We start from the raw sequence: 428,796 nt of genomic DNA, 5'->3' as shown, positions 1-428,796 counted from the left end.
AGTCAGTCAGGACAAGCTATTTTATATATATAGATAGATTAGCAGCGAAGACGTGGTTTCTTCTCTGGGTTGGAGGAAAAATTGCCTCCACGTCAGATAGTTCTTTCCCCCGCCAGTGTAGTGAATTGAGATTTTCCGACTCATCGGGTACTCCCAGGAAACAGATAAGTAAACGGGCATAGTTTTTGCCCTGGGACTATCCACTATTTGAAACCCCCCTCCCCCCGCCGAAAAAAGGACGAAGATTATTCACGGATCATGGATGTCTGCATCTTGGTCATTCCAGCTCTGTAGCTTTGGACTGTTAGTTCGGCAGCATAGTACTGTTCGTTAATAGTGAGAAAATATGTGGTTTTTCATTTGATCGAGTATTTCATATGAAGGCATTGCTTTTAATCGCGCCATTCCTATTGATGTCATTGTAATGACCCATGTTCATTTCAGTTGGGAAAACCACTAAGAGAGTCTTTCTGAGAATCTATAAAGGCAGGCGGAGAGTGAGTGTCCGCCATTATAATGAAAACTCCCCAACCTGATTGTGACTGACGGTAGGCAAGCTGGCCTACCATTACAATGAAAATTCCCTAACCCAGTCTTCATATGAGAAAATACGTTGGTGACTTGAACGTCCTGCTTCTAGGGCAACTTTAAGAGCTATGCAACTTAATACAATCTTGCTCACAACGTTTACACTACCTAACCTAGAATTCTGCATAAAATTTAGATTTCCGTAGCGAAGCACGGGTACATCAGCTAGTTTTCTACTAAAATTATTCCAATGTTGAAAAGGTGCAAATGTCTTATCTTTTACGTAACTAATCTAACACCAGTTTTTTCTCGAATGCTTTATTGTGTCATAGGCTTCAAGAACAAAGAAGAAGTTATGTCTTGTTCGTGATAATAACAATAACATAGTTCAATTTTGCAGTTAATATTTACCTGCCGAATATCATTGTTCTTTTTCCTGAAGAGAGAGATTTAGAAAGAAATATTCGAAAGGTAGGATAATGTTAGTAACCATACTTTGTCAACGATGAGTGATGCAGAATCAGAATTGTGTTCACTTAGAAACAATAAAACTTCGTGCCCTGATTGAAATAACCTTGGTAATATTTTGCCCCTGGTAAGCCAGTGAATTTCAAAATGAAGCAAATGTTGTGTGTGTATTCACTGCCATTTTATCCCACAGTACGGAAAACAATCTCTTATTAAACCGTCGAGCCTTATAAAATTAACCTGCTTTGCAGCGTTGTTTGAAATTCTCTTGGCATTATTTTGGAAGCCAATGCTTCCCTTTGTATGAAACAATGCACCCAGTTAGTATTAGGGGCTACTGCCTGTCTATAAAGGCGCGAGCTCCATCCGTACATAAGCCACACATTTTTACCACTGGATCCCTATCGAGAAAATAAAACATCTCTGCTCCAGTTGCCCAGGGTGGCGAAGTTCCTTCTTTCTTAATCCATTTACCCTCCAGGGTTGGATTTTCCCTCGGCCTCAGCGCGGGATCCCACCTCTACCGGCTCAAGGGCAGTGTCCTGGAGCGTGACACTTTGAGTTGAGGGATACAACTGCGAAGGAGGAGCAGTACCTCGCTCAGGCCGCCTCACCTACTACGCTGAGCAGGGGCCTTGTGGGAGGATGGGAAGAGTGGAAGGGATAGACAAGGAAGAGAGGAGGAAGCATCCGTGGCCTTAAGTTATATACTGTATATAATGACGTTACTGCTATGGCAGAAACAGGAAGAGCTGATGAAAGTCCGCACGACGCGCAATGTATCAGTCTGGACGATCATAATAGTAAGTCCACTGAAGTTCAGACAGAATAAATGCTAACAATAATTATTTGAGTGCTTCAGAACGTTCATAATCGCTAAGGATATAGGGCCTAATTGTGGCGTGCAAAAGTAAAAAATAACAAATAAAAACACCTATATGATTATGCATGTTTAAAAAACGTGCTAAAATTTTACTTTGCTAGAAGCAGTTTGTTTAAATTACTATCAAGGAGCACATTTAGCCGCAATATAGCGGTACACATAATGTGAAACAGGTGTAACAGACCTAATGAAAGCCAGGCTTCAAGTAGAACGGGAAAGGCTGAATGAAGTGGTGTGTTCTCTGAATTATTGATGAGATGTCTATCAAATAGCAGCTACCGGATAAGAAGTGAGACACATTTTATTGTCATAAGGACACTTTAGCGCATACAAAAGCTCTCAGATGTGAAAATAGATCCTATGACTTACTCTATTATTCATGCAGAAAATAGGACAGTACTTGTTAACCAATTATTGTGCTTCCTGATAAATGGCTTATCAACCAACTACCGAATTCCTGTGGCATCGGCTACTTCTTTTCAAAGAAACCTACTTCTTCTCAAAGAAACCTTCTGGCCTCGAACTTCACGCCCTAACACTGTCAGTAATTAAACAATTGGAGACTTGTGGTTTTGTAATATTGAGGTTAGTTACTATCACAAAGTTAATGCAAACATGATGAAATTCGAAAAGAAAAGCAATAAAGCCACAAATATGTCGCCCTGAAGACCAAAGCAGACCTATATTCCTACCTTTAGATCAGTGCCATGTATTAAAGAATGTTAGAAACTTTCGTCTAGAAAAGACAGTGACAGAAGGGTATGAAATAACAGGAAGACATCTAGACAATTTGTGTGTGTTTGAGTCATCAGTCCATAGACTGGTTTGATGCAGCTCTCCATGCCACCCTATCCTGTGCTAACCTTTTCATTTCTACGTAACTATTGCATCCTACATCTGCTCTAATCTGTTTGTCATATTCATACCTTGGTCTACCCCTACCGTTCTTACCACATACACTTCCTTTAAAAACCAACTGAACAAGTCCTGTGTGTCTTAAGATGTGTCCTATCATTCTATCTCTTCTTCTCATCAAATTTAGCCAAATCGTTCTCCTCTCACCAATTCGATTCAGTATCTCTTCATTCGTGATTCGATCTATCCATCTCACCTTCAGCATTCTTCTGTAACACCACATTTCAAAAGCTTCTATTCTCTTTCTTTCTGAGCTAGTTATCGTCCATGTTTCACTTCCATACAATGCCACGCTCCACACGAAAGTCTTCAAAAACATCTTTCTAATTTCTATATCAATATTTGAAGTGAGCAAATTTCTTTTCTTAAGAAAGCTCTTCCTTGCTTGTGCTAGTCTGCATTTTATGTCCTCCTTACTTCTGCCATCGTTAGTTACTTTACTACCCTAGTAACAATATTCATCTACTTCCTTTAAGACTTCGTTTCCTAATCTAATATTTCCTACATCACCTGCCTTCGTTCGACTGCACTCCATTACTTTTGTTTTGGACTTATTTATTTTCATCTTGTACTCCTTACCCAAGACTTCATCCATACCATTCAGCAACTTCTCGAGATCTTCTGCAGTCTCAGATAAAATAACAATATCATCGGCAAATCTCAAGGTTTTGATTTCCTCTCCTTGGACTGTGATTCCCTTTCCAAATTTCTCTTTGATTTCCTTTACTGCCTGTTCTATGTAAACATTGAAAAGGAGAGGGGACAAACTGCAGCCTTGACTCACTCCTTTCTGGATTGCTGCTTCTTTTTCAAAGCCCTCGATTCTTATCACTGCAGACTGATTTTTATACAGGTTGTAGATAATTCTTCGTTCTCGGTATCTGATCCCTATCATCCTCAGAATCATAAATAGCTTGTTCCAATCCACATTATCGAATGCCTTTTCTAGATCTACGAATGCCATGTACGTGGGCCTGTCCTTGATTCGATCCTCTAAGATCAGACGCAAAGTCAGGATTGCTTCACGTGTTCCTACATTTCTTCTGAAGCCAAATTGATCTTCTCCCAACTCAGCTTCAACTTGTTTTTCCATTCTCCTGTAAATAATACGTGTTAAAATTTTGCAGGCATGAGATACTAAACTAATGGTGCGGTAGTTTTCACACCTGTCAGCACCGGCTTTCTTGGGAATAGGTATAACAACATTCTGCCGAAAATCGGATGGGACTTCTCCTGTCTCATACATCCTGCACACTAAATGAAATAACCTTACCATGCTGGTTTCTCCTAAGGCAGTCAGTATTTCAGAGGGAATATCATCAATTCCAGGTGCCTTGTTCCTATTTAGGTCACTCACAGCTGTGTCAAACTCTGACCTCAAAATTGGGTCTCCCATTTCATCAGCATCAACAGCCTCTTCATGTTCCAGAACCAAATTATCTACATCGTCACCTTGATACAACTGTTGGATATGCTCCTGCCATCTTTCTGCTTTGTCTTCTTTCCCTAGAAGTGGCTTTCCATCTGAGCTCTTAATATTCATGCACCTAGATTTCCTTTCTCCAAGGGTTTCCTTGATTTTCCTGTATGCAGCATCTACGTTTCCCAGGACAAAACAGTCTTCGACATCCTTGCACTTCTCCTTCATCTATTCTTCCTTAGCTACCTTGCACTTTCTATCCACTTGATTCTTAAATCGCCTGTATTCTTTTCTGCCCTCTTCATTTCTAGCATTCTTGTATTTTCGTCGTTCATCAATCAGGTCTAGTATCTCCTGAGTTATTCACTGATTCTTAGTTGATCTTTTCTTCCTTCCTAACATTTCTTCAGCAGCCCTACTGACTTCATTTTTCATGACTCTCCACTCTTCCTCTATTGTGTTTCCTTCAGCCTTTTCATTTAGTCCTTGTGCAACATGTTCCTTGAAACAATCTCTCACACTATTTTCTTTCAACTTGTCTAGATCCCATCTTTTTGCATTCTTTCCTTTCTTCAATTTCTTCAACTTCAGATGGCATTTCATGACCAACAAGTTGTGGTCAGAGTCCACGTCTGCTCCTGGGAAAGTTTTGCAATCCAACACCTGGTTTCTGAATCTCTGCCTAATCATAATGAAGTCTATTTGATACCTTCCAGTGTCTCCAGGTCTCGTCCACGTATACAGCCGTCGTTTGTGGTGTTTGAACCAAGTATTGGCAAGGACTAAATTATGATCAGTGCAGAATTCAACCAGCCGACTTCCTCTTTCGTTCCTTTGTCCCAATCCAAATTCTCCTACTGTACTACCTTCTCTTCCTTGGCCTACCACTGCATTCCAGTCTCCCATCACAATTAGATTCTCGTCACCTTTTACATATTGAATTAAATCTTCTATCTCCTCATATATTCTTTCAATTTCTTCATCATCCGCTGAACCAGTAGGCATATAGACCTGCACTATTGTGGTGGGCATTGGTTTGGTGTCTATCTTGACAACAATAATTCTTTCACTATGCTGGTCGTAGTAGCTTATCCGCTGCCCTATTTTCTTATTCATTATTAAACCAACTCCTGCATTTCGCCTGTTTGATTTCGTGTTGATAATTCGGTAGTCGCCTGACCAAAAATCCTGTTCTTCATGCCAACGTACTTCACTTATACCAACTACATCTAACTTTAGCCTATCCATCTCCCTTTTCAGATTCTCTAACCTACCACAACGATTCAAACTTCTAACATTCCACGCTCCGACTCGCAGAATGTCAGTATCCTTCTTCCTGATGATCGCCCCCTCTCGTGTAGTCCCCACCCGGAGATCCGAATGGGGGACTAGTTTACCTCCGGAATATTTTATCCGGGAGGAAGCCATCATCAGTACATCATTCATACAGAGAGAGCTGCATGTCCTCGGGAGGTAGTTACGGCTGTAGTTTCTCGTTGCTTTCAGCCGTGTAGCAGTATCAACACAGCTAAGCCATGTTGAGTATTATTACAAGGCCGTATCAGTCAATCATCTAGACTGCCGCCCTTGCAACTACCGAAAGGCTGCTACTCCCCCTTTCGATGAACCACTCGTTAGTCTGGTCTCTCAACAGATACCCATCCGATATGGTTGCACCTGCGGCTCGGCTATCTGCATCATTGGGACACGCAAGCCTCCCCACCGCGGCAAGGTCACATGGTTCGCAGAGGAGGAGACAATTTGTATGAACTGCAATGAAAGGAAATACTTTCCTAGGGAGGAAACACGTTCACCTACGAATATGAGAAGATGAATGTAAAAAGAGTTGAAGAAGTATTCTCTACAGGGGTCATCACTGCTCTGGAATATTTGAAGGAACTTCCCAGAATTGCGGTGCAACTATTACCTTTTCGAAATTCACGAAGAAATGGTTCGATGTTCACGATATAAACAGCACTAATGCACATTACCATAGAGAGAAACATATTTTAAAAATAAAGTGACGAGAGACTATTTTGGTTAGTTTTTCCTTCCGAATCAGCGATGGATCCCACCTCTACTGCCTCAAAGGCAGTGTCCTCAAGCGTGAGACTTTGGGTCGGGGGATACAACTGGGGAGCAGGAACAGTACCTTGCCCAGGCGACCTCACCTGCTATGTTGAACAGGGGCCTTGTGGGGGGTGGGTGGTGGATGGGATGATCGGAAGGGATGGACAAGTGACAGGGAAAGAAGCGACCGTCGCCTTGGAGCATTTGCACGGAGGAAAAGTTGGAAACCACGGAAAACCACTTCGAGGATGGCTGAGGTGGGAATCGAAACCCCCTCTACTCAGTTGACCTCCCTAGGCTGAGTGGACCCCGTTCCAGCCCTCGTACCACTTTTCAAATTTCGTGGCATATCAAGCATATTAAGAGAGCTAAAATTGTAAAGTACCTTGGGGAATGGATTTCAGAAGACTTTAGTGAAACTGTTGCTCTCGAACAGAGGAAAATCAAACTAGACAAGGCGTACCACGGCTGCAGATAAAGTGTACGCCTCAAAACATCTATCAATGAACGTCAAACTTCGACACTGCAACGCAATAGTCAGACCGTCGATCCTCTACACAGCAGAGACCCCACTAAGAGCCCTCGAAGTACAAGAAAGGAAGTTCCTGAGAAGGATAGTAGGACCGAGGATCTCTCAGATGGAAGGCGATGGTACAAACCAAACCGTGAACTCTACCAACACAAAGAAACCTTCAGAGAAGCCATTAGAAGATGACGGCTGGCTTTCTACGGATACCTGTATAGAATAGACTCCGACTGGCTGTTCTACGAGTATACGCTCTTCAAAGTAGCCAGCAAGGGTAAAGCCACTGGATTCCTGTGGATCCAGCAGGTACAGAAGGATCTGGGAGAAAATAATAATAATAATAATAATAATAATAATAATAATAATAATAATAATAATAATAATAATAATTGTTACGGAGATATCCGTGGAGCAGAAAGAGGTGAAAGAAGGTGTTGGGGTGAATGGGTCTATCTACAATACCAAAATTAATTTAAAATTTGAACTGAAGGTTGTATTTCTTCAAAAACAACGAACTTAACAATTTTTCACTTAGTGAAAAGAACAATGATATCTCAGGTACAACGCCAAAGAAGGGTGGAACACCCCAGAATAGGGAATTTAACAATTTTGGGCTTCAAGCCCTCGATTTACAAGTTCTGAGCTACAAGCTCAAGTTTATAAAATTTACAATTCAAAATGAGGAATAATTTTGTCAAGGGCAGAAATCCCCCAATTCCGGAACACTTGCTCCAAAAATTACAATCTTTAGCCTTCCAGAGGTACCCCTCAGTATTACCAAAACTTATGAAAGAGTTTACGTGCGCTCAATTTCTTACAGCCTACTCAAGGCAACATTATATCCAAGTCTTACACTCTCTGGCCTCAAAAGGCACGATTTACAAATGAAAATAGTTTTACACAGGGGTATCTAGTACCCAACCTACTGGGCCTTTGCGGAAAAAGAACAGGTTAAATAAATGGCCCGCACTCAAACTGAATGGAGGCGTACACTTGCGCTCCTACATAATGAAATATTAAAACCCTAACAGGGCTCTGGGCCCGACGAAACAGGGGCTAGTCCCAAGCTACTGAGGTGACTCGCATGGAAATAAATTTAATACATTACAGTAAGAAAACAGTTAAGAAATCGTAGTCACCTCAAACGAAGATGAAGGGGAGCTCGAGAGGGTAACTCAGTCTCTATCCCCGATTTACAGTTAAGGACTTTATGAAGTTTTACATTAGCCGAAAGAAAATTTACATTTTAGAAAAAGTTTTGTTGCACAGTTAAGAATTCGGACCTTCCCCTCAGATAAGTCTGTGGAGGTAGCTACAGAAAAGAGAATTTTGCCTGATGTACTGCCTGCCGACGAATGAGGCGTCCCGCTTCCTGCCTTAACATACACACTTAGAAAGACGACGATCAAGAGACAAGGAAACTTGAAAAGCCGCAACTTATATACCCTCAGGGAAGGTTCGAGAGGATTCTGGGCTAATCCAGACACGCCCTCTCATTTCTATTGGCTGAACCCAAAAGTTACACTCAAAACCGATCAAGAAGCCTGTGATAGGCTGAAAATTAATTACAGAAAATTTTCATTGGCCAGATTCAAAACTGGCGGAATGAGACAGAAGCGTTGCAAACCTAGAATTACATTAAAAAACAAATGAAAGTTGAGAAAACATATAAACACAAAATTTATTTCAATAACAACTTCCTTTACCTTGCACCTGAGTGCATGACCATAGATTTTTGGTAGTGGGCCAACAGAAAAGCTCATGGTACCTAGAAGGAAGAAGCAGCCAAACCCACCATCAAGAACACCAGGAGTGACAAACAATGACAACAGCACAACTAAAGCACAAACACCGTGGTCCTCGGGCGGCCCAAACGAACTTTCGTATTTATATCGTCTCGGTTATCATGTGCAGGTATTTTAATTTAACGCCATTTAGGTTGCCTGCATGTCATTGTCAACATTCTGCCTTACTCTGCCAAATAAAGAAGTAAACCTGATTTCTGCTGGATGACACATGGTTGAGTTTTAATTAATTTGTCGGGTAAATACCAAGAGATTTTTAACATGCCAACATTGTACGACATGGAGTGTCGAACGGACTTTTATCCACCCTTCAAAAATCCAACTACTTCTTCCAGGTTTGAACATGCGATCTTGAGATTCGAAGACCTACACTCCATCACTGATTTACAGAGGAAGCTATTTTTACGTGCAGCACAGTGGCGGTTAGTGCATGAAGGGCTTTTGCGCGCCGCCCCACCACCTTTTCAAAAACACTTTCCCCATATTGTAACTGATTACACAAGAGATAGACAAATGCAGCGAAGTCGAACATATGGCTCTGTGTTCTTTAGTTATACAATGCTATCTTTATTATTTTGGCTGTAAACATTTCGCTTTTCTATTTTCCAAGATGCATCATCTCTTGGCACAGGCCAGAGTAAAGTGTAGCTTCTACCGAAGTCCCAGTCAACATCCATGGCTGTGACAATATGGAAGTTGCTGGGGTATGGGTAGTGCTGAGGAATGACATTCAGAGCATGACTAGTGCATCTGAGTGTTATGAAATGTGCTGCTCATAGGGTCAGTCGTGCTGCAATGGTACTTTTTGACCCAGTGAGGAAAGCAATGGCAAACTACCTCACTCCTCATCTTGCCCAGTACGCCTCATTTTGGTGCTACCATTGGTTTTTGAGGTTTCCTTATAACCGCATAACCTTTGGTGGTGCTATTTGAGGATCCATCCAGCCTCTGGGCTGATGACCTAACAGACAGATGGCAAAGGCTTTCAGACCGTGGCTGCTGTCCAGCAAGCACGATGTTTTCTCTTTAGCCTTGAGGCGCTTGGGCTGTGGCAGGAGAGCCCTTAGTAGGTTCTTAGAGTTAGCAAGTGCGCGGGGTGCGGGAGGAGCCTGGAAGGACGATATCGGCTTGTCTGGGTTTGGAAGAGTGCAGGCGGGTGTATGGTCTGTCCTGCGAAGCCGTCAGCAACATCGCCAACCAAGGCTTTTCCCTCCACGTCTTACTGTACATTAACTGTTGCTAGAAATTAATTCCAAAACATTTTACAAAGCAGTGAATTCCATTACTGAAACAATTGAACAATTCCGTTCTACAAAAAAAGCTAAAATAAAGATTTAAAATCTAACCATAAGGTGACAGCACCATTTGTACTCGTAGGTTGGTCAATTGTCAAATACGTGAAAAGGTGAAAAAGTATAAAATGAGCAAGAAACACATAAACGCTGGTATTGAATTTAATATGCTTGGTAGAGTACATATCTGATGCCAACTAGACAGTGCATACAGGCTTTAAACAATCAAACGAACAGGTTTCGAAGAATCGATGCATTCTTAGTAAGTTAATCTATGGTGGGTAGTTTGAACTAGCGCTCAGGGGCCATGATGATTCAGATACATCTGACAACCCAGGTATTTTTCCAGGTTTTCGTGATATTATCTGATTTTTGCTACGTGATCGTTCCGTCTCGCAAGCAGATTTCTATTCTGCCAATGTCATCGGATTCTTCTTATTATATTTTAGCTAAAAAATCGCGGTGCGGGTCTGTGAAAACTGGACCGATTGGGAACGGCGAAGAGATGGTGGCACAGCCCTGCCAGAGTAAAATGTCACGAACCACCACTGGTACAGAATATGAAAGTTTCCTGTCACTCATGCGTGTGGAGTACAATATGTGGAACAGTTCGAGTGAAAGGGCTTAGTAGGCTAGAGTAATTGAGAGAAGAGAAGTATTTGTAATCAATATAGCGTGCTCCGAGTATCGATCCTTCCCTCATGGCGGTGCCTGCTCGCCCGAGTACCACCCACCTGCACCTGGCAGACATTCTGTTCCGAGACGCGGCCACGGTAACACTGTTCTGTATGATGGCGTCGCAGCCTTCTCAACTCACGAGGTAGCCAGCCCGCTTGTGCTCGGTAAGTGTATCCTTCATGCATGTAACTACGTTGTTCGTTATTTACATTTACTTCCATTGACTGTTCGCCTCATTTTCTCTGCACCGTTGTGTGCCAGCGCAGTTCCCACAAGGAAACAATTGTTCGATGACGCGACAACGACGTCATAGCATAGCAAAGATTTGTTCGATCGTTGTTCAGATAGAGTAGCCATTCGCCGTGTGCTTTTATTTATGCTTTGGAATTGTAATTCAGTTGCGTAATACTGTTACAATGTATTGTGGTATCTTATAAGTTGATTCACAAAGCATCTCGATTTGTTTTTGGTTATTTTCGACAAAAGAGTAGAGTTACGAAAATGTTGCAATGTTGGGAAGTCTTGAGGGAAAGGAGACGAGCTGCTTGACTAGGCGGTATGTTCCGAGCTGACAAAAGTTTGACTAGTGTTTCTAAAAGTAAGAAAGATCACAATATGAAAATAAAACTGGAATTCCTGAGGACAAATTAGGGACAATATTCGTTTATAGGAAGATGAGTAAGGGATGGAATAATTTACCTAGAGAGACGTGTGATATATTTCCAAATTCTTTGAAATTATTTAAGAAAAGACTAGGCGAACAACAGATAGGGAATATGCCACCTGGGTGACTGCTCTGTGTGAAGTTCAAAGGTGATTTATTTATTTATTTATTTATTTATTTATTTATTTATTTGTTTATTGATTGATTGATTGATTGATTGATTGATTGATTGATTGATTGATTGATTGATTGATTGATTGATTGATTGATTGATTGATTGATTGATTGGGGTAGTCAGAGCCCTTGCGGTGTATTATGCACAAGCTCAAAAGAAAGATACATATCCAAGGAGAAACTCATGAGAAGTCAAAAGGAAGATCAGTCTCTCAAAAAGGAGATAGATGACTCAAGTGGCCCATTACGGGAACAAGTACAGTAGGTACTGTACTAATTGATGATTATGAACTCCAGCTGGCAATTAGGTGGTTCCAGAAAATTTGGGAAACAAGTACGGTACCATCATTATAGCAAATGTCAACAATAATTCTCATCCTGAAAAAGGATATAGACACAAGATGAACAGAGAGATATCCCTCGCAAGTCTCATGGCAAAAAGCATTGTGGAGCATAATAACAGACTTAACTGTTTAAAGTGAAACTAATAACATCATAGAAAATAAATAAAACGGGTGTTAGAATCCTATAGATCTCCAAACCAAGAAGTTGCTAAGCTTAGATAGGTTACTGAGGATGCTCTGGATAACATATATGTACTGCCTGCTGTGCTTCTGGACAAAATATTTGCAGACCAATTCGTACCATAAATGTAGGATCAGGAGTTCATTAATTGATTTTCGCTGGTGTTCTTAAACTTATGTTAGGTACTGTACGAAATCACACAGTCTTCTTAATGACCATCCATTTGAAAAGTGAAAATGGGTCTAATTGTGCAGACTACGAAGTAAACAACATTACTGTACCTTAAGTCCATGGAATTTAACTAATTATTTCTCCCAACATTAACTATATCCTAAAAGTTATAAAATAGATATCTCCTGTAGGGCATGATTAACAACTGTATTGCTATGTAACTGCTTGAAACGTTAGAGGGTTCATTCATAGAGTGATACAGCATGTTAAAACACCATATAAATATCTCTTTGGACTAACTTCTCAATGAGTTTTTAATTAGATCTGTTTTCACAGGGAATAACAAAATAGTATTTTTAGGACCATATTATGATATAAATATAATTATATACTTTAGGAAGAATAACCTGAGTTTTAACAATAATGGAATTTAGCATCTTTTGAGAGTTTATTCTTGACTGTTACTTATTTCATACATACATTGACTTAAAATTAATGTCAGTAATTTTATTTTGTCTATAAGCTAGATAATTGACTGAAGGGATGATTGATTTTTGCATGAGTTTAAGGAAATTATCACAAAGATCACCTATGACAATAACTAAACATTGACATCACATAGTGAATGTTCTTTTTGTGGCTGTATTCGATGATTTTCGTTATCATGTGATCAGCCACTTTATATATTGGAATGAAATTCCTGTCGGATAACCATAGTTATTGAAGAATCTGTATTAATGACATGAAATTTAGACAGTGCAAAGAAAGGAATTGAAGTTAGTATACATTAAATACATCGTTTCGGTGTCTGTTTACTTGAAGCTGAGGCGAATATTTACAGGTATATTGCACTATGTCCAAAGAACTACGGTATAGACCGCGAAATAAAGAAGGTTAATACTGTGCTATGTCCATATTCCGTTCGAGGTATGTTGTTACATTGACTCAACTGTAAAATTTCTAATACGTGAATCAGGACACTTAGCTTCCGATTTACAGATGTTTACTAGAACGAGTAAGAGGCTAATAATAATAATGATAATAATAATAGACCCGGGCCGATGACCTTCGATGTTAGGCCCCTTAAAACAACAAGCAATAATAGACCCTGGCGCAACAGGCCCAATGAGCCTTGGTCTACCAAATGACCGCTGCTCAGCCCGAAAAATTGCAGATTACGAGATGTCGTGTGGTCAGTACGACAAATCCTCTCAGCTGTTATTCTTGGCTTTCTAGACCGGGGCTGCTATCTCGCCGTCAGTTAGCTCCTCGGCCGTGATCACGTAGGCTGAGTGGACCTCGAATTAGTCCTCAGATGCCGGAAAAATCCCTGATCTGGCCGGGGAGCGAACCTCGGGCCACTGGGTGAGGGGCAGGCGCGCTATCCTTAGATCGTGGTGCCGGCTAATAATAATAATAATAATAATAATAATAATAATAATAATAATAATAATAATAATAATAATAATAGCAGCCTCATTATCTTAATCAAATCCAGATCCCAAGATCACGGTTCCAACAGAGGAAGAGGTTGTAGGATTTCTGAAAGGTAAAACAAAGTCCCACTGTCGCGAAAGTCAAGCAGTACGGCTGAGAATGTTGCCATGCTGATCACGTAACTTCAATATCTGCAGGTAATTTGGCTGGGCAGCAGTCTGCTTGGAAGGCCAAAGATATCAATGGCTTGTATATTTGTTTTGAAGAAAAGGCCACTCGGCACTCTTGGGCATATAAATCTCTAATGACACTTTCAGTGTTGACTCGACAAAATGAATTAAAATACCAGCAATTGGTTTGTGAAATAGCGTTTCATTGTCTCTGTTGACTTTTTCTTCCATCGATTTTCTCTCACCTGTGGTGTCGCACATATGGATTTGGGCCTGTTTTCTGGTTGGGTGTCCTTCCCGACACCAAATATATGTAGAAGGATGCATTCACTATTGTTTGTTTCTGTGGTGGTTGGTAGTATGGTGTGTTGTCTGAATACGAAGAGGAGAGTGTTGGGACAAACACAAAGACCCAGTCCCCGGACCAGAGGAATTAACGTGATTTAAATCACTGACCCGGGCGGGAATCGAATCCGGGACACTCTGAACCGAAGGCCTTAAGGATGTGACCATTCAGCCAAGGTGTCGGACATTGTCTGTGCTGACTGGTAGAGCTAAGAAAAAGCAAAACCTCGAAATTGATACAAAGGCAGTTTAAATTGCGCCAAATCAATGTGCCTGCTCGCGATTGGTGAGGCCATAGGCAATTGCTGGGATTGTACCTTAATTAAGGCCACGGCTGCTTCTTTCACATTCGTAGCTCTTTGCTATCCCATCGTCGCATCTGTGTCGGTGCGATGTAAAGCCAATTGTAAAAATATGTTGAGTGCTCAGCCCGGCGGCTGGTTTGGAGCAACAATTTTTACACCATTCACAACAGGGGCTGGCTGCATAAGAAATGGCATTACGAGCACCACTCATACCTCGGTCACTTTCATGTCATCAAAGCCAAGGACGAGACTAATACACGTGAATGAAAGTAACAAATTTGTTCTAGCCCACACTAGAAGACATAGTGCAGTGTAAACTCTAGGTCTTGCCAGCAAAGGCATGATATTATTATTATTATTATTATTATTATTATTATTATTATTATTATTATTATTATTACAGCGTTATACCGATCTGTGGAGCGCGATATAACTTATTGAGCTGATGTTGATTATTTTTCTTCCAAAATCTCTTCAACTGGGCACTGAAAATTTTACTCCGTTCTTCAGTCCTGGTATTCATTTTCTCAGAAAAATTATAGTTGTTAGCTGCTTTTTTTGAATTGGAGTCGATCTTGAATAATTTCCTTAAGGTCTGTTTCTATTTCACTAAGCCTGTTGTTCTTGGTTTTCATCGAGAGAGCAAGGTTGAGAATCCTTTTGGTGAGCCTGTCATTGTTCATTCTGAGAATGTGGCCATAGAACTTAATCGCCCTTTTCTGATGGTGTCGATGATTTCATAATGCGAGAATTCCCTTTCATCCAGATTCCCACTGAGTAGACTGGACCAAAGATTTTTCTCAACATTTTTTTCTCCTGTTTCTCTATGTTTATAATAAGTGATCTGCCTCCAATGATGAAGCTTTACGAGGCGTATGGTGCTTCAGGTTTGATAATTGAGTTGTAATGTCTTAATTTTGCGTTCCTGGATATTGACGTTTTGTTATAGGCCTATCTCTTCCAGGTGAGTGTATAGGCCTTCTGCAATTTTGAGGTCCTCTCCTTTTTTGTTTCACGATGGCTGAATTACTTTTCCTAAGTACTTGAACTTATTTACTAGATTATTATTATTATTATTATTATTATTATTATTATTATTATTATTATTATTATTATTATTATTATTATTATTATTATTACTTCTTTGAAGTTTACGAAGCACACCTTGCTTTAGTTTAACATTTATACCAGTCAATCTCGAGTGAAACACGACTCGAATCGTGCAGCTGCGATTTAACTGGGTATAGGGGTGTACCATGCACCATTCAAGGTCGCGACGGATAATGTATTCATACGACGGTCAAAGCCGAGGTAACCATATCGCATAGGTTTGCGTGCTGACATTGTTAACTCACGCACATTTCATGATAAAAGGTAATGAAAACACTCGTGTCCGTTGAACTTCTTAGCCAGCACACCGTTAAACAGCTCTAACTCCGACGTGTTTGATAATAATTCTTCGTGAAATTTAATTGGAAACATCTCTTGACTCTGATACTGGAATTGGAAGCGTACTTGCCAGATTTCAGTATACATGTATTGAATTAATTTTAACTTTTCAATGCTAGTTCGACGAAACCTGCACAAATAGGGCAATGTTAAGTGGCATGTGCTATAGAACAATCCGTTCTGCAGATGATGTTGTTCTGATTGGTATTTAATGAAGAATTGCAAGAAACACCACCATATAAAAATGTTCTTAAGAAAAATATGGCCTGAAAATAAATAGAAAGAAATCCAAAATAATGATGTGTACCAGAGGAGATAAACAGAAGGCTGACTAGTGTTTTTAAGGCGCAAATCTATCGCAAGTCAAGTTTCTGAGGAGGTGTGTAACATCAGATGGCAGAAGTAAAGTTGACATAAAAGCCAAGGAGGCAGTTTTCCAAATAGGAAGCTCATTAGCGTTGTCTTTCTTCGAACGAGAAAAATATTTGTGAAATTTATCATCTGGAGAATACGAACGTATGTCACGGAGGCCTAAGAGTAATAGAGAGCCTTTTAAGATCTGTTACTGGGGAATTATTATTATTATTATTATTAACAAATACATCGCAATTGGGAAATATCCTGGTGGCAGTGGTCACTTACAGTAGTGTGATAGAAAAGTTAAAACATAATTACCCAAAAACAACAACAACAACAACAACTACTACTACTACTACAAGAGTACGGCAAGCAATTCCATAGAAGGAAAATATTGGAAGAAATACTACTAGTTTAGCATTCTAAATCCAGCATCATCCTGGTGATGCATACGAAAACCTCGAGAGAGGGGGAGTGACAAAGAATTATGCGCACGAGTAGGTGAAAGGAGGACACAGTTGCTGAAAGAAGTGGCATGGTTGGTCATCTGCTGCGACATGCAAGCTGTTCACCGCGCTTCATCAGGGAAGGATCGAAAGTCGTATTAAGAGGGAAAGTCCAATACAAGAGAGCAAGGTCGAAAAAGGATAAAAAGATGCAAAAAATACCGGCTTCTTAACGGAAGAATTTGCAGACCCACCAACTTAAAGACTGTGGAGATGAAGAAGCAAAGAAGAAGCAAATCCCTCACAGTACTTTGCCTTCATCATGGGTTCAGTTTGTGAACTCGAATGGAATCCTCGGACGACAGCTTTATAGGTTTTCTCCTTTAAATGCAATAATAATAATAATAATAATAATAATAATAATAATAATAATAATAATAATAATAATAATAATAATAATAATAATAAGGGAGCGGATTTTTATGTAATTACATATTTTTTGCGTAAGTTTTAACGCAAGTTACGAAGTTCATTATTCCTATTGTGCATCCCCAAGTGTAAAACCTGAATCTTATTTCACATAAAAACACATATTTTCACAATTTTTTAATGTAAATACATATTTTAAGAAAATCTATAATAAGCACATAAATCGCCAATATTTGTTGATCAATAACATTTAAAATGCTTCTGTGTTATAAAACAATGCTCATATTTTCATTTTACGATTACGGTATTGTTTTAACAGTGTATTTAACATAATGTATCTGAATGTTTCGGCTATTTATGGACTTCCCTCCATATGTTCTAAAACTTGCTGGTCACTGGCTACGTCGTTACATTTAGACAGCGATTTGATTTGCTGCACAAGATGTTTCCTTGCATGATGTCATTCCAACTCTTTATGAGTCAGCCCTCTCGGGTTTTGTTTATAGAATATCAGCGAAAGGCAATCACGGAGAGATAAGGTGATGTAATTCCGTTACGACATGGGAGACTCGGAAGAATGTGGCCCCACCATTAGGTAGTGGAATTTCATCACTCCTAAGAGTAAGGTTAGCTGTTCGGGTCCATATATCATTCCCGTGATCGTGTGATTTTGTATGGATTTATAAGAAATATTTCCTTCAGTGTCCGCTGCTATTCATTTTATTGAAACAGTGATTCACCGTAAATGCGTGTGTCGTAACCTGCAAAATAATGCCAAAAGAGAAGTCGAGTACAAGGTCGCGTCTTCAACAATATGTAGTGGAATTTAAAAGCATTTTCACTACCGATGGAAAAGTATTATTTTGCCAACCGTGTGGTAAAACAGTACGTGCAGATCAACGTTCTCAAGTAATCCAGCATTTGTCTCGAAATAAGCATACTGCGGCTGCTTCGCGTGTGCGTTCGCGACAATTACTAATAGCTGAACCAGCTACTTCAAATGCACGCCCATCTAAATATTCCCAGTATTATTTAGATGTGTGAAGAGCATTTGTTTGCGCTGACATTCCTCTTGGTAAAATAAATAATCCGGGACTGAGAAATTTTCTAACAAAGTACATTAATTTTGAGCCTCCAGACGAATCCACATTAAGGAAAAACTATCTCCCAAAATGTTACGAAGAAACTTTACAGAGAATTCGGGCTGTATGTGATAGGGAAAAACTGTGGGTGAGCATTGACGAAACCACTGATTCAAGTGGCAGAAAAGTAGGAAATGTTGTAGTTGGTGTGTTGAAGAATGACAAAACTGCTTGCGAACATTCTTATTTGCTAGCGTGTAAAGAAATGCTTGCTGCAAACCACGTCACTGTAGCTAGGTTATTCAATGAAGCCATGCACTTACTTTGACCAAAAGGTATAAAATACGACCATGTATTGCTTTTCCTTACTGACAGTGCAGCTTACATGAAAAAGGCAGCCGAAGGCCTTTCTGTGAGCTTTCCGAAAATGATACACGTAACTTGTGTTGTTCATGCTCTACACAGGTTATGTGAAACTGTGCGGGCACAGTATCCTCAAGTGGATAAATTAGTGTCTAATGGCAAAAAAGTCTTCGTAAAAGCACCCTCAAAAATCGATCTCTTTAAAAAGAAAAACCTGGATCTTGCGCTTCCTCCTCTGCCTATTGTTACGCGGTGGGGTACCTGGCTTAGCGCTGTGGTATACTACACAGACAATTTGGAAAGTTTTGCATCCGTTGTGAACGTGCTAGATAAAAACGATGCGTCGTCAATTGAGATTCTTCAAGAGATACTAAAAGACAGCACTTTGAAAAATGATTTGGCGTTTATATCTGCCAATCTAAGCTTCTTGTGTAAAACTATAGACATACTTGAAAAATCCACTAACCTGTTGTCCGAAACAGTGAAGGAAGTGCGCGCTGTTGAAAGTAAATTAGATTCACTCCCGGCTTCGCAGATACAGGGACTGTTAAAGGTCAAATGTCAAAATTTGTTCAGGAAAAACAGAGGATTTCAAGCAATGTGCCAAATTTCTAATGTATTAGAGGGTGCTCATGTTGGCGAAATTGATGGCGTTATTGTTGGTGACATTCCTCTCTTTAACTATGCTCGTCTGACTTCCTGTGATGTGGAGCGATCGTTTTCGCAGTATAAGGCGTTCCTTAGAGATAATCGGCATGCATTTGTGATGGACAATTTGGAGATGACCTTTGTTGTTCACTGCAATTCTGAGACTACTTCTAGCAACTAATATTCCAGCTTGTGATGGGTGAGTACGAACTGGTACTATTTTTTCAAACATGATAGGTTGCTTTTGCCATATTTAAGCAAATCATTACCTTTAAAAAATAACCATTCATAATATCTACTCTGGAATATCAAAAATTAATATACCATACAGCACGCTTCCATGCACAGACACCATTTTGCCTTAAGGAGCACGTTTGGTAGCACCATATTCTAATACAAAACATTATACTTATTTACTTCTTGAGCGCGAGTAGTTATGTGATATTTAAAGAAAAATAATTTCAATTTTTTATCACATATTTTAAAGTTTTTCAGCACATAAAAAATAAATATTTTTCACATTTTTGGTACATAAAAATCCGCTCCCTAATAATAATAATAATAATAATAATAATAATAATAATAATAATAATAATAATAATAATAATAATAATGGCGTGTGTCCTCCGGAGAGGCCCTGGTGCAGGTCTTTCAAGTTGACGCCGTATCGGCGACGTGAGCGTCTGTGAGGATGGGGCCCTATCTAAGATGAAATCTAATGCTGAAGACGTCACAAATACCCAGCCCCCGAGCCATAGGAATTAACTAATGAAAGTTAAAATCTCCGATCCGACCGGGAATCGAACCCGAGACCCCTTGGGCCAAAGGCCAGTATGCTGACCATTTAGCCATGGAGCCGCGCGTAATAATAATAATAATAATAATAATAATAATAATAATAATAATAATAATAATATCATCAATATTGTTACCATCATTAGCTCACTGGATTAGCTGTTGGCTTCCCATCCGGAAGGCTGAGGTTCGAATGCCGGTCGATCCTGGGTTGAGATGTTCATCTTAAAACTATTACGTGGCGTCGAGGCTGGTTGGCTCCAGTGACCCCAGAAATAGCTGGGATATTATTATTATTATTATTATTATTATTATTATTATTATTATTTTACATCGTTATGCCCTACTCAGGAGCACGGTTGAACTTGCTTAGCTGATGTGTTGGCCTTCTTTACCTCCCAAAATCTCTTCATCCTCTCGCTGAGCTTCTTCCTTCGTTCTGTCCAAGTTATAGTAGCTCTGGTGTTGGGTTTGTCTTCAAAGTGGTGATTGTCGATTTTAGTTCTGAATTTACATCTGTCCTGTACAATGTCTTCTGTGATGTTGATTACCTGGAGATCTGTTTCAATTTCACGAAGCCAGCTGTTCTTGGTTTTTAATGAAAGGGCCAGGTTGAGAATTCTTTTAGTTAGCCTGTTGGTGTTCATTCTGATAATGTGTCCATACAATTTCAATCGTCTTTTCCGAAAGGTGTGAGAATTTTTTTCAGAATGACAATATATCTCCTGGGATGATTTTTTGACCATATTCCATCTATACAAACTGGGCCAAAACATTTTCGTAAAATTTTTCTTTCTTGTTTCTCAATGTCTCTGGTTAAAGATCCGCCACCAATTATTATTATTATTATTATTATTATTATTATTATTATTATTATTATTATTATATGTACATATACATGTACTCCAGGGATATATTAGTGCATCCGGGACTCAATGCGAGGCGGGTTGCTGCATGTATCAAAGCTAACGCAGGGTATTTTGAACATTTTATCTGAGAAAGAGTTTCTTGTGGTATGCTGATACATTCTGTTCCTGTGTGTTTTCCATGATTAATTTACTATGCAGAGTTATAGAAAATGAGTTCTAACATGGAAATAAAGCGCTTCCGGACCTATATCCATATAACATATTTTATTCTTCTGCGTGTGAGGAATGTGCCCTGAACGTTTGGCCTACTTTATTGTTACACCTGTATTTATGTCTTAGAAACTTGAATCTGAACTCGATACCTCTCGATTCCACGTATGCGTGTTTCTGTTGCGCCAGGTTTGACGTTTCGTACAGAATTCTGTAAAACATAGCAAGTATGGAATGTCTGTCCTCACTGTATTGTGCATGGTTATTTAGAACCTTTTTTACTTTCGAACATTTGAACAAAAGTATCTGTAAACAATTACAGCAGGTAATATGTGATGAACAAACTCTTCACTTGGCTCTCTAAGCATTTCTCCTAATCTAATTTTATACTCTGAAATAGGGGTTGTATCCAAATTCCCAAATCATTATAGGCCTACTTGGCTCAGATGAAGAAACTTTGGAAAATGTAAACTGAATATTGCCCGAAGTACAATCACAATATTTTCTTGAGAAAAATGAGGGATTATAAAAGTGCCTACTCCTCTTGGCTGTCATCAGTTTATGGGATCATGTTCAAGCAAGCAACCTCACATATAGAAAAAAAGAATATGCATGTTACTAGTACGAGCACAGATGAGAGACTCCGCTTGAAATACACTGAGAAGGAAGAAAACAAGCCTTGATATAGAAATATTTGTGATTGAAGAGTGTGTAGTCTTCCTATTGCTAGCCATGAGGCGAGCCGAAGACAGTCTGTCCTTTTAAAGTTATCTGTGACAATAGATAGAAGTTAGAAGTTACGGTAGGTGTACATGCAATCATCTTCATCATCATCATCATAATCATCATCTTGTTCTTCTTGTTCTTCTTCTTCTCTCCCTATTCCCAGTTGCTTGGGGTCGGAATTTTGTATAGATTTAGCCAATTTTTATGGCCAGATGTTCTTCCTGGTGCCAACTCTATGTGGAGGGATATACTAATTATTGTGTGTTTCTATGGTGGTTTGTAGTGTAATGTGTTGTATGTAAGGAAGATGTGTATTAAGACGAACATAAACGACCAGTCCCCGAGCCAGGTGAATTAGCCAGACAAGGTTAAAATATCCGACCCGACTGGGAACCGAAGCCTACTACGATGACCTTTCAGCCTAGGAGCCGGACTACTCCGTTCTACTATTCATGCCAAAACAACGCCGTGATGTAGACTGGTTAGATTACCAACAGATCAGCAGTGATGTGCGGGTAACCTTGTTTCTTCTCAGGCGTTGCTATGAAACCACCGGAAAGCGACCGTGTGCTAGATCCTTGCTTGAATGATACTTTCGTCAACTGGCTAAGACCAAGCTGAATGGGCACTTTAAATCTTATTTCAGTGTTATTGCATGAAATTGCTGAGATACATTTTCCAAAATCCTTTTTTTCATCCGAAACAAATATAATAGTTTGGGAATTTTTATAATCATACCGGTAATGGAATGAAATGTCGTATAGCTTTTAGTGCCGGGATATCCCAGGAAGGGTTCGGCTCGCTAGGTGCAGGTCTTTCTATTTGACGCCCGTAGGCAACCTGCGCGTCGTGATGAGAATGAAATGATGATGAAGACAACACATACACCCAGCCCCGTGCCATTGGAATTAACCAGTTAAGGTTAAAATCCCCGACCCGGCCGGGAATCGAACCCGGGACCCTCTGAACCGAAGGCGAGTACGCTGACCGTTCAGCCAACAAGTATACCGGTAATAATAATAATGTTATTGGCTTAACGTCCCACTAACTACTTTTTGCGATTTTCGAAGACGCCAAGGTGCCTGAATTAAGCCCCGAAGGAGTTCTTTTACGTGCCGGTAAATCTACCGACACGAGGCTGTCACCTTTAAATACCACCAGAGTGAGCTAGGATCGAACCTACCAAGTTGGGGCCAGAAAGCGAGCGCCTCAACCGTCTGGACCAGATTTATGAATTTAGATACAGGCCCTATTTCAAAGTATAATATCAAGCGTATGTATACGGAGAAATACGTAGAGAGCCAAGTGATACAATTATTTTCTACAGCGGCTGTTCGTCGCTTCATAAGTGATGTAATTATTTGAATATTCTTTTGTTCAAACTTTCGAACTGTAAATATTTATATGTAAACTGATCTTTTTAAAAAGTGGGTTATTAACAAACACTTACAATAAAATGAGGATAGAAATTCTATACTTCCTATTTATACTAGTAATTCTTTTTCGGGAATTCTGTACGAAACGTCAACCTGGCGCAAATGAAACATTAAACGTTCCGCACGTATCAGCTGACCTCAGATTGCTAAAGTGCTGACTCGAAACAGTGTCATTGTCTCACATGCATGCTCTTTGGAGCAGCAGCAGTAGAACACTAGCACTCCACTACGTGTCCTCTGTATAGATACTCTTGGCACAGATCTTCCGCAGTTATATCGAAACCTTTGTCGGTACAATCAAACAGTAGTTTTTATGTTCCGTTAAGCGAGAGACAAAATGCGTTTATTTGTTGTTCGGTAGAATAGAGATTGCATTCTTCTTTAATATTCAAATATTCCTTTAATTGTCATTGGGAGTATTTTTGTTCAGTAGAATAGTAAATACATTCTTATGTACCGTAGGTACCTCTTTCAATAGCTTAGTATCGCCCTATACACTTTTGAACCAGGCATAGAAACTCTCAATTTCGGGCGTGGGTTTAAGACGATGGCTCCCTTAGCTCTGCCAATACTTCCACTTATTTGCATCAGGCTTCTCATATTCATCTTTCCTATTACCGGGTGAGTTGGCCGTGCGCGTAGAGGCGCGCGGCTGTGAGCTTGCATCCGGGAGATAGTAGGTTCGAATCCCACTATCGGCAGCCCTGAAGATGGTTTTCCGTGGTTTCCCATTTTCACACCAGGCAAATGCTGGGGCTGTACCTTAATTAAGGCCACGGCCGCTTCCTTCCAACTCCTAGGCCTTTCCTATCCCATCGTCGCCGTAAGACCTATCTGTGTCGGTGCGACGTAAAGCCCCTAGCAAAAAAAAATAGCATCTTTCCTATTTGACCTTCCTTGATCAACTTCTGTTCTCTTTCGATTCCTCACCTTTTCAAGGCATTCAAGATCTTTCATTTTCACGCCCCCTCCCTCTTTTAATTTTTTGAAGCGTTGGATCTCTTCCATTTTTTTCCTCTGATTACTAATAGGAGAGGATAAGTTCCCAGGTGTACTTCCTGTTAAAACAATAATCACCTCACTCTGTCCCTTCAGTGCCATTGTGAATATTAAACACGCTGACGTAGTATACGTTCTTGCTTGTTTTATCTAATACAATGTAGTTTGAAGGGTTTTGAAGTTCGAATAGGATTATATCGTGTATCGTTAAACTCTAGAGTGTTAAATGTATTGAAACACCAGAAAGACATAAATAGCGATCACGGAACCCGTTCTCAGCGAGGCCAGCGGTTACCCTCATACTGATGACCGCATCTACAACGGGCACATGACTAATGGCGGCCCTAGAAAACTGCAGCGAGAACGATAAACATCGATATATATCGCAAACACACATTGGACTTACGACAGTGTTTTACTGAATAATAATAATAATAATAATAATAATAATAATAATAATAATAATAATAATAATAATAATAATAATAATAATAATAATAATAATAATAATAATAATAATATAAAAGAATTTATTGGACTCCAACCTATTCAATACATTACTGGATGTTAACATTTTTAGTTAAACATCGTTAAAATGGAGACATGTTTCGCCCTCCATGTGGGGCATCATCAGTCATATCAAAGCACCTCAAAATTAAACCAGACGTCTGGTTGGAAATTATGAACAATATATGTAAGAAAGAATACATTAAAAACACGTACAAAGTTCTATCCTAAACGAAATAACAACAGACTAGTTACACATAGTAAAATACGCTAGTGGTTTGTTAATATTAAAATGAGGTTATCATATGCACAGTATAAAAATGGAAGTAATCAAAGTCCGTATGATATTGAGTTCGATGGTAGTTCTGCGTAGTATATACAAATGTTGGCAAAATAAAACACAATTTATAATTACTGTACACTTATTTCTAATTGTTAAAATTGATGAGGTAAAACATTCCAATTTGTCTATTTGTAATTTGGTTCCAACCAAAGTAATTCGCCCTAGGATTCATGAGGTAGTCAACTCCGTTGGTCACTTTGTACGTGTTTTTAATGTATTCTTTCTTACATATATTGTTCATAATTTCCAACCAGACGTCTGGTTTAATTTTGAGGTGCTTTGATATGACTGATGATGCCCCACATGGAGGGCGAAACATGTCTCCATTTTAACGATGTTTAACTAAAAATGTTAACATCCAGTAATGTATTGAATAGGTTGGAGTCCAATAAATTCTTTTATATTATTATTATTATTATTATTATTATTACTGAGATTCTTTCAATACGGAAAATAAAATGATTTTCATTACTTGCAGTGTTTTACTGGGTGTAAAACTTGCAAACAGTTAACTTTTCCCAGTACAAACATCGTAACTACAGTTACGATTTTAACTGTGCTATTATTCTCCCAGGAGAAACATCGTAACATGAGTTGCGATTCTTTTCATTTGTGAATGCTTTCCTGACATGACATGATATTCCTAAGATGTACAGGGTGACTCAAAAGTGCATTAACAATTATTGACGAGGCAATACTTCTCGGGATATTGTAGACAGAGAGGTAATAATTGACACACATGATTGGCTTGACATAGAGGTTTTATTCACATGAAAAAAGTTCACAAAATTACCAACAGTTGGCGCTGGACAGAAACACGCCAGGTACACATGGCCACACATGCTTGAAATGACATGGAGTTGTATTGATACCAACAACGAGTGTACAAAGATGCCAACAAATGACCAACAGTTGGCGCTGGACAGCAACACGTCTGTGATGCCGCATGAGACCCGTGTACGGTATAAAAAGAGCTGTCGTGAGAGAGGGCATCAGATGCGCCTGCAATCGCGGCATGTTGACGTTACCAGAAAAGGCACTGTGAGTGAAGCTTTATTTACTTTATTTTAGTGTCAATAAAACCTCATATCATGCCAATCATGTGTATCAATTATTACCTTTCTATCTCCAATATTCCGTGAAGCAGTGGCGTGCATTGAACGCCCATCTACCCCAGCGCTGCTGGAGCAAATGATTTTGTATTTAGATTTTCTTATTATTCCTTAGAATGCTTTTTGTCAACTTTGAAAAAACTGCAAACTACAAGCCAAGTACAGCCTCGACAATCCGCTCGCTCCTTGAAGCCTCCTGGTCCTGGAGGCGGGCGTGGGCCACCGTCGAGATTCGCAGCGTCTTACGGCGACAGGCCAGCTAGCTTGGGTAATGTATGTTAGTTGTAGTAGTTAACACTCTTAGTGTTCAGCGCCATGCATCAGAGGCTACAAGAAAAATATCAATATGTTAGCAATATAGCCAATTGCACATCGTCTTGCTAATAAAAAATAGAGCTATTTTATGAAATCAATAATCGTAGTTATCTTTTATATATTTCATTTTTGGATTTTGGCATTTATAAAGTTTGTGAGATTATTTATTGATGGAATATGTGGAGGACTTTTTTTAATACACTCGGGAAAATACTTTGGTTGCCCAGCATGAACACAGAGCCAAACGCGAAGTAGCCTATAAGAAGTAAGTATTTTGTTGCTGTGCACCCGTGGGTTTGCCTGTAATGGTGGTAGGGAGTGTGAATTCTTGTAGTGTTGTTCTTGTGTTATGGGTGTAGTTTTTGCGAGTTATGTGGCATCCTTCGAGAATATAACATATTATACTTTCCCAGGTCTATTGTCGCTGTACTTGCACTTAGTAAGCGAGTGAAACTGTGAAATATCGTCTAACTTCTGCTCACTGAGTTAAGGTTGGGATTTTATATCCCAGTACATTTCTGTGAAAACCGTGACTTTACGATTACGATCCGTCACCGGGTGAAACTGTAAGTAGGCTACATTGTTTAAAATCTGCTGTAGTTTATGTTATGATGCTACCGTGAATACCAATTTGTAAATGGTAATGAGGTGGGGCTGTGATTACTTGCTTTTTTTTTTTCAGCTTGGGTAACGAACGTTTTCACCGCACGCCACTGCGGTGAATTATTGTCTCGTCTCGGATTTTTGGGGCACCCTGTACATTGCTGCTAAGTGTGTAGTGCTGGAGATATTATTTTCATACAGCGGACACATATTGAAGTAACGGTTTTGCCGATGATCGTAACTCATTTTGGCTGTTCTTTGTACTTACGATGTTAATACTTGAAGCCCTCGAAATATGACTGAGGGGTTGTGCCACCTTTCCAACAAAAACTAATGACGGAATTCTAGGCACAGAACCTTAATAGTGATTTCGATATGCGTTCGGAAAACTTATTTCCGAACTGTGAGGTTATGAAGTTAATTGTAACTGGCAGGTTTTATACAGGCAATGCATAAGGCAAAATGGTGCGAATTTCCTAATGAAGAAAATTGTGATGATGCATTTATATCCATTTGAATCTTCATAATTTATTTCTATTAGGATATGCATTTGGCAGACCTGTCTCAAAACTGGCCGTAATGTTTTCCAAGAGAGCAGAAGGCGAATTACTAAAGAAGAAAAAAGAAGGCAGACTTATTTATCTTTAGCCAGAATTAAGACGTATATGGAAAGTGCCAAAGAGAAAGTTTATTTGGATTTTGCAAGTCGGATAATAATGAAAAAAATCTGACGAACGTACATATTTTCGAACAGACCCCATCCCCCAATATTATCTTATTTTTCACATTCTTGTACCCCTACCTCCCAGTTCGAGCGAACGTATTTTATGGGTGATCTCTAGGATACTTTACCCCATTGCCATAATGCACTGTAATCTCATGAGAGTTTGGTCAATAACAGACGGTGATCGTTGAGGGTGACATGTACAGTACAGAGAGGCACGGCAAGCAGGTGTGTTCAATCAGCGTGACGGGCGAGGGTGACGTGCACATTACACGGTGCCCATCATAATGCTCTCTTCTACACTAACCCTAGTGGGTCGATCATTTTGTTATTTCTCATAAGCAATGTTCGGATGTTAAGGAAAAGTCATATTTCATTTCTGAGGTCATTTAACCAAACATCTGAGAAATAACTGTGAATGATAGGTCCCTGACCCCGTTAAAGTAATTTTGTGTTGCATATAAATGCATATTTCCGCCATATTTATTACTTTGGTCATACACATTTCTGTGATATAAGGCCATATTTGGTTATATTTTGAGAATTTTTGTTCAAATTGAGGCGTCGTTTTTTAACAACGTACATGTTTTCTGCGTTGATTTTCAAACACGAAGTTCAAAATACTATAGTAAATGTATTAGCCAGCCCCGCGATGTAGGGCTAGTGTGCTTGCCTCTTACCTGAAGGCCCGGGGTTTGATTCCCGGCCAGGTCAGGAAATTTTATCTGCATCTGAGGGCTAGTTCGAGTTCCACTCAGCCTACATGATTACCATTGAGGAGCATTCTGACGGTGAGATAGTGGCCCCGGTCTAGAAAGCCAAGAATACCGGCCGAGAGGACTCGTCGTGCTGACCACACGACACCTCATAATCTGCAGGCCTTCGGGCTGAGCAGCGGTCGCTTTGTAATAAATGTATTTTTATTTCTTTTCCCGAAAGAAATAAGTACCAGGTTTAGAAGACGTGATTCCGAGATAGAGATGATGTACGAACGTACGCCGACAGATATCAAAAAGCACGCTAATACTTAATTTTTAATTATTTTCTAGGAAAACTGAATGAGAACTGCACCTCAGGGCTATGATACTGAATGAGTGTATCAAGTGTTAATTTACCTGCTGTAGCTCTATCAGTTTGCATGATTAAATAACAAACGCCATGGCACTACAGCATTTGAAGGGCCTTGGCTTACCAAGCGACCGCTGCTCAGCCTGAAGGCCTGCAGATTACAAGGTGTCGTGTGGTCAGCACGACGAATACTCTCGGCCGTTATTCTTGGCTTTCTAGACCGGGGCCGCTATCTCACCGTCAGATAGTTCCTCAATTCTAATCACGTAGGCTGAGTGAACCTCGAACCAGCCCTCAGGTCCAGGTAAAAATCCCTGACCTGGCCAGAAATCGAACCCAGGGCCTCTGGGTGAGAGGCAGGCACGCTACCCCTACACCACGAGGCCGACTCTTGTTATATTACTACAGACAATATGGAATATTGAACGGCTTCTAACTATTTTTTTATTTTTTTAAGTTCATGGATATTGTTACAAGAACTCTGCTGTATTACCGCTTGTCACTTTTTGACGCGTTTAAAGTTTAGTAATACATTAATACTTGCTAACAATACCTAAGGTGCTTGTCATATTTTGCCCTTTTTAGGTCATATTTAGCTTATTTTCAGGGCATATTTCGTATTTCGTTAGGGCATTAATTTCCAAACCCTACTCATACGCATACCTCGGAATTTTAGATACTGAAATGGCGTATGGCTTTTAGTGCCGGGAGTGCCCGAGGACAAGTTCGTTTCGCCAGATGCAGGTCTTCTGATCTGACTCCCGTAGGCGACCTGCGCGTCGTGATGAGTATGAAATGATGATGAAGACACATACACCCAACTCCCCTGTCAGAGAAAATAACCAATTATGATTAAAATCCCCGACCCTGCCGGGAATCGAACCCGGGACTCCTGTGACCAAAGGCCAGCACGCTAATCATTTAGCCAAGGAGTCGGACTTTTAGGTACTAATAGGTTAGAATGCAAACTAATTTCATTGGTAGGAAGTGTCCTCCAGGAAAGGGCGAGGTGTGGGAAGGAAGCGACCGTGGCTTTAATTAAAGTTCAGCCCCAGCATTTACTTGGTGTTAAAATTAGAAACCACGGAAAACCATGTTCAGGGCTGCCGACAGTGGGGTTCGAACCCACTATCTCCCGAGTGCAAGCTCACAGCTGCGCACGGCCACTTGCTCGGTATCCGATATCCCTAGGCCAGGGATGGCGACCCTTTTTCCACCCCCGTGTGAGCTAACGTCTTATTACATTTTACTCTCTAGTGTGCCAAAGGTTATTTTCCTTTAAAATCATCATGAAACCTCCTCATTTGCCTTCATTTAGGTATTAGATTGCATTGCATATAAATCCATTCGACTGAATGTTTCATGGCTTTATTTTGTAAACATCACTGAAGATTACATTTTTTTAACAGGTAAATTTTAGGAATAACATATATTTTTGCTTTAACCTAATAACATTTGTAAAAAAAAAAAAAAATGGCCAAAGAATAAATTATGATATACTTCTTTATCAAAGTGTAATGTTGAAATATGCTATGTTACAAGATTTTTGACCTATTTATTACACGTTGAAAACATTAAAATATGTTTGGTATGTTGCGCGGCGTGTCACAGAGAGATGTGCCACGCGTGTCATAGGTTCACCTTCCCTGCTCTAGGTCAACTGCTTTTCTTTTACGACCCTGACGGTATTAGGTTTTCGAGGCTTAGGAAGACTTTCATTTTCACGCCCTTCGTTGTCCTTGTCTTACTTTTGCCGATATCTTCATTTTTGAACAGTTTTGGTCCTATTCTACCATGCTCTTGAATAGTGTCAATAGAGAATAGTTGTCCAGTAGTACTTCCTCTTAAAACAGTAACCACCACGAGATTCTCTCTGGATGAATTCTGGAGCTCTTGTTATACCTATACTGTAAATTTTTTTAACATGGCACAACAGCCCAGAAGGACCTTGGCATACCAAGCGACAGTTACTCAGCCCGAAGCCCTGCAGATTACGAGGTGTCGTGTGGTCAGTACGACGAGTCGTCTCGGCCGTTATTCTTGGTTTCCTAGACCGGGCCCACTATCTCACCGTCAGATAGCTCCTCAATTTTGTAATCACGTGGACTGAGTGGAACTCGAACCAGCCCACAGATCCAGGTAAAAATCCCTGATTTGGCCGGGAACGAAACCGGGACCTCCAGGTAAGAGGCAGGCACTCTGTTCCTACTCCGCGACGCCGTCTCTGTTATATTACTACAGATGATATGGAATATTGAACGGCTTCAATTTTTTATTTTTTAAAGTTCATGAATATTGTTACAAGAACTCGTTCAAGCATTCCGAACGGCATTATTAGGAAACTTATTGGTACTATGGGCAGCTTCACGCGTCATGAGCCTGAATCCTGAGGTTCATCCCTTTTGTGGCAAAGACCGCACAAACGCAATTAATATTGACTATTTGGCCGATATAAGTATTTAGAAACTCCCTCTTTGTGGGGAGGCTAGACTGTGAGTCAGCAGCGCAGTCCCTACCCACACATAACGTAATATAATAAATGGGGTTTCCTTTAATGGCCGAGACGGGGTGCAGGTGCACCATATATCTTCTCTGAGATCTTATCCCTGCCTTTTAAACGATATTTACCGCTCTTTAATTCGTTTTATTCCCTGTAGCCTTTGCGTGTCGTCAGGTTAACTGCAGGATCTATCTAACAGATATTCCACCTATATAACGTATAGTGTTCTTTCAGCAGGTATTAACCTACACGGGGTCAGTTGAAGTAATATTACCGAGTGAGTTGGCCGTGCGGTTAAGGGCGCGCAGGGGTTAACTTGCCTTCGGGAGAGAGTAGGTTCGAACCCCATTGTCGGCAGCCCTGAAGATGGCTTTCCGTGGTTTCCCATTTTCACACCAGGCAAAAATGCTGTGGTTGTAACTTTATTAACGCCACAGTCGCTTCCACTCCACTCCTAACCCATCGTCGCTGTAAGACCTATCTGTGTCGGTGCAACTTGAAAAAGAAGTAAAATTACGTTTCAAAAATAAATTTTCCAGTAGGTAACGATAATTAAATTTCATATATCGAGAATATGTCAACGAAACTGATATTATTCATGCTCTTTAGGCCTTTTCAATGATGAAATTACCAGAATTTCGCCCCAGAATAACAGTGAGCTTATAAGTTGGAGTTTTCATCTCTTCGAGATGTTGCTTAGTGCACTGTTGTCACACCACTACAAGTCTCCTTTGAAATTAAATACAGTGACAGTGCGTCAGGGGAGATTTGTATCTCCACATACTAGAAGAGCACGCCTTTGGCTTTCATATCAAAAATAAACTTGCCAGTGGGGGGCTACAATTAAACCACATCAACTGAGAATATAATATTATATCCTTAGGCTTTTTGAGTCGTGGAAATTACCAGTGTTTTGTCCCAGTGTGGCAGTGGGCTCGTCAGTTTATCACACTGGTCATGACTGAAAGAATCTGAATTACATTCTTCGTCAGGGGTTTTCCGACGTCGTTGATCCTTCCTTTCTTTCCGTCCATGTCCTCATTGCGGAACGCTTGCATTTTTTCCTTCTGATCATAATAGGGATAGTTACTTCTTTTACTTCCACTTAATCGCCACTATGAGCTTACAAAATATAAAATACATGTTGGGTGCCAAGAAGAAAAACTGTCAAAACTATCAAACAATCAAATAACTCACAGTTGAAATTCTTAGATCTCAGGTCGAATCCGATAATTTGGAATCCAATTCTGATTATGTTCTTTGCTCACCTACACCTGAAACGTGCTCTTTAGGGTAAGTAAACTTGTTACTGAGCAAGTACAGTAAAAACGACGGAAATAACTTTATTATAGTTTATACAACAAATAATGATATATATATCAATACACTATTAATAATACAGCCGAAACTGGTTATAACGAGTTCGAAGGTACCGCCAATTAAGAGTCGTTATAGGCGACAGTCGCACAAACCGGTCTAATTATTTTGTTAAAAATATCATAATGTAAGTTTTAGGCTTCACACTTATATGTTTAGCTAAACAAGTTAAAACTCATTTTTTTTGTATTAAAAATATAATATTGTAAGTTTTAAGCTCCACACTTATATGTTTAGTTAACCAAGTTAAAATTCCAGAAAGCATAAGTGAAATAAGTACTGTATTTGCAATAAGTTATAGTATTTGTGGAGTGGGGCTGTGAAGAATTTATTTTCTAATGTTTACACACTACGTACAGCAATAATGTGTTAGCAAAATATAAAATAATAAGTGAAATAGCAAGAGTGGAATTTGGTCAGTAATGTCGCACATGGTCTTGGTTAATAAATGAGATGTTCTTTCTGTCCTTCCAAATTGTAGAAATCGTTCAGTGTGATACACCAAATTCCTTCGCGATACTGACGTTTGTTTCCCCATTTTGTAATCGCCATATTATTTGTGACTTTTCTTCAATATTAAACATTTTCCCTTTCTTTTTCGAGTTCACAGCAATGCTTGCATTGACTATTTAACAGGCAGACTGATTTGAAATGTACAATCTACTGAAAACAAGAGTTTGAAAATAAGCTTTACATTGTTGTGGACAATCTCCAAACGCATAACAAACAAAAATTAAAATTGTACATTATAGTCGATACATTTGTCCAAAAATGTGATAAATATACGTCGTTTTATACAATATGTCGTAATAAGCGATGTCGTACTAGGCGAGTTTTTAAATATAACGTTTAAAAAGGACTTAGACGGGACCGTTAGATTTCGCCGTTATAGCCAATACGTTGTTAAAATCAATGTAACAAAAAAACCGTTTCAACTGTAGTATCATTGTTTTTACGTATCACGAACTACTTTTGATGGTTTTCGGAGACGCCGAGGTGCCGAAATTTTGTCTCGCAGAAGTTCTTTTTACATGTCAGTAAATCTACCGACAAGTGAATGACGTATTTGTGCACCTTCAAATACCACCAGACTGAGCCAGGATCGAACCTGCCAAGTTGAGTTCAGAAGGCCAGCGCTTTAACCGTCTGAGCCACTCAGCTCGGCAATACACTGTTAACTGGATACAGTTAGTAATATGCCACCAGAGTACTTGTGGCATGATTTGAACATTTACAAACTTAACCTTTTTCATTAACTGTAGCGTATGGCGTTTGGTAGTTCACTCGTAAGGACGTGGGTTCGATTCCCCGTCAGGAAGTCGAAATATTTAAGGAACGACATTTCCACTTCCGGATGTACGCATTTCCCTGAGATTCTACTCAGCCTACATAAACAATGAGTATCAGGTTAATTCCTAGTGACAAAGGCGGCCGGGCTCAGAGCTAACCCCTCTACCCCACCAAGTGAATTTGCATGGATTAGTAATAAGAAACCACGAAAAACTATTTCGAGAATAGCCGACTGGGAATTCGAACCCAGATGTCTTTCGAGTGCAACCATAACTGATCGTGCCGCTAACCTTTTCGGCAATATTCAATTATTCATTGTGGCTGATAATTAGCCTGGTTATTTAGTATCGCACTAATAGAAAATCTCTTTTTGAGTTCTTGAATGAATTCCATTAGAACTGTAGCTTGATTTACACGTTAGTTTTCTTCCGCCCTTGACGATCTAGTTATCTTGAAGGCGATGAGTGACATGTTAAGCACACGTAATTATTGAACACGTATAACTTTTAAATGAACGAGCCTGCGCCCTTTAACACAGCACAAGAGAAGTTTTATTAAAGTAAATTTAATACTTCTGCTTACTTCGAATAAGCACGGAACTGGTCGTTCTCGCTACAGATCTGGATGACTCGCTTTCTTCGAGTTTCCCATTTAAGACAATAAATTAGGTTACAGCACCGTATTCCTGTAAAGTAAATGTGATGAAGGCTTTCGAGATGCAATCATGCGGGCATCATGAAGGCGTGATTGAGGACGGGAGTTCTCACAGCTGCTTTTTATAAAGCATGAATCAATTTCCTGCATCTTCAAACAGGTCGTACTTGTTCTGAACACAGTTCCGTGAATGTTAATATGCTCAATTCCTCAGAAGACAAGATATTTACACCTTTCAACTTCTTCACTCGGTATTTCCAACACTAACAGGCTATTAACAAAAAGGACTTATCCTTATTCAGCACTTCTTTTCCTAGTCTTGCGCAATCTGTCAGGCTAGTGAACATCATTATAAGTTACAGTTTTACAATAGGCTATGTGTTACATGTAAATTATGCGTGTTAATGGTTCCTGTGAATTAATACATTTTGATTTTTATATAGATATGATGCATATGAAAGACAGATGTGGATTAACGTGTTACTAGCATGTACCCGTGGCTTCGTCCGCGTTTATTAATTCAACCGTTAGATTATTGAAACCATTTAAATAAAAGTGCTTGTTAATACAGATAGTTTTTACATAAATTGCATGAAATATATTCTTTTATTTTTAATAATATAGTTACTCCCAATGCTTACGATATCGGATTGGCGAATGGGACAAATAATATTAAAACAATATAAAATACCATATTACATAAAAACAAAATAAATTTTCCTAACAGAGCTTCCGCAAAAACTATATTAAATGTCCCTCCATTTGGAGCTAAGATTTATAGTGTGTTTGCCTGTCCAATTCTTAAACAACCCACATACCGGTACCATGGAAGAAGGACAGCTTCCTAAGATCGAATCCTACAACTTCAAGTGATTGTCCTTGTGCTTTACCGAGTTCGATGGCTGCAGTCGCTTAAGTGCGGCCAGTATCCAGTATTCGGGAGATAGTGGGTTCGGACCTTACCGTCTGCAGCCCTGAAGATGTTTTTCAGTGGTTTCCCATTTTCACACCAGGCGAATGCTGGGGCAGTACCTTAATTAAGGCCACAGTCGCTTCCTTCCCACTCCTATTCCTGTCCCATCATCGCCATAAGACCTATCTGTATCGCTGCGACGTAAAACAACTTCTAAAAAAAGAAAGTCCTTGTGCCTTATTGATGAACGTAGCGAATCTCAAATGAACGGGGAACTGAAGACGTCTAAATTGAAAATCCGAAGGGATGATTTGAATCCGAGGAATGAATACTACTTCGGCCGTGGCAAGTCCAGTCGTGACTGCGGCTTCAAATTTTAATTGAATTAAATTAATATAGGCAAATATGAAATAACTAGATAAATAAATGATCAAAATTAATATAATTAATGAAACCAGGTCTTTAACTGTATAAAGATTCATCAAAGGTTACGCCTACGCTAAAACTTTCAGCCGTAGATTTGGCTGGGCATCACACACATACACAAATACAGTACTTCCGGATATCACACACTGGGGACCGAAAATGGTTTCCTACACCATGGACTTAAAATGGCTCCTTGACTTGTATTACCTGTCACTAGCGAGTAGCGACAGTGAATCTATGCATTTAATCCTGGTGACAGCACGTTGAATTGTCATATCCCAACACATGTATTCCGCCGGTTTTTCGTTCGTAACTCACCAACGAAGCGAAAATTAAAAGTCCGGTTTCGAGGTGCATTTGGGCCTCCTTCCATCTACCTACGTTAAACATTTCAGATCTCTGCGTGTCGTAATTTGGCTTGGCATCGCGCACAGACACTTCCTTTTGGTATTATGTATTGCATTACCACCATCAAGGTGAAGTTTCTTGAGTGAGCTGTATGTGAATTTCGCGAGTAAATTTCTTACTCCTAAAACTCATTCTGCTCCATATTGGAAATCTTCCCTTCGTCAATTATATACCAATAACACCTTAGATCCGTTGAATAAAGAGCTCTTTCGCTCTAAACCTACCTAGAATATAACTACGGATAATCATTGTAATTAAAATACACTCTGGCACGTACGATCTTTATATTATTACATAAATCAGTTAAATGTAATAATTATCCAATAATTGACGGTGTTTTATACCATCCTGCGCGGAGAACAATGGGCATTTATCAGTTGATTAATAAATAAAACGCTGGTAATTATATACTGAGAGAATTGTTAAAGTTGGCAAGAAAACGTTCAACCTGGCTAACGATAAAGCCTCCTCTTGTTCTGAGGGGTACTAATTATATCTGGCGCTCGTGAATCGGTTACCAGTTTGTAAATGAGTTCCTTTGTCGTGCTGTTCTGTGACCAGCTGCAAAACATGCTCCCTCTTATCTTAATTATGTTACTCTGGGAAAAATATAAGAGTCGAACAAAGACAAGAATTTGATGATTTAGATACGGTATGAAAATCACATATTTGCATGCTTCGTGACTTTTATTCTTTATTTTGAGCTACCTGGATTGCGTTTACAATTGTGTTAACTTGTACTCATCTAGAAGGGGGTTCATTTCGCCTTTGGATTAATTAAAAGATGGTTTCCTTAGGTTAAGCCGGCCCCGTGGTGTCGGGGTAGCGTGCCTGCCTCTTACCCGGAGAACCCGGGTTCGATTCTCTGCCAGGTCAGGGAATTTTACCTGGACCTGAGGGTTGGTTCGAGGTCCACTCAGCCTACGTGATCAGAATTGAGGAGCTATCTGACGGTGAGATAGCGGCCCCGGTCTAGAAAGTCAAGAATAAAGGCCGAAAGGATTCGACGTGCTGACCACACGACACTTCGTAATATGCAGGCCTTCGAGCTGAGCAGCGATCGCTTGGTAGGCCAAGGCCCTTCAAGGGCTGTAGTGCCATGTAGTTTGGTTTGGTTTGGTTTTGGTTCCTTAGGTTAAACATGGCAGTAAAAATGAGAAGATTCGATTCAACCACGAAGACTGGAAAAGATCCAAAGGAAAGCAGCACGATTTGTTGTGGGTAGTATTAGTAAAATGTTGCAAACTTTGAGCTGGAAAGATTTGGGAAATGGTGGTGGTGATTATTGTTTTAAGAGGAAGTACAACTAGGCAACCATCCTCTATATAACACTAATCATGAGAAAAGATGGACGGGGTCCGACACTTCGAAAAATGAAGGTATCGGCCAAAGGAAGACAAGGGCCATGAAGGACGTGAACATGAAAGACTCCCTAGGCCTCCTACGTAATACCGTCGGGGTCGGAAAAGAACAAGAGTTGACTAAGGGAGGTCGAATAGGATAGATGAAAGTGAAGAGACTGGCACAAGCAGGTGGAAGCAATGCCAGGACTCAGCTGAGGACCCCGTGGTCGCCAGACCACGCTCCAAAGTTCAGAGCCCCTGGGGCCTTTTAGTCACCTCTTACGACAGGCAGAGGATACCGTGGGTGTTATTCTTCCGCCCCCACCCACAGGGGGAGAAAGATTTGGGAGTAAGGTGTTAAAATCGAGATTGTGAAATTACTGTAGTATAGCTCACAGATCCATGGTGGTAGCGTGTGTAAGTGGTATCATTATATGAGGGGCGATCAAAATGTTTCCGTTCGACGGCCGTATAGTCTTGAATAAGGATGGCAATCGCCGTGAGCAGTGAGGCACTCATCCCACCTACGCACCAGGTTGAAGATCCTCGTGTGGTAAAACACCGCGTCCTGCTACGTGAAGAAGTCCGTAACCGCCTGCTGCACATCCTCGTCCGATAGTCTGGCCTCCCAGATCGACCGGCGTCTCGTGTCGAAACGCGACCCGCACGGAACTTTTTGCACCATTCCACAACGGTAGTTTTCGACAGACATACTGTCCCATACACAGTCTTCACTCTTCGATGGATGTCCGCCGGTGTCTGTCCTTCTGCAGCACGTTGGTCCTGTTTGGACGCATTTGGTAATAACGTCGCCATAGTTTACGTGGCCGCATTTAACGCAAGCACCTTGGTACTACACGACTGCCACACTAATCCCTTTGCCTACATGTTCGTGCTTATATACCAGCATCGGAGTTGCGCTACGTTGCATGTCCAATGCAGCAACGCCCTCAAACGGAAACATTTTGATCACGCCTTATATTTGTCTTGTAGAACTCTATCGTTCTGGCTACCATTGTTCGCCATAACTTCATGACCATATCAGTTGAAACTTCGAAAATTGCAAAATACACAAATGCCATCAGTCTAAATGGATTATAAACTACAGTACAGGCGTTAAGAATGGCAGAGGGAAATCTGAAGAATCGAGTGAGCTCAAGAAGTCTGCAGCAGCAAAACGTGCCAAGATTACGGGCAACGCAAGAAAGTGCTGGCGATTACGTAGCGGGACGTACAGATGAGCACTTCTACCGCGTCTGTGGAGGCTGTGTACTGGGAGTCCGCTGTAGAGAACCTCCCGCAGACTATGTGTGACCACTAAGGTTCGAATGTTAAGGGAAGGTAATATTTCATTCCTGAGGTAATTTTACCCAAAATCTGAGAAATAACTGTGAATGACGGGTCGATGACCACGTTTAAAGCAATTTTATGTTGCATATATATGCATATTTTCGCCACTTTTATTGCTTTGGTCATATTTTGTTAATTTCAGTGATATAAGGTCATATTTGATTATATTCTGAGAATTTTTCTTCAGATTGAGACGTCAGTTTTTACAAGATACATGTTATCAGCGTCGATTTTCAAACGACTCTGGTCAAGACCGTGTAGAACACATGTCGAAAATGCGGTTGTTTGTTATTTCTCTTTCGGTATTCGATGTGATGTTTCTTTATAGGACAGGGCATTCTCAAGATTGAAATTAATAAAATAAAGGCACAAAATAATAAAATCTATTTTCCTTACTGGTGCATGGATAATGGACTTAAGAAGTTCAATATATGGCCGAGGTGGTAAAGGCGTGTTCGGTTTACCTGGAAGGACGTGGGTTTGATTATCCGTCAGGAAATTTAAAATTTTAAGTACCGAGATTTCCACCACCGAAGGTGCACATGGCCATGAGTTCCACCAACAATGAGTTCCAGGTTTTTTTTTGCTAGTTGCTTTACGTCGCACCGACACAGATAGGTCTTATGGCGACGATGGGACAGGAAATGCCTAGGAGTTGGAAGGAAGCGGCCGTGGCCTTAATTAAGGTACAGCCCCAGCATTTGCCTGGTGTGAAAATGGGAAACTACGGAAAACCATCTTCAGGGCTGCCGACCGTGGGGCTCGAACCCACGATCTCCCGGATGCAAGCTCACAGCCGCGCGCCTCTACGCGCACGGCCAACTCGCCCGGTAGTTCCAGGTTAATTCTTATGTGCAAAGGTAGGCGGGCGTAGAGCTAACCACTCTACCCAATCAGGTGCCGGGATTACGGATAGTGGAAGGTTTTAATTCTCAGGGCCTTCATGGCCTGTAGGCGATGACTTTGCTTTTATGCTTTTCAGAATGTGGTCAATATGGGACAAGCTTCTACAGTTTTAAATATGGGGTTTTCCGTTCAGTACGAGATACTTGGCAACCCTAATTTGGCCACAAGAACATTTTTAGAATTTCTCACTTGGTAACGTATTTTTTTCTTGCAATTACTGTGTTAAATCACAACATTATGACGAGTTTCTTCTATTAGGTCTTCTGATTGTTCCAGTTATATGTAATTTGGCTTATCTTCAACATGAAATGTAAAATATTGCTTTGCTTCGACTTTGTGAATTGCGTGATTTGTCTCTGAACTCGCAAAGTCTCGTGAATGATTTATGGTGTTGGGTGTGGTAGCAACAAGAACTGTGTAGTCGTCTGGAAACATTCTGCAACTTAATTTATTAAACCGATCATGACTGCCTATCGACAGCAGGCTTGGCATTGCTTGTTATAATTACACTTTATAACAAATTCATGACGACAGATTTCTTGAAGCTGTAGAATTATGAAGGAAGCGCCTATGACCTCGAACTCTTCCTTCCTTTGAAACCTCGATTAGGATTTATCTGTTATGGAGTAATGTACTGAGATTATTGTCACAACTAGTGAGTACATATTAGGTGACAAACTAACGGTACCGTGCACTTCGTTCCAATTACTTGCAGTTTCATTTACTTGCAGTGAGATTGAAGAAAAAATGTTCAAAGATAAATGTACGTACCAATGACATAGACTGTGTTACGCAATCTATAGATGTTATAAAATTTACAGGCCAATGCTTATTTGTGTTCTTACGGACTCCAAGTCATCAATGTAATAATGGGTAGATTAGATTTGCGCATTAATTTTATATAAATACGAACAGAGATCGTTCCGTTGTATTTAACAAAATCCAATAAGATGGATATTTATTACTAAACTAAACGTAAATAATTACACTTCATACGAAGGTAGAGTTGCCTTTTAATTACTGCTTTCCGATGATATTTTTTCTATCATATTTCTTATTTGTTTACTTTGCCCTGCTTTTATTTATTTTAAAAGATATCAATTGACTTACCAGAATGAACCGGATATTTGGTTTAAGATGACTATAACGCCTGATTGGTTTCATACGTTTTTCGAGAGGATGCCACAACATATAATCAACTGAAATTTCTGTTGGTTGCCTTTGAAGGCACTGATTCGCACTGCATATATGCATCACGATATTTCCTTAATTTCTGTTTTACTGGAAAGATTCTCCTCCTGCATCCACACATTTCTGGCATCGTCTTAGGAAACTCGGATTCACACGCACAAGTTCGTCTTCAGTAATTGAGGCTATTTCTCTCCGGATATGTTCTTTTAGTTCGTCCAATGTGTGAGAGTTTCTTGCATACTCTTTATTTTTTTAAGCTCCCTCATAAATGTTAACATTTTCGTAGCCCACCATGCTGAGCTCTTCGAAACCCCGGCTTCTTATCCAAGTCGTCTTAGGGATTTTGTAGGCGTATGTTCTAATCTTTCTGCGATTTCATTTACTCGTTAAGTACACGTTTTTAACACTTCGCTTGTTATCGAGTAAAGAACCAGTTCCTCTCAATTTGTTTACGGGTTTCCGCACGGTTTCTCAATGTGGAAGACGTACACCGGGAAATTGCGTTACATATCACCTAACGACTTCTTTTCAAGACTCTGTTTTCACATAATTATCGTACATAAAATTCCTTTCCTCTATCGTGTAAAAATGTGAAGGCATTATGAGAATTATACCCCGAAATAACACTTCACAACTCGAGAACAGTTGGAGCGACAGACCAACACGTTCTTAATACACGTTCTAAGCACGGACCTGAACTGCGAAGTGCGGGCATTCCCGTGCTTTCGCTGCGCTGTGTAACGGGAAGAGATGAGTCAACGGGAGGCAAATGAGCTGGGCAAGCCTGCCGGCCAACCGATGAGAAAAACTCACTGTGCTTATATTATTAGCAATGTCATAGCCAAATAGAAAGTGTCCATTTCACATACCCCCAGAGGTACGCATACCTCCAGTTGAGAAACACTGTCATAGATGTTGACAAATTATTAAGAAAATGTGAATAAGAGCAATAAATATCTAGATTTCGCAGAATGCTTCCAAATTTAACGTTTACCAACTTAGCGACTTGCAATAGCGATTATTTGATAGTGATGTCAACAAATATTTTTGGAGTCTTATCACGAACAGCTACTTATAGGGCTCGAAAAGGTTACTGTAATAACAAACAACAACTCTGTGGCAGCAAGGAACCTTGCCAAGACATCTACTGCCCAGTCAGATGGCTTTTGCAAATATTGGAATGTCACCTAGTCATCGTAACGACTTCTTCAGTTGTACTGTGCTGATTTATCTTGTCGACTGAGTCCACTATATCTTATATCAGGCGGTTACCCTGTTGACGGCACAGGGCTGAATGATCCCTGTTCTATCTCTCAGTCTAGAATTAATATCCTTGCATTAGCCAGGAATAGAACTAGAAGCTATCAGATGAGAGGCGGACAATCTAACCTTACACCACAAATTGCCTTGTTTTCTTTTCCTGTTCGATTTCCCTTGATGAAATCTTGTTCTCTCCTGTCGCCAACGATTTTGGGTGTGCGAGACCCAGAGAGTTTTTCATTTTCACGCCCTCCGTGACCTATTATTTTCTTTTACCGATATCTTTCTTTTTTCAAAGGGTGGGAATTATTTTGTCCTCTGATTAATGTTACAAGGGAATTGTTTCCTAATTGTACTGCCCCTTAAAACAACAATTTCCACTGCTACCACCACCATCAGCTTCTTCTTTATATTTTTTAAAAGTTTTCATTCCCTATGCTGAGGGGTGGGGCGGGCCACCTAGAGGGCAACGCAGTCTCTCTGTCCAAGGCATCTTTTTCCTAGAGTAGACAGTAATTTTCTTTTGCTATTGCCTTTACGTTGCACCGACACAGATATGTCTTACGGTGACGATGGGACAGGAAAGGGCTAGGACTGGGAAGGAAGCGGCCGTGGCCTTAATTAAGGTACAACCCCAGCATTTGCTTGGTGTGAAAATGGGAAACCACGGAAAACCATCTTCAGGGCTGCCGACAGTGGGGTTCGAGCCCACTATCTCCCGAATACTGGATACTGGCCGCACTGCAGTTATCTGCAGCTTGTGTGTGGGCTTGAATGAATCAACAATACAATGGCAACAAACTACTTAAACTTATGGTATAGTACACAGTTACATATATTAAGTAAATAATTGGTGTTTTCAATATTTAACAGAGATTATTATTTAAGGGTACATATTTATTTTTAAATTAATGAGTTTAATCATTTCTGTCAACTTTTCATTTCCGTTTAGATGGGTTCCAAGGACAAATTCTGAGTGATTAATGTCCTCTAAGACAGCTGCAGGTCATTTAAACGAATATTTACCATAGTTTTCTGTGACCTATCTTTTACTTTATGCGGTTGATCTCTCTTACTTATGTATGTTATTCTAAAATATATACTGTCTGAAAGAAGAAATATTTCGCTCATATTTTTGCACTGTATGTTGCGTACCACCAGAATTTTGCATTTTCTTCATTAAATATGTAATTAAAATTATGAATGAATTTGGATCGCATTTTTACGTCCTTTTTGCCACTTTTTAGGTCCTTTTCTATATTATTAGATAATTTTAGGAAATGTATAGGTCTTCAACCTCCGAGCCCTAGTCATCAGTATAAGCAAGTATTTTTCTATCTGGATTTAAGTTACACAGATCATTAATGCAGAATACATGTTAGGAAATTATACTTTCCTTAGTTCTTGAGTATAAGTTTCGTGTAACGTATGTAATAGTCTGTCTGACTTCTCTTCTTCCTATGCTCTAGTTTAGGAAATAAACACATTTGTCAGTAGGACAGGGCTATAAATATTTCCTGCTCCAGATATAAAAGCCACATAGCGTATAATATTGACCATTCTCTTTTGATGTCCCCCTTAGATTAAGTTACAGTTAAGGTTCAATATTTTCCATAATTCACATGAAAGAGAAGGTGGAGAATTGTGAATCTTTAAGGCGCTGTTCGCAGACAGCCTGGCGCGGTGGGTGTGCCGGACATGGGAAACGTTGCCATATTAATCAAGATACGTCCCTGATAGCCCTTATAGCGCCGCTTCCGTGAGCTCCGGGGGAATGACCGCTGACCAGTATGGCGACCAGGTCACTCTGGATCGATGTTGTTAACCTCAATGTACTGCTTGCCTGCAGGAAGAAAATAAAGAATTGGACTGAGGCACGGCAAATTAATGCGACTTTCTTTGTGGCGTCTGGAACAAATATATTCTAATATGTCCTTGATTTGAACAGAGGGAAATATACAGATAATATGGAAGTCGAAATGTAGACGTGTATACAACTACACTTTTACCGAAGTATCAAATAACTTTTCTTCATCTTGTATTGGTACCTTTTCCTAACCAGGATGACGTTTACAATCAAGTCAGTGGTGGCTAGTAACCACAAATTCTAACTTATCTTGCAAACGAATCGTTTGCGGACCCATGTTTACTAAGACTTTTATTGCTCCTATTGTCGTGTACTTACAGCTGTTTCAATTTGCGCTTTATTATTATTATTATTATTATTATTATTATTATTATTATTATTATTATTATTATCGTATGGCATTTACAAGCATAATCTGTAAAAATATACAATTAACATACAAATTAAAATATAGAGGTAATTAAACTAGAATGTCCAGCTTCGACAACCAGTCCACTGCACTTGGTGTCAATTCATGCAGAGTCCGTAAACCGTCCTTAAATGCTGACAGTGGACAGCTCTCAACAACATGAAGCAATGTCTGCTTCTCAGCACCACACTCACACGCAGTACTTTCACAATATCCCCACTTTTTCATCATACATCGGCACCTGGAATGAAGTACTTGTAGGCACTATAGAAACTTAAAACTTGGTACGAGAGAACCTGATTTCCCTAAGATCCCTACAAAAATTAAAAATTCCCGAAACTCCCGAGGGGCCCGAGCTGAGAGAGAAGGGAAAGCTTGAAATTGGGATATAGAAGAAAAACAACGGTATTCAAAAGTAGACATTGCTACATGTGTCTTCATACAGTGAGATTTTTTCGAAAGGGTTGATGTAGGCTATGTTTTTAGTGGGTTCTTTAAGATAAAGTCTCGAGATAGTGTATTATTATTATTATTATTATTATTATTATTATTATTATTATTATTATTATTATATAATTCGCTGGGGCCATCAAGGACCACGTTAAGTCTTGTTGCATTTGACACTGAACATGGCCTTCTTTAGAGTCCAAATTTCCCTCATTCTTTGTGAGTAGGCCTGCTTACGCTCCTCTGTCCAAGGGACACCTAGTTTTCACTTCGGTTACTCATCTCGGTTTAGCCCGTTCGTCAATATTTTCTTGTGGAAGCGATCTCTGTTAAGGGCGTCTTCAGCTGAGATATGTAGCATTTGCAGGTCTTCTTTGGTATTTCTAAACCAGGGAATTTTGGTTTTGGGGTTTGAATAAAAAAAGTGAAAGATCTCTTTTGTTAACTTTCTTCCGTCCATTCTTTTCAGATGTCCGTAAAATCGTGCCTGTCTTTTTCGGATTGTGTCGATAATTTTCTCTATTCTGCTGTAGACTTCCTCGTTGGATCCCTTTTGATGGATTCCATTTCTGTAGTTTGATCCCAAGATTCCTCCCACAATTATGCACTCTTTTTTTTCTCCAGTTCTTCAAGTAGTCCTTTGTTGGCATTTAGAGACAGGGTTTCGGCTGCATATAGAACTACTGACTTCATAACAGTTTCATAGTGACGTATCTTGGTGTGTTGGGAAAGGCATTTGTTGTTGTAGGTTTTGCGGGATGTTTTGTAGGCAATTTCCAGTTTGCGTACTCGCTCCTCAAGTGGTTCTTTGTCCAGTCAATTTTTCATGATGATCTCACCCAGGTATTTGAATTTGTCTACTAGGGTGATGTCCCCAAATTTTGTATGGAGTTTTGGTGGGGCCTCTTTGATGTTAGTCATTACTTCTGTTTTCTCAAACGATATCAGCAAACCAGTTTGTTCGGCAATTTTCTTTAACATTTCAACTTCTAGCGGTTTCTACGTCGTTTGAGAGAACGGTAATATCATCGGCAAATGCTAAGCAGTCTGTTGTGATTCCATTGGATTTGGTTCCTATTCTTAGTGGACTGTAGTTGGTTTCCTGTAATCTCACCCGCCAGGTTCTGATGATATTTTCAAGAACGCAGTTGAAGAGTATCGGGGATAGCCCATCACCTTGTCGGACTCCTGTTTTGATGTCAAAGGAATGCGAGAGATAGCCGTGGAACTTCACCTTGGATTTTGTATCGGTCAGGGTGGCTCTAATTAATGCTAACAGTTTCAAATCATCTCCAAATTCATTTAAGGTGTTTAGCAGGACTTCCCGGTCAATGGAGTCGCAGCTTTCTTGAAGTCCACAAAGACAGACACATACTGCTTGGACCTTAGTGTACAATATCGGATGATCGTTTTGAGATTTTGGATCTGTTCGGCTTTTGAGCAACTTTTTCTGAACCCTCCTCGGTATTCACGTATTTGATGTTCGACTTGTGCTTCCAAGCGCTCCAGGATGGCAAGTGGTAGAATTGTGTAAGTCACGGGTTGATGTCCTTCATGCTGCCTTTTTTGTGTAATGGATGGATCAAAGCTATTTTCCAATCTTCAGGTAGGTTCTCCTTGCTCCAAATTTCTTCTATTTGCTTTTGCAAGATATCAAGTGATTCCTCTGGGGCATATTTCCATAGTACTGCTACTACTGAGTCTTCCCCCGGTGCTTTGTTTTTTTGAGACGGGCAATGTAGCGCTTGATTTCATCTCTATCGGGTGGTCTGGATTCTGGGTACCTGAGTAAGGGTTCCTGGTCTCGATGGGGCTTTGCGGTTTAGAGCAATTAAGTAAATTCTTGAAGTAGTCTGCCAGAATGCTGCAATTTTCTTAATTTGACGTCGCCAGTGTGCCGTCCTATCGCTCAAAGTATAGAGATGGTGGTTTATAGCCAGTGAGTTTGCGTTTGAAGGCTCTGTAGTACTCTCTGCTTTCATTCTTCCTAAAGTTTTGTTCTATCATTTCAATGAGAGATTTTTCGTATTTACGTTTCTCAGTTCTGAACACCCTAACTGCTTGGGCACGTTGGGTTTTGTAGGTTTCCCAATCATTTTCTTATTTCATAGAGTAGTACTGTTTCCACGCATTGAGTCTCTGTTTGAGGACTGACTTGCAGGTATCATTCCACTAGGCATGCTTTTTGCTTCTCTTATTTCTGGAACATCTTTGGCGGCCTCAACAAGGAGACTTTTGGTGTTGTTAAAGTCACAGTCATTTGGTCTAGCCTGGAACTCGCTTTTCTCTCAGTTTATTGGGGTCGGCACCTGATGTGGATTGGACCAAGCTTTACGGTCGGATACCCTTCATGACACCGACCCTATGTGGAGGGATGTATTCAGTAATGCGTGTTACTGTGGCGATTGTAAGTGTGATGTGTTTTTATGTATAAGCTTTTGTGTGTGTGTTTTGTTCACTAACACAAAACAACACAACTCGTCGGTATACACTAACGACCATAGATGACCCATCTACATGTCATTTGCTATGGTATTCATGAAGGATATGAAGACTAATGGGAACAAGGTTGATCCTTGATGGACACCAACATTAGAAAGGAATCTGACTTCCCAGGTTTTCAGCGGACTGAGCTATAGAACGTGTTCTAGAGAAGTTTCACTCAGTTATCTCATACTTGTAGTGTGTTTATAAAATTAATTGTAATTTACGGATCGAAAAATGTGATAAATTAATATGCTTATCAAGCCCGAGAGCTTTGCCCGAACCAGTGCAGAATTCTAATCACCCTGTCGATGACAACAGGTCGATAAGGAAAAGAGAAGTATTTACAGACCTGTAGTAACATACTTAAAGTATGTTTACAGAACCTCTAATACAGTGGTTCTCAAACTATGGTACTCGAGATTTTTAGTGGCGTACACAACAGCCTTCAGGGCAAAAATGAAGAAAATTTTAAATATGGAAATAAAGTTAAATATATGTATATGGAGCCACGCTTCGCTTGAAAGTTTCACCTGGACTACGACACATCAGAAAATTATGTCACGCCATGCAGGCACGCCCGTCCCATTGAAATTTTGATAGTTCGCAATGTCTGAATTCCAGAATTAAGATCGAAAGTTTTTCATTCTTATTTATTAATTTTATATTAAGGCTAAAATCTAGCGTTTTGTGAAACTTTCATACAAACAAGGTACCCTGTGTAACTTTATTATCATTGTATTAAACTTATTAGACACAAACTCTTACATTTCTTGTGATGTGTTATAAAAATTAATTTAATTTCACAATCTCGTCGAATTTAAAATAATGGTTTATAAACGATTACAAATGCCTTAATAATCAACTAGGTAGTCATATTTTTAAACCTGTTATCTAAGGATTTTTTCATGCGGGCACATTGAACTTTAAGCCATGAATGTGGGGTACAATCTCATAATAGTTTGAGAACCTCTGCTCTAATACCAAAGTTGTAGGTATACTTACAGGGGCTAAGGAAACAATTCTAAAATTTGTTGTAAAATTCTTCAAACCCTTGGTTAAAACATTTTTTATACTTAGTATTACCAGCCCTGTAGAGGAGGGGTAGCTTCGCTGTCTCTTACCCGGAGGCCCCGGGTTTAATTCCCAGTCAGCATAAGGATTTAATTCTGAACTGAGAGCTCAGTTGTGGTTCACTCAGTCACAAAAGTCAAGTAATGTGGCTGAGGATCTTGTCACGCTGACCATGTAGAAGTTCGGTATCTGCAGGCAATCCGGCTAGGCAGCAGTTATCTTGGCAGACCTAAGTCCTAATGGGCTGTTGATCCACGCGTGGACTGGGGATGGGCAGTTATAGGCAAATTAATTTTATACCCTTTTTCACGAAAGTTTAATCCTGATGTAAACAAATAGGCGCAGCACCCTCCCTTTGCACGTGGACATAGACGTAGTTGATTGGAGAAGCAACCGTCGCACTCACTCGACTGTATGCGAGCTCGAAGAAAAGTAGTACGACACATTAATTTTATTTTATTTTACTTTATTAAATTTAGAATGTTCGGAAGAGTACGTAATCAAATTAAAATATGGTTATCATATATACCGGTATATATAGCCTATGTGGTTTTTTAAATAAAATAGTGATTAAATAACGAGAAATGAAGGCACAAGACGTGGTGTAATACAGGAAGTCTTCTCTCAGTGGGGGAAAGTTCCAAACTGTACAGCGTGGAGATAAGGTGTTGCATCTTACAGCAGTAGTCAGTGAGTCAGTATTCATAGTGAAAGAAATGGAGCAAGAGGTAGGACCATCGCATGTGAAGCACAAAAGAGGAAAACCGCTCAGAAGTGACCATCGTGGATGTGTTCAATAAACTGAGCAGAATCGAGGTTTACTCGTTTATTCAGAAGTTCAGATCTTCGCACTGTTGTCGTATGCGATGCGCAGCTCTGTGCGTGCGAACACGAGACGTTGACGGGGCGGAGGTCGGTACTACACGCTCAGCGAATCACAACTCTTTCTTTGGCGGAGGCGTGGACATACCATGTTTACATCAGGATTAAACTCTCGTGAAAGACATTTAATACCTACCTATCAGGAATTGCATGGTCCTGAAATGTGTGTTTGAAGGGTTAAATAACAATCTTGTTGAAAGAGATGCGATTTAACAAAAGTAAATGTTTACTTGTCCGCCTCTGTGGTGTAGTGGTTAATGTGATTAGCTGTCATCCCCGGAAGCTCGGGTTCGATTCTCGCTCTGCCACGAAATTTGAAAAGTGGTACGAGGACTGGAACGGGGTCTACTCTGCCTTGGGAGGTCAGATGAGTAGAGGGGGTTCGATTCCCACCTCAACCATCCTCGAAGTGGTTTTCCGTAGTTTCCCACTTCTTCTCGACGCAAATGCCGGGATGGTTCCTTACTTAAGGCCATGGCCGCTTCCTTCCACTTCCTTGTCTACCCCTTCCAATCTTCCTATCCCCCTACAAGGCCCCTGTTCAGCATAGCAGGTGAGGCCGCCTCCACCCCAGTTGTATCCCCCAGACCCAAAGTCTCACGCTCCAGGACACTGCCCTTGAGGCGGTAGAGGTGGGATCCCTCGCTGAGTCCCAGGAGAAAATCAACCCTGGAGGGTAAACAAATTAGGAAATAAATAAATAAATGTTTACTTTCTTCTCTCTCAACTGTTTGAGTACCGTCCATCAAACGCTCGCCTACCTCTAAGATTGCGCGCACCACAGTTTGAGAACTACTGTTCTAGCGTGCGAAATGGTTTGATATTTTACTTGTGACGAGGCGCACTCACTTTCTACCTGTTGATGATAATAGTAGCAGTGGGCACTCTGTTGGATGCGGTAGGCGCCACGCAGTCTGAGGTCATGGTCACACAGAAAGTGATTTCCAACTCATGCATATTGCCGAGTTCTGGCATACCGTAGCATTCGTGAAAGAGTTCAGTCGCGTACAAGAATTTATCGCACCCTGTATGATCTGCTGTAAGTAAGCAAAAAATGGTAAATAACAGTGGCGTGCTGTGAACACATTCCTTACGAAAGCTGCAATTTTTCTTAAATCGCAGCCCCACCACTCTCTCTAAAGCCAACATTACTATTTTATTAACTCACTCGATAACTAAGTGGAAATATAACAAGAAAACTGATCAGACAATACATATATGAATTAGGGCCAATATTATAATGAGGGTTTAAACTGAAGATTGAGTTAAACTGTAACTTGAGTTTAAACCGATGTTGAGTTTTATAATAGACAGCCTAAGTTAAACTGCGGTGAAAAAGGAAATATACGATCTTGGTAGCAGTGACTTGCGAGAAAAGATGACTATCGACAAGGTTTTGCAGTGACTTGCAAGAAAAGATGACTATCGATAATGTTTTGTTTACTTCTTGTAGGTAAAATGGTGGATGAAAGCAATAAACGTTGTCCTAATTTTACTTGTAAGGAAATAGAATTGCTTGTGCAATTAGTACAGAAATATTATAGTCCGTGAAACAGTGGCCTTATGAATTCCTCCGAAATCTCCCATTTTAATAAACATACTACGGGAGGCATAAAAACCGAAATGCTGTTAGTAGGTTACTGATGGGTTCTACAGCATGATTTCTGAAATAGAAGGTAGTTACTTTATTTATTTTTTATTTTTTGCTAGTTGTTTTACGTCGCACCGACACAGATAGGTCTTACGGCGACGATGGGACAGGAAAGAGCTAGGAGAGGGAAGGAAGCGGCCGTGGCCTTAATTAAAGTACAGCCCCAGCATTTGTCTGGTGTGAAAATGGGAAACCACGGAAAACAGTAGGGTTCGAACCTACTATCTCCCGAATACTGGATACTGGCCGCACTTAAGCGACTGCAGTTATCGAGCTCGGTACTTTATTTTCTAAAATTTACACTTTTGACATTCAAACATTTCAAAAAGTCATTTTTACCCTCTTACCTTTTCGTTGTATCTTTTATTCCAGCACCAATTTGTTGAAATAGGGTTATGACAGTCTGTTTTGTAAGCCTAAACCTATTTAAAAACTTTTTTTCATTCCATGTATGAAAGGGACGTCCCCTTCCTCAGAAAACTCGTAGTGCTCGTGGTCGGTCAATAATTTGAACCACTTCTTCGTCATCGCTTTGTATTTCTTCAAACAACTCAAACATATCTTCGAGATCCATATGTTCTGCCATTGTAAGGTTATGTATTCTTAAACTTCAGTTTAAACGGTAGATGAGTGGCAGTAAAATTAATCTCTAGTTAAACTTAAGATTAAGTTTTATAATACACGACTAACGGATAAACCGAAGTTTAAACTGAACCAACAGTTTAAACCTCCATTATAATACCGGCCCTCAGACAATTTAGGTATTAAAGAACTTATGAAATTATAACTCACTTGAATAATAATATTTTCAACCACATACTCGCACATAGGCCTATTTCCAAACTGATATTCACGCACGTGACAGCAACATCATAACTTAAGCTACATCAGTTTTTGAACAATGGGTACTTACAATTTCACCCGCTGACGCTTCGTAATAGACAGTTAAGCCCCATTCACAATGCAAACGTAACGTAACGTAACGTAAACTTAAGATTACCGTTAACTTGAAGTTTGCGACCATGTTATCTGATGGAACCATTCACAATGCGCCGACGTAAACATAACTGCGAGTCCGTAAAATTAAGAGATTGCAAACTCCAAGCTCTTGCGGTTAATTTTACGTTAGGTTTAAGAACCGGCCAATCATAGCAGACGTAAACATTGTATTTTGTGCGCGATATAATGACTTCTTTCGACGAAACACTTGTAATTCTCTTTCAAAGTAATCTTTGTGTGTATGTATGATAAAAGGAAAAAGAATTACAAAGACGTTGTACCGAAAGAGAATGTATGGAAATAAATATGCTGTAGCAATGAAATCTGACGGTAAATGGCGGGAGACAAGCTCGCAGCGCTGGCGACCGGGCGAGTGACAATCCCTGTCATAGATAAAACAGATAAAACAGTGTCCTTGTATATTTCTTAACATTATGACGGACCACTAGTTTACGAAAACGATATCATCCAAACAAATAAACCCAAACATCTCATCGGGGTGTCATAGATAGGGGCATAGATGTCGGGAAAGGAGACCTTATATTTCTTTTTATTAGAAAAGGGGAATGAAATCGTAAGAAAGGCAAACAGTTCAGGTTTCATCCTCATGTACGAAACGAACTGATGAGGGTAATTTTTACAGTAGATTATCGAAATCGTCCTGAGATAACCATCTTTGATTCAAGGGATGAACCCATTTTCTGCACCGTTGTTTAGATCGCCTTTTCAGGTACCGTACACAGCTCCTAGGACCAAAGCAAGAGATGTTTGAAGTAATATAAATTCCGCTACCATGGTGTTTCATTCCATCGAGGTATTGAAATATAAAACTGCGAGATAGCCCAAAACCCGACTTCCGTGCTAAATAACATGGCAGTGGTTTGATTGGCTGCTGTGTACTCCTTACGTTCATGTTACGTTCCTCCATTGTGAATATCACAAATTTTACGTTAATTTTACGGTTACGTTACGTCGTTAAGTTTACGGTTACGTTTGAATTGTGAATGGGGCCTTATGGTTTTCACAGAAATATACAAGGGCTAACCTTTTGTTTTTTAACTTAAAAAAGCCTAAACTGAATGAGCAAAATTTAGCATGTATAGTATTTTAGCGTCGCCGACGTTTTGCAGTTTCACTCGCTTACTGAGCGTAGGTACAGTAACGACAAACGAGGGGAAATATTCCTCACGGCGTATACCACTGTTACATTCACGAAGAATGCCACAGAACTCGCGAAAACTTCACCTCTAATCCAAGAGGAACACTACGAAAATTGGCAATATACACCATTACAGGCAAACAGAGCAACAAAATACAAAATTCTTGTAGGCTACTTCACGCCTGGCTTTGTATTCATGCTGGACAACTTAAATATTTTTCTGCGTGCATCGAAAAATATACTCTACACGTGACATCGATGAATCGCTCCCAAAAACTTCGTAACTTACATGCCGAAATCCAAAAATAAAATAAATACTTTTATTGCAATTGATTTCATAAAATTGCTATTTTTATTAACAAGACTATGTGCAAGTGGCTATAGCGTTTTTTTTAGCCTCTTATATGTGGCGCTGAACACTTCGAGTGTTAACTGTTACAACTAATACGTATTATATGTACCCAAGCTAGCTGCTCGGTCGCCATAAGACGCAGTGAATATCGAGCGAGGCCAACAGCCAATATGGATATGCAGTCCATCAGAACAATTTCCGTTGGGCTCATTTTCCTTTGCGGTTGTGTAAAGGAAAATGAAACTGAAATACATTAGACTGTAGGAGTGCATAAATACTCCACGCAAACGCACATTCCTACAGTACGGCACGGTAAGGTTCATTTTCCTTTACACCTACGCATAGGAAAATTAGCACAACGAAAATTGTTCTGATGGACTACATATCCATATGTGGCTGGGAGGCGTGATCAGTCTAAAGGAAAATAATGGATAAGAACAGCATTGTCAGATACGTGGTATTAGAACTACGTCGTCGATATATTTTCGAATAATGCCGGTAGTAGTTATTTTCTCGAGTCTTTCATAAAGCTTCTCTGGACTCAATATTTTTTCTAAGGAATCTTCTTTCTCTTTTTTTATGACTATCCCTCACCTATGTAGTACCATATCTGAAGTACTTATGTGATTATTGTTTGGTCGAAGGAGCTATACCAGATGAATGGAGAGTTGCTATAGTTGCCCCTGTGTATAAAGGAAAGGGTGATAGACATAAAGCTGAAAATGACAGGCCAGTCAATTTGACATGCATTGTATGTAAGCTTTGGGGAGGCATTATTTCTGATTATATTAGACATGTTTGCGAAATTAATAACTGGTTCGATAGAAGGCAGTTCGGTTTTAGGAAAGGTTATTCCACTGAAGCTCAACTTGTAGGATTCCAGCAAGATATAGCAGATATCTTGGATTCAGGAGGTCAAATGGACTGTATCGCGATTGACCTGTCTAAAGCATTTGATAGGGTAGATCATGGGAGACTACTGGCAAAAATGAGTGCAATTGGACTAGACAAAAGAGTGACTGAATGGGTTGCTATATTTCTAGAAAATAGATCTTAGAGAATTGGAGTAGGCGAAGCTTTATCTGACCCTGTAATAATTAAGAGGGAAATTCCTCAAGGCAGTATTATTGGATCTTTATGTTTTCTTATACTGTATATATCAGGTGGCTCACGAACGCCGTACTTTCTACATATAAACGTCCCGCATGCACAAGTGAGGAATGGGATGTCTACCAACTGATTTCCACAGGGGAACTACTGCCAGCGGGCAGGTTAGGTCAGAATATGAAGAGATAAGAATAGGAGTGTCGCTCGCAGCATGTTACTCAGCGACACCGGTCTAATGCACCCCTTGCATTAGTAAACCTCGTTTTCCACCGCATACTTCTTGGCTGGTGTATGGTATAGCCGCACTGTATTTGCTGTCTGCATATCATCAATGGCTAGTGTGCTCAGCAGCAATGAACAGATAGACATTATTTTCAACTGGACAACCTGATCGGAATGGAACAGAAGCTCCAAACAGACGTATGCCTTCTACTCACGTGTTTCGCCGAACAGTATTAGTTTTTGTTTCATACAAGCAACTCTTTTATCGAGTGGAATGTCTACACGTGTATAAATTAATAAGTTATTAGATATCCTTTACTGCATCTTTGGCGTGTCTACCAACAGTAGCGGCGATTTGATTAGGGGGTGGAGCGAGGAGGAACAGTCACCCCCCCCCCCCCTACTCACTTTGTGGAGTAAACATTACATTTTTATTCCACTTTAGCCAACTGGAACTAGGAATTATTTTTGAAAAGCTATTTGTACAAGCCTTGTTGTCTTATATGCTAAAATTTTCCTTTATTTTCTCTAACATAATTATTGGCGGAAATACGCAAAAAACGCCGTTTGTCGCGGCTAAGCGACTTGTAGGCTATAACGCTACGGCAAGTAGTGGAGACTTTGCATGTGCTGTGAGGAAGGGTAGTAGGAGTACATATTTTATTTGCCAAGGTCATGGCCACTGAGTTATAATTCACCCACTTGCCGCGCGCATTCATCAGTCTTGCAGTCACTTTAATGTCTGTTAGTTTATTAGTGTATATTCAAATAATAAATGATTTTTAATTGCATTATCATGCCGTACTTCTATGTAATTGTACCGGGCGAGCTGGCCGTGGAGTTACGGTTGCGCAGCTGTGAGCTTGCACTCGGGAGATAGTGGTTTCGAATCCCACTGTCGGCAGCCCTGAAGATGGTTTTCTGTGCTTTCCCATTTTCACACCAGTCAAGTGCTGGGGCTGTACCTTATTTAAGGCCACGGTCGCTTCTTTTCGACGCTTAGCCCTTTCCTGTCTCATCGTTGCCATAAATCCTATCTATGTCAGTGCGACGTAAAGTCAATAGTAAAAAAAGATATATTTAATTGTAATTGTAATTTCAACGTGAGAGAATACCAACTTTACTTTCACCGGACTAAATTCTTTCGTTTTTATTAACTTATGTTATTTTATATGTAAATGTAATTAACCTGCCCCGTGGATTATTCGTAATAATAGTTTTCTTTTGAGAATTTGATTCAATGCTGTATAATCAAATTTTCTCCAGGTCTCACAAACGTACTACGGGGCAGGTTAAATACATTTACTTAATAAATAACGTAACACAAAGAAATAATTTAGCCCAGTGAAAGGAACGTTGGTATTATCTCCCGTTGAAATACAATTACAACTGAATATTTTTTTTACAATTGGCTTTACGTCGCACCGACATTGACAGGATTTATGGCGACGATGAGACAGGAATGGGCTACGCGTGGAAAGGAAGCGACCGTGGCCTTAAATAAGGTACAGCCCCAGCACTTGACTGGTGTGAAAATGGGAAACCACATAAAACCATCTTCAGGGCTGCCGACAGTGGGATTCGAAATCACTATCTCCCGAGTGCAAGCTCACAGCTGCGTGCCTCTAACCCCACGGCCACTTCGCCCGGTACAATTAAATAGAAGTACGGCATGATTATGCAATTAAAAGTCATTTTGTATTTAAATACACACTAAGAAACTAACAGACGTTAAAGAGACTGCCATACTGACGAACGCGCGCGGCAAGTGGCCACGACCTTGGCAAAAAAAAAAATGTACCCCTATTACCCTTCCTCACAGCACATGCGAAGTCTCCACTACTTGCCGTAGTGCTATACAAATTGGTTAGCCGCGACGAACAGCATTTTGTGCGTATTTCCGTCAATAATTATGTGAATAATTAAAGAATATAAACGAAGGAATTAGCAGATAAGATAAGGTTTGTACAAACATCTTTTTAAAAATAATTCCTAGTTCCAGCTGGCTAAAGTGGAACAGAAATATAATGTATACTCCACAAAGTGGGTGGGGGGGGGGGGCGACTGTCCCTCCTCACCCCACCCCCTAATCGCCGCTACTGTTTGTGGACGCGCCAAAGATGCAGAAAAGGAAATCTAATAACTTATTAATTTATACATGATACTCGATAAAAGAGTTGCATGTATGAAACAAAAACTAATACTTTTCGGTGAAGTACGTGTGTAGAAGGCATACGTCTGTTTGGAGCTTCGGTTGCATTCCGACCGGGTTATCCAGATTAAAATAATGCCTGTGTATTCGTAGCTGCTGAACACATTAGCCATTGCCGATATGCAGACAGCAAATATAGTGCGGCTGTACCATACACCAGCCTAGAACTTTGCGGTCGAAAACGGTGTTTACTAATGCAAGGGGTGGATTTGACCGGTAGCGCTGAGTAACATGCTGCGAGCGACACTCGGGTCCTTATCTCTTCATATTCTGACGTAACCAGCCCGCTGGCAGTAGTTCCCCTGTGAAAATCAGCTGGTAGACATCCCATTCATCACTTGTGCATGCGGGACAATTATATGTAGAAAGTACAGCGTTCGAGAGCCATCTGGTATAAATGATATGAGTAAACAAGTGGAATCAGAGGTAAGGTTTTTTGCGGATGATGTTATTCTGTATAGAGTAATAAATTAGTTACAAGATTGTGAGCAGCTGCAACGTGACCTCGATAATGTTGTGAGATGGACAGCAGGCAATAGTATGATGATAAACGGGGTTAAAAGTCAGGTTGTGAGTTTCACAAATAGGAAAAGTCCTCTCAGTTTTAATTACTGCGTTGATGGGGTGAAAGTTCCCTTTGGGGATCATTGTAAGTATCTAGGTGTTAATATAAGGAAAGATCTTCATTGGGGTAATCACATAAATGGGATTGTAAATAAAGGGTATAGATCTCTGCACATGGTTATGGGGGTGTTTAGGGGTTGTAGTAAGGATGTAAAGGAGAGGGCATATAAGTCTCTGGTAAGACCCCAACTAGAGTATGGTTCCAGTGAATGGGACTCTCACCAGTATTACCTGATTCAAGAACTGGAAAAAATCCAAAGAAAAGCAGCTCGATTTGTTCGGGGTGATTTCCGACAAAAGAGTAGCGTTACAAAAATGTTGCAAATTTTGGGCTGGGAAGAACTGGGAGAAAGGAGACGAGCTGTTCGACTAAGTAGTATGTTCCGAGCTGTCAGCGGAGAGATGGCGTGGAATGACATTAGTAGACGAATACGTTTGAGTGGCGTTTATATAGGAAAGATCACAATATGAAGATAAAGTTGGAATTCATGAGGACAAATTGGGGCAAATATTCATTTATAGGAATGGGAGTTAGGGATTGGAATAACTTACCAAAGGAGATGTTCAATAAATTTCCAATTTCTTTGAAATCATTTAAGAAAAGGTTAGGAAAACAACAGATAGGGAATCTGCCACCTGGGCGACTGCCCTAAATGCAGATCAGTATTGATTGATTGATGTCTGGATTATTATTATTATTATTATTATTATTATTATTATTATTATTATTATACTTTGCTTAGATTTTTAAATAATGACGAGTTCGATGAGCTAGATGTTAGGCCCCTTTAAACAACAAGCATCATCATCATCATAATCAAATAATGACGTGGTTAATGGTAGATTAAATAGCGAACAAGAATATACATTGGTTGGTAAATAATTGATGAGGAGGCTTTTAATTCATGATGCAGCATTGGTGTTGATCGCCATGGCAAAAGGAAGCTGGATTTCTTCGACTGCATTTAAAACACTCAATCACTAGACGCCCTTGATGGTCCAGCAGGGGGATGAAGGTTTACCTGTGGCATGGATGAGAACTGTGATTGGAGGGTACAGGAGAGGGGTGGGACGAAAGGGTGTCTACCCCTCTAATCGGCGACTGGAGGGAAAACGCAGGCGCGCAACAGGGGGAGATGGGGCGTTCCAGTGGCGTATTTAACAGTTCTGCGCCCCTAGGCACAATAATAAAGTACTTATAACTGCAGAACATGGAACACTGAACAGGTAATAGCAAATTAAAAATAACAGAATTTGATAACTTTTAAAGATCAAAATACCACAATAGCGGTTCTCGTCTCGCTTTGCCGGTAGCAAACTCGTTGATCAAATCTTCACAGTTCTCATTTTTCGTTTGCTAGTAGATGTCAGACAAGCCGCTCCTCTTTAGGGAAGGGGACACCGATAACTTAGCCAGTAGTGAATGCACTCGAAAAATTGGGGTAAAATAAATCATAAAAGGAAGGGGCGTTGAAAAACTTAGAGGAAGAGTACCAAACATGGAACCTTTTTATTTTCATAAAAATGACGAATTTCTTTTTGACATTTTAAGATTGTAAATGCGTGTCATGTTGCTACAATCTTTTCAATATGATTAACACTTCATATTTTTGTAAATTACAACATATAATGGAAGCTGTACTTTTCTTGTTCTGAAAAAATGTGTTCCTAATATGGAATACTGTCACTCTACTCCTCTTATTTTAACGAAAGTTCATAGTGTACGTGTTTGAAATAAGTAACTCATGAATAGAATTTAAAATAATAGGCTATTGTTTCCAATATTCACACACAAATAAGTCACCTTATGCACTTGAACACTCGATATGGCACCATGACATGCACTCCAAGCACTGAATCCATTTCTCGCTCCTTCTCTCTCTGGAATACTTGCCATCCCAGTAGAAGCATGTAGCATCTTCATCATTTGGGTCCATTTTTCCATGTACCTCTATATCAAGATCAGATGATTCGTCACTTTTGCTGATTATTTATCCGAAGACGAACTGTCACATCTTATTCTCTTCTTTCTTTTTCACGAAGACTTAGGTTTGTTCAAACCACTGCACAAACGTTGATTGAATTCTTGAATGTGTAATCTTGTCGCAGTTGTAGTCTAGCTTTCTTTGTTTCCAAGCCAAACAAAGTTGTTTTTGGTACACCATATGCTCTTGCTGCCGTTTTTTACCCAATTTTCCCTGTCCTTACTGCAGTTATAGCTTGTTGCATGTCTGCTTCCTTCCACTCTTCCGTACCTTTCCCTCCGAACTATCCTTCCGGCCGGCCATGGTCCTGAAAGAAAGAACTGCCTATACATATTGCAAAAGTATGGCCCCTGATATGGAATACTATCCAGTACTCGGAACACCACAGTATTCCATATTAGGTACCCAGCCGCATTCTGATTTGTATCTTACAAATTACATGGGTCAATTCATCGAATGTATTTGTCCACTATACTATTTAGTTTATTTTCCAGGTTAAACCGTGTTGTTGTTTTCTGTACATTACGCACAGTTTGCCGACATTTTTAATACATTGTAGTATTCTTTGTCAAGGCGACTGAAATACCCCTACTCGATCCGAGGTAATCATTCTCCCAGGAGCTAATGAACTACGAGAGTAGTTACTGTCCTTGGAATTAAATATCTCTGGGTGGACTGGCTGGTACTTCATGGGGCGCAGAGGCGTGTGCACTAAGAACAACTGCTCTAGCAATAGAATATTCACCAGCTGAATATTGCTCCTCTGTATGGCTCAATAGCTCCCACATTAGTTTGGTTGATGCCCAACTGCACCACGCAATGAGAATTATATCTGGTACATTGCGCTCCACTTCTATTCAGCGGTATATTATTGAGCAACATTCAGCCTCCTAACATCAGACGGCAAAGCGCCCTTGTTAGACTGTGGACCAGTATACTGAAGAACAGTTACTTCTCAATATATCAGGATACAGATGAAAATGCCGTAGCGAGACTCTAATCACGGCAACCTGCCTGTAAGACGACAAAGGAATTAGTTAATTCACTTTTTTTTTTTTGCTAGTTGCTTTACGTCGCACCGACACAGATAGGTCTTATGGCGACGATGGGACAGGGAAGGGCTACGAGTGGGAAGGAAGCGGCCGTGGCTGCCGACAGTGGGGTTCGAACCTACTATCTCCCGAATACTGGATACTGGCCGCACTTAAGCGACTGCAGCTATCGAACTCGGTAATTCACATTTTAAACCTGCTGAAATATGGAAACATGAATGGTCTTAATAACACCCTCGCAAATTGTCAACATCAGGGGTCCAACTACAAAGTTACCTGGGTTCAATCTTCCTCGCTCCACCTGGACTACAAGATACGCTGTGGAGTCGGAAGAAGTGCTTCTGTTCTGTATCAGTGGGGCTGGAAAGACTCTCCAGCTTGTGACTGTGGCGCTGAAGTGCAAACCATCGTGCACATTCTGAAGAACTGCCCTCCGCGAGCTTTTGCTGGTTCCATCGAAGACATTCATCGAGTGAGCCCTGATGCACATTGAACTTTTTAATGTGGACTTCGTATATATATTTTCTGATGTATATGGAGTCGATTGTACTGTACATATGTTCTGTGCCTGTTAAGAACTTGTGCAAAGAGTCGATTGTCAACTGTAGCATCATACGCTAAAGAAAATAATAAGATGGGTGCTTTCAGAAAAGTTAGATATATTCTCAAAAAAATCTACTTGAATTACAGACATAATAAAAGTGGGCGTGACTACTAAATGCTACTTTATGATATGATTGAAATTTAAGCGAATTTACATAGGCCCTACCATTTTCCAGAGTAGGCCTGCTAATTAACAATTTTGGCTGCTTACGTGCTGCCGTGAGGACTAGGAATTGCGGACTGACCATAGTTTGTACTAATAAAGTTGCCATCTTGCGTATTGATTGAAGTATCTTAAAGTAAAAATCCCACTGTGATGGAAAATTCACTTCACCAGGTTGCGTTCCGAAACCTGTCAAATTTGGCTACCGAGTTCACAGCTATGTTTTTTAATTTTGTATAACGACGAGAGTTTATGAAGAACTGACTGGTTGGAAAGGTTGAAACTTCAGCCCTGATCCGATTTGTCATCCAGAATACGGGCCGTAATTATCAGAGAAACATGCTGGTTGTGTGAAGGGGAGAGTAGTCTATCACGCGAACGTGCGGAGAGAAACTTCACCCCTTGCCTTGTAAACCGCTCACTCTACGTATCATGAATATTCATGACCACCCGTACAGGCTGCATTACGCCGCTCTCTTTACGATACGCTAACACGCAAGTACACGCATCATGGTATAAAAACGTGATATCGAGCAATTTCTGAGTGTTGCTCATTTGTTATGCTACTTTCACCTTTGTCCTGAGACTTTCACGTTCCTGGCATTACCCACATTCTGAACTTCTTATTCTTCTTCGTACTCAGTTTGGGTGGGGGTGACAAAATAACCGCGGTATTCCCTGAATGCCATAAGATGCGATTAAACAGGGACCCCACCAAGCTCGATAGCTGCAGTCACTTAAGTGCGGCCAGTATCCAGTATTCGGGAGATAGTGCGTTCGAACCCCATTGTCGGCAGCCCTGAAGATGGTTTTCCGTGGTTTTCCATTTTCACACCAGGCAAATGCTGGGGATGTACCTTAATATTAAGGCCACGGCTGCTTCCTTCCCACTCCTAGCCCTTTCCTCTACCATCGTCGCCATAAGACCTATGTGTGTCGGTGCGACGTAAAGCAATTTTGAAAAAAGGGGCCTCAAGGGCTCTCGACGAGGCGTTGGTGACAACTACAGGACTCTAGCTGAGTCTGGCATTATTTCCACTTTGCCAGTCTCCTCACTTTATTTTTCCCGGGCCGATGACCTAGATGTTAGGCTCTTTAAAGAACAAGTATTTCTCCTATCTGACGTCCTTTGGTCAACTCCTGCTCTCTTCTGATTCTAACAATATTAGGCTTTCCCTTCGTGGCCTTTTCCTTTGTTTTGCCGATATCGTCTTTCTTCGAATGTTCGGATTCTTCCATTCTTTCCTCTTATTTTAACCCCCTCTCTACAAATTAGCCTATATGTCATGTAGGAGAGGATGCTTGCCAAGTTTTAGGGCCTACTTCATCTTAAAACGGTAATCAGGAGTAAGCAGGTCTTCTAAAGTAATGGCATCTATCATGGGATAGTCGCAACTTCTTTCGTACTATTTCTCTAAGAAGATTCCTTCCTCTTCACCAAGATTATACAAACGCTATGAGTAGCCCCACGACCATCCAAAGTGATTTACTTTTCGCATCCTTGAATTAGACCTTGCCATTTATATGTAACATAGGCCCTACTGGTTGTAAGGATCTTTAGCCCAGAAAGTCGGTTTCGAATTCTACGTCTTCGTTAAAAATCATTCAGCTCTTTTTAACACCCGCTCTACAAAGTATGGCTCGCATGGCAGCGTTATTTATTGATCTAGTATTGTATTAGTTCGAATGTGGTGTAGTTTTCAATTCACTCTTAACGATAGTATAATTCTAGGTATTTACCTTGATCAAAATTAAATGTTCGTAGATAATAACTTTCCCCCGTTAATTCTTAATTGCCTTGTTCTTATTAAACCAAAACTTAAATTTATAATATTTCACATCAAAAAGATAATAACTCGTATCTTTTTAATGGCCCCAGTGTTTTAAAACCTACCCATGTTATTTACAGAGGTGCTATAGTCTATGTACTCAGTAAACGTCCTTCTGAGTGACCGGCGGGGTGTGGTCACGTAGGTAGTGTGGAAGGTCTGATAAGCGCGCTCTCTCTCTTTCCGGTTCTCTATCTCTTAACTCACTTGTTGACACGTTGTGTTCAGCCACTGCGTACAGTGCTTAGCACGATGTGTAGACGGAGACTGGAAAGCGAGAGGAGTGGGAGACGAGGCATCCCCCCTCGATTGCCCCACCCCACATGCGCAGCCGATTCCCGCGCAGGATGTTTACAAAGTATTTGGACTATAACTATTATGGATTGCCCGTAAGTATTATGGATTTCGCCTCGCCATGAAGGAGAAATTATTACTGAAAAGCGAAATTTATCACAGAAAAACATTCTGCAAAGAAAGGAATGTGTCAATGGTGCTTGTTTGTTTGCACACTAGTTGACGAGCATTCGAACGAAACTTCCATTTGCTACAGGAACTGGAATCTTATTCTCGAGTTTCTGAACACTAACCCATATGTTTCTGTTACGAGCGTATTTAGAAACTGGCATGCACACTCATGTTAATTTCAAAAATAAGGTCTCTTATGAACACAAGCGCTAGTTTGAAGAGTGATTGACTGATGGCTTGCTATGAGCAATGTAGTTCATTTTCGTTGGTGTTTCTTGATGTGGCTGTTTACGATGGCATTACTGATAACTAGGGCCCGAATGTTGATGACATGTCATATTTTTATTGCGTGGTCAGGTGCAATTATCCTATATATACAAACTCTGTTCATGGCACCGCGATTACAAATATAGGCTATATTTTTTGCATTATTGCATTTTTTGCATTTTGGGGTTTTAAAATGGTAGTAGTATTTTCTTTGATTTTGGAGAGCTGACGGTGAAAATGTTTTACGGCGCAGAAGGTTACAGTACGTGTCTCCACAAGTACAGGCCTAAAATATCTGTGGTACGGCGATGAGGTGTTCGAAGAAATTGTGTAGAAATTAATTTCTCAAGTTATCACTTATAATCTTTTTAATTTTTTTTGCATACCTTCATTTCACAAATCGAATTATTTTCAAACTATTTTTTCAATTATTATTCATTTTATTGTGTATTCTTCTACGAGTAGGCTCCAAATAAAAAGCGGTCGGTGGGTGCAGAGTGGCCACGGCTGGTCGGTGGTCCAACAGCTCTGCACTTCGACCAACCAACCAAGCAGAGGAGGGGTGATCACAGCTCTACCGTGGCTCTACGCCTCAGCGTTCGGGAGACGGAGAGGGCTGGTCCCCACAGTCGGCTGTTCTCAGAATAATTTTCCGTGGTTTTCCATTCTCCTGAATTAAGGCGAATGCCGGGACAGTTCCTAGTTTAGGCCACGGTCGCCAACCCTCTCACCTTCTCCGATACAAATCTCCTGGCCTGAGAGACGGCGTTACTGTCCAGGAGGCCCGTCTGTCCCTTCAGGGGAGAAATGGAAACATTTGGGGGAAATAAAATACCTATATAATGTACTTTGTAAGTTTATGTCGCCTATTATTTTCGAAAGATCACTTTTGTTTTACATATTATAATGCATTTTCTTTAATTTTAGGTCATTTAATAAGCTCGTTGCTTGTTGTTTAAAGGGGCCTAACATCCAGGTCTTCGGCCCGGTCATTTAATAAAGTCATTTTAAGTGCATTTTTAAATTCTTTACGTCAACAACATCCGGGCGTTACTGATAACCCACCTCACAGATTGGCACTTTATGACAGGGTGCGGTTTGTTAAGATTATGCTATATATATTTAAAGCTTTTTACGTCATAGTAAGTGTTCGTGCAAAATGTCGTCGTTGAAGAAACAAAATGTCATGTGTCTTATCCATTATTTTCCTTTAGACTGGTCATGCTTCCAGCCACATATGGATATGCAGTCCATCAGAACAATTTTCGTTGTGTTCATTTTCCTGTGCAAATATGTAAAGGAAAATGGATTTTACCGTGCCGCTCTGTAGGAATTTATGTTTTCTTGACGTATTTACGCATTCCTATAGTGTACTGCATTTAAGGATCATTTTCCTTTACACTTTCGCATAGGAAAATGAACACAGCGAACATAGTTCTGAATGGATATTGTCGATGCGCAAGCAGTACCTCGTATCCCACAATGTTCTCCCGATCTATTATCGTCCTTAAGGGGGCAGACCCAGCTTAACAGAGGAAAAAAAGGCCAATATTCATTCGATTATTAAATATGATACAAATATAGTTGACAAGTACTGCACCTACCCCAATATTGGCATGCTTCCTGGCAACCAAAAGCAACTTCAACAATGTCAAAATTCTATTTATAATATTTTAAAATTGTTCAAATTTTCCTGCCTTTTCAACAATATATCACTGTTTCCTTCATAAGTCTCTTACTGGTCCACGGATAATGATGGCTTTTTTTCATGGTTTCCTCCAATAGCGTTGTACCAAAATCTGTATCTCATTCAGGTCAATAGGATTTATAGGCCTATTAGATTTTATATAATATATTTATTTACAAAAAAATTTTCAGGTGCTCAGAATAAAAACTCGCTAAAATATCTAAATCACAGTGTATGTTAGAGATTGAGGTTCATTTTGTAGGTGGAGGTTTGATACACACTTAAAAAAGGAAAAGTACGAAAATTCTTATAAACTTGGAATTTATAAGGAAAACAGTGATATATTCTTAAAAAGGCGGAAAATTTTGAACATTTTATTTTAAAATGTTATGATTAGAATTTTGACATTATTGAAACTGCTTCTGGTTGCCAGGAAGCATGCTAATACTGGGATATGTGAAGCATTTGTCAACAACATTTGAAGAATATTTAACAATCGAATGAATATTGACCCTTTTCTTTTCTGTGTTAAGCTGAGTCTCCTCCAGACTGGGAACACCTCTCAGCCATACATGGATATGGAGTCCATCAGAACAATGCTCGTTGTGTTCATTTTATGTGCTGATGTGTAAAGGAAAATAAACCGTAAATGCATTATATTGTAGAAGTGCGTAAGTACTTCACGAAAATATACATTCCTACAGTGCGGTACAATAAGGTTCATTTTCCTTGGCAAATTGGCATAGGAAAATGAACGTAACGAATATTGTTCTGAGGGACTGCATATCGATGTGTGCCTGGGAGGCGTGACCAGTCTTAAGGAAAACTTTGGACAGGAAGGGCATTGTGACATACGAGGAACTGTTTCTTCACCGACGGATGTTTCATGATGATGATTCCAGAGTATGATAATCATACTCGACCGTCGCTTTTATGTAGCACATCCCAATAACTTTAACGGAGGAAAACAGGAGTATCTTAAGGAAAAGCACAGGGAAAACAGATTACTAGCGAGCACCTGTGCTATCTTTTCTTTCTTCCTTAAAACAACAATGACCATCGCTACCTCTGCCACCACACTCATCTCATCGTACGGCAGTGACAGGCTATACGCTGCAATAAATCATAATCTAAGCTTTGTGGAAATTTTATTACGTTATTTAACTTTGACCTGTTCCTATTTTTGGAATAGAGGTTTGATTAATGTCGACTGTCGATATGAGACCGTTCTTTTCTACTCCATGTGTCATTATTTTTTCTGTTATTTTTATTGGAGTTGTTTGGCTTTCAAATCTTCATGTCACGGAGATATTAGCGAAATGGAGAGGGGGATATTGACTATCAAACTGCGCAGTAATGGTAGGTGGACGACGAACGTAATGGGAAATAACATTTCCTGATCTTTTGGCAATCTTTTTCATTTTGTCACATCGTCCATCATTTTAATAGAATGAGCATCGCTATTATTAGCATACCGTAGAATTTTTTTGTGGTTGGCTTACTCCCAAAATCCAATTGTTTTACCTTCGTACCCGAGAAGTACGAGTATATTGCGATTATACCAGAAATAACAAATGATTCTTGCTGGATGCCAAATAATATTAACTATAATTTTCATCTTCTTGTTCTTCATCATCATCATCTTCCGCAGCTTATCCCGCTTGCTCAGCGTCCTGCACGCACTGAGGCATGAGAGTTTCTTTTCGGGGGGTGGGCTGAAGCCGCTCCCCCCACGTGGCAATCGTCACTATTCTACATTGCCTCCGACATGCTATTAGTTCTAAGAAGAAAGAGATAGCAGGGAGGAGTGGGAGATGATACTACAGGAGTATCGGCCTGTTTCCATTTCAGACATGCTACCAGGCATTGTGTTGGTAAGGTGGTGCTGAGGCGTGGTATTACGGTTCAGGAAAAAAACACATAAGCGGAAAAGAAAGAGCCTACATGTCAAACATGACTAAGGCATGAGAGGGTTGTGACCGGCGATTTAAGGTTTCTTGCTTGATTCACTTGTGTTTTCTGTCTTCCTTTATGGTTCCGAGACCTGGACCCTCAAGGCAAGACCTAAGTACCGTATCGACGCCTTTCAGATGTGCTATTGGAGAAGGATACTCCGTGTACCTTGGACGGAAAAAAGAACTAACGCATCTATTATTCAAGAACTGAATATCTCCGAACATCTCTCTTCTCGCGTCACAAGGAGAAATGTCCAATTCTTCGGACGTATTGTAAGACGGGAGAGTGAAAATCTGGAGAAGTGTATCATAGAAGGCAAAGTTGTCGGCAGAAGACCACGAGAAAGGACATCGAACAGGTGGACTGATCAAGTTCTGCGTACCACCGGTCTGACTGTTCAGCAGGCTTTAAGAGAAGCTGGACATCGTCAAAGTTCGCGCCGCTTAATCAGCAATATTATGCGAAGTCTATTGGGGTCACGATGCTTAGCAATGCGTTACACGACTCATGATGTTGCCTTTCCTTACACAATTTAATTTTCAACTGAAAATCCCGCCCTAGCAACACGAGGAATCAATCCACGGTCGCCGGGGTGACAGGCAAGCAGCTAAGTACAACACTATGTTCCCCTATAACAACAATAATATATTGTAATAACGTCTCTGGAGAAAGGAAACCCCGCAACTCCTTCGTAGTAAAGTTTACAGAAGAAGCCCAAAGCTGAAGGGTCAAAAATGTCGGGAGAAATAATTCTTCCTCTTCTTCTACCACTTTTTCCCACATCTGTGGGGTCGCGGGTGCGATCTGTGTCGCACATGGCGATTTGGCCCTGTTTTACGTCCGGATGCCCTTCCTGACGCCAACCCTACACGCAGGGATGTAATCACTATTGCGAGTTTCTGTGGTGGTTGGTAGTCTAGTGCGTTGTCTGAATATGAAGGTGAAAATGTTGAGACAAGCACAAACATCCAGTCCCTGAACCAGAAGAATTAATCACACGCGATTAAAATCCCAGACCCAGCCGGGAATCGAACCCGGGTCCCTCTGAACCGAAGGCCTCAATGCTGACCATTCAGCCAGTGAGTCGAACAATGGCGGGAGAAATGTTCCTGGCATTTTCATTGCTTAGTGATACCCCACTTATTCGACCATTGGTGTCTTCTGTTCGCTTCTCAAGCAACGCGGCAAGCCTTCACAAGACATTTGGGGAAACGTGGTCTTCTCGTGAGTTGAATTACGAAGTTTTCATTGCCTTGCAACGATGCACACGTACGAGTATAATTATTCATGCAACAATTACTATTCTTGGGCCGATGACCTAGATGCTATTATTATTTTTATTATTATTATTATTAACAAATACATCTCAAATGGGAAATATCCCGGTTGCAGTGGTCACTTACAGTAGTGTATCAATAAAGTAAAGTCAACATAACAAGAGTACAACAAGCAATTCCATGGAAATAAAATATTACAAGAAATACTACTGGTTTAACATTCTACATCCAGCATCATCATATAAAAATTCACACACAACTGAAGTATGTCCAGTGCTTGACCCTACGACTTACAATACTGTAGGTTGAGCTTACTACTCGCTTAACATTACAAGTGATTATAAAGTAAAGTTAAAAACATAACTACCCAACAACTACAACAACACGAGTACAAAAAGCAATTCCATAGAAAAAAATTACAAGAAATACTACTAATTTAATATTCTAAATTCAGCATCATCATATACAATTTCATACGCAACTTAAGTATTTCCAGTATTTAACACTATGGCTTACAAAACTATAGGTTGGCCACTTCAAACAACAAGCATCATCATATACAATTTCACACACAATTTAAGTATTTCCAGTACTTAACACTATGGCTTATAATACTATAAGTTGGCCCCTTCAAACAACAAGCATCACCATATACAATTTCATACACAACTTAAGTATTTCCAGTACTTAACACTATGGCTTACAATACTGTAGGTTGGCCCCTTTAAACAAGCATCATCATATACAATTTCATACACAACTTAACTGTTTCCAGTACTTAACACTATGGCTTACAATACTATAGGTTGGCCCCTTTAAACAAGCATCATCATATACAATTTCACACACAACTTAACTGTTTCCAGTACTTAACACTATGCCTTACAATACTGTAGGTTAACCCCTTTAAACAAGCATCATCATATACAATTTCATACACAACTTAACTGTTTCCAGTACTTAACACTATGCCTTACAATACTATAGGTTGGCCCCTTTAAACAAGCATCATCATATACAATTTCATACACAACTTAACTGTTTCTAGTACTTAACACTATGCCTTACAATACTGTAGGTTAACCCCTTTAAACAAGCATCATCATATACAATTTCATACACAACTTAACTGTTTCCAGTACTTAACACTATGCCTTACAATACTGTAGGTTAACCCCTTTAAACAAGCATCATCATATACAATTTCATACACAACTTAACTGTTTCCAGTACTTAACACTATGCCTTACAATACTATAGGTTGGCCCCTTTAAACAAGCATCATCATATACAATTTCATACACAACTTAACTGTTTCTAGTACTTAACACTATGCCTTACAATACTGTAGGTTAACCCCTTTAAACAAGCATCATCATATACAATTTCATACACAACTTAACTGTTTCCAGTACTTAACACTATGCCTTACAATACTGTAGGTTAACCCCTTTAAACAAGCATCATCATATACAATTTCATACACAACTTATCTGTTTCCAGTACCGGTACTTAACACTATGCCTTACAATACTATAGGTTGGCCCCTTTAAACAAGCATCATCATATACAATTTCACACACAACTTAACTGTTTCCAGTACTTAACACTATGCCTTACAATACTGTAGGTTAACCCCTTTAAACAAGCATCATCATACACAATTTCATACACAACTTAACTGTTTCCAGTACTTAACACTATGCCTTACAATACTGTAGGTTAACCCCTTTAAACAAGCATCATCATATACAATTTCATACACAACTTAACTGTTTCTAGTACTTAACACTATGGCTTACAATACTATAGGTTGGCCCCTTTAAACAAGCATCATCATATACAATTTCATACACAACTTAACTGTTTCCAGTACTTAACACTATGCCTTACAATACTATAGGTTGGCCCCTTTAAACAAGCATCATCATATACAATTTCATACACAACTTAACTGTTTCCAGTACTTAACACTATGGCTTACAATACTATAGGTTGGCCCCTTTAAACAAGCATCATCATATACAATTTCATACACAACTTAACTGTTTCCAGTACTTAACACTATGGCTTACAATACTATAGGTTGGCCCCTTTAAACAAGCATCATCATATACAATTTCATACACAACTTAACTGTTTCCAGTACTTAACACTATGCCTTACAATACTGTAGGTTAACCCCTTTAAACAAGCATCATCATACACAATTACATACACAACTTAACTGTTTCCAGTACTTAACACTATGCCTTACAATACTATAGGTTGGCCCCTTTAAACAAGCATCATCATATACAATTTCATACACAACTTAAGTATTTCCAGTACATAACACTATGGCTTACAATACTATAGCCTGGCCCCTTTAAGCAACAAGCATCATCATTACTATTGTAGGCCTACTATATATATTTCTACTGAAAAAATATTGAAGTGAATGAGTGGATTTCGAAACAAAAATTGAAAAAGAGCAATCAGCATAACTACTGTAAGCATTTCTACATATCTAGTCAATGAGAGATACAAACTGACACATATTTTTGAATAACTCGGAAAGAGAACAATGTGTAGTGGTAAACAAAAACACTCAGTAAAAACAAGATTGTATTGAAAATGAGCAGACTCAACTCTTTTATGTACTGCTCACTGAAAGCAGTTAGAAGCTACGATAAATTGCGTACCGCTTAAGACAACGCCGCGTATCCCTAGTGGTACGCGCACCATACTTTGAATACCATAGCCTTAGACTTTTGTTCCTTTATTGGAACATGAGCCGGTTGTAAATTTGCAACCCTTCATTCGACGAAACAGGAAATCCATTAATGTAATCAAGTATTAACTTGAAAAAGGTGTAAACTCCTCCCTGCAGTTCGAACGGGCTCGCTCAACTTTGATTAGAAACAACAATTGTGTTGGTAATGTTGATGGTATATCAATGAATGATGATTATTGCCCTATTTAAGAAATATAAATGGGATTATCTCAACATTATCATCAGAAGGAAAGCAGCATTCTAAACCCATAAGAAAAGGGGAGGGATGGGGGTGTTACCAACTAAAGAAATGTGTTTCAGATGGGAAAATACAGTACGGGGGAATTTCGTGAGAAATCAGGTAGCAAAAACATGAGTTTTTAATTTTTTTAAGCACTTTCTTTGAAAATGAAAGTGGTTGGAAATATTTCTCCACAATGTCAGCTTCCCCTGTTCAACAACCTTCATTAGTCCTACTTTGAATTTGGAGATGAATACCTTTCTGTCAGTGAGCTTTTTACAGAATGAACTATTGAGGATAGCAGTTGATTTCATTACAATCGTATTATTATTATTATTATTATTATTATTATTATTATTATTATTATTATTATTATTATTATTATTATTATTATTTAATCCGTTAACCATCCAGGGTTGATTTATCTCTCGGACTCTCTGAGGGATCCCACTTCTACCACCTCAGCGTGGAGCGTGAGGCATTAGATCGGGGATGAATTGGGAGGGAGGACCAGTACCTCTCCCAGGTGACCTCATCTGCTATGCTAAACAGGAGCCTTGTGGGGGATGGGAAGATTGAAAGGGATAGGCAAGGAAGAGGGCAGAAAACGGCCGTGGCCTTAAGTTAGGTACCACCCCGACATTTGCCTGGAGAAGAAGTGGCAAGCCACAGAAAACGACTTCAAGGATGGTTGAGGTGGTAATTGAAGCCCCTCTACTCATGTGACCTCCCGAAGCTGAGTGGACCCCGTTCCTGTACTCGTACCACTTTTCGAACCCAGGCCTCCGGATTTGGCAGCTATTCACACGGACCACTACGTCACAGGGCCTACTGTTGCACTAAGCATAATACATAATACAACAACAAATGTATTACGAATTTAGCTATTTATAATAAACATGTTATGGAAATATAATTTATTAAATTTGACCCACTTTTCCGCATTTAATTGTGTGTGGCCTCCGAAGAGGCCTGATGCAGGTCTTTCGAATTCTGCGCGTCTATTGAGGATGAGGTCCTTCCTATGGTGAATTCTGATAATGAAGACCACACACACGCGCACACACAGCCCCCAAGCCATCAGAATTAAGAAATGAAGGTTAATATCCCCGACCCAGCCGAGAATCGAACCCGGGACCTGGACCATGGGGCCAGCACGCTAACAGTTTAGCTATGGAGCCGGACAATTCCTCACATGCTTGGGGTTCTGAATAGCCTCATGCCAAAACGGCAGACCAAACTGATGGTAAACCATCAAGGAAAAAGTCCTGATGCCGGAATCATCTGCATCGAACGAGGCATTTTTCAAGGAAATTCACCTCCCCCCATGGTGGGGGTGGTAGAATATCATCCGCGGTATCCCCTATATGTCCTAAGAGTCGAATAAAATCAGCCCCATAGTTCTTAATTTGGAAGCGTGGGTTGGCGATCACGGGGCACCTAGCTAAGTCCTCTCACTTACTTGTGCCAGGCTCCTCAATTTCATCTATCCTATACGACCTCCCTTGGTCAACTCTTGTTCTTTTCCGCCACTGACCGTATTAGGATTGCGAGGCCTAGGGAGTATTTCATTTTCATGCCCTTCGTGGCCCTTGTCTTTCTTTGGCCGATTTTTATTTTTATATATTGAATCTGTCCCAGGACATTCTAGGTTTACCAAATGACACAGAATAATACACAGTAATTTTTTATGAAAGTTGATAAATCAGATTAATCTTAAAAATAATATAGGTTATAATTAACCACTTTACATGACATGAACTCCATATAAATGATTTCGAAGAATCGAGACCGAGTATTTCATTACTGAGACGACTATCTCATCTTGCAGATTTCTCTCGCCCCAAAGAAATGTCCAGTTACAGTAATTTTTCGAACAAGGAAGAAATGGACGGTTAGATTGCAAATATTCTTAACCATCGCAGCTATGTTCAACATCCCTCTCCATTCCGAACAAGTTAAACCATCCCTTCTGGTAACCTAACAATTAGCGAAGTGTCGGACTCTTTCTATTATTTCACCTCTGATTAGTGTTAATAGAAGAGGATTGGCAAGTAATACTTCCTCTTAAAACAATAATCACCACCACGAAGAGGCACACCGAGTGCCTTATAATGTATCATGTTATGTAACAGTCAGTCCACGCCAGTTCCGCAGTGTAGCGTATCTGTCTGTAACCCCGAGACCTGGGTTCGATTCCCGACCAGTCCAGAGATTTCTGTTTTCGGCTGAAAGCTTGAACAGAATACACTCAGCCTCCCGAAACCACCTGAGGAGCTGTCTGACATGAGATGCAGCAGACCCGGTCTCGAAAGCCAAGCAATATTGCTGAAGGTGACGTCACGCTTATCACGTGACACTCTATATCTGCAGGTCATCCGGCTGGGAATGAATGAATGAATGAATGAATGAATGAATGAATGAATGAATGAATCAATCAATCAATCAATCAATCAATCAATCAATCAATCAATCTGCATTGAGTGCAGTCGCCCAGGTGGCAGATTCCCTATCAATTGTTTACCTAGCTTTTTTAAACAATTTCAAAGAACTTGGAAATTTATCGAACAATCCCCTTGATAATTTATTCCAATTCCTTACTCCTCGTCCTATAAATTAATAATTGATCCAATCTGTCCTCTTGAATTCCACCTTTATCTTCATATTATAATCTTTCTTACTTTTAAAAGCTCCGCTCAAGCTTATTCCTCTATTTATGTCATTCCACGCCAACATACCATAACTTATAGTCGAGCATTTCGTCTCTTTACTTCCAAGTCTTCCCAGCCCAAGTTTGCATTTTTACATTTTTTTTTTTTTTTTTTTTTTTTTTTTACAATTTGCTTTACATCGTACCGACACAGATAGGTCTTATGGGGACAATGAAATAGGAAAGGGCTAGAAGTGGGGAAGACGCGGCTGTGGCCTAAGGTACAACACCAGCATTTTCCTGGTGTGAAAATGGGAAACCACGGAAAACCAGCTTCAGGGCTGCCGACACACTATCTGCCGGATGCAAGCTCACAGCTGCATGCCCCTAACCGCACGGCTGCAACATTTTCGTAACACGACTCCTTTGTCGGAAATCTCCCATAACAAATCGTGCTGCTTTCCTTTAATTTTTTTCCACTTCTTGTATCGAGTAGTCCTAGTGAGCGTTCCATACACAGGAACCATACCCTAAAAGCGGTCTTACCAGAGACTTATTGCCCTCTTTACATCCGTACTACAACCCCTAAATACTCTCATAACCATGTGAGGAGATCTGTGACTTTTCTTAACAACCTCGTCAATATGATTTCCCCAATGGAGATCATTCCTTATATTAACACCTAGGTACTCACAGTGTTCCATGAAGTACTATCACCCCATCAACACAATAATTAAAGCTGAGGGGACCTTTCCTCCTGGTGAAACTTACAACGTGACTTTTCTTCCTATTTACATTCACACCATTGTCTGCTGTCCGTCTCATAACATTGTTTAAGTCCCCGTGCAGTCGCTCACAATCCTGCAACTCATTTACTACTCTATTCAGTATAACATCATCCGCAAAAAGAAACTCTTAACGAACTGTTGCACCACGGGTTTGTTTTTCTTTTTGCTTTGGACGTCTTTTACGTGCCAGCAAAACTGCAGACACGTATTTGAGCACTATCAAAATGAACCTTGCATCCGGGAGATAGTTGGTTCGAATCCCACTGTCAGTAGCTCTGAAGATGGTTTTCCGTGGTTTTCCATTTTCACACCAGGCAAATGCTGGGGTTGTACCTTCATTAAGGCCATGGCAGCTTCCTTCCAATTCCTAGGCCTTTCCTATCCCATTGTCGCCATAAGACCTATCTGTGTCGGTGCGACGTAAAGCAACTAGCAAAATGAGCTGGGATCGAACCTGCCAATTTCCGCTTACAAGGACAGCTATCTACTGTTTGAGTTACTCACCTCGGTAAAACTTGAGTGCCATTGTTTTGTTTCTCTAACCAAGAATCTTCGATACCTTCACCAAATCTATATCGTAATTTTAATTCTGCTAAAAATAGAACTTTGAGTTAATATTCAGCTCCAGTCTAGAGTACTTGGCTGTGACAAGGAAAGGCAGCCTAGACGTAACTGGCATGCCGCGGAAGGTCGATACGGAGCCGCATGTGCGCGGTAACCCGGCCTTGAGCGGTAATTGCTACCGCCACAATTCGCAACCACTAGTCAGCCAATCAATTAGAGCTCCAATCACTCAAGCGGAGAAATTAATTCGAAGCTCCTCTTTGTTCTTTCAGACCAAGGTTCGTCGTTTGGAACTTATTTCAAGTTAAACCCCCTGTGGGTGGGAGCGGTAGAATAACACCCAAGGTACCCCTGCCTGCCGTAAGAGGCCACTAAAAGGGGCGCCAGGGACTCTCAACTTTGGAGATTGGGTTGTCGACCACAGGGCTCTTAGCTGAGTATTGGCATTGCTTCCACTTACTTGTACCAGGCTCCTCACTTCCATCTATCCGACTTCCCTTGGACAACTTCTGTTCCTTTCCGACCCTGACGGTATTAGGTTTTCGAGGCCTAGGGAGTCTTTCGTTTTCACGCCTTTCTTTGGTTGATATCTTAATTTTTCGAAGTGTCGGATCCCTTCCATTTTTCCCTGGTTAATGTTACGTAGAGGATGGTTGCCTAGTTGTTATTCGTCTTTAAACAATAATCACCTCCATCACCAGTACTTTAATTTAAACACAAATCTTCAAAATGAATTCCTTACGTTCCTTACCAGATGGCTGGCAAACAATAAATTCCGTGGAATCCAATTTTACCCAATCAATCAAATCAATTTATGTTGTCGGAATATCTCCTTTAAGGTGGCAATGAAATGAAATGGCGTATGGCTTTTAGTGCCGGGAGTGTCCGAAGACATGTTCGGCTCGCCAGGTGCAGGTCTTTTGATCTGATTCCCGTAGGCGACCTGCGCGTCGTGATGAGAATGAAATGATGAGGAGGACAACACATACAACCAGCCCCAGTGCCAGCGAAATTAACCAATGATGGTTAAAATTCCCGACCCCGCCGGGAATCGAACCCGGACACCCTGTGACCAAAGGCCAGCAAGCTAACCATTTAGCCATGGAGCAGGACAAGGTGGCAATAACATTTGTGGATTCTTTTGCAGTATCGTACACAAAACGTAACATCATTTGAATTATATGTTCGACCTTTGTACACACCAGAAATGAAAATTAATTGACGTCGAATATCACACTCAGCTGCAGATCCTGGGTTCGCCTCAACACCACCAACAACCAATAAGGCCGCCATAATCTTTCTTGTTATATTGTATTTCTTCTTCTTGATGATGTATCACGGATGTAAGCTAACCAGTCAAAAAATGAGTTACCCCTACAGAAATCATTATAAGCATAATTCAAAACCGTGTAACTCCGCCTCTGAACTTGATAACATTCTGGATTCGGTTAAGAAGTGAGTGCACAAGGTACGTCACATCCCGGTTGAGCCACTCGCTGAGAATTTGATCGCACAATTCCACCAAACTGTGGGGATGTTGATGTCGGCGTTTTACCCGCTGTTCCAGCATGTCTCACAGATTTTCAGTGGGGATCAAGTCAGGTGATTTTTCAGACCAATCGAGATGTAATATTCATAAAACCAGTCACATATGTATCCAGCCCAATGAACTTTGCTGATGTCATCTTGAAAAATCGGGGTATCAATAGCACATTCATCATGCAGATGTTGATTAAAAGACAACACCTGATCATCCAGAATGTTTAAATCAAACATGCTGGTTCATGTTAGTAGTGAGCTGGCCCAATCCATGATACGAAAAACACCCCCAAAACATCACAGACCCACGTCCAGCTTGAACCTGACCTTGCACACATCCAGGATGAAATGCTTCATGTGGTCTTCGGTGCACTCGACGACGTGCGTCATTGGAATACAGGCAAAAACGTGGTTCGTCAGACCACAGTGCATTCCGCCAGTCACCTACTGTCCGCGTTCGATGATTTCTAGCCATTGCCTACACTATAATGCAAGGCCTTGAAATGCACTAATGAAAACAGGTGCCATCTTAGTTCACCATTCAGCCACTAGGATCGCGTTCTTGACCCTTTGTGTTCACATGGCCGTGTGTGTCTATAAGTAAATCATATCCTAAATATAACTGACCGAGCTCGATAGCAGCAGTCGCTTAAGTGCGGGAGATAGTAGGTTCGAACCCCACTGTCGGCAGCCCTGAAAATGGTTTTCCGTGGTTTCCCATTTTCACACCAAGCAAATGCTGGGGCTGTACCTTAATTATGGCCATGGCCGCTTCCTTCCCACTCCTAACCCTTTCCTGTCCCATCGTCGCCATAAGACCTATCTGTGTCGGTGCGACGTAAAGCAACTAGCAAAAAAAAAAAAAAAAAAAAGAATTGAAAGTTGTTTTGAGTATTTACAGTACTTTACTTATAGAGCTGTGCTTCATTGGCTTGAATGGGTCTCTAAAATTTTAAAACTTTCCTACTCAGGGGATTCTTATCATGTTTCAAAACTGTTTCACTTCTACTTGAGTGGCTCGAAGCAGTGTTGTCTAATAGAGGTCTCAGAAAGTTTTGGGTAGAAAAAGAGGTAGTTTGTCGTCTTTACACTCCCTACACTTAATTTCACTGATGAACATGGCTTTCAGGAAAAACGTACACATTTTTAGTAACTGTCGTCGGGGTAAATACTGAACAGCAGAGGTGACAAATTCCGTCATGCACTGCAGAAGAACCACAAACGATGATTTCGGGTATCTGAGGGCTCCTCGATCTTGAAAGCGAATAAGACACAATGTTCGACTTTCACTAGCAGGAGAATAGATATGTTTTAAACAGCCTTCACAGTCTGTTTGTTCTTCTGCCACACGCACTAAGTATCCTGCTACCATAGCTAGAGAAATACCAGGTATTGTAGCTGTTGAATCTGAAACAAATTAATCATATTTATGTACTAGCGAACACTTAATAATAAAGTATTGTTCACATAGACCTGATTACCTTGCAAGGGTTTTGTAATGATAGACATTATGTGTTCAGGAAGCTGCGGAATTTGCACATCCTCGCGACTTTCATTCCTTCTATATTTTACATCCATATAGCATATTCTTGACTGTAGTAAACTGGTTCGTACATTGCGGATCTTATCTTCATCCCTCAGCTCAACATTACCATGTTTCGGTGCCGCAATAATTCCTGTACGGAGCGTTGTTTTGATTGCGTTAAGGCATGACCTTGTGTCCATTGTGTCATTGTATTCTGCTTTGCGTCGTAGGTGGCTTAAAAAAGGTCGACATCATAGCTTGTTAGGTTCCTCGTCAGGACATAATGAAAATGTATACTTATGAGGTATTTTACGCAGGCCACAGTGGATTTGGTAGTCAAGACCAACACCTGATACGTTTCCCTCGTGAATTTTTCCTCTTTCTCTGGATTCATTTGAATGTTCTTAATATATGACAGGAAATCATTTATTGACTAACTGAGGCGTTCATCTTCAATGCTGAAATATGCCAATTTGTTCCCATTCCTGGAATATGTCCCATACGAGGTGTTGCAGACATCATGCGCATCGAATCACTTCATAAAATGCTCCATAAAACAAATTGTTTCTTTTAAACTTCCCTGTCTTTAATGCTTTCGGGACAAACCACCTCCATACTTTTCAACCCAGCGATTGTTTCAGGGAAAAATACAATTTTGGCTCTTGCCACATTCATTTTCTCCAAATTTGTCGGATAAACTACTTTCTGGTTAGTTTCCTCACCGGCTTCATAATTGAAGATTTCTGAAGTTTGAAAAGACCTCTCAACTGATCGCCGGTCACGGTAGCATTGTTTACAAAAGAGTCTCGTGACAAATGTTGGGATCGCACGTTTTTCATGACGTGACTGGGATCAAAACTTAGGAACAGAGGCCTAGTTTCATCAGCTGGATGTCGTATCATTGTCGCAGAAGAAATATATTGAGCTAGAGAAGCTTTTAAAATCTATTAAAGAAATAAAATGTGAGTTTTACTCTGATCGTTTGTTTCGAACATAGAAACATTTACCTGGGAATTGTCGGTCACAATTCAGATCACTCTGAAACCACACTCTTCAACAGCATTTAACGCATCCAAGGTTAATTTCGCAAGTTGTGAGCCCATAACGGATGAAGTGAAATAGAAAGACACCGGTATTGTGTAATATATAGAGTCTCTTGAACAAAATGCAGAGTAGTTTATTGGTCAACTTATCTTCGATTCCAACAGCGTCAATTTCAACGTCATTCAGTCCAATAAACATATTTAATTTCCTGTCATACATTAGTCTCGGCTTTATGGACATTTCATCTATTATAAGGGAACCAACCTTTTTGTTATCGTTCGCTAACGACATTTTTCTGCCAGTAATCAGGCTTTAGTTAGCGAGGTTATACCCTTTTTCCCCTTTTGAGTATCCAACATACGATTTCAACGTTATTGGATGAGGAAGATGTAAAATATCGAGTGTTCTGAGAAGCCGATAACCCGTTGGCGACCTTGAAGATAACAGCACACTAAATATAACTGTAGTCTCCTGGTATTTGCAATTCTGTTTTCCAAAGCTCTGAAGTTGCTCTAACAAAATGTTTGCTTTCATATTACCCCCTTCAGCTTCCTTCTGAATTTTAGAAACTCGACTTGCAAAATTTTCGGGATCCTTCTTTACCTTACTAAATTCTGCTTCCAAGTCACGGATTTTTTACGCGCAAATTCTTAATAATGGTCACGTGCTTTCTATTTCTTCTGATCTCCTTCCTCAATTTCCTGGTGATGTATTTTGGTATTGCTGGTTTTAGGACGGGAGAAAACAGTGTACCTACTGTTGCGGTGCCTACATTTATCAGGTCAGATTCTCCGGTATTATCAGGCACAGGAGAATCCGATTGTTCCGCACATTTTCTCTTATTTCTTATATACTTATTTTCACTTTCCAGTTTTTCAAGCTGTCTTTTCTTGGGAGCTTTCCTACATTTTAAAGTGAATTGCTTGTGTTTGGGAAAATCTGTAAAAACTGAAGGGCCTTTAATAGGCAGCAGTGTTTTTTTAGATGTACTTATACTACAGTCTTCTCCTCTGAAGTGTTTACTGCACACCCTCGATTTTTCTGTAAGAACGCAGAGAGATCCCGGTTTGTCTCCTCCGCGAGATATAGCAACAAGTAACCGTTCTTTTAAAGCACTATTCACTGGAAACTTGTGAAATGAAATTCCACTACCTTTATTTTCTCGTGAATGGCAACAAGGAATACAGAAATGAAACTCTGAGTGCTTATCATAAGAATACACATATTCACAACCAACTCAATAAACACGTTTAAAGGCGCAAACCTGGTAAAAGGGGGCAAGAAAGCGATCCTAGCGGCCCGGCATTGAACTGCAGTGTAACCACTTCGATAGCATTTTACGGGCTCTATTTCCAGGCCTTGTACTGTAACGTAGGCAACGTTTCTAGCCCACTGAAAACGCGCAGCTTTATGTGCCTGTGTGAACAATGGCCTCCTGCGAGGTGACCGACTCCAAAATGTTTATTGCATACAGTTCTCTCGGTTGGGATGGACCTTCATTCGCTGACTTCAGCAATTCCTGTGGCGTTTGAAATCGAGTTTGATTCGCAAGCCGTGAAACAGGTCTCCGGTCCTTCTCAGTCAGGATCATTTTTCGATCACAATTCTGACGTCGTGATTCATGGCCACCATAGACACATTGAGCAGTCCGCTGCGAAACACCAACAAATCCAGCAACTTCACTCACCGTATGGCCAAGGGCACGGCCAAACACAATTGCCCCTTTCTGCCATTCTGTCACATCCTATATGTTGACTTACACTGTCCCATTAAAACGTCAATGTCTCACTGATCGCTACTGCCTTATGCTCACGTAGAAGCAGTGCGCGTGCTGTCGAGCACGAGACTCGTTCACTGCGCCATCTGTACAGTGCGTGCCCCCCTCGGGTGACTAATTTTTTGTCCTGTGAGTTTATTTTCGGTGACTATTATTTTCTCAAAAATCGTATAACAAAACATAACCTCCGAATTATTATCTGCAACTCAGAAGACGCTCACCGAGCTCGCTAGCTGCAGTCGCGTAAGTGCGACCAGTATCCGGTATTCGGGAGATAGTGGGTTCGAACCCCGCTGTCAGCAGCCCTGAAAATGGTTTTCAGTGGTTTTCCATTTTCACACCAAGCATATGCTGGGGTTGTACCTGAATTAAGGCCACGGCCACTCCCTTCCCACTCCTAACCTTTCCTGTCCCATCGTTGCCATAAAACATATCGGAGTCGGTGCGCAGTAAAGCAACTTGTAAAAAAAAAAAAAAAAAGACGCTCAACGGACACTTGAAGTGCGCCTGTGAAATTATTTGTGAATGTATAATGTAAATATCATTGGCTTGTTATTTTGTTTCCATAAACTATGTCTTCTGGTATAGGCTAGAGCAATGTTGTTACTTTCATTGATCTGTTTCTGTCTTATCCTTGGCTTTGACAATATGAAAGTGACTGAGGTATGAGCGATGGTAGTAATGCCAATCCTTATGCAGCCAGTCCCTGCTATGAATGGTGTGAAAATGTTGCTCATAGGGTCGGTTGGTGTATGCATTTCAGTGGGCTTGGCAGACTGATATGTAATAGCAACTCTGGCTCGGCAAGGAAAGCAACGGGAAACTACCTCACTCCTCATTTCCCTAGTACGCCTCCTCAGTGATGCCTAGGCCATCTATGACAGCCGATGGCAGAGCTGTTGAGGATCCCACCAGCGGAATCGCTGACGGACTGAACATACATACATTGGTTGTTCCCCTTTCCTTCTCTAACGTAGGCTTGGTGGCTGGCTGCGTCTAGTGACTATATCTCAATTTCGCTTTGTCAGAGCATTAACTTGTCTCGTTAGGGGTTCTTTTTGAACCTAAGACTGCTGGTCTACGAGCATCGGAGTGTAAGGCTGATGACACACGGAGCGGTTTTCGCCGAGTCGGCAGCCGAGTCGGCCGCCGCGTCGGCGCATGTTTCTATTGTATTAGATGGGTTGAAACAGACACAGCGGTGCTCGCCGACAGGCGGCAGATTTGCCGACCCGGCCTGTCGTGTAGCTGGCGGTGCAGCGAGCGGTTTGAAGACTTTGTGCTTGCTCTAGCGCCATAGATTTAATACATTCAGCTGAATCACGGCTGACTTGATGCTTCGCTCTAGTCGGGCGTGGCTGAATTTACGCGGCGATTGCATCATTGGTAGGTATTCTTAATTAGATATCATGAAGTATCTTTGAAATTCAATAATATACACGTAAAAGGACATATAGAGTAAGTAGTCTTTTGGAATAAGAATAAGAACAATCCTTTATTTTTCGGTAATTTTAGCTAGCTTCCTCACCTAACGTCACGCTCACTAATGTGTTTTGTCCACTGCCTGCTCGATACGCACCCGATGACTGCTTATAAGCAGTCATTTTAGATGCAGTTCGAGCAGGCAGTGGTTTCGTCACAGTCGGCAAAAACCGCTCTGTGTATCAATCACAGGCGGCGGCCGACGCGGCTGCCGACTCGGCAAAAACCGCTCCGTGTGTCATCAGCCTAAGTCTTGAGTGCATGTTGAGTGAACGATTGATGATTGTGGCAGCGAATGGGTATGTGTTTGTGGTGTCTATGTGTGCCGCGCAGTATGCTCCTTTGTACTAATTGCCCGTATGTCTTTCTTATTTTAACTTTGATTTCTGTTGAGTTAGTAATATGCCCTTTTTGCTTTATTTATTTTCAGTCATGTTCAACAGAATCCACTTTGTAATTACTGTAGTTGAAGAACTCTCCAGGGGTAGAATTTTCTTATGCCACCCATCAAGATGAGTTATCTGACCTATTTATAACAAATGCTGCGGAGGAGCGCGGGTCCACTAGTATTCACGTTAAAATGTATTTCCAAGAATAACAGTCGACTGTTGAAAGAAATATTCTGTTTACGCGAGAGCTCAGAGTTTAGGCGGCCATGACCTGCTGTATATTGATAGCTGTTTTAAAATAGTATTGGCTTAGGTTATGTCGTCTTCTTTTGAAATAAAATATTATCCCTGGGAGTAATTTACTAAAACTACTGCAAAGCACTTAACATACACGGTAGTTAGAGTTTTATAAAGTTGACGTAGTGACCTGATTTCATACAATATAATTCGTAGGAAGGCCAGGGAGATTCTTTCGCGATAGTCACTGCTATCATGTACTGGATAAGAGCACGCGAAAGTTTGATCTAACATTTGATTAGATTTTCGTTATCGAGAACTTCTCGTGACTTAAAAGCCAGGTATGCAATTGATTTTTCGTGCTTTATAATTAAATCTCTGCCGTTATCAACTTTTAATTTAGTTTCATAATCTCCCTACTGGCGTTCAGAAATGTGCGGAACAAATCATAGTTCTGAACCTTTAAATAAACAAAGAATGCATAATACAAAGGGAAGTCATCTCGATACAGGGCATGAAGGCCCTGGAGGGGTGGAAGGTAAATGCTTCCACTATCCGTAACCTCGGCACTTGATGGGGTAGAGTGGTTAGCTCTACGCCCGGCCGCCTTTACCTCCAGGAATTAAACTGGTACTCATTTTTGGTGTAGAATGAGAGAACCTCAGGGCCATGTGCAGCTCCGGAAGTGGAAATCTCGTTTCTTAAATGCTACGACTTCCTGATGGGGAATTGAACCCATATCCTTCAGGGAGAACCGAGCGCGCCTTTACCGCCTCGGTCAGGCAGCCCCTAAAGAATACATAATATTCTCGCCATATTAAAAAAATAGCATGTTAAGAGGAAAAGGTTCGTGCTATCTTCTAGTCTTCATCATCATCATCATCATCATTTTCTTCTTCTTCTTTTTTGTGCCATAGAGGAGAATTTTTCCCTGTTTCCTATTCCCCATACCAGAATTGTGGTATCGTAGAAATCGAGCCAATGTCGGAGGTTGTGCATAGAGGATACTCTCTACCGCCAACGCCATCGTTTCCCTTTCTGTCTTGCCTTCTATGATTAGTTGTGTCAGGTTATTTTAGCCATTTCGGAAGATGTACCCGAAACACGCTGCTTTTCTGTGTTTTAACAAGGATGTATTTTTGGGCTAGGGGTCTATCTGGAAAATTCGTCATCAATTTTCCGACACCGTGGTAAGGATGGCAACTATTGTACTTCTATGTGCACTAAATCGGTTACGTCATTTTCTCACGGTACGCTTTCTTCCTGTAACCAGGAGCTTGAGAAAATCTCAAGTGAATCCCGTTCTACTCCTCATTCCAGAAATTTAAAAACAATGAACTAGTCGAAAAACGAACCCAGGGCATTGGAATAAGATGCAACCAAAACCAAACCCCACAGCACTAAACGCCCTTAAAAGGGCCTTGGCCTGTCCAGCGACCGCTGCTCAGCCCGAAGGCCTGCAGATTACGAGGTGTCGTGTGGTCAGTACGACACATCCTCTCGGCCGTTATTCAGGGCTTTCGAGACCGTGGCCGCCATCTCACCATCAGATAGCTCCTCAATTCTAATCACGTGGGCTGAGTGGACCTCGAACCAGCCCTCAGGTCGAGAGAAAAATCCCTCACCTGGCCGGGAATCGAACTCGGGGCCTCCGGGTGAGAGGCAGGCACGCTACCCCTACACCACGGGGCCGGCGGAATAAGAAGCAGCTGGCTAATAATAATAATAATAATAATAATAATAATAATAATAATAATAATAATAATAATAATAATAATAATAATAATAATAATAATAATAATAATAATCATAATAATAATTCGGCGTAGGGACGTGGCAACTCCATCGTCCAGTGGTTAACCACTGCAATCAGTCACCCGAGTATTGGCGGGAAAACCATACCTAGTTAGAGTAGGAGTAAATGACTGATCTTAGCCAGAAAACATCGTGAGGCTCTCCAAGGCTCACAACCTTGGTAGTATTTTGATCAGTGTGAAATATCACTGACCCCAATCTACAGTTTTTGAACTGTCTAAGGCATGGATAAATGTTCAGCAGAAGATACTACCCTGAGTGGTACCCAATCCACCTTCACCTTGAGCGAAGCATGCAGGCCTTCGGATTCTGGGGAGCCTGCACCGATATGCATGGAGGTATCGGAGACTCCAGGAAAGATTCACCACAAACGTCGGAATTTCTTTGCTACCTTTAACACGAATTCCCTTCGGAAGATTGGCAAATTGAAACAACTAACTGATACTTTATTCCACCATCAAATATTGATTGTAGTGATTCAAGAAACAAGATTCACTGTTGAACAAGTCTTTGAGTCAGAGGGTTACAGAATCTTTAAAGGAAAAACTGGTAAACGTGTCCTAAAAACGGTCCCTCACCTTGGCGCAGGTTTCATAGTCAGTAGGAAGACTTTGGATTCAGTCATTAACTTCACTTCACCTAGTAGCAGAGTTTCAACACTCTCCTTCCGGAACACAAAGTAAGTTTACACTATTGTGAATGTTCATGCACCAATTAATCAAGCGAATAAGAGAGACCCAGAGGGAACAGATAAATTCTCCGAAGATTTTGAAGACGTTCTCTGTGAGATCCCAGACAAACACATGATTATACTTCTCTCTGTACGATCCCAGACAAACACACGATTATACTCCTTGGAGATTTCATTGCACAGCTGGGTAAAGAGCGAAAGTTCCAAAACATTATCGGAAACTATCCGGCACACCTGAGAACAAACCGCAACGGAGAGAGGCTCATGGTGCTATGTAAGGCCTTCAAGTTGGTTATGAAATCTACAGCTTTCAAACACATGCCCAGAAGGCAGGAGACTTGGACATCTCCGAATCCTAATCTCGGGGAGTTTCAAATTGACTACCTCGCAGTCTCTCGTAAAGCTCAAAGGGAGACACAGAACGTGAAGTTTCTAAGGAATGCAATCTAGATTCGGATCACTATCTATCCAAAATCAAAGTTGAACTGGTTCCGAGAAACACCAGAACGGTCCAGTTGAAGAAGATAAATCGATTTGATAATGAAACACCACTCTCATGTCTTGAATTTACGAAGAAACTAGATTCCCTGAATCCCCAGAACTGGAAAGAGCTGCAACAGACCTTGGTTAAAACAGCAAAGGAAGCAGTCCCACTGATGTACTCAAAGAAACATGCATGATGGGATGATGAATGCGACTCAGTGGTAAAACAAAGACAACTCTCCTGGAAAAAATGGATTTAGGAAAAGAACCGAGATAACTGGGAAAACTTCATGAACGAGAGAATATGCGCGGCAAAAATTATTTGCAATGTAAAACGTGCCCATAACAAGAATTAACTAACACAGATTGAACTAGACTCCCGAGGAACAACACACGCGACTTTTACAGAACCTTCAAAAGCAGTCTAAACAAGTATCCAAGAAACTTACAGCCAAAAATCTCGGATGGGAAACTAGCTTACAATGACAAAGATAATTGCCAGATTCTAGCGAAGTACTTGAATCTCTTCTCAACTGTGAAATTCCATTATCCACTTTCTCATTTGAAGATACACGTCCACCCAGATTCATCCCCTCCAACGAAAGAAGAAATCAAACCGGTTATCCAGTCTCTTAAGAATAAGGCACCAGGTGAGGAGTCGATAACTGCTGAATTGTGGAAGTATGCTGGTGACAAAATAATTGATAAATTGACTGACATCATCAACATGATTTGGGAAACCGAGAAACTTCCACATGACTGGACATCTGCCTTGATTCCCCCACTGCTTAAGAAAGGGGACAAAACGGATGTTAAAAAATACCATGGAATTTTTCTCCTATTGGTACCTTAAAAAATACTTCAAATGCTCTGCAGATTAGGGCAGAACGACAACTTGATCCACAACTGGGAGAGTACCAAGGAGGGTTCAGGAAAGTGCGTTCATGTGCCGATCATATTTTGAATCTGAAATACATCCCCTCATATCTGAAAATACGGAATAAGAAATTTGTGGTGACCTTCGTCGACTTCAAAATAGTCTATGACTCGATTGATAGAATCACTTTTATTCAAATCCTTAAGGAATTTGGCTTACATAATAAAACCAGGGCAATCATCGAACGGACCCTAGCTAACACAATCTCCAGAGTTAAGTTCAGAGGAGAAATTTCAGACGCTTTCAAGATAAAGACAGGAGTTAGGCAGGGGGATGGGCTCTCGCCTCTTCTCTTCAATTGCGTCCTTGAAAAAGTTATCTGTGAGTGGCGCAACGAAATTAACAACGATGGGCTCCAAAATGGTGTGAGATTGGGTTACAAGAACACGAAACTTTCAATTGATTGCCTAGCTTTTGCAGATGGTCCACCAATTTTCTCTGATTCTTTAGACACGTCTACAAAGCAAATTAATGACCTCAAGAAACAGGCGGAAAAAGCAGGCCTCCAGATCTCTTTGGATAAAGCGCAATTCATAACTAACATAAAGCCAGCACCAAGAGAGCTAACAGTAAATAAGGGGGCAATCAAACGGACAGATAAATTTAAATATCCTGGCGAGTGGATAGTCAAACATCTATGAACAGAAGTTTTCGCGTCGTGCATAAATAAAATTGAAATGGCTTATCAACTGACCAAAGACATTTACAACAAAAAGTTCATATCCGTGATTGCAAAAGTCAGACATTATTGCACTGTCACAAGACCAGAGGCTTTGTATGCAGCGGAATGCCTTGCTATGAACAATAAAGGCCTGATAGAAAATTGGAAATTAAAGAAAGATCTTAGGAAAAATTCCTGGCCCAATTAAAGACAAAAATTAATATAGACGTCGGCATAACTATGAGCTGTATACTCATGTCCAGAAGATATCTGACGTCATGCGGAGAAGGAGAATTGCATTTTATGGCCGCTTGCTAAGAATGAAACCAACACGATCATCGAAACAGATCTTTGCTTATTTTAAAGATAAGAAGACCCAGCCAACTTGGTTCAAGGAGGTGGACAGGGACCTACAGGAGATGAGGATCACTTATGAAGATATCCAAGAACGCAACCAACTCACGAGGAGACTAAAAGACCACCGCGTTTTCAAGAAAGGCCAAAGTTGAAGACGGGAAAGACGTGGACGGAGGAAAGGAAAGACCAAAATCGGCAACGAATGAAGGAGCACTGGGCAAAGATCAAATCCCAGAGAAGACAACTGAAATAACGTGGTCCCTAGTAAGCCAATACGAACAAATAATAATAATAATAATAATAATAATAATAATAATAATAATAATATGGAAAGGATAAGGGACACTATTCGCAAACGGACGATAAACGTTTATGGCCACATAACAAGTATGAGATCGACCAAACGGATCTTTCCCTTCTTTGTAAACAAGCAAACCAAGGGACCCTGGTTCGCCGAAGTTGAAAAAGACCTTCAAGAAATGAAGACATCCAGGAACGTGTTCCTCTCCAGAAGAAATTTCGAGCATACCAGTGATTCCAAGAAAAGCCGAAGTTGACAATAGGCAAGAAGTGAACTGATGAAAGAAAGGAGGCTCACAGAAAGCAAATGCGGGAATACTGGCAAAGAATTAAAGCTCAAACGGTAGAAATAATGTGGTACACTGCCGGCCGAATTTATTTATTTATTATTATTGCTCCCAGATGGAACCTACAGACTTAAATCGAACTCTGAGCTGTATCGACAGTTAGAATCAGCCAATACCAGCATGCGACGTAGGAGGCTTAAGTTCTATGGACACCTACAACGAATGGACAGCAACAGGCTTACCAAGAAGATCTTTTCTTTGGTTAAAAGCTACAAGACTGGAAGCTTGTGGCTTAATGAAGTACAGAAGGACTTGGATTCGGCTGGGATTTCAGATATTGATATAGAAGATCGTTCCAAATTTTGTGCTATGGTACAGTCTTGGACCCCACCACCTAGAGTTCCTAGAAGTCGGAAGCCCCTTTCACAGGAGAGAAAGGAGAAATTATCAGCAGGGCTCAAGAGATATTGGGAACAAAGAAGAGCATCGAGGAAGAACTAGTCACCAGCGCTCCTTAGTGGGCTTAAATCAATAATAATAATAATAATAATAATAATAATAATAATAATAATAATAATAATAATAATAATAATAATAATAATTATTATTATTATTATTATTATTATTATTATTACGGGGTTACCCGTGGAGCAGAAGGAGGTTAAAGAAGGTGCTGGGGTGAATGGGTCTAACTACAATGTCAAGAGAAGATTTAAAACTTGAACAAAGTTTATATTTCTTTTAGAACTTCAAACTTAACAATTTTTTCATGACAATATTACTGGTACAAGTAGCAATCAGAAAACAAGTCTAGGAAAGACAAGATTAGTGGCTTCAAGCCCTCGCTTTACTTTTCCTGAGCTCCTAGCTCAAATTTACAAAAGAGCACAAATTTATACAAGGGCAGAACTCCTCTAATTCAAAGAGTACTTGCTACCAAAATTACAACATCTAGCCTTCAAGAGGCATTCAGTAATCTTACTTTGAAAAAGAGCTAACAGGCTCTCAGTTTTCCAAGCCTACTCAAGGCAACATCAACTTACAATTCCTGGCCTCTCAAGGCACAACTTACAATGATTATACAGGGGTATTTAATACCCAACCTACTGGGCCTTCATACAAAAGGAATAACGGCTAAATAAATGGCCCGAACACAAAATGAATGGAGGCGTATGCTTGCGCTCCTGGATATGAACTCTTAAAACCTAAAGGGCACTAGGCCGATGAAACAGGGGCTATTCCCAAACTACTGAGGTGACTCGCATAAGGATAAATTAATGCATTACGGAAAGGAAGAAAAACAGTTACAAAACGTAGTCACCTCAAACCAAGATGAAGGGGAGCTCGAGAGGGAACATCACTCTCTATCTCCGATTTAGAGTCGAAGATTTTATGAACCTTTTTACATTAGCCGGCGGAAGTTACATTTTAGAAAAGAAGGTTGCATAGTTAACGATTCGGACATTTCCATCGGGTTAAACTGCGCAGCTAGCAAGAAAGAAAGGTGTTATGTGGCCATTACCTGGTAGATGTACTGCTGCCTGATGAAAGAGTCGCCGCCCGCCTCCTGCTTTGACACACACACTTAGTAAGATGACGATCAATTGGCCAAGAGACGTGAAAAGCCGCAGTTTATAAAGCCTCAGGGAAGGTTCGAGATCATTCATGAATAATCAAGACACACCCAGAGAATTTTATTGGTAGGTTTCAAAATTAACACTCAGAATCGGAGGAGAAGCCTGTGATAGGTGGAAAATTAATTACAGAAATTACTGATTGGTTGGACTCCAAACTGGCGGAAAGAAAAGGTAAATATTGCCAACCCAAAAATAAATGAACATCAATCAGTAAAAAAAAGAAAACCTTATGAATACAAAACTTCTTTAAATCAAAAGTTCTTTCACTTCGCACCAGGGGGCATGATCGTAGTTTTTGTAGTGTCATCTGTGGGAAATGTTCAAACTTCTTGATGAATGGCAACCAAAACACTGATAAATTCAGTCAGTGTAGGCAACTGCACAATAACAAAATTACTCGATATTTTAGTGGTAACATCTTCTGATTAAATTTCTAAATAGGTGTAGTTTCAGTTTCACTGTTTAACCAATAGATGCGTTCTTTAGGCGCCGAATTTGAATGCGCGGCGTTGAGATGTACCTCCCGGTACAATTATTATTATTATTATTATTATTATTATTATTATTATTATTATTATTATTATTATTATTATTATTATTATTATTATTTACAAGGTTTAGAATGTCCTTCATTTTCTCACGCTTCAAAAGCCTCACCATTCATTTGTGGGTAGACCTGTTCTTTCTTTGATTTCGGACCTCTTTTATCTCCCTTGTGGGTGGATGGATATCTTTGCAATTGAGATTCCGTCCAGGGTGATACAGTGAAGCCGAGAAGTAGTGGCACTTGCGCACGGACTTACTTTTGGGTCCGTGGGATGTGATTTGGGTTCCACGTCTTCTCGGCTCCACTCTTACGTCGGTGATGATTTCCTGCTTGCTGATACCTTGAATTTTGTTTTATGAATGTTCATTTTAGGGACAAAATCATTGAAAAATTCGTGGATGCTGTTGAAAAGAAATTCCATATCATCTCTATTATCGGCAAGTATCACGGTAGCGGGCGAGTTGACCGTATGGTTACGGCATGCGGAAGATGGTGGGCTCGAAACCCTCCGTCGGCTGCCCTGAATGTAGTTTTCAGTGGTTTCCCATTTTCACACAAGGATGTACCTTAATTAAGGCCACAGTCGCTACCTTCCCAATCCTAGCTCTTTCCTATCTATACGTCAGTGAACACCTAATGCGACGTTAAACCACTAGCCAAAAAGAAAAGAAAGAATCAGGATGGTCTTCAGTTCTCGTGTACTAAGGCAAATACTGAGACATATCCGTGTATAAGCTATGGCAGCCACCCCTTTCACCTTCACCAAAACGCGCCGGGGTTCTATACCGCTACCCTCCTTCTTCCTTAGCCAGGCTGAGTAGCTCAGGCGGCAGAGCCCAACTTGCTAGGTTCGATCCTGGCTCAGTCCGGTGGTATTGAAAGGTGCTCAACTACGTCAGCTTCCTGTCAGTAGATTTACTGATACGTGAAAGAACTCCTGCGTGTGACAAAATTCCGACACTTTGGCGTCTCCAAAAACCATTGATTGATTGATTGATTGATTGATTGATTGATTGATTGTTTCAAAACATAGCTTAAAATGATTGGAGAGAGGATGCACCCTCGCTTCACACCTCGTATCTTCATCTCTTTAGTAACATTGTCTCCAATTTTGATGTGAGCTGTTTGATTCTAATACTGCTTCTTGGGCAAATCATTTCTTTCTTTCTTTCTTTCTTTCTTTCTTTCTAAATCCATTTCCCCTCCAGGGTTGGTTTTTCCCTCGGACTATGCGAGGAATTCCACCTTCACCGCCCAAGGACAGTATCCTCAAGCGTGTGACACTGAGTCGGTGATACAACTGGGAAGATGGACCAGTACCTCGCACAGGCAGCGGCACCTGCTATGCTGAACAGGGGCCTTGTGGGAGGATGGGAAGATCGGAAGGGATAGACAAGGAAGAGGGAAGGAAGTGGCCGTAGCCTTAAGTTAGGTACCATCCCGGCATTTGCCTGGAAAAGTAGTAAACCACGGAAAACCACCTCGAGGATGGCTGAGGTGGGAATCGAACCCCCCTTCTACTCAGTTGACCTCCCGAGGCTGAATGGACCCTGTTCCAGCCTTCGTACCACTTTTCAAATTTCTGGCAGAGCTGAGAATCGAACCAGGGCCTCCGGGATTGCAGCAATTACACTAACAACTACACCACAGAGGCAGACTGGTCAAATTTCTGATCAAATGAAAAAATTGCCAATCACATCGTGCCAATGTCCGCGTTGTTTCAAGTAGAACATTGAAGTTCTTTCGTTTAGAAACCTTCTACAGGTTACTCCGGTCTGTGTTTTAATCATGACCGACTGAGCAGCGTAATTGATTAAGCGCTCACCTGCTTTCGATTAGCATTTAAGTGTCCTTTAATAAAATACTAGCTTTTAACCGCTGTTCGCAAGCATGGAATTTGTTATTGTGCCCATTCATTGAGTTGATGAAGACTGAAAATTATATAAAAACTGGCTGTCTTATCCTTCGTTGACGGGTTAGTTTGTAGACAATGACAGCAGTATCGCCATCTATCGCAGATGGCTGGCAGCGGAAGAGACAGAGCACACCTCAATCAATCAATCAATCAATCAATCAATCAATCAATCAATCAATCAATCAATCAATCAATCAATCAATCAATAGTGATCTGCGTTTAGAGCAGTCGCCCAGGTGGCAGATTCCCTATCTGTCCTTTTCCTAGCCTTTTCTTGAATGATGTCAAAGAAACTGGAAATTTATTGAACATCTCCCTTGGTAAGTTATTCCAATCCCTAACTCCCCTTCCTATAAACGAATATTTGCCCCAGTATGTCCTCTTGAATTCCAACTTTATCTTCATATTGTGATCTTTCCTACTTTTAAAGACACAACTCAAACTTATTCGTCTACTTATGTTATTCCACGCCGTCTCTCCACTGATAGCTCGGAACATACCACTTAGTCTAGCAGCTGGTCTTCTTCCTCCCAGCCCAAACTTTGCAACATTTTTGTAACTCTACTCTTTTGTAGGAAATCACCCAGAACAAATCGAGCTGCTTTTCTTTGGATTTTTTCCAGTTCTTGAATCAGGTAATCCTGGTGAGGGTCGCATACACTGGAACCATACTCTATTTGGGGTCTTACCAGGGACTTACATGACCTCTCCTTTACATCCTTACTACAAGCCCTAAATACCCTCGTAACCATGTGCAGAGATCTGTACCCTTTATTTACAATCCCGTTTATGTGATTACCACATTGAAGATTCTTCCTTATATTAACCTCTAGGTACCTACAGTGATCTCCATGAGGGACTTCTACCCCATCAGCGCAGTAATTAAACCTGAGAGGACTTTTCTTGTTTGTGAAACTCACAACATTTTCGAGGTCATTTTGCAGTTGTCCACAACCTTGTAACTTATGTATTACTCTATACAGAATAACATCATCCTCAAAACTCCTTGTCTCTGATTCCACTTCTTTACTCATATCATTTATACAGGATCTTTCACTCAAAGTGGGGCCGGCCGGTCGGTCGGCTAAGCGCAGCGGATATATGGGCGAGCTAAAGGTCAGGCGAGCACATGGCAACTCGCTGAGCTAGAGAGCGCCCGTATGAATCGCATGTAAATAACAAGCACGCATTATAACGCATAATCAAAGTAAAATAATTTCTCATCTTGTCACAGAAGATGCTGTGAATGCCCTCCACCTGCATCTACACATTTCTGGCTTCATTTAAGAAAACTTTCATTCATACGCATTAGGAGTTTTATGTAATATCAAAGTGCGAAAATGTAATAGTATTAATGCAGTAAATTTACGAAAATGTTCGTATTTTACTTTTATTATGACTTATGGTTATGATATAAGAGAACAAATTGTTTTAATATCTCCATATGGTATCACAAAGTCATCTCTGTTGCTTTAAATAATTTATATAGTCTACGGTTTTCTAATTTTGACAGTATTAAATAATCAAATTAAAGGCATAATCAAAATACTTCACATGTTTAAAAGGAAAGGAAAGACCAAAATCGGCAACGAATGAAGGAGCACTGGGCAAAGATCAAATCCCAGAGAAGACAACAAAAACAAAAATAAAATCTGCCTTTAATCCCCTATTAAGTAACACAATTAGTACGGTAACATTTTATCGTGATCCGCAGTGTGTCAGCAAGTACTTCTGCATGTGATGTTTTGGCGGTAATCCGACAAAATTCTCTTGTAGGCTGAGAAGGACCGTTCAGTATCGCAGGAAGTCACCAGTGCTTATTTTAAAAGAATAAACTTGTTGGATGAAATATCTTCTGGGGCACTTCTTGTTCTTGATCTTGCAAACAGTTCGAATAACCTGGATTTCATTATGGTGTTCGTTAGAAATTCTGATCAATGAAAGGCACCTAGTCATCCCAGATTCTGAGAAAGTATTACTGCTGTTGTATACAGTTGAGACATTGGAACTTACTGTATTTCACAGACAAAGGGTTATAAATCCCAATTTTAGAGGAATTTTAAACCCGACTTTAGAAACTGAAATATATTCTATACGAGGCGAAATTCGCCAATTATTTTACTACCGTCTGAAAATTAAACGAACTGACAGATTTTAAAAAAATACCTGGATATGTGCAAAATTGCCACATTATTCATATAATATGTAAAAATATGTAATATTACTAATAATATGTAGAAGCATGTCAAATGAAACACAGGTATAACCGTATCAGAACCACAATTCGCTGACATTTTTCGTTTACAGTTGTCTATAAGTAAAGGAATGGAATATCTAATTACTACACAATAATCTGGGCTCTAGAATATTATTGGTGAGTGGTGGTGTTTATTGTTTTAAGAGAAATTAGAACTAGGCACCACAACGACCTATATTATAGTACATATCATTGAGGCACCATTCTCTATTAACACTAATAAGAGGAAGAAAATATATTGAAGGGGTCCGACACTTCGAAAACTGCAGGTGTCAGCCAAAGGAAGACAAGAGCCATGAAGGGTGTGAAAATGAAAGACTCCCTAGGTCTCGACACCTTATACCGTCGGGGTTGGAAAAGAACAAGAGTTGACCACGGGAGATCGGATAGAATAGATTAAAATTAGGAGCCTCACACAAGTGGAAGCAATTCCAGGGCTCAGCTAAGGGCCCCGTGGTCGCCGAACCACGCTCCCAAGTTAAGAGTACCTGAGACCCCTTTGGTCGCCTCTTATGACAGGCAGGGGATACCGTGGGTGTTATTCCACCGCTCCCACTCACAGGGGTATATTATTGGTAAGTGTCACTGTTCTCGGTCAGCTATCGTTCCCGACCCCGACGATATCAACTTTTCGAGGCCTATGGAGTCCTTCAGTTTCACGCCCTTCGCGGCCCTTTGCGGCTCTTCGTGGCTCTTCGCTTTCTTTTGCTGATACCTTCACTCTTCGAAGTGTCAGACCTGATCAGTGTTAGTAGAGGATGATTGCCCAGTGGTTTCCCACTTTTCCTCCCGCAAATGCCGGGATGGTACCTAACTTAAGACCACGCCCGCTTCTTTCCCTTATCCAATCTTCCCATCCTCTTCAAGGCCCCTGCCGTCTTCAGCATTAGTATTCATCATAGGTAGGGTAAGTAAATGTTTAAACAATAACCACCAGCATCGCGACCACGACAACCTGCTAGTAAATGAACGAGTGCGCGGCGTACCCTTGGCGCGACGCATTGAGAGTATTGGAACTCCGAAGTTGCTAAGCTCTCGATGCGATGTAGATCGATTACTAGTGGTTTGTGTGATTAGCTGCCACCCCCGGAGGCCTGGGTTCGATTCTGCACGAAATTTGAAAAGTGGTACGAGGGCTGGAATGGGGTCCACTCAGCCTCGGGAGTTCAAACTAGTAGACCTCACCTCAGCCATCCTCGAAATGGTTTTCCGTGGTTTCCCCACTTCTCGTCCAGGCAAATGCCGGGATGGTACCTAACTTAAGGCCACGGCCACTTCCTTCCCTTATCCTCGTCTATCCCTTCTAATCTTTCCATCCCCCCTCAAGGCCCCTGTTCAGCAAAGCAGGTGAGGCTGCCTGGGCGAGGTACTGGTCCTCTTTCCCAGTTGTATCCCCGACCCAAGATCTCTCGCTCCAGGACACTGCCCTTGAGGCGCTAGAGGTGGGATCCCTCGCTGAGCCCAAGGGAAAAATCAACCCTGGAGGGTAAAAGGATTAAGAAAGAAAGAAAGAAAGAAAGAAAGAAAGAAAGAAAAGTAACGAATACGAGTAAAAATGACTAAAAAAGTAATCGTTACAAGTAATACGATTACTTTTACTCAGTTACTTCCCAACTCTGCTCTGTGGGCCAGAGGGTTTGGCGCTGATGGACTTAGAACTAAAAATATAAATTCGTGAATATCTGTGTTATCGTAGCTTGTGTTGTACAATAGTATGACACATAAATGATCGTGTTGTCTACAGCTAGAGAACCAGCGCTTCAGTCACGACCAGCTTTGCGTGGCGCGCTCTCGAGTATCGAGTGGCATAATCCATAGAATATTATGTAAGTACCCGATAAGAAGGTCGTCGATATTGTCTACAAGAGCGTGTTGTATGACACATATCGATGGCCTAGTTCTAATACCACGTATCTGACAATGCTCTTCCTATCCATTGTTTTCCTTTAGACTGGTCGCGCCTTCCAGCCACATATGGATATGCAGTCCATCACAACAAGGTGTATATAGACCTTGTACATTACTTAGACAGTTGTGTAAATACTGCTCTACTAGACTTCAAACTCAAACCTTGCTTCGATACGACATTCTCGCTCTTATAACATGATGCCCTTTACGTGACTGTAGAACGTTTCAGCCTCCTTCCATATTGGACCTAAAGATAGAACCAAAATACTGTAATGTAATATAACTAATGATATTTAATGATGCACCCGTGACTTTTATTACGTTCCCATGCCTATAATAAATGTGACCATATCGCCTATTACTAACGTTCAAAAATTACCGTGGTCGTAGAATATTCAAAGTCAATGCGTAGAGCGATTAAATATTCTTAACGGAAACACACGGGGCTTCAAAGTTCGGAACGGTTTTTAGCTTTTTATTCTGTACGGAGTTACTGACTATGAATTAGTAAATAATAATAATAATAATAATAATAATAATAATAATAATAATAATAATAATAATAATAATAATAATGTCCGATTCCTTGGATAAATGGTTAGCGTTGTGGCCTTTGGCCCGAGCCCAGGGGGTCCCAGTTTCGATTCCCAGTCGGGTCGAGTATTTTTACCGTCATTGGTGGATTCCAATGACTCGGGGGCTGGGTGTGTGTGCCGTCTTCAGCACTAGTATTCATCATAGGTAGGGCCCCATCCTCATAGACACGCAGGTCTCCTTTACAGCGGCAACTCGAAAGGCTTGCACCAGGCCTCTTCGGAGGTCACACACCACAAATTAATTCAAACGTGCTTACTCATGACAGTCTTTAGTACGGTAGTAACTTACAAACATTGAAAAAATATTAATAGGAATTTGTTTGTTTCATACTCACATGATGTAGGGAATGGATTATAATATTTTAATGAATTTAAAATGCATTGCCTATTGCGTTAATTAATGATGCAACTATTTTCAGCTGTTGTGATTTATTCTTATAGTAACTGCTGAAATGAAGTGGGGAAAATGTGTTAGTTTTTCTATGTACCTTCTAGGGTTGGGCAGACCGGAACAGTCAGCTATTCCGAAACATTATGACAGGGCCTTCAGAGGCCTGCACCGGTGCATTGCGCGGCGCAAAGTGCAAAAACGGACTTTGCTAGGTTACTGATGTCTTGCGCCTGACAATGTGAAGCCACTCGGCTGCGCTCGGGTGAGATCTGTCGGCTATACTCGGCCGTGCTCGGTTGAGATCTGTCCGCTATGTTCTACTGGTGCGTCTTAAGATAGTAATGGAATTAGGCAATACCGTCATTACAATTGTTGTGGCTTTCGTAATACTGAACTTTCCGATAGCATTGGGACACCAGTATTCAAATATTTCTACAATATGATAGAAAATTGAGACAGGTTTCGGCATGAGAGATGTCGACAGAGATGCACTGGGCGTTGAAGTCAAGCTGGCTAACAAACTACTGTGTATGCTACTCAAGTGCTTGCCAACATTTTACAGAATAGTCTACCGGTTTCATTATATTTCACTTATTCGATAATTGGAGAGCAGATGGCAAAATTAAAATTAGGTGCCACTGAAGCAGTCGAAGAATATGGTTTTCAAGTTTTTACAAGTCTTTTTACGTCGCACCGACACAGATAGGTCTTATGGCGACTGTGGGATAGGAAAGGGCTAGAAGTGGGAAGGAAGCAGCCATGGCCTTAGTGAAGGTACAGCCCCAGCATTTGTCTCGTGTGAACATGGGAAACCACGGAAAATCAAATTCAGGGCTGCCGACAGTGGGGTTTTAGACCACTATCTCCCGAATACAAGCTCACTGCTGCGCGTCCCTAACCGCACGGCGAACTCGCTCGGTGGTTTTCAAGTTCTTCAAGTAGTAACCGATAGTTACCAGGTTAACATTTCAATGTTTGAAACATTATGTGGAGGACGTGGTACTTTTGAAGCATGAAATAATAGATCTATCTGACAATGAAAGGTCACTACTTCTTTGTAATGACTCTAGTCATCTTTTGTATCGCTTCTGACAATTGTCTCTGATTTACATACATAGGCCTAAATGAATTACTAAACTGCTCCAATTTCATGAAAGGCAAATTCACAAGAGAAATAAAATGTGACACTTGTAATGATGGGCGAGCGATTAATAAGACTCAATAAGAAACCTCTCAAAGGGAAGGTTTAAAAATTTTAGTGAAATCTTAACGGCAAAATCAAGAAAGCGGCTTAATTTCTATCTATGAATCACATGCAGTCTTAATGTGGCAACTATTTATTTACTTACCTACTTTCAAAAACCTTGGCATATTGGAGTTGCATGTTCGATTTAAAAAGGTAGTGCAGAAATTAAGATTTGTAAATATCGGTGTGGGGTATGAGGGGATTTAAAATGAAAATGCTTAATTTCTACGAACTGTGCGCATTTGAAAGTTGAGGAAGAAGGGAGCTTAACTGCGAACCTTATGAGTGATTGTCGAACAATTAGCTTGTCGACTATTGTACCGTCAGCTGCTTATCTGCCGGCCAAACTGTATTTCGTAGGCGATGGACTGAACTTAGCCGAGTTGCTCCGAGTGACTGCACATCGTCAGGCGCTATAAATAGACGTAAGTCGTTAGGTTGACCAGTGAAGCCCCCCACTCCTCGATTTTGAGCAATAGCTTTCTCTCTCTTTACGCCTGTCTCGTTCACTCCGCCTGGCTCCCTCTTTCTCACTTGTTCTGCAGCGCTCAACCATTTGAGCCGAGCTTAGCCGAGTCACTCCGATACAAAACGCTGGTCCGAACCGAACCGAGTCGGTCCGAAAACGGTGCATAGAACTTCTGCGCCCCGGTTTGCATGCGTGAGATTTTGGGCGTACGAGAGGCCCTGCATTAGGAGCTTCAGGTGGAGTGTTTCGGTACACTGTGTCGGCACACGACACGCGGGACTGTAACTGTGCGAAAGAAATAACTGCATGAGGCAACATGGTACGCTCCGCATCAGTGGAAAAGTGCCAGTACCGGACGTGCTGTGTGTAGTTACGGCCAACGTAAAGCCGGACGGAACGTGAAGAACAGTCGGAACACTGAAATTCGCCCCCAGTAATCACCTTTAAAGGCTGCTTTTACTGTAAATAAAGATTTTGCAGTCTATATGAAATGCACATATCACGGTTACAGCGACAGTACTGGTGTTTAAAAAGTAACTATAAGATTTTGCAGTCTATATGAAATGCACATATCACGGTTACAGCGACAGTAACTGGTGTTTAAAAAGTAACTATTCCAAGAATATTTTCACTGATTGAAATGTATCGCCTGTATTGTGAGTAATTAGGGCCAGGATAAAGCTTCACGGCCGTGAAAAAGCAGTCGGAACTCTGAAATACGCACCTAAAATGTCATGTGTAAATGTTGCTTTTAGGATAAGAGTGTTTTCATTCATCTGTCACCGACAGCAGATATGTTTACAAATATCGCAAACAGAACTCCAGTATGACATTCTACAAAGTTTTTCGTCTTTTGTACGGTATACAATATGCTACTAGGCTTCATTTAAAACACACTTACAGAACACATTAAATGATTCGCATGTACCGAAGGCCAATGGCCGGCGCAACGGGACTCGCAGAACAAAGAGGATACGACAGAACACAGAACACTCCAGCACATGGTGGCGCACAGTCAGCTGGTAGGCGAAGGGCGAAGGGGAGTGCATAGTGGCGCTTTTGACGGGGCAGCGAGTCATTGTCTCGGTCTCGCTTAAGAATGTTTCAAAACAACTGACATTCGGTGTTCCGGAACAACGGAACATAACTGTGCACCGGCACAGTGTGCCGATACATGGACACAGTGCCCAACCCTAGTACCTTCTGACATTACATCGTAAGAAAAGGAACTGCTAGGGGTCTCACCCAGAAAGCGTGAATGGTGCCAACGAGGCCACCAGCTGAGCCTTGCATTCTTTCCACTCACTTCTGTCAGGTTCCTCAGGCTGGTTGCCTTGTTGTACTTCCCCTTACACAGTAATCACCACCACCACCATTATAACTGGCAATGATCTTACCGAATGTTTATATAACTTCGAGTTCTTCAACGTGACCCCCCCAAGCAGTGACACGGAGTTGCATTTAAACACTCTTAAATGCCGCCGATCACAACAGGGATCGAGATTGCTCTCTTTGAATCAGGACAACAGCTAATAGCCTGCGGCACAAAGGTCAGCTGATTAAAAAGGAAGCTTGGAATGGCAGCGCGCCGGCCTCATCACCGGTCAAATCCCGGTCACTCCATGTGAGATTTATGCTAGACAAAGAGGAGGTGGGATAGGTTTTTCTGCGGGTACTCCGGTTTTTCCTGTCATCTTTTATTTCAGCAACACTCAGTCATTAATCATTGCCCCAGAGGAGTGCACGAGGCTTCGGCAGCCAGCACAGTTCCTATCCTCGCCGCTAGATGGGGTTTCATTCATTCCCTTCCTGACCCGGTCGAATGACTGGAAACAAATTTAACCCTGGGGTGTCTCCAGGGTGGTGTGATACCCCACACGACTACATTTTGTTCTGTACTTCACCCCATCTCTCAGTACGCGAGTGGAATTCACCTGTGTGAAGGCGCTGTGGTGGCAGTGCACCTCGGTGTCCATTAGCCTGTATCAAGTTTATGTTGGTTAAATTTATAACATGGCCATTTCTGCAGTGGATGAGCGGTTTAGTGATATTATTTCAAAAATTCTGGAAGAAAAACTGTTGATAGACAGTGAATATCGCTATCGCCGCAATAAGAGGTTCAATAACCATACTCCGCAACCATTTATATAGCATTTGACAAGCTGTACATCATGTTATATTTCTAACATTAATTTCTGAGCCTTGTGACTTTTGCTTTCTATCTGGCACATTGTAGCAAACTCACCAATGACTTGGAAGACATAATATTTTGTAGTCGATATACTTTGTCCTTGTGGCAGCCTCTTCGTGGGGGAAGTTGTATTAATGATTAATAATAAGAATAAATAATAATGACAATGATGCAAGTGATGAAGACCATATAGAACTCGTATTCGATTTCACGCCTGAAGATAGTGCTTCAGAAGAGGACAATGATAACGTTCTTGACCGTGGACAGAATGACGCAAGTGTAATAGACTAATATAACTTGGAAACAATATTCTTTAACCCATGGGTAAATAATGCAAATATCGAGCTCGAATTATTATTATTATTATTATTATTATTATTATTATTATTATTATTATTATTATTTACGTAGTTGTATACGAACTTTATTTGGTATAAATCGTAGTCATATTATTTCTGAGGTTATGTCATGAAATATTTGCCGTATGTAAGAACATGTAATTAAGAATATAAGAGGGTCGAGTCATAAGTCATGGCAACATTTTTTTTTCTCGCGAACAGGGGACAACACGGAAAATCTAAGATATGCATCTGGAAATATAGCGCATGTACTTATGCATGGTGTCTGAAGACAAATTCTGACTTCAGGAGACTCTCGTAGGAAAGTGACAGAACACAGGCGATTGGTAAACATTGTTTTATTATGGTATAGACAGCAAATACACAAGACTACGTACAAAGGATAGGTCTCCACTGGTTACAGACCTTCGAAATAATCGCCCAAGGTTTCCACTGTGCGTTGCCAGCGGTGGGGCAGGCGGTGAATACCATTCGCTGCATGTGTATCGCTAACGTGTGTCACCTCTCTCCGAAATGCTGTTACGATGTCCTCCTTGTTAGCAAACCGTTGTCCCCGTAATGGCTTCTTGATTTTATGGATTCGATCATAGTCGCATGGGTTCAGATCAGGCGAATAAGGTGGGTGTGGAAGAATCTCCCATCCCCACCGTTGTAAGCGACGCTGCACGATGGCTGCTGTGTGAGCCCATCCACCCACCTCGCCACTGTTCTATATTGCATGGCATGCACACCTAATGCTTCCCGCAGCTCTGCATTGCATTGGCGTGCATTTCTGCCGCGGAGAACTGCTATTTTAATATACGATCGTTGCTCCTGCTTGTTGACTTCCATTTTGTGACGCTCTCACTCACACACTGAACTTGGGGAGGTGCTTAGACCCCACACTGTTGTTTACATACACAATCTAGTGGCATTTACGCAAGTACATACCGTACGTTTCCAAATGCATATCTTAGATTTCCCGTGTTGTCTCCTGTTCGCGAGAAAAAAATAGTTGCCATGACTTATGACTAAGCCGGCCCCGTGGTGTAGGGGTTGCGTGCCTGCCTCTCGCCCGGAGGCCCCGGGTTCGATTCCTGGCCAGGTCAGGGATTTTTACCTGGACCTGAGGGCTGGTTCGAGGTCCACTCAGCCTACGTGATTAGAATTGAGGAGCTATCTGACGGTGAGATGGCGGCCCCGGTCTAGAAAGCCAAGAATAACGGCCGAGAGGATTCGTCGTGCTGACCACACGACACCTCGTAATCTGCAGGCCTTCGGGCTGAGCAGCGGTCGCTTGGTAGGCCAAGGCCCTTCAAGGGCTGTAGTGCCATGGGGTTTGGTTTGGTTTGGTTTTATGACTTATGACTCGATTTACGTATAATGTATCATTACCCGTATATATGATGTATAAATCCACTGCAACATTGTGCAACACATTGTAATAGTCTAGAACAACGCAATGTGCAACTGTAATATTGTAGAAAATTCCTTACATTGTAAATAGGCTATTGGAGACTCCCGAAATTACGAGAAAACATGTGTCATATTCTTCTAGAAGCCTGGCCAGGCAAGGTATATAAAGAGGCAGCCTTGAGGCTAGAGTTGAATTGTTTGAATGAGATTTGTGTGGAAGTTGTGAACTCGTGTTGTGATTCTATAGACATGCTACTACAGCAGTCAAATTTTTGTCAAGTATTCGGTTCATTAGTGCATGCGTGTAAAATATCTAAATAACTTATAAATAAAACAGTGTACACAATTGACAGCACTTTGTGTGCGTCTTTGTGGATACATCATTCTTCTCATGGGGGAAGTTGTATTAATAATGAATAATAATAAGAATAAATAATAATGACAATGATGCAAGTGAAGAAGACCATACAGAACTCGTATTCGATTTCACGCCTGAAGATAGTGCTTCAGAAGAGGACAATGATAACGTTCTTGACCGTGGACAAAATCACCAAAGACAAGACTGGTGAAAAGTGTTTTTTGAATCCCCACATCCTTCTAGAATCCCTGCTTGTAACGCGTGAAATCTGAGGCGGAGGCGTAGGAGATTGTGGATGTCCGATACAAGCATTCTTCTGTATATACAGTACTGTGGATTATTCCTCCCCTATTTGGGTGGGGGCGATAGAATAACACTCACGATATCCCCTGCCTGCTTGGCAGCACTGCTCAGAGTGTACATAAAATCAAATTTTCATAGTCTGTGCAATAGCACCAAACAATTACAAATATAGGTCACGGAGCTTTCTGGAAGTTTGGAGGAGCTTGATGCTAACATCAAAATTACGTACGTAGCTGGTGGAAAACGTATCAATAATGTGAAGCAGAAAATGGCATTTCCATCTTACTATTAAATATGGTATTCTGCACATTATGTGTTTTACCAAAGTCTAGAATACCCAAAACCAGTATTCGGCACAAGAAATGAAAAATATGCACTAAATATGCTCTTAACATCGAAATATGTACAAACATCCAAAATATGCACATGCTCAAACAGACATTCCTCAGTCGTCCTAATTTAACATGTATTCACTGAGTTGTATTAAGACCGGGCGAGTTGGCCGTGCGGTTAGGAGCGCGCAGCTGTGAGCTCGCATCCGGGAGATAGTGGATTCGAATCCCACTGTCGGCAGCCCTGAAGATGGTTTTTCGTGGTTTCCCATTTTCACACCAGGCAAATGCTGGGGCTGTACCTTAATTAAGCCCACGGCCGCTTCCTTCTCATTCCTACTCCTTTCCCGTCCCATCGTCGCCATAAGACCTATCTGTGTCAGTGCAACGTAAAGCAAAATAGCAAAAAAATTAGTTGTATTAAGATATGAGGCTCCATTAAAAATGTGTATTTGCATACATTTCTCAGCACTACTTAATTGAGGAGTGTCTTTTCAAAAGGTGCTATTTCCACATCGATTAAAAAAAAAAGTATTTCGTCCACATGCATTGCAGAAGGTGAATAATATCGAATACCATGAGGAATCCAGGCCGGAAAGTTGTAATTCCTTAAAATTAGTACCATACCCGACCATGGGTACGTTCCATGTACCTTTTATTATACGTTAGAAATGGTGCCTTTTGAACAGACACTCCTCAACAATATCCAAAGGCTCGGATATATTCGCGGCACACCTAGTGAATCTCGCGACACGATAGTGTCCCGCGGCACATCCATTGAGAACTATTGGTATTGATCCTTGCAATTTATTTTTCCAGACATTCCAGTATAGGAACATGTTCCTGTTATTACCTAAAATATTGAGTCGTGTTTAATATTATGTACTGTAATTTCCCCGATGACGGCTGGATGGAAATAATATTCACCAAATTTGTTATACTCACCTCAGTCGGATTTACTTTGCATAATGCATAATCGTTGTTAAAATAGACGACTAATTTGTCGTTATAGTAACCTGTCTCATTAATCTGTGCGTAAAATTTGGCTGTAGATTTATAATTCAGCAAAAACGAATACTGCTCTTTCACATACAGACAGTAGCGGCGATTAGGGAGGGCGACTGCTCTCTCCCCCCCCCCCACCCCCACCCACGTTGTGGAGAAAACATTACATTTTTATTCCATTTTAGCCGACTGAAAGTAGAAATAATTATAGGATTTAAAAAAAGCAATTGTACAAGCCATTTTATCTTATAGGCTAATTATTTCATTTATTTTCTTTAATTATAAACAAAATTCTTAACGGAAATACGCACAAAATGTCGTTCGCGGCTAACCGATTTGCATAGAGCCACAGTGAGTAGTGGCGACTTTGCATGTGCTGTGAGGAAGGGCAGCGGGGATATATATTTTTGACATCATGGACACTGACGTATGATTCACTCACTTGCCGCGCACATTTGTCAGTCTGGCAGCCTCTTTAGTGTCTGTTAGTTTGTTAGTGTGTAGTCAAATGCTAAATTATTTTAATTGTATAATCACGCCATCCTTCCATTTAATTGTAATACATATGAAATATTGTTCATTTGGTGACAGTTTTATTGTATAGTATTGAATAAAAATCTCAGAAAACTATTGCTGCACTTAAGTTGGTAAACTGTGAATTTTTACATCTCTGTCGAAATTCGCTCAGAGAGCATAAAAACCTACCATTTATAGCTTTTTCCGCTCAGTTTTAATGTATATCAAATCTCCTTCCCCACCCCGTTCGCTATATCCCACAAACCCAGGTACTTTTTACTGTCTGTACATTTTGTCCCCTCCTTCCACTTCTTCCCAATCGCCGCTACTGCATACAGAGAGAACTAAAAGTCTTCGGACACCGCAAGCTTCTTAGGCCGTTCACTCTTTTTTTTTTTTTTTTTTTTTACAATTGGCTCTACGTTGCACCGATACAGATAGATCATATGGCGACGATGGGGCAGAAAAGGCCGTGACCCTAATTAAGGTACAGCTCCCGCATTTGTCTGGTGTGAAAAAAATGGGAAACCACGGAAAAACATCTTCAGGGCTGCCAGCAGTGAGGTTCGAACCCACTATCTCCCGAATGCAAGCATACGGCAGGCCGTTTATTCGTAGAGTGACGTTATACATACGTAATTTTGAATACACAATCATACAAAATATCGGGCACTTACGCCTTCATGAAGCACTGACGAAAGTAAGGAAATCATAAATAACAACATTAGAAACAAAAGGAAAATAAATAAATAAATAAATAAATAAATAAATAAATAAATAAATAAATAAATAAATAAATAAATAAATAAATAAAAGTTTCTTTCTCACGCGTCAAAAGTATTCGGACACTGAGTGTTCCAGTAAAAAAAAACACACTTAATCCTATTATTTCAGTACTTTGTTGGGTTTCCTTTAGCTTTGATTATCGTTTTCAGTCTGCCTTGCATGGAATTTACGTAACATGCGGTTAATGTCGGGGGTATTAGTTGCCATTCAGCTAGCAAAGGGTGTTTGAGATCTTCTTGCAAAAGCTCCATATATGCATAGTAGGATTAATATCAGGGGACTGGGGTGAAGTGTGTAGGTGTGTGGGAGTGTTCTACAACAGCCACAGTTTGACAATATGCGCGGTATGCTTGTGGTCATTATCTTGCCTAAAGATCCAGTAGTCAATCAACCCCATTTTCTCCGCACTAGCGGGTAGTTCTTGTGTAAGGGTGTTCAGGTACATTCTGGTCGGCAATTGCAGAGTGGGCTTCGGCTGGTCAGATGGCTCTGCACTCCGACCAACCAACCGAACAGAGGAGGGGTGGCTGCGGCTGTACCGTGGCTCAACGCCTCTGTATCCAGGAGACGGAGAGGGGCTGGTCCCTACCGTTGGCTGTCCTGAGAATGGTTTTCCATTCTCCTGTAGTAAGGTGAATGCCGGGACACTTCCTAGATAAGGCCACGGTCGCCAACCCTCTCACCACATCCGCAAATCTCCTGGCCTGAGAGACATCGTCACCGTTTAAGAGGCCCGCCTCCCCCTTCAGGGGAGTAATGAAAACATTTTAGTAGTAGTAGTAGTAGTAGTAGTAGTAGTAGGTTCATTCTATGATCCATTGTACCATCAATAATGTGCAGCTTCCCCACACCGAGTGCGCTCATGCAGCCCCACACACGTACAGAGCCACCTCCAAGTTTGATAGGTGGAATGGTGTTCAGGCTCCGGTTCAGTGCTCCTTTTCCTCCACACCTTCGGCTTTCCATCTAAACCAAACACGTTGAATTTACTCTCATCAGTCCATATCACCTTTTTTCAAAATTCATCAACCTTATCCTGATATTTCAACGCAAAATCCAGTCGTTACTTCCTGCACGTTTCATTAACTCTGAACTTCTTCTGACCGACTCGATCATGATACCCTTCACGATTACAAACATGCCACACTGTCCTCGCAGAAACTGTGACACCGATGTTGTGTAGTTGAGTTACAATCGTCGGAGCACTGAGACGAGGGTTTTACTTGACAGATAGACGGATAACTCGTTTTTCGTATAGTGTGAGGACTTGCGGTAGTCCCATTCTTGGCCTGTTTTGGACTGATAGGCCCCTGCCGAATTTGTCTATTACATCACAAACAGTTTCACGGTTTATCTCTTTCAATGATTTTAATTGGTTATGTAGCCTTGTAATTAATGTTCTTTCATCCTGTGTCGTCTCCTTACCTTTGCGAGCCCATTCTGTTTCCTTGTTTCTGCTGTTGATTTCACTGCTATATTTGGGTACAAAACATGACGGTTTCAGTTCGTGGAAGCGAGCTCGAAACCAGCAGTCAATCACAGCCTGCACCCTGCTGAGTTAACGAGTTCTAAGTGATCATTGTTTGGTGTCGAGATGTTGTCAAACCATTTTCTTTCACACTCTCTTCAGACTTTACCCTTCCTTCGTGTTGAGTACAATAGATTATTTGGCAACTCCGGCTACAGTAGACGTAATAAATCCCACAAGCCACTAACAGACCCCGCTGGAGAGTAGTGGTGTGAGACGTGGTCGTCATGTTTCGTCCCCTAGTACATATACCTGATGCAACGTGTAGAACTACTACTCCTGAGGCTCGGGACGGTTCTAAAACACGTGAGTGACGGTACAACACTAATTTGTTCCTCTCTTTCAGTACGTGTCCGAATAGTTTCGGAGCGTAGAACAGGCCACCTTCTCAAATTGATTTTAATAGGAGAGACATGAATAGGACTGGTAAACAAGTCCCTCTTGTTTTCGGAACTAAGCTCACGAGTAATGCATTTGGCATGCCGATTTTAACTTCCTACCCATAGGAGTAGAAGCATTACCTTTTACATCGAAAATACTGAAGTATCCGAATACTTTTGATTCTGACTGTAATGCTACAGTTAGTTCGTAATAAAATTGCAGTGTTTTCCCTTCCATTTCAAATTAAGCCTTTGGCTTGTTTTGAGTTTGCTAATGACTTATCGATGTGGTATCCAGGAAGTGACTGCCGTCAAGCCTAACACTATACAGTGCGTAGGCTCTTTCTATCAGGTTGTGCACTGTAGAGTATTGAGAATGTACTTTGACCAGTGTTAGAAACTCAGTATCCAAATGACATAACTAACAAATCGTTACCGAATACTGTACATCAACTTTAGCACATCACAGAAATTTGAAGAATTCAGATTGCCGCCGAGATGAAAGAAGTCAGTGGGCAGTATCTGATCAATTTTATTTCGCTTCACAGTTACCAGTTACCACATTTAAAAAAAAAAAATCAATATGAGTTTAACTTCATACCTTTAAAGGAAAACAAGTCCCTCTTGTTTTCGGTAGTAAGCTCAAGAGTAATATATTTGGGATGCCGATTTTAACTTCCTACCCATAGTACATCGAAAATACTGAAGTGTCCGAATACTTTTGAGTCTCACTGTAATGTAGTAAAATTACAGTGTAATTTGGCATGGCGACTTTAACTTCTTACCCATAGGAGTGGAAGCATTACCTTTTAGATCGAAAATGCTGAAGTGTCCGAATACTTTTTCTATTTTTTTACGTCGCACTGACACAGATAGGTCTTATGGCGACGATGGGACAGGACAGGCCTAGGAATGGGAAGGAAGCGGCCGTGGCCTTAATTAAGGTACAGCCCAGCATTTGCCTGGTGTGAAAATGGGAAGCCACGGAAAACCACCGTCAGGGCTGCCGACAATGGGGTTCGAACCCACTATCTCCCGGACGCGAGCTCACAACTACGCGCTCCTAACCGCACGGCCAACTCGCCCGGTCGAATTGTTTTGATTCTACTGTCATGCTATAGTTAGTTCGTAATAAAATTACAGTATTTTCCTTTCGATTTCATATTAAGCCTTTGGGTTGTTTTGAGTTGCGTATTCCTTTCGAGCTGACTATTCATTAGCCCTGCCTGCGCAAAGGCTTATTTTGTCATTGCCACTTCACAGATTCCCCTGATACTCTTTATCCCATGTGGGTGGGGATGGTAGAATAAACACACGATATTCCCTGCCTGTCGCAGAAGGTGAGTAAAATAGGACTCAGGGGCTTTCATCTTGGGAGCGTGGGTTAGCGACCACGGATCCCCTAGCCGAATCTGGCATGGCTTCCACTCCCATGTTTCCTATCTGATTTCCCTTGGCAAACTCTTGTTCTGCTCCGACCCCCACGTATTAGGTTTGTGAGGTCTAGGAGAATGTTCATTTTCACGTTCTTCGTGGCCCGTCCATTTCTTTTGCCTATACCTTCATCTTTTTCCTTTTTTTTACCCTCTAATTAGTGTTAATAGAGGATGTCCGCCCAATTATTAAACAATTACCACTGATCTGCATTTAGGGCGGTCGCCTAACTGGCAGATTCCTTTTCGGTTGTTTATCTAGTCTTAAATAATTCTTTAAAAAATTAAAATTTATCGAACATCTCCTTTGGTAAACCCTAACCCCTCTTCATATAAACGGATATTTTCCCCAATGTGTTCCCTTGAATTCCTTGAGGCTAAAAGGGTGTGGGGTAATAAGCTTACTTACTTTAAAATATTTATCAAATCTGAATTAAAATATGAACATTATTATTCATTAAATAAAATTTATTAAATAAAATAATCAATCGTCGGACCTTGTACTCACACTTAGTTCTTACCTGATTACTTACACATACAATATTTGATGGGCGCCAGCTACAACTCAATGCAGCAATAAGAGAATGAGAGTCTTGAATATCTCTAGGGTGTGGGGTAATAAGCTTACTTTTGACAAAATACCATATAGATTCTGTGAAAAGGAGTTTGTCGTTCTGTTTCCCCATTAAATTTGAGGTTATTTAATTCTACCATAGAAATAAAACGATAAATTAATTTGATAGAACAAAATATATTCTTTAAATTATTTCAGTGAAAATAGTAAGACGGGCTGCAATAAAACAGATCAGAATATAAAAGGATGACATAACAACTGAAAGAAACTAGGCATCAATTTGAATTCCTCTTGTCCGGACATTTAAAAATTATACAAGAAATTTATCCCTCACTGGTTCACTTGACTGTGCCTTCAACACTTTGATTGTAATTACGACGTATTGCTTTGAGTTGGTGTTTGCTGTAGGTGTCTCAAGCCTAATTTGGTGATGTATCCTTTTTGTTTCACTGACGACTAAGTATCCATGTAACTGCCGCTTCTCCATCCAGATGACTGACACTATCATCTCAGTACAACACTTCCTGGCAAGTGTCTCCATCCATATGACTTCATGGCAAGTCTCTTCTTCTATATGACTTCATGGCAAGTCTCTCCCTCCAACTGAACTGACCGACTGAGGTCTCGCCTTCCAATTGACTCTCTCACTGTCCACCATCCATTTGACTGTCGCTATAAGACGCTGGTCCAAGTATCTATAACCTTAGCCGACACACCTACGCAATCTCCAGAAAAAAACTATATTACGCCCACCAGGCTCCAAATATTGCATACAATGGTGAAAATGCCTGGGGTACTCAAGGAACTTCCCAAAAATGAGCTCATCGCTAAATGCACTCAATGACAGAGCGATGACTCGGCAGTTACGCTAGCAGTATTTCACAATATTGCAATGTCACAAGTTATTTCACATACTATATCTCCACATCCGATATCATACAGCAACTCTCACTGTACATGTCTTGAATTTTAATCTACACACACATATATACGTAACAATTTAACTACAATCACGCAAGCGATAATCATTGTAGAATTGAATTGAATTGAATAATAATAATAGTAATAATAATAATAATAATAATAATAATAATAATAATAATAATAATCATATCACAGATGAAATAATAATGATAATAAAAATACAGATATCACCTTGTAACGGGATTTGAACCGTTACAATCGCCCAATTATTAAACAATTATCACTGATCTGTATTTAGGGCGGTCGCCTAAGTGGCAGACTCCTTTTCGTTTGTTTATCTAGCCTTAAATAATTAAAAAAATGAAATTTATCGAACATCTCCTTTGGTAAACCCTAAACCCCTCTTCATATAAACGGATATTTGCCCCAATGTGTTTCCTTGAATTCCAACTGCATCTTCACATTGTAATCTTTCCTATTTTAAAAACACTACTCACTCGTCAGAGTACTCGTTACTGTCATTCCACGTCATCTCTCCACTGACAGCTCGAAGCATTTCGCTTAGTCGAACAGCTCGTCTCCTTTCTTCCCAAGTCTCCCAGCCCAAACCTTGCTACTTTTTCGTAACGCTAATCTTTTGTCTGAAGTCACCCAAAACAAATCAAGCTGCTTTTCTATGGATTTTTACCAGTTCTCGAATTAAGTAATTCTGGTGAGGGGTCCAATACACTGGAACCATACTTTAATTGGGGTCTTACCAGAGACGTCCTTACTACAACCCCTAAATGCCGGGCTGAGTAGCTTAGACGGCAGAGCGCATCTTGGCAGGTTCAATCCTGGCTCAGTCCATTGATATTTCAAAGTGCTCAAATAAGACAGCCTCGAGTCAGTAGATTTATTGGCACGTAACAAAATTCCGGCACCTCGGCGCCTCCATGAACCATGAATATTTAGTTAGTAGAACGCAAAACAAATAACATTTTAATTTCGTGTGGCTATTTCTAGCCGAGTGCAGCCCTTGTAAGGCAGACCCTCCGATGAGGGTGGGTGGCATCTGCCATGTGCAGGTAACTGCGTGTTATTGTGGTGGAGGATAGTGTTATGTGTGGTGTGTGAGTACAAATAGCATTATTATTACATTGCGGTACCGTTTATGTGATTACCACAATGAAAATCTTGCCTTGTATTAACCCCTAGGTACTTACAGAGTGGTCGCCATGAGTTACTGTCGTCCCATCAACACAGTATTGAAAACTTCCTGCACCACCACCACAATGTACCCTTTGATGAAGATAATGATGATGTTTGTTCTTTAAAGGGACATAAGAGCTAGGTCATCGGCCCCAATGTGCCCTTTATCACAGCCTGTAATTATTGGACTAGGTTCTCCATACACCTTTCATAGCGATCTTGTGATTAAAGATCATGAAACCGAGCGAGCTGGCCGTGCGGTTAAGGGCGCGCAGCTGTGAACTTGAATTCGGGAGATAGTGAGTTCGAACCCCACTGTTGGCAGCCCGGAAGATGGTTTTTCCGTGGTTTCCCATTTTCACACACATGGCCGCTTCCTTCCCACTCCTAGCCCTTTCTTATTCCATCGTCGCCATAAGACCTATCTGTGTCGACGCGATGTAAAGCAACTTGTAACAACAACAAATCATCAACAATTTAATTCAAGCTTTCCTCATTATTAGATACACCTAGGGTTTGCTTTTAATGAACTGAAGTCAGATCTTCACGCGAAATGTCAAGTTTTCGAGAGTTCAGAATGTCAATATGTACAGAGCGTATGCGGTTATCGTGGCGAATCAACCATCTGTTGAAATTTTGTCTTCGCAATGAGTTGGCCACACAAATAAGACTGAGCCATTTCATAAATCAGCCTGATTGCTGTCGTGTTCTGTCATTGCGAGCTAAATTGAGATACGCTTCTTTGTACCTTTGTGTGCCGATCACGGGTGCAACATGTAATCTGCAAGGAAGGCCTTGCGCTGTGACATGACGGCTAGTCAGCGACCTCATCAGTCTTAGGGGACCTTGTAACTTTTGTTATTGTTGATTTAGGTAACAGGCATGGAGTGTCGTGATCAACAGATCCGTGTGTATCCGAAATTTGTATTTAATTGAAGCTCCTTGTGCACATCACTGCCGGACTGAGTGGCTCAGACGTTTGAGGCGCTGATCTTCCGACCCCAACTTGGCAGGTTCGTTCCTGGCTCAGTCCAGTGGTATTTGAAGATCCTCAAATACGCCAGCTTCGTGTCGGTACATTCGGTACATTTACTGCCACGTAAAAAACTCATGCGGGACTAAATTCCGGCACGTCGGCTTCTACGAAACCCGTAAAAGAAGTAGTTAGTGGGACGTAAAACAATTATTATTATTATTATTTTACCGGGCGGTACACCTCCACGACGCAAGTTCATATCTCGCGCCAATTGAAACTCCTCTACAGGAGAAGCTCTGAACTTTACTACTGAACTAGTTCTACGGTTTATCAGAAGATGTCACTGAGTGTTTTTGATTTGCTTTTGTTTTTCATGGATCAAGAAGTGTGGACATTCTCTAACAGATGTCTCTACCAAAAACTATGGTAATACACTCTGGAGTAATGGAATGTACTCTCCTGAAGAGATTTTGTATTCCTAAGTTTTGTTTTTACTAAATTTTGTTCTGTGGTTTGTGGGTTGGCAACATTAATCCTTTCTTTCCGCCTGTTTTGAATTTAACCAATCACTAATTTCTGTAATTAATTTTTGACCAATAGTGTCTTTCTTCTTCGATGTTGATGTATAACTTTTAGCGACCCAATAAAATTGAGGGGGGGTGTCTACTCATTCTTGAAAGGTCTCGAATTCTCCACGAGGGTATAAAAACAGCTGGTTTTCTTGTCTCGGGGCCACTAGTATAACATCTAACTCAGTGTGTGAATATGTAGCAGGGGCGGGAAGCGCCTCTTTCTTCAAGCAGCAGTTCTTCTACAAGGTAATGGCCTTTTAACATCTTTATTTCTTGCTAGCTCAGCAGTGTAACTCTCGGGGAGGGTTCGAATCATTTAATATGTAACCCATCTCTTTAAAATGTAAATTCGTTTCAGTCTATGTAAAAACTACAAATATCTTTTACTGTAAAGCGGGGATAGAGAGTGCTTTACCCTCTCAAGCTCCCCTTCATTTTGAAATTAAGGTGACCACGTTTTCGTAACCGTTTCTTCTCTTCGTTAATGTGTTAAAGTTTTTTCATACGGGTCACCTCCTTAGCTTGGGATTAGCCCCTGTATTATCGGCCTAGCGCCACATAGGTTTTAAAACAAAACTTTAGTGTAGGAGTGCAAGTAATCGCCTCCATCCTTTTGTTTTGGGCCATTTAAATTAATCTAGTTTTTGCACACTAAGGCCCAGTAGATTGGGTACAAGTTGCCCCTGTTGATTTATAAGTTTGTCTTAAGGGCAGTTGAGTGTAAGGTCTGCTTATGGCCTCCTGATAGGCTTGAACTATTGAGAGCAGGTCTGCTCTTTCCTAAATTTGATTTCTGTGCGCCTCTAGGAGGCTTAACATTGTAATTAGGAGCAAGTGCTTCTTGGCATGATGGGGTTTTCTGCCCCTTTGTTTAATTCTGTACCTTGGTCAAGTAGGGCAAATAGCTCAAGGATTGTCATTGTGGGGCTCGAAGCCCAGATCGTGTAATTATCCCCTAACACTTGTAATTTCTTTGTACCTGATTTTGGCTTGTTGTTGACTTGTTAAGTTTTCAAATTCTATGTCACCACTGTTAAGTTTTGAAAATATAACCTTTGTTGAAATTTTAATTTATTTTTCGAACTTGTAGTTAGACCCATTCCAGCCCGCACCTTCTTTCACCTCTGCTGATCCACCAAAACTCCGTAACAATTATTATTATTATTATTATTATTATTATTATTATTATTATTATTATTATTATTATTATTATTATTATTATTATTATTATTATTATGCATCAGTCCGCCTCTGTGGTGTAGTGGTTAGTGTGATTAGCTGCCACCCCAGGAGGCCCGGGTTCGATTCCTGGCTCTGCCACAAAATTTGAAAAGTGGTACGAGGGCTGGAATGGGGTCCACTCAGCCTCGGAAGGTAAACTGAGTGGAGAGGGGTTCGATTCTCACTTCAGCCATCTTTGAAGTGGTTTTCTGTGGTTTCTCACTTCTCCCCCAGGCAAATGCCGTGATTGTTCCTAACTTAAGGCCACGGCCGCTTCCTTCCTTCTTCCTTGTTAATCCCTTCCAATTGTTCCATCCCACACTCAAGGTCCCTGTTCAGCATAGCAGGTGAGGCTGCTGGGCGAGGCACTGGTCCTCCTCTTCAGCTGTAATCCCGCCCCCAACCCAAAGGCTCACGCTCCAGGACACTGCCCTTGAGGCGGTAGTGGCGGGATCCCTCGTTGAGTCCAAGAGGAAACCAACCCTGGAGGGTAAACAGATTAAGAAGGAAAGGAAGATTATTGTGCATCAGTGATAGAGTGCTGGTTCTCAGACCCGAAGATAGCAGACTCAAAACCGGTAGAAGTAGTCGGATTGTTGAAGGGAGGAAAATGTCCATTCGGTACTCGATATGTTAAAGATCTCTGATGACACACTTGCTGTTTACCCGGCAAAACTAATTAAAATTCAGCAATAAATCGTCAAACAGATCAGCCTGTCATCTCGCAGAGTAAAATGGACGTGCAGACAGTGTCTGAGGCCATATGACTTGTTTGTTTGTTTGTTTGTTTGTTTGTTTGTTTGTTTGTTTGTTTCGGTTAAGCCGTGTCTCCACTAATTAAATTTAACATGTTAAAAATGACTTGTTAAAATTGGTATGTACACGAACATTTGGTTCATAGTTAAGGGACACGGGGAGTGAAATTTATCCAAAAATTGTCGAAAAATCGATTTTCTGATTTTTCATTATAAATACACCTCTAACCTTTGCGGAACGATTAGTGATATTTTTTTCGGTACTCCACCATTTTTAAAGGGCTATCACAGGTTTTAAATGTCCGGTGCATGGACCTTTAAACGCCCTCTTCTGATAGATTTGCGTTCCATTTCCCATTGTAAGATGCGCTATACTACAGTGCTCTCAGGCGGTGACTCTAAAACTTTCAATCATCTTGTGAGTGAAAATGTTTATGGTAGTGAGGTAACACTCAAGAAGGAGGAATGTATCAACCATGTTGCAATGAGAATGGGTACAGGCTTGAGACAGGTAGTGCAGTCATGGAAGACAAAAGGGGTACAGCTAGGTGGTCATGGAAAAGGAGCTCTTACCAATGCTGTCATTACAAAACCTACCAGCTACTACAGAAATGCAATTGTTAATCATATTCCTAGTGTAGGAGACATGAAAAGAGCCATATATGCCACTCTCAGTCATTACATGTCAACAGATGTGAAACCACAGCATGGCAAATGTCCCAAAGGCTGGTGCTTCTATAATAAAAGTATGGCACAAGGCATAAAGCCGCAGAGCCATGATAAAATGTCCATCAAGTTATCAGACCCATTAGTACTAAACATAATTCCAGTCTATCAGAGGCTGGCATCTGATGAGTTATTGTCCCGATGTGTTCGAGGAGCAACACAAAATCAGATGAGTGTTTGCATTCTCTAATCTGGTGGAAGTGTCCGAAAGAGATTGTCATCTCGCAGAAAAGACTGAGTATTGCTGTTTGTAATGCAGTAGCAGAATTTAATATGGAATGCACTGCTGCAACTGAACTCAGGTCCTCAGCAAAAATCCCTCATGCAACACAAGAAATTGTGAAGAGACGTGATAGTCGCAGGATTTATGAAAGTGCCCGGTCAGCCTTTCAAAAGAGAAAAACAGCCCGTCGCAAGACAAAGGTTCAGAAACTGAAAAAGGAGTCTGTAAACAAGAAGAAGGAAGGTGTTACTTATGGTGCAGGACATTTCTAGTTAATAAGGTAAGCTGACAGTGTAAAAACTGCTTGTTTTCATAAAAATGCATTTTTCCCCTATTTATATTTTTGAAGATAAAATTTCCTCCTTGCAGACCAGTTTTAGTGCAAATGAGCTGTAAATTATTATGTGTGTCCTTTGATGCATGTTCTACAACTGCAAGCATTAGTTTTGGTGTTGAACAAGTGGATTGCTCAGAAAAACATTTCAAACTTCAAAAAATATTATTATTTTTGGGGGGAAAAAAGGTGTATCAGAAAATTTACTATATAACAGTAAGTAATATAAAACTGTTAAAATGAATGCTTACATTAATTTGTACAGGAACAACACATCAGAAAATAATGTAATAATTGTACTAACTTTCTTAGTTTTGAAAAGTTGCGTAATTCGAATAATGTTTTATCAATATCTCAAAAGCTATTAAAGATAGGAGTATAAAACATTGTAGTATGGTATATAATAACTCACACATATAGTATACCGAATTATATTAAAATAGGATAACTAAAGAAATTAGAAAACTTACTCCCAGTGTCCCTTAACTTAACATGTTAACTTGATATGTTGAAGTTAACAAGTTGGCGTGTTTTCCAGTGGGATTGGAAAACATGTTACCGGGCGAGTGGGCCGTGCGGTTAGGGACGCGCAGTTGAGAGCTTGCATCCGGGAGATAGTGGATTCGAACCCCACTGTCGAAAGTCCTGAAGATGGCTTTCCGTGGTTTCCTATTTTCACACCATGCAAATTCTGGGGCGTGCCATACTTAAGGTCACGGCCGCTTCCTTTCCAGTCCTAGCGCTTTCCTGTCCCATCGTTGCCATAAGACCTATCTGTGTCTGTGCGATGTAAAGCAAATCGTAAAAAAAAAAAAAAAAAAAAAATACAAAAATCAGGAAACATGTTAAATCAATTCATTGTTCGTGTGATATCCGCATGGCTTCGGCAAAGTTCGTATAGGTAAACATTAAAATCATGCTCAGACATTTTCAGAAAGTTTTAAAAACAAAGCCCGTCTTTTAAGCTCATTCAAAATATCATCCACATTGTTCGTTCTATTCAGATATTGTCGTATCCACATTCTCCTTTCTTTCCTTCTCAAGAAGGGCCGATGACCTACATGTTAGGCCCCTTTAAACAACAAGCATCATCATCATCATCATCATCATCATCATCACCATCATCATCATACTGTAAGAAGCAACATTGGCAATAACAAAGGCCAAATCTTCATCAGAGTCCATTTTCTTTGTTTGAAAATACAAGACACCACCTTGCATTAACACAAACTGATATGATGAACTAGTTGTGTATAAACAAAGGAAATCAAGTTTAACTTGTTTATAAGTGTGGACACAAATGAAACAGTATTTAACATTTAACAGTTAACATATTCGTGGTGTGTCAAGTTAACGTTTAAAATGAGAAAATGAAAATCCACAGCCTGTTTCCAGTCGTTTGACTGGGTCAGGAATGGAATTAATGAAGCTCCAATCTAGCGGTAAGGATAGGAATTGTGTCGGCTGCCGAAGCCAGTCGCACTCTTCTGGCCGGACGAGTTGGCCGTGCGCTTAGGGGCGCGCAGCTATGAGCTTGCATCCAGGAGAAAGTGGGTTCGAACTCCACTGTCGACAGCCCTGAAGATGGTTTTCCGCGGTTTCCCATTTTCACAGCAGGCAAATGTTGGGGCTGTGCCTTAATTAAGGCCACGGCCGCTTCCTTCCCATTCCTAGGCCTTTCCTACCCCCATCGTCGCCATAGGATCTACCTGTGTCGGTGCGACGTAAAACAAAAAAAATAGCACTCTTCTGGGGCAATACTTAATGACTGATAGATGAAATGAAATGATATTGGAGAGTGTTGCTGGAATGAAAGATGACAGAGAAAACCGGAGTACCCGGAGAAAAACCTGTTCCGCCTCCGCTTTGTCCAGCACAAATCTCACATGGAGAGCCCGGGATTTGAACCACGGAACCCAGAGGTGAAGGCCGGCGTGCTGTTGCCTGAGCCACGTAACATGTTGTTAAATGTTAATCATTGGAGACCGGCATTTAGGGCCTGCTATGGACCACGTTAGGCATCTTTTATTTCTGGTTCTTTCTCTTTCGATCAGCCCAGTAGGCTTTCTTCAGCCTTTCGGATGGGTTTTTTTATTTTCCTGCGATCAGGTGTTGCCGGTTCGTTTCCTATTCGTGTGATCTCGGCTGATCGTTTGTTCTCGGGATCCCATTATCCTGTAGATGTTCTTCGTATACTAATGACAAGTATATACGGCATCCTGTTGTATGTTCTTTTCCTCCATGTCCTCCTTTACTCCTTTAATCCAGTTGATTTGTATCTTCCTGCTCTTCGTTTATTCTGGAATTCTGTTATCTGTTTTCTCTGGTGGCATTCTTTTGATTTGTCCGTAGAGACAATGCCTTCCATGCTTGGATTCTGCTTCCTTGCAAACTTTATTCCATCATGGATGTTTCTTATTTTTAATTAGTTTAACAATGTCATTTGTTTTGCGTCCCACTAACTACTTTAACGGCTTTTCGGAGACGCCGAGGTGTCGGAATTTAGTCCCGCAGGAGTTTTTTTACGTGCCAGTAAATCTACCGAAACGAGGCTGACGTATTTGAGCACCTGCACCTTCAAATACCACCGGACTGAGCCAGGATCGAACCTGCCAAGTTGGGGTCAGAAGGACAGAGCCTCAACCGACTGAGCCACTCAGCCCGACTTTCTTCTTTTTTTTCTTTTTACTTCGTAGAATCGTTTGTTCCATTGCTTCTTGTATTGACTTTGCCATGTCAGTCCAGCCGTGGCTTTGGATCTTGTTTATCCTATTCTTGTAATCGTCCAAGGTCCGACTCGTTGGCTGAACGGTCAGCGTACTGGCCTTCGGTTCAGAGGGTCCCGGGTTCGATTCCCGGCCGGGTCAGGGATTTTAAACTTCATTGGTTAATTCCAATGGCTCGGGGGCTGGGTGTTTTGTGCTGTCGCCAACATTCCAGCAACTCGCACACCACACATAACACTATCCTCCACCACAATAACACGCAGTTACCTACACATGGCAGATGCCGCTCACCCTCATCAGAGCCTTACAAGGGCTGCACCCGGCTAGAAATAGCCGCACGAATTTAATTAATTAATTAATCGTCCAAGGTCTGATGGTTGAATTCAAAGGGGTACGTAGCCAAGTGGGGTTACTGGGGGTGAGAACACACATTCAGATACATAATTGTAGAACCAACAACTTTGTCGAATATACAGGAATATTTTTTGATCTCTTCACGGGATTGTCGCTCGCCCGGTCGCCCGCGCTGCGAGCCTGTCTCCCACCAAGCACTTTGCCATGAGACGATTCTTGACGCCACAAGTTCCCCTCCTTGGCAGACTGCTGAGAGCTTTATTTTAGTTTAGTCAAGTGCTCATGTGTTTAGTGTTCATTATGTTGTTCCGGTGCCATTTTCATTACGTTAGCGTGTGTATATACAGAATACCTTCACAAAGCACAGAAAAATCTTGTGCGAAAACGCTATGACTCAGTGTCGGGCGAGCGCTGGCCGCATTACGGCGAAGTGCATGGCGAGAGACAGGCTCGCAGCGCAGGCGACCGACAATTCCCTGTATAGATAAAATAATGCCCCTGAATTTTCTAAGAAGCCTCGAAAATTGGATTTTATATTGTAATCTGAACATATTCGCTGTAAAACTGTTGACCTTGATCGTGTTGTTCTTGTTCTGTATTTTAACGTAAGATTTTTTAGTGTACTGCAATCTGAATATCAACATAATTCACTTCTATCAGTGTCCTTATAATATGACAAGTCTTGCATGCGCGTGCTACACACCCACAAACACCGTCATTGTGTTCCCCATCGGCCGATCCTGGCAACATTACAGGTTGATTTTTTGTTCCGCCAATTCTCTTTTCCCTTTCCGGTGTCAGCTTCGCCTTAATTTTCCTCAAGTAGTGGTCAGAATCGAAGTTGCCCCTTTAACCACGTATGCATTAAGGTAAGGGTTGTTCTGCCCGAAGGCAGGTACGAACCTCCGCAGAGGCGTTCCTGAGCCGGAGTTTACGTGCAGTAGGGTGGCCAGTTCCTTTCCGCTCCTCCATTCCCTTACCCCCCACCAACAGCGCGTGGCAACCCATCCAACTCCTGACCACGCCCAATGTTGCTTAACTTCGGAGATCTCACGGGATCCGGTGTTTCAACACGGCTACGGCCGTTGGCATGTGTGTATTATTATTATTATTATTATTATTATGATTATTATTATTATTATTATTATTATTATTATTATTATTATTATTATTATTATTATTATTATTTGTTCGTATCGGTCTACTAAGGACCGCGTTATTTCAGCTGTCTTCTGCGGGCTTTGATCTTTGCCCAGTGCTCCTTCATTCGTTGCCGGTGTTGCTCTTTTCTTTCCTCCGTTCACGTCTTTCCCGTCTTCAACTTTGACCTTTCTTGAAAATGTTGGCGGTCTATGAGTTTCCTCTTGAGTGAGTTGCGTTCTTATACATCTTCATACGTGATCCCCATCTCTTGTAGGTCCCTTTCCACCTCCAGAACCAAGTGGGCTGGGTCTTTATATCTTTAAAATGGGTAAAGATCTGGTTCGATAATCGTGTTAGTTCCATTCTCAGCAAATGGCCATAAAATGCAATTTTCCTTCTCCGCGTGATATCAGAGATCTTCTGTACATGAAGTCCACCTCCGTAGCGTAACGGTTAGTGTTATTAGCTGCCGTCCTCGGGGGCCCGGGTTCGATTACCGGTACTGCCAGAAATTTAAAAATGGCAGGAGGGCTGATTTGTGGTTGAAATAGTACATGCAGCTCACCTCCACTGGGGGTGTGCCTGAAAAGAGCTGCACCACCTCGGGATGAGGACACGAATTTACTTCTATTATTAGCTCATGAGAAAAGGGAGGTCCTATGCAGAAGAGCAGAAGAAGGAAGTAGGAGAAAGGATGATACTGGCAAAGGGTGAAGACAGAGAAGGCTAAAAATACTGCAAAGATTGTCAAACGTGGTCCATAGACGGTGACAACGGAGCCCTTATCTGAGTCCTGACATTGCTTCCACTTACTTGTGCCAGGCTCCTCACTTTCTTCTATCCTATCCGATCTCCCCTGGTCAACTCTTATTCTTTTCCGACCCCGACGGTATTAGAGCGTTCGAGGATTAGGGAGTCTTTCATTTTCACGCTCTTCATGGATCTTGTCTTTCTTTGGTCGATATCTTCATTTTTCGAAGTGTCGGATCCCTTGAATTCTTCTCTGTCTGATTAGTGTTAATAGAGGATGGTTGCCCAGTTGTACTTCTTCTTAAATCAACAATCACCACCACCACCACCACCGCCACCACCACCACCACCACCACCACCACCACCTCTCTCAATTTTGTCGTTAACGACCGGTAACGTTAAGCAGTACCACTCCCCGACAATAACCATATTTATGACTGTCTACACCCGCCTCTATTGTTACCAATAGTAGGGGGTTCTTGACCAATAGCAAGCTTGCTTTTTCAGTGACAGTGCACGTGGAGTACTTCAAAAGCGTACCGGTCCTGAAGCCGGCTCGCTTGTCTGGTCTCCAGGGTTGCACAGCTGCACGCAGTTCTGTCCAGTCTCAATGCTCGCTCTCAGGGGCTAAATAGTTCAAACGGAGAGTTGACAACGCTGTGTCTCTAGTTGGGGAAATACTGGCACCCTGCAGTCAAGGAATGTAAACACAGCCAACTAGCTAGGCTTCAAAAGCGTGCCAGTCGTTAACGAGGAAATTACAAGAACTATGTAGATGGAAATGAATGATTTGTAGAGAGTCTGTATTACTATTTTTTTTCTATTTCGCAGAATTGAAATGTTGTAGTAAGTTCGATGTCTTATTAGGGAGGGTGCCTCTTGCTTCAGAATAGCAGGTCTCTGACAATCCACCTATCGGTAGGTATTTTGTACTTAGCTGACAGGTAAGGCAAGCATGGTACATAAATAGCTTGTTTTTCTAGGTCCAGATCGGTGGTTATCTTGAACAAACTTTTAGCGAGGCACCTCCCTGGTTAGTTCCGCAAAGGATATACGTCTAGATCTACTCCATGGACCCAAGGTGAACACGGATTCCTCCGATTATCGGAGGTATTTCCAAGATCGGTGGTTGTCTTGAACAAACTTTTAGCGAGGTACCTCCGTGGTTAGTTCCGCGACCGGATATACGTCTAGATCTACTCCGTGGACCCAAGGTGAACACGGATTCCTCCGATTATCGGAGGTATTTCCAAGACTTCGTTCACAAATATCCGCCCGCGAAACATATCTTCACGGATGGTTCTAAAATTGGAGATAATGTCGGTTGTTCTTTCGTCACCGATGATATGAGCACGAAGATGTCGCTTCCTAGTGTATGTAGCGTGTATACTGCGGAGCTTTACGCCATCTTAGAGGCTCTGAAGTTTTCCCTGCGAGACGAAAGAAACCACTTTCTTATGTGTACCGACTCCTTAAGCTCTCTGCAGTCTATTGAAGCCTGTTTCTCGCAACACCCACTGGTGCAGCAGATTCATGACCTTCTAGCCAGGTTAAGTGATGCTGACACCTGAATCACTTGTGCGTGGCTTCCAAGCCACGTTGGGATTGTGGGAAACGAACTTGCGGATGAAGCTGCAAAGGAAGCGGACTTTTACTTCCAAGAGCTGTCAATGTACCTGCTAAAGATATTTGTTCTCAGCTACGTCGAATCATCTTGGCGTCCTGAGAATCGGAGTGGCTAGCTATCCGAACTCCCAACAAGCCGAGATCAATTAAGAAGACAACTACCGTGTGGCGGTCGTCTTTCCGGCCTTGACGGTGAGAGGCCATAGTACTGTGTAGGCTGAGGATAGGTCATTTACGATCTACGCACTCTGATCTCCTGAAGAGGGAAGAACCCCCCCCCAGTGTGTTCTTGTGGTGCCGACTTCACCGTGGCCCACATCCTCACAGAGTGTGCCGATCTCTCTGGCCTAAGACGGAGCCTCGGCCTGCAGGAAACACTTGAACGCATACTAGCCGATGATGCGACTACTGCTGATCTCGTCATCCGCTTTATGTGCGACAGTGGACTAATCAAGGGTCTATAAATTACAAGTGTACCGTTACTCAGGGAACGCAGGTTCCCGTTTGATTCGCTAGTATAATTTTGGGCCTAATTCAATAATTTTTTGATATATTGAACAAATAATTTTGTTTTTATTTTAAATTTCTTTTCCACTAATTTGTTCAGAGAGGATGATTGCCTTGTTGTACGTCCTCTTAAAACAAAAATCACCACCACCACCACATCATGAGCCTGATTCGAGTCTCTTTCAAAGCCATGGTGGGATCTAGGACCATTGCTTTACTATCCTTTCTGCTGATGGCGATGATGTCAGCACTCCGATTAGAGTCATCGAACCGGGCGAGTTGGCCGTGCGGTTAGGGGCGCGCAGCTGTGAGCTTATGTCCGGAGGATAGTGTGTTTGAACACCACTATCGACAGTCCTGAACACGGTTTTCCGTGGTTTCCCATTTTCACACCAGGTACCTTAATTAAGGCCACGGCCGCTTCCTTCCCACTCCTAGCCCTTTCCTATCCCATCATCGCCATAAGAACGATCCGTGTCGGTACGAAATAAAGCAAATTGTAAAAAGAAAAGAGTCATCGATAGAGATGCAGTGAACTTCTCATTCACGCTGTCTCAAGGCTTGAGGTGGCGATGGTTGCGCATTAGCTCAGTGCTCCCGAAGAATTCCAGCACATATCCAAGGGTTCCTGTCTCGTTCAGCTATTTTAGCGGCAACGGATTGTGCTGAATGACCTACCGGGAACCAGTCTGAGTGCGGTGAGGCTGCATGACATCTTCACTGCGGTTAGGTACTCAGGAGAGTGATTTAAGAGTCACTGATTTGGACTTCACCAATCGGAATGGCCGCGAGTGTTAAAACGCGCTACGGCTATGGAAACAAGTTCAGCATTCAGCAGACCAGTGGAGTCGAACCCCAACGACGGCTTTCCTGAGAATGGTTTTCTGTGGATTCCCACTTTCACTTCCGGGACAGTTAATATTCATAGGCCGCAGCCGATTCCTTCCACCGAGCTCGATAGCTGCAGTCGCTTAAGTGCGGCCAGTATCCAGTAATCGGGAGATAGTGGGTTCGAACCCCATTGTCGGCAGCCCTGAATATGATTTTCCGTGGTTTCCCATTTTCACATCAGGCAAATGCAGGGGCTGTACCTTAATTAAGGCCACGGCCGCTTCCTTTCCATTCCTAGGCCCTTCCTATCCCATCGTCGCCATAAGACCTACTATGTGGAGATGAGAAGAATGCAAGAATGAGGAATGTGGTCTGCAAGCACGAACTTCCTGTTCTGCCCAGACAGATCGCCTTTTATCTGCTCTTATCTGCTACACGAAAACATTGACTCACACTTTGCAGTTTACTGGCTCACAACTGACAAGAGGGAAGAGCTGCCAATAGAAGATAATATAAAGTCGCCTGGGTAGTAGCGGAGTTGCTATGGTAACCGTTGCGTCACAGGCTCTGTTGGTGAAAACCCTTTCGCCCGTGCCTCACCGGGCATGTGCATTCTTCTGATCTCCCAACAATATCTGTGTTGATGCGACGTAAAAAAAAAAAAAAAAAAAAAAAAAAAAAAAAAAAAAAAAAAAAATCCTTTCACCTCCTTACCCACTTAAATTCTCCATCATTAATTTCATTGTCATTAGCTCCTCAACTGAGGTTGGTGTCAGGAAGGGCATCCGTCCGTAAAACATGCCATATAATTTCATATCACCTCCTCCCAGACACTGTACCAGGAAACGCGACTTAGGGGTAGACATACGTAGGCCACATTAATTAGGACGTTTACCTAACATATTTTTGGTGTGCCTTAAGAAGTTCGAGCGTAGAAACCTGTTATTAAATATTATCGGCCATTTACTTTAGCACTTGGCGCCAGCTTTCGCGGGCTTTTCGTTGCGTTACCCAGCAAACGCTCTGTGTATGCACATTGTTTTAATGTGATGTTATAAAACGCGTACCAATTCCTTCAGACAGTCACGGTAAATAAGAGAGACAAATTGTTAGTTTCGTGGCAATAATTTGTTAGTTGATCCTGTATCTTTTTCTATTCTTCTACTTTGAACCGCAAAGAATCGTAAAACGAAACAATGTTCTTCTGTAGCAAAATAACACGCACGCAACTACTGGACCGTGTGTGTTGTCTAGGTTATTTATGAAGCAATATCCTGTACAAGTATTGATTTTAAGGTAGAAAGGAGTTGTGTACTGCTAGCAGCTCTGCCACACGTAAGTGTACGACTACGTTGCAATATGGAAAAATACAAATAAACAGATCCACATTACTGTATTTTAGCATTTCGGTTAGGGGTGCGCGGCTGTGAGTTTGCACCCGGAAGATAGTGAGTTCGAACCCCACTGTCGGCAGCCCTGAAAATGCTTTTCCGTGGTTTCCCATTTTCACACCAGGCAAATGCTGGGGCTGTATTTCCCGAATACTGGATAATGGCCGCACTTAAGCGACTGCAGCTATCGAGCTCGGTGCTTTCCTTTATTATTATACATTTTATAAGAGGAATATTCGCTCTAAAGAAGAAATTTAGAAAAATCTCCACATCCTGTCATACACTGAAAATGTTTCGGTGCCCTTGTTTTATTTCCTGACTTGGCAAGTTTCAATTGCCAGACTTATTCATTCCTCGGGTCGACTAACCTGATGAAGTGCTGTTATAAACTTTGTTGTTGCGTGTGAAGTCTTTTGCTGGGTATGGCACTCTCAACTTCCAGATGCCACCGTTGTAGTGCTTATTATAGAAACATTAACAAGTGCGTCTCACTTACGATCTGACGTCTTGACGTGAACAGGGTTTACTGTAAACTTCCATCATCGGAAGAATTCGAAGTTTCCACGACGTTGTTAATATAATTACCTCGGTATATGCATCTTGGTCTGATTATCGATGCTATTCACATGCCGTTGTGCTCAGTGTTGTTAAAACTAGCAAGTTACACTCAAGCCTGAAAATATGTTTCCGGAATTGTTAAAAAATCGATATTTTACGGAAAGACGAGATAGGCCTATTATGTCAAAAATTGAACACATTTCCGAGGAATTTTGTAGAGTGACAGAAACAAAGCAAGTGTTTTACAAATCTATACTTCCCTATATTGTTGCAACAACTTTGTCTACCGTGTTACAAAAAACGGTCTTGGAAAAATTAGTATTTTTAAAATTGATTTTGAAAAGTCTTTTGAGGACTTCTGCATATTTAATTATTAGCATTTACGAAACAGCTCTCGAAAACTTTATGAAAATTTCCGCATCATTAACATTAACATTTTGGGACAGCCTGTGAAAATATGAGGTCAATGTTTTGAAAACAGTTAAAAAAAATACGTTTTGAGGAATTCTATATATATTACACTGGTGTTTTTAAAACAACTTTTGCAAAATGTTTGAGTTTCAAGCCAATTTTCTATACATCTGAATTTTGAATAATAAACTGTTCCTTAAAATTAGTTAGTTCACCGATATTTCATCAACTGTTTGTTTGTTTGTTTGTTTGTTTATTTCCTTTGCTTGCTTGCTTTTGTTGAATATTCATACCGAAGGCTAGTTGGATCCTCAACAGCTCCACCAACAGCTGGCATAGATGGCCTAGGCGTTACTGAAGAGGTATTCTAGGGAAATGAGGAGCGAGGTAATTTCCCGTTGCTTTTCTCGCCGAGCCAGAGGCTGCTATTACATATCGGCCTGCCAAGGCCATTGAAAGTATGCACCAACCGACCCTATGAGTGTCATTTTTACACAATTTATAGCAGGGAATGGCATCGCTCATACCTCAGTCACTTTCATATCGTCAAAGCCAACAGTGAGACAGACAGGACAATGAAAATAACAGATTTGTTCTAGCCCACACCAGAACACAACGTGCACTGTAAACACCAGGTCTCCCCAGCAAAGTTACCGTTTTTCACAGTCCATCTCCGTAGAGTAATGGTTAGCACTATTAACTGTCGTCCTCGGTGACCCAGGTTCGATTCCTGGTACTGCCAGAGATTTAGATTTCAGGAGGGCAAACATGTGGCTAAAATTAATGCATACAGCTCGTCTCCTTTGGGGGATGTCTGAAAACAGCTGCACCACCTCGGGATGAGTACATGAATCTACTTATTTTTTATTTACGTAATCCGGTCCTCCTCTACCCACAGAGCTCGTCGTTCTTTCCTCTTTAAAGATAACTTCTTGGCTCTTTTCCAGTCAAACGTGCCCTCTCTCTGGGTCTCTTTTTTCCAAGTCCTCCTGGGCGCACTTCCCACACCTGCTTAAGCAATCGTTTGTCATTCATTCTGTTCAGGTATCCAAACCATCTAAGATGAGCTGTTCTATATGGTTTTGTAAATACTAGATATTTAATGTCGCTCTAATAGTTTGATTCCTAATTTTATCTCTTCTTGTTTTGTCAATAATGTTTCTGAAATATTACATTTTGCTGTTTGCACCTTTGTTGTTGTTCTCTGGTTAGTATTCATGACTCACTTCCTTACAGAACCCATACAGAAGTGTAGGGATGTAGGTCGACTTGTATACTGCCATTTTTACCTTCTGGCTTATCTCCTTCTTTCTTAGGGATTCTCTCTTAATAACATGCTTGTGTTGACAGTCTGTTTTTTACTTCTTCAATGCTTCTATTCTCATTAATTGTAACTCGGGGGTACTTGAAATTATCTACATTATTCTACTTCCTTTCCCATGTACTTTATTATAGGGTGCTTTTTAAAACTTCTTACCGTCATTTTCTTGAAATACCAGTATGCAAAAAGGTTTAATATTGAGCCAATCTCGTATAAAACTTCTTGAAAATAGTTTTTCCATCTATCCATTATTTTCTTTGTTCCCCTCAATAAACTCCTGCCTTCATCGTATATCAATTTGAAAATATATTCTTTCTACTATCTCATACTCTAAGCACTTTATAGAAAAGCGTTTTTTTTTTTTTTTTTTTTTTTTTTGCATTGATGAGATTTTCAAAATATTTCTTCCATCTGTCCAGTTATTCCTTGGCGTCTACAATGAGTACACTTAACTTACCCAAATCACTAATTTCTCTCCCTGCCGTTTCCCTGCCGCTTGACGAAGCCTTTCCAGGTTATTAAAAAAAAAGTCCTCCTAGTGGCCCTGATCGTCAAGGCATAAAGTCTATATTATCTGATATCGTGGTTAGCCGGTTCGAGTCCTGACGGTGGAAACATTTTTACCATCAGAATGTTGGCCGGCAAAGGTGGTGGAATAAATTTCTTATCACCATATTTTGCGTCAAAATCCTGAATTCAATCCCAAACCTCTCCGCGGTGCTCTTACTGAATCAGGACATACGACGCTGTTGTCGGATGGAGACGTTAAGCTTTGAGCAGACCACTTGATGTTATTCGACAGAAGTAGGCTAAGTGCCGAAACTGGGTATCACGCTCTCTCCACCTCATTATCATCATCATCCCACACCCAGACGCGCAGGTCGCCCACGGGTATCAAATAGAAAGACCTACACCAGATGAGCCAAATATGTCATCGGGCACTCCGAACACTCAAAGCCATACGGCAAATAAAAAATAACTTAACAAAATAATCAAATTCTATCATAAAGTATAAATATTGTATACTTAACCACAGCAGTGATAAATATTTAAATATAATTTGATTCTATGGTACTTTTATAAACTGTTTCCAGTGTCCCCCAAAGGGAGGGAGAAGGTTATACGTTATATTCATTGATTTTTTTTCTCACACGAAGGTGTCTTATTTCCATTTTATGTGCATTGCACCAAGACACGGCAACTGTCAACATGCTACTTATGTTATTAGATCGATGGTCAGAATCTTTCCTTTTTTCTGGAAGAAATCGTAAAGCTTACCCTCTCTAATGTTCTACTACAGACATATTTTTTGTGGTTGAGAGAATATTGGAAAATTAATATATCTTTGACTTTTTCTCACATATGCTGGTTCGATCGAAAAAAATACTTTTGACCTATACGTAAACTTTCCTCTAGTATTCGATAAAAGGCGAAACGTGTTCGAAACTGAATGTGAGCCTCTCAAAGACCAAGTATCTTCACTGCACCTTCGAAGATCCTGTAGCTCCAACGCCTAACCTTTCGTTAGAATTCCACCCACTGCCAAAATATTTCGGCCTTCAGTGTCTTAGCGTTCTGGTGAAGAAAACCGGCGGATTCGATGAGGATGTATTTTTTTTTTTATGTTTTTGCTAGTTGCTTTACGTCGCACCGACACAGATAGGTCTTATGGCGACGATGGGATAAGAAAGGCCAGTTTTCTCTGGCGAAAGGATGCCACCGAAGCTCAAGAAAGCAAATTTTTGGTTTATACAACGGTGTGAAACCTGAACTGACTTCGAAGTTCTCAGCATTAGGCTATAAGTGCCATCGTGATTATCCCTCTATCGGTGTTGCGAATTTTTTTTTTGTATCATAAATGGTGGCGTTGGTTCGAAAACGATAGACTACCACTGATATGGCCGTGAAAAAGTCTTTATCACAAATGTTCTAATTTGCAGGTTTTTCAGCATAAAGTAATATGACATAAAGTAGTAAGATTTAAACAGCGCTACGTAGAAAGAACTGAACTGAGATACAAATCTGAGATATCATTATTGTAGAGGAAAAGTTAAAAATATTAAAATCTAGTAAATTTTACATTAGTCCGCCTCTGTAGTGTAGTGTTTAGTGTGATTAGCTGCCACCCACGGAGTCCCGGTTCGATTACCGGCTCTGCCAGAAAAGTTGAAGAAGTGGTATGAGGACTGGAAGGAGACCACTCAATTCCGGAAGGTCAACTGACTAGAGGGGGTTCAATTCCCACCTCAGCCATCCTCGAAGTGGCTTTTCGTGGTTCCCACTTCTCCTCCAGCAAAATGCCGGGATGGTGCCTAACTTAAGGCCACAGCCGCTTCTTTCCCTCTTCCTTGCTTAGCCCTTCCAATCTTCCCATCCCCCATATGGCCCCTGTTCGGCATAGCAGGTGAGGCCGCCTGGGCAAGGTACTTGTCCTTCTCCCCAGTTGTATCCCCCGGCCCAAAGTCTCTCACTCCAGGATACTGCCCTTGAGGCGGTAGAAGTGGAATCCCTCGCTGAGTCCGAGGGAAAACCAACCCTGGAGGGTAAATGGATTAAATAATAATAAATAATACATGATATATTGTTTTTGGATTTCAATGATGTCCAATATTCAAACCAAAATAGGAACGCGTAGTAGGTTATTTATAAAGCAGTGAATAAATCAAATATGGCGGCAATTACAAAGAATTTTTCAGAAGAGACGATATCACATTGGTATGCAATAAATTCAATTAAATAATATTGTATAAAATGCCTATGTTATTTTCATTTGTTAAGTTAAACAGTCCATTCATTGAATAGTCGTATAAAAAAAAACCTCGTTGTTTCGTGAAATTATCGACAAGTTGAAACACACTCGTTATATTACCCTTGAACATGTGAAAATACAAGTAATTCAGTTTGAAAGTTCAAATAACCAAACCCTCACAATCGCAAATGAAGTACCAAGATCTAGGCATCTACTAGTTATGGCAATGTTGCCAACTTAAAGTGGTGGTGATTATTGTTTTAAGAAGAAGAACAACTGGGCAACCATCCTTTATTAACACTAATTAGAACGAAGATGGAAGAGGTCAGTCACTTCGAGAAATGAAGATATCGGCTAAAGGAAGACATGGGCCACGAAGGGCGTGAAAGATTAATACCGTCGGGGTCGGAAAAGAAACAAAAGTTAACCAAATGAGGCCCGATAGGATATGTGAAAGTGAAAAGCGCGGCACAAGTACGTGGAAGCAATGCCAGGATTTAGCTAAGGGCCCCGTGGTCGCCAACCCACGCTCCCAAGTTAAGAGCTACTGGAGCCCCTTTTAGTTGCCTCTTATGACAAGCAGGAGATACCATGTATGTTATTCCACCGCCCCCCACCCACAGTGGGATGCCAACTTAAGGGCTGAAGTTTATTCCACAATTTATTGTAAACCAAAACCTTCTCTGTCAGATGATTTTGGAAGTACAGAGGTTTCATTAAAAGAATGTCAAAAAGGGATAATTTTAACATAATAACTTACGACAGAATTCATTTTTACGGCCCGGCTCCTTGGCTGAGCGTTCAGAGCATCCCGGGTTGGATTCCGAGCCGGGTCGGGGATTTAAATCTTAAATGCTTAATTGCCTTGGCTCGGGGACTGGGTGTTTGTACTGCCCCCACGGTCTTTGCAACTCGTACAGAACACTATCATTCACCACAATAACATGCAGTTTTCAATACCCGGCAATGCCACCCACCCTCGTCGGAGGATCTGCCTTACAAGGGCTGCACCATGCTAGCAATAGCCACACGAAATTAATATTATTATTATTATTATTATTATTATTATTATTATTATTATTCCGGGAATATCGTGGAACGCAGAGGTGTTAGAAGGTGCCGGGGTGAATGGGCGGACAAGGAAATGACGTTAAGGCATTCATTTTTTAAATTTTACTTCTTTCCTTTTATTGAATTTAAAATTTGATAGATAGAAAATCTGAGTAAACAACAATATAATAATGAGCTTCTCAGCTCCCACATCAACAATGACTTAAAGTAAAAAATCAGGTACACAATTAGAGAGAATTATCAACACGATAATATACAAGGGAATAAGCATTGTAGCCCCGAAAGAGGTACACTATTTATAAGAGCATGTTTGCTCCACTAATTTACATAGCTTAGGATTCTGAGCTCCAAAGGTTAATATAGTCCAGCCTCTGAGAGGCATAAGTTTCTTACTAAGTAATGCCTGCAAAACTTTACAGTCACTTCTGCTCAACAGTTGGTTACACACTGGTCTATAAACAATTACAATTTAAACAGGGGCAATGTGTGCCCTTTCTAAATGGCCATGAACAAAAGGCTAGGAGGCGAAACATTTGCACTCCTTTTAGAAAAACTCTTAAAACCCTCAGTAGGCTTAGGGCCCGAAGTTGCAGAGGCTAAGCCTATTCTACAGAGAGGTGAATAAACGAGAAATATTAAATGCCAAAACTGTGTTAAGAATTTAGAGGTTTCAGAAATTGTAGTCACCCCATACCGAGTTGAATGGGAATCAACTGACGGTAATCACACTTTCTTCCCTTAGTTTACATGTTTCCCAGAACAGAGTCTTCAGACTTGCCGAAAATCTACATTTAGAACTTTAAATTAGAACTTTACATAAAATGAAAGAGGTTTGAAACCTTTCCTTCAAGTTATTTGCCGGAGATATCACATGTTTAAGAAAATTCTGCCATTACCTTCTTTAGCTGGCCTTCCGAACACCGACCTACGGCCCCTGTCTCGGAATAACACGCCGCTCTCACTGAACTGGAGCGATAAAGATGACAATACGGCCTTAAAGCGCCCAGCTTTTACAGCATTTCGAGGGGAAGTTTCCAGAACTCTTTACAGACAGGCTGGATGCCTGTACACACCCCCAGTTCTAATTGGCTAGAAAAAATATTCACAAAATTTCTGACTGGTTAGTAAGTAAGGAAGAAGGAAGCAGTAGGGGTGTTGACAACTTTGATACATGAACAAAACAATCTTCGAAAATATAAATATAAATACACTGATTGACAGAGCAAATGCAACACCAAGAAGGAGTGGTCAGAACTTTATGCCAATTGCAGGGTAGACTGACGTCACTGAGGTATGCTCATGATGTGAAATGCGCCGCTGTGCTGCGCACGTAGCGAACGATAAATGGGACACGGCGTTGGCGAATGGCCCACTTCGTACCGTGATTTCTCAGCCGACAGTCATTGTAGAACGTGTTGTCGTGTGCCACAGGACACGTGTATAGCTAAGAATGCCAGGCCGCCGTCAACGGAGGCATTTCCAGCAGACAGACGACTTTACGAGGGGTATGGTGATCGGGCTGAGAAGGGCAGGTTGGTCGCTTCGTCAAATCGCAGCCGATACCCATAGGGATGTGTCCACGGTGCAGCGCCTGTGGCGAAGATGGTTGGCGCAGGGACATGTGGTACGTGCGAGGGATCCAGGCGCAGCCCAAGTGACGTCAGCACGCGAGGATCGGCGCATCCGCCGCCAAGCGGTGGCAGCCCCGCACGCCACGTCAACCGCCATTCTTCAGCATGTGCAAGACACCCTGGCTGTTCCAATATCGACCAGAACAATTTCCCGTCGATTGGTTGAAGGAGGCCTGCACTCCCGGCGTCCACTCAGAAGACTACCATTGACTCCACAGCATAGACGTGCACGCCTGGCATGGTGCCGGGCTAGAGCGACTTGGATGAGGGAATGGCGGAACGTCGTGTTCTCCGATGAGTCACGCTTCTGTTCTGTCTGTGATAGTCACCGCAGACGAGTGTGGCGTCGGCGTGGAGAAAGGTCAAATCCGGCAGTAACTGTGGAGCGCCCTACCGCTAGACAACGCGGCATCATGGTTTGGGGCGCTATTGCGTATGATTCCACGTCACCTCTAGTGCGTATTCAAGGCACGTTAAATGCCCACCGCTACGTGCAGCATGTGCTGCGGCCGGTGGCACTCCCGTACCTTCAGGGGCTGCCCAATACTCTGTTTCAGCAGGATAATGCCCGCGCACACACTGCTCGCATCTCCCAACAGGCTCTACGAGGTGTACAGATGCTTCCGTGGCCAGCGTACTCTCCGGATCTCTCACCAATCGAACACGTGTGGGATCTCATTGGACACCGTTTGCAAACTCTGCTCCAGCCTCGTACGGACGACCAACTGTGGCAAATGGTTGACAGAGAATGGAGAACCATCCCTCAGGACACCATCCGCACTCTTATTGACTCTGTACCTCGACGTGTGTCTGCGTGCATCGCCGCTCGCGGTGGTCCTACATCCTACTGAGTCGATGCCGTGCGCATTGTGTAACCTGCATATCGGTTTGAAATAAACATCAATTATTCGTCCGTGCCGTTTCTGTTTTTTCCCCAACTTTCATCCCTTTCGAACCACTCCTTCTTGGTGTTGCATTTGCTCTGTCAGTCAGTGTATAAATTTCCTTAAGAATTAATTGTCTTTAATCCCGCCAGAGGGGGCACTTAAGCCGATGGTAGAGACATCTAACAGTTGCACCACCAAGTATCCTGCATCACATTAGTTCAAGTTCCATAATACAGATGGCCTTATAGAAGGCGGTAGTTTAACAGGACGGAGAAGGTGTACCCCGGTACAGTTATTATTATTATTATTATTATTATTATTATTATTATTATTATTATTATTATTATTATTATTATTATTATTATTATTATTATTTGTATCAATTTAGGAAGGCTCGGCTTGTGCCGGTAACATAATAGGCTGACTCGGCCTAAGCAAGGAGTCACTCTCCTGATTATGAAACTACAGATTCATATATCTACAAATATTTACTACAGAAATAATTACAACATTATACAATTATACAGTAAATACAAACAACTTCAGACAACTTCTTATGTCCCCGTTTTGGGAATCTGTTCTTCAGTATTACTGGAACTGCGGCCTGGGACTTCATGCTGTTTGGCATGAGTCAGAGGAAAAGTCGTTCCTAGGAACTTTCTCACAATGTGGCAAGTGCTCAGGAGGGTGGCTTTTTGTAGTTCTACATATGTGTGATGATGCAGGTTTAATGCGGCCAGAGAGCTGTGCAAGCATTTTGGAATAACACCAGTACATGATATTACTATTGGAACTGTGGTGACTGATTCTAGTTTCCATATGCGTTGTATTTCTATTGCCAGTTCTATGTATTTTGATATCTTTGTGGCTATTGTTATTTGCAGATTGGAGGTGTTTGGATAAGCAATTTCTATAAGGGATGCGGATCTTTTTGATTTATCGATTAGAATAATATCTGGCCTGTTGTTGCTGAGCGTGACATCGGTTATGACTTCTCGGTCCCATAGTAGTTTGTATGAAGAGTTTTCGAGTTATTATTATTATTATTATTATTATTATTATTATTATTATTATTATTATTATTATTAACCTAGAAATAGGTTGTTAGGAAGTATCAAATCATTTAAGAAATTCTTGAATTACTTTTCTTTTGGGATGAAAATAAGGAAAACTTATTTTCAATGTTTCTACCCAGAAATAGAATCATCTTCTCGCTTCTGACACAATAAATAAATAAATACACATGGTGTTAGTTGATTCTATCATGCTAGTAGGTTGAAGATAGGGGAGAGATACATTTGACTCTATCTCAGTACTACAACTGAGATATTTAGCTTTAGAGGTTGCCTCAAGACACCCTATTTTCTGGCTTCTCTTTTACTCTTCTCCTTTATCCGAGCTTGGGACTGGCAAGAGCAACAGTTGAGCTACTCAATCCACCCAAAAGCTACTGCAGGTGGAGTTAACTGTTCAGAATTAGTAGGATGAAGAGATGAAGGGAAGAAAGAAAATTGATTTGTTTTGTTTACATCCCGCCTATTACTTGTGTTTGGCTCAGTCGAAACGAAAATCTGTTCAATTATTTTATCATAGTATAGTCCGACTCGTTGGCTGAACGGTCAGCGTACTGACCTTCGGTGCAGAGGGCCCCGGGTTCGATTCCCAGCCGGGTCGGGGATTTTAACCTTAATTGGTTAATTCCTACGGCACGGGGGCTGGGTGTATGTGTTGTCTTCATCATCATTTCATCCTCATCATGACACGCAGGTCGCCTACGGGAGTCAAATAGAAAGACCTGCACCTGGCGAGCCGAACCCGTCCTACGATATCCCGGCACTAAAAGCCATACGATATTTCATTTCATTTTTCATCATAGTATAAATGAAACGAAATGGTTCTATGCCGCTGGAAGAAGTTGATATAACCAATAAAGCCTTACATAAACATTACATTTTTATTTAAATTCCCTCTTGTAGAAACATTTCTATTCCGCTAGGTCTAGTGGAAAATTGCTACATTGACACTACTGGTTTGGTTCACCCTAAAACGCGAAAGCAAATACAGTACTGTACAAACATTTCTTTTTTCGGTTTATATTTTTTCTCATATTCTTTTTGTTTCTAGTTTCATACAGTTTCTGTCATGGGAAAGCTTTTCCTCATTGAATTGAGGGGGTTGCAACTTTCAAGGAAAAATAGGAAATTTCTTTCGTCCTCGAGACTGTTCTAAGTTAATAAAACGGTTGCTGTCACCATCTAGTGTACAGAATATCAACCATGCAGAAGATTTATTACAGCGCCGGAGTGTCCGGCCTCAACATTTTTGTGACCTTAATCAGTGGATTACACCGTAATTCCCCTTCCTCCTCTCATAGCTGGAAGTTTGGGTTTGTTACTGGCGAATGAGATAGGGAGTCCGCAACTAGATTGTGACCATTGCTATGTCACCAAGTTTCTTCCAACATACGCAAAACGAGCGTAACGAATAAAAACTACACAAAATAATCTTGTAAAGAAAAATCAGGTCATAAATACGTGTTCTTTTAAATGTCGTGGACTGTAGAGAACGTGACCGTGTAACCTAAGTGTAGAACTGCACCTGGAGAAAATACTCCATGGTGGTTCCCAGCCATCTGCGAGGAGAAGGCACCAGGAGAAGAAGAAGTTTCCCTGTTCCCCTTGAGGAACTGCTTCAGCTGGATACGATTTCCTCGGAAACTTTAAACTGTTGGCATCAATTTGTCTCTATCACTTTTGTCTCAATAAATAAAGTCAGGGTGTGAGTTTCACAAATAGGAAAAGTCCTCTCAGTTTTAATTACTGCGTTGATGGGGTGAAAGTTCCTTTTGAGGATCATTGTAAGTACCTGGGTGTTAATATAAGGACAGATCTTCATTGGGGTGATCACATAAATGGGATTGTAAATAAAGGGTACAGATCTCTGCACATGGTTATGAGGGTGTTTAGGGGTTATAGTAAGGATGTAAAGGAGAGGGCATATAAATCTCCGGTAAGACCCCAACTAGAGTATAGTTCCAGTGTATGGGACCCTCACCAGGATTACCTGATTCAAGAACTGTAAAAAATCCAAAGAAAAGCAGCTCGATTTGTTGAGGGTGATTTCCGACAAAAGAGTAGCGTTACAAAAATGTTGCAAAGTTTGGGCTGGGAAGAATTGAGAGAAAGAAGACGAGCTGCTCGACTAAGTAGTATGTTCCTAGCTGTCAGTGGAGAGATGGCGTGGAATGACATTAGTAGACGAATAAGTTTGAGTGGCGTTTATAAAAGTAGGAAAGATCACAATATAAAGATAAAGTTGGAATTCAAGAGGACAAATTGGGGCAAATAGGCCTATTCATTTATAGGAAGGGGAGTTATGGATTGGAATAACTTACCAATTTCCAATTTCTTTGAAAACATTTAAGAAAAAGCTAGGAAAACAACAGATAGGGAATCTGCTACCTAGGCGACTGCCCTAAATGCAGATCAGTATTGATTGATTGATTGATTGATTGAATAACCTTGTTTGAAACAGAAGATGGAGGAAAGGATGGAAGTAAAAGATAGGGTCGATAAAGAAGTTATGTGGTCTACAATAAAGGTAAATTTACAGTTATAATTTCGTGTGGCTATTTTTTTTTCTAGTTGCTTTACGTCGTACCGACACAGATAGGTCTTACGGCGACGATGGGACAGGAAAGGCCTAGGGATGGGAAGGAAGCGGCCACGGCCTTAATTAAGGTACAGCCCCAGTATTTGCCTGGTGTGAAAATGGGAAACCACGGAAAACCATCTTCGGGGCTGCCGACAGTGGGGTTTGAACCCACTATACCCCGGATGTGAGCTCACAGCTGCGCGCTCCTAACCGCACGGCCAACTCGTCCGGTGTGGCTCTTTCTAGCCGGGTGCATCCCTTGTAAGGCAGACCCTCCGACGAGGGTGGACGGCATCTGCCATGTGTAGGTAACTGCGTGTTATTGTGGTGGAGGATAGTGTTAAGCATTTACAGTTGAAGTGGGGGGAAATGGTAGGAACACACGTAGATTAGTTTAAGGTGAAATTTAAGCCCATTTACATCTTTCATTATGATTCTTGATGAGGGTTGTACGTTTGTCTGGTCATTAAGATCTGTATTAAATTCACAAAAAAGCCGAAAATCTAACAGAAGCCAAGTGGGTTCATGAAATGAAATGGCGTATGGCTTTTTAGTACCGGGAGTATCTTGAGGGCAAGTTCGGTTCGCCAGATGCAGGTCTTTTGATTTGACGCCCCTAGGTGACCCGTGCGTCGTGATGAGGATGAAATGATGATGAAGACGACACCCCGCCCCAGCATCCGTGCCAGCGGAATTAACCTATTATGGTTAAAATTTTCGATCCTGCGGGGAATCGAACCCGGGGCCCCTGTGACCAGCACGCTAACCATTTAGCCATGGAGCCGGACAATCATTCGAACGGATAAATGTAGACTCCTTCAGCTTATCTTACAAGGTAAAATTGAAAGATGGAGAAGAAGGGGAATATCTTGACTACGGAATCTACGAGAATGGTATGGGTTTAAGAATCAAAGAAGCTGAGTACAAGAGTAAATCTACTGCATAAACTAGCGGGCAGCAACTGGGGTGCAGATGCAAACACTCTTCGCACTGCTTCACTTTCTCTAGTATACTCGGCTGGTGAGTACTGCGCTCCTGTGTGGGAAAACAGCGTACATTCGAGCAAGATTGACGTACAGCTCAATGAAACCATGAGAGTTGTTACTGGTACAGTGAGGTCGACTCCTACTCAGTGGCTGCCTGTTTTAGCAAACATTGCTCCTCCAGATCTGAGGAGAAAAGCAGCAAAAGTACAGTTGCTCAAGAAGACCTTTGCACACAGGAACTCACTTTTGTTCAATGCCTTACGAGATCCACCTGTGATGAGGTTAAAATCCAGGAATCCACTCTGGACTGATCTACACTCCTATGAAAAATTCAGTGTAACAGCAGAATGGAGACAGCGATGGGAACAATGTCCATCCACTAACGCCTTTCTGATTAAAGACCCAACGAAGAAAGTGCCAGGTTTCGATCTTCCTCGACATGAGTGGTCAAAACTCAACCGTTTCAGAACAGGCCACGGCAGGTGCCGATATATGATGAAAAAGTGGGGATATTGTGAAAGTGCTGCGTGTGAGTGTGGTGCTGAGAAGCAGACATTGCTTCATGTTGTTGAGAGCTGTCCACTGTCAGCATTTAAGGACGGTTTACGGACTCTGCATGAATTGACACCAAGTGCAGTGGACTGGTTGTCGAAGCTGGACATTCTGGTTTAATTACCTCTATATTTTAATGTGTATGTTAATTGTATATTTTTACAGATTATGCTTGTAAATGCCATACGATAACAATAATAATAATAATAATAACCCTGATGACAGCCGACATCCGATGAGGATATGGTACAAGAATAAGAATGAGAAGAAGGAGTACCGGGGTACAGGGGTACTCGGGCAATAATAAGCTAGTACCAACTGAAGAGCAATGTAACTGGAAGAAATCATAGCGCATTGAATAGTACACTTCTAATCCCAAAATATCTTGGATATGATCTTGTATCCAGCTAAACGCCACCTGGTTTCAATCTTTCTAACAATAATGTAGACATCACTAAATCAATTTAGTAAGCAACGTGGTAGATGCCGGTACTGAAAACACCTGAGGTATCTGAGACCCCTTACTGTGATTGTGGTAACGTGCCTCAAGCGATTCTCCACATCGCCATGGGCTACCCATTTCGAAAACAGAATGGGTGATTGTTGGTCCAGCTACGAAGTAATGCAGAGATTAAAATGCTGGGCATTGATCTGCGACAGTAAGCGGCTGTTGGTGATCAGATAAACTGAAGGAGTCTATATTTATCAGTTTAAATTTATTATTATTATTATTATTATTATTATTATTATTATTATTATTATTATTATCATGATTAGAAAAGAATAACCATAACTTTGGAAATGGTACTATTCTTGCATTTTCTTGGAATGGTAGAAAAGTACGTTGTATACCATTTCAAGAATGACTGTTTTCTTTTTCTTTCTTAATCCGTTTACCCTCCAGGGTCGGTTTTTCTCTCAGACTCAGCGAGGGATCCCACCTCTACCGCCTCAAGGGCAGTGTCCTGGAGCGTGAGACTTTGGGTCGGACCAGTACCTTGCCTGCTATGCTGAACAGGGCGTTGTGGAGGGATGTTAACATAGGAAGGGATAGACAAGGAAGAGAAAAGGAAGCGTCCGTGGTCTTAAGTTAGGTTACTATCCCGGCAGTTGCCTGGAGGAGAAGTGGGAAATCACGGAAAATCACTTCTAGGAGGGCTGAGGAGGGAATCGAACCCCTCTCTACTTAGTTGACCTCCCGAGGCTGAGTGGACCCCGTTCCAACCCTCGTACCACTTTTCAAATTTCGTGGCAGACCCGGGAATCGAACCCGGGCCTCCGGGGGTGGCAGCTAATCACACTAATCACTACACCACAGAGGCGGACAGTGTTTTGTCTATAAAACTATAACTTCTTTTCTCTCTTACCTCCTCTATAATTTCTCTCTTTCGTGTCGCATACTCCTGAAGATAAGAGACGATCAATATGTTAGTTTTATAAGTTTTGCACGCCAGAGGCCAGCTCTGGTGTTTCTTAAGTAGCTTGGTTCACCTTGCGTGTGAAGGGTTATATCACGGCAGATAAGAAACTCTCCGTGGTGGTAATGCTACTGCTGCATAAAGATTGGCCATTGAATAAAAACAGGCATCTCTGTCCTATGTCTACTCTCAGGATGTAGTCCCAAGAGGACGAAGTTCATGTCTGTTTATACTAATGACGAAAATTCATGGTAAGAAATATAAAGCAAAAGAAAACAATTTGCAGTGTCAAGGTCAAACATTAAAGCAGCCCCCATCTGATTGTTATCTGACATTACCTGGTCTCAGCTTGTCACGTACTGTTTAAGATAATACCAATAACATGTTTGAAATAGCAGCAGAAGAGATTACACACACCTGAACAAAGAACGATAGTCAGGAGCTTGGGACAGCGTAGATCATCACTAGAGTTAGGACAGGTAGTCACTAAAAACGAAAAATAGACGCACTAAAAGGTATTCCAGAAACACGAAATACGTATTTTAACAGGACCTTGAAACTAAAATAGTCATTTAACAAAGAAGAGTGAAAACTTAACTCAAACTTCAACAAACAAACCCCATAGCACTACAGCCATGACGGGCCTTGGTCTACCAAGCGACCGCTGCTCAGCCCGAAGGCTTGCAGATTATGAGTTGACGAATGGTCAGCTCGACAAATCCTCTCGGCCTTTATTCTTGGTTTTCTAGACCTGGGTCACCATATCACCGCCAAATAGCTGCTCAATTGTAATCACGTAGGCTGAGTGGACCTGGAACCAACACTTAGGTCCAGATAAAAATCCCTGACTTGGCCGGGAATCAAACTCGGGGCTTTCGGTTGAGAGCGCGAGGCCGTCAATTCAAACCCCACTTACCTATAATTGAAAATGTTGTACATTATGCACAAAGTAAAAAATCTTTCACAGTAAACGGTTCCTCACACACTCACTCTACAAACTCAGGAGACATTGACTCCCTATCAGCTGATTCCCTAGCCTTTTCTTAAATGATTTCAAAGAAGATGGAAATTTATTGAACATCTTCCTTGGCTGACAGTTCGGAACAAACCGCTCAGTTGAGCAACACCGTCTCCTAACCCCCGAGTCTTCCCAGCCCAAAGTTTGCAATATTTTCACTGGCGGAAATCACCCAAAACAAATCATGTTGCTTTCCTTTCGATCTTTTTTACAGTCTGTTCTCAAATCAAGTATTCGCGGTGAGGGTCCTATATACTGGAATCACACTCTAACTGAGGTATTTTCAGTGACTTCTGCGTCCTCTCCTTTATATCTTTATTACAACCCCTCAACAAGCGCGCGAGACAAAAGCAGGGCAGAGATGGCGGGTGGCAGCCAGCATCACTGTGACGAATTCGTGGCTGGAAAGTACATTGTTGTCGATGACAATGTAAAGTCTGGTCGTTTGTACAGACTTTTCCCTATAAAACCTGACCGCTCACACTCGGCTGAACCAAGGCCGGCCTACTGGGTTTCCCCACACTCGCGGTCCACCTGGCTACCGTCGGCATGTACTCTGTCTTCCCTTCTTAAATCTGTAAATATTCATATGCAGTACGAAAAACTAAACTAAACTCTTACCTGATAGCAAATGCTGGAAATGTCGTCCTTCCGCAGCTGAACAGGCATTTTACCGGATAAACACATTTCGATTGACTAATGACAGATGCCACTCGCAATAACGCACATGTGCTCCGGGATCTGCTGCTTTTAAATTATGAACATGTATGCATTTGTAAAGTTTGAGTTTTAATAATTGTGCTGCATTTGTAGAAGTTACTGAAACCCCAACTTACTGTGATAATTTCGTTTGTGATTTTCGCGGCGAACGTTTAAGTTTTGCGTCAGTTTCGTCTTATTTTCGATCTGTTAACACTGTTCGCCGTTGCGTGTGTTTCTGGTTTAGCACTCAACCAGTAGTCTGAGACATATTCACAAGTTCCAGAACTGAAGTTCTGGAGGCAATTGCCAGAGGAACCTCCTAAAAATACTCCTCACGAACGCAACGAGCGGATTCGTATTTATAATAATATTTACGTGCAAAAATATGTTGCTCTAAAGGTAACTAACTGTCTTCTTACTACTACTACTACTACTACTACTACTAAATTGTTTTCATTCCTCCTCGCCGGGCTGAGTGGCTCAGACGATCGCGGCGCTGGCCTTTTGATACCAACTTGGCAGGTTCGATTCTGGCTCAGTCCTGTGGTATTTGAAGGTGCTCAAATATGTCAGCCTCGTATTGGTAGATTTACTGGCAAGTAAAAGAACTTCTGCGGGACAAAATTGCAGCACCTCGACGTCTCCAAAAATCTTTAAAAAGTAGTTAGTGGAACATAAAAACAATATTATTATTAATTCCTTCCCTGAAGGAATAAGCGGACCTGCTGTCTCTCAGGCCAGGAGATTTGATACGGTGAAGGAAATGCTCGGAGAAGATGAGGGCGTTGGCGGTCGTGGCCTATACTAGGAACTCTCTCGGCATTCGTCATAGTATAGAGGAATGGAAAACCACGGAAAACTATTGTCAGGACAGTCGATGGTGAGGACCAGCCCCTCTCCGTCTCCTGAATACGGAGGCGTAGAGCTACGGTAGAGTCGTAACCACTCCCCTTCTCTGCTCGGTTTGTCGGTCGGAGTGCAGAGCTGTCGGACCACGGGTCAGCCATGACCATTTGTAGGTCGAAGCCTACTCTGCAACCGCCGACGACAATCTTCCCATCTTTCCGAACGAACGCGGACTACTGACTACAGCATGGGAAGTGAAGGACAGGAAGCGAGCTAGACAGCCACATCCAGATGGGCCAGGGGCGTGGGAGAAGCCAGTTATAGCCGGCTCAGCCTCGCGCGAGCGGTCAGATTTTATGTGGAAAATCCTGTAGCTGCAGCGAAAACTTACAATATCTAATTTCTAGTAACTGGCTACTGCCTTCAAAGTATAATCAATTCTCCTTTTCTTCTTCTTCTTCTTTTCCTACCGCTTTTCCCACACCTGTGGGGTCGCGGGTGCGAACTGTGTCGCACATGTAGACTTGGCCCTGTTTTAGCCAGATGCCCTTCCTGGCGCCAACCCTATACGGAGGGATGTAATCATTATTGCGTGTTTAATACTGTTTAATACATTTAATACTGTAGGTTGCTATTCTTGAAATATAGGCGTCTAGATAGGCATTTATGCCGGCCCCGTGGTGTAGCGGTAGCGTGCCTGCCTCTTACCCGGAGGCCCCGGGTTCGATTCCCGACCAGGTCAGGGATCTTTACCTGGACCTGAGGGCTGGTATGAGGTCCACTCAGCCTACGTGATTAGAATTGAGGAGCTATCTGACGGTGAGATAGCGGCCCCGGTCTAGAAAGCCAAGAATAACGGCCGAGAGTATTCGTCGTGCTGACCACACGACACCTCGTAATCTGCAGGCCTTCGGGCTGAGCAGCGGTCGCTTGGTAGGTCAAGGTCCAAGATAGGCATTTATAGGCTCTATAAAAACGTAACTATCTGCAAACAACTAGCATTAAACATATTTGACAAGAAACTATCATCCAGCTTCTCAGGTTTTCTTTGGCTACTGCTCTCATTGGTGCGGCTTGAGTCAAATAATATTTTACCCTGGTCGCAGTCATTGGCGCGGCATAAGGCAAGAAATATCAAAGCCACGCCGCACAGTAACGTTTAGAGAACAAAATAATAAATGCCATCCTCACCCACAGGGAGACAGGCTACGCCTCTCCCCATGCTTACTTCTAAAAATGTGAGGGAAATAGGCCTATATACGGAACAGTACATGATGGAAAGCCTCTCATATCCATCCACTCTACTTCCCCGCTCGTTCGGAATTGTGTCGGGGGTTGTGCATTATACTGTATATGTAATTCGACTACTGGATTTTGTCTACCACTGCCTTAGGTGTTATCTCCCTCGATAGTCAAGAACAAATATTTATGATGATGATGATGATGATGATGATGATCCAAAAGGACTGTGAGTGGCCTAGCGATGCTGAAGTATAACGAGATCACCATGCCTAAATTATAAATTATTATGAAAGGGGAAGAAAAATTCCAGATTGTTTCAAGAATGAGGATATAGGCTTAAAGAAGAAAAAATGCTAAGAGGATTGGTAAATTGAAGGACTTTCTGTGATTTTCAAATCGGATGGGAAGAGAATGAATGATTACCAAAGGAGGTCATGTGGGAAAGATGCATATAGTGATTTATTTATTTATTTATTTATTTATTTATTTATTTATATTTTAGACGTTTACGGCCATTAGAGACCACAATAAGCAACATTTACACATTTTTAGAAGCTTTCTTCGTAGCCCAGTATCGTTGTATTCCCTCTCTGACAGCCTGTCTCCTTTTTGCTGTCCATCCGCTGTTCTACTGTTCTTCTTCTTATTCTTCACGATGAAGATTATGATGCTTGCTGTTTAAAGGGGACTAACATCTAGGTCATCGGCCCCTAATGGCACGAAATGAGATAAAATGTAAGGACAATTAAAAATCCATAATCCTCCACTGACCAGAATTCAAAACGTGAGGACCAAGAATGAATGGATGGATATGAAGATAAAACAATCAGTGGATCCGACCTGCAGTACCCCCACATTCTCAGAAACTAGCGTTAAACAATAGTATTACTGACCAAGGGACTGCTTCCAAAGCACAATACAAAGTACTGAATCGATGATGCTTGTAGTCGAAACGGGTCCAATATCCAGGTCTTCGGCCCCTCATAATGGTACTTATCGGTAGGAAAATAGAACCGTGGTATTTGTCATGTTCCGGTACTAATCAAAAGTAGCGTAGACTCGCGGTATTCCACACATTCTACTCACAGGTAATGTAATGCGCACATGTAACACAGACCTATGGTGTTTTTCACATTGGGGCGCTATTTACAGGCAGCGCAAACCTATACAGGCAACGCAAACCTATAGTGTTCTTCACATAAGTGGACTAACCGGAGGGACTCGCACTATCCCGTGGTGTTCCTCGCATAGTGGGTACTAATCACAGGCAAGGCAGAACCATGGTATCGCTCACACAGTGGTACAAACCATAGGTACTGTAAAATGCATTCTGAGCACGCACTGTTGCTGTTAATCACAAACCTATTGTGTACCTAACATAGTGGTACCACTCGCAAGTAAAAGCGACCCGTGGTGTTCCCTGCTTGGTGGTACAAATTACAAGTAGTATCATGTTTCTAATTTGGTCATCCCTTGGTCGCCCCTTTTAGTCGTCTCTTACGACAACCAGGGGATACCGCGGGTGTATTCTTCATCTGTGTCCTCCACCCACAGGGGGTTGTGTGTTTGGTCCGCGAGAGGTATTTTATTTCTCTTAAATCCGTCGGCAAGCCGGTTAGGACCCCCCTATCCGCCACCTGGGACGCGCAACTTGGAAGTATCTCCTCTCCCCCTGCTACGCCAGCGTAGTAGGTTCGTGGTCTTCTTCACGAAAGCCCTTGAAGTTATTGATCTGGTGTCGGTACTTGCTTCTGTTAACAATGTCTTCACGATTTAGTCCTTTTTTCTTTCTTTTTTCAGATCCTTCCTAACCTCCCTGAACCACTTAACACATGTGTTAGGTCTACTATCAAGTATGGCAAAACATTTCTTAGTCAACTGCTTGTCATCCATTCTAAATAGGCGGCCATAGAACTTGAGTCGTCGCTCCTTGATGCATTCTATCAATCGTTCGGTTTTCTGATATAGTTCTTCTCGTCCTCGCAACCTGTCTTGTCCAGCCACGATATTTGGGCCCATTGTCTTTCGAAGGATCTTCCTCTCAAACTTGACAGCTTGTCTCTGACCAGCCTTTCCAGTAACTCGGAGGCATTCACTTCTAAAGAGACATTCGGATTTAATCACCGTGTTGTAATGTCTGAGTTTAGCTTGCATTGAAATTGCCTTTTTCTTGTACAGGTGGTGTGTTCTGCGAAACGCTGCGGCCATCCTATCTCGCCTACTGTTGTTATCTTCTCTCTCATTGGATCCTATCTGCACAATCTGCACGACTCTTTCAGTCTTACCACACCCTGTCTTTATTATTTATTTATTTATTTATTTATTTATTTATTTATTTATTTATTTAATTCATTAATTTATTTATTTAGTTCACGTCGGCAAACTGTACGGAAGGTAGAGAAAACAACACGGTTCAACCCGGAAGAAGAATAAAATAACTCAACAGATCGTGGAAGCTTCACGTCTGAAATATTTATTTATTTATTTATGTATTTATTTATTTATTTATTTATTTATTTATTTATTTATTTATTTATTTAGGCCTATTCATATGGCCGTGCTCAGGTTATGAAGGCTGCTATTATGCCATTCCATATACTGTTATTATAACCCTTCATAAATCTGAATATATCCTACTGTGTGCACCGCAACATTTTAACATTAAAAATAAAATTAATGGAAATGTATTTTAACATAAAAATTAAGTTATTAAAACGGACATTGTTACTTTGATTAAAATAAGTTACTAAATACAGACAATTATAAACTAATATACTGAATGTTACAGTTACGTATTAATCTGATAATCTAAATACGAGTAAGAGGATATGTCCGTAGCTCCTTTTTTTTTTTTTTTTTTTTTTTTTTTTTTTTTTTTTTTGCTTTACGTCGCACCGACACAGATATGTCTTACGGCGATGATGGAATGGGAAAGACCTAGGATTTGGAAGGAAGCGGCCGTGACCTTAATTAATGTACAGCCCCGATATTTGCCTGGTGTGAAAATGGAAACTACGGAAAACCATCTTCAGGATTGCCGACAGTGGGGCTCGAACCCACTATCTCCCGATTACTGGATACTAGCCGCACTTAAGCGATTGCAGCTATCGAGCTCGGTTCATAGCTCCTTTAACTTCAATGTAGATACAACTTTCTGCACTTTCTTTTGAAGAGCTTTACGTCATTTATGTCTCTAATTTACCGGGCGAGTTGGCCGTGCGGTTAGGGGCGCGCAGCCGTGAGCTCGCATCCGGGAGATAGTGGGTTCGAATCCCACTGTCGGCAGCCCTGAAGATAGTTTTCCGTGGTTTCCCATTTTCACACCAGGCAAATGCTGGGGCTGTACCTTAATTAAGGCCACGGCCGCTTCCTTCCCATTTCTAGGCCGTTCCTGTCCTATCGTCGCCATAAGACCTATCTGTAGCCTATCAGTGCGACGTAAAGCAAATAGAAAAAAAAAGTCTCTAATTTCAGCCAGAAAAGATTTTCAGGAACGTATGATACCCGGTACGAATGCTTTGTTGAGTGATGAGTTGTACAGTTCTGTAGCTATGTTTCTCGTTGTTGCAGGGCGAGGTTTGGTCGCGCTGCCGGCTGACGACATGACTGCTGCCCAGCATGGAGAAGTATGAGAACATAGCCGTGGTGGGCGAAGGCTCCTACGGGCTGGTCATGAAGTGTCGGCACAGGGAGTCAGGCCAAGTGGTGGCCATCAAGAAGTTCATCGAGACCGAAGAGGACCATGCCGTGCGCAAGATGGCTCTTAGGGAGATCCGCCTCCTCAAGGTAACTTCCATATTCAACTGTCATTGAGCAAGTGGCCGTGCGGTTAGGGTCGCGCAACTGTGAGCTTGCATTCGGGAGACAGTGGGTTCGAACCCCACTGTCGGCAGCCCTAATAATGGTTTTCCGTGGTTTCCCATTTTCACACCCGGCAAATGGTGGGGTTGTACCTTAAATAAGGTCACGGCCACTTCCTTCCCACTCCTAGTTCCGTTATATCCCATCGTTGCCGTAAGAACTATGTGTGTCGGTGCGAGGTAAAGCAAATTGTAAAAAAAAAAAAAAAAAAAAAATCTTCAATAATACTTTCCGAATGACAGGAATGTGTCGGAACTAAGAGAAGCCGAGAGTTTTGAGAGAAAGATTCTCTGCAAGATAATGGGTCCAGAAACGTGGATGGCTAATATAGGTTACGAGAAAGGGGAGAAATATACCAGGAAAGCGAAAGACTGATTGACGCAACGAAGAAAGGATGACTCGAATTTTATGGACATCTGTTTAGAATGGACGAGAAGGGGCTGACAAAAGAGATTTTGAAAACAATTGACAGTAGACCTAAAAATCCCGACAAATGGTTCAGGGAGGGGAGAAAGGATCTTGAACAAAAGTGAGGTAAGGGTGTATTCTGACCGAAGGCAGGTCCGAACCTCCGCAGAGGTGTGCGTGAGCCGGAGTTTACGTACGGTAGAGTGGCCAGTTCCTTTCCGCTCCTCCATTACCTTACCCCCCACCAACAGCGCGTGGCAACCTATCCAAATCTTGACCACGCCCAATGTTGCTTAACTTCGGAGATCTCAGGGGATCCGGTGTTTCAACACGGCTACGGCCGTTGTCATAATAATAATAATAATAATAATTGTACCGGGCGGTACACCTCCACGCCGCTAATTTAAAATGTGCGCCAATTGAAACTCCTCTGCTGGAGGAAGTCTGAACTTTATTGACGGTATTAATTTTCAAGTTTCTCAGAAGATGTCACTACGTGGAAAATTTGGAGTTTTTGAACTGTGTCATTTTCGACGTATTTTTGTTTTGCTTGTAGAAAGAAGTGTGAACTTTCTCTTCTAGAGGACACTACTGAAGATCAACAATAGTGCACCCTAGTGCGGAGTGAAAGAACTATTTTTTGGAGAAATTTTTATTTCAAAAGTTTGTTTCTTGTTAAATTTCCTTCTGTTATTGTTTAAGTTGGCTGCATACCCCTCTCTTTCCCCTTGTTTTGTATTTAGCCAATCCCGAATTTCTTTTATTAATTTCTGACCAATCGAATGTATCTTCCCCCAACTTGAATATGTTGCTGTATCCTACCCAATAAAGAGTTTGTGGGAGGGTGTTTTCATTCCCCTAACGCCTCGAACCTTCCGCGAGAGAATATAAACTGCTGATTTTAGGGTCTCCGGGCCACTTCTGTTCCTTCTTTCAGTGTGTAAAGTACATAGCAGGGGGCGGGAAGCGCCTCTTTCTTCGGCGACAGTCAACAACCAGGTAATGGCCGACTAATTACTTCTTTTCTTGCTTGCTCAGCAGTTTAACTCTCGGGGCGGGTCCGAAGTTTTTCCATTATGTAACCTTCCTTAAAATGTAAAGAAACTTATATCTATTCTGTCTTTTAAACTACATATTGGGATAGAGAGTGCTTAACCCTCTCGAGCTCCCACTCATATTGTTTTGAGGTGAACTTATATTTTTCTCAACCTATTCTTCTTCGACCTAATGTAAATTGTTTCCTTCTTAAGTCACCTCTTTAGTATGGGATTAGCCCTTGTATTAACGGCCTAGTGCCAAGTAGGTTTTAACAAAGCGTATTAGGAGCGCAAGTTCGCCTCCTCTCAAATTGTTATTTTAGAGGTCAAGTAATTACCCTTTTTCATTTAATAGACCTCAGTAGGTTGGGTATTTTACCCCTGTGTCTATGTCCAGAGAGGACAACTTGAAGGTGGAGTTTGGTGTGGCCTTTGAGAGGCTTAAAGTTGAGAGCGAGTGACTCTTTCTTGTAAATTATGTGTTGGATGCCTCGTGGAGGCTTTTCGGTGTAATTTGGAGCAAGTGCTCCTGAGCATGAATGGGGTTTTCTGCCCCTCTGTTAATACTTATTTTGAAGTAAGGTTGGGCTGACTGCCCAAGCATTGTAAAGTCAGGGCGCGAAGCCCGAATCCTGTAAATATTCTAACTACCTTTGTGACTTGCTACTCTGTACCTGCCATGCTTGTTATTTCCTTATTTTGAAAAGAAAATATAACCTTGTTAAATTTTAAATTAATTTTACTTTCGTAGCTTGAGACCTGTTCACCACCCCGCACCTTCTTTCACGCATAACTACCACAAAAACACGGTAACAAGTGGTAGCAGAGCGTGGTTGAATGGGTCTCATTTTAGCCCCTTTTGACGGCTAAACATTGTTTTGATCCGAACTCTAACCATTTTCTCAGTTGCTGGAATTTTTTGAGTTTTTCAAAATTGTTCTGTCATTATGCCCGGCCCTCGCGATGTTCTCCATCTTAACTACTTGCGCAAGGAGGAGTTGATCTATGAATTGACTATTAGAAATGTGCAATCTGGAGGCACGGTTGCGGTAGACACAAATAAGCTTAGAGAGTCCCTTGAATTGCCCATTTCCATCCCCACCTTGGGAGAGAAAGAAATTGACGACTCTCTTTCCACGATCGTCGAGAATATTACTGGGCTAGCATCTGTAGTTAGTTTTTTTGATGAAAATGATCCTTCTCCTAATCAAATTAAGCGTGTGCAAGCCAGGCTGTTTCATTTTTCAAATAGAGTTAACGATCTGTTGTCTCTAAAGTTGAATGACGTTCAGAAGAAAGAAGCTAGTACGCTACTAGAAAATATTTCTGAATTATCTAGCAAGGTCACTCAATTGTTAACTGGGGAAGTTCCTCCCAAAAGCGATCTACCCACCACAGTGAATGTAGGTAGCGAGGAAGAGCCTCCTAAGGGAGAAGTAAATAGGAAAACCATCGCTGCTCAAACAAACTCTGCCCCATTGGACGAGTCTGAACGCCGTGCATCGTTGAATAATATACGTTCGGAATTAACTTCCTTGCCATTGAAACCTTTACCTACTATGTCACCCGGGTTTAGCAGCTTGCCTCATCCATTGGCAATGTTGCTCAGAGGTATCTCTAAGTTTTCCGTTAATACCACCAGTGACGTAATTTCATTTTTAAGATTTTTAGTCGAGTTTCAGAATCATGCCCTTGTTTTTTCTCTTTCCCCATGTCAGATTTTGCAAATCATCTATCCCTATGCAATTGGTATTCTCTCCGACAAAATAGTAAGAGCCATAGCTGAACAGTCATCTATTGAAGATTTTCACGCACACTTGCTTGCAAATTTTATTCCTGCTCGCGCGAGGTCATCTCTGATTCAGAAGTACTATTATCGTGTACAGCGTTTGGATGAAAACTTGGCAGACTTTATCCAAGATATTAAATTCTATACTAGGGTGTTTGCTCTTCATTTTCCTGAAGACCAGATTGTACAGGCTATTGTAGAAGGTATTTCACCACCCTATAGGTCATATTTGTGTTTCGCGGCGTGCCCGCAAACTTTCTCTGAACTTGAAGCGTTGACCGTCTCAGCGGAAGGAGTGAGATACGCCGATTCCTTGCGTGTCGCGAAAGAACCTTCTTTTAGTAATACTCGGCCTCCACCTCGCCGATCAGCCACACCTCGTAAATGTTATGCTTGCGGGTCGCCTGACCATCTTCGCAATAAGTGTCCACTGATCAAGTCTAGTAGGGCAAATAATGGAGCTGGTTCATCACAAGGCTGTTTTAAATGTGGGGCTTTCTCACATATCGCCAAGAATTGCCCAAACTCAAATAGCAACCCCTCCTGCTCAACTTCTGGTGCAAATTCCACCAATGCCAATAATAAAATGTGACTAGCGGCTTCGGCTGAGTCGACTAATCCCTCTTCCCGAGGCTCAGCCCCTGGTAAACAGGTCGAAAATTCAGGGAATGTTCTATCTTCAAATTCATCTTTCGAATGCCCCAAAGAATGTCTTAGGATTGCGGCGGATACCCCCGCACCTGTTCCTTTTCTTAAGATTGAGTTAAATAACGAGCCTATAACCGCTCTATTAGATTCAGGCAGTGTTTGTTCAATTATTTCGGAACAATGGTATTCAAAATTGAAGTCTGTTTGTAAATTACCTGACTATGGCTCATCTACTGTTCAATATGTTTCGGCTAATTCATCTCCATTAGACATTCTAGGTTCTGTACAGGACAAAATTCGTATTTTTAAATTTACATGGAAAACCAAACTGTTTGTGGCTAAGCACTTGTCTTGCCCCATCATACTGGGAGTGGACTTCATTTCTCACACTGGTCTTGTGCTCGATCTTCAGAGTAAGTCGTGCACATTCAAATTTGCGTCCAATTGTAAAATTCCCTTGTTAAAGTGTAATTCTGTATCATGTTCATCTATTTCGCCTACCCAGGATGAGATGTTGTTAGACCTTAGACATCTACCTGGGGAGCAGGCTGATAGTATTCGTAAATTATGTCAGTCATTTCCAGAGGTGTTCTCTGATACTCTTGGTGTTACTGACCTTATTGAATACAAAATTGAGGTCACGGATTCGATTCCTGTCCGTTTTCCACCTTATAGGCTATCTCCACCTAAAATGAAGGCTCTGAAAGAAATCATCGATCAGATGTTGAAGGACGGTATTATTAGGCCCTCTAAGTCGGCGTATTCGTCACCTATTTTTCTAGTCCCGAAACCCCAAGGGGGCTTCAGGCCTGTCATTGATTATAGGGCTCTCAATCGGAAGGTGGTCTTGCAATCCGTGCCCCTTCCTGACCTTCATTCTTGTTTTTCATGGTTTCGTAAGGCCAAGTTCTTTACTATCTTGGACTTGAATCAGGCCTATAATCAAATTCCCCTTGAGGAAGAGTCTAAACATCTTACAGCGTTTGCCACGGACTGGAATTTATACGAATACAACCGCGTGCCTTTCGGGATCCCCACGGGAGCAGCTGTACTCACTAGGCTGCTAGATAGGGTCTTCTCCGACATCAAATTTGAGTACTTATATCACTACTTGGATGATGTCGTCGTATTTTCAGAGACTTTTGAAGAACATCTAGATCATCTGCGAGAAGTTCTCGATCGCCTTCGTAAGGCTGGGTTAACTGTCAAGTTGTCCAAGGTTGCCTTTGCTAAGCCCTCTATGTCATTCCTAGGGCATATTGTGTCACCTGATGGTGTAGCAGTCGATCATTCTAGAACACAGGCCATCCGTAATTTTAAACCTCCCAAGGACATTAAAGGTATCGCCAGGTTCATTGGTATGGTGAATTTCTTCAGGAAGTTTATTCCTAACTTCGCTAATAGAGCGGCGCCCTTAAACCTTCTTCGTAGGAAAGGTATCAAATTCGAGTGGGGACCTTCTCAACAAGCCGCTTTTGAAGATCTTAAATTAGCTCTCTGTAATGCCCCTGTACTTGCTATGCCTGATTTCTCAAAGAAATTCATCGTCCAAACCGACGCGTCGTCGTCAGCAGTAGCTGCAGTCCTTCTTCAAGAGACTGAACTAGGGAGGCGACCCATCGCCTATGCATCTAGGACCTTGTCGGCTCAAGAAGCCAAGTATTCCATCTATGAGCTCGAAGGTTTGGCAGTCTTATTTGCCTTAGAAAAGTTCCGTCTCTATCTGGAACATGTCAAATTCGACTTGGAGACAGATAATCAAGCCTTAAGCTGGGTCTTAGGTAGGCCGCGTCGTACTGGTCGTATAGCCCGTTGGGCCATCCGTATTTCTGCCTTCCAATTCGATGTCAGGCATATCCGAGGCACCGAAAATGTTGTTGCTGATGGACTCAGCCGTATGTTTTCCAACGACGTCGAAACCCATGAACCGGTCAACAGTTCATCACCTTCCAAGTCCATACTATCTGATGTTAATGCCATCTTAACAGATGCTCCCATGCTCTTTAGGGATATCGAGAAATACCAACGTGAAGATCCGACGCTGGCTCCGATAATGGAAACCCTTTCTTCTGGGGAACATGTTGTCCCTTATGTTCTGAGGAATGGTGTTTTATGTTGCCCATCGAGGCATGATAAGATGATGAAGGTTGTCGTTCCAGCTGTTCTTGTACCTATGATCTTCAAATATTATCATGAGACCCCATTAGGAGGGCATCTGGGTATCTTTAAAACTCGTGAGAAGATTCGTGAAATGTTCATCTGGAAAGGTATGGACGGTGAAATCCGTGAACTAGTAAAAGCTTGTAAATCTTGTTTGCTCAGTAAACCCACCATGTCCACCAAGGTAGGCCTTTTGTCCTCGCATCAAGCGTCGCGCCCCATGGAACGCCTGTATATTGATTATGTAGGACCCTTCCCCCAGTCAAAGGGAAATGCCAACAAGTTCATCTTTGTATGCGTAGATGGCTTTACGAGATTTTCCTGGTTATTTCCGACTAAGCTGGCTACCGCGCAGTCCACCATTACTTGCCTAAATTCTATTTTTGCTTCTTTTGGTCCGTGCCAATATGTTGTATCTGATAATGCTAAGGCTTTTACATCTAATTTATTTCGTAAATTCTGCTTTGACCTGTCCATCTCTCATGTGACAACTCCTGCTTATTACCCTCAACCATCTCTGGCTGAACGGGTTAATCGTAATCTCAGGTCCGCGCTTATTGCCTATCATCATGAAGATCATTCCAGGTGGGACACGTCCCTGCATTGGTTAGCTTTGCTTTGAATTCGGCGGTTCATGATTCTCACAAGTTTACTCCAGCTTCTTTGATGTTCAAGTTCGTTCCCAACACGCCGCTCTCTAACCTCTGGTCTCTGAGTGACATTCTACCCGAGACAATAGATCCGGATAATATTAAAGATCTTTGGAAGAAGGCGAAAGCCAATCTTAAAGTTTCTCATGAAAAGGTTAGGGAAAGATATGATCGTGGACGGAGACCCACCCATTTGAAGGTAGGTGACCAGGTGATGGTCAAGAATTTTGTTCCCGCGGGCAAGCTTGCCCCCAGATTACATGGGCCGTGTATCATTCTAGATTTCCTTACGCCGGTCACATTATTATTAAGCAATCCAGCCACCGAGAGGATATTTAGGGTTCACCTGTTACAGGTGAAACCGGTGTAATTTCTGGGTTAACTTGCTTCATATAATCGTGAAAGGAATATGAAGGTTATATATATTTTTTTTTTTGAGTTTTCACGTTGAAGGCATTCTGCCCCTTCTATAATATTTTGTTTCATATGTAAGTTTTTGTAAACTTTCCCCGCGCGGTTAAACTGCTGTCCTATCCTTGCTACGGCCATTACCACGCTCCCGTCTCCTGCTCCACTATACACAGTGGCTCGCATATGAAATGAATTTCTGCACGCCGCTGGCCCCTCAACCTCTCCACAAAGCCTGTGCCCTCAAAAAAATGATGATGGTCCAACAATTCTGCCGCCTAGCTTTAATGTTTCAGTGCCCCCGCAGCCGCGCGGCGCCGTGCTGCGATTGGGTTAGAGGAAGGGCCCCCTCTTCCCCAGCGAGGACCACATGTGCACGGCGAGCCGGAGCTCTCCTCCCGGCCAAGGCTGATGTGCGGCGCACGACCTGCTACTTGCCCGCAGCCTGTATACGTTCACCGCGGGCGCGGCGTGCTTCAACACCACTGCTCCCCTCATAGTGCGGGCGAGCGGTATCTCAGGGTACTTAAGGGGTCCGAGCGGCCTCCTCTGGACGCAAGCTGCAACGGCCGGTCTGGTCATCCAACTTAATCAACATCAACTATATGGACATTCCAGATCAACCTTACTACCTTTTCTTGGGTATTCTACTGCAATATTTGGTGGACTTAGAAAATTTTCCTCAACTTTAAAAACTAAAGTTTTCCTTCTGAATTCAACTTCTACAAACATAAAAACTTTACTTCTCCAGTTACAACAAAAATTTTGAAACTGAATCAAACCACATTATGAAAATCTTATAAATTCTTCGGCAATTAATCTCCATATCTACATCAAAACTTGGACCTTGTTTTCAAACAAATTTCATGTGTCACCCCTAGAGGAACTTTTGGGGGGGGGGGAGGTCTGTACCGGGCGGTACACCTCCACGCCGCTAATTTAAAATGTGCGCCAATTGAAACTCCTCTGCTGGAGGAAGTCTGAACTTTATTGACGGTATTAATTTTCAAGTTTCTCAGAAGATGTCACTACGTGGAAAATTTGGAGTTTTTGAACTGTGTCATTTTCGACGTATTTTTGTTTTGCTTGTAGAAAGAAGTGTGAACTTTCTCTTCTAGAGGACACTACTGAAGATCAACAATAGTGCACCCTAGTGCGGAGTGAAAGAACTATTTTTTGGAGAAATTTTTATTTCAAAAGTTTGTTTCTTGTTAAATTTCCTTCTGTTATTGTTTAAGTTGGCTGTATACCCCTCTCTTTCCCCTTGTTTTGTATTTAGCCAATCCCGAATTTCTTTTATTAATTTCTGACCAATCGAATGTATCTTCCCCCAACTTGAATATGTTGCTGTATCCTACCCAATAAAGAGTTTGTGGGAGGGTGTTTTCATTCCCCTAACGCCTTGAACCTTCCGCGAGAGAATATAAACTGCTGATTTTAGGGTCTCCGGGCCACTTCTGTTCCATCTTTCAGTGTGTAAAGTACATAGCAGGGGGCGGGAAGCGCCTCTTTCTTCGGCGACAGTCAACAACCAGGTAATGGCCGACTAATTACTTCTTTTCTTGCTTGCTCAGCAGTTTAACTCTCGGGGCGGGTCCGAAGTTTTTCCATTATGTAACCTTCCTTAAAATGTAAAGAAACTTGTATCTATTCTATCTTTTAAACTACATATTGGGATAGAGAGTGCTTAACCCTCTCGAGCTCCCACTCATATTGTTTTGAGGTGAACTTATATTTTTCTCAACCTATTCTTCTTCAACCTAATGTAAATTGTTTCCTTCTTAAGTCACCTCTTTAGTATGGGATTAGCCCTTGTATTAACGGCCTAGTGCCAAGTAGGTTTTAACAAAGCGTATTAGGAGCGCAAGTTCGCCTCCTCTCAAATTGTTATTTTAGAGGTCAAGTAATTACCCTTTTTCATTTAATAGACCTCAGTAGGTTGGGTATTTTACCCCTGTGTCTATGTCCAGAGAGGACAACTTGAAGGTGGAGTTTGGTGTGGCCTTTGAGAGGCTTAAAGTTGAGAGCGAGTGACTCTTTCTTGTAAATTATGTGTTGGATGCCTCGTGGAGGCTTTTCGGTGTAATTTGGAGCAAGTGCTCCTGAGCATGAATGGGGTTTTCTGCCCCTCTGTTAATACTTATTTTGAAGTAAGGTTGGGCTGACTGCCCAAGCATTGTAAAGTCAGGGCGCGAAGCCCGAATCCTGTAAATATTCTAACTACCTTTGTGACTTGCTACTCTGTACCTGCCATGCTTGTTATTTCCTTATTTTGAAAAGAAAATATAACCTTGTTAAATTTTAAATTAATTTTACTTTCGTAGCTTGAGACCTGTTCACCACCCCGCACCTTCTTTCACGCATAACTACCACAAAAACACGGTAACAATAATAATAATAATAATAATAATAATAATAATAATAGTACTGAAACCAACACGATTAATGAACCAGACCTTTACCTATTTTGAAGGTAAAAAAACCCAGCCATTTTGGTTCACGGAGATGGAAAGGGACCTACAGGGGATGGGGATTACTTAATGAACCCACTCAGGAGGAAACTAAAAGCCCACCAGGTTTTTCCAGGAAGACCAAAGTTGAAGACGGGAAAGACGTGGACGGAGGAAAGGAAAGAGAAACACCGGCAACGAATGAAAGCACTGGCCAAAGATCAAAGCCCAGAGAAGACCAGCTGAAATAACGTGGTCCTTAACTGGCCGATCCGAACAAAGAAAGAAAGAAGGAAAGAAAAAGAATAATACAGAAAACTGTATCAAAAAGTCTTTAGTGTCTTAGAGTAACGTTGGATCATTTAGGTTTCTATTTGTTGGTAGAAGTTGAATATTTTCAAAAATAAGACAGTATGATTGTATAGAAACAAAATATATTTCACGTAAACTCCTTATGTGGTAACTCGCTATTGTCAGGTGCCAGCCCTCCATCTGTAGCCCCCTTCGGTATCTCATGAAACGAACTAGTGAGTCGGCTGCGAGCTCCCAGTCGGAGGACACAGTGACAGCCTCTTCCCTCTGTTGTTCCCTTCATTTTGTTTCTCCTGGATCTTCTGGAACAAAATGTTCTTATTCCGGCCGCACCCCTAAAAGTCAGGAACTTCACCACCGAGGGTATAAAACAGGCTCGCCTCGAGTAGACAGGGAGTTGGACAGCTGTCGTCAGAGTAGGTGTGGTGGGTGTCCCACTGTGGTGGAATGTTGGGGGAGTACGGAACACTGTGCGTGTACTGCCGCGGAGTACTGAGTACTGTATGTGTACCGATATGGAGTCAGTGTGGAAAAGTTAGTATGAGTAGAGTTGGTATTGCAGTGCTGGTTAGTACTGATGATTTGTTGCTGTTATGTGACCGCTGTTTAGTTGTCAGTGAGAGTGAGTAGTTCACCGTGTGGAGCGGCCACATGAAATTAGTGCGTGAGCGATGGAGGTCTCTGGAGTCGACCCTAGGAACAGTCGTCGTGCGTCGTAATTGCTGTCAGACTGTGTGTCCGAACCTGATTCCGTTTCCGTGAAACTGCTGTGTGTAGTGTGACTGAGTGCGCAGAGTGAAGTGAAAAGTGAGACCTGTCAATCAAGGATTATCGCCCGTCCCAGGCAATACCAGCGAGCCAGACTACCTGTTCTGAGGAGGAGAGAGACTTTGTAAATAACTGGGTCATCCATCGTTAAATTAGATCTCAAAACAGACAGTGTTTTATTCATACCACTGTTATTAGCTTACTTCTCGAATTACCTAATCGCCCAACGAACAGCTTATATTTTGCGGCACATACTAGTCTATGGTCTTCCTTCATGGCACCCAACGACAATAGAAATTATGAGGAAGGTGTCCAACGACGAGCAGAACAAATAGGCCTACATCATACAGGTCATTGCCATCAGTGAACTCGTTATGTAAACAAATAGACGTAGCCTTCCTTAAGAAATCCCTGACAGACAACGCACACCTCTCTCCTTTCCACCGCCTGTAACTTAATTACCGCTCAGTTAAGAAAAGCCAAGGAGTTACTCTCGTCCTCCCACCCCTCTTCGGCAGAATAACCTCATATTTAAATGGATTTTACACACGGTCTGCTCGTATCTGGAATCTTCTACAATCTGAAGCAAAACTGCTTCCTCTTCCTCACCTCCTCCACGCAGTAAAGAAAATGGATATGTAAATAGAAATCTGCCTTCTTCTTCTTCCTGATACGTTTCTGTTTATACAGGTCGTTCAAAACTCACATGTGATGTTTATCTGCTTCTTTTTCTACCGCTTTTCCTACACCTGTGGGGTCACAGGTACGAACTGCGTCGCACATATGGATTTGGCCTTATTTTACGACCAGATGCCCTTCCTGACACCAACCCTATTATGGAGGATGTAATCACTATTTCGTGTTTCTGTGGTGGTTGGTAGTTTGATGTGTTGTCTGAATATGAAGAGGAGAGTGTTGGGACATACTGTCCTCTTCATATACACATGCACAAACACCCAGTCCCCGAACCAGAAGAATTAATCAGAAGCGATTAAATCCCCGACTCAGCCGGGAATCGAACCCGGGACCCTCTGAACCAAAGGGCAGTAAGCTGACCATTCAGCCAACGAGTTGGACCCACATGTGATGTATATAACTTGTATAAATTGAAATTTCAAGAATGATATGTCCAAGTACAATTGAATGTGGGCGAATGCGTATGCGTGCGCGCGTGGGACTGGTTGTGAATGTATATGCAGGCGTATGAGTGAAAGTATAAATGACTGAGTCTTCTTACTCTAATATGTAGGCCTACAAAATACAATCTAGATAATTACGAGGGTTGGAACTTAAATAGTGGCAACACTGCTGTGGAGACGCTATGCAACGAAATCCAATATTTTCGCTGATAGCACACGTTGGTTACATACCTACCTTACCTCAGAGCAAATGTACTCGCCCTTTCCACATCACCTGCGTGCGCACAAGCGCGAGAAACACAGTCACGTGTGAGCTAGCGGTCTAACGTAACATTGTCACTATGTTTTCCAAACAGGAACAACGGAGTTGGATCAAGATTGAATGTGCCAGGGGTCGTACTGCACTAGGGCTCTCGAAAGACTAGGTATGCTCGCCCGCCATTATGGTTCATTCCTGGACTACGTTGATAAGGCAGTTGAGCGCCCCAGCCTTGTATATCCCTCTTTTTTTACTGTTCTCCACGCTAGAAAATAATGCTAAACATACTGTAAAAAAAAACTCATTCTCAGTATTACTCAAACGGTTACTCAACATAAATATTAGTATATTTCGTACATTATTGTGCAATTTTTACTCGAGACGGTGCGGTTACTCAACATAAATATTAGTATATTTCGTACATTATTGTGTAATTTTTACTCGAGACGGTGATTATAAAAGCAAAGTCGTTGATAATGTGTCTTTTACTAAACAAACTAGGCATATCCTCTCACTGGAGAAATATTAGAAAGAATAGCTTACTAATAAATCGGTTTTTTATTATTATTACTGCAAAGTAGAATAGGTTGTTCGTAAGCTGTACGCTACGGTACCGTCAAATGAAATGAGGGACACCGCGGTATTCATAAAGGCTACTGTCATTCTTAAATTAAGGAATTTGACGTGGTAATCGGTCAGTGTCGAAGATACATAAATTGTTATAGAATAGTTTGATACCATATAATCTCAGTCGGTATTTCATACTTGTGTGAAATTGATTCAGCGCTATTTTCAATGTTATCAAAATAATAAGAAAAATATTCTTCGAACAAAAATAACTCTGAAATTTTTATGTGCAAAGACGAAAACACTCAAGTAACTGGAATTCTTTATTTCTTTCTTCTAAAATTTAGCCCCTTTTCTTATTTACCAGTATTTTAAAAAAGATATTCTATATACAAAATAAACTTAATTTTTGGTGAGTATTATGAATCTCGTCCGCCTCTGTGGTGTACTGGTTAGCGTGATTAGCTGCCACCCCCGGAGGTCCGGGTTCGATTGCCGGCTCTGCCACGAAATTTGAAAAGCGGTACGAGGGCTGGAACGGGGTCCACTCAGCCTCGGGAGGTCAACTGAGTAGAGGTGGGTTCGATTCCCCCCTCAGCCATCCTGGAAGTGGTTTTCCGTGGTTTCCCACTTCTCCTCCAGGCAAATGCCGGGATGGTACCTAACCTAAGGCCACGGCCGCTTCCTTCTCTCTTCCTTGCCTGTCCCATCCAATCTTCCCATCCCTCCACAAGGCCCCTGTTCATCATAGCAGGTGAGGCCGCCTGGGCGAGGTACTGGTCATTCTCCCCTGTTGTATTCCCGACCCAAAGTCTGAATTTCCAGGACACTGTCCTTGAGGCGGTAGGGGTGGGATCCGTCGCTGAGTCCAGGGAAAAACAGACCCTGGAGGGTAAACAGATTACGAACGAACGATTATGAATCTCACCAGCTTATGCAGTTGTAATGAACAGATGATTTTAGTTTATTCAACCGAACATTCATGAAACAAATGTTATGTTGTTATAAATTACATTCAGGAAGAAAATAGGAATAGAGTAACTACTTCTATAGCTGAATCTTCTATCCCAACCTGAAGTATTGCACTAATAATCAGTTACCAGAGACTTGTAAGGGGAGTGACCCTCGAGCTGTGGATAACATTGATTTTTTCTTACTTTGGCAAAGTTAACAGTACTTTTTTTTTGAGAAGTAGTATGCTTTCTCAACACGACTCACCATTAAACTTCAAAGGGTTGCAACATAGGTTAACTTGCTGAGGCAGCACATTTAAAAGGAAAATTATATTTAAGTAATATTTTACAAATTTACTTTCTCCTTTTATTACAGTATTTACAAAACAATAACTTTCCATTCCTTGTTTGCATTTTCTCTTCTTTTCCGAAGGAGTCCCATACATTTTACTTCGTTTCCGTACATTCTTGTTAAAGTCCACAACAGCACAGGATCGAATTTTGAAGAGGTGTCTAACAATGTTTTCTTTTAAATTACAGCACGTTGGAGAACATGTACCGGTACATTTATCATATAAAATTTTCTCCGTTACAAGATTTGCACCATTACCGTATATAATGCTTATAGTCCCTATAGAGGACCCCACAGTAACAAATGAATTCCATAACCTCACAGTTTGGTTCCTTTAGACCACCCAAATTAAAAAAAGAATACGAATGTTCCAGAGCTTGAGTCAGAAATCTCATAGTTTAAAAACTGTCTGCATATAGACCTACCACAGATCTTGGTTTTCAATAATACATTTGTTGTACTACCACCAATGTTAAACAAATTATTTCTGTCATATGAAGTTAGTTTTGGACAAATATTGTAACTGTGGTGTTTGAACTCCTGTTGCCGGACTTTCGGGGCAGAACTGAATATTGAATGATCAATGTGATTAAATTAAGGGGTGTAGTAATGTCAGTGGGAGCTGGATGCAGGTTTAAGTCAGCAGTTGAAGTAGAAGGTGTAGCATAGGCAGTGGAGGCATAATGCACCAGAAGGGAATCTAAACAACCTGTATCCCACAGTAGAGACATTACTACAATTAGGTGCAGAACAACCCACCATTATGTAATAAATATCCATACAAATATAGCACTATTCTGTCCCTGCACGAGGTGACTAAAGCGATACGTTCAATGTGGCTAAGCGAGCGGGCGTAGGAGAATCTAGATTTCGATCACATGGCGCATGTATGAACCAAAATGGCGGCTAAGCATACCCATCTTATAGAGCCGTATATAGCACGACAGTGTCATCAAGGTCTTCAAAGAGGTTTACGGGGAATCTGTATTGCCTTACAGAATAGTGGCACGTTGGGTAAAAGCCTCAACAATGGTCGGCAAACTGTGGCGGATATTCATCGGGCAGGTCGTCCTACGAGTGAAGAAGAAGTGCATGCTCTTGCCGCGTTACTGGACAGTGATCGAAACCAGACGATTCGTGAGCATTCGCTTCAGAACTGTTGCAGAGATTCGACAGGCAGCAGACTGCTTCATTCGCACCATCAACAGAACAGGCTCTGTTAAAGTTATACTACGACTTCAACATCGTTGGCAACGGGTTGTACACAACACTGAAGGACAGTAAAGGTTGCTAACATGTAACGCTTTTGTATCTGTTGTAAATAAATAGTTGCCACTATTTAAGTTCCAACCTTCGTATTATTCCAAGAGTACAGTGTTTGGAGTGTAAATATGTAAATTTAAAGTTTTCTACACATACTGTATGTAAATATTCAGTAGAGTTTATGTAAACATACGTGTGGGGATGGAGGCACTTCCATGTATGTGGGGGCTTACCCTTTCTCCATTTACCATCTCACATGTACAATTTAAGGATAATAATAATAATAATAATAATAATAATAATAATAATAATAATAATAATACCGAGCTCGATAGCTGTAGTCGCTTAAGTGCGGCCAGTATCCAGTAATCGGGAGATAGTGGGTTCGAGCCCCACTGTCGGCAGCCCTGAAGATGGTTTTCCGTGGTTTCCCATTTTCACACCAGGCAAATGCCGGGGCTGTACCTTAATTAAGGCCACGGCCGCTTCCTTCCACTTCCTAGGCCTTTCCTATCCCATCGTCGCCATAAGACATATCTGTGTCGGTGCGACGTAAAGCAAATAGCAATATATATATAATTACCTATCATTGGAGAGCATCTTCATTCACGATATTAGTAGCTTTATTGGTGTTGCTTCCTTGGCAAATTCACTCATGTTCATAAAAACCAGAACACCTTGAAAGACGGAGATAGGAAGTTCATAATCACAGGACATGTGCATTAGTATGTTCTGAAGAAATGATTAGCATTTGAATTGAACCATGACGGCCCTCGGGTTCAAGGTCCACATCGATATATCGGCTCACCACCACCAACTGGCAAAGTGTGCCTGCGGCTCTCGTTATCGCTATAAACCGAAGGTAATGGATCAGTGTGACTTGAGCAGACGTGCACTCGCAGCCGCATGCGAGAACCGTACCGTTAAATGAGTGAGTTTGAAAGAGGGCGTATTATTGGCATGGGAGAACGTTATGCGGAAAATTGCCGCTCGTGAGAGACGAAGTGTGTCGGCAGTGCAACGGGTGTGAACAGAATGGTTCACAGAAGGCTGTAGAACACGACGAGATGGGTCTGGTCGTACCACCCAGACCACCCCCCGAAAAGATCGACACCTCATCCGAATGGCATTGCAGGACATATCTGCGTCCTCCTTGGCGCTGGCTCAACAATGTGTAACACATCGTACACTAACAGCAGTGACAGTCCGTCGCCGTTTGTTGCGGTCTGGGTTACCGGCTTGTCGTCCACTTCTCCGCCTACCTTCGACCAATGTGCATAAACATGCTAGACTGCAATGGTGTATGGAACGACGATACTGGGGACAGGAATAGCAGAAGATAGTGTTTTCGGACGAATCCAGGTTCTGTTGTTTGAAAATGATGGCCGCATTTTGGTTCGCCGCAGACAGCGGGAGAAGCATCATATTGACTGCATTCGCACAAGACATACAGCGCCAGCTCAAGGCCTTATGGTGTGGGGTGCTATTAGGTACGACCACAAATCATAGTTGGTGCGTGACCAGTTTGACCTACGCGAATGACATTCTGCGACCCGTAGCCATACCCTTTCTGCACGACACCCCGGACGCCATATTTCAGCAGAACAATGCGCGACAACATGCCGCACGAACACGTGCCTTCTTGTTGTCATAGAATGTCAGACTGTTGCCCTGCCCCGTCCGATGACCGGACTTGTCACCAGTCGAAAATGTGTGGGGTATGGTGAAACGACGGGTGCGGCGCTGTGACCCAATGCCAACCACCAAAGACGAACTGTGGAACCAGGTGAATGCAGCATGGATGGCTATACCCCAGGACGCCATTCGCGCCTTGTACGCGTCGGTGCCATCACGCATGGAACAAGTTACCAGTACCCATGGAGGACTCAAGTGCCTACTATGCAACAGGACACATGCTGAACCTAGGTGACTGAAATGCCAATCATTTCTGCAGAACATACTAATGAACATGTCATGTGAATATGAACTTCCTGTTTCTAGTCTTTCAGGGTGTTCCGTTGTTTATGAACATGAGTGTATAATGCCGTTTGTGCTCACTCTCATGACAGAAACACCAGCCAGTGCTAGCTGTGGTGTTGTTGGCAAGAAATCAACAGTGGACCTGAGCGTGGTGTCAGTGACCCATAAGGGTCTCAGTTTTCGCTTCCCTCTGGAGGGAAAGCGGCATTCTCGAGGCTAAAAATGTTGTTTAACAGCTCCTACTTCTTTAATATTGGCAAGTTTAATGAAAAAGGATTTGCATATCTCAAACTCAGAAATAAGAAATTCGTTGTGACCTTTGTGGACTTGGCTTACGGTTCAATCGATGGAACCAACCTAATCCAAATCCTGAAAGAAATGGGGCTAGATAACGAAACGAGACCCCTTATCCATCAGACACAGAGCAACTTCATATCGAAAGTAAAATTCAGGGGAGAGATCTCGGATTCCTTCGCAGTCAAGATGGACTTTGACAGGGTGATGGCCTCTCGCCTCTGCTCTTCAGCTGTGTACTCGAATGGCGAATGAGTAATGAAGGGATTGTAAACGGGGTCAGAATGTTCACCCTTAACCTGATAGTTGACTGCCTAGCCTTCGCAGATGATCTACAGATTATCTTCCGATGCTGAAGCAGATAACTTTTCCACCACTCATATGTGAACTTTCCATCGTTTTCCAGAGGAAGGGTTGTCCCTCAGTTAACAGCTAATATGGTACTGTATATGGAAACTTGATGTTGTGTGGCGCTTTGAACGACATCAACAAATAGCGTGCTTTGCTGACCTCGTAGTGGGATGGATTACTGGTAGCTTAATGCCCGGCTTTTTAAACTCTGTGTTACCTTTTACTTAACAAATGCTAACTAACAATTGTTATTAATTTAACGCTTCCGTTGAAAGAGCCCTGACCGGGCGAGTTGGCCGTGTGGTTAGGGGCGCACAGCTGTGAGCTTCCATCGGGGAGGTGCTGGGTTCGAACCCCACTTTCAGCAGCCGTACGTGCACCTATCTCCGAAGTTATAGGTGATATGTGAGGTTAGTTGATATTTTAATGCGGTGTTGATGGTTATGTATTATAGTTTGTGCAGTTGTAGTGGCGTGTTTGTGGTGTGATTTAACATACACTATATTTGTATTGGCCGGATGTCGTCATTCTTCGTTGTCTGGCTGACACAGTAATTTAGTGGTACGGTGTGGTAGTCCTGCATGGTGACCCATCCAAATACTGACCGCGTTCAATGTTGCTTTTGGAGTTGCAACTACTGCACCGTTTGATTTAGCGCTTACTTATTATTTTATTTCAGTAAGTCATGAGGATGAAATTGAGTTTATCGCAGCATTTGCAGTGCATTGTGTCTCAGCTTGGGGTCGTGATTCTGATATTTTAAATAGTTGCGCCAAATTGTTATGATTTTAGGGGGACGGGAGGAGGCAGAGAATGCAAAAACTTATCCTTATCTTAACGGTGGGTTTGACATTTTGTGGGGCTGTGCTGATTTTTGTTGTGTTTTTCTGTCTTGTTGATGTTGATTGTTGTAGAAAGTTGTGTGTGCTGAGTGAGGCTTAGTCTGGGTTTGTAAGGATGTCTTTCATTAAAAATATGTATTTAGGTCGGCGGTGGAATTTATATTTTCTGGGCCGGGCTGAGTGGCTCAGACGGTTGAGGCGCTGGCTGTCTGACCCCAACTTGGTAGGTTCGATCCTGGATCACTCCGGTGGTATTTGAAGGTACTCAAATACGTCAGCCTCGTGTCGGTAGATATAAGGAACAGCATTTCGGAGAGAGGCGTCACACGTTAGCGATACGCATGCAGCGAATGGTATTCAACGCCTGCCCCACCGCTGGCAACGCACAGTGGAAACCTTGGATGATTATTTCGAAGGCCTGTAACCAGTGGAGACCTGTCCTTTGTACGTAGTCTTGTGTATTTGCTGTAAATACCATAATAAATCAATGTTTACCAATAGCCTGTGTTCTGTTACTTTCCTACGAGAATCTCCTGAAGTCAGCATTTGTCTTCAGGCACTATGCTTAAGTACATGCCCTATATTTCCAAATGCATATCTTAGATTTGCCGTGTTGTCCCCTGTTCGCGAGAAAAAAAAATAGTTGCTATGACTTATGACTCGACCCTCTTATATTCTTAAAATTACTTTCCACTGACAGTCAAATCAGATTAAATCAATACAAAAAACATAACCAGTATTACATCACAGTACTAATTAACACTAATTAAGATTTAATGTAATATTTAAAACAATTATTAGAACAAGATATTTCATTTGGGATATAAGTAGTTAATTGAGAGATTATTGTGTCAGTTCATGAAACGACACGTTAAAGAACCTCATATCGGGGCAAAATTCTGGCGCACCGTCCGACTCGTTGGCTGAACGGTCAGCGTACTGGCCTTCGGTTCAAGGGGTCCCGGGTTCGATCCCCGGCCGGGTCGGGGATTTTAACCTTAATTGGTTAATTCCAATGGCACGGGGGCTGGGTGTATGTGTTGTCTTCATCATCATTTCATCTTCATCACGACGCGCAGGTCGCCTACGGGAGTCAAATAGAAAGACCTGCACCTGGCGAGCCGAACCCGTCCTGGGATATCACGGCACTAAAAAAAAAAAAAAAAAGTCATACGACATTTCATTTCATTTCTGGCGCACCGGTGTTGTCGATAACTTTAGAAAGAACTTTTAATTCACAATATTCTAAAAATCACAAGAACAGAACCATCTTGGAGGGGCGTACCAATCCAACTGATGAGCACGTCTGGGGAAACTCCGCAAACGCACACAGCGTAACCTCCTAAAAGCTGGTTCTATTCCTGTGATTTTTAGGCATGCAGCCGTGAAAGCCTCTTACTGACGTACATATGTTTATAACGCCACCTTCCTCCACCTGTACAAGAATCATAAATGTCTTATTTTCTTACGATTGGCTTTACGTCAAATCGACACAAATAGGTCTTATGGCGACGATGGAATAGGAAAGTGCTAGGAGTGGGAAGGAAGCGGCCGTGGCCTAAATTCATGTACATCCCCGGTATTTACCTGGTGTGAGGTCCGACTCGTTGGCTGAATGGTCAGCGTACTGGCCTTCGGTTCAGAGGGTCCCGGGTTCGATTCCCGGCCGGGTCGGGGATTTTAACCTTAATTGGTTAATTCCAATGGCCCGGGGGCTGGGTGTTTGTGCTGTCCCCAACATCCCTGCAACTCACACACCACACATAACACTATCCTCCACCACAATAACACGCAGTTACCTACACATGGCAGATGCCGCCCACCCTCGTCGGAGGGTCTGCCTTACAAGGGCTGTACTCGGCTACACATAGCCACACGAAATTATTATTACCTGGTGCGAGAATGGGAAACCAGTGAAAACCATCTTCAGGGCTTCCGACAGTGGGGTTCGAACCCACTATCTTCCGAAAGCAATCTCACAGCTGCGCGCTCCTAACCACACGGCCAACTCGCTGGGTATAAACGTCTTTACTATCTACTATCAATCAACCTACCTACAACAGATCATTGTTATTGTTGTATGAAAATTCTGTATCACGAGTATTTATTTTATCTTTCATTTGATACATTCTTTGATATATTACAGTGTATAGACCTACACATTGTTTAGGCGTGTGGCAACATAATGTTTATTTAGCTGGTAACAGAATTGGTAGCCTCCCTGTACTGGATTCCAGATTTAGTCGTAATCGATTGGAGACAGAATACTTCCTGCTCGACTTGGCCTGGCCGTATCTGGAGACAAGGCCGATTAAGCAACACAGATAAGAACTTCAAGAAACTATTAAATATTAGGAGAAGTCAGTATTTAAAAAAAGAGAAATTACTTTCCACGAAGAATGGGCCGTAGGAGATAGAGGAGCTCTTCGTCTGAGCCCATAGTATTAAATGATTCTCACATTTAATGTTTTACTAGCGAATGTACCCGTGCTTCGCTACGGTATTCTACATTGTATTCGAATATCGAAGTAAATAGTGTACATGCAGTAAATAAGATTGTTTTAAAATTGCATGTCTCTTAGCGTTATCCGAGAAAGAGCATGGAGAGGTCCCCATACGTTGTTTCCAATGTAAAGTGTTTGTTACGGATTTGAGTTATAACGGCAGGCTCACTTGCCTACTGCCATTCACAATCGAGTTGGGAAGTTTATATTATAATTGCAGGCCCCATTGCCTACAACGCGGACAGAATCGATTTGGAGAGTTTTCGTTAAAATTGCAGCCCCCTTTTTCCTACTTCCAGACACATTACAGTTGAGGAGTTTCTATTATAATGGCAGGCAATTACCCTACTATCACTCGAAATTGAGTTGTGCAGTTATCATTATAATGCCAGGCCCATTTTCCTACTGCCAGCCAGCTTACTGCCAGTCACGCCAAGTTGGTGAGTTTCCATCAAAATAGCAGGCCACTATGCCTAATGCCAGTCACATTTTAGATGAGGACATTTCTTTATAATGGCGGGCGCCCTTGCCTACTGCCAAACACAATCGGGTAGGAGAGTTTTAAACAAAACTGCATGCTCACTTGCCTTCTGCAAGTCAAATCGAGAAGGGAACTATTCATTACAATTGTAGGACATCCTTACTAATGACAATTACACAGGAGTTGGAGGAGGAACCCTTTCCTACTGCCAGTCAAAGTCGGTGTGGGGAGTACTGATTACAATAGCAGACCAACCATTTCTCGATCGCTAAAAATCGACATCAGTGAATATATATAGATCGACATACGAAAGTATATGCGTGTTTAGAATATTGAAGACCTTCATTTACAGATTAACTGCTACTAAACGTACGTCATATCGACAAAGGATTATACCATAAGACACGCCAGATTTAGTGGCCTAAATGGCTGGTCCTATGATATGTCATCTATTCTTCGGTCAGATTGAGTTAGAAACGTGGAACAGGGTAAAGATAGCATTTGGCTCACATATGGCTACTGGGTGGGCCAATATTCGTAAAGAGTTTGATGATTCTGTATTTCATATAAGTAATTGAAAGTATGAATTATGCATGTGAAAATTCCAAATTGACTCAACATCGATTAATACAGAAAAATCAAACGTAAAAGGGATACAGATACGGCAAAAAGTCATAAGACCAAGGTTGTAGATCATTCCAAATTGAACGGAGATTGTGCAATCCGTTATGTGACAGGAATTTCTGAAGGTCTGCACCATCATTAAAATTGCCTACATATTTCGATATTCTTCGGGGATAAAAAGTGAAAAATTTAATGATCTAGGATGTTTTCCGTTCGTTACAGGCTAAAACGTATAATTTTGTCAAATTTCAATTATATTCTTTTTCTTCTGGCAGATTATGCCGCAATGTGGATTTTGGGCGAGGCGGGTAAAAATCAGGACTTTCAGGAAACTAAACCAAAAATTATGGAGATGGTCATTATTACCCCTTAAACTGAAAGCTGTACGAAAATTTCGCCTAGTCAGTGTAGAGGCACACAGTCGTTACGATTTGATTTATATAGATAAGGAATCTGCTCCATGTAAAACACCTTTTGGGCTATGTCCGCTGGACTTAACCTGCAAAAGTGACCATTCATAATGTCTCCCTTATTAATCATCCTGACGAAAAAATGCACATGAAAAAAAGGTTTAGAGGTGGAATTCCATCACGTTTGGTCGATTTCCAGTCAGGTTGGTCTTGTTCTGTATATATTGTGGAAGAGTAAAATCACCATTTCGGTTTCCTATAAACCGCCAGTCCATTCCGGAACATGAAATGTTATTTGCTTTCAAAACCTACCTTTGGACAGGTGGATGCTAAATATAATTTTTGGTTCGAATGTCTTCAGTAGTTTTCAAGTTGTAAGGAATACGCTTTACACGCACCCGCTCGTGAGTTAAGTCCGTTGGGACTTGTACAGAAAAACGGTCCGTTAATGATATCTCCCTTATTAATCCTCGTATCGACATGATGCACATGAGAAAAAAGGTTTAGAAATTAATTTCTACCAAGGTAGGTAGATTTCCATTAAGTTTGGTTGTGTATATTTTGTGGAAGTGCAAAATCACCGTTTCGGTTTCGTATAAACCCCCAGTCAGTTCAGGGATTTAGAAACAATATTTGCCCTAAAACCTATCAAGGACAGGTGTATTCTAAATATGAGTCTTGGTGGAAATACATCCAGTAGTTTGTAGCACTCGCGTACATACGGCGTAATTAAAGAAGAAAATACAGTAATACAGTTAAGAAAGTTGAAAGTAATAGAAAATGGATTATAACTGAGGACAGCCGGATAACGCCAAATATGTAAATGCCAAGTTAATGTATTGGAAAATCAAATGCCCCTCAATAAATTATGCTAGTGTGAGTTATGGATATAATAAAGCGGTAACAGAGGAGAAATTTAGGCGCAGTGATTCTTAGGTAAACAAATAATAAGTAGATGACTAATGGTGTTATTACTTAATCTATTCGAGGGCGGTTATAACATCCAACGATATTCCGCCAATATCCCGCAGATAGGCCGATTGACGCCTCTCTTGCCTTCTACCCAAGGAACAACCACGAATTTAAAAGCATGATGAGGAAAATGGCAATACGTTACTTCCCTGCTGGCATGCAGTCAGAGACGTTGCCATGGTAAGCTGTAGGTTCGTTGTCGGTCTGTCGGTCACTCAATGCAGAGCATGATACCAGCGGAAAATTGTAAATTTCTCCGTCATGTGAAGAGTAAGGTAAATTATGAACATAACGAAAGTTGTTTATAATGAAGAGACGTTTCACGTACGGTAAACTAAGTTTACAGAAAATCAATAGTATAAGAGAAAATGGAGGAAAACCATTCTGGTTTTCCTATAAAACCCCCGTCTATTCAAAGATTTTTAAATAATATGCATAACTAAACCTTCCCAGGGATGAGTATACTCTAAATATGAAGCTTGATTGAGATCTATCCAGCCATTTCGAAGTGATGGTGGAAAAACCATTCAGGTTTTCGTATGAACTCCCCGTCTGTTGAAAGATTTTAAAATAATATGCATATCGAAACCTTCCCCGGGATGAGTGTACTCTAAATATGAAGTTTGGTTGTGATCTAACCAGCCGTTTCGACGTGATGGTGGAAAAACCATTCTGGTTTTCCTATAAACCTCTCGTGTACTCAAAGATTTTAACATGATATGCATATCGAAACCTTCCCCGGGAGGAGTATACTCTAAATATGAAGTTTGGTTGAGATCTATCCAGCCGTTTCGACGTGATGGTGGAAAAACCATTCTGGTTTTCCTATAAACCCCCCGTGTATTCAAAGATTTTAAAACGATATGCGTATCGAAACCTTCCCCGGGTTGAGTATACTCTAAATATGAAGTTTGGTTGAGATCTATCCAGCCGTTTCGACGTGATGGTGGAACAGACAAACAGACAAACAGACAGACAAACAGACAAACAGACAAACAGACAAACAAACAGACACGAAACGTAAAAACCACCGATTCGGTCTTGAGTTGAAGTAAAACGGATAAATATCTGAAAAATTGGCAAAACAAAAGAAATTACAGACAGCGGACCCCCTACAATTTTATTTATATAGATAAGACTCAATTTTAATTATTTTCAAAATATAATTCACTTCCCATGTAGATACACACCCTGTGGATACCCATCCTGTAGATGCCCACAACAAGCCTTATACGTATAGCTCAGATTTTTTTGAGAAAAGAGTGATGATGGTAACAATGGTGATGATGATGATTGTTTAAAGGGGCCTAACATGTAGGTCATCGGCCCCCGATAAAACTGTACCTGTGAGGATTTTTAAATATAATTCGTTCATTCTTTCTTTGAGCGACCGTACAAATACTTTTGCGCCCCCTTCCTTAAACTTGGTAAGACAAAATTACATTTACTATTTTTTTTTCTAATGAATAAGGTAATACAGTAGAATGCCTCCAAGGTAAAATATCAAACATTAATTCCGTTAAATAATAATAATTACACCGAGAGAACAGACGCCCGTCAACTCTGCACAATTCGCTATCCCGTCTTTTAAACATTACCACGTAATCATGATGAGAGTGGAAATTCTCATGTTCCGGTAAGGCGACACTCCGGAGATAAACATCGATATTTTGGTCACTTTGGTGAATTTTTTAATTACTGAAATTGAAAGGATTGAGTTTCTTTTTTCTTGTCACGAAGTTATTTCGCTAAATTCAAACAATTTATCACTGTAATAATGCTTTGTTTGCCAATTGTAATTTTACATTTAAATACCAGTTTCTCCCATAATATTCTGCCAAATGTAACAAAATTTGTATGGTGTATGTATCACAGCTGTATTAAGAAACCTGCGTATGGAATTTTTGATTGGAGAATTTTTTCTAGTGCAGTAGTAGGGATTTTTAAGTAAAAACGTAAAAATTACACAAACTTTAGCACGACATATCTCCTTATATAACTTTCCTCAAATACAGTAGAGACAATACGCGACACTTCCGGATTTAGCCTTGTTAAAATGGGAGACAAGTCGCAAGTGGCGCTCCTAGTGGCTTGACCTAAAAATTCGCGCTAAATTCAAATATCAATGGAAATTTATGTACGGAAATGGATAAATAAATTACGTCTAGAAAGAAAGTGGTACTAAGATATTAACTTCAAAGTTGCTAAAGCAATTCTGGATCTATGAATGAAGAATTATTTAACAAATTATCTTTTTTTTTTTTTTTTGCTAGTTGCTTTACGTCGCACCGACACAGATAGGTCTTTTGACGACGACGGGATAGGAAAGCCCTAGGAATGGGAAGGAAGCGGCCGTGGCCTTAATTAAGGTACAGCCGCAGCATTTGCCTGGTGTGAAAATGGGAAACCACGGAAAACCATCTTCAGGGCTGCCGACAGTGGGGTTTGAACCCACTATCTCCCGGATGCAAGCTCACAGTCGCGTGGCCCTGATCGCACGGCCAACTCGCCCGGTAGGTTATCACTTAAAGACTGAAATTAGACATATAATCAAGATGTGAAATGGACTTTACTTTACTTTTTTTTTTAGCTTTAGAATTCCTGCCTGAACGGCCACGGCTAGATTTTTCTTTTTCCTCATTTAAAAGCACTGTATCTTCATATTAAAACACTTGTCAACAAAAATATCGGCACATTCCTTGCCACATGATTCAATAAATTTACATTTAAGGGCTGACCAATTTTCCTTTTAACTTGAAGCCTACTAACAGACAGAATATCTAAAAATTTAGCCTCAAAAACATTCAAACTTTCCCTATAAGCAATACTTGCCATAATGCCATTATATTAGGGTAAAGCAAATTTGCATCATCATATTTTTTCAACAAAATATGTACATTTCTTAAGTCATCCAAATTTTCTTCAGTGCTTGACAACGCAGTACGGCATTCCAAATGGGGTAACTTGGAACACAACCAGCCACACCCATGTGCATATGTATTTTCCTTAATTAAACCAAACGCACAGATCACACCTACAACAACATATCGGTATTGAAGGTTAACTGCTGCACTATACAATAAAATATGCGTATTATATTTTAAGACAGTTAAAATATGGGTCGAGCAGGTTAGAAGATTATGAAGTACTATAAAAATCTCTTTCTCACTGGAAGAATATATATTGAACCATTTGGTCCATATTTAGGGATACCTACCTTTCTTACATATCAGCAAAGTTCATGAGATCTGTCTCTTGGGTCGTATCGGGTTCTTCGTCACTTGCTGAGGTAAAGGTAGGGTTCAGTAATTCTAATCTATTTACTTTGAATGAAAGGTCTGTTTAAAAGATTCCAATTTATTCAGGAAATTCTGAAGCATTCTGATATCTCAACGGTATTACTGAAATTACACGTGTCCACTGGACACCACAATCATTTTATACATATAAGGTTAGAACACTGGTGAGCCTTTGACGTGTCTGCCTGATGGGCATTCTTACTAGAAACCATTGTCTCATATTTTATTAAAGAAAAGAAAGTCTGGAAATCATTAAATTCGGCTTCCATGTGAGACCACATGTACCATCATAGTGATTCGTTATGGTCCAGCCCTCGTAACACGAACTCTGGACTCTGGGTATAATTAAGGCAGTCCAATCGGTGTGTGCCACACAGTGGTTATACAACATGGACCCTTAATTGAATCGATGTGACCTGCGTCTATGTCATGGACCGACATCTAAACTTCTAAGTTACTTTAAAGTCATTGTGGATGATGACCGCAAGGAAAATGATGCTACAATGGCATATGGCCCTAATCTAAGTCACTGAGGTTGATGACCCCCTGACCATCCAAGTTTCTAGGCTGAAGGCTAAACACAATTAAATTACATCGGTTGATGACCAAAGTTTCCACTTTACTATCCCCAGCACATTCACTGCTCAATCAATCAAAGTTAAATAATTACAACAATAGCAATGCTCACAAACTTTGTGGCAGTAAAATCCATTTCCTTCGGATATGTCCCCTTAATCGTTACGTTACCATTTACATGTTCCCCAGAAAACAAACTAAGATTTCCAGAATGCATCTCCAAGTTATTCGCTTGATTTAAAGTTATTTCAAAATGCGGTTTCACTGAATTTAATAATTAAATTTAAATGATTTAATGAAATCTTAAAGGACAAAAATTCTATCTCCGCGGACCCTGGTTTCTTCACAAATTTCTACGCAATTGTGATCTCACAATTTTTAAAATCCTATCGATGTTTATCTGTTGCTTCCCATTATCTGGAAAAGAATTGTTACATAATTCATGTCCAGTTATATATCTTGTCTCATGATCTGACACTTTAAATCTTTATCTAATCCTAGCCATTATTAACACTTGGATACCCTAATAATCTACGTACAAACCAAAAGCAACTCGCCATATAATTACGATGTCATATCTCGTCATAACATATTATAAAGTTTGCGCACCCCTCACAGACAAACAATTATTACTTCCATCGCTCTATATTTTGGACAACCCTGAATTTGGTTACTCTTGTTCATTATATTCGAAGTTCGTGGTTTCAAATGTTCATTACGTCCCCAATTAAACAAAATTTACAGTATCTAATAATACTCAGGTTATTACCGGATGAAAATTTCAACTAAATCCAACATTTAACGTTCTCCCCGGCCGAGAAATACAATCTCAATTCCACGCGTGTCCCGTTATCTTGCGGCGAACCCCTCTATCAGCTGCCGGCGTTTCACCCTCGTCCGCTTGGCAGTGACATGTAACACCTGTTTCATTCTACCTGACTGGCTTCTCAAAATGCTCCCTTTTAAACTCCTCCGACATAATTAAACAAATACGATATTCTAACCAACAAAATGAACAGATTATGCTTCAAGATGCCCACAATAAATATACGCGTCGCAAATTAATACCGCTATGGATTTCTATATATTTCTTTCCATTCCCAACATTATAAAATATTCATCGGGCTTCCATGTCCCGGCTTCAATGACAGGTCTCTAACCTGATCCACAAATCTCATTTCGACTCACACGACAACTAACCTCTGTTTCCCTACTCGCAACAATCACCGACAAAGAACTGGAATAAAATCCTTACTAGAATTCATGACGACTAATACGCACAATGCATCAATAATGAACAACTTCGCATAAAAGGATATCGTATTTAATAACTTGATTTTCACGAAAAGTGACTGAAAATTTCTACTAGATCTTTTTATTGCCAGTCAGACACAGTTTAAAATGGGCCTAGAAAAACGTTTCTCTCCGTGACCAGATTCAACACACTAGACTCTCACCCGACAGCGCGCTTCCACTCGATTGAAAATGAGTAACCATGGATTTCTTATATTATTTACGTCAAATTACAGACAGAAAAATGTTACGCCGAATGAACATCTTAATTTGACATCACAAAATATAGGCAGTAAATGACGGAAATGACGATCTACATTGGACGTGATATCAGTTCGAAACCCTATTCAATAACTTTTTACAACATCATACGGCACTAGCAAGACTTCAAAAATTTTATCCAAGTGAAAAATAAACAAATGACTCTTTTAGTCGTATTCTAACATTTACAAAACTTAATAGGGGTGACCACTGCGTCGTATATCCCCATTCAAATACACATTTAGAGATCATGACACAAGATATAATAGGTAGTATGATGGAAAGTCACATACCTTATGTAGTCACACCAGTGTTCGTCATAGGGCTCACCTGCGACCCTGGCATTTTTATTTAGCTATTTTTACATTTTTGGCTTTACAGATTATTATATTTCTTCAGGTTTCCTGGAATAAAGCATAAAAAAAGAAATGCCCTTCACTTTTTTCTTTGAGCGCACACGATGGACTGTAATTGCTTCCGCACACGAATTACTCTAATTATCACCGGAGAATTTATTCAGTACTTTGACCGTCCTATCTGGTACAATTATTTCCACTCAAGAAACTATCTCCACATGGAGTCAAGACCCCAGCCACAATGGCTAAAATCTGCGGTTGAACTTAGTCTACTTTTGTTGTTTGATTTCACAGAGCAGCTCAACACTTTATCGTCCGCTTCGTACCATAAAATGCAGGAGAAGGAGACTTCGTCATGGCGTCCCTTCATATTTATACTAGTTACCCCCTCTCTTCGGGTATCTCCCTTTGCCGCCAAGAAAATTTCTATAAATTTTCTGACTTAACTAAACCGTAATTACAAGAGTTTTGAAAGTGACTACATACTTGCTACATTTCTGGCGGTAGTGTTCTTGGACATTTAAAAATTTATACGTGTTCGATTTGTGGGATAAATGACCTCCTTTGATAGGCACTATATTTTTGACTTGGCTTGGGGCACGCCATATACACGCGCTTTGAAGTAGTTCACAAAAATGACTTAAGATTCTTCCGTTGTTGACACGTGCGACTGACGTCACGTATCCCAGAGCGTGGGACCGAAGGTAATCACCCCCTCGTCACGTGTCAAATCCATGCCATCAAGAATCGAACTTCTAATTTTTGTCAATTTATGCATAATGATCTTAGGGCACAAAGGTCATGCGTTCAATATGCAAACACAATATTACTTACATTTTCTTGTCACGAGGGGAACTGAAGAAAGACCGCGCATTCTTCTCTACTTCATAGTTACTGCAGCCAAACACAGCACATACCTTTCCCCTCATGTTGAGAGGAGATATCAAGGAATGACACACGCTACTATTTAATTATGTCAAATCACTGAAAAGGCATAAATAACACCAAAAACTTCACACACAAATACACGTGCTCTAATGACAGAATCAGTAGTTCTCAGGTCAATCCGCTAGAGAGAGCTCTAATAGCTGTCCCTCGATATCTCGCTGAGTGTCGCGTATTGTCTCTACTGTAATTGATTATGCACAGAAAAATAGATACGTAGTGCTTTTAAAGGAAGTATTAACTACTTAATTACGAATTTACATTAACATGTTAATTACATTTCTTGAAAAATGGAATTAAAATTTCAAAAACAAAAATGTATTTTGGAAAAATTATTAATTATATGAAATACATGTTCGTAATATCTCTACTTTTATATAGGTGACATTCCTACAAAGTTTCGTGAGAGTCCATGCATTAGGTAAAATATCTTTTTATCTCCGGAGTGTCGCCTTAACCGCTGATTTCCATGCTTCTAATCATTGAAGCCAGTTGTTGGAAATTGGGATGTCCCTCCAAAAAGTTTACAAGGGGCACGCTGTTGTCTCTAGGTGTCATCGATTCGCCGCCCGTTTGAATTAGTTTCAGCGGGAAGTCATCTTGAAACCCGTACGCAGAACTGAGGGAGTTCTGTTACGACACTGTGGTGGTATTTATTATAAATGACAGCTTTCGCATAAGCGGAACGGAAATTCCGTCATTTATGTATGTCGTGCGCGTGCATTCTCAAAACTCCTATTAGAGCTCTTCATTTTTGCCTCTCATGCCTAAATACGGCTCTGTCTCTTCTTCTTCTTCTTCTTCTTCTTCTTCTTCTGCTACCGCTCTTTCCCACACCTGTGGGTCGCGGGTGCGAACTGAATTGCACATGTGAATATAGCCCTGTTTTACGGCCGGATGCCCTTCCTGACACAACCCTATATGGAGGGATGTAATCACTATTGCGTGTTTCTGTGATGGTTGGTAGTGTAGTGTGTTGTCTGAATATGATGTGGAGAGGGCACATACACCCAGTCCCCGAGCCAGAAGAATTAATCAGAAGCGATTAAAATCCCCGACCCGGCCTGGAATCGAACCCGGGACCCTCTGAACCGTAGGTCAGTACGTTGACCATTCAGCCAACGAGTCGGACAAATGCGTCTCTGTCTACAGTGTTTAAGTATTTCATGTATTAGATTAGATTAGATACTCATCGACATGCCTTCTTTCACGTTCTGTAGTCCTGATTGTTGTCTCATTTTTAGGACTAGTATCGAAATCATACTAATTGTATATGAACAATGTACGATGATCCTTATTTCACAGTACTTGTGCATATTATGGCAACCTCGTGATGTAGAGGAAGCGTCCCTTCATCTCATCCGGAGTTCCTGAGTTCGATTTCCGGTCAATCCCAGGATTTTAATCCTGGAATGAGGAGCTGCCTCATATGAGAGACAGCTGTGCCGGTAGTGAAAGCAAAGCAATACGGCTGATAATGTCGTCAAGTTCACCGCGTGATACTCCAGGATCTGCAGGTCATTTGGTAGGGCAGCAGTTATCTTACATGCCAGGACCCTTAATGAGCTACTGTGCCACGGGTTCGTTTTTTTGTTCTGTTGTTGTTGTTGTACTTGTACATGTTAAACGAATATATTGTATTGCTTCCATGGATTTTCCTGTTATGTAAATGAAAATAACAGTTGACTAAAATATAATGGTTATTGTATAGCCTTAGTCTAATAATAGCGTGTAGCACTGGCACACGCATTTTTATTGTACAAAAGTAAACCGATGTTTGTATTTAAAAAGTTGTAGCTCAGTTCTGTAAAAAAATACTTTTAGAAGATGTTGTTAGGGTATAATAAATATACCGTAACATGACACAACACAATAATAATAATAATAATAATAATAATAATAATAATAATAATAATAATAATAATAATAGGATTAATAGACATGATACTCTATAGGCTTTTGGGCTTATACCGTGTCAATGAAATAAGGTGAAATTCTTTACGTTTCACAGAGAACTGTGCTCTGCGTCACCAGAAGAAAATCTCGACTGTCCACGTGAAAGGCTTCTTAAACAATGAGCTTTTGAAATTTAGACGTTATAAGAGAAGTGGAAATGGTACGTTCATTCGTCACCAGATGGTTCCCCGGACGCGGCACAGCGCTAGCGTTCGAAGCGGAAGCTGACTGAACCATCAGAATCGGTCTAAGAGGGTCACATAACATGTGTACGTAATATATGACATGCCGAGTCCGGGGAGCCTTCTCTGCGAAACGTAAAGAATTTCACCTTATTTTCTTGACACGGCATAAACCCAAAAGCCTATACAGTATCATTTCTATAAGTGCGGGCCGTGAAAGCATCAATGGCAATAATAATAGTAATAATAATAATAATAATAATAATAATAACAAAAACGGTGTCAGTTTTATAGACTTCAAAAATACATATAATTCTTTAGATATATAAACACCTTTTGATGTGCTGGAAGAGTTTAAGAGTGGATAAGAAAACAAGAAATTAGATCAGACAGACACTGACTGATACCACCATAAAAGTTAAATTCTTAGGTGAAATTTCTGAACCTTTCGATATTAAGACAGGGGTCAGACACGGAAATGGCTTTTCTCCATTACTGTTCAATCTTGTGCTAGAGAAAGTAGTCCGAACCTGGGAAAAGGAAACAAAAGGGATTAAAATTGGCAAGCTAGTTAAAGATAAAATTAACATCAAATGTTTAGCCTTCGCAACTGGTAATTTTATCCAACAAAAGGCAAGAAGCAATTCAGTCCTTGGAAAAACGTCATGTAATTGCATCTAAATTTTCTTTTTTGCTAGTGGCTTTACGTCGCACCGTCACAGATAGGTCTTATGGCGACGGTGGGATAGGAAAGGCCTAGGGGTTGGAAGGAAGAGGCAGTGACCTTAATTAAGGCACAGCCCCAGCATTTGCCTGGTATTAAATGGGAAACCACGGAAAACCATCTTCAGGGCTGCCGACAGTGAGATTCGAACCCACTATCTCCCGGATGCAAGCTCACAGCCGCGCGCTCCTGACCGCACGGCCAACTCGCCCGGTAAAATGTATTCTACCCTTAGCACTCCGAGGATAGAAAACTTGTGCACTTGTAAAGACGAAGCATTAGTAATTATCGTCGCGCATTGTATAACTGACCTCTACTTGTTGGGCTAGTTTTAGAGAGATTTTCTCTCCTGTTGATTTAATCGAACACCGATGTCATCAAACTTATTCTGTGTTTAAATACTGCCGGGCGGTACAGAAGGTCAAGTAGCAGTACTGTATTTAGTTTATGGTAATATTACAAATATTACACATCAGATGTTACAAAATCTCCCGAATATAACATTGTTTCCTAATCGTGCAGTGCTGACCTTTTACTGCTGTGCCTTTTACGTAAAAATAATATTTTCTTATAATTTCACTAATTTAATGCATCAATTCATTGCATGCAAATTATTACATAGCCGCTAATGTAATACACCGAACTGAACAGATCACTAACTGTATGAGATTCATGGGGTGATTACAATAATTATTACTTTTCAATCTGCAGCCGGCCCCGTGGTGTAGGGGTAGGGTGCCTGCCTCTTACCCGGAGGCCCCGGGTTCGATTCCCGGCCAGGTCAAGGATTTTTACCTGGACCTGAGGGCTGGTTCGAGGTCCACTCAGCCTACGTGATTAGAATTGAGGAGCTATCTGACGGTGAGATACCGGCCCCGGTCTAGAAAGCCAAGAATACCGGCCGAGAGGATTCGTCGTGCTGACCACACGACACCTCGTAATCTGCAGCTCTTCGGGCTGAGCAGCGGCTGTAGTGCCATGGGGTTTGGTTTTGTTTGCTCAGTCTGTGAATAGAGCCTCCGTGGCTCAGGCGGCAGCTCGCCGGCCTCTCACCGCTGGGTTCCGTGGTTCGAATCCCGGCCACTCAATGTGATATTTGTGCTGGACAAAGCGGAGGGGTGACAGGATTTTATCCGGGTGCTCCGGTTTTCCCTGTCATCTTTCATTCCAGCAACACTTTCCACCATCATTTCATTTAATCTGTCAGTCATTAATCATTGCCCCAGGGGAGTGCGACAGGCTTCAGCAACCGGCACCATTCTTACCCTCTTCGCTAGATGGGGGCTTCATTTATTCCATTCCTGACCCGGTTGAATGACTGGAAACAGGCTGTGGATTTTTTTTTAAGTCTCTGAATTTCCCGACTCCTTGGCTGAATGGTCAGCGATGAAACCTTCGGTTCAGAGGGTCCCGGATTCGATTCTCGACTGGGTCGAGGATTTTAATCGCGCGTAATTATTTCTTCCGGCTCGGAAACTGGTTCTTTGTGTTTCTCCCAATACTCACACACCACATCCGCAATAGTGATTACATCCCTCCACATAGGGTTGGCGTCAGGAAGGGCATCCGACCGTAAACAGGGCCAAATCAACATGTGCCACACAGTTCGTACCCGCGACCCCACAAGGTGTGGGAAAAGCGGTAGAAGAAGATGATGATTTCAGTTTGTGAAAAACTTATACAATAAAATTACATTATTTACATGGGTTGAAAATGTAACACAATACTGACTCACCCCAATCTCACATTAATCACTATTATTATTTATATAAACCTTGGTCCTTTTATTTCATAGAAACTGCGGCATGACAACCTAGTGAACCTGATCGAAGTGTTCCGGCGTAAGCGGCGGTTCTACCTGGTGTTCGAGTTTATGGATCACACCGTGCTGGAAGAACTAGAGGAAAATGTCAGTGGTCTGGGAGACGAAACGAGTCGCAAATACATCTTCCAGGTCATCCGGGGCATCGACTTCTGCCATGCTAATAATGTGAGTATGGATTATCGGTAATTTAGTATTTCTCTGGTTTCTTGAAACCCCTACGTTCCCTTTAAGAACGACATACATTACACGGTCGTACGTGGGTTTCATTCAGTTTGAGACTGCCCAAGAGTATGCATCACGGTTCACAATATTCATACAGCAAATTACAGCTGCTACCAACAACAGGGGATGTTACTCTTTGTCTAACTTGTTAACAAGCGTTATTATAGTTAAGGTTGTATCATTCCGGGCGGCCTATGGCGAGGTCCTTTAATAATCTTTATGGTCGACGATGCCGAAATATAAATATTATATGCCAGAAGACTGAATCTTTATGAGGCTCATTATATGTAGTTCAAGTTTCATTTTGATGCAGGTTCTCCACCAATCAGAATTCAGATTTTCATTATGATACAGGTTCTCCACCAATCAGAGTTCAGATTTTCATTATGATACAACTGTTTGACCAATTAGGTAAGGATAGCACCACACCTACGCTCAACGCACTAGTTTCGCACTTGTTTCCAAAATCAAACATGTCCGACACACAGATTAATATCAATGCACCTTCTACTTCCAATATTCCACATCCACGCGGCACATTCCCGCAAATTCACTTCACTAACTGTACAATAAACAATTTTTATTTTAAATAAAGCTAGGTTATGATAACCTTGCACAGCCCAGGGTAAAGTGTAGCTTCCACCCAAGTCCCAGTCAACATCCATGGCTGTGACAATGTGGAGGTTGCTGGGGTATGGGTAGTGCTGAGTAATGGCATTCGGAGCATGACTAGTGCATCTGCGTGTTATGAAAGGCGCTGCTCATAGGGTCAGTCGTGCTGCAATAGTACTTTCTGACCCAGTGAAGAAAGCAATGGCAAACTACCTCACTCCTCATCTTGCTTAGTACGCCTCATTTTGGTGCTGCCATTGGTTTTTGGGGTTTCCTTATAACCGCATAACCTTTGGTGGTGGTATTTGAGGATCCAACCAGCCTCTGGGCTGATGACCTAACAGACAGACACATGATAACCTTCAAGCGACATTTCGACGAAATGTATGAATGTTTAAAAAATAGATTTATAATTATCGTCGAGCATAAACAATCGTGTGCAACTCGCCTATAATGGTAATTAAGACACTGGTATGGAAATTATAAAACTGGCTTCGCTCGTTTTATAAACATACTCGTGTCTTAAGGACTGCCATTATAGGCTTGTTGCATAATGTACTATTGTGTAACTACTTTTTCTCGTTACAAGATAGGCTACTTTATGCAAGTAATCGTTAATTCATGATACTATGTCGTTTATATGACTATTTTTACGTAACTTTGATCTGAAATCCTCGTCTCTATGCTCCTCAACATGAATTTAAGGAATTATGTCAAGTTTCCTCTGCATTTGTACTATATTGTACTCATGACAAGTAATGAGTGTGTCTTATCTGACTTACTACACGGTGTTAGTGTGAGAAACACAAGAAATCTTAAGGTCATTCATATCAATTCTCAGTCTCTTGTTGACTCCTCCCATATATCTGAGTTCCGGCACATTTTTGGCAAGAGTTCGTTTGATATTATTGCAGTAAGTGAAACATTTCTCAAACCTTCAGTACCAGATTCTGCCGTCTGTCTCGATGGGTATAATATTTTTCGTAATGACAGAATAAACAGAGCCGCTGGTGGTGTTGCAGTTTACTTGAAGAACAGCATAAAATTTAGTGTACTTAGCAAATCTCCTGGAGAGTACAGTAAGAAACCTGAGTACATAATCCTTGATATAGCCCTTTCAGACACTAAAATTCTTTTCGCTTGTACAGTATATATCGTCCACCAAAAGTAGGGTTCATGGATACATTCTTGAACGATATGTATTCTCATGTTATGAATTATAAATATGTATTCGTTGTGGGCGATGTTAATGCTCGTTTCGGAACTGGGACGTTTGAAAGCAATAACATACGCGATGTGCTCAACGCTTGTAACCTCGGCTGCCTTCCATTCAATCCAACCTTTCATACTGCCACTTCCGATAGCACTCTTGACATAATCTCATCCAACTGCAATGAGTTGGTAGTAGAATACGGACAGGAACCAGCTGCCGGTTTTTCTGGTCATGATTTGCTATATGCTGTATTCAATTTATCCACGCCAAAACAAATTCCGAAAACAATTCTTGTTCGAGACTTCAGTAAATTTGACGTACACAAGTTTCGTGCTGACGCTGAATTACTACCCTGGAATGTGTTTTTCCAGTCTAATGACATAGATAAAAAAGTCTCTCTCTTCAACAGCTTTGTACTTTTTCTTTATGAGAAGCATGCACCCCCAAAAAGAATTCTCGTAAAACACCAGTCAACACCATGGTTCAATAAGCGTATTAAGGAATTGATAAGTAAACGGGACAGAGCTAGGAAGAAACTTATTAAAACAAAACTTCCAGATGATTACGAGCAATTCAGGGTCTTGCGTAATGAGACAAAACAAGTCATTAGAAACGCTAAAGTGAAGTATACGTACAACATCTTCCGTAACTGTAAGAGCACCTCAGCTTTTTGGGGTGCTGCAAAATCACTTGGTATTGGAGTCAGTCATTCTCAAGATAGCCAGATGCCTGTTACTCCATCCGAATTAAGTGAATATTATATGGCATCAGTCTCTAACTTCAACTCTCCGGAAGTATCAGAAACTACCAAACATTATAGATCTGTCACTCCAAGTAACAGAGATAAATTCTATTTCATGTACGTACACCCTTCACAGGTAGAAAAAGCAGTCAGATCAATTCGAACTAAAGCTAAAGGTTCAGATAATATCTCAATATCCATGTTTTCTAATTGCATTGACATATTTCTTCCTGCCCTTGTGCATTTATTTGACTTCTCTCTACAGAATGGAGTGTATCCCTCAGAATGGAAGCGTGCCAATGTACGTCCTGTGCCCAAAAAGAAAATCCCAACAGTCTGTAGTGATTTTAGGCTTATCAGTATCCTCTGTGCACTTAGTAAGGCATTAGAAAGAATTGTTCATGAGCAGATATGTGAATATCTGTCTAAATATCACATCCTAAATCCCTACCAATCTGGCTTCAAGAAAGGCCATAGTACTACTACGGCTCTGCTGAGAGTTACGGACTATATACGCGCGGCCATCGATAAGAGGCAGCTTACTATCTTATGTCTCTTTGATTTCTCTAAGGCATTTGACTAAGTTAATCATGAGTTGTTTCTTGCAAAGTTGAAGTCAACTGGTTTCTCGCAGAGTGCTCTGTCTTGGTTTGAATCATATCTATCATGTAGATCACAAAGAGTTACGTTTGTTGACGGGCGATCCTCTATCTGGGAATCAGTAAACTGTGGCTTACCACAAGGATCAGTCCTCGGTCCTTTATGTTTTTCTATTTATATTAATGACATTTCTGAAGTCTTTAAAAGTAGTACTTTTCACATGTATGCTGATGACTTAAAAGCTTACTTCCACTTCAGTCCCACTAACGCACCTTCTTGTATAATGCATTTCAACCATGATATCTCTCGATTGATAGAATGGAGCGCAAATCATAACCTCCAATTAAATGTGGCTAAGACCCAGCTTATTTGCAGAGGTTACTCAAAACTCCTGAAAACTGTTGACCTCAAATCCCTCCCACCAATAAAGATTCTAGATTCAGATATCCATTATAGTGACACCGTTAACAATCTAGGACTCATTTTCGACAGAACCGTATCCTGGTCTGATCATACGTCAAATGTGATCAGAAAAGTTGTGTCATCCATGCATATTTTGAAACGTAACGTGTCATGTACACCACCTTTTATGCGGAAACTACTTGTTCAAAGTCTTATATTCCCCATAATTGACTATGGATCGGTCGTATACAACGACTTATCTGAAACTTTGAACATACAACTACAGAGGGTGCAAAACACATGTGTTCGTTACGTGACAAATGCCAGGCGTGATGAACACATAACACCCTATTACATACAGCTGCAATGGTTGAAACTACATGAACGTCGGGAAATCTCAGTAGCCGTTGCTACGCACAAAATTCTCAAACTGAAGACCCCACCCTACCTATATAATGCATTTAAATCTATGGAGTCAGTACATAACAGAGATAATAGGTTTACAAAAACTACCCTTCAAATTCCCCTTCATCGTACCACTAAATTTAACAAATCTTTTGTTTGCATTGCATCCCGTATCTTCAATGTCTTTAATCTTCACCGTTTCGCAAATGACAGGAACTGTACCCAACTAAAGCAGTCCTTAACATCTATCTTCCTGGAGGAGTACGCAAGGGGCTGAGATCAGGTATTCTTGTGTCTAATAATAAGAAAAATGTATATTTCTAAGAAAATTGTTTCTGTTTCTTATATTCCTGAGATTCTTGTAGCCTAAAATATTAAAAAATCGAATGATATACTTTATTACTTCTTATATGATTTATGTTTTAATTTTATTGGAATTGGTATCTGTATTTTAATTTTTAAGTTTAATGTTTAATTTAATATTTTAATATTATAAAATGTAGTTAGTATATTCATAAACTTGTATTGTGTTATAAGTAGACGATACATAAAGGGGCTTTTCAGCCTCAGTGGCATGTATATCATCATTATCAATAAATTCAATTCAATTCATTTAATGGCTATTTAATTTATTTTACTATAATAGTGGTGATAGATGATGTTCGAAATGAAACGTTTCGCTACGTCCTAAGACCATGCAGAAGAATGTTAAGTGGAGATGGAGATGATGACAACCCAGCCTGTAGTTACTAACATATCATCTAATCCAGGGTTTTCCAAATGGCGGCCCGCGAGGGTTTTTTAAAACATTGTTTTACAAAATGTCAAGAAAATTTACAATTTTTTTAAAAATATCGTTGTATACCCAAGTCAGAACTAATTCATTCTTTAATTTCGTCGCTCCACCGGTAAAACGTTGTATTCCACAAAGCTCTTCCTATCCATTATTCTCCTTAAGACTGGTCACGCCTCCCAGCCACATATAGATATGCAGTCCATCAGAACAATATCCGTTGTGTTCGTTTTCCTATGCCGAAGAGTAAACGAAAATGAACCTGACATGCATTATACACTAGGAGTGCGTAAATACGTAATGCAAACATACATTCCTACAGTAGGGTACTGTAACGTTAATTTTCCTTTACACATGGGCATAGGAAAATGAACACAACAACATATGTTCTGATGGATTGCATATCCATACGTGGCTGGGAGGCGTGACCAGTCTTAAGAAGAAGAATAATGAATAGAAAGAACATTGTGGAATATACGTTTTACCGGTGGAGCGACGATATTACTGTTTTCAATAACTAATTTGGTCGGAATAGATTACTTGATTTAAAAAATGAAAATACGAACTTCGCCGGAAAATGAGCTCTCACAAATGCAAGAGCTAGGTCTTAAGCATTATAAAAATGCCTATTGGATCCGTGCCAACCTCACTGTGGACATTTTATGCAACATATTATGCAATGAATACCAAGAAATACTTTAATTTTCATTGATGTAAGAAGCTGTTCCAATTCTTCTCTCATGATAGCACTGGCTGGTACACAGTGCTGTACACTCAAATACATTTTCAGGGAAGTACTCCTGGAAGTGCATCGCTGGTATTGTAGGTTCTTACATCGTTCCCTTCACACTATTCCCACTGAATTGTCCTTCTTTAAGGCTTGTTTTTGACTACATTATTAATTTCAGTTTGATTCAGTTTTTTTCCTTTTTGTAATTTGTCAATTTTAATGAATTTACATTCCTTTGTGCTCTTTCAAATTCATTTGTCCTGGGTATAATAGTGTTTATTTTTTAGTTCCACTCTTTTATAAGATTGTAAAATAGTGTTTTAAGCAATTAAAATGATTAAACTTTCATATCAGTTGAACTATGGATATTATTTCATACTAGTACCTCTGTTCTATTTGCGGAATCTTACGAAAATTGGCCTGTGATAAAAGTGCTGCCTAAGGTTTTCACTGTGGCCCTCTACCTCTTACAAATTGAAAACCCCTGATCTAATTTAACCAGATATGCCAGTGGTGCCATGTAATGAACTGTATTTAATTCTCTTACACATTACATTAGGGGCTGCCTGGCCGAGGCGGTAACGGCCAGAAGGACGTGGGTTCGATTCCCCGTCAGGAAGTCGTAAAATTTAAGAAACAAGATTTCCACTTGCGGAGGTGCATATGGCCCGGAGGTTCACTCAACCTACACCAAAAATGAGTACCAGTTTAATTCCTGGGGGCAAAGGTGGTCGGGCGTAGAGCTAACTACTCTACTCCATCACATTAGACAAAAAGAGGAAGACATTTAAAACATGAAAATAAACCTGAAATAGTTGAAACACATCGTAACATGAAATTTCGAAACAAGGTAGGAAGAACGACAACTAGGGATAGGATGTGGGAAGCGGCATGGAAGAAAATGGAACGTAGAATTTTTTTTTTTGCTAGGGGCTTTACGTCGCACCGACACAGATAGGTCTTATGGCGACGATGGGTTAGGAATGGCCTAGGAGTTGGAAGGAAGCGGCCGTGGCCTTAATTAAGGTACAGCCCCAGCATTTGCATGGTGTGAAAATGGAAAACCACGGAAAACCATCTTCAGGGCTGCCGACAGTGGGATTCGAACCCCCTATCTCCCGGATGCAAGATCACAGCCGCGCGCCTCTACGCGCACGGCCAACTCACCCGGAGCGTAGAATTTCATGGATAAAGATTCTAAGAAGGTAATTTCCCTAGGAGAACATTTATTTTAAGATTAATAATATATTCAAAATTCAAGAATTATTTTAAACAGAACTATAACCGGAATCACATAATCGGAATGAAACAAATGAATGTATTTTGAATGAATGTACCTTGAGACATGCGCATTACGCTAAAATAGCCATAAGTTACAATTTCTTCGGCAGTAAATTTAAACATATCGAAAACCTATTCCGAAGATACGCATCAATTAACCTGAGGGCTACTCCCATTCTATACAAACCAAAATCATAATTACATTTTACATCAACTCAGCGACAAAGGAAACCTGGGCCATCGCTGAAACATTCATGTTGATGACTCAAAGAAACGATTACTTGGGTTAGGGTAAACGAAATTACAAGACGGCAAACCAGATAAATCAGTTAAATTAACATAAGCGAAAAGGTTTTTTTAAAATAAAGTTTGCCTCCAAGAAGATAAGAATAATCTTAGCTGAAAAGCTAAGTCATTGTGACGTAAAATTTCCGATGGACGCTGGATCCAAGAGCGAACTCCTGCATACTTAAAGAAAATGTTACATTTAAAGTTGAGTTAATCAAACATGAAAGAATGAACTGTGCTTACCCTGAGGTAGCCAGGATCCTATGAAGGAGAGAGCTTGGCGCGAGCACGACCGCTCGCTAACCTGGTCAGACAATAAAGACGCGGACGCTACGTCGCTCCTACCGAAGGAGCAGGGAAGATCCAGAAAAGGAAATGGTGCAATTATAACAGGAAACCAATCAAAACGCAGAATTCACCCTTGGATTTAGCATTCACCAATTACAATTTCACTTATTTTTAAGCACTCACGACGTTCTTCTTTCTTGCTGACGTGGGAACAATATATTCTAGAAGTCAGTGGCGTATACTGGTCTGAACATCTCGGCTACCCCTCAGCCTAGTAATACACAAAACATTAATTTACATTTTATAAAAATATTTATTTATATGTGAAGTCGAGATGAAAATTCCTTGATGATAGGATAGTTGTAGTTGTAGTTGGGCCGCTTGCAAACTTTCTGAAGAAAGGACTTTTCAGTTGACATTAATGCCAAACCGCATAAACGTTCTCATGTCTGCGTTGAACGTCAATATGACTTTATCTTCTTCTTTTTACAGATACTCAGGTTGCTGGTATTGTCACAATTGATGTTGCCCAATTTAAGTACTTCAGAAATCACTTGGTTTAGTCTGTTAATATATGGCGGAAATAATTTCATGGACTTATTTCTGCGAAAAATCAAATGAGTAGTAAAATTTCACTTTTTTTTTTTTTTTTTTTTTTTTTTTTACCAGAGCATTTTGTTGGTCAGTGTGCAGAGCAAGTTGATTATCGACTTGTAAATCTATTCGTGTATTAGCAAAGTTTGCAAAATTCATGCTACTGGAAATGTGAGCCTTCGATTTATCATATTTTTGAACTGCTGTGCAAAAAGAGTTCATATTTCCATGACTATCTTCACGACTAAATAACATCATAGCCAACAATACAGTTTAGACAGATTAGAACTACCAGACAACCAATTCCATCTATCACATGTAGGTGATGTGAAATGACGTGTATACTGTTTTCCTTCACGTCGGCACACAAACAATGCAGTTTAGGCGTAGGCCTTGTCAAATTCATCATTTGAGCTTTGTCGCTGTATGGTCGACGGCTATTATACAGTCATTGGTATTTAAAGTCCCCACAGGTGTTTGTTCCATCATCTTATCACAATACCAAAGCAGGCTCAGTTAAAATAAGACACTATAAGTGAAAATTATTCAGCATACTTAAACAAATCACAAATCAATAATATTGAAACATATTCACATGTATGCAAGCGATAATGTAAATTCATTGTAGGCTATTTACTGTTGAGGCCCGGGTTCGATTCCCACCTCAGCCATCCTGGAAGTGGTTTTCCGTGGTTTCCCTCTTCTCCTCCGGGCAAATGCCGTGATGGTAACTAACTTAAGGCCACGGCCGATTCCTTCCCTCTTCCTTGCCTATCCTTTCCAATCTTCCCATCTCCCACCAAGGACCCCCGTTGAGCACAGCAGGTGAGGCCGCCTGGGCGAGGTACTGGTCATTCTCCCCAGTTGGATCCCCCGACCCCATGTCTCACGCTCCAGGACACTGCCCTTGAGGCGGTAGAGGTGGGATCCCTCGCTGAGTCCGAGGGAAAAAGCAAACCTGGAGGGTAAACAGATTAAGAAAGAAAGAAGAAACTGCTAGCTGTAGCGGCAACTGGCTCGCTTTCAGTGCTATAATAATTTCGTGAGGCTATTTCTAGCAGAGTGCAGCCCTTGTAAGGCAGACCCTCCGATGGGGGTGGGCGGCATCTGCCATGTGTAGGTAACTGCGTGTTAGTGTGGTGGAGGATAGTGTTATGTGCGGTGTGTGAATTGCAGGGATGTTGGGGACAGCACAAACACCCAGCCCCCGGGCCACTGGAATTAACCAATGAAGGTTAAAATCCCCGACCCGACCGGGAACCGAACCCGGGACCCTCTGAACTGAAGGCCAGTACGTTGACCTTTCAGCCAACGAGTCTGACGCTTTCAGTGCTGAGAGAGAGGTAGAGGGCCGTAAGGCTGCCGCTCTCCGGTCGCGATTTCAACAGAATTACCACGTTCACTATCTACTAACCATCATTTCTTTTGATAAAGAAGAATGGGCATGAATGTCACGATTGTTTATCGTCGCCATAAGACATATCTGTGTCGGTGCGACGCAAAAAAAAAAAAAAAAAAAAAGAAACCGATTGTTTCAATGCTCTGTTGAAACTGTAATAAAGTATCATTTATTTTTAATGTAATTTTCTTGGGCTACCGCCGGTAGCCCCGGTAGCGCGTAGAATACGCCCCTGAGAAAAGGAAACGCGTTTCCAGAACTGCATGTTTCCATATAGGATGTTATACATTACAGTGACCAAAATGGCGATGTTGAAATCCACAGATAAAATGACAATTTAGATACAATAAAATGAATACGAGTTTTTAAAACAGTCAATTTTAAATGTTCTTTTTTTTTTTTTTTGCTAGGGGCTTTACGTCGCACCGACACAGATAGGTCTTATGGCGACGATGGGATAGGAAAGGCCTAGGAGTTGGAAGGAAGCGGCCGTGGCCTTAAGTAAGGTACAGCCCCAGCATTTGCCTGGTGTGAAAATGGGAAACCACGGAAAACCATTTTCAGGGCTGCCGATAGTGGGATTCGAACCTACTATCTCCCGGATGCAAGCTCACAGCCGCGCGCCTCTACGCGCACGGCCAACTCGCCCAGTTTTAAATGTTCTAGATGTCCGAAAGTGAAATCCAAACGAATAAAATGTTTATACCATATCAACAAATGGATTTTCTATCGTGTCAAATTACTTACTTAATCTGCTTACCCTCCAGGTTTGGCTTTTCCCTCGGACTCAGCGAGGGATCCCATCTCTACCGCCTCAAGGGCAGTGTCCTGGAGCGTGAGACTTTGGGTCGGGTGATACAACTGGGGAGAATGACCAGTACCTCGCCCAGACGGCCTCACCTGCAATGCTGAGCAGGGGCCTTGTCGGCGGATGGGGCGATGGGATGGGATAGACATGGAAGAAGGAAGGAAGCGGCCGTGGCCTCAAGTTAGGTACCATCCCGGCATTTGCCTGGAGGAGAAGTGGGAAACCAAGGAAAACCACTTCGAGGATGGCTGAGGAGGCAATCGAACCCCCTCTACTCAGTTAACCTCCCGAAGCTGAGCAGACTCCGTTCCAGCCCTCCTACCACTTTTCAAATTTCGTGGCAGAGCCGGGAATCGAACCAGGGCCTCCGGGGGTGGCAGCTAATCACACTAACCACTGCACCACAGAGGCGGATTTCATGTCAAATTACATAATAAAATTTCATACAGCCAAATAAATGAAAGTTCCCATCAGTTCATTCAAAACTGCTTCCTTTTCACCGCCACACATTATGTTAACATTCTGTTAGTTTAATGTATAAGTTAATAATACGATGCAATGTGTTTTATTTGCTTTCAGATCGTACATCGTGATGTGAAGCCTGAGAATGTCCTAGTGTCGCGTTTAGGTGTAGTGAAATTGTGCGATTTTGGTTTTGCTCGCTGTCTCATCTTCCCTGGGGATAACTACACGGATTACGTTGCTACGAGGTGGTATCGAGCACCTGAACTTCTGGTGGGTGATCCTAAGTATGGCAGGTTAGTTATTATTTTTACCAACATTCACAAGGAATATTAGTCAGTTTTTATACTCATATAATATGTATTACTAAAGAAGAGAGCCTCCGTGGCTCAGACGGCAGCACGTCGGCCTCTCACCGCTGGATACCGTGGTTCAAATCCCGGTCACGTCATGTGAGATTTGTGCTGGACAAAGCGGAGGTGGGACAGGTTTTTCTCCGGATAGTCCGGTTTTCCCTGTCATCTTTCATTCCAGTAACACTCTCCATTATCATTTCATAGCATTTATCAGTCATTCATAAATCACTTTGGGAGTGGCGACCCCATTGTAATAATCTATATATATCTCAAAACGTTGAAAGTTTACAGATGTAAAAATTGGTATTTAGAATCTTCATTAAAAATAAAGAAACACTTATTTTTTTGTTTTCTGAAAATCCTAATAGGAAAGGAGGAAAGGGGTGAAAAAAGGGTTGAATGCATTTAATGAGGATACTTATATCTCAGAAACTGAAGATGTCACAGACCTGAAAATTGGTGTTTTGTATCTCCTTTAATAATAAAGAACCACGTATTTTTTTGTTTTTGGAAAATCCAATTAATGGGGGGTAAGAAGGGGTGAATTTCTAAAATTAGTGTATCTATATATATAACAAAACTTTTAAAGTTTATAGATGTAAAAATTAGTATTTAGAATCTCCTTTAAAAATAAAGAAACACGTATATTTTTCTTTTCGGAAAATCCCAATAGGAAGGGTGGAAAAGGGTGAAAATATGTTAAATACCTTTAATGAGGCTAATTATATTTCAGAACCTGAAGATATTACAGACCTGAAAATTGGTATTTGGGATCTACTTAAAAATAATAAAGAAACAGGTATTTTTCGTTTTTGGAAAATCCAATAATGGGGGGGGGGTGAAAAGGGGTGTGAATTTTTAGAATGAGTGTATCTACATATGAAAATTTTAAAAATTTACAGATGTAACAATTGGTAGTTAGAATCTCCTCTAAAAATAAAGAAACGCGTATTTTTTTGTTTCCTGTAAATCCCAATAGGAGGGGTGTAAAAGGGTGAAAAATGGGTTGAATGCCTTTAATGAGGATACATATATCTCAGAAACGGAAGATATTACAGAACTGAAAATTTGTATAAGGGATCTCCTTTAAAAATAAAGAAACACGTATTTTTTTAGTTTTTGGAAATTCAAATTAATGGCGGTTAAATAGGAGTGACAAATTGGGGTGAATTTTTGAAAGACTATATCTACAGAATATCTTGGAAACGTAAAATGTTACAGACGTAAAAAGTGGGTGTTTGGAATCTCCTGTAAATGTAAAGAAACATAGGTGATTTGTTTTTGGAAACTCCACTTAAGGGGAATTCAAAAGGGGTGAAATTTTTAAATGAGAACTTTTGCGGTAAATCTAAAAACTTAACATGTTACAGAAGTGAAAAATGGTATTTTTTATCTCTATTAAACATAAAGAAACGTGTATTTTTAGTTTTCGGAAATACCACTTGTGTGGAGAGGGGGTAAAAGTGACTGAAAATGGTGTTGAATCCTTTTAATTAGGCTACTGATATCCCAAAAATTAAGATGTTATTAGACGTGAAATTTGATATTTGCAATCTGCTTTAAAAGTAAAGAAACACGCGTTTTGAGGGGAAACAATTTTTGGGGGCGGGAGTGTAAAGGAGTTGAATTCCTTTCATGTGGACACATAAATAAAAAACTGAAGAAGTTAGAGTCGCGATAATTGGTATTTAGAAGATCCTTTACTATTAAACAAACAGGTACTTTTTGCGGGAAAATTCACTTAGGGGGAGGGGGGAGCAGTGTGAAATGAAGTGAAAAAAGTGAATTATTTTTATGGGGATACATATATCTCAAAACTGGAGGTAATAGACGTGAACATTGGTGTTTGGAATCTCCTTTAAACTTAAAGAAACACGCCTTCTTTTAATTATTTTTTTTTGGGGGGGGGGAGGGTTTGCTGTAAATAAACTTAACGGCGTTGGGGTGTAAAAGGAGGTGAGACCAATTGATTTTACTGTCCTTAATGTACTTATAAGGATCCTCCGTTGCTCAGGTGGCAGCGCGCCGGCCTCTCACAGCTGGGTTCCCTGGTTCAAATCCCGGTCACTACATGTGACATTCGTGCTGGACAAAACGGAGGCGGGACAGGTTTTTCTCCGGATACTCCCGTTCTCGCTGTCATCATTCATTCCAGAAACACATAATAATAATAATAATAATAATAATAATAATAAAAATAATATTAATAATAATGTTCCGAACCGTCGTCAAATGTGCGGACCGCGCTAGAAACGGCTCCTGGATGGGTAATGACTAAGAATGCAGTCCAGCCGCGGGTTCAGTGCCGCCAAGGCACCCAATATGACACCACGCCGTATCTTCTGAAGGATTTTATCCATATTAAAAATGATTATAGGAAGAGATGGCCAAAGATTTACGGACCCAACTGACCGGGAGGAATACCTGAGCCTAGCCCGGGAAGTACGAAATCGATTGCTGGAAAGGAAGATTGAAAAATGGGAGGAAACGTGCCGTAATCTAATAGAAAACCAGTCAGATCGGGAATTTTGGTGGATTCTCGCAAAAAGCGAGTCAGATCGTGAATTTCGGCAGATTATATATCTAAAACAATAAGCATTCAATTATAAATTTCAGTATAATACCGTAGCGAAGCACGGGTATCTTGCTAGTATATATATAAAGTAACTTGTCCTGACTGACTGACTGATTCATCATCGCCGAGCCAAAACTACTGGACATAAAGAGATGAAATTTTGGGAATATATTCATATTAAGACGTAGGTGCTCGCTAAGAGAGGATTTTTGGATACTCCTTCGCTAAGGGGGTGAAAACGGGGGTGAAATTTTAAAATGAGTTGTTCTATATCTCAAAACTTTAAAAGGTTACAGATGTAAAAATTGGTATTTAGAATCTTCTTTAAAAATAAGGAAACACGTATTTTTTTGTTTTCAGAAAATCCCAATAGGAGGGGTGAAAAAGGGTGAAAATGGGGAAAAATGGGTTGAATGCCTTTAATCAGGATACCGGTACCTATATCTCAGAAACTGAAGATATTACAGACCTGAAAATTGGTACTTTTGATCTCTTTTAAAAATAAAGAAACACGTAATTTTTTGTTTTTGGAAAATCCAATTAATGGAAGGGTGAAAAGGGGGTGAATTTTTAAAATGAGTGAATCTATATCTCCAAACTTTTAAAGTTTGCAGATGTAAAAATTGGTATTTAGAACCTTCATTAAAAATAAAGGAACACGTATTTTTTTGTTTTCGGAAAATCGCAATAGGAGGAGTGAAAAGGGGCTAAAAAGTGGTTGAATGCCTTTAATGAGGCTACTTATATATATCAGAAACTGAAGATATTACAGACCTGAAAATTGGTGTTTGGGATCTCCGTTAAAAATAAAGAAACACGTATTTTTTTGTTTCTGGAAAATCCAATTTAGGGGGGGGGGGTGAAAAGGGAGTAATATTTTAAAATGAGTGTATCTATCTCAAAATGTTTAAAGGTTATATATGTGAAAATTGGTATTTAGAATCTCCTTTAAAACTAAGTAAACACACGTATTTTTTCGTTTTTGGAAAATCCAAATATTGGGGGGTAAAAAGGGGGGAGGGTAAATTTTTTAAAATGAGTGTGTATACATCTTAAAACTTTAAAATTTACAGATGTAAAAATTGGTAGTTAGAATCTCCTCTAAAAATAAAGGAAAACGTATTTTTTGTTTCCTGTAAATCCCAATAGGAGGGGTGTAAAAGGGTGAAAAATGGGTTGAATGCCTTTAATGAGGATACATATATCTCAGAAACGAAAGATATTACAGAACTGAAAATTTGTATATGGGATCTCCTTTAAAAATAAAGAAACGCGTATTTTTTAGTTTTGGAAAATCCAATTAATGGCGGTTAAACAGGAGTGACAAATTGGGTGAATTTTTGAAAGACTATATCTTGGAAACGTAAAATGTTACAGACGTAAAAAGTGGGTGTTTGTAATCTCCTGCAAATCTAAAGAAACATAGGTGATTTGTGTTTGGAAACTCCACTTAAGGGGAACTCAAAAGGGGTGAAATTTTAAAATGAGAATTTTTACAGTTTATCTCAAAGAACTTAACATGTTACAGAAGTGAAAAATGGTATTTTTTTTATCTCTATTAAACATAAAGAAACGTGTATTTTTAGCTTTCGGAAATACCACTTGGGTGGAGGGGGGGGGGTAAAAGTGACTGAAAATGGTGTTGAATTCTTTTAATTAGGCTACTGATATCTCAAAAATGAAGATGTTACAGACGTGAAATTTGATATTTGCAATCTGCTTCAAAAATAAAGAAACACGTATTCTCGGAAAATCCAATGAAGGGGGGGGGGGGGTGAAAGAATTGAAAAATTAATTGAATTAATTGAATGAGAATACATACATCTAATAAAAACTAAAGTTGTTACAGACGTGAAAATTCGTATTTGGATCTCCTTTAAAAACAAAAAAAAGCGCGTTTTGGTGGGGAAACCATCTTGGAGGGCGGGAGTGTAAAGGAGTTGAATTCCTTTCATGAGGACACATAAATCAAAAAGTGAAGAAGTTAGAGTCGTGATCATTGGTATTTAAGAAGACCTTTACTATTAAAGAAACAAGTATTTTTTGCGGGAAAATTCAGTTGGGGGGGGGGGGGGAGTATTGTGATATGAAGTGCCGAAAGTAAATTATTTTTATTGGGATACTTATATCTCAAAACTGAAGGTAATAGACGTGAACAGTGGTGTTTGAAATCTTCTTTAAACATAAGAAACAAGCCTTCTTTTAATTTACTTTTTTTTTTTGGGGGGGGGGGGGGTGCCGGTAAATAAACTTAACGGCCGTGGGGTGTAGAAGGGAGGTGAGACCAATTGATTTTACTGTTCTTAATGTACTTATAAGGATCCTCGGCAGCGCGCCGGCCTCTCACAGCTGGGTTCCGTGGTTCAAATCCCGTTCACTCCATGTGACATTCGTGCTGGACAAAACGGAGGCGGGACAGGTTTTTCTCCGGATACTCCGGTTTTTCTGTCATCATCCATTCCAGCAACACATAATAATAATAATAACAATAATAATAATAATAATAATAATAATAATAATAATAATAATAATAATAATAATAATAATGTTCCGGACCGTCGTCAAATGTGCGGACCGCGCTGGAAACGGCTCCTGGACGGGTAATGACTAAGAATGCAGTCCGGCCGCGGGCTCAGTGCCTTCTAGGCACCCAATATGACACCACGCCGGATCTCCTGAAGGATTTTATCCATATTAAAAATGATTATAGGAAAAGATGGCAAAGATTTACGGACCCAACTGACCGGGAGGAATACCTGAGCCTAGCCCGGGAAGTACGAAATCGATTGCTGGAAAAGAAGATTGAAAAATGGGAGGAAACATGCCGTAATCTAAAAGAAAACTAATCAGATCGGGAATTTTGGCGGGTTCTCGCAGAACACGAGTCAGACCGCGAATTTCGGCGGATTATATATCTAAAACAATAAGCATTCAATTATAAATTTCAGTATAATACCGTAGCGAAGCACGGGTATCTTGCTAGTCTATATATATAAAATAACTTGTCCTGACTGACTGACTGACTGACTGATTCATCATCGCCGAGCCAAAACTACTGGACATAAAGAAATGAAATTTTGGGGATATATTCATATTAAGATGTAGGTGTTCGCTAAGAGAGGATTTTTTGATATTCCATCGCTAAGGGGGTGAAAAAGGGGGTGAAATTTTTAAAAGAGTGTATCTATATCTCAAAACTTTAAAAGTTTACAGATGTAAAAATTGGTATTTAGAATCTTCTTTTAAAATAAGGATACACGTATTCTTTTGTTTTCTGAAAATCCCAATAGGAGGGGTGAAAAAGGGTGAAAAAAAGGTTGAATGCCTCTAATCGGGATACCGGTACTTATATCTCAGAAACTGAAGATATTACAGACCTGAAAATTGGTACTTTTGATCTCTTTTAAAAATAAAGAAACACGTATTTTTTTGTTTTTGGAAAATCCAATTAATGGGAGGGTGAAAAGGGGGTGAATTTTTAAAATGAGTGAATCTATATCTCCAAACTTTTAAAGTTTGCAGATGTAAAAATTGGTATTTAGAATCTTCATTAAAAATAAAGAAACACGTATTTTTTTGTTTTCGGAAAATCGCAATAGGAGGAGTGAAAAGGGGTGGAGAAAGGGTTGAATGCCTTTAATGAGGCTACTTATATCTCAGAAACTGAAAATATTACAGACCTGAAAATCGGTGTTTGGGATCTCGTTTAAAAATAAAGAAACACGTTTTTTTTGTTTCTCGAAAATCCAATTAAGGGAGGGGGTGAAAAGGGGGTAATATTTTAAAATGAGTATATCTATATCTCAAAACTTTTAAAGGTTATAGATGTGAAAATTGGTATTTAGAATCTCCTTTAAAAATAAAGAAACACGCATATTTTGTTTTCGGAAAATCCTAATAAGAAGGGAAGAAAAGGTTGAAGAAGGGGTCGAATTCTTTTCATGAGTCTACTTATATTTCAGAACCTGAAGATATTACAGACTTGAAAATTGGTATTTGGGATCTACTTTAAAGGTAAGGAAACACGTATTTTTTCGTTTTTCGAAAATCCAAATATTGGGGGTGAAAAGGGGGGGTGAAATTTTTAAAATGAGTGTGTCTACTACATCTTAAAACTTTAAAATTTACAGATGTAAAAATTGGTAGTTGTATTGTATTGTATTGTATTTATTAGTGAACAAAACAGGCGTTCAGCCCCGAATACATGTTCACAATAATAATAATAAATAACAAATAAGATTAATAAGAATAGTCCAACCTGAGCCACCCCTCTCCACTATATACTAAATAACATAAAATGAAATAAACAATACCGTCCCGGTTTTATACCAGAACCAACTCCATCTACATCAATTCACAACAGCCTGGTCAATGTTTACATTCTACTGCTGGTGTTACAACTCCATGCTTGTTATCACTCTCACGTACGCAACCTTCTTACTTCAGCATTTTCATCACCTCTGTTGTTCCCTGACCTACTCCAGCATAAGCTGCAACAGCAGCATTACCAGGTTGCATTCCAAACCAGCCATTACATGATTGCATACCAAACCGGCCATCTTATTCCGTCATTACGTTCCAATCAACCATACCGCAACTTTTACCAATCTGCGTTAACATTGCTTCATTTCATTTCATTCCGTCATAACACTCCATAATAAAATTACCTCTCATCTCCAGAAATTTCGGCAATGAATAACAAATACCAATCACGCCTCCAAAAATTTTGGCCAGCAATACTCCAACACCACATTTCAGCAATACCACACCAACTCTACCTCATATACCACCTCTACTTCTTCTACAAATACACTCACCTTCTGCCATCCACCATCTTATACCACCACTTCTCCAACACCACATTTCAACCCTATAACATATCATAATTTAATACTTCCAACACCACACTTCAGCATACCAGCTCTACTCCTTCCACAAATACACTCACCTTCTGCCATCCACCATCTTATACCACCACTTCTCCCATACCACATTTCCACCCTATAACATATCATAACTTGCATTTACCATACACTCATACTCATCCTACCCGTCATAATTACCTACTGAAGACTCCATCTTCTACCAAACCAAAATTTACAAATAGCCGAGTTACATTACTACATCTCCATACCTTTCCAACACCACATTTCAACATATACCACCTCTACTTCCAACACCACATTTCAGCCCTAACACGCACTCGTCTGCCATCACTCAGCATTTATACCAGTCACCAATACAATACAAAATGATAATAAACTCACCTGTTTCCAGCTCCAAAAATTAAATAGCCATCAACATCACATTTCAACCCTATAACATATCATAACTTGAATACTAAGCCTTCAATACTTCCAACACCACACTTCAGCATACCATCTCTACTCCTTCCACAAATACACTTACCTTCTGCCATCCACCATCTTATACCACCACTTCTCCAACACCACATTTCAACCCTATAACATATCATAACTACATCTCCATACCTTTCCAACACCACATTTCAACATATACCACCTCTACTTCCAACACCACAATTCAGCCCTAACACACACTCATCTGCCATCACTCAGCATTTATACCAGACACCAATACAATCTCAGTACCACCACCTCTACTTCTTCTACAAATACACTCACCTTCTGCCATCCACCATCTTATACCACCACTTCTCCAACACCACCTTTCAACCCTATAACATATCATAATTTGCTCAATTTGCCATACACTCATACTCATCCTAATACCCATCATAATTACCTACCGAAAACTCCCACTTCCCCCAAACCAAAATTTACAAATAGCCAAATTACAACACTTATCCAACACCACATTTACCATCACTCCTCCAGCTCCAAATATCAACAAACTGCCATCCACCATCTTATACCACCACTTCTCCAACACCACATTTCAACCCTATAACATATCATAACTTATATACCACTTCTCCTTCACAACATTTCAGCCTCCACGCCCTTAATTACTTACTTACTCGCTATATTATTGTTTTTTACATCTTGTAACAAAACCCTCACTACTTTTCATTGCTCTCATCATGTCCGTATATCTTCTATCTCTCCCTGCGCTCATACTCAAATTCTGTGCGAGGTACTCACGGGTTAACACTGGCCTTACTTTTATACCCTGATCTTGTCTAACTACACCACTACACTCAGCTCTCTCAGCTTCTTGTTGCTCACTCTCCTTTCCCCCATCACCCCTTTGATCTTCAGCCTCTCTCCTGCATTGCCCGTCCACTGCTCTTTCCTTACCGTTGTTCATACTTCCACTTAACACCTCGCTCCGTCTCTCTTGACACTTTTCAGTACTACTTCCTATAATTACACTTCTACCCTCGTTATCTTTCACTTGCCTATTATCTTCCACTCGTTTGTCATCCCCGTTATTCACTACACCTCTCTTAGCCTCCTCATCTTGTTTCATCCTCCGTTCTAGGTCCATCAGTCTATTCACCGACCATACTCTCCTCCATCTGTTGCCTGTCACCACTAATTCCTGTCCTCTGATGACTGCATTCAACCCTTGCTGCCTAGCTCGTATCATGTGTTTTTTAAGAGTTTTTTCATTCCTCCACTCTTCAGCTCCTATGTCCCTCCTTATCCATATTTTTTCTCCTTGCACGTTACCTGCATTACGCACCACTGTATCAGCCATCAGTGTAGAAAATAATTGCACTTTGATAGGCCTATTACCTCTAAATCTTCCCACTCTTGTCACATCATCAATGTCCACTTCACTGAAATTTATTTTCATTTTACCCTGAATTATGTCCACTACTTTATAAACTATACTCGTCTTATCTTCCTTCTTACCCTCTTGCACTCCATATATAAATAAGCATTTATTTCTGCGACTTCGGGTGTTAACAACTACGTCGGCTTTCAGTTTCGATATCTCCTCTTCCAATCTCCCTATCTCCTCTCTAAATGCTGAAACTTCTTCACCATTTCTTCTCACCTGTGAAGCTGTGTCTTCTATCTTTTCCTGAAACCACCCCTTCATTTTTTCAAACTCCCTCGTTTGTTCCTTGATCATGTTCTTGATTTGTTCGAAGGGACATGTCTCTGCTACCACCTCTTTTACGATTTTTCTGATTGTTTCCATGTCCTCCCAGCTCATGTTTCCTCTGGAAGTCGGACCTGGGTTCAGTTCTACTCCCCCAATCCAAAGCAATATCAAAATCACCGCTGCAGAAAGTATAAAGTATCCTATTTTATCCAGTTCTATTCTGCATCTTCTTGTCTTCACTTCTTCTTTCTTCTTCCTTCCCTCCCAACCACCTATGCTCGCCCTGTACTGCTCCGCACCAATCATTGCCTGTAAGCACCTCGCTGACTTCCAACACTCCGCACTTACACTACCTTCTCCCACTCCAGGGACCCTCCACTCCGTACGTCTGCACTCGCCGGTGGCTCTAGGTGAACTGAAAAATTGGTAGTTAGAATCTACTCTAAAAATAAAGGAACACATATTTTTTTTGTTTCCTGTAAATCCCAATAGGAGGGGTGTAAAAGGGGGAAAAGTGGGTTGAATGCCTTTAATGAGGATACATATATCTCAGAAACGAAAGATATTACAGAACTGAAAATTTGTATATGGGATCTCCTTTAAAAATAAAGAAACACGTATTTTTTAGTTTTTTGGAAAATCCAATTAATGGCGGTTAAACAGGAGTGACAAATTGGGGTGAATTTTTTGAAAGACTATATCTACAGAATATCTTGGAATCGTAAAATGTTACAGACGTAAAAAGTGGGTGTTTGGAATCTCCTGTAAATGTAAAGAAACATAGGTGATTTGTTTTTGGAGACTCCACTTAAGGGGAACTCAAAAGGGGTGAAATTTTGAAATGAGAATTTTTACAGTATATCTAAAAAACTTAACATGTTACAGAAGTGAAAAATGGTATTTTTTATCTCTATTAAACATAAAGAAACGTGTATTTTTAGTTTTCGGAAATATCACCTGGGTGGAGGGGGGGGGGTAAAAGTGACTGAAAATGGTGTTGAATTCGTTTAATTGGGCTACTGATATATCAAAAATGCAGATTTTACAGACGTGAAATTTGATATTTTCAATCTGCTTTAAAAGTAAAAATACACGTATTCTCTAAAAATCCAATGAAGCGGGGGGGGGGGTGAAAGAATTGAAAAATTAATTGACTTAATTGTGTGAGAATACATACATCTAATAAAAACTAAAGTTATTACAGATGTGAAAATTCATATTTGGATCTCCTTTAAAAACAAAAAAAAAACGCGTTTTGGGGCGGGAAACCATCTTGGAGGGCGGGAGTGTAAAGGAGTTGAATTCCTTTCATGAGGACACATAAATCAAAAACTGAAGAAGTTAGAGTCGTGATAATTGGTATTTAGAAGATCCTTTACTATTAAAGAAACAAGTATTTTTTTCGGGAAAGTTCACTTAGGGGGGGGGGGAGTAGTGTGAAATGAAGTGAAAAAAGTAAATTACTTTTATGGGGATACTTATATCTCAAAACTGAAGGTAATAGACGTGAACATTGGTGTTTGGAATCTCCTTTAAACATAAAGAAACACGCCTTCTTTTAATTTTTTTTGGGGGGGGGGGGGTGGCGGTAAATAAACTTAACGGCGGTGGGGTGTAGAAGGAGGTGAGACCAATTGATTTTACTGTTATTAATGTACTTATAAGGATCCTCCGTGGCTCAGGCGGCACCGCTCCGGCCTCTCAAAGCTGGGTTCCGTGGTTCAAATCCCGGTCACTCCATGTGACATTCGTGCTGGACAAAACGGAGGCGGGATAGGTTTTTCTCCGGATACTCCGGTTTTCCCTGTCATCAGCCATTCCAGCAACACATAATAATAATAATAATAATAATAATAATAATAATGTTCCGGACCGTCGTCAAATGTGCGGACCGCGCTGGCAACGGCTCCTGGACGGGTTATGACTAAGAATGCAGTCCGGCCGCGGGTTCAGTGCCGCCAAATCACCCAATATGACACCACGCCGGATCTCCTGAAGGATTTTATCCATATTAAAAATGATTAACGGAAAAGATGGCAAAGATTTACGGACCCAACTGACCAGGAGGAATACCTGAGCCTAGCCCGGAAAGTACGAAATCGATTGTTGGAAAGGAATATTGAAAAAATGGGAGTAAACGTGCTGTAAAATAATAGAAAACGAGTCAGATCGGGAATTTTGGAGGATTCTCGCAGAAAACGAGTCAGATCGCGAATTTCGGCGGATTATATATCTAAAACAATAAGCATTCAATTATAAATTTCAGTATAATACCGTAGCAAAGCACGGGTATCTTGCTAGTCTATATATATAAAATAACTTGTCCTGACTGACTGACTGACTGACTGATTCATCATCGCCGAGCCAAAACTACTGGACATAAAGAAATGAAATTTTGTAGATACTTTCATATTAAGATGTAGGTGCTCGCTAAGAGAGGATTTTTGGATATTCCTTCGCTAAGGGGGTGAAAAGGGGGTTGAAATTTTAAAATGAGTGTATCTATATCTCAAAACTTTAAAAGTGTACAGATGTAAAAATTGGTATTTAGGATCTTCTTTAAAAATAAGGAAACACGTATTTTTTTGTTTTCGGAAAATCCCAATAGGAGGGGTGAAAAACGGTGAAAAAGGGGTTGAATGCCTTTAATCATGATACCGGTACTTATATCTCAGAAACTGAAGATATTACAGACCTGAAAATTGGTACACATGATCCTTTTAAAACATAAAGAAACACGTATTTTTTTGTTTTTGGAAAATCTAATTAATGGGAGGGGGAAAGGGGGGTAAATTATTAAAATGAGTGTATCAATATCTCAAAACTTTGAAAGTTTACAGATGTAAAAATTGGTATTTAGAATTTTCATTATAAATAAAGAAACGCGCATTTTTTGTTTTCGGAAAATCCCAATAGAAGGGGTGAAAAGGGGTGAAAAATCGGTTGAATGCCTTTAATGACGATACTTATATCCCAGAAACTAAAAATATTACAGACCTGAAAATTGGTGTTTGGGATCTCCTTTAAAAATAAGGAAACGCGTATTCTTTTGTTTTTAGAAAATCCAATTAATGGGGGGGGTGAAAAGGGGGTGAATTTTGAAAATGAGTGTATCTATATCTCAAAACTTTTAAAGTTTATAGATGTAAAAATTAGTATTTAGAATCTCCTTTAAAAATAAAGAAACACGCATTTTTTTGTTTTCGGAAAATCCCAATGGGAAGGGTGGAAAAGGGTGAAAGTGGGTTGAATGCCTTTAATGAGGCTACTTATATTTCAGAACCTGAAGATATTACAGACCTGAAAAAAGGTATTTGGGATCTCCTTTAAAAATAAAGAAGCATGTACTTTTTCGTTTTTAGAAAATCCAAATAGTGGAGGGTTAAAAGGGGGGTGAATTGATAAAATGAGTGTATCTATATCTCAAAACTTTCAAAGTTTACAGATGTAAAAATTGGTACTTAGAATCCACTTTCAAAATAAAGAAACACGTATTTTTTGTTTTCGGAAAATCCCAATAGGAGGGGTGAAAAGAGGTGAAAAATAGTGTAATGCCTTTAATAAGGATCCTTATTTCTCAGAAACTGAAAATGTTACAGACCTGAAAATCGGTATTTGGGATCTCCTTTATAAATAAAGAAACATGTATTTTTTTAGAAAATCCAAATAGTGGGGGCGGGGGCGAAGGGGGATGTATTTTAAAAATGAGTGTATCCATATCTCAAAATTTCAAAAGTTTGCAGATGTAAAAATTGATATAAAAATAAAAGAACACGCATTTTTTTGTTTTCGGAAAATCCCAGTAGGAGGGGTAAAAAGTGTGAATAAGGGGTTGAATGTCTTTAATTAGGATACTTATATCTCAGAAACTGAAGATATTACAGACCAGAGAGTTCGTATATGGAACCTCCTTTAAAAATACAGAAACATTTATTTTTTTGTTTTTGGAAAATCTAACTAATGGGGGTTAAACAGGAGTGACAAATTGGGGTGAATTTTTAGAAAAACTATATCTACAGCATATCTCAGAAACGTAAAATGTTGCAGACGTAAACATTGATATTTGGAATCTCCTGTTAAAGTAAAGAAACAGGTATTCTCGGAAAATCCAATGAAGGTTGGGGGGGGGGGGGTGGCGGTGAAAATTTGAAATATTTATTGAATTAATTGTATGAGGATACTTACATCTAATAAAACTAAAGTTGTTACAGACGTGAAAAGTGGTATTTAGATCTTCTTTAAAAATAAAACGACGCGTTGGGGGGGGGGGGGGCGGAGAATCATTTTTGTGGGTGAGTGTGAAAAGGAGTTGAATTCGTTTCATGAGGACACATATCTTAAAAAACTGAAGATAATCGGTATTTAGAAGATCCTTTACTATTAAAGAAACAAGTATTTTTGCCCGAAAATTCACTTAAGGGGGACGGGGAGTGTGAAAGTAAGTGAAAAAAGTGGATTATTTTTATGGGAATACTTATATCTCAAAACTGAAGGTAACACACGTGAACATTGGTATTTGGAATCTCCTTTAAACATAAAGGAACACGTTTTCTTTTTGGGGGGGAGGTAAATCAACCGCGGTGGGGTGAAAAAGGAGGTGAGACCAATTGATTTTACTGTTTCTAATGTACTTATAAGGAGCCTCCGTGGCTCAGGCGGCAGCGCGCTGGCTTCTCACCGCTGGGTTTCGTGGTTCAAATCCCGGTCACTCCATGTGAGATTTGTGCTGGACAAAGCGGAGGCGGGACAGGTTTTTCTCCGGGTACTCCGGTTTTCCACGTCAACATTCATTCCAGCAACACTCTCCAATATAATTTCATTTCATTTGTCATTCATTTAATCATTGCCCCAGTGGAGTGCGACAGGCTTCGGGAGGGCTTATTCATTCCATTCCTGACCCGGTTGAATGACTGGAAACAGGCTGTGGATTTTCCATGTACTTATTCTGATCATAAACCGATCATTTTTAATCTCTCCTGGGTTCGTTTTTAAGAGCCATCTTTACCTTTGGAGAACCTTCTTAGATTACAATAGATTCTTCTGGCATATAAACAAAAATTTAAACATATTTGAAATAAACGATAGATATATGATTGACCGTGCAATTGTTCACCACTGTAATAAGGTCAATAATGCACGGACGTATGTCATTCGTATCGCCAGAAGTCCTGCGCACCTGCCTACGGGCGACAATGGTGCTGGTCATACTGACGTCAATGACAACGGCAGCAGATGTAATTTATCGCCAAGTAGAGGTTCAGTACCGCCAAGGCACCCAAGACGACACCACGCCGGATCTCCTCAAGGATTTGATCCACATTAAAATGCTTAGAGGAAAAGATGGCAAAGATTTAGGGACCCAACTGACCGGGTGGAATACCTGGACCTATCCCGGGAAGTACGAAATCGATTGCTGGAAAAAAAAAGGATGATGGGAGGAAAGTTGCCGTAATCTCTCAGAAAACGATCAGATCGCGAATTTTGGCGGAATCTCTCAGTAAACGAGTCAGATCGCGAATATCGGTGGGTTATATGTAAAACGATAAGCATTCAATTATAAATTTCAGTATAATACCGTAGCGAAGCACGGGTATCTTGCTAGTAGCTTATATATGGCTCATTCATTCCACCCCTGACCCGGTCAAAGACTGGAAAACAGGTTGTAGATTTTCATTTTTCACATTACTAAAGAAGAACGATGACAGCTGTCGTCCGCTCGTCGGTGTTCTGCGGCAAATACAGTATAGACAATACACGACACTTCCGGATTTAGCCTTGTTAAAATGGGAGACAATTCGCAAGTGGCGTTCCTAGTGGCGTGAACTGGAAATCGCGCTAAATTCAAATATCAATGAAAATGCATACACGGAACTGGATAAATAAACTTCAAAGTTGCTGGAGCAATTGTGGATAAATGAAAGAGGAATTATTTAACAGGTTATTGTTTAAAGACTGAAATAGACACATAATCAAGATGTGAAATGCACTGCTGTGAAAGGGCTTGATCTTTCATTTATGCATTACTTTTTTCTTTCTTTTGTTTTGCTTTAGCATTCCTGCCCGAATGTTTCCGGTTAGATTTGTCTATTCCCTCGTTTAAAAACAGTGTATCATCACATTATGACGCTTGTCAACAAACAGATCGGCAAATTCCTGTCTTTTTCTTTCGGAAGGACTACCCCTTTTGGAAGGGTCGGTAGCATTTGATGTTTAATTTTTTGGGAGATTTTGTGTTGGTACAGATCACGGCTTTAATCTGAGGAGAGGGATAAAATAAAGAAAAAAATAAATTTCTATCAATTGTTGTGTTTTTAAGAATATTTACTTACTATTAGAGTAATAATTTAACGTACCCTTCGCTCTATAGTCGGGTTTTGTAAAGTCACTGACCTGAAAATGATCTGAACAGATCGTATAATTCTTATTCAAGCCTAACGCCCTTCTTTCATATATACCGTATCGAAGTTACTTCTCTGACATTTCAAAACCCACAGTTCACACCTACAACAGCACAACGGTATTGAAGGTTAACTGTTACACTATACATAAAATCTTATTATATTTTAAACCAGTAAAAATATGCGTTGCGCAGGTCAGGCGTTTAGGAAGTACTATAAAAATCTCTTTGTCTCTGGAAGAATACATATACAAACACAATAATTACTTACATTTTCTTGTCACGAAAGAAACGGAAGAGAGGCCGCGAATCCCTCTGCACTTCATAGTTATTGCAACGAAACACAGCACATATCTTTCCAATCATGATGAGAGGAGATATAAAGGAATGACACATGCTACTATTTACATATATTAACTTACTGGAAACGCATAAATAACACCAAAAACTTCACAAACAAATACACACGCTCTTATGACAGAATCAGTAACTCCAGGTCACTCCGCTAGACGGTGCTCTAATCGCTGTCTCTCGATATCTCGCAGACTGTCGTGTATTATCTCTATACTAAGGTCCACGAGAGTTGGAGTCTAACGTTTAGCGCCACCGTCGAGAAAAAGTTGACGAATGCTACTCGAAAATATTCTGTTGCCATGGCAACGATAACAGCGATGCCACATTTAATGAAGCCATTGCCACGTGAGTTGGCTTGTTCTCATTCGTTTTTGTGATATTATTCGAAGTGGCACTGTTGCTGCTTTATGTATTTACGTGTTTGTTTTCTGAATGTTATTTTCGTTGTTAGTTTCTTTTTCTTGTAAGTTAATCAGTGGCTATTTGTACAGTTCTATTCTGTATTTAACATGTCCATTTGTTGAGGTTATTGACTTATTGTCAGAAAATGATGATTTTGATTATTATGAAATCTTATATTTATCGGTAATGACGTGTTCAGTCTTAAGTGCTGGAATTATTAGCACGAGCTGAGGAACGGGTCAAATTTTATTGAATTGTATTAGGCCTACATGTTTTATTAAACACTCAGCCGATATGAAAGGGTGATATGCCGCAGATGAAGGTAACTATGGCAACGCAGCGCACTGCGTAGTTTCTGCTTTCGCCACTCAAATGTCAGAGTCCAACTCTCGTGGGCCCAACTATACTGTATTTGGCTGCGGTGAGGTGGTGAATGGGCCATCGTTTCCAATGCAACAGAAGAGCCACGTTGCAAGTTATTTACGGAAAGTGAGGAAGCACATGGCCTGATTCAGATTCTTCCTGTCTTGACCAGTGAGGTGCATGCGATACCATTACCAGGTTAAAAGTATTCTCCCCTGTAACTAGTGAAGTGTTTATTTGCTTAGTCATGTATAGGCTAGCGTAAAGCTGCGTTTACACTAGCGAAACTCTCTCGCGAAAGTCGCTCGGGCGAAACTTACTCGCTGCGAGTGAAATTTCGCACTACCCAAAACAGAGCGCAATTCAGAGCGAAAAATAGCGCGAGTGGGGCGAGCCGCCTTCGACAAGCCTGAAAGCTTCAGTTCTGGTTTTGCAGCCAACATGGAAACTTGTTTTGTCCCTCCATCCGCTGCTGCTGTGCATTACCTTTATGAGTTAATTTGTTTATAATCGTCTTTTTTCATCGTTGTTTCATTGTTATACACCTACATGGGACCGTACTACAATATTTCATCACCATATAGTAGATTAGTGCCATAAAAGTTTCATAAAGTTAAAATAAATTTCAGTTTTTGTAAGAAATTGAAGTGTTGAGTTTTTCGTGCCGGTCAGTGTATGTTCTTCACAATGACCCAAGAATGCTTCAAAATAGGTACCGGTAGGTTCAAAAAAGTAATGAAATGACACAATTTTGCAGTATAAACCAATAGTAATTGCTTACCTGATCCAGTGACTCTGCTCTTATTTTCTTTCAATCTTTCGCTTCGATATGTTCCCAGTAGCGCTTTCATCTTCCCTTTCACTGTAGAAAGTTTAGTTGAGAACTAATTTCCTTCCACGGATCTTCTCTTTTATTGCGATTGAAATAGTTTTTGTTTTTCGGATTCCACATCAAATCTCGATTTTTGTAGAGCTCGATGAGCTGCAAGCACTGTTCTTGATTCATCCCTCGCGCTAGTATGGGGACCACGTTTACACTGAGCGAAACTCGATGAGGGAAACCGTTTGAGATGCGCAGACAAAAACCGACTGAGCTCCGGCTCGCAGGGAGGGCCCTCACTCCGCAATTACTCAGGGGTGGAGGAGAGTCTACACTAGGCTCAATTCCTTCGCACCGAGCTCGATAGCTACAGTCGCTTAAGTGCGGCCAGTATCCAGTATTCGGGAGATAGTAGGTTCGAACCCCACTCTCGGCAGCCCTGAAAATGGTTTTCCGTGGTTTCCCATTTTCACACCAGGCAAATGCTGGGGCTGTACCTTAATTAAGGCCACGGCCGCTTCCTTCCCATTCCTTGCCCTTTCCTGTCCCATCGTCGCCGTAAGACCTATCTGTGTCGATGCGACGTAAAACAACTAGAAAAAAAAAATTCCTTCGCGAAATTATTTCGCGAGGAAATTGCGCTTAGTGCAAACGCAGCTTTGGATTCATTGTGTGTCTTGGAAATGTGTGTATATAAACATGGATATGTTTTCAGAATGGGGGTCTATCTGGAATTAGCATGGACAGAAAACTGACACCGTAGTAACCATGGTAACTAGTGTTCGTCATCTTTATGGGCTATTAGTCTTCGCCATCTTCTTCCTGACTTTAATACCGTATGCTAGAACACAGACTTCTATATATAGCACTAGCTGTTACCCGCGGCTTTGCTCGCGGGGATTTCGTTATTTGATAATCGTAATCGTTCCTCGGTACTGCATGCACTAAGACATTATCTGAAATTCCCTAAAGTATAAAAACTCACGGAAAAATTGCGTTTCATTTACCCCAGAAACTCTTTGTAAACGACGTTTGGGGCTAAGATGACCAGGCAGAGCTAACTCTGGAACATGCGACTTGGAACTCTACGTATCAGAAACAGTCCTCTCTCAAGTCGTAAACAAAAACTGCGTGCTTCTTTATTTTTAAAGGAGATTCCAAATACCTACTTCTACGTCTGTAACATATTCAGTTTTGAGATTTAAGTATCCTTATAAAATGAATTCAATTCCTTCTTCACTTACTATATATTCAACCCCGTTAAGTGGTTTTTCCGAAAGCAAAAGAATGCATATTCATTTATTTTTAAAGGGGATACCAAATACCAATTTTAACGTCTGTAACACCTTCAGTTTTTGAGATATAAGTATCCTCATAAAAATAATTCAACTCTTTCTTCAATGTTTTCCAAAACAGCCCACCCCCTCTCTCAAAGTGGACTTTCCGAAAACAAAAAGTACGTGTTTTTTATTTTTAAAGGAGATGCCAAATACCAATTTTCACGGCTGTAACATCTTAGTTTTTGAGATATATGTATCCTCAAAAAGAGAATTCACCTCCTTCACTTCTTTTCAACCCCTTCCCCCATTATTTGAACTTTTCGAAAACAAAAATACGTGTTTCTTGATTGTTAATGGAGATTACAGATACCAATGTTTACGTCTGTAACATGATAAGTTTATGAGATTACTCATTTTAGAAATTCACCCCATTTTAACTTCTTTTAACCGCCTTTAAATGGATTTTCCGAAAACAAACAAATGCTTGTTTCTTTATTCTTAAAGGAGATTCCAAATACCAATTTTTACGTCTGTAACATGTTAAGTTTATGAGATGTACTCATTTAAAATATTCACTCCATTTTTAACTTCATTTCACCCCCGTTAAGTGGATTTTCCGAAAACAAAAATGCTTGTTTCTTTATTTTTAAGGAAGATTCCAAGTACCAATTTTCACGTCTGTAACATCTTAAGTTCTTCAGATAGGCCTATATGCATCCTCATAAAAAGGATTCAACATCGTTTTCACATTTTTACCCCCTTAAGTTAATTTTCCTAAAACAAAAAATGCGCGTTCCTTTATACCAATTTTCACGTCTTTACACTGTTTAGTTTTTGAGATATAGATATACTCGTATTGAAAATTCACCCCCTTAGGGACGGAATATAAAAAGAAATCGTTCCTTAGTGAGCACCTACACTGTAATATAAATAAATCTCCAATATTTAATTTCTTTATGTCTAGCAGTTTTGGCTCAGTCCGCCTCTATGGTGTTGTGGTTAGTGTGATTAGCTGCCACCCCCAGAGGTCCGGGTTCGATTCCCATCTCAGCCATCCTGGAAGTGGTTTTCCGTGGTTTCCCACTTCTCCTCAAGGCAAATGCCGGGATGGTACCTAACTAAGGCCACAGCCGCCTCCTTCCCTCTTCCTTGTTTATCCATTCCAATCTTCCCATCCCCCGCAAGGCCCTGTTCAGCATAGCTGGTGAGGCCGCCTGGACGAGGTACTGGCCATCCTCCCCAGTTGTATCCCCGACCCAGAATCTGACGTCCAGGACACTGCCCTTGAGGCGGTAGAGGTGGGATCCCTCGCTGAGTCCGAGGGAAAAACTGACCCTGGAGGATAAACAGATAAATAAGAAGAAGAAGGAGAAGTTTTGGCTCGGCGATGATGAATCAGTCAGTCAGTCAGTCAGTCAGGACATATTATTTTATCTATATCGATCATATAGACTCGCCTTTGCTCGTTGGGAATCCCTAGCTGCTCTTCGTTAGGATGGGTTATAACCAGGGCCCGGATTTCAATGACAAATCATCTTTTAATTGGTGCGTCATAGAAGCTGCTAAGTTATATACAAATCCTACTCATGGCCCCCAGATTACAGAAATGAGTATTTATTACATATTTTTTTCGTAATTTTTTGAAGTATTTGATTTTTAAGTAATTTTTTCGCTTTTTGCGTCATTATTTTGTAATTTTAAATTATTTTGTTTTTCTTATTGGTTATTTTTAAATAAGAATCCACGTTTTACGTCATCAACCAACCAGTTCCTATATCTGACATACGTGAAAGTTTATCTTCGAAAGATTCTGCACTCAGTTGTGAGCTGAGTGCGTAGCTTTGTACATCCCTCACCTTTGTGTCTTAACAGGAGGTGAGAGCTAAGCTATTGTTGGGTGACCTTCAGACGAGGGCTAAGCCTTTATCAGTTCACCAGAAAAGTGTGTTCACAATGTGACGTCAGGAGTGAGGTATTTCTGCCAGTGTACTCTATTTCCTTGTTCCTTCAGGTCAGTTTTAGTTGTACAGTTTGTAGATGTCAGTTGTGTGTAACCATTTCGAGTGCGTGTTAAAATGCCAAAGGTAAAACCATCCAAGGCAGGTCGTTTGAGACAAATTGTCTCTGAATGTGGGGAAGATACCTTTTCTACAGATGGTGAAATACTATTCTGTAAAGTGTGTGAAGTGAAAGTGGCAGCAGCAAAAAGATTCACTGTTCAACAGCACGTCAGTAGCGGCAAAAGTGTGTGCGGTATTCAGAATATCAGCAGAAAGAAAAATACTCAACAGTTACTCATGCAAAACGCATCATCAAGCAGAGGAACAAACTCAGCCTTTTTTAATGAACTGTGTGAAGTTTTTGTCACAGCGAATATTTCTCCTCATAAACTAACTATTCCTAAATTAAGGCAGTTCCTAGCACGGTATACAGGTCATTCCATTCCGGACGAATCTACGCCAAGGAAAAATTACATACCGCTCTGCTATGAAAAAACACTTAAAAGAGTACGGGAAAGAACAAGCGGAAAGAAGATTTTGTCTCAGTAGACGAAACTACTGATGTTGAAAATCGTTACGTAGCTAATGTAATTGTAGGAACCCTGGAAATAGATAATCCCGGAGAAATATATTTACTAACTTCTGAAGTCCTGGAATCTGTCAATCATTCTACAATATGTCGAATGTTTGACAGGGCCATGGTTCTGCTGTGAGGTACGATGACGTTTTACTTTTCGTGACCGACGCCGCGTCTTACATAGTTAAAGCTGGTAAAGCTATCAAAGCTTTTTATTCAAGAATGGTTCATGTAACTAGTCTAGCTCGTGCAGAAGACGTGAGGGAGAATTTTCCTGACTTTGATAGACTTGTGTCGCAGGCAAAAGAGGTATTTATCAAGGCCCCATCGCGCAGAAAACTCTTTTTAAGTCACTAGCTCCCGATATCCCACTACCTCCGCAGTCTGTAGTCACACGTTGGGGTACGTGGATCAATGCGTGCGAGTACTACAGCGACAACTTTTTAGCAGTGAAGCGAGTGATAAACTCTCTAGAAGCCCAAGACGCCAGGGCTATCGAAATCGCCCAAGAGATGTTTTCAACTGACGATGTGCAGAGTAAGTTTGCATACATTAAGGCAAATTTTAGCTCCCTGCCGTTAACTATTACACGACTTCAGGAGAGAGGTGTGACAATCGAACAAGCGACAGCTTTAGAGAGAGCTTTGGAAAATGTGCGTGGTGAAGTTGGCGAGTTGGTAATTCGGAAACTAAAATCTGTTCTCGATAAAAACACAGGATACAAGGTATTGTGCTTAGTCGTCCGGGTACTCACTGGGGAAGATTTCACTGTAGTGGATATTGAAGAAGAGCTGTCACCAAGTGATTTAGCGCACTTCAAGTACGCACCCCTCGCATCTGTGGACGTCAAAAGGAGCTTTTCAATGTACAAGAACGTTTCGGCCGAGAATCGACGTTCTTTTACCTTCGAGAATCTACGGATGGTCACAGTTATCTACTGCAACACGGTCTGAGGTAAATATTAAAACCTACATAATATGGCATTATATATAGCTTTACAGTTAAATCTACAACCGACGGCGATTACGGTTATCTTTATAGGAACGTTGTTTTCCTTTTCAGATCATTTCTCTTTACGGAGTACCTGGTGTCAGAAGATCTTCGTGCGGGTACATTTTGTTTCTAAGGAAAACCGAGATTCCAAAACAAAGAACTGACATATTGCTATGTAAAAATTAGAGAAAATATCAATTATCAATATTGTTCATATCTAGAAATGTATGGTAATTTAGTTTAAAACAATAAATACTTGGGATTTTAAGGTCATTTTTGTTCGTTTTTAGGACATTATTTGATAATTTTAAGGGCATTTTTCGGTCAACAAAATCCGGGCCCTGGTTATAACTCGTGTCATTCCATTGTTGATATTCTACAGTTTTCACAGTTTCAATTTTTTTTTTTTTTCACATCTAGTACGCAGCAACATTCTTCAAACTGGGCGGACCTATCGAAGTTGCTCATATGACATAAAAGTGCATCTCGATCACGGCATGTTGGATTGCTATTTCCAAATAACAGGCACGGTCATGAACCTCTTAGCAAAAACAAGGCGGTGTGTTCCCATCCTCCTATATACAGCATTTCTTACCGGACTATAATGATATAGCGTAAGCTGCAGTCGCCTAGGAGACAATCTATCCATTAAGTCGACCGAATCTTGGTGCGGCTTAGCAAATAAAATTAATGGCAATAAAAATACTCATCATAAAATAACTACCTATCGGATTTCATTCAAACCACTTCCTAAACCCTCCCAGGAGTAATAAGAAAAAATTGTGAACATTTCAGTGAAATCGGTCCTGTAGTTTTTGACCCTATTCGGGACATACAAACAAACATTCATTTATATATATACTAGCAGGTGGCCGCGGCTTCGCCCGCGTTTATTAATTCAACCTCGTTAGATTTTTCTAAACCGTTTAATTAAGCAAAAGAAAAATATATTTATTAACATACATCGTTTTCAATCTTAATATAAGTCTTTTTTTAATATTTCACCCCCTTTCAATCCCGCGCGCGGCTGTGAGCTTGCATTCGGGAGACAGCGGGTTCGAATCCCACTGTCGGCAGCCCTGAATATGGTTTTCCGTGGTTTCCCATTTTCACACTAGGCAAATGCTGGGGCTGTACCTTAATTAAGGCCACGGCAGCTTCCTTCCAACTCCTAGGCCTTTCCTATTCCATCGTCGCCATAAGACCTATCTATGTCGGTGTGACGTAAAGCCACTAGCAAAAGAAAAATCGGTAAGTCATATGAGTATCATGTTTGGTTGAGAGCTATGCTGGAATATGCACACGTACATCCATGATCTCGGTCATTTTGGACTTCCTTTCACCCCTTCTAACCCCCGTCCCGATTGGGAATGAATTTTGGCTCAAACGGCATCCAGAGTGTCACGGTTCATCTCAGCTACCCCATCGCTCGCCTCTAATATCGGTCATTTCACCCCTTTCTTTAGGGGCGCGAGGGGTTTCTTGCCCCTACAGTAATTTTTCCAGATATTAAGTTATATGTGTATCTAGTTTGGTTGAGAGCTATACTGAAACACACACACATTCACCCATAATCTCTTGTCATTTTCGACATTTTCTTTCTTCACTCCATCTCAGCCCCTATGCCATGGGAACTGAAATTGGACTTTTCATTGTTATATACCGTTTATAGAAGAAGACGAAGAAAAAGAAGAAGAAGAAGAAGAAGACATTTTTAAGAAACACATCATAATCTTTACATCATGTCTTTCACGTCTTTACACTGTTCAGTTTTTGAAATAGGCGGGTTAGGCAACCCGCTGATCAGACTTGTCATGAGGTTTACTTACCTTCCCCTATTTTCCTTTCTTCTTTTTTTTTTTTCACCCTTCTCACCCCCTATTCCGAACTATCCATCAGATTTAGTTCAAATAACTTCCTAAACCCTCCCAGAGGTAATAAGAACAAATTGTGAAATTTTAAGCGAAATCGGTCCAGTAGTTTTAAAGTCCATTCGAGACATACATACAAACAAACATCCATTTATATATAGATTAGATAAATGGCGCCATGTTTTAAACGAGTTTCCACTGTCTTTGACTGGCGTTTCTTCCAGGTCACACCAAAACTCTTTACACACGGTAACGTCACTGAAGGTACTTAGTTTTTGTGACCTACTGTATATAAGTTAAGTAACATAATATTATCTACATTGCTATAAGAACGCAAACTATTTCTTCGTGAAAAATACTTAATGGAACCTCTACATTCCTGTAATGTACAGTAGTATAGACACTCGCACTACACGGAACAGCATAGAATTGTCGTTATGAACTCGCTCTTTCATCTTCTAAGCAGAAAAACATGTCCATGACTCTCATATTTTCCGTGTAGTGGATGTGGTGATTATTGGTTTAAGAGGAAATACAACTAGGTTACCATCCTCTATTAACACTAATCAGAGAGAAAAAATGAAGGGGTCCGACACTTCGAAAAATGAAGGTATCAGCCACATAAAGTTAAGGGCCACGAAGGGCGTAAACATAAAAAACGTCCTAGGCCTCGAATGCTCTAATACCATCGGGGTCGGAAAAGAACAAGAGTTGACCAAAAGAAGTCAGATAGGATAAATGAAAGTGAGGATCTGGGCACAAATATGTGGAAGCAATGGCAGAACTCAGCTAAGGGCCCCGTGGTTGCCCAACCCATGCTCCCAAGTTAAGAGCCGTGGGGCCCTTTTAGTCGCCTCTTACGACAGGCAGGGGATACCATTTACGCAACAAGCACGGAAAGTGATCTTTTACGTTACGAGTGAAATGTTTACCGAGCGTAAACTTATCACTTTAGCGGCTGTTGCATACAATATTTATTTCATACTATGGTGAATTTATTTTAAATTAAATGAATTGATTTAATCATAAATAATTTCGATTCATCGCGACCAAGATCGTCCATGTTTGATCCATTCGTTGACGTTTTCTTGTTTTGTTTGTCTTGTTTTGATGATGCTTGTTGTTTAAAGGGGCCTAACATCTAGGTCATCGGCCCAGTGTTCGTCTTTGTATGAAAGATATAATTTACGAGGTGTGTACATGGGGTAATGCTGTAATAAAACATCAATCTTATACAAAGCAGTGAACAGTCCGCTAAGCTACCAGAGTGGTAAACATGGTCCTCTGGTCCTGAATTAATGATGATAATACGAACTGTATGATCAGTAAGCGAAACTTTTGTCGTAAGAGGCGACTAAAAGGGCCCCACGGCTCTTAACTTGGGAACATGGGTTGGGCAACCACGGGGCCCTTAGCTGTGGGTTGTCGACCACGCTTCCCTTTGCTGAGTCTGGCATTGCTTCCACTTCTGTCAGGCTCCTCACCTTCACCTTTACCGTTACTATCGACCTCCCTAGGTTAACTCTTGTTCTATTCTGACCCGGACGGCATAGGGAGTCTCATTTTCACGCCCTTCGTGGCCATTCCCTTTCTATTACCTTCAATTTTAGAAATGTCGGACCTCTTCCATTGTTTCCCTCTTATCAGAGTTAACAGAGGATGGTTGCCCGGTTATACTTCGTCTTAAAACAGTAATCACCACCACCACTCCCTACGACGGCTGCATTCTACCGCTTCCATCCGCTGGGGGCTATAATAAATATATAAAACATAAATGACCAGAAGTAAAATAATTATATACATAGTTCTAACAAATGATTACGTTGCTTTGTCCTTTGTCTTCCTTATTTACAGCTTCTCTTTTCCAAAACCTTAATAAAACCTGTGTGTTGCTAAGTTATCATCCTCGTCCGGTGCTTTGGCTGAATGGTTAGTATTCGCCCTCATTTCAGGTGATGGGCCATAAAACTATTATTATTATTATTATTATTATTATTATTATTATTATTATTATTATTATTATTATTATTATTATTATTTCAGAGGGCCGCAGGTACGATTCCTGGCTGAGGCGAAGATTTTAATCGCGTCTCTTATTCCATGTAGCTCGGGGAGGTTTTGGTGTTCGTCTTAATGCACATCTTCAAATAAACACGTCACCAGACAAACCACCACAGAAACACACAAGTAGTGAAAACATACTTCCACATAGTGTTGGCATTCGTGAAGGCATCCGGCCATAAAACTAGGCTAAGTTCATTCAAAGAGCTGGTCCCAAGTAAGTGAAAAAAGGCCAGAGAGGCTGAGTGGATCCTCAAAAGAAATGGCTGTTTTTAATTTTTAAGACAAGGCGTAAGGCACGGCTAGTATAATGCTCGTTTGGAGGTTTATGAAGGAGGTATTCCATATTTTAAAATTTCATTCTTAATAATTATTATGATTGTTCAATTATTTTAATGTGGAGTGGAGATGCATTTCTCTCAACTGTAGCATAGACAAATATGCATTTACTGGACCTGTCACACCTAGACGCTGTCTAGATGCCATCACCAACTCTGTTCGCACTCCACTCAATGCTGTTGAGATAGGGCTGTCCAGTATTTTTACAATAAAATATTTAGTAATATTCATCCGCTTGCCACGCGCATTCATCAGTCTGGAAGTATCACTCAGTCAATGTGTCTGTTACTCTGCAAGTGTGTATAAAGATAGCCTACTAAGTGACTTTATAACTATATAATCACGCCTGAAAAACTCTATTTTTCAAAGAGAAGGTTAGATCACAGCTTGTCGCATGCACTGTTGACATTTTTGGTGTTTTGCCATCGGCAAGTCTTAACGTAAAACTCAAGTTATGCAGACATGAGTCCCAAGTGGTTTTATTTGTTTTATCAAACGTTTGGTTATGTTTTCATAAGTGTTTGTTGTATGGGAATCAACATCTACAGTACATCAACGTCTTCTCATCTAAATGCTTCCCAACGTTGCCAAGAGGGTCTAAAATCGAAGGAAAGTATAGTCAGTAAGATATGTACCCGACATCAGGAAGAAGTGACCAAAAATTGTGAGTATCTTAAGATTCTATTTCAGTCTTTGCTTTTCCTGGCAAGACAAGGCTTAGCGCTAAGGGGACATAGAGAACATGAGAGTTCAGATAACAGAGGTAATTATGTAGAATTATTAAGGCTGAGATCAACAGATAATATGTTATTCTTACGTGCAAACATTGTGATTAAAAGGGAATGAAGCGTACTACTGGAAAAACGTTATTTGACTTTTTTGCCAAAAGACAGAACTTGGTTGGAACAAGCTACTCAGAACAATTTGACTCCGCCTTCGTTGTAGATATTGTGTCCACGACTGGTGCCGAGGGGTGTGTTTCATTAGATACTGAAGCAGAAGTCCATCTGCCTGCATGTCCAGTGTGCCGTCTGTAAATATTCATAACGAGCTTCAACCTAGAGATCCACTTCATGGTAAGCAAGCAGCGTTACCATTTTTCAAAGATGGTCCGTTTCAATCTAGTCTTAACAAATATCCGGAAATGAAAGGAAGTTTAGAAGTACATGGTTCACAGAATATAAGTGGCTTGATATACAATGTTGCAGGAAACAGAACTTTTTGTTTTCCATGTTGTTTATTTGGTAGCACAAGTTGTTATGATGAGACATTTATTTCAAACAGTTTTAAAAACTGGAAAAGAGCAGTCCAATGCTTTAAAGAGCATGAAAGAACATCTTCTCATCTAAGTGCTTCCCAATGTTGCCAAGAGGGTCTAAAATTGAAGGAAAGTGTAGTCCGTAAGATATCTACCCAACATCAGGAAGAAGTGACCAAAAATCATGAATATTCTATTTCAGTATTCACTCTTCCTGGTAAGACAAGGCTTGGCGCTAAGGGGACACAGAGAACATGAGAGTTCGGATAACAGAGGTGTAGAATTATTAAGACTGAGATCAACAGATAATGTGTTATTGAAAAAGATGTTCTTAGACAGAGAAAGGTTTTTTAACTATGCTCCTCATGATGTATAAATGAAATGCTTGAAATCATGGCGAATATAACCAGGAACAGCATACTTGAAAGTGCTAAGAAAAGCAAGCATTTGTCCATATTGGTTGATGAAACTCAAGACGTTTCACATCATGAGCAGTTAACACTTATAATAAGATAGCCTATGTCACTTAGGAACTGAAAATCAAAGGACGCATTCTTGGTTTTTACAAAACCGATTTGACAGATGGTGAAACTTTGTACACGTTGCTTCTCTCTATTTTTGAGAAACTTGGGATTGATCCTAGAAATATAATTGTTCAATGTTACGACAGAGCAGGAAACATGAGCAGTGTTTACAAAGGTGTGGCAGGGAGAATGAAAGAAAACAATCCCCGTATAATGTATGTACATTGCTACATGCATTCTCTAAATCTTGCACTTGTAGATGCATGTAAGTGCATTATTTCTGTGCGCAATGTTTTCAGCACAGTACAACAAATATACTGTTTCATTGAAGCTTCTCCCAAATGGCATGCAGTATTTGCAACAGTTAAGAATTTAGCTAATGCAATCAAGCCAGTCAGTGATGAAAGTAATGATTTGTATCTCAAAGCACTAAGTGACACAAGATTTAGCAGCAGATACGAAAGCTTGTGAGCTGTTCAACAGACCTAGTAGATATACTGCATACTTTAGAAATAATTGAAGCTTCTGACCCCAAAACTGGTGGTGAAGCTCACGGTTTGATAGTGTGTATCACTAAGTTTGAATTTGTTTTTGGACTAAATGTCATGAAACAAGTATTTGAAAAGACGAACATTCTTTCCAAATACATACAAAACCATGATGTATCAGTTCATGAAGTAATTGATGTTGCTAATAGAATAATAACGTCTGTAGCTGATTTTAGAAATGAATACAAATTCAAGAAACTTTGGTCTGAAGCACTTAAGTTACCTTTTGTGAAAATTACAGTTTCGAGGGTCCAGCTGTTAAACATAAGTGAAATGTTCCACAGAAACTTGGTGGAGGAAATGTTCACCAGGGTTATGACTCACCTGAAGACTTTTATTTGAGAACATTTTACTACCCTCTACTAGACACCCTCTCTGAGAGCATCAAGTCACGTTTTGAAAAAAACCAGCTAACTTTACTGTGCCATATGGAAACATTACTGACTGCTACAATGAAGAACAATTTGGTTTGTAGTGACCTCATCAAAGAAGCTTGCTCAGCAGTGAATGAAGTGTTTAGGATTGAAAGTGATAATTTATCTGCAGAAATCAATGTGTTCTCTAGGAAAGAGCCTGAACAAACAGATTTTAAATTGATATCAAAGTTAGTACAACAATTTAAATCTGAAAACATTCACACCCAGAAAGTATTTCCATACCTTTTCAAGCTTTCAAAGCTGTTTTTAACTGTCCCTGTATCTACTGCATCGGCAGAATGTTCTATCAGTGTCTTGCAAAGAGTGAAAAATTATTTGAGAAATTCAATGCTTCAAGAATGTCCATCACACTTATTAATGTTGGCCATTGAAAAAACGGACATCAATTTGGATTACTGTATGGAAGTCTACGCCAGTTGAAAACAAAGACACTTACCGTTGTTTTAAAACAGAAAGACTAAATATGTGACTATGAGAAGTCTAATTATGAGCTCAAAATGTTGAACATTAATGGTAATGGACTATGAATCTCATGTTAAATCCATATTGATGGTTGAACTTCTTACAAAATTGTACAAAACTATTTTAATCCTCCTAGTCAATACTGTTTATGTCCAATTAAGATGAAACTTCACACATAAATAGACATGTTTCTACCTGACATTGATCATCCTCAGTAAGATATGTATAATGAATTAATAACATAGGAAACACACAAAACTTTTTAACTTACATTTTATTTTGTGTTTCCTATGTTTTTAATTCTTCATGTCTTACTGAGGATGACCCAATGTTGGGTCGAAACATGTCTATTTATGTGTGAAGTTTCATCTTAATTGGACATAAAATATACAGTATTGACTAGGAGGATTAAAATAGTTTTGTACAATTTTGTAAGAAAAAAATGGTAATGGTCATTGCAGTTTTTCTTAAGGAATGATGCCATAGACTGAAGAATTTCCCTACATATTGCAGCATTTGCAATCCTCTGGTGTTGCCCATGCATTTGTAGGATGTGCTTTATTCAACATGTTGTGGAAATGCATGAAAACATCCAAATTTTCAATACCATGCTCTACTACTTAACAGTATTCCTCCAATGTATTAAAATTTCTCATATTAATGAACATTATTAAAACAATAAAAAAGGTTTGATTAAATTTTGCTCTTTCCTCATTTCTTATTTCGCATGTACTGTGGTCTCAAAACAAAGACCATTATGCTTTAATTACATTCCTTTGTAGTCAACACTATTATTCTATATCTTTTAAAAATATAACCCCCTCCCCTGCCAAATTCCTATCTTCAGTCAATCATCATTGATCTGCATTGAGGGCTGTTGCCCAGGTGGCAGATTTCCTATCAGGTGTCTACACAGTGTTTTCTTAAATGCTTTCAAGGAACTCGCAAATTTATAGAACATTTCTCTTAATAAATTATACCAATCCATAATTCCTCTTCTTATAAATGAATATTTGCCCCAATTTGCCCTCTTCACTTCCAACTTTTACTTCATATTATGATCTTTCCTACCTTTGAAAACTCCACTCAAGTTTGTTCGTCTACTAATATCATCTCTCCACTGGCAGCTCAGAACATACCGCTTAGTCAAACAGCTTGTCTCCTGTCATAAAAATGTGGGAAATGCAAGGGATTTATCACATTGTATTTACGTACTCAGCATACACACATTACTAGTTGTGTGGCTCGGATCACAATAAGGAAGAAACTTGCTCATCAACAAGCCCTTTCTCCAGCAAACAGACTAATAGGGCAAGACCAGTATCTGCTCTCAGCCACTAAAATCTCGAGTTGAAGTATTATTATCTCAAATAGTAATTGCCTGATGGTATAAATTCATTACATGTCTGAATTTGTAACAGTTTTTTTTTCTTTTGGTGGTTGGGGGGACAGAAATTACTATACTGTAGTTCCATTTTTTTTAAAAAAGGTAGATTTTGATATCCCCATTATTATAATTTACAGAAAAAAAGTAGCAAAATTCACAAGCCCCTTATTACCATTTAAGAATATGAAAACAGAATTTGGTGTAATATCTTATGTGAATAACACTGTATACTGAATTTGAAACTGACTTTCTACAGCACATGAAACATGAGGAGACATTTCAGATATCCTTTATATATATACCGGGTGGTACAGCTGCCCCTATTTTTCCCCGAATATATGCAACCAGCTAGGACGTAAATGCCTCTTAGTCCCATCTTGCGCAACACCTTACAGCAATGTTATGTGCAGTTAACCCGATGTAGACTTCTCCGCACAATGGAAAAATGGTACAAGAGGCAGTAAGTGAGGTCCATCTCAAAAACACTGTACCATTTTATGTAGAGCGGTGTCCAATACTCTACTAATTTTTATGAAATGTTACTATACTGTACAAACCATAAACACGCCTATAGCTGTCGGTAGAGAATTGCGCACCTGATTGGTCCAAGAGGCCATTTTCTTTTGATAGAAAGGGCAGTTGTGGTATCATAGAAAACGTGATAGAGTAAGACCAATTACAGACATGTCAATGCACCACCATTTTGTACAGTCTCATCACGTCGAAATTGATAGAAACGTGTTTTGCACTGTACTTTATAATCTGTGGCACGCAAATGCTGTACAGCAGATGTGATAGCTTACGCCATGTAATTACTACCGTTAGAGCGATCAAAAAAGGCATAAAACGGGACCATAAGGCTGTAACTCATCAGTAACTTGTCGAAGCGGGAACTTCCGCTCTCCTCGTGAATACAGAGTTCCAAGGATGGCGTTTGTACGTTGCAAATAGCTGCGTGGAATTACGTATGGAAGACGTACCTCAATAGGTTACTTGAAGCAGGAAGGGTTCCAACCATTCTTGAGTCATGTATTTTTTAATGTCATTTCGTATTCGCCTAGGCATCATTTACGAAGACCTTTCTGAAGTCTCCGATATTCTTCTACGGAAGTTATAATAAACAGGTATCATAAATATCGCCACATACGCACCGATTGTGAATACCACCTGAAACATAACGCTGGACTCATTCAACCAAGTAACATGTAGAAAATGGTTGCAACTATCTGGGCGTAAGAGAGACGCGATTCTTTAGTTCACTGTGGTGTTTGCACATTCGAGTTCAGAACTTTTAACATCAACGATCAGTATCGAAGCGATAGCCTCGGTAATTCCATTAGTACAGAGCTACGAGACCAATTCTTTGTTGCCTGCAGTGGCTACATGGCACCAATCGCAGCGAGCATACGATATGTTAGCAGGCATTTAGAGTTCGAATCTAGTTACGAGCTTTTCAATTTTATTTTTATATTATACTTGTAAGGCCATTCGTAATAAATATTTAACGTTCTTAAGTCTCAAAAGTAATTTGCCACCTTTACAAAGAAAGCATACATACGAAAGGAATAATAACATGCGACTTCCATATAGCAAACGACTACAGGGAATGAAGCGCAGTGCACGTGTTGTCAACATTCTGACTCACCCATTCAACCAAGCAACTGCGCACGTTCGACTCAAAGACCAACTAACAGCTGTCTACACTTCATACGTAGGGCACATGAAACAGCATATCGTAATCCTAGCAGCAACGTGTGAGCACGTACTGTACGGTTAGCACGAAAGCAAACATTATGTATTCACGGGATGATTATGTGAATATGGTACTACTTTATGGAGAAGCAAGGCAAAATGCACGGGAAGCCAGACGCTTTTATCAAGAACGATTTCCTGGACGAAGGCTGCCAACTGCAGATACATTTCGACGTGTTGAAAGACGGTTGCGTGCAACGGGGTCATTTCATACATTACCCGCCGTTCGGGATGCTCCAGTGACGTCTGGAAATAACGACGAAGCTGTTCAAAATGCAATTGCATACAACCCGCACACAAGCTCACGGGCCATAGGAAATGAACTGAACATCAGTCATGTATCTGTACTGCGAATATTGCACCGCCATAAATTCCACCCTTTCCATCAACAGCTGCACCAGGAACTTCACGGAGATGACTTTCCAAAACGGATAGAATTTTCGCAATGGATATTACAAAGAGTTGAAGCTGATGCGAATTTCTTAATGGACATTCTCTTTAGTGATGAATCCAGATTTCACAACAACGGAACTGTTAATCGTCACAACTTCCATTACTGGAGCGTTGAAAATCCTCACTGGATCAGGGGAGCTCGATTTCAGGTACAATGGGGCGTCAACGTGTGGTGCGGGATACTAGGTGACAAGATAATTGGACCACATTTCTTCGAAGGAAACCTCACGGGACGACGCTATCTAGAGTTTCTTCGTGAGTACCTCCTACTCTTATTGGAGGATGTGCCCCTTATGACACGGTTACGGATGTGGTTCCAGCAGGATGGAGCTCCCCCACACTGGTCGTTGGCAGTACAGAACCACTTGCATAGGACATATCCTGGACGATGGATTGGACGAGGGGGTCCGGTCACATGGCCGGCTAGATCAGCTGACCTTACTCCACTCGACTTTTTCCTCTGGGGTTATTTAAAGGAAAGAGTCTATGAGCAGGAGCCTGAGAGCCCGAATCATTTACGGCGGCTCATCATGGAAGCCTGCAGGCAGATTCTACCACATATGTTGCAGCAAGCAAGAATGTCTCTCCTCCACCGTGCTCAGATGTGCATTAACGAAGCAGGTGGTCATTTTGAACATTTGCTTCATTAATCAAATGGCCATGTATAAGCCCATCGCACCGCTGTCGGTACAATCTCACTTTATTGCAAATAGCTCTTTTAAGAGCTCTTTAAAAAACAAACATAGCTGAGTACCTGCAATATGAGAACTGATCATGATTTAGATTTGTCGTCAACAACACGAATCTCACGAACATCAACAACGCAATAAAAATATTCGTCGTACACAGGACTCAAACCGCCTACTAACGAACACCGGAACTCTCCTCTAACTTCTAGCAAGCTCGGCTATCACGGGTTGCTGTTTAGCGCTGTTGTGTTGCTGCTACTTCTAGTCATTCACCAATAATATTCTCTGTACAGGACTTTCTGCGACACATAATTTTCACGATTCTTTACCATCAATCGGTATTTTATCATTAATGCTGATTTGCTTGACACGAATAAACGAATTATGGAAAGCGTTGTAAGAGCAGACATTGTAGCGAGTAGTCAAGGTCAATATTTTTAGGTTCGACTATAATCTGCGGGTTGAATAAAACTGCGTGAATAGGGGCAGCTGTACCACCCGGTATATATATATATATATATATATATAACCTAACATACAGTACTAATTTCTCTTTGGACAATGCTGGCCATTTTCTTTCTCTTCCAACTTATCATTTGCAACATTTTTGGAGCATCAAGAAATATCCTCTTTAGTCAAGAGATCAGTGTTACTGGATCAAGTTCCCTCTGTATACCAACTTTACGCTATTGCAGTACTGCACATCAATCCAATTCGATGTCTCAGTGTGAGTGATGACTGATCCATCGGTCACTGTTGATTCTCCTTTAGGGCCAATGGACCTAGATGTTAGGCGCCTTTAAACAATAGGCATCATCAACAAGCAATTCTCCTTTACCTACAGTTCAAGTCCTTGGCTGAAGAGTCTGCTTGTTGGATAGTTGGATTCAGAGGACCACAGGACCACAGGACCACAAGTTCAATTCCCAGCTGGGCAGGGTATTTTAAACATATCTGGTTAATTGCTCTGTGTGTTTGTGTTCACCTCAATACCCATCTTAATTTATGAACAAAATATCACACTAAAAAACACCACAGTAGCACAAGATAGTGAATATATTTCTCCACATAGATCTGGCATCAGGAAAGACATTCAGCTACAAAACTAGGCTTAGTTCACACACAGTACCAACCACAAGTAGACTATTTGAGAAGAGGCCCAGAAAAGAAAAAAATAATAATTCAAGAAACAATTTTAAAATTCTTACAACTAATTTAGTTACTCTAACTTTGCTGCACTTTATTTGTTATTCCTAATATACTTTTTTCAACTCATTGTTCATGTTTGCGATAGTATTCTGAAGGGAATTTTGTAGAGTTGAAGTCCTTGCCTTTTAGAAAAAAAATATGTTCTTACATTTTTCCTTTGACTTTTGAATATCTGGTAAAACTTTCGGATGTTACATGCCAGTTCAGTATTGTGATGAATGCTGGGTAATGCAGTGATCAAAACTATAACAGTGAATTCATGTCAATGTCCTCCTTTCTCTTTGCTCGGCGTTGAGGGGTTAGAGTTTGTTTAGTTGCGTACTGTATGGATATTAATTTACAACTATTGTTAGCATCTATGAAATTCAATGACAGAAACTGTAATGACAACATGCAATAATCATAGCTGTGAATAAAGCTTTCCTGAGAAAAGGAACTATACATTAAACCTATCAAAAGATACCATATAGGCTGCGAACTGTTAAGCTTCATTTTAACTAATGCTTCGGTTTACTGTATTTGAAATTCTATATTCAAAATGTCTTCAGAAATATTCTCTCTAAATTATGTTAATTTCTCATGAATTACCCTCAGAAGAGTGCATACAAATAATTGTGGGTCTGTTATATTATTTATTTAAAGAGGATTATTTTTTTGACACAGGCTATTTCTAATGGATTATTTACACATGGGATAACCAACAAAATTACTGTATATTGCATTATTTCTCCAGCTTTGAGAGCTGTAAATACAGTAGTGGCAATATTGATAGAACAAAATATTTAATGAATTAAGAAGTACAATTGCATGACATTCCTCCAATGTTGTTCCCACAAAATCTATTACCTTTTGCCAAACGTCGGAAAGCCGTTGGGGAGTGTTGGCAAGGTGTCCTCTGTTGGTGACAGCAAAGGAGTGCCCTACTGCATGGAGTACAGATGAAACGTCAGGAAATCGGTGGCCTCAGGGGGGTTCTTTCAACTTCGAAAAAATGTTGTATTCACAAGGGCTCATGTTTAGTGAGTACGGAGGGTATTCCAAGACCTTCCAATGCCACCATTGCAATAAGAGCTTGACATTGTTTTGCGACATGACTGCATGCATTGTCATGCAACACAATAGGGCGATCAGCACACAATTAACTTGGATGTTTGCGGTGCAGATATCGCTCCAGAAATCGGCAATAGTAGTCACTGTGATGGTAGTTGACCCTCGTAGTCAAATGCCACAAACAGCATAAGCTTCACCCGACTAGGTTCCTGTCGAAATTTCTGTGGATGTGGTGAACCTAGGTGACGCAGTTTATTCGACTGAATGACCCCATAGGTTCATGCCCGTGTCTCATCAATGGCAACAATATGCTGCAGAAATGCGTCTCCTTCATTGCAGTATCTGTCCAGGTGGAATCCAGCCAGTGTATTTTGGTGCCATTTGTGTACGTTGGTGAGTTGATGTGGAACCCAACAAGATGCAAATTTTCTCATGTTAAGACATTTCGTCAGTTTGTGCCACACCGTTTCATGACTTAGACCAAGTTCTATGGATAATTCCCGGACAGTTCATTGATGGTGTATGGAAATGAGACCACCTATGATGTCAATCCAATCTTGAAGAATCGACGGTCGACCTGTGCGGTGCAAATCCGCAGTCTCATTCCGACCCAAATGAAACGCCTTGACGCATCATGCTACAGTCCTATACCGTAATGCATTCTCACCACTGGTTTCACATAATCCTTGATAACATTCTGATGCATTTTTGCCATGGGTAAACCCAATTTTAATCCACGAATGCTGATCAGCTTTTGAAAACCTGCTTTAGAGTGGTGAAATCGACACTCTTCACTTCAATGCAACATACCAACATCACTCCTAACCCTGGATGCTATTCAAATGCACACTACACCTGACTGCTCCCACATTCTGTTTGCACATGCCTGATCTGCAATTGTCTGGATTATGTTGCCACTACTGTATTTACAGCCGTTGTATTTGTTAGTTCCTGTTCTGTCAAAATTTGCTCTATTTCTTTGACAGGCAAGTAGACATCTGGGCGATAGGCTGTCTATTTGCTGAGATGATGACAGGAGAGCCACTCTTCCCTGGTGATTCGGATATCGATCAGCTCTTCCAGATCGTGAAGCTCCTAGGTAAAGTAGTTAACTATATCCCTCTAGCGTAACTGGTCATGTATATTCCTTATAATCGATATTCTTCTCTTAAGAAAAGTACTGAAGCGAGTGACTGTAATGACTGTGATGGTATGTAGAATGTAGAAATAGTGCCAATAATATCATGATGATGATGATAATGATAAAATTTGAGGATCTGTCTGTCTACATCAGTCTAAAGATAGACCTACAGATGTCATTAGATTTTAATCCTTCATTTAATGGACTTAGCCTTAGAAGACCTAGGCATGTACAGTATTACAAAGAAATTTACATGAAGTCAAACCCAGGGAAGACTATTGTATGTGCTTTCATTGTGAAGAAGCAACATGATGTCTCAGCGTAGTGTGGAGGGGTGGGGAGTAAATGTTGAAAACAGCTCTGAACCAGAGTATCAAGGCATCAAGTCAGATCAGACCTGGTCCTTCGAGAAGCTTTCTCTGCAGCTAAAAGGAAAAGTCAGCTCAAGAAATACCATACTTAAAAATGACAGGCTCAGAATGGAGAGCAAATACAGAAGTGTTGATTTTGATTTATCTGCAGGGGAAAGTGCATTTCCTGCACAGGAAGGGTCTACCCATACCAAGCATGTGGAAATGGCTCTTAACGAATCCATCTCGATTGTAACTGGTTGTTTAAGACCAATGTCAGTCCAGAATTTGTATTCTTTGGTTGATTTAAAGTTAAGAACTTCATTTTGGTCCGTATTGAATTTAGATTTACACTATAAATTGAGGATAGTTATGTCCACCTTTTCAATACAAAAACAATGTGACGTCATTAACACATCACATATTTATTACCTTTCAAACACTGGGACCGGTTTTGGCATTATTTGTATGCCATCATCAGCCATAGGAAACTTAGTGACAAGGCCTAAGTACAATATTAACATAACTTACAACAATATATATAAATGAACATATTCTTACAATGACTATTAAAATTTTTGGTGTACACCATAAAACCTTAGATTAAAATTGGTAGCATATTTTATGCGACATATTATGACTTTATACAATTATTTGACTAAAGTTAAAGCTTTTTGTCAGTTTTTATAAATATTACAAAATGTTAATAGAGCATCCAGATAACAATTTTCAATCTTTAAAAAACTTTTATAACTACTAGGCGTTAAAGATAATAGTGCATTTGTTTGGTCGATAATACTAAAGTGACATGCATTAAAATGAAATCGCCTACTGTCAGATAGGAAAACAGTGACCTATTTGTAATAGGTATGGGGATAAGTTACATTATAAGTCTGTAGTAATTCTATAACTTGCGTTAATATAGTTTGGTTATTTAATAACAAGTCGAATAAAATGATAAATTCGGCTGATATTTTAAACTTTAAAACATTAATTGTCCATTGTAGAGGTCCCTTTTTTCAGTGAAGATATATAGTGAGCAAAACAGTTCCTCTTAGAATTGATTGCAGGTTCACTCTATTTTAGGTGGATTTTGGAATGAATAAATTTCTTATTTCGTAATGTAATATCGTTGAGCAATGTTCGTAATGTAATATTCCGTCTTTTATGCTAATGTTCATAAAATGTAGATCGACTTGATAGAAGTGGACTGGTGAACCAAAATTTCTTGGACCATTACATTCAAGGTCTTTGAGGTTCTAGAAATATCTCGATCCAAGACGGACCTAAGAAGAAAGATATATATACTATTTATTAGCGTAAGAATAACTAAGTTTAATAGGCATTATTTTCGTTTAAGTAGAAACTCACCCTAAGCACTATGTTGTTGAGAATGAGGCTGATGAGGAACTGTCTACCGGAAAGGCAGAAAGCAGTCTACGAGTATTAGAAGAGGGGCGGAGCATGTTATGTAGGGGAAGGGGGATCGCGATAATGCGAGGTTATTGGTCGGGAGGGCGTGGATTACGGAGGGGATGGTAGATGAGCATATTGCGCACCATTTTGTGTACTGGTTGATTTATTGGTCTTTTTAGATTGTTGATCACTGAAATGAGCATATCAAACAATATCGTGGGTTTTTCGGATACCTCATTCAGATTATAATTCGGGTTAAAATACTGAATACTAAATACTAAAATACTGATACAACTCCCAGGACATCAGAAGCAGAATAGCTGGCCATACACGGACAGACTTTTTTCGCAGGCCTCGCCTTTGGGGCCAGATCCGACAGACCGCCTGCCAGGCGTGACCTTCAGAGACCCGGCCTGCTGCTCGCCCTCAACTGTGACACCAAGCCTGTTGTGTTGTGCAACATAATCTGTCAACATTCCAGACCCTCCCGTTAATGTAATGATCCCTTTGTTCTCGGCAGGCCAAGCCTCATCCGCTGGTCTTTCAAACTAGTTTGAAATCCTTGCCGGTCGGGTCTGCCGTACTTAGAACTGTGCGATGGACATGGAAGCAGACAGTATCCAGAGAAAAAAAAATGCTGTTGCAGCTGTTGGAATGTGCATTTTGCTGTATGTTAAATCATGCAAACAGAAAAATCGACCGAAGTGGACAAAATTATAGATAGGAGAGCGAGACAGCTTTAGTTACAGGAGTCTGATACAACACTTGAGAGAAAATGAACCGGACGATTACAAGAATTATTTACGAATGGACCACAGCGATTATGATATGCTGTTAGGTAAGAATGTACCGGGCGAGTTGTTTGTGCGGTCAGGGGCACGCGGCTGTGAGCTTGCATCCGGGAGATAGTGAGCTCGAATCCCACTGTCGGCAGCCCTGAAGATGGTTTTCCGTGGTTTCCCATTTTCACACCAGGAAAATGCTGGGGCTGTACCCTAATTAAGGCCACGGCCGCTTCCTTCCCACTCCTAGTCCTTCCCTATCCCGTCGTCGCCATATGACCTATCTGTGTCAGTGCGACGTAAAGCCACTAGGAAAAAAAAAGGACTTGTTGTGCGTAGGTATTACTGGAGAACAATCTAGTTGAAAGCGTATTTACTGAAGAACGACTGATTGTGACACTGCGACACCTCATGTTTTAATTGTCAGAGACACGGCCGCTCTTTGTACAATTCAATGAATTTCTCTAGCAGTGCCTTTGTCCACTCCATGCTTTCCTTACAAGAGGCTTGATCTGTGAGGCGAGGTCTTTCCGTTGAGGCGCTGACAACAGGTCTCGCCTGTAGCAGATAACGCCTCGAACTGATCTCGCTCACTAACGAGCAGTCCTAGCCTGTCGGAACACGTCACAAAAGGCCTCGTCTGTCACAATTCCTTTCCGTGTATGGCCAGCTAATGGCTTCAGAGATGAAGAAGAAACAGATCACAAACACTAAACACCTACTGTACAATGGCTAATTCATTCCTTGACTTAGATCTAGGAAGAGTTTTGTACAGAGAGTAAAACTTCTGGAAATCCAGGCTGAGGCCTGGCTTTTCTCATTTTAGAAAAGATCCTTGGCAAAGAACACAGTCTTTAAATTTCAGTAGAATATTATGTATGGACACCAGGTATCTTATGATACTTGGAGAACATTGAACTGTCTAAGAACGAAAGAAGCAATACAGTGCATTAGAGTTGTGCTGAATGCAGAGAGATTCAGATGTCAGACCATCTACCTCAGTTCCAACATGGAAGGCATGTACCCCACATAGAAAATATTAAGGTCCCACAGTGGTCCCACAAATTTTAAGACAATTTTATTAAAAAGAATATACAAAACAAATATGTTTCAATTTTAGATAGTACTGATGAATGTTTCTAGAGTGCCTAGAGCTTGCCACGAAAGGTGTCAAGCCGAGAGAGCCTTGGAAGTACAAATGTAGTAGAGAAGAGAGTGAGAGGGAGCTTCATTGCTGGTATCATTCTAGGGTGAATATGTCCACACCAAGTCAACTTCCTTTTTCAAATTCCTGCCAGTTCTTGGAGTCATTTAGTACAGTTATTTAGTACAGTTTTATGTCATTTATAGACCTACTAGCACTATCAGAAAATGTATGAACCAGAGGAATGGCATGCTAAAGAAGAAAGTTTTCTAACTCCCCAGCTATTTCCCGTCAATATTCAGTCAGATTTTCATACTCGGTACGCAGCAGCAATCCCATCTATGAGAGCTGAGTGGCAGCATAACAGACAAAGAACATCACAACAAATAAAAGTCAATGTAATGTTACTGTTGATCAATGCTATGCGCTTTCGATACTGTAAGCCTTCACATTTAGTTTTCTTCCGACTCTGAAATACCACTCTCATCATAGTTGGTATGGTAAAACTGAATAAAACATAAATGATCGGAAATTGTATTCTCTATAAATTTTGTTATGTAGTACTTTTTGATAGGACCAATAACATAGGTATTTAAACATTAAATTTTAGCACCTTTCCCTAAACTACAATTTCATCCAGGGTGAATAAAATTGTTTATAGCATAGAATGTAGTTTCTTATTCTCCGACTCTATATACTGATTTCATTAAATTCTGTTAAACCCATTTCTTGTGGCTCAGAGTTGATATGAACTTAGCAACAAAAATACAAATTCATGAATGTCTGTGTTATCATAGCCAGTATGGTAAAAATGTATAAGACATAAATAATCAGAAATTTAATTCTATATAACTTTAGTTATGTAGTATTTATCGATAGAACCACTAATAATATAAATATTTGACAATTACATTTTAGGCCTTCCCCTAAACCATAAATAAAATGATTTATAGCCTAGATTGTAGTGGCTCATCCCTCGACTTTAAATACTGATTTTCATTAAATTCTCTTCAGCCGTTTTCTCGTGATGCATGTACATACGTACAGACAGAGAAATTACGGAAAATTTAAAAGTGCATTTCCTTGTTACTGTGGACATGACCAATACAGAAATACCATTCTTTCCAAATTTTGAGCAATGTGTAGACAAAACGTCACCACAAATATAACTCCTAATATGGAAATTGTTATTGTAATTGCCTTTGTTGGTTAAAGTAGTGTTTGAGCTTTCTAAGTGCATTGGCAACAGAAAGATGGACACCTTAAAGAAATGTCATCTTTCAAAATTGAACTTGGTAATTTTTTTTTAATGATTTGCTTTATGTCGCACCGGCACAGATAGGTCATATGGTGACAATGGGATAGGAAAGGGCTAGGAGTGAGAAGGAAGTGGCCGTGGCCTTTTATTAAGGTACACCTCCAGCATTTGCCTGGTGTGAAAATAGGAAACTACAGAAAACCATCTTCAGAGCTGGCAACAGTGGGGTTCGATCCTACTATCTTCCAAACACAAGCTCACAGCTGCGCTACCCTAACCACATGACCAACTTGTTCTGTAAAAGGATGGATTTGAAATCTTCATATCTGTTTTCGAGGGTTGAGCACTATTTTTTGTGTAGGATATAGATATGATGTAAATAAATTCGACTAAACAAAGTTCATAATTATATCTTAGAACATAAAATTGTCTTGGTGCTCTCCCAAAATTTCCTCCATGAGCTGCCACTGCTGAACAGGATATAATTAGGAAACTGATAAGGCTATTAAAGGTGTCAAGTTTTGGAAAAGGAAAATATGAATTGAATAATAATAATACTAATAATAATAATAATAATAATAATAATAATAATAATAATAATAATAATAATAATAATAATAATAATAATAATAATAATAATAATAATAATAACAATAATAATAATAATAATAATAATATTTTTTTTTTTTTTGGCGAGGCAGTGTGGAAAATCTTTCATAAGACGCTTGTGAGGGTCCGCACTCAACAAGTGTGTGGAGATTCTTACCCACTAAAAACCACGCTCCCTTTTCCCATGATGTTTATCTCCGCCCCGGAAACCGCTCTCGCATTACTTCAGGGCGGATGTCGTGCTTAATGCATCTTGTGCTTCATCTTCCTTCTTCTGCTTTACTGTCTGTCGTAATCATCCAGGTCCTTCTTCTTCTGACGCAGAATATTTTCTACGTAGACTGCCACCTGGTCCCAAGATTCTCGACTTTGTAGCATTACTGACACGATCCCTTCTGGCGTCAATTCTCCATGCATAACTTCTAAGCATCTTCTTTGTGGCAGCCAATGAACACACACAAAGAAAGTATGTGATACGTCATCGATATCACCGCAGTATATGCACACCGGACTAGTTGCTGGCCCTAGCCTATGAAGAAATTTTCGGAAGTATCCATGACCTGTCAAGAACTGTGTGAGATAGTAGTTCACTTCACTATGATTTCGGGCAACCCATACGCCCAGAGAAGGTATCAGTCTTTTCGTCTATTTCCCTCTAGAATCATCTTCCCATCTTGTTTGCCATCGTTGCATTCTGCGACTATGAGCCAAAGCCTTTGTCTTTTTCCTTCCTAGCTCTTCTTGTGTGAGCCAAATTTCTTGTCTTTCGAAGGCCAACAAGTCAATGGGAGCTACTGCTGCTACTACTAGAATCACAGGTTCTGATACTGTGCGATATGCACAAGCAATTCGTAAAGCTGCTCTCCGTTGTACAGCCGCAATTCTTGTCCGATATTTCACAATTTTTAACGATTCAGCCCAAATTTCCGAACTGTATAGCAGTATCGATTGAACAATCGACATGAGAAGCCGCCTTTTACTAGATATCGGTCCCTTGATATTTCCCATGAGTCTACTCAGTGCAGTCATGGTTTTCGCTGCCTTATCTGTTACCCGTTGGATGTGGTCCCAATATGTATGCTTAGTATCAAGCGTTACACCAAGATATTTTGTGCTCCTAGTTGTTTCGATGGCTATCTGTCCGATCTGCATCGGTACAACAGTATTAATCCTTTTCCTCGTCAGGAGGGCAATTTCCATTTTATGATCTGCGAGTTCTAACTTGTGATTTATCATCCATTCTTTGACACGTCGCATCACCTGATTCAATTTAAATTGAGCCAGCTCTAGGTTACGGGTTACTATCACAGCAGCCACATCATCAGCATAACCCACAAGTTTTACATCTTCTGGCATCTCCAGCCATAACAAACCATCATACATTATGTTCCAAAGGTGTGGTCCGAGAATTGAGCCTTGTGCTGCACCAGCTGTGAGCCGTTTTCTTCTCTGACCGTCTTCCGTGTCATATAACAATGTACGGTCTTTCAAATAGTCTCGCAGTATATACATGAGATATTCTGGTAGCTTGAAAGTTTCTTCTAGAGCTTCCAAAATATCACTCCATCTTGCCGAGTTGAAGGCATTTTTAACATCTAGAGTCACAGGAAGCGTCAGCTTCCTAATAATGATTACCCGTTTGAGCTCGTTCTGCTGTCTTCACCACTTCCTTCACAGCATCTAGCGTTGAGTGACCTCTGCGAAATCCATGTTGTTGGTTGGATAGGTCGCTAGCTAATAGGACTGCTGCTAGTATTCTCGGTTATAGGAGCTTCTCTAAACCTTTCCCGGTAGTGTCCAGCATACATAGAGGTCTGTAACCCCCAGTTTTCCCTTTACTGATCAGAACCAATCTAGCTATCTTCCAACGAAAGCTAAAAATTCCCGCTTTCAAACAATGATTATACATTATACATTATACATGCTGCACCAGCTGTGAGCCGTTTTCTTCTCTGACCGTCTTCCGTGTCATATAACAATGTACGGTCTTTCAAATAGTCTCGCAGTATATACATGAGATATTCTGGTAGCTTGAAAGTTTCTTCTAGAGCTTCCAAAATATCACTCCATCTTGCCAAATTGAAGGCATTTTTAACATCTAGAGTCACAGGAAGCGTCAGCTTCCTAATAATGATTACCCGTTTGAGCTCGTTCTGCTGTCTTCACCACTTCCTTCACAGCATCTAGCGTTGAGTGACCTCTGCGAAATCCATGTTGTTGGTTGGATAGGTCGCTAGCTAATAGGACTGCTGCTAGTATTCTCGGTTATAGGAGCTTCTCTAAACCTTTCCCGGTAGTGTCCAGCATACATAGAGGTCTGTAACCCCCAGTTTTCCCTTTACTGATCAGAACCAATCTAGCTATCTTCCAACGAAAGCTAAAAATTCCCGCTTTCAAACAATGATTATACATTCTCAACAGCAGTTGAGGACATAATTTGACTGCCACCTTTAGTACTTCTGCTGGAATACCACCTGGTCCAGGGGCTTTCTTATTTCTAAGGGAATTAATTGCTGTTATCAATTCTTCAGTTGTAAAAGGTGGTACATTATCTAGTTCTTTCTCGGCCTCATCATCAATCCTCTCTGCATGATCAGGGAATAGTATGTGTACTATTTCTTCCATGGTGCGTGGATCCATGATAGGGCTTGGTAGCATCCCGAATTTCTTCATGACAATTTTATACCCTAATCCCCATGGATTTTCATCCACTTCCTTAGACATTTCCCACCACTTGTGGGCTTTACTCTTTTTAATTGTATTTCACAGTCTTTTCTTCATAGTCTTATACTCTACTGAGAGAGCTTCATCATTATGTCGTGCTCTTTGTGTCCTTCGTCTGAGTCGCAGGCATTGTTTCCTCAGCTCAGCACTTTCTTCATTCCACCAATATGCTGGACGCTTGCCTCTCTGTTGTTTGATTCTGGTCATTGATGCGTCGCATGCTTGCTGAAGGAGTCTCATGGTGTGTTCCACGCATTTATTAGCAATTATGCTTCTTTTGCCTCCATGACATGTATCCGTCATACAATCCATTCCATTCTGTATTACTTCATGAAATTTTTCTCTATCCATAGTGGCTATGTTCCATCTTTCTGGCTTGGGCGTGGTAATCCTTAGATGCAGAGTCTCTTGAAGTACACGAAAAGTGATATACTGATGATCGCTTCCAGTATATTCTTCTTGAATAATAATAATAATAATAATAATAATAATAATAATAATAATAATAATAATAATAATAATAATAATAATAATAATAATAATAATAATATTTTTTTTTTACGAGGGAAGTGTGGGAAATCTTTCATTAGACACTTGTGAGGGTCCGCACTCCTCAAGCGTGTGAGATTCCTACTCACTAAAACCCACACACCCTTTTCCCACGACGTATATCTCCGCCCGGGAACCGCTCTCGCATTACTTCAGGGCGGCGTCGTGCTAATTTCTCAGGTTTCTTCTTCTTTATTTCTCCTTATGGGTCACGGATACTTCCGGAAATTTCTACATAGAGTAGGTAGAGCGAGCGACTCGGCGTGTATTTATTGCAATGATATAGACGATGTATTTCACACATTTTTCGTATGCTATCATTGGTCAACTCAGAGAAGATGTTTATATACTGAGCAAGGAGAGTTGACGCCAGAAAGTATTGTGCAGGCGATGCTACGAAACCAAGAATCTTGGGATCAGATAGCAGTATATGTAGAAGGCATCCTGCGTCAGAAAAGAGAGATATAATAATAATAATAATAATAATAATAATAATAATAATAATAATAATAATAATAATAATAATAATAATAATAATAATCATCATCATCATCATCATCATCATCATCATCATCTGTTTACCCTCCAGGTTCGGTTTTTCCCTCGGACTTAGCGAGGGATCCCACCTCTACCGCCTCAAGGGCAGTGTCCTGGAGCTTCAGACTCTTGGTCGGGGGATACAACTGGGGAGTATGACCAGTACTTTGCCCAGGCGGCCTCACCTGCTATGCTGAACAGGGGCCTTGTGGAGGGATGGGAAGATTGGACGGGATAGGCAAGGAAGAGAGAAGGAAGCGGCCGTGGCTTTAAGTTAGGTACCATCCCGGGATTCGCCTGGAGGAGAAGTGGGAAACCACGGAAAACCACTTCCAGGATGGCTGAGGTGGGAATCGAACCCACCTCTACTCAGTTGACCTCCCAAGGCTGAGTGGACCCCGTTCCAGCCCTCGTACCACTTTTCAAATTTCGTGGCAGAGCCGGGAATCGAACCCGGGCCTCCGGGGGTGGCAGCTAATCACGCTAACCACTACACCACAGAGGTGGACAATAATAATAATAATAACATATTTTCACTCTGTGTACATTGCTGAGGGCTGTGACATCCAATCATAAACTTCTACCACATTATGGCAATTACGTGTGTAAATAAGGAAACTCATTAATGCATGTACAAGAATGAAAATATCAGAAGCTAGGTAGAAGAATTGGAACCAATTAAAGAAAAACTTAAAAGTATCAGAATTCAGTAGATATTCTAGAATAAGAATTTCACCATACTCACACCACCTCTCTTCACTGTGTTAATGGTGTATCGTGAAATCTTTGTCCTTAGGAATTATAGATTACTAGCTGATGTACCCGTGCTTCGCTATGGAATTCTACACTGTATACAGAATTCTAGGTTTGGTAGCGTACATGTTGTGAGCAAGATTGTATTAAATTGCATAGCTCTTAACGTTACCCTAGAAACGCGATGGGGAAGTCACCAAATGTCTTTTCTCAAATGAAGATTGTGTTAGGGAATATTCATTGTAATGGTAGGCCCTCTTGTCTACCATCAGTCACAATTAAGTTGGGGAGTTTTCACTATAATTGCAGATACTCACTCTCCACCTGTCTTTTTACATCCTCAGAAAGACTGTTTTATTGGTTTTGCCAACTGAAATCAACATAGATCAGTACAATGATGCCGGTAGGAATGTCATGATTAAAAGCCATGCTATCATGTGAAATACTTGATCAAATTAAAAACCACACATTTTCTCACTTTTAACGAACAGTCCAAAGTTCCAGAGCTATAATAACCAGGCCGCAGATAGCCATGAGCCGTGAGCCGTAAGGCGTGAACGCTTTTTAATTTTGGGGCAGGGGGGGGGGGTGCATGAAGGCTGGGGAGGTGCGAATATTGTAGAGTCACAGGGCAAAAACTATACATAAGTTTAAAAATCTCAATTCACTACACTGGCAGCAGAAAAATCTGACTTGGAGGAAAATTTTTCCTACAAGCCAGAGGAGAAACCCCTCTTCACTGCTAATTTGGATTAAAATTAATGTAGAATTTAATGAAAGTGAAGAGGAAGAAGCTTTTCTTAATAAACGGCTCTTTTCAGGATTGAATTTTGAGTTATTTAGTGAATTGTGGTGCTATAATTTGGAATAGGCCTAAATTGTAATTCTAGACTAGGTCATACTACTACTATTACTACTACTACTACTGCTACTACTACTACTAAGTGAGCCTCTGCCTTTAGTGTGCACACCGCTCATTCAAAACAGCGCAAGCGCGTCAGAGTAGGAATCAAATAGCTGAATTATTATGAAGAATCTGTGTGTTATGTAACAGCATATCAGAAAATTTATGAACCAGAGGAATGACATGCTAAAGAAGAAAGTTTTTTAACTCCCCAGGTATTTCCTGCCAACATTCAGATAGGTTGTTATACTTGGTACACAGCAGTAATCCCATCTATTGGAGTTGAGTGGCAGCATAAAAGACAAAGAACATCACAACAAACAATGGTCAGTGTAATGTTATTGTTGAAAAATGTTATGCGCTTTCGATATTGTAGCCCTTCACATTTAGTTTTCTTCTTACTCTGAAATACCACTCTTATCATAGTCGGTATGGTAAAACTGAAAAAAGCATAAATGATTGGAAATTTAATGCTATATAAGTTTAGTTATGTAGTATTTATCGATAGGACCACTAATAATGTAAATATTTGGGAGTTAAATTTTAGGCCTTCCCCTAAACTACCATTTCACTCAGCATGAATAAAACGGCTTATAGCCTAGATTGTAGTGGTTCATCCCCCGACTTTATATACAATTTTCATTAAATTCTCTTCAGCCGTTGTCTCGTGATGCGTGTACATACATACAGACAGACAGAAATTACGGAAAAGTAAAAAGCGCATTTCCTTGTTACTGTGGACATGACCGATACAGAAATACCATTCTTTTCACATTCTGAGCAATGTACAGACAAAACTCTTATTTTAGATAAAATATAAAGCTGCTTTATACATAACTCTATTCCACGTAATTCGTATTTGTACGTAATTTCCTTTAGGTCCCGGCAAAATGTAATTTAAAAGCGTGTTAATTAAACCTTATCTATACGTAATCCGTTTCTTCATAATCACTGTTATACACATTAAGTGTCAGTGAAATATAACCGAGTTTTGCGAAATTGTAATGAGCACGTGCTTTTTTAAAAAGAAACTACTGTACTTACCAAGTTTCCTCTTTGTTGGCATAGGTGGAAGTAGAGCGGTCGGGTTTCGGTGCTGAAACAGAACACAAAGAGTTTCGCCAAGTGACGTTGATTTTTTTTTTTTTTTTTTTTTACTGGGGGCTTAACAAAGGCCAACTGAGCAAGTCCCCTTCGCTTCTCCTCTACTTTAGTCGTTTTTGACCTTCACAATGCAGCCAAAGATTAAAATACATTATACGCAAAGTGGGTAGTTTCGGTGCATAAACTGAAGAAAATACAGTAAATTTGTTTGAATATGAGAATTTTTTCGTGGGAACAATGGAGAACTAAAATGTCCACTGAGCCGGTATCTGGTGTTTACTTTTGAACACTAGTTTTGTGATTCAGTCGCTTTTGATAAGCCATGGAAAACAGAAAATGGAAAAGTTATACGAGAAGTGGACGCTAATCCACACAAAACAAAAACTGAAATTGCTTCAGGCTGAGGGATTGCTTATACCATGTTATGTTCAGTCATCAGTAAAAGAAACGCTGTTTTGGATGAGTTCTTAAAACTGGGTTCAAAATTAGTAAAGCGCAGCCGTCAGCAAGAAGGAAGGTACGTAGATTTGGAGAAAGCACTTTTCACATGGTTCCAGCAAAAGCGGGCTGCAGTTCTACCAATTAGTGGCGACATGCTGAAGGCAAATGCGATAGATTTAGCTAAAATTATGAGTATCACTGCTTATTTCAAGGCTTCATCAGGATGGTTGCAAGGATTTAAAGATCGTCATGGAATCACAGAGAGAACGACTTGCGGTGATTCAAAAGCTGTGGACGACGTCACGGTGCAACACTGGACAGAAGAGGTTCTGCCAGGTATCGTAAGTGATTATCAGCCTCCAAACATCTACAATTGTGATGATACTAGCCTATTCTACAATCTCCTTCAAACATTAGCTGAAAAGGGTGACTCATGCCATGGAGGGAGAAAAGTAAAATTCGTGTAACAGTACTTCTCGCCACCAATGCAGATGGATCTGACAAACTTCCTCCACTTGTGATAGGAAAATCAAAGAATCCGAGGTGTTTTAAGGGTGCAAAAACAAAACCTACGGAATATGAATCCAACAGAAATTCTTGGATGATTATGCTTCTAATGGAACAGTGGTTGAAAAAATTGGACATTAAAATGAAAAAGAAACAGAAGAAGATTCTTCTTCTTATGGATCGATGTGCAGCCCACCCACCTCAAATCGTTCTGGAGAATGTCCGAGTGGAATATTTTTATTTCCCTCCTAACTGTACCAGTGTTCTACAGCCGCTTGATTTGGGCATCATTGCAAATTTCTAAATGCATTATAGAAAAATTCTGGTTCATCATTTAATAACACTGACTGATGCAGGAAATGAACCTCTCTCCATTAATTTGGTACAAGCCATGCACTTTATTTCGGCTGCCTGGAAGCAGGTGTCATCCTCCACAATCAGCAACTGTTTCCGAAAAGCTGGTGTCATGCTAGAAGATGCTGCTTCTAATGATGATTATGGGTATGAAGTTTTGTCTGGCAATGAGCTAATGCTACCAGAGGGTGTAGAATTCGATATTTTTGTGCATTTTGATGACAATCTTGCTGTATGTGGAGAACTACCGGATGAAGAGATTATTGCTGATGTATGCCAACAACGCGGTGGTGATGGACCAGCTACAAGCGATAGTGACATTGGAGATGGAGATAATGACTAGAATCTTGAAACACCTGAACTGAGTAAAGTGTTAAGTGCAGTTGATGTGTGTAGGCGTTACATCAGTGTGAAAAGCTGTAGTGAAAATACTTTGAATTCATTACTAAGTTTGCAAGAGGAGGTTTATACTCTTAATGCAAGAAAAGTGAAACAAACCAAACTATCTGATTTCTCTAAGGCAGAACCAAGTTCAAAATAATATTTTCTGTCTTAATGTATTTATTATTTGCAAGGATTTACACATGTAGGTCTATTCCATTGGTTTTTCAGTAAATATGTGATGTATTGCGTAAGTCTGATTTCTAAGTAATTCTGAGTTACAAGTAGTTTTTTTTTCTCTTCCCCTTGATATGCTTAAAGCCACTGTACACCCGTGGCCACCCGTCTTCTGCTCGGTTGGCCGGTCAGAGTGCAGAGCTGTTGGACCACACACCAGCCGTGGCCACTTGTGGGCTATGATTTCAATATCACTGAACCGAGTAGAGATTAAGGGATTGCAAAGAGACCAAAACAATTCATACGTATGATATGCGTATAAGTCAGGTTCGACTGTGTATAGATGGTAGCTGGTGTCAATACATAAGCTTATCTTTAGTTTAGTGTCTGCACCCTGTTTCATCGTATGTCTCCATACTGAGGTACAACAAATCTCAGACTGAATTTCCAGTAGAAGGGAGCTCTGAAGAAAGCTCTTTCCAGATCTGGATTGAGGATGAGTGGATGATTGTTCATTGGGTACCCTGCTTCTTTCTTTCCATCTCTCCAGCTATTATTATGCATCTGATACTTGGAGGTTCTATTTTTTGCCAATGGGTAAACCTTCAGGATCATAACTGGACCCAGACAACCTGTTAGGATTTAAACAAATTCATGAAGAGTTATGTCTACAAACATGATACAAGCAGATGCTCCTCAAAACAGATGCTGCACACTCTCTATCATTGAAAAATGAAGTGCTTCGGTCATGGAGTGAAGCCAATTCAGGTATGGTATGATTTCATGATGATTACTGTTTTAAAGCACCAAATATTGAGGTCATCAGCCCAGGTATGATTTCAACTACTACTACTATTATTAAATGGTTTCATTCCTCCCCTGAATGGGGAGGCGGGCCTCTTAGATCGTAACGCCATTTCTCAGGCTGGGAGATTTGTTATGGTGAAGGAGATGCTCAGAGACAGTGAGGGGGTTGGTGATCGTGGCCTATAATAGGAACTGTCTCAGCATTCGCCTTAGTGCAGGAGAATGGAAAACCGTGATAAACCAGTCCCAGGACAGTCAACGGTGGGGACCAGCCATGAGGTCCAGCCCTTTCCAGTCTCTCAAATACAGAGGCTTAAAGCCACTGTACACCCATGGCCACCCATCTTCTGCTTGGTTGGCCATTCAGAGTGCAGAGCTGTTGGACCACAGACCAGCCGTGGCCACTTGTGGGCTATGATTTCAATATCACTGAACTGAGTAGAGATTAAGGGATTGCAAAGAGACCAAAACAGTTCATTTTATCACAGATAGTACTGGTTTTATCGGGAAAATGTACATGATCAAAATTGATATCAATATTTTATTTTGAAACGTTTTTGTTTCTTTCAACAATGAACTGTGTGATACAAAGTCTCAGTGGCTAATCAGTGAGAGAGAATATTGTGATATATAGTGCCCACTAGTTGACAGTGCACCCATTAACTGTTAGAGAGTGAAGCAATATAACTATACCGACAGTGCAAGTATCTTTTGTGAATCTTATTAATGTTTCATTGTTCAAGCCAAGTAATTTACAGGTGATAACAGTTCTTTAATTGAAGATTTTTACTGCAAGTATACACAATTTTAACTTTTGGCAGGTGAGTGTTAAGTGCATACTCATGATCTGCAAAATATAATTAGTTCTATTTTTGCGCAGACTTGGTATTTAAATTTGTGATAGATCTTAAGATATCTATGAGAAGAAAAATCCCTACTAAAGTATGAGTCATACACAGAAATACTGTACAAGGCTTTCAGATAATATATTTCTATTTTTATGTAAGTAACTAGTTAGGACAATATATTTTTCATAAAATTTAATTTATGATCACTTCCTTTCAAATTATTGAATTTATTTTTCTTATGCTTTATCACATGGCTGTTTTGCAGGAAAACTCTCCAATCGTCACCAGCCACTCATCGCACGTAATCCAGACTTCAAAGGGTTAAAACAACATTTTGAAGATGGTATTCGTGCATTAAGTAAGAAGTTCCCCTCTTGGCCAAATATTACTGTGGACTTTCTGGCAGCATGTCTTAAAATGGACCCATTGTTACGACCGTGCAGTGGAGAACTTTTGAAACATACTTATTTTGTACATGATCGTTTCCCTGATCGCTTCCTTCCTGAACTGCGAGCCAAGATAGAGCAAGAGTTCAAGAGCAATCCACTACTGCAGAAGAATACCTCTGCATCTGTGCAAGAATCTTCCTCCGCTATTCGGCATTCTCGAAGTGAACGCAGACCTAGCGACACAGAGGAAAAGCGTAAGTTAACTTTGTGTTTTGTTTACTCACACAATACAGAGAATTATTCCGATTTTACTATAGTCTATCTCCTTACAGTGCTTTTTGGTTTTACCATGGACTCACTGCTAGTAAGTGTAGAGAATGAACCACTGCTCTGTCACTTGTGTAAAGTATCCTAAAGTAATATAATAGAGAAATAATTTACAACTTTCAAGGAGAGAGTGGGTAAGACCACTGCTCATTCTTCTTTAGGAAGAAAAGGCTCAAAGTTTCAACATCTATTCTTTCTCCTACTGGGTACTTTCTTTATACTGGATTGGAACATAAGTTATTTGGTTTATTTCCTCAATATTCCGCATGTCCACCAAACAGACATATCAGAGTTTCGTGAAATCTATCCTTGCTCCACATCCTGTACCTCCTTCTTGACCATGATGAGTCTTTGTCTTATCATTCACTGAAAATATAAATCCGGAAATATTTCTGTTATCACAGCTTGTACGGTTACAATGTATCCTATATAAATGACTGGAAATTTGATTTTTTTTTAAATCATTTTTTAGATAGAACTAATATTTCTGGAGATACGTGAAAGTTTGCAAATATGTTAGAGATGAGATATCTATTAGGTTCAACCTATTCAATAAAAATTACGTGTTGATGTTACTAATAACTTTTATTCAACTTGGGACCGGTTTCAACATTTATAATGCCATCATCAGCCATAAAATGAATCACAAAAATATAAAAGCAATGACATAATCATCAAAACACTTGTGGATACAGATTGAAATATGTTCATTAAAAAATCTTTAACATTGTTTTGATTATTATGTTATTGCTTATATATTTGTGATTCATTTTATGGCTGATGATGACATTGTAAATGTCAAAACTGGTCCCAACTTGAATAAAAGTTATTAGTAACATCAACACGTAATTTATATTGAGTAGGTTGAACCTAATAGATATCTCATCTCTGTGATCTCAGTTCAATATGGAAATATCATTGAAGCTTATGTCTTTGAAAAATGTGAATATCTTGGTTATTATTCCTCTTAGAATAAATACATATACAACATAAAATATCGGAAATTATATTTTATGTAAGTTTTATTATTTTCTAGTTTGTTGACAGAGAAGTTTTACATTTCCTGTTTTGGTCCTCATAATATTACTATGCCCCTAGATATGAATCAAATCTATATATATAAAATAGCTTGTCCTGACTGACTGACTGACTGACTGATTCATCATCGCCGAGCCAAAACTACTGGACATAAAGAAATGAAATTTTGGGGATATATTCACATTATGATGTAGGTGCTTGCTAAGAAAGGATTTTTGGATATTCCTTCGGTGAGGGGGTAAAAAGGGGGGGTGAAATTTTAAAATGAGTGTATGTATATCTCAAAACTTTAAACGTTTATAGATGTGAAAATTGGTATTTAGAATCTTCTTTAAAAATAAGAAAACATGTATATTTTGTTTTCAGAAAATCCCAATAGGAGGGGTGAAAAAGGGTGAAAATGGGGGAAAATAGGTTGAATGCCTTTAATCAGGATACCGGTACTTATATATCAGAAACTGAAGATATTACAGACCTCAAAATTGGTACTTTTGATCTCTTTTAAAAATAAAGAAACACGTATTTTTTCGTTTTTGGAAAATCCAATTAATGGGAGGGTGAAAAGGGGGTGAATTTTTAAAATGAGTGAATCTATATCTCGAAACATTTAAAGTTTGGTGATGTAATAATTGGTATTTAGAATCTTCATTAAAAATAAAGAAACACGTATTTTTTTGTTTTCGGAAAATCGCAATAGAAGGAGTGAAAAGGGGTTAAAAAGGGGTTGAATGCCTTTAATGAGGCTACTTATATCTCAGAAACTGAAGATATTACAGAGCTGAAAATTGGTGTTTTGGATCTCCTTTAAAAATAAAGGAGCACTTATTTTTTTGTTTCTGGAAAACCCAATTAAGGGGGGGGGGGTGAAAAGGGGGGTAATATTTTAAAATGAGTGTATCTATATCTCAAAACTTTTAAAGGTTATAGATGTAAAAATTGGTATTTAGAATCTCCTTTAAGAATAAAGAGACACGTACTTTTTTGTTTTCGGAAAATCTCAATAGGAGGAGTGAAAGGGGGTGAAAAAAGGGTTGAATGCCTTTAATGAGGCACTTATATTTCAGAACCTGAAGATATTACAGACCTGAAAATTGGTGTTTGGGATCTCCTTTAAAAATAACGAAACACGTATTTTTTTGTTTGTGGAAAATCCAATTAATGGGGGGTGAAAAGGGGGTGATTTTTTAAAATGAGTGCATCTATATCTCAAAACTTTTAAAGTTTATAGATGTAAAAATTGGTATTTAGAATCCTTTAAAAATAAAGAAACACGTATTCTTTTGTTTTCGGAAAATCCCAATAGGAAGGGTGGAAAAGGGTGAAAAATGGGTTGAATGCCTTTAATGAGGCTACTTATATTTCAGAACCTGAAGATATTACAGACCTGAAAATTGGTATTTTGGATCTACTTTAAAAGTAAAGAAACACGTATTTTTTTCGTTTTTGGAAAATCCAAATATTGGGGGGTGAAAAGGGGGGGGTGAATTTTTTAAAATGAGTGCGTCTACATCTTAAAACTTTAAAATTTACACATGTAAAAATTGGTAGTTAGAATCTCCTCTAAAAATAAAGGAACACGTATTTTTTTGTTTCCTGTAAATCCTAATAGGAGGGGTGTAAAAGGGGTGAAAAATGGGTTGAATGCCTTTAATGGGGATACATATATCTCAGAAACCAAAGATATTACAGAACTGAAAATTTGTATATGGGATCTCCTTTAAAAATAAAGAAACACGTAATTCTTAGTTTTTGGGAAATCCAATTAATGGCGGTTAAACAGGAGTGACAAATTGGGGTGAATTTTTTGAAAGACTATATCTACAGAATATCTTGGAAACGTAAAATGTTACAGACGTAAAAAGTGGGTGTTTGGAATCTCCTGTAAATGTAAATAAACATAGGTGATTTGTTTTTGGAAACTCCACTTAAGGGGAACTCAAAAGGGGTGAAATTTTAAAATGAGAATTTTTACAGTATATCTAAAAAAAAACTTAACATCTTACAGAAGTGAAGTTATTTTTTATCTCTATTAAACATAAAGAAACGTGTGTTTTTAGTTTTCGGAAATACCACTTGGGTGGAGGGGGTGGTAAAAGTGACTGAAAATGGTGTTGAATTCTTTTAATTAGGCTACTGATATCACAAAAATGAAGACGTTACAGACGTGAAATTTAATATTTGCAATCTGCTTTAAAAGTAAAGAAACACGTATTCTCGGAAAATCCAATGAAGGGGGGGGGGGGAAGAATTGAAAAATTAATTGGCTTAATTGTATGAGAATACATACATCTAATAAAAACTAAAGTTGTTACAGACGTGAAAATTCGTATTTGGATCTCCTTTAAAAACAAAAAAAAGCGCGTTTTGGTGGGGAAACCATCTTGGAGGGCGGGAGTTGAATTCCTTTCATGAGGACACATAAATCAAAAAGTGAAGAAGTTAGAGTCGTGATCATTGGTATTTAAGAAGACCTTTACTATTAAAGAAACAAGTATTTTTTGCGGGAAAATTCAGTTGGGGGGGGGGGAGTATTGTGATATGAAGTGCCGAAAGTAAATTATTTTTATTGGGATACTTATATCTCAAAACTGAAGGTAATAGACGTGAACATTGGTGTTTGGAATCTCCCTTAAACATAAACAAGCATTCTTTAAATTTTTGGGCCGGGCTGAGTGGCTCAGACGGTTAAGGCGCTGGCCTTCTAACCCCAACTTGGCAGGTTCGATCCTGGCTCAGTCCGGTGGTATTTGAAGGTGCTCAAATACGACAGCCCCGTGTCGGTAGATTTACTGGCACGTAAAAGAACTCCTGCGGGACAAAATTCCGGCACCTCGGCGTCTCCGAAGACCGTAAAAGTAGTTAGTGGGACGTAAAGCAAATAACATTATTATTATTATTATTATTATTATTATTATTATTATTATTATTATTATTATTATTATTAAATTTTTGGGGGTGTGGCGGTAAATAAACTTAACGGCGGTGGGGTGTAGAAGTAGGTGAGACCAATTGATTTTAGCTGTTATTAATGTACTTATAAGGATCCTCCGTTGCTCAGGCGGCAGCGCGCCGGCCTCTCACAGCTGGGTTCCGTGGTTCGAATCCCGGTCACTCCATGTGACACTCGTGCTGGACAAAACGGTGGCGGGACAGGTTTTTCTCCGGATACTCCGGTTCTCCCTGTCATCAGCCATTCCAGCAACACATAATAGTAATAATAATAATGATAATAATAATATTCCAGACCGTCGTCAAATGTGCGGACCGCGCTGGAAACGGCTCCTGGACGGGTAATGACTAAGAATGCAGTCCGGCCGCGACATGACACCACGCCGGATCTCCTGAAGGATTTTATCCATATTAAAAATGATTATAGGAAAAGATGGCAAAGATTTACGGACCCATCTGACCGGGAGGAATACCTGAGCCTAGCCCGGGAAGTACGAAATCGATTGCTGGAAAGGAAGATTGAAAAATGGGAGGAAACGTGCCGTAAAATAATAGAAAACCAGTCAGATCGGGAATTTTGGTGGGTTCTTGCAGAAAACGAGTCAGATCGCGAATTTCGTCGGATTATATATCTAAAACAATAAGCATTCAATTATAAATTTCATTATAATACCGTAGCGAAGCACGGGTATCTTGCTAGTATTATATATCCTAGTACACACCCTGGCTATCCCTGAACTTAAATACAGAGTTTTGAGAAATTCTGTTAGTTCGACATCCATGATTACAGGACAAGCAAGTGAACAAACATTGAACTGAAAATATTATCAACTTTTGTACATAGGGTGTATCATATTTAATAGCACAAATTGAAACCGCTGTAAATACACAGTACTAGAAGCAAAAACGTCTTAGTAAACATGGGTCCGCAAACGAGCCGTTTGTGAGATAATTTAGACTTTGTGTTTACCACCCACTATTGACTTGATTGTGTGTTAACGTCACCCTAGTTAGGAAAAGTTACCAATATAACATTAAGAAAAGTTATTAGATACTGTAGCAGAAGTGCAGTTGTTTTTAATGAACATGAAAGCAGTCTTACTTAGTATGTTACAGTTATATGTTACAGTGACTGTACAGTGTACTTACTTATAGTTAAAGGAACCCTACTGCCAGCAGCCCTGAACATGGTTTTCCGTGGTTTCCCATTTTCTCACCAGGCAAATGCTGGGGCTGTACCTTAATCAAGGCCATGGCCGCTTCCTTCCCATTTCTGGGCCTTTCCTATCCAATCGTCACCATAAGACCTATCTGTGTAAAGCAAATTGTAAAAAGAAAGTTAAAGGAAGTGTTCAAAGTCTCGTTCTTGTACCCGGATGCATGCCTGGCTCGTCACTGCGTTGAGTTTCAAATTCTTTCTAACACACCTGGATCATTCTGTAATTTTTGACAGGCATTTACAAGTCTCTGCTCCAATTATTGAACCATGTCAACCAGAGTGTTGTGTTGTTTTATTGGGCTGTACATTTTACCAGGCAAACTCAATGGACAAAATTACCTTCTGTTTCTGTGGCATCATCTTCCAGGATTGCCTGCATCTGAGTACAAGGATGACACTTTAAACACTTCTTTTAACTATGAGTAAGTACACTGTATGCCTTTGCTGGCAGGACCTACAGTAGTGTTTACAGTGCACTATGTCTTCTGGTATAAGCTAGAGCAATTTTGTTACTTTCATAGATCTGTCTCTGTCTTATCCTTGGCTTTGACAATACGAAAGTGACTGAGGTATGAGCGATGCTAGTAATGCCAATCCTTATGCAGTCAGTCCCTCCTATGAATGGTGTGAAAATGTTGCTCATAGGGTCGGTTGGTGTATGCATTTCAGTGGGCTTGGCAGACTGATATGTAATAGCAACTCTGGCTCGGTGAGGAAAGCAACGGGAAACTACCTCACTCCTCATTTCCCTAGTACGCCTCTTCAGTGATGCCTAGGCCATCTATGACAGCTAATGGCAGAGCTGTTGAGGATCCCACCAGCGGCATCGCTGACAGACTGAACATACATACATACATACAAGTACACTGTAGTCATTGTAACATGTAACTGTAACATACTAAGTAAGACTGTTTACTTATTCCTTAAAAACAACTGCACTTCAACCAAAGTATCTAAAAACTTTTCTTAATGTGGTATTGGTACCTTTTCATAACCAGGGTGACATTTACACTCAATCAAGTCAGTGGTGGCTGCTAACCACAAATTCTAAATTATCTCGTAAACAGCTCATTTGCAGACTCATGTTTACTAAGACGTTATTGCTTCTAGTATCATTTTCTTACAGCTATTTCAATCTGTGCTATTAATTGTGATACACCCTGTATAATCTGAGGTAAAAATCTGAAACATACAAACTTATAATTTAATTTACCATATACGTAGATTATCTTATTTATTCTTGTTTTCCCAGCATTAACACCTGACAGCATTTTTGGATTTCCAATACTACTTCATCTTATGCTGTTCTGTGCTCTTTGGACGATTCTGCATCAGGTTGTCTTGTCACTCTTTCCAAGTCATGAGAAGATCAAGAAATTTTTGCAATATTCGGCTGTTAGGCATTTGAGACAGATGACCATAAAACATATGATGGGGCTTCCTCAAAACAGGCATTATTATTATTATTATTATTATTATTATTATCATTATTATTATTATTATTATTATTATTATTATTATTATTATTATTATTATTATTATTATTATTATTATTATTATTATTATTATTATTATTATTATTATTATTATTTCAGCCTACTTTGGACTGCAAGAAACAACTGGTTTACTGGTTTGTCTCTTCTTCTCCTCCCAGAAATTTTTCAATCTTTCACTGAGGTTCCTCCTCCTGTCTTCTGACCATACAGTCTTGGCCTTTGTATCTCGTTCCTGGAACCTCAATTTGAAACACTGCTTGGTTCCAGATCTTATTTGTTTGGATCCCAACTTTTCCCACATCTTTTCTTGTCTCCTGAACCTATTTTGTGGTCGTCTTTACTTTGGTAATGTAGTTGAAAATTCTTTTGTCAGCCTACACTCACTTATTCTCATAAGGTGTCCATCAAATTTCAAGCTTCTTTTGTGCACTGTGTCTGTAATTATTATTATTTTTGCAAGCTCTTTAACATCATACTAGCTCTCACATATTTTCAACAACTCTATGGTAGGAATGGGTCAAAACTGGAAAGGTAGAGCAGCTGTGACCTTAATTATTAAGGTACAGAATCTGGAACTCTAGATCCCAAATACAGTCATGTTCAGCAATGGTATGGACTGCTGCTATGAAAATAATTATCAATACTGCAAATCTGCAGATAGCTAGACTATCTGCTTGGTACCATACTGGATTGCGTGTTGCTGATTATGATACATTTACTAATGCATTTAACCCTAGATGGTTCATGTTTGTGGGTTACTGTAGTCACGTCCTAGTTCGTGAACCATGGGCAACGGCTGAGTGGCCTAGTAAGTGGTCCTGAGAGTCAGGATACCAGTTGCTATGGAATGGGAGTGGGCATCTCGGACATATTCTGGGTCATGGCCCTCCTTGTGCTCAGGCGGCTAGAACTATAAAATTCACCGGTGGTCCATAACCCGTTAGAGGAGAGATCCTCACTTGGACTATGTGCAAGTAGGGTAGCATCCTGCTTCATGAATTTACCGAGCTCAGAACATTTTAAGCAAGCCTCGGACCTATGGGAGTAATGGAGTCCCACTCCCATTTGACAGGCGAGGGACTCCTTGGAAACAACTTGGCGAATGAATTCTAATTCGATGGGGAGCTTATCAATATTAATGGGGCTTATGGAAGAAAGAAAGTAGAACTGGCTGAGTCAGCAAAGAGGATACATCTGGATGTGCTAGGAGTAAGTGATATTTGGGTAAGGGGAGATAATGAGGAAGAGATAGGAGATTATAATGTGTACTTGACGGGTGTTAGAAAGGGAAGGGCAGAGTCTAGGGTAGGGCTCTTTATCAGGAATATCATTGCACGCAACATAGTTTCTGTTAGGCACGTAAATGAGCAAATGATGTGGGTAGATTTGTCAGTTGGAGGAATTAGGACTAGAATTGTGTCCGCGTATTCACCATGTGAGGGCGCAGATGAGGATGAAGTTGACAAATTTTATGAAGCATTGAGTGACATCATGGTCAGGGTCAACAGCAAGGATAGAATAGTGCTAATGGGCGATTTCAATGTGAGAGTTGGGAATAGAACTGAAGGATACGAAAGGGTGATTGGTAAATGTGGGGAAGATATGGAAGCTAATGGGAATGGGAAGCGTTTGCTGGACTTCTGTGCTAGTATGGGTTTAGCTGTTATGAATACATTCTTCAAGCATAAGGCTATTCACCACTACACATGGGAGGCTGGGGGTACCAGATCCATAATAGACTATATCTTAACAGACTTTGAATTCAGGAAATCTGTTAGGAATATATGAGTTTTCCAGGGATTTTTCGATGATACAGACCACTATCTGATCTGTAGTGAACTAAGTATCTCTAGGCCTAGGGTAGAGAAAGTGAAATCTGTCTGCAATCGAATAAGGGTAGAAAATCTCCAGGACGAGGAAATTAGACAGAAGTAGCCTACATGGATATGATTAGTGAGAAGTTTCAAACAGTAGACAGTAAGCAGGTTCAGGATATAGAAAATGAATGGGTGGCGTACAGGGATGCTGTAGTAGAAACAGCAAGGGAATGCCTAGGAACAACTCTGTGTAAAGATGGGAAAAGGTGAACATCTTGGTGCAATGATGAACTGAGAGCAGCTTGTAAACGTAAAAAGAAGGCTTATCAGAAATGGCTCCAAACAAGGGCCGAGGCAGACAGGAGTTTTGTATGTAGATGAAAGAAACAGAGCGAAACAAATAGTTGTTGAATCCAAAAAGAAGTCATGGGAAGATTTTGGTAACAACGTGGAAAGGCTAGGTAAAGCAGCAGGGAAACCTTTCTGGACAGTAAGAAAGAATCTTAGGAAGGGAGGGGAAAAGGAAATGAACAGTGTTTTGAGTAATTCAGGTGAACTCATAATAGATCCTAGGGAATCACTGGAGAGGTGGAGGGAATATTTTGAACATCTTCTCAATGTAAAAGGAAATCATCCTGGTGGTGTTGCAAACAGCCAAGCTCATGAGGAGGAGGAAAATTATGTTGGTGAAATTATGCTTGAGGAAGTGGAAAGGATGGTAAATAAACTCCATTCTCATAAGGCAGCAGGAATAGATGAAATTAGACCTGAAATGGTGAAGTATAGTGGGAAGGCAGGGATGAAATGGCTTCATAGAGTAGTAAAATTAGCATGGAGTGTTGGTAAGATACCTTCAGATTGGACAAAAGCAGTAATTGCACCTATCTATAAGCAAGGGAACAGGAAGGATTGCAACAACTATCGAGGTATCTCATTGATTAGTATACCAGGCAAAGTATTCACTGGCATCTTGGAAGGGAGGGTGCGATCAGTCGTTGAGAGGAAGTTGGATGAAACCCAGTGTGGTTTCAGATCACAGAGAGGCTGTCAGGATCAGATTTTCAGTATGCGCCAGGTAATTGAAAAATGCTACGAGTGGAATAGGCAGTTGTGTTTATGTTTCGTAGATCTAGAGAAAGCATATGACAGGGTACCGAGGGAAAAGATGTTCGCCATACTGGGGGACTATGGAATTAAAGGTAGATTATTTAAATCAATCAAAGGTATTTATGTTGACAATTGGGCTTCAGTGAGAATTGATGGTAGAATGAGTTCTTGGTTCAGGGTACTTACAGGGGTTAGATAAGGCTGTAATCTTTCACCTTTGCTGTTCGTAGTTTACATGGATCATCTGCTGAAATGTATAAAATGGCAGGGAGGGATTGAGTTAGGTGGAAATGTAATAAGCAATCTGGCCTATGCTGACGACTTGGTCTTAATGGCAGATTGTGCCGAAAGCCTGCAGTGTAATATCTTGGAACTTGAAATTTAGGTGCAATGAGTATGGTATGAAAATTAGCCTCTCGAAGACTAAATTGATGTACAATATAACTATTTATAATAGTTTATTTAAATCCGCCTTGATCAATACACTCATTAAATGAAAGAAACATTATTTATTAAACCATACATGTTTCGGGAAATCTCAACCATTCCCTTCATCAGTGGTTAGATCAAAGAATAACATAATATGACACAATCTTTTGTTTTACAAGTTGAAGGAGTATTGTGTCCCAATACATCATGTCAAAGTCATATTATGTTATTCTTTGATCTAACCACTGATGAAGGGAATGGTTGAGATTTCCCGAAACATGTATGGTTTAATAAATAATGTTTCTTTCATTTAATGAGTGTATTGATCAAGGCGGATTTAAATAAACTATTATAAATAGTTATATTGTACATTCAGACCAGTCAATACGGACCAAACACAATATTAACCTATCATGGTTAAGTTTATTAACAGACTAAATTGATGTCAGTAGGTAAGAAATTCAACAGAATTGAATGTCAGATTGGTGATATAAAGCTAGAACAGGTCGATAATTTCAAGTATTTAGGTTGTGTGTTCTCCCAGGATGGTAATATAGTAAGTGAGATTGAATCAAGGTGTCGTAAAGCTAATGCAGTGAGCTCGCAGTTGCAATCAACAGTATTCTGTAAGAAGGAAGTCAGCTCCCAGACGGAACTATCTTTACATCGGTCTGTTTTCAGACCAACTTTGCTTTACGGGAGCGAAAGCTGGGTGGGCTCAGGATATCTTATTCATAAGTTAGAAGTAACAGACGTGATTGCTGGTACAAACAGGTGGCAACAATGGCAGGAGGGTACTCAGAATGAGGAGATAAAGGCTAATTTAGGAATGAACTCGATGGATGAAGCTGTACGCATAAACAGGCTTTGGTGGTGGGGTCATGTGAGGTGAATGGAGGAGGATAGGTTACATAGGAGAATAATGGACTCTGCTATGGAGGGTAAGAGAAATAAAGGTAGACCAAGACGACGATGGTTAGACTCGGTTTCTAACAATTTAAAGATAAGAGGTATAGAACTAAATGAGGCCACAACACTAGTTGCAAATCGAGGATTGTGGTGGCGTTTAGTAAATTCACAGAGGCTTGCAGACTGAATGCTGAAAGGCATAACAGTCTATAATGATAATGTATATATGTCTGTATGTTTAATTCTAGATCGCCAACAAGGCGTAAGAATGACATATACGCACTCTAAAATGGTAACCGCTCCTCACCCCTAGGGCATAGCCATATCCCTTGCCGTATATGTGTCGCCTTCTAAGTAACAAGTTTGGCTCCGTGCGAGAAGGTTCTCCCGTGCTGTTCTTCCTGCCAAAGTAACTCTCAGAAGGTAAGTTGCTCTGTAAATTTTATGTGTTATTGGCATTTGTAGAAAACTTAACCACGTAACAATGACGTGTTGTTGGCAGACCTAAGTAATGCTCCTGGGACGTCAATATTTTTATATAATGAAAAGTAGTAAGTCACGATGGTTTCTTACAAACCAAGATCTGACAAACTTGTAATTATGCTTTCAATGATGCTTGGGAAAAGCAATAAAAGAAGACACAGGAAAACCAGAAATCATTATTACATACAGCCAGACCAAAGGGAATGTTGACATTATTTGATCAAATGTGCCAGAATATAAACTGTTTGAGGAGAACAAGCAAGTGTCCTATGTACTATTTCTATAATATCTTGAATGTAGAATCAATGAACTCATAATTTTCACCCGTCACTATGTGAGACAACACCCATGCAGTATAATAATATGTTGAGTGAAATTCATGCTAAAGCTTCACAGACAACTTGTTGAACCTTGGCAGAAACATAAACTGGCAGGGAGAAACTTATCATGTCAACTGAGGTCATGGATTGTGATGAAAAAGAGGAGATGGAAGAGAAGATAGCTCAAGCCCTGCTGCAACAGACAGAAGATTGGAAATACTTTCGCTTATACAACTGAAGAATTGTTTACTGTGTGATCTGTGCTAGGCTTATTTGTGGGCAACACCAGGGGAAAAGGTGTCCAAACTGCTGCCCACCACCAGAGAGAACCACTGAAGTTCTGATGGGAGTAAAATGAAATGTTTCCATTCATTTTAACTTCATTGTCCTTCTTCTTTCCTCTGCACCTTTCACATGTAGTAAACCTTGTGTCGGCTTCCCTTATCACCATTATTGACTACTTTCTTGCAATCTAAATATCAATGATACTAAAATAGCAATACATTATTCTGCATTGCCTATTAATGTTTCTCTTCAGTCAGTAATATACAGTGGTAATTTTCCTCATAGAATGTAACTTTTAGCATACTGGTACATTTCAGATTCAATATGATACCTTTGGTGAAAATGACAAAAACTTATTTTTTCCTACTATTTTTTTTTTTTTGGTGCAAGTTAATAAATAAAATAAAATAATAAAATGATAAAATGATAAAATAAAATAATTATTGTTCTTTCTGTGCCTTCTTTGGAACTAATCCATTTTGCTTCTAGCATCCCTAAAAAACACGGTTGGGTCCAGTGCAGTGCAGGAGACGGCCAGCATCCACAGTTGAGCCTGGAGTATGGCAAATAGTGCACACGTTATGTCTCTATTTGACAGCTTCCTCCCTTCATCTCCCTTGTTTATTTTCCACAGTTCTTGAATATCTGCCCATTTTTCTCTTTTGCCTTTTCTATTGTTTCTTTCTTGCAAGTTTCTTGGATCTAGTGAGAAATGAAGCATTTGGCAGAGTACACATCCAGTTAACTTGCACCCATGGGGACTTAAGTGCCTCTCTTAGCCAACACATCTACAGACTCATTACCTCTGGCTCCTACTACAACCGCATCCTACTAATATTCACATTGATCCGCATTGGAGCGCTATAGTTTTCTGGTATTTCAGAGACTGTTTAATACTCTGAAGTCATGATTTTTGTGAGTGTCTGTTGGAAGGTGTTGCCTGGATGGCTGCCTGAGAGTCTACCAGAAATGCAGCCTTTTAGAAATAGTTTTTTTTTGCTAGTTGCTTTACGTCGCACCGACACAGATAGGTCTTATGGCGACGATGCGACAAGGAAGGGCTAGGAGTGGGAAGGAAGTGGCCATGGCCTTGATTAAGGTACAGCCCCAGCATTTGCCTGGTGTGAAGATGGGAAACCACGGAAAACCATTTTCATCAGCGCTGCCGACAGTGGGGTTCGAACCTAGTATCTCCCGAATACTGGATACTGGCCGCACTTAAGCGACTGCAGCTATCAAGCTTGGTTTTAGAAATATTGGGTTGATGCCGCAGATCTAGGTGAATGCTTCAATTTCCACATCAAAATTGGTTTTCTTATCTGGCTGTTGGTGTGTATTGGGAACAGAAGTTACAGTAAACCCCTATCCTTATTTCAGCACTGTTTTTGGATTCATCTGTGCACACTCACAGTGATCTTTCTGGATATATTTTGTCCAACATACTTAAAGCACAGCATTTGAGTTCCATTGGATGTGGATTTACTTTTGTTAGATTATATAGCAGACTCAGGTAACTTGATACAGTAATGTAATCCAGTGGATTACGGCAGTTAACTCTCCTATAGGTTTAATTTCTCTGGGCATTTTCAAACCTTTCAGGTTTTTTTTAAATGCTGTGATAGGTGTTTCTTTATCGTCATAAGCAATAAACTTCATGCTGATCTGCATTGAAGAGCAATTACAAATGTGAAAGCAAGAGCAAAAAAGTTTCCACCTATTCAATACTCATTTATTGTAACAATAATTATATAGAATCCGGACTAGTTTCGGTTTCTCTAGAGACCATCTTCAGCCAAAATTATAATGTTAAAAACAAGTCATGACATGCAATAATAAAATAAGCTAAAAATCACAACTTAAGAATGTATCGTCAAAGTTCTATACAAGACAATTACAAATATGTTGAATGGAACACATGATTAATGTAGGTTTGTGTGACTATATTTGTTGAATTCTGGTGCAAGTCCACGTTATTAAAAATGTTCATCATGGTTTTAGTCAGATATAAAAGGTTGCACTTCTTCAAAGCTTCAGTTTAAAAACTTAAAATATCGACACCTAGAAAATTCTCTTTAATACCAAGTTGCAACTGATCGAATGTAAACAGAATCATGTAATAATCATTTGGGACACAACTATAGTCACACAAACCTACATAAATCATTCAGAATGTCTTCCATTCTGATTCAACATATTTTTAATTGTCTTGTACAGAACTTCAACGATACATTCTTACATTGTGATTTTCAGCTTATTGTATTATTTTATGTCGTGACTTGTTTTTAACATTATAATTTTGGCTGAAGACGGTCTCTAGAGAATCCAAAACTAGTCCCCATTCTATGTAATTATTGTTACAAGAGATGAGTATTGAATAGGTGGAAACGTTTGAGCTCTTGCTTTCACATTTGTAGGTGTTTCTTTAGTCTTGAGGGCAGTATGTTAGTTTGCTATGTGAATCCTGCCTGCTTTTCGGGAAGCTTTCATCTTCAGGAAGCTTGTCACTACTTGCTTTTGCATTTTGCTTAATCAGAATATTTTGAGCATACCGCTGGAGAGCATTGACTGGGGTTGTCTTCCTAGGTTCAGAAACTGTTCTCAGAGCATTAGACTGTGTTCTTTCCAGGAAAATTTATGTGTGTATAATTATAACTTATAGCCTATGTTGTACATATTTGCTTAATACCTTTGCCCTGTCACCCATTTTCTTTGTTTAGCTATACTCCTACTGGTGCTGCCTATATTGATTGTAAGAATGGCCGTGCTGAGCAATAATGTAGATTTTGATAAAGTCATAGGTTTTGTTTCCATTTACTCACCGACGTGCTAATGTAGGATACAACACAGCAAAAGCTAAGAGACTACGCATACTATGCAATAATGAAAGTTATGATGAAAGAGAAGACCATTTAGAGACTGACAGTGCAAACCAGTCTTCACCCCAACAGAGCACCCCAAGTGAGGTATGACATAGTGAATAGGGTTTTATACTTAAAAATACATAAATTATTAGCTCTCATTAATAAAGCTCATGTATTTGGTGAACCATGCTCCTTTATGTACATGTTGGAATGGCAGAAGCATGGCTTACCACACATTCATTTGCTACTATGGCTTAAAAATAAAATCAGACCAGACCAGATCAACAGCATGATTGCAGCAGAGTTTTCAAGAAGAGAAGACAATCCAGTATTGTTTGACACTGTATTAAGACACGTGATTCATGAACCACATGGGGCTTTAAACTCCAAATCACCGAGCTCGATAGCTGCAGTCGCTTAAGTGCGGCCAGTATCCAGTAATCGGGAGATAGTGGGTTCAAATCCCACTGTCGGCAGCCCTGAAGATGGTTTTCCGTGGTTTCCCATTTTCACATCAGGCAAATGCTGAGGCTGTACCTTAATTAAGGCCCCGACTGCTTCCTTCCCATTCCTAGGCCTTTCCTATCCCATCATCGCAATAAGACATATTTGTGTTGGTGCGGCATAAAGCAAATAGCAAAAAAAAAGAAAAAGAAAAAAGAAAACTCCAAATCTCCATGTATGACTAACAGAAGGTGCTCAAAACAGTTTCCCAAATCATTTCAGAGTAACACATCGACAGGTAATGATGGTTATCCAAAATATCAGAGGTTATCATCTGAGGACAGCGGACAATCCGCTACCATCCGACATTATGATATTGACAACAAATGGGTAGTGCCTCAGAATCCAGTTACTAAAAATATTTGACGTCCAAATCAATGCAGAACTATGCAGCTCTGTAAAGTCAATCAAATGTGTCATTCAAGCTACATTTAGCCCACAATCTGGAAATGAAGTGAAGCAATTTCAGTCAGGTAATTATATTCGCAGTTCAGAAACAGTTTGGTATATTTTTGCTTTTGATGTACATGAACGGGCACCTACTATTACTCATTTGGCAATTCATTTAGAAAATGGACAGAGAGTTTTCTTCACAGAAAATAATGCCAACGACATAGTGAACAAACCACGTGACACCACATTAACTCCCTTTTTCAAATTATGTGCCGATGATGAATATGCAAAAGTCTGACATACGGCAAGGTCCCTGGATTTTATACTTGGAATCAGTCTATTAAAATATTCCAATGGAGAAAACAAGGAACTACAGTCGAAGGCCATCCAGGAGTAAAACAAACGAGCCCTCTTGGGACGGTATAAGTAGTTCACCCGAATAATAGTGAATGCTTTTATCTACGGATGTTGCTCTACGTACTCAGAGGTCTGACGTCTTTTGCAAGCCTAAGAACTGTCCAAGGTAACTCACAATACATTTCATGGAGCGTGCAAAGCAATGGGTCTCTTAGAAGATGATTTCCATTGGGAAAACACATTATCTAAAGCTGGTGTTTCTAATCTACCCCAATCACCCAGACATTTATTTGCCTTTTTGATATCGTTTTGCCGAGTTTTGAACCCCTTTAATCTTTGGCAAAATCATTGTGAGAGTATGGCTGAAGACATATTGTACCACAGAAGACAGGAATGTTCCTCAGATGAGATTAATTACCACGTCGATATTTTCAACGAAGCTTTTGCTGGAGTCAGATAAAGTGCTAGAATCTATTTGTGGAAAAACCATCGAAGACTTTGGATTACCTCTGTCAAACAATACAAGCCTGGGTGCCAATAGAGACTATTTACGAGAGACATCCCACAATATCACTCGTCTGTTACAAGCAGTTCAAAATGAGATTCATTCGAACTTGGACCAGAAAACGTTTTATGATACAGTAATGACCTCACTTAACAGTAACAAAGCCAACATTTTCTTCCTTGATGCCCCTGGAGGTACAAGCAAAATATTTGTAAATAATTTATTGCTCACCAAAATAAGGTCAGAGAAAAAATCACTCTCGCTGTGGCTTCATCTGGCATTGCAGCTACACTCTTGGAAGGTGGTCATACTACACATATTACTTTCAAGATCCTACTTACGATTTGTCCTCATGATGCATCCAACAGTTGGAGCAAGAGGGACGAGAGCTGATTTAGCCAGATGTAACCAAACTGGAACTAAAAGCCAATATAAGGGTTTTCTCATTTTGACGACATGGTAGGGTCCTTGCTGATGGTTTACTTCAAATAGGTAATGGTGAATTACCAACCAGAAATAGAAAAATTGATTTGAGTGACATATGTGTTTTGTCCTCAAATCTAGCCAGAGCAAGTCACCTAGTACATATATAAAAATCGTGTTCAAAATCAGGCAAAGTGGAGCGGAGTATTCTTGACTCAATAGAAAAGGTTTATCTGGCTCTTTCAAATATTTCTATTAAGGTGTAGATTTGATGTCAGGAGAGAGCTATACTGTCTCAACTAACGAGCAAGTCAATAAAGTAAATCACTTGATAATGTCTAGCTATGATGCGCCATCTAAAATTTACTACTCGTGTGGTATGTTCTGGATATAGAAGAGGCAGTACATTATCCAACTGAATTTCTAAATTGACTTCTGGAACTCTCCCCAAAGGTAGGTTCCACTATATTACTCCGCAACCTAAACACACCAAAATTGTGCAATGGCACAAGATTGCTAATAAAATCATTACAAAAATGTTTACTTCAGTGCACGATCCTCATTGGGTGTGGAGCCGGTGAAACTGTTTTTATCCCTCGAATTCCAATGATACCCATCAACCTACCATTTCAATTTATAAGGCTCCAGTTTCCAGTAAAAGTATATTTTAGTGTGACCATTAATAAAGCACAGGGTCAAACTCTAAACGTTACAGGTCTAGACCTGAGCGTTGAATGTTTCTTGCATGGTCAACTATACGTGGCCCTGTCATGTGTTACTTCCAAATAAAATTTGTTTATGTTGGCCTTTGACGTAGTATATACGGAGATATTTAATGTGTAAGGCCACCCATGCAAGGCCGGAGCGAGTCAGCTAGTATATATAAAAATCTTGTTCAAAATCAGGCAAAGTGGACAGGAGAATTCTTGAACATTGTTAGCATAATGTCCCTCTCCCATTGTTTGAACAAAATGTTGTCTTGTTCTATATTCGTTTTCACTCCATCAACCAAAATCTGTTCATAATTCTGGCTAAACACACACAGTAACAACCATTCCAACTTCTGTTGTTTAACCTTTGTATGTTATAGTTTCTTAGTTAATGGAAGAAGTGTATCAAATGTTTTTGTAAGTGAGTTTTACTTGACAATGTGATATTGATCTCCAGAGTCAAAATGATACCATCCACCTTCATGCACCTATCTATAATCAGTGCACGGCATATTTAGTGACATGATTAAGCATGCCTGGAAGAAAGCTACATTTCCAGTTGAATGTGATACCTTTGATGCTCCTGACAATATTATATGGGACACTGAAGATTTCAGTTGCTCAACTCCCAACTTCACAAATTCGTCATTCATCCAATTGTCGTTTACATTTACGCTTAACAGATTTCTACATCAAATCCTACAAACATGTATTAGTACACTGATATGCTGAAAGTGATGGGATAGCAGTATTTAAAGAGCCCCTGGATTGATTGATTGATTGATTGATTGATTGATTGATTGATTGATTGATTGATTGATTGATTGATTGATTGATTGATTGATTGATTGATTGATTGATTGATTTAAAGTTGGATCGACCTGGGATTGTGACATCAGATGTGATCTGACATCTCAAGAGTGAGTGAACACCGTCTGTGCTGATCGTGGCATGACAACGTGAATTATAGTCTTTCGAATGAGCCATGATATTGGAAGCCAGATGAATGGAACATTACGTTGTTCAAGTTGTGCTTACATTTAAAATTCCTCAAACGACAGTGTAATATCTATGGGGAATACCCCATGGAAGGTGTTACCACTCACAACAAACAGTGCTGTGACCGACCATGGATGCTTAATGATTGCGATTAGCAGTTTCTGGATAGAATTGTCCATGGTAACAAACAAGCTACACTGACTCAGATCATATCCACTTTCAATGCAGGAGGTACCAGACGCATATCCAGCAGGTCAGTGCAGCATTCTTTAACGTCAGTGGGATATGGGAACTGAAGACAACCTACCAGAGTGCCACTACACCACTACACTGGGCATAGTGTCCCGCCTGGGGATGTAACATTGCTAATTGGACCCTGGGGGACCAGTGACAGGTAGCTTGGTCTGACAAGTTGCTCTTCCAGATGTGTTAAGGTGATAGTAGTGTTCGGATAAGGCACAGGCCCCGTAGAGCCATGAACCCTAGTTGTCAACAAGGCACCATACAGGCTGGTGATAGCTCCGTAATGATGTGGAGTATGTTCGCATGGCATTGGCTGGATCTGCTGATCCACTTGAACAGATTGTTGACCAGTGACTACTATGTTGAACTGCTTGGTCACCACTTGCAGCCCTTATAGTCTTCGTGTACCCCTAAAACAATGAAATGTTCCAGCAAGACAGTACACAATGTTATTGGGCCCCAAGTTGCCCAGAAGTCTTTCAAGGAGTGTTCTGGAAAGTTTCATTGACTGCTGTCGCCACCTTGTTCACCTGATATGAACCCTGTCGAGCATTTATGGGATGTAGCGGTAAGGTCCATTCACAACCAAGACCCTGTACTTACAAATAGCAGGAAGCTGTGCGTGGCTATTCTAACAGCATGGGGCAGAATCTCTTCACACTTGTGGAATCAATGCCACAACGAGTTGTTGTACTTGGCTGAGCTAGAGGAGGGCTTATACGATACTAGACCCCTATCCCATGACTTTTGGCATGTCAGTATGTATGTAAAGTCAGGTATAATTGGTAGAATAATAATTTTTAATAGCTGAGTTTAGTCTTCTATTCATTATTGTACCAATATTTATCTAGGCTCATAAACATATATAATTACCACTATGTGTGGCTAAAATTGGTGCGATGAGCATTGATTACAGCTGAACTTCCCTTCGTATTTTTATTTATACCACTATCAGTTAGGCACTTCATTTAATGTTCCTTGCGAGATATAAACCAAAAGATACTTTTTCCTTAAAAAAATACTGTTTAAATTGAAAATAGGGTTTACTTTTAATTCTTCTGAATAATTTACCTAAAAAGCATTGTCATGATAGACAACGAAGCAAATGTCAATGGAGAATGTATTCCAAAATCAAATAAAAAAATCAAAATCTCTTTATTTGCAAATGGTACACTAAAATACATTATTGTCAAGCACTAAAAATTAAATTAACAAGAGAAGAAAATTTTCCTATAATACAATATTATACAATTTACGCTAACAAATTTTTTCTATTAAACACACAGCTCATCCTTAATAAATTTATATTATTTACAAAATTCTACTTATAGTATCTCCTGTACTACTTACAAATATGGTCAACTGATATACAGTATGTGGAATTACTTCAAATGATACTGTACAACTGGTATTGGTATAAGATTAAAATGTACATAGAATTTTTTTTTTTTTTTTTTTTTTTTTACCATTCTGGAACCTAAGTAGCATAACGACCTGCTGCGTCTTAACCAGAGCCCCTTTTGCCACCACTTTTCAGAGTTCCTGAAGGGCCTCTACAGCTATCATAGCGGTCCCAGGGCCCTCAAAGTCCCAACTGTACTTCACCCCTACAGGCAGTCCCCTACTTTGGTTGTCCAAACTCCTTAGACCAGGGGATGGAATTAATTTGTTCACACACATTTTTTATTTACAATATCCTGCACTGGTCGAATGCCCTCTAACACTTCATTTATTTTCTCTGTTGCTGTTTATTCTCTTCTTGAATATCTGTCCCAATCGCTTCTGCTAAAATTCCTTCTAATTTTATATTTGTGGTCAGTCCTGCCGATATAATTATTTTCCTACTGAAGCCTCTCACAGATATCTCCCCATGCTTCTTCTCTTGTATAGGCTCTATATGCAGTAATCCTATAAGTCTAGTTTTCTCCCTTCTCTTACTTAAAGTTTCCCACCCAAGTTCCTTTAACATTTCTGATACACTACTCTTTCTCCTGAAATTCCCTGTTACAAATCTTGCTGCTTTCCTCTGCACACTATCTATTTCTTTTACTAGGAATTCTTGGTGAGGATCCCAAACACTGTTTGCATATTCCAATAATGGACGAACCATACTTAAGTAACTTTTTTCTTTTAATTCTTTGTTGCATCCTTTAAGTAGCCTCATTATGACATGTAACGATCTGTATGCTTTCCCAACAATGTCATCAACATGACTCTTCCAGTGCAAATTACTTTCAAATCTCACACCTAAGTATTTGCACTTGCCATCTTTAGGGATAACTACCTCATCCAAAGTATATTCAAATTCAGTTTTAAAGCTCCTGTTTGTAAAAGTAGTAACAGTTGATTTGCCTCCATTAACCTTCATATTATTTTCTTCAACCTGTTTTTGGATACTTTTAAGGTCCCTTTGTAATTCTGAACAATCCTCAATGTTATTTATTTCCCTATAAACAATTATGTCATCTGCATACAATCTTATTTTTGATGTTATGTTGTTCCCAAAATCATTTTCGTATATTAAGTAACGGACCGATTATACTACCTGTGCAATTCCCTTCCAAACTTTCTCTTCCTGCGATACATTATTTCCTACTTTGACTTTCTGAACCCTTGAATTTAGAAATGTTTTTATCAAATGTGTAACCCTTATGTCCAATCCTATTCCCTCCAATTTCTTTAATAATATTCCATGTTCCACTCTATCAAAAGCTTTGGAAAGATCTATGGCTATGCAGTCTAACTGGCTTCCTGAATCCAATTGATCTGATATGTCCTGCTGAAATCCCACCAGTTGTGCCTCACAAGAAAATTTCTTTCTAAATCCATACTGGCTCCTCATGAACCAAATTTTATCATCACATATCCCTCTGATGTACTCTGATATTAAACTCTCCAGTATTTTACAATACTGGTCAGGCTGATTGGTCTGTAGTTCTCTGGTTTCCTTTTATCACCCTTTCCTTTATAAATTGGTATTTTTATAGATTCCTTCCATTCCTTTGGTATTACACTATTATTTATGACATAGTCAAAGAGAAATTTTAAATAAGGCACTATGTACCACCCCATTGTCTTTAATACCTCCCCAGTAATTTGATCACTTCCTGCTGCTTTTCCTTGCTGAAGCAGTTGGATTTCTCTGAAAATATCTTCATTTGTGAATGAGAAGCTTCTTGTTTCCCTCTGTGTCTCTCCCTCTCTATCTTCTGTTTCAGTTTCCAACTCCTGACAATCATCTACTGAATCTCTGAATTCCCTACTAAATAGGTTTGCTTTTTCAGCATCTGTTAAATAGTTTCTCCAACCATTGTAAGAATTTGGATTCCTTTTCCTTTTTGATTCCTGATATATGAATACAGCTTTTTCCATTTCCCTTTGTGGTCGTTACCGTCTTGAAGTATGCCATTCATATAATTCTCTTTTGCTTCTTTTTTCATTCTATTCAGTTTCCTCATTAGCTGTTTTCTAGTTTCTCTACTTTTGCTACCCTCTTTGATTTTCCTGTTTACTATTCTACATTTTCTTTTTAATTTTCTTATTTCCTTTGTATAATAAACAGGGTCTGAGGTCATTTTACCCTTCATAACAGGTACAAATCTCTTCTCTCCTTCCCAAATGATTCCTTTAAATTTAGCCCAAAGTGTATCCACGTTACTCCCTTCACTTATCCAGAAACTGAATTGTGATTGAAGGTAAGTCCCAAATTCATCAACTTTAGTTTTTCTGTACAATTTCTTGTCTTGTGTAACCCTCTTATTAAGCCTTTTTGGTACGAGTCCTACATCCTTATGGTCTCCTATTCCTTCAATTACCTCAGTTTTATCAACAATTTCCCAGGGTTTAACCACGAATACATCTAGTAAGTTATTGAAACAAGTTGGTTCTTGTACTACTTGTGAAAATCCTCCCTCCCAAATTAACTTATTTGCCAGTTTCTGTTCATGGGCTTCACTTCCAGCTCCATTCCATTCAACTTCAGGCAAATTTATATCTCCCCCAATTATTACCATATCATTATTATTGTTTTTATGAGTATAATCTATTATTTTCTCAAATATTTCCATGTCTCTTTCCTCTCTTCCAGGCCTGTATGTTCCTATAATACCCACCTCCTTCATATTATCACAAACTGATTTTATCCCTAATATTTCATCCCTTTCATCGGTAAACCATTCATGTGAACAATAAGTTTCCTTCACCAAAATAAACACCCCCCCCCTCCCTCCCTATTTATCTCCTTGGTCTCTACGATAGACTGTGTACCCTTCTGGAAATACTTCTCTATTACCCACCCCTTCTCTCAACCACGATTCCACTCCTATCACCACATCAGTCTCATAAGATTCCTTCAATGTACCGAATTTTAATTGTTTATTTACTACACTCTGACAGTTTACCAAGAGCAATCTCAGACCCCCTTCCTCCCTAAAACTTGACTGTTGCAATTGGGTAACTTGAAATTCCTTACTTTCCTGAGTTTCATTTTCTAGTTGACTGAGCCGGCTTGAAGTATAGCTGGCTCTTTCTACTAGTTTTCCTGGTCAGTATTATAACTCAAGGGAGTTGCCTGTTTTACAGTACATATCTTAAGATTAATAAAATCTAGAACAATATTTGCTATCTTTCGTTTACCTGAATTGTTTAGATGGAGGCCATGTTTTTTATAACAGTATCTCTCAAAACTGCTGCATTCAATAACCTGAGTATTCCGAAAATGTTTACAAATTTTAACAATATCTGTATTGACCTTGTCCACTTCAATGTTCACACACAAGTCTCTACTCAAATCATGCCTGTGGGGCACGTTCACTACAAAGACGTTAGTGTGGGTCAGCTTTCCTAGTGCATGTTTAAGTTGTGATCTTACATTCTTGGCGTCGTCGTGAGCTACGTCGTTCATCCCACCGATGATAAGCACTGCATCACCGCTCCCGAAGTTCCTAGTTGCTTCTTCTACGTTTTACAGGACACTGCTGATAGAAGCTCCTGGATATATTTCTCCGATTGCTGCTATATTCTCGTCGTTTATCACTCCCGCAATTCCCCTTCCTTGGCTATCACCAAACACAGCTACCTTTGCTGATTTAGGCCTAACTGGGTCTTGAATCTGAAATCTAGGCCTAATTTTTAACCTCGGCACGGCAACGGCAGCGGATCACGATGATTTGGTTTCACACGCGCTATCACTTTCTTCCAGAATTAAATTATTTAGGGCAGAAAACCTATTTCTGATGTTTATTTCTGGAAATTCAGTTGTAGATTTCTTCTTAGCCAGACATCCATGAACTACTTGACACCACGTGCTCCTGATCAATTGTGCTGGGAGTCTCATCTACTAAAATAGAAAATACAAGACTTTCCTAAATTCTTTGAGAATTCTATACTGAAAACTTAATTATTTGGTTTGTGCCTAGTAATATTTGTTCTTGAATTTAATGTATTCAAAAATTAATTGTGAAAGAAGCTAATTATTTTATGATACAGATACAGGATATAGGTAGGGCCTACCTCAACTTTGTGGATACTTGTGTTTAGATATCAAAACCACATGTACAAGCTGGCCTAGATCTTTAGGAGTTTTGTATTCATATAAACAAGTTGACAGATAATATTTCTCAGTAATAATTCCCAATTTTGTTTTTTTTAGTAGGTACCATACTGGTACTTAAATGTAGTAAACCATTCCTAACCTGCATGTTTCTCTTCCACAGCATGGAAAATTGTATATGTTGACAGAAACAGGCGTATTTTCAAGTGATTCATTATGGAAAAATATCACATCAGCATGGTAAGAATGGAAATATTGAACATACTGTACTAACACTACTAATTATTTGTAAATCAGCAGGCATAGTGCATTAGAAAGACTGATACATTCCTCTTTCGTCTGTCAATGAAGTGGCGTGAAATGTTTAAGGCATCTAACACATGAGTACAGAAAGATAAAGAGGGCATGCTTGTATGAGTGTGTGGCAAGTATTGTTATGTTATTAAGACTTGAAATGAATGAATTTCCTAAGCAATCAGTTGCCATAACTTGATCATGAAGAAATATTTTCACTGTCTTTTCACGTCATTATATTTAGCTGGTTATTTTTAAGTTCTTAATGGAAAGGAACAATCGAACTACACGTCTAGTCATAAATAGAAAGATAGGATTGGTAAAAGCCAATCATAATATGTTTAAAAGAATGATTGGTCTGTGAGGGATGGGGGAGCAATGGAAAGAGGAAACAAGGACAAACATGAAAAAACTGGAGAACAAGGACAATCTCAACATACTCATAAAGTAATACCAATATAAATGATCCGTTATTGGACATTATAAATTTTCCAGCTAACTCATTCCAGGTTGCCAGCGTTTCGCCCCCGTGTATTATAAATTTACTCATTCGGAACAAATATTTCAGATTCCCTATGGGAATCAACATCTATATCATCTGATAGCCAAGCAGGCATCAATTTTTGGTAATGAGACAAAGTTTCTCATAGTGCATTGGCACTGCCGGTGGCTACAATTAGCCTATGCAGTGGCCTCCATGGTATGCACTAGTCAGCGTCTTGGTAGGTGTGCTAGGTACCAACTGATGAGCCCAGCCTAGCACACGGGGGCGAAACGCTGGCAACCAGGAATGAGTTAGCTGGAAAATTTATAATGTCCAATAATGGATCATTTATATTGGTATTATAAATTTACTCATTCGGAACAAATATTTCAGATTCCCTACGGGAATCAACATCTATATCATACTCATAAAGTGTCGTCTTCAGATAGATAGACTTTCTCTCCATCAATTCCATTTCTTTTACATTCAATGCTTCTTAGCCCCTTACAAGTTTGTTTCTGCTTCCCGTCTTTATCCAGCTTTCTTCTTATCCTGTACTCTCCACATGAGGTCAGAGGATCTGTCAAGGTCTGTCATTCAGTGCTAATGTCTGCCCCCCTCTGATGAAGCTGGGAAGCAGAAACAAGCTCATAAGGACCTGAGAAGAAATTATTTGTAAAAGATCTGACCTGTCATTAAGGTTTTCATATTCCTCTCTTGCCTGGTTATTTATTTAGAGCAGGGCCTCTCAGGGTGTATGCACTGGTGCATTGCGCAGCACAAGGTAAACAAGATGACTTTACTAGATTCAGACTAGTCAATACAGGATCAAACATAATACCTATTATGGTTAAGTTTATCAACAGTTCACTAGGTTGTCCTGAGTGCAGACCCCCACTCCTTGATTTTGAGCAATAGCATTGTCTCTCTCCTCCGCTACGCCTGTCTCGCTCACTCCACCTGTCTCTCCCCTCATTCATTTGCTCCGCAGTGCTCCACAATCCGGGCAGAGTTTAGCTGAGCTTAGCCGAGTCGCCTCGAGCTAAACCGCTGGTCCGAACCGAGCCGAGTCAGACCAATGCATGATGCACAGGACCTCTGCGCCTCGATTTGCACGAGTGAGATTTTGGATATTTGAGAGGCCCTAACTTAGGGTAATGAAATTAATTTTAGATGAGAATCATCATCATAGTCGTTTTGCTCATTGATGAGCGTCAAGACCTCATAACTTTATCATTTCTGCATTGCAACCATGACGAGATGCTTCCATCCAGAGAGGTTTTCAGCTTTCCTTAACATGATCTGAAGGGATAGGCCAGTGATCTTCTGATCTAACCCTCTAATTGCTGTTCTTCCTTGTGGTCTACTCCCTTCAGCTTTGCATTGCAAAATGGTCTTTTCCAAGTTCTCTTCTGAAAATGTGGCCAAAGAACTGGGGTAACATTCACTCACATGGTAGGATAGACGTTTCTTGATGCTCAGTCTATTCAGAATGGACACATTGGTTCTTCTTTCCGTCCAGGATACATACAGCATTCTCCGCCAACACTACATCTCAAAGGCATCAATTCAACTTTTGCCTCTAGCATTCATGGTCAAGGTCTCACAGTCATACAAAAAGACTGAGAATACTAGTAATTCCACCAAGCGCATCTTCGTAGCTTTGGATATTGCCCAGTTCTGCCAGATCTTAGTGAGTTTAACCATTGCAGCACATACGTCTTTTGATCTCTATTTCACAGCTTCCCATGTCATTGATGACTGACCCAAGGTATACAAATTCCTTTGTCATCTCCAGGTCCTTTAGACATCCTGTAAGTTGGATTTGACCTTGCCAATCAATATGAGAATATGTAATGTTATATGCAGCATTCGGGCAGTTAATGTACAGAGTCTTCATGAATAACAACCTAAAACGGCATACCAAACTCATTGTGTACAAAGCTGTTGTCATTTCCACGCTGCTGTATGGCTGTGAATCTTGGACACCCTATCGCCGTGATATCAAAAAACTTGAGCGCTTCCACCAACAGAAAATGAGATTCATCTTGAATATTAAGTGGGAGGACTATGTGACCAACATGGCAGTTCTTGACAAAGCGCAGCTAAATAGCATTGAGGCAACAATTATCGCTCATCAACTGAGATGGTTAGCCCATGTTTACTGCATGGGTGATACCAGGCTTCCCCGCCAAATTCTTTATCATGAACTTTACTCCAGCAGTAGACCTCATGGAGCTCCTCTTAAGTGTTTTAAGGACCAACTGAAACACATCATGAAGACAACTGGTATAGATATACAGACATGGGAAGAATGTGCTGTGGACCGTTCACTGTGACAGAACTCTACATCCACCACTGTCAACTTGTTTGAAAAAGAATGCCGCAGACATCAAGAGGCCAAGCGACAAGCAAGAAAACTCCGTCAATTACTACCCCGCCCTCCTCCACCCATTCAGTGTGATTTGTGTGGGCGTATGTTTTAAGCCAGGATTGGTCTGTTTAGTCATTGTAAACACATTCATAAACTGAGTTGAACTGGTCAATGTGTGCAGGAAGAAGTTATATGTACTCGGATTGAGTTACAGCCGACGATATGTCAAAGATAAAGCGCACAATTAGGGTGTTAGGTTGACCTATCTAAGAAATGAATGAACGAAGGATATTATCTTTGTCAATTGAAATAGAAATGTCTTTGTTTCCTTCACTGTGAGTCAATTGGATTTATACTTACCGATACACTAGAGATGGCTCCCTCTTGGAGCATTTGTCTTCCTATTCAACTTTAGCTTCCTGAAGTGTAAGCCTAACAATTAGTTGCTGAAAATTGGTATTATTTAGGAATATTGTAACTGCAGCAACAATTTCTTCAATATATTCCTCATTGTGCTCTGAAAACTATAGACCTAATTTGCAGCAGCATAATTCTATACAAATAGCAATGAGAATGTTATATTTTCCTCCTTTTATTGGGCTCTGTTATTCTTGTTGTTATTTCAGTTAAGAAGTATTAAGGAAAGAACTTTTCTTCTTCTAAAACTATACAGTGATATCCAGTGGGGTTTATGGAAAACATAGTCTGTTGTCTTCACTACTAATATTTAAAATGTGAAAATGTGTTTGGATGTTTGTTGAACTATCATGCAAAACCTACTGAATTGACTGAGCTGAAATTTTATCATAGGTTATGAATTTCATTATGGTCTGTATTGACAATTGATCACTATTAAAGGGTAGAGAAGGGTCCACCTATTCAATACCATTAGCTTGTTTAATGTCTTATATAATTGGGATTAGTTTCGACCCCATGTACATAGTTCGGCACCAACAGCAGCAGTTTTGAAGTGTCCTTTAATTTCAATTTTGGATGCGTTGTTTGAACTCATCAATGTTTTAAAATTTGTATTGTAAATTGAAACATACCATATTGTTTAATTTATTATGTGTTGTATGTGAGCATATGTTTTTCCAATTGGATCGTTGCTGAAGATCCAGTGTATATGTGGTCGCAACTAGTCCCAGTTATATAATACACTGTACAAGCTAATGGTATTGAATAGGTGGACCCTTCTCTACCCTTTAACCCCTTAACTGGGTACTAAATTCTCCACATGCGTAACCTGCCGTGGGTACTTTTTCCCCACTTTGTGATATTTAAATATTTCCTTCATAAATGTGTACACAATTAGTTTAATCTAATACGATATAATTATTATTCTTCATTAATGTGATACTAACATTATGTACATTATTTACATTGTTATGAATCCAAATGTGTTACAAACATTATTTACATTGTTCTGAATCAGGATGATTATAGGTTTTGTAGATTGTTATCTGTGTGATATAGGCGGAAACAAGGCATTACACACAAAGCCTTTTCACAGTCAGGACACCAGTATGATGTTTCCTTCCTCTTCCCTTGGGACCAACACACAATACACCTTTGGAGAGGTTTTTTCCTTGACGCTGTGCTGGGAATATCTTCCGGGAAGCAGCGTTTGAGGAGACGAGATGGCCTTGGTGATTTAGAAGGTCGACCCATTGTCGACATTGTGCACGTCACTAAAGTCTATATTTATCTTATTTACACCCGTAAAAGCAAACCTTGGTCTTGGAGCACCATTCGCAATGAAGTGAGCCGGCTGAGTTACATTTTGAACGTCGTCCTTGTCGCTTGGTTCGTCTGGAACAACTTCACTTTCACTTTCAGGATCACTTTCACTGTCCTCTTCATCAGTATGAATCCACTCATCATCATCAGATGAAGAAGATACCTCATCATCACTCTCCGCTTCTAAAACTGTCGAAATACCCGCACAATCAAGCCGATCTACTTTACGTTTGGAAGCCATGCTTCGCGACATAAATGGCTGCGCGGGAACTTCGTGCAAGGCGCCAAAACAAATGCATTTCACAAAGCTGTGACAGCTCTAAAAAACAATACACAGCGTGATCTCGTGGAAAACATATCAACTAATGCGATAGATTCCATGGACACGCCGTATGCCTTCACCGTCAAGATACATACGCGATCAATTTTACGATCGACTAATGCCGTCATACCCACTGTAGAAGCCCAGTGCGAAAACGTCTAAAGACGTCATACCCACTTAAGGGGTTAATAGTGAGCTGAAATTTATAGAGATATAGGTGCTATTGGGATATAGTGCCGTATCTGAAATTTTTATTTGATTATTGTTTGAATGAAGGAGCTGTTCCAAATGAATGGAGGGTTGCTATAGTATCAAAATCAAAATCAAAATCAAGATCTCTTTATTTGCAAATGAGGTGTCTACCTCGGTGGCAAATGGTACACTAAAATACATTATTGTCAAGCACTAAATATTAAATTAACAAGAGAAGACAATTTTCCCTATAATACAATATTATACAATTTACGCTAACAATGTTTTCTATTAACACACAGCTCATCCTTAATAAATTTATATTGTTTACAAAATTCTAATTATAATATCTCCTGTACTACTTACAAATATAGTCAACTGATATACAGTATGTGGAATTGCTTCAAATGATACTATAAAACTGGTATAACATTAATATTTACATTGCATTTATTTATTTACTATTTTTTTTTTTTTTTTTTACCTGTTCTGGATCCTAAGTAGCATAACGACCTGCTGCGTCTTAACCAGAGCCCCTTTTGCCACCACTTTTCAGAGTTCCTGAAGGGCCTTCACAGCTACCGTAGCGGTCCCAGGGCCCTCGAAGTCCCCACTGTACTTCACCCCTACAGGCAGTCTCCTACTTTGGCTGTCCAAACTCCTTAGACCAGGGGATGGAATTAATTTATTCACACACATTTTTTTTATTTACAATAACCTGCACCGGTCGAATGCCCTCTAACACTTCATTTGTTTTCTCTGTTGCTGTTTATTCTCTTCTTGAATATCTGTACAGATTTTGGAAAAGGATCAAACACTACCGCTGGTAAACTGTTCCACTCCTTCACACCCTTCCCAATGAATGAAAATTTACCCCAATCGCTTCTGCTAAAATTCCTTCTAATTTTATATTTGTGGTCAGTCCTGCCGATATAATTATTTTCCAACTGAAGCCTCTCACGGATATCTCCCCATGCTTCTTCTCCTGTATAGGCTCTATATAATCCTGTAAGTCTAGTTTTCTCCCTTCTCTTACTTAAAGTTTCCCACCCAAGTTCCTTTAACATTTCTGATACACTACTCTTTCTCCTGTAATCCCCTGTTACAAATCTTGCTGCTTTCCTCTGCACACTATCTATTTCTTTTATTAGGTATTCTTGGTGAGGATCCCAAACACTGTTTGCATATTCCAATAATGGACGAACCATACTCAAGTAACTTTTTTCTTTTAATTCTTTGTTGCATCCTTTAAGTAGCCTCATTATGACATGTAATGATCTGTATGCTTTCCCAACAATGTCATCAATATGACCCTTCCAGTGCAAATTACTTTCAAATTTCACACCTAAGTATTTGCACTTGCCTTCTTTAGGGATAACTACCTCATCCAAAGTATATTCAAATTCAGTTTTAAAGCTCCTGTTTGTAAAAGTAGTAACAGTTGATTTGCCTCCATTAACCTTCATATTATTTTCTTCAACCCATTGTTGGATACTTTCAAGGTCCCTTTGTAATTCTGAACAATCCTCAATGTTGTTTATTTCTCTATAAACAATTATGTCATCTGCATACAATCTTATTTTTGATGTTATATTGTTCCCTAAATCATTTGCGTATATTAAGAAAAGTAACGGACCGATTATACTACCCTGTGCAATTCCCTTCCAAACTTTCTCTTCCTGCGATACATTATTTCCTACTTTGACTTTCTGAACCCTTGAATTTAGAAATGCTTTTATCCAACGTGTAACCCTTACATCCAATCCTATTCCCTCCAATTTCTTTAATAATATTCCATGTTCCACTCTATCAAAGGCTTTGGAAAGATCTATGGCTATGCAATCTAACTGACCTCCTGAATCCAACTGATCTGATATGTCCTGCTGAAATCCCACCAGTTGTGCCTCACAAGAAAATTTCTTTCTAAATCCATACTGGCTCCTCATGAACCAATTTTTATCATCACATATCCCTCTGATGTACTTCGATATTAAACTCTCCAGAATTTTACAAACTATACTGGTCAGGCTGATTGGTCTGTAGTTCTCTGGTTTCCTTTTATCACCCTTTCCTTTATAAATTGGTATTATTATAGATTCCTTCCATTCCTTTGGTATTACACTATTATTTATGACATAGTCAAAGAGAAATTTTAAATAAGGCACTATGTACCACCCCATTGTAGCCCCAGTGTACAAGATAAAGGGTGATAAACATAAAGCAGAGAATTACAGGCCAGTCAGCGTGACATGTATTGAATGTAAGCTCTGGGAAAGCAGTCTTTCTGATTATATTAGACATGTTTGCAAAATTACTAACTGGTTTGAAAGAAGTCTGTTTTGGTTTCAGAAAGGTTATCCTAGTGAGGCTTAACTTGTAGGATTCCAGTAAGATATTTTAGATTTAGGAGGTCAAATGGACTGTATGATTGTTTTCTTATGTAAATAAATTATACGAGTAAAGAACTGGAATCACAGATAAGGCTTTTTGCAGATGCTGTTATACTGTAGAGAGCAGTAGATAAGTAATATGATTGTGAGCTACTGAAAAAAAAAAAGAAAGAAAAAAAAACACAAACAAACTCGACTATGTTGCGAGATGGATAGCAGACAGTGATATGATATATAATAATTTTGTGTGGCTATTTCTAGCCGAGTGCAGCCCTTGTAAGGCAGACCCTCCGATGAGGGTGGGCGGCATCTGCCATGTGTAAGTAACTGCGTGTTATTGTGGTGGAGGGCCCTGAAGATGGTTTTCCATGGTTTCCCATTTTCACACCAGGCAAATGCCGGGGCTGTACCTTAATTAAGGCCACGGCCGCTTCCTTCCAATTCCTAGGCCTATCCTATCCCATCGTCACCGTAAGACATATCTGTGTCGGTGCGACGTAAAGCAAATAGCAAAAAAATATTGTGGTGGAGGATAGTGTTATGTGTGGTGTTTGAGTTGCAGGAATGTTGGGGACAGCACAAACACCCAGCCCCTGGGCCATTGGAATTAACCAGTAAAGGTTAAAATCCCCGACCCGGCCGGGAATCGAACCCGGGACCCTCTGAACCGAAGGCCAGTACGCTGACCATTCAGCCAATGAGTCGGACAGTGATATGATGGTAAATGGGTTGAAAAGTCAGGTTGTAAGTTTCACCAAGAAGAAGTGTCACCTCAATTTTAATTACTGTGTTGGTGGCGTGGAAGAACCTCACGGGGATCGCTGTAAATACTTAGGTTTTAATAAAAGAGATATTCATCGGGGTAATCATATTAATGAGGTTAAATTTAAAGGTTACAGTTCTCTTCATATTGTTAAGAGAATATTTAGGGGTTGTAGTAAGAATGAAAAGCAGAGGGCAAATAGGTCACTAGTAGACCTCAATAAGAGGATGGTTCCAGTGTATAGGACCCAGACCAGGATTATTTGATACAAGAACTGGAAAAGATTCAAAGGAAAGCAGCAGAATTTGTTCTTGGTAATTTCTAGCAAAAGAGTAGTGTTACAAAATTGTTGCTAACTTTGGGCTGGGGCGAGGTGCTCAACTAAGTGATATGTTCCGAGCTATCAGTGAAGAGAATGACTTTAGTGGTAAGATGAATAAGCTTGACTGGAGCTTTTGAAGGTAGAGAAGATCATTATACAAGGAGTATGCATAAGTCTTTTCCGGTTTCACTAAGAGATGGCGCCAGAGAACAGTACGCAGCTTATGAATTTGACACATGTCAGTTGGTTCATCTGACATTAACCTACCAACACACACAAGTGGAGTCTGCCAAACACTAGCATCTGTGTTGTATTGTTCAGTGATCATGTCGACGTTTGTGCCTGAAAAAGAACATTTGCAGCATGCATTGCTGTTTTTATTTAATCAAAAGAAAAAGGCTGTGAAAAGTAATTGTTTGCTGGTAGAAACATATGGTGAACACTCTCCATCAGTTAGAACATGAGACATGGTTTCGACAATTTAAACATGGTGATTTCAATGCGAAAGACAGTGCACGCCCTGTTTATTATGAACTCTTGAAGCCTGGCAAAACCATTGATGCACAACGTTATTGCCAACAAATTATTAATTTAAAACACGCATTGATCGAAAGATGACCAGAATGGGCCAGAAGACATGGCAAAGTGATTTTGTTACATGACAATGCGCCATCTCACACAGCAAAACCAGTGAAAGACACCTTGAAATCGCTCGGATGGGATATCCTTCAGCACTCGCCATACTCGGCTGACTTGGTGCCATCTGACTATCATCTCTTCGCATCAATGGGGCATGCACTTGCAGAGTAGCACTTCAGAAATTTTGAGGAAGTTGGAAAATAGCTCTACAAATGGTTTGCCGCAAAAGACAAGCAGTTTTTCTGGCATGGTATTCGTAACACCTGAAAGATGGGTGAAGTGCGTAGAAGCCGATAGCCAATATTTTGAATAAACAATAAATGAATTTCTCGTGAAAATTACTTGTTTCCTTTATCACAAAAACTAGCAAAAATGTATGCACACACCTGGTATGAAGATAAAGTTGGAATTCAAGAGGAAAAACTGGGGCAAATATTCATTTATAGGAAGAGGAATGAGGGCGTTGCCTGAATGGTCAGTGTACTGGCCTTCAGTTCAGAGAGTCCCGGGTTCGATTCCTGGCCGGGTCGGAGATTTTAATCCCTTCTGATTAATTCTTCTGGCTTGGGGACTGGGTGTTTGTGTCCATCCCAACACTCTTCCCTTCATATTCACACAACATACTACACTACCAACCAGCACAAAAACACGCAATACCGATTACATCCCTCCGGGGTTGGCGGCAGGAAGGGCATCCGGCCGTAAAACAGGGCCAAGTCCCCATGTACGACGCAGTTCGCACCCATGGCCCCACACATGTGGGACAAGCGGTAGGAAAAGAAGAAGGAGAAGGAAGAGGAATGAGGGAATGGAACAATTTATCAAGGAAAATGTTCGATAAATTTCCATGTTTCTTCAAATCATTTAAGAACTTTAGTTTCTTATTTCATATATTTTTCTGCTAAATTTCTAGATTATTTTTTATTTTCATATTTTATTTTTTCAAGCACATTTCTGGTTTTGTTGTTAAATAAGCCCAGTAAACAAAAGACAAACCCTTCCCAGATAATTAGAAATCCCCTAAGGGCAAAAGAATCAAGAAGGCAGGGAACTTCTCCACAAGCTGATCAGTGAAGGCATCAGCAGGCTGAATGGCAGGGAATTATTGAGATGCACCAATAGAGGCAGTAGCTGCTGAAATAGCATGCTCAGTATTTGACAACTTGGCAAACTGCTGAAACACCCAAGCAAATGCAGGTATGACTTCAGGCACAGTTCCAGCATCAAGCTGCACTTAGGATTGTAGAGGCAACAGAAGAGGATGAGGCTTGCAGAATTGCAAATAAGAACAAGAGGCACAGCAATGACTAGCGTTTAGTTGGAACTTGTGGAACGCTTTTGAAAAATCTGCTGTTGAATACAATGCTGACATAAACTGTGACAAATATAGCCTTCTAATAGGGTGAATAGATAAAGAATGCATGTTCTGCAAAGAATTGGAGAGAGGAAATAGAAGAATTGTGCTGCTCTGGAAGCAAACTTACCATTCCCTGCATATAAGACCCAGGTGAACTACTAAAAGTTCTATTCTCAAATGAAACAGGGCATCGTGCCATTTCCTTCACAGAATAAGAAAATAGAATTCCTGTTTCCATATGACATCTTTAGGAGCTGACAAAATTATTAGAGTATTACATTGTCAAATTTATCCACTACATTTGCAATTCAAGGTCAAGTATATGATAGGATCAGGTCATTTCTTCCTGCAACTAATCAGCAGCCACAATTCTTGCAGTTCTATTTCTTGGGAGAGGAGGACACATTAGACAAAGAGACAATCTTAGGTCATAAAATGGTTTGAGTGAGAGACAGTCCAAAAAATTACAGGGAGTTTTGCTTGAAAATAATCTTATATAATTCATACCTCCAGAAAGGTCCTAGAACTTATCCAGCACCCAAACTCAGAAAAGTAGTCAACCACTCCAATCATACACCACAAGAGGAACATGAAAGATGGTATAATGCTCCATCTGTTATTGAATTAGCCACTGTAGTAGCAGAACCAGTACTTCCAAAAGATATTGTTCTGCATACACACAATGACACATTCAAGAAAGTTCCAGAACACACAGATTCTACGACTCCCTGGAGTGTCCATTAATAGGAAGGGACAAGAAGGGTATCACTTTGAAGACTTTATAGGTGTCATTAATATAAATAGCAAAACATAATGGAACAAGGACTGATCCTTGTGGTACACCAAATCTTACAGATTCTCAGCTAGAGGATCGTTTGTCAATAAAAGTGACTCTTTGTGATCTGTGAGACAGATAAGATTCAAACTATGACAGAGCACTCTGCAAGTGATTAAGAGTCAAATGCCTTAAAGAAATGAAAGAGACATAAGATAGTAAGTTGCCTCTGTAAATTTCAGCAGAGCCATAGTACACTAGAGTCCCATAAAACCGAACCCTGTTAATCCAAAAGTCAGGTTAATCCAAACTGAAATATTCAATTTTTAAAAAAATTTCTCCTGATTGAAATGAAAGAACATATCATAGAATGAAGATTTACTTGCATTTTATTAGTCATACTTTACTACAATAACTTAATGTAAACATAATTACACATCATAAACCATCAATCACTGGTCGTTTATTTTTATAAAGTCTGTTAGTTTCTTTTGCCATAGTGATTAGAACCTACTCCAAAATGCAGTGTTAAACCAGCGTCTCATAAACATCACATCAGTGGACGTAGCAGCGGAGTGTTGCTCGACGTAGCGTATGGCAAGTTCTAAGGTGGCCATGCCATCTGCATGTTTGTTACTGTATTTTAGCAGTTTTAGGAGACAAGTTTTAACCTAGTTTTAGTCGTTTCCTCCTCTACAGGTTCTTAACTACCGTACTGTAATTTTATACACTCTTTTATTCATGTAACTGCTAAAGAATGGACATTTCAAATTACAGTATGTACTCTACTGTACTGTATTGTAGAAACTATTTTACTCAGACGGTTGAGGTGCTGGCCTTCTGACTCCAACTTGGCAGATTCAATACTGGCTCAGTCCGGTGGTATATGAAGGTGCTCAAATATATCAGCCTTGTGTACGTATATTTATAGGCACGTAAAAGAACTCCTGTGGTAAAAAAATCGCGGCACCTAGGCGTTTCCAGAAACCGTAAAAGTAGTTAGCGAGACGTAAAAACAATAACATTATTATTAGAAATTATTTTCTGGTTAATCCGAAAATTTTGTAATCCGAACAGACTCCGGTCCCAATTAGTTCGGATTAACGAGACTCTACTGTAGTATTATGGCCATTCCTGAGCCAGATTGGTGGGGATTTAGAATGTGGTGTTTATTGACAGATATTCATATATCTGCTCATGAACAATTATTTCTTGTGCTTTAGTAAGTGCACAGAGGTTGTTAATGGGTCTGCTGGAATTTTCTTTTGGGGCACTCTGCCACACATCCATTCTGAAGGGAAAAAGTAACTGTACAGAAAGATAGAATAGGAAAGATGAAAGTGAGAAGACTGACCTGGAAGTCTCAGCTAGGGGCCCTGTGGTCAACACTCCACACTCTCAAATTGAAAATCTGTGAGGACCCAAGAGGGAAAGTAGGTGAAAATGGACAAAGGGACAGAGGCAGAAAATTGCCTGCTACTCAAGTTTCCATGCCCTGCATTGTTACTCCTTGTAGTTGCAGGCCATACTGTACCGTTCCCATCTAAAATACAGTCTTCTGGCGCCGTCGGAGAGCTGTGTGTTTGGTTCGTAAAAATATGATCAGGGCTAAAATAAAACAAATATCTCAGGATAAATTATACCATGGGTATGTGAACAGGAAACAGTAACATAATTCCAAAATAAAATTGAAAATAGGGGGTAAGATAGATTTATTATCTAATAAACATTATTGAAATCTGCAAAATAAACAAATTAATATGTTAAACGATTAAAAATATGGCTCAAACAAGTGCCAAAAATTTCAATATGTGCCGTGCACATAGTTACACAAAAATTAATACGTCACAAAAGACGGGCAATGTCCCGTATTAAAATATAAATACTTTACAAAATAAAACCTGGGGTAAGAATTACACACTTCACATCGAGTCAACGCAGTTAAATTTATCTTATTGATTCCTGGTGGATATCATTCAGTTAACGTTCACAGGACATACCGCGACAGAATAAAATTATGCTAAATCCGATCCATAATAAAAAATAATAATATGTACAACATTTATAAAAAAATCAATGTTCCAGGGTCCCTAACTTATATATACACTGAGTTTACTAACAGACCGTTCTGTTACAAATTGGTTGGCTCGAAAGCCTACCTCCCAATAAAGTGAGCTCTGGACTCATATTTAAGAACAAGTCTTTATCAATGATGACAATTGTTGTAACCAAGGTTGAAGTTTACAAATCACAACTTTTATTGCTTCACTTTATAATATTTACACAAATAACTGAAATTTATTTTGAAGCAAAAAGGAATATTGAATCTTGAGAAAAGTCTGTCTTTATACAATATGTACAGGTTTACAGTCTTTATATACACTCCTATCTTGAAAAGATAGTCTTTGTGAATTGACACGTTGATAGTCGAAAACTATCTGGCACACTAACATAAATGTCTTTGAGAGTCCTTGTTTGTTGAAGTGCCTGAATTCCTAAAAAGCAAGTTCAATTGATTGAAGAAATTCCACCTAGCGAAACTAAGGGAGCTTGCGTAAATAGGGAATGAAAATGGCTTGTAAAAGAATTACGGAACATAGGCAGCGGAAACAGGTAAGGGAGCGGTGACCAGAGGTGAAACCTCGTACTGCCAGAAATTCAGTCCACCTGGTCGAAGCACATTTTCAAGAGGAGTAGCCTCCGTGCTCGACGTAGGGTGTATTCTGGAGCTGGACACCAGGGCAAGTGGGCCAGTAAGCAGGCAGGGAGCTCCTATTTATAGTACACTCGATGGTCAGGCACGCGCACTGAGGGCTGCGCGTCGAAGCTAGCAGAATGATACACAGGCGCGCGTGCAGCTGGCTGACGGAGCGAGAAGTGAGCGCCGGACATACAACAACAATGACGTAATCAGCAAAAATACATGTAACACAAATCAATTTAAACAAAACACTTCAAAGAAACCTGTAAAATTCATGCAAATAAAATAAACAAAACATCTGTGTATCCGTTATCTGAAATACAAGTAATAAGATGCTAAACTCCTTCATATAAAAAAAAAAAAAACTCGGAACTTCTGGCTTGGCTACACGTTCTTGGTCATTCACCTAGCACGCCGTCATAAATCAACTGACACTTCAAATACTCCAGCTATGAGACATCCTGCCTCGCAAGAGAAGACACTAACTAATTGGATTTGTAATTCCTGTCTGAGAGATTCTAATATATCGGGGAACACATATTAATGCTGCAAATCACTTCTCTGTTCATTAAACTAACAATAGGCCTCGAACTCAACTTAAGGCTTCTCAATACCACAATCATACGGCCTTAAATACACATTTCAATTTAACACGGATACTACATATGACACACGGCACATCTGGCCTAACACCTTGGAGTCCAAGAATTTGACTCTCGTAGTATTAATGAACACTCAAGGCAAATCAGGCCTCTCTCTCACCACGCAGCTAACAACATTATTCATTACCAAACATCTCCGTCCTGTATTAACACACATTGTATAAACTCAGTATCAGGCTAATCTTCCCTTTTTCTCATAATTTCAGAACACAATACCAAATAGCTAGTCCTCTTTGCTGATCTAAAAGACACTAGTTCAATGGTGTACTTTCACGCTGGTTACATCTGCCATGAACTCCTGTAAACATGCTACATGCTTTAAAAAAAAACTGTTCCCTGCTGAAATTTATTCCCAGACAAGCTTTAGGCTGTGCAGTCTTCTTAATGAAAGAGTCTACATCTTGTTACAAAAATTGGAATACACAGTTACCTCTTGACATACATATATCCTCATCCACACCTAACATTTCTCCCTTTCCTATCTAATAAAAAGGAAATAAAATAATAAACAAACATCAGGGTTCAAACATGCATCTTCCCTGAAACATGACATTACTCTATAAAAAGAAAACATAACTCAGCCACAAAAGGACTGACATTTACATTTAAACTACAATAGGATCGAATTAGCCTAATTCTTTCTATCTAAGCATGCCTATAACTTTTAAGATAAACTTAACTGGTGTCATCTCAGCATTTTTCTTGGTCCCAGGCCGCTACGTCTGCGTAAATTATGCTATTATTGCAACAAACTGCAAGGCGTTACAAAGTACACTGCTGGTCTTTTCTTCCTCCATCGTCTTTGAGATACGTTGTTCTGCACACACCATTAAGTTGTACCGAAACTATAAACGACAATTCGCACACGTACTTCGCGATACTGGGCGCGTACTGATCATGGTATTCGCATTACATGGATGCAAATTACATACACAGGTTTGGAGGTATCAATAATAAATATCGTCTTAGTTATTGACAATCCCATGCCAAAACAGCACTCTGGCATACTGCAACATCATACGTGATCTATATATATAAAATAACTTGTCCTGACTGACTGACTGATTCATCATCGCCAAGCCAAAACTACTGGACATAAAGAAATGAAATTTTGGAGATACATTCATATTAAGATGTAGGTGCTCGCTAAGAGAGGATTTTTGGATATACCATCACCAAGGGGATGGAAAGGGGGGTGAAATTTTAAAATGAGTGTATCAATATCTCAAAACTTTAAAAGTTTACAGATGTAAAAATTGGTATTTAGAATCATCTTTAAAAATAAGGAAACACATATTTTTTTGTTTTCAGAAAATCCCAATAGGAGGGGTGAAAAAGGGTGAAAAAAAGGTTGAATGCCTCTAATCGGGATACCGGTACTTATATCTCAGAAACTGAAGATATAACAGACCTGAAAATTGGTACTTTTGATCCCTTTTAAAAATAAAGAAACACGTATTTTTTTGTTTTTTGAAAATCCAATTAACAGGAGGGTGAAAAGGGGGGTGAATTTTTAAAATGAGTGTATCTATATCTCAAAACTTTGAAAGTTTGCAGATGTAAAAATTGGTATTTAGAATCTTCATTAAAAATAAAGAAACATGTATTTTTTTGTTTTCGAAAAATCTCAATAGGAGGGGTGAATAGAGGTGATAAAGGGGTTGAATGCCTTTAATGAGGATACTCATATCTCAGAAACTGAAGATATTACAGACCTGAAAATTGGTGTTTGGGATCTCCTTTAAAAATAAAGAAACATGTATTTTTTGTTTTTGGAAAATCCAATTGATGGGGGTGAAAAGGGGGTGAATGTTTAAAATGAGTGTATCTATATCTTAAAACTTTATAGATGTAAAAATTGGTATTTAGAATCTCCTTTAAAAATAAAGAAACACGTACTTTTGTTTTCGGAAAATCCCAATAGGAAGGGTGGAAAAGGGTAAAAATGTGTTGAATGCCTTTAATGAGGCTACTTATATTTTAGAAGCTGAAGATATTACAGACCTGAAAATTGGTATTTGGGATCTACTTTAAAAATGAAGAAACAGGTATTTTTTTGTTTTTGGAAAATTGAAATAATGGGGGGTGAAAAGGGGGTGAATTTTTAAATTGAGTGTATCTACATCTTAAAACATTAAAAGTTTACAGATGTAAAAATTGGTACGGTATTTAGAATCTCCTTTAAAAATAAAGAAACATGTATTTTTTGTTTTCGGAAAATCCCAATAGGAGGGGTGAAAAGGGGGTTGAATACCTTTAATGAGGATACTTAAATCTCAGAAACTGAAGATATTACAGACCTGAAAATTGGTATTTGAGATCTCCTTTAAAAAAGAAACTTTTTTTGTTTTTGTTTTTTTGTTTTTGGAAAATCCAAATAGTGGGGAGGTGAAAAGGGGGTGGAATTTTTAAAATGGGTTATTTATATCTCAAAACTTCGAAAAGTTTGCACATATAAAAATTGATATTTAGAATTTCCTTTAAAAATAAATGAACACACAGATTTTTTTCTGTAAATCCAAATAGGAGGGGTGTAAAAGGGTGATTAATGGGTTGAATGCCTTTAATGAGGATACATATATCTCAGAAACTGAAGATATTACAGAACTGAAAATGTGTATAATGGATCTCCTTTAAAAATAAAGAAACACGTATTTTTTTTGTTTTTGGAAAATCCAATTAATGGAGGTTTAACAGGAGTGACAAACTGGGGTGAATTTTTTGAAAGACTATTTCTACAGAATATCTGAGTAACGTAGAATTTTACAGACATAAAAAGTGGTATTTGGAATCTCCTGTAAATGTAAAGAAACATAGGTGATTTGTTTGTGGAAACTCCTCTGCAGGGAACTAAAAAGGGGGCGAAATCTTAAAATGAGAATTTATACAGTACCGGTATATACAGGGTGAAGCGTAATTTGCACACTCGGGCGTCGCAGCGCGACTCCTCACATGCCAGCAATAAAAAAATGTCTGTCACAAAACTTCGTCCTGCGAGTATATCCGGCAGAAAAAGGACGTTGAAGTGTGGCAATCTGGCAACACTGTAACCACATGTAGAGTAACTACCTCTGTCAGCACATATTAGTCGTGCTGTACAGTTAGTGCAGTGGGTAGAGTTTTTGGTTGGCATGCAGGAGGTCGATGGTTCGATCTTGGGTTGAGGCGCATTTTTTATTTGCTAATTTCCATCTGACATTACCTACTGTAATACAGTAAGACACCGTTTCTGAGGTCATATGTATCCTACATTTACAACAACAACATAATAATAATAATAATGCATTGAGATACGTACTAAACAGCATGTGGTTACCAGATGCAATGTTGAAAGGCAGAATTATTGGGACCGTGGTGATAACACATACAAACTGTAACCGAGTTTGGACATTATTCGCAGAGCACGTTGCTAGGCCTACTGGTAACGTAAGGCCCTAACGAAATGTAATGGACCTGAACGAGGCAAGAATAATAGTTGGTACTAATCTATGGGATCATTGGAGGAGGGTACAAAGAAAACAGGTTTCACATCTAGTAGATGAAGTGGTGCGAATAAATTCATGCCCACTACGTGGAAAGGGCGCCTTTTAAAGCTGACCAATGAAAACGATTGTTCATCCATTTCTAGGATCGTAGTATGTAAGTGCAAATGGTTTCTAGAGGACCCACTGCAATCGCTGTTGATGATTAAGATGCCAGGTACCATACCACCTGGACTACATTTACGAAATAAAAAACATACGCCTCAAACCAGGATCGAACACTCGACCTCCTGCATGCTAACCCAAAACTCTATCCACTGCACCAACTGTACAGTACGACTAACTTCTGCTGACAGAGGTAGTTACCCTACATGCGGTTACAGTGTTGCCAGATTGTCACTTTTCAACGTCGTTTTTCTGCCGGATATACTCGCAAGACGAAATTTTGTAAGAGACATTTTTTTATTGCTGGCATGTGAGGAGTCGCGCTGCGATGCCCGAGTGCACGAATTACGCTTCACCCTGTATATATAAAAAAGTTAACATGTTACAGAATTGAAAAATGGTATTTCTTTTCTCTATTAAAAATAAAGAAACGTGTATTTTTAGTTTTCGGAAATACCACTTGGGTGGAGGGAGGGGTAAATGTGGCTGAAAATGGTGTGGAATTCTTTTAATTACGCTACTGTTATCTCAAAAAAGAAGATCTTACAGACATAAAATTTGATATTTGGAGTCTGCTTTAAAAGTAAAGTACCTTATATTCTCGAAAAATCCAATGAATGGGGGGGGGGGGGGTGAAGGAATTGAAAAATTAATTGATTTCATTGTATGAAAATACTTACATCCAATAAAAACTAAAGTTGTTAGGGCCTACAGATGTGAAAATTGGTATTTGGATCTCCTGTAAAAACAAAGAAAACCCCGTTTTTTGGAGGGGAATCATCTTGGGGGGCGGGAGTGAAAAGGAGTTGAATTCCTTTCATGAGGACACATAAATAAAAAACTGAAGAAGTTAGAGTCTTGATAATTGGTATTTAGAAGATCCTTTACTATTAAAAACAAGTTCTTTTTTGCCGGAAAATTCACTTAGGGAAGGAGGGGGGTGGAGGAGTGTGAAAGTGAAAAGAAAGTGAATTATTTTTATCTCAAAACTGAAGGTAATAGACTTGAACATTGGTGTTTGGAATCTCCTTTAAACATAGGTTTAGGTTTTTTTTGTGGGGGGAGGAAATAAACTTGTTTTTTTTTTGCTAGGGGCTTTACGTCGCACCGACACAGATAGGTCTTATGGCGACGATGGGATAGGAAAGGCCTAGGAGTTGGAAGGAAGCGGCCATGGCCTTAATTAAGGTACAGCCCCAGCATTTGCCTGGTGTGAAAATGGGAAACCACGGAAAACCATCTTCAGGGCTGCCGATAGTGAGATTCAAACCTACTATCTCCCGGATGCAAGCTCACAGCCGCGCGCCTCTACGTGCACGGCCAACTCGCCCGGTGGAAATAAACTTAACAGCGGTGGGGTGTAAAAGGAGGTGAGACCAATTGATTTTATTGTTCATAAAGTGTTTACAAGGAGCCTCCGTTGCTCAGGCGGCAGCGTGCCGGCCTCTCACAGCTGGGTTCTGTGGTTCAAATCCTGGTCTCTCCATGTGACATTCGTGCTGGACGAAATGGAGGCGGGACAGGTTTTTCTCCAGATATTCCAGTTTTCCCTGTCATAATTCATTCCAGCAACACTGTCCAATATCATTTCATTTCATTTGTCATTTATTAATCATTGCCCCAGAGGAGTGCGACAGGTTTCGGCAGCCGACACAATTCCTATTGTCGCCGCTAGATGGGGGCTTTATTCATTCCATTCCTGACCCTGTCGAATGGCTGGAAACAGGCTGTAGATTTTCGATGTACTTATTCTGATCATAAACCGATCATAAACAAATCTTTCCTGGGTTCGTTTTCAAAAGCCATCTTTTCCTTCGGAGAACATTCTTAGATTACAATAGAATCTCCTGGCATATATATAAAAATTTAAACACATTTGAAATAAACGATTGGAATGAGATTGACCGTCCAATTTTTCACCTCTATAATAAGGTCAATAATGCAGGGAAGTATGCCATTTGTGTCGCCAGAAATCCTGCACACTTGCCTACGCGCGACAATGGTGCTGGTCACATTCTCAACAATGACAATGGCAGCAGATGTAATTTACCGCCAAGTAGCGGTCTTGCATCTTGCTGTGGGATCCAGAACATCTATAATAATAATAATAATAATAATAATAATAATAATAATAATAATAATAATAATAATAATAATAATAATAATAATAATAATAATAATAATAATAATCATAATAATAATAATAATAACAACAACAACAACAACGTTCTGGACCGTCGTCAAATGTGCGGACCGCGCTGGAAACGGGTCCTGGACGGGTAATGACTAAGAATGCAGTCTGGCCGCGGGTTCAGTACCGCCAAGGCACCCAAGACGACACCACGCTGGATCTCCTGAAGGATTTGATCCATATTAAAAATGCTTATAGGAAAAGATGGCAAAGATTTAGGGACCCAACTCACCGGGCGGAATACGTGGACCTTGCCCGGGAAGTACGAAATCGATTGCTGGAAAGAAAGATTGAACAGTGGGAGGAAAATTGCCGTAATCTATTAGAAAACGAGTCAGATCGCAAATTTTGGCGGATTCTCTCAGAAAACGAGTCAGATCGCGAATTTCGGTGGATTATATATAAACCAATAAGCATTCAATTCTAAATTTCAGTATAATACCGTAGCGAAGCACGGGTATCTTGCTAGTCTTATATATAGCAAAGGCAATTGCTTTATTAACTGTACAATACACTTTTGTAATTACATTATATCACTTGCATTTAAGTAATGCCTATTCTCAGCTTTCACACTAAGTATGTCTACTTGGTTGATAACATCGTCACTGTTAATGTTACTACCATATAACACTGGCTTAATATAAGAAACACCGACCCGTGCGGTTTGCAACATTAAAGCAGAATGATCGTCCCATCTCCTGACGCTACTGTGTTCACCAAACTTCTGGTATTAGTAATACCATCGGGGATTTCACTGATGTGATGACGCCATGGCTCAGCCGCTTGCTCGGTGAAACGCTGACTCAATAGAAATATATTTATTACTTTATTAGTTCAGAATTAAGTACTGTAACTGTCTACAGGTAGTTTTTAATATATGACTTACTTCTATTTCATATCAAAAACGTGGTGTATGGCTTTATAACAGATTGCCTTAATTGAATCAAGAATAGTGCAACACTGTAAATCTCGAAGTTGGTAGTTCTGACTTCGTTTGTTCTGTATATCCCTTCATTCCGCAATTTCTCTTCCAGGGCTGTGATTGGTCTCTTTTGGATCGGCCGCTCTCAAACACTCTCGTAAATTCCCCGATTGAATCATATAAAATACCCGAGCTGCTCGCTGTTACTATGGAAGATAAGTTATTTCTGATGCCATGTGCTGCCGAGATCTTGCATTACACAGTTTCCTTATTGCACCATGACTCCTTCTTGTATTAAATGCTAAATATTACACCATATTACCTACTTTACTGTTTGGGGCATATATGTATGGCACAATACTCCAGTAAGGTTTGGAGTCTTCAACATTTTCAAGGTTTTGCTATAAGCATTGTCTACAAAGGTAGTTCTTGGTGAAACATTGGGAGCTTCAAACTGTAAAATTCAGAGAAAATCTCTGTAATCAACAATTCTGCTGTTTTTATTACTGTATTCGAGGCTCACATTACTTAACATGACAGTCATTTCTAGTTTAGGTTGTGCAAAACAAAACCTACTGCTTGAATATTTTATAAGATCTAAATTCATGCTCTCAAAAAAGCAAAGCCATCTCTGTACAGGCCATGAAGGCCCTGGGTGGTGTGGAAGGTAAAGGCTTCCAATATCCATAATCCCGACATTATGCCCTGAAAGGAAATTCTCCTCTCCCATCTGTTCAGAATTAAGTACTGTAACTGTCTACAGGTAGTTTTTAATGTATGACTTACTTCTATTTCATATCAAAAACGTGGTGTATGGCTTTATAACAGATTGCCTTAATTGAATCAAGAATAGTGCAGCACTGTAAATCTCGAAGTTGGTAGTTCTGACTTCGTTTGTTCTGTATATCCCTTCATTCCGCAATTTCTCTTCCAGGGCTGTGATTGGTCTCTTTTGGATCGGCCGCTCTCAAACACAATTTGTGAGCTATGTATGATAATACAGAAGTCCTAAATGAGTCTGGCAAAACGTTTGCTTTCTTGTATCAGATTTTTCCTCTTCCTCTATTTGTCCAACTTTGTTAACATCTCTTTCAACCCGAATAGCATTGTTCTTTCTGTCAGTTTGGTCAACATGTTCCTTTCTGATCCCAATAGCATTAGGATCACAAGATCACTTTCTTTTCTACCTGATACTCTCCCTATGTTTTCTCCAAGTGTGCTGTTCCATTGCAATACAGCACCTCTGTTCTTCAAAAATCACTACTCCTCGATGGACATTGTTTCTCCTGGCCAAACCAGGCACTTGCACATAATTCTCAAGTTGTGGTACATGAAGGGAGAGGAGTATTTAGATTACCTTTGAGGGCATAATGCCAGGGTTATGGATAGTGGAAGCCTTTACCTTCTTCTCCTCCCAGGGCACCTTAATTTGCTGCAACCTATACAACAAATGAACAATAATTTCAGCGTTGTTTGTTTTGCTGCATACTGTATATTATGCTGGTAAAAAGAGAAAAGAAATTTAGAGAACAGGTTATGAGAAAATCTCTCATTTAGTGGTGAATGGGAATTAGAAGAAGGGGGGCGGGGGACAAAAATGTACAGAAAGCACCCAAGTTTGTGGGATATAGCGGGTGGGGGAGTATGTGCATCAAAACTGGAACAAAAAGCTACTAAATGGTAAGTTGTTTTATGCTCTCTGAGTGAATTTTGACAGAGAGGTAAGGGTTGATAGTTTACCAACTTAAGTGTGGTAATAAAGGTTTTTTGAGATTTTGATTCGATACTATACAATAAAACTTTCCCCAAAATAATAATATTACACATGTATTACAATTAAATATAAGTAAGGCGTGTTTATATACTAAATCGTGAGAGGTCGCAAATGGTGTTTTCGTCCAGGCTTTAAATAATTATAAATATGTAGTGTCATAGGTTTGTGCTTACAGGCTGTCCCTTTCAATACCTTTTCCTCAAACTGCCGGCTAGTGATAGTTTTAGCCCAGCAAGAATCACGTAGTCGATGTGAACACGCTTTATGTGAACACCTGGAGCATTCCTCCATGTGTGACTCTGCACGTTTCTCAGCAAGGCATTTTCATCTGTTTGCGACCTCTTATGTTATGGAAATTATGCAAACATTTATGCTCAGTGTGCAAATATTTCAGTAGTGTAGTGCTTCCTGACATTCCATGTTGACACGGACGAAGAAAACAAAAGAATTTGGAGACTGTTGGTCATTGTAGAACATGAGGAGCTGCAAGAACTGCTAAATGCAAATAGGGAAGGTCCATTTCAAAGACAGTTCTTTTCTAAAGAGGCAGAAAAGATGCCAATTGATGATGATGTCGATGTGTTGAAAGAAGACTTCCATTCTGAAATTTATGTTCCTGAATTACAGGATTTAGGCAAACTAGATGAAGTATACAATAAACCAGCATGATTGTGTAGTACTAGGCGGAAAAACACACTGGAACGTTCACACACCGCCTAAAAATGTTAGGACTTTTGCTCGCAATAAAATACAAACCCATTTACCTTAGTGTGGAGACAAGCTGTTAGATGTATGGAAACTTTCTCACTGACGATATGATGAGTGACACAACCAAATTTACAAACATATTGATAGAGGAAAAATGAAAGTAATTACTCACAAGAAAGAGATGTTGTGAACACAATGACTAAGAAATTCAAGCCATCTTTGGTCTGTTGTATATGTCAGGAATTCTGAAAGCTTCTCACCTGAATTTGGAAGATCTTTGGGCATCAGTTGGCATTGGTGTGGAATTCTTTCGAAATTGTATGGCTCTCAAGCATTTTAAGTTCTTACTACAAGCTCTCAGATTTGACAATATAAATAGCTGAGAGGGGTAAAAATGCTTGATAAACTTGCGTCAACTCGAGAAGTGTTCAAGAAATTTGTGGAAAACTGCTAATGTAATTATGTAATTAGTTATGTCACACATTCTTAAAGTAGGCAATAATTCTGCTTTATATTTGGTATTTTAATTATGTCTTACTATTTCTCTAAAATATAACATCAGCTTTATAAAAATTCAGTTAGGGTTAGAATAAATTTTAACAATTCCAGATTTAATTTTTGAACAAAATATACAGAAAAATTAGCTTAACACAGGCGTATGACACCTATGCGTATTTATTTACGTTACTGTGATACTCCACCTATAATGGAATATCAATTGTGACAGAAATTTATCATAAGTGAAGCTCCTCTGTTTGTCCTTATCGTGATCACGAAGGAAAACTCCGTGAGCGACCTCTGACGTTCGAACTTTCTACGTGCCCTCTCATGGGTTAAAAATTATTTAGTATTTGACTACACACTAAGAAACTACAGTACTTGCTGTGATGCTATACAAAGCGATTAGCCACGACGAACGACATTTTGTGCTTATTTCTGCTAATAATTTTGCTAATAATTAAAGAAAGTAAAGGAAAGAATTAGCTGATAAGACAACAGGGTTGGTACAAATTGCTTTTTTTTAAAATAATTCCTATAATTCCTAGTTTCAGTCAGGTAAAATGGAATAAGAATGTAATGTTTTCTCCACAAATTGGAGGGGCACTTGCTACACCCTCGCTCCCCCTCACTCCCCCTAATTGCCATTACTGATTTAGGGATATGAACAACAGGAAAGTTACATGAATATTTCTCAGTTGTTAAAATTTCAAAATGCTTGTAATAGAGTTTAACATGTGTGTTTAAAGTTTAAAGACAATATGAATGTAATGCAAGAGCTAATTGTTCAGTGTATCTTCATAGTGTGTTAATAAGTTACATTTACAACTGTAAATGGACACTTAATCTTCTGTTTCTCTTGAACTGTCACCTGGTTTTGCTTTTATAATGTTTGCAGATTTTATAGTAACTCCCTTGTTCTTTCCATTATGTGCAGTGAGTGGAATTCAACCAAGAAAAATATATCCAACAAATTTACCACGGTGGAAGGTGAACGTTTCATCATCTGAAAATGATAGTAGAAAGTTTATAACGGATTTCTCAAAACCGTTTCCTTCTACGCGAAGAAAACTCAGTGAGGGGAATAACATGATGGATGTTGCAGAGGAAGATACAGAGAATAAGACTGAAATGATCAGTGCAGATGTGGGGTTGGGGATGGGGGGAATATTTGGTGGAAGTGGGGAAGACACGAACAGTCAATTACAGCATCAGCAGCACATGTTGTCTTCATCGCCCACACCGTTCCAGTCCCTGCAAGTGCATCACTCAACCATGCAGTCATCAGGGGATCACAGTCACCTCCCAGTTCCTGCTCCTCCCAACAGTTTTCATCAGGTTCTTCATCCCAGCATCAATAACTTGAGTTTCAATCCAAAGGAAGCAGGTGTTTATGGTGGCAGGTGAGTCAAGCGTCATATTATGATCATTTATTTATTTTGTAAATTACCACATCACTATGATTAGTTTCTCTTCTAAGATATGCACTGTTTAGTATGTGCTCTTGAATCTATACCTAGATACTCACAAAATTTGACTAGTCTTGTCTTTTATCAAATAAAGATACTAGTATAATTGGATCAAATAAGTGTAATTCAGATTTTATCACCACTAGAATAAATTCATGTTGCATGTAATGCATATCAGATGCTGATGACAAAGAACGTTTGTACCTGAAAGTCACTTTAACAGTCATTTTTTTGATGATGATGATGCTTTTTTAAAGGGACCTAACATCTGAGGTTATCGGCCCAGTCATTTTCTTTTTCATTCTCCTGCCTGTATACTCACCTTTAATTCAGACTCTTTCAATGTATTTGGGGTTGACACAATAAAATAACTTAAGCCAAGTTTTATGGTCGGATGCCCTTCCTGATGAAAACCCTTTATGGAGAGATGTATTTAACTATCATGTGTTTCTGTTTTGGTTAACAGTGTAGTGTATTATTTGAAAATGAACAGGGATGTATTAAGGCAAATATTCAGTACCTGAACCAGAGGAATTAACCAAACAAAGCTAAAATCCCTAGACCAGATGGGAATCAAACCTGAAACCCTCTAAAACAAAGGCTGTTTTGCTGCCCATAGGCGAAAGATCTGGACAATGCTTTAACATTTGATGTGTTTGATTTCAAGCTTTACACTACCAAGTTGAATTTCAGTGGTATAGAGTATGTAATTTTTGGACTCCAAAATCTGATCCAGTGATGTGATTCAGAAGTATGTTCTCCAGTCCTCCCCCACCTCCAAGAGTTTACAACTTGAAGACGTGAGTATCAACCACTGTCAACCTTAGCTGAGTCTAGCATTGCTACACTTAATTGTGCAAAGCTCCTCTCTTTTATTTTTCTTGTATGACCATGTGGATCAACTCTTGTCCACTCCTTCTCCATGGTATTAGATTTTGCGAGGTCTAGGGTACCTTCCCATTCTTTAGCCATTGCTTTAATTCATTCAAGGGTCTAACCTTTCCTCTTTCTCCTCTGCTAAGAGAGCCTAATAATCCCATTGTTATGCCTCTTTAAGCAGCAATCACCACCACCATCATCATCACATCTACGGAATATAGTATTATATCATTTGACACCTAACAAAGACATTCTACTACTAACTGATTTAGCATATATTTCAGAAGAATTCATAGCAATACAGAAAAAATTACAATGATCAGGTGCCATTATTGTAATATATTATCCAATCATAAGCATCCAGACTCCTCCTTGAAAGAGTGATTAGACTGTATCTGTGAAACACCTCTGATCAGTGTCCATTAACATGGGAAGACCACTACCGTTACAACAGCTGGACCTCTGTCAAGGAGACTTTCTATTAGAAGCAGGTATCTGAACATCTCTGGAAGAATGGCAATAACCAGCTCAGTTTATCATGGGAGTTATTGGTGTCTGACATGAAGTTAGCATTGTAATTAATTGAAAAAGAGTTCCTTGAGATTGAGATCTGGACTCTAGACTGGTCAGTCCATTTTCCAAAGCTTACTATCCAAAAAACATTCCTGCACAGACTTAGTTTTATGGCGGGGAGTATTGCCATGCTGATATAGACATTAATCATCAATCTGGTTTTCTACCATGTAAAAGATGCAGCTAGTTATAATCTCCCTATATACCCCTTTATATTTGGATGATAGGATTGAGTGCATTCTCTACTAAATATCCCATGTTGTAACTCTGTCTACTCCAAATTTTACTGTTGGCACTGCATACGCTTGCAAGTATTGTTTCCTCTTCATTTTGTAAATAAGCCCTCCCATCAAACTGACACATGGAATAACATTCCTGACTTGCTGTGTAGTGGTAGAGCATTTGGTTCGTTATCCCAAGTTTGCCAGGTGAGTCATTTTTGAAGGCTGTTGATACTCTTGGCACTTTGTTTCATTGTTGGCATGTTAAAGTTCTCTGGTGGTCAGTCTGACACCTGGCCAAACTAAATTAATTCAGTTGTAGGAACCATCCAGTAGAATTTCCCATGATCATAATGTCAAAATTGGTAAACAGATTGCTTAGATGGTTTTGCTTCAGAAGGTCTGTATACTTTTGATTAGATAATACAGGGTCTTTTTTTGGCTCACTCCGTGTGTCAGAGAAACATGCATGGAAGGTGATAGCGCGGCTGGATGACTCATTTGCTGAGAGATATATTGCTTCATGACCGGCTAAGATGATTTAATGCAGTATGGTAGCGATAACCATTGCTTCACAGCAATAGTTTAGTTCAGGCATCATCAATCAAGAGTGAAATGCCTTCGGAGCCAGTTTGCTCTCCGCTCTCGAGGAACGAGAGCAACTTAGCGAGCAAGTAGGGGAAGTGTATGACGTAGTACGTACTGAAGGCCAGTGGCGGAAGTACGGTACGGCCACGGTATATGCAACCCGCCTGACTGCTGCTCTCTTGTCATTTGACAAACAGCCGTCTCGAGCGGAGCAAGTAACACCGGCTCCCTAGAGCAACTACGTGACGACATCTAGTTTAGTTTAACATCAGTGGTATTGGTAGTGTGTTCAATGCGTTTGCTTTAAAATAGCACTGTTTCTGTAGGAATATTAAACTAATCATGTGTTTAACGAGTGATGTATACAGTAGAACAGCGTGTATTCATTGGGTTGTGCTATGCAAAACATTCTTCTTATACAGAGTGCCGCTTTTGATTCATCCACAAATTTCCTGGCATCCTACCTCCCCATAGGAGTACGGTACGTAAATTAGTAAAAAAGTTCCGCCCCACCGGGTCCATTCTTAACAAGAAATCATGCAGGAGACGAACCATTTTAACAGAGGAAAAGCTTGACGAAATAGGAGCTCTCTTGTAAAAAACTCCCAACAAAATCCCTGGCACCTCTTGCCGTACAATCTAATGTGTCATTATCTTCTGCCCACAAAGCAACAAAACTGTTAAAAGTAAAACCGTACAAACCCACCTTGAGGGACAACATTTTGAACTTCAAATGTAATGCCAGGTAGGTTTTAGACAAATAGTTTCACTAGAAATGGATTTCTATAAGTGTGAATTGCCATGAGTAGTGGGGAGGAAAATCGTGCATTATACCGGCTAGCGACGGAGTGTCATTGCGCCAGCCATGCCAGGCTCTGAGTGGTGCTGTGGAACAAGGTAAAAAAAGACCCTGTATATGTGTCACTTGTTAAACTAGCTTCTTTCTAAGCTCATATGATCTGTAAAATAACTTCACTGTGTTCGTTTATAAATCTGGTGCAAGGATAATTTCATTCACACAATCACAGATCAATATCAAATGACTTCTCTTTATTTCTTCCTTTAATTTCACAAACTTTCTCACTTTACACATTCACACTTATGATCCAGTATCAGGGTGATCGCACATCTTCCCTTTCCTGGACTTTCCTACATTGTAGGCGTCTGGCATCCAGGAAGAATTTTCCAAAATATACTCAATTTAAGAAGAGAGTAATTTCAATTGTCATATTTTTTACTTTGCTTTCAAAACAAATATTTATAAATTTTGCCATAAGATCACATTTTTTGATTTTTCAATCAGAAAACTACCCCACACATTGTTCACTATTGATGTGAAATTTTTGCTGCTAGTTAAGTACTGTTTTGATCAGAGATCTATAAGTATATTCTAAAATGACAACGTATATTAATGAAGATGAGATCAGAAAAATTCAGTTGAGTGCAGACTATCTGTGCCCACTTAATCACCTGTTAATTGCTTATAAACTTTTTTTCCATTAAGATGAATTATTATTTTTCTGACTTTCCCTGGAATAATTATTAGAATATCTATTAATGGTAATACCATTTCACAACACTAGAGAAAAAATACAAGGTAAAAAGATTGTATACTACCATATCTCCTACCCTGCCGGCCAACATTCTGATGGTGAAAATATTTTAGACTAACGGAACTCGAAACGGCTAACCACAGTGTTAGACCATATAGACTTGAAGCCTTAACGACTATGGCCACCAGGTGTGCTAGTGGGCTAAAGTGTCTAAATCCATAAAAATATATATGTAGTTATTTATTATGTGTCAGTGGATGACAAAAAAGGAGAAATCATTAGGAAGAGTGTTGGTGAGATGATGGAAGGTTGGTGGTGGTGGTGGTGGTGGTGGTGATTATTGTTTAAAGAGGAAGTACAACTAGGCAACTATCCTTTAATTACACTAATCAGATGGAAAAAATGGAAGGGACTTGACACTTCGAAAAATTAAGGTATCGGCCAAAGGAAGACGAGGGCCACAAAGGGTGTGAAAATGAAAGACTCCCTAGCCCTCGCAAACCTAATAGCATCGGGGTCGGAAAAGAACAAGAGTTGACCAAGAGTGGTCAGATAGGATAGATGAAAGTGAGGAGCCTGGCACAAGTAAGTGGAAGCAATGCCAGGACTCAGCCAAGGCCCCATGGTCGCCAATCCACGCTCCAAAATTTCAGAGCCCCTGGGGCCCCTTTTAGTTGCCTCTAATGACAGGCAGTGGATACTGTGGATGTTATTCTACTGCAAGGTTGTAGGCAGTTATTATTATTATTATTATTATTATTATTATTATTATTATTATTATTATTATTATTATTATTATTATTATTATTATTATTATTATTATCATCATCATCGAGGCGTGATGTTTCGAAAAGTGATAATGCAGATGGTTACAGTGAAAACAATACTGTAGACATGGAGATTATAATCATGACGTGTCAGAATGGAAAAAGAAACTGCACTGTGTAGGTGGTGTTACTTGATGGTGGCTCAGCCAGAGTCACATTAATATGTATAAATATTCTCAATATGCCCCCCACCCCCACCCCCCACCCAGCTTCAACGTTTCAGTCTTCTGACACCCAGACATTCTAAACACTTCCAGTGGTTATCCTTTAGTAGTCCCTTGGTTAATATGTCTGCAGGCATCTTCTCACTTGACAAGTATTCCTGATGAATGTCCCCAGATGAAAGAATTTCGCACATCAATATGCTTAGTCCGAGAGTGGAAAACAGGATTTCTAGCAAGCTTCTGAGCTCCAATGTTGTCATTATATAGCTGTACAGTCGACACGCTGTTAATGCCTATCTCCCTTGCTAGTCGTGGTAAGTGCACTGCTTCTTTTGAAGCCTCACTCAAGGCCATATATTCAGCCTCTGTTTAGAACAATGCCACTGTCCGTTGTTTCCTGGATTCCCATTTTACAACTCCGCCATACATTGTAAAGGTGAAGCCAGTGTATGATCTGCGATCGTTGATACATGCAGCCCAATCAGCATCTACATAGCCTGTTAAATTAATGGTATCACTTCCACAAGTGATTCCTATGTCAGAAAAACCCTTCAGGTACCTCAGTACCCTCTTTGCTGCTTGCCGGTGTTCTTTGCCAAAAGAATCATTGTATTGGCTTAAGAAACTCACTGCACGAGATAAGTCTGGAAGTGTTGCAATTGATAGGTACATAAGAGTACCTATGAGCTCTCTGTTGGGGGGCCTCTCACCATTATCCTTGGACCAAGTACTTGATCTTGACAGTCAAACTCCAGCTTCAATTGGTGTGGCCACGGGCTTGCAATCAGACATTTGAAAGTGATCTAAGATGTCGATAAGGTAACCTTTCTGTTTCGATATGATACCGGATTCATCTTGAGAAAACTCAATCCCGAAACAGTAATTAATGTCTCCTAGGTCTTTGACCTCAAACGACTTTTGTAGAAATTTGTAGACCTTGAAATTTCTCTCGAGTTCTTTGACAAAACTAAAATGTCATCAACATACACTATGATTAGGAGAGCATCAGCATCTGAACCCTTCACATAGACGCTTGAATCATCGGACGTTGGTTTGACAGCAAGCTTTAGTAGTTGCTCGTTCAAGCGTCGGTGCCAACAGCAGCCAGCCTGTTTCAAGCCATACAGAGCCTTTTTAATACAGCACACACAATCCTTGTTAGCATCTCCAGCATATTCTTGGCTTCAGCCATGATCTTGGATGTTGCATTGCTTTCCTGTACGATGAATTTGAGTATTTCCCTGGTGTAGTTCGGTACTTCCATAAAGATTTCCTTTTCAACAATTCCATTTAAGTATGCAGTTGCTACATCCAATTGTCAGACATACAATTCGTGATGAGCAGCGAGTGCAATAACCATTTGTATTGAGCTGAGTCGTGCTACTGGTGCGAACGTGGTGGTGGGAAAAATCCCTGGCTACGACTCTAGCCTTCCTTCTTGTGATCTTGCCATTTGCTCAATACTTATTCCTAAGGACTACACAACTTCCAATTGTCATCCTATTTTCTGGATGGTCTACAAGATCCCAGGTCTTGTTTCTTAGAATAGAGACAAATTCTTCTGCCATCTCCAGCATCCACTCGTTTTTCTCTGAACCTGAAATTGCCATCTGAATTGGAACATATCAAATCAATTTATCCTCCACCATGTTCCTGGTAAAGCTCTCGAGGTCTGCCTCATGTTCCCGAACAAATCATTTTTGGTCTCCCTGGAGCATGTTGAGATTGTTGTATTTCTCATTCTGGTTCATTTTCAAAACCAAGAAATTCTTCTTCTGAACTATCTGAATCTTTGATGCTTTCTGTATGTTCTGTGTGTCTAGTTGTTATGTTTACATTGATGAAAGGACCAACTTTCTTCGGCTCTATGTTGGGATGATCATCATCAAAGTGCTCTACATTTGTGCGCTGATTTGGGAAAATATCATGATTGTATTTTTGCTCTTTTCTATCTCCTTTCAAAAACTTGACATCATGTGAGATTTTCACTTTTCGTTCCTGTGGTATCCAAATTCTGAAACCTTTGGACTGCTCCGCATATCCAAGGAATATGCCCTTTATTCCCCGAGGGTCTCGAATTTTCCCATGTTCGGTGATCAATATAGACAGTACGTTTCACATCCAAATTTTTCAAATTTACAAACATTTGGAACCTTTCCTGTCCAAGCTTCGTAAGGAGTTCGTCCACCCAGTTTACTTGCAGGGCATCTGTTCCTTATGTAATTTGCTGTTGCAACTGCATTAATAAACATCTGGCCATCTCGATGAGTGTACGGTTTTCCCTTTCCACCATTCCATTTTGTTCCTGGTTACACGGAATCGTCAAGCGTCGTAGGATCCCAGAGCTCTTCAACAGTGCGTTGAATTGGGAATTCACGTACTCCATACCATTATCAAACTGCAAAATCTTTATATCCGTGTTTTTCTGTGTTTCCAAACGTTTTCTGAAGTCCTGAAACTCATTAACAACTTCATTTTTCTGACGAAGAAACTTCACTTTGCACCATCCAGTCGCATCGTCGATGAATGTGATGAAGTAATGCATGTTTCCATTCAAGGAAGGCCTCATAGGGCCACAAATATTGGAGTGAACCAATTCCCCTGGTTCCTTTCTCCTATCAGACTTCTTCGGAAAAGGGGTACATATCATCTTTCCTTGGAGACAAATTTCACTTTCAAAATCCTCTTCAGTGTTGATGACTTTGATTCCCTCTATCCTTTTATTCTTTACTGTCTTACGTAGATCCGTTATGTTTAGATGTCTCATTCAAATGTGCCAGTTCATAATAGATCCTTTTCGCGTATCTTCAGCTCGGGCAATTTTTCCCTGTTCCTCGGTGTACAACCCATTAACATAATAAAGTCCGTCTTTGTATGTGCAACGAATAAGGTACTATCATTTGCATCTGTAACTGGAGCAGATGTTTTGTCAGACACTACGCGGTGACCCCTGTCTGCGATCTTCCCAACTGAGAGTAGATTAGTACGCAGACCAGGTACTGTATGTATAATGTATTACATAGGTTGAAACTTTTATCATGACCACCAATCAATAAATACTGATCTGCATTTAGGGCAGTCGCCCAGGTGGCAGATTCCCTATCTGTTGCTTTCCTAGCCTTTTCCTAAATGATTTCAAAGAAATTGGAAATTTATTGAACATCTCCCTTGGTAAGTTATTCCAATCCCTAACTCCCATTCCTATAAATGAATATTTGCCCCAGTTTGTCCTCTTGAATTCCAACTTTATCTTCATATTGCGATCTTTCCTACTTTTATAAACGCCATTCAAACTTATTTGTCTACTAATGTCATTCCACGCCATCTCTCTGCTGACAGCTCGGAACATACCATTTGTTCCCTTTCCACCATTCCATTTTGTTCCTGGTTACACGGAATCGTCAAGCGTCGTAGGATCCCAGAGCTCTTCAACAGTGCGTTGAATTGGGAATTCACGTACTCCATACCATTATCATACTGGTATTGGTATTACATACCACTTAGTCGAGCAGCTCTTCTTCTTTCTCTCAATTCTTCCCAACCCAAACATTGCAACATTTTTGTAACGCTACTCTTTTGTCGGAAATCACCCAGAACAAATCGAGCTGCTTTTCTTTGGATTTTTTCCAGTTCTTGAATCAGGTAATCCTGGTGAGGGTCCCATACACTGGAACCATACTCTAGTTGGGGTCTTACCAGAGACTTATATGCACTCTCCTTTACATCCTTACTACAACCCCCAAACACCCTCATAACCATGTGCAGAGATCTGTACCCTTTATTTACAATCCCATTTATGTGATTACCCCAATGAAGATCTTTCCTTATATTAACACTTAGATACTTACAATGATCCCCAAAAGGAACTTTCACCCCATCAACGCAGTAATTAAAACTGAGAGGACTTTTCCTATTTGTGAAACTCACAACCTGACTTTTAACCCCGTTTATCAACATACCATTGCCTGCTGTCCATCTCACAACATTTTCGAGGTCACGTTGCAGTTGCTCACAATCTTGTAACTTATTTATCACTCTATAGAGAATAACATCATCCGCAAAAAGCCTTACCTCCGATTCTGCTCCTTTACTCATATCATTTATATATATAAGAAAACATAAAGGTCCGATAATACTGCCTTGAGGAATTCCCCTCTTAATTATTACAGGGTCAGATAAAGCTTCACCTACTCTAATTCTCTGAGATCTATTTTCTAGAAATATAGCAACCCATTCAGTCACTCTTTTGTCTAGTCCATTTGCACTCATTTTTGCCAGTAGTCTCCCATGATCCACCCTATCAAATGCTTTAGACAGGTCAATCGCGATACAGTCCATTTGACCTCCAGAATCCAAGATATCTGCTATATCTTGCTGGAATCCTACTTGAGCTTCAGTGGAATAACCTTTCCTAAAACCGAATTGCCTTCTATCGAACCAGTTATTAATTTCACAAACATGTCTAATATAATCAGAAAGAATGCCTTCCCAAAGCTTACATACAATGCATGTCAAACTTACTGGCCTGTAATTTTCAGCTTTATGTCTATCACCCTTTCCTTTATACACAGGGGCTACTATAGCAACTCTCCATTCATCTGGTATAGCTCCTCCGACCAAACAATAATCAAATAAGTACTTCAGATATGGTACTATATCCCAACCCATTGTCTTTAGTATATCCCCAGAAATCTGATCAATTCCAGCTGCTTTTCTAGTTTTCAACTTTTGTATCTTATTGTAAATGTCATTGTTATCATATGTAAATTTTATAACTTCTTTGGCCTTAGTCTCCTCCTCTATCTCGATATTATCCTTGTAACCAACAATCTTTACATACTGCTGACTGAATACTTCTGCCTTTTGAAGATCCTCACATACACACTCCCCTTGTTCATTAATTATTCCTGGGATGTCCTTCTTGGAACCTGTTTCTGCCTTAAAATACCTATACATACCCTTCCATTTTTCACTAAAATTCGTATGACTGCCAATTATGCTTGCCATCATGTTATCCTTAGCTGCCTTCTTTGCTAGATTCAATTTTCTAGTAAGTTCCTTCAATTTCTCCTTACTTCCACAGCCATTTCTAACTCTATTTATTTCCAGTCTGCACCTCCTTCTTAGTCTCTTTATTTCTCTATTATAATAAGGTGGGTCTTTACCATTCCTTACCACCCTTAATGGTACAAACCTGTTTTCGCATTCCTCAACAATTTCTTTAAACCTATCCCAGAGTCTGTTTACATTTTTATTTACCGTTTTCCACCGATCATAGTTACTTTTTAGAAACTGCCTCATGCCTGCTTTATCAGCCATATGGTACTGCCTAACAGTCCTACTTTTAAGACCTTCCTTTCTATCACATTTATTTTTATCTACCACGAAAACAGCTTCACGATCACTAATACCATCTATTACTTCAGTTTCCCTATAGAGCTCATCTGGTTTTATCAGCACAACATCCAGGATATTTTTCCCTCTGGTTGGTTCCATCACTTTCTGAATCAGCTGTCCTTCCCATATTAACTTATTTGCCATTTGCTCTATTGGTGGAAAATATCTAATTCCCTCCATGGGAATTTAGAATTACCATTTGGTCATGCTTCCTGTCGTTGACATCTGGCAAATTCAGATCTCCCGCTACAATCACATTTCTTTCCATGTCGTTTCCCACATAGCTGACTATCCTATCAAATAATTCCGAATCCGGGTCAGTGCTACCCTTTCCCGATCTGTACACTCCAAATATATCAAGTTGCCTATTTTCTTTAGAAATGAGCCTTACACCTAGAATTTCATGTGTCTCATCTTTAACTTTTTCGTAGCTTACAAATTCTTCTTTCACCAAAATAAACACTCCCCCTCCCACCCTTCTATTCTATCTCTACGATACACACTCCAGTGCCGTGAGAAAATTTCTGCATCCATTATATCATTTCTCAGCCATGATTCAACTCACTGACATTGTCACAACACCTTTTGCACTTATTTTTGTCGTAGAACTGTTTGCTAACCTTAAATTGTAAGAAGCATCCAATTCTACTTATGAAACATAGTCCAGACTTTTACACATGTGCGATGTAGAGCTGCTGTCGAGGCACCACACTCAGTGTTGAGGTAGAGCTGTCCGGTATTAGTGTATTAACGTATTTGGTTCATCATAGTATTCCAGATATTCGAGCCCTACTCTGACGTGCTGATTGTAATGATCAGTGTGCACACTTAACAGAATAATGGCAAAGGGTCACTTATGACCTGGTCTAGAATTACAGTTTTGGCCTATTCATAATTATAGCACCACAGTTCACTAAATAACTCAAAATTCAACCCACATCAGAGCTGTTTCTTAAGAAAAGCTTCTCCCTCTTCCCTTTTATTAAATTCTACATTCATTTTATACCAAAGTAGCAGCAAAGAGGAGGTTTTTCCTCTGGCTTGGAGGAAAAATTGCCTCCAAGTCAGATAGTTTTTTCCCACACCAGTATAGTGAATTGAGATTTTCCGCCTCATCGGGTACTCCTATTACACAGATGAGTAAAAGGTCATAGATATCGCCCTGGGAATCTACACTATTCCCCCCCCCCCTCCCACTGAAATTAAAGGGTGTTCACGGCTCACGGCTGTCTGCAGCATGGTCATTCCAGCCCTGGAACTTTGGAATGTGAGATCGTCAGCGTAATACTGTTTGTTAAAAGTGAGAAAATGTGTTTTTTCATGTGATCGTGTATTTCATATGATAGCATTGCTTTTGATCATGACATTCTTACCAGTGTTATTGTAATGACCTGTGTTGATTTCAGTTGGGAAAACCACTAAAACAGTCTTTCTGAGGATGTAAAAATGTAGGTGGAGAGTGAGCGTCAGCCATTATAATGAAAACTCCCCAACTTGATCGTGACTGATGGTAGGCAAGTGGGCCTACCATTACAATGAAAATTCCCTAACTCAGTCTTCACATAAGAAAAGACTTTCCCATCGAGTTTCTGGGGTAACGTTAACAGCTATGCAATTTAATACAATCTTACTCACAACGTGTACACTACAACCTAGAATTCTGTATACAATGTATTATTCTGTAGTGAAGCATGGGTACATCAGCTAGTCCTCTCTAATTTCCTTAATCCATTCTGCTTGTTGCTTCAGATTCCAGAGTTTCTCTATAATTTTTCTTCGTAACCTGGTGTTCTCATAATGTGACCAAAGAAAGAGATCATCCGTATAGGATCTGTGATATGCTCTAGTTCTCTGTACACCACTTCATTTGACAGTATCCACCATTGCCCATCTTTTTGATAGTTTTTATTTATGCATGTTCCATCTATTCTTCTCTCTACTTTTATAGGATTTTGTTAATTTTGTTTCTCTGAGTGTAATCATATCTATTTTTCCCTTATATCTTATATAATAGTTTCTTCAGTTATAAACACATCTATGGTAATATGGTTTTATGCCTTCATTAAATTATTAGTCTATTGTTTCTGTTGTATTGAATTCTGTCAATAATACAATAGCCAGAATTGTAGATATTTATATAATAACAGCGTGGAACAAAATTATTATGTTACTGTATGTGTCAAGATAGAAACTTATCGTTGTCATTTTTCCTTACTTGGTGTATATTCTTGGTTAAAGTCCTAGTCTCTTTGGTGAGTTCCTCTTTTTATTTATTTTTATTTTACATGTTCATGAGCACGAGCTTTTCTTATTTCTTATGTTACAAGGTAATGTATTGATAATTTATGTTTCAGGGAATTGTGATTCTCTTTAGACATTTCCTTATGAATTATTCTAGGTTAATGGAGCCACTGAAACGTTCACCGTTACCTCTGGGAAATCGTCTCAAAGAGCCAGTGATGAATGCTCCAAGAGCTCAGATGGTCAGAAGACTGGATCGTAGTTTGTTCTTGGATGTAAATCAACAAGGTCCATTATCAGGGATTGTGACGGAGTCCCCTTCCAATGACCGCTGGTTTGGAAATCGACGATTTGGAGGAGGAAATATGAACAACAATAACAACAATGTTTGGAAAATTCCTAAACAGACAAACAACGATTTTTGTTTGCCAAATGTTCCAGGAGGTAATAATATCTGTTCTTCGGTTGCCATTTATTGAAAAAATAAATTAGATCATTTCTAACCTTCAAATGTTATACTAAACTTGTTGATTGGTAAATCCAATTATTTCCTTACATTTTGAGATACAAGTGTTTGCATAAACTTCTACTGTTGGTTTCATTTTCCTATTGTTTAAATTTATTAAGAAACGTTAAAATCTACTCAAATAAACTTATTCTAAAGAAAACTAGTGTTACATAATACAGTTAATTCATGTAATGCTATTTATTTCAGAAGTTAATTGTGTTATTTGTGTTAATTGTAGCTGGTATAAAAAGCTTGGGAAGTGTACCAAAAAATGTAAAACTTGTTCATTGCAAATTAATTTTCTTTAAGTTATAAACACTTTTTATCACCATCACACTTGACAGTTTTTGTAAGCAAACTGTACACGCTGATATTGCGTGCTACCCATCTAAATACTGGTACGGTATTCCAACATTGTAAGTATTCACTTTCTATGAGGTCATATATAAAGTACAATTCTGCAGGTCAGGAGCTCGACAGACCTGAGTAAGATTCTTCCTGATGTTGTAGTGTTAATTAGAATTAATGTGACAGTGCTTGGGTGCCAAGAAAATAGCTACTACTTTTCTCTTAACTTCAGAAAAATAAGGTCTTCCTTGCTACACCTAAAATCTTACTTATCCAGATATTATTTCGTAATAACATACTTTAGGATATATAGTATGTACCATCATTATCATATTCAGCCAATAAATAATGTGGCCTGGTAAGGTCACCAGTGCCATCTTGTCGAAGAGGAATGATCTTGCACATTTCTATGCTAGATAACTCCAGTGATCTTCTGCAAGCTACATTTTTGTCCCATTGATCTAGAGGTCTTCCTAATGGTCTCTGTCAGACTCTTCGACCTACCTATCCATTAAAGCAGAATTTTAAAGAAAATTATAAATTAACATTATTCTTACATACTGGTGCAGACTTTTATGGTCAATATCAACTGACAAAATTTTATCCTTTTTCTGTGATATTAGGCCATCTTGACATAAATACCATATGTTGATGTTTATTACTTTTACCTTGACTGATACCCCAATTTTTTCTTCGGCCTTGAGATATAAGGGTAATAGCTTGATTTTTATGTTCTTAGTAAGATTGAATACCTCAGATCAAGCAGTTTTAAATTCAAAAACCATTCCTTTATTTCTGCACAACTTTCCCCACTCTATTGATGTCAGAGGTTTGTCCCAGATGATTGGCAAGCCATGAATATATTAACTGATTTTAGAGAGACTTCAGAGATGAACAGACAATTCAATCGATAGGCTGTAGTTTATGGGAGGTGTGCGAGGGCGACTATTGCAATACTTGAATCAGATGCCATATTGAGAGGTTCCATACTGATATGAGTCTCGTTGTTGTCCACCAAAACAGAACATGTTCTCCTTCAGAGGGATTTACAAAGTTAATAAAATTCCTTAAAATCTGTAGGAAGGTTTCTTCATTTGACCACCCAGAGGGAGTAGCAGTACCAACTGACCCAGACATTGCACCATACAAGCATACTAGACTTAAAATCCTGCCATGCTTAAACTTTCAACATGTGGAGTTGTTATGGATAGGTCAGGATGACATTTCATGAAAAACCTTATTCATTCCTCTCCAGTTATTTCTTGCTTATTCCACAACTGAAGGTAAATCTTTTTTTTTTGGCACAGGCAAACTTTTAAGTCAGTTCCCAATCACCCTGTTTGGTTAAATCATGGTTAAGTTTTGCTATTGATTATATGTACTTCAACAAACAATTTTCTTTGGCCTCAGAAATTACTGTACTTTTCTACTGGTTAATCTTGGGTTACACCAGAAATTTCAGTTTCAGAATTTTTACAAATATCTTGATAGAGTAGCTAACTTCACTTTGCAAGCTTCTCTGATAGAAATTTTGGTTTTTGGAGGAGCCATATTTAAGTTGATAACTACTGCACATTTGTATAAATATTGTAACATCCTATCCCTCACTAGGTTCTGTCAAAAAGCTTCAGCTATCATGGTGTATAAGCTAAAGCATAAGTTGATATCTCCACTCCAGTGCTTCCTGCAAGGCTAATTCAGATATCCAGAAATGCTTCAAAAATTAATTTTACACAAATACATACTTGTAAGTTTGGTAAAAATTCCTTATGGAATTACTCTGTACATATTTTTAATAGACTCCCTGAAGACATAAGAAAAACATTCATATAGTTTACTTTAAAGCCTAAACCAGTTAACTATGTCATGTTAGACACTGTTTGTATATAATGTAGATTATATCTGCTGTGTAACTGAATGTATGTACCGGTACTGCATCATTACAAGCTTAAGCTCAGGTTTCCCTTATTAAGTACTGTAAATAAATGAATTTAGAGGTTATAATAAACCACTGAATTTAACATGTGTATTTACTCACCTGACGATAAGAAACATACTGCAGGTGATCATAATAACAAACACAATTTTGTTTCTGTTTTACAAAGCATACAAAATGAGTTAAATATTTACTTTCAATGCTAAAAATGTTGTTTTTTCAACAGCTTCCATACTCATTAAACATTACAAATCACAACTACTGTTTATTTTATTTAGCGTATGATGAATATAATATGTATAAAAACCATCTCAAGCTCGTAACTAAAGTTCCATATCAATAGTTGAGAGCCAGAAAAGAGCTTCACTTGAGACACAGTGTTAGTGCTACCTACTGGCATTTTTAACAATTTCGTTGAGTTTGAGCTAGCTAGATAGGAACACAAATTGGAATTTTAAAATGTTCTAAGGTACACTGTAGGCCTATGCAAGCTACAACAGTTTCCCTATTTATTTGAACAGACTGTGAAAGCTTTAATAGATTCAATTTTCCATTTTAGCAAACTGATGCCAGCCATTTTTATATTACACTTTGATTACTTTGATATGAATTAAGTGAGGACACTGTATGTAAAATGAATTGTCATATTTTTATGTAATGTTAATTACCTTTTCATATCCAGTATTATGTCTTGTTCCAGCATCTGCTAGCCCAAGCAAAGGTGTAAAGAAGAAACTGAATCCTATGAATCCCCACTCAACGATGGATCCTTTTATCTCACCTGTGAGTACTTCACAACCTTCCATGTTAGAAATAATGTCCAGAATGAGTCATTTTCGAGGTTCAGTAGTTAAACCAAACCTTCTGTCATATAAATAGGTTAGCTACTGTACTTAACTCAGAATATATGTAATCTCCCTCTGATAAATACTAGTTAATAAAACACAAATAGAAAACAGACAGTCAGATTATCACTGGTAAAGATTTGTGAAGATTTTATGCTAGTGGTTGACCAAGAAATACTAAACCTTTAATTGACGTTTGTACAGTATTATCCTTAAAACAAGTACAAATTATTGAGATGTGTCAGGAGCATCAAGTTACTGCATGATTTATTTATATTCCTAAGAAATATTGTGGGAAAGAATTGAGATAAAACATTAGGGCATATACTATAAAATTTGTAGCTTAACTGTAATATCATTTTGGTCTTTAATATTCTTCATGAATTTCCACCCAATCAATTTTATTAGACACTACTGAGTAAGAGCATGGTAAACAACTTAAAAGAACTCAGCATCACTGAAAATGAGAGATACCTGTAAAAATATTTTGAAAGACTATTGCTCTGAAGACCATCTAAGGTCTGATCCATTTAAACCCAAAAATATAACTTACAATTGAAGAATGAACACTGTAAACAGTTTATATTGATGATAAATGATGGCGTATCGCTTTTAATGCCAGGAATGTCCGAGGACATGTTCGGCTTGCCAGGTGCAGATCTTTTGATTTGACACCCATAAGCAACCTGTATGTCATGATGAGGATGAAATGATGATGAAGATGACACATACACCCAGCCCCCCGTGCCAGCAAAATTAACCAATGATAGTCCCGACCAGGTCAAGGATTTTTACCTGGATCTGAGGGCTGGTTTGAGGTCCACTCAGCCTACGTGATTGCAATTGAGGAGCCATCTGATGGTGAGATGGCGGTCCTGGACTAGAAAACCAAGAATAATGGCCGAGAGGATTCGTTGTGCTGACTGCACGACACCTCATAATCTGCAGGCCTTCGGGCTAAGCAGCGGTCTCTTGGTAGGCCACGGCCCTTCGGGACTGTTGTGCCAGTGTTGGAGGGGTTAAAATTTCCAACCCTGCCGGGAATTGAACCTGGGACCCCTGTGACCAAAGGCCAACATGCTAACCATTTAGCCATGGAGCCGAATTACATTGATGATGGAAATAAGGCTATCTACTATCCATGCATACCTCACCTTGGTCAGATATATAATCCGAATGCAAAGGCATGGGTAGCCGGCACCGCGGTGTAGGGGTAGCGTGCCTGTCCCTTACCCAGAGGCCCCGGGTTCAATTCCTGGCCAGGTCAGGGATTTTTACCCGGATCTGAGGGCTGGTTCAAGGTCCACTCAGCTTACATGATTAGAATTGATGAGCTATCTGACGGCGAGATAGCAGCCCCAGTCTAGAAAGCCAAGAATAACAGGCAAGAGGATTCACACGACACCTCATAATTTGCTGGCCTTTGGGATGAGCAGTGGTTGCTTGGTAGGCCAAGGCCCTTCAGGGCTGTAGTGCCATGGGGTTGGGGGAGAAGGGTGCCAAAGGCATGGGTGGTAAAGGGTCTTCTCTTTGGGGCTTGGGAAATTGCCTTCAGGCATATGGAAGCCATCCTGAAAGAACTTGGTATCACTGAAAATGAGATAGATGACGTCTGTAAGAATGTATTGAAAGACTTACTTAACATTTTGAATTATCATTTGTATGGCACCTTTTAAAGTATTGTGTCAGTAGATAAAAAATGGAGAGTGTAACTTAAGGTATTTACATCTTTGTGCTTGTGCCAGTTCTTTCTGGATCCTTGTGGTCATCCAAAATGCTGGGCAAATGTTCTCTTTTAGAAATATATACAGTACATACAGCAAAAAAAAAAAAAAAAAAAAACCTATTTATAGAACAAGACTGGTTGTGACAGTACAGCATTTCATGAGGTAAGAATGCTTTCAAAATTGTTCTGTACAGTAGTTGATCTGAAAATTAAGATCAATACTTGAAACAAGTTGAGAAACACAACCTCAGATAATAACAACTATTGTAATATTTTAACTCTGTTAGAGAAAGTTATGTGCTGGTTATTTTTTCTTTCAAATATAGTCATTGATCAATTCATTGCCAAAAGGCCTTGTCATTACAGCTACAGAGTTCTGTCTTGAGCTATCATTCATTTATATTTTTTTAAGCTCTTTATAAGAACTGTTGGTTATTCCAGTAGGCAAGTTTTAAAAATAGAACTCTCTTGGCCATCTTTTCCCCTGCTTTTCCAGCAACTTTCCCTTCAGTTGCCTTTTATGGATCAGATTACTTTTCCACCAACTTCCTTGAGAGTCTGATCATTACTTTTCCTATGTCTCCTACTTGTTCAGGTCACTCTTCTCCACATCCACATCTTGACTGCTTCCAGCCTTTGTCTTTCACATTTTCTCAGTGACCAACTTCCACATCCCTACGTAATAAATAAACTCCAGATAAAGCTCTTCACAAATACCTTTCTTGTTCTGATATTTATGTACTTACTGGTTAGCAGAAGTTTTTGCTCTGGAAGGCTTTCTTAGCCATAGGTATTCTTTTCTTCACCTCGCAGATTCTTTTGTTGGCGCTGTTACAATGTAAACAGAATACAGTGGAGTTCCGGTAATCCAAATCGCACCAGATGAAAACTCGGATAATCCAAACTCAAAAATTTGTGAAATTAAAATGATTACCAAAGATATTTCAGACTAAAATTGCCATATATTATACCTTAGAACATCAAATATACTGAAAAAAATACAATACATAATTAACTTTGGTACAGATCATCACATTTAAAACTCAACCAATTTAACAGCAAAAATGACAAAACAATACAGTATTTTACATCACTCATTATGAATAAGGTGACTTTCTGCCAATACAAAGACAAAAATTTTGAGGATGACACAATACTTTACCATCGCTTCATAAACATTATGTCCACTACTGTAATCTGGGGTATTGCTCTACGTACTGCAGGGGTGTCTATAATGCTTTTGCTGTGTCTGAATTCGTAATTCCAGGTAGTGGGACTGTATCTGCTTCATTTGCTACATCTTAGACTTCACATATCCTATTAACCCCGTTAATCAAAATTTCTCCCCATCCAAATAGACTGCAGTCTTGATTAGTTTGAACTGGCAGGGTCATATTGTATATTATATACTGCATTTGAGTTCTAATTTTATAATGTTAACCTCTTAACATACTGTAGCAATTATTTACAAAACTGTGATTCTTTTTTACCTAATTTTTTATTGTTAAAATGGACTCTTTATTGAAAACAGTGACAGTGGTAACAATGAAATATAAGCTGTTGAAAAGTTTCTGTCTTAAAATCCTGAGTATACTCATGATATTTTTATGGGTTCTTCTTTTAACTTACATGTAAAATAAATAACACAGCATTAAACAGATGGCAAGTAAGATAACATGACACTCAATACTTTACAAGAAAGACATTGTTTATATGTGGTTGGCTGTGTGAAATGCCCTAAAACATGGATCAACATTGAATGCTACTTTGCGCTCCTTTCACTTGTACCTGGATTCCCTTCGTGCCTTCTTCCCTCTAGCATCACGCACACAGAACTATAAGACTCAACTAAACTCAATGTCAAACTCGTCTTCATTCTCCATTTTCACCTAATAGATGATGTACACTTAGATAGCAATAAATACGGAAAGGCTGCAAAAACGAGCTGCCTAAGTCACCAACATCCACTATGGTTCAGTCAAGGACATCTTTTGGCAAAAAATAGGAACCTGAAGTAATAATTTTTATAAATATCTGGCAGAAATACTGAAAAACAACAAGAAACGAGTATATTAAGGCCTTTAAATTAGGTACCAATCAGTGAGCAACATACCCGAGTATACTGTACTTGGGTTTCATTTTATATAAATATATAAAATCCCTAGTATACTCGGGCTTTTATGCTAAGAGGTTAACTCACCAGGGCTCAAATTTCTAAAATGCATTGACTGCTTGAGTCTCAGAATGAAGCAGAGTTTACACAGGGACAACATGCAGGACAAGACAATAATGTACTGTCCTGTGTTCCATAAACAGCCCATCACTTGCGCAGGACAAGACAAGACAAGACAATGTTCATACTCAGCAAAACAGATCCAAAGAAACTGAAGATGATGATTTCATATCTTGTATGCGAACTATTCAATATAGTAGGAGATAAATTAACCAAAAATAATAAAATACTGTGGATACGGAAATAGATGGCATGCAGTTCTTCATTAGAATAATCTATATTTTATTAAAGGTATTAGAAGATCTTCAGTAATACAAAATGTGTACGAGGATGTCAACAGAAAAGTTTTAAAACTTTCGAACCATGGTATTTTTTACTTACAGGCTACAAGCTGTCTGCACCAGCACCTGATTGCATAAGAATCTTGTATTGTTTTTTACTTCTATCAGGTACATCGATCTGGGAGGGGCTGCCTGGCTGATGCGGTAAAGACGTGCTCAGTTCGCCCGGAAGGACGTGGGTTCGAATCCCCGCCAGGAAGTTGTAAAATTTTAGAAACGAGATTTCCACTTCCGGAGGTGCACATGGCCCTGAGGTTCACTCAGCCTACACCAAAAATGAGTACCAGGTTAATTCCTGGGGGCAAAGGCGGCCGGGCATAGAGCTAACCACTCCACCCCATCAAGTGTCGAGGTTACGGATAGTGGAAGCCTTTACCTTCCACTTTGCTTTTTTTGCTTTGCTTTTTTACATCGATCTGAGGCTTTCGATCCTCTTTTTCGTTCATTTCAGTCTAAATCTAATAGCCATGCCTTCTATATTTTTTCCGATCATGTTGTTGCGGCATTGTTATTCCTATATTCCCCACAAGCATTCATGCTCTCTACAAACACTAGTGAACTTGGAATTTAAGTTATAATCCTACTTTGGTGGCATTTTAATAACACTTGTCCTTGTATCCAGCAGTCATTTATTGTTCTGTCCCTAGCGCATTCACACAAGGATAGGACAGTAAGAGCGATGGTGTGAGGGAAGACATTGTCCCGATAGATTTCAAGCAAGGCTAACTCGCAAGACAGTAGCATAGTCATTGTCCTGTTCTCGGATTGTTCATGCACACGAGGAAAATATTGTCCTGTCCTGTTGTATTGTCCAATCTAGTGTCCCCGTGTAAACTCTGTTTGAACATAGATTTAAATCTATAGGGGGCAGATACACTGCTGTGAAATAGAGATTAATATAAGTAAGGGATAGAAACAGACAAGTGATGACCGAGTGAGTTGGCCGTGCGGTTAGGGGTGCGCAGCTGTGAGCTTTCCTTTGGAAGAGAGTAGGTTCAAGCCCCACTGTAGGCAGCCCTGAAGAGGGTTTTCCGTGGTTTCCCATTTTCACACCAGGCAAATGCTGGGTCTGTACTTTAATTAAGGCCACAGCTGCTTCCTCTCCACTCCTAGCACTTTCTTATTCCACTATCACCATGTCGGTGTGACATAAAGCAGCTTGTAAAAGAACAAAACAAAAAAGGGAAGGAAACCAAGTGGTGGATAAATTCATGCATAGAAAGACAGGAACTTGGTTAGAAACACACATTAGGATTAAGCAGGTCAGTGAAAGGTCAGTGAGGAAAGAGAGGGAAACAGAAAGAAACGACAAGGACAAACATGAAATGAAGAATATGTCAACTTCTTACACTGTATCTTTACATAGGTTTTCCTCATCAATCCCTCTTCTTTGTCATTGATTTCATCTCTGTTCCTGACAATTCCTGCTTCCTTGCTTCATCAGGAGTTTGGATACTGACACTCATTGAGGAGCGAAATAGAGATTAAAAAAGTATATTCTGAAGCAAGTATGTCTTTGTTAGCTTTACAAGGTTTAGTTTCATTACTGAGAAATCATTGCTACATGATATAAATCTTATAGTTTAAAGACATTAAGAAAATAATGTAATCAACTAAATTACAGTATTGTAAATCAAAATTTAATTTGTTTCGTTGTGCTTCTTCCACTGTTGCAACCTTCAGCTGAGGAATGTTTTATAAATAATAGTGGAAAAGAATAATGCAGAGATACATTATTTTGCGTAATAATCTTTCAGAAACTAGTGGTATGCTTTTACTTGTACCATTTCATAGTTATAAAAGTGCAGTGTATTAACTTCAAGTACTATTTTTAAGCTTTCATGACCTCATTGTATTTAAAACAGGCTTTCAGGTTTTCAGGTTGTGTCAATTTCATATAGTACATGCTGAAGAGATGTTAAGTACAAAACAAAAATGGCCAACCAGACATTGGTGGGAACCGTAGTAAATGTAGCTCAGTTATTTTCTAATAGAACTTTTCTTGTGTACTTAACTCTTGAGTCTGTGCTATACATAATTGACATGACCATAAAAGCTGAAAGCCTATTTCAAATATTTGAAACATCTTCCTAAAAATGAATGAGTTTATGTTTAATAATTGTATTTTTTATGTTTGAGTACAAAATTAGAGGAATATATCGCTAATATTTCTTCATCTAAGTCCATAATCATTAAAGCATCCATTCTTTATGGTATGACATGGTTATCCAGTTTGAATCCTGTTGATGGAAACAATTTTCACCATTAGAATGTTGGTCAGCAGGGTAGGAGAGGTGGTGGTATACAATTCCTTATCACTAGATTCCATGCCAAAAGCCTGGGTTCAGTTCCGAACTTTTCCGCAGTGCTTATATGGAGTAGGGCAAAACACAAGCCTTGCCATTACTCAACAGGAGGCAGTGTGCGCAGACACCGGGTTTCACCATATCCCTACATCATCATCGCCACATACTACACAACACACAACGTGCAGTCATCACCCAGGAAACTAACTTCTTGTTCCTTATGTTGACCCAGTGAGTTCCTTTGCTTTTTTTTTATGTTTGTCCTTCAGTAGCGGTGATTAGGGAGAGAGAAAATTCATTTTTTATTCCCTTTCAGCTGCCTGAAACAGAGAATTATAAAAAAAGCAATTTGTAAAAGCCCTGTTGTCTTTTCAGCTAATCTTTCCTTTCATTTCTGTAATTATACTTAGCAGAAATATGCACAAAATGTCATTTGTTATGGTTAATAGAATTGTACAGCGCCACAGCAAGTAGTGGAGACTGCACAGCAATGTGTAGCATGTTCTGTGAAAAAAAAAAAAAAAAAGGATAGCAGGGGTCAGTTTGGCAGTCTCACTCAGGCAATGTGTCTGTTCAGTTCTAGCCAGTGTCTGTAGTCAAATACTAAATTACTTTTGAATTTTAGAATCACACCAAATTTCTATTTAATTGTAAAATGTGCGTAATTATTGTTCATAGTACTATTATTACTGCACTTAAGTTGGTAGACTGTTAACCTTCTATCGAAATTTGCTCAAAGAGTATGAAGAATTTACCATTTTATAGCAATTTCTTTCAGGTTTGATGTCCGCCCCCTACCCCCACTCCTCCTCACTGCGATATCTATTGGACCCAGACACTTTCTGCTGTCTCTAAATTTTTGTACCCCCCCCACCAACTTCTAATTCCCAATCGCCGCTACTGACCACTTGTATTATTTATCTTCTCTGCCTCTTCCTTTTCCTTGTGTTTATCTGGCTTCCTTTTCATTACACACTTTCTATATCAAAACTGAAGATCTATCAAGATGGCCCCTCAATGAATACTGAATCTGGGAAACAGAAAGGAGCTTGTCGGGAGTTGAAAAGAAATTGGTATAGAACAACTAGGATTGATGAGGAGAGAGCCAAACTGTTTGAAGTCCTTCTGTATTTTCGTTCTATTTCTCCCTCTTCCCATGCTGACTTGTATTTTCTCTGTTATGTGCTCCTGTTGATGATCTTGACATCTCCATGGTACTCATACGAAACAACTGTTTAACACGTTGAGTGCCAGACCGATTTTCAAAGGATTGCCGTCTAGTGCCATGAGCTAATAACATCGAGTTACTCTCTGGTGCCAAAACGTTCACAGGCTTAACCAAGCAAATAATCGCTGAAATGAGGATGTATTTATGATATATTAGGTTAACTTATTATGTATATTAGGTAAAATATTCCGACCCCATATGGGGTCGTATTGGTCATTACGAACTGTACACGTACATACGCACCCATATGGGGTCGTACTTATACAGTAGTTACTGTCCCGATACTTGGTCATACTTACCTTTTCCTTTGCAGGAATGCGTTAAATGCTGTTGATTATGAGAGATGTGTTATGTTGTTCATACTGGAGCCTTAAAAATGTACGATCCCCCATTTTAGGCCAGGAAATGTTTGTAAATGACGATCTTTCGATTTTAGGTTAGGAAATTTTCGTATAGAATGTAGTTATATAAAGTAGTGAAAATCATGTGAATTTGGTAAATTAGGATGTAACAGAATAATATTATAAAGAGAATTAGTAGTTACGGAATACTGAACAATTACATAATTTTGTTTGTATAACTTTTAATTTGAGTAAGAGAACCTAGCAGCGATGATTGTGCAAAATGGGAAACCAGTGACTACTGCATATTGTTGAAGACGGTCATAATTGTTGCAACAGCTGGCTTGGAAACCCGGAGTACAGTGGTGATGTGTATGCTGAAGACAGTATATCATCAGTGTGGATGAACGTGCAAGATTGCTGGTTGCTTTGTACTGGGTTCAAAATCACTGTAACTGTATACTTCATCTACATTATCATTGTCAGACTTGCTCGATATATTGTCCAGACTATCTGCACTAAGTCTTTTACTGCTTGATTTACTCGTAACGGCTCAAAAAAGAAAAGGAAACTCACCGCACTGCACACTTACATAACCAATCCGTGCATGAGATAGACAATGACTTTGTCACCCTACAAAACACTCTTGACATACCCATATGGGGTCACGCCAAATCAGGAATTGAGGAATGGAAGATGGACTATGCACATACTTAAATAGACGACCAACAGATCGCAGGAAGAGACTTTATACAGCTTCAAAACACCCAAATGGGTTCGCACAGTTCTCGATTTAGAACGAACGTACGACCCCATATGGGGACGTGAAGTTCAAAAACTTGACTTCTCTCACATACCCAAATGGGATCGCTTGGCACTCAACATGTTAAAGTGATTTGTCCATTGGATGTTAAGTCAGGTCAGAAGTCTCTAAAATGTAAGACAGTAGGTACTTCTAGTATTCTGCTAGCATTCATTGGACCATTCATGAAGAAATATTGAATGCAAACACAATTATTGAATTTGACTGTCTGTTTCTCATTATTTATTAAACCTTTCCCACTTTTTTGTTTTTCTTCTCAAGATCTAAATATCTGTAACCAGAAGTCTTCCTTGCATGAAATAAATAGTCATTTTACTATCTCAAAATTTTTTTTTTTTTTGTTCTGATTACTGCAAAGAAGTCTGTAATTTTAGTTACATTTTAAAATTATGTGTTGCTAGTTGACAATCAAATAAGCTTTCAGCAAAGTAGGCATGCTATAAACAAATGTCATCTCATTATTAATTTGCTTCTACTTGTGAAATTCTCCCAAATTAAATAGTACATTTTAACAGATAGTCAGGCACCAGACAAACATCAATGATAAACATGAGAAATTAAAATATTACTAAAATGTTTTTATATAATAATAATAATAATAATAATAATAATAATAATAATAATAATAATAATAATAATAATAATAATAATAATAATAATAATAATAATAATAATAATAATAATAATAATAATAATAATAATAATCCTTGCATGTAGTCATTTTTTTTATTTTAAGACATTTTTTGTGCCCTGTTCTCTGATTTCCATAAGGAAATATCTAATTTGAAAATATGAGGGCTATTTTTTTTATTACAGGCCATTTGCCAATTAAATAAGAATCACTACATATTATTGGTTAATTTTTAAAAATTCCATTCTAAATTCTTTCAACTACTTTTCAACACGTCATGCTTATTCAAGTGTTTATTGTTATGTGGTAAAAGTTTTTATAAACTTTTGTCATTCACTTTATCGTTCATGTGAAAAAGCTTGTCACCGAAGAACTTCTTCAGATGCAGAAAGAGATGATAGTTTCCAGCTGCAAGATCAGGGATGAAGGGAGGCTGGTCGAACTGCTGCCACCAAACAATGGGATGAGTGTTTGCGTTTGAACAGTGCCTCTGTATTTGAAGAAGTTTCTCAGCAGCAAGCGTTTTCACATCCACAATGGAAAACGATGAATTAGAAATGATTTGTTAATATTGATGCTTTTTCATGGCCTGTACTTGTAGTTCTTGTACAAGATTTTGTTCTCTATGAAACATAAAGAGTTTCACCTTATTAACACAGTATAAACTCAAAAGCCCATACCATGTCTAGAAAGGGTTTTCCTTGCAGGCAGCAGACTTCTGTGATGAGGGTCTACAGAAACTTGTCCTATGCTATGACAAATATTTTCATAAGCATGAAATTATGCAGAAAAGTAAGCATAAAAGGAGGGAAAACAATAATATGTAGTGGTTCTTATTTTATTGACAAACAGTCCTTAAATAAAAACAGCTCTCATAGCCTATCATTTAACCATGGACGTAGCTATCCTTCAATGCCAGACTTACCAGTACTTCTTACATACTAAATCTCTCAGGATGACTTTTTGCAGCAAAATATGTGGCTATAAACAAGAAAATGATGATAGAAAAACTAGAAATCTGTGGAAGTAGAATACTGGGATCAATTAAAGAAAGAGAATATTACAGAAGATGCCATTACAAAGAACGTTATATACACACTGAGAAAATTACCAGTACATTAAGAAAAGAAGCAATCATTGTTTTCTTTGGACACTTTATGAACAAATGTCAAAGTTAACAGGATTTCTTCAACTACCTTGGAAAAATGAAATTGGCCAATACGTATATTAGAGGAACTGAGGAGGAGATATAAGAACTCCAGATTACCTAGAAGATCTCTAAAACATTCACCATAAAAGAACTCAAAATTACTGTAGAAAATCTTGAAAAAATTTAACTATTCAGGAATAAGTAAAAAATTTCTAAAACTTTGGGGAATAGCCCTTCAAGAAAGACAGTGCTATATTGACTGACAAAAGGAGAGGGAAGTACCAAGATATGGAATAAAAGGAAGAAGCAATTGAAATTAATGCAATTCATATTGGCTCGTACGAACCAAAAGGTACAAGGGGTATTAAAAATAATTAGATTACTGATATTACTATATTTCATGGCTAGCGGCTAACTTTACTTCAGTCACAATCTTGATACATCTTGATATCTTGGTGCTATATATTGTGTCTGTTTCTGTAACCTAGTGTTAGCAATGTAGCATCCCACTTGGTTGGTCTAAGTTTAATTCCCCGCTCTGGTATAATTATAAGATTGATTTGTAGGGACTGAAATGAGGGGCACTCAGTTTCAGGTATAGTCCGCGCACCTTTTAGCGATATTTCTTTGTACGGGGTGTGGAGGAAGGAGGGAGCTCTCACGGTTCCGGTTATACTGCCAACTGAATGAAAATGAAATCTGAATTGAATTGATAATATGATCGATCGATATGAATTTTCTAAACCTTTATTATCTTAAGCCAACAACTGTGTCATACACACTTTATATAACATTATGTAACATTTCTCGATGCGAATCTTGTTCCCAGCATGAATTCTATAGTTTGGCTTTGCTGTGTAAATAACAACAGTACTAGTATGTAAAGTGTATGCCAGATGTCACACAGCGATGCATAAGCGATTCATAGTTTGTGTTTCAAAGGTTGCCAATACGAATCTCGAAGATACCTGAGGTCGACCTATTTCAGCAGTAGGGTGTCCATGTATCGCTAAAAGGTGCGCGTACGGTAACATGTTTTGAGAAGAGAAGTGGATTTAAGTCTCTCTCTCAACCATTTTCAAAGTGGTTTTCCACTCTATTCCTGGCATGCACATTCTCTCTCTCTCTCTCTCTCTACAGTCACACAGAGTTCAAAGAGACTTCTTCTTTTGGTGCAATCTCCTCACAGGAAATTGGTGACCATCACGAACTTGCATGGTTTCCAGCCATGGGGTAGGCCTGTTTGGAATATAGGCATCTCCATTTTCTTCTGTCTTCCCACCACCTCTCTGTCATCACCTTGGTCCAGTCCTCTCCTCTCTTCTGAGCGTTCTCCTCTATTCCTTTCAGCCACCTATCCCTTGGTCTTCCTCTTGGTCATTAGTCTTGTATATCCATCTCATGTATCTTCCCAGGTATTCTATTCTCTGGTATTCTCTTCATGTGCCAATACCATCAAAGTCTTGCTGTCTTGTCCTGCAAGGATTCCTCTTGTACTTTCTGGTATTTTCATTTCTCATTCTATCCAATGGTGTTGATATAAGGAATGATCTTAATTAGGGTAATCATATTAACAACGTTGTTTATAAAGATTACTGATCTCTTCACATGGTTGTGAGAGTATTTAGAGGTTATAATAAAGATGTAAAGAAGAGGGCGTATAAGTCTCTGGTAAGACCGCAGTAAGAGTATGGTTCCAGTGTATGGGACCCTCACCAGGACTACTTGATACGAGAACTGGAAAAGATTCAAAGGTAAGCAGCACGATTTGTTCTAGGTGATTTCCAACAAAGGAATAGTGTTACGAAAATGTTGCAAACTTTGCGCTTGGAAGAATTGGGGCTGAGGAGATGAGATGCTCGACTGTGTGGTACGTTTCAAGCTGTCAGTGGAGAGATGGCATAGAATGGCATTAGTTGATGAATAAGCTTGAACAGAGCTTTTAAAAGTAGGACTTCATTGGGGTAATCATATTAACGAGGTTGTTTAGAAAGTTTGTAATTCAAGAGGACAAATTGGGGCAAATATTCCTTTATAGGACGAGGAGTAATGGTTTGGAATAAATTATCAAGGGAAATATTTGATAAATTTCCAAGCTTCTTGAAAATGTTTAAGAAAGAGCTAAAGAATTGTTGGGGAAACTGCCACCTGGGCAATAGCTCTAAATGCAGAACACTGATGATTGTTACTTCTATACGGCTTCTTAGAAACTTAATTTCCCCTGCCTGTACTTTGTTCACATCTTGTCTCATCATAGTCCAGCTTCTGCTGCGTACATCAGCATTGGTACATACTGCAGAAAGATCAGAAGAATGCATATGCCCGGTAAAAATTGAAATGGCGTATGGGTTTTAGTGCCGGGAGTGTCCGAGAACATGTTCGTCTCGCCAAGTGCAGGTCTTTTGATTTGACTCCCGTAGGCGACCTGCATGTCGTGATGAGGAGGAAATGATGATGAAGACAACACATACACCCAGCCCCCGCGCCAGCAAAATTAATCAATGATGGTTAAAATTCCTGACCCTGCCGGGAATCAAACCCGGGACCCCTGTGATCAAAGGCCAGCACGCTAACCATTTAGCTATGGAGCCGGACATATGCCCGGTGAGGCACAGTGAGAAGGGTTTTTTGCCAGCCAAGCCTGTGATGTAATCGATGCCATAGCTATCCTGCTACTACCCACGCAACTTATTTTTACCCTCAAGCAACAGCCCTTGGCACTATTAACTGCAATCCAGCCATACTATTTGAATCCAGCCATCTCTGTGTTCATCGCACGACTAGTGCATCTGTATGTTTATAATAATTTCGTGTGGCTATTTCTAGCCGAGTGCAGCCCTTCTAAGGTAGACCCTCCGATGAGGATGGGCGGCATCTACCATGTGTAGGTAACTGTGTGTTATTGTGGTGGAGGATAGTGTTATGTGTGGTGTGTAAGTAGCAGGGATGTTGGGGACAGTGCATACACCCAGCCCCCAGGCCATTGGAATTAACCGATGAAGGTTAAAATCTCCGACCCGGCCAGGAATCGAACCCGGGACCCTCTGAACCGAAGGCCAGTACGCTGACCATTCAGCCAACGAGTCGGACATCTGTATGTTATGAAAGGTACTTTCAAAGGGCTAGTCATGCTACAGTAACACTTTCTGACCCAGTGTAAGAAGTAATGGCAAACTACCTCACTTCTCATCTTTTCTTGTACGCCTCAATTATGGTGCACCATTGGTTTTTGCATTTTCCCTAGAACCACGTAACCTTTGGTGGTACTATTTGAGGATCCAACCAACTTCCAGGCTGAAGTCTTGACAGACAGACATAGGCTGCTTTCGTATGTTTTGCAAGGGTTGAGATTTCACATGACTTCCCAGCATGATGATGACGTGGTATACCCATGGGATCTTGAAACGTCCGTGATATATCTACACTTTAAAGGCCTACAGTCACATAATTGATGAAGCCTTTAGTGTCCAAACTTAACTCCAGAAAGCAGTAACAACAACACATATTACTTCACAACACTACCAACGAACTGAATTGGAGATCTCAATTGCATACAAGATGTTTTAATTTAAGAAGATACCACTTCTTGCAATGCTAATTACAGATTTGATTTCTTCATCTGGATTCCATTCTTGCATTAGCCAGCATCCTAGGTACTTGAAATTTACCTTTCATTGGTGGTCCCTGTCCAGGGTAACAACAGCATTTTCTACTTGCTGATCACTCTGAATTTTGATTTTGATTGGCCAAACTCTTTACTTACTTCATTGAAGCTGTGTGAAGTGATTTGAAGGTCTTCTAAATTGTCAGCAAGTGTCTAGGTGTCATCTGCATAGGAGATGCTTTTTTTGTTTCTTATTGATCTCGATTCCTTTATCAACTTCATCAAGGGCAATTCAAGAAATAGCTTCTGTGTATCAGTTACAAAGAATTGGAGATAGGGTACAACCTTGGCTCATGCCCTTTGTACCTTTATATCTTCAGTAATGTAAAACAGACTTCACATGAGCTAGGTAGATGGGGCTTTATTGTGTCACTTTTCAAATGGCTGTTTCCGTAGACTTACCAGCATACAGTTTTACAATACAAGAAATGAACAGCATTTGAAGAGTGTTATTTCTTCAATATTGGTCCAGCAACTCTATATTATACAATTATGCCTTCTTATTATGTGGATTCTCGATATTAATAACAATTTTAACACATGTAATATATCATATAATCACTACATTTGTCAGTTAATAAAAGATACTTTCAATAATCTTATAGCACTGATCACAGTACAAATAAAAGCTCCATTTCAGCATTCAGTTGGCACAATCACTAGTGGGCTACACTAACAATGGGGTTCCAAACATTTGTCAATTCCCTCAGCTTGGTTCTCACTGTCCAGCAGATTGATAGATAGATAGATAGATAGATAGATAGATAGATAGATAGAAGGCTTTATTATCTGTGGTGAAGTTAGGGCTCTTGGTTCTCTCTTACACTTAACCACATACGTATTATTACTTATTAATAGACCTTGGATTTTAGATGCCCTAAAATAGTCTCTTAAATATGAAAAAGTAGGTTCTGAAAAGATATTTTAGGCAGATTCAATTTTATGTATTTTAATGAGCATTTATCAATTAAAATACCATTTTTAATTTGCTAAATTGATAATAAAACTTTGGGGGGAATATAAAACAAATTTCTTTCACCTCTTTGCTAGAAACATCACAGATTATTATTGTATAATCCAAAGTGAAATGGGAAAACTCGTGTAATAAGTGTTTAATTAAAGATGGCTTGGAAACTGACACTTTCAGCATAATTAACACACTAAACAAACGGACAACTGAAATGTTCTCAGAGAATGAAATGGAGAGTTTTGTTTCCATCAGGTCAATGGGCACTGTCTACCGCCTCGTGACACACAGACTATGGGTGTGTTTACTTACTACAAGAGGTTATTAACAACTTAATAGCTTCCCAATTTTAAAATTTTGTTTGAAAAGTATTTCAAAAATATACTGTTCAAGATACTGAAAACAAGTCAGCAAATATTTTGGTTTCTCAGAATAAATTAAAACCATTTTTAATCGATTAAGGGATAAAATATGGGGATTATAGGAATGTAGGCAAATATGGGTTCTAACATCAATTTGGGCATTTTTAGGCATTATAGGACCACCGTTTTTAATCTTATAGTTGTATTTACAGGTTGTATTTTAAGTTATCTCTTCAGGAACGAAACAGGTTTTTGCCTAAAATCTGAGGTCTATTTATTAATACTATAAAGCTGATTGAAATTTAAAATACTAAGGAATGCAAAATAACACTGATGTTTTAAACAAAAAAATGTGAATATACAGATACAGATTTGAAAAATATTAACTTCATTACAATAACTCAAAGAAATGCAAAATTAAAAAGAATATTAAATAAATTTAACAAATCTTGTGGTCATCATTATCACCATCATCATCATCGAACCCGTCGAGCGCCCGGGTAGGGTGGTGTTGAATGAGCCTTTGCCATCATTGTCTGTCCAGAAATGCTCTCTCTCTCTCTCTCTCTCTATCTATCTCTCTCACACCACTGAGTCCCAGTTCCCTCCTCTTCTCTTCACATTGTGTCCCAGTTGGTGTAGCCATCTCTTCCTAGGTCTTTCCCACTAGCCTTCTTCATTTAACCATTCTTTCTAGGCATGCTTGTAATGTTCTTGTGCATGTAAGCAGCAATTACAGCCAGCACACATCTACACTGGTGGTGTTCTAATATAAAGTCCACTCCATGAGCAAGTCATTGTCTTTAAAGAATATCACAGGAACATTGTGCTTACATTGCTGACTGTTTACAAATCACATGTCTTTAAATAATAACAGTTTGAGCAGGAAATATCAATATTGTTCATCATTCAAACTTCTCCTTGTAAACTTCCTATTTTGTTGCCAGGGTTTCAATTCTAAATTTGTTTCAAAGAATGTCATCTTTGATAGCTGTGTATTTTTAAAACTCTAAACTCATACTGGATATTAACTGCAACTATCAAATACCAGAATACACTCATTGAAAAATCATTTTTAATGGTTTTTAATATGCCCTTGTATTATATGTCAGAAGCCAATGTTACTGCATGTTGTGCTGTTTCATTAGTAACAGATGTAGGTGTAAGAGCCTTATCTTGTGCTTTGTTTATATGATCCTTTATGTAGCATTTATTGCGCACTTAACACATATAACAGCTAAAAGGAAGAAATTTAGAACATGAAAATAAATTTAAAACCATTAAAACCATATCATAAAATCAAAATTAAACAAGGTAAAATATATGGCTACTAATGGTAGGCTGTAGACAGCGGAAGGATCCCTATGAGGCTATGGATCATAAAACTTTTGTGTCCAAAACTTCGACCAAAGAATAATTTAATTAATACCAACTTCTTCATCCTGTCGGACCTGGTTGCTGTTTGGTTGTCAGTAATGGTGTACTTCCTTCGTTTAAATGTTATGAGTTAGAATCGTAAGTGTTTATTCCTTAGAATCCTCTTCTCTTCTCTGCCTTCAATTTGGAGCATTGATAAATTTAATTCTTCTAAATCATTCATGATCTCTGTGAACCAAGTGTTCTTTGTTTTGTTTTTCCAGAAGTAACTAAATAACTGCTTCACTAGTCGGGTTTCTGGCAGTCTGAATTCATGACCAAAAAAAAGGCAATTCTCCTTTTCTGTATTGTATCTATTATTGATTCGCTTTCACAATATACCACTTCATTAGGTAATAATTTCATATGGCCATTTTTCCCTACCTTTAAAAGGTTCACTCAAGCTTATCCATCTATAATAACATTCCACACCTTCTTAACACAGACATTGCAATATCTTCTAAACGCCTTGTTCAGTCTCACTCAAATTTCAAATTTTGTCCAGTTCTTGTCCACATAATGCTCCAGCAAATAACAACATTATAAATATTTAATGATTAGGATTTACACCAGGAAAATGCTGGTGCTGTATTTAAATTAAGGCCACGGCCATTTCCTTCCCACTCCTAACCCTTTCCTATCCTATCGTTGCCATAAGACCTATCTGTGTTAGACCTACATACCCGCCTGCCATGCTGAATGCTCCAAAGAGCTCATCCTACTTACGTTCAATAGAAGTGTGTTGACAGAAATATTGAAGGGTCTTGTGAAACCATACTGTATTTCCTCGACTCAGCAAGCTGTCAGGACCTTGTTGACAGCATTTCCTGTGTTAGAAAAAACAGGTTCATGCCACATTCTGGACACCAACAGATGCTCTCCTTCCTCTTCTTATTCTTTGTGCAAACCACACATTTTTGAACTTTACACATCAACATAAAAATCCAAAGAACTAAATAAATTTCTTCCCTACTGTTATTTTTCCATTGATTTATTCAGGGCCAACTTTTCCATTGATTTATTCAGGGCCAACTATTCAAGGGATGTCTCTCCTTTATTTTACTTGCTGCATACCTATTTGTCTCTCTCACAATAATGTCCACCAATTCTCCAACAAAAAATAACATAAAACACTCCAAAACACTTCCTGACACTTTAGTTGGAGCACATTCACCTGTAAATGGGATTTTTGTAAGCACATATCATGATTTAGCAGGTGTCAATGACCACTCAAGTTGTTTATCACTAACACCCTTACTACTGTCTTCATTGTTCACTTGATAACTGCTTTCAACCTGTACACAATCATCGTCACTTGACTCAGTATCATCACTACTTTCAGCCAATATCTTCAATAAAGTTGTCTCAAGTGCAAACCTCACAACATGTCTGCCATGTTGGTCACTGTCATAGAGCGGCAAACTAAACTCGGTGAAGTAACTTCTGTTATGTGCTACCAAATGACACAATACCATTGAAAGAAGGTTCACTCCAAGGACACACATCCTATGCTTCAAACTGTACTAATGGTTCGCATGAATACCCAATGGACGGCCGGAAAGTGAGCATTTTCTACAAAGCTGGTAGAGTCTGTACGCATGTACATCCAACTGCCCCGTGATATGATTTGCTGGGTCCATACATGTGCACATCGAACCAACGTGAGAGTTTAATGTGTTGCAAAGGGTGTATTTTATATTCTGACATTGTTTCTGTGTACATACACATTGGTGTCATGACAGGCAACCAATTAAATAAAAACTGTCAGCTGTTAATTATTGTCAATCGCTGTTGATTGTTAATCACTTCAAAAACCTCAGTACTGTTCCAACAGAGTAAATACCAGTAGATTCCATTTTATTAACACTATATAGACCTATTTCTTAACAGGAAAGTGAAACTATACCAACTACCTTCTTCCCCCTTTCTTCCTTGGCTTATATGGTGTGAGATAAGCTTCATGACAATCTATATCTAACTGAACTAATTTTTATTTCAGTAATAATACAATATTTATGACTCTTTACTAACCAGAAGAGCTGTTAAGTAAAGAGATTTTCTCTTGGGCTAAGCAACTTACCGCCATCATCTTCAAGGAGGTCAGAGTCAATATTTAACTATGCTTTGTTAGGAAAAATGTTCTTATTAGAATTTGATATTACAACAGAAGAACTGTTGCTCTCTATCTGCAAAGTAATTCATCTGAAGTATTGCTTTAGTTTAAGAACTGGCATAAAGGATGTTCATTACACGTTGTGGATAGATAATTCTTTCCTACATTTAAATTACATAAATATAATTTTTAAGAGAATTTATTATCTACAATATATTTTAAATACATCCACCATCTTTTGTTTTCAGAAATCAAGGTCTAGCTTATTGCCACCAGCATCTCTTACGACAAGTCGGTTTAAAGTTCAATTGCTGCCCTTGAGACTGAACTGTACTTAATTTTTTATTTATTTTAACAATAACTTTCTGTAAATAGCATGTGCAAATACTTCTGTGGTGTTAGTGCATAGATGTTATTCATTATGAACACCTAAACTGTAGAAACATTGTTTCAAAACATATCACTTGTGCTCATGCTCAAGTACAGCCTATGATTTTGACATTCCTGAGGCTCCTCCTTCACTTCTAATGCTCAGATTATGTAAGAAGACAATATTCAACTATGCTTCCTTTCGACAATATGTATTTTAGGCAGATAAGCTCTCAACAGAGCATTATACAGTATATTTGTATTCCAGTTGAAAAGAGAGTAAAATATTTTGGAATATGTTAGCTATATATTTCTTATACTCATGTACTCATAATTAAATTGAATGTATTAAGGAATTATTATGTTTGTTACATTGCAGAGTTCTGAAAATGAAAACTGTATCACAAGTTATTGATGTCCATTAGTATTTATGCACCCCCTTGTTAAATTTCAATGTAGATAAGGGAATTGGTGCATTTAAGATTTCCTTTTTTTAAATTATGCTACATTTCCATATATGAATCCTTTTATTAATGTCACATTCCTGACATTAGATTTTCATGCTGTTTCTGTGTGTTCAGGATGTTACTATTTTATTAATAGGATTCCATAAAACCATTGTTAAAGATGCATTTAGAGCACATATTTATTGCATCTATCCTGGTAGCTTTCCATCAAGTTTTCTGTGAAGATATCCTAAATTATATCTACAAAATCAATGTTATCTGGAGGCACTGATAGAACTTAACATTGTTTATAGTTTGTTATTATTAGATTTATTATTTATTTGCTTGACATTAATGAAATAAACTATAGGTTTGCAAAGTGAAAAACACTTAAATAATGTCATCAGAGAAGTGCATTTTATAAAAGAGCTATGTTGGATACAAATTTCATGGTGTATAGAGGCATACAAATTTTAGAAAATGAAGTTTGGAAGTGACATTATTAACATTCTAACATTCTCAGAAGGAAGAAAAATAAAAATAGCATTCAGTTCCTTCTTTCTGTAAGGTGTTGATGGTGTTTGTTGCATTTTGGTTAAAAAAAAAAAAAAGCAAGATTATTGGCCTCTTCTTCCACATTCCATTTAAAAAATGAGTATTCTTCATCCTGACTTAGTAACATACACCATACAGTTCATCAAAGATAATAGGAACTGTGTTCTTAGAAAGGTACATATTTCTAGATGGAAAACTTCTGGGTGGCTTATGTGCCAGTACTTTAAACTTCATTGCATAACAAAACACATTCACCTCAGAAATTTTTGACGAGTTCTCAGATGGTGATGTGAAAATTTGCTTCCACAAATGCTCTCAAAATATCATTATTTAGGATAGAATGAATGTTTGTTTTAGAGTTCTTCAGTCCTAAAATTTCTGAAATCTGCAACAACCAGTGAAGTCAGATGTTCTGTTGCGTGAAGCACTACAGCCTAATCTGAACTCACAAAAATGCATCATCTACACTTACTTCTTATTAACGTGCTCGACAAACCACTCTAACACTATTATTAATAACTGCACCTATAATTACTAGATGGTGTTGCAGAAAGCTGCTCTCTAATGCATACAAGACATTCCATATTAAGCTGGACAAAAATATGCAAAAAATGAACTTCTTTTGAAAACTTTAAAACCTTCAAGATCTTGATGAGTTTTCAGGTGGTGATGTGAAAATTTCCCTCCACAAGTGCCCTCAAAATATTATCAAATCAAGATTATGTAAAAATAAATTTTCTATTTTCCATCAATCTTGTCCAGGTAGTTCCTGGGTCAAGCAGCACCTCCATTTTGCCCTTTCCTTTTCCTGATCCAGTTTAACGTTTCGTATATTTCACATAAACAGCATACTCATGATTATCTGAGCTAAATAGGACTGAGACTACCTTGGATAATAAGGAGGTAATGTGCTAATAGGTCATAAATGGTGGAAAAAAATGCTTAAAACACTATAGCAATAATTGTTTGATACAACATAATTCCTAAAATTTTACATATAATTCTTCATGCAGTTTAATCAATCAACCAGTCACCACTGATCCGCATTTAGGGCTGTCGACCAGGCGGCAGATTTCCTGCCAGTTGTTTACCTAGTATTTTCTTAAATAAAAATAGATTACAAAATTAAATGAGAATATTACTTTTTTTAGAAAGTCTTTCGTAGTTTCTTGGGCTAACCTCTTGCCTCTCTTGGATGCCGCAATGTAATGCCAATGCACCACTAGCCTAAAAGAGGCCTACACAGATTTAAACTCCACCGTACCAATTGGATACACCAGCAATGTAACAGGGACTTGACTCCAACTGACGGTAAACAAATAAATGAATTCTTAGAACATTGTTCGACCTAGCAGCAGCAATGGCTGGCGCATCACTGCTTGACCTAATAGTTACAAACGCCTGCGCATCACTACGGTACCATTCAACTTCGTTGATACACACCACGTAGCACCGAACTGATATGAAAGATATGTATGTTTATTTTCCCACAACTCTCTTGGTTCATCAGGACTTGGTTAATCGTGAGTCTACTGTATAATATGAGGGTTGGGGCAAAAGTCATTGCAACTTTTTTTTTTTCTTGCAGATATGTGAGATTGCCTGTTGCCATTTCATGATGGATGCTGTATTTTTGTAATCTTCTCTTGGCACAGGCCAGAACAAAATGTAGCTCCCACCGAAGTCCCAGTCTCATCCATGGCTGTGACAGTATGGAAGCTGCTGGGGTATGGGTGGTGCTGGGTAATGACATTTCAAGCACACCTAGTGTCTGAGTGTAATGAAAGGTGTTGCTCATAGGATCAGTTGTGCCACAGTGGCACATTCTGGTCCAGTGAGGAAAGCAATGGCAAACTACCTCACTCCTCATCTTGCCTAGTACACCTCATTTGGGCTCTGACATTGGTTTTTTCAGTTTCCCTATAACTGCATAGCCTTTGGTGGTGCTATTTGAGGATCCAACCAGCCTCTGGGCTGATGACCTAACAGACAAATATGTGAGTGGATCACAAACTGGTATTTGTCACATGGAAGCCATGTAGGCATAGTGTGTTTTAATAGAAAGTACAAGATTACAAGATTATTGATGATAAACACTCCTTTTCACTTTGCTTTGCCATTATGATCCACTATGATCCCAAATGCAAACAGTCAAGCACTCTCTGGAAATCAACCACTTCTCCGATGTCAAAAATGTCAGTCCGTTGGAGAAAATAATTGTGATTTCCTTATGACTGCTGTGGAATGGTTTACGAATATGAAGTATCCTTGCATACTGGGAATGTACTGGAAAGGTGACGGTTTTGAAGACCCTTGTCAAACACATCCAACTAAAACACCTTGAGCTTCATCCATATTGTCGGTGCTTATACCACAATAATGTCTGTCTCTGTAGGGTAATGGTTAGTGCTGTCAGCTGCCATACTTGGTAGCCCGGTTTCGATTCCTGGTACTGCCTGAGATTTAAGAATGGCAGGAGAGCTGGTATGTGGTTAAAATGGTACATGCAGCTCACCTCCATTGGGGATGTACCTGTAAAAAGCTGCACTTCCTTGGGAAGAGGAAACGAGTTTACTTTTACTTTTCTTTTTACTGCAATAATGTACTCAACAAAACATCAAATGTATGCCAGGTACTTCATTCAGTCTGGACCTTTCATGTCCAGAGTCTTCAGAACTGTTCCTTCCAGGACAGACTGATGTACTGAACTAAGTGTATTCAGCATGATAGGAACTATTTAAAGAATGGGTTAGGCTCTGTCGGGACATGGCCGCAAGTCTTTTTAACTTGAATATGTCATGTGAATGGAGATAGTTTCAGATAAAGATAGAAGTTTTTATCAGCTTTATATAATTGCAATATAACAATATTACTTTTGTTCCAGTTTTAATACGTATTTACAAGACCAGGTGACGTCTTCATACTTACGTTTCTTCTTCTTCCTGTAATGACTGTTTCTTTGGGCACTGGTAAGTGGCAACCTTTTGGAATCGCCACAAACTGTTCTTTCTTGTAATAGTCGTTTTCTGAAATTGTACAAATTTAGCATATACCTTAACATTGGAAAATGTTAGTAATTTCTTCTCACAGTTGTTCTAGGGTAACATTGTTATAACTCTAAATATATTTTATATAGTTCACTATATTCTGCACAAAAAGACTGTTACGTCACTTAAATTAGTTGACGCACGTGTTCACTAGGCACTCTCAAAGTAGACTGTATGTGAAACTGTATGCTCAAGAAGTGCTTCGATTCCTTATCATGACCTTGAATATTATCGAGAACCGTACTTATTGACAGACACATCAACACTTGCCCTACGTATGTTCATACACAGTAGCATTGAAACTAGTTCCAAGTAAACATGTTGTAACCTAACCATTATAACATTTATTTGTATTGAGGAGGTGGACTCCTTAAGTTACCTCTCTTATGTACACAACTAGACCATACGGTATGCTGCTTATATTTTAACATTTTAAAATTGTCCCTATTTTCATATTGGTCAACTTTTCAAACTGACATTCTTATTTATAAGACCTACTGACTTCATAAAATATCATGTTGAGTTGGACTCTGCCTAGCATATTAAGTGAGTAACAGGTTCATTTTCACTAGGTATTTTTATCAGTTAGCCCATAATTGTCATATCGTGCAATAGGATAGAAGTTTACAGAAACATTTTACTTAAATTTATCCAAATAAGAATAGTTGGACACATGGTGAAGTAGTTCTTAAGATTCCATTTCAAGGAATTACTAAAATAACTCAGGATATAAGATGAATAATTGAAAAGTAAACTTCCCTCAAGAGAAAATAACACTGATTAGCAATAATTATAGAAACCATCAAAATTATCAAAATTATTGAATTGTACTCTAATACATCTGTTAAACACTTTAAAATTATTTCACTCCCTGCATTGTTTGAAGTATGATTAAGGGGAAATCCTACCAGAAATGGCCCAAAAACCCAAAATGAGGTTTTGTTGCTGGTAAATACTCCAAACTTTAGGACACATGGTGAGGTATTTGTTTTTCATGTGTGTTTATTTTGTAGGGTCCCATAGAGATGTTTAAATCACTCTTATGAGTTCCCTTAACTTTGTATGCTCTTTTCGTTCAAGAAAGAATTCAGATATCGCATGTTATTTTTTTTATATTTCCACTTTGACAGCAGCAGCAAATATTTCAGAGTAACTTACCACAGGCTAGGTCAAGTATATTTTTGCATTTCAAACAGAGTAACTAATACAATTAAAATAAATTCAGAAATGAATGTGTAAATAACTTAAAAGTGACTTTTTTTAGAATTCAGAAGGCTCCTTTAGAAACTATTTTAACTCAATTACCTTCCAATTTTGCACACATGTACACTCAAATAGCATTCATAATTTGTAGTACAAAACCAAACCCATGGCGCAACAGACCCGTAGGTCCATGGCCTACTGGGCGACCCCTGCTAAGCCCGAAGGCCTGCAGATTACAAGATGTCATGTGGTCAGCATGACAAAACCTCCCAGCTGTTATTCTTGGCTTTCTAGACTGGGGCGACACCATTAGATAGCTCCTCAATTGTAATCACAAAGGCTGAGTGGACCTCGAATCAGCCCTCAGATCGAGGTAATAATCCCTGACTTGGCCAGGAATCAGATCTGGGGCCTCTGAGTAAGAAGCAGGCACACTACCCCTGCACTGCAGGGCCGGCTCATAATTTGGAGTATTCATTTTAATAATAAATGGTCTGCCTGACTGTTAGGTCATCAGCCCAGAGACTAGTTGAATCCTCAAATAGCACCATGAAGGTTATGTGGTTATAGAGAGGAAAGAAAACCTACAACCTGTTTTCCAGTCAGTGACCAGGTCAGGGATGGAATGAATGAAGCACCCATCTTGCGGTGAGGATAGGAATTGTGCCGGCTGCTGAAGCCTGCCGCACTCCTCTGGGACAATGATTAATGACTGACAGATGAAATGAAATGATATTGGAGAGTGTTGCTGGAATGAAAGATGACAGAGAAAACCGGAGTACCCAGAGAAAAACCTGTCACGCCTCCTTTTTGCCCAGCAGAAATCTCGCATGGAGTAACCAGGATTTGAACCACGGAACCCAGCGGTGAGAGGCCGACACACCTGCCGCCTAAGCCATGGAGGCACTGGTTATAGAGAAATCACTAAAATCAATGGCGGCACCAAAGTGAGGCATACTAGGTAGGATAAGGAGTGAGATAGTTTGCCATTGCTTTCCTCGGTGCATCAGAAAGTGCTATTGCAGCACAACTGGCCCTTTGAGTAAGGCTTTTAATTACATTCAGATACACTACTCATGCTCTGAATGTCATTACTCAGCACTATCCATACCTCAGCAACTTCTGTATGGTCTCAGCCATAAATGAGACTTGGACTTCGGTGCAAGCTGGCCTGTGCCAAGAGACAATAATGTATCCATCAAGAAACAGCAACAAGTGGGTAACAGTAGGTAACTCTACGAAATATTTTGTGTTAAAATATTTTTTAAAAATTGAATTTTATATTGCAATACCATATATTAATAAAAATGTTGTAATGAATATAAAAATTGCACTGAAGTCAGAAATAGTACTTTTATTCCTTTAACTTTACCTAATATAAATAGGTTTCAAAATAATAAACCAAAAATTATTGTATCTGGGGCATTTTGAAAATGAACAAGTATTTTGAAAGAAATGCAATAATTCCAGAAATACTTATTGGTTGACTAAAATTGCAGATAAACATTTCAGTAGGTTCTCCCTTCAGAGTTTGCATACTTTAAAGAACATCTGCATTACTGGGATGCAAATGGATGCTAATGGATTTAGAGTCCAGGTTACCTATAAGAAATATCATCAGTATTTTCAACAATGAAGCATGCCTCATATCAGAAAGAGATCATACATATTGTAAGTTGTAGCAATTTGTCATTTAAAAAATATCTTTCTTTTCTTCTGTTCAAGGATATTTGCTATACACATTTCTTTCAAAATTACTTATTCTTCTGCGTAATGCTCTTGCAAGCAGATTGAAACATGCACAAGTGTTCATCACTTTACCTTCTTTTATGCTGTTTTGTTTCCTCTCAATCAGTTCTTTTGAGACTTAAATATCGCATTGTTGTTCATAAAATGTTGGATTTTGGTGTGAAGTGATTTTGATATTAAACAACCCTGCTAGATAGTGCTAGTGTATTGAGTAAAACAGTTTAAATATCCCAATATATATCTGTGGAATTATTTGAGTTCTAATTTGCTGTGTGATCTGGAAATTTGCACTTCTATACTCGCTGAGGACAGAAACTGTGCAATTTTTAACAGAGCATAGATGAGTGACCAAGAAATGGGTATTATACAACAGTCATCACCAATCTTAACAATGACCAGGTGCTTATTATGGTCCAAAACACATGCTGAAACCAGAACTTCATCTGCAGAATGTGATGGTTACTCTTTGGTGACATGCAGCATGTAATTATTCTTCTTCCTTCTTGAAATGTGATGAAACCAATAATGCTCAGAAGTACTGCACTCATCCAGGTGACGTTCATCAGAAATTATATGTTAAGTGATCTAGATTGGTTAACCTGGCATTACTTGCTGGTGAGCGTAGCACTCACCTTTATGTTTAAAGGCCATAATATGTCCATATAAAGATAGAGGTATCTTTAATACATGAATTTTAGATATTTATTTAAGAACATGAGCGAGTGGAGTGGCCACGTGTGTTAATGTGCTACGGCTAAGGAGCCGAGCTCTGCATTCCGAAGATGCGTGGGTTTGATCCCCACCTTCAGCTGTCCTGAGAATGGTTTTCTGTTGTTTCCGTTTACACTTCCTGGCAAATAATGGGTCAGTTCCTCTTCATAGGCCACAGCTAACAAATTCTTTCTAACTCCTTACCCAATTTCATTCACCATTTTCATTAGCTCCTCAACTGAGGTTGGCGACAGGAAGGGCATCCGGCCATAAATCATACAATATAAATTCATCTCACCTCATTCCTGACTCCATATCAAGAAACGGGACTCAGAGATAGACAAATAATTTTTTTAGGAACATGAATGCTTAAATTTAAACAAATAGATATTTATTTAGGAACACATGTATTCATGTTCGTGTTCCTAAATAAATCTAAACAAATTTGAGATAGGAGTATGGTCAGAATGAAATAAATAATGTGAACATATATTCCAGTATAACAAGAAGAAAATATTTTTCACAGTCAGTCATCACTCCTGTTCCTTTCAACATCTTTCCTGGAACACTGTTTCTGGGTTTGAACATTTGTAGCGGGAGCATGTGGACCCCACTTAGTAATTCCATCCTTTCCTGAAACTAATGGAATGCAGCCTTCAATCAACGAAAGTGTCTCTTCTTCCTCAGAACTTGTTCACACTCTGTTTCAAAGTTAGGATCACTTTCTTAAACCTTATCTGTTTCATTACAACCACTTTCATTGTTCAAGTTCACTTCCTCCATCATCTCACCCAACCACAAAAGTATCTGATCAGTGGATGCCATTATAACTTGTATAAATTCTCTAACAACAGTCACAATATAAAAATTTTACATTAAACACAAGCATAAGACAAACCTTGACCTTTTACAATGCGTGAAGTTGAGTAGCACTGTTACTTGCTACTGAACACACTGCTCACCAAACATGCACTGTCACGTCTAATAATAGATTGAGGGTTTTAATTTTCAAAGATAATGGAAGTAACTGACACATCCCCTTCGTAACAATCTGTTTGAAAGGTGTATGGAGTTTCAAACATAGAAGTGTTGTAATATTCCAACAATAAGCAATATACTACGGAGATAAGCACCGTGCTCACCATGTGAGTAACCGCGAGTTAACCAAAATGGAGTTATACTGCTCTATGATTAAGCACAACCACTTGCGCCAAGAACAACTGACCAAATAAATAACTTACATCACAGGCAATGGAGAAGAACGAACAAATGACAAATCAGTCATTTAAAGAAAGACAGGAACATAAGGAACACTTAACCTTTTCACTCCAGTGGACTGCTGTGGCAGTCAGGGGAAAGTCTTGCCAGGTAGCTGGTGGACTACTGTTGCAGTTGTGTGGTGTTCAGCTTTTCTGTGCTTCACTATGGTAGACTGCTGGAGAAGTACCATTCTAATTAAGGTTTTTTTGTTTGTTTTTTTTCTGGTATAATTCTGTTACCATATGTTTTGTTTATCAAGTAGTTAATAAATTTATTTATTTTTAAATTAGTTTTGGCAGATTGAAGAACCTAATATTTATAAAATATTCCACAATGTCAGAGAAAGTGTTACTAAGGTTACTGACATCACTCAAAGGGTGAAAACTCTGAAATAGTAGTGGCCTGGACATATGGTTTGTAGAAAGGACTGTCAATGGACAAAACTTGTCTTGGATGGAGCCGTGGAGAATATCAGAGGCCAAGAGGAAGACCACCAGACCAATGGAACAAGGACTCACAGAGAACTACTGAAGTTGACTGTTCTGCCTGGAAAGAATTACATTATTATCTTGCTCACTGACCTTAGGAGCCCACATCATATAATGATTGAATTGGCTGATAATGATGATGAATGATATACAGTATTTTTAAAATATTAGTCAGCCTGTCCTGTCTTAACAGTGTGAATAAGCGGGCAAGTTGGCCATGTGATTAGGGGCGTACAGCTGTGAGCTTGCATCTGGGAGATAGTGGGTTCGAACCCCACTGTCGGCAGCCCTGATTTCCCATTTTCACACCAGGCAAATTATATCTAAATTAAGGCTACAGCCACTTCCTTCCCTCTCCTAGACTTTCCCTATCCCATCATCACCATAAAAAAGTGGAGAACGGAAAGTATCCCATACAGCAAACAGGACTGGCCTCAAGGCCATGCTTCTGCTCTTGCTTCACTGGAATGAAAGGGTTAATATGATAACAATTTTAGAAAAAAGCTCACTGGGGGCTGAGAAGGAAGGGGTGTAGAAGAATTGGGACTGATGAGGAGAGAGTCTGTCTACTGAAGATGGAAGTGTATGAAGATATTTGTTCTTGTCTCTTTCTGATGCTCCCTCTTCTGAAGCTGACCTCTCAATGTGTTTATCCTATAATGCATACAAATTCCTATGGTCTTACCAGCTGTGTTAATGACAATCAGATGAATAAATGTGCCTAAAGAGGGTTATCATTCAACTAGCCTCGATGAGAAAAAGAGGCAGATCACGCTTGTATCACCAGTGGTACTTTTCTGGGCTATTGTCTTCCACTGATGGTACACAAATAATAGGTGAAAAAAGCACCAAAAATATACCATCAGTGCTGTTAAAAAGGACATATCTTAAATTCATCTACCACAGCAATATGGGATACAGAAAAATTCCAATTACTACATGGAGAACAGTAAGTAATATTGAACTCATCGTATGACCACCTTACGTTATGAGATTATTGCTCATCTACTGTACTCATCAGACCTCTGACCTACTTGACTGTCTTTGAATCTTTCTTGATTGTGAAGTGGTTCAACATTGAAGCAGTAATCTAAAATACCTTTGAGGATTTTTTACTAGACAGTTGTACTTCAATGAAATAGACATGGATGCACTTATATCTCTTTGGGAGAAGTGTATTACATCTCAATGGTGCCTAAAATTTTATTGCTACATAGCTTCCATTGTTTGAATTTTTACTACTAAATCCAACATTTTTAATATGTAACAATCCAATATTTTCTACGGCAATCACAATATCTACAGCTTTTTATAAGCTACATCATAAATCATCAAAGCTCATTGTTTAAGAAACTTTTCTCGTGGACAGAGAGCACAGTTCTCTGCAAAACGTAATTTCACCTTATTTTCTTGACACAGCATAAGTCCAAAAACCTATACAATATCATGTCTATAAGTACCGGCCGTGAAAGCATCAGTGGCAACAAAGCTTATATAATGTTGATATTTCGAAGAAGGATTCCTTGCAAAGATTTCATTCATATCATTTTTATTCATTGGGTTAAAATAAAAAGCAGGCATAAATTCATAACTTCTGTAAATTTCTTGTTACAGTTGTACTTGTCTTCCTTTATTGTTCTGCTTGTTGTATGTTGTGTAATAAATTCTTCCTATTGTGTGCTCCACACATTCTAATCTTTCTCTCAGCACATCTCTTGCTTACTGTTCTGTATTTGTGTTATGCCCATTTCAGGCAGTATTGCATGCAAACCCCACCAAAATGAAATATTGGATCAGGCCTCGAAAATGATGCAGTTAAGAAGATGGATTTTGAGTGTCATGTATACAAATTTACTCAGGGACATATTTTCTACATACTGAACCAAATATTTTTTAATCTGTAAGCATTTTTAAAACTCAATAGATTGTGTGTGTGTGAAGATAGTTTCTCATTGTTGTGAACTCCCCATTTCAGTCAAGTATCATTATATTAGTAGGAGCAATGATCACAGGAATTTAACATTATCTCTATGTAATTGATTTTGAGAGGAGGTTGGTTCAGTATGCTAGAATTTCAATTTGAATAGCATACTGTAAAGATAAAGTTGTGAATGAATTCTATTTTTTTATAGCTCTAAATGTTGTTTGTAATTATTCCAAAAAAATAAGAGAAAAGTATTACTGTATAGATAAAATCTGTAAGGTATTTAAATACAGCTATCAGAGCTGGATCCTTGAGTTTGAATAAATTGTTTTTTGCTGTGACTGGTGTACCATACACTTTTTGCAGCAAATCACAATAAACATTATTTCAGTTATGATGGATTTTGTTCAATGGTTTCTGAGTATCTCCACGTTTGTTTTTCATAAAATTTGACGTTATTCAGGAATAATTTACAATGAGAAGTGTTTAGTTCCTGAGGTAAATTTTATGGGTTAGTTCAATGTTAATAAACATTAGTGGCAGTGCACACCACATTTATGGCACATGGTGACAAAAATCAGTTATGATAAAAATAGGTAATAATTCCATGAAAGCAAAGTAGTTGATACATTCTGTAATGTTGCACAGTGTAAAACACTGTTCTCAAATGCTGTGAAACCATAATTTCAGTATACATTCATTCTTCCCAAAAATAAAAAGAAAAGAAGGAAAATACCTTATCATGAGTTAGGCCTACTTTTAATTAAAATAAAACTTACATGGTATTATGTACAGTATAATTTACAAGATATTATCATTAAGATACACACATTTTTCACACTCATCATGAACAAAATATAAACCTATACAACTTGTGTTTCAAATTACATTTTATCAATGGTGACGTGGTAATCTATTGGCAACAAGAGAAAACACCAGAGCTACATTGCATTCTAACTGAAAATTCATATGAAATAATTGCCAAATAAAATTGTTGCACAGTTATATTTTCTTATTTTTGTCATTGCTGTTTTTCACAAAAAGTACAGAAGATAGTGGATATGGTATATGTTCATCATTAGTATGATACAATCATCAGAGAGGATGATATTTTTGAACAAAGCTCCACCATTAAAGATGCAGCATTTTTGTAAAGAATTTAATGAGACCATTCAGAACAGAATTTCATTCTGCTATGATTCCTACACACTTATGGAATTGACAAGTTTCATGCATTGCTGTTGTTTTTCAATGTGGCTCTAGATTACATCATGAAAATTTGGCAAAAAAAAAATCTCACCTAAAATCAAAATTGGAGTAAAACCCTCAATAAGGACAAACTGCCTAGGGTTTGCAGATGATTTAGCTCTCTTAGCCCTTGACACAGAAGAAGTCCATGCTCAGATCACCAGTCTCCAGAGAATTGCATTAAATAATAGGAATACAAATATCCTTTGAGAAAACTGAGATCATGCCAATGAAATCCCTTGACATAAACAAAGTCATCATAAATGATCAAAAAATTAACATAGTCCTACAATTTAAATACCTTGGAGAAATAATTATGCACAACTTCGAGAAAGCAACATGGATAAATAGAAGCAACAAAATGAAAAAATTACAATTTCTAACCTGGTCAACTTATAACAAAAAATGCTTGTAGATAGACACTAAGATCCAACACTATAAAAGTGTAACTTTGCCTGAAGCCACTTACGCTTGTAAAACCTTGTTCCAAATTAAAAATGAAAGAAGTACTGATCAGCTCCTCAAAACTGAAAGAAGAAATATCAGAACCAGGTTGAAGGAATCTGGAGAATCCTCTTCAATGAAACTGTCCATAGAGAGATTGACCCAGTTACCAGCACGATGAAGAAGAAAAGAATCTCTTATTTCTTTCACATCTTACGATTACCATAAAACAGGATTTTACGACAACTAGTGATGAGAAATATGGGAAAGAAGACAGAAGGGCATTGGATCAAAAAAATTCAAGAGGATCTCAAAACAGTTGGACTCAAAATTACAGATGCTGAGAACAAGAATAAAATTACCACCCTTCTTAAGACTCCACAGTTTTTCAACTGAAATTATGCACAAAAGGTCTGTAGAGATTTCAGATGAATTAAGAACACTGTGATCAGAATGAAGAAGTACTGGGCAGATAAGAAGAATCAAATAGTACAACCTTTGAAAAAAAAAGTGTACATGGAAGACTCGAGTGGTCCAGTGTGGCCAATAAACTTAATAATAATAATAATAATAATAATAATAATAATAATAATAATAATAATAATAATAATAATAATAACAACAACAATAACATTCTGTGTACAACTGTATTTGTTGAACAGATTCATTAATACATCTTAAGATCATAGCCGGGATATATCCATGCATTCTCCCAAAATAACAACCAAATTTGTTTTCCCTTTCAATAGATATTCTTATCCTCTTATAAGTGCATGGTAACTATCAAGAACCTGCTTTGTATATGGCATTCCTCTGAACATTCTTCAAATAATTCATTCTACATTTTCTTGCACCATAACTATTACAGTACTGGTATGAGAAAAATTGATTCTTGTCTGCAGTTTTCTTCTGAACCCATCAAAATGCAGATATTTCTTTTTGTATGACAAAATCACCAGTATTTTTCATTTCTGCCTGTTAAAATTCAGATACTCCTCTGTTTTGTATTATTGTATTTGGTCTGCAATTTTGATAACACTTACAAATACATACAATTTATCCTCATAAATTGGGTGATGACACTGTGAAGAACATATGAAATTTTCTCCAAATAGTAACATACTGTGTTTATTTACACTTTTATATTATGCCCAGAGCCATATCTGGTAAGACATATTTTTTACAGTTCATTATGTCTTCTGGTATTGGCTAAACAGCTGAGATTCAAATCTCAACGGATCTTGTGTTGAAATTTCACCCGAGAAAAATCATGTAGTATTCAGGAGGACATCAGCCATAAACTACCTGCCAAAACTCAGAATGTACCAGAGTGTCTCCAGCAACCCCAGAGATAACTGACTAAAGAAAGTTTGTTTATAAGTTTCCTGAGTAACATACCTGTTTTCAGTGAACAGATCTTGTGGATCCAGCTTTGAAATTTAGTTAGATTTACTCTATTATCTTTCTTATTCAGAAACAAAATATCACTTGCTCTTTTATTCTTTTTTAATATTATAATGAACTTTTTTTCATGTAGTAATTTTTGTGAGTTTAATTTCTCACATATTTTGTGTAGCTTTATATTTTGTACATTTTCAGAGAGGAAACCCATCTCGCTCACCATCTGAAAGCCCAAAGACAAGACATAGTTCTAACCTTCCATTTGTATGAACTGTATGGCTTATGTATTATTTTTTCTGATGTTGAAGAGGACCAATGTAGTGTAAGATAACTGTACATAGAAAACTTATACCTGTTTTGTCATAATAACAGGCTATAGCAACAATGACTGTGAATAGATCATACTGAACATTGTTATATCAGATACCTTCAGTTTTGCAGAGTACTTCTCCTCCAATGTATCATACATTTGGCAACTAAACAAGAAAAAAATTCAATATTTTAAATTTTTAACTGTTTTTGTATTCTTTGTATTCCTAGAATGGAGAATTCTAACTCAGTGTTCTATAAAGAGCATGAGTACACTAGAACTATGAAGGGGTAATTAGCTGTGAGGTAGAGTATAATTCCAATGGTAGGAGATACAGCTCAGGCAAGTATGTTGCTCTGTTGCAAGGTTTATCCAAGGACAGGGTAGTGTCAGTGGTGATGTTGAGGGCAGTTCAACTATGATTTGAGCGATGTCTTCAAACATTACAGTTGATAAACATTGTTTACATTGCACTTAGCACTATCACTCTCCTTCCTCTATTTACTTTGCTTAGTTTTTGTAGAGGTAATGAAGCTTCCAGGTCTGTAGAAGTACAATTATGTTGTTCATTCAGGTTGGACTGTGTTGTTCTGTCTACATTATGTACAGGTGGCATTAAGGACATTCAGCCAATAACTGCAGAGAGGAAAGGAAACCCATCTCGCTCACCATCTGCACATGATGTATAAGGGGCAATCAAATGAAAACCGAACACCTGATACAACGTGACCATGGAATGGTTTCATTCAAAAGTAATTTCCAAGCGTTAATGCATTTACCCCCCTGGGGCACAAAATGATCAATTCTAGTTTTGTAGAAAGAGGTAGGTCACTGACAGATCCACAATCTCACCCACTTTTGCACTTCCTCGTATGAATAAAACCAACGTCCATGAATGTCTTTCTTCCTCCGTGATTTGTCAGTTTTCGTGGATATGGCCATCAGTCCACCCTATCACATCAGGAGTAATGGCTCTATGAGCCTGTTCTCAGAATCTCTTATGCTACGTGTGCACTCTTGTCATGGACATGCAATGTTCACCATACTCAGCAGACATGCGACGATGGGTTTTGCGTACTCCAGCACCCTCGGCCACCAGAAAATGAACCACACTTCCCTGCTTCCTTCCATTGCTACAGCTGGACGAACATACTACACCAGTCTGCGCACCAACAAAGACATAACCCAACACTGCGTGCACCTGTGAGTTGTCACTATGCAGTTTTCCTACCACAGCAATGACACTATCTATATGAAATAACAGTGTTGTCACCTATCACGTGGAATTTGTTTTTATGGTGGGTGTTCAGTTTTCATTTGACTGCCCCTTATATCTCAAATACATTGCCATATTATTTATTGGGGCAACTGATGTACCCCTAATCAGTCCAATATGATCAGTCCCTCCAGGTAGCTAAAACTGACTTGTAGTGATCACGTCAGATCAAGTAGGGGTAAAGAATACTGCAATATACTTGAAACAATCATATCATCTAATTTCTGCTGTCCCTTTTGGAACATAGGGCATCAACAAAGCATTACCACCTGGTTCTTCTGACAGACAACCTTTTTATTTCGTTATAACCAAGTGAGTTGACTGTGTAGTTTGGGTCACTTAACTGAAAAATTGCATTTAGGAGATGATTGGTTCGAACTTCATTATCAGCCCGGAAGATAGTCTTCTGGCTGTTTTCACACCACACAAATTTTGGGGGGCTATCTTAATTAACACATTCAATGCAGATCACACACCTAGTATGTGAAGAAGGAAGCTGAGGAAATGTGAATCACAGGTCTCCCGCACGGTAAGAACCACTTGTCATAATCCTAATGTACTTGCCAGTTCAGTTGTAGTCAGATTTGCACAAGCTTATTCTTGTCACTGCGTATTTCCTCTCTACAGTTTTGGTCACACACCATCAGTCTTTGTGGGAACTTCTAACAACAAGACACCTTCAATGGAAGGATGCAACAATTTCTTATTTCAAGAGACTTCTAAGTGCTTCTTCTTCTTCTACTTTTTCCTCCAGTTTGGCCGACTATGTACCACATTCATTCTAATTCAGCATCATCTGTTTCTGGGCTTTAATCCTTGTCCAGTTCTCCTTCATCCTTTCACTCTGCATTCTCCTCCTTTCTTCTGTCCATGGTGCTTGGGTACGAGATCTAATTTTTACTTGAAACCTCTTTATGGTCTTGATCCTAGACTCATAAGCATCCCTGTTGCTGATTTCCATTCTTTCTATTCCCGTTTCTTCCAAGTCTTTCTTCACCTCCTGGTACCAGCGCACTGTAGTTTTCCTGATCTCAAAAATTATCTGATTGGTCAGTCTTCCCAGGTTCATTCTGTAGATATATCTGAATAACATGGCTCTTCTCTTCTGGATAGTATCTGAGATCTTTTCCATCTTGGTTTCCTTTCTTTCTGTATGATCCATCCTCTGTTCTTTGGGGTCCCAGTATCTTCCTCAGAATCTTTCTCTCCACTTGTTCCAACTTCTTGACCAATCCTGTTTTTATCAGGTTCAAACTTTCACCTTCATATAAAGCCTCCATGTGGATCACTGTCTGGTAGTGTCTGAGTTTTGCATTAATCGAGATATTCTTCTTGTTGTAAGTGAAAGCTTTTCGTGGCCTTGATCCTAGACTTGTAACCATCCTTATTGCTGATTTCCATTCTTTGTATTCCCATTTCTTCCAGGTCCTTCTTCACATCCTGGTACTAGCGCACTGTAGATGCCAAATTCTTGTTGATTCTTGATAACAGTGCCTCTCTTTCTGACAGGTTATTGTTACTGTAATAAATAATTATTATACCATTATTGCAAAAAATTTAGTAAAATATCAGAACTGGAAATAATAATTTTTGCCTGCAGCATATTATACTTGTTTTGTTTTATGTAATTATATTTTGCTGGGATGACCAACAATGCAATTCCATCAACTGTATGAGGTCTAAAAGGACACAAGTTTAAAATGATGAAAAGCCACTATGGCAGGTGTGAAGATAAAGTTACATAGTTCCATGCAGCTGATTTGTTCAGGTCAGCAAGTACACTATGCCACCCTCTAACCATCAGCAGTGAACGTGTTCAGACAATGAATGCTACCTGCCCAATCCTTGACATTTCCCATCCTTACATTATTGAAAATCTTCCATGTGATGGTAAATCAATCAATCAATCAATCAATCAATCAATCAATCAATCAATCAATCAATCAATCAATCAATCAATCAATCAATCAATCAATCTTCTAAAGGCTAATGCCTTGTCAGTGCAACCACTCTTTTCTTTCATTGGCTGTTCGTTTCAGTTCCATGTAATTATCACAACCTAACCTCTTCTTGATGTTGTTCAAATACTTCATCCTAGGTCTTCCTCTCCCTTTCTTTCCCAGCACTTTCCCTTCAAGTATGGTAGTGATAAAAGTATTGTGTCTGATGACATGTCCAATAAATTTTAATTTCCTGTTTTCCATTTCATTTAAAAATCTAGGCAAAAAAGAAATCAACTCCATTACTTCAACTAGTCGTGGTGGTGATTGTGTTTTAAGGAACAAAATCAGAATATATTCTTCTATTTATTTTCTTCTTCCAATATCCGAGTTTGGACAGATCTTCACCATAATTGCACACCTGGGTCATGGTGAAGATTTGCATATTCATTTCCTTTTCCTATCCAAACTTTCCCTCTTGATGGCTTCATTTCCCTCCTTCAGAGTATGCGTAGCCCGTTTCCATTATCACTGTACGGAATTTGAAACAGTACCTATACATAATGTACAGAACATTAAAATTGAAGTGCTGCCAGCCACAGAGACCTCTTAGTGAGTATGTTCCTTCCGGTTGACATAACGAATGGCTTCAAAGAACAGAGTGTTCCAGAAGTGGCGATACTATACATAGACTACTACTACTACTACTACTACTACTACAGGCTCAGTACTACAGATACAGATAAGTGACACACATACCTTTGCTCGAAGTGGCGGCCTTGTTCTCCTAAAGGGATGTTACAATGCTTAAACACATTCTGAAAAACACGTTGGGGCTCTGATGGAGAAATTCTTTCAATCTCATGTCAAATGTTGAATTTTAGTCTTCTAATATGTGGGGATTAGATTAATGCACTTTATCTTTTAGAATTTCTCACAAGTAAAAATCAGTTGATATAAAATTGGGGCTTGAAGGGGACCACAGCCTGTCTTCAAACACTTCACTTATTGCAATTAAAGAATTAGCTGCCATGGGAGATCTTGCTGAATCTTCCTAAAATCAAGCATAATCTTGCTCCTCATCCGTTAGCTATGCAAAAATCACTTTCAAAACTGATGTTATGTATCTCTCTGAATTCACGGTCTCCATGAAAGATATTGGTTTTATAATCCTCCTACCAACAATAGCATAACTTTCTCATCATGATGTGGAATTTTATTAAGAAAATGGTCTGGTTTCTCAGAGCTCCAATAACATTTGTCATGCATGTTAATTCACCTGCTTAAATGCCAGAATTGATTAGAAAAATTACAATAGTTGTGAGTCTACTAAGCCTTCAGTTACTGATTGATAGAATCACTCACAAAATTGCTCTCAGAAGATGGATCTTGAGGTTTCATTGCATGAACTTGGGTTGTTTTGTTAGGTTTTAGGTTGTAAAATACTGTATTAATGATACTCTCCTCACTGTTGGGTGTCAATAGAAACACCTCAATTCTACTCATTACTTTTATTAGCCCTCCATTGGGCACCATCATAAAATATTACTGATACTCGCCCCTCTTTCGGTGCTATTTGTAATATTATTTTGGTATGCTGTAATTCTGATACTTGCCTCATGCTTGAGCATCATTTCTAACTTTAATGTAAAATATACTTGCGTCAATTGTAATTTTACTGATTTTATTTTGCCTTGAGCTTGAAATGAATAAATAAATAAATAAAATAAATAACTGAAATGTCTGTAATTTAGGAATCAGAGTTCAGAGTTTAATTTTATTATATGGAGTAAGCTCGTTTAGTTTATATGGAGAATATCTGTACCTGTATGTATCAATGTAGTATGATAAAGGCTATTGCACTTGTTATTTAACACAAAGTAAATTATTTAAATGATTCAAAATGATTTGACAAAATGGATCTCTTGAATTTAGATAGAGCATGATAGTTTTCTCTTCTCTCCCAGGGTGTGTTCATAATGCTGTGTACTGGTACATCTGCTATGGTCCTTACCTAACCCTCTGAAAATGATTAAATTTGTGGAGCCTGCAGCTAGGTTTTTCAATATACCTTCTCCAAACTAATTTAAAAATAAACTATCTATATTCTGATATAACTATACCCCATGCATGAGCACTTTATTGAGACACAATGCAGTAGGCCTAAATATAAAATAGAAACACACTTAATAGATATTAACAAATGCTAGAAGATTCTCCCTGTAGAGAACAAAATGGTCCTGAAATAAAAGCATTTGAGAAATATATTGAGAAATAAATCACAATTTGTGGTGAGACCAAGTACCAATAAATACAGATATATGGTACCCTTCACATGTTTGATGTATAAACACAAATTTCAGAATTTCACCATTGGCACATGGTATCCTCAGTTGAATTCATTCACACAGTACTGTACGTTTTTATATTCACTGATTTTAACACTTGGTTTAATTTATACTTTTACTTGAGCAAACATGCTGCTTATTTATCCCTTGGATTACCAAGCACTTTTATCCTTGACCATAGCCTGTTGTAGAAAGTCTTGAAAGAAGGCACATGATCTCCTACAACAAGATATGTGATAAAATACAGAAGGCATTAGGCTACCACATATCAAAGATTGAACAGACTATATTCACTGATTAGCAACTCTTAATCAGTAATGGAGATAGACACTGGACTGGGTGCAATCACTCCTTATATAGACCTCCACCTCCCACTTGTCATGACATACCCTGCTTGGGCTGTGACTGGGAGAGAGATTTACTGCACTTAATCTCCAATGTAGTTATCCCACAAGGCCACATCTTGAAATAGAAATTTTGGGTCTGTAGCTACCATACGGACATCATCCTTCTGGCTGCACTGGTGATGCAGATATGAGTCAAAAAGTTTCCAATGTTATCAGCAGCTGTATAAACCACTCTGCATTTCCCAGCTACTGTACAAAATAAATTACATACAAGATCCAATTTCCAGTTTCTATTCTTTACCATATAACTAAAATAATACACAAATAAATATAATAATAAATATAATGAGTTATGATAAATATAATGCTTTGTAATAAATACACTGTGGGGGATGTGATATATGTACTATCACAAGATCGAACAGTTTGGTAGTCTTATATGCAGAATGCAAAGAGATATTCGTTTGTTGTGTAAGTTTGGGATGTGATTTCTGTTGGGAATGGGGTAGACCAGCACTGATTTTACCTACCTTTTCCATGTTAGTACTGTATGTCTTTGTGCTTTTTATTGAGCACTGAACCCATCGATTTGAATTTCCGTACCAATGTTTCGATCACACTTCTTGAGGGTGGATTAGCCTCAGGAAATATTTAATAAATTCCCTTTGAGTTGGATGAGCACAATCAAGTATAAAATGTACTTTCCACAGAAATATGTGCTCTTCTTTTGTTAGCCATGTAACCATCCCAAAGTAGGTAGCAAACTGAAATAGAGAGAGAAAGGAGCTAGGAAAACATTTTTCTATCATTAGTCAGCACTGAACCCACAAAGATAGTCAGAGAGAGGTAACGTTTGTCCATCATTAGTCTGCACTCAGCCCGTTTAGCAGCAGGTGGTCACTGTGCTTACCAGGAGTGCTCACTCACTATGAAATCCCTGCAGCCGGCAGCATTTAAATATGAAAGCCCTGTACATAGTTCAATGACATAGTCCATCCTGGATGAACATAAAATTGTAGAGAAATATGATTTATAAATTGTACGATAATGGTTCAAAAGGAAAAGATTAAAACCATAGTATCAGTAATTGTGTTATCAGATGATGCAAACTAGCAAAGAAGAACATTTTCAGTTTATTGATAGTGATGGTGGTAATCATTGTTTTAATGAACGAAACTTGATTATCAGTTCTTTCACTTATGGTAACAAATCAATACCAGTTATATTTTCATCAACACACTGATTAAAAGAGCTTTAAACATTTCCTCTGTAAATTTTGAGAAAGTAGGCTATATGTTACATTGTATCAGTCCATAGTTGGGAAATGTGAGATGATCATACTGCAGCAACGCGGATCAAAACAGTGCTTCAACACCTCTCATCATCACAAGCACTCTTGCCTATGGTGAGGCAGGCCAAATTGGTCTTCATGGTGAGTGTACCAGTTAGAAATCCCTATTCTAGATGAACATCATAATATGGAACAGATATTCATGAATGATCAACATGGATGTTTGTTGAATACAAAGCATGTGTTCTACAGGGTGAATCTTGGATGATGTTACAAATTTACAGGGTTGATGGGGGATGGCAAATGGATCAATTTGAGATAAGGAACCATATTCCGGAAACGATCGAGTCAAAATTTAAGCAAAATTCTACTCTTCTACTCGTCAGGATTGTCTCCCCTATTGTACTCTTAGCACATGTAGTGTACAGTACAGTCAGAGGTATTAGACCAACTTTTGCTTTAACTTTTGCCTGCCGGCTGCAGTGGGGCAGTGGATATGGTCTACTAATCCCAAGTTAACGGGTTCCAACCTGACTGAGGTCAGTGGCTTTTAAGGGTGTTTAAAGGTGACAACCCCATGTCAAATATGACATAGTTGGGAAATGTGAGATGATCATACTGGTGATGCAGACATGAGTCAAAAAGTTTCCAATGTTATCAGCAGCTGTATAAACCACTCTGCATTTCCCAGCTATTGTACAAAATAAATTACGTACAAGATCCAATATGGAGACCTTCCAGTTTCTATTCTTTACCATATAACTAAAATAATACACAAATAAATATAATAATATTAAAGAGCTACTGTGGAAAGAAATTTTGACGCCCCGGCATCTGTTAAGAACAGACTGACATTAAACAACTTGGATTATTAATAACTTTTGACTCAAACATTTCCGGACTATAGTTCCTTATCTCTAATTGATCCTTTTGCTGTCCTCCATCATCACTGAAAGTTTGTACCATCATCACAGATACACCCTGTATATTTCTTCATACTCAGAATATTTCACGTGTGTGTTGTGAATAAACGAGTACTACACCTGATGTGTATGGAATATGTTAGCAGTAACTTAACATTTTAAAATCGTGCTCAGACAAGGTTGATACCATTATGTTGTGTGAATTCACTGTCACTGCTACTTGCCTCTTTCATTATTAGTAGTTCAGTTTCTGAAAAAACTTGAGGCATCATTGCTTATGTGTTTATTGGTGATAAATTACAATAGTTATTATTTCTGAGTGTCATAAAGTAAAACAAAGTATTTTGCATCATAATCATGCATGTCATACATTTTATGATTGGTAAGTATGCTAGATCAACAACTAATTCTTTGTGAGATATACAGTTTTGTTTCTTGAGCAGTATGCTCACCAATGGGGGCAAGGATATTATTTAATATGGATCTAGGGGCAGCAAACAGCTCAATACTTTTGATTTATGGATATTTTATGACTGATTGAAACTCTAACTCAATATTAGTGAAGGAGTACTGATCTAAAAGAGTATCAGTTTGCTTTATTTTATAGAAATATCCAAGAAGCTAAAATAAAGTTCCAAAATTGAGACATCAATATAGAAAGCATTTATTTTCTTTTAATGACAAGCATTCAGAGTAGTCTATTTGTTTCTTACACAATCTACAGAAGATATGTAATTTTGTTTCTGTTGAAAGCAGTTTTGATAGTCAATAAGAAAATTCATACTAGTGTATAGTATGTTAAGAGTTTCCTATGACTGAAATACTTGGAAATTAAGATTTTCATCACACCCTTGCCTTATCTTAAACATTATGGCTAAAAGTTTCATCCTTTGGCAGTTTTGTTCTCTTCCTGTTGAGATTTTTCAAGGGAAGCTACTTGGAGGAAAATAAAAATTACTAATAAAATCAAAGTATTTACTCTTTTAGTACATATTGGTTATATCTGTGTAAAATTGATCTCAACTTGTCATGAATGGACAGTTCAGTTGAAATTTATTAAAGGCAAGACAGTGCACTAGTTCCTCTAAAATAACCACACCGTAAAGAAACTGCTAGGTATGTGAAAATTGCTGAACAACAAGAGACATGCATTTTAATAATGTTAATAAAGTTTTACTGATATTTGTTTACAAGACTGTTCATTAATTATGTATGTATAATTGGAAAAAAAGAAATGCCTTTGTGTTACAAGTTACAAAATAGAACAACTTGTTTGTGTAGAAAATGTAAGTGGCTCAACATTTAACAGGAGGCCACTAATCTTTTTTTTTTCTTTCTGCATTTGATATTTACAAGGTAGCTTCAAAAAATAAGTTTGCACAGAGAAAATTTATTTTACAGGCAGATATAAGGAGTCACAGTAGTAGGGCACTGACTATTTTATTTCACTATTCTTGTCCAAGCACTCGTTTCAATTCCACCAAAGCATGGATGCTGGCATAGAAGAAATCTGTGTCCAGTCCCTGAAGCCACATCATGACAGCATGCATAATGGCTAAATCATCGATTCTCTTACCACCCAGGTGCTTCTCCAACAGCCCAAAGAGATGTAAATCACTCGGTGCCAGGTCAGGGCTGTACGGAGGATGATCCGGTACCAATAACAATTCTCATGTGCTGTTGGTTACATGTGGTCTGGTGTTGTCGTGCTGCAAGAGAGATAAGTCCAGGTAGTTTTCTGATAATTACTACCCACAAACATCCAGTGTTTCACAGTAACTGGCAGCAGTCATTGTCACTACTCTGGTGAAGAAATAATCTATATGGATCTACTCCCTACAATTGTGCCCAGCACCTAGCAATTTCCATCTCTTCGGACCATTGAACAAGCACCTAGGTGGTAAGTGATTCAACGTTGATACGGTCGTTCAGCATGCCATCATGATGTGGCTTCATGGACTGGACACAGATTTCTTCCATGCTGGCACTGTTGCCTTTGTGGCCATTAAAACACATTCTCTTGGATACGGATGGTGACTTTGTTGAAGAGTAATGTATCTCAGCGCCTGCTACTCTGTATCCGTATCATCATCATTTTCATTTCCCCTTGTCCAGCTCCTGCAATGTTGGGGTGTTGATGGTATTTCTCCACTGTTGTTTCTTCTTTTCCAAGGCTGATATTTACCATTACTCACTTTTAGTCTATTTTTACAATGGGGTCACCACTTCCAAAGGCATTTTAGAGCTACTGTCAGCAATTACACGGGTAATAGATGCCCCATGGAAAACATGGAAAACAAATGCTGCTGATGGATAATGTACTTGTACTAATCCCTGAGTCGGCCTACTGGGCTTCCTCTTCAGCAATCTCCACCATTCCAAAGTCCATCTTCTCCTTTGTAGATTCCGCTGAAGTCTTCACTCGTAACCCTGACCTGGGACCCTTACCAGTGTGCTCTGGGACTCACATAGACAGAGGCGCCATTCCCTGGGCAGGGCTGCCTTCAAAGAACATCCCTTCCTGCTACCTGAACTGTATATCCTTATCATCAGCGACTAATCGTTTCCGAGAATACTTCTATGTCTTGCAATTCTTCTTAAAGACACGAGTTTGCATTCTTACCATTAAAGAGCTTCACTAGCGATTTTTTAATATGAGATTGACCCAAGTTGATTCACTCTACTCTGAAAGAAAAATTATCTTATTTTGAGACCAGCCTAATGAGCCTATAAATTAAGGAAGATCAATAAGGATATCAGCATTCCCTTATTGAACCATAACAATGGATCATGGACAAAGCTTCAGCACCAGTGTCTGATAAAATAAACAGTGACATATAAACAGATCCTAGCAACACCCTCCCTAATAATGTTCCTTTACTTTAACTGTAATAAGATATTAAACTTGTTATTATTTTATTGCTAATGCCATACTAAGAATATGAACTACAGCATACATATTTAGTTTTTTTAATGATGAACTGGTTCTAACAGATTTTTGCGAATGAATTTAGGATACTTCAGCCTTAGGGCTGAGGACCAAACTTACACACAAGTGAAAATATTAGGGGTGTGAAGCAGTCAATTTATATTATTCCAACAGTTTGAATAGGAAAGAGAAAAATTCAATAAGGTTTTAGAAGAAAAAAAAAAGCAAATTCACACTGTTTTCACAGGAAATCCAAATCATGCTTATAACTTCAGAAGAATGCAAACAGTAATTATAAGAAAATGTAAGACAAGAAAAAAAGTATTCAGCTGTAGAGATGACTTAAATGGTAATGCAACTGTCATAAAAGTGCTTGCATTCACAATGTTAACATGGTTTTGTTGCACAAAACAGGATAATACCATATTTACTTGCATAATTTTCCCACCCTCTTGCCGTAAGAAATAAGGCAGGGGAAAATTATGCAAATTTGTATTTTTCTCCCAATTTATGAAATATGCAAGGGGGAAAATGACATGGGTAAATACAGTACACCTTATAAATCCCTTATGAGGCTGCCATAGGAAATTTTTCAGTCAAATACATGGAATGCAATAATGTTTTAAACCCAATAAAAATAAGAGCAGTTCACAAGCATAATATTGAGTTTTTTAACTGCTTTTCTGGGCAAGTGGGTGAAGGTCTAAAAGGCTTAGGGAGATATTTACAACATCTTCTGTGATGGTAAGTATAGAAAGACACTTAGTGTTTGTTTCAATGGTGTATTGAATAGCAAATTGAACAGTGAGCCAGCATACAAATTATTTATGAATACAGACTTAGGCTTACCTTCACATAAGTGTGCTGATGACTAATGCATAAGGGACTTCCTTTATGTATTTGTGCTAGTAAATGCATCAGAAATACATAATAGCACCACCACCACCACCATACACTGCCTTTGCTGTAAAAGTACAGGTGCTCATTCTGCCAAAGTTATTTTGTCTAAACAAAGGCTACTGAAGACTAATTGAAATTAAGATATATTCGCTAGCTAGTGCAGACTAATTGAAATTAAGATATATTCGCTAGCTAGTGCAGAAGAAGTTCAATGCTTTTCAGTTGATGTTGGCTGAGAAAGATTACACCACTAAGTACAGTCTGTTCCTCCACAGCAGGGTCACCCCATTGAGAATAGTTAGCCATTTAATGGGAAGGCTCTTGCCAAAAGGTTTTAAAGCAATTTAATAAGACAAGATGATTGTAAAGTTTACAAATCGAATATTGCTGTGGAGGTATTACCTGAAATCACTGTAGAAATACTTTTCTTTAACTTTTATTATTTATTTATTTCTCTTTACTCTTCTGCTGTTTTCATTCTTAATTTTAGTAGGGATATGCTTTTGGGCTGGGTTTCTACTGTATATGAAATTAGTGTCATCAGTTGAGTGTAGACAGTTTTGCATGGACAGAAAACTGACGTCATGGTAACCAGGCAACCAGCGTTCATCATCTAACAATACTGTCTTCGTCATCTTCTTCCTCACATTATTACCCTATGCTGGAACTTTGCCTTCTGTATAAAGTAGATACAAAATGGTGCCATGTTTTAAATGAGTTTCCACTGTTTTTGACTGGCATTTTGTCGAGGTCACAGCAAAGCTCGCTACAGATGGTTAGAATTGTTCTCATAATATGTACAGTAAAACGTGCTCAACGTGGAACTTGAATAAAGTGAAAACTTGTCCACTACAGAATATTCTCTCAGTCCCAGTGAAGCTTATGGTGCTATAATGCTCTTACTTGTTTATAATGCAGAATCTCTTCAACTCAGACACAGAAAAGAAAAATGAAAGAATTCTTCAAAATCTACTTGTACAATGCAGAAAATATTAGGAACTCATGTAGTCCTTTGTACAATATTTGTGCATTTCTGGTACTGGTTTGATCAATGTCATTGTTTGGATAAACTGACACATGTGTTTAGAGAGAATAATAGTATGGACGGTGGAACGAATACAGTGCTTGAAAACGCATCAGCAGTATCCAGCTTGTGTTGTGCAAGAAACGTTCCCTGCAAGAACTTCATCTGAAGTGAATTCATCTGAAGTGATGAACAACTCAGGGCACACCACATTTTCGAATCAGCTACAGCTTTTCTAGCAGTGAGGCTGAGAAAGAGGAGGAGGAGATAGAAGAAGAGGAACCGAGCAAGAAGAAGAAGATCAAAACAAGATTCAAACCCATGAACAGGCCCATAGTGCTTTTGTGACATAATGGAATTTGCTATTACAGCTAATACTTCCACTCTTCTTGGACTAATTTACTCAGTTCAGGACTGCATGCAGAAAGGCATGATTAAAATTAAGAGGAAACAAGTTTTTAAAAATATATTTGCTTTACGTTGCACCGACACAGATAGGTCTTATGGCGACAATGGGACAGGAAAGGCCTAGGAATGGGAAGGAAGTGGTCATGGCCTTAATTAAGGTACAGCCCCAGCATTTGTGTGGTGTGAAAATGGGAAACCATGGAAAACCATCTTCAGGGCTGCTGACAGTGGGGTTTGAACCATTTCTTTGATTGATCTGTGGAAGAAAGCTTAGTGTTGTGAAAGTGTCAAATAGATATAGTGTGTGTAATAATAATAATAATAATAATAATAATAATAATAATAATAATAATAATAATAATAATAATAATAATAATAATAATAAACAAATCAGTGCACTACAGTACTATATACCTGTACATCAATCTGGATAACTGGGCATCATGCGTAAGCAGATACAGATAAGTTCTAAACAATAAACTACTGTATACTGTATCATGTTTTGTGTAACAGTGGTGGTGATTGGTGTTTTAAGGCAAAAAAACCCTGATGTTTTGTGTAATGCAGAAACTTGTCTAATTTGAAAAATAAATTGGTCCCTTGTGATTCTGCTTTGAGCAAGTTTTACTCTATCTTGCGAATATTTATGGCCTTAAAATTGTGTGCTAAATCTGCGGCCATATTGTTGGATGTAGATCTTGGTAGGTGGGGCTATCTCGTGACATGGTATGGGAATGTTGTGAGCTGGATCAGCTCCCGTACTGTTGGACGTAGATCCCGACACTACATATTTCTTTCAATGGAACAATCAAAGAATCTGTACTCGCTCTCTTGTCTTCTAAGCCCAAAAACATATCCACGATTCTGTGCTTTTCCATGTAGCAGAGAAATTTACATTACATATCTTTTTCTTCTTATCCTACACTTCTGAAGATCTGTCAAGATGGCCCTTCAATGAGTGTTGAAGGCCACCTTCTGATGAAGCTGGAACTCAGAAACAAGTTCATCAGGGGCTGAGAAGAAATGGATGTTAGAAGAACTGGGATTGATAAGAATGGAGCTGATCTGTTCAAAGACAGCAGTGTGGTAAGATGAGACTCTTCCAGACCCTACACTGACAAATCTTCTGTCTGCAATGTGATTTCTTAATGAATTAGAGAATGTCTTTAGGAGCCTTGATGTTTTAATAACGTACACACATTATCATTAAAGACTGTTATGCCTTTCAGCGTTCAGTCTGCAAGCCCCTGTGAATTTACCAAACATCGCCACAATCCTCTATTTGCAACTAGTGTTGTGGCCTCATTTAGTTCTATACCTCTTATCTTTAAATCGTCAGAAACTGAGTCTAACCATTGTCATCTTGGTCTCCCTCTACTTCTCTTACCCTCCATAACAGAGTCCATTAATCTCTTAGGTAACCTATCCTCCTCCATTCGCCTCACACGACCCCACCACCGAAGCCGGTTTAAGCGTACAGCTTCATCCATCGAGTTCTATTATGAATCTGGTACCCCTAGCCTCCCATGTGTAGCGGTGAATAGCCTTATGCTTGAAGAATGTATTTGTAACAGCTAAACCCATACTAGCACAGAAGTCCAGCAAACGCTTCCCATTCCCATTAGCTTCCATATCTTCCCCACATTTACCAAACACCCTTTCGTATCCTTCAGTTCTATTTCCAACTCTCACATTGAAGTTGCCCATTAGCACTATTCTATCCTTGCTGTTGACCCTGACCATGATGTCACTCAATGCTTCATAAAAGTTGTTAACTTCATCCTCATCTGCACCCTCACATGGTGAATACACTGAGGCAATTCTTGTCCTAATTCCTTCAACTGCTAATTCCTTCAACTGCCAAATCTACCCACATCATTAGCTCATTTACATGCCTTACAGAAACTATGTTGCGTGCAATGGTATTCCTGATAAAGAGCCCTACCCCATACTCTGCCCTTCCCTTTCTAACACCCATCAAGTACACTTTATAATCTCTTCTTCCTTATCTCCCCTTAGCCAAATATCACTTACTCCTAGCACATCCAGATGCATCCTCTTTGCTGACTCAGCCAGTTCTACTTTCTTTCTTCCATAAGCCCCATTAATATTGATAGCTCTCCATCGAATTCCATTTCGTTCACCAAGTTGTTTCCAAGGATTCCCTTGCCTGTCAAATGGGAGTGGGACTCCGTTACTCCCATAGGTCCGAGGCTTGCTTAAAATGTTCTGAGCTCGGTAAATTCATGAAGCAGGATGCTACCCTGCTTACACATAGTCCAAGTGAGGATCTCTCCTCTAACGGGTTATGGGCCACCGGATGGTATAGTCCTAGCCGCCTGAGCACAAGGAGGGCCATGACTCAGAATATGTCCGAGATGCCCACTCCCATTCCATAGCAACTGGTATCCCGACTCTCAGGACCACTTACTAGGCCACTCAGCCGTTGCCCATGGTTCACGAACTAGGACGTGACTACAATAACCCATACCATTGAAAGTCCTTTGTGGCAATCAAACTTTGGCCTTCTCACTATATTCATTCTTATCTTCTCAAGGGACAAAACTGCTTTTAAAAAATGGTAATTGAACTAAGTAGTTTTGCTTTTCAGATTGGGCTGCATGCACATCTTTTTTATATTTACAGGCAATTTAAGGTAACTTATTACTCTTTTGACACAATATACCCATTCAACTTTAGAGATTGCTAATGAAACTTACAGAGATTATGGAAAACATTTTGATGTGTCTTTGATTAAAGTGAAATGTGTGATTACATTTTGCAACATGACACAAGTTTGTATAAAAATGGAGTGTTGAACAGTGATGGTAGAAAAGATGGAATGAAATTATAGATATTGTATTATATTTTAGAAACTAGAAAGTATTTTCTTAATGAATATGAGACATACGATATTACTAGTCAGAGGGCAATTGATATTTTGACTCAGTTATGTTTTGAAGCACCGTATACTTGTTAGTATAAATAATAGGTAAATTTTAAAAAGGAAGTGAAAAAGTTATAGAATTGCTATAAGATCAGGTATCAGTTCAGAAGTCTCTCAGGTTTAAAAGAAATCTTCAGACTTTTCAGTTTGAATTATATTTTGCAAGTAAATCACTTTGAAGAGAATTGCTCCTTGAACTCTGTTGCAGAAGTGAGATTTCTACCCCCTTTAATTTCTCTTACCCTCAGAAGGCTGAGAGCAAACATTTTCATTCTTCACAACAGCATTTAGATTCATAATGCAGAATTGTCAACCAAATCCAGTCTATCAGACATTACTTAATGCATTAAACTGACATAGGTTAGGTTATGTATTAAGGTTACGTTATTGTGTAACTTGTATACAGTTTTTCATATGTTTCAAGAATGTTCAGGAAACTTCTAGGTGTGCTTGTGCTGATACAAGAGAACCCTGGAACAATGACTTATCAAGGACGTCTTTGTATTAATTCTAGAATTTTATGGATATCTTGTGGTAATAGGATGTGACAAATACAACAATATCTTAAAACTTGGCCAGAAATGTATATAAACTGCGGTACAGTTAGGGTTGTGGTCAAGTTATTGTGAGGTGATGCAAGTTGAGTCAGCTATGTATCAATACCATTCAATGGAGCAATTGTTGTGGATTTTAGTGTGTGTGTTTTTTATATGAACCAAAGTATATGAGTAGATAGTAATAGTTGTATCTTACTATTTTACCTAACCTACGGTATGTACCTATTCTACTCGTACGGGCTGTTTGCTTTAGTACCTCAACGCACTGCCAGAAAATAATAAACTGAAAAGGATTTTATTCACTGAACATATATTCAACAAAGCCTTCAGAAAACATATATCCACTATATATATTTGAAACCATGTTAACAAACCACACAGCTTCTAATAAAAATAAAAAAGTGTGCCCATAATCTTGTATCTTTCCTATTCTTACAAGCAGATTGAACACTTGAAATAAACAAAAAATAAAGGGTTTGTTTGTGAAACATATTAGTATCAAGTGGAATGTCCCCTAGCCTTTATAACTGTCTGACATTGTTGCCGCATAGAGTACGCTATATTTTTGCACATGTCCGAGCTGATTTTATGCCATTACTGAAGAATCACACTACCGGTAGTAAGTTCCTCCTTCGTACGCACATGTTGCCTACGGATATTCCTCTTCAACGTAGCCCAAAGATCTTCAATGGGATTTAAATCTGGAGACAGGGGAGGTGTTCTAAGCTGCTTAGAAATGTTCCAGATCAACCATGCCTTATTTATGTCAGCAGTGTGTTTTAGGTCATTATTATGCTAGAACATATAAACATTTGGCATCCCCATTTTTTCAACACTCTGCTTCACATTTGCCCTCAAGATTGCATTATAGCCCTTCTTGTTTATTATTCCATCAATGAAATATATGTTACCCACACCTCTGGCTATCATAGAGCCACAGAGTATTACAGACCCACCACTGTATGTTACAGTTGGGAGTGTATTTGCCACATCATTGTCCGTACCAATTTTTCTCCATATTCTGCGGATGCCATCTGACCCGAAAAGGTTTATTTTTGTCTTATCAGACCAGATAACATCATTCCCGAATTCATTCTCCTCATTTATATGCTCCTTAGCGAATGTCAGTCTAAGCCGTCTGTTTTTTCCTACTTATGTATGGCCTTTTCCAAGGGATTCTTCCATAGTACCCATAGGATCCTACTAATGGTGGAGTTGCTGATCTTTTTTCCGGTTCGTTCCTCCGTGAGTTACCTCAACACTGGTGCATTTAATTTGAAATCTGACTTTATCACCCGAACAAAAAATGTTCTTTCCTTTCAGTTAAACACTTTCTCCTGGGTTTCCTTGGCATGTTCTTAATAGTGCCTTTCGATTTAAATTTATCAACCACATATTGCACCGTAGAATGTGTTCTATTGACCAGCTGTCCAATATTTTGTAATGAAAATCTTGAAGTGGTAGTTTAAGTATAGTGTTCTTAAGCTCCGTACTTAACTCTGCACTTGAAGCCTGTATGAATCACAGAGCCACATACTGTATGTCAAACATACTGACCAAGGATAGGCACTGTAGCCAAATCCTATATAGCAAAATCAGTGGGCAATACAGCTACATGAGAAAGTGAGAAGAGGTGGTGTTTGAGGAGGGGCTTTACACTCGAAGAACAGAGGCCAGTAGTTCAACAGCTTGATAGAGTGTGCCATCTGTAGCAATGTGCATTTTTGCCTTACTTTAAATTTCAGTCAAAATAGATTTGTCACAATTTATTAAAATATCTGCCAGAAACATTACCTAACTAATACATAGCATAATTCATTTCTGAAGTACTGTTACAAGACCACATCATCATAATTTTCCAGCTCAGTTTCCCGGGTGTGGGGTACAAGCACTCGCCACTTCTTATTGTAAAAGTATAGTTTCTGTTCCTCTATGTCCTCCTACTTGGCATTCCTCTTGCTGACCTCTGACTAGTGTCTATCCTTCCAATCCTTGACCTCTCAACTGGACTCTCCCCTTTCACTTCCCTGTCAAAGTAATTCCTTGCTGTTCTCATTCTGTCCATCATCTTAACATGTCCAAAACATTGTAACCTGAGTCTTCCTAAAAGCTCGGTAACAGGTATTTTGATGCCAGCCTCCTTCCTGTTCACTTCATTTTTAATCTTCTCTTTCTTGGCCTTTTGATTCATTGTTCTGATGAATTTCATTTCTGTTGACTGGATTTTACTATTTGCCTTGTTAGGCAGGGTACATGTTTCAAGTCCATATGTGAGAATTGTAATGAAGTAGGTATAAAACATGGTCATGGGGTATTTTATCATTTCAGAGTGCATTTTTCACTTGAAAATAAAATTGAGAAGCTTTCTGAGTCCTATTAAGTATTTCTTGGTTTATTGTGTTATCTTTTGAAATGATACTTCCAAAGGTATTTGAAGTTAGAAACAGACTGCAATAGAGTTCCCTCCAGGAAAATGTTTCAATCTGTGCCTTTCCTGTTAATAGTCATTTCAACAGTTTTTGTTTTACTGATGTTTAGTTCATATTCTTTAAACTTGCCACTCCAAAGATTTAGTTTCTCCTGTACTTCTGTTTCATTTTCTCCCTGATCAGAATATCATCTGCAAATATTAGAGTGTTAGGCTTTTTGCAGTGTTCTTTGATGGACTTTATGATCTGATCCATAACAATGATGAACAAGAGTGGTGACAAGTACTTCCCTACTGGACTCCTCTTTTGGTTTCAAACCAATCTGATCTTCCATCCCCTACTTGGACACAGCTTAAGCAGTTTTGATAGAGCATATTGACTTTATTGATCAGGAAGTTTGGCACACCTATACCTTCTAGGCATTCCCATATTATCTCTCTAGGCATACTGTCATGGCCTTCTCGATGTCCATAAAATCAATCACTAAGTTCTTACCATATTCTCGATGGCTTTAAGCTAAAGATGTTATTGGATATAACTTTTTATAAAATTCTACTGTTCCTTTTATCCAGAATTGGGTAGTAACTGTGTAAAAGTAATTGGATTACTTGTAACAAATACTTTTTTTTTTGTGAATTTTACTTGTGATCGTTATTTCACAAAAGGTCATTTTTTCTTGTAATTTGTTTCTTGAAATAAAATTTTTATCGTTATGTTCTAGTAATACCATTATTGAGATGCTAGCTGTATGGTTTACTCCATTCCATAGCAAGTAACGCTGGCTAGACCATTTATAATATTAAGGAATACCTGCTACAGAATGGACTAGACCATACAGCCAGCGACGCAATGCCGAGTGGTGAATAACACGACTCTCTACAGGGGCAATGGCCCAGGAGAAGCCCTTTAGTTGGGTGCTGGTCCCTTAATCAAGGAAATGTTACTAAAATCCAGCAAGCGGCATCTGTTCTGCAGGTTAGCGGCAGGTGCAAAAGTTTTTCTATTCTCCAGATTGGGAGAGGCCTCATTGAAACTTGGCATTTAGGTATGAAATGCCTTTAAATGCTACAAACACCCAATAATAATAGCCTACATAAAGCGTTAAAGTGAATCAGGACAAAGAACTAAGGAGTACCCTAGAAGCGACATGCATCTTTTATATCTCTAGGGAGGTGCGAGACGTGGATGGTTGTTAATAATCCACTGCTCAACCCAGGAGCTCCCTGGAAGGGTGACAGGAGAGAAGGTATAAACAATTATTTCATTTGTTACAAAAGGAAATTGTAATGACAGTCAAGTATGATCAAATTAATCATTTTAGTAAATTTTAAACATAAGTATATTTAAATATGATTAACATTTGAATTTGGTATAAGATTAACAATGTAAATCTGCACCTTAATATTAACATTTTGTTACAAAGATAGTCAAATGTGGCTTGTCTAAAATATGGGTACAACTGTGATACCAATCAACCACCAACAATCATTAATGAAATGAAATGTCATATGGCTTTTAGTGCCGGGATATCCCAGGAAGGGTTTGGCTCACCAGGCGCAGGTCTTTCTATTTGACGCCCTTAGGCGACCTGCGCGTCGTGATGAGGATGAAATGATGATAAAGACAACACATACACCCAGCCCCCGTGCCATTGGAATTAACCAATTAAGGTTAAAATCCCCGACCCGGTTGGCAATCGAACCCGGGATCCTCTGAACCGAAGGCCAGTACGCTGACCGTTCAGCCAACGAGTCGGACACAGTCATTAATGATCTGCATTTAGGGCTGTCCCCCAGGTGGCAGATTTCCTATCAACTGTTTACCTAGCCTTTTCTTAAATGTTTTCAAAGAACTTGAAAATTTATCAAACTTTTCCTTTGATATTTGCCCCAATTTATCCTCTTGAATTCCAACTTTATCTTCATATTATAATCTTTCCTACTTTTGCAAGCTTCACTCACTCTTAATCATCTATTAATATTATCCCACACCATTTCTCCACTGATAGCTCAGAACATACCACTTAGTTGAGCATCTCATCTCCTTACTCCCAAGTCTTCCCAACCCAAATTTTGCAACATTTTCATAACACTACTCTTTTGTCAGAAATCACCTAGAGCAGAATCATGCTGCTTTCTTTAGGATCTTTTTCAGTTCTCATATCAAGAAGTTCTCGTGTGAGTCCCATACACTGGAACCATAATCTAATTGGAGTCTTACCAGAGACTCATACGCCCTCTCCTTTACATCCTTACTACAACCCCTAAATATCCCCAAAACCATGTGAAGAATGATAAGAATGGACCTGGTGGTGCAGAACTTCTTTACTAATTTATGTATCGTACTCCTATGGGGAGGGAGGATGTCAGCAAAATTTGCGAATGAATCGAAAGCGACACTCTGTATCAGAAGCAACTGCAAAATAACTTTGATGATGTTGTGAGATGGACAGCAGGCAAGGTATGACGATGAACGGGGTTAAAAGTCAGGTTGTGAGTTTCACAAATAGGAAATGTCCTCCGAGTTTTAATTACTGCATTGATGAGGTGAAAGTTTCTTATGGGGATCACTGTAAGGACCTAGGTGTTAATATAAGGAAAGCTCTTCATTGGGGTAATAACCTAAATGGGATTGTAAATAAAGCATACAGATCTCTGTGCATGGTTATGAGGGTGTTTAAGGGTTGTAGTAAGGATGTAAAGAAGAGGGCTTATAATTCTCTGGTAAGACCCCAACTGGAGTATGGTTCCAGTGTATGGGACACTCGCCAGGATTACTTGATTAAAAAACTGGAAAAATCCAAAGAAAAGCAGCTCAATTTGTTCTGGGTGATTTCCAACAAAAGAGTAGCGTTAAAAAAATGTTGCAAAGTTTGGGCTGGGAAGACTTGGGAGACAGAAGACGAGCTGCTCGATTAAGTGGTATGTAATAGCAATATAAATGGTCCATTATTGGACATTATAAATTTTCCAGCTAAGCTGCTCAGTTGGCCGGTTGGAGTGCAGAGCTGTTGGACCACAGACCAGCCATGGCCACTTGTGGGCCAAGACCCATTCTGCATCCACCGGCTTTTCAGTCACATCAGTCTTGTCATTGTAAAGTGACTTACACTGAACTTCACATAATTGTGCAACTGAACATTAAAGTGGATATAAATTAACATACTACAGGGTGGTACATGAAAAAGTACATAATATTGAAAAGGTGGACCATTATGAGATAAGATTAATTATTATTGTGATCATAGTTCAATACGGGTCAAAACCATGAAGTAGCCAATTCCCCAGTTGTATCCAAATGCGATTTTTTGAACGCCTTAAATCCCATTATCATATCATATCATATCATATCATATCATATCATATCATATCATATCATATCATATCATATCATATCATATCATATCATATCATATCATATCATATCATATCATATCATATCATATCATATCATATCATATCATATCATATCATATCATATCATATCATATCATATCATATCATATCATATCATATCATATCATATCATATCATATCATATCATATCATATCATATCATATCATATCATATCATATCATATCATATCATATCATATCATATCATATCATATCATATCATATCATATCATATCATATCATATCATATCATATCATATCATATCATATCATATCATATCATATCATATCATATCATATCATATCATATCATATCATATCATATCATATCATATCATATCATATCATATCATATCATATCATATCATATATCATATATCATATATCATATCATATCTCATATCATATCATATCATATCATATCATATCATATCATATCATATCATATCATATCATATTGGAGTGAGTCAACAATGGACAATTTTATGCAATAATCTATTGTTGGCATTTTTCTTGTCAGCATTTCATTTCCTACACCATGGCAGTAGCTACAGAATTATTTGACCAGCATAGTTTCTCTTTTCTGCAAAATGACTTACTTGATACAAGAAAGAGTAGAAATTGTTGAAGTGTATGTGAGAACAAGTTTGTTTAAGGAAAATTGCAAGATTTTCAGGGTCAAGTTTCCAGGCAAGCACAATGGGTATAGAAAGCTGTATAGGCTTTGGTCAATATGTGAATAAGTGACATGCTACTGAATCTGTGCAAAATGCCAAAGAACAAAGTGTGAAAAAGTCAACTCATAAATTGATTCAACAGGCACATGTAAGAGCCTAGATTTTAAGCCATACTGTATGGTGGCTGTGCAACGATTACAGGAGACTGACAATTCATGTGTATTACTGCACCTGGCTTCAAAATAGTATCAACATGGGTCCAATCAGTCCTTTCCAGTACAATATTGAGTGATGAGGCATGATTTCATCTTTCTGGCCATATGAATTTGCAGAACATGTGATACTGGGCAATGGAGAATCTTAACATTTTGTATCACCAGCCACACCATGATGAAAAACTTGCGGTTTGGTGTGGTGTGTTCGGAATTGGTATTATTGACTTTTTAAAAATACTTTCATCGACACAGTTGTCTGTATGGATATTTTAAAATTATTTTACTATCAACTCACTGAAGATGAAAGACAAAGCTGCTTCTTCAGCAAGACAAGGCAACATGACGCACATTTAATGTATCTGTAGTAATTCCAAGATATCTTTTCTGAAGAATGAATGGTCAGCACATTCTCTGAATCTTACAATCTGTGTCTTTTTTTCTATGTGGATACTTAAAGAGTAAAGTGTATGAAACAAATCTACAAACACTACAGGAACTGAAAGACAACATCAGCCATGAAGTCCCTGCCACTGATGTCAATAATTTATGCTGGATGTATACGAACATGATTAGACAGGCACACCTGTGTAATGATGCTTCTGTAAATAGTGAGTCCTTTCAGCACTTCACTTCTGTATTTACTCCAATTACTCTATACTTACAGTGGTTTTTTTTTGTGTGTGCCACCCTGTACATAGAGAAGTGGTGAACTGAAGGGTGTAACAGTAAGGTTTGGCCAAACTTTCAAGACACGTTCCTCACGTGTAGAGGAAGAAAATATGTTATATGGAGATAGGTCCAGAAATGCTTTATTTCCACGTTACAACTCATTTTCTACAACTCTACCAGTAATCATGAAAAACACCCTGGAACAGAACGTACCAACTTACCACATGAAACTTACATGAAATGTGCAAATGTTCTTCATTAGCATTGATAAATGCATCAACCCACCATCACATTGTCATCAAAACATCTAGGATTAAATACAAGAGACCCACACTGTTATTATTATTATTATTATTATTATTATTATTATTATTATTATTATTATTATTATTATTATTATTATTATTATTATTATTATTATTATTATTATTATTATTATTATTATTATTATTATTATTATTATTATTATTATTATTATTATTATTATTATTATTATTATTATTATTATTATTATTATTATTATTATTATTATTATTATTATTATTATTATTATTATTATTATTATTATTATTATTATTATTATTATTATTATTATTATTATTATTATTATTATTATCATTCATCTTCTTTGCATTTTCCTATTTATGTGGGCTCTGCCTTCTTTCAATGTTTCCTCCACTTCAATCGATCCATAGTGTCTCGAGGGCTGAGTTTGCTGAGACGCATGTCTCTCACCCTATCTGGCCAGCGTGTTTGAGGTGGCCCTCGAGGTCGGCGACCCTCCACGTTCGGTTGAAGTCTTTGCAACTGAGGTTTCACTGCTATGGAGTACATATCCATACCATCACAGACGTGATTCACACATTTTCTTTGTGAATGGGGCAATCTTGAATTTCTTCCGTACAGCATCGTTCCTGATATGGTCTAGTTGAGTCAAGCCATTGGACCACTGCAACATCTTCATTTCCATTGCATGAAGTGCCTGTTCGTGCTTTGATGTTGTAGGCAACCATTTAGATCCATAAAGGGCCACCGGTCTAATGACTGTGCAGTAGATTTTAGATGCAATGGAATTTTCTTATCGCACAGGACTCGAGTAACTCAGTAACTTCTTCTTATTACTATTATCCTTCTTATTCATTATTATTATTATTATTATTATTATTATTATTATTATTATTATTATTATTATTATTATTATTATTATTATTATTATTATTATTATTATTATTATTATTATTATTATTATTATTATTATTTGTCTTAGTGGATGAGAGATGCTAGCAGCGCAGTCTAGAGGAAGCACACACACTTCTTACCCAGATGTGCTGAGTTCGATTCCTGGCCAGATCAAAGATTTTTACCTGGTTCTGAGGGCTGGTTTGAGGTCCACTCGGCCTACGTGAGAACAATTGAGGAGCTATTTCATTGTTAGAATGCACCTCCAGTGTAGGAAGCCAAGAATAATGGCTGAGAGGATTTGTTGTATTGACCAATGCATCACCTTATAATCTGCAGGCCTTCATGCTGAGCAGCAGTCACATCAGGACTACAGAGTTTTATTTAATGTTCTTGGATCAGAGATAGAAGGTTTGACTCATGAACCCAAGATTGTGGGTTTGATTATAGCTGAAGATAGTTAGTTTTTGAAGGGCAGGCATAAATCTAAACTCTTCTGGACATAATTATTGGCATGTTTAAAGACTACTGGTACTCTCATCATCATGGTGCTCTCATTGCCCATCCAAACAAATCTACTCAGGCTTAGAAGCACTCCAGTAGAGTTTAGAGTTTAGGTTTTACTGTTAAATGGCAATGGAAGGGGAACACCTAAATTGGTATCCTTGTCAGTTTAAATTGTAGCACTTCAGTAGGTGTATCAACCTAGTAATTAAAACATTTATATTAATTGTGTTGTTATGCAAACATGGTGCCTTGTTCTTTCTATTGTTAACAACTGACAGCTTTCTGAACTGATGTTACAGTGTGCTGAGTGCTAAGTCAAGTGTAGAAAACATATCTGTTCTGTTGTATTCCCATGTTGTATAAAACAAAAAATAAACTGATATTTTTTATTGATCCTTTTTATGTTCTTTCATTGCAGTGAACTATGATCCTTATCCATTTTCCTTCTTCAATACTATTTCTGTCTTTGGCATAAGGTATAAAGTACCGTATAATCCCGAATACCACCCGCCACCGAATAAGACTTGCACCCTAAATCTGAGACGGCAAAATACAGAAAAAAATAAAAAAATCAAATAACTTACATGCCTGTTTAATTTTCTTCAACTATATCACAAATATAAATTCAAACAGCTTACAATTAATAAAATCATAAATAAAATGGGTCCAATACTCAGATCATTCACAATTCACTGTCGTTATCTGAAGTTTCACCATAGGAATTTTCATCGCTAGCATCTTTCCACAAATAGTCATCCTCACTACCGTCCACTGAATTTGAAATTCCACATTTCTTTAAGCTTTTGGACACTAGATCATTGGGAATGCGCGCCCATGCGGTCTTGATCCAGCTGCATATTATTCCCACTTCAGGCTTCTTCACTCGTCCAGTTGGTGTTAATGCGTGATCACCATCAGACATCCCTTCAGTGTACAACTGTTTCATTGCAGTTTTGAAACGCCGGTTCATGCACACATCCAATGGCTGTAGAATAGAAGTGAGTCCTCTGGGAATCATCGCAAGATTGGTTTTTCCTTTCCTCATCATATCTTTCACGGCTTCAGTTGTATGTCCCCGGTAACTGTCCAACACAAGCATGTTTCGTTTTTGTAACAAAGCTCCCGGGCAACGTTGACAAATGCACTTCACCAACTACTCATGTGTTCTAACAATAACACCGGACGGCAAGTTTTCTTTCGGAACTGTTTTCCTTTTCAGAACCACACACGGAGGGAGTTTGGTTCCATCCGCTAATACGCACAACATTACCGTGCATCGTTACTTTTCGTACCGCCGGTTCTGATGATTACACTTTTAGAACCCTTCGTACCCACTGTATTTTCCAACGGCATTTCAAAATAGACAGTTGTCTGGTCAGCATTCCCAATTTGCGACAGCAAATAAGAATTTTGCTTCCTCAAATGAATAATGTGATGCTGAAAGGCCGTTAATTTTCCTTCATACGCCCCAGGGAGACTTTGTGAAATAGATGTACGTCTCCGATTGCACAATCCCTTTATCCGATAAAAATTTTGGATCCATCCGTGGTTTGCAGTAAAATCCTGTATTCTGAGTTCTTTTGAGAACTCTAGTGCTTTCAATTGAGAGCCTCCGTGGCTCAGGTGGCCTCTCACCGCTGGATACCGTGGTTCAAATCCCGGTCGCTCCATGTGAGATTTGTGCTGGACAAAGCGGAGGCGGGACAGGTTTTTCTCTGGGTACTCCAGTTTTCCCTGTCATCTTTCATTCCAGCAACACTCTCCATTCTCATTTCATAGCATCTATCAGTCATTAATAAATCACTTTGGGAGTGGCGACCCCATCGTACTAACAGCCTATATCTGCTTCATTCATTTCATCCCTGACCCAGTCAATGATTGGAAAACAGGTTGTAGGTTTTCATTTTCAGTGCTTTCAATTGACACATTTCACTAGAAATCCTAACTCACATTTTTCTATCACAAATTTTGGAGTCATTCTTCAATTTCCAGAAACACTGCACTGCGCCCACGGAACGCTCTGCGATCACCGTTAATTTTTAGAAATGTTTCCTTCTTTTTCCGCCAATCATGAATACACGATTCATCAATATCGTACTTTCTGCCAACGGCACTATTTCCATATATTTCGGTTTCGCTTACAACTTTAAGTTTCTCATGCACATAAATGACCGCAGGCGCCATTTTGAATCCATCACGTACTATCGAGACAGCACTTTCACGGCACACATATGAAACTCGAGTGTGATCGAGGTAGACTTCCGTAACTAACAGTCTCGACTCTCGCGAAGTACGATATCCCGCGACATCAGCTATTCACGCACCCAGCATGCCAGCAACACTTGTGAAACAAATGACAATCGAGCATCTGCAGCAGCGGTTTTCATATTTACTGCATATTTACCCATATTCTTTGATTTACCATATTTCATTACCTTACATTTCACGTTTACATGCCACTGTAACCATATTGAGAAAAAATCAATCTTGTTTTCTAGAACGCAACTAAAACACAATGTGGTATATTGAGTATGGTAACCGTACTCAAATCTATTTCAATACTCCATGTAAACGTAGTAAATATTTATGAGAATGAGAATGAACGCCTTGAATACGACCCGCACCCAAGATTTAGAACCAATATTTAGTGGAATAAAGTGCAGGTGGTATTGGGATTATACGGTAGTTTGAAATGATCAGCTTTGAAACCAAGGATTTATGTGCACTCCATCATAGGATTGGTAAGTTGCACTGAATAGAAATTCTAGATTCTAATCACAGTAGCCTAGTGCTGACGAAGATTATACTGAGTGGCATTCTTCCATACTCCTGTTAACTGCTCAAAGAGTACCTTACTAATACCTGGGATATTTATCCTAGACATAAATACCAACCATAGACATCACATTAACAGAGGTAAGTCTATATAGCTGATGACCAAAGATGTTCCAGTCCTTTATATCAAGCCCACCCAAACAGTGCTCCTTGAGTACAGGCACTCCAGCTGCACTCATACCATGTGTGCCCAGCACAGAGGTGAGCAGAGAGGACAAGGGAAAAGTTAGCAGTCTGGCCATGGTCGCCTTGTTAGTCGGTCCATTTTCAAAGATGTTTCAAGAATTCGAAGAGCTCAAGGCTGTCACTGATTCATATATATTAGACATTTCTCGCTTTCAGTTGAGAGTGTTCCCCACTATATTCAGCATGATATGATAGAATTTCAGTGCAACACCCTGCTCACTCTGCAATCCCAAATGTGCATGATTTTTTAATACTTTCTTAATAGTAACATCCTCGATTGTTCAGGCAAGCTGCTAAAGTTTTTACAGTGTGCTGTTTTATGGTACATATGCCATTTTTCTTATCAGTTATAAAATTAACCAAGTCATCCTGGAACTCCATCTGGTTGACTGTAATGAAAACCCTTGTTCTGAACACATTGTACAAGGCCAAATGTAACTAAACTAACACATGTTCCATCTCAGATCACTGTGTATTTTGCTAAAAAGAGTGAATGCCTATGCCTGTATACAAAGTTTTGATATTGTTAAATAAATAATATTACTTCTGTCATCATATTATATTTGGTTATGAAGGCTATGAGCATGGCTTTTGCTTCATCAGTCTGATTTCAGCATAAACACATCTCATTCAATCAATTATCTGAATTTAGGGCTGTTGCCCAGGTGGCAGATTCCTGATCAGTTTTTTACCTAGCCCTTTCTTAAATGTTTTCAAGGAACTTCCAAATTTATCAAACATTTCCCTTGATAAATTATTGCAGTCTCTTATTCTTCATCCTATAAATTAATATTTCCCCCAGTTTGTCCTCTTAAATTCCAACACTATCTTCATAATATGATATTCCCTACTTTTAAAAGCTCCACTCAAGCTTATTCATCTAGTAATGTCATTCTACACCATCTCTCCTCTGACAGCTTGGAACATTCTGCTTAGCCCAAAGTTAGCAACATTTTTTTAACACTACACTTTTGTCAGATATCACCAAGAACAAATTGTGCTACTTTCCTTTGAATCTTTTCCATCTTCCGCTTACCCCTGCCTGCCATGACTATCAGCGAACATCTGTCTCTCTTTTCACTGAATATTGTAGTGACAGGGGATAGCCAGACTGCTGGCCAGACATCGGCAAGCACCTGGAGTGTGATAACACACAAGGAGTAAATTGTTGGCCACTGCTGCCTTATATGAATTAAAAGTTAAAAATTATTTGAAATGCTCCACTTGCTGTATACTACCATCCTGGGAGAATACACATCATAAGTACTTGAAATGATACACCTATTCCAATTTTGTATTTCCCACCTGACATTCAATTGACATCACTTTAGAATTAGGAATACTAATTTTCATGTCATACTCGCCGTACCTCTATTCAAGCTGCAAAGCTTTCAGAACAATTTACCGTTAAGACAAAGTCGTCAGAACAGTCCAAACTGCTCACTAAATTTCTGCCCGGTCCCTGACATTTAATACTTTTCATTAAATGATTTAAATGTCATGGACACAACTACATGGGACCTACAGAAGAGTGTTCCTCTCTTATATGGAGATGATATCGCTCTTGCTGATACCACCAGAAGTGAACTGCAATGTCAGGTTGAAGATTGGAACAGCTGTCTCTCACAATACGGTCTTAGACTGAACAAAAAGAAGACCAAATACGTGGAAATCATCCCAAGCAATGGTTCAAATCAAGTTGATGGAGAAACCTTATTAAAGGCCGTAAGCTTGAGGTACCTACAGATTGATGGTAGGATAGCTGATGAAGTGCAAAGTAGGATAAAAGCAGCATGGTTGAGATGGAGGGAAGACACAGGCGTACTCTGTGACAGAAGGATGCTACTACATCTGAAGTCGAAAATTTACCACATGATAGTACGTCCTGTTGCTTTATATGGTGTTGAATGTCGACCAGCTGATGAAGCTATGGAGCGCCGATTACACACCATGGAAATGCACATGCTCTGTTGGTCGATGGGCTTTACACTCCTGCATCATATCAAAAATGACACCATTTGCCAGCAAACGGGCATTGCACCCATCACTGAGAAGGCACGGGAAAAATGTCTCTGATAGTATGGTCATGTCCTGCGTGCTGCACCTGGAGCAGTTGCCAATTTCACCAACACCTTTTAAATGAATGGGCAACGACCATGCGGACGTCCAAAGCAACGCTAACATGACACAGTAAATGCTAATATGAAGACTCTGGACTTAAGACTATACGATGCCCGAGATCATGCAAAATGGAGAGCCAAGATTATAACAGCAGACCATTCACCAGCAGAAAAATGCTAGGAAGAAGAAATAAATTATCTAAATAAACTATGAACAGTATGGGTGAAAGAATATTGCCTTGTCTAATGCCTGTAACTACTTCAAACCAAGAACCATCAATTTCTACTGTGGTCCAGTTACAAAGTTTGGGTTAAGCATCCAGTATTCTTATCATTATTTTACTGGAAATGGATATTAATTAGAATATTTTGCTGAAATGAGTATTTAACAAGACACAGAATATTAACAGTTTACGCTAATCAGTGGCATAACGTTAGGGCCTTCAAGGTCTGCAATGTAGACAGGCCCAGCATTTAAGGGGCCCACAGACTTCCCCAGCAAAAGAAATGAAAATTTACATCCTATTTCCAGTCATTCGATCTGGTCGGGAATGGAATGAATGAAGCCCCATCTAGTGGAATTGTGCCAGCTGCTGAAGCCTGTTGCACTCCTCTGGGGCAATGATTAATGACTGACAGATGAAATGAAATGACATTAAAGAGTGTTTCTAGAATGAAAGATGATGGGGGAAAACCAGAGCACACGGATTATTATTATTTTTCAAATTATTTATCGGTATGACCAACACTCTAATGTTGTTTCTAACCATCCTGTATATCAAACGGATGCAGACTGCATTAAATTTATGCTTGTATCTACTTTAGTTCAATTTACATGTTTCTGATAATTTTTATACAATTTCTTTGGAGGGAGGGGGGACTTTGTTTCTTACAAGTGGGCCTCTATCATGTTCGTTACACCTCTGACACTGAGAATTAACATTTAAAATGGGAGAAATATGCAGACAGACAGATATGACATCAGTTAGATTCTGTATCCTATAGCATCACCCAGTAGAGATGCTAAGAAGCTTGCCCCCCCCCCCCCAACAATAATTGAAAATGGGCCCTTTGTTTCCTGCTAGGGAAAGTTACGTACAGGTTTATTTTGTACTACAAGGTTGTATATTATTACAAAGAACAACAGTGATACAACGATGATGATGATGATGATGATGATGATGATGATGATAATGATGATAATAAATGTGTATGATGCTTTTAGGCACCGATTATGTTATTCATAGTTTTTCTGAAAATGAGAAAGGCATTTGCAGGACAGCCAACGTGGGATTTGAACCTGCTGTTTCCCGAGTGCATTGATTGATCCAGACAGCACACAAACTCTCTGACATAAGTGGATTGAAGCTGATAATGTTCTTTTTACCACTTACTCCTGTTTCAGATATGAACTCGTAAGTTGAGTGTTGAGATGAGACTCGCATAGTAGGCTACAGGTTTCCATAGAGAGCAGTGGTGAGCTGGGTGAAGTTAGCTAGTAGTGGAGTGTATGGGCAGAATGAAACTGGAAATCATGCATTGCCTACGCTTAAAAATAATTGATAAAGCACTGGAGCTTTTAGGCTTATTGTGCTGTAATATGTATATGTTGCTACGTATACAGGTGAAGAGGGATGAAGTATGACAGCCTACTAACGTCACTTCCCCGAGCAAGAGGAATTTGCCATTCGCCACTATGATCTTTCAGAAATTGAGCTCAAGACCTGTGTTCTGGTCACTCAACTACAAAGCTTCCATTTTAACTAACAAAACTGCTTATGAATCAATCAGGAATCGAAACCGGGCTTCAGCGGTAAAATGACAGTGACTAACCGCTTCACTAACGTATTCTACTAGGAAGAAAAACAGAACAATTGAGAACCAAATTTCAGATAAAAAGCATAAGTGGAAAGATATTTTTGTCCACATAATGGGAGACTGGAATGCAGTGGTAGGCCAAGGAAGAGAAGGTAGTACAGTAGGAGAATTTGGATTGGGGAAAAGGAACGAAAGAGAGAGTCGGCTGGTTGAATTCTGCACTGATCATAATTTAGTCCTTGCCAATACTTGGTTCAAACACCACAAACGATGGCTGTATACGTGGATGAGACCTGGAGACACTGGAAGGTATCAAATAGACTTCATTATGATTAGGCAGAGATTCAGAAACCAGGTGTTGGATTGCAAAACTTTCCCAGGAGCAGACATGGACTCTGACCACAACTTGTTGGTCATGAAATGCCATCTGAAGTTGAAGAAATTGAAGAAAGGAAAGAATAAAAAAAGATGGGATCTGGACAAGTTGAAAGAAAAGAGTGTCAGGGATTGTTTCAAGGAACATGTTGCACAAGGACTAAATGAAAAGGCTGAAGGAAACACTATAGAGGAAGAGTGGAGAGTCATGAAAAATGAAGTCAGTATGGCTGCTGAAGAAATGTTAGGAAGGAAGAAAAGATCAACTAAGAATCAGTGGATAACTCAGGAGATACTAGACCTGATTGACGAACGACGAAAATACAAGAATGCTAGAAATGAAGACGGCAGAAAAGAATACAGGCGATTAAAGAATCAAGTGGATAGAAAGTGCAAGGTAGTTAAGGAAGAAAGGCTGAAGGAGAAGTGCTAGGATGTCGAAGGCTGTATGGTCCTGGGAAAGGTAGATGCTGCATACAGGAAAATCAAGGAAACCTTTGGAGAAAGGAAATCTAGGTGTATGAATATTAAGAGCTCAGATGGAAAGCTACTTCTAGGGAAAGAAGACAAAGCAGAAAGATGGCAGGAGCATATCCAACAGTTGTATCAAGGTAAAGATGTAGATAATTTGGTTCTGGAACATGATGAGGCTGTAGATGCTGATGAAATGGGAGACCCAATTTTGAGGTCAGAGTTTGACAGAGCTGTGAGTGACCTAAATAGGAACAAGGCACCTGGAATTGATGATATTCCCACTGAATTACTGACTGCCTTAGGAGAAACCAGAATGGCAAGGTTATTTCATTTAGTGTGCAAGATGTATGAGACAGGAGAAGTCCCATCCCATTTTCGGCAGAATGTTGTTATACCTATTCCCAAGAAAGCCGATGCTGACAGGTGTGAAAACTACCGCACCATTAGTTTAGTATCTCATGCCTGCAAAATTTTAACACATATTATTTACAGAAGGATGGAAAAACAAGTTGAAGCTGAGTTGGGAGAAGATCAATTTGGCTTCAGAAGAAATGTAGGAACATGTGAAGCAATCCTGACTTTACATCTGATCTTAGAGGATCGAATCAAGAAGGACAAGCCCACGTACATGGCATTTGTAGATCTAGAAAAGGCATTCGATAATGTTGATTGGACCAAGCTATTTATGATTCTGAAGATGATAGGGATCAGATACAGAGATCGAAGAATTATCTACAATCTGTATAAAAATCAGTCTGCAGTGATAAGAATCGAGGGCTTTGAAAAAGAAGCAGCAATCCAGAAAGGAGGTTGGCAAGCCTGCAGTTTGTCCCCTCTCCTTTTCAAGGTTTACATAGAACAGACAGTAAAGGAAATCAAAGAGAAATTTGGAAAGGGAATCACAGTCCAAGGAGAGGAAATCAAAACCTTGAGATTTGCCGATGATATTGTTATTTTATCTGAGACTGCAGAAGATCTCGAGAAGTTGCTGAATGGTATGGATGAAGTCTTGGGTAAGGAGTACAAGATGAAAATAAATAAGTCCAAAACAAAAGTAATGGAGTGCAGTCGAACGAAGGCAGGTGATGTAGGAAAAATTAGATTAGGAAACAAAGTCTTAAAGGAAGTAGATGAATATTGTTACTTGGGTAGTAAAATAACTAACGATGGCAGGAGTAAGGAGGACATAAAATGCAGACTAGCACAAGCAAGGAAGAGCTTTCTTAAGAAAAGAAATTTGCTCACTTCAAACATTGATATCGGAATTAGAAAGATGTTTTTGAAGACTTTCGTGTGGAGCGTGGCATTGTATGGAAGTGAAACATGGACGATAACTAGCTCAGAAAGAAAGAGAATAGAAGCTCTTGAAATCTGGTGCTACAGAAGAATGCTGAAGGTGAGATGGATAGATCGAATCACAAATGAAGAGATACTGAATCGAATTGGTGAAAGGAGATCGATTTGGCTAAATTTGATGAGAAGAAGAGATAGAATGATGGGACACATCTTAAGACACCCAGGACTTGTTCAGTTGGTTTTTGAAGGAAGTGTAAGTGGTAAGAACGGTAGGGGTAGACCAAGGTATGAATATGACAAGCAGATTAGAGCAGATGTAGGATGCAATAGTTACGTAGAAATGAAAAGGTTAGCACAGGATACGGTGGCATGGAGGGCTGCATCAAACCAGTCTATGGACTGATGACTCAAACACAACAATGGGTATAATTCAAACATTGGCTGCCTGTTCTTTATCGCTCCATGGGCATAGGGAGGATATTCATACCATCGGACCCCGCGGGGTCTGCGGAGTTCCATATTGCCGCCACTGGCATCACCCCTCCAAGGGCTCACATTTGTGGGACATGATGGAGTTGGTTGTGATGGAAATGTACCTATATTGCTTAATGGATCTTTCCTTCCTGACCTCCCTTGTTCATCTCTAACGTTTGTTATGCTCTTGCCTGCCTGTCTGTCTGTCTTTGTTAGGTTATCAGGCCAAACACTGGTTGGATCCTTAAATAGCACCACCAAACTTATAGTATAGTAAAACCACAAAAACCGATGGTAGCACCACTAGGCAGAACTAGGAGTGAGCTAGTTTGCCTTTACTTTTCTTACTGGACTAGGAAGTGCTATTGCAGCACGGCCAGCCCTATGAGTTGCACCTTTCATAACAGTGGGACACATTTGTCGTGTTCCAAATGTCATTTCTCAGCACTACCCATGGCTCAGCAGCTTCCATACCATCACAGCCATGAACAAAACTGGGACTTCTTGGTGGAAACATTTTGTTCTGGTCTGTGCTATGAGACAAATACAAAATTACTGCATCCTTCAAGAAATTATCTGTTAATCACTCCGGTATGGTGGCGTGACCTTCTGGACGTGAGCAGCAGGTGGTTCACTGAGCCCGCTGTAAGGGATACTTGTCTTGCTCTGCTTTCCAGTCTGCAGTCGACTCGTGACGTGAGAAGAGGACAGGCAAATTTTAAAAGTATTTCATTTTGTTTGTAATGTACATTCGGTGAAATGCTTATGACTATATTTTTAGCACTTTTTATCCTCTTACACAGAAGAGTTGTGATACTTGTGTTAAAAACAGCTGAAAGAAACTTAACATGCTAGCATTGTCAACTAAACTTTTCAATCCGGAATTAGCAGTGTTGAACTTGTGTTTCTTCCGATTCAGGTTCTACTTTATCCAATTTTTTTTTTTTTTTTGCTCGGTGGTCAGGCACCTGGTCTTCATCCTCACTACCTTCATCTTTGGGGGTACGCTGTTGCTTCACGTCCATAGGTTTAACCTCAAAGTGCGCTACACGTGACCCCTGGGTGGTGCTAAGAAAGCAACAACATTGGCAGCCAGATAATCCTTCTGATCTCCTGGATTAAGACATATCTCAATGACAAGACTTCAGGGAAACGGTCCTTATAAGGACCAACAATATAGGAATCTAGGTCAAAGTATTCAAATAATGCAGATCAACATAGAAGGACTAAGCAGATTGAAGTGTCAGTTTTTATCAAGACTATCTCTGGAAAACAATATTGATGTAATTGCTTTACAAGAAACTCACGTAGCAAATGAAGACCAATTGTGTACCAGAGGTAAAATACCAGGTTATGAATTTCTAGGTGCAACATTCCATCATGCATATGGAACTGCAACATATGTATGGAATACGGTAGAGAATGCTTCCCTGATCTCCACAAGCACAAGAAATGATGTCCATTCCATTGTAATCAAGATAGATGTTACAGTCATCAATATCTATAAACCTCCTGCTTCCACATGGCCAGCACATATCATTCAACCATACCCTCATTCAGCTGTCTATCTAGATGAGCAATGGTGATATTCTGTGACTGATTCCAACGGGGACACTTTGACTTTGTGGGCTGAAGAGCACAATTTCCATCTTCTTTATGACTCTAAAGATTGGCGTACCTTCAGATCAGCTGCTGGGAGGAGAGAGTATAATCCTGATTTATGCTATGTGTCTACTGACTACAACACTATACCTCTACCAACCATGCGAAGAGTTCTCCCTCTTTTTCCCCATAGCCAACATCGACCAGTTGTAGTGGAAATTGGAATTAAAGTTCCAATATTACCCTCAATTCCTCATCCACGATGGAACTTTCAGAGAGCAAATTGGATTGGGTATGCTGAACACCTTGATAAGTGCCTAGGATGGATTCCACCTGTAAAAGACAACAATGAGAGATTTATTGGTACTATATAAAGCGCAGCAAAGAAGTTTATACCTAGAGGCTACTGAAAGGAATATATCCCTGTTTGGAATGAAAACAGTGATGTTCTCTACCAAGAGTTCCTTACAAATGGTGACCCGTGCATAGCAGATGAATTACTCCACAGTCTGGATGCTGCCTGCAGGCAGAAACGGACAGAAACAGTTGAAATCCTTGATTTCAAATGCTCAAGTCAAAAAGCACGGTCCATTCTAGGAAAGCTAGGAGGGGGCTGTCGGGTAGATCGAATTAGTTCGCCAATAACTCATGATATGGTTGCAGCACAGATTGTGAACAATTCACAAGCTCCAGAAGATCGGGATCATACTACACAGATGAAATGTGAACTGAAAACATTGAGGGCAACCAGTCCAGAAGAGAGCACTTATTCCAAGCCATTCACTCCAAAACATATATCAAATGCCTTACAATGTATGAAGTCAGGCAAAGCCCCTGGGTTTAATGGCATTCACCCTGTATTTTTGATACACTGTGGAAAATATGGTAGAATACGGCTTGCTAAATTATGCTCTGACATCCTGCAGAGAGGGTCTATCCCCCGGCTTATGAAACGGACAAAGATCATTGCTATCATAAAACCAGGAAAATCTAATGATCAACCCAAAAATTACTGTCCAATTGCTCTTCTGAGCATAGTATACAAATTTCTGGAAAGGCTAATCTATAATAGAATTAGTTCTGTCATTTTTCAGAATTTGTCTGTTGAACTAGCAGGGTTCCAACCCAAACTGTAACTAGGCAGATAAGGTTTTATCACTAACAACATTTATTGAGGCTGGCTTTCAAAAACATCTGAAAACCTCTGTGGCATTTATTGATTTAATTACTTCGTGTTTTGCCATGTAAAAAGATTGCATGACATTTATTGATAGCATGCTCACAAAGAGGAAGTTTTGTGTAATACTGGGAAATGGCACTAGCAGTGAGAAAACTCTAAACAATGGTCTTCCCCAAGGTTCTGTATTAGCTCCTCTACTTTTCAACCTGTACGTAGCTGATATACCTGAAACTAGCTCTAGGAAATTCGGATATGCTGATAATTGGGCTCTGGCAGTACAAGATAAATTCACGGAAAACACTGAAGAAATGCTGAGAGCTGATCTTACCACCTTGGGACAATACTTTCACAAATGGAGATTACAACTGAATCCAAATAAAAGTGAAGTTACATGTTTTCACCTTAACAACAAAATGGCCAATCATGAACTGAGGGTTCAGTTTGTGAACACACTTATCCACAATATCTAGGGATTACTCTTGACAGAACTCTGTCCTTCAAGAAATATCTTCAGAATATGGCTGCTAAGTTATGATCAAGGAACAACATCTTACAGAAGCTGTGTGGAACCACCTGGGGATCATCAGCATCTACCTTACAGTCTTCAGCTCTTGGTCTTGTGTACTCTGCTGCAGAACACTGCTCATCGATATGGCTGAACAGCAGTCACATCAAATTAATTGACACTCAGCTGAATCACACTATGCATATGATATCAGGGACAATTAGATCTACTCCCACTTTCTGGCTACCTGTTCTATCCTATATTCCACCACCTCACCTCCATCGGGAAAATGCTCTCCTATGAGATTATAAGAAAACTAGCAAGATACTCATGCTTTGCTACGGTATTATAATGAAATTTATAATTGAATGCTTAACGTTTTATATATAAGCCACCGAAATTCACGATGTGACTCGTTTTCTGAGAGAATCCGCAAAAATTCGTGATCTGATTCGTTTTCTGAGAGATTACGGCAAAGTTCCACCCATTTTTCAATCTTTCTTTCCAGCAATCGATTTCATTCTTCCCGAGCTAATTCCAGATATTCCACTCGGTCAGTTGGGTCCCTCAATCTTTGCCATCTTTTCCTATAAGCATTTTTAATATGGTTCAAATCCTTGAGGAGATTCGGCGTGGTGTCGTCTTGGGTGCCTTGGCGGTACTGAACCCGCGGCCGGACTGCATTCGTAGTCACTACCTGGCTAGGACCCGTTTATAGCGCGGTCCGCACATTTGGACGACGGTCCAGAACATTATTATTATTATTATTATTATTATTATTATTATTATTACTGATGTTCTGGACCCCACAGCAAGATGTAAGACCGTTACTTGGTGGTAAATTACATCTGCTGCCATTGTCATTGCTGAAAATGTGACCAGCACCATCGTTGCGCGTAGGCAAGTGTGCGAGATTTCTGGCGACACGAATGATATACTTCCGTGCATTATTCACCCTGTTATAGAGGTGAACATTTGCACGGTCAATATCATTCCTATCGTTTATTTCAAATGTGTTTAAATTTTTATTTATATGCCAGAAGAATCTACTGTAATCTAAGAAGGTTCTCCAAAGGAAAAGATGGCTCTAAAAAACGAACGCAGGAAAGATTAAAAATGATCAGTTTATGATCAGAATAAGTACATTTTGAACAGTAAAATCAATTGGTCTCAACGCATTTTTCACCCCACCGCCGTTAAGTTGATTTACCCCCACCTCTCGAAAAAAAAAAAAAAAGCATGTTTCTTTATGTTTTAAGGAGATTTCAAATAACAATGTTCACGTCTGTTACCTTCAGTTCTGAGATATAAGTATCCCCATAAAAAGATATCACTTTTTTTCCACTTCCTTTCACCCCGTCCCCTTAAGTGAATTTTCCGGCAAAAAATACTTGTTTAATAGTAAAGGATCTTCTAAATACCAATTATCATGACTCTAACATCTTTAGTTTTTGAGATATGTCCTCATAAAAGGAATTCAACTCCTTTTCACTCCCACCCCTAAGATGATTTCCCCCCAAAAACATTTTTTCTTTGTTTTTAAAGGAGATCCAAATACAAATGTTCATGTCTGTAACAACTTTAGTTTTTTAGATGTAAATATCCTCATACAATTAATAAAATTAATTTTTCAATTGTTTCACCTCCCCCCTTTATTAGACTTTCCGAGAATATGTGTTTCTTTAATGTTAAAGCAGATTCCAAATACCAATTTTCATGTCTGCAAAATCTTTCTATTTTGAGATAATAGTATCCGCATACAAAAAATTCAACTAATTTTTCAATTCCCCCCTCCCCCACTTTAGGTGGGTTTCCAAAAACAAAAAATTCATATTTCTTTACCTTCAAAGGAGATTCCAAATACCAATTTTCAGGTCTGTAATATCTTCTGTTTCTAAAACATAAGTATCCTCATTTAAGGCATTCAGCCCCTTTTTCACCACTCCTATTGGGATTTTCCGAAAACAAAAAATACGTGTTTCTTTACTTTTACAGGGGATTCTAAATGCCACTTCCTACATCTGTAAACTTTAAAAGTTTTGAGGTATAGATACACTCATTTTAAAAATTCACCCCTTTTCATCCCCCCATTAATTGGATTTTCCAAAAACAAATAATACGCGTTTATTTATTGTTAAAGGAGATCCCAAATACCAATCTTCAGATCTGTAATATCTTCAGTTTCTGAGATATAAGTATCCTCATAAAAGGCATTCAACCCCTTTTTCACCCTTTCTCACCCTTCCTATTGGGATTTTCCGAAAAGAAAAAAATTACTTTTTTCTTTACTTTTAAAGGAGATTTTAAATACCAATTTTTACATGTGTAAACTTTTAAAGTTTTGAGATATAGATACATTTATTTTAAAATTTCACCCCCCTTTTTACCCTCCCATGAATTGGATTTTCAAAAACCGTGTTTCTTTATTTTTAAAGGAGACCGCAAATACGAATTTTCAGGTCTGTAATATCTTCAGTTTGTGATATATAAGTATCCTCATTAAGGGCATTCAACCCGTTTTTCACCCTTTTTCACTTGTCCTATTGGGATTTTCCGAAAACAAAATATACGTGTTTCCTTATTTTTAAAGAAGATTTCAAATACCAATTGTTACATACTCATTTTAAAAATTCACCCCTCTGTTCACCCTCCCATTAACTGCATTTTCCAAAAACAAAAATTACTTATTTCTTTTTTTAATGGAGATCCCAAATACCAATTTTCAGGTCTGTAATATCTTCAGTTTCTGAGATATAAGTATCCTCATTAATGACATTCAACTGCTTTTTCACCCTTTTTCACCCCTCCTATTTGGATTTTCCGAAAACAAAAAAAAACACGTTTCCCTATTTTTAAAGATGATTCTAAATAGCAATTTTCACATGTGTAAACTTTTAAAGATATAGGTACAATCATTTTAAAATTTCACACCCCCTTTTCACCCCTTTAGCGACGGAATATTAAAAAATCCTCTCTTAGCGAACTCCTGCATTATACTATGAATGTATCCTCAAAATTTAATTTCATTATGTACAGTAGTTTTGGCTCGGCGATGATGAATCAGTCAGTCAGTCAGTCAGTCAGTCAGTCAGTCAGTCAGTCAGTCAGTCAGTCACCGGGCGAGTTGGCAGTGCGCGTAGAGGCGCGCGACTGTGAGCTTGCATCCGGGAGATAGTAGGTCGAATCCCACTATCAGCAGCCCTGAAGATGGTTTTCTGTGGTTTCCCATTTTCACACCAGGCAAATGCTGGGGCTGTACGTTAATTAAGTCCACAGCCGCTTCCTTCCAACTCCTAGGCCTTTCCTATCCCATCGTCGCCATAAGACCTATCTGTGTCGGTGCGACGTTAAGCCCCTAGCAAAAAAAAAAGTCAGTCAGTCAGTGAAGACATGTTCTTTTATATATACAGATAACTAATAACAGTCAGTTGCCAATCCATGGTGACATGAATGATGCTCTTATTAACAGGCTAAAATCTAGACACCCACCTGTTAGAACAGCCAGAAACCTAGCAGATACTTTAATCTGCTTCAGGTCTAGAAGCAAGTATGGTTATCCAGTGCTCCATCAGAATATCACAATCTACCATGGCTGAAAAACAAACCAGAGTTGTTTCGATCTTCCATGGAAGACCTGGACAACCATCAACAGGATTCACACTGGCCATGTCAGATGTGCTGACACCCTCCATAAATGGGGAATACTTAATTCGGCAGCATGCAGTTGTGGTGCTGTGAAGCAAACAGTTCGGCACATTGTAGAGCAGTGTCCTCTCACTGCCTACCAGGGAAACCCTAAAGACTTTTTTCTGCTCTCACCCTTGTGTGTTGACAATGTAAATAATTTGAACCTGTAAATACTTCAAACTGTAAATATTATGTATTACTACTCTATTTATGTGTAATATAATGTGTTAGCCATATGCTAAATAAATTAACCTTCATCTTCAGTCAAATCATCAAAGTAGGCTGACCTTTCAGACGACGGAGTGGTAGCTGGAGTAGAAAATGTGCCTGAAGTAAAAGGTGTGATTAAATTCACCAGAATCAGATAAATAACTATCATCATCATCATCTTCTTCAAAGTCACTCCCCAATATGAGGGAAGGAGCTTCCTCCACAGTATATCTTTCCTCCATCATTAGGCCTTTCACAAAATCAAAGCGATTGAAAGCTAAGTCAAGAACTACAAGCATATCAGCACAGAGAGCAACTAGGCACGAACTGGACAAATTGCTTTCATCTTCGAACTAGTTACTTCTGTCATCTGGTGTTCAAAGCCACTACAGACTACCAAGTCCACCATAAGAGATCTCCAAGGCCGAACTTCCACAGCAGTCTATCGTAGTGATACAGAAGGCAGCCGAAAGACACGCGACTTCTACAGCAGTCGACCAGCTGCGAGACACTGCTCCCACATGACTGCTACAGCAGCCCACTGGGTGCACAGCACAGCTGCCTCCTGACTGCTACTGCAGTCAACCGGAGTGAAAGGGTTACAAGAGAAAGTTAAGTTAAATTTATTAACATCACATTACAAGCAATAATGACCAGAAACCTAGCCTAGCAACCAAGTTGTTTAGTTCTTATTTAACTCATTACATTCCACATTTTCTATAAAAAATTAGCATAACTCCAGCTTTGCACATGTGGAATTATCTCTACCATGGTATGAATTTCAACCAGTAATATCAATCAATCATCAATGATCTGTATTTAGGGCTATCAACCAGGTGGCAGATTCCCTATTCCTTAGCTTGCACCTCATTTCCTGTGGGACAACAGCAGTGCTTCAGTGCTCCGTGTGAACAGTATGCAAAGCTTTGCGGTATGAACGTAGCTAATACCAGTACAAATGGACCGTTATTGGACATTATAAATTTTCCAGCTAACACATTCCTGGTTGGTAAATAGCACAACCACCAAGATGCATGGCTAGTGCATACTGTGGAGCTGATGAGCACAACTTAGCACACTGGGGCGAAATGCTGGCAACCAGGAATGAGATAGTCAGAAAATTTATAATATCCAATAACGGACAATTTATATTGGTATTATAAATTTTTTTTTTTTGCTAGGGGCTTTACGTCGCTCCGACACAGATATGTCTTATGGCGACGATGGGATAGGAAAAGCCTAGGAGTTGGAAGGAAGCGGCCATGGCCTTAATTAAGGTACAGCCCCAGCATTTGCCTGGTGTGAAAATGGGAAACCACGGAAAACCATCTTCAGGGCTGCCGATAGTGGGATTCGAACCTACTATCTCCTGGATGCAAGCTCACAGCCGCACGCCTCAATGCGCACGGCCAACTCGCCCGGTATTATAAATTTACTCATTTGGGACGAATAATTCAGGTTCCCTCTGGGAATCAACATCTATATCACATTAATGTAGCTGGCAGAGGTGACACTTGACAGTTCCTCGATCAGGCTCAGAAACTCAAGGAAGTCTAGACCTTGCTGTATTAAATTACCTTTCTTCACGCCTTGGCTTCAAGTAAGAGGGGTAATTCTTCCATCTCACCTCACTACCCTGCCTGTATGCAAGCGAGCTTAACCCTTTACCTACGGAAACGTTTTATGTCAGTACGCAGACTGAAAATATAGCAAATAAAAACTTATCCAGAATTATGAAACACTAGCTATAAACATGCACATGTACATAATATTAATTACTTACCTTGAAAATTGGATGTACTCAATCACAGAGGCTACTATTTGCTATTTGCTTTACGTTGCACCGACACAGACAGGTCTTATGGCGATGATGGGACAGGAAGGAGCTAGGAGTGGGAAGGAAGCAGCCGTGGCCTTAATTAGGTGCAGCCCCAGCATTTGCCTGGTGTGAAAATGGGAAACCACGGAAAACCATCTTCAGGGCTGTTGACAGCGGGGCTCGAACCCACTATCTCCTGAATACTGGATACTGGCCGCAATTAAGCGACTGCAGCTATCGAGCTCGGTCAATCACAGAGGTCTGTAGGATATTTGATTCTACATGTTCTAGTGGAGGTGTTGCCTGTTGTTTCCATTTGTATCCCTGAATTACTGTTTTCTGCTGGATTATGTCAAAATTTTGTTTTCAGGAAAATAAAATAAATGAAAAGTACTCTGTAGGCTCAGTCGCCATGTCAAAATATGAATGTAAAATTGGTCTTTGATTAATATTATATATCGGAATGGTACCTAAAGGTCCTTGGTCCAAGTAACATCAGTCCTTTTGTCAGCTGTTTGGTTCTCCAGGGTACTTGAGTTGCTCTTGCACAGAGAAGACTCACCACTTGAATTTCCATCTTCAGACACTTCAGATGAAAGATAACTTTCATCTATATCTGTAGCATCCAAAATTGAAGCAATCTATTGCTCACTGACACTCTTTTTACTAATCATGTCACAAAATAGCTATATAAATAGCAAAAAACCTCTCTCAAAACTTGCAATGCATGCTTGACTGAATACAATAGCCTCTCACAGCTTGTATAAAAACTAGCAGGGAGATAACACAACTCTATTCAAGGACTCCCCTTTCAGTCAGACCTATGTGTCATTTTCTGCCATCTGTTGAGTTTTTTATTACTACGTTTGCTGGTGACGATGGATCTCGGACCATTTAATATGTTATATTCCGCTCGCAGGCAACCTGTTATGGGATTTAATATATTAAATTCTGCCCTCTAAGAGTTAATCTGCCAGAGAAGAAGCACATGTGATTTCTTAAACACTCCCTGAAACAATACACAGGGTGTATCCGTGATGGTGGTACAAACTTTCAGGGATGATGGAGAACGGCAAATGGATCATTTTGAGGTAAGGAACCATATTCCGGAAACAATAGAGTCAAAAGTTAAGCGAAATTCTATTCTTCTGCACATCTGGCTTGTACTCTTAGCATATGTAATGTACAATACAGTCGGAGGCACCAGACCGGTTTTTGCTTTAACTTTTGACTGTCGGTCACAGTAGTGTAGTGGATACGGTCTACTAATCCCAAGTTAACGTGTTCCAACACGACTGAGGTCAGTGACAACTCCACGTCGTTGGCTTCTGGCATGTTAAAGAACTACTACAGGATGAAATTTTGACGCCCTAGCGCCTGTTAAGAACGGACAACGTTACACAACTTGGAATATTAATCAATTTTGACTCAAACGTTTCTGGACTACAGTTCCTTATAATACCAATTAAATAGTCTGTTATTGGACATTATAAATTTTCCAGCTAACTCATTCCTGGTTGCCAGCATTTTGCCCCCGTATGCTAGGTTGGGCTCATCATTTGGTACCTAGCACACCTACGGAGATGCATGGCTAGTGCATACCATGGAGGCTACTGCATAGGCTACTTGGAGTCACTGGCAGTGCCAATGCACTATGAGAAACTTTGTCTCATTACCAAAAATTGATGCCTGCTTGGCCATCAGATGATACAGATGTTGATTCCCATAGAGAATCTGAAATATTTGTCCCAAATGAGTAAATTTATAATACCAATATAAATGGTCCATTATTGGGCATTATAAATTTTCCAGCTAACTCATTCCTGGTTGACAGCGTATCGCCCCCATGTGCTAGGTTGGGCTCGTCAGTTGGTACCTAGCACACCTACCAACACGCATGGGAATCAACACCTGTATCATACAGTTCCTTATCTCAAATTGATCCATTTGCCGTCCTCTATCATTCAAAGGTTTAAGCTTCATTGTTGTTTCCATAGTGAACTGAGATCACAGAGATGAGTTACTTATAAGGTTCAACCTATTCAATACTAATTATGTGTTGTATAGATGCTGGTCCCATGTTAAATAAATGTTGTAAATAGCATCTATACAACATGTAATTAGTATTGAATAGGTTGAACCTTATAAATAACTCATCTCTGCGTCCTCCATCATCCCTGAAAGTTTGTAACATCATCACGGATACACCCTGTATATTGTAGCATATACAGAGTGAGTCCTGTCCTTTCTGCATGGTGCATGTTGGTAAATGAGAGTGAAGTTGCCCTCACACCATTCCCGCACACCCAAAGAAGACCTATCAACTTTGATGGATGGAAAATCGCATTGAAAAATAGATAGAAAAGCAGTCAAACTTATACAGTTACAGTAAATGTTGAAAATGCTCTCCTTCAGCCTGCAGATTCGCTAATACAGTACACAATAATAATAAAAACACAAATACACCTCCAAGAATGGTGTTCATGTCACCTGAAAATGATGTAACGGAAAATTACCAGTAAACTTTTTTTTTGCTATTTGCTTTACGTCGCACCGACACAGATATGTTTTATGGTGACGATGGGATAGGAAAGGCCTCGAAATGCAAAGGAAGCGGCCATGGCCTTAATTAAGGTACAGCCCCAGCATTTGCCTGATGTGAAAATGAGAAACCATGGTAGACCATCTTCAGGGCTGCCGACAGTAGGGTTCGAACCCACTATCTCCCGATTACTGGATACTGGCCGCACTTAAGCGACTGCAACCACTAAACTAGCCAGTCCATTAAGTGCTCATTAAACAACCCCTATATAATTTGCAAAACAATTAAAATACAATGATGATAATAACATTAATAATAAAGCTAAAAGTACAATTCAAAGTAGCTGTTGACATCAGTGGAAAATGACATAAAGGAAAGTTCTAACTCTTAAGTATTAATGGGTAAAAACAGAGTTTCTAAACAATTTTCATCAATTTATAAAATATAAAATAAAGAAAGTGTAATGTGACAGAATCTGATAATGTTCTTTGAAGAACGAATATGTCATTCTTTGTTTAACCCCTTAACTGGGTACTAAATTCTCCACATGCGTAACCTGCCGTGGGTACTTTTTCCCCACTTTGTGATATTTAAATATTTCCTTCATAAATATGTACACAATTAGTTTAATCTAATACGATAGTAATTATTATTCTTCAATAATGTGATACTAACATTATGTACATTATTTACATTGTAATGAATCCAAATGTGTTACTAACATTATTTATATTTTTCTGAATCAGGATGATTATAGGTGATATAGGCAGAAACAAGGTGTTACACACAAAGCCTTTTCACAGTCAGGACACCAGTATGATGTTTCCTTCTTCTTCCCTTGGGACCAACACATAATACACCTTCGGAGAGGTTTTTTCCTTGACGCTGTGCTGGGAATATCTTCCGGGAAGCAGAGGTTGAGGAGACGAGATGGCCTTGGTGATTTAGAAGGTTGACCCGCTGAATATTCTGCGACATTGTGCATGTCACTAAAGTCTATATTTATCTTATTTACACCCGTAAAAGCAAACCTTGGTCTTGGAGCACCATTTGCAACGAAGTGAGCCGGCTGAGTTACATTTTGAACGTCGTCCGTGTCACTTGGTTCGTCTGGAACAACTTCACTTTCACTTTCAGGATCACTTTCACTGTCCTCTTCATCAGTATGAATCCACTCATCATCATCATCAGATAAAGAAGATACCTCACCATCACTCTCTGCTTCTAAAACTGTCGAAATACCCGCACAATCAAGCCGATCTACTTTACGTTTGGAGGCCATGCTTCGCGACATAAATGGCTGCGCGGGAACTTCGTGCAAGGCGCCAAAACAAATGCATTTCATGAAGCTGTGACAGCTCTAAAAAACAATACACAGCGTGATCTCATGGAAAACGTAACAACTAATGCGATAGATTCCATGCCTTCACCGTCAAGATACATAGCGATAAATTTTACGATCGACTAATGCCGTCATACCCACTGTAGAAGCCCAGCGTGAAAACGTCTAAAGACGTCATACCCACTTAAGGGGTTAATAGCATTTTTTAATCATTAGGTTATAGTGTTATAGGTGTTATTAGTGTTCGACAGACTGGAAAGATTTTAGACAAGCATTATAGTATGTGTAGGAGAGGCAATGGTGGAGATGTACCATCGACACCCTGACCTGGCAGGAGCTAGACAAGGGGAAATGAAGATGATGTTGATGATGTATAGCATGTGATGATATACACTACAGTTCAGCCTTATGAACATTCAAAATTTTTGTGCAAATTGCATTTCTTGGTTCTTCTATAGTGCAGGGGTTACTTCTACACACACTAGCTCTGAAACTACCCCATAAATAAAAGCCACAAGGTGTTAAATCAGGAAAGAGGAGAGCTGGCCATAAACCTGCACTAATATTTTTGTAGCTATATCATGCTGGAAACATACGAGTGACCTTTCCTGTTCAGTAAGTTGAAGAAAAAACTCATTCGATATTAATTCTATGTTCTTCTTCTCCCTAGTGTTTATCCTGCATAACTGCAGGGTCCACTTTTCTGTACTTTGCTTTCCACCACTTCCAGTTCTTGGCATCAACTGCTGTAACGCCCACCAAGCATATGTCCTCCTATAGTGCTTTAAGCCACCTCTTGATTGATGACCCTCAGGATTCAAGTCTACTGCCACCTTCGCTGCTGAGGTACTACTGCTGCGCAGTACGTGACCGTACCATCTTAGATGAGTCCCCTGCATTTTGTCAGTAATTGGAGCCATTCCAAGTATTAATTCCATGTATAGGTCAGAATTAATTGTGGTGTTAAGAAAATTGGACCTATAATTCTGTTAGCATTAATAGAGCACCCATCTCCTCTTTTAAGGTCATAAAAAGGAATTAAAATCATGCCTCATCAAAAAAAAAAAAAAAAAAAAAAAAAAAAAAAAAAACCTGTACGAATTCAGAATTTAATTGACAGACTGAAGAAATCAATTGTAAGATCTCTTGCGCTTAAACTTTGCATTTCTGTGACTTTGTAAGACCTAAATTTCAGTTTCCTTGCTGCCCTCCATGCAGAAGAATATGAAACCTCACTTTGTTGAGCCCATTTCCTTAGAGATTTTAATCAGGAATTATTCAAGTCTTTAAAAAATATCCTGAACTTTCTCATCACTTAAGAGAGTCAGTTGATTAACTCATTTTTTGTTTAACATTGAAACCACAGTTTTGAATTTATTCATAATTTTCTTAATTCTGTAACATACTGACACTCACACTCCAGGAATTCTCTTCTCATTCTCCCAGCAGATTTTTGCTTTAAAAATCCACACCACAAGAAGACAAGCTGTTCAAAACTTGATTCAAAAAACACGAAATGCCCTAAACTGATCAATTACTGTTTTAAAATAAGCAATCATATTGTATGCTGTACAGGAGATTATTGCAGACTAGCTGAGATCATATCATCACTGGGTAAGCTATATGCGTCAGGTGCCTATTGCATCATCCTCTTGCCCATACATGGCACAGAATAACTGGTAACTCAACTGAGACTTGCACTGTATTATTGATCACTATTCAGTTCTATTACAGTGTACTTTTCAGAAGATCTTGGAGGTTCTTACTATATTGTCCATGCATTTTACTAACAGATTTTCCAACACCACACGGAACACAGTAGCAACGATTGGGAATTAGAAGTGGTGGATGGGGAGCACAAATATGTGTAGACAACAAAATGTTCCCAGGTCTGAGGGATGTAGCCAGGGGTGGGGTGGTGGGGTAGACATCAAACTTTAAAAGAATAGCTACAAAATTGTCAGATTTTGATGCTCTCTGAATGAAGTTTGATATAGAGACATAAAGGTTGACAGTCTACCTATGTTAAGTGTGGTAATAATAGTTTTTTGACAAATTGATTCAATACTATGCAGTAGTTTTTTTCCTATTTATTTGGGGCATCGAATACAGTAGTTGGTAATGTTTTATTTTTCCTGGCAAGATTAAGGCCTTCAGGCCTTCTCTTCCATCTAACCAGACACTGAAATATACATATATTACTTGACAATAATTAGATTAAATATGAATTAAATTAATTATGGACACATGGCCCGAATGAAGGCAACATGGTTAACCAACCACATTTTCACTTTCCTCCAAGAGAAAAAAGCAAAGGGGACATGGTTCAATGAGGTACAGAAAGATCTGCAGGAGAATGGGATCTCATTTGAAGATATCCAGGAGCATGACACACTTAAGAAAAAACTCCCAGAACATCAGAGTTTTCAACCAAAGCCAAAGCTGAAAATTGGAAAGGCTTGGACAAAAGAGTGAAAGGAGCAACACCATCTACTAATGAAAGAATACTGGATCAACATTAAAGCTCAAAGGAAACAGTTGAAATGACGTGATCCTTAGTTGGCTGAAACAAAACAAGAAGAATACAAAAATGATGAGTGATGAAATTACATTAAGTTGAAATAAATTAAATATAATAAAACTCACAATAGAATGGTTGTGAGTTACAGATGATCCTTAATGGAGCATAACATGTCTCCAAAGTACTTCTTTGAAAGTGCAAATAGCGCTTAACCCTTTGTTGCTTTCGGAAAGGAGGTTCCACTCACGGCAGGCGATTATTGTGAATTAATTGTCGTATTACTAGACCTAGTGTTAAGACTGTGATAGCATGACAGGTATATGAAATATGTATTAAGGTAAAATGGCTGTGAAATGAATGATTTTATGGATACGGCACAGGGTATGCACAATGTGACAGATTTCTAGTTGGGGCCAAGATAGATGGTTATACGAAGGAGTTACATGGTAATAGTACTGTAGGTTACGGACATATCGCACACATGCATTTCGGACCACGTTTCAATCTGCTCAATAACTTGCGCCCAGCATCTCTATAAATCACATCATAATAGTCAAAATGAGGGAAAACCAGAGCTTCTAACAGCATTTTTTAAAGTTTTTCAGGAAATAAGTATCTGTACCTGGGCAGCATGTGCAATGCAGAGAATGTTTTCTGGGTGATGTTTGTAATATGCATTTTCCACGACGTCATCATCGAAAGTAATGCCTAGGACTTTTACTGATGACCTGAATGGTATGTTAAAAAGTTCTGCAGAAGATTGGGATCTCATTTGAAAATATCCAGGAGCATGATCCACTTAAGGAAAAACTGCAAGAACATCCAAGTTTCCAACCAAAGCCGAAGCTGAAAACTGGAAAGGCATGGACGAAAGAGCGAAATATGAGCAACACCGTCTATGAACGAAGGAATACTGTGTAAATGTGGTATTTGCAGTGTGATAGGTTTTGAGAGACATCATTAATGTAAATAGAAGAAACTTTCACCAAAAGAACAATAATTACACAAGTATGACAATTAAGTAGAAGTACATTAAAACTCAAAGGAAACAGTTGAAATGTCATAGTCCTTAAATATAATAAAACTCACGACAGAATGGTTGTGAGTAGAAACATCAAGTTTACATATGTTCCTTATTGGTGCATAAAATGTTTTCAAAGTGCTTCTTTGAAAGTGTGAATAGTGCTTGACCCTCTGATGCTTTTGAAAAGGAGGTTCCACTCGCAGCAGGCAATGTGAGACCACATCTCAAAGACCAAAAATAAAATGATGTTAGATACTGATTGATTTTTCTATGGCCGAAAATATTAGATCTGGAGATGTGTGGAAGTAAATTTGTACATCATCAGTGTAAATGTGGTATTTGCAGTGTGATAGGTTTTGAGAGACATCATTAATGTAAATAGAAGAAACTTTCACCAAAAGAACAATAATTACACAAGTATGACAATTAAGTAGAAGTACAGCATGATTATACAATTCAAAAGTCTAGCATTTCACTATACACTAACATACACTAACAAAGTAACAGACACAGTAACTGAGTGAGACTGCCAGATTGATGAATGTGCATGGCAAGTGGCAAGTGGGTGAATCATACCTCAGTGTCCATGACCTTGGCAAAAATATACCCCTACTACCCTTCCTCACAGTACATGCTACACATTGCCACGTAGTCTCTACTACTTGCTGTGGCGCTGTACAAATCGGTTAGCCGCGACAAACGACATTTTGTGCGTGTAATTAAAGAAATTAAAGGAAAGATTAGTTGAAAAGATGACAGGGTTTCTACACATTGCTTACTTTTTATATAATTCCTAGCTTCAGGCCCCGTCATCACCGTCACTGATGAAACATGCAAGCGCACTTGACTGCATGCTTAAAATGTTTCATCAACACATAACAGGCATAATTTTCTGGCAAATTGTTAGAGTTACAAAGAAAATGCAATTGACCATTTGTATAAGAAAGTTAATTCTAAATCCTATACGCATGTTCCTTTTGTTTGTAAAGAATAGTTTACACAATGACATTAGGTTTTGAAATTAATTTCATTAAAGTAATTGCATGGATGGTGTTTACATGGGGACGCTAGTGAATACTGTAGTTTCATGATATATTTTGCATTTTACTTCTGAGGTTTACAGATCTGTCCAACTACAGTTATGGAAAGAGAAAAATTGATGAAAGGGATAAAAAAAAATTTCCAACTTTATATCAAACTAGCTAACGTGCCCATGCTTTGCTATGGAATGAGCAGGCCACAGACAGCCGTGAATATTCCTCTGCCATATTCTGCTAAGGTTGCACACTTCTCATGCCAATCAGCATCTCTGAGTGGGGACTGAATAGACTGGAATACTATGATGAACCAGTATGTTACGTACCAATAGTTATCAGAAAATTTATGAATGAGAGAAATGGCATACTAAGAAAAAAGAAAATTATCTAACTCCCCAACTATTTCCCACCAATATTCATGTAGGCTGTTTTACTCAGCACTCAGATGTAATCCCATCTATCGGAGATGTATGGCAGTGGAAGAGACAAAGCACATCACAACAAACAATGGTCAATGTAATGTTATTGTTGATCAATTTTATGAGCTTTCGATATTGTAGACCTTTACATTTAATGTTCTTCAGACTCTGTGATATTACAGCATCTATCTTTGTCTGTGGGAAGTAAAGCAAATTGCAACAAAAAAAAAAAAAAATAGTAAAATGAATTATTTTGGCTCTGGGACTAGGGTTTGTGTTTGTTCCTGTACTCTCGTCTTTCTGTTCAGACAGCACACCACAGAAACATACAATAGTGATTACATCCCTCCGCATAAGGTTGGTATCAGGAAGAGCATCTGGCCATAAAACAGGGCCAAATCCAACACATGTCTGACCTCTCACAGGTATGGGAAAAGTGGTAAAAGAAGTGTGAGGCATCTACGTATCTAATTCCTTCAGTGAATGCTCAGCTTATTGGCTTTTGGGTCAGAGGGCCCCAGGTTCAATTCCTGGCCAGGTCATTGATTTTAACTTGCTTTAGTTAACTCTTCTAGATTGGGGTCTGGCTTTTTGTATGTCTTATTTCACATTTCCATTTACATACAACACACCACAACAGAAATTTCTCTCCATCTTTGGGACCTAAGCATGTCTTTCATGATCTTAAGATAATCTACTGTTTCATTCCAGGGAAGTTTCCCTATCTCTCTGCAAAGACTGGTTTGTCTTTTCAGACTCTAAATGATCTTATCTTTCACCATAACTTTCATTATTCTGTAGTACGCATAGTCTCTTAGCATTTCCTGTGTTGTATCCTAGATTAGCAAGTTATCGAGGCATGATGACATCGCAAAGGAAACAAAATCAACTACTTTACCAGAATCTACATTATTGCTCAGCTTGACCACTTAAACCGCAAGCCTTCACTTAAACCGCAGTGGTACATATAAGTTAGGAAACTTGTTTAGAAGGGTTATAGGCAGGTACATTCAGGGAAATGGGGTGGCCTAGGGAGCGGTGTTAAGCAAACAGGGAACTGGAAATCAAGTAGGGATGACATAAAAATGTTAGTGCTCAACTGTAGAAGCATTGTAAACAAAGGAATCGAATTAAGTAATTTAATAGATATATACTTACCAGATATTGTAATAGGAGTTGAATCATGGCTGAGAAATTATATAATGGATGCAGAGATATTCTCACGGAACTGGAGTGTGAATAGGTTGGAGTCCAATAAATTTTCTTACATTATTACTGGAGTGTGTATCGTAGAGAAAGGATAGGAATGGTAGGAGGGGGAGTATTCATTCTGCTGAAAGAAGAATTTGTAAGCTACGAAAAATTTAACCCGCGAGGCCTCGCCGCGCGGTCTTTTTGGCCGCACATTCATTTATTCACTTGTAATCTGCAATGAACTTACATCTCATCTTGCTCGTGCTTCTCTTATCCTTCGCTGGAGAGTTGACAACGCTAGTGCAGTAACAGTTAATCTAAATTTGTTGTCCATTGTTACCGGGAGGAAGAAACTCTGACCTCGACGGAAGTTGCAGTCTTTTCCACAACGCGCGAGGCCTTGCGTTTGGCGTTGTTCTTTTGTTTGTGTTCCGTAAAGATACGTTTGCGTAGCATTTTGGGTATTGGAAAAGAGGACCAACGTCCCCAAACTGTAAATCAGACAGACAATGACCGCTGTGTTTATTGTGACAGAAAGAAGAATCGGAAAATCAAAACTAAATGCGTTCCATGTTCACGTTTCATATGTAAAGAGCACACATGGCCATCATGTGTCCAGTGCGCGGAGAAAAGTGTTGAAATCGTACAGGAGGAGGGGGATGATGACTAAATTCTTCAGCATTTGTGAGATCTGGCAAGTTCTGAACGGTTTTCCTGTATTGTACTCAGTGTTAAGTTCCGAGATTTGTTTTGAAGCAGCCATAGGTGATGAAAATTACTAATGACTGGTGCATTGGGACTTGAGTGGGTTTTTATTCTTTAATGTTTATTATTGTTTGCATTTTACATTTTCAGAGTTCAATTTTTAAACATCGGTAGCCATAAGTTCTGATGGACAGATGTTCAAGTTAGTCAATTGAAATGAATATATCTTTATTTTCTGTCTTGTAGAATATTTTCTTAGCTGATTAGACATGCATTTGTGTAATAAAGCCATGATATGACATTTTGGTGTACTGTGTTCGAAAAAATAATTTGTACAATAAATAAAAGCCCATGGATTCTGTGCGGTCAAAAAGACCGTGCGCGAGTTCTGGCGAAAAAATATCAGTGCGAGTTCTCCTGGGTTAAGGATGAAAAACATGAAATTCTGGGTGTAAGACTCTTCTCTAAAGATAATAGGCAACTTGATGTCTTTGGAGTGTACAGACCGGAAAAGGGTAGCGCTGACGCTGATTCAGAATTATTTGATAAGATAATCAGCTATGTTGGAAATGATATGGAAGGAATGTGATAGTAGCAGGTGATCTCAATTTACCAAATGCCAATTGGCAAGGTAATGCGAACGACAGGAAGTATGACCGACAAATGGCAAATAAGTTAATATGGGAAGGGCACCTGATTCAGAAAGTGATGGAACCAACTAGAGGGAAGAATATTTTGGATGTGGTGCTGATAAAACCAGATGAGCTCTATAGAGAAACCAAAGTAATAGATGGTATTAGTGATCATGAAGCTGTTTTTGTCGTAGTTAAAAATAAATGTGAAAGAAAGGAAGGTCTTAAAAGTAGGACTATTAGGCAGTACCATATGGCTAATAAAACAGGCATGAGGGAGTTTCTAAAAAGTAACTATGATTGCTGGAAAATAGTAAATAAAAATGTAAACAGACTCTGGGATGGGTTTAAAGCAATTGTTGATGAATGTGAAAATAGGTTTGTTCCTTTAAAGGTGGTAAGGAATGGTAAGAATCCACTATATTATAACAGAGAAGTAAAGAGACTAAGAAGGAGGTGCAGACTGGAAAGAAATAGAAATGGTTATGGAAGTAAGGAGAAATTGAAGGAACTTACTAGGAAATTGAATATAGCAAAGAAGTCAGCTAAGGATAACATGATGGCAAGCATAATTGGTGGTCATACAAATTTTAGTGAAAAATGGAAGAGTATGTATAGGAACTTTAAGGCAGAAACAGGTTCAAAGAAGGACATTCCAGGAATCATTAATGGACAAGGGGAGTGTGTATGTGAGGATCTTCAAAAGGCAGAAGTATTCAGTCAGCAGTATGTAAAGATTGTTGGTTAAAAGGATAATGTCCAGATAGGGGATGTGAGTAATGCTAAAGAAGTATTAAAATTTACCTATGATAACAATGACATTTACAGTAAGATACAAAAGTTGAAAACTAGAAAAGCAGCTGGAATTGATAAGATTTCTGGGGATATACTAAAGGCAATGGGTTGGGATATAGTACCATATCTGAAATACATATTTGATTATTGTTTGGTTGAAGGAGCTATACCAAATGAATGGAAAGTTGCTATAGTAGCCCCTGTGTATAAAGGAAAGGGTGATAGACATAAAGCTGAAAATTACAGGCCAGTCAGTTTGACATGCATTGTATGAAAGCTTTGGGAAAGCATTCTTTCTGATTATATTAGACATGTTTGCAAAGGAAAGGTTATTCGACTGAAGCTCAGCTTGTAGGATTTTCAAGATATAGCAGATATCCTGGATTCAGGAGGCCAAATGGACTGTATTGCGATTGACCTATCTAAGGCATTTGATAGGGTAGATCATGGAAGACTACAGGCAAAAATGAGTGCTATTGGACTAGAAAAAAGAGTGACTGAATGGGTGGCTATGTTTCTAGAAAATAGAACTCAGAAAATTAGAGTAGGCAAAGCTTTATCTGACCCTGTAATAATTAAGAGGGGAATTCCTCAAGGCAGTATTATTGGACCTTTATGTTTTCTTATATATATCAACTAGCAAGATACCCATGCTTCGCTACGGTATTATACTGACATTTATAATTGAATGTTGTTTTGGATAAATAATCAGCCGAAATTCGCGATCTGAATAGTTTTCTGCGAGAATCCGCCAAAATTCGCAATCTGACTCGTTTTCTAATAGATTACGGTAAGTTTCTTCCCATTTTTCAATCTTTCTTTCCAGCAATCGATTTCGTACTTCCCGGGCTAGGTCCAGGTATTCCACCCGGTCAGTTGGGTCCCTAAATCTTTGCCATCTTTTCTTATAAGCATTTTTAATATGGATCAAATCCTTCAGGAGATCCGGCGTGGTGTCGTCTTGGGTGCCTTGGCGGTACTGAACCCGCGGCCGGACTGCATTCTTAGTCATTACCCGTCCAGGACCCGTTTCCACCGCGGGCCGCACATTTGACGACGGTCCAGAACATTATTATTATTATTGTTGTTATAGATGTTCTGGACCCCACAGCAAGATGCAAGACCTCTACTTGGCGGTAAATTACATCTGCTGCCATTGTCGTTGAGAATGTGACCAGCACCATTGTCGCGCATAGGCAAGTGTGTGGGATTTCTGGCGATACGAATGACATACTTCCGTGCATTATTGACCTTATTATAGAGGTGAACAATTGGACGGTCAATCTCATTCCTATCGTTTATTTCAAATGTGTTTAGGGAATTTTTATTCATATGCCGGGAGAATCTACTGTAATATAAGAACGTTCTCCGATGGAAAAGTTGGCTGTTGAAAACGAACCCAGGAAAGATTAAAATGGATCGGTTTATGATCAGAATAAGTACCTCGAAAATATACAGCCTGTTTCCAGTCATTCGACAGGGTCAGGAATGGAATGAATCAAGCCCCATCTAGCGGCGACAATAGGAACTGTGCCGGCTGCCGAAGCACTCCTCTGGGGCAATGATCGATGAATGACAAATGAAATGAAATATTGGACAGTGTTGCTGGAATGAATGATGACAGGGAAAACCGAAGTATCTGGAGAAAAACCTGTCCCGCCTCCGTTTTGTCCAGCACGAATGTCACATGGAGTGACCGGGATTTGAACCACGGAACCCAGCTGTGAGAGGCCGGTGCGCTGCAGCCTGAGCAACGGAGGCTCCTTATAAGTACATTATGAACAGCAAAATCAATTGGTATCACCTCCTTTTACACCCCACCGCCGTTAAGTTTATTTACCACCCCCTCCCCCGAAAAAATTAAAAGAAGGAGTGTTTCTTTATGTTTAAAGGAGATTCCAAACCCCAATGTTCACGTCTATTAGCTTCAGTTTTGAGATATAAGTATCCCCATAAAAATAACTCACTTTCTTCACTTCCTTTCACACTTCTCCCCCCCCCCCCCCCCTTTAAGCGAATTTTCCGGCAAAAATACTTGTTTCTTTAATAGTAAAGGATCTTCTAAATAGCAATTATCATGACTCTAACTTCTTCCGTTATTGATATATGTGTCCTCATGAAAGGAATTCAACTCCTTTCCACACCCGCCCCCCAAGATTGTTTCCCCTACAAAACGCGTTTTTCTTTGTTTTTAAAGGAGATCAAAATACCAATTTTCATGTCAGTAACAACTTTAGTTTTTATTAGATGTATGTATTCTCATACAATAAAGTCAATTAATTTTTGAATTTTTCACCCCCCCCCCCCCTTTCACTGGATTATCCGAGAATACGCGTTTCTTTATTTTTAAAGGAGATTCCATATACAAATTTTCAGTTCTGTAATATATTCAGTGTCTGAGATATATGTATCCTCATTAAAGGCATTCAACCCACTATTCACCCTTTTACACCCCTCCTATTGGGATTTACAGAAAACGAAAAAAATACATGTTCGTTTGTTTTTAAAGAAGATTCTAAATACCAATTTTAACATCTGTAAACTCTTAAAGTTTTAAGATATAGACACACTCAATTTAAAAATTCACCCCCCTTTTCATCCCCCATTACTTAGATTTTCCAAAAACGAAAAAATACGTGTTTACTTATTTTTAAAGTGGATCGCCAATACCAATTTTCAGGTCTGTATTATCTTCAGGTTCTGAAATATAAGGCATGCAACCACTTTTTCACCCTTTTCCACCCTTCCTATCGGGATTTTCCGGAAACAAAAAAAAAAAAATACGTGTTTCTTTATTTTTAAAGGATATTCTAAATACCATATTTTACATCTATAAACTTTAAAAGATTTGAGATATAGATACACTCATTTTTAAAATTCACCCCCTCCCTATTAATTGGATTTTCCAAAAACGAAAAAATACGTGTTTCTTTATTTTTAAAAGAGATCAGAAGTACCAATTTTCAGGTCTGTGATATCTTCAGTTTCTGAAATATAAGTACCAGTATCCTGATTAAAGGCATTTAACCACTTTTTCACCCTTTTTCACCCCTCCTATTGGGATTTTCCGAAAACAAAAAAAATACGTGTTTCCTTATTTTTAAAGAAGATTCTAAATATCAATTTTTACATCTGTAAACTTTTAAATTTTTGAGACATAGATACACTCATTTTAAAATTTCACCCCCTTTTTCACCCCCTTAGCGACGGAATATCCAAAAATCCTCTCTTAGCGAGCACCTACATCTTAATATAAATGTATCCCCAAAGTTTCATTTCTTTATGTCCAGTAGTTTTGGCTCGGCGATGATGAATCAGTCAGTCAGTCAGTCAGGACAAGCTATTTTATATATATAGATTAGATGTATGTATTCTCATACAATAAGGTCAATTAATTTTTGAATTTTTCACCCCCCCCCCCTTTCACTGGATTTTCCGAGAATACGCGTTTCTTTATTTTTAAAGGAGATTCCATATACAAATTTTCAGTTCTGTAATATATTCAGTGTCTGAGATATATGTATCCTCATTAAAGGCATTCAACCCAATATTCACCCTTTTACACCCCTCCTATTGGAATTTACAGAAAACGAAAAAAATACGTGTTCGTTTGTTTTTAAAGAAGATTCTAAATACCAATTTTAACATCTGTAAACTCTTAAAGTTTTAAGATATAGACACACTCATTTTAAAAATTCACCCCACTTTTCACCCCCCATTACTTAGATTTTCCAAAAACGAAAAAATACGTGTTTACTTATTTTTAAAGTGGATCGCCAATACCAATTTTCAGGTCTGTAATATCTTCAGGTTCTGAAATATAAGTAGCCTCATTAAAGGCATTCAACCACTTTTTCACCCTTTTCCACCCTTCCTATCGGGATTTTCCGGAAATAAAAAAATACGTGTTTCTTTATTTTTAAAGGAGATTCTAAATACCATATTTTACATCTATAAACTTTAAAAGCTTTGAGATATAATTACACTCATTTTTAAAATTCACCCCCCTTTAATTGGATTTTCCAAAAACAAAAAAATACGTGTTTCCTTATTTTTGAATGAGATCCCAAACACCAATTTTCAGGTCTGTAATATCTTCAGTTTCTGAGATATAAGTATCGTCATTAAAGGCATTCAACCCATTTTTCACCCCTTTTCTCTCCCTCCTATTGGGATTTTCCGAAAACAAAAAAATACGTGTTTCTTTATTTTTAAAAGAGATCAGAAGTACCGGTACCAATTTTCAGGTCTGTAATATCTTCAGTTTCTGAAATATAAGTACTGCTATCCTGATTAAAGGCATTTAACCACTTTTTCACCCTTTTTCACCTCTCCTATTGGGATTTTCCAAAAACAAAAAAATACGTGTTTCCTTATTTTTAAAGAAGATTCTAAATATCAATTTTTACATCTGTAAACTTTTAAATTTTTGAGATATAGATACACTCATTTTAAAATTTCACCCCCCTTTTTCACCCCCTTAGCGACGGAATATCCAAAAATCCTCTCTTAGCGAGCACCTACATCTTAATATAAATGTATCCCCAAAGTTTCATTTCTTTATGTCCAGTAGTTTTGGCTCGGCGATGATGAATCAGTCAGTCAGTCAGGACAAGCTATTTTATATACCCATATAGACTAGCAAGATACCCGTGCTTCGCTACGGTAATATACTGAAATTTATAATTGAATGCTTATCGTTTTATATACAACCCGCCGATATTCGTTATCTGACTCGTTTACTGAGATATTACGGCAACGTTCCTCCCATTTTTCAATCTTTCTTTCCAGCAATCGATTTCGTATTTCCCGGGCTAGGTCCAGGTATTCCACCCGGTCAGTTGGGTTCCTAAATCTTAGCCATGCTTTCCTATAAGCATTTTTAATGTGGATCAAATCCTTGAGGAGATCCGGCGTGGTGTCCTCTTAGGTGCCTTGGCGGTAATAAACCGGCGGCCGGACTGCAATCGTAGTCATTACCCGTCCAGGACCCGTTTCCAGCACGGTCCGCACATGTTGACGACGGTCCAGGATATTATTATTATTATTATTATTAGGGTGGTTGAAATTAATTGGATTTAGGTATTATTATTATTATTATTATTATTATTATTATTATTATTATTATTGATGTTCTGGACCACACAGCAATATGCAAGACCGCTACTTGGCGGTAAAATACATCTGCTGCCATTGTCATTGCTAACAATGTGACCAGCACCATTGTTGCGCGTAGGCAAGTGTGCGGAATTTCTGGCGATACGAATGACATACCTCCGTGTATTATTGACCTTATTATAGAGGTGAACAATTTCACGGCCAATCTCATTCCTATCGTTTATTTCAAATGTGTTTAAATTTTTATTTATATGCCAGGAGAATCTACTCCAATCTAAGAACGTTCTCCGAAGGAAAATATGGCTGTTGAAAAAGAACCCAGGAAAGATTAAAAATGATCGGTTTATGATCAGAATAAGTACATCGCAAGTCTACAGCCTGTTTCCTGTCATTCGACAGGATCAGTGATGGAATGAATAAAGCCCCATCTAGCGGCGACAATAGGAATTGTGCCGGCTGCCGAAGCTCCCCTCTGGGGCAATGATCGATGAGTGACAAATGAAATGAAATATTGGACTGTTGCTGGAATGAATGATGACAGGGAAAGCCGGAGTATCCGGAGAAAAACCTGTCCCGCCTCCATTTTGTCCAGCACGAATGTCACATGGAGTGACCGGGATTTGAAACACGGAACCCAGCTGTGAGAGGCCGGCGCGCTGCCGACTGAGCAACGGAGGCTACTTATAAGTACATTACGAACAGTAAAATCAATTGGTCTCACCTCCTTTTACACCCCACCGCCGTTAAGTTAATTAAAAGAAGGCGTGTTTCTTTATGTTTAAAGGAGATTCCAAATACCAATGTTCACGTTTATTACCTTCAGGTTTGAGATATAAGTATCCCCTTAAAAATAATTCACGTTTTTAACTTCCTTCCACCCTCCCCCCCCCCCCTCCCTCACAAAGTGATATTAAAGCAAAAAATACTTGTTCCTTTAATAGTAAAGGATCTTCTAAATACCAATTATCACCACTCTAACCTCTTCAGTTTTTGATTTATGTGTCCCCATGAAAGGAATTCAACTCCTTTTCACTCCCGCCCCCCCCCCCAAGATTGTTTCCCCCCAAAACGCGCTTTTCTTTGTTTTTAAAGGAGATCAAAATACCAATTTTCACGTCTGTAACAACTTTAGTTTTTATTAGATGTATGTATTCTCATACAATTAAGTCAATTAATTTTTTCTATCCTTTAACACTCCAAATCCCCTTCATTGGATTTTCCGAGAATACGTGTTTGTTTACTTTTAAAGCAGATTCCAAAAATAAAATTTCACGTGTGTAACATCTTCATTTTTGAGATATCAGTAGCCTAATTAAAAGAATTCAACACCATTTTCAGTCACTTTTACCCCCCCCCCCCACCAGCCACTACCCAAGTTGTATTTCCGAAAACTAAAAATACACTTTTCTTTATTTTTAATAGGATAAAAAAATGACCATTTTTCACTTCTGTACATGTTAAGTTTTTTTAGATATACTGTAGAAATTCTCATTTTAAAATTTCACCCCATTTTAGTTCCCCTTAAGTGGAGTTTCCAAAGACAAATCACCTATGTTTCTTTACACTTACAGGAGATTCCAAATACCCACTATTTACGTCTGTAACATTTTACGCTTCTCAGATATTCTGTAGATATAGTCTTTCAAAAAATTCACCCCAATTTGCCACTCCTGTTTAACCGCCATTAATTGAATTTTCCAAAAGCAAAAATATACGTGTTTCTATATTTTTAAAGGAGATCCCATTTACAAATTTTCAGTTCTGTAATATCTTCAGTTTCTGGGATATATGTATCCTCATTAAAGGCATTCAACCCATTATTCACCCTTTTACACCCCTCCTATTGGGATTTAGAGAAAACAAAGAAATACGTGTTCCTTTATTTTTAAGGGAGATTCTAAACACCAATTTTTACATCTGTAAAAGTTTAAAGTTTTAAGATGTAGACACACTCATTTTAAAAATTCACCCCCCCTTTTCACCCCCCATTATTTGGATTTTCCAAAAACGAAAAAATACCTGTTTCTTTATTTTTAAAGTAGATCCCAAATACCAATTCTCAGGTCTGTAATATCTTCAGGTTCTGAAATATAAGTAGCCTCATTAAAGGCATTCAACCTATTTTTCACCCTTTTTCACCCTTCTTATTAGGATTTTCCGGAAACAAAAAAGTACGTGTTTCTTTATTTTTAAAGGAGATTTCTAAATACCAAATTTTACGTCTATAAACTTTAAAAGTTTTGAGATATAGATACACTCATTTTAAAAATTTCATCCCCCTTTTCACCCCCCATTATTTGGATTTTCCCAAAACGAAAAAATACCTCTTTCTTTATTTTTAAAGTAGATCCCAAATACCAATTTTCAGGTCTGTAATATATTCAGTTTCTAAGATATAAGTATTCTCTTTAAAGGCATCCGAACCCATTTTTCACCCCTTTTCACCCCTCCTATTGGGATTTTCCGAAAACAAAAAAAAATACGTGTTCCTTTATTTTTAATGAAGATTCTAAATACCAATTTTTACATCTCTAAACTTTAAAACTTTTGAGATATAGATGCACTCATTTTAAAAATTCACCCCCTTTTTCACCCTCGCATTAATTGGATTTTCCAAAAACAAAAAAATATGTATTTCTTTATTTTTGAAAGCGATCAAAAGTACCAATTTTGAGGTCTGTAATATATTCAGTTTCTGAGATATATGTATTCTCTTTAAAGGCATTCAACACATTTTTCACACCTTTTCACCCCTCCTATTGGGATTTTCCGAAAACAAAAAAATACGTGTTCCTTTATTTTTAATGAAGATTCTAAATACTAATTTTTACATCTCTAAACTTTAAAACTTTTGAGATATAGATGCACTCATTTTAAAAATTCACCCCCCCTTCCACCCTCGCATTAATTGGATTTTCCAAAAACAAAAAAATATGTGTTTCTTTATTTTTCACAGCGATCAAAAGTACCAATTTTGAGGTCTGTAATATCTTCAGTTTCTGAGATATAAGTAGCGTATCCGGATTAAAGGCATTCAACCCCTTTTTCACCCTTTTTCACCCCTCCTATTGGGATTGTCTGAAAACAAAAAAATACGTGTTTCCTTATTTTTAAAGAAGATTCTAAATACCAATTTTTACATTTGTAAACTTTTAAAGTTTTGAGATATAGACACACTCATTTTAAAATTTCACCCCCCTTTTCACCCCCTTAGCGACGGAATATCCAAAAATCCTCTCTTAGCGAGCACCTACATCTTAATATGAATCTATGCCCAAAATTTTATTTCTTTATGTCCAGTAGTTTTGGCTCGGCGATGATGAATCAGTCAGTCAGTCAGTCAGTCAGTCAGTCAGTCAGGACAAGCTACTTTATATATATAGATTAGATGTATGTATTCTCATACAATAAAGTCAATTAATTTTTTAATTTTTCACCCCCCCCCCCTTTCACTGGATTTTCCGAGAATACGCGTTTCTTTATTTTTAAAGGAGATTCCATATACAAATTTTCAGTTCTGTAATATATTCAGTATCTGAGATATATGTATCCTCATTAAAGGCATTCAACCCACTATTCACCCTTTTACACCCCTCCTATTGGGATTTACAGAAAACAAAAAAAATACGTGTTCGTTTGTTTTTAAAGAAGATTCTAAATACCAATTTTAACATCTGTAAACTCTTAAAGTTTTAAGATATAGACACACTCATTTTAAAAATTCACCCCCCTTTTCACCCCCCCCATTACTTAGATTTTCACAAAAACGAAAAAATAAGTGTTTACTTATTTTTAAAGTGGATCGCCAATACCAATTTTCAGGTCTGTAATATCTTCAGGTTCTGAAATATAAGTAGCCACATTAAAGGCATTCAACCACTTTTTCACCCTTTTCCACCCTTCCTATCGGGATTTTCCGGAGACAAAAAAAATACGTGTTTCTTTATTTTTAAAGGAGATTCTAAATACCATATTTTACATCTATAAACTTTAAAAGCTTTGAGATATAGATACACTCATTTTTAAAATTCGCCCCCCTTTCACCTCCCCCCCCATTAATTGGATTTTCCAAAACAAAAAAATACGTGTTTCCTTATTTTTGAATGAGATCCCAAACACCAATTTTCAGGTCTGTAATATCTTCAGTTTCTGAGATATAAGTATCGTCATTAAAGGCATTCAACCCATTTTTCACCCCTTTCCACCCCTCCAATTGGGATTTTCCGAAAACAAAAAAAATACGTGATTCTTTATTTTTAATGAAGATTCTAAATACCAATTTTTAAATCTGTAAACTTTAAAAGTTTTGAGATATAGATGCACTCATTTCAAAAATTCACCCCCTGTTCACCCTCCCATTCATTGGATTTTCCGAAAACGAAAAAATACGAGTTTCTTTATTTTTAAAAGAGATCAGAAGTACCAATTTTCAGGTCTGTAATATCTTCAGTTTCTGAAATATAAGTACCGCTATCCTGATTAAAGGCATTTAACCACTTTTTCACCCTTTTCACCCCTCTTATTGGGATTTTCCAAAAACAAAAAAAATACGTGTTTCCTTATTTTTAAAGAAGATTCTAAATATCAATTTTTACAACTGTAAACTTTTAAATTTTTGAGATATAGATACACTCATTTTAAAATTTCACCCCCTTTTTTCACCCCCTTAGCGACGGAATATCCAAAAATCCTCTCTTAGCAAGCACCCACATCTTAATATAAATGTATCCCCAAAGTTTTATTTCTTTATGTCCAGTAGTTTTGGCTCGGCGATGATGAATCAGTCAGTCAGTCAGGACAAGCTATTTTATATATATAGATGATATGTGTAAAGAAGTGGAATCAGAGATAAGGCTGTTTGCTGATGATGTTTTTCTGTACAGAGTAATAAATAAGTTACAAGATTGTGAGCGGCTGCAGGGTGACCTCGATAGTGTTGTGAGATGGACGGTGGAAAATGGTATGATGATAAACGGGGTTAAAAGTCAGGTTGTGAGTTTCACAAATAGGAAAAGTCCTCTCAGTTTTAATTACTGCGTTGATGGGGTGAAAGTTCCTTTTGGGGATCATTGTAAGTACCTAGGTGTTAATATAAGAAAAGACCTTCATTGGGGTAATCACCTAAATAAGATTGTTAATAAAGGGTACAGAACTCTGCACATGGTTATGAGGGTATTTAGGGGTTGTAGTAAGGATGTAAAGGAGAGGGCATATAAGTCTCTGGTAAGACCCCAACTAGAGTATGGTTCCAGTGTATGGTACCCTCACCAGGATTACTTGATTCAAGAACTGGAAAAAATCCAAAGAAAAGCAGCTCGATTTGTTCTGGGTGATTTCCGACAAAAGAGTAGCCGTACAAAAATGTTGCAAAGTTTGGGCTGGGAAGATTTGGGAGAAAGGAGATGAGCTGCTCGATTAAATGGTATGTCAAAAACATATCAGATGTAAGGCTGAATTGATGAAAAATATCTAATTCCCTCCATGGGAATTTAGAATTTTCCATTGTAAATGGTAGGTTTCGAGCTGTCAGAGGAGAGATGGCATGGGAGGACATCAGTAGACAAATAAGTTTTGAGTGGTGTCTTTAAAAGTAGGAAAGATCACAATATGAAGATAAAGTTGGAATTCAGGAGGACAAATTGGGGCAAATATTCGTTTATAGGAAGGGGAGTTAGGGATTGGAATAACTTACCAAGGGAAATGTACAATAATTTTCAAATTTCTTTGCGATCATTTAAGAAAAGGCTAGGAAAATAACAGCTAGGGAATCTGCCACCTGGGCGACTGCCCTAAATGCAGATCAGTAGTGATTGAATTGATTGATTGACCATTCACTGCAAGATACAAAACTCATATGATGCAATCTTGTATTATAGGCAGTGCCAGTGTTCAAATTCTAACCTCTAAAACTTGCTTCGTTGACATAAAGCATGACAGCTCAGCTAATGTACAAGATATATGTATTAAATATACACATAAATGTTCATAGATAGTCACTCTGTCCATTGGTGAAAACTTGAATAAAATCTGTTCAGTACTTTCTGAGATTAGCGATTTCAAACAGACAGAGAAAATGGACCGACTGTAGAGATTTTGATGTATAAGTTGGTACACTCCAGTCTTCTTCTTCTTCTCCTTCTTCTTCTTCCTCTACTGCGTTTCACACACCTGTAGGGTCACGGGTGCGAACTGTGTCACACATGTGGATTTGGCCCTGTTTTGCAGCTGGATGCCCTTCCTGATGCCAATCCTATATGGAGGGATGTAATCACTATTGCGTGTTTCTGTGGTGGTTGGTAGTGTGGTGTTTTGTCTGAATATGAAGTGGAGAATGTTGGGACAGACACAAACACCTAGTCCCCAACCAGAGATATATCAGAAGCGATTAAAATGACCGACCCTGCCGGGAATCGAGCCCAGGGCCCTCTGAACTGAAGGGCAGTACACTGACCATTCAGCCAATGAGTCGGACAAGTTGGTACACTCCAATTCTTTTTGTGAAACTAATTCAGATATATTTTCCACACCAGAAGTGCTTCGAAATTTCATTTTCCCCAAATATATGCTTGTAAGTTAGGTACATAGGTATTTCTTTCTTTCTTTCTTTCTTTCTTAATCACTTTACCCTCCAGGGTTGGTTTTTCCCTCGGACTCAGTGAGGGATCCCACCTCTACTGCCTCAAGGTTGGAGTGTCAGACTTTGGATCGGGGAATACAACTGAGGAGGAAGACCAGTACTGTGCCCAGGCGGCTTCACCTGCTACACTGAACAGGGGCGTTGGGGGATAATGGAAAGATTGGAAAGGAGAGACAAGGAAGGTGGAAGGAAACGGCCATGCCTTTTAGTTAGGTACCATCCTGGCATTTGCCTGGAGGAGAAGTGGGAAACCACAGAAAACCACTCTGAGGAAGGCTGAGAATTTAACCCACCTCTACTCTGGTGACCTCCCGAGACTGAGTGGACCCCGTTCCAGCCCTCATACCACTTTTCAAATTTTGTGGCAGAGCCGGAAATCGTACCCGGGTTTCCGGGGGTGGCAGCTAATCACGCTAACCACTACACCACAGAGGCGAACTTGGTACATAATCATTATGGAATTTACTCTGTTCATATTTTGAATAGTCTCTCTGAAGACATAAGAGAGTATGCATATTGCTTACTTTTAAATGTAAACTAGTTAACTACCTCATGTCAGACATCATTTGTATGTAATTTTTACACCTGCTGTGTAATTGAATGTATGTTCTGCACCAGTATGAGCTTAGGCTCAGGTGCCCTTTGAGTGAATAAATAAAAAAAGTAATCTTGTCCTACTGAAGGTTAATGTGTAGGCTCTATCCAAATGGTAGGTGAATGGGGAATTGCAGCCCAGCTGAGCATGTGTTAGATCTGCTTCCAAGCAAGGCAACTGGTCTGAAGGTCATCCACAAGCACAAGGTTAACTGGATGTTAGCTTATGTATACTCAAGGTTAAAAGTGTGGCCTTCACCCAACAGGTTTTCTAAGGAGCTAGCAGTGGGGCCAGAGAGTGTTTAAGGAACAGAACACAGCTCTCAGTCTACTATTTAGTGAGCAACTGAAAAAGAAGATAACCTCTCCTCTTTTTTGAGTAAATGTGCTTAATGGATCTAGTCTGTATTTCTCTTGAAAAGGAATGAAGGAAAAAAATCCAGAGTACAAATATGTTACTAAAATTAAAGAAGATTGCAAAGTCACCACAGTTTCATAACAGAAAACTAAGCGACTTGGAAATTAATCATCCATTTAAGGTGAAGGTACTCAGAGCAGTAGGAATACGGTTCAGACGGAAGATAATAGCTGACATTGAGGGTAAAGATGAAGAGACAGTCAGTATATCCTTACCAGCTCATTTCTGTAAGCTGGAAGAGATAAATTCATGCACAAATAAATTAAGATGGTATATAAAGGAATGGAGAAGGGCTATCACTAAGTGCCTTTCCATTAACAGATTGCTGTTTTCATCATTCATTTACCTAAGTAAGTATGAAAAACTTTTATTCTTTCAGATACAGCTTCTTTTGTTTCTTTTTTCTTTTCTTTTTTCTATATACCGGGTACTGTATATATTTTTATTCATTTGAAAACACATGTTCTTCTTCTTCATCTAAATGTAACTTGAAAGCTTTTCAGACTGTCTCAAACACGCAAGTTTAATATTACACTATAACATACCTGTAAAAAATGCATTATTAAACAAGGAATCAAAATACACACTATACACATTATTTATGTGTCTTTTTATAGATATGTTATAGTGTAATATTTAACTTGTGTGCTCAACAGAATGAAATCCTAAATTACATTTAAGGGAACCGGGAAGTCTGAAACAATATAAAAATGTAACTTCCGATGTTTAGTTATATATCTCAGAAAGTAAAAGAGGTATTTCCTTGAATGTTATTTTTATATATTCAGAATACATTAATACATTCAAGTAGAATATGAAGGTTCTATGTTTAATATTTTGTGTCAGAAAGAACATTATAACAATAACATTTTTTAAATATGGTTAAAAATTCTCTCAACTGATGTACCTTTTTCTGAGAAAATACTCAAAGAGCTGCTGAAGTAAAATTATTTTCATATTGTTTACAGGAGTTGAGAATTATTTTTTATATCTTACTTGAAAACTGAAATTTTCTGTAACAATTTCAGTGCTCTTCAAGTTAGCTTCCATGAACTAGTCAAGATATCTGATTAAATTTACTTCCACAAGCAAATCTATGTAGTTTCTAAGAGACTACCAAGTTTCAAATACAATGGTGTGAGAGCTTCTGAGAAAAAGGTACACAAAAGTTTTAAAAAATATGACTTATGGAAAATCCAAAAAGAATGTTTGATTGGTAGCTGGCATCTAATGATATTCAGTGTGCAGAGTTATGTTTAAGTCAAATTTTATTGCCTCAAATATAACTTCAGCACAATAATTGATACACCAAATTCTTCAGGAAAGATTGGAGATTTTTTAATCACAAAAACGAAAATTGACATTTTTGAGCCTATCACACTTCCCGGTTCCCTTAACTGAGTCAACACTGGAAAATATGGTTCCTTCTTAACGAATCTTCTTCTTCTTTTCAGATTTGTTTGAGTTTAATTGCTTCATTCACCTGTTATGATGAAGTAAAGAAAAGGTTCAAATTAAAGAAGGAACCAAAAACCAAGCTTATCCTCTTATAAAGACACATTGCTTACACTTTCATCGAGGTGATGAAGTTACAACAACTGGAAAAGATGAATGTGAACCGCAGACTTGAGCAAAGAATGTCACCAAGAAATGAAAGGTAACTGTTTAGCTTTATGGTATAGAGTAACTTCTACATTCAGTTTTACAGTGTATGTGACTAATGCTAGTAGACCTCATGAAATGCAGCAGGAGGTAATGGCTGCTGTATTGAGATTTGTGTTAACTGAAGTAGCAATCAACGAACACTTTTTTTTTTTTTTTTTTTTTTTTTTTACTATTTATTGGTTGTAATACTTTTGATAAACTGTACAAAACTGATTTTTTTTTTTTTTCTCCACCACAAGATTCAAGTAAAACTAGTCATTACCAGATTATATTGCTAGGTAAACTTCCACGTGAAGCCATTCATTGTTCAACAGATGTACAGGGCGTGACCTAGGACAATGGTGAAGTAATTTGTGTCCCCACCTTGAGGTGGTGCAGCTCTTTTCAGGTACACCCCAATGGAGGTGAGCTGCATGTACCATTTTAATTACATACCAGCCCTCTTGCCATTCTTAAATTTCTGGCAGTACCAGAAATTGAACCCAGAGCCCCGAAGATGGCAGCTAACAATGGTAAACATTATGCTACGAGGCAGACAGAACAATGGTTATATTGTACGATGGCAGATTCTACTTATGGCGTCAATAACCTCTGAGATAATGGTACTAACTTTGCTTTTTAAATGGAACTACATTGTTTTCTACACAATCTTATACCTACAAGCATTACAAATACAGCACCTTGATTATTTTGAGAATCGGATAAGTATATGTCGAGAAAAGTCATGTTTTCAAACATGAGTCGTTTGCCAGCTGGGGACTGCCCTGCATATGAAACATGAGCTAGCTATTGACATACAGAGTTCTCACCTTCTTCTAATAGATAGGTATTCTCTCCCAATGGGAATGAGACTTGTTAAGAAATTCAGAGATCAAAACAACATCTCTGCAAATGTGTGTGGAGCTTAGTATCATGAAAACAACTTGTTTGCATAAGAAAAAAAGAAGATAATAAACTGTTTACCCTTCTTCCTTTGCATGTTTCCAACAAGACCTGTGAAAAGAATGTAGATTTATTAATGCACCAGATAGGAGATAGTGAGAAGTATCACTTTTGTTTGATTAAAAATCTTGCACATTATTGATTATAAACAATTTCCAGCAGTAAGAGACCATAACCCTCTCCCATCTCCTTCTTCTTCACATCCTTTTAACCAACTCTTTCGTTCTTCACATCTCCTCAACCTGCCCGCATCTCTTGGCCAGAGAAAGGGCGCAACCCTCTAGGTGGCCCTCCCCGCCCCTTCAGGGTGGAGAATGAAAACTTTTGATGATGATGATGATGCCTCCACGGTATGCACTAGTCATGCTATGATCGTGTTATTATTGATTATTACTGATCGACTGCAGGGGGACTGAGACAATGTTGTGAGATGGAAAGTGGATAATGGTATGATGGTCTTCTTCTCAGTTCTCAATCCTAAGATTGGTTGGCAGCAATTCGTCTTCTCCACTCTTCTCTGTAACCCGCTAATCTCTTCATTTCCACATATGAGACTGTTCCTACGTCATCTCTGATCTGCCTTGAATATTGCAGTCTAGCTCTTTCTAGCTCTTCCTCTTCCTCTTTTACCTTGAATCATTCCTTCCATGACATTAACTATGAAACCATTGTGCCTATAGAGATGGCCAATTAACTGGTCTCTTCTCTTTCTTATTGTTGCTAAAAAGGATCCTTTTTCACCTATTCGTCTAAGAATTTCTTCATTGGTGAGTTTTGCTGTCCATGAGATCTTTTCCATCCTCCTCCAGCACCACATCTCAAATGCTTCCAGATGTCTCTTATCACCTGCACTAATAGTCCACGTTTCTGAACCATACAAGGCCACACTCCAGACAAAGCACTTAATAAATCTCTTCTTGGTCTCCACATTTAAATTCCTTGATATAAGTAGTATCCTTTTCTTGTAAAAAGCAATCTTTGCTTGGGAAATTCTGCTCTTTATGTCGACTGATCTTTTGCCATCTGGAGTGATTTTACTTCCTAAGTAGGTAAAGACATTTACTTGCCTTAGTTGTATATCAGTAATTCTGATGTTGACTGCAATATGCTGGCGGTTGCATACTATAATTTTGGTCCTTTTTGTATTAATTTTCATGTTATACTTATCTCTCAATATCTTATTCATTCTTATTAATGCACTTTGTAGTTTCTCTTCGTTCTCCTCTATGACAACTATGTCATCAGCAAATCTTATCATTTTGATTTCTACTCCATTTATCTTTATCCCTTCCATATCCTCTTTACATTCCTCAATGCCTTTCTCAATATACAGGTTGAACAGCACTGGTGACAAATTACATCCCTGTCGTACTCCTTTCTTTATATAAGTCTCCCATACTTCACCATTTATGTTTATGATGCCTCTTTGGTTGTTATAGAGTTCATATACTATTCATCTATCTCTACAATCTAGACCAACACTAGTCATAATCTTCATTAACATATTCCAGTTCACATTATCAAAAGCTTTTTCTAAATCCACAAATGCAATAAACAAAGGTTTTCAAACGTCTAGCATTTTGTCTGTAACTTGTCGTAACGTTAGAATAGCTTCTCGTGTGCCTCTATTTCGTCTAAATCCAAAATGATCTTCAGCCAAATGTGGTTCAGTTTTATTGCTTATTTGGTTATGTGTTATTCTTGTCAATATTTTTGACATATGTGCCCATAGACTCAAGGTGCGATGTTCTTCACATTTTAGAGTTCCAGGTTTCTTTGGTATAGGGATTATGAGAGACTTTTTAAAATCTTCTGGAATTTCTCCGGTTTCATATATTTCCGTAATCAGTTTAAAAATATAGCCTGTGTTTCATCATCCAGTCTCTGTATCATTTCTCCAGTTACTTCATCGCATTCTGGCGCTTTATTAGGTTTCAATTCTTTCACAGCCTTAAGATATTCTTATTTTGTTAAAGGGGGTCTTCATTTTCAAGGTCATTTATGTCAGTAGGATCTTCATATAATGTTTCTATGTATCGCTTCCATCTTTCTCCCACTTTTTTGCTCTCAGACAACAGTTTCCCATTTTCACCTAATATGCTGTTACTACGACCAGTAACTGTACTAAATTGTTTCTTAATCAATTCATAAGCAGTTTCCGTGTTTCCTTTCTCTATTCTTTCTTCTGTTTCTTTGCATTGTCTCATTATATTTTCTTCCTTAGCCTTCTTTGCTTCTCTGTTGACTAGGTTTTGGAGTCTTTTATAGTTTCTGATTCCTTCTTCACTCTTTGAGTTTTTAAATTTCCTCCTTTCCTCTATAAGTTCAAGCACATAATCTGTAACCCATGGTGCTCATGCTTGTTTCATCGTTTTCCCTATTACCTGATTTACAGCTTCTATGATAGAGTGTTTAAGGCCCATCCATTTCTCATTTATTGTACCATTGGGTATTTCTGCAACGTTTTGTTTTACCAGTGTTTGATAGTTTTCCTTGATTCCTTGATTCTGTCTTGTTTTAGTTTCCTGACATTATATCTGCAATATTTTTCTGCGTTCTTCCTCTTGTTTCTTAGTCTTAAATCAGATTTTAACAATACTAGGTTGTGGTCACTCGCTACATCAGCTTCTGGATAACTTTTGCATTGTTTGACTTGGTTACGGTATTTTTTCCTTACCATAATATAATCTATTTGGTATCTCGCTTTATCTCCAGATGCTGTCCAGGTATACCTTCTTCTCTCAGGTTGTTTGAACAAGGTGTTTGTAATTACTAGTCCTTTTGCTTTACAAAAGTCTATTAGTTGTTGTCCTCTGTCATTTCTTACTCCAAGACCATATTGTCCTACAGTCTTCCCATCTTCTCCTTCACCAACAGAAGAAAAATGAGATTCTCATTGTCCTCTAACTGATCATATACCTGGTCCACTTCTTCATCTGAATGATTCGTTGTTGGCATGTACACCTGTATTATTATCATTTCAACTGGTTCATTTTCTATTCTCACCATAATTATTCTATCACTGTATTGTACATAGCTCTGAACTCGTACACCTACATTTTTACTTAATACTCTTCCTACACCTGCATGGCTTCCTTTTTCTCCAGAGTATATAATTCTAAAGTTATCACTCCAAAAGTCACCCTTCTCAGGCCACTGCATTTCACTCACTCCTAATATGTCTATGTCGTGTTTAGCCATCTCCTTTTTTAAGTTCTCTAGCTTACCACAAATGTTGAGAGATCGTACATTCCAAGTTCCTAAGATAATATTTATTGTGTTTCTTCCACGCTTTGTCCCTGACCCCAGCCGGAGATCCGAATTGGGGACTATTTTACCTCCGGAATTACATTTAGTTCCAAACCCACCATCATTGCTGCATAACAAGGGATATCCAGTGGATCTTTAATGGAGTGGTTTCTCTCTGGCCTTCTCCATCCTATGCTGTTGACCATACTAGTTCATCCGCCTTTAGGAGCAGTTTCCCACTCCAAGGGCAAGAGAGTGCCCTACCCTCTACCCACTCATCCGCCCTCCTTGGAGGCCGTTGGCACTTGGTAAAGGGGGCCCCCTTATCCCGGGGGGTATTCGGTCGATATCTTCTATCCAAGAATAAAACCAACTTGGTAAGACTTGGAGTTAGTTCTTCTGCCCTCCAAGCCATTGGGAGATCTCCTCTTCCGC

At 39.3% G+C, this 428,796-nt stretch overlaps 1 protein-coding gene across 1 annotated transcript; it reads left to right on the top strand.

Moving 5' to 3' along the window:
• The first annotated feature begins 10,686 nt into the window (after nucleotides 1–10,686).
• LOC136857169 (cyclin-dependent kinase-like 2) lies at nucleotides 10,687–338,168 on the top strand. The gene is made up of 10 exons (XM_067135607.2): nucleotides 10,687–10,749; nucleotides 150,763–150,978; nucleotides 186,062–186,256; nucleotides 197,048–197,226; nucleotides 235,112–235,224; nucleotides 251,177–251,554; nucleotides 301,918–302,383; nucleotides 315,050–315,336; nucleotides 318,385–318,467; nucleotides 338,079–338,168. The coding sequence occupies exons 2-10, from the start codon at nucleotides 150,811–150,813 to the stop codon at nucleotides 338,166–338,168; spliced, it is 1,959 nt and encodes a 652-aa protein (XP_066991708.2). The 5' UTR covers nucleotides 10,687–10,749; nucleotides 150,763–150,810.
• Nucleotides 338,169–428,796: the final 90,628 nt, after the last annotated feature.

Source organism: Anabrus simplex, chromosome 1 (genome assembly GCF_040414725.1).
Source record: "Anabrus simplex isolate iqAnaSimp1 chromosome 1, ASM4041472v1, whole genome shotgun sequence".
NCBI classification, from domain to species: Eukaryota; Metazoa; Arthropoda; class Insecta; order Orthoptera; family Tettigoniidae; genus Anabrus; species Anabrus simplex.
This window is presented reverse-complemented; position numbering and strand designations above follow the sequence as displayed.

Bases quoted from the DNA above. Each gene is read 5' to 3' on its own strand.
- LOC136857169 (XM_067135607.2), top strand. From the start codon at position 150,811: ATGGAGAAGTATGAGAACATAGCCGTGGTGGGCGAAGGCTCCTACGGG. The intron at 302,384-315,049 runs GTGAGTCAAGCG...GAATTATTCTAG, and splicing joins GCAGGTGTTTATGGTGGCAG to GTTAATGGAGCCACTGAAAC. The intron at 318,468-338,078 runs GTGAGTACTTCA...TTTTGTTTTCAG, and splicing joins TGGATCCTTTTATCTCACCT to AAATCAAGGTCTAGCTTATT.